This window comes from Canis lupus, chromosome 1 (genome assembly GCF_011100685.1).
Source record: "Canis lupus familiaris isolate Mischka breed German Shepherd chromosome 1, alternate assembly UU_Cfam_GSD_1.0, whole genome shotgun sequence".
Taxonomy (NCBI): domain Eukaryota; kingdom Metazoa; phylum Chordata; class Mammalia; order Carnivora; family Canidae; genus Canis; species Canis lupus.
Genome location: NC_049222.1, coordinates 66,113,517 through 66,689,150, shown reverse-complemented (window position 1 = coordinate 66,689,150; position 575,634 = coordinate 66,113,517). Strand labels below are relative to the sequence as shown.

General features: G+C 38.5%; 4 protein-coding genes, 3 long non-coding RNA genes and 2 pseudogenes across 42 annotated transcripts; 5 read left to right on the top strand and 4 right to left on the bottom strand.

The window, feature by feature from the left end:
- The first annotated feature begins 8,502 nt into the window (after positions 1-8,502).
- LOC111096255 lies at positions 8,503-21,110 on the top strand. The gene is made up of 2 exons (XR_005353123.1): positions 8,503-8,703; positions 20,874-21,110. It is a non-coding gene; the product is annotated as an uncharacterized LOC111096255 (long non-coding RNA).
- A 48,809-nt stretch (positions 21,111-69,919) lies between these two features.
- ECHDC1 (ethylmalonyl-CoA decarboxylase 1) lies at positions 69,920-116,808 on the top strand. Of its 3 annotated transcripts, none has more exons than XM_038526747.1 (6): positions 69,920-70,072; positions 77,324-77,545; positions 82,242-82,384; positions 89,843-89,895; positions 92,155-92,235; positions 115,818-116,808. In XM_038526747.1, the coding sequence occupies exons 2-6, from the start codon at positions 77,326-77,328 to the stop codon at positions 116,224-116,226; spliced, it is 906 nt and encodes a 301-aa protein (XP_038382675.1). In that variant the 5' UTR covers positions 69,920-70,072; positions 77,324-77,325; the 3' UTR covers positions 116,227-116,808. The 3 variants fall into 3 exon arrangements, with proteins under 3 accessions (XP_038382675.1, XP_038382674.1, XP_038382676.1); XM_038526746.1 differs by lacking the exon at positions 69,920-70,072 and adding an exon at positions 70,160-70,395; XM_038526748.1 differs by lacking the exon at positions 69,920-70,072 and adding an exon at positions 71,339-71,361.
- Positions 116,809-118,212: 1,404 nt separating this feature from the next.
- Positions 118,213-140,457, bottom strand: RNF146 (ring finger protein 146). 10 transcript variants are annotated; one of them, XM_038526742.1, is made up of 5 exons: positions 140,347-140,457; positions 139,025-139,155; positions 129,641-129,745; positions 124,021-124,050; positions 118,213-119,965 (listed from the first exon to the last, which is right to left on the bottom strand). In XM_038526742.1, the coding sequence occupies exon 5, from the start codon at positions 119,962-119,964 to the stop codon at positions 118,888-118,890; it is 1,077 nt and encodes a 358-aa protein (XP_038382670.1). In that variant the 5' UTR covers position 119,965; positions 124,021-124,050; positions 129,641-129,745; positions 139,025-139,155; positions 140,347-140,457; the 3' UTR covers positions 118,213-118,887. The 10 variants fall into 10 exon arrangements, with proteins under 10 accessions (XP_038382670.1, XP_038382671.1, XP_038382665.1 ...); XM_038526743.1 differs by having other exon boundaries at positions 129,641-129,740; XM_038526737.1 differs by lacking the exon at positions 124,021-124,050.
- A 5,928-nt stretch (positions 140,458-146,385) lies between these two features.
- Positions 146,386-157,082, top strand: LOC111096246. Of its 2 annotated transcripts, none has more exons than XR_005353122.1 (5): positions 146,386-148,103; positions 148,198-148,349; positions 149,069-150,759; positions 151,690-151,734; positions 156,889-157,082. It is a non-coding gene; the product is annotated as an uncharacterized LOC111096246 (long non-coding RNA). The 2 variants fall into 2 exon arrangements; XR_005353121.1 differs by having other exon boundaries at positions 156,882-157,082.
- A 5,241-nt stretch (positions 157,083-162,323) lies between these two features.
- Positions 162,324-164,193, bottom strand: LOC100682860 (annotated as a pseudogene).
- A 28,487-nt stretch (positions 164,194-192,680) lies between these two features.
- Positions 192,681-276,376, bottom strand: RSPO3 (R-spondin 3). Of its 3 annotated transcripts, none has more exons than XM_038526733.1 (6): positions 276,146-276,376; positions 244,020-244,211; positions 242,241-242,387; positions 236,246-236,443; positions 194,470-194,639; positions 192,681-193,039 (listed from the first exon to the last, which is right to left on the bottom strand). In XM_038526733.1, the coding sequence occupies exons 1-6, from the start codon at positions 276,240-276,242 to the stop codon at positions 193,004-193,006; spliced, it is 840 nt and encodes a 279-aa protein (XP_038382661.1). In that variant the 5' UTR covers positions 276,243-276,376; the 3' UTR covers positions 192,681-193,003. The 3 variants fall into 3 exon arrangements, with proteins under 3 accessions (XP_038382661.1, XP_038382663.1, XP_038382662.1); XM_038526735.1 differs by lacking the exon at positions 276,146-276,376 and adding an exon at positions 269,640-269,759; XM_038526734.1 differs by lacking the exon at positions 192,681-193,039 and having other exon boundaries at positions 193,419-194,639; positions 276,146-276,374.
- A 1,915-nt stretch (positions 276,377-278,291) lies between these two features.
- LOC102153070 lies at positions 278,292-460,474 on the top strand. Of its 22 annotated transcripts, XR_005353902.1 has the most exons (19): positions 278,292-278,381; positions 281,907-281,981; positions 282,869-282,897; positions 285,956-286,008; positions 326,552-326,675; positions 331,689-331,776; positions 332,574-332,624; positions 353,141-353,287; positions 392,413-392,570; positions 396,424-396,503; positions 399,996-400,089; positions 400,185-400,260; positions 400,930-401,023; positions 405,641-406,124; positions 407,674-407,894; positions 408,964-409,107; positions 434,555-434,722; positions 435,664-435,819; positions 443,209-443,510. It is a non-coding gene; the product is annotated as an uncharacterized LOC102153070 (long non-coding RNA). The 22 variants fall into 22 exon arrangements; XR_005353900.1 differs by lacking the exons at positions 435,664-435,819; positions 443,209-443,510 and adding an exon at positions 459,626-460,474; XR_005353903.1 differs by lacking the exons at positions 435,664-435,819; positions 443,209-443,510 and adding an exon at positions 459,596-460,474.
- On the top strand, positions 319,893-321,783 carry LOC612687 (annotated as a pseudogene).
- A 75,646-nt stretch (positions 460,475-536,120) lies between the features above and the next one.
- On the bottom strand, positions 536,121-537,130 carry LOC100684456 (oligosaccharyltransferase complex subunit OSTC-like). Its single transcript, XM_038525609.1, has one exon. It carries the CDS (start codon positions 537,120-537,122, stop codon positions 536,673-536,675), a length of 450 nt encoding a protein of 149 aa, XP_038381537.1. The 5' UTR covers positions 537,123-537,130; the 3' UTR covers positions 536,121-536,672.
- Between the last annotated feature and the right edge of the window lie 38,504 nt (positions 537,131-575,634).

Here is a 575,634-nt window from a genome sequence, read left to right as displayed (position 1 = left end):
AATCATAGACTATTAGAGTTGGAAAAAAAACAGTATCTAGTCCAACTCCTTGATTGTAAAGATGAAAAAACTAAAACAAAGATTATTGAAATATTCTGTTTTCTCTTTTAAAGTATTTTATAATTTTTTATGGAAAAACCTATCAGGTAAATGGAAATTATCCTTCAAAAATATTTTTTTATGTATTGTGATTTTTAACTGGTAGTTTTTCTACTTTGGATGGGCATTTTCTTCCCAACCACACACCCTTCATTTTGCCGTCATTGCTGGATTCAAGACATTTGTAAACGTTTCAGAAATATTTGATTAGAAACACTTGTATTAATAGAAGTTTTGCTGAGCAGACTTTTTGGGGGAAAACTCTAATATCAAGTGAGGGGTCTGATCTCAGAAAGGAATAAGAACAAGGCAGAAAAAGTGCTTGAGCTTTTGTGCATGTGTGTGTGTGTGCGTGTGTGCTTGTGTGTGTGCGCACACAACCCTTGCACGAGTTCTCTATGTTGCCTTATCACCAAAGCCAAATATAAAAATAGAAGTTATGTTTGCATAATTCATTTATAAAAATGAACCTTAACTTTCATTTGTTTTTACATAGTGAAGATGGTTAGATATTATCATGCATGATTTACCTATTACAGAGAGGATTTAGCCAGATTTCCTGTCATCCTGAGAAAACATCTGGATCTAAAAAAAGACAATCTGCTTCCCTACAGAGATTTTTAAAATTATTTTTAGGCACATTTGCTGATGAACAACTACTTGATATTAAAATCTCCTTCAGTGATTGGAAGTTGTCAAATAAAATAGGTGTGGAAACACCTGCTGTGGCATGTGTGTACATTGAGAACATTTTGATTTTCCTCCTTTTCTATAGTGGTCTCCAGTAAAGCTGAAAGTTTTATAAAGTCTAAAATCAAATATGTCCACAGTTCGACCTGGCTTCTCCTAAAATAGCTCTAGGTAATAAAATCTAAAAGCCAAGCCTGCATGAATTCCTGCACCTGGCCCCACATCACCCCAAACAGCTCCTCACGCTGTGATAACCACTCTGCCCATTTAAACTGCTTATTGAATCTGATTAATTTGTGTTTGAAAAAAAGGTTACTCTTCTGAAATTTGCCTTTATATGTGACATTAGCTTAATTATGTTAGGTACATTCAGATTTCTATTATAGTATTACTTTGCTTCAAATTCTGCATGTTTCTTCTTAAGTAGCAAGTATCTTTATTGGAATGTACAGCTAGGACTTCTTTGTTTAATATAGTCCAGAATAGGCTCTTTCAAAAAATGGGCTTCATAAAGTAAAAAAATTAAAACAATAAAACCCCAAATAAACAAAAGTGGGGGGGGGGCAGCTTTCAGGCAAGTGTCTACTCAACATTTTCTACTATAGGAATTTTTCTTATCATAAAGAATAATTTTAGTTCCAATGGGAAAAAAGACCAAAACACTTAAAATCTGAAACATATTGCAGTGACCTTTTGATTCCAACATGCATGACTGGCAAATTCTGAAAAAAGATTCTTCTTATATGAATCTATGATGGTATGTAGAAATGAGGGAAGAGTCTTGAATAGGAAGGACCACAAATGTCATACAGAACAATCTCATGGTAAGGGGAAAAAACTTGAAACTCAGAGAACTCTGTATGACTGCCAAGATCATAAGGATGGGCCCCACGTGGGCTCCCACACCAGAGTCCTGCTTCCCTCTATACCTACGCGCATCTATGACCTGATGGCTTGCAAAGCACACTTAGGTTCTTTGACTTGTTTACTTCTTCCAACAAACTTCAAGGCAGCCTTTGTGATTTCTAATTGCAAATGGAAAAATTAAATAACCAAGATAGTAAATATTTCTCAAGATAATACTGAGAAATAAAAAAAAAAAGATAATACTGAGAAATAAATAGGTGGTTCTTCAGACTCCTGGTAATTCAGGCTCTTTTCAAAAAAAAAAAAAATGGAAGAGGAAGCAAAGAGTGAACAGTTCTTTTTCACGTACATGTTATGCACAACAATTAGGCTATTTATTTTTGCCTTTCCATCTTCTTACCCAAAGTTCATCATTCATGAATTCTATGGTTTCAGTGGTTTCAAAAGATACTATTAAAGAAGTCATGAAGAGGGCTCACTTTATCAAAGTATTTTTCATTTTTTGATGCCTATGCTCTGATATTGTATAAAATCTCTACATGGGCCAAAATGTTGAAGGTAAACTAATAAGTACCCGAAGCAATCCTCATCTGTAGTACCAAATGAATCCTTATCTCCTCACCCTTCAAAAGAATTACAGGAAATCTCCACACTATATGGCTTAAATGTACTCCAGAATAAACCAGAACATTTCCCTTGGAGCTTGCAGTTATTTCCAACTTATAATCTTTCTCCAAAACAAGTTGTATCTGCCAATTTCTTTTTGAGGCTTTTTTCTCCAATTAAATTATTTACTTATGTAATTTTATAAAAATCATTAAACAAATTCAATCCAGCTGTTTGGGATCTGCAGATTTTTTTTTCTATATAATGTTCAGCCTCAAAATAATGCTAAATCATCTAACCTGAATTATATATATATTTATATATTTAATATTTGCACAAAATTTTGTTATAATTAACCCAGTTTTAAAACTCTCTGAATTAATGATATCTGGAGTGAAATAGTTAATGTCCAGTGAACGCCAGAGAACCTTTTACAAATATTTTTTTAAAACAAGTCACATGTTAGAGTAAAAGGGAGCAATGGTCTCTATATGTGAAAATTCAGGAGATAAATTATTGGGAATAAAGACTCTTCCAAAGAGATGCCAGGCAAGGAGAAAGGAGCTAAGTACATCACCTTTTTAAAAAGGAAGCTGGAGTTGGCATAGCCCAGGGAGCCAAAACTACATGAATTCATGACTTACTCAGCTCATCCAAAGCAAGCACTAGGTTTTCCTGAGCAAATGGGGCCTGGGGAGAGCCCAACATCAAAGACTCCAAGGTACACCATGCTCAGGATTCTGGCAAGTGGTCATCTTCAAGGAGATTCTTCAGAAGGCAGCTAAGGCCCGAAGCTGAGGCCAGGGCCAGGGTAGGAATGGAGTGACCAGGGAAGGAAATTGTCAAAAGCAAGATACTAGACCAAGAAGCCTTGTCCTGGGGACCAACGTGTGGGAAGGTTAAGAGATGCAGCTAGAGGTAGGGCAGGACATTTCCACTGGGAATAGGAACAGAGAGGTCTTCACCAGCACACCAAATCTTCCCCGAAGTTGGGAGCCGAGGAGACTTGGATAGCAAGCAAAGGACACATTAATGGCTAGTAGGCAACTATCACTGTAACCACCACAAAGCTGAAATAGATGGGGGTTCGGCACAGCTTGAGCTCTCGCCTGGAATATTTTGAGGAACTAGAGTTGAGAGGAGGCCACCAGAAAACCTGACTGTGAGTAATTTGAAAAGAGGTGGTGGCATGTGGATGGATATATTCCTTCTCCACGTCTGCTTTATTGTTTTCTTGTGACTGTATCATAGGAATCTAAAACCTTACCCAGACAGTCTCATAAAACAAGCCACCCATACCTTCCTATAACAGACCTTAAGAGCAAAATGAGGTATCCCAGAAATGGAAAGTGATGTTTTTCTCCAATAGTAATATAAAACAAGCACATAATCAAAGAGGAAGCCCATTTTTAAAACTTAGAAAATCACACAAAATTGTATGTATGATGTGGGCGAGCATAGGGAACACCCAAATTGCTGAGAATAGAATTTGGTCTCAAGGAAAAAGAAACACAATGTGATTACAATTAGAGGTAAAACCGAATCAGCTACTCCACGCTCTCTGAATGGAGAGGAAGTGGGCTGCACGGCGCCAAAGAAAAGAGAGCAAGAGAGCAAGCGTGTTTCATATTGTTCCACTGCCATCCAGTGGAAAAGGCCAGGGTCTGGAAAGATGAAATTCCTGACCTCGGCCTACTCTACGCTGTCTTGGGAGTGGTAGGCCCCCCGCAGACCCATCTGTAGCACAGATAGCCCTCAAGGTCACCCAGTCCCAGCAGCTCACTTTGCCCCCTTGCACCCAAACAGCCTTCGGATTCTCAAATTAACCACCTAGGTAATTCCAGAAGTAAAGGAGCAGCTAGGTCAGTGTTTCTTTGACTCCGTCAGAAAATACTCTAATAGAAAAAGAAATATGTTTCCCAAGGTCTGGGATGGTGTCTACAATTCTTGAATCTTGGGGATTTTAACTTTTGAACATTTTTCATCTCTTAAACAAGGATATTTTCTGCTTTATTCACTGATTGTGCCAAGCCCTTAGAAAAGTGTCCGCAAGTAGTAGGCTCAATAAATATTTGTTGAATAAATTAATGCAATTTTTTAAATGCCTTCATCATTTGCTATCAGGAAAAGCTAAAGATTTTCCTCTGTGCTTCCCTCTTTAATCACAGCTGGTAATGTATTTATTTCATAAAACTGAGGCAATCTGAATTCACATGAATAGAAATTTCTTGTCACACTGTCATCGTTTTTTGAGATCATGAGTCCATTTAAAAATGGGCATACAAATCAAAATCGTTTTTCTTATTTTTTTGCAAACATTAGAAGCATAATAAGGTAGGAAATGCTGGCTGGTGAAAATTTTAAGTATCTTTCAGCTGAAAAGTCAAGTGACTCACATCATAGGAAATAAGGTAAGAATGTCTTTTATTGTCTTAAGGGGAAAATAGTTGAAGGGCCTCTTTTTCTTTTCTTTCTTTCTTTCTTTTTTTTTTTTTTTTTTTCTTTTGGAAAGGCAGAAAGACTGCCACATACAGCGTCTTATTTGGGTGTGTCTGGGATCTTGGAAGCTCGACTACCCTATGTTCTCCTACAGATGGACCTTGAGAGCTTGCTGGGAGGTTCAGAGCACGGCTACTCTCATACCCTGGACTGGGGGCAGGTCCCCCTCTGTAGTGCAAGCTCCTCCTCTTTGACAGAGCACCAGCTTCAGGAGAGACGCACAGGGAGAGGGAAGGGGGAAGGGGACACAGCCTAGGCAGCCAGATCAATACAACCAACCCTGGGCATCAGTACAGTGACAGATGTCACAGACAGATGGGCCTTACATCCTGAAGGGCCCCCTCGAAGAAAAAAAAAAATTACACGGGGTAACTTTTATCACACGTAATTGAATTAAGTTTCCAAAATTACATCCATAAAGTCAGCTCAGCACAGCTCGCACACTTTCCTTCTGCTGTCTTGTCACATCCAGCGAAAGCTTTCACAATTCCACTCCTACAAACAATTCACCCTTCGAGCGTTCTTGCTGAATAAGCCAACTCTGAGAACTACTGTTACCATTAGGCAAAACTGCAACTCATCGTTTTAACCCATTGTTATAGCGATTTTTAAATTCTCCGTTAAAAAAGAGTAATTTCACCAAATGGAAAATTCGATGAGCATTTTTCTCTGCCTAAATCAGCCCCTATGTATGTCAAAGAGCGAGTTTTCAAACTCATTTCCCATTTCCTTACAAATGTATCTCAAAAGATAAGCATCTGAATGATTACTCCTGCAGATTTACAAGGAAAGCCAGCATTGTTCGCCAGCTCGTTAATATGCAAGGAAAATCAAAAGGCCAACTCTTTGAGAAGGGATATTATTGATAGGCTGCCACAGGGCTGCTGGTTCATGCAAAATATGAAAGGGTGACTTTTCCCACCCATGTCAGCATCATGGATTTGTTTCCCTGTGTGCATCCATCAACAGGTCTTCCTCCACTCATTGAAAGCAATTCCCCGGGGAACCTGGGTGGCCTAGTTGGTGAGGTGGCCGACTCTTGAGTTTAGCTCAGATCATGACCCCAGGGGTGGTGAGATGGAGCCTCACCACACCCGCCATGGGGCTCCACGCTCAGCCCAGAATCTGCATGTCCATCCCCCTCCTCTTTCACCTTCCCTTCAGGCCTGTGAATGCTTCCAGGGGCATGTTCTCTTTCTCTCTCTCTCTCTCTCTCTCTCATCTCTCTCTTTATCTATCTCTCAAGTAAATAAATAAATAAGTCTTTTAAAAAAATTTTAAAAAGCAATTCTCATGTATCTTTTAAAAATTATTTTTACTGGCTTCTGTACTATAAATTATCCTTTTAAAAATTAGTGGACAAAAGCGAATAACTGATCCAATTGCTGAATTATTAGTGTCCATGCTTTCTAACTGAAGATAAAGAGCAAGGTCAGCATCCATCTCTCAACCAGTACATCCTAAGATACTCTTTTTTGCAGTGTTAGAATTATGGAGCACCAGTCAGTAGGAGTATCATCTTTTTCACCTCTTTTTAAGGTCCCAACAGATTTGACCATCGCCGCAACATAGAATTTCACCAAGTTCTTTTTTTTTCTTTAAATTGGCTTTAAATTGATCATCAAGCAATTTTGTCTTTTTAGCTGTCCTTTCCATACCTAGCCAATAGTGCTGTTTCCTTTGTTGGCACAACATTTTCTGGTTCTTTGAATAATTCACTGTTAATGTAACCGCCAAGAGAGCAATGATGGTTTATGCAATTATTCTCAGGGTTTTATCCACTGAAAGACACAAAGGATTAGACATGTGGCAGGGCTGCAATATTATAGCTCATGGTATAACGATGCCCCTAAGTGTATCCTACTATTTTGAGGTGACAGCTATCTACTTCCAGTCCAGTAGTGAAGAGAATGGTGTATGACCTTTCTTTACCACCAATTTCACTGGTCAGATTGACTGCTGACTCTTCGTTACCCAATATCCAGCTTGTGATCCAAATTTCCTGTATTAAATTAAATATTTCCCATTGCAAATATAATCTTAAAATCATTGTACTTTAGTATATCCGTGGAAAAAGTGGTAACATCATCCACACAAGCACAGACTTGTGGGGTACGTATGTGCTATCAGCAGAAAGTAGAACTAAAAGAAATCAAGCCCTGGTAAGTAAAATATATCATGAGAATAATTGTGAGAAATCCTTACTCTGTTTTGGAATCAATGACCTTCCCGGCTGGCAGCAGAGGTGTGGTGGTTTAATCTAAAGTTTAAAAACAAACGCTGATTGCTGCAACAACAAAACAATTTCAAAAAGAAAACAGCTGTGCAAGTCCCTGACGACACATGAAGAAATCCCATTTTTAAGCTACTCCTAGCAGCCAGTGCCCTGAGAACCCTTAGCACACTTCATTCCCTTAGTAGCACGTCCAGATTAATTTCTTAGAGTTGCAATATTGACAGCACTTTATTCCCTGCCCCCCAGCAGGGAGTTCCTGAAATTTTCAATCAACAATTGGGCATGACAAGGTTATGCTTTCTGGGGTTTACATAAAATCAACAAAATATCCACCAACCAAAAAAACGTAGATTTTTTTTTTTGAATTTTCATTCTGTTGGCAAGTAGAAAACAGTTTCTTATGCTTTTTAGTTTGAAATAATAAGAGACTCATGGGAAGTTGAGAAAAAAGAATGAATCCCATGCACCCTTTGCACAGTCCATCGTGGGTACATTGGTACTTGACTGTTTTAAAACCTGAATTTAAATGAATGTTTTAAAACAAAAATTCATTTGTGTGTGTGTATAATTCTATCCATTTTTCCATGTACAAATTTGTAGAGCTGCCACTACAATTGAGATACAGATGTTTTCTGTTATCTTACAAGAACTCCCTTGTGCTACCTCTTTGTATTTGTCTCCATCTCCCTTATTCCCCCCATCCCTGAGCGCTGGCAATCACTAATCTGTCCACCTCTGTAGTTTTATCATTTCGAGGATGTTATATAAATGGAATCATACAATATGCAACATTGTGAAATTAAATTTTTTCGCTAACCATAACTTGTCTTTGAGGTCCATCCAGTGTCTTGCGTATATCATAATTTCATAAGCTTTTATCACTGAGTCGTGTTCTGTTGTATGAACATACTAGAGTTTGCTCAACTCTACAACTACCGAAAGGTATTTGAGTAGTTTCCAGCATTTATTTCACTATATAAACCACTCTGAACATTGAGGTACGGGTTTTTGTGTGGACATAAATTTTCTCTGGGGTAAATGTCCCCAAAAGAGGGCAATTGTGGGATCATATGGTAAATGCATATTTCGTTTTGTAAAATCTAGAAGACCATTTTGCTGAGTGGCTGTGCCATTTTATATTCCCAACAGCAGTGTGTGAGAAATCCAGTTTCTCCCTATCCTTACCAATATTTGTAATTTGTTTTTTTTTGAATTTTTATTTTAGACGATCTAATAGGTATGTCATGATATCTCATTGTGGTTCTACTTTACATTTTCCTGCTGTACCAGAGTGGAGGAAACCAGAATGCCACCTGGCCTACCTCCTGCCACGTTGGTCTACCTTGATGCCAGGGCGGGGTCAAGGCTCAGCTCCCACTGGGTCCTGATGACAACACAGTGGGTGGGAATACAGAGTAAAGACCAGACCAGCTTGCTCATCCTTGTTCTGCTTCATCAGTGCCGGTGGGGGTGGCATGGGGGGGTGGGTGGGATGGAGGCTAGCTCCCAGCTGGACCCCACGAACACTACTGCTGACAGGAATATCAGACCATTGCAGCCTATCTCCATTGAGTAGAAGGTAGAATTGGCTCCTCACTCATCTCTGCTCAAAACCATGGAATGTGTGCTGTGGGTGCGGTGGACAGAGTATTAAATATTGCATTGCTCGAGTATGCTAGGTATCATCCAAAAGGTTTTCTGTTCTGGTAAGTTGTTTCTTTCCTGATCCTCTGACCAGGGTGAATGGGATTTTCTTGGAGTTCTTTTTGTTTGTACCTATTGGTGGTTCAGGTTTCCCCAGTGCCCTGTCTGGGATGTATGGAAGGCAAAAGGACAATCCAGGGAACTCAACTCTGATTCACGCCTCACATCTCAGGGTAACTGGTCACTTTTCTGTCTTCACCCCAACTTTTGAGACTTCTAATATTTGTTTATAGTGGTTTATGTCCAGGGTTTTTAAAGAAGAAGGTCCTGAGAAGGTTGGGCTATTTTATCCTGGCCAGAACAAGGCAGTCTTCCACAAGCAATTGCATTTTTATTTTATAATAGCTTTCTTGAGATGTAATTCATATGCCATACAATCCACCCTCTTAAGATGTACAATTCCATGGTCTTTGGTCAACCATAACCAGTATCTAATTTTATAACATTTTCATTATCCAAAAAAGAATTCCTAGACTAATAGCAGTCTATCAGCCTATTTGAGGAGCTGCCAAATATTTTTCCAAAGTGGCTTCACTATTTTACAATCCCACCAGCAAGGTATGAGGATTAAAATTTCTTCACATGCTTGGCAACACTAGTTATTGTCAGGTTTTTTAAATTTTATCAACCCTTTTTGAATTCACATCACCGGATATGAAGCAGTATCTCATTGTGGTTTGATTTGCTTGTCCTTAGTGGCTAATGAAATTGAACAGCTTTTCATGTGCTTATTGGCTATTTGCATGTATTCATTGTAGAACTGTCTGTTCAAATCTTCTCCCAATTTCTGATTGTGTTTTTATTGCTGACTTGTAAGAATCTTTCCATATTCTGGATACAAGTGCCTCATCAGACATATGATTTGCAAATATTTTCTCTTATTCTGTGTGTTGTCTTTTTATTTTCTTAATGATGTCCTTAGAAGCACAAATTTCTTAATTTTGATGGAGCCCATTAAGATTTTTTTTTCCTTTTAACACTTATGCTTGGTGTCATATTTAAAAAAATAATTGCCTAATGCAAGGCCATAAAGATTTACTTCTATTTTTCCTTATAAACATGTTGTTGTTTTAGCTCTTACACTTAGGTTTATTATTCCTTTTTAGTTAATTTTTGTATATAGTGTGAGGTAAGGGTCTAAAAGTACATTATTTTGCATGTATGTACACAATTTCCCCAGTATCACTGATAAAAATTAATTAACCATATATATATATGTTATATGTATAACAGTTTATTTCTTTTTTTAACAGTTTATTTCTGTACTAGTAATTCCATTCCACTGATTTGTATTTCTAACTTTATGCCAGTACCAAACTCTCTTGACTACCTTAGCTTTATAGTAAGCTTTTGAGTTCCTTACATTTCTAGATGAATTTTGAGATCACCATATCCATTTATGCAGAAGAAGAATGTGGCTAGGTTTTTTGTAGGGATTGCATTAAATCTGTGTATCGATTCGAAGACTATTGCCATCCTAACAATATTATGTCTTCCAATCCACAAACATATGATGTCTTTCAATTTATTTAATTTCTTTCAATAATATTATATGGTTTTCAGTGTACAAGTCTTGCACTTATTTTGTTAAAATCAACTCTAAGTATTTTATTCTTTCTTTTTTATTTTTTAAGATTTATTTATTTACTTGAGAGAGAGAGAGTTGGGGAGGAACACAGAGAGAGAAATAAGCAGACTCCACGCTGAGCATAGAGCCTGATTCTGGGCTCAATCTCAGTACCCTAAGATCATGACCTGAGCCAAAACCAAAAGTTGGGCACTTAAACAACTGAACCATCCAGGCACCTCATGCTTTATTTTTTTGATGCCGCTTGTACATGGAATTGTTTTCTTTTCATCTTCAGATTGTTCACTACTATTGCACAGAAATATAAATTTATTTGTGGATATTTTTCTTGTATCCTGCAGTCTCCCTGAATTCATTTGTTAGTGCTAACATTTGTGTGTAGGAGGAGGTAGGATTTTCTATATACAAGATCATAGCATCTGGAAACAGACATAGTTATACTTCCTCTTTTCTAATCTGGATGTCTTCTATTTCCTTTTCTTCACTAACTAACTTGGATATCATCCAGTACAATGGTGAAAAGGAGTGGCAAGGGTGGACGCTGGATGCTTTGAAAAGCAGGGAAGGTTTTAAGCTGATTTCCATGGGAAAGTTTTGGAGCTTAGTTGTGGCAAGATGATACTGATATGAATTTTCTAGGCATAAAACTCTACAACCTGCAGCTCAGAAAAAAAGTGGAACAGTGTCCAAGTCAAAAGATTTTGGAGCAAAGAGGAAATTATAGCTTAGATAAGGGTAAACCAACAAAGCAGTAGTAAACTAATAATAGAAAGATAGAGAAGTCAACATTTAGGAAAATAAAAGCTAATTATCAAATAAAATATTTTCCACTGTAAGTATAATAAAGCTCATATAAAATTTGGCATTGTTGAAGAGATATAATCAAAACACAATGCTTTCCCAGCCCAAAACAGTAATGGAGAATGAAAGAACTTTTATTAACGAATACTAGGTAAATAAGAATGAATATTTTAAAAGTTTTGATGTTGCTGAATTGCTAAAAGTTATATTTCTAAATAGCACAATTTTTTTTAAATTTTTATTTATTTATTTATGATAGTCACACAGAGAGAGAGAGAGAGAGAGAGAGAGAGAGAGAGGCAGAGACACAGGCAGAGGGAGAAGCAGGCTCCATGCTCCGGGAGCCCGACGTGGGATTAGATCCCGGGTCTCCAGGATCGCGCCCTGGGCCAAAGACGGGTGCTAAACTGCTGCGCGACCCAGGGATCCCATAGCACAATTTTTTTTAAAGGTTTTATTTATTTATTCCTGAGAGACACACAGAGAGAGGCAGAGACACAGGCAGAGACAGAAGCAGAGGGGAACTCGATGAGGGACTGTGGGGAACTCAATGAGGGACTCATCCAGGGACTCTGGGATCACACCCCGAACCAAAGGCAGATGCTCAACCGCTGATCTGCCCAGGTGCCCCAATAGCACAATATTTTTATCCAGTAGTTTGTCTTCCTCTTGTTCTTCAAACAATTGTAGATTCCTAGGATTTTTTAAGTGACTTTTAAAATTCTTTCCTGTTCTTTTTTTACTTATTTATTTATTTGAGAGAGAAAGAGCATGAGCAAGAGAGAAAGAGCATGAGAGGGAGAGGGAAAAGCAGACTCCCCGCTGAGCAGGGAGCCTGACGCGGACTCCATCCCAAGACTCTGGGATCATGACCTGAGCCAAAGGCAGTTGCTCAACCAATGAAGCCACCCAGGCACCCCTCTTCTTCTTGTTCTGATTAAATACTCTAAAACATTCAAAATCATTGGGGATCATGGGAAAGAATATTCCTTTTATTTTTCCCCCTCCTTTTCAGAAGAGCCCAAACCTATTTGCCCTCATTGGAAGCACAGTGAGACACAAAAATAAATTCAGCACAGTAGTAGCTATCAAAGATAAGAGGAGAAAGATTCCTTGGTGAATTTAAGGTTGCCTTCTACTTTGAAGCCTTAATGAAGGCCTGTAATGCTGTTATACTCACATAAACAGATTGTTCAACTTTATGCTAATAACCAATGATGGCCTTTGAAGTAATATATTTGACTATGTTATATATTTTTCTTGCTCTGCTCCAGACTCACATTTGCCCCAGGGATCTGTGAAACTAAATCCTGGCAACTACACTTACCTGAGTCTCTGAAGCAGCCACTGATATCCTGTGATCATTGGGTTAAAAAAAAAAAAATAGGTCCATAAAACAAAGCATCTTTTCTCTTTTTCTCAACCCCACCTCAAGCTCTCCCACTTGTATTAGCTGTTTGAAAGCTCTAATTAAAGCCACCGTGTTTTGATACACAGCCAGCCCCCAGTAGGCTGAATTACAAGTCATTCTACAAAGACTCAGGCTGGGTCTTAGCTCTTAAAGCTAAAACAGTAAATAATAGGTGACATTTGACCAAACTCAGCATCGTTTTTCTAGCAGAGACAAAAAAATTCATGATTTTCTGTGAATATATACAACATAGCACTTCTTTGTCATGGCCATTGTTTCAAATTATAACAAATCCACTGTAATCAACAACAGCAAAAGTGAATTAAGTACTATGTAAGAAATAAGATATCAAACGTGAGATACTCTGGAAACATTTCATCACCGTATCAAATCCAGGCAATCAACTGACACATGTTTTTGTTCATGTAGAATAAGAAGGATATCTGGCCAGGCATATTAAGGAGACAAAGTATGGGAACTATACAGCTGGCTCAAGGATTCAGGATACGGATGGAGAAATAAGATATTTACACGTAAAATGATAACTAAAAACAATACATGATAATGAACAGAAATTATGATATTCCTAATATTTCCATAACTTTCTAGAGTTTACAAAGTTTAATCTTCACAATTACTCTGTGAATGTGGTGTGACCACCATTCAACAGATAAAGAAATTGGGATTTAGGGAGACATTGGGATTGAGGGAGACATACACTTGCCCATTATTTCACTTGTGATAAAAGATAAGATCTAACATCAAATTCATGGTTCTGAGTATTCCAGGCAATTAAGTGTCTAGATCAAAACAGGAACATGGCACTGTCAGGGAAGCATTCATGATAGATGCTGGATTTGACTAGACCTAAGCACATAGATCATGTGAAGTGCAAAACAAGTTTGTTGCAAAGGTCTGGCTCTGGGAATTCTAAAGGCCTTCATTAGAATTTGGAGAACAGTGAGTAAACCAGCTTGCCTGGAGGGGAGGCTTCAGGTCATGCTGGAACGGCAAGGCTAAAGTGTCTATACTTTATGAAGTGTATTAAAGGGCAACCAATGAAAATGAAAATTTTAAAACAAGGGAGTGTCTTGATATCTCTGAAGAAAATGGCAATAGCCTTCAACAAGGTAGATGACTCTGAAGTTCTTTCAAATAAAAATTATTATTTAAATTAATTATGGATTAATGTTAATTATTAAAAATATTAACATTTCTATTTAAACCAACTATTAATAATATTAATTAATAGCAATTCATCGTTAATTTTTTTCTGGGAAATCAGGATTGCCATACTATGACAGAATAAATTTTCAGACCATGAATTTTGGCAAAAATTTTATACTGATATCATTGGGCTGAAGAGATATCAAAATCCCTTCACAGAGGCTTCCATTCGGTTTGATGGTAGCTGAAGGATATTCATTTATGCCAACTGTTTCTTTGTTACAATGCCCAGAAATTCTATGAATCTTTTTTTTTTTAATAATAGACTGGGGTCATAATCATCTCTAATAAACAGCCTTTGTTTCCAGGATTCTGAACATTTTCTGAGGCACAGTGTTGCTTCTTAAAAGCCTTGAGATTCCCTAGAAACCAAGAGTCATGGCAGAGAGGCCGTGAATGGCTAACAGTGACACTGGCTTGGGTCTATGAGCTGCGGTTTTAAGCCCTAAGAACAGATTCAGATGTAGGGTTGGGGAACATTGCCTCTCTGTCTTCCCTTCCAGATCCGAGCTAAGCAGTGTCCACTGTGCCGAGACAACAAAATACAGGACTACGACACTGGTACTTTCTTCAGTAGAACTCTGTCCTTCTTACAAAGTTCTTTATCGGTGAAGCATGGAGAGAATCTATGGGTTTGAAGGATTCACTGAAGTTGTTCTTAGGACTATGCACTGATTAATTTTATACGAATACATGGAAGTAAGATGTACCAGGATGAATAAAATTAGTGAACATTCTAAAGATGCTCTCGATGCTTCAATAATTGAAGATAAACCCTGAAACAATATGATAGAAAGTTATCTTCCATTTATTCCTTATATTCCATGCTCTCTGATTCCACATATCTTGATATTTCAAAACCATTCAAGATTTATTTGTAATACAGATCTTGGAAAACTTGGTATAATTGATATGCATGGGTTATGATTACAATTTCAATGGCAGTATTTGGCTCTCATAATTAAAAGATTGTCTTACTGTACCAACTCAACCTGTATTTATTGAACTTCCGTTCATACCCCCACTTTAGACATCAGAGACACCTGGTCCTTCATCCCCAAGTATTAAAACTTGGTTATAAAGCAAAACACACATGCTTTGAAGCACTTCCAAAGTTAGCAGTCAGTGAGCATAAAACAATATTTTAACAGTACAAATTAAATATATATAAATATATATAAATAAATATATATATATATATATATATATATATATAATAGAATCAGAGGAAAATAACAAACTAGACAGATTGGGGAATAATATTTTTTGACCACAGATGGTGCCCACATCCCACTCAGCAGATAGAGATTCTTTCAAAGTCTCAGGCTTTGACAAGCCCATTCTACGACCTAGAAGAAATAGGTCATTTCGTTCAGTCAGACTAAAACCTGGCGACATTCCCAGTCCTGACAAAGGGGAAAATGAAGCTTCTATCACTGTAACCCCAGATACTCAGATGAAGAAATTTATCTAGATTTATAGAAATTCATCAGAAGATTAATCATTTAACAAACTAAAGGATCCAAAGCAATTCTATGTTCAATCACCAGAGAATGAAAGGCCTCAGTTCTTCATCCAACAAATATCTGTCGAGCATGTGTATGTGTCAGGCACTGTTATACGTCTTAGAAAATATAACCATGAGCAAAAACGATCAAATCTCTTGCCCTGGTGCTAACAGTCTAGTGGCTGAAGAGAGACCAAAACCAAACATAAATAAGACACGGGATGCGAGGTGGTGATAAGTAGTATGTTGAAAAATTAAACAGAAAGAGGGAAGGGTGTAATGGAAAGGGGACTCTCTTTAAATAAAGTGACTAGGGAGGCCCTATTGGGAAGAGGATATTTGAGCAAAGACCGTAAGGAGCGGAGGAGGTGAACTTGCAGGTGTCTGGAGGAAGAGTTGTCTAGGCAGAGGGAACAGCAAGCACAAATGTCCTGAGATAGCTGTGTGTCTAGTGTGTGGGAGGCACACCATAAAGGCCAAGGTGGCTAAAGGAGAGTGAGAAAGAGAGAGAGAAGATGGATTAGGAGGATAATGGGGGCCAGGATTGTGTAAGGCCCTCTGAGATGTTCAAAAGAACCATGCTTTCATTCCAAGAAGCTATCACAGGGTTTTAAGTAAAACAACATGCTCTTACACATTTCAAAGCGATTGCTCTGACTCTTGTGCTGAGAATTAAAAGTCTAAACATATAATTCCCCTTTGCCTTGGAAATAAGGAGTCCCTAAAAGTATTACATATGATTCAGAAAAGAAAGTGTCATGTCTTGTGCCTTGTACAAAGATGTGGCCGATTCATCCTCACTTAGGTATGTGGCTGCAAAATGGTAGTGAAGTTGGAACGGATCCACCCATCCTCTCGAACTTTGCCACCCTCATGACCGGTTGTACTCAACTGAGGAGCCAGCTGGTCAGGATTATGTGCTTCCGTCCCACACTGGAGAATGAAAGGAAGATGTGGGCCTCAGGAACTTACTATTGGCAGATGCAAGCTGCACTACTTATTTCTCCTCCTACTCCTACTAAGATGAAAGTCAGCTTGCTCTCAATGGCAAATAAACACTATTTTTATTAAGAAAAAGGAAGACTTCTTTACTTCAAAATACTTTCTTTAAAAAATAGAACACATATCCGGCAACTCTTGATCCCAAGGTCATGAGCTCAAGCCCCACGTTGCACATAGAGTTTACTTAAAAACAAACAAACAAACAAACAACAACAACAAAAAACCCTACAGCACAGAGTAAAACCCAAAGTCTCAAAACTGACATCCAAGGATTCATCTACACAGAGCTCTTCTTTCCCACATTTTCTATTTTTCTTGCATATGGACAGTGAGCTTTAGCCAAACCGAGCAGCTGTGTTCTGTTTCTTTGCTTATGCTATTTAATCTGCCTAAAATGCTTCCAGAATTCCCCCTTCTCCTGGTTCCTAAAAGATCCAAAAGGAAGCAAGAAAATGAAGTGGAAAGATCAAGAACTTAAAACAAGAAGCCCCAAGTATGTAGTAGCTCAACTTTGGCCGCACCGCTTCAACTTTCTCCACCTATTTTCTCATCTGCTGTTACCTAACCCACAGAGTGTGTTAGGTACCAACTAGACGTTGCATGTGAAAGTCCTCACAGACGGCAAAAATGCAAACCACATTCATTTATGTAGTCAATAAATATTTATTTCACTGAAAGTGAGAAGTTGGGGAGAAGAGAGGGAATGTAGGAAGGAATCTAGCACAGTGGTAAGTGCTAGCACAGAAGGAGTCTGTGGCCCCTTGTGGATTCTCCCATTCTCACTGTACCGGGTCATATGGTGGAGAGACAGTAATCAATCCCAACTCCAACATTCATGGCACTTGGGCCAGGAGTACAAATGGAAGTCCATATTCCACATGTTGGAAACCTTCAGAATAATAAAATTGGAAAGTACAGGCCACCTGGGGGGCTCAGTCAGTCAAGCATCTGCCTTTGGCTCAGGTCCCTGGGATGGAGCCCACATGGGCTCCCTGCTCAGTGGGGAGCCTGCTTCTTCCTCTGCCCCTTCCCTCCTTGTGTGTTCTCTCTCTCTCTCTCTCTGTCTCTCTCTCTCAAATAAATAAATAAAATCTTTTAAAAGATTATTTTAAAGAGAGAGCTCATGCAAGTGGGGGTGGGGATGGGGCAAGGAGGAGCAGAAGGAGAGGAGAATCTCAAGCAGACTCCACACCTAGAAAAATCAAGATTTGTACCAATCCAATAGTTTCTTTCCTCTTGTCTATTTAGATGGCTGAGCAAGTGAGAGAAAATCCTACACCTGTATAGGTTTGTATGTTGTCACTTAGGTCAACCATCAAGTTCACCTCGGCCTCAGTGCCTAACACTACCCTGGTTTTCATAGTATCCCTCCTCCATTTTCCTATGAGTATTTCAGTCCTCCACTTTTCCCAGGTCCTCCTTGTTCTCAATAAAATGCCTTACTTCATTTTTAACTCAAAAGAGAAGGAAAAAAAAAAGAGGTCATTTGGCAAGAATAGGATCATCTTTCCCCCCTTGCCCATGCCAGCTACCCAAACTTGACCCCATTCTTACCTCAATGCTGTGCCCTTTCTCCTGTGCCCTAAATGCTATCTCCTCCTACTCCCTTAGGGGCTTTCCCTCCCTTATTGATGTGTCTTAAATCTTTCCACCTCTATAATCTTTTCCCCACAAATCTCTAGATATGCTCTCTCTAAAACATGTCCCCAACTCAAAATGTCCCATGCCTCCAAGCCACATTAACTCCATAAAATGATCTTTTCCCAGGGTCACCAATGATCTCCTTGTTGGAAATAATTTAAAAAGTTCTGAAATTATACTCAACCACTTCTGCAGTATTTAAAGCACTGACTTTGTCCTTCATCTTGATAAATTCTCCCTTGGTGTCCATGAAATACAGCTTCCCTGTTTTCTTTTCAGACCTCTGGCTTCTCCCATTTTTCTCTTCCTCTAATCTTCCCATAAGTGTAGATGCCCCATGGTTTTTAGTACTCTTCTTTTTTGCTTTTTTATATTTTTCCTGGAAAATCTCACTCACTACTGTGGATTTGATTAATATCTTTAAATCAGTTTATTTTTTTATTGTTATATATATATATATATATATATATATATATATATATATATATTCTATTTTACCGTAAACACTTTTCTGCACACACCAGAGGCACAGAATGGGAGAGCAGATCCTGCAACTCAGCAATCATCCAATTGGGTGGGAATATGCTAGTCATCCCATAAGAAGGGACAGAAGAAAGGAGAGTTTTCACTGGTCCCCTAAGAAAGCAGCCTCTCTAGCAGTCTCTAATTTCTTCTAGGCAGGGAGATTGAAAAGATTACACTCTCTGCTGGATAGCCCCTTGTTGGTAAATCCAACCATGAGATTGTCTGGTGTTCTTGGTTCTCAGACATGAGCAGTCTCTACAGTAAACACTCCCTGGAGCAAGAAACACCTTCATATTATTCATTAACTTATTTAACTTATTTAATGAATATTAAGTGTCCCCAAAAATATTTATGATCAAGTGGGAGAACACATATTAAACCAGTAACTACACAGATAATTATTTGATTATATTCTATTAACTGACTTGAACGAAGAATATAGGATGTTGAAAGTATGTAACAGGGAATCTTTCATAACCAGAGCATCAGAGAAAATGTCATTTGAGAAATGGAAGATGAGTAGGAGTTAGTTAAGCAAATTCGTGGGACAGGGTTTTCTAGCAAAGTGATCATAAAGCTTGGCATGAAGCTTAATCAGCTAGGAGAATTAAAAGTGGGTCAGTGTGTCTAGAGTTTATCAACAAAAGAGAAGAAAGGGTAAAGAAGCAGCTTATAGGTTGTCTTGGACCAGATCTTGAGTAAGCCTGTTATGAATGTTGGATCTTATCCCGTGAGCGATGGAAAGCCATTTGCAAGATTTAAATCAAGATTGGCCTTATTTTCATTTCTTAAACTGCAGATTTCAGATTTTTTTTTTCTGTTACCAATACTAACTAAAACACTAGTATTTCAATTCATAAAAATGCAGACCAAATTCCAGGAATACATTCACTGTAGTGTTGCATCTTCTTTCTATCTAAATCATGCTCAGTTGAATGCACAACTCACCATTACTTCCTCCATGAAGCCTTCTTGAACATTTTAGGGCTCAGTGAGTGACCTACATCTTCATGAATTCTTAGAGCCATTGCAATCATATAACCTCCTGCCAGAATGTTAGCTCTAGGAGGGCAGGGATTCCTGTCTATGTCCACTGCTATATCCTAATCACATAAAACAGGGCCTGGCCATGGTTAGTGTTCAGTAGATATTTGTTGAATGAAAGAATGTATTGCCTTTAGTAAGGTTTTGAGATTCAGGGATTGTAAGATCCCTTTTTGGAATAAGTTATAATAATTTATTATTAAGCATACAGTGGCTGAAAAGAAAGCAAAACAAAAATTCTAGCAAACTTAAAGAAGCATGTATATTTCCTTTTATCTTCATAAATGTTTATATCTTCATAAATTTATATATATTTACATAGAATGGAGCAAATTATACATATATGTTAAATATATAAGCATATTTATTTAAAGCAAAACAGTTTTAAGGATATAAACTCACAAAATTGAAGGAAATGCTAAACAATCAGATTCCAAGAAACAGGAAATAAGATATCTCTGGGGGTGTCAGCTGCAGAAACCCTCAGAAATCTTTTTTAGAGCCCTGCTTTTTACACTTGTGTGATTTCACTTCAAATTTAGATTTTAGGAGATGGTAATTGGCACAGTTTGAAAAACATATAATGCTTGCCCCTCTACCCCTTTCAGTTTAGGATGAAGAAGGGACCATTTCCAAAAAGAGCAAGTTGCCATTAATAGACACAGGAAAAACTGACAAGAGGAAATCTGCAAAAAATAACAAATTCCCGGGATCCCTGGGTGGCGCAGTGGTTTAGCGCCTGCCTTTGGCCCAGGGCGCGATCCTGGAGAATTGGGGTCGAATCCCACGTCGGGCTCCCGGTGCATGGAGCCTGCTTCTCCCTCTGCCTATGTCTCTGCCTCTGTGTGTGTGTGTGTGTGACTATCATAAATAAATAAAAAATTAAAAAAATAAAATAACAAATGCCCAACACATTCACTTTACCATGATGTAGAGTCTCTTCCTTTAGTTAAGTGCCATCAAAGACAAAGTATAGGCATAAATAGGTTTTTGTTCAGGCAGCCTGGGTGGCTCAGCGGTTTAGCACCGCCTGCAGCCCGGGGTGTGATCCTGGAGACTCGGGATTGAGTCCCATGTGGGGCTCCCTGCATGGAGCCTGCTTCTCCCACTGCCTTTGTCTCTGCCCCTCCCTTATCTCTCTCTCTCTCTGTCTCTCATGAATAAATAAATAAAATCTTAAAAAGAATAGGTTTTGGTTCAAGAAAACTTAGAACTATTATCTGTATTTGTCAGAGGATAAGTATTTATAATTAATAACTTATTTATAGTTTTATGTTATTTATATTAAAAATGTAGATCAATGTGATGGATTCTAAAAGTGGCCACAAATTTTTTTCTCTCAATAAACCCATGTCGTTGCAATTTGACTTTACAGATCCTCCATCACAGGATGTAATCTATTTTTCCCCTTTGATTCGGTCGTTAGTGAGGAGACTCGAGTAGCAGAAGCTTGATAAGCACTTGTTATTGTGGTCTGCCCAGGTGAACAAGCACAGATAGCACATCAAGTCAAGGATGCACCGTTCACACAGCCAAAGACAAGCCGTGCCAGCTGAGGTAAACCTGGGTTACTAATGCACACAAGTAAGGTCTAGACTCCAACCAGTGAAACCCAAACAAAATTTCATGAGCCAAATAAATGTTTGTTCTTTTCAAACACTAACTTTTGGTGTGATTTGCCATGAGGCAAAATTCAACAGATACACTCAGTCAGTAAATTACATTTTTAAGCTTAAGAGAAAAAATGAACAAAAGGAAGTAAGGCAAATCCAAACTTAACCATGCATGTTGTCTCTCTTCCTTGTTTGACTCTTCCTCCTTTTATTTTTAGAGAGAGAGCATGATGGAGGGGAGCAGTGAGAGGCCACAAGAGAGGGCAAGAGAATCTTAAGCAGGTTTCACACCCAGCATGGAACCCAACCCTGGGTTCAATTTCATGACACTAAGATCATGACCTGAGCCTAAATCAAGTCAGGTGCTTAACCAACTGAGCCACCCAGGTGCCTCATGTTTGACCCTTTTAATTCATCTTTAAGTCAACATGGTAGGTAATACTAAGAAAATTCTAAATTAACCTATTAGTCTTCTTTTTGTTATTCATTCTCTTATTAAGAGCTGTAATATCATAGATTTCAGGTAATCCGATGATTTTGTTTTCAGGGTAACTTGCACCTGGTTGATTGTAGCTTATGTTGTTGGTTGGTATGTTTGTTTTGTTTTAATTTACAAAATGAAAAAAGAGGAGCTGCACTTCCTCAGTGATCTTTAAAAATACAACCCTTTCCAGAGCTTCTTTCCACACTACTTTCTAAGGTGCAGTCCTCCATCTGAAAAAACAGAAAGCAAATTTTCTCTTTCAGGCCCTCCTATTCCTCTCACCTTTCACTGCAATCATTTCTGATGATTTTCTCAGTTGTTCATTATCACATTTACCTGATGAGCCCTCCCAGTCCTACTCACAGCTTTATTAAAGCCCAAGGAAAATTCTTTCCTCTTGTAACAACTCAGCTTTCCTCCTGTTGTGAATGCAAATTAGCAAGACACATAACAAAGTTAATATTGACACATTTGACAAAGAAGTCCAGCAGATATAACTTTGTCACTTAACGACGACGTTGGGCACATTATTTAACATTTCCATTCCTATTTTTCTCATTTGCAAAATGGGAATAAGTTATGATTTATAGGATTGTTAAGACTAAATGATTATTTATAAAGGTATTTTGAAAGTGCTTGATGTAATAAGGTTCTTCTTAATAAATTTTATTGTGGTTTTCGTTTGCTTAGTATTTGTCCAAGTACACTGATACCAAATTATTTATTGGCCAACCAGGAAAGATGAAACAAGGCTATAATGTTACCATTAATGATTATTATTATTTAATTATTAATTACTTAAACATTGTAGTAAGAAGACAAAGCACGTGTAACACTTCAAAATATTCAAAGCATTTTTATTATTTTATCTCAGTTAAATTTCAAAATAATCCTCTAAAGTGGCTGTTATCAGCCCCCATTTAATACTCTAGGAGGGTAAAATTTGTGATTTTAAGTGACCCAAGTTCACACAGCTTAGGAGTGGTCAAAACTCAGAGATCCATTTGGCTCCCAATCTGTGTTCTCTGCCCAGTAGCATGCTAGGACATGTTCCACTACCACAAATGAAATTCTCACATCTTGGAATAATCAGGAAGGTAACCCTGAAAACTACTGTGTATACCGTCAGTCAGCCCTTGCTCAACTTACAACTCAACTGGTGAGTTAGAACCCCCCAGCCCATGCTGGTCTTCTCAATGATCCCCAGAGATGCCAATGACCCATCGAATGCTTGGAAAAGGCTTTGGAGAGTATACAATATTCATCATATGACACCATACCTTACCATATCATAGTTGGTTCTCTAGAAATACTGGTTAACATAATATAAAGGAAATAAGATGATTCTTGGCCTTTGCTTTTTCTGAAACAGGTCGAGAAAGACAAACAGGCTTCTACAATGAAAAATAGTACTCATGGAAAAACCGAATATTCACTTCAAAATTGCCCCTTTATTAATCATAGAATTGTATTCAGATGTGCAACCTAAACTGTATAACTTACAGTACTTAGTGTGCTAGAGTATGATCTCTGCAACCTGCAAATACACTAAAAAAATAAAACTGATGGGGCTGCAATTTCATTTCATTGTGTAATAGCTTGTCTCAGAATCAGGGTCTATTAATCCATTCCTAAACTTGAGTAAGTTTAAGAATAAGGTTAAGAATATTTCTTAGAGTCAGATAAGAACTAATAACCCTTAAAAGTATGCTGCAGTTGTAAAAATCATCATTTTGCCTCCACTGTAATATACACTGGTTTGGGCAAAAATAATCAATGGATAAATATGAAGGCAGTGGGGTAGGGGATGATTTTATAAAAAGCATTGGTGTTTGCATGGTTTCTCAGTGTCTCTCCATGTATCGTTTATTAGTTTCTTTTTTTAATTTTTATTTATTTATTCATAAGAGACACAGAGAGAGAGGCAGAGACATAGGCAAAGGGAGAAGCAGGCTCCCTGCGGGGAGCCCAATGTGGGACTCCACCCCAGGACCCCGGGATCATGCCCTGAGCCGAAGGCAGATGCTAAACCACTGAGTCACCCAGATGCCCTGTTTATTAATTTCAAGGGGGGAAATTAAAAACTACATAGTGGAGAAACCAGACAACACCCTGACCAAAAAATTGCCAAGGAGCAATCATGTGCCTCCAGGTACACCACCCTGACGAGGACACAACATCTCCTCCGTAGCATTTTGGCTAGGAAGGCATTACCTAAATCTAACTATGAGGAAATATTAGACAATTAAAACTTCAGGAATGCTCTATGAAACAACTTGCCTGTACTCTTCAAAATATCAATGTCATTGACTAGAGAACTGTTCCAGAGGATAAAATACAGAGACACGACAATTTCCTGCAATGTGTGTTCCTAGACTGGTCTTGTAGTAAAGGGAAAAATACTCTGAACTTTATGAGAAAATTGTCAATATTGTAATACAGATTGTGGATTTGATAAAACTATTGTATCAAAGCAAAATTTACTGAATTTGTGAACTATACTGTGCTAATGTAAGTTATTTAAATTTTTCTTATAGCTTTTGTATACTTTTGAAAATATTTTATTTTAATTTGTTACTTTTTAAAGATCCACCCATTTATTTTGGAGAGAGAACACGCATGGGGCAGAAGGAGAGGGAGAAAGAAAAGCAGACTCCCCACTGAGCATGGACCCTGATGCAGGGCTTGATCCCACCACCTGAGCTCATGACCTAGGCTGAAATCAAGAGTCAAACTCCAACTGCCAAAACAAAACAAAACAAAACAAAACAAAACAAAAAAAAAAAAAAAAAAAAAACTCCAACTGCCTGAGCCACACAGGCACCCCAAATTTGAAAATATTTTAAAATAAAAATTTAGGGACGCCTGAGTGGCTCAGTGTTTGAGCATCTGCCTTCAACCCAAGGGGTGACCCCGGGGTCCTGGGATCAAGTCCCACATCCTTCTCCCTCTGCCTGTGTACCTGCCTCTGTCTCTGTGTCTCTTATGAATAAATAAATACAGTCGTTAAGTATTTAATAAGTAAAGTAAATAAATAAATAAATAAATAAATAAATAAAGTAAATAAATAAATAAATAAATAGAATTTCATTTAAAAAAGAAAACATAAGAAATATACTAATCTATTCCAATAATCCACAGCACTTTATTATAGAGTATGTAGATAATCTACAGCTACATTCATAGAACAATAAATATTTGAACCAAAATAACAGAAAACCAAATCACTTACTAACATAAAAGTTACTTTTTAAAAAATATATTGGCTTTATTTCCTCCATCATGATTTAATGTATTTGTGAGATGTATTTTCCTACTTTCTTCAGGTCTGATGCATTTACTTCCATTCTAATTTCAATTATTTTAAAAAGTAGCATTGTGGGACACCTGGGTGGCTCAGCAGTTGAGCGTTTGCATTTGGCTCAGGTCATGACCCCGGGGTCCTGGGATCAAGTCCCACATCGGGCTCCCCACAGGGAGCCTGCTTCTCCCTCTGCCTCTCTCTCTGTGTCTCTCAGTAATAAATAAATTAAAAAACCTTAAAAAAAAATAAAGCCTAATACTGCAAGGTATGTGTGCAACCATTTCAATCAATTAAAAAATGCATAATACTAGAAAGAAGGGCCATACTTCTCATTAAATCTCTAGTGTTAATAAATTAACTGCAATAAAATGTGGTCCACTTCTTCAGGATTCTTATCCATAGTAGGAAATAAAGTCTTTTCTTTTTAAGTTAGTATTTGCCACCATATTTAGCTATTCTTTATCTCCTGATTACTGAGAACAAAACAAGACCATCCGTGTTGGTGAAAACCGATTTTTTTTAAACTACCCAACAGGCAAAATCATAATTGTTTTACAAATGGCCATCCTCAAGGGTCCCAAACTGAACTCTGTGCCATATTCTTGGACTCGCACAGAGATGTTTCCGCCATATGCACTATTTATTCTGTTTCCTAAGCTAGCAACCTTGGCGCTTCTTCTTTCCAACATCCAGGCACTCAACAACTTCTGGCAATATTACATCAGATCTTCTCTTTATCCTGCCCCCATGAAACTACTCATTAAGTCACAAACTTCACAAGTTCCTTGTATAACTTTGTGCTCTCGGGCCTGCCGTTACTTAGAAGAAGGATTTCCCTTCTCTCCGTCCCACAATGACAACTTCTCTCGTCTCTCAGGTTCTGTCTTAGAGGTTCCCTGAATAGTCGGTGACCCTATATTCTATGCTCCCACAGCAATCCTGTCACTGTTGTGGTGTTCTGGTTTTGTAATTTATCTGTTGACACATCTGTGTGACACAAGAGACTGTGAAATCCCTCAGAACAGAAAACATAACTTATACATCTTTATATCTCAGCCAGGATGTGCAATGGGCACCATACAAGGCACGTATTTAATAAATGTGGAATGAACGAATGTAAGAAGAAGCACAAACAAATGAATGAATGAATAACAGGATGAAATTTAATTCCGTAGGGGAAGAAGGGAGGAGGTAAGAATTTTAGGAAATAAGAGCTAAGGGCAGCCCCAGTGGCTCAGCGGTTTAGTGCCGCCTTCAGCCCAGGGCGTGATCCTGGAGACCCTGGATCGAGTCCCACATCAAGCTCCCTGCATGGAGCCTGCTTCTCCCTCTGCCTGTGTCTCTGCCTCTCTCTCTATGTTTCTCATAAATAAATAAATAAAAATCTTAAAAAAAAAAAAAGAGCTAAGAATCTTGGTCTCTTTCAAATTTACAAAATATATATGTGTGTGTGTGTGTGTGTACTGTTCTTGTTTTTGAATAGAAGTTCTCTGGGGTCTAGAAGAAGAGTTCTTAGATCAAACTTAGGAATGACTCAAATCAATGGCAGAAAGAAGACCTGAGAGTCCTGGTTTACCAGGCAACGCTGTCGCGATGGGTCCTGGCAGGAAAGGGCTTCCTCACAAAGATGACACCCCTCTTGTTCAGCAACTCACTGCGAGCTGCCTCTTGACCAATGACAATTCTTAGTTTTCATACATTTTTATGGTCCAGGCCACCTGTATCTGTCTTATTTTTTTTTCTCTCTCTGTCTTCTATCATTTCTTGCCTACGACTCTGAATCATCTACCTAAGAATTGCATGGCCTTATCCTGCATAAAGCCCTACAGCCTCACCTTGGTTCACAGGAGAGCCCTGTTATCTCCACCAGCACCTCATCTTTTCCCTCCTACCTAATATAAGGGAGAGGAACCCCAATGGTCCTGAAGTTCCTTCTACCCCTTGAAGTCTGTGATTCTAATGTTCATAATGGTAATCTCAGGCTATACCGAAGACAGAGGACAGCTAGTGAGTTGCCAGCTAAAAATCACCAGTCTGTACGTGGATGAAGGCCTCTCAGGTTGACAGCAACACAACAACTCAAGATGACTTTTACGGTGGGTGAGCCGCTCGGCTTAAGCAGGCAACTGTGTGAGAAACAAGCAGTGGGCCCAGCTTGATGCTGGAGACCGGTCCTCTCAAACGTCCTCAAGTGAACATGGCCAGGAGAACTAAAATATCCCAAATAGCCCCTATGTCTCCTAGACTCAGTTTTTGTAGATATAAAAATAGAACATTGTGGATTAGATCTCCTACAAACCACAAACTGGGCATCACAAGACAGGAGCTTCCTCCGGAGAAAAGGGGTAGGAGTTTGTCATCCGCCTGGTGTGAGGGAGGCATCAGGATAATTGACAGGCCCAGGATCCGTAGCCAGGTGGCCAGGATATCATGCTGATAATTTGAGCTGTAAAGCAAAAGGAGTGCTTTTCATTTCTGAGTAAGTTCTGGATCACACTTACATGATATCAAGCAGCCAAAGGAGAAAAGAAAACTTTATGGGACAGATGAATGGGAGGATGAATGAACGCCAATTGGCTTGATGTTGCACAGGCAGAATCTCTGCATATTGGACAGAACATTGCCCACTGATGTGGAGCGTCCCCGACGTTCCACAGACGTGGCTTCAGGCTTGGTCAGAGAGAACCCCACATAGGCAGTAATGAGCTCTGGGAGTCGGGGTGGGCAGATGGGTTGTCTGTGAGAGGGCCTGCATTGTCCTTACCCTCCTGCGAGGAAGTTTCCACCTCATGCTTGTTGGCACGCTGTCCCTGGGATGCATGTGATGCCCACTCGTCCTGCGAGTAGTCGGTACCCCAGGGGCTCCTGGCTGCGTGATGGCTCCGAGACATGGAAATAGCTACAGCATTGCAAAAATGTGTGACCCTCTGCCCCACACTACAGTTAGTGCCTTGTATTCCTTATTGAGTCACATTAGAGTGTCCAGAGATTTCTTGGCCCTAGAAAAGTGGGTGTTCTCATTCACAGACAATCCCTGGCTTGGCTCTGTCCTCTTCTTGCCAAAGGTATTTCAAGCAATTTATCTTACTTGTTCTAGTGGAGAACAGAATATCAAAATCTGTCAGATGTATTGGATTAAATTATAAGAGAGGTGTCGTTGGTACATTTTTATATAATGGAAATATGCGATAAGTTAGGAGTATGTTTTGCCATAGAGGTCTTTCTCCAACATCTTAAAAAAAAAAAATGATAGGTTGCACTTTCCCCTCCATTTTCAATAATGTGTGCTACGGATGACACTAGACTGTAGCTCCTATAAATATTACTTTGTTCTTCACTCGCTTCACATGGGAAATTCGTAGGTGGTTAACAAAACTCAAGGATTAATTTTAAGTGAGTTTTTTAAGTTTTAAAAAGACACCAAAAGCAGGGCTCCTGGATGGAGCTCAGTCCTCAGAGCATGTGACTCTTGATCAGGGGGTTATGAGTTCAAGCCCCCCGTTGGATGCAGAGCTTACTGAAAAAATAAAAATAATAAGAAGAAAGTTGTTCTTCTGGTTTCTGGCCAAGAGCTCAGGAAAGCCAATTCCTTAACAGCCCAGAAACTTATTAAGTGAGGACGTATTTCAAAAGCCATTGATTCAGCCTTCCATTCGAAATGTTTTTTGCATGAATTTGCCCTCTATTTGCCTCTGACCTGGAGAAGATGGAACACGAAACACATGTTGTTTGTCCGAACGGATACACTTGGCTCTACAGGGAAAGAGTAGTAGCGAGCATCCCAACAGCGTGGGGAAGTATCTGTAGGAAGAGGGACGAACACGACTCCTTCTGCAAGCAACCACTGTTCCTGATGCAACTCGGAGAACAAGACAGGCCTGGCTGACAGGTGGTCCGTGGTGGGGGTGCCAGGGGCAAGGCCTCTGTGTAGCACTTGGCCATCCACTCCTCAGCTCTCTGATGGCCCCGGGAACAACAGGGGGAGCTCTCGCTCACGCTTCACTAAATTCTCTTTAAAATGTATTTATAGGGGATCCCTGGGTGGCTCAGCGGTTGAGCCCCTCCCTTAGGCCCAGGGTGTGATCCTGGGGTCTGGGGATCAGGTCCCACATGGGGCTTCTCTATGACTCTCATGAATAAATAAATATTTAAAAAAATAAAATAAAAATAAAATAAAATGTATTTATATGCATTGAAGGGGCATAGAAGATGAACATCTATAAATCCAAAGATATCTGTACGTGATATAAAACATGTAGGGAAACGTGATCATATCACAGTTTTGTGCCAAATCATAGCTGCTTTGTACCCACCGCACAGGGCCTGCTAACGAGCCACGGTAATCATTTCTATTTAATTTAATAAGGGTAAAAATGTTGAAAATGGTGTTTGCCTTTGAAGGTTATATCCTGAGATGTTGTTTGACGTGGGGGCGTCACAGGGGCGCCTGGCGGTTGAGGTCCTGGGGTCGCGCCCTGCGGAGGCCTATGCCGGGCTCCATGCTCAGGCTGCTTCCCCTTCTCCCTCTGCCCTCCCTGGCTCGTCCTTGCGTGTTCTCTCTCTTTCTCAAATCAAGAAATTAAATATTTAAAATTTAAAATAAAATAAAATAAAATAAAATAAAATAAAATAAAATAAAATAAATAAAATAAAATAAAATAAAATAAATCATATGCGAGCTAATAACACCTTTCTGTTAGGTAAAGAAGTGATGCGGGACCAAGCTGGACAGGCTGGCAGCCCTAGACTAGAGGGCCGTGAAGATGACACTTTGAAGGGGATGGAGAGCCCTCGGAGACCTAAATAAATGACACAGTATCGATCTGACATCTGACTATGTCAACGGGGAATAATTGGTGCTGTGGAAGTTTCTAAAGTTTCTGTTATTATTATATATAAGGCATAAACCTAACTGGTCGCCCCTAGTTCTCATGCCTGTATTGCAGGTACAAAGAAGTCTGTGGGTGTGAGTTTTGCCATTTCCGCCTGGGGAAGGCAGGCCTCATGAGGGCCCTCCCTGCAGGAAAGATCATCCATGGGAATATCTCTAAGGACACATTCTGGAGCCAAACCCGGGCCATGTAAACCCTGCTGGTTGCAAAGTTTTCTTTCTTTTTGTAATGCAAGTGCCTGATTTTAGCTTTGTTAGCTGAAGCATGCGCTTCAAAGCCTATCTGCAAGAAACGGACTGCTAGCCCTACAAGGAGGAAGGAGGTAGGCCCCCTACCCGCGGTGAGCCCCCCCCCCCCCCCCCCCCCCCCCCCCCCCCCCCCGATCTTGGTTGATTTCAACAACTAACCATTTGGGCCATTTTTTTTTCTCTTTTCATGCTTTATATGTCCACTCTTGTGTTTTAAATCCCCCAAATAAAGAGTGGGCTTGTGAAACTGTAGGCTTTCATCCTCAACCCCAATAAAACCAGAACCCCAGGCCCATCACATGCGTATTCTCTCTCTCTCTCACCTCACTGTGTGACTCCAGGTATGCCACGCATTTTTCAGGACTTGCAAGTCATAATTTTTTCTTTTCTTTTTTCAAAGTTTCCTGATGGTTATTGCTGAAGGGGTTTTTCAGTCGAAAGAGAACCATGCGGCTGGTCCAGCCAGCACATTGCTTATTACCAGGCTGAGACTGGCCCAAGACAATTGGCACCGCCAGTAGGACGGCATGATTGCCCTTGCAGTTAACTGGGGGGAATACCCTTTACCTGCAGCTTGCCTACTAACCACCTAACTCAAGTGGGTACCATCCTCTGGGGAAGAAGGACCCACGTATTGCCTCTGGCATATTGCCTCTGTCATTGTTGTGCCCAAGATTGTGAATCCGAGAAACCACCAAGGAGCCGACACCGATGCAAGTACATGAGGGTTTATTTACAAGCTCAAGCTTGGGTCCAAGTATACTCCATACAGCAGAGCAGGGGCTTGGACCCCGACACTAAGAAGCACAGCAGTGTTCCAGGGGCCAGTGGCCCTGTAGAAAGTTGCACAGTCATGTCGGTCCACACACAGGTGGCCAATTGAATCACGATTCACCCTATAGTGACCATTTGAACTAGCTTATTATTCTGGTTCGAATTGGCGCACAGGTTTGCCGGGCAAAAGAGGGGTTTTCATTCCTCGGCTGGTTAAAGGTCAGAGGTCCCGCATTCCTAAGTGTGCTGGTTTCTGATAAGGGTGTGCTTAATAGCTGAACTAGGGTGAGGGAGTACCTTAAACAACAGGCAGGTCGTGTGGGGGGTTTTACATGAGGTGGCGGGGATAGCACAGAATGGAGTTAGTCCTGCTCTGCTTGTCCAGGGGTAGGGGATTTTTGTAGATTTCCTGGGTCCCACATTCCCCCCTTTTTCAGAGGATCCTTTGCAGGACCCAATCATGGGTCCTGGGCCCCTGTTGACAAAGGCAATGGTCTTAATTTTTCTCGGCCTCCACCTTATGTATTGTCTGCCCAAAAGGTTGATGGCCATAATAGTCCAACGGTCTCCCTCAGAGCGGTGTGATCAAGGCCACATGGTCTAATGAGAATATTAGAAATATTAGACCACTAACTTTAATTGTTGATTAATATGCACGAGAGCCTTCCACACCTGAAGGCCAAGGAAAGCTGAGGAGGGTAGACTGGATTGCTAGCCCATTGTCACCACTTTAGGGAAGACTGGGCTAAAGGCACAGGGAAAGCATTCTCTTGGGGAAGGAGGATGGGAGACCTTTCTCTGTGAAGACTGAGTCAGTGAATTGTTCCCAGGCTGTGTGCCCTGACCACAAGAGTGAAAATAATCTTGCAACTGGAAACCACTGGCACCACCCAAGGAAAAATACAACAAAGGCTTCCGGTCTCAGCATCACCATTTCGCTCCACACTGTCACTCTTTGTCCCTTGACCCAATGGAATGTTGTGGTCTAATCCCTGGCACAGTTTTGCTAAGAGAAAGTTAATGGACAAACATAAATGTCCTGAACATCGGAAGCTAGTGCCTTCTAAGACCCCTGAGGAGGTGAACCAACTGCTTAATAAAACAAAAGACATAACCCATGGAAGCTTCCTGGGTGTCGCAGTGCCAAAACTCTGGTATCGTATTCTGGAAGCCTTGGGGCTTTGCCCAAAGACCCTATGTGTATCCCAAGAGCAGAGGCAGACCCCAATTCTAGAGAGGCTGGCCCGGGACACCCCGGGAAGGAAGTGGTCGCCTGCGAAGAGGCTCACAGTGGCATCGGTCAAAATTGTCTAGTAACCGTAAGTAGGGTTAAGGCAACAGGAGAAAATCAAGGAGTAGAAAGTGAGATCAAAAAGTATATCTTAACTGAAATTCAAATTTGTCTTAAAGATTTTATGCAGCAGGAAGGAGGTGGAGAGCTAATTGAGTTTTTTGTGGGATTTTGCTTGATTGGTTTAGAACAGGCTCTAAACTGTTGCGCATGGCTGCCAACATGTGTCTCCCGGCCAGTCTCTCGAAAGACTCTAAAATCCATGACTTTCTTAAAGGTCCACCCAGGCTATATGCTCGCCTCCTCCAAGATACCAGAGCTCCTCCATCCCCTCCACTCTCCTCTGAAAGGGGCAGAGCTAAGAAATATGCCTCAAGAGGGTCCCAGCCACCAAGGGAAAAGCAAAGGGCCCTAGGGCAATATTTGTACCAGGCCACCCCCCACCCCCACCCGACTTTCCTCACTTGGGTATTTCATGCCTGGCCCTGTGCCCATCCCTCCATCACAGTCACTGCAAAGGCTCATGATACATGGAAGACATTAAGACCCACAGGCCAATGGGTTTATGATCGCCATGACCATGGCGACCCAAATAACACATGCTTCCTTTCCAACCCTGAAGAGGCCCCATCTGGCCCTGAGTCCAGAAAACTCTTTTTACAAGTCCTTCCTCCTAATTATAGGGCTGATGGAACTAACCAAGAGGCACCACAACTCCCTGCAGAAAACTCACTTCGTTTTTCTGTCTCTTGAATATGTAAATCCCACCAAGACTTTGAAATGCAAACGTCCCAGGAGCATACTCAGGCGCGGCCCTCAGTCTCCAGAGACTAAAGATAGAGAAGTGGGAGTGGGAAGGGCTGGGAAGGCGGCTGTTAAAATACGAAGTGCTATAAAAGCTATTGCCCAAAATCTAGTCCTCGGACTCCTAAGGATTATTTGTCTTGGACAGGGGTGCCTGGGTGGCTCCATGGGGTAAGCATCTGCCTTCGGTTCAGCTCATGATCTCAGGCTCCTGGGACAGAGGCGGGCTCCCTGCTCATCTGCTTCTGCCTCTCCCTCTGGCCTCACCACCCATCCTCATTCTCTCAGATAAATAAATCAAATCTAAAAAAAAAAAAAAAAAAGATGACTTGTCAAGGACAGATACAAAATGATGAAGTTCTGGAATACAGGTGAGGTCCGGAGCCAATGACCAAGACAGAACCCTTGAGACCTCTTTGGTGCACAATGGGGGTTTTATAAAGCCCGGGGATGGGCCCCCAAGGGCAGGAAGAGCGGCTGCCCCGGGCCTGTGACGGGTTATATCCCTGGGAGTTGGGGGAGGGAGGGAAAAGGGAGATTGCAAGAGGATTTTCATACGCTAAGGAGATGTGGGGGCCTTGCCATTGTCAAGGTGAAGATTGCTTCTCCCGGTAGCCAGGCACCAACATGTAACAAGGAATGTAACACATCTCCCACCCTGGGTGGGGGTCGCTTGTGGGATCTCAGCTGTGCTTTGTCCTCTGCTAGCCCTGTTCCCCCATCACAAAAGTCTTCTCCACAGATACTTCCTAAAAGCTCTAGCCCCTGGAGCAGGTAACCTTAATTTATTCATCTTGCCGGAGACAACATTTGAATTCAACTGTTATTTATAAACCAGTGAGGCTTATATCATTATATTGATTTCTGGCTAAAATTTTGGAGGTGAAAGCTATAGAGCCCCTGTGCCCACCTGTGTGTTGATGTATGTTATGTGGACGTGCCTTTTTTTTCCCCCTTCTCTCCCTCCGGGTGGTATTGCCAAAACTAATTGAGGAAAAAGCTCTATTTAATCGGCTTAATTGGCTTAAAGAGAAATGAGTGCTTATCAAATTAAATATTTCCAAACTCTCAGAAATATAATAGAAACTGACCCCCCCCCCAAAAAAAGAAACTGACCCAAATGTGTTTCATGCTCATGTGATCTGAGATCATCTTTGGTAAACAAAAGCTAGTACAAGTTTGTTGATGTAATTAAAGTAAGCGTGTTGTCTTCAGAGTTATCAGCGTTAAGTATGATGACGTTCAGGTGATACAGGTGAGGTCCGGAGCCGACCACCAGGAAGGAGTTCTTGAGGTGACTTTGGTGCACAAGGGGGGGTTTTATTAAAGCAGGAAGAGCGGCTGCCCCGGGCCTGGGAGGTGTGGCTGGTTTTGTCCCTGGGAGTTGGGAGGGGTTAGGGGATAGGGTAAGTCTCTAAGGCATTTTGTAGGTGAGCTTTCTAGGACCTCGAGGGGGCTGGCTCTGGTTGGGAACAGGCCACTTAGTACCGTCTAGTAAAACCTGAGTCATGAGCCCCTCCAGATGTGTATTGTGGGCCATGTGCTGGGGGGTGACGGCCAACGTGTACCGTGGGGGTTTATAGACCAAGGGAAATTCCTGAAGGAATTTTTATGTGTTAAAGTAAAAAAATAAAAAATAAAAAAATAAAAAAATAAAAATAAAATAAAATAAAATAAAATAAAATAAAATAAATAATAAAATAAAAAAAAATAAAAAAAATAAAAAAATAAATAAAAAATAAAAATAAATAAATAAATAAATAAAGTAGACTCCCAGGCTCCTGGGGGGTGGGCTAAGCTGGCCTTGGGCCCTGAGCACAGTCTGAGCAGCCAGGCAGGGGAGCCCCCGAGGAAGGTCCCTCCACCTGCTTCCAGGACACGTCAGGGTGCCCCCCGAGCTGGGGCCTTGACCTCAGCTGGCCCTGCAGTCCCCCATCTCATACAACCTTCATTCAACTTGGGTGTGTTAGGCAAAGAAATTCATGTGATACCTGTGATAAAATTCTGGCTTGCTCTTTTAATGTCTCATACAAGTTTCATAAATTATCTAGAGAGAGTTTTAGGAACAAGAAAATAAATGTAATTGTGATAAATGTTTTTCAGTGAAATTTTCAACAATTATATTTCATGATACAACTACTTTATTTTTTTTTAATTTTCTTTTTTTGATACATCTACTTTAAATTGTTTCCCAAATCGCTTTGGTCATTTACAGCCTTAGAGTTCTGCTAGGTTAAGTTAAATTGTACAAAGTCACTACCTAGATCATCTCTAAATGAGATAAAATACTGAAACAGTGATTGCCAAACACGTCTGAGTTGACCACTTGTAACTGAGGAAATACACATATTTGCATCTCTCAGGAAAAATGTCTATGCCACATGGACAAACTGAGCTAGAGGAAATGCAACATTTCTGGAAATTGTGAAATGGTTCAGAAATTCGCCAATCTAAAAGAGTGCTGGTGTAATAGTTCACAGTTGCTGGATGCGGTGGCCAAGATCGGGCTGCTCCAAGATAGGCCACTTGGACCAGAAAATTATTTTGAGTTAAAAGCCATCCAAAACCAGCAGATTCACAGAGAGTGAATCTCCCCACCCACTGCCTGCTTATGCCAAGAAAAAAGCTATTAACAGAGACTCCCCTTTACCCAAGAAGCTCATCTGCCATAGTAGGACAACCTTGGCTTTCCAAACATCTTTCGCCTTCTTACCAGTGGTCTTGCTCTCTTTTGTGTCCTTGGACGCCTACCCCCCACCGTAGGGGGTCATCTTGCCCCCTGTCTTTGGAATCTCCAGAGTCTGTGGAATCCCCATATGTGCACTACTACCTCTGATTTTCTCCTGTTAATCTGTCTCGTGTCAGTTGGACTCACAGGCCAGCTAGGAGGACTTTGAACAGCAGTGGAAAGTCTTCCTCTTCAATAATTATTTTACTTTATTTTTTAAAGATTGTATTTATTTATTCATGAGAGACACAGAGAGAGGCAGAGACACAGGCAGGGGGAGAAGCAGGCTCCATGCAGGGAGCCCGATGTGGGACTCAATCCCGGGACCCCGGGGTCATGACCTGAGTGGAGGGCAGATGCTCAGATGCTCAACTGAGCCACCCAGGCCTCCCAACAATTATTTTAAATAAAAGCTCCTTGAGACACAACCTATGCAAGAGGCCACTGAGACCTTCCTTTGTCTTCCTGAACGCAGGAAATATATCTCCCCTGTAAAGGCATCCTCTCTAAACTGATCCCACTTGATCCTACCAGAATTCAAAAACTCTCAACAGGTGTTCTTATTTTAATGACAGTACAGTTATCTGCAGAAGTTCAATAACAATCTGTTCTCTTTGTAACAGGACACAGTCGGAAACGTTGGTTAAATTTACAAGGCTTTGCAGAAAAATGTGCATAGATTCAGATATGACCAGACAGCTTTAAGGACCTAAGGTTGACTTCATGGAGCCAGTAAAGTCTGTTGGGAAAATCAGCCTGGGACCTTAGTTACAGGGTTCCTGGCAGCCTTACCAGATGAGTAAGAAAGGTCATTTCTGGCAGGCCCAGGAAACTCAGAATATATTGGAGACCTCAAAAAGAGAAGAATTCACCCAAATCTTTAGGTACTGCAGGTGGAGTCTGATGGCCAGTCCTTGGTGTGGCTTCTTTGATAGATAGAAGTAGGGATGACTACAGAGAGAAAAAAAAAAATCATGTTCCAGTGGAAACTATAGTACGCCCTGTGCATATCAGATTCTAGTCCTCTTAATTGTCTTTGAGGTCTTATTTTCTACTTGTAAACTAAACTGAGTGGTGAATTCTTCTCATTTCCTCCAATATCTGGCTATAACTTTCCGAACTACTGTTTCCATTCTTATCTCCCACCTTCTGACTTAGAATCATTGAGAGCCAGAGCTTCCCTTTTCCTGAAGCCATGCAAGCTAAGGTGGAACAACTTAATATAAACTTCAGAGAAATCACCAGAACAGCTCATATGTGGACATATCTTCACACCTGCTGCTGTATGGACTACTCAGAAAGATCACCAGAGCCATTCAAACTGCAAGCCAAGAAAGTCTATTAATTGCCATTGTCACCCCATCTGAAGGTGCTTTGAGCCCAACATCCAGAAGTCTTATCAACAGGCTGCCTTCAGAATGTAGAAACTGGGATTATAATGTGCTCCAATCATCAACCTTTGTTTTTTGTTTGTTTCCATAAAAATTCTTATTAAATACCTAGTGCCTCTTATTAAATGTCTTTTTTTTAAAGATTTTATTTATTTATTTATGAGAGACACACAGCGAGAGGCAGAGACACAGGCAGAGGGAGAAGCAGGCTCCGTGCAGGGAGCCCGATGTGGGACTCGATCCCGGGACTCCAGGATCATGACCTGGGCCGAAGGCGGCGCTCAACCGCTGAGCCACCCAAGAATCCCCAAGGTAAATGTCTGATGCAAACCCTTGCACCATATAGGTCTAACTTGGGAAAGTCACCTGTATTGTCACCTCCTAAAATGAGAAACGATCCTTTAACTGAACACACCTATTCTCAGGATTAAGAGGCTGGTTCCCTTAGTTGCTCCTTGGCTGAGTAATCTACCAACTCAGAACAGGTTCAAACTTATATTTTGGTATAAGGTATACTTATATTACTTACACCTTTGACCCAAAGTGCTAAAATATTTCCCAATGTTACTCAAATCCTTGAACATTCCCAGGACCCAGAAATCACTCCTTTTTATGTCTGGGCCTTTACATTTGGACAATGACAATGGACTGGACTTCAGCCTATTGCCTAAAGAATTATTACAGGATTTGCTACTCTGATCCTGTTTAGATGTGCAATGTCTGGGTTACCACTGAGCCCTACCCCTGGCTTGAAGTGTATCAGCTACTCAGGCAGTTTGTGAGCTTAAACTCTCATGCTGTGGCAAGCACAGGATGGACTGTAGTGTAAACCTTGACGGTTATTGTTTTTGTTTGTTTGTTTGTTTATTTGTAATGCAAGTGCCTGATTTAAGCTTTGTTTGTTGAAGCATCCACTTCAGAGAGGCATCCATCTTAAAGAAGGCTATCTCAAATAAACATAGCACCAGCTACACAACGAGATAATGAATCAGGCCACCTAACCCCACGGAAACTCCTTTGTTTTAGAGATCTTGGTTGATTTCAATAACTGGCCATCTAAGCCTTTTTTTTTTTTTTTTCTCTTCCCATGCTGTAAATTCTCCACTCTTAAATTCTGTTTTCACCACTAAAGAGTGAGCTAGTGAAACCCTAGTCCTCCACCCTTGATCAGAGTAAAACCAGAATCCTAGGCCTGTGCATTCTGTCTCTCCCTCTCTCTCTCCTGCAAACCTCTCTGTGTGGACCCTGATATGCCATGTGCTTTCCAGGACTCATAAGTAATAAACTTTTGTTTCCCCAAAGTTTCCTAATGGTTATTGTTGAAGGGCATCTTGCAATCATAGCAAGAAATACTAGGCCAATCCAGCCACAGTGGTTGTTGATAGGCTGAGACTGGCACAAGACAATTGGTCAAGCAGAAGAGGGGAGTCGAGCCTGGGAGTTAGTTCAGCTGAACGCTCTAAATGGCAGGAAAGATCTGGTTTCCTGCTACTGGATTCCTGGATCTGCCTTCTTCCCTCCTTTCCCATATTCTGATTTTTTCTTTTGATTTTCTAAGATATGTTCATTGTCTTCCAACCGATTCCCTGGTTTGCTTATGCTGGTCAGAATTGGTTCCTACTGCTCCCCACCAAAAGAAGTTTATGAATAATGTTATAATTGGGAGAATTGGATGTTAAAGAAAAGCACGTTCCTTGGAGGTTGCATGGAAGAATGAGAGCATTCTCTGTGTTTCGGTGAAAGCTTGAGCCAGTCATCGTGCACTATTCCCTCAGAGCACCTAACCACACATGAGATTTTAACTCTTTCATTATCAGATGCCCCACTAGACCGTGAGCTTCATGAAGAAATGGAACATTACTGGTTTGAACACTAATGAATCCCATGTACTTAGCACAAGGCCTGACATTTAGTAGTTGTGCCCATATTGTTGAGTAGAGCACTTAATGAGATGGACACCTTGTCATCCTTACCACGTTATGTTTGGCAATTCTAGCCAAGTCCATTTTGTATTACTACCCTATAACTACTATTTTATCTTTATTTATCACAGGGCCTCCATTTATATTGTCTTAACAAATCTCTTCTAATAAACCTTAAACCTAAGTCTATTCCTTTATTTTCTAAAGCTAAATTCATCCTGAACTCCTGTTGTAAACATAAGATAATGGTTTTACTCAGAGGCTGAGTTTAAACATGAAAAATGAAGAAAATAAAGTGTAGACTAACAAAACAAACAAGCAATGTAACTTGAAAAGAACTACAAACAGCCAACCCAACAGATTATTCCTTCTGGTCCATTTCTCCACATAAGAAAGAGGAGAGAACCTTCTCCATCTGAACCTCTTGGTCAGTGGAAAATCAGTCTTCTGTTGAAAGGCAGTTAGTGTAGCTCATGCAGTTTGCAAAGCATTAGAATCAGAGTTCTCACGGGGCCAACATCTCTCTTGAAGTCTGGATGTCTGGTCCCTCTCCAACCTTGGAAAGTGAATAACCTCTGTCCTGCTTGTTGTTCTATGCTTGGTGCAATTCTTCACCACCTGTGTCACCCACCACCCTGACAGGTTCTGAATGTGACTTCCTGGTAAGTGTTTACAACTGGTTTTTGGTTGGTGGGGGAAGAGACAAAAAAGAACACCCTGATTGTAATATTTGATGATTTCCAGTTTGTACATTTTTTCTTTTTTTTTTTAATTTTTATTTATTTATGATAGTCACAGAGAGAGAGAGGCAGAGACACAGGCAGAGGGAGAAGCAGGCTCCATGCACCGGGAGCCCGACGTGGGATTCGATCCCGGGTCTCCAGGATTGCGCCCTGGGCCAAAGGCAGGCGCCAAACCGCTGCGCCACCCAGGGATCCCAGTACATTTTTTCTATCATGGACATTTTCCAGATATCAATATCAACTAGCTCACAAAATGGCTGATTATGTATCAATTGTGTCTCGTAAATAAACTCCAGAACACCACGGATTATCCTTCATGCAGGATGTTCATTGTGTATCTCAGCCCGTTACCAAGTTTGGTTTAAATTACCAACACATGCATACCTACACTGATTTACAAAACTAACATTTATGAAGTATCTTGTGATAGGAATGGACACAAAAAGATTAACCTTACCCTCTAAGGATTAATAGTCTAACAGAGACACATTTTTGTGGGTCTGTGTATGTGTCTGTGTGTTTAACTCCAGTATAATTAACATATAATGGTATACTAGTTTTAGGTGTATAATATAGTGATTCAATAATTCTATACATTACCCAGTGCTCTTCACAATAAATATACTCATAATCTCCTTCACCTGTTTCACCCATCCCCCCATCTCCTATCTGGTGACCACCACTTTGTTCTCTATAGTTAAGAGTTTGGGGGTTTTGTTTGTCTCTTTTTTCCTTTGTTCACTTGTTTTGCTTCTTAAATTCCATGTATGAGTCAAACAATGTGATTGTTTGAGTGAATATGAGTGAAACAGTATTTCTCTTACTGACTTATTTCAGTTAGCATTATGCTCTCTAGCTCCATCCACTGCAAATGGAAAGATTTTTCTTTTTTTTTTCTTTTTTTAAGATTTTATTTATTTATTCATGAGAGACAGAGAGAGAGAGAGGCAGAGACACAGGCAGAGGGAGAAGCAGGCTCCATGCAGGGAACCTGACGTGGGACTCGATCCTGGGTTTCCAGGATCACACCTTGGGCTGAAGGCAGCGCTAAACCACTGAGCCACCCAGGCTGCCCGCTTTCATTCTTTTTTATGGCTGAGTAATATTCCATTATATATATACATATATCACACCTTCTTCATCCATTCATCAATCCATGGACTCTTGGTTGCTTCCATAATTTGGCTATTATAGATAATGCTGCTAAAAACATGGGGGTGCATATATATTTTCAGATTAGTATTTTCATATTCTTTGGATAAATACCCAGTTGCAGAAATACTGGATCATATGGTAATTACATTTTTAATTTTTTAAGGAGCTTCCATACTGCTTTTCACAGAGGATGCACCAGTTTGCATTTCCCCCAAGACTGCGTGAGGGATACTTTCCACATCCTCACCAACACTTTTTCTTGTGTTTTTGATTTTAGCCATTCTGACAGGTGTGAGGCAATATTTCATTGTAGTTTTAATTTGCATTTCCATGATTATATATATATATAATTTGCAAATATTGGCTCCCATTCCATAGGTTGTCTGTTTTATTGATTGTTTCCTTCTCCGTGTAGAAGCTTTTTCTTTTGTTGTAGTCCTGATAGTTTATTTTTTATTTTCTTTCTCTTGCTTCAGGCAACATATCCAGTAATAAATTGATATGGTTGATGTCAAAGAAGTTGCTGCCTGTGTTCTTTTCTAGGATTTTTATGGTTTCACATCTCACATTTAGGTCTCTAGTACATTTTGAATTTATTTTTGTATGTGGTGTAAGAAAGCCATCCAGTTTCATTCTTTTGCATGTCGCTGTCCAGTTTTCCCAACACTGTCTGTTAAAGAGGCCGTCTTTTTTCCAAGTCATCCAAATTGGCAAGGGAGAAGTAAAACTTTCCCTATTTGCAGATGATCTGAAACTCTATATAGAAAACCCAAGAGTCCACTAAAAATCTGTTGCATTTCTATACACTAATAATGAACCAGCAGAGAGAAAAATTAAGAATATAATCCCACTTACAATTGCATCAAAAAACAGTAAGCTACTAAGGAATAAACTTAATGAAAGAGGTAAAAGACAGATAACACTAAAAACTATAAAACACTGATGAAAAAAAACGAAGAGGGCACAAAGAAATGGAAAGACATTCCATGCTCATGATTTGGAAGGATAAATATTGTTAAAAGGCCTATGCTACTTAAAGCAGTCTACAGATTTAATGCAATACCTATCAAAATACCAACAGCATTTTTCACAGAACTAGAACAAACAATCTTAAATTTTATATGGAACCACAAAAGACCCTGAGTAGCCAAAATAACCCTGAAAAAGAAAACCAAAGCTGGAGGCATCACGATTCTGGACTTCAAGTTGTATTATAAAGCTGTAGTAGTCAAAACATTATGGTGTTGGCACAAAAGATATACACATAGATCAACAGAACAGAATAGAAACCTTAGAACTGAACCTACAATTATACAGTTAATTAGTCTTCAACAAAGCAGGAAAGAATATGCAATGGGAAAAACATAGGCGACAAGTATTTATTAAGGGCCTGTTATGTCCAGATTTATTATATTAGACGGTATGAAATTTAATAAAGCGATTAATAAATAAGTTCAAAACAATAAAGACAGAAAGTCAACAAAATTTACAGCCTGAATATAATTCTAAAGGTAAAGTTATGTGATATCGGCAAGATAGGTAGGTTTCTTTTTTTTTTTTTTTAAGAGCTTACTTTATTTTATTTTTTTTAAAGATTTTTTATTTATTCCTGAGAGACATAGAGAGAGAAAGAGAGAGAAGCAGAGACAGAGGCAGAGGGAGAAGCAGGCTCCATGCAGGGGGCCCGATGTGGGACTCAATCTGGGGTCTCCAGGATCACACCCTGGGCCAAAGGCAGGCACTAAACCACTGAGCCACCCAGGGATCCCCGATAGGTAGGTTTCTATATACATATTAAGTAAAATTTGAGTGTGCAATTTGGATTAGTCAGACTGTGTGGCATTTCAATTGATAGTGAAAAGATAGGAGACTTCTCCCTGTAGGTGAACTGGTTGAGCAGAGATCGTACAGGGGGAAGTAAAGAGGGTGGTGGCCCGGAGAAGCGTGTAATGGAATAAGGAATCAGAAACCATCATAAACCAGGCAGGAGGGCGGCAGCATGGGCAGTGGCTTTACACACTGATTAACAGCCCCAGTTCTGCATCCCTGTAACTTGCGTTAAAGTCTTGGGGGCTGATGAACAGAAGGCCATAAGTGTCAAGCTTCTGAAAGATCACAAAGGATAACATTTCACTCAATTTTCAAAGTAGCTGGCAGTTATATTTTATTTGTGTCTTGCTGTCTTTTCAAATATAAGTTGCCACATTCACTTAGACAAAAACAGTTGGTGATCAATTCAAAGGCACATGGCACAGATACATTTTCCCTACAAGTATGGATTTTTTACTTTCCAGTTATGGTATTTTCCTTTTCTAAAGTTAAATTTTTAGAGATTTCACAAGAAGCATTTCTGAAATATAAATGATGGCTGCTGTAGAGGAAAAAAAAGCACCCACGTTTCATCAGATTGATTTCTGAACTCTACTGTAAAGGAAACGAGTTCCAGTTGCACATGGTTGTGTGTCGAAATATGATAGAGCCACAAGATCAAGAGGCCTTGAGATACCTGTCTAAGGCATTGATGGTTGCTTATACAACGTTTCTTCAGGGTAACAGGAAGGCTGCCTGCCACCCCAATCAACAGCCTTGTCTATGGACTGACTCCTGACACATTTACAGAGGAAGAAGCCTTTCATTCTAAAAGAATAAATAAATAAAAAGAAGAAATAAAGAATTTTAAATGAAGATATCTTGTGAACATAAGGAGTTGGTGTAAGTTTACTTCAGGGTTTTTTTTTTTTTATTTTAAAGATTTTATTTATTCATGAGAGACACAGAGAGAGAGAGAGAGAGGCAGAGACACAGGCAGACAGAAAAGCAGGCTCCATGCAGGGAGCCGGACGTGGGACTTGATCCTGGGCCTCCAGGATCACGCCCTGGGCCTCCAGGATCACGCCCTGGGCTGGAGGCAGGTGCTAAACCGCTGAGCCACCCAGGGATCCCCAACTTTAGGGTTTAAATGAATGAAGTTGATTCAGTCATGCAAGTAGAGATACTCACTTTTGATCTAATGCAATAATTTGATCATATAATCACAACTCTCTTTTCCCAGGGAAAGTTTGCAAGATATAGCTCAGTGTGGAATAGCAATAAATATTCTGGATCACTGATTTACTGATTTAAATAACTTACTAAAATACATTAGCAAATGTAGCTTCAATCTTCCCACCACCCATAACAATATAATTTTGTATTGAGTAAAATTTACATTGCAACCTCAATACCTTCAAAGTTTAAGAAAAACATTTAGGGGGAACCTTGGGTGGTTCAGTGGTTTAGTGCCTGCCTTTGGCCTAGGGTGTGATCCTGGAGACCTGGGATCAAATCCCACGTCGGGCTCCCTGCATGGAGCCTGCTTCTCCCTCTGCCTGTGTCTCTGCCTCTCTTTCTCTCTGTGTCTCTCATGAATAAATAAGTAAAATCTTTAAAAATAAAATAAAATTAAAAAAGGAAAACATTTAAATTCTAAAGATGATAGTTTCTGATATTTAATAAACATCATTTGTTAGCTCTTAAGGACTTCATGCTACTGTGGGAAGAGAAAATGTCATAGGAGAAGGACGCTAAAATGGATTTACTCTTAGATTCTATGTCTATCACTACAATAGGTAGTTATGGTTGACATCTAAAACCATGCAGGTCTCAAACATCCCATATGGAACCATCAGTAGACGACTCCTTTAGGCAAAAGACACAAGGGGACTGTTCAACAGAACCAGTGGAAGTTATGACAAGCCATGACAAGTTATTATAACTATAATACCTATATAGCCATCAATTTGGCAACTGCGTATCATTATCAGACAAATATGGTGTATAATTTATGAGCAACACTTGTACTATTATATATGTAAACTTGAGATCCTGGTTTTAAAATTATAGTAAATACACCCAGAAAAGAAATGACAGAAATGAGACAAACACCATCAAATACTGCTGCTAGAGTATACACTGGTTCAACCCTTCCAGAAAACAAGTTGGAAAACAAATATCAAATGTCTTTAAAACTGGGATCCCTGGGTGGCTCAGTGATTTAGTGCTTGCCTTGGGCCTAGGACATGATCCTGGGGTCACGGGATTGAGTCCCACATCGGGAGTCTGCTTCTCCCTCTGCCTGTATCTCTGCCTCTCTCTCTGTGTGTGTGTGTGTGTCTCTCATGAATAAATAAATAAAATCTTTTAAAAAATGCCAAATGCCTTTAAAATTTATTCATGACCTTTGGACACTTTTAGCAGCCTAGGGAATTTATCAGAGATGTTTTAAAAAGATGGTATGGATGTTTTTTACGGTACTCTTGAGAGCAAAAACTAAGTCTACAAAAGAATGGTTACACAAATCATACCATTTCCACATTACAAGAGATTGTGGAGCCAATAATCGTGCTTTGAAAACTTTCAAATGTTTTTTTTAAAACTTGATGATTTAATGTGAAATTTTTGAAAAGTAAGAAAACAAATCAAATGATGGTATTTCAGTTCTTTATAGCTTCCAGCGCCAGACAACAATGGGTGCTGTGTTTATTGATGGATCAATCTTAATACTGTTCTTTTAGGTCATACAGAGCAAATCTATCTCAACTTCTCTACCATTCAAACATTTGAAACGAGTAGTGAGAGCTACCAGATGGTCTGCACACTCATCCTCAACCCTAACAAAATGTCACCACTTGTCCAACTTAAACATTCTTGGTCCCACTAACCATTTCTCATGTGACCTTTCCTATTATTTATTTAATGTGTATTTATACATAATGTTTACTATCCACAGATCACTGCCCTTGGTGCTTTACAAAGGCGAGATGACCTAGTCCTCAGGCGATCTGCCGATCTGAGTTATCTAGAGGTTCAGATTTTAAGAACAAGGACGGAAAAAACAAATCAGGCTTGGGATCACTCCAGGTACAGAGTTAGAACCCAGCCCTGCTTTCCCCGTCCCGTACAGAGCTGTGGGCTTTGGATGCTTTCTGTGAAATGTTCGATGAGACAAAAATCTGGACAGTCTGAACTTCTGTCTTAATTTGTGCTGTAGGTGAGGAAAAATTCTCCCTTGAGAGTTTGTAAACTCAGGTGTGATTCAGGCAGTCTGAGGGATTTAATTTATGCTACTTGTGTGGCACGGGAATTGCCAAGCTGAGAAATAAATTTGCTGCCGTCCTCACTGGCAGAGTTCTGGGCTTCTGGCAAAACCTTTTCTTTACAGGGCTTACATTTCACCCAAGCTTTCACGAGTCCAAAAGTCAAGCAGATAAAATCAGGCCACAGATGACCTGATATCTCAGAATTGGGAAACTCACAAAATTAAAGCCTTTAAGTGCTTGAAGAAGGAGAAAGAACCAAAAATGCAGCAATTAACCAGATATGTTGCCTCCACATATTGGCCAGACTTGAAAAGTAAACAACTGAAGTTGTAGAAAAAAAAAAAAACATGATTATTGAATTTAAACATTCAATGTGCTTTTTTTTTTTTTTTTTTTTTTCAATGTGCTTTAAATCACAGACGACATGTAGCTCATAAGAAACACTGGGGGACAGGACAGATGTAAATTAATTTTCTAAAAAATTGCACACAAATGCAAAGAACAAATATGAGAGAGAATAAGACACATGAAGGATAAAACGAGAAAAAATATGTTTAAAAAATGTATATATGTATATACCTGTACCTATATGTGTATATTATATGCGTGTGTGTGTGTGTGTGTGTGTGTGTGTGTGGTGTTACATAAGAAAGAAGCAAAAAGAAAAAGGAAGAGGCAATATTTAAAGAGATAATAGTTAATAAATGTTTATATTTAATAAAGGGCAAATCCTCATAATCAGAATATATAAAGGAAAATTCATCCACAACATATAATAGTAAAAATAAAGGAAAGCAAAGATAAGGAGTTGATTTTTTTAAAGATTTTATTTATTCATGAGAAACACAGAGAGAGAGGCAGAGACCCAGGCAGAGGGAGAAGCAGGCTCCATGCAGGGAGCCTGATGTGGGACTCGATCCCGGGACCCCCGGGTCACAGCCTGAGCCAAAGGGAGACACTCAACAGCTGAGCCACTCAGGTGTCCCAGGAGATGATATTAAGAGCAGTCAGAACAAAAGATTACAAAGAAATAATAAGATTCACTGCAGACTTCTCAATCTCAACGAAGGAAACCAGAACATTTTCAAAGTACTGGTATAGATTAATGTCAACCTGTCATTATACACAGATAAACTATCATTCAGGAATGTGAGCAAAATTAAAACATAAGAACAGCAACCAAAACCAGATTTATTCTCCTCTAATAAACCCTCAATAAAGGAAATTCCAAAGTATATTTCAAAAAAGGGAAAACAGGGGCGCCGGGTGGCTCAGTGGTTGAGCGTCTGCCTTCAGCTCAGGGCATGACCTTCGGGTCCTGGGATCGAGTCCCACATTGGGCTCCCCGCAGGGAACCTGCTTCTCCCTGTGTCTGTGTCTCTCTATCTCTGTGTCTCTCAGGAATAAAATAAATAAAATCTTAAAAAAAAAATACAATTGCAAATGATGACTTTAAACATAGCATTCATAACATTGACTGAAAAAATAAAAATACCAAAGAGAAATAAAATGAATTTAAAAAAAACTAATAATATAATCTTAGTGGAGACAATAAGAACACTTTATTGGAAGATATTAAAGAAATAAATCAAGCACATGCAGAAGATTTTCTGACATAGTAAAAATGTTTATTTTTAAGTGAACTCTACTCCCAACATGGGGCTTGAACCTTGAATTCACAACCCTGAGATCAAGAGTCACATGCCCTACTGACTGAGCCTGCCAGGTGTTTCAGGAAAGATGTTTATCATCATGTCTAACCTAAATATTTAATGTGATCTCCTTTCCAAATCATGTCCAAGATTTTTCTGCAACTTGACAAAGTGGTTTGAAAATTTATATACAGGAGCTAATAGCCAAGAACAGCCAAGACGAGTTTGAAAAAGAATAGGATGGAAGGATTTGCCCACAACAAAGGAATACTACTATATTATCGTTATACATATTATATAATATTATTATAAAGCAATAATAATTAAAACATTGTGTGGGCTCAGAAAGAGACAAAAGACCAAGGAATAGAATAAGCCCAGAAGCAGAACCACAAATAAACAGAAACTTCTTATATGGCAAATGGCATTGCTAACTGACAGAGAGAATATGGCTGATTTAATAAGTGGTGCTATATAATTGGTTATAAATACAGAAAAATAAACTATATCCATATGTCATACCACACACAAAAGTCAGTATCATATTAAAACTCTTAAATACGATAAGGAAATGCATAGGAGTTATGACCTGAGGACCAAAAAGAATAAAAAAAAGTAGTCTGACTTATTGAAGTAGTTAAAAAAATCACATACAGGGACAAGACATTTGCAGCAGAACAGGAGTCCAGCTCCTGGTTCAAACCCTACATGTGGTTTTTCAGGCCTGACCACAGGCAATTACAAAAGCTTTCCCAACAGGCCTTCTGGAGAAAACTGCCTTCCCCATATCAGAGGTGTGCATCCTGCGCATGGTGGCCTCCTGGCCCCCGAAGGGAGCTGCAGTCAAGGGCTCAGACTCCGCTGGGTGGGGCTCTCTGAACCTGTGCCTTCGTTCCTAGGTCTCTGATCTGAGGACTAGGGTGGAGGTGTTCTTCAGGTACGTCGGCAGAGACCACCTTGTCGGGGGAAGGGGTAAGCCCAGAAGACACCTGTCTCTACTCTGCCCTGTACTTTCCTCCCCCTAAGCCTCTGCCCACCCAAGTTTCATAAAAGCTGTTGGAGCATTTTGTTTGCTTCTCCTTCCACAGGAAGACAAGGCCCATGTCTAGGCCGACCTTCCTGACCCTTAACGGATGTACCTTCCCACAGGGAAAAATAGAAGGGAGGTGAGAAGTCAGCGCTTTCTTTCTCCAGTTGTAGCCTCTCACTCATACCATGGCAGTAAGTCATTAAGTAAAAAATAAATAAATAAAAAATAAACAAATGGGGTACCCAGGTGGTTCAGTGGTTGAGTGTCTGCCTTTGGCTCAGGGTGTGACCCTGGGGTCCTGGGATCGAGTCCCACATCGGGCTCCCTGCATGGAGCCTGCTTCTCCCTCTGCCTGTGTCTCTGCCTCTCTCTGTGTGTCTCTCATGAATAAATAAATAAAATCTTTTTCTTTTTAAAGTAGCTCATTAAGTGCCCACCTTTCTCATTTTGGGGTTCTTGTTTTAATTGGCTACTCTGATGCACAATAGCTAGGCACACTCTTCTAGCTCTGTCGAGCCCCTGACAATACATAATTGACCAATGGCTAATACCCAGAACATAAAATGTTTTCCTACAAATCACGAAAAGAAAAAAAATTGGGAAATAGGGAAAGAATACGAACAGACAGGTCACAGAGAGGAAAAGAAAGGGCAGTAAACCCATCAAAGATGCTTAAACTTTTCACACCAATGAGACAGACAAAAGTTAAAATTTGATGATATAAAGAGTTGGCAAGGACGTGGATAAATAGGAGCTCCAATATGCTATTGGTAGAAGTGCAAATATGTGCTATGACTTTGGAGAACAAGAATCCTAACTGTTTTGAGGTACAACATAAGCACCAACCAACACCATGAATTTTGTAAACAGTGCACTCTCAGTTACATGGTAATTTGAAGGAGTCATTTATGATTAAATAAAAGAAAGCATCATAAATGCTGGGCTTGTGTTGCCAGGAAATCTTGTCCCTCTTTGTTTAGGTTTTATTTTCTTTTCTCTTTTCCACTTAAGGCATCATGGTCATCAGTTTACTTTGTTAGAAAACCCAATTAAGGGATCCCTGGGTGGCGCAGCGGTTTGGCGCCTGCCTTTGGCCCAGGGCGCGATCCTGGAGACCCGGGATCGAATCCCACGTCAGGCTCCCGGTGCATGGAGCCTGCTTATTCTCCCTCTGCCTGTGTCTCTGCCTCTCTCTCTCTCTCACTGTGTGCCTATCATAAATAAATAAAAAAAAAAAAAAAAGAAAACCCAATTAATGTTACTATGGCTAATATGGTTTAAATCTAAGGAGAGATAATCAGAGATTTGTTTATATTTTGTTGAATTTTATCTTTTTTTTTTTTTTTTTTTTTTTTTTAAATGATTTTCCCAGGTTCACAAAGCTAGTGGTTTTCAGGTGTGTATCAGAACCCAACAATCCAGCTCTGGAGCTTTTGCTCTTTTTTTTTTTTTTTTTTTTTTTATGAGAGTCACAGAGAGAGAGAGAGAGAGAGGCAGAGACACAGGCAGAGGGAGAAGCAGGCTCCATGCACCGGGAGCCCGACGTGGGATTCGATCCCGGGTCTCCAGGATCACGCCCCGGGCCAAAGGCAGGCGCCAAACCGCTGCGCCACCCAGGGATCCCATATTTTGTTGAATTTTAAAGTAAACTAAAACTATTGCTCAGAATTCTTTATCTTTTAACAGAGGCCATCCTATAATCATCTACATGTTTGAAGTCACCGTTAGTCTACTTAATTCATCATAAAGAGACACTTCTTATATATGGGTTTCAAATTTGTTCATCAATATATAATCTCATTTCTGGTGTTCCAGTTTTTAAAGAGTAGGAGCGAGCATTACAAATCTAATAAAAAAAACTTTAATCCCTATTGAATAGAAGGAAGTTTGAGCCATAAAGAATCTATATCATAATCTTTCCAATTTTTTAATAAGCACCTCAAACAGATAGGTTTTTCATAAACAATATACTAGATGAATATAATTTTTAAAATCGAACTGATGATATAACTGATGATACATAACCAAGGAGGAAGGAATTCAAGGAAAGTGCATTTAATGGGATGAAGGCAGTAATTTTTTATTGATAAAATTCACAAGGAACAGCGTGTGTGTTTATCAGTTATGGAGTAATCTGTATGTATTAAAAAATACTGCATTAAAATATATGATATCAAAACTATTTTAACTGAAAGGAAAACCACCCAAAACACAATGCTAATAGAAAATATAAACATACCTTTCAGTCCTTGATAGATAAAGTAGGCAGAAATGATACCTAGATAATCTGATAATATAACTAATAAAATTTATTAATTTCCCCAAATCTGTGCCATATAAACAATACAACTTACTTCTTAATAACCATGGAAAATTCACAAAACTTGATTATTGGGCCACAAAGGAAGTTCCAAATTACAAAAAAACACAAATGGGGATGCCTGAGTGGCTCAGCGGTTGAACGCCTGCCTTCGGCCCAGGGCGTGATCCTGGAGTCCCAGGATCAAGTCCCGCATCTGGCTCCCAGCATGGAGCCTGCTTCTCCCTCTGCCTGTGTCTCTGCCTCTCTCTCTCTCTCTCTCTCTCTGTGTCTCTCATGAATACATATATAAAATCTTTAAAAACAAAACAAAAAACAGAAATGGCATAGGCCATATTCTCTAAATATAATGCAATAAAACTCATGTAATAATAAAGATAAAAAAACACTTAAAAATTTAAGAACTCAGGGGTTTCATAACATTTTCATCCAAGAAGTCAAACTTGCACTTAAAAATTAAAGCAGCGAATCTTTATAAACATACTTTCTTAAACCCCTAAATAAAATCCAACAAAATTAATTCGGTCATACGCCAAAAGTAATACACTTATTTTACGTGGCTCTAATCAAGGAATACTAGAATAGTTTAATATTAGAGTACATATTCATATAATCAATTCAATCAGTAAGTCAAAGCCAAAAATATATAATTATTTCTCTAGAAACCAAAACAAAATTCAATAAAGTCCAAAACCCATTTCTGCTGAAAGACTCTTCACAATAGAATAAAAAGTTATTTTCTGTCCATATTTCCTCCTCTCCATACAGTATTCCTATTTCTGGTATAAGCAAGGTATTTTATTGTAGACTAGCCCTCTTACCAAGAACAGTTAGAAAAGCTGGCTAAACTTCCACGGTGCATCAGATAAGCCCTACAACATCGGGGCTGAGTCATTTCCCTGGGGCTGGGAGGCCAGGTCCCCTGAGTTCCCTTCTGAATCCCACCGTGGCCTCCTGCAGGATGGTTCCAAGTCTTTCTCCTCAAACGAGAGAAAACCTAAGGCATGCACTTCCTTGAACTAGAGCGGTGCACCCTTCCTTCCCTCCATCCTCGAGAGAGGGGCAAGAAGAATGTTGACCCCATCATCTGAAGCCTTTGGGGAATGCCAGGACGCCCCAACCAAGCCTGCCGCACAGATCAGAGCCAGATCAAGTCACAAGTTCCATATGAGGGAAATGAATACTCACTACTGTCAGGAGCACATTTTTTTTTTTTTTAATTTCCTAAATATTCCAGAAAAAAACCACCTGGAAAGTCCCCTCTGATCTGGCTTAAACGCACACTGTATCCCGATTTCTTTTTTCTTACCTCCAGGCCTTGCTACATAAACCTGCCAGTGTTATTAATGCATCTCCCTCCGTTCCTCGCTTTACTAAATATGGGAAGACCAGAGAAGCAGGTCCTTAAAAGAAGCAAATGTTATTGCTGTTGAAGGAGGAACAGCTCTGCTTTTCCCTTTTCCCTTTTCTAATGCTCCGGGTGCTGCACGCCTTCCGCAGGAGAGTATGTGCAAAAGAAAAAAAAAAAAAAAGCTAGGTCTATTGAATGTTCAAAAAAACCACCAATCTATAGAACAGAAATGTACTTTCCCCAAATCTTACGAAATATCTGGCCCTAATAAAGAGCTCTCGAAATCCGTGTTGATGGTAGACCGACATCCTCATACTGTTGAGCTCAAACTATGTTGGTATGTAAAGTCTTTAAGTTATTTATGTTTCTGCTCACATCATTGCCTTTCATGTCCAAAAGCCGTAAATACGTTGGAAATGACAGGTGTAAGTGGATTCAGAAGTCTAATATTTGGCATCGTGACCCAGACTGTCTAGTTGGTGGACCCAAGTGCCATTTGTCCCTCTGCCCCCATCGTGGTTGTTGTAGGCCGTCCTTCCCTGTGCTGCTGCTTCTCTCTCCTGGTTCTGAGGCGAATGGGACTGGTGCCTCAGTTTCCTCATGGCAGTCTTCATTCACTTCTCTCATGTTTACATCACCAAGCTGCCAAGTAACAGCTTTTAAATTTATGCCTTTTTTTCTCCTTCCCTCCTCCCTTCTTTCTCTCCCTCCGTTCCTTTCCTTCCCTATTTCCTCCCTTCCTGCCATCCTTCCATCCTTCCTTCCTGCCACTAAATACATCACTAAGTCCAGGGCTGAGCTTTTAAATTTTTCTCTGGTGTCAATCCCTCAACATCAATGTTTAAATTCCATCAAAAAGATGATGATGGTGTTGAAAATGGAGACACAACGGTGTTGTTTCGTGACCTACATGTAATCTGAAAAGATTTGAAATTGAAGGCATGATAAGCTCAGCTCATATTAAATTAGGAAAAGTGTGTTGTTCTTTATAAAACCTACCCAAAGGGGACGGCTGGGTGGCTCAGTGATTGAGCCTCTGCCTTCGGCTCAGGACTTGGGATGGAGTCCCACATCGGGCTCCTTGCAGGGAGCCTGCTTCTCCCTCTGCCTGTGTCTCTGCCTCTGTCTCTGCCTCTCTCTGTGTGTCTCTTGTGAATAAATAAATAAAATCTTAAAAAAAAATAAAACCTACCCAAAATAAAATCTTAAAAAATAGGAAAAAAAAAAAAAAAAAACCCTAACCATAAGTGGGAAATAGAAAACCTCTAAGAAATTTGACATTAACATACTGAGGGGCTGGAAGTTTTTAATAGTTAAGACCAAATGACCCCATAAACGAAGATCAATTCAATACCCAAACCAATTTTTATTTTTTAAAGATTTTATTTATTTATTCATGAGAGACACACAGGGAGAGGCAGAGACACAGGCAGAGGGAGAAGCAGGCTCCATGCAAGGAGCCTGACGAGGACTCCATCCCAGGTCCCCAGGATCACACCTTGAGCTGAAGGCAGACGCTCAACCGCTGAGCCACCCAGGAGCTCCCCAAACCAATTTTTGAAAGGGATCGCATTCCGTTTGGCCTATGTTTCTAGGAGGAAATCAATGTTTCATACATTGATTTGCAGCCTAAGGCACAGGACGTGGTATCCTACAGTACAGGATGCATTATCATTCACATAGGGTGGAATTGGAAGCATGGAGGAAGGGCAGGAAGCAAATCAAAAGGAAGAGAGAAAAAAGAAAGGGGGAATATAGATAAAGACATAATCAGGCAAGAGAGGGCAGGGAAAGAACACAGCGAGTATTTGCTGAGCCATCTAACTCAGCCACTCTTTTGGCCCCTTTTTGTTTTAATTTAACTCGCCTGGAACCCTGAGAAGTGGCATTAATCATGCATTTTTATAGAGAGAAATTGCCTTCCGGCTAGATGTGGCTACTTCACCCACCCCCTCCCCCTTCTGCCCTGGGGGTCGGCTAGCAAATGCAGCCCTTCTGCTTTTCTCCACTTGGCCTATGTGTGCAAAACGTGCGGCAGCTGGATCCGGGGAACCCTAGCTTCTAGGGTCTCTCTCCTGGAGCTGGCGTTCAAGGACCCTGCAGGCTCCTCCTCCAAGTAGGACTTTCATAATAAAAGAGATGTTTGCTCCCTATGGGCCGGGTTGCTCTTTCCCTGCCCCCCTCCCTCTCTCCCTCCCTGTCTCTCACCCACTCTCTCTCTTGCTCTCCTTCTCTCTCAGTTGATTCTGAAATTAGGCTGAAAAAAAAAAAAAAGGTGCCATGGGTTGCTTGCTCTGCACCAGATAGCGATTGCAACGTTGCCTAGAAAAGAACCACAGCTGTCAGTGCTGCACAGCACTGGGCACTTATGTGAGTCCTGGACCCGCTGGTCAGATGCTGTGGCTCTGCTGTGTGTTCATTTTGAAATCTAGGCAAAAGAGGCCGCGGGCACCACAGGAAGCTCTGGCCGGAGTAAGAGTGGGGGAGCAGAGATTCAAACAGGAGGACAAACCAAGACCCCCCTGACTCTGGGAAGCCAACCAAGGGTCCCAGGAGGGACGGTGGATGGGGGATGACAGGCATCAAGGAGGGGGGCCTGTGATGAGATGAGCCCTGCGTGTTATGCTGTCTGTTGGCAAATTGAACTTAAATTTAGGAAACTGTACAATGAAAACAAAACAAACCAAACCCAAAAGGCAAGCCCTCCTTTTCAAGTGCATTTCAAGTTCCTGCCCATTTTACATCTACTCCTACCGCCTTGACCAAGGTAAGGGAGCTGGGAAAGGCATTGCTTTTGAAGAAGGTTTTTAAAAGCAAATAGCAAAGGGGGTGGGTAGAGGGAGAAATAAGGAGGGCCAGTTGTTGAACCTACCTCACCCTTGCCCCAAATCCTCAACAATTGCAATCAAGAATTGAGAAATGCACGTAGTTCAGGAGATGTTGAGGGCTCCTGTAATTCTCCCTACATTAGCTAGAGAGCTTGATTTCCAATTCTCTGCAAGAAGCATGCTGCTGGATCCGTCCATACCTGCGCACCTCCTCTGCCTTACCTGAAGCGTCTTTTTCCCCCGCTTTAGCCCGGTAAGATGCCACTACTCGTCAACACTGAGACTCGCATGATACCCCAGTTTTAAGGGTCCCATGATTTCCTACCTTGGGATAATTTATAATTATAGATCTAATTCCTTTCCATTTCTAGTTCCTCCAGGCCAAGGGCTGTACAAGTGACTCTTGTGTTTGCTTGTAGGTAGCATAGTGAGTTTTTAAAAGAAAACAGGGGCGCCCGCGGGGCTCAGTGGTTGAGCATCTGCCTCTGGCTCAGGGCCTGATCCTGGAGTCCCGGGATCGAGTCCCACGTCTGCCCATCCTCGGCCTGTGTCTCTGCCTCTCTCCGTGTGTGCCTCTCATGAATGAGTAAATAACAATCTTTAAAAAAAAAAAAGAAAAGAAAAGAAGACAAAATACGTAGCCAAGAGTTTCTGAAATAGCTGTGGGCATCACGGTTGGTTAGTCTGGAAACTAGTGAATTTTGGAACAGGTGTTTTATCCATGCGACAAATATTTACTCGGCCCTGAAGATGCTGAGCTCCGACTCAGGGAGAGATGGCCCTGGGGACACTGTGCACACATGGGGGGCTGCCTAAGCTTCGGGGGATGATACCCGACTGCTTGGTGGGGCAGGGGAGGAAGATGAGCCACTGTGTAGACAGGAGATCTTTGTCCTTTCCCCTCCTCCTCTCGCTCCACCGCCACCTCTCACCCACCATGTTGCACAACTCCCCTCCTGGCGTCCCAGAGCCCCGGGACCAGGCCTGAGATGCAGGCAGCAGGCAGATGGGCTCAGCCACACCGCAGGGGAAGCAGCTGCAAGGACTCCAAGGCCTGGGTGCAAGGGATGCCCTCCTGGAGGCCGGGGCGGCCTCCCTCCCTCCCCTCTCCTCCGAGTCCTTTATGAGACCTGGGAAGATGCTTCCAGTTCCCCAGGCAATTAGACCCACCTTATCCCCCACCCCTCATCCCGTCGTGCACCTTAAGGAACTCGCTGATGAGGAATCCTCCTGGAACACACCGAGCATGCCTTACCTGCAAGGTACCTCTATTTTTTTACCCTCTCCGATGTGTGGTATGTGTATATATATATATATATATATATATATATATATGCCACAAGGAGGTTGAATGGCCATTGCCTACTCTCCTCTAGAGACTCGGAAGGTGTTTCGAATTGCTTTGCAAGTCCAAGCAGAGCCAGCAGTCATTATAGGACTTTGATTTGTCCGGTTGAGTTTTAGGATAAGCCAAAGTGGAAATGCTTTAAAATTAGAAATGTAAACAACAAACTACTAAATGCCTTTGTGTGTGTGTGTGTGTGTGTGTGTGTGTGTGTGTGTCCCTCAATTGCCTCCGGGCTCCTGTTTTAAGTGTGTCCAGTGCAGCCGCGCACTGAAGCTGTGTGTAGATGCCGTGCTGCAGGTGTGCTAGCCTCTGGGTTGTACGTAGCGCACCTAGTTTATATTCTTGTTTAAATTACAAGAGCTGGAAAAAATAGGGGGGATCCCTGGATGGCTCAGCAGTTGAGCGCCTGCCTTCACCCCAAGGTGTGATCCTGGAGACCCAGGATTGAGTCCCACGTCGGGCTCCCTGCGTGGAGCCTGCTTCTCCCTCTGCTGCGTCTCTGCCTCTCTCATGAATAAATACATAAATATCTTTAAAAATGAATAAATAAATTAATTGAAAGAGCTGGAAGTTCTCTGCCCCTTAAGTGGATGGTAAGAACATTCCAGAGTAGCATTTAAAATATATTACCTAAAAGAATTTGGGTTCCAGAGAAATATTTTATATTGTGCAACTTTTTTACACACAGAGATCGTTTCCAGCTCATTATTTTTCGGTGCTGGCCAGATTATTTTTCCTACCTCAAGTATTGTTTCGCTTTCTTCCATTCTCTTTTTGTAGGAACTCAAACGGTTATTTTCTCAAGACCATGGCAAGCAAAAGATTGAACTCCTAGCTCCCTTTCTCCCCACCCTGCTGCCTTCCTGCTACCCTCATAAAGGAGGCTAGAAGGTGGTCCATAAAAGTCAGGGAGATCCACAGCCAGCTCTGCCTCGGTGGTGAAAACAGATCTGAAAAACCTCCAGGAGCTGCTCAGATTGTGACTTTTAGAGAGCGCACACATGACTCTGCCCCCTTACAAATTAATGCATCTTTTAAGATTTCTGAAATTTCAAGATGCATCCTCCCTTCTTTCCTACTGACTTTGATCGCGCCTTCCAAATACGTTTGAGCCATTGGTCTGATTCATTCAAATACAAACCATTTGGCAGAAAAAGACAGGAAGGAACAAGTTTCCAGTTCAAATATATTTTTTAAAGATTTTATTTATTTATGAGACACACACACACAGAAAGAGGCAGAGACACAGGCAGAGGGAGAAGCAGGCTCCATGCAGGGAGCCCGCCCGAGGCGATCCTGGGTCTCCAGGATCACACCCGGGCCGAAGGCGGAGCTAAACTGCTGGGCCACCAGGGCTGCCCTCCAGTTAAAATAAAACTGCTTCAGCGCTCACTGGTTTACTCTGGTTCTATGAAGCCGCAACAGGTTTAACCTCCCCATTGTCAGCTTCTCAAGTTGGTTTCGCACAGTCTTTTACATATGTTCCACTTTTATTTTAACCATTTGGGCAGATGTTACTCGATTTTTGTGTGTGAGTTGACTTTTCCTGGATGACAGGAGGGTGCGTTGATAAGAGCAACTTCTTTTTTTGTTGTTGTTATTTTACCTTCTTATTCCAGAGCAAGAGATGACAGGTGCTTTGAGGAGAGAAAAAAAAGACCTTATGGCACATCTTATTCATCCATTCATTTATTCAATAAATAATAACTAAACACCTCTCATCCAGCAATTACTCAAATATAGGCATGGTCTCTGCCCTCATGAAATGTAGAGTTTGGCTAAGAAGACCTGTGTGTATTAAATATACACTCACAAGTGCATGGAGTGTGTTTATTAAATGTGTATCTATTAACTATCCAATCACAAGTGCACTGAGCTTTATAATGACGTATAAAGTACATTGGGTATCGGGAGCCAATCAGGAAAACAAAAACTACCCGAATGCATCTTTTTAAATTGAAATATAGTTGACACATGATGATGCATCAGCTTCAGGTGTACAACATGCTATGCTCTCCACAGTGTAGGAGCTACTGTCGGTTGCCAGACCGCACTGTTATAAACCCATGGGCTCTATTATACGACATTATCCAACTATGTTATAATACCATGGACTATATTATAGAACCACGGACTATGCTATGCATTTTATCCTCTTGCCTTACTCATTCACAAACGGGAAGCCTATATCCCCCACGCGCCTTCACCTATTTTGTCCATCCCCCATCCATTGTCTAACCCTCCGGCCACCATCAGTGGGTCTCGGTATTTATGACTGTGTTTCTGCTTTTTGTTTGTTTATTCATTTGTTTGTTCTGTTTTTTTAAGTTCCACATAAAAATTCTATCATATGAAAAACGACCTGAGTTTGTAAAACAGCAGGACTTTATTGCTGGAGGATGGTTACACAGGAGATGAAAAACTGGGGTGCCTGGGTGGCTCAGTGGTTGATCCGGCTCCCTGCATGGAGCCTGCTTCTCTCTCTGCCTATGTCTCTGCCTCTCTCTTTCTGTGTCTGTCATGAATAAGTAAATAAAATCTTTTTTTTAAAAAAAAAAAAGGAGATGAAAAACTAAGAAGCCCAACAGACCATCCAGGCCATCCAGAGGCAAGCAACACTGGCGAACCAGTGTTTCCCCCCTGTCTCAGCCTGAAGGGACAAAAGGTAGAGGCTGCACTATCTGAACACAGGGGGCCATCACCCCTCGGGAGCTGGAGTCACATTAGGAAACACAACTGCTGCTGCTCAGGGCACAGCTGTCAAGGAGATAGAACAGAGCATGTCAACCCTCTTCCCCTCACCATTCAGTTTCTCCCTGCTATTCCACATTGGCCCTAAACCAACTGGCAGTGGAGTTCATTCTTTTGCACAATAGAGCCAGACCTAGAAAGGAATTTGAGGGCAAATTGACTCAGGACCTGCACAGGAATATAAGACAGGAATTAAGAATACTGAACCCAACCCTGGGAATATAAACCTTGAACCCTCTAACTCCCTTTCTTTTTTTTTTTTGTTTTTAGATTTTATTTATTTATTCATGAGAGACAGAGAGAGAGAGGCAGAGACACAGGCAGAGGGAGAAGCAGGCTCCATGCAGGGAGCCCAATGTGGGGCTCGGTCCCAGGACTCCAGATCACGCCCTGGGCCAAAGACAGATGCTCAACCAGTGAGCCACCCAAGGATCCCCTGCTCACTCCCTTCCTCTACATGGACCTGGTTGTGTTGCCACACAGGCAGAAATATTTGTTGGCAGACTTAAAATGCCCTTTCTTCTTTCACTCAGACATAAATCTGAGTAAAAGAAAAAAAAAGTGGGACTTCTGAGTGGCTCAGGGGTGAAGCATCTGCCCTCACCTCAGGTCATGATCCCAGGGTTCTGGGATCCAATCCCACATCGGGCTCCTCTCCCACTGCTGTGTCTCTGCCTCTCTCCCTCTCTCTACGTCTCTCATGAATAAATAAATAAAATCTTAAAAAAAAAAAAAAGAAAAAATGAGGTAGAAGAAGCTCTAAAAATGGTATAAGAAACCAAATGGAGGGAGCATTTAAAAAATATATAGCTCAGTATGCAGTACAGATACAAAAGAGAAACATAGCAATCATTGAAGCACTATAAAAAAATAATAACCCACAAGATTTGGGCTCCAATGATAACTTTTGCATTTAGAAGCTGGGAGGTCTTTGGCAATTTATTTAACTACTTGATCCCAATTTCCTCATCTATAAATGAAATCAGTGTCATGCCTTGTTCACTGGGTGAGCAGTCAGCTCTCAACTAAGTTTCTCAGGTGACAGTCTAATTCTACTGAATAGAACCTTAGTATAACATTTAAAATGTTATCATGCCAGTAGGCGAATCTTAAAATAATGGTTGAAACCAAAGAAGAATTTCGTCCTGATTGAGTTTCCTCTGCGTGAATCAGAAAGACTAAAGTTGTAAACATTATATCTGTGTCAAATATCAAAATAATTTTGACACACGATGTATAATTTTGAAATTTTTTTTTCGTAATTTTGAAAATTATGCCATCCTTTCCAGATCTTTACTGTAATATCTCCTGATTATAAAACATCCCATGTCCTCTCTTTTTATGACTTTGATACTAAGGTAAGGGCTTTCTTCTGCTTTTGACTCCTTGCCATTAGGTACATAAATGACTCATCAGAAAGCCTGGTCTCATAATTTCTCAAGCTCCCTATTTCCAAAACCTTTCATCTTCACTTCACTTCAGTCTGACAAGCCTGAACTGCTCCACTTTGAAGATTCAATCCCAAGTCTCTACCTTTATCTAGATTCTTTCTTCCACATCGGTTTTCCTCCTCTATTTCTTGCACTTAAGCTTAGCCATCAGATAGCCTCTGGTTTCCTTTCCCCTTCTGGAATCTTTCAGTACATGAGGGTGTCTTTTGGCTTCTCTTCCCTCTCTATTTAGCCTAATTCCATGCTCACACTTCACCTTTGCTCTTTTTTTCTAGGACTTTTGAGTCCCTAGGCTCTTTAACCTTCCACTAACTTACAAAACCAGTCCATAAACTGATTATTATCACACCCACACTCTTCACTTCTATTCCTTAGAATATCTGATGTTACTGTACGTCGAGATAGTGCTGACTGAATATCATGAAATTCTTGCAATCTTTTCACCTCAATTTCAGGAAACGTAATTCTTTTCATGCAGACTCATCATCATATTCTCTGAAGAAATCTTAAGAAGTGGGACACCTGGGTGGCTCAGCGGTAGAGTGTCTGCCTTCGGCTCAGGTCCTGACCCCAGGGTCCTGGGATCCAGCCCCACATCGGGCTCCCCAAAGGGAGCCTGCTTCTCCATCTGCCTGTCTCTGCCTCTCATGAATAAATAAATAAAATCTTAAAAAAAAAAAAAAAAAAGAAATCTTAAGAAATGTTTTTCTCTCCCTCCCTAGTCTCCCAGTCCCACAAGGGCTCCATTCAGTCTCAGTGGAAACTGTCTCATTTGACTTCCATGGTCTTTAACCAATATTCTGAGGCTATTAATCCTGAGGCATCTCCCTGGCATGGCTAGACACACCTTTTCTCAGTACTGCCGTATACGAGGGTGAGCAGAATCTGGGGCAGTAGCTAAGGAAAGAGAAGAGTAGAGGTGAGTTGGCATGAAAAAGTAATAGGCACTGTCGGTGTACTGTCTCTAATTTCCACACACGCCAGCACAATTTGCCATACTTGGTTTTTGAATCTTTGTCAAAGAGCTCCCCTCAGGCTGCCAAAACTCACTTTGTTGAAGCTGACATCAGGTCAAGACGGTAGGAGACGGACATCCCCAGGGTCACCTATCACTGAGTCACTGGTGTGGGACTGTACATACTCCAGCTCTCCTCCTTTCTTAGAAGGGAGACTTCTTGTAGTATGGCTTTTGCACTGTTTTCCAGAGCTTTCCTGGGGATTAGGCTCTACTTTCCTTCTGTGGTAGCGTGCTTACTGACACCTCGTGCGCTTCCCTCCACCTCATCTTGTTCCTGGTGACTTTCAAAAATCTGCTTGCATTGAATCCTCAGACTAAGGCCTGCTTCTGAGGAAACAAAACAAAACAAACAAACAAACAAAAGGCCCTGGAAAATACTAATGTGCAATCCCCTTGTAGACATGAGAATCAATGCTTTAGCAAGATCAGAGCCATATTTCAGAATGTACTTTATCTGTCCTGTCTTCCATCTCAAAATATACTGTAATGCCTTCCTTTCATCAAAAGACACACAGTGGCTTTTCCAATTAATGTTTCCATCCTTTTCTACTTGGGGAAAAACTGCTGTTTCCCCCCTTGTCAAGCCTTCTTACTTCTTTATTACTTTCAACACCAAAATACATAGAGATTCAAAGAGATTGCCTTCATTACAAAATAAACCAAAAAACAACCCTCTGCCCCATACTTCTTGTCCGAGCTCTTTTAGCTACCCTACCTTGCATCAACACAGCTAGAAGAGTGGTCTATAGCCTTTGCCTTCACTTCATCACCACCCTTTGGGTTTTTAATCATTTTTATTCTTTCTTCCCGATTTAATTAAAGTTACTGTCTCAAAAGTAATCAGTTTCAGGAGTCTCATTTCTAGTATGGCCGCACCAGGAGTTTATGGATCCATCTCCAGCCAAATAAGCATAATTGGTAACAGTTGTTTTAAAAAGCCACAACTGTTTATTTATTTATTTTTAAAGATTTTATCCACTTTATTCGAGAGAGAGAGAGAGAGAGAGAGAGAGAGAGAGAGAGAGAATGCATACACAGAAGCAGAGGGAGAGGGAGAAGCAGACCCCCTATTGAGCAGGGAGCCTGATGCGGGGCTCCATCCCCAAACCCGGAGATCATGACCTGAGCTGAAGGCAAACCCTTTACCAACTGAGTCACCCAGGTGCCCCCCCAAAAGCTACAACTATTAATGTATATGGCATTTGGCATAAGGGCATATAATAAATAAATACACATTTATTCAAGAAAATCTACTAAGACTCAGTAAGAAGAATGAGAATCTGGAGCATCTGAATCACAATCTCCTCCCTCCCCTCTTTGTTGATACTTAGCGTGAAAGAAACTTCACTCCAGACAAGAGCAGCCAAGAACATAGGGCTCCCTTGTGGCTTAACTGTTGTGCAAGGGACAGCCTGCCAGCAATTATCAAATACAATAGCTACATTTTATAGGGCCTAAATTCCAGGTGACTTCATGAGAAGTCAAAGCCTCCCTTCCCACCTAGCCCCTATTCATAGGACAGAATAGGAATGTTGGGGTCGAGAGACTGAGACTTTGATTTCTCTTCTATCAGGTCATCTGGAGGGTGGAAATTCCACTATGGGAGAGGCAGCCAAGAGGGCCAGAGGCTACCGCCTCTCATCAGTACCCTCTTCCTAAAAGAAGGGTACCATACTTAGAGAAATCTCGACTTCCAGTTCCACAGTTCAGAGATTTTTTTTTTCATAGAAGAAAAAGATAGGTCTTTACAACAGAGAATTCTGTAGGTCTCCGGAATGAACTAATTCTATGTAAAGCACAGCGTGGGAAAGCTAAGGGTGCTCTTAAAAACAATTGAGGTGTGTTGGGGGTGAGAGTGACAAATCAAAAAGTTTGCCAGTAAGTTTACCAGACAGAAACAGAGAAAGAGACACCTAAGAAAATCACCGTGGGGTCAGAGCAATCATCATACACTGGCTTCAGAACCACCTCTAAAATGAGGCCCAACTTTAACTGCCAAAGTGTGTACCAATTTAAGTTCAAGGGAATGGTAAAAACAAAAAAGTAGATCAACCAGCAATTAAAGGAGTCTAACATCTGGGTATGATCAGGGAAAGAGGCAGTTAAAGAGCGTCCTCCTAAACCATTATCATCCCAGGTAACTATTTGCAAGCACAAAGATGTGCCCTCTCAGGAGCAACATCAGAGACTTCAAACTAAAATACTACCACTAGTAATTAAATAAACAAGCAAACTACAATACTATGCACCAAATGGGTGAGAGAGAATCATATCAAGAGTTACTACAATATGTTATCTAAAATTTAAAGTCAAAGAAATATAAATAGATATGATATACAAAGACATAAGAAAGTGGCCCATGGGGCAGCGCGGGTGGCTCAGCGGTTTAGTGCCACCTTCAGTCCAGGGCCTGATCCTACGGACCCGGGATCGAGTCCCACATTGGGCTCCCCTCATGGAGCCTGCTTCTCCCTCTGCCTGTGTCTCTGCTTCTGTGTCTCTTATGAATAAATACATCTTTAAAAAAAAGTGGCCCATGTACAGTTAAAAAAAAAAAAAGAAAGCAACAGAAACTTTGAGGGTCCAGATGTTGACTATAGCAAAGACTTCAAAGCAGCTATCATATCTTTGAAGAATTGAAGGAAATTATGTTTAAAAATCTATAGGAAGGCATGATAATGTCTCTTCAAATAGACATTATCAAAAAGGACAAAGAGGAATGCCTGGGTGGCTCGGCAGTTGAGTGCCTGCCTTCTGCTCAGGGCGTGATCCCAGGGTCCTAGGATCGAGTCCCACATCAGGTGCCCTGCAGGGAGCCTGGTTCTCCCTCTGCCTGTGTCTCTGTCTCTGTCTCTGTGTCTCTCATGAATAAATAAATAAAGTCTTGAAAAAAAAAGGAAAAAGACATTCTAAAAATAAAGATGGAAATTATAAAGTTGCAAGCACAATAACCAAATATATATATATATATATATCACTACAGAGCTCAACCATAGATCTGAACTTGTGGAAGAAAGAATCAGCAAACATAAAAGAAAAGTTGGTAGATTAAACAACCCAAAAAACTACTGAGGATGTGGGAACCCTCTTACACTGCTGGTGGGAATGCAAGCTGGTGCAGCCACTGTGGAAGACAGAGTGGAGAGTCCTCAAAGAATTAAAAATAGAGCTACCCTAGGACCCAGCAATTGCACTACTGGGTATTTACCCCAAAGGACACAAAAATACAGATTCAAAGGGATACACATGCTCCAATGTCTATAGCAGCATTATGAACAATGGCCAAACTATAGAAAGAGCTCGAATGTCCATCAACTGAACAAAGAAGATGTAGTATTAAAAAAAAAAGAAGATATACATATATATATATATATATATAGGGATATATATATATATATATGGGGATATTGCTCAGCCATCAGAAAGAATGACATCTTACCATTTGCAATCATGTTTTTGGAGCTGAAGTGTATTATGCTATGCAAGATACGTCAGTCAGAGAAAGACAAATACCTTATGATTTCACTCATATGTGGAATTTAAGAAGCAAAACAGATGAACATATAGGAGGGGGGAAGAAAAAGAGAGAAAAGGGAACAAACCATAAGAGACACACATATATATACATACATATATAATGTTTTTGTTTCCTTTGGATGTATTTCTAGAAGTGAAATTGCTGAATCAAATGGCAGTTATATTTTTTATTTTTATTTTTAATTTTTTGAGGACCCTCCACACTGTTTTCCATAGTGGTACAATGTTTTCCATTTACCTATTTACAGGTCCACCAACAGTGCCCAAGGTCATGCCAGCAGGCTGTCTCTGGCCTTTTGGATGATGGCTATTCTAACCTTATAGGCATGAAGGTGATAGCTCACTGTGGTTTTAATTTGCACTCTTTAAAAAAAAAAAAAAAAAGATTTTATTTACTCATGAGAGACACAGAGAGAGAGGCAGAGAGATAGACAGAGGGAGAAGCAAGCTCCATGCAGGGAGCCTGATGTGGGACTCAATGCCTGGACAAGGATCACACCCTGAGCCAAAGGCAGACACTCAACCACTGAGCCACCCAGGCGTCCCTAATTTGCACTCTCCTAGTGCCTAGTGATGTTGCATATCTTTTCATGTGCCTATTGGTCTTTTGAATATCTTCTTTGGAGAAATATCTCTTCAGGCATTCTGCTCATTTTTGGTCTTATCTGGATTTCTTTTTGTTTTTGTTTCTGTTTTTGCTACTGAGTGGCATAAGTTCTTTATATATTTGGGGTATTGACCCTTTCCCAGATACATAGGGTGTGTATATTTTTTTTTCTCCTTTTCAGGTTGTCTTTTCATTTTTTTGATGGCTTCTTTTGTGTGCAGAGGTTTTTCAGTTTGATGTAGTTCCACTTGTTTATTTTTTATTTTGTTGCTCTGCTTTAGGTCTCATATTAAAAAAATTACTATGAAGATCCTTGTCTTTTTATGCCAGTGTCATACTATTTTGCTGGCTGTAACATTACAGTACAGGGTTAAATCAGGAAGTGTGATGACTCCTGCTTTGTTCTTTGCCAAGATTTCTTTGGCTATTTGGGGTCTTTTGTGGTTCTATGTAAATTTTAGGAGTTTTCTTTCTTTCTTTCTTTCTTTCTTTCTTTTTTTTTTACTTCTCTAAAAAAATGCCATTAGAGTCTTGATAGGGACTGCATTAAATCTATAGATGGCTTTGGGAGTGTTGATACTTTAAGAATTATTAATTCCATCAGTCCATGAACAGAGGATACTGTTCATTTATCTGTGACTTCTTTAATCTCTTTCATCAATGTCTTGCAGTTTTTAGAGTAGAGATCTTTCACATCATTAAATTTATTCCTAAATATTTTATTATTTTCGATGCTACAGGATATAGAATTATTTCTTTTTCAGAAAATTTGTTTTTGGTATATAGAAATGGTACTGATTTTTGTATGCTAATTTCATGTACTGCAGCTTTGCTGAAGTCATTCATTAGATCTAACAGTTTTGCCAGATGGTTAAGTCTGGAGCTGGATGATGAGCAACCACTGACAAAATCAGTTCTTCTCGGCATTGTAGGAAACAACCACTGGAATCCCTAATCAGATTTGTTGCTCAGCCCTCCACTCCCACTACAAAATCAGTTAAAGTTAGCAGCATTCTTTCTCTGTCCCCTGCTTCTTTGGTACACACGCTATCCATTAGAAAGCAAGGGAAAATTTTCCCTATAAGTTCTCTTATGGGCTGATTCCTAACAGAAAATAGGATGCAAGTTTCTTGCATTCACCTATTTTGCTCTTACTGTGTGATCCCCAGTCTGCAACACCCTTCTTCTAGCTCCAAGTCTGTCTTTTTCTGGTATTAAACCATTGGTCAGTAGCTTATTGGCTTTCCTTGTCTGTAAGTTTTTTTACACAAAAGACTCCACAAAGCCTGGCTCATTTGTCCACCCCAAAGTGGATAAAAATGGGCAACTGAGAAGACCACATAACCACCAAGAAATGAGCAGAGTATAGTAGCATCATTCCTGTTAGCCTTAGAGGAGAGTTTTAGGGATGCCATATATTGACATCTTATTAGGAGAGGTGTCCAAAATACTTAGTAAAATTGTATTAAGCTTCTTTGGTTGAACATCTACTCAAAAAGAAATATCTGCACTTTAGCTGAAGTATCTTAAAAGCATACGACTCTCCAATATCCTACTCCAGATCTAAGTGAATCTAGCAGTGAAACCATACTTTGTGGAAAAGTGCCTCTTCCACAACAGCTGAGAAACAACTAAGAGCCTTCAACCAAGAGCCTGCATAAGTTCATGCATAATGATTTAGTTGGTTGGTACACTTTCTGGGTCCTGACTACTAAGTTCCAAGAACAAAGTGACTTGCTACTTTTGTCTCCAGGAATCGTCTAGTTGGGTAGTCTTGTTGTGTCTAGAGGCCATGAGCTTCACTTTGGCCGTGTCTTATTAGACCGTCCTGGGCCAAGAACTATGCAGATCATCCAGGGTAATCTATCTCAAGATTCTAAACTTAGCTACATATGCAAAGTCTGTTTTGCCTGTTAAGGTAATTTATTCACAGTTTCTAGAGATTAGAACATGAACAGATTTGAGTGCCTACCACACAAACACTATCTGCTAAAGGGTAAATACAACTCAGTCAAAATGTTCTTTGTTTTCCGATCATTTGTAATGTACATTGTTGGAGATCAAAATTGATTTCAAAAAGGTAACCAAATCATATATCGGTAATGCCACTTTGATGGAGTTCAAAAATTTCATGTATTTTAAATATTCTGAAATTAATTCTCAGCAGTTGAGTGTCTACCTTCAGTTCAGGGCGTGATCCCAGAATCCGGACTGAGTCTCATACCGAATTCCCTGCGGGGAGCCTGCTTCTCCCTCTGCCTGTGTCTCTGCCTCTCTCTCTCTCTCTCTCTCTCTTATGAATAAATAAATAAACTTTTTGAAAAATAATGATAAGGGGCAGCCCAGGTGGCTCAGCCGTTGAGCATCTGCCTTGGGCTCGGGTCATGACCCTGGAGTCCCGGAATCGAGTCCCCCATCGGGCTCCCCGCATGGAGCCGGCTTCTCCCTCCGCCTGGGTCTCTGCCCCTCCCTCCCTCCCTCTCTCTCTCTGGGTCTCTTATAAATAAATACATAAAATCTTTAAAAAAAATTCTGAGAACTCGCAAGTGACTAAATGCTTGTTAAAAAGATAAGGCCTAAAAAAAAAAAAAAAAAAAGATAAGGCCTGAATAGTTGGTCTGCACGCCTCAGTCCGCAAAGGCACATTGGGTTGCACCCCGACAGCACCAGGCCCCCGCCCCGCCCAGCCTGCCGCCCCTGCAGCCCGGGCTCAGGTAGCTCCCGCCCTGCCGGCCCCGCGCCTGCACCCCTGCGGCGCCTGCGCACCCCGCCTCCGCGCGCCTCCCGCCCCCCGCGGGCTCGGCCTCTGCGGCCGCGGTCCTCCCGCGTGACCCGCCGTCCCCACCCGATCCCGTCCCGGCAAGGCCCGCAGCCCGTCCCGCGGGTCCTGCCACCAATACTTTTCCCGCTCAATAACGCAGAAAAACATGTTCAAGAACTAACTGCTTATATATATATATTTTAGATTTTATTGATTTATTCATGAGAGAGACACAGGCAGAGGGAGAAGCAGGCTCCGTGCAGGGAGCCCGACGTGGGACTCGATCCCGGGACCCCGGGGTCACGACCTGGGCCCAAGGCAGGTGCTCAACCGCAGAGCACCCAGGTGCGCCTTATCATTGTTTTTAAAAAATCTTATTTATTTATTCATAAGAGAGAGAGAGAGGCAGAGACACAGGCAGAGGGAGATGCAGGCTCCATGCAGGGAGCCCGATGCGGGACTCGATCCCGGGACCCCGGGGTCATGACCTGGGCCCAAGGCAAGTGCTCAACCGCAGAGCCACCCGTGGCCGCCCTGATTGTTTTTTTAAGATTGTATTTATTTACTCATGAGAGACAGAGAGAGAGAGAGAGAGAGAGAGAGAGAGAGAGAAGCAGGCTCCGTGCAAGGAGCTGGACGTGGGACTCGATCCCAGGACCTGGGGTCACGCCCTGGGCCGAGGGCAGATGCTCAACCGCTGAGCCACCCGGGCGTCCTTTATTATTATTTTTTAAAGATTTTATTTATTTATTCATGAGAGAGAGACACAGGCAATGGGAGAAGCAGGCTCCACGCAGGGAGCGCAACGTAGACTCGATTCCGGGGCCCCGGGGTCACGACCTGAGCCCAAGGCAGGTGCCCAACCGCTGAGCCTCCCAGGCGTCCCTGATTATTATTTTTCAAAATTTTTATTTATTTATTCATAAGAGAGAGAGCGAGGCAGACACACAGCAGAGGGAGAAGCAGGCTCCATGCAGGGAGCCCGACGCGGTACTAGAACCTGGGACCCCGGGGTCACGCCCTGGGCTGAAGGCGGCGCTAAACCTCGGAGCCACCCAGGAGTCCCCGTATTTATTTATTTAAATTAAGATCTTATTTATTCTCGAGACACCCAGAGACGGACGCCCCGCGGGGAGCCCGACGCGGGACTCGATTCCGCGTGGCCGGGGTCCCGCCCGGAGCCGAAGGCCGACGCTCCGCCGCGCCCCCAGCCCCGCGCCCCGGAAGTCAGCGCGGTCGGTCCTTCCATCCGGTGCCCTCCGCAGACCACCCCCAGGCCGGCCCCCCGAACGGGGAAGCGCGCCTGGGCGGGACTTCCGGCGTCGGAGGTGCCCGCGGCCGGGAGCCGGACACGCGGGCGGAACGGACGGGCGGTGGCGGCCGCGCGCAGCCGGGCGGAGGGGAGCGGAAGGAGGGCGCGCAGAGCGGTAGTGGGGGGGGGCGGGGGCGCTGTGTGCGGCGGTGGCCGCGGAGGCCCAGTGCCCTCTGCCGGGCGGCGCGGGGAGGACGTGAGATCCCAGAGTGTCACTTAAATTCTTTGCGTGGTGAGAGAGCTCAGCGGGGCCTCGCGGAGGGAGGGAAAAAAAGAAAAAAAAAAAGTTGCTGATTGCGTAATGACCCCCCCCCCCGGTCCCGCCCCGTCGCGGTTCCTACCTCGGCCCCGAGCAGCCGCGGGCGCTGCAGATGCCGGAGGCGCGGACCCGGCAGGTCGCGCGGGGGCAGCCCGGGGCCTCGGTCAGAGGGGCGGCCCGGGGAGCGCGGTTGTGAAACCCGCGGGGGGCGGGAGGACCGCTTAAAAGAGCTGCTCCGGCCTGGACCTGCCACTGCCTGACCTGCGGGAGAGGCGGGCGGATGGAGCCGCGGCCCGGTGAGTGATGCTGCGGCCGCGCCCCGCGGTCCCCCCCCCCGCCCCCCCCGCCCCCCCCCGCGGTGGGGGCCTCGCCTCGCCTCGCGAGATGCGGTGGGAGGAGGCTGCGGCCGCGGCCGGAGGGGCGACGGGTCCCCCCGTGGGGGGGAGGGGAGAGGAGGGGCGGCCCGGGCCGTGACCCCGCGGTCCCGGGGTCGAGCCCCGGCGGGCGCCCTGCCTGGGCCTCTCTGTCTCTCTCTCCCCCTCTGTGGCTCCCGTGAATAAATCCAATAAAATCTTAAAAAAAGAAAAAAAAATTTAAACCGATTATGTGAGCCTTAATGAAAATAGTGTGCAAGCAGACGGTAGGAGTAGGTGGAAAGGGAAATGGGAACTTGAAAGACAGGTCGCGTGGAGGCGGTCTGGAATCGTGGCGGCTTTCTGTTGTTGTTTAGGACCTGCTCCTCCGGCTGTGGGAGTATATGCATTCGTGTTCACTTGTGGATTCCGTGATTCAGGCAGATGGTACAATCGCTTATGTGTGGCTTTCCAGGGAGGGGGGGAAAGATTTGTTCGTTTAAAGGTTTTATTTTATTTATTTATTTATTTATTGATTGATTGATTGATTGATAAGAGAGCAAGAGAGAGCAGGAGCAGGACGGAGAGGCGGAGGGAGAGGGAGAAGCTGACCCCGCAGTGAGCAGGGGTCTGAGGCTGGGCTCAGTCCCAGGACCACCCCCCACCCCCTCCCCCAGGGTCACAGCCTGGGCCCGGGGTAGGTGCTCAACCTGCTAGGCCACCCAGGCAGCCCTGCATGCCGCTTTTTTTTTTTTTTTTTTTTAAAGATTTTATTTATTTATTCAGGAGAGAGACAGAGAGAGAGAGAGAGGCAGAGACACAGGAAGACAGAGGAAGAAGCAGGCTCCATGCAAGGAGCCCCACGTGGGACTCGATCCTGGGACTCCAGGATCTCGCTCTGAGCCGAAGGCAGGTGCTAAACCCAGGGATCCCCTCTGTATGTGGCTTTTAAGAGAAAAGCTAGCTTATTCCTCATGCAAGGAGGGGAAGAGTGTTTGAAAACCTTTGCAGAGCTTGAATCAAAACGGGAGAGAGTAGCACAGGTGGTCTCAGGTGTCCACAAGGCCCTCCTCTCTCACCCTCCTCCAGTGGCTTGGAGGACAGCTCTTTGAGCTGACGGGGACCGTCTGTGACAGGGCAGCAAAGCATCATGCACGGCGGATTTTAGACGTATGTTTTATCTCGAGGAAAGTTTGCAAACTCGGGATTTCATCAGAACTTCCTCGTTGCCATGTGGTTCTGGAAGAAACGCAACATGCTGATTGTTTAACCCCGTGCTTACCTGGAATCTGAACCTCAGCCCTTTGGTACCATCAGATACCATCATGGTTTAAGAGTGGCCGATGCTTGGCCATCTCCTTAACACTGGACTCTTGTCTAATTTGCTCTTTGGGTTTAGAATTGGCGTGAGAGTGTACTTACTAGGCTTTTACCAACTTTCCAGAATTGGGTCTGTAGACCTGAGGTCGGCAAACCTAGTCAGCCTAAGCAATGGCCTTGAGTTTTTGTGCTGCTCCTCCATGGTACAAAGGAACAGAAGGAGAGGAGAGCAGAAGGGAGACTTCGTAGTGCAAGGGGAATAGGAATGGGAAAGGAGAGAAGAAATGGAACTCATAGAAGGATGCTTGCAGTGTTTATTATAAGATTTCCTTGGAAAAATCATATCAAAGATGTCGAATGAGGCAAAAGTATTAGTTATGTGTATATTTAATTTTGTAAGGACTTAAAGGTCAGGTGATCATAGATCTGCTGGCGTCCACACAATTTGCCCTTTTGCTGTTGGATATTGGAGAGGTGACGTATGAGTACGGGACAGGCTCCTTACAGAAGAGAGGGCATATTGTTCATTCATTTTGTTATCCCACAAAAATAATTTAAAAAGGCCAATCATTTTGTAAGCCTTATTCCTTATTTTCTAGTTTAACTCTTTGTTCTTTTCCCTAAACAGAATATTGTGGAGAACAGGCAAATTTAGTTTTACAAAATAGCCATTGAAGTTCTTATCACTTTTTTTTTGGTACTTGTTTGAATGTTGAAGTCGTGGTAAATATGGAAAAGATCAGGACCTCAGCTTCAGCTGAGTTTCCATTGCTTTTCCATTCTATGTCTGACATCTCCAGGGGCACGACATGCACAGAGCAAATCCAGGCAAAGCAAGTTTGGGCATATTGCCATTGGCTCTGACTTTGTGTATGCACCTTTCAGTTTCATGAACTGACCTGATGAGTGGTCTTGAGAGCTTATTTTCCCTAGACTAGAAACAGGCCTAAGGAACCCTGAGCCCTGCTCTAGTTGATCTTCAGATGGTACGAGGTAAAGGCAGCCCCAGGTTCTTTTTACTACATAAGCCTCTTAGAGTGAAAGAGGGAGAACAGAACTAAGAAAAACCAAAATAACAGCAGTTCCAGGGCAAGTTGTTTCACTTTTCTGTCTAGTACACAAAGCTCTGCACTGCATTACTGGACTTTGGCTCAAAACCAGCGTCCTCCTTTGGAAGGTGAAGGTGAGGCAAAAATAGGTCAGATCTCGGGTTCTCTAAGTTTGCCACTGACAGTCACTCGTATTAACCTCAGTATCACAGGGTAAATTACCTCTCATCCTGAGAAAGTTAGCGAACGTGATAGGCTAGACCTGACCTACGATTGCTCTTGTGAGAAAAGTCTTGTTAACTAGTTAAAGGACAAAGAACATTACTGATCAGATCCTTGTAAAATATATATTGCCAGCTATACGTATTGTAGATAGAGTGATGTCTTATTATTTGTCACTTCATTTCTTAAAAAGTATTAATATTTTTATTAGTGAAACAATAGAGATCATGTTGTATGCAAAGCCACTTTGTAAATGTGAAAAGGAAATCATACACCTGCACGGCTGTAGCTACATATCCTGGGCTTGCATTTCCTAGAAACCCAACAGTGAGATAAACTTTTTCTATTTTGCAAATAGAGATTTTATATTTAGTTTAAAAATTAATGGGTAGGTACTGTAATCCCTAGACAGTAATAACCACACTGGAGGTCATTTAGTTGCACAAATATTAAATGTGAAACTGTATGCTAAAGGCTGTGAATAAGACGCAGTCCTGCCTGTAAGAGTTTTTTAACTTACTGGAGGCAGGAGCTTCATTTCTAATTCTCTATTGTCTAGTTTCTGATTGTACACTGGTTTTTAAGAAATAGCCCTACCTCTAATAAGGACTCTTTAGTAGTTGTCAGACCTGCCGGACTTCAGACGCCTATGTAGCCACTACACTATTTCTTTGTTTAATAATCTTCTACGTAAAGAAATAGAGTGTTTATGAAACTAATTTTGAAATTGACCATATGGAAAATTGGGAGAGATTAATGGTAAAGGCAGAGACGACACCGCTTAACCACCAGGAATGTTTAAAGGTGGCCTCGGTTGTTGGTGCTCATCGATGCTCCTGAGCGCCTGGGCGTCTGTCTTATTGATAGAGGCAAGTCTGGTAGATTGTACCATTTCATTTCAGAAATGAAAGTTTTTTTTTTCAAAAAAAAGCCACAACAGACTTTTTTTCCCAAAGATTTTATTTATTCATGAGAGACACAGAGAGGGAGAGGAAGAGACACAGGCAGAGGGAGAAGCAGGTGCTCTGTGGGGAGCCTGATGCAGGACTTGATCCCAGGGCCCCTGGGTCACGATCTGAGCTGAAGGCAGACGCTCAACCCCTGAGCCACCCAGGCGTCCCAAGAGACTGTGTTTTGATAAACTAAGCTCCTAAAACATGGAAGAAATGTCAGTTTGTTAGCCTTGATATTTACTAGTTAGTGCCCTTCCAGTAGGGAAGAAAGAGGATAAATTGTGGAGTAGAGAGTAAGACCATAAGGAACTTTACAGTAACAGTAAAGTTGCGGCGGTTGAGAGCCGCAGCACTTAGGATAGCAAGTTAGGACACCTTTTTTATTGGAAAAATGGCATCAAGGTCTTATTCTTGGGTGGTGTTTTCAAAGACAACTAGCACCTCACTCACTATCATTCTTTTTGTTAAACTCTCTACCATGTATCACAGCACATTAGGTCATATTGTATCTAATATGAATTACATTTTAGTCTTTTAGAGGAGATTTAAGGAACATTTTGGTCTCCTTGATACTGGTATTCAAAGTTATCTTATTGAAGAAATTTTGAAACACTGTTCAACACCAAGTTTCTAAAGTATATCTGTGTAGGGGATTGCTTTCCACTGTGTAATATTTTTAGATACTTACACAGTTGCAAGTGTTCTGCTGAGACACTTTAACAGTGTCTTTGAAGTGTCCTTTGAAGGTGAAACAATTTAAAGTGGAAGAGAGATCATATTGTAATCTTTTTTAGATGACTTGTTCTCCATCTGCTTTTGAGACCATTTTATAACTCACGTAGTAGAGATATTTCTAAAGGTATAAAACAAGCTTGCGGCATTCCGTTTGCCAACCTGATGATTTATTTTCATTAAGCATTCAAGTACCTGTGTTGAGCACTAATACTAGGCACTAGTGACACAGGGTATGTGCCTTAGAGAACTACTCTCAGAAAGCTTCCGTCTGGTGAGAAAGGCAAATGAAAAATAACATTAAAATGATGTGTAAAGTATGTTGAAATGTAATCATATGCTATCTTGGGATGGGATAAGTAAAAGGAATAATTATAATTATCTCTGCTTAGGAAATCACTTAAGGAGGAAATTTGGGAATTTAGTTTGTTTTTCTTAATTTTTTTTAAATTTTTATTTATTTGTGATAGTCACAGAGAGAGAGAGAGAGAATGAGGCAGAGACACAGGCAGAGGGAGAAGCAGGCTCCATGCACCGGGAGCCCGACGTGGGATTCGATCCCGGGTCTCCAGGATCGCGCCCTGGGCCAAAGGCAGGCGCCAAACCGCTGCGCCACCCAGGGATCCCAGGAATTTAGTTTTTAAAGATGATTAGGTACTTACTAGGTCAGTGAAGAAGGAAAGACATTATTTTGGGGATGTCGTAATGTAAAATGGCAAGGTAAATTTGTGGAATTCTAGTTGTTTGGTGTCGATGTATACTGTGGGTAGAGATGTTATGAGAGACTCAAGATATCAATAAGGGCCCAATGAAAATGAGCATTGGACTTGATCTTTTTATTAGTAGAAGCTATTGAAAAACAAAACAAAAACCTTGCTACACCTGGGTGGCTCAGCAGTTGAGCATCTGCCTTTGGCTCAGGCCATGATCTTGGAGTCCTGGGATCAAGTCCCACATCAGGCTCCCCACAGGGAGCCTGCTTCTCCCTCTGCCTGTGTCTCTGCCTCTCTCTCTCTCTCTCTTTCTCTCTGTGTCTCTCATGAATAAATAAATAAAATATTTAGTGTATTCATAAAATAAAATACAGCAGTGGGAGGAATGGGCCATTTAGACACTAATGTGATGTCACAAAAGGTTGAAACCAGGGACAGAAGAATCTATACTATTCGTATAAAATTAAAAAACAAAACAAAACAAAAAACTAATCTAGGGTATTAGAAGTCAGAGTAATTATTTTTTTTTTTGAAGATTTATTTATTTATCAGAGACACACACAGAGGCAGAGACATAGGCAGAGGGAGAAGCAGGCTCCTTGGGGAGCCTGATGTGGGACTCGATCCCGGGACTCTAGGATCGCACCAGCAGCCAAAGGCAGCCACTCAATTGCTGAGCTACCCAGGCGTCCCAGTCAGGGTAATTACCATTCTTATTTGGAGTTGTGATTGAAAGGACACAATAGACCTTCTGAGCTTCATGGTTTTTTTTTTTTTTTTTTGGTTTTTGGTTTTTATCACATTCTGTTTCTTAATCTGGGTGTCATTGACTTGAATGTATTTACCTTGTGAAATTCATTGAGCTATAATTTGTGATTTGTATACTCTTCTGAATGTTTTATGTCAACAAAAAATGCTTACATACGGCAAAAACCATTATGGCAGAAATGACATTATCCAGGATGTATATATAAAGTGAGAAGAGTAACAAAATTCTGGGGAGCACAGGAAACCATACACACATTCCTTTTTTTTTTTTAATTAAAAAAAATTATTTATATTCATTCTGTACAGTATTTACTCCCAGGCCATAAGTTTTTGTTTCTTCAGTTTTTTCTGGGATATCTTTTTCTTCTGTGCAACCTCCTCTCCCGGTTTAGGAACAATCTGCTCTTTTTCAGTAAGAATCATCTCGATGTGGCAGGGAGAGCTCATGTATGGGTTAATCTGGCCATGAGCCCTGTAAGTCCTACGTCCCATCTTGGGGGCTTTGTTCACCTGGATGTGCTCAATGACCAGAGAATCTACATCTAAACCCTTAAGTTCAGCATTACTCTCTGCATTTTTAAGCATGCCATGCACACATTCCTATTTCTTTCCCCATATTCCTCAGCTTTTTCTATGAAAGCACTGCATAAGGAAGAATAATGCTAAGAATGAAATTTCTATTAGAGAATAAGATTACTTTTGTAACATTTCTGCATAGAGACTGTTTCCAAGGGGACATTGGACTGAATTTATTCTTAGATTTTGCAAAAGTTAAAGAGGTGGAGGAAGAACTCCTATCATGAGAAAGACTTACCAGGAGGCCAGAGATGGTGCTAAACACAAAACAGCAACATTTTTGTCAACCATCTGGGTGTATTGGATACCAGTAAATGTACTGTAATACATCATCTTCTCTCAGCGATGTACTGAAATGGTATACTTTGTGAATTATTTGGTTTGAGAAAGGGAAAAGGAAAGGATTTCCATACCCACTGTCTCCTCAGAGTGCCTTTAGAAGTGGGAAGTGGTCCCAATTAAACAAAAAAAGTCTATTAACATATAATATTAGAAAAGCATTCATCTGGACTACTGCATATTTCTCTCTATTTTCCAGAAATGGCAGGAAATCTTCTGAAGACATCATCTTTGTCTGTAAGGACAAAATTACTACATCAAACAGGATTATCTCTTTATAATACATCTCATGGCTTCCATGAGGAAGATTTAAAAAAAAAACTTCAACAGTTTCCTGGTGGATCCGTTGACCTTCAGAAGGAAGACAGTGGCATTGGTATTCTTACCCTGAACAACCCAAGTAAAATGAATGCTTTCTCAGGTATAGAGGTCTTTCTTTTGCTAAATAATGACACTAACTCTAAGCTGCTATCACATTTTTATCTCTACTCTGGTGATGGAATTCTTGAAAGTTGTGGTATTCTTAGAACATACATACAGAGAACACTCAAAACCATCACTTTACCAGGAACACTTTTTTAAAACTAATTCTGAATATTTAAATTTTTTAAAATCCGTAAATATGGTTGTTGATAGAAAGGAAACTTTCAAATTAACCTTGATTATTTTTTCCATTGACAGTTACTAACTCCGTAATGACTTCATTTGTTGAGCTGATGTCACTGGGAGACAAAGGGAAGGAGCTTTCAAAAATATTTGAAAACTAAAGAGAAAAACTTATAAATGAAAAAAAATTACTTAATTTTTTTTCCCTATGTATTGAAATAAGACTGTCATTTAACCGTGTAATTCCAGTAATCAGTGAAAACACTGTCCTGCCTATGTGTTGCTCCTTCCCTGACACTTGGATTTGCTGCCTAGCAAATAGAAGGAGCATGTAAAAATTTCACATTTGAGGGACCCAAAAGTCTAGGATAGTGGTCATTTGTAATTTTGTGCCAAAGTGCAAATTTGAATTATACTACTATGACGTCATGCAAGAGCTAATGAGTAACACTGCTGAGTATCTAGCACTCCTACATATTTCAGGGTGATTTTAGCAATTTCTGTTTGTCAGTGATGTAACTCACTGGTGGTTGATGATACTATGTAAGAGCAAATGATTAACATTTGCTGACTACCCAGTAAGGATGACTTTGGCGATGTTTGAACGCTCGGAGTGTCCATTATGCACTTCATGGGGATAAATTATGTTTTATAATACTTGAAATACTGTGCTAAAAAATGTCTCAATAAATTTTCATACCCATATACATAATTTGGTAGACTGTAAACTTTGTAAATTATTAGTGGTGGATCTTTAAAACACAAGATGACTTTTCTTTCCTCTCAGCATAGTTCAGAGATGTCTCTATTAGTGTTATCCAATAGAAGTATAATGCAAACGCAAATGTGAGCCACATATGTAAATACAAATTTCTAGTAGCCATGTTTTTAAAAAGTAAAATAAAAAAATAAAAAGTAGAAGGAAACAGGTGGAATTAATTTTAACATACTTTATTTAATCCAGTATATTCAAAAATATTTCAACATGTGACTCATATGAAAACTTATTTATAATGTGTTTTCCTTTTATCATACCAAGTCTTTGAAATCTGGTATTTTACACTTAATTGCACAGCTCAGTTTGGACTAGGCACGTTTCTGGTGCTCAAAAGCTAGATGAGGATGGTGGCTACTTTACTGGACAGTACATCTCCATACCTTTAATTGGTTCAGAGAATAATAGCAAATTATTTAATCATTTTTTAAAGATTTTATTTATTCATGAGTGACACAGAGAGAAGAGAAGCAGAGAGGGAGAAGCAGGCTCCCTGCGGGGAGCCCAATGTGGGACTTGATCCTGGGACTACAGGATCATGACCCATGCCAAAGGCAGATCCTTAACCACTGAGTCACTCAGACATCCCAAAAACAAATTTTAATATTAGTTTAGGATAAGTAACATTAGAAAAGTAAGACTGTTCTAGAGAAGTAGACTAGATTAATTGTTTTAAATTACTATTGAATAGCTACAAAGAATTTATATTAGTAAAGATTATTATTCAAATGGAAACCAATATTCATTTCATGGCTAATATTTAAAGTGAATATGAGCAGAGGTGCTTTGATTTGGTCTAGGAGAAGATAAGTGAGCCACATCGCACAACCCCAATACCCTGGTTTGAAAATTACCCAGCCTAGGCACTCCTTTAAGGTTCCTTTCAAATCTATTTTTTCTTTTTTTTTTTTTTTAAGATTTTATTTATTTATTCATGAGAGACACAGAGAGAGAGAGATAGAGACACAGACAGAGAGAGAAGCAGGCTCCCTGTGGGTGCCCAGACCCCGGGATCACAGGGGATCACGCCCTGGGCTGAAAGCAGGCTCTCAACCGCTAAGCCACCCAGGGATCCCCTTCCTTCCAACTCTTAACCCTTAATTTACAAAGTCAAAAAGATGAGTCAAGATTAACTTCTAGTATAGATGTATCATACTCAAAACCAGCATTACTTTTTTTTAGAAGCTTAAATCTTAGGGATGACTGAAAGTCCATATTTACTTATATAGATTTATTCTTACTCTAATAAGTGGGTTTTTTTTTTTTTTTCGTAAAAAGCTATTAGACTATAAGTCTTTTGAGAACAAGAACTATATTTCTGAAACATCTAGGACATCTTTGGATAGGGCTACAATCTTAATTAGGTCATAATTCGCAATTAGAAAGGATAGCTGCATTAGATACTTATGAATCAATAATATTTAACAATTAGCATCATTGTGAAACCACTTCATTATTGGCTACTTCAGAAAACAGCAAAGAGAATTAATAGTTCTTGACATCATGGGGTTTATATTCCAGAGTAGTGTCCCTAATTTAATGGGGACTATATTATAGGTTTTGGAACCTTGTAATACAGAATCTTTGCCAGTTTTTTTTTTTTTTTTTTTTTAGCTCCTCTTTTTTTTTTTTTATTTTCTTTTTATTTTTTATTGGTGTTCAATTTACTAACATACAGAATAACACCCAGTGCCCGTCACCCATTCACTCCCACCCCCCGCCCTCCTCCCCTTCTACCACCCCTAGTTCGTTTCCCAGAGTTAGCAGTCCTTACGTTCTGTCTCCCTTTCTGATATTTCCCACACATTTCTTGTCCCTTCCCTTATTTTCCCTTTCACTATTATTTATATTCCCCAAATGAATGAGAACATATAATGTTTGTCCTTCTCCGACTGACTTACTTCACTCAGCATAATACCCTCCAGTTCCATCCACGTTGAAGCAAATGGTGGGTATTTGTCATTTCTAATGGCTGAGTAATATTCCATTGTATACATAAACCACATCTTCTTTATCCATTCATCTTTCGTTGGACACCGAGGCTCCTTCCACAGTTTGGCTATCGTGGCCATTGCTGCTAGAAACATCGGGGTGCAGGTGTCCCGGCGTTTCATTGCATTTGTATCTTTGGGGTAAATCCCCAACAGTGCAATTGCTGGGTCGTAGGGCAGGTCTATTTTTAACTGTTTGAGGAACCTCCACACAGTTTTCCAGAGTGGCTGCACCAGTTCACAGTCCCACCAACAGTGTAAGAGGGTTCCCTTTTCTCCGCATCCTCTCCAACATTTGTTGTTTCCTGCCTTGTTAATTTTCCCCATTCTCACTGGTGTGAGGTGGTATCTCATTGTAGTTTTGATTTGTATTTCCCTGATGGCAAGTGATGCAGAGCATTTTCTCATATGCATGTTGGCCATGTCTATGTCTTCCTCTGTGAGATTTCTCTTCATGTCTTTTGCCCATTTCATGACTGGATTGTTTGTTTCTTTGGTGTTGAGTTTAATAAGTTCTTTATAGATCTTGGAAACTAGCCCTTTATCTGATATGTCATTTGCAAATATCTTCTCCCATTCTGTAGGTTGTCTTTGAGTTTTGTTGACTGTATCCTTTGCTGTGCAAAAGCTTCTTATCTTGATGAAGTCCCAATAGTTCATTTTTGCTTTTGTTTCTTTTGCCTTCGTGGATGTATCTTGCAAGAAGTTACTATGGCCGAGTTCAAAAAGGGTGTTGCCTGTGTTCTTCTCTAGGATTTTGATGGAATCTTGTCTCACATTTAGATCTTTCATCCATTTTGAGTTTATCTTTGTGTATGGTGAAAGAGAGTGGTCTTTATATTGGCTTGTAAATCATTTTCTTAAGCAGAGGCAAGAGTAAGCTTAATCATTAATAGCATTATGAACTTTATGCAACTGTGTGATCACTGCAGATAAGAATTATAGTCCCTGCTGTTCCCATTTTAAATTTGTCCATTATAAAGAGGCTCCAAAGAATTTTGGAATAATACTAAGGTAAAAATTTAATTTATAAATCATAGAATTGATGGTTGGTAGTTATCTTATTGGCAACCTTTTATAGTATGCCTTGGGTTAGATCATAGTTTGTCAACTGTGGAACAAGATGATAAGTACTATCCCTTTCCTAAACTAACATCCTGTTATAATAGTTTTCATGTGAATAGCATAGGAATCTTACCTTTGTTTTGTGTACCATATACCCGATAGATTATGAGATCTCTGTCTTCTGGGGCAATACTGTATTTGAGTTAGGAATACTGGCATAATTTTTGTTAGGAGCTTGTTGATTTTATAATCCTTGTTGAGCTTGTTGACTGTAACAGTGTGTACTACTGTGAAGTCAGATCTATATTTGACTTTTACCTTAAGAAATATATATATTTTTTTACCACCATGTGTTTTATTCATTCTAATTTTCCTATTTCTAGGAAGTGTATCATATATTCTCATTTTCTATCTAACCATGTATTTGTGTGATTTATTAATTAAGACAGAGAGAAAAGGAGAGAGATTACTAACGTATTATAAACTTCTAAAGCAGGGACTGTCAAATACACCTCTTTTGTATATATCCCATGATACCAACACAAAAGACATTTGATAAATATTCAGTTAATATTGTAAAACGTAGGATCTAAGAGTCCTATGTGACAGTTGATGGTTTCTAAATTATTTCTCTTTTTCTAGTATCAAATTGCTTTGATTCCCCCTCTTCTCTCTGGCAGGTGTTATGATGCTACAACTTCTGGAAAAAGTGATTGAATTGGAAAATTGGACAGAGGGGAAAGGTCTCATTGTTCGTGGGGCAAAAAATACCTTCTCCTCAGGATCCGATCTGAATGCTGTGAAAGCACTAGCGACTCCAGAGGCAAGTATTATATGAAATATGCACTAGATACCACATATTTATCAGATATCTATGGCTAAGATATTTATATTTTACATATAGTTATTATGATAGTTGCTCTTTAAGACAAGAGATTTCCAAAGATCAGAGGTTTTGGTTTTCTTCTTAAATTCCAGTCGCAAGTAGTGTGACATAGTGGGAATGGGGGAGAAGGGAAGGAAGGAAAGCCCATTAAAACCAGCAAGAGTTTTAAGTCTTTTTTTTTTTTTTTTTTTAATTAAAGAGTTTTAGGTCTTTTAAGTGGAAGACTTTTTTTTTTTTTTTTTTTTAAGTGGCAGACTCTTAACATCTCATGACGAGGAATTTTATATGAGGTACATATATAAAGTACCCAGCAAAGCCTTGGCACATGGTAGGCTTCAACAGATGATAAAAATTAAAACATTCATGTCTGAATTACCCTGATAGAAGAGGTATCCTAATCATCTTCCACTATTAGTCATCTTCCATTATCCTCCAGGGAACCTGGGCTATATCCTCCAAGGAACCTAGGCCGCCAAGGAAGCCTACCTAGGCTAGGCTTCCACCTGTATCCCCTAGGCAAAAAAAAAAAAAAAAAAAAAAAAAAAAAAGAAGGAAGGGAAATATATAAGTAGTCCTTGCCATTTAATTATAAGTGTGAGTTGTATGTAGGTAATAATGTTTTAATAGTATTCCACAACTCAAACAGCTCTCTGTAGTATATGATCTATATTTGCATCACATTGTTAGGCAAGAGCTCTCGTTTGATAGACTTAGATTGAATGCTGATTTCAACACCTGGGTAAATGGACAAATCACTTAGTCTTTTTCAGTCTTATTTTCCTAATCTAGAAATGAGAATTCCGTATTTCACATAGCTATTATGAGGATTCAAGATAATGTATATAGTGTGCCTGCTAGGATAGTGCCTGAAAAAGGTAGCTATTATTTTTATATCAAAGATCTCAATATTGATAAATGTTATTATCTTTGAGATGATCTATTATTTGTAGCACCACTAGGCTTAAGTTTGCTGTGTGTTCAAATGATTAGAGCACTAAGCTGTAGATTCAAATATAAGGATTCTTGCCCTGGGTCATCTAATCATTAGCTATATGGCCTGCGATTTATTTGATTATAATTTTTCATCTCTGGAATGATTGAAATCCTAGGCACTTCACTTTGTTCATAAAAGACACTGGATACATAAAATGCAATAATAGATTATTTTGGGTCTGATGTAAGTTGGGTAGGAAAAGATCCCTGAAAAGGTGAAAGATTATTTTCCTTTCTTCTAGTTAAAACGTGTTTCTCTGTCTCTTTAAATCACATGGTCAGGATTTTTTATTTTGCATACATGTAAAAGCTGAAAGTAGAATCATCCTAATTTCTATATGCCTGAGAAAAAAGAACTATGAATATTTATAAAACCAAGATTTAAAATGGCCTCAGCACTGTCCCAATTTTCCCAACATCATTTTTTTTAAGATTTTTATTTATTCATGAGAGACACAGAGAGAGATAGAGGCAGAGACACAGGCAGAGGGAGAAGCAGGCTCCATGCAGGCAGCCCGATGTGGGACTTGATCCCTGGACCCCGGGATCACGCCCTGGGCTGAAGGCAGATGATCCACTGCTGACTGTGTTCTGTAGTTTTTAGAGTACAGATCCTTTACCTCTGGTTAGGTTTATTCCTGGGTAGCTTATAGTTTTTGGTACAGTTGTAAATGGGATTGATTCCTTAATTTCTCTTTCTTCTGTCTCATTGTTAGTGTATAGATATGCAACTGATTTCTGTGCATTGATTTTGTATCCTGCCGTGTTGCTGAATTCCTGTATGAGTTCTAGGAATCTTGGGGTGGAGTCTTCTGGGTTTTCTACATAAAGTATCATGTCATCTGTGAAGAGTGAGAGTTTGATTTCTTGTCAGTTTGAATCCCTTTATATCTTTTTATTGTCCGATTGCTGAAGCTAGGACTTCTAGTCCTGTGTTGAACTTCAGTGGTGAGAGTGGGTATCCCTGTCATGTTCCTGATCCTAGGGGAAAAGCTCTCAGTTTTTCCCCATTGAGAATGGTTTCACTCATATGTGGAACATGAGAAGCACAGAGAAGATCATAGGGGAAGGGAGGGAAAACTAAAAGGGAAGTCATCAGAGAGGGAGACACAAACCATGAGAGATTCTCAACTATGGGAAACAAAGTGAGGGTTGCTGGAGGGGAGGTAGGTCAGGAGATGGGGTAGTTAGATGATGGGCATTAAGGAGGGCATGGGCTGTGATGAGCATTGAATGTTATATGCAACTGATGAATTATTGAACTCTACATCTGAAACTAATGGTGTTCTGTATGTTGGCTAATTGAATTTAAATAAAAAAAATATAAAATGGCCTCAGGACTTTTGAGGCTCACACATCTGTATGAGTTGCACCTGCACATATAAATGCATCTGCCCTTCACAGCTGAGACAGTCTGAGAACTCTTAACATTCCGTTGTGAACAGCCTTTCTCTAAGTGAAGCTCTTCTCTATCTAATATACTTACTCTTTGTTGTTGCAGATGTATCACTGGTGTTTATTTATGTGGTAAATTTGCTTTTCTGAGGATGATGAGAAAACTAGAATAGATGATGATTTTAGTAATTGGATACAGTCCCTTCTGATTATAACAAGATACTTGAAAATGATTAATAAATGACTTTTTTAAAAGAGATAATTATGTTGATGTTTTTGCCACTGTATTTTTTCAAAGTTCAAAAATATTTTATTAGTGAAAATTACCAAATTTAAATAGAAGTAGACTAATACAGTGAAACCCTCATGTACTCATAATAGCATTAATAGCCATCAACATTTTATTATATTTATTTATCAGTTTACTTTTTAAAAAATGTAGCTGGTATCTTAAGAAGTTGATTTCATTTTGGTGTTTTTTGTTTAATGAGTAGAAAACGAGCTCCAGCTGTCCCTATTAGGCAGTTAATCCTTGGTTGAAAAGGTTGCGGCAGGGAGATAGATTAGCATAACACACATATTAGCCTGAAAAGTTATGGGACAAAGAAAATAATAAAATATGAAAAAATCTACCGTTAAGTACTAGCCCACTTATAAGAGTTGGATTTGACACCACCGGGTGTTCTGTAGACTATCAGAAGCCTTTTTTCAGAAGGCAGAAATCAGCCGGATCCAATTATAACCTTTAAGATATGGGGAAATAAACCTACTTATTCTGCAATGAATGGGCATAAGGCCCCGCGGAAAAGTCTGGCATTTTAGAAACCTTTATACTCTTAATCTAGCTTGAAGGCAATAATTTTCCTTGCCTCCCTGACCTTTCTTGGTGCTTTTCTGCCAATCTGTTGTCCATTATTTTTCTCTTGCTTAAATTCCTGCAGTGACCTCAAAGTTCTCATCTGACTTTTTTGCTTTTGTTACTACTTTTGTACAGTTTCATTTTAGCATCATTAATTTAGAGACCAATTATTCTAATTGTCTCTAAACCGTCCCATGTACTCGGAGGAAATTAATAAATCCATACCACAAGAACTTAGGGGAAAAAGAGAGGCTCATTTATGGTTCTAGGAAGATACTTTTACAGGCTGGCATTTTTCTACTCGGGATAAATGTGACTTGGAGTAAATACGACATTAATAGTTGCTTTTGACACTTGGTCTGAGCAGTGTGCTTCCCATAGTTGTTTTATAAGTAAGAGCTCCTGGAGTAGGTTTGGGCCTCAGGGTATCATTTGTCTAGGATATAAGTATCACTGGGTGCAGCAGCTCTTAACACTTTTTTTTTTTTTTGTTACTTTCCAGCTTCTAGCCTTCATTCATCAGAGTAAGTTTAGCTTCTCATTGGTTCTTTTTTCTCAGTTTATACTCTCACAAGCTGACGTTTGTCTCTCATTGGTTTATTTTCTTCCTACAGCCCAGGAAAGGGCCTGAGTATGTTACCATTTTGGGCCCAATGGTTTTGGGGGACATATGTAATCTTTTTTCTCCCTAGGTCATGTTGGCTAGTACAGTGTGATCTCTACTTTATGATACATTTAAAGTGGAAGCATACTCATTATCTGATTGCCAGTGCTGTTACTAATGTTAATAATAGCAGTGCTAGATAACATTTCCTGTTCTCCTACTATGTATCAGGCACTAAGTTTTTTACATGTCAGATTTATTTGGTCATTACTGAATGATTAAATATCCCCTAATGAGATAGCTGCTACTATTCTAGGTGAGGAGACTGAAGCACAGAGAGGTTAGGTATTATGTCCAAAGCCAAAACAGCTAGGAAATAATAGAGCCTAGATTCAACCTAGGCATGTTAGCTCTACAGTCTGTGTTGTTAACCATTGTTCTATACTGCCTTGAAACATTTTTAGTGTGACTTATCTTTTGAATGAGAATTATGGCAGTATACAGTATAATACCTGCTTCACTTTCATTTCTACCAATTCTAGATGCTTCTGTTAGAATTTTAAGTACTCTAGATCTAGTATAATGGAAAATAGGGCTATTAAAATTAATTTATTGATATAATTTAACAGGCTTTATTCCACAGAATTTTGTTTTTAAAGATTTTATTTATTTTAGAGAGAGAGAGCACATGCGCATGAGCAGGGGAGGGGCATAAGGAGAGGAGTGAGAATCTCAAGGAGACTCTGCTGAGCAAGGGGCCTGATGTGGGGCTCTATATCATGACCTGTGAGACCATGATCTGAGTCAAGATCACAGGTTGGCCGCTCAACTGACTGAGCCACCGAGGTGCTACCCGTATTGCATAGATTGTAATGGAATACAAATCAGTCTAGTTTTAAACCTTTTAGCTCTTTGTACTTGTGTTAATTTTCTCATGTGTTTATAATATAGAATGACCTTTGTTATAAAGGCTTCCAGTTAGGAAATTTATATTTAATTTATGTTGGTTTTTACCTTTCATTGACAGCATTTGTTTTAGAATAACATAGTTCTCCATCTAAAATTCATCTGATTCAGTTAACTTCAAAAGCATATGTTATATGTAAAACATTGTATTAACTTCTGAGGAATAAAAGGGCATTTTTGTCAGCCTCAAAAGGATAATTGTGTAGGCCTAGCAAATGCCATCTTCCCTTCTCCTCTATAAAGCCTTCCCAACTACCCTACCCCAATTGAAATGAATCGCTTCTTATTCAGCACTCTTCTCAGTTTGTTCAAGCATTTCCTAAAATACTTCATATGATATAATGTACCTTGATGCATGTTGCATTTATTTCTTATAAGATTTTTGAGGACTAGGAACTGGGACCACATTCCACTTATGTTCTCTAGTCCCTATCTTGTATAGATAATGTGTCAAATAATGGATACAAATGCAATGCGTACAAAACAATCTGTGAGTACTATAGCTAAGTTACAAAAATAAAAATACCACAGGAACACAGGTGAGAAAACTAATCTTGATGGAAAAATTATTTGAACTAGGCATTCCTTGAAATAGGTAGAGACAAGAATAGGCTATTCCAAATAATGGGAATGGTTTGAGCAAAGATAGAGGACCAAGAGTAAAGTATAAAGTGTTAAAGGAATGGCAAATAGTTTGTTATGGCTGAAATTAGGATACTGGGATGAGGAGTATGGTAGTCAATAAAGTTAGTAAAATTATTTTGGAATCAGGTGAGATCAATTCCTCCCAAGGAATTTAGACTTTGTTCTCTTGGCGATATGAAATCACCATTCTGTAGGAAAGTTTATCAGGCATCAGGATACAAGCTATATTACAGAGGAAAAAGAAATTAAATACAGAGAGACTAGTAAGGAAACAAGACTGTCTAATAATCTAAGTATGAGTAACACCAGTCTGAGCTAGTGTAGGAGCAGTGCAAATAGAGAAAGAAGGGGTTTATATTATAATATTTCAAAGGACATACTTGGTAACTGATTGTGGGTGAACTATGAATTGGAAGAATCAAAGATAATAACAAAATTCTGAGCCTTATTGATCAGAAGACCTTTTTAAGTCAGAACTCACATTTATGTGATCCCTTTATAGAGTAGTATCCTATTGTTTATGTGATCTTTTATAGATTTTCATTTTTCCAACCATCTTTTAAGTCACATAGAGCAGTAGGTATTTTTTATTCCTCATTCCTTCCTTACGGATGAGCAAACTCCATTCAGTTAAGACTCGCTCTAGTTCATGTTATTATTAAGCGGTAGCACTAGGATTGAAACTCAGCTCTTTCCACTCCCAGTTGGTTTTGCCACGCTGAATTTGAAATCTTGGCAGAATGTTAAATTCCTAGGAGGTTTTGGGAGTCTACATGAAAACAAGAGTTGAAGCAATGGGGATGGATGAGATTTCCAAGGAAGAAATTGTAGACAAAGAAAAGAAAGAGAATCATGGATTGGATTTTGAGGAATGCATGCATTTACATGTATTACATTACCTGTGTAGCTGAATAAGAAGAGACAATGAAGAAAACTTGAAGGGAACAATCAAAGAACAGGAAGAGGATCAAGAGTAGAAAGTATTACTAGAAACCATCAGAGGATTTTAAAATACAGAAACTGGTCAAAGTAAGATACCTGTGTTATGGAGACAGGAAGACAAGGATAAGGAAAAGCCATTTAACAAATAGAAGATTATTAGAAACCTTTGAGGGAAGTCTTTTGAGAGAAGACTGAATAGATTAAACTAAATTGAAGGAAATATGTGACTTGAAAAAGAGGAGGCAGTGAGTTTAGACTACAGTTGACGCCTGGACGATGCGATGCAGGCGTGCATCGACCCCTGTGCAGTTGAAAATCTTTATATAACTTTTAACTCCCCAGTTACTTAACTTCTAATAGTTTACTGTTGAGTGGAAGCCTTACTGATAACAGTTGATTAACACATATTTTGTATGTTATATGTATTATATACTGTATTCTTACAATAAAGAAAACTATAGAAAAAATGTTTTTAAGAAAACCATAAGGAAGAGAATACACATTCACAGTCCTGTGCTCTAAGAAATCCACATGTAAGTGGACCCATGCCATTCAAACCTGTGTTGTTCAAGGGTCAACTGTACTTTTAAGAAATTTGTTTTTTTTTTTTTTTTTTTTTTTTATATGTTTAGATTTTTAAGGGGATGAGAATTTGGGCTAATAGATGGGTGCATCTTATGCCTCTTTCTCCCAAAGTACCCTGAGTAGAACTTCACACTTTATTGGGGTGTGTGATTGGACTCTTAGGCCTAAGTCTTTGCTAATATCTCATGTAGAGCTAAGCTCAAAGAGCTCTAAGAGGCCAGCAAAATCAAATACTGCATCATTTGCCTTTCTGACAGCATTAAAGAGTTTTAAGTGAAAAACCTTTAAAAAAGATTGGGTATATTTTTGGCTTCATTGCTTTCTAAATCCTGAAAAAAATAAAAAAAAATTTTTTATATATTTACATTATACCTTTGTGTTTATTTATGCTTATTCTTCTTTAAAGGATGGAATGGCCTTATGTATGTTCATGCAAAACACCTTAACAAGACTTATGAGGTAATGTACCTTTCTTTTTAAAATATTATTTCTTAAAAAACAAAAACAGGGGATCCCTGGGTGGCGCAGCGGTTTAGCGCCTGCCTTTGGCCCGGGGCGCGATCCTGGAGGCCCGGGATCGAATCCCACATCGGGCTCCCGGTGCATGGAGCCTGCTTCTCCCTCTGCCTATGTCTCTGCCTCTCTCTCTCTGTGTGTGACTATCATAAATAAATTAAAAAAAAAAAAAAAAAAAAAAAAAACAGTTCTTTAATGTTCTGTGTTTTGGACCAATTAAAAAATACCTGATTTTCAAATTACATTTATTTTAATGATGAAGTATTAATCTGTGCTATCAAGGACAGTCGTTTAATTAAATGTTAGTGAAGAATGCACAGGTATACAAAATAAGACAAGGGATAATAAGAATTTTAAGATATAGCACACATTTCATAAAGAGCTTATAGTAATAGCTTTATTTAGGTATAGACATGAAAAAATTATATAGTGCTTTTATTTTTTTTTATTTTTTATTTTTTTTAATTTTTATTTTTATTTATGATAGTTACAGAGAGAGAGAGAGGCAGAGACACAGGCAGAGGGAGAAGCAGGCTCCATGCACCGGGAGCCCAATGTGGGATTCGATCCCGGGTCTCCAGGATCGCGCCCCTGGGCCAAAGGCAGGCGCCAAACCGCTGCGCCACCCAGGGATCCCTATATAGTGCTTTTAGATCAGAGTAAAGACACTGGTCAAGAGATGGCACATAAAGTTTATCTCATACTCAAAATTAGTAGAGTGCAGAGTGAAGTGATCTGTATCTAAGGAGAGAGAAAAAGAACTATGGATTGGTGAAGGCCTGTACAAATTTAAGTTTCTGAGGAAAATGGATTCAATTTGCATCTAGATGATGGAGAAAAGGAAGAAAATTCTTCTTGGCCTGTCACTGTGCATTTCTGGTTACAAACTTTGACATGTTTTGGCTAATTAGCTTTCTACTTCAGTATTCCAAATTAAAATAATTTAAAAATTATAAAAACTAAGGATTCATATTATTTAGCATACCTACTAGTTGACATCACATTTTTTGTTGCTCTTCATATGTGAGAGCCTAGAAAGAATAATGAAATCAAAGCATTATTCTAAAATACTTTTTTGCATTGTTCCTCTTCACCTTTCTTTCCCTGTTACACTTGACATTTTCTTAGATAAATCATAAAAGATTTAAAAAATCCTTTTAGTTTGGAAACAGAATGTATTAATAAATTTTCTATTACTTTAGTCAAACAGTTTGTTTTTGTTTTTGTTTTTAAGATTTTATTTATTCATGAGAGACACAGAGAGAGAGGCAGAGACACAGGCAGAGGGAGAAGCAGGATCCATGCAGGGAGCCCGATGTGGGACTTGATCCCGGGACTCCTGGATCTTGCCCTGAGCCAAAAGCAGACGCTCAACCATTGAGTCACCCAGGTGTCCCTAGACATGCAGTTTTGCATTTGGTTAGAACCTACAACCTACAAAATATTCCATACTTTCAAAGTATTTTGGATTTAAGTTGTAATACATACTCCTCCAAAGTGGGTCTTTGCAAGGACAGGAAAGGTGAAGAAATTTATTTTTACCACAGGCCCATTCATTTATATAGAATTAGTTTACCAATCATTTCAATAGATAATAAAAAAGACTTTTGATAGGAATCTTTATAATGACACAGTTTTGGAACTTAGTCTTCTCTACCACATTTCATCCCTTTGGATATAGCTTTAATTTTGCCATCTAACTTGACATCAATAAAAATAGAGTAGGTAAGATCACATTGAATTATTCCTGATTTCCAGTTGCTGAAAAGTTATAGGAGGTGTATACTATGTTAAAAACATTTATTTATTTGGAAGAAAGTTACAATATATAGTTTAAAAATATAGTAACATAAAAATATATGTAAGACATATATATCAAATATAGTATTTATAATATATACTTGGTATATTTTATATTTATTACTTACATATAAAAATATAGTTCATAGTTTAAAACTAGATTCAGGGAGGTAGTTTGATAAACTGACATAGCATTTAGTATTAATCATTATATCTTAAGAATTATACTATTTTATTCCTCATGATGTGCACACTCAGGGTTCCACCCTCCTTGGAGGTGTGTTTGTCATTATAAACATAGTTCAATAATTTTGTTTCTACTGCATCTCAAGTTTTTTTAAAGTAATATTTGTAAATTAAAATTGAAATGAAAAGTAGTTCCATTTTTTCTTCATTAAACAGACTCCCTTTAATAAGTGTTGCACTGATTCAAGGTCGGGCATTAGGTGGAGGAGCAGAGGTTACTACAGCATGTGATTTCAGGTAAGATGAAAATTGCTTTACTCCCTCCACAAATAAAATCAAGAAACTCAAACTTATTTTTTGTGCAAATATAAATGTTATTTATATTCTTAAACAGGATGATCAGTTCATGAGCATTTTCATTTTCTTCTTGTCAGTTTATTAAAGTAGATAATTTTATTCAATCTAGTATAGTTCTATCATTACTTTGTTACTGTGCATTTTTAAAAAGTTAGTAAGGGAAAATGATTTTGAACAAGTTAAACCCAAGTTAGCAAAATTCCTGGAGAAGGAAGTCAAGGAAATATATGAAACTTTAAGATTCGAAAGAACTATACAGAGAAGAAAAAAAAAAAAGAGAGAATGAAGAAAGAGGCACTGCTGTAATTGTCCTCCTACCAATAAATGTAGGCTCTCTGAGGTCCATTTTTTATCTTTACTGTGATTGGTAGTACTACTGTGGAGCTTTTGGGCGGATTAGGGGAGAAAAATTAGAGAAAATTAGAGAGAAATAGAGAGCATGAGTGAGGAGAGTAGGAACAGAAGGAGAGGAAAAACAGAAAATCCCAAGTAGACTCTGTGCTGAGCTCAGACTGACACACTTCAGCCTCTCTAATACAGAAGGTAGTATATATCACATAATTGGAGATAAAATCACAAAATAGTAAAGAGTCTGAGCACTGGAGTTAAGATACATTTAGGTTCAATCCCAATTTGCCATTTTATCTACAGTCAATCCTTGAATAACCCTACTTTGGCTGTGCAGGTCCACTTATACATGGATTTTTCTTAATAAATACAGAACATTATTGTAAGTGTATTTTCTCTTCTATGGTTTTCTTTTCTGTTTTTTTTTTTTTTTTCAAGATTTTAAAAATTTATTTTAGAGAGAGCTAGAGAGCATGAATGGGGGTAGGGGCAGAAGGAGAGGGAACAAGAGAATCCCAAGACTCCATGCTGAGCTCAGAGCCCGAAGCAGGGCTTGATCCCAGGACCTAGAGTTCATGACTTGGGCTGAGGTCAAGAGTCAGATGCTTAATTGACTGAGCCACCCAGGCACCCCTCTTCCTTATGGTTTTCTTAATAACATTTTTTTCCCCTCTGGCTTACTTCATTGTAAGAATATAGTACATAATACATATAACATACAAAATATATGTTAATCAACTGTTTATGTTATCAGTAAGGGTTTCGGTCAACAGTAGACTATTAGTGGTTAAGTTTTGGGAGAGTCAAAAGTTCTATACAGATTTTTGACTGCATGGGAGGGGGTAAGTGCCCCTAAACCCCACATTGTTCAAGGGTCAACTGTATTTGACTATTTATCTATCTATCTATCTATCTATCTATCTATCTATCTATCTATTCTGTATTTGACTTTAAATAAGTATTTTATCTGAGTCTCATTTCTTCGTAAAATAAAAATAATCTCTGCTAAATGCTTATAGATTTAAATGATTTAATGAATATGTAGATGTTTGGCATAACACTTAACCTAGGTACACACTGATATACACATGATATTGATGACCTTACTACTCTCATACTTCTACATAAATGCCAGTATGGTAATATTTCAGCATAGTTTTAAAATTATTATTTATTTATTTTATGTTTTAGAGAGAGAGCACACAGTTGAGGAGGGTAGAGGGAGAGGGAGAGAGAGAACCACAGGAGGCTTCATGCCCAGCAAGGAGCCTGACTCAGGGCTCAATCTCATGACCCTGAGATCATGATCTGAGCCAAAACCAAGAGTTGTATTTTAAACCAACTGAGTCACCCAGGTGCCCTGGCATGATTTTAAACTTATTAATTCTCCTTTCACTGGGGATGATTTTCAACCTTAAGGCTAATCTTGGTCTCGCTGCTCCTTTCCTATTCCTTATTGATCCTGGAAGGATCACTTAGAGACTTTCCATGTTTAAATTTTTGACTCTCCCTTTGAGACTTAAAGCGAAAGCTGTTCCTCTCTGGCATGTAGGGCAGTAGGCTAGAAGAAAAAAGATGGTGACTAATTCAGCTTTTTTCATTCCCTTTCAACTCTGTTTCTTTGATTCACAGATTTTCATTTTTTTTTTTTAAGATTTTATTTATTTATTCATGAGAGACACACAGAGAGAGAGAGGCAGAGACACAGGCAGAGGGAGAAGCAGGCTCCATGCATCCATGCAGGGAACCTGATGCGGGACTCGATCCCGGGACTCCTCCCAGGATCATGCCCTGGGCCAAATGCAGGCGCTAAATCGCTGAGCCACCCAGGGATTCCCCTAAAAGCCCCCTTTTCAAATCCTGTCTGACTCCTATAGGATTATAATACAGTCCCCTCGTTGCGACCATCCAACTCTAAACAATATGTTTAGGTTTTACTTAAAAGTGTGTGAGCGCTGCATTTAGCATCATGAGTGTTACTAGTCTGCTTCTAGATTGCCAGGAATACAATGAGGCCTACATCCTGCCAGTGTTGAAGAGGCAGGAAGCAGGGGCGTCTGCATGGAAGCCCCAAGGGAGCAGCAGCCCTTACACAGGAAGTGAGGAAATGTCTTCCTTGACTACAGAGAAGGGGATGATGAGATGACAGCGGCTGAGGAGCCCCTGACTGTTGACAGCATCTGTGGGCAGCCTACTTTCTGTCCTCCCAATTTTATTTTTAATTACTCAATGCCAGTTTATTTGGGTTAAAAAATTGTTGCTTGGGAAACAGAAGCAAACCCACTGTGTCCTGAAGTACGAAATGCAAACCAAACCACTGGTATGTGACATCCGTTGAATTTGGAGACCTGGGGCGTCTCCTCCGTCAGCTCTTCTGTACCCCCACCGTTTACCCAGATCCCCTGGATGTTGATTCCAGAGTCCAGACGCTGATCGGGAACTCTCGGTCAAGGGCGACCTGGATTGAGATATGTTTGTATTTTAGGGTTAGAGTTAGAGGGAGAGAACAGAAGAGAGGAGAGAGATTTATGGACTGCATTCACTGTATGATCCAAAGGAACCCTAATTATTCAAAAAGGCCTTCCTCAAAGTTGTGTATTTCTCTGTTAGCCTAAAAAGCTTGTTTTTTAAGCTATGATGATATAAAGAGGGGGACATTTGAGAGCAGAAAGCACATAGGAGCTCTTTATTTATACTTTCTTGAAATTCCACATTTTAGATGTTAGGCCCATGTCTTTTTTGTGACATTTTAGTCTTAAGATGTCTGAGATGACTATAAAGCAATTTGGGTTCTCATTGTATCACACACAGACCACTGCAGCTGCTTCCAAGACAAAATGGGAACCTGTGTTACCATAATACAGGTTAAGAATGGGAACATTGTCAGCACTCCTGAAGTCTCCTACAAGCCCCTCCTAAGTCACAGCCCCCTTATTTCCATCTAAGGGAAACTACTACCCTAAATTCTATGATAATTAATTTCTTTTATTATGAAAGTACTTGTTTCCTTATTTCCTAAGAAAATAAAATTAACTGGGGCACCTGGGGGACTCAGTCAGGTAAGCGTCTGCCTTTTCAGCTCAGGTCATGATTCTGGCCGGGGTCCTGGTATCGAGCCCCTCATTGGGCTCCCTGCTCAGCAGGGGCTCTGTTTCTCCCTCTGCTTGTCAGTCTGCCTGCTTCTGCGCTCTCTCTCTCTCTGTCAAAGAAATAAATTAAATCTTAAAAAAAAATCTGAAAAAGTCTTTTAAAAAAAGGAAATTAACTATTCTATAACTGATATGTTCTGTTTTTCTTTTTGAACTCTATAAATGGCATCACATAGTACTAGAAATAGTATGAGGAAAGATTCACCACGTTTATGTATACAAAGTATTCTTTTTCTTTATTATGATTTATGACTCAGGTTCCAATTTATCAGTTGAAATATATCACTTTGTATTCACATAAGTAGATATATTAAAATAGTTTTAGTGTATAAGACAGTTTATGAAGATCTTAGCCTCTTTGTACTCTGACCTAGGGAGGAATCTTGAACACAGCAGAAAGCACTCCTTTCTGTGACAGTGCCCTCTGCCGTCGTCACTGCAGGTTGCATTACGATACTACATTGGATTCTGTGAAGAGGAAGTGGTCGTTGGCTTTATGGATGATGTGAGGCTAAATTTAAAATGATCTGTGTGTGAAAGGATTACTTTTCTCACTTTATGCTGAAATACAGGCAGTTTTTAACATGTAATTTAAATAATTTTTTATAATATATGTAATATATTAAAAATGTATATTTAAATGTCTGATATATTTAAGGAATTCTAAGCTGTATGTGAACATGCATTTTTACATTCAAAAATCCTCTGCATAAAAGTAAATACAAATTAAGCCTTACAGGTATCTCCTGGATATCTTTTTATTTTATTTTTTAAAAGATTTTATTTATTCATGAGAGACACAGGGAGAGAGAGAGACATAGACACAGGCAGAGGGAGAAGCAGGCTCCATGCAGGGAGCCTGACATGGGGCTCGATCCCAGAACCCCAGGATACACCCCGGGCCGAAGGCAGGTGCTTAACCGCTGAGCCACCCAGGGATCCCCCTCTTCTGGATATCTTAACGTAGAGCCCAGGTGTTCGTCTGTAAGCATGTATTAGACTTATTAGACTTTAGCATTATCCTTCATAGTCATTCCTGATCTGTGTTTGGATAGTTGGGGTTTTAGGACAAAAGGCAAAATCACAGGAAAAGATAGTCAGAGACTACTTGGTCTCGTGTGTCCTGGGGTCTCATAAAATATGTACTTTCTTGGTTATGAGATATCTGAGGGTGCTTGCCCTCATCAGCTAGAGCTAGTAATATACCAGATACGTCCACCTTGCCAGTGAAGACATGCTCATTTGTGGCTCCACTACTTGGTATGGATAGGCCCTCATGTTAAAGTACATTCAGCTGAGTCACTCATTAAACATATGTTTAGCTCCCATATGTACTAGACACTGCCATTCAAGAAACTTACATGTCTTGGGATTTTGTTTCATTTTTATAGTTATATAGTTTTACTGCATTTTACAAAATTATTGATTTCACCATCCACGAGAAGTTGCGAACAAATGGTAGAAACTGATCCTTTACAATAGAACTTTGAAGAGCACTATCTTCAACTCTTCAGGCATTTTTAACCTACATACTCCCCAGAAAAGTTCTTAGAAGTTAGATGCCGAAACAGAGGACTGCACACTGATGTACCTTACTAGCCACAGGTACAAGGAGGTGGTAGGTCAACGGAGGTACTCTAGCTGGTCTTTCCTCCAACATTGTTGGTTATCTTCTATGACAAATTGCTTTGTTATTCTAAAAATATCTGCTTGCTCGGAAAGAACACCAAAAGCTTTCATAGCATCCTACTGAAAAGATAAGTTCCTTCCTCAAGGGTTATATGTTAGCCTTTTTTAGCTTGTTTAACTTTCTTACCTTGGAGAATTGCCTGGAATTCACTCAACTAGGATTTTCATCCCTGCTGCTCTTCCATTACCCATGGGAAATATTTCAGAAGATGAGAGGTACACTGATTATGAATATTCCAAAGAAATGAGCTCATGCAGCGTTCTGGCTATCTCGAAACCCTCTAGGCACCAGCTGATCATATGCGTAATGAATTAATATTTCAGAGTTCAGGAACCATCAAGTCTACTTGGTACCTACAGACCCCTATATTAAATTGCATTCAGTTGAGTCAGTTTTCATATAAAATGTTCTTAGAGAAAATGGCATTTTAAAACCTTTTTTTTTTTAAAGATTTTATTTATTCATGAGAGACACACACACACACACACAGAGGGAGAGAGAGAGAGAGAGAGAGAGAGAGAGGCAGGCAGAGACACAGGCAGAGGGAGAAGCAGGCTCCATGCCAGGAGCCTAACATGGGACTCGATCCCAGGTCTCCAGGATCAGGCTCCAGGCCAAAGGTGGTGCTAAACCGCTGAGTCACCGGGGCTGCCCTTTTAAAAACATTTTTAAAAGCAAAACACTAACTTATCAAGTAAAAAATTGATATTCCTTAGTGCTCAGAATCTAGTCATTCAAACATTATGTTTCCCTTTTAGTGACAAAATTGATATGAGGAAACAAAAAGCTAGAACTGTGATAATTTGCTTCTAATTTTTAACCCTAATTAAAATATTTAGAATGGAATAAAAATTAAGAAATAAAAATACTTATTTGAGTTTTAGTTTTCTACTGCAGCCATAACAAATTACCACAAATTTAGTGGCTTAAAACAACATAATTTCTCTCACCAGTGTATAGTCTGAAGTCTGGCTGGGCTCAACTGGTTTCTCTAAACCTGGTCACAAAAGGCCAAAATCAGTATGTTGGCAGCACTGGGTTCTGGAGACTCAGGGAGAAACCAGGGCCAGGCTCATCCTGATTCCACCCCGCAGATTTCAGTTCTCTGCACGTGTAGGACATTTCAGTTCTCTGCACGTGTTCTCCATGAGGACTGACTATCAGCTGCGAACCATTCTCTGCACCTAGGGGATGTCTGCATTCCTTCTCGAGTTTTCTATGTGGCCCCCTATGGCAGTGGGGAGTTGAGTTTCTCTCATACTTTGAGTTTTTGTCATTCACCTTTCTGCTGCATCTCTGTAACTCCAGCTGGAGAAAGTTCTGTGCTTTTAAGAACTCATGTGGGTAAATTGGGCTCACTCAGATAACCTCCCTTTTTTAGTGTATTGTAATCCTAAAATTCCATCTGCAGAGCTTCTTTGCTTATGCGAAGTGCAGGTGCAGGGGTTCCGGGGACTAGGGCACGGCCATCTTCGTGGGAGCATTCTGCCTACGACATGTGGGCTTGGCACAGAGAATATAGTTGTCACCTTTCACCCATTTGGGCACTAAATGAAAATCGGTAACTTTATTACTCTAAAGTCACCTTTGTAAATTTTTCTTTAAATTTTATTTAGATTCTTTTTGGAAAACATCAATAATAGTCGCTATGTATGTCAAATTGATAAAGGCTCACTCATACTTTTTTTTTTTTTTTTAAGATTTTATGTATTTGAGAGAGCAGAGTGAGAGCACATGAGCAGGGGCTGGGGAGGGGCAGAGGGGGAAGGAGAAGTCGCTGAGCAGGGAGCCCACGTGGGATTCGACCCCAGGACCCTAAGACCATGACCTGAATGGAAGGCAGATGCTTAACTGACAGAGCCACCCAGGTGCCTCATATTTTAAGAGTAATCATAATATGGTTTCTTAGATTGGTTTTAAGCTCAAAATTCTGGAATGTGCTTTAGGAGGGACTTAGAACACTCATTCCTTTATTCCACTTTCTGATTCGACATCATTCAAAGAGGGGAGTGAGGAAGGACAGAGAGAAAAGAAAAATCTCAAAACTACCCTAGAAAAGAGAAAATGACAGACTCAGACTACTTGGCTTTTAGCATCAATTTTTGGCAAGCAAAACCATGTAGATACTTTAATAACATATCTAATATTTAATTTTTTGTTACTGAATTTGGTGCAAGACAAAGTAGAACTGCATTTTTTCGTTTGGAAATAATTAGAAACTTGTAGAAAACGTTCAGGAATGATATAAAGAATTTCCCTATACTATTCACTTAGTTTTTACATTTTTAACATTTTGATATTTCGTTTTAATTTTGTCTCTCATATATGTGTACATACATCTATATATGTAAGTGTATATATTTTTTCTGAGAAATTTTAGAGTAGGTTGCAAACATCTTGCCCTTTAATGTTTTATACACGCATATACACATATATGTAGGAGAATGAGTATTGTCTTACATAACCTCAGTACTGTTGTCAGATGCAGGAAATTTAACACCAATGCAGAACTTTTATCTGGTATACTGTGTGTGCGCCAGTTTTGTCAGTTAGACAATGGTGTCCAGGACAGCGCTGCTTTCCTCTCTTGCAGGATCATGTATTGCATTTAGCTGTCGAGGTTTCTTCACTCTCTTTCCATCTGGAAGAGTTCTTCAGCTTGCCTTTGTCTTTCATGACATTGACGTTTTAAAGAAAACAGACTAGGTTTTGCTTTTTGTGTTTTAATAAATTAGTCTTCATTTTGAGGATTTCTGGTATTTTCTCATTATTGGATTCAGGTTATATGTCTGGATAACATCCATGCAAAAATGATACTGTTCCTGAGGTATCACATCTGGATGCAACCAGGTGTTTCTTCTGCCTCTTGTTGGTGATGCTAATTTTGATTACCCACTCCAAACACTAGAGTATTTCCCCTTTGCGATAATAAATAATACTTGAGAGATGCTTGCAGGCAAGTCTAATACTCTGTTTTTCGCCAAACTTTCTCCACTGGATTTAGCATTCCTTGATGATTCTTTCTGAAACCATCTTTACTATGATGATTGTGTGTTTGTGTTTCTCTAACTTCATTCATCCATGTGTATCACTTGTCATGGTATTCTAAAGAAAAGTCCTCTTTGCCCCTTTCCCTGCATGTGTGTGTATGTATGTGTATATTTATCATCAGTGTGGACTAATAAATAAATGCTTGTTTTCAGTGGTTTATGGTTCATTACTGTCCTTGATTGTTCTGATGCTTCAGTTGTCCCAGATTTGGCCAGTGGGAAGCCTTTCACACTGGCTTTTGTATCCTTTTGATATGCCCTATCATTCATTCATTCATTCATTCATCCATCCATCCATCCATCCATCCATCCATCCATCCATTCATCCATTCATTCAAATGCCTCCTTAAGTTTCTGAGTACAAGATACTCTAGGCATCTTATACCTTCCTCTTTCTGACCGTAGATTTAGACATACCTCATAGGAGCACTGCTGTTTTTTTTTTTTCCCCCCTTGGGGAAGGGGGGGGGGGTTGAGTGCTGGTTCTTTTAACTAGGAAATAATATTTTTAAAAACCAAGACCTGGATGCCTGGTGGTGCTCTCATTGCTACTGGTATCGTGGTTTCTGGACTCTTTTAGCAAACAAAGCTACAGCATGCATTCATTTAATCCATTTGTTCATTAGAGATCGTGAATTTCTACTTGGTATCTCCCAATCCAGTCTATTCTCACAAATTTGTTCTCTCCTCCCATTCCCTACTGTACCTCCTGCAACACAGCGCCCCTGGCTTTACTTCACCATATTTACAGTAACATCACCATTTGAAAAGAGTTCAAGATTTGCCCATTGTTCTTTGTTTCTTTGTCTCCTAGACTAAGGGTAAATAAAGTATTGCATCATATTCGAAAGTAACTTGAATTAGTTCCCTGTTGCTTTTCCTCCTTCAGTGTGGTTGTTATTCATTTGAAATACTTGTTTAGCTCATTTAGTTTTTGTATTCATTTTTAATTTTTTTCTTTCTTCCCATCTCTGTTGATTGAATTTTGTTTTTAATATGTACACTGTTGTGATGAATAGCTGTGTGTATTTTTTGGTATTATTAACGGTGTATCTTAAGGATCAGTTCTAGGAGAATGGCTGAATCAAAGGTGAAATGAATGTTTAGTTTCATTAGATATTGCCAAATTCTCTTCCATAGGGAATACACCATTCTTAAAATTTTCTATAATCTGTTTGACTCGGCCTTGCCAGCAAAGGCTACTGTTAAGCTTTTGAATGTTTGTCGGTCTAACAGGTGAGGATAGTGTTTCTGTATAGCTTTTACATGCATTTCTCTTAAAGTAAGTTAGGTTGATCATATTTACATGTGGTTAAGAAACATTTATATATTTTTTGTGAAATACCTATTCATGTTTTGCTTATTTCTCTACAGAATATTTGGCTTTTTTCCCCTTAATTTTTTATAAGTTCTTTAAATATTACGGATATTTGCCATTTTTGATGATAAATTTTTTATGTATTCAGCTTTTTTTTGTCCAGCTTCTCATTGTGTCTTTTGTCTTTGCTTATGTTTTATTTGTTTTTCTCATGCGAGCATTTGTTTTATTGTAGTTCTATTTATCCATTCTTTCTTCTATTGCATTTGGATTTGAGTTCTTTTTAAAAAGTCTTCCATATGTCCAGATTATAGAGGAATTCAGTTATGTTTTTTTCTAGTACTTGTGGATAGTCTTGTGTTTTATTTATATACCTAATCCATTCTTGAGTTTATTTTTATGGAGTAATGAATGTTATTTTCTCTTTTTCCCAAATGGCTATCCTTTTGTTTCAATACTATTTCTTTAAGAAGGTTCCTCTGTGGATATCACTATCATATCACAAACTTATCAGATACTTGATGTATCTTATGCTAGATACTAGATCTTACCATGTAATAGATCTAGCTCTCTCTCAAATAAAATCCTAAAAAAAAATATGTAATTGGAAGGTTTTTTTCAAAGTATTTTGCTCTTGTTGCTGTTGAAAACTGAGTTTTCTCTTCCATTATGTCATCTAATTTCTTTTTTGTGTATAGGATGAAGGTTATTTTATGGCAATTTTATATGCTGCTACCTTCCTGAATTTTTCTGTTGCTTGAATTGGTTTTATCATTGATTCTTTAGTCTTCCAATTATACAATAGAGATAGTTTCATTTTGTCCCAATTATTATTTCTCTGATAGTTTCCTGTTTTTACTGTTTCAGTGAATACCTGCAGTATAATGTTAAACAGTAGTAGAGAGATTTGCCATCTTTGCTTTCTTTTTTTTTTTTTTCATCCTTGCTTTCTTGTTCCTGATCTTTGTGGACATACATCTAGTGTTTCTCACCACCTATCTTTTTTTTTTTTTAAGATTATTTTATTTTATTTTATTTTTTTAAAGATTTTATTTATTTATTAGAGAGAGAGAGAGAGAGAGAGAGAGGCGGAGACATGGGTAGAGGGAGAAGCAGGCTCCATGCAGGGAGTCCAACGTGGGACTTGATCCTGGGTCTCCAGGATCATGCCCCGGGCCGAAGGCAGTGCTAAACCGCTAAGCCACCAGGGCTGCCCAAGATTTATTTATTTTAGAGAGAGAGAGAGTTTGTAAGGTGGGTGGGGGAGCAAGGGGTAGGGGGAGATGGAGACAGACAATCTAAAGCAGACTCCCCACTGAATGTGGAGCCTGGCATGAGGCTTGAGATCATTATGACTTTGAGATCATGACACATGCCAAAATGAAGAGTTGGATACTTAAAGTAAGATCCTAGCTGTAGGATTGAGGTTCGTATTTGTATATATTTGTATATAGATTAATGCTAAAGAATATCCTTCCATTCCTATTCTTTTAAGAGTTTTGAGGTACTGAATTTCATCTAAATACTTTTTACCAACTATAAAGATAAATGATTTTTCTTCTTAGACCTATTAATATGATTATAATAATTGATTTCTAACGTCAATTAAAGTATAAATCCCTTTTACTCAGGGTGTGTGATTTCCTTAATATGGTGTTGAAATGTATTTGATAATATTTAGGATTTTTGTTTTGATATTTGTGTTAATTATCAATTGCTGGGTAATAAATCACCTCAAAACTTACAGCTTAAAACATAAACATTTATTATTTCCAGGGGTCAGGAATTTGCATGTGGCTTGGCTGGGTGCCTCTGGCTCAGGTCTGTCATGAGGCTGTAATCAAGATGTCAGCCAGGACTCAACTGAGGGAAGATTGTGTCGAAACTCACTCGAGAGGCTGTGGGCAGGTCCTCACTGACTATTGCTGGGATAGGAGTTTCTTGGGCTTGCCTGGGCTTGCCACAGGGCTATTCACAACCTAGAAGCTTGCTTCCCCCAAATTGAGGAGGTTCTAAGAGAAAGAGAATAGAAAGACAGAAACCCACAATCTTGGAAGGGGCATCCCATTTCTTTTCCTATGTTGTTTATTAGATCAGGGTCACTAGGGGTCACTAGGTCCAGTCCACATTCAAGGGGAAAAGATGACATACACAAGGATGTAAATACCAGGGGCAGTGATCATTGGGTGTCATCTTGGAGACTGCACACTTGAATAGACAAATATTGGTCTAATTTAATTTTTTGTGTTATATGTAGCAGACTTAGGTATTAATGTTACGCTTCATTAAAAAAATTGGAATGTTTCTTTCATTTTCTATCTCAGATGGCATCAGAACTACATAGTCTGTAAAGATTTGGTAAACCCTGTGAAACCATCTGGGTCTGGTACCTTTTTGCTTTTGATAAGTCCAGTGGCATTATAATTATTTTGACTTATAAGTTTTTTATTGTTTTTTGCTTAGAGGTCCCGAGGTTTCTCTATATGTAAAGTCTAATACTTTATTAGGATATGTCTGAGGTGATTCTTTAGAGTCCATTTTCCCAGGTATCCAGTGAATGCTTTCAATATTTGTTTTATCAGTTTCAGTTATTCATATAGGACTTCTTGCTTATTTCTCTAACTCCTTTTTCTTCTTCTTCTTTTTTTTTTAACCAATTCTCATTCTCTTGGTCATTTTCCTGCTTTTTAAAAATGCCCTACAGCCTGGGTGGCTCAGCAGTTTAGCGCCACCTTCAGCCCAGGGTGTGATCCTGGAGGCCTGGGATCGAGTCCCACGTCGGCTCCCTGCATGGAGCCTGCTTCTCCCTCTGCCTCTCTCTCTGTCTCTCATGAATAAATAAAAAATCTTAAAAATATATATATTAAATTTTTATTCAAACATATTCTTCTCTTTTTCTTTTATTTTTCTTGAGTTCAGTTTTATCTCCCAGCCCCTATTCGTGTGTGTGTGTTTATGTGTGTGTCTAGGGGTTGATTTCCACTCCAGGTTTTTAAATTCCTGGTTCACAGGGTGCCTGGCTCAGATGGTTAAGCATCTGACTCTTGATTTCGGTTCAGGTCATGATCTCAGGGTTGTGAGACCAAGCCCCATGTGTGTGCTAGGTTCTGTGCTAGGCATAGAGCCTGCTTAAGATTCTCCCCCTACTCCCATCCCCACTCCTCTCTCTCATATGTGTGCTCTCTCAAAAATATGCTTAAATTTCTGACTCAAGATTTTTTAAAAAATTTTTTCATAACTATGCTATTTGAAGATGTTGAATTAATTTTGGAATAATCATGACCAGTTTTTCTTCTATTTCGTGTTTTTTTTTCCTGGGGAGGGAGTACTTTTCATCAGCTGAAATGTTTGAATTTACGTGTTCTGCTTTATTCTTACAGTAGCTTTTTATAGGATTAGCTTGATATTTTCTGAGTATTTTGTGGCTAGGATTCCTAATTTGAGAGTGCCAACTTCTCACAGTTTAGTTTTTGAATGGATGCATTAGTCACACAGTGGATTTCCAAATAGGAGAGGAGTCCTTTTGTTTCTACAGAATCCTTATTTTTATTCTCTAATTTTTTTCTTTTATTTCTCCAAGGGAACCACCCCTTCTCTACTTAATCTGGGTCTTTCTTCAGAAGCTGTGCTTACTCAAACTATCAGTTTTACCCTTTATCTTCAAGCTCCTTTTCTATAGCCAGTACTATGGACTACCAAATCCCCAATTTGCACTTAAGTTTTTAGAACATAGTGTTGGATTTTCTCTTCTGGGGGTGATTTTGACTGTACTTCCTCAGTCTTCCATTTTCCTGTCCTGTTTTATACAGATGTCCTAAGCCTCCTCTTTATCAGTTTGTGCCTATTGGCTTACAACAGCAGCAGGAAATAATTTTTTAATTTGATGTTTATTTCTGTACTTAAAGGCAATTTCAAGGATACAGTATTCTGTGTCTCTGAGTAATCCCGTTGGTGTGGTTTTCTTTCACTCCTTGTTAATTTTGTAATTTGGGGGACGATGTGTGGAAAGATTAGGACTCAAATCAGCAGCAAGCTTCCAGACCAATCCCTGAAATCTTAGTTTTTAAAACTTAGATTTATCAGTCAGGTTTTCCAAACATTTAAGAAAGAAAGAACATCAATCTTACACACACTGTTCATTGAATAGAAAAGGAAGTTATACTTCCCAGCTCTTTTTTTCCCCACTCTTTTAATGAGTACAGTATTTATTCCAAAACCTAGAAATGAAATTATAAGAAAGCCAATTATAGGCTAGTCCCATAAACATAAATATAAAAATCCTTTACAGAGTATTACCAAATTTAATCGAAGGGCTTATTCTAGAAATTCAAGATTGGTTTAACCTTGAAACCAATTAGTGTAATATACCATATTAACAAAAAAGGGAGATAGATCGTTACAATCTGATAGATGCAAAAGCATTTGATAGAATTCAACATCCATACATGATAGAAACTCTTAGCACACCAGGAAAGAACTGTCTTAATCTTATAAAGAACATTTACAAAAATCCTACAGCAAATATCTCATTGAAAGCTTTCCCTCTGACATCAGGAACAAGGAGAGTACTGTCACTATACTAGATATCCTAGTCAGTTCAGTAAAACAAGATTAAGGAAATTATAAGGATTGGATTTTAAGAAAGCCTACTATTCACATATGACAACATTGTGATCCAAATATATATATATATATATAGCTAATCTTTTAGAATTAATAAGTGAATTTTGTAAGTTTTCTGGCTGCAAGGTTAATAAAAATTAAACATTTCTATATTCCAGCAGCAAACAAATAAATAACAAAATTTAAAGAACAATAACATTCAGAGTAGCTTTTTTTTTTTAAATTTTATTTATTTATTCAGGAAAGACAGCAAGAGAGAGGCAGAGACACAGGCAGAGGGAAAAGTGGGCTCCATGCAGGAAGCCCGATGTGGGACTCGATCCCAGGATCCAAGGATCATGCCCTGAAGGCAGACGCTCAACTGCTGAGCCACCCAGGTGTCCCTCAGAGTAGCTTTAGAAAAAAAAAAAAAAAAAAAAAAAAAAAACAGCTAGGAACAAATCAAAAGGCATGTCAGGATTCTACATTGAAAGCTAGAAAACAACACTGAGAGAATTTGTTTTAAAATATTTTATTTATTTATTCATGAGAGACACACAGAGAGAGGCAGAGACACAGGCAGAGGGAGAAGCAGGCTCCCATGCAGGGAGCCCAGTGTGGGACTCGATCCCAGGACCCCAGGGTCACGACCTGATCTGAAGGCAGACATTCAACCACTGAGCCACGCAGGTGCCTCCAATACTGAGAGAAATTAAAGAAGACCCAAATAAATGGTGAAATAGAAATATACCATGTCCATGGAATAAAAGACTTAATATTGTAAAGATTCACCTCTCCCCCCAAATAATCCACAGATTCAATGTAGTTCCAAAAGAAATCTCAGCAAGTTGGTGTGTGTGTGTGTGTGTGTGTGTGTGTATGTATCGACAGTCTTTAAAATTCATATGGGAATGCAGAGTACCAGGAGGAACTACTGTAGTCACAAAGAACAAAGTTGGCTTATACCTACCATAAAACCTGTTATAAAACTAATTTAAACAGATGCTTTTTGTACATACAAGGATAGAGAAACTGACCAATAGAGTTCAGAAACATCCAAAATGTAGGGTTATTTAAGACAAACGTGACGCTTTTAGTGCATTAGGAAAGAATGGTCTCTTTAGTAAGTATATGTATATGTGTAAAGTCAATTCAAGATGAATTCCAGATATAAAAGTTAAAGGTAACACAGTGGAACTGTTTGAAAAAAACAGGAGAATATATGGTCTTGAAGTATTCAAGGATTTCTAAAACAGGACACAATGATCACTAACCATAAATAAAGAAATTGATAAATTGGACTGTAGTAATAACTTCTATCAACATATAACTAAAATAATGAAAATGCAGCCTGCAGAGGGAGAGATTATCTCAATATTTATATCTTGACAAAAGACATAGTTAGAATATATAAAGAACTCTTCCAAAGCTGTAAGACAGACAACCCAGTTAAAATAAATGGGCAGAAAACTCAAACTGACTTTTCCGAGGATATTTGAGTGGCCCAAAAAATATGGTTGAAAAGCACTGAAACTTTTTAGCCATTAAGGAAATGCAAATTGAAATGACGCCTTTTTATTACAGTCCCACAAGAAAAACTAAGATGAAAAAGATAGAATATGTCAAGTGTTATCAAGGGTGTGAAGCAACTGTAGCTCTCAGAAGAGTACTAATGGGAATATAAGGTGGCACAATGGAAAATGCCCAGTATCTGCTAACACAGAATGTCACATAGTGTGACATAGTAATTCTATTCCTGTGTGTCTGTGGTTGACAGAATAATGGCCTTCCAAAAATATCTGTATCCTAAGCCGTGGAACCTGTGAGTATGTTACATCGTATGGTCAGGGAGAGTTAGGTTGTAGGTGAATATAAGGTTGATACTCAGCTGACTTTAAAGCAGAGGGATTATCCTGGTGGGTGGGCCCAGTGTAACTACAAGGGTCCTAAAAATGCTATAGAAGGATGCTGAAAAGTTCAGTGTCAGAAAATGAGGGTTAGTGACAGAGTTTATGCAGTGTGAGGAGGATGTAACCCATCGGTGCAGGCTTTGGAGATGGAGGAGTGTGGCCATGAGCCAAGAATTGTGGGCAGGCTCTAGAAGCTGGGAAAGGCAAGCAAGTGGACTCCCCTGGAGCCTCCAGAACAGAATGCAGCCCTACTGAGTTCTTGATTTTAAATTAGTCTTTTGTTGAACTTTTAACCTACAAGACTATAATAGAAAGCTGGAGGCATCAGAATTCTGGACTTCAAGCTGTATTACAAAGCTGTGATCCTCATGACAGTGTGGTACTGGCACAAAAACAGACACAGAGATCAATGGAATAGACTAGAGAACCCAGAAATGGTTCTGTCATCAACTCATCTTTGACAAAGCAGGAAAGACTATCCAATGGAAAAAGGACAGTCTCTTCAATAAATGGGGCTGGGAGAATTGGACAGCCATGGGCAGAAGAATTAAACTGGACCACTTCCTTACACCACACACAAAGACAAATTCAAAATGGATGGAAGACCTAAATGTGAGACAGGAATCCATCAAAATCCTAGAGGAGAACACAGGCAGCAACCTCTTTCACCTCGGCTACAGCAGCTTCTTGCTAGGCCCATCTCCAAAGGCAAGGGAAACAAAAGCAAAAATGAACTATTGGGACTTCATCGGATAAAAAGCTTTTGCACAGCAAAGGAAATAATAAAACTAAAAGGGATAGGAGAAGGTATTCGCAAATGACATAACAGATAAAGGGCTGGTGTCCAAAATCTATAAAGAACTTATCAAATACATCACCCCAAAAAACAAAACAAAAAAATCTAGTCAAGAAATGGGCAGAAGACATGAACAGACATTTCTCCAAAAAAGACCTACAAGTGGCCAACAGACATGTGAAAAATGCTCTGCATCACTCGGCATCAGGGAAATACAAATCAAAACCACAATGAGAAACCACCTCACACCTCTCAGAAGAGCTAAAATTAACACGTCAGGAAATGTTAGATGTTGGAGAGGCTGTGGAGACAGAGGAGCCCTATTACAGTGTTGGTGGGCTTGAAAGCTGGTGCAGCCACTCTGGAAAACAGTGTGGAGGGTCCTCAAGTTAAAAATAGAGCTGCCCTACGACCCAGCAATTGCACTACTGGGGATTTACCCCAAAGATACAGATGTAGTGATCTGAGCGAGCACCTGCACCCCAGTGTTTATAACAGCAAAGTCCACAGTAGCCAAACTATGAAAGACCCCAGATGTCCATTGGCGGATGGATGGATAAAGATGTGGTGTATATATCCTAATACGATGGAATGTTACTGGGCCATCAAAAAGAATGAAATCTTACCATTTGCCATGACGTGGATGGAACTAGGGGGGATTATGCTAAGTGCAGTTAAGTCCAAGAGAGACAGATACCGTAAGCTTTCATTCATACGTCTTTTAAGAAACAAAATAGATGAACACAGGGGAAGGGAAGGAAAAATAAGATAAAAACAAAGGGAGGCACCCATAAGAGACTTTTAACAGTAGAAAACAAACTGAGGGCTACTGGAGGGGAGGGGGGTGGGGGATAGGGTAATAGGGTGATGGGCATTAAGGAGGGCACCTGATGTCATGACCACTGGGTGTTCTATGCAATGGATGAATCACTAAATTCTGCCCCAGAAACTAATAACACACTATGTTAACTAGATTGAATTTAAATAATAAAAAAAAACCCTAATATAAATCCAATAGAAATATATACAAATGTTATCTACAGACAGGTTCTAGAATGTTCATAGCACCATTCATACATTCATAGTAGCTAAAAACAGGAAACAACTCTAAAGGTCCTTCAGCAGTGGAAATGATAAATCAGAGTAGACAAGTTTTTTTATTTTTTTTATTTTTATTTTTTTTAAGATTTTATTTATTAATTCATGAGAGACAGAGAGAGACAGAGGCAGAGGCAGAGGGAGAAGCAGGCCCCATGCAGGGAGCCCAACGTGGGGCTCGATCCCGGGACTCCAGGATCATGCCCTGGGCCAAAGGCAGGCACTAAACCGCTGTGCCACGCAGGGATCCCCCAGAGTAGACAGGGCTAATTGAACTATCTTAATGGCTCATGTCATCACACTAGGATAGTTGGATAGACTCATTTTCAATATAGAAATTACCTGCCAAATACTGAACAGTTTAAGCGTGGTGCTGGCAGTCAGGTGGACTGTCTTTGTGGTACTGGACATAAAACTGAAATACTACTTCATGCAGAAGCTTACTGTTGGATCAACATATTGAGTATTTATTAAAAGTTAAATCAGGGATCCCTGGGTGGCGCAGCGGTTTAGCGCCTGCCTTTGGCCCAGGGCGCGATCCTGGAGACCCGGGATCGAATCCCACGTCGGGCTCCTGGTGCATGGAGCCTGCTTCTCTCTCTGCCTGTGTCTCTGCCTCTCTCTCTCTCTCTGTGACTATCATAAAAAAAAAAAAAAAAAAAAAAAAAGTTAAATCATGCACGGAAAGGATTCTCACTAACTTCAGGATATTGGCTGCCGCTGGAGAGAGAAAGAAGCCGGGAAGAGAAGGGAAAAGGATGACAGAAAAGAGTTCAGAAATCAATGTGGCAAAGTGTTAACATCTGCAAAATCTGGGGAGCGGGTACATAAGTTTATTATTTTCTGTGTATTTGAAATATTTTGTAATTCGGAAAAAGTTCTTAACAGCATACACGAATCCCGCCAACTGTAATACACACCTGCTTCCGCAGTCAGGCCTTGACTCGGTTTCTGTGCGGGTGGCTTCTTTGAAGTGGCGGCTCAGCAGGGAGCCAGTCGTGCCTTCATATCCTGGTTTTACCGCGTGGATATTGGAGGAAACAGCAACCGCGTCCGGTTCTGGAGTGCGGGTCCGGTGTCTGCGCTCCCGAGCTCTGGATCCCCGACAGGCTAGCCCCTAGGCGGCGCTCCTGACAGCCCCCTGGGGTGGGAGGCGCTGGGCCCGGCGGAGCCTCCTGCTCCGTCCTGCTGGGATGGTTTCCTCTGCGGAGCCTCTACCTACTGGCGGCTCGCACGGGGGGTGCAGGGGTCCGTGGTGGGAAGCCACGGGGTGCCTGGAGGGCGGCCGCCGCAGTGGGCCTCGCTGGCGGCGCTGGAGGGCGGGCGGGAGGCCGGAGCTTGGCGGCTCGGCTCGGCCTGGTGGAGCGAACGGAGGTCGGCTGGGCCCCTGGGCGCCCCTGCCCGTGGGCGCCCCTGCCCGTGGGCGCCCCTGCCCGTGGGCGCCCCTGCCCCTGGGTGCCCCTGCCCGTGGGTGCCCCTGCCCGTGGGCGCCCCTGCCCGTGGGCGCCCCTGCCCGTGGGCGCCCCTGCCCGTGGGCGCCCCTGCCCCTGGGTGCCCCTGCCCGTGGGTGCCCCTGCCCGTGGGCGCTCCTGCCCGTGGGCGCCCCTGCCCTTGGCGCCAGGCCCCGGGGTGCCGGCCCACGCCGTTGCGCGCGCTCCCTGGAAGCTGGCCCGGTTCGTGTGCCGCGGACGGGCACGGGCTGTCAGTGTGTTGGCCTCCCTCATGGTCCTCTTAATTTCTTGTCTCCAGCTTCCTTTTTTGTTTGTTTTTAATATGGTGCGGGGCATCCACCGTACGTGCCCGTCGCGCACTGCTCAGTGAGGCCTGGCCCCACGGCGGGCCGGCCCTTGGCAGTCGGCCTCGGGGAGGGGGCAGCGAGGACTCGTGGGCGCGGGGCCGGTGCCCTGCCTGCTGCCGGTTGGCCCGAGGGCCCTCGCCAGTGCCGCGAGGGCCCGGGGTTGGCGGCGGGACGTTACCCTGGATTGTCGGGGGACCTTCAGGCAGTGAAGACGTGAGGCGGGCTGGGAAGTGAGCGAGGAGGGGCGTGGGGCCCGGCCGGGGAGGCCCGTAGGGGGAAGAGCCCCCAGGGTGCGCGGCCCCACGGGGACCCGCTGAGCTCCTCCGGCAGCCCCAGGAACCAACGACACAGGCGGCGAGATTTTTAAAATGTTTCTTGCATTTTCTAATTGTAAAGGGACATTGCTCGTTCTAGTAACCACGCCCCCGGGGGCCGTGCTGACCGCGGGTTAGGGTCGGTCGGGGCGGGCCGGAGGGTGGCAGGTCCCCGCGCCCCGAGCACCCCTCGGCGCCTGTCCAGTCCGGGGCTGTGCGGGACAGGAGCTGCAGCCCCCTTCCCGAGGCACCTGCCAGCGCTGGGCGTGCTCTCTTCAGGTTTTTTTTTAAATAGATACTTTTTTATTTTAAAAAGCTAGGATCATATGGTGTATAGTTTATAAAATGATGGCGTTCTAGCATTGAATATACCCGAAACCATGAGTCTACCAAGTACAAGATATTCCATCGATACGGATACACTAACGTATCCTCTTCTGGTGCTTTCCCGTTTTTCCTTGTTATGATTAATGTCGCGACAACTGCCTTATACGCAAGGCTTTGCCACATTTCAGATTATTCCCTTAGAATGAATCCCGTGAGCAGTTCAAGTACTTCATCAAGGGTAAGAAAATGTCCAGAGTCTTTCATACGTTAGTGCCACGTTATCCTTCAGGAAAGATTCGGCCCCTTTATCCTAGTGCCAGCAGCCGAGGAGCATCTGTGCGAGAGCACCCTGTCTTATCAGGGGTATAATCTTTTAAAACCGCTTTTCTCATTTTGATAATGAAAAATCAAGTTTTAATTTGCATTTTTAAGAGGTTTTTGGTAATGCAGAAATGTTCATGTTCATTGGTGTGCGCGTGGGAATTGTCTGCAGTTTTGTTTCCTGTGTTTCTTTGGAAGATCAAGGGTTTAGCTGTGCTATGCGGGATGAAACCTGCCTGTCTCTGTGCGCAGCAGTGGTGAGCCCCGGCCCGGCCTGGCGTGGGAAGGAGCGTGGGAAGGCCCGTGGGAAGGGCGGGCGAGCTACCCGGGGTCGCCCCTCCCCAAAAATACTAGCTGAGTCCATACAGTGCCGAGTGCCCGCTCAGGGACGCGGGGACAGCCTGGGGTCCTTCCAGAGCCCTGACCGCGGTCGGCACGGGTCGGGTAGGACTGTGCGTGTCGCCGCTGCCCCCGCGGGACCGCTTGAGGGCGAGCAGGGGGCGGTGAAAGCTTCCCCCGCCCCCGCCCCCGCCGCAGGCCCCTTAGAGGTGAGCTCCGCCGCAAGGCGCGGCCGGGGCCGGTGTGCTCCCGGGAGGGACCTTGGGCTCCTGGGGCCGCTTTGTCAGGACTTGCCGGGACGTGAGGTCGGGGAGGAAGCTGGGCCGAGGCCGCCGTGCAGGCGCCCCCGCCCAGGTGGACCCCGCAGGGACTGTTAGCTCACATCGCCGTGGGCTTGTCCTCCCGGTGCTTACCGCCCTGTAAAAGGACCGAGCAGTTTCTGCGCCCAGACTACAGTTGATGGAAATGACTGTTTCTGCACTGAGGGGTCGCTTGGCGGGATGAGCACAGGCGTTACACTATATGTTGGGAAATCGAACTTCAAGTTAAAAAAAAAAAATATGTAGCAATAAAATCAATGTTTCCAAACTTTAGATTTATGACATTGTATTACTGTTACTGTATTGGTGACAGGCCTTCCTTAAAATTTGAAAATATTTGTGCTTTTACTTGTATTACATAGTATTCCTTAGGTTAATCTTAGATGTGTCTGTGTTTTCTGGTGTTTTTTAAAATTTATTTAAACTCAGTTTGCCAACATTAAGTCTAACACCCAGTGCTCATCCCATCAGGTACCCTCCTCAGTGCCTGTCACCCAGTCACCTCATTCCCTTCCTCCTCCCCTTCTGTAACCCTTTCTGTGTTTCCCAGAGTTAGGAGTCTCTTACAGTTTGACTTCCTCTCAATTTTTTTAAATCAACTTGGCAATATTTACTTTAGGCTTATCTATAAACATGGTGTGTATGTCTCTGAGGCAGGACAGTACAACCATCATTTGTCGGTATTCCCCGTGTAAGTATAGTTCTTTCACTTTCAGTACTTTAGGGATCAAGCCCTTTTAATAACTACAGGAAACCACTTTATACTCATCTTGTAGCAGAAACATTGCCGTTACTCATAGTGACCCTGCTGTCAACGCAGCCACCTTCCTAGAAGCCAGTACCCATAGCTTACAGTATGTCGGGCCCTGCGAGGCCACAAAATATACACATCTATATTCCAAATAAAAGTGTAATACTGCCCCGTGGATGGGACTGAGGCAGATTTCACAGTGACGGTTTTTTAAACACACAAATGCAATCCAGGATTCCTTCTGTTTAGATGAATTCTAGCAAATAGATTCTAAGCACCTTTATATATTAACTCACTTAATATTCCTAATTGTATGGCATAAGTACTATTATTCTATTTTATAAACAAGCACACTGAAGCCCAGAGGTAAGTAGTTTAGTCTTTCTCATCATCTTTATATCATGAGTCTTTTTCTTTGCTGTATTTCGGGGTGTCGTATGCAGCCCATCTGTCCTCAGAGCCCGGCAGTCTCCGTTAAGCTACGCACTTTGCATCAAAGGCTTGTGGTCTCCCAACACAATTACTTACAAGAGTTCACGGGCGCCTGGGGGTCCCAGTGGCGAGGTTCACCTTTGACCCAGGTCCTGACCCCTGGGTCAAGTCCCACGTCGGGCTTCCTGAGAGGAGCCTGCTTCTCCCTCTGCCTGTGTCTCTGCCTCTCTCTGTGTGTCTCTCAGGAATAAATAAATAAAACCTTAAAAAAATATTTTTTAAAGCTCAGACATGACCTTGGGTCCACACTGGAGGTTTGCACGGTGATTGCTCGGGGTGCGCGGTCACCCACCTACCGGCCGGGCCCCATGTGGGGTCTGTGGCGTCGGGCTGCGACTGCTCTGCGGTCTTCCCCAGGGCCAAGGAGGGGCACCGGCCCCCGTGTCCTCTCCCCAGTCCCAGGGAGGCTCCGGCACACGCAGTCGCCGCCCTGCCGGGGTCCAGGGTGGGGCCTCGCGGGGGTGTCTGGGTCTTGTTCCCCTGCAGGCTGGGGACATCGGTGCGCGCCCCAGGGTCGCCTCCCCAGGGTGGCCTCCCGGGCTGGCTGGAGCGCTGGTGGTGTCTTGACCCCGTGGCCCACGGCCCTTTCCTGGGTCCCAAAGGACTGTGAAGGGAGCGCAGGGCTTGCTGGCTGGGCCCGCGGCCCCCAGCCGGTCGGCCCCGTAGGTGGTGCTCCTCGTGCTCCCCGCGGGCTCCCTGTACTCCCTGTGGGCTCCCCGCGGGCTCGCGCGAGCACCGTGTAGACGCCGGGCCTAGAGCCAGTTCTTGAGAGCCATGGGCCTGCACTCTGGGGGCGGTCTGGCGGGCGTTTAGAGCGGGCGGGCGTTTAGGAGCGAGGCCGCCCCCCAGGCCCGGCCGCGGTGCGGACTCACTCACGGAGGTTCGCCCTTGTCTTGCAGGCTCATGACCGCGGACGGCGAGATCAGGTTCGTCCACAGGGAGATGGGCATCGTGCCGAGCTGGGGCGGCGGCACCCGCCTCGTGGAGCTGCTGGGCGCCCGGCAGGCCCTCAAGGTGCTAAGCGGCGCCCTCCCCCTGGACGCCGCCAGGGCCCTGAGCCTGGGCATGGTGGAGGAGGTGCTGCGTGCCTCGGACGAGGCCAGCTGTCTGCAGGAGGCGCGAGCCTGGCTCGGGCAGTTCACCCAGGGGCCTCCCCAAGTCATCAGAGCCTTGAAAAGGTCGGTGTCTTCCAGCAGAGAGCTCTGTTTGGAGGAGGCCTTACAGATGGAAAAGGAGCTTGTAGGAACGGTGTGGGGCGGACCTGCAAACAGAGAGGCCATTGCTAGGAAAGGAAAATTTAATAAGTAGGGGGACGAAATACCGGGCTCCAGGGGAGCTCCAGTGCTGGACACTCACAGGCGTTCAACCAGAATTACTTTAAAGGCTACGCTAGTGTTTGATTTTTTGTAGTTTTTTTCAATCACTGACTTACTGATCTAGTTTTCCATATATCTGGGTAATCATCAAGTAATCTGAAACATTTCGCTAGAATATATAACACTTTTGGCCTAAAAATTATCATAAGTTGCCACAGTAATTCTTACACTGTAACCAAAGACCAGTTTTTAAAAGGAAACACCTTTCCACAAACCTATCCCTGGGTTATTTTTCGTACTACTTTTTCTGTTTTACCTGGAAATAATTTACAAAAATAACGTACTGAGATTTGCACTAAAGAACAAAAGTGGAGGGGAGTCAGGGACAGTAAGAAGAGGTATGATTGGGGACCCCTGGGGGGCTCAGCGGTTTAGCACCACCTTCTGCCCAGGCCGTGACCCCAGGGTGCTGGGATCGAGTTCCACGTTGGGCTTCCTGGAGGGAGCCTGCTTCTCCCTCTGCCTGTGTCTCTCATGAATAAATAAATAAAATCTTAAAAAAAAAAAAAAAAAAGGTATGATCAACCATTTTCTTCAGCTCTAACTAGCTGGGAGGTAATGAAGATTTGGGGAGGGGCACCTGGCTGGGCCAGTCATTGGGGCATGTGACTCTTGATCATGGGGTTGTTGAGTTTGACCCCCACACACTGGGTGTAGAAATCATTTAAAAACAAATAAAAAAAATAAAATCTTTATAAAGAAAGAATTGGGGAATGGCTCGTCTTTTAATTTTTTAATGGCCCCTCCTTCAATAAAAATGCTACTCCCTCTCCCCCCCGAACTTGGGAGTCTTATTTGGTGTTTTAATAATTAGTTTTCTACTTTAAATTACCTACTAGGGGCCCCTGGGTGGCTCAGCGGTTGAGTGTCTGCCCTTGGCTCAGGGCGTGATCCTGGAGTCCCTGGATCGAGTCCCGTATCAGGCTCCCTGCATGGAGCCTGCTTCTCCCTCTGCCTGTGTCTCTGCCTCTCTGTGTGTCTCACGAATAAATAAAATTAAAAATAATCACGTACTAAACAATATCCATCTTGTGGGAAGTCTACGGACTATAAAATTTGCCAGGATGTATATGCCCTGGGATTTCCAAACTACTAGTAAAAATACTACTGCTTATGTAGTAACAATTTAGCTTTACATCAAAACTTCCTCAGATTTTAAAGGCACTCCTGAAGCATCCTAGAACATACATTTGCATTATATAGCAGATTTCTATTTTTTTTTCTGAAAAACAGCTTTCTTTTTTAGAACTAGCTATATTTTGAAAGCAGACTTAATACAAATGCACAACTGACACTTTTATGATCATCTCTGTAATACAGGCTTTAAAGAACATCAAAGTAAGACTTAACTCCCAACTCTAACCTATTACAAGAGATAAAAGCTAGTTTCAAAGTAGTGACAGTTTGTATTTGCTATGGTAACATTTAATTCACATTTGAAAAACATTAAAAATAACCTGCATACGCTTCAACACAATCCTACGGTTTTGAGTTAAACTATATTAAGACAAACATTACCATTTTTCGGAACCAAATTCGGGATCACCAAGTTAATCCAAGACTTATTTTGCCACAGATTTTACGTTTTAAGTTTGTGTCTACTAATGCTGTTTATAAATAAACCTACCGTTGGATTCATTAGCGTCAAGCCACTAATGGTGGCCGGCAATGACAGTCTACAGGGTGCGTGGTGCCTGTTACCAGTTACGTCAGACGTCTAGGTCCCCCGAGCGTTAGGTTTACTTCCATACGTATTTATTGCACGCAATTGCTTGTGGAGTCGGTTAAAAAACCAAGCTTCTGAGCAGCTGAATAAGCTGAGCACAACCGATTCAAATCACCACCTGGTTACTGACCTTTGGCCACAAATGTCAAAATGTTTTCATCTTCTTTCCACACTCAGACAACGGACAAGTTATTTTTGGTAAACTCTAGTATTTATTAAATTATAAATTCTGTAATCAAAAAGAAAAATGCAGGTCAAGAGAAACCTCAAACTACAAGGACCAGACAGCAGAGCCTATGGGAAATGCCATGGAGTATGTTACAGACAAGATTCTGAAACAGGAGTTATTAGCTGTTTTCTTTACACTTCCATTTCGGTAACTTTACTATTTAATAGTTGTTATTCATCTATTTTAAAATCCCGAATTCACATCTATTCTCACATTAAGCTTCCTGCTCATACCGATACCAGACACCTCAGAGGTGCCAGATTTTAGTAATGGTTTTACGTCAATCCATGCAGAAAAGTAAGACACAATGCAAGAGTCAGATGAGGACTGTTAATGCACAGATAATACACACACGCTGGCCAAAGGAACTGAAGAAACTTTTAAAAACTATAAAATAAACAGACCTCAAGAAAACTGGGTTATTACTAAACAGCTCTCAACTATTAACGCCAAGTTCCTTATATTAAATAAATTCCTCAACAGAGACACGTTAGACATTTTAATTACAGGTCTGTCCTCCCCACACCCCTTCCCCCCCCAGCTCCCAACAACGCACTACCAGGGACGAGTATGTTACGTGGGCAGAAATTTACAGAGCGCTGCCTTAACTTTGAGCCTGGAGCTGAAGACTGTCGTATTTAAACTTCAGTTACTGTGCACTGGCCATCAGGTCTTCTAGACCGGACACCAGCATTCACTGTTCCACCCCCTGCGACTGGTCGATCAGTCCCCGATCGATCTGATCTATCAGATACTGTCTGGTTTACACTAGGAACCAAAAGTCTCTGGTGGGTCAAGGAGTGCTGTGCACCAAGCGCAGGTACTTCCTCGCTTTCACTACTGGCATCGGACTCGGTCTCCTCCACGGAGGTGTCTGGTGCGGGGACCCTGCCCGAGGACGGCGACTCGTGATCCTCTTCTCCTTCCCCCCTGTGACTCCTTTCAGCTATGCTGTCTCCACCGAGGTGCAAATGAGCAAAAGAGTCTTCCAGAGAAGTGCTCGCATCCGGGGACGGCGTGGCAGGGCTTGTTAAGGGACCATCCACCGATGCTGGGGGCCTCGCAGAAGACGCCAGGGGCTGAACAGAAGCTCCACTCTGCGCTGGCACGCTGTCCGCTCCGTCGGCAGAGCTCTCTCTCGCTAGGTTGACCGTGCTGGAGTCACAGTCCAGCCTAAGTCCAGCTACTCCCTTCTTTGGTATATCTATTATATCCCGCTTAATCTTCCTGCGACGTCCGTGCTCATTTCTCCTGTATTGAACCATATTTTCAAGATCAGCAACATACAGAAACCCAGCAATTAACATTTCAGTGCTCTTTTTACCTTTGGAAAAAGCATCTTCCAACTCTCTACTAGTGCGCTCGTCATACTGCCACCACCCATTTCTTCCTTCGTAATACCACGCATATTCACCGTTTCCTCGACTTGCTGCCTTGAGTTCTTCTGGGGACAGTAAGGTTGGCTTGTCAAGGAAATCTTCAGGAATTTCTTGTCGACACAGGGCACATCGCTTTCCAAGCCATGAAGCTCCCTTTACACACAGATAGCAGAACACATGCTTACACGGGAGACTGACGGGGTGGACGCAGGTCTGCAGGCAAATGGCACATTCAGGGACAGTGAGCGAAGGCGCAGTGTTAGAACAGGACTCATTCGCTTTCCTGTTCGTAGGAAGCATGTTTATCGAGTGATCAACTTCACCACAGCCAGCCATCCTAAGAAAAGGAGAGCAGATACACGTAACATTAAAACTGCGTTTCAACTCTTCCAATTTCTTAATTCAACAATTCAGAAAACACTTATTAAGCACCTACTGTATATGTGTGCTACACACTGGAAAATGGGAAAACAAAAAAGAAAAAGAATTTAACTTGTGCAGAAAAATCTTTGATTTTTTTCTGTCATGAATTTTTACTTGTGGGGAGCAATGAGAAGCACAAATGTTAAGCCAAAAATAAACTCATGATCTGTTTCCTCCTTATTTACTCCCTAAAAGCTCCCCACCCCCAGGGATAACATTATCCATCTGCTCTTTCAAGCCATTTGAAATCCATCACTGACACTGCCCTTCCCCTACTCCTCACATCCAAAACATCAGCAGGTCTTACCAATGTGATCCCACTCTCCTGAATCCATCTACTGTCCATCTCTGCCCTAGCCATCCAGTAAACAGTGTTCATTAAATGCCTGAATATGCCTTTTAAATTGTTCCAGTCTTACCTCCTGCTTAAAAAGTTGATTTCAGGATAAAGACCAGGATGTTTGTGTCCTGCAGTGGTCCCGCTCCTCAGCCCCCATACCAGCCTCATCCCCACCAGACCTTCCCTTGATCAGGCTTCCATCCACACTGGCCACTCCCTCCAATAGGTTTTCTCTATATGAACACTTCACTTCCTGTCTCCCATATCCCCCATGGACAAACGACTACCCGTTTTATATCCTTCTGGAGAAGTCTCCATGACTAGGTCAAATTACTCTTTTTTTTTTTTTTTTTTTTTAAACTTCCTATCATGTACTTCTCACTCCTCGCACTTATCAGAATCGCAGTGTTACATTTATGTGTGAATTTATTTTGTTCAAGCCAGTGTTCCCCATAAGCCTGGTAAAGGCAAGAAACAGGCCACTTGGCTCATCTCTGTATTCCCGTACAAGACCTGCCAGCGACGGAACACGCAAAACTGGCTAAGAAAATGAACATGTTTTTCAACGAAGAATACATCATATAAAATAGGCGTTTTGAGTTTTATTTTACTTTAAATGTTAATGTTAAACTGTCTGATAAAACTTTTTTGTAAAGCATTTACTTGTACCTATCTGGGAATGCCTAAGCCTTCTGTCTGTGCACTTAGAGACGGGCCCTGAAGGCACAGTGAGGGCGGGCGTGGTAACTGCAGGCGGCCAAGGGAGAGGGTCACGCGAAATAAGGCAGCTATTCCACAAGGAAACCGCTACTAGAGAAGATACCTAAAAGCCCCAGTCTCCCTCCCCTACTCTTCAGCACTCCGTTAAACCCAGTCTAAATTTCCTTACCTACAAATCAGTTTATGAAACTTAGGGGAGAAGAGCCAAAGTGCACACCCCACCCCCCGCAAAACAAAATAAAACAAAAAAACACTAAATGAAAACACTTTGTAATCACTACCTCTCCACAATGTTACAATCACGTAAAAACAAAGGAGAAACATGACATGAATACTGAAGATGCCTTGAAGCACAAGGACAAGATTTGTCAAACTGGATGGTATTGGGCTTAAACACTGACATGAAATTTGTTAATTCCTGCCTTACTGAGAATGAACACTTATTTAAAAACTACTATAGTCCACATACAACACTGAGCATTGATGGATCTAAAGAGACACACCTACTTTGTTAAATAAGGAAACACAGAGGCAAGCAAGCATATCATCACAATATGGCCTAATTCCTGCCCTACTGTGTTAGGATACTTATTAAAAAATAATAATGAGAGATGGGAAGACGGACACAGGCTAGAAAGTACAGGGTGCAGAGGTGCCTGGGGAGTGGAAGAGACTGAAGACAGAGACATATACACGGCACGGAGTCAAATAAGCAATGGAACAGCAAGAGGCGAAGTGATAAAGGGAATCAGAAGCCAAACAATGAGTCTTTCTGCAGCCTGCTAAAACAGCATCTGATTTGACTTTATCCCATAGCCCTAAGTAACCACAGACATATTAAAAGGGGAGAAAATGATAGAGGGAGTGCACCAGTGATAAGTAATGACTGAGAAACAGAGGTGAAGGTCTCACAGAGACTGGCAACCATTAATTAATTAATCTTTTTTTAATTAACTGCTGCTTAAAATGAATGACCATCTCTCTCTCTCACCAGCTGATTCCACTGTTTTAAACAAGGAATACAAACATTCAACATTCAAACATGGGCACAGTGGTGACAAAAGAGGTAGTCAGTTAAAAAGTCATGTTCATCAAAACTTGCAAAACAATGTTCTTAGGCTTTCATCACAGCACACCCAGCCCAACCACCTATTCTCTTACTGCTTTTACTGTGTCCTTGGCTCCTCAACAGGCAAGGCTGAAAATGACGCCAGAGTTTTAAAAAGGCAGTACTTACCTAGAAAAGGAAGCGGCACACGGTCTCAGTGGAAAGAACTCATCACTAGCAAATACTTAATTTTTAATTTCCAAACTCTTTTTTTCAACCTTTAATTCCATTTCCAATCAACTCCTTTACTAGAAATTCTGGGTTACATAAACTGGTAAAGTACAACTTTTTTCCCAACTTATGGCAATTTCTACCAGATAGGAACTCTTCATACGTGATAGGCACTTACAGGAGCTTCAAAGTATTTTGAGATAAACCCTTGCCTTCAAAGATTCTGTAACTTAACCTAAGTTACAAGTGAGAGTGCTTGCTTCTCAACTGGTTTATGACGCCACCAACCTATTTAAACTATATTGGAAGGCCTTTAAAAAAAAAATTTATTTCTTTATTCATGAGAAACCCAGAGAGAGAGGCAGAGACACGGGCAGAGGGAGAAGCAGGCTCCATGCGGGGAGCCTGACGTGGGACTCGATCCTGAGATCCCCAGGATCACACCCTGAGCGGAAGGCAGACACTCAACCGCTGAGCCACCCAGGGGTCCCTGGAAGCCTCTTTTAATTCATCAGGTTCTAGTGCTACATTTTTTTTTATTGCTACATTTTTAAACCTCAGTATAGCTTTAAACATTTTGATAACAGAAAGAACTAAAATCAGCTATTGAATGGGAGAACAAGTAGTAAGTAATATTCTTACATCCTTTTCAATTTCTGTATTTAAAGTCCTAATTAAGAAGATGAAAATAAGAAAGCCATCCATCCATTCTGATTCTACTGATAAGACGAAATGGAGAGGGGCTAATGCTCATCACTACTTAGGGGAAAAAAAACGCAGTGATGTCTTATACATAAGTACACGTCTTAAACTAAACTATCTAGGTAACTTCTGGGTAAAGGACAGGCCCATAGTTTTAAAAAGAAAAATAAAAGCCTTGTAAAATGTGAACAAAATATCCAACGTGTAACTTGGATGAATGCCATACTTGAAAACAACATAATCCCAAACCTTGTATTTAGGTAAAACTGACCCCAAAAGTCAATTTTCCATTAGATAATTTAGCTTATCTAACAAAAAAAGTTTTCAACCTAAAAACATTATTTCTATCTTGCTTAATATGATCAATATCTTACAACTCTTGCATAAATGAATAAACCTAAACATAACTTTAGACTAAAAAAAAAAAAAAAAAAAAAAATCAATTATAACCATCCCAGAGGAAGGCATGAACTGGAAAAGCAACACACTCAGAAAGTCAAAACAACTGTCTGGGCAGGTATTACGGTTCCCTCATTAAAATGAAGGATACAAGTTGGATAAACTTCATCAAAACCAGACACTAGACAGCTAAAGCTTCATTGTTTTCTCTGAAGCACTTTCAACTATCAATCTGCCATAGCAAATTGTAAATTGATTATTTGCCAAGTATACTTTATCACCAACCAAGAAATGAGGAGTAAAACTCAGTAAATTCTTCTTACACAATTCTAGATGAGGCACCTACAATGGACAAAACTAAGATGATATAACAAGATAAACACAAAGCAACCCAAACTACTACCCTTCCTATAAGATACACTTCAACATTATATTTCTTGCCATTTTAATCTACCCTACAAAGTCTGTTTCACGCAGCTTCAATGACCGTCAAGTAGATTGGAGGCTAAATGTGTGCAGAGGAACATACCAATATGAATAAGAGATGCCTGTCTTCTTTCTGTAGAGAAAGGATCAGAAAAAGAGTTAATGCCAGTCAAAGAGAGGCGTTCCCTAACTAATAAATGTCTTTGGAAACTCCAGAGGTTGTTCTGGAAAACAGAATTTATTTGCTGGTTAAATAAACTAAGAATGATTTCATATGTAGAAATTTGTTAGCTCAACTCTGAAGAACATAGTAAACATTTCTCATTTCAAATCTTTCCATTTCAGACATTTTTTTTTACTAATTGAATTGTTAATGTGATATAACTTCTAAGCAAAAGTTCCATTCTTCTTCCCATAAGGAAAGTATGTTGTATATTATTTGTGGAAGACAAATACATAAGCCTTCTTTTCAAGACAAAAATATAGAGCTATATGGGTAGAGTTAGTGGCAATCTCTAAGTACTCAGATTTGTTACTACTCTTGAAGACATCTTACCAAAAGAAAGATAAAATTACTATAAATGAAAAAGGTCTTTAGCATACATAGTACTGAAGAACTTTATAGCCAGTGCTAAAAATTCCAGATATCACAAATCAGGTTTTTAACATTCTGGGCTCAGAATACAATTACAAACATCAAAAAGAGAACAAAGAGTAAGTTAACACACCACTTTTTGTTAAGTGTAGACCTATCAGAAAAACATGTCATCTTCCTTCTCAAAACTTTGACTATTAAAAAAAAAAATTCCTCGAATTATTAGCTCTGCTGGAATATAAAGAGTTTGAAGTTTAATACAAGTTAAAAATACAGCTTTCAAATTTAAACAATGACCGAAGTCCTTAAGACAAAATTCTTAGCTTTTCATATTGTACACTGTCTTGCAAATGGTGGGTATTTAATCTCTACTGGTGTTTGTTGATGCATTTTTTTTATTACATTAATTATAAATACAACATTTATTGTGTAAAATGTGCCAGACACTGAAGTACTTTATTTCTAATCTTCACATTACCCTATAAAATGGGTCTATAATTTTCCTTGTTTTACAGATTAGAAAACTGTAAAGAAAGCTCAGGTGATAGGCCCAAAGTCACACAGTTCATAAGTGACTGAGCCAGCTCCAAATCTAAATTTCAAATCCAGATGGTCTGACTTTAGAGTCTGCACTCTCAGCGGCTACTGAATGCCCCCAGATAATTACGGCTACACAAACATAAGCACCGCCATCAAGTTACTAAGAAACTTCACAGACTGATAAAGGAATGAGTTTCTACCACGACCCTCGGGGGTTCTCTGTCACTTCCAGTCCTTCTGTGTATTCCCTTTCAATTCTGAACAGATGACCTATCTGAGCATCTCCCATGGTACTAGGAAGGAGATGCATACTACTACTTGCTACCAAAGTGCAGGGGCTGAGAAGTTAGTGGACACGTGCATTTCTCACTGGTTTTATGATAAGGAAACAGGTACCAGGCAGCACAAAAGGAAAGAATGGTGACCAACAAGGAAAGGGGACAGATGTATTTTGAGTGGATGAAATATACCATGCAAGAGGAAGTGCTGCGAAGACCTGGTACATTACGTTATCTTAATAAGCTTAAACATTTATTCTGAATACCAAAGGTTCTTCAACATGTTTACATCACAGCATTATTAAGAAGAATTTGATGAAATGTTACATATAATTTCAAAGGGTTCAGGGTCTCTATGAAGCTGGTCAACAAATGAACTCTTACATAGGCAACAGGAATTCACTGAAAGGTTTTATGCTGTGAAGTGATTCTAGGCTTAGTAGTTTATCAAAATCATTTGGACAGTGGTCGGGAGGAAGAAGGGCATGGGGCAGGAAGGAAACTAGGACTTCTAGTAATCTAGGCAGAAGATAATGGGAGGGAGGGTGTAGATGTAAGGTTTCGACAAACGAATATAAGAAATACTGAGGAAACGAAACAAAGCATTTGTTTACTGATCAATGGTGGCACACCCATCAAGATTCAGAATCTGAGAGACGTGGGGGGGCTCAGCAGCTGAGCATCTGCCTTTGGCTCAGGGGTGATCCTGGGGTCCCGGGATCAAGTCCCACATCTGGCTCCCTGTGAGGAGCCTGCTTCTCCCTCTGCCTGTGTCTCTGTGTCTCTCATGAATGAATAAATAAAATCTTAAAAAGAAAACAAAGAAAAGAATCTGAGGAGCATTCTGTTTCAGACATAAAGACTGAGATATTTATAAGGTCACCAGATGAAGATAGGTAGTCTCCAGATGAAGACTGGTATTCTGAAGAAATCTAAGCTGAAAAAAGTCTGATGAGTCACCAATATATGGTTCTTGGAGACATGAAAGTAAATGAACACTGAAATTAAACCTGTAGAGAAAGCAGACAGGGCCAACCACAGAACCTTGGATTATTCCAATATTTACTAATGAGGCAAAAGAGCCTACAAAAGATGTTAAGAAGTGGTCAGAGAGACAAGGAGAATAAAGAGACCATCACCATCACAAAAGCTGCAAGGGAGACATTTACAAAAAAAGAAGAGTCAAGTAAGGAGAGGACTTAACAAAAGTTAACTATTAAACTCATGAAAATTTCTACTTTTATAGTGAAATGTATGGTGCAAAAATTGTGAGCACCACGTATAATTAGCTATTTTGACATGCTAGAGACTATCAAGCCTCCTACTGATAACTTTTTACCCAGTTAAGACAATTTTTTTTTCAAGACAACTTTCTTTTCGTATTTCCCCCAGAGACTATTACACATCTTCTCCAACTTCTTAGTTTAGAGATATCCTGGACTACTTTGTCATTAAGAAATTAGGTAAGAATGAACCATTGAAATTTATCTTTATCTTCACTCTACCTATCATTATTCCTCTTCGCTCAGGACAGGGCACTCTAAGATTGTTTTGAAAGCTAAACCCTCAATTTTTGGTGTTAGTACCATTCCAATTCCCTCAAGATTTTGGATAATATTCCCTACCCTTAAATTACAAAGTCAACTACCATAATTAATCTAATGGTTTCTTTCAGTCTCAATATATTTGATCCCATTGTACTGAATACTATGATCACCAACTCTTTTTCTAAAACTTTATACTATTCATTTCTATGATGGTACATTCTCCCAATTCTCCTATTTCATTGTTTTCTCTTTTCTCTAGCTAAGTACTAGTATTCTTCACAAAGGCTCTGTGTGTGGCCCTATTTTCACACTACATTCTATGTCTAGACAATCTACTGAGTATTTCAAAATAATACACATGCTGCCATGACTCCCAAAATCTAATCTCCAGAGCCATGTGAACTGTATTTCCAATCTGTATTCAAAGAATTTACTTCAATATTTTTCAAGGACCTGAAATCAAACAGGACTAAAGCCAAAATTCTCTGCTCTCCTAAATCTGCATCCTCTTCCTTTGTTTTTGATCTTGCATAAAATTTAGAGCCATCCTTGATGATCCCTTATTCCTTGGCCACTTCTCTTTTCCCTGACAAAAACTTCTTTAGACTATGTCCCCTTCATTAGCAAAGCCTGTAACCCCAATTCTGGCTTCTCAGACATACTCCTGTACAAATACTAACCTCCCAAGTGGCCTCCCTGACTTCAGTCCTTTCTCCGCCTCATCTTTTCTCAGTTCAATCATGTCTAATTAGTCTTCTCTCCAAACTTCAACAGTTTTCTACTGCCTGCATTATCTAATCCACATCCCTAAAGTACCGGCTTTCAGTTACACTGACTGGCCTTTAGGGTAAACAAGACTTAGCTAAAATACTAGCTCCATCATTTATTCTTACCACACTGACCCAGAAGAGCATTTCCCAAACTTCTCCAAAAGTAAGTATTAGCTAGTCGGTTCTACCCTGGAAATCTGCACACATCTGTGTTACAGTCTAAAAAATCAGTGTTTTTAACAAGTGCCCCAGAGAATTATGCTCAGAGAAATTTGGAAAACACTGACCTAAGTAAAATGACTTCATCTCTCTTAATTCTGTTTCTTCACCAGTCAATGAGCTATTGCCATTTTTCAGTGATTAAATTCAATAATCCAAATCAAATATCTAGTAGTGCCTAGCAATATAGTAGGTATGAAACAAACACTCCCTTCACTAACTTTGAAGTCTCTTTCTCCCTACCCTCCTTGCCACATGGATTGCTCCCTGACTCCCCTAAGATGCCCTGATACTTAGACAACTGTGCCCCTCCCTCATTCCCTTGGCTTGAAAAATACTTCCTAATTTTCTCAGCTTGTTAAAATTCTATTTATTCTTTAAGACCAACCTAAAAGTTTTTCTCACTCTGAACCCTTCAGATGGGCTAAATTCTCTCAGTTCCAAAAGCATTTTATGGTTACCTCAATATGACATTTCTTCCACTGTTTAATAATTATGTCCCACTTCCTAGACCATAGTCTAGTTCCTTGACAGCCAGCACCTATAATATTTAAGCTACAGGATTAAAAAATATGTATGTATATAGACAAATGATATATGAACAAGATTAAATAAGACATATTTACCCTAATTTTAAAGAAAACTGCTTATCGGTTTCATTTTTCTTTTATCAAATTCTCAAAACTGAGAATGATATTGCCATACTTTTAATATATAAGCAAAGCATCATTTTGAAAAGTAGATAACAATAGTTATATGTAAAATAGTATCTACAGGATCACTCTCTAGTCCAGTTATTTCAAACATGGTAATCACCAAAACTATGAAAGTCAGTAAAATGTTCACTGCATTTTTCATGAGTGACAGCAAGTTGGATAATATTCATATTAACTTGGAAGATAGAAATACGATGTTCATCATGTAAAAATGTTCAAGACTAGAATGACATACAATATGGGCATGATCAAGGTAATGCAATATTTTAAAGCTTATTTCACAAAAACTAGGATTTTTGTGATAGGAAAACACAACTAGTAAAACTGGGGGCTAGAGTAAATTCAGATTAATTAAAATGCAATCATATATTAAATTTTCTTAAAAAATCCATTAATTTAGGGACGTGTGGGTGGTGCAGTTGGTTAAGCGTCCGATTCTTGGTTCAGCTCAGGTTGTGATCTTAGGATTGTGGGATCAAGCTCCCCATCAGGCTCTGCATGCAGTGGGCAGCACAGAGTCTGCTTAAGACTCTCTCCCCTTCTCTCTGCTCCTTCCTCCCCTGCACTCTCTAAATAAATCTTTATTTTAAAAAAATCAATAAGTTTAAAAAAAACTTTAATTTAGTGAAATAAGCTTTTAATAACTAGTGTTTTATAGCCGTTAAGTCCCTCTTATTTATAACAGCCGACATTGTCTGCCTAGTTTGGCTTTTTTTTTTTTTTTTTTCCTAGTTTGGCTTTTAAGTAAATTATTATGTAAAGATAAAGAACCTAGACGATCTGGAGATCTTTCCAGTTTTTTAGCCTTCTCTGAGCAAATTCTTTTGTCTTCAGTTTCATTCACTTTTACAGAAATTTTTCCTGATAAGATTCCTGAATATCTACATTAACAATAATTTAACATGAATAAAATTAAACTCAATAAACATCTAAAACTCAATATAAAAATGCTCATTTTGTGTAATTAGAACTAAATATAACATATACTTGGTTTACTGCATTTCATTAGTCCATTTAATTTGCTGCCTCTTTGGGACAAATCATGATGCCATACTTACATTTCTATTACAGATCCCACAGTTGTCTGTCACAAAAAAAGATCATCTTCACCAGCAGTCAAATAGCGTGCAGTATTTTGTCTTCCACTGCTGGTTCATTCTGTGCTGCAAAAGAAATTATTTCATCAACTTCTATAGACTTTAAGATCAATAAAGTTAGTCAATTATGTATGATCCTCTCATTTAATGAAATTCAGTGGCAAATTTTTAATCTTAAAAATGACAAAACTTCAAGACAAGGATACCTGCTTTCACCACTGCTATTTCACACAGTACTGGAATTGCTAGCTGAAGTAATTAGAAAAAGATATGAAAGGCATACAAAAAGGTAATGAAGAAGTAGAATTATCTCTATTTGCAGAGATAGTAAAACTGTCTCTATTTTCTATAAAATCTAAAGAACCCCTAAGAAAACTACTAGAGTTAGTAAACAAATTCAGCACAGTTGTAGGTTACAAATTCAATGTACAAGTCAGACGTGTTTCTGTATCCAGCAGTCAACAATTGAAAAAGGAAATCAAGAAACCATTTTAGAGAATGCTCAAAAATTCCATTTATAACAGCATCTAAAAAGAATAAAATGCTTAGGAATCAACTTAACCAAGGAGGGGAAAGACTTTGCACACTGAAAACTATAAAACACTGCAAAAAGAAATTAAGAGAGCCAATTAAATGGAAAAACAACTGTTCATGGATTGGAAGACTGAAGATGACAATACTAGCCAAAGTAATCTATAGATTCAACATAATTCTTATGAAAATTCCAATAGCCTTTTCTGCGGAAATGGAAAAGCCAATCCTCAAATTCATCTGAAATTGTGGGACCTTAAAATAATCCAAAACAATCTTGAAAAAGAACAGAGTTGGAGAATTCATACATCCCAATTTCAAAACTTAATACAAAGCTACAATAATCAAGTCAACGTGGTACTGGCCTAAGAATAGGCAAATACACCAATAGAAGAGACAGTCCAGAAATAAACCTATACTGATTTTAAAAAGAGGTGCCATTCAATGGGAGAAAGAACAGTTTCCTTAACAAATGCTAGGACAAGTGAACTGCAACATGCAAAAGAATGAAGTTGGATCTCCAGTTCACACCATATACAGAAATTAACTCAAGACAGACCAACAATCTGAATGTAAGAGGTAAAGCCATATGACCACTAGAAGAAAACAGAGGGTTATAAACACATGACGCTGGGTTTGGCAATAGATTCCTAGATATGAATGACACCAGAAGAATGGGTAATAAAAGAAAAAACAAATTGTGGACTCCATCAAAAGTAAAACTTTTGGGCATCAAAAGACATTGTCAAGCAAGCTAAAAGTCAAAAACTATACAACGGGAGAGAATCTTTACAAATCATATACTGAGAAGGGTTTAATATCCACAGTATATAAAGGAATGCCTACAACCCAACAACAAAAAGACAAAAAAAAATTTTTAATGGACAAAAAACTTGAGTAGACATTTCTTCAAAGAAGATGTAGAAATTGCCAATAAATACATGAAAAAAATGCTCAACATTGTATGTAATTAGGGAAATGTAAATCAAAATCACAAGAATTGTCCTTCACATCTATTAGGATGGCTATAATTAAAAAAAAAAAAAAAGGAAAATAGTAAGCATTGGGAAGAACGTGGAAAAACTGGAACTCTTGTACACTGTTGATATTAATAAAACTACTGCAGCCACTGTGGAGTTTGGTGTTCCTCAAAAAATCTAAATAAAAACACCATATTATCCAGCAATTCCATTTCCGGGTATATACCCAAAAGAACTGAAAATAAGGACTGAAAGAGATACTTGTACACCAATGTTCAGTGCAGAATTATTCACAAAAGTCAAACGGTGGACACAATCCAAGTACCCACCAACAGAAGAACAGATATACAAAATGTGGAATATAAATACAATGGGATATTATTCAGCCATAGAAAAAAAAATGAAATTCTAATACATACTACAACCTGGATGAGCCTTGAAAGTATTACAGAAAAAAAAAAAAAAAAAAAGCCAGACACAAGGACAAATGTTATGATTCCACTTATATGAAATAATGAAAATAGGCAAGTTCAGAGTCGGAAAGTTGGTAAGTTACCAGGGGCTAGGGAGATGAGCAGAGTTATTGCTTAATGGATACAGAATTTCTGTTTAAAATGGTGTAGTAGTTGCGGAAATACAGTGATGATGCTTGCACAACACTGTAAATGTAATTAATGACACTGAATTGTACATTTAAAAATGGTTAACATGGTGAATTTTATGTTAATTTGACCACAATCCCAAAATGTTTTTAAAGTGAAACAAGTTCTCTACAGACACAGCAGCCCACACGGAATGTACTCCATAGCCACTGCCTTTCTACGGGGGCCTGGTTTGTGAGGAGACCAGGCCATCACCTTGGTTAGGGCCTCCTACTGCTTGCAGGTACAGCTAAGTTTACGATCATTAAGCCAAATTTGATCATTAAGCCAAATTTTTCTCAAGATGCCTCTTATCCGGGGAATCCAGGAGCACCAACCAAAACATCATCTCGGCTATGAATCCTCTTTCTTCTCTCTCGATCTCCTCTCCTCCACTTGGCGACGCCCAGCGCAGGAGCGGATCACCCGGCACAGAACTCAGAACCAAGCACGCGGGGCGACTCGAGACCGAGACCGTAAGCCTCACGGAACAGCAAGACAGAAGGTGCCTTCCTCCAGGTCCACGTGCTCCCCCGGTACAGGGGGTTAGTGTTTGACGGTAAGTATTTATCTTTAATAGAAACTTTTCCCGGTGAGATGGAATACAAGCCAGCTTATCCCGCTAAGTGTTTCACAGAACAGAAAATCCTGTTTCAGTACCAGAGGATTTTCAAAAGTAACTGACTAAAAAAGTTTCTAAATCACCTTTTTGTTATTCAGACTTTGGAAACTTACTCTTCACACCATGTGAATTCCATGGTCCGGCTACACCCCCACACCCTTTCACTTGACCCTTGAGGTGCCTACACAAAAGCACAGGAGACTGGCTGGTTTCTCTCCTGCAGGCCTGTCAAAACAGAAACTGCCCATCCCCACACACAGGACAAGAGGAAACACTACGGTCACCATGACTGTTAACCCGTATTTCCTAGAAGGCTCACCATTGCCCGCACCGAACCCCTACAGCTCTTCTGGTTTAACCCCTGTCGGGCAGGCACTGCACTTTCACTGTTCATCATCCTCTCCATCCCAACTCCTGACACATCACCATGAGCCGATTTAAATATGACCCACCCGACTCCTAACTCAGAGGTTCCTAAACTTGCCCCACTGAGGTTGCTCATCCGAGATACACACTCTCAGGCCCTAATCCTGGAGCTTCGAGGCTGGAGACACGGACGAGCGTTAAGCCCAGGAATCGCGCCTCAAGTGATAGTGACACAGGTAGTCCACGGAATCTAATTTGAGAAACACCGTTCCCCGTTTTCAACTCCTAAAATCCTAAATTCAGTGAACTTCACCCCCGTCCCTCCAGCAACAAAACACGATGTGTACATTTGCAGCTCGAGGCCACCTGCACTGCCGCCTCTGTCATTTTAATCTCACTCTCAGATCCAAGCTCTGGTCCTTCCACACTTACTCATTCCCACACCTGCTCTTTGGTTTTACGAGGCCCTCCAGTTTCTTGACGGCCTCCTTTTCTTTATCCAGTTCCCAGTCTCCTTTCTTCTCCTACTCCACGTGGAGCTCACCATTTTAACTTTCTGCTTAACAGAATACTTGGCTCTCTCACATCTGTCTCTCATCTACGTGTTCTCCACAAACCCCCACGTCTGTGTGAATCTTGCAGGGGCATCTCAGCTTCCGTGCTTAATCAAGGAATGCAGATGGAGAAAAACAGAAAATCATTTTTCTCATCCTTTCTCCAATCAAGTTCTGTCAATTTTTATCCCTAACATCTTTGGAATCTACTCGCTAGCCACGGCGAATGTCCTAGTTTAGACATGTATCATCCCACCCGAACTACTGTTCAGTCTGATTATCTTGCCTCAGGAACACCCCTCAAATTTATTCACTGAGCCTGAGTGAATACTACAAAAGCAAGACGGGACTCCCATACAAAAAGCCCCATACTGGTTCTCCAGCCTATACAATAAAGGAAGCTCCTAAGGACAGCATCTGAAGGCTTTAATGACCTGAAACCTAAATCTCTCTCTAGTCTTACCTCCCACCACCACTCTCAGATTAAGAATCTAGTTATACCAAATGATTCATAGTTCTCTAACCCCCTCTGTAGTTCTGAACTTCCTCCTGCTGGTATAAACTAGCTCTTTTACAGCTTATGAATGCTACTGTACTAGCACTTTCTGTGACTATCTCTCAAAAATCATTCCCTCCACTCAATTTTGTACATTTTTCTATTGCTGAACTTCATACACTGAAATTGTCTGCTTTTTATTGTTCCATTAAACCATGAACCTCCTAAAGATAAAGATTGTCTTTTATCTCTAAGTGGCTAGTAAACTGCCAATCAGTTGTTGACTTGAAGTGATAGTTCTTGAAGGGAAAACTTTCTAAAGTAACTGTTGAGAGAAAATATTGAAATATTTATTCAACATAACACAACATCTGAGTTCTGAGAATAAGGCACCCAGTCACAAAAGATATAAAGATACCTACGTTTTAATCATTTCTTTAAAGAGTTTAAAATAAGGACGCCTGGGTGGCTCAACTGGTTGAGGGTCTGTCTTAGGCTTAGGTCAGGATCTCAGGGTCCTGGGATGGAGCCCCTCGTTGGGCTCCCTGCTATTGGAGAGTTTGCTTCTGCCTCTGCTCCTCCCTTCCGCTCAAATTCACTCACTGGGAGTCTCTCTCTCAATAAATAAATACATTTTTTTAAATAAAGAGCTTAAAATATAACATTTACAAATATAAGATTCAAGCCATTTTGACAAGCATATCATTTTTTTGTTCACTGGCAATGAATTCTCAGAATGCACAGATAAAAAAACAAGAATAAAACCAGTTTTAATAAATCTTACAAGCTACAGTGACTTTTCCAATTCCTATATCCCATGCATAATTTTCAAAGTAGATTCTAAATAGGCAATAATGGTTGGGGGAGGAAAATAAACTAAAATGTATGCAGTATTCTAGATCTTAGCTATGTAAACTGTGTCCCCAACCAACTATATTAGCATTTATCTGGGAGTCCCTTACAAATGAAAAATCTGGAGCCCCATTCCATACCTACAGAATCAGATCTCCAGGTGGTTCATATGCATACTAAGAAGTTCACGAAGCTCTGGATATCCTCAAAAACAATCCTGTGAGATATGACTACACCCACTGTATAAATGAGGAAACCCAAACCCGTAAGGATTTAACCCCATGTCACAAAGCTATCAATACTGGGAGATGGGATTCAAACCCAAGTTTTCTTTTCTTTTTTTTAAGATTTTATTCATTCATAAGAGACACAGAGAAGAGACAGGCAGAGACACAGGTAGAGGGAGAAGCAGGCTCCTCGTGGTGAGCCCGATGCAGGACTTGATCCCAGGAACTGGGATCATGCCTTGAGCTGAAGGCAGATGCTCAACCACTGAGTGACTCAGGTGTCCCAACTCAAGTGTTTCTTTGAAAAGATCTTTTCTTCAATGTACTGTATCTCAGAGAACAGGTCTAGAATAGCATTATTTATCAGAAATATGATGCAAGCCACATTCATAATTTCGAATTTTCTATTAGCCACATTAACAATAAAAGGAAACAGGTAAAATTAATTTAAAACGGTTATTTAACCCAATGTATTTAAAACATTACCGTTTCCAAAATATTCAATATAAAGAAATTACTAATATATTTTATATTCTCGTGCGTATGTACACTTTGAAACTTACTGTGTATTTTTACATTTAGAGCACAACTCAATTCAGAATAGCCACATATCAAGTGCCCAATAGCCCCATGTTGCTACTGGCTACCATACTGTGTAATGCTGGTTTAGAATGTCTTGCATATTAACAATTCTTAAAAATACAAAACTGATAACTTACTACCAGAATTGCTGAGTAAAGAAAATGAACTCCATGTTACTTTATCCACACCTGTTCTGGCACAGATAAAAAAGAAAAGTGCATATTGTGTTTAATCAAAATTGACTGGTTTCAGTGATACCAATTCTGCCAAACTGATCCCTCCACTGTAATCTCGGAGAATTCTAAGGCCAAGGGGGCACAACACAAGGAATAGCACCTAATATTCAGAATGGTGATGGGTAGTAGTCCTCAGAAAACTTCTACATTTGGAACCAGATTTTTTTTAATGGGGGGAAGGTAAAAGAATCACCTTTCAACCAAAGATGTTAGGATAGAATAGTATAATTCTAACTCTAAGCCAGAATTAATTTGGCAAACATAAGTAATTAAAACATACACTTCCCACTGCAATGAATGATTTGTAAATTACATACCAAACTCAATATAATTTATGAATTACTATAGTAAAATTTATCACAATATTTTGATATGCAAATACCAATTAGTGAATGGGTTAAGATTCTTTAGGTGAAAATTCGTACAGAAAAGGACTATTAGGAAGTTAACATAAAAACAGAAAAGATTTAAAACCACATTACATATTTCTGCCTCTTAATTCTGGGGGAAAAGGGTGACAGACTAAATTTAAAAATATATAAAAGAGTTTAGAGACTGTCAGTGAATTTAAATCATTTACCCACTCAACCAGTATAACTGAAAATGAAGTAATACTGTACTATTTATAATTTGTGACCACTCAACAAATTCACACTCCTATTATTTGCATATGCTGTTATCTTCTCTGAAAATATCTAGGATTAATTACAATTTCACTTTTCTTTTTTTTTTTTTTTTAATTTTTTTTATTTATGATAGTCACAGAGAGAGAGAGGCAGAGACACAGGCAGAGGGAGAAGCAGGCTCCATGCACTGGGAGCCCAATGTGGGATTCGATCCCGGGTCTCCAGGATCGCGCCCTGGGCCAAAGGCAGGCGCCAAACCGCTGCGCCACCCAGGGATCCCCCAATTTCACTTTTCTAGTCAGTCACAAATAAAAAAAAAACATCGTTTTTTTCCCACATGACAGATTCAGATAAATGATTTTCTTTTTAAAAGAACTAATTAAAGAGAGAAGTATAAAATAAAGTATCACATTACAAAGATTTGAAGACTTCCTGTATTTATCCAACTACTGACAGCTAATGTTTAATAAAATAGTTTTACTCTTTTTAAATTCAAAAATACACAAAACAGGAAATATTCTATATAAAAGCTGGCAGTGACAAAAATACTTCAAACTTTCCAACTTTTGGTATACAAACTCAAAAAAAAAAAAAAAAAAAAAAGGAAGGAAGGAAGGAAGGAAGAGCAAAGACCAGTGAAAGGAGGAACAGAGAGATGGGGTGTAATTTAGCAGATACATCTTAGTATTTTTAAAGAAAGAGTCACAAATTGAGAGAGGTAACTAAATGCCCTAATGTTTCCATTTTTAGCTTTCCCTCTCATCCCCTGCTAAAACTCAGCTTACAGAAAGCCAGGTCACACTGGGAAAAGTTTTCAGTTAAAACTCATTTCAACTAAATGGGAGCCAATACCTGACATCACACTATTTTTATTTTTAAGTAGGAGCTTTAACTTAAGACCCTAAGATCAACACCTGACCTGAGATCAAGAGCCAGACACTTAATTGACTGAGCCGCAAAGGCGCCCCAAAACTACACTATCTTAAAGAATTATTTCCCTTATTAAGTACTTTCCTTAAAAAAAAAAAAAATTACTGCATGGCAATCTATGACCTTCACAATCTTCATATCCAAGCATTAAACCTTTACATCCCCACCACCAAATGTGGCCTTTGCAATTTATTTTTTAAAAAGTTTATTTTAAAAAAATATGAAATGTGAATGTGAACAAATACTCTTTTAATCTGATAAGATTAAGCAGAAATTTCATAGACTGTAGCCATACTGTAAATGAGAAAGGCTTAGTTGCTAATTATATGTGTGACCTTGGTCAAGTCATAACTCCCGTGTCTTAGTTATTTCACCCTATTCTGTATTTCTGTAATTCTAAATAGTTTAATTAACAGGCATTTAACATGTTTTAATCAATCCAAAAGGTAATAAGCCATAAACACTAAATATTCCATAAATAAGCACAAGTGGCTATAGGAGAATATTAATAAAATGGTTTCCATACCCACAAAGATTACTCCTAATCCAACCTGATGTTTCACAAACTCAGATTCCTTAGACGCAATCAGGAACCAAGTGAGGGAATGGAAAAAAGGGGTCAGCACCCTCTGTTACTGACACTGGGGGGAAAAAAATTCAAATATCCAGCTGACAATGTATCAGGCATTTCATGCCAGTAAATGCCTAATACATAAAATACTATTGTCTAAACAGGCTAGTACTGTGAAAAGAAAACAATATTCTCTAAACAGACTAATGTTTTGAAAAGAAAAGATCCAATACTATTCTTTTTCTTCTATACCAAGTCAAAACATTTCTGGATTCTTTAAAAAACAAAACAAAAAAAAAACAAAAACCTGTCCTATTCTTTTAACAATTCAAATTGGTGGAAACAGAAAACAAGATGCTTCACCCGTTGACACGTGTCTCCTAAAAGAAAAAACGCCATTTCCTTTTTCTTCCTTCTGAAGACCAGCTATTTGGAAAACTAGTGTCCCTGATGTTATAACTCTATCAAGTCTTTAAAATCCAGGAAATAACAAAACCCTCAAATATTTACCGTGATTTTTATTTTCCCTGCAACTTACATCAGCCCATCTGAAACATAAATTCTAAATCAAAGAGCCGGCTTAACAAAATGTTCCAATTTAAGATACACGAGGCTAAAGCAAACACATCCAAAGCCTATTTCTAGTCTGGCTTTTGCTTTTCTGGTTTTCTCTTTAAAAAGAGATTTATTGGGGCAGCCCCGTGTGGCTCAGCGGTTCGCGCCTGCCTGGGGCTCAGGGCCTGGCTCAGGGATGGAGTCCCACGTCGGGCTCCCTGCATGGGGTCTGCTTCTCCCTCTGCCTGTGTCTCTGCCTGTGTGTCTCTCAGGAATAAATAAAATATTTTTAAAAAAGATTTATTTGACCTATTTTCATGTGTTTTTAGGGCACTCGGATACTCAAGACAAACAGTATTTGTTGGTCATGGAAACGGCAGAGCCAGCATCATAAATCCTGTTACTCCTGGGGGTCATCTTCGTGTGTCCCACACTTCAGGTCTTTTTAGGAGTCCAAACACAGACTTGTCATTTGCTAAAAAGACAAAAAGTCTTAAGCCCTCCGGTGTCTGTAATCCTACAGCGCTTTCAACGCCAGTGTTACGCTTTCACATCCCATCTGAAAAGTACACACACCGGAGGTGGGGGTGGGTGGTGGTGCCCGGGGCACCTGAGACGTCAGGCTCTGAAGACAAGGCTTTTCCCATCATTTCTTGGCTGGCTTCCTCCCCCGACTCATCACTGCTCCAACATCACAGAAAATCTCCCTGAAACAGAAACCTAAGTACTTGTGAAACTTGAAAAGCGTCCCTGAACCGGCGCTTGGGGACAGAGAAACAGCGGCACAGACCAAGTGGGGCCCGGGGAACGCTGTGGGGGCCCGACGGGGCGTGACCCCGCGGGGACACGGGCGACCGCCCAGAGCCGCGCTCAGACGGGCGGGGGGGGGGGGGGGGGGGGGGGGGCGCGGGGCGACCCAGGCAACCGAGAACAAAGCGGCGGCCTCCGCCTCCAGGACGCCCTCCCGGGGGGGGGGGGGGGGGGGGGGCTCACGGGGCTGCAGGCGCGTCCACTGCTCCGGAGCTTTGCTCATCATCACCCAAACAAGGACCAAGACACGAAGACGCGGCGGTCTCACGGAGGGCAAGGCTGAGGGGCTGCTCTGGGTGTTGGGCAAGACCCGGACACTCGGGAGGATGGGGGGGATGGGGGGGATGGGGGGAGGAGGGGAGGGGGGACGATGGGAAGGACGGGGGGTGGATGGGGAGGATGGCGAAGAGGGGAGGATGGGGGGAGGATGGGGAGGAGGAGGATGATGAGGAGATGGGGAGGGAGAGACAGAGGGGGGGAGGATGGGGAAGAGGGGAGGATGGGAGGGGGAAGGATGGGGGAGGAAGGGGGAGGATGGAAAGGGGAGGGGGGGGAGAGGAAGCAGCCAAAAACGCTCCGGAGACAGACACAACGAGGGACCGCATGCCCCGGCTGCGCGGCGTCCCGAGGCCCGGGAGGCCGCCCCGCGGGAGCAGCAGGACGCCCCGGGCGGAGGCCCGACCCCGCCGCCGACGGGAGGGGAGGGGAGGGAGGGGAGGCTCCGGCGGCTCCGGCGGCCCCGGCGGAAGCGGCTGCGCAGTAATGGCCGCGGCGCCGCCTCTCGCACCCCGGCCGGGGGCAGTGCGGGGCCGGCGCCCGGGGCAGGGGCAGGGGCCATGGCGCCCGTCGCAGCCTTTCCGCCGGCCCCGGCCCTCCGGCGCCCGAGCCGCGGCCCGCCGGCCCAAGGGCGTCCACCTACGTCCCGGCCCTGACCCCGCCGCCGCCGCCGCCCCTCGCAGGCCCGCAGCGCACGGCCCACCGCAGCGCGGCCCGTCCGCCGTGACACCGCGCGCCGCCGCGCCTCGGCCCCGCCAGCAGCCCGCAGCGGCCGGCCCCCCGCCCCGCGAGCGCCGCGCCCCGACTCCCACCTCTCGGGCGGCCGCCGCCGCGCAGGCCTCCCTCTCCGGCCCCGGAGCCCGCAGCGGCCGGGAACGCGCGCGGCCGTCACGTGACCCGCCGTCGCGCCGCGGGGGGCGGGGCCGCGGGGGCCGGAAGTGGAGCCCGGGTCCCGCCCAGGCCCCGCCCAGGCCCCGCCCCGCCCTCCCCGCGCGCCTGCGCCGGCAGGTGCGCTGCTCCGACGCCGCCGCGGGGCGCCTCGCTGGACGCGGGGGCATTTGACACCTGCCGCGTTCGCTGTTGGCGGCCGAGCGATTGGATCGGAAAAAAGACAAAACAAAACTTCATTTCCTTTTGCACCTGTTTTCCTTCGACTGGAGCTTAGGAAGCTGGAGGAAGGGATTGATGAGCAGGAGGGTCTGGGACTAAAGAAAGGGCTTTTCTGGCTGCACCGGTGCGGTTGTGAATGTCAGAACCTGGGCAGTAGCCCCCGCTGCACGGTGGCCTATGCCTTGTCTTCCTCGGAATCCTATGTTTTTTTTCTCGATTTATAGTAAAATGAGGAAGGGGGAATAGCATGCATTGAAACAGTGTATATACATATATATTCCAACACCCCATGTTTCTTACTTGCAGTGCTGTTGCATTTGAAGGTTGCAAATTTTAGGGTCCCTGTATATGGAGAGAGGCCACATTTTTTTTATTCTTCTGAAATAATATTTCAAGGTATATATATATATATATATATATATATATATATATATATATATCAGGATACAGCTAGTTCTGGAAGAGGGCCGCCTGGCTCAGTGATGCTAAATGATGTAAACAAAAGCAGTATTTTTTTAAAAAATAAGTTCTGCTAGTGTAATAATGTCCAGGAGTACGTTCTCCAGCTCTAAGCTTCATCCTGTCTTTGTGTTCTCCTTAGCCACTCCTCTGACCTACACACCCCACGAAAAAAATAAGGCCAAAAATTTGATCCGTACTCAAACATTCCAGCTTTAAGATATAATACTATATGGTTGGCAAATTGAACACCAATAAAAAATAAATTTATTAAAAAAATAAAATCCTGAAAAAAAAGATATAATACAGTGAACGGCATCGTGCACATATCAGCTCCCAATAAATAGTGAGGCAGGTACTACGGTCATTCCCATTTTACACAAACGGATCTGAACCCAGGCAGGGACTGTAAGTGCTCACCGAATCCAATGCTTATTTTATCGACCCAAGAAATAGCTCTAACGAGGTTAGAGACTTTCTTATTCAAGGTAAGATGGGGATCAGAACACAAGTAAGTTTGCTGATCCATAAAGACTTTTAATTTAGGAGAAGTCATTCAGGATTCTTCTGTGGCTCTGGGTGTATATTTTGAACAGTTTCTGTAAATACACACATATTGTAACCAATACCCTATCTGTGTGTCTGCACACAAGAAAGGAATTAATCAACAAGAGTCTCACTACAATGCCCTTTCAGGCTTCAGATGGTCTTTCAGCCACACCTATAATCTTAAATCATTTCAGTGAAAAGCTGCATCTTTCCGTATCCCAACTCATCTTTAATCCCTCTTTCTCCTATGTCCCCTATCTGCTTTGCAAATAATCTGTTGGTTTTTTCTTCAAAACACATTCAGAAAATGTCTATCTACCCCTTCTGCCACAACCCACATCATCTTTTATTTGGAGTATTGCGATAGCCCAGGGACTAGTTTTCTTGCTTCTGTCTTTGCTTCGCTTTCCCTTTGAGTCTGTTCTCAACACAGAGGCCAAAGCAAACGTATTAAAAGACGGTCGGATCGTACTTCTCCTCTGTTCAGAGTCTCCCACGGCCTCCCCAAAACAAAGTAAAAATCAAAGTCCTTAACCGTGGCTCTAGGACTCTCCCCTCATTGTCTCCCTAGCCTCACAAACTGCTCGCTCAGCTTTGTGATCCAACAAGACTCTACAGAAGCTCTCAACCTCAGTCTTTGCAGTTGCTGTTTTCTGTGCTTAGAACACCCTCCCCCATCATGGTTTCCTTCCTCTGACTGTTCCCAAGAGCCATGCTTTGAGGCAGTCCTCTTCTTGCCCCCTATTTTAAATCCTGGCATCCCCTAGTCCCAGTATTTCTTATTCCCCTCCTTTTACTTCTTTTTCTCTAAAGCTTATCACAAAGTAAGGTATGATTTAGTTGGTGTATTTTTCTTTATTGTGTGTCTCTCCACACTAGAACATAAATTTCTCCAGGACAGGAATTTGTGTTCTCTTTTCTATTCTGACTGCCAAAAATAGTACCTGACATATCCGAGAAACTATAAATACACGTTGAAAGAATGAATGAATATGTGCACATTTATTTATATCCCAAATAACATATAAATGAATAAAAGTTTGTTATTTGTCAGCAAATGCATATAAAGAGGAGAACTGGCCATATGAAATAGTATGCACCCTATTTCCACCAGCCACCTGGAAGATATTGGACAGTTTCTACGTATGAATAATACAGACAGTTCAGCACCTTTCAACACTGTCCAAAGTGTTTTAAAAAGTGATTTGTTTCCAGGGCGCCTGGGTGGTGCAGTTGGTTGAGCATCCGACTCTTGGGCGGGATCTCAGGGTGGTGAGATTGAGCCCCACATCGTGGAGCCTGCTTCCCATTCTCTCTCCCTCTCCTGCCCCTCCCACTTGTGCCCTCTCCCTCTCTCAAATAAATAAATAAATAAGCTTAAAAAAAGAGTGATTGGTTTCCAGTATTTGTTAAAATGCTCAAACTTTCAAGTGATTTAAAGAAATAAATCAGAGCCTATCTGATTCAAGGTATCTCTGTAATAACGTTACTGTCACTGGCATATTCTATTTTGCTTCCTTGAAGCAAAGATAAAGGAGTTGTCATAGACTGCTAGGATGTGCTGAGTATTCCTAACCCACTGTCTATTTTCCACAAGCACATAAAGTATATGTGAATACTAGGTATCTCTCTGGGCACCCTCACTTCCCCCTACTATCCTCCCAGCACCCCAAGTTGTTTGATGCTATTTGTTTTGCTTAATAATGAAAATACTCATTTTGTTTAGTGAATATCCGAAGACATCCACGAAAACACACATGAGATTATGATGTGTTACAGTGAAAAGTTTGTTGAAAACCACTGATGTAGCTAGTTTAGGGCAATGATTTTCAAAGTGTTTTCTATTCCCTGGGGGTGGGGTGGGGGCGTCCTTGAGATCTCAGAGGGTTCCAGGGGTGAAAATTATTTTGATATTAATACTAAGACACTAGCTGCCTGGTTCACTCAGTCACCTTCCCCTCTGCCCCTTTGTATAGTGACGTTTTCCAGAGGTTACATGTTGTGTGATGTACCAACAGACTGAATGTAGAAGGAGATATTAGAATTTGACTATATCGATTAAGCCAGGCTGAAAGACATTTACAAAACATAAGATAATGCCATTCTTCTCACTAAGTAAGCTTTTTCTTGGAAAATACAGGGTGTGTGTGTGTTTTTTTTTTTCCCAGAAAATATTTAGGTACTATGTTTATACTTAATGGGGTTAATTTTTGAACATTTTTTTTTTTTAATTCTAGAGAGCATGAGTGCAGGGAGAGGCTGAGAAAGAGAGAGAGAGAGAAGCTTACTTCCTGCCGAGTGCGGAGCTCAGTGTGATGCAGAGCTCAGTCATCATGCCCAGAACTGAAATCAAGGGTTGGATGCTTAATTGACTGAGCCGCCCAGGCACCCCAATGGGGTTCTTATTTTTAAAGGAGTTAATATTTTAGATAGTTGTCAGTTTTACTTTCTAATGAACATATATAAATAGCAGTTAATTTTGAGTCTTCTATCATTTTCTAGGACCAAAAAGTTTGAGAACACTGGCTCTGGGCAATTTCATGTACCGCCTCTAAGCTAGATTTCTGCCTGTGTGCCAGCAACCACCTGATAAGCGTTGTTATCAGTTGTGTGGATGCAAATCTCGTACGTCTGGAAACAGGAGAAACCAGATTCAGAAATGCACTGGTCATTATAGCTAGCAGATGAATATAAATAAAGCCAAGGGGAAGTTTTGAAATGCAAATTTTTCCATCTCAGTTAAAGATTTTTTTTTCCCAAGAGCTGATTCGTAGCTTTTACTTGTGTCTTTCCTTTACCTACTGTGGCAATCCTTGCTGTCTCTTTGACTAGTTCTCAGTGTTCCTACTGCAGCCCCAGAAGTTACAGCCGAATTCTGACAATTGTATTCCTGGAAAATAATACAACACAAAACAGTCACTGAGTCAGAATTTCACAGTCAAGCGTGCCTTTCCTAACTCGATTGTATGAACATATGATGCATATGTATTGATTTTTAGATGTCTTATATTGACAGTATTATCTATTATCTCCCAAGTCCATGCCTGTTTTCTTGGATGACATGACCACTCACGGAGTATTGACAGATAAGTGCTCTATTTCATTTTTTTTTGACAGAATCATTTGTTGTTTTAAAGCTTGATTATTATTTTGATAAAACTGAAACTTAAACAGTACACCCTAAGTTTGCAGTCACACAGGCAGCAAATATGTTTTGCATTATCACATTTTCCTCAAAATAGCTAGGATTTAGGAAATCAATATTGACATTTTGTCAACGATGTCTTCAATGTCACTTCCTCAGAGAGGTGGTTTCTTCTTTTTTCTTGACTACTCATAATTCCTTCACATTCCTCAGCCTGTCACTTCCTATCACATCACTTAAAAAAAAAAAAAAGATATATTTATTTATTTGAGAGAGCAAGAGAAGAGGCAGAGGGAGAGAGAGAACCCCAAGCAGATTCTGGGCCTGTGGAGCTCAGAGACCAAGGTGGGGCTCGATTTCATGACCTCGAGATCCCGACCTGAGCCCAAACCAAGAATGGCCACTTAACCAACTGAGCCACCTGGAGTCCCCTCATACCACACTCTTAATCTCACCAGAGTATTTTTCATTACTTGATATTGTAAAACATTATTTCTTGGTTTATTATCTGTCTTTGCTTCTGAGAATCTAAGTTTCTTGAAAAGCGGGGCCTTGAATGTCTACTCCCCAGTGCTCATAGAACAGAGGCACATCGTTGGCATCAATAAATGTTATTTATTCTACACTTGGTGTTATGAAAACTTGGTGTTATGAATTATCTGAATAAAAATCACATTACTAAAAGAGCAAAAATAGCTCCATAGAAAACTTTTGATAAGTAAATAAAATATTTTTTTAGGAAAATAAAAATAACTAGAATCACAAGACATATATCCAATAATGGAATTACTTCAAAAAATAGTTCCAGGATCACCTGGGTGGCTCAGTTGGTTTAGTGGCTGCCTTCAACTCAGGTTGTGATTCCCAGGGTCTTGGATTCAAGCCCCGTGGCCGGGTCCCTGCTCAGTGGGGAATCTGCTTCTCTCTTTCCCTCTGCCCTTATCCGCTGTGTCATGCTCTCTCTCTCTCTCTCTCTCTAAAATAAATAAAACCTTTAAAAAATAAACAGTTCCAAGGCATGACAGTTTTACTGTTGAGCCCTTGCAAGCTTTCAACAAATAAAAACTCTGCATGTTACATAAAATGTTTGCTAGCTCAGAAAGTGACCAATTATTCAATTATATATTTGAATATATATATTTAGAACACCTAAAAGAATAAACTTTAAGATTCTTATAACTAGAAAAAAAAACTTACCTCAAATACTTAGAAATAAAACAAATATACAAAAATTTAAATAAGACTTCAATAACATTAATTATTTACTGTGTTAAAAATTAATGTTGTTTTAAAAATTGTGGTTTTTTGTTTTAAAAATTATCCGAAGTAATAAGGACTTAATTTGCGATCAAAAATCCAAGTCAAGGAAAAAAAAAATTCCAAGTCAAGGGCAGCCCAGATGACTCAATGGTTTAGCGCCGCCTTTGGCCCAGGGCGTGAACCTGGAGACCTGGGATCGAGTCCCACATGGGGCTCCCTGCATGGAGCCTGCTTCTCCTTCTGTCTGTGTCTCTGCCTCTCTCTCTCTCTCTCTGTGTCTCTCATGAATAAATAAATGAAGTCTTTTAAAAAAAATTCCAAGTCAAAATCTAAATGTTGTTGGAGATGGAGAAGTTATTCTCAAATTTATCCAAGTATGTGGGAAATAATAGCTGCTGGTATACAAGTGTACAGTACTTGATAAAGGAAGAAGATGAATTTAAAACTAAAGGCTATGTTTTCAACATTTTGGGAGGAAATTGCCTGTTTGGAGGGAAAAAGTATGTCGCATCCACCTCTTATACGGTAAAGCAAATATTACAGACTGGCCACCCTTGTACCGTAACTGGGCCACAAATATATACTGTTTGTTGCCTGGTATTCTAAAAATCAGAGAAATTTTAGACAAAATACAAATGTTTCAGAAAACTGTGAAGAAAAAGTAAATCAGAAAATATAGCAATACTGGACGCTCATCCCCAGATGGCCACAGTTGGCGTGAATAGAGGAGTGGTGGCCCCCTGGTGCTCTGCAGTTTGGCACAATTCTTCCTACCTCCTGTTCTATGCCAGCTTGTCTCATGCATTTATATGAATGGCTCCAGTCCTGTAGGCATTTGAAATTAAAACCTCCAGATGGATCAAGAGTTAGATATAAAAGATAAAATCATGAAATAAATGAGAAGAAAACACCGGTGAATGTTGAACTGGTTCTTATGAATTGGCCTGAGCCAATCTTATTTGGGGCAACTCTTGAGCTGTTTTGTTAATTAATAGTAGTCTCCAAGAGCCGGAAGTGGGTGAGGATTAACGACTTCCCCACAACCCCTATCAGGTTATAAAGAAAGCCATTTTCAGAACAAATTCCTCTGCACGTGCAACCATTTATCAAATTATTAGTAGTAGGCAAAACACTTCACCAGAGATCAAATCTTGGTGCCACCCCTGGGCAAATAGGACTCAGGGGTCCCTCGATTCTGGGGTACTGTTCGAGCAAGAGCAGAAGGCATCTCTGAAAATTTTACCCCATGTCATTTAGTTCCACCAACAAGAATCCATCTCACCAACACGAAGCCTTTTCTACCATTTATTTATTGACTAGCAGAACATCTGGTGGTGAGCAGAGAGGGACTAGCCGAAGCGCTCCTCTGTCCTCTTTGGAGTGTGGCCCTTCAGGCTGGAAGCTGCTCACCGTTTGCGGGGGGGAGGGTCCTGGTTACAGCAGGGACCACACGGAGCACGGGGCCTACCCCGAGGAGCACCCACTGACAGCCCACTGCCCACGCCAACATCTTTTAATGTGAATGACTGACATAGTACTGTCCTTTGTAGACATGCACCTCCCAACCATGAAAGAAATGGAAAGCACTGCAGAGGAGAGGACAATATTGGGGACCACCAGGACGGAAAGCTTCTGTACAGCCAAAATATTGTAAGTGGGAGCTGAAAAACTTTTGGAAATACAAGTATCAACTATTTCCTACGTGAAATGGACATTATGTTCATTATACACACACAGGTGCATATGTGTGCCCATTCACAGATTACACACATACGTGTTTCTCTTCTCTTCTTTGTCTTTGTGGGCTACCTCATGACGCGAGAGTGATCCCACGGTCCTCCCGAGGGGTGCAGGTGCACGTGCTTACTCCGCAGGCAGCAGATCTTGCCCTCTGCATGCTCATCTCCGGGCTGCTGCTGCTGCTGCTGCTGCTGCCGCCGCCGCTGATGATTCGAGTGCTTCTCCACTGGCCACGGACCGTCTACCCATCACCACTGAAGAAACCCCATCCTCACCTCAGCCAGAGAAAACTCTCATGCAGCCCAAGTAACTGCACTGTTTTGTTTTGTTATCAGGGAGGGAGGTTTTTTGGGTTTTGCTTTGTTTCATTTTGTTCTGCTTTGTCCTTGGCGCGCATCAGTTCCCCGCCACTCCCTCCGGAGGTGCCTGCCTTGACCTGGGAGGACGCTCAACTGCTGTCCTGGGTACTGAAGCTCAAGAACGTGGCTTATCTTTCCTCATGGTTGTTGCTGGCTGCACCTCCCACAACAAACCGAATTCCCAGCAGCCACCGTAAGCAGGAGTAGTTCTAGAATAACACCCTGGTGTCAGCATAATACCTCCAACCCTACTCCTTTTTCTGCCCGAGTAGTAACCTTTTCCTGGAATAACTCATCTTGAGAAAATCTTTCCTGTCATGTATAAAAAATCAGAGTCTTGCTCCAAGGTTCAACTGATAATCACAATGTGATTGTGTTACGTTGGTACATTTCCCAAAACCTGTGTTATTTGGTCGTGCAGTGGACATCTGTTGTTTGTGGCTGCCAAAAATCCATTTCCTCTTCTTTTGAAATGGTCCCCTGAACTTTCGGGGGCAAAACTACTTCTTCACTATTGGATACAACCAAGGAACTATCAATCAAGATGTCCCCATTTCCCCCGGCCAGGGGATCTGCATGTGGCCCAAGTTATACCAATCAGATGCTTCTCTCTCCTCGGAATTTGAAGCTCACGTGGAATGTGAAGAAAGGTGGAAAAAGCAATTGGAGCTGATCAATCCCATCTGGCTGTGACTTATTCCTTTCCATTTTCCCCATAGATGCTTTGGCTCCTTGCTTTTCCAAGACTGACTCTGAGATTGTGTAAAGATGTCCCATATCCTCCAGTCCTCCAACATATTCCTCTGTGCTTATTAGGTTGGGTTGATTTTTGTTTCTTGCTCCTAAAAGAATCCCGACTGATACAAGTTCTACTCATGACTGCATTTTTATGTAAGTATGATTTTTCTCCAGATTTCCTGTTCCTCAGCTGCATCTATCTACGAGGAGGATTCCAGACTGATCTTACAGACACCGTCCTCCCATCTGGTCTACTTTTCTCTTAGACGCTGGACCTATTCGCAGGCCGGGGCTAAGATCAGATCATGCCTGGAATATGGTTATTAAGGTCAAATGACTGTCATGACTCATTTTCAAATTCTCATACTTTCATTTTTTGCTTTTTATTGCCACAAATCAAAAGCACTTTTTGAGTCCCTGATGGGAAGAGAAGAAAACAGATGAAAGCAAGGACTGTGATGTGGAGGTGTGCCTTTCCCTCTTGTCACCACCTGGCAGGAGTGAATAGGCCAATGCAGGTGTAACCAGGGCTGAGGTTTCTGAGCTAGTCTTTGAGGAAGGCATTCCCTTGCTTTGTATTAGACTTCTTAAAAATGTCTCTTTAATCATCCAGGTCTAAGGCAAAAACCTCCCTGTGAATCGATAGAAAAAAGATATATATAGGTCTCTGGCCCTGGTTCCTGTACAATGCTCCTAAAATCCCTATAATTCCCGAGGTGACAAGAACACTAGGAACGTCTTTTGTTCTAATATTTGATGTTTAAACCCCTGTGTCTGACAGACTTCCTAAATCCCTTGAAATTTCCTTGGTGACAGTGGTGTTTTTTATTCTAATGGGGTGACTCTCTATGGGCTCCAGGATGGGGAATGGTCACCAGAAAGATCAAGACATGAGGAGAAGCTTGGAGCTTTTGGCCCAGTCCCCTATCCTTCAGGAAGGGAGGAAGGAGCTGGAAATTGAGTAAATTATGATCTCGCCTACATGATGGAGCCTTCTTAAGAATCCCAAAACTATCAGGTTCGGGGAGCTTCCAGGTCCCTGAACACATAGAAGTGTTGGGAAGGTGGTATGCCCCGAGAGGCCATGGACTCTCTGTGCCCCCTCCCACATGACTTTCCCTATGCATCTCTTCCCTCTGGGTGCTCATTCTTTATCATATCCTTTTATAACAAACTGGTCAACAGTAAGTAGACTGTTTTCCTGAGTTCTGTGAGCTGTTCTAGCAAATTAATTGAACCTGAGGAGGGTATAATGGTGTAGGAGTGCTGACAATGACTGACTCCATCTTTGGCTCTCCACCTTGTTCATGTTTGCTCAGTGACATCCCTTGGGGCTATTTGTTCCGGGCCCCTGGAGATTAATATACATACTTCAGAAATGCCCACCAAGGCCAGGATGGGGGTGGAGGGAGACTTGTCTTGGCCTCCCAGGAGTCTGTTAGGGATAACATGGTCTTGCCCTTCCTGACTCACAGGTGGTGCTGCAAGATCTAACTGAAGAGTAGCTGTTGGTCAGATGCATGCACCCCCCTTAGGTGTGTGCAAACCCTTTGATCTCACTACAACATCCTTCTGCGTGGCCCCTCACTCTATAACATCTGTGGACTACGTCCCGACTTTTGCAGGGAAAAACTGTGCAGCCGCCACGCATCATTCTCTCCCCACTCCTCGCTGTCAGTAAGCAAGTCACCTTGTAGGGAGTGGCCTGCTTCGTTTCTGGTCTCAAAGTGCCTTTTCAGTCTGGGGGATACTTGACTGTTTCCCCTCCACCTTCTAACACATGGGAACCTCCGGGTCATAGCTGATTGGCCTGAAGTACATCTTGAGACACAGCCCTAGCCTGAAGGATCTAATGCTTTCTCCAGGTAGATACTGTCAGAATTAAGTTAAATTGTAGGTCACCCAGCTGCTGTCACAGAATTGCCCCCACAGTTGGTGTCAGAGTGTTGTTAGTGTGGTAGTTGTCATGTGAGAGTAAAGGAGAGACCCAGGAGGAGTGCAGATTTTCCTTACCCATTATTCTTGGAAAAGCCATTTTCATGTTGCTATGTTACATGCTTTTCTCTTCCATATGTATTTTAGGATTATTTCTAAATTCCACGAAAAATCCTGTTGGGATTATATTGGATAATACTGATTCATTAGATTAATTTAGTGTAGGGTTGCCCAGTAAAATACAAGATGCCCAGTTAAATTTGAAGTTCAGATAAATAATAAATTATATAAATATAAGTAAGTAAATGCCTATATATGTGTATATGTTTAGATAGATAGGTAGATAGAGGTATCCATGCAATAATTTTTTAACGTAAATATGTCCCATACAATATTTGGGAGATAGTTCTATAAAAGAGTTATTCATCATTTATTTGAAATTGAAGTTTAATTGAGTATTCTCTATTTTTTTGTTTGTTAAATCTGGCAACCCTAACTTGGGAAGAAATAACATCTTTAAGATATTGAGTCATCCTTTTCACAAACACTCTATACTCTCCATCTATTTCGTGTTTATATCACTAAATAACTAGGGTCGTATATTTTGCTAAGTTTGTTAGATTTATTCCTAAGTGACTTAAAAATTTTAAAGTTATTGTGCATCAAAGGTTATTGCAGAGGAATCCTGTTAATGCTTGTATGTAAGCAGATGGTGATCTCATATTGAACAATCTTCTTGAACTTTATTAACTTGTCTGTAAAGTGTCTTGAATTTTTGTATTCACAATAGAATCACCAAGAAAGAATGAGCTTTCTTTCTGGTTGATAACCTTTTATTTCTTTTATTTTTCACTACACAGACGGGGACCCCCCAGTACAATGCTGAAGAGAGGTGGTAATAGCAGGTATCTTTGTGTAGTTCCTAATTTAAAAGGAATAGATCTAGAATTTTATCAGAGTATTATTGGTTTTAAATGTTTAAAGATAGTTTTGATTAGGTTAAAACTTTTCTATGTCTAGTTGGCAAACAGTTAATAGTAATAGTGAAATATTGTCACAAGTGGATATTTAAACCTACCCAAATTACCTTCTGTACCTATAGAGATCATCACATGGCTTTTCTCCTTTTTTACTGTGGCAAATTTAGTAATTGATTTCCATTTATAAAAACATCTTTTGGTTCCTGGGATATTCCCGACTTAGTCATGGCCCACACCGACGAGGCAAACACAAACAGGCATTTTTGGATTCCATTGCAAATTAACACCTTAGCTCAAAGGTTTACTTATATTCCACGTGACATCAGCCTATAATGTTTCTTACAGTATTTATGTCTGATTCTGAACAGAAGGCTATAATGGCCTCATAGGGGAATTTCTTCTTTTTCTAGCCTCTAAAATAGTTTGTGTAACTTTAGGTTGGGCTTTTCCTTGAAACAATCATTCTCAAACTTCAGCGCACATCACTGCACGGATTCAGTGATATCAAACGCAGAATCTCTAATTTAGGAAGTATGAAGGAGAGCTTGAGAATTGGCATTTCTGACACATTCTCGGACGTTGCTGACGCTTTTGGTCTGAGGGCTGGATTTTAAGAACCATTGCTTTATAAATCTCATTTATAAAACCTGAAGAGCCAAGTTGATTGTTTTGTGTTCTTAAATAATTGATAACTTTTAAACTATTAATTCACTGTCTTAATGATGTAGTTCTAGTCTAGTTTGCTTTTCGGTCTATTTGGTAACATATAGTTCTCTGAGAAATTGTCTAGTTCTCCCATGTTTTCACTTATGTTCACAGAATTATTCAAGATATTCTCTTATGTTTTAATGTTTTAAATTTCTACTGCACTGTGTACTCTTTTGCAGCTCTAATATTATCTGTTTGCGACTTCTCCCCAGTGGTACCGTAGAGCTGGCTTGTACTGGCCGCTGAGAGCCAACTCTGTGCATCTCTTCCCAATCTGTGTACCGTGACATCGTTTTGGTAGATTAAAATCAGCAAAAGTGGTGATATTTACCTTTGGAAATCAGAAATGTCAGAAATGGGAGCATACTCGCATCCCAGAGAGAGCTGCTTTAACTCAACACTCTTTCTCTTCCCATCTTCCTCTGCCTCTTTCCCTCTCCCTCTGTCTCTCCCATCAATCTTGTTACATATTTTTCTATTTTATTAGTCCTTTTCAAGAAAATATTTTTGGTTACAAGCAGGGAGGAGAGGTAGAGGGAGAAGAAAACTTCCCAAGGAGCAGGGAGCCCAATGTGGGGCTTGATCCCAGGACCCTGGGATTATGACCCAAGCTGAAGGCAGACGCTCAACCCACTGAGCCACCCACGTGTCCCTCCTGTTATTATTTTTCTAAGTTCTTGGTTGATTAGCTCATTAATTCTTAGTTTTTGTAATATTTGCATTTTAAGACTACACATTTTCCTCTAGAAACCTTTAATTCTATTGCACAAGCCTTATTCTATTGGGGTTTTAGTTATAATTCATGACTTAATGTTTCATAATAAACACTATTAGGATTTCTTCTTTGGCTCATGACTTACCTAGAATTGTGGACCTCTTTTAAATGTCCAGATATTTGTTACAATAATTTGGATTGATTTATTTATTAGGCTGTAAATTATTGGTTTGTTATTTCATCCTAGTAGCAGAGTAGTTATGGAATGTGGCATATGTTATTGATTGTTTGGCATTTATGGAGAATACTTTGCGGTCCAGAACCTGATCCACCTCTGAAAATCTTCTTTGAGCTTGAAAGGAATGTGCATTCCCTGACTGTCCTCTAAATTATTAATTTGTTGTTCATTGCTTTAAAAATATTTTTAAATATTAACTGTCAATTACTATGCTTTAACTACCAGTTTCTGAGAGAAGCATGTTAACACTTTCCATTATGTAGAGTCTTGGTCCCACCTCAATCTGCCTGCTTGCCTGGGAGGCCCAGCACCTACACGTGGTTCTGACTGACTGCTCTGTAGGCCAGGACATCAGCTTCACCTTCCCCTCTCTATTAATTGCTTGATTTCTATGTTTATGGCTCCTAGAGTTTTCTTGCTTTTCTTTCAAGCTAAGAGTTGTACTATGCCATTTAAAAACAATTTCATCCAAATGAGGGAAAAAAAAGATATCATCCAGGATTTTCTTTTTTTCTTTTTAAAAATATTTTATTTATTTATTTATGAGAGACACACAGAGAGGCAGAGACACGGCAGAGAGAGAAGCAGGCTCCATGCAGGGAGCCCTATGAGGGACTCGATCCTGGAACTCCAGGATCACGCCCTGGGCCGAAGGCAGGCGCTCAACTGCTGAGCCACCCTGGTGTCCCTCATCCAGGATTTTCATGATAGTTCAAGGGAAGCCGTTTATACCAGCTCCTCCCTTTCTTCTGCGCTGCCCTTCTAACATTAATTTCTTTTAACTGAGATGAAAGTTCCAACTTTTGGCCTCATTGATTCTTTTCTTCTATAGCTTTCTTATTTTTCATTTGTTATTTCATTCTAATCTCTTGGATTCACCCCCTCATTTTCTTGTCATTGTTTTGTACTTAAATTTTATAAAAGCAGTTAAGACTTGATTTCTCAGTGGAGAACTTTTTAAAGGAGAGGTATATGTTTTGTATATAATTTTCTTAGTCTACATTTGTAGCATTGTCCTTTTTTCTTCTGCAGCTTTTAAGAAAATTTACTGAAATTTTGCTTGTGCAAAATTTTTCTGTATAAGTATGCTTGAAAATCTTCCTATGTAGAAGTATGCTTGGAGAGACCATGCAACTGCTGTAGAATTTAGTCAACAGATAGCTATTATATATAATCTTATTAAAGAGAATATTTGGTTTAGTTTTTCATCTAATTGACCATAATGAACTGAGAATACATGGCACATTTATTTACTCCTTTTATGCCTCTGAAAATTTTTCTTAAATATTTTGTGCTATATTCTTAATGGTATTTATTCAAATGGTATTTATTCAAATGGTAGTTAAATAGGTTTAAAAAAGTGGTGTGATATATAAGAGCTTGCAATGGTATGTAGAGTTACATGACTTTTTTTTTTTAAAGATTTTATTTATTTGACAGTGAAAGAGTGTACAAGCAGGGGAAGTGGCAGAGGGAGAGGGAGAAGCAGGCTTAATCCCAGGAGCCCGGGATCATGACCTGAGCTGAACGCAGACACTTAACCAACTGAGCCACCCAGGAGCCTCTAACATTACATGACTGTTAAATAACCATTGTGGCTTTTATACTTTATTATCATATATTACTTTTTTCTTATAATTTTTTTGCTTGAATTGTAATTTGTTATTTCAGGATTCCCTCAACAAATAGAATATTGCATCATACATTGCTCATTTATATATAATTGTTAAGATCTTTCTATTCTGGAAACAGAAAGATCATATATACATCTCATATCTGTGATACAATCACTGTGTATCTCTCTAATTGAATATTTCCTCAACTGTTAAATGAAAATAGGTGTGGAATCTTACTTCATAAGATTGTATTAAAATTAAGTATTATGTCATTATATGATTATCATATGTAAAGCATAATCACTATATTATATATAAGCTTATAATAACTGTCATCTATATATCTAACATATATATCATAGCACTTGGAAAATAGTGAACATTCAATAAATGTTAGATCAAGAAATGAAGAGAATTATCCCTCAAGCAGCATTCAAATACTGGCAAATAAACTAAAAAAAAAAAAAAAGTTGGGAGGGAAGCTAAACATATTGCAGTTTAATACCATTGACTCTGTGACTCACATTGTTAATGGAAATAAGTTAGGGCTTTTTAAATTTAGGCAGAGCATAATTCTATTAATAAATAACATTTGTTCTGTGGTTTAGTTTATAAAGTAGTCCAAATCTTGAAAGTTTTTATTTAATTATGTAAGCATTAGAAAAATATCTTTCAAGTTTCAGTGGGATATTATGATGAAGAGAGTTGTAAGGAAAAATCTATTCTGCATTGATGGGCAAGAGATCCAACACGAGGTTGAGAGTGGAGCCAGAAAGATCAGATAGGAGTTTATTTTAATCTAGAGATATATGATGGCAAGAGATCTGAGAGACAGCATTGAGAAAAAATAGGAAACTTGCCAAAGAATAACATACATCTTGGTGAAAATCAACAGTCTCCAGGGTTTCAAAGTAAATCTTTAAAAACAAAGTCTTTCGCACATCTATAAATTCTCAGAATTTTTAAAGGGGAATTTAGCTTCTACTTCTATTTGAAAAATACTCACACCCAACCCCCGCCCTCCTCCCCTTCCACCACCCCTAGTTCGTTTCCCAGAGTTAGGAGTCTTTATGTTCTGTCTCCCTTTCTGATATTTCCCACACATTTCTTCTCCCTTCCCTTATATTCCCTTTCACTATTATTTATATTCCCCAAATGAATGAGAACATACACTGTTTGTCCTTCTCCGATTGACTTACTTCACTCGGCATAATACCCTCCAGTTCCATCCACGTTGAAGCAAATGGTGGGTATTTGTCATTTCTAATGGCTGAGTAATATTCCATTGTATACATAAACAAACATTTTTTTCCATTTTTGAGCACATAATTATTTGTTTAAAAATACACTTTAAAATTTTAGATGAGAACTTTCCCTTCCAGTCAAGATGAATCTAATAGAGGTCAGATTTTACCCACATCCATTGCCTTAAACAATTTTAAAAAGAGAACATGTAAGAAGTAAAAGTTGTCAAAAAAAAAAAAAAGGAAGTAAAAGTTGTCAGATACTGGATAACAAACAGCACAGAATTGTGACTCCTGAGAGAAGACAACTAAATAGTATGTGCCCTAATATTTTCTAGTAGCTTGGAGAGAGTTTTCATGCCACAGTAAAGTTATAGGAACCCAAACAGAACCCAAGAGTCTTACTAAGTTGAAGAGTAAAAAGTCAAAATTTAGGGAGGCTAAGTTGGCTAAAATTTGCTATTGAGATTACTGGAGAGGAAAGAACTGCACAGAAAGAGTTCCAGAGATTTTTAGAGGAATCTTTTGAGTCTTTTTTTTTTTCTTTTGAGTCTTTAGCTGAAAAGTCATCTACATATAATAAGGAAGAGGTTTTGAAAACTCCCTGAGGATCACATAAAGCACCACCATGAAGGAGGAGAAGAATAATTCCTAGAAATCACGCAGGTTTGGAAATTGTTCATGTTCCTACCTGAAAATGTGTGAAGATCATATAATACAAGGCTCATCTGATAGAATTCTCAAGAGTATTATCTTCCTAGGGGTGGTGGAGAGGGAGGAGGGCGGGGGGTGGGGGTGAATGGGTGACGGGCACTGAGGGGGGCACTTGATGGGATGAGCACTGGGTGTTATTCTGTATGTTGGCAAATTGAACACCAATAAAAAATAAATTTATTATAAAAAAGAAAAAAGAGTATTATCTTCATGGAATTACATTATCACTAGACTGTGAGTTGCTTTAGGCACTGTTCTGATGAACTCCTACTCACCCTGTTGGTGCAGGAAGGGTCTCTTACACTAAATAGTACAGGATTGTCAAACACATGCACCCAACGATGGTGCCAGAAGAGATTGGCAGCAAATTCCACGAGGGTCACATGGCATTGCCTTTGGGAGCAAAGTAATTCCAATGTGGCTATGCAGGCAGGCTTTGTAGTTTATAAGCGGTGCCCCTTGGTTCTTATGAGATGTTGTGATCGGCTTGTTTGAATAGTTTTGTGGACTGGCAGGAGATAAGACATGTTAAGTTGACGACCTAGTACAGTGCAGCTGGTCCAACTGATAAGGGAACTAACCAGATGGATAAACTTTCCCATGAGAGCAGGGAAACACATAGCTAGGCCTGTGGGGACCTGTGAGGCCAAAGGTAACAAGGCAGCATTTGAAATTTTAGTTTTAACTCTACAGCCCCACTATAATGAAGTTTGAAAGAAAACTCAGAATGATCTGATTATAGGTAACTTTCCTATTGCATAACTTACCTATAGCTTACATATTATAAGTAACACGCTGGAACAAAATTTAAGAGAATTTAAAGGAATATAACAAAATAGAGCAACTGATACTATAAATCCACAAAATCAAAATTAAAAATCTTCTTCAAATGAGTAAGAAAATTCTGACCCATACTATTATAAAATTGAATCAATAGGAATTAATCTGGAAATAACAGAGATGTTGAAATTGGCAATGACATATAAACAGCTCTTATAAATATGACCCACATGTTCAAGGAGGTAGAGCAAAACATGAAATGATGAGAATAAAATCTTCTTTAATATCGAAGCTATAAAAATGGCCAACATGGAACTTCTATTTTTTTTTTTAATTTTTTTATTTATTTATTTATGATAGTCACAGAGAGAGAGAGAGAGAGAGAGAGAGAGAGGCAGAGACACAGACAGAGGGAGAAGCAGGCTCCATGCACTGGGAGCCTGATGTGGGATTCGATCCCGGGTCTCCAGGATCGCGCCCTGGGCCAAAGGCAGGCGCCAAACCGCTGCGCCACCCACGGATCCCCAACATGGAACTTCTAGAGAGGAAAAATACAACATCAGATATGAAGAATGCACTGTATGGAATTAAGAACAGTCTAGGTACAGTAGAATAAGAGATCAGTAAACTTGAAGACATAGCAATAGAAACTATCCATAATGAAGTACAGGAGGGAAAATTAGATTGAAAAAACAAAGAATCCAGGTCCAGTAGGACAATGTCCAGCCTTCTAATATATGTGTAATTGAAATTCCAGAGGAAAAGGATGAGATGTCAGAAAAACATTTGAAGACAAAACGTGTAAATGTTTTCTAAAGTTGATGAAAACTGATAGACCCACTGACCTGGAAAAGTCAATAAAAGTTACTCAGAAAACCATGTTAAATCACATCATAATCTATTATAAAAAGAAAAAAAAAGAGAAAATCTTAACAGTATTAGGAATAAAATAGAACAAAAATAAAATAGAATTAAAAAACAACATGCAATCCAAATGAAGGCAGGAAAAATGGATCAAATTACAGATGGGAAACTAAGAAAACAAATACCAAAAGTTAATAGATTTAAACCTATAAGTATTGATAATTGTATTTAATGTAAATGGCCTAATACACCAATTAAAATGCAGAGATAGTTAGGATTTTTTTTTTTTTAAAGAAAGACTCAATTATATGCTGTCTACAAGACTGGAATTTAAATAGAAAAGAGCGGCTAAGGTAAAAGTAAAAGCATAGGAAAAAGGAGACCACGCATGGAAAAATAAATGGCATGCAAAGGCCAATCAAAAGAACACTTCCACTTCTGGCCATGATGAAGAAACAGGGATGGAGTTTACCCACACATAAGGAACAAATAAAAAATGTATAAATAATATGGAACAATAATTTCAAAACACTGCACCTAGAGTTACAAGGAGAGTGATTTCTGATTTCTGATGGATGGGAAACCCATGAGGTGAGGACTGTGCTATCCTCACCACAATGCTTTGAGAGAGTTTCCAGGTCAAGAAGGAGGGAGGAAATTGTCAAATTCCCTGAAAGCATTAATTCCTGAAGCTCATTCATGAACAAATAAATAATCTAAATACTCCTATACCTGTTAATGAGGTTGAAACTGTGGTTATAAAGCTTCCCACAAAGACAACTCCAGGCTCACATTGCTTACTGGGTAAACTCTAACAAATATCTAAGGGAAGAACAATATTAATTCTAGACACACTGTTCCAAAAATTAACGAGGAAGTCATATTCCCCAACTTGTTCACTATGAAGTTACTATGAAACTGACTCCAAAACCACGCAAAGGCATTCCAAGAAACATAATAAAACAAACAAATAAGAAAAATTACTCATCACTATCCCTCATAAGCATCTTTATAAAAGTCCCAAACAAAATTTTAGCAAATTGAGCCCCCAAATATGGATAATTCGTCATAACCAAGCTGAGCTGTATCCAGGAATAGAGGATTGGTTTAACAGGAAATGTAGCAATGTATTCACTACCTTACAAGCTAAAAATGAAAAGTCAGATTGAAAACTTATCTCAACAAACAGAAAAAAACCACTTGACAAAATTCTATATCTATTCCCTGTGAAATACTCAGCAAAGAAAGAACACAAGAATACACCCTCAACTGGAAAAAGGAAATCCACAAAAACCCAACATAACACTTCACGGTAGAAGAACAAATGCTTTCCCACTCACGATGTCAGGACAAGACAGGGAGGCCTGATGTTCCTAAACGCGTCGCGGAGGGGGAAATGGCTTCATCGTGATGGGGTGGCGTGTCTGGAGTGAAATTTCCCGTGGATTCCTGCGTGCACACATGCGAGTGCCTGTGTGGTTACTGCTCAGGGACAGAATGGATAGAAGGGTCACGGGCTGCCCGATTCCTTCCCAGCAGCCAAGAGGATGCAACTTTACCCTGCTTCTTTCTATTTAATGACTTTTGATTAATTGAACAATTTGCAGCAAGTGACTGCAGTTTGGATCCCCGATTCCACCCAACATGAATTCAAACTCCACCTAGTATTCATTCAAAACCACTGTGTTTTGTTTTAAGGGAAAATGACATTTTTAGGGCGGTTAAAGTGAGAAGGACGTGGGTCTGGAATCAAGGATTCTGGTTGTGATATTGGTTCTGCCACTGAAGCAAGTGCTTTATCCCTTCTTGGCCTCTGCATCTCATCCAGTAAGTAAAGAGCTAGACCGAAAGGCCTCCTTAGTTCTCTCCTCGCTTGGAATTTTAATAAATGTTCGGATTAATCTCCCTCAAACTTTAGTGTGCATCGAAGTCCCCCAGAAGGTTTGCTAAAACACAGATTTCTGATTCCTGCATCCAGAGATTCTGATTCAGCAGATGTGGGTGCAGCCAGACATTTTGCATTTCTGACAAGTTCCAAGGCCTGGCTGCTGCTGCTGTCCCTCGGGCGACCCTTGGCATAGCCCGGGTCAGCAATCCAGAGGTTGCACTGGTTGCCCTTCTGTCTCATGACGTGAGATGATATATTTTTGGAATAAAATCAGTCATAAATACTCCAGTAAGGCTGTATGCTTTAAATAGTCCATCATATTAAAAAAAATACTTCTGTTGCTGTAAAAAGCTAGTATTTATTACTTTATGTTACTGTTTTGGGCAGGTTAATGAAGTACGTGACTGGTTTCTCTGTGTGCATTAGCAGACTTAATCCCCTTTATTGAATGTGTTTTCATATGGAGTCTTTTGATTTGCATTTTGGTTGGTATTTTGAACACAGGTTTAGGGTCTTTTGCCTTCAGGAGCTTGTAATCAAGTGAGAGAGACGGGCATGAACAAACAATTCTTAAAGCATCAAATAAAAATGCTAAAATTATTTTAAAAAATACAACATACACCCCTTTATAACAAAGGTATATGAGGGAGAGATTAATTATTTATTTTTGAGGATTTTATTTATGTATTTGAAAGAGAGGGGGGTAGGGGAGCAGCAGGCAGAGGGAGAGGGAGAAGCAGACATCCCACTGGGCAAGGAGCCCAGGATGTGGGGCTCAATCCCAGGCCCTGGGGATCCTGACCAGAGCCAAAGGCAGATGCTTAACCCCTCGAGCCACCCAAGCGCCCCCTGGGAGAGATTAATTCTAATTGGAGGTTACAGAGAAGAGGAAACACATAATCTGTGATGTCCTGGTGATGAGGCTCTGGTATAGAAAATGCCAGACTCAGGGGATGCAAGGATCTATTTTAACTACTTTTCTATAGTCAAAGACAACTAGCCTAGCGGGAACTTTCTTTTGGGGTCCTATATACACTTGAAAAGTGTACATTTAAGCACACTTAGAATAATCAAGAAATAGGGGATCCCTGGGTGGCCCAGCAGTTGAGCACCTGCCTTCAGCCCAGGGCATGATCCAGGGGTCCCAGTTGAGTCCCACATGGGGCTCCCTGCATGGAGCCTGCTTCTCCCTCCATCTGTGTCTCTGCCTCTCTATGTCTCTGCATCTCTCATGAATAAATAAATACAATCTTAAAAAAAAGAATAATCAAGAAATAATTGCTCTCTAAATATGCTTACACACACGCACAGCCATGATAGCCATAGAAGATGTCACTTTTAAATTACTACTTTCCATCAACAATAATACCTTCTAAATTTTTATGCTCATGAAGAATGGATGAGCAAATGTATCAGTTGAATCAGACACTGGTGAAATCAAATTTAAAATAGAATGAATTCTGAAAATAAATTTGGGTGAAACCCATGGTGTAACATGTGTTTTCTGCCTGAATGTAAATCTGAGTTATACTTTTAAACTGTATGTACATACTGTATGTGTAATCATGTGTTATAGATGGAAGATAATTAAAATATTTAGAAATTAAAGTTTAGATGCACAGAGGTTTTTTTTTATAGAATACAAATAAAAGTTAATCGTACAAAAATGAGGCCTTCATATTTTATAGTTCAATAAGGCTAAACAAAAACTAGGTTATTTTTTAGAATTCACAAAAATTTCTCTGTCACTCCCCCACATCCCAACTATTAAAATGGCCTGACCAAATGTCATCAAAACAAACACTTTAAATAACACCAAGTCCTTTAAAGACAACTATGCCATATGTTATTTTTTGGCATATGTGATCTTCATGGCATGGGACGGTGTGATTTTAAATCCCTGTAAAGCATCCCTGGCACCTCCAGCCTGTCCATCATTTTCAAATTCAACAAAAGCAATGTCATGCCTCCCGGGTACCAAACGTACTTCTTTGAAGCCCAGAAACTGATTAAACAGCATAGACAACATCATCTCATTAATCTCTTCTGGTAAATTGTTGAGGAATAAAATATAGTTTGGAGGGTAATCAGGGACCTGAGGATTTGGTGTTGAATTTCCTTGGGCATTTGCTGCATTTGGTGTTCCCTGACCAGGCTTTTTGTTTGCAGTGGTCGCAGTCTGTTCCACAGTTTTTGCTTTTTTCTTTCCCTTCTTCTATTCTTTGTCAGCCAAAGTGCCACGCATTTTAGATATTATATCCGAATCTGTTTTTGCCTACTGGGTTCGCATTGGTTTACCATAAAATGGAAATCCTTGTAACTGTCTCAATTCACACTTCAATTCTTCTTTTTTTAATTTTGTCTTTCATATTGTTCATGTAAATTATATGATTTGGTCTGATATCCGTGTTTGCAGTTAAACTGTTTCAAATTGCCTGGGGCCTGCGCTGGTCAGGTGCACCGAGGCTTGACCAGACCCCAGGCTGCACCCCTGGGTTTTATTCCTTTGTTCCAGTTCCCTACCGCCTTATGCTGAGGGGTCGACCTGGTGTTCGTAACCATTGCTTCCATGTATTGAAGGACTATTCTGTGCTATCCACACGGTATCCGTTTTCTTGAATAATCCCAACAATCCTAGAAAATAAGTAGTACTCAGTTCATCCAAGATCCAGCTCACACGAGTTGTCTGTTTTGCAAACACTTTGGCAGATTTCTACCTGACTCCAGAGCCAATGCCCGTGTGCAAACTGCTCATGTGGCCTCGAACTATTCTCGTTTGACCCAGGGAAAAAAAGGAAAACCCTGCTAATATAATTGCATTGTTGTCAGTGTTATGGCTCTTCGTGTCTCCACTCCTCCCGTTGGGTGTGTCTCTTGATCGGCAAATAGAAGAGGAGAGTCATCCGGACTCAACGGGCTAGTAATGAATCTTGCAGGCCCCGCTGTATTTACAGATGGAAGAAACTCCAGAAACATGAAGGTCAATGCAAATTATCAGAACTTAGGATCTGTGGAGTGGGAACAGGGGGTCACGTAGGCAGGTAAGGCAATAGGTGCGATGTAACACTTAAGAACACACAGATAACCTTTGGGGCCAAGTAAGTGTATCTAGTTAGTTCCAAACAAAGTGTGTGACTCTAACAACACAGTTCTTTCTTTCTTTCTTTCTTTCTTTCTTTCTTTCTTTCTTTCTTTCTTTCTTTCTTTCTTTCTTTCTTCTCTCTCTCTTTTTTTGAATTTATTTATTTGAAAGAGAGAATGTGGGAGAGAGAGTGAGCATGAGCAGGGGGGCAGGGGCAGAGGGAGAAGCAGGCTTCCCGCTGAGCAGGGAGCCCAACTCGGGGCTCCATCCCAGGACTCCGGATCATGACCTGAGCTGGAGGCAGACCCTTACCCGACTGAGCCACCCCGGGGCTCTCCTTCCTCTTCCATAATTATCCAACTCTCAGATTCACTAGTTACCTCAAGAGACAGTTTCTGCCTTCCAGGTTAGCTTCCCATAGCACTTCCTTCTGGGAAGTGTCCAAGGTTTGGACCCTTGCTGGCTTCTCAGACATCTGTGCATCGCTGGCCTGTTTCTGCTTGAGTGGTGTGGCAGGTGAAGGGCAGCCACACATTCTCTGGTACTCCTTTTATCAGGAGACACGGCCTATTTGTCTTCCTCTTGAATCTGGGCTGCCATGAGGCTATTTCGACAAACAGAAAGAGACTATGTGCAAGAGACTGTGGCAGCTCTGGAGCTTGTTTTTATGAGGGTAGCAGCTTTTGCTTTGGGCTCCTAAAGCCCCAAGACAAAAAATAAGAAGTCGGACTGCCCTGCTGGAGAGACCACAGAGAAAGGCCTGAGAATACAGAGAGTCAGAGAGAGAAAGAGAGAGAGAGGCCTAGCTGAGCCCCATCCTTCCAGTTGACTGTGGCAAGGTATCACGTGAATGAGGGAAGTTACCTTAGATCTTTCAGCCCCACCCAGGCACCAGCTAAAAATGGGTGAGTCAGCACCCTATAGAACAAAACTCTTGCCCAGGTACATATGCCCAAATTCCTGGCTCATAAAATAATGACATATAATAAAATAGTTCTTGTTTTAAGCCATTAAGTTTGGGAGTGATTTTTACACAGCCGTAGATAATGGAAGAAACAAGTAGAAATTCTGAATCTTGGACTTATGTTCCCCTACGGGATAGTTCCTATCAGTTTCTTCTTCTCCCTATCACTGAAGGTAGATGGTTCCCTTCAAATCACACCGATAAAGCCATCCATGCAGTAAAGACTCATCTGCCTGAATTCTGGTTCCCAGGATCCTTTTGCAGGCATGTCCCATTTGTCTTGAGTCTTGCTTATTTAGACGCACCCCCTCTCCTGCCTGTGTCTTTATAAAGCGTGCATGCCTTATTTTTTGTGTGTATGGATTTTTCTCTGTGATTGTGTTACAATGGGAGTCTTTTTATATTGATTTCACCTTGCCTCTGTGGGATGTGTGCATGCTCCTCTCTGTTGGTACCTTTTGGTCCGAGTCTTAATCATTGTGTGTGGGTCAATTTTTACATGTTTGACTTTCCATCTTTTCTTTTTCAGTCTCTGTTTCTTTCTACTGAATTCTCTCAATCTCTCCAGGAACAGGTAGCCGAGTGAAGTGGTTTAGGGCACAGACACCATAGTCACATTGCTGGGACCAGACCTCAGGTGTGCCACATACTGTATGATGACCTCAGGACACGTTTAGCATCTCAGTGTTACAGTCTTCCCATCTGAAATATGAAGGTTGTAATATTCCCCAACTCACAGAACTGTAGGTTGGTACATACCTCCGCACAGATGTCTGTCTATATGGGGATGCGTGTACAATTGACCCTTAGATAACACAGGAGTTATGGGCGCCCCCATGGAGTTGATAATCCACGTGTAAGTTTTGATTCCCTGAACCTAACTACTAAATAGCCGATTGTTGACTGGAAGCCTTACTAATAACATAAGCAGTTGACTAGCACATATTCTGTATGTTATGTGTATTATATACTATACATTATACAATAAAGTAAGCTAGAGAAAGGAAAATGTTATTAAGAAAATCATAAGAGAGATACATTTACAGCGCTGTATTGTAGAAAAATTTGCTTATAAGTGACCCACATAGTTTAAACGCATCTGAAATATGAAGATAATAATAGTCTCCAATTCATAGAGTGTATGTGAGCCTATTCAGATGATATTGGCCTAAAATAAGCATTCTCTAAGCATCAGACATGATTACAAATTTGATTTTCACTGAGTCTCCTAGTCTCCATTCCCTGTGCCCTGCTCATTCCCTCCTGTTCTTCACCTTTCTCTAGAAAGTAAGTGAAAGGGACATTTTATTATTTTTTGGAGTAAATCAATAGAATTCAACATTCCCGTTAATAATTTTAAAAACGAATAGATTCTGATTCATTTCTCTATCAAAAAACTCCACAACTGGTCAACTACACTTCAATAATAAATAAATAAAAATTACACAATGAGATACAAGAATCTTTAAATTTGAATGAATATTCACTTAATTTTTCTCTCTCTCTCCTTTGGCACAAAGACTGAATATATGAAAAGATTCCTCATCCAGGCTTAGATTGGGGAGGATTTCAATGTTGTGTTTTTGTGGTGACATCTGTCCATCATGTCCATTTCTTGGAGGGAGAATTCTGTGGGTGGACTCAGCCCAATGCATTTTCTGATAGACCATGTCCAAGTTTATCAGTTTCTCTTCTATTCAAGGCAGCCCATTGTCTCAGATCAGGTTTCTTAGAAGTATACCAACCCCCAAACACATGATTTGTAAAGGAAATGCTCATGGGAGACACCACAAAGGGAGTAGGACTAGTAGGACAGGGAAGTAAAAGAAGCCAGAGAGGAGCCTCAGCCTGCTTTCCAGAGTCTGTGAAGTCCTCTGAAAAGTAAAATTCACCTCGGCTTTTGTCCTGATTGGAGGGGTAAAAGTCAGGCATTCATATTTTTGTGTCAGTGACTGGCCGAGGGCTGAGGGAATAGGAGGTGCATAGGCTCTCAGACACTTTCAGCTCCTTGGCTCCAAGTCTGTAAGCAAAATAGCCTCAGCTGCCCTCAGGCAGTTTTACAAAAGCATCTCAGGGACAGGCTAGAAACTGGCAGAGGGCCACTCAGGGATGGTCAAGGGGATCCAAGGAGATCCATATGGAACACCAAGTGTTTCCAGCCCTACATGTATCACAATGCAAAAACGGGAGTGCCAGTACTTTAGGAATAAAATTTGAATCAGTTCAAATTTACTCTTCAACTTTAGTTACTCATAGATATTGGTGCTTTAACACATAGTAGGTGTTAGGTGCCATCCTCCTCATCTGATTGCCATATCCCATCGAGTAATAACAACATAGTTAATATCTAATTAGATTAGACACTAATTCCTTTTTATTTTAAAGAAGAGTAATTGCAATCTATCTGTGCCTTCATCCAAACTTATTTTCCTTATATCGTAATTGTATGTACAAACTGGCACAAGTAATGATAGAAGAAAAAGAAGAGAAATCATTCCAAGGTTAGCACATATCACAGGCTTATTAACATCTTCAGGTCAAAAAGACCTCTTTTTTAATTTTTTATTTTATTTTTTATGGTGTTCAATTTGCCAACATATAGAATAACACCCAGTGCTCATCCCATCAAGTGTCCCCTTCAGTGCCCGTCACCCAGTCACCCCCACCCTCCCGCCCGCCTCCCTTTCTGCCACCCCTTGTTCGTTTCCCAGAGTTAGGAGTCTCTCATGTTCTGTCTCCCTTTCTGATACTTCTAAGTAAGACGGCAGGAGCTAACTTTTTCTGACTGTGTTCAGCTCTTGAGCATGACCCAGGCCACCCTGGAACAATAGAGGTGAAGAGAGGGCTCTCTCTTACCAATTCCCTGACCTCACAGGTGTTGCATGGGCCATTAAACCCACTCCCAGGCTTTTCAAAGCCTCTCCCCAACTCATTCCTAAGGCACAAAAAAGGCTGAGCAGTGAGGTAGTGACTTTGTATTTGGCGGCCTGAAGTCTTTCTCTTCTGAGCCTCTTTTTGCCCCCTCTGCAACAACCTGTGAATCTATTGCCTTTGTGACTATGCTCCTACGAAAAAGAGAAGGCAACTGAATTTTAACCATGTTTAACCTCTATGGTGTCATGTGTGAAATTGTTAAACAGATACTTTCTCAACTTCTGTAGTCAGTGTTGACCTAGGCCACCTGCATCATGCACGATACTCATGTTTTAACCAATATGAAAATTGTTACCACCCCAGCTAGTGATGACTCTTCTTGTCAATGTTTGTGGAATATAATATGACTGCTCTCTGAGAACTTTCTTTCTTTCTCTTCTTTCTTTCTTTCCCTGTTTTTTTTCCTCCTTCTTTCCCTCCTTTCCTTCTTATCCATCCACCATCTATCCAAGAAAGAGATGAGGGAGGAGGAGTGGTGGGGAGAAGACAGAAAGAGAAGAGAGAGATCATGTCAAGGTTAAGAAGTAAAGCAGGCTGAAAGTATTATATAGAACAAATTAGAGGAGTTAATTCTCTATAGAAATCAACTGGTAGAGAAATTTGAGCATGTAGATATAACAGAAAAAGACTACCCTGGAAATAGTAATGAGGGCTTTTAAATAAGACAAATCCCAACGTAGGTGGCCTGCTAAAAACTATCACAGTCGTAGAAGAGATTATAAGAGGATTCCAGATTGAAGCATACTATGTATCCTCATTTACACTGACTAAGGGGGTCTCATAAACTCCTTAGTAAAAAAAAGGAATTAAAAGTCAATTTTAGAACTCCACTATACTAGGATGCTAGAACCCCACATACATACATTTGTATTTAGTTGTGATAAAACATATGAACGTGTGAATGTGTGTATGTATGTATGTGTGAACTGCAAAAGATTTTTATGGAAAGAGGTATGGCTAGCCATGACACGACATCACAATCACTTTAATTATATTCTTAACAGATACCCATACCCATACCCATAATTAAAACAAAAACAAAAATCATGCACAGAAAACAAAACCAAGGGATACCTCATTGCTTCATGGGGTTGACTCCAAACTTCCTTGGGGAAATCCAGTGGCTGGGCTACTAGCCTTGGTCATACACTGATTCTTTAGATTTGGCCATTTGGGCCTAAGCAGGCTAGGATCAAACTCCTGTGGAAGACTTGCTTTCTTTGCTTCTACTTCAAAGTTCAAATATGAATTCTGAACGTCAGCACTCTTTGAGTCAAGGAAAGGACACCATCTAGCAACAAACAGTGGAAGAAAGCAGAGAAAACCAAGAAAGTGTTTGGCCCGAGGAATAGGGCAGGACTGGTTGAATTCCCTTCCTCTGTATTTTTTGGGTTGGCTGGGAGAGGAGCTCAAGGGAGCTCCATTGGCTCTTCTCATGCAGCTGGGGGAAGAGCTAGCCAGGGTTATGTAACATCCATTCGATAAAAGCCCAGTTCAGTTATATGAAGCCAGAAATATAATGTGTCTGAAAACTGTTTTCTTTCCATAAAACCAAATGAATTGGAATCCCTTCTCTTAATCAAGAACATCTTTTGTTCCTACAGAGAAATGAAAAATTCCTTACACGGATCTTACGCTCAAATTGTTCTTGAAGAAATATTAAAATTCTAAAATATACACAGAAACAACTATTCTCTCTCTCTTTTCTCTTTCTTTCTTTCTTTCTTTCTTTCTTTCTTTCTTTCTTTCTTTCTTTCTTCTTTCTTCCTTTCTTTCTCTTCTTATTCTGCTATTGAAACAAATGTTTGGGACTTCCAAAGGTTTAGTATGTCAGCTCCAAGTCTAGTAGACCACTATTAAGTTTATTTTCTCAGTGGCTTTCCTCCGTCTACATGTACAGCGCCTACACATTCCTGTTTTCATCTACCTGGCTCTCTTGGGGACTGACCGATTGGTCCATGGATGGAAATATTCCCCAAACTGGGCACATCAGAGTCCCTTTTCAGGAATTGAATCTCTTTCTATCTCTTCTCTGGTCAGGAACTATCAGGCATGATTGAGTAGCTGGGATGCATTCCACATATTTACCATAGTGAGAAATCCAAGAAAATAAAACTGACCTCCCTACCCCTATGAAATAGAGCTGGAAGTAAGGAGAATGTCCTGAGAATATTATAATAAACAGAAGGACCTTTCAGTGTCTGGTTTAGCCCTGAGGCTCGTTCAACAACTGTTCTTCCAAAGTCTTGGTTGTTTGGTATTTTTCTAAGTTTTGAGTATTAAATGAATAGCTTTCCAATAAAACTTCTCCTTTTGCTTAACCTAGGTCAATGTGGGTTTCTCTCACATGTATCTGATAGAGTCCTGACTATTATTATGTCAAGAGCTTCATTTGTTCCATTTTTTTTTTTGCATAAAAAACCTGCTGTATCAGTTCTAAATGGGGCTCCAACTTCAAATTCTATACTGGGAACTCTAGCTGATTAGGCCAGCACACATAAGGGACCCCTTTTTTCTGGTTAGCGTGAGTAGCCTAGAACAAAACTGGTGCCAAGTTGCAGACTTTGCCTACTCCACTCAAACTCATATCCTGCCTCATACCATGTGACTGAGACTGCCGGTTGCCTACTCCAGTTTACATTTTCCTTCTAATGGAAACTCTGAATCTTAGTTGGAGATAAGTTGGCTGGGAAAAAAAGTCTTCATTTTCTAATTTTCCTTGCAGCTAGGTATGGGTTGTAATCAAGGTGACTGAGAATTCAGCAGAAGGGTTTTTTGTTTTTTTTTTTTTAATTTGTTTGTTTTTGTTTTTACAGATTCTGAAAACTTTCCTTAAGGGGCAGCTGGCATGTGCTCTTTGCCACCTTCCTTTTTCAGGTCTCCTTTTCAGTTGGTTGTTATAGTCTGGCTGGAATTTGACCAGTTTCCTTGGACTATGGGGTAGAAAGCATGAGCTGAGATTCATGGAACCCAGGTTTATGGCATCATGGAGCCCCAGACCAGCCCTGGAACACTTATCTTCAGGCATTTAAAAAAAAATTCTTTTTTACTTGATGTAGAAATAAATTATCTTGTTTAAATCACTACTATTTTTTTATATGCACCCAAACTAATTCTAAATGATGAACCATTCCACTTGAAGAAAATTGCAATGAGATCACATCTACTGGCAAGAAGGCCCCCAAAAGAAGGGAACTCAGTGATTAGACTGCCACAGATAGACATCATAATTGAGCCCACTAGGGTTAGGTCCCAATACTGTGCTCTAAGCCTTGAATAAAATTAGACGAGGGTTCTCCTTCATTGTAAGTGGATTTGAAGGCAGGCTGATGAAAGAGGCTTGAGTTCTCACTAAAGCCACCTATTTATGTTTATGTATAGTAAAGAGTACCGAATAATTTCATAAATGGGTCCAGTCATTCCCAACAAATACTCATTTCTTAATAATGTTCAGGGTCATCTTCTAAAATTGCCATCTGAACATTGTCACCTCCCTGCTAAAAGCCTTTCAAGGACTAGAAGCTCTAATCATATTTAGCAAAGATTGTATCCATCTGTTTACTCACTTATTTGGGGTTTCTGTTTGTTTGTTTTGTTCTTCCAGTACTTTCTACAAGCTCTGTGAAGGTGGAAACCACGCCTTCTTTATTGTCAGCGCTACCTTCAATTCGTCAAAAAGATCAAGCCAGGCAGCACTTTAGATAGCCTCTTGTTTTAAGGGTCCTATTTGTAGGGAGTGGGTGTCATGATGTGTTCCATTCAACAGAGAGAGTTCTATGACACCCCCATGACCTGTAACCTTGTATAAGCTACACCCTGTGAGTGGAAGAAACAGTGACTATGATGGAATTTCACTCTTACGATTAGATGACTGACCAGTTGACTGATAAATCTCAAAATGGAAATTTTCCTCGGTGAGTTTGATCTAATGGAATGAACTCTTGAAAGAGATTAAAACCAAACCAAACCAAACCAAACCAAACCAAAAACAAAACATCAGCAGATTCACTCCAACTGGCCTGGAAGGAAGAGAGCAAACATCTATGTTTGGAGTCACTATGGGAGCCCCGTGGCAGAGAGCCGCAGGTGGCCTTGGGTCACCCACCAACAGGCAGGAAAAAAATGGGTACCTCCGTCTCACAGCTGCAAGGAGGAGATTTCTTCCAACAGTCTGAATAAACCTTGAGCTCCAAATGATAAGGGCATCATGGCCAGCACCTGGAATGCAAGTCCATGAGACCCTGAGCAGAGGGTCCAGGGAAGTCATGCCCAGACTCCCAGTCCGTGGAGAATTTGAGATGAACAACTGGTGTTTTTTTAAGCCTCTAAGCTTGTGGCAACATTGTCATACAGCAATGGAAGATGAATATAAGCACTTTCACATATTTCATTCTCGTAGTGATACACAGAGTTATGTTCTATCCTGGCATCTGCAGATAATGAAGCAGAATTCAGAAACTTTAAGCACCCTCTCAGGTTTATCCACCTAGGAAGTGCATAGAATAAATTTGAAAAAGGCCTTAATGGGAATGCAAATACCTACCTCCGGCCTGCAGGTGATGGAGCTGACAGGGAGCTGAGAAGTGCAAACCCCGGCACACGGGGGCGTGCTTGGCCCTGGCCCACTGGCGGTGTTGCTTGAGTCTCTTCATTCCAATCAAAGTATAATAACCTAAGCTAAATCTTTTTAACATAACAAATTTATTTATTTATTTTATTTGACAAAGAGAGAGGGAGCGCGCGCGCGAGCGCGCGCACCATGGTGGGTGGGCAGCAGGCAGAGAAGGAGAGGGAGAAGCAGAGCCCATGTGGGGCTGGACCCCAGGACCCCGCAATGAAGACCTGAGCCCAAGGCAGGCGCTTCACCGACTGAGCCACCCAAGCACCCCAATCTTCTTAAGGTTTGATCACTTAGTGATCAACTATCACAGCTCTGTTGGTGCTTTCTAGGCTGATAGATGTGTATTTATTTGTACTTTTGTCTTTCCACTCCTATTTTCATTTTCCCATTACTTTATTGGATATGTTGTTGTTGTTGTTGTTATTTTTTAAATGTCTCCCAATCCTGCATGAGGAAGAAAGGAAGGAGGGGCGCCTGGGTGGCTCACTCGGTTGAGCATCTCTGGTGGGGGAGCCTGGCCCTGCATCCGCTCAGTACATACGGAGTCTGCTTCTCCCTCTCCCTCCTCCTCTGCTTCTCCCCCTACTCCCTCTCAATAAATAATAAAATAAAATAAAATAAAATAAAATAAAATAAAATAAAATAAAACAAAACAAAAAGAAGGAAGAGGAGGAAGGAAGAAAAAGGGAGAGTGAAGGTCGGGTGGGAAGATGGAGTGAAAGAAAGTACAGATGAGAGGAAGAAAGACTAAGATAAGCAGAAAGAAAAAAGATAGAAAGTACAGCTTGATGCCCTGCCCCCGGGGAAACTGACTCAGAGAGGTTAAAGGATTTGCCTAAAGTCACTTCCCAAGATAGAATGCCGAGTTCCTGAGTCTCTGGGCCTTACAATATATGCATTGTTCTTTTTTTTTTTTTTTCAGGCTGACATAAATATTTGATTCTTCTCATCCCAGGACTTTTCTATTTTTAAAGCAGTTTGTACACTTTCCTTGGGCACATCATGAGTCAAGTACCTATTTCACCTCCTCTCAATGGAAGAGTCACCAGCGCCCCTCTGTTACCAATTAGGCTCTGTAGTAGGTTTGGCTCTTTTTGCTTTGCTAATAGGAGGCCGATTAAGATAAAACATGATGGATTTGGATGAGCTTTAATCCACATATGCTCCGGAAATCACATTTTAATTTCAGGATAAAACCAATGCCAAGAAACAAAATATAATTTTAGAAAAGAGAAAAGAACAACAAGTTAGAAGGTAACAGAAGAGAGGAGGAAGGTTATAAAACAAAGGTTTTTTTTTCACGGTAAATCTTCAAATCCAGTTGTATTTATACTGCATTTTTGCAAGTCCTAAACAGTTCCTGTTTGTGACTCATTTATTATGGATGCAGTTTGATTTGTACTATGCTTTGGACCATATGGGCTATCAGAATATCTAGAACATGCTGATCCATCCGACTTGTCATTATTTTTTTGTACATTTTGAGATGGGGTTGCTTGGTTCAAATTTTTTTTTTCTTTAGGGATCAAGATTTTTTTTTTCCCAAAGTTTTGATATGCAACACCACTCACAGTTCATTGAGGAGAGAGGTTATGGTTGGAGGGAGAATAAATGCTAAGACCTGACCCAGAGTGCTCCCCCTCACAGCCATAGCCATTCAATCCTTTCAGTTGCTCCCATCAAAAAATACTGGAGTCATCCTTAACTCCTTTCTTTCCTCCATACCCCACGAATAACCTATAACCTCGGAGCAGATCTAGTAGCTTTGCTTTCAAAATAATTCCAGAACCTGACCTTCTACGCCAGCTCTGCTGCTACCACTCTATTTTAAGACACCATTTTCTCAGCTGCTTCCTTTGTTCCCTTTCCTCTAATATCCACTCTCAACCTAGAAGCCAGGTTGATTCTGTTGAAATATTATCCCCAAACTCAAATGTCACCTCCCTAAAATCTTCTCAGTCCACTGTATTTAAATTTGCCAACTGCTACCCTAACCTCCTCCAGAATGAAGCTTCCCAGCACAGGATTTTTTTTTTTTTTTTTGGCATGTGTTTATTTTACTCACTGATGTGCTCCAAGTACTGCGAAGAATACCAGGTACAAAGTAGTCAGTATGTGCTGAATATTTGTTCAAGGAATGGAAGAATGATTTTTGAATTGAGCCTCCTCAGAGGAAGTGATCAGATCTTTTATCAACCTTGGTTGGTTTTAAAGTTTCTGCTGACATTTGGGTATTATTTTATTATACCACCAAATAAGCTAATGTAGCACAAAGGTGAGGAAAATGCAATTAACGGGTTACTGTTGGAATGTAGCAGACACAAAAGAAAGTGTTTGCAGGAAATGAGGCTGGAGATACAAAGACCAGAAAGTGAATTCTCCAATATGCTCTGCTAAAAAGTCTGGATTTTATCCTGAAATGAGTACATTGTGACCACTGCTAGGGTTCAAGGGATTTGGGGCTCATAAAGAAAGAAACATGCCTGTGAGAAGCAGGAACACACAGCAAGCTTTATTGGGCAGGACTTGCACAGGCTGCATGAGAGGGGAAGTCTCCCAGAATGAGCCTGTCCAGGGGCTTCTGAGCAAAGAGGCCCATAAGTCCTCAATGTACATAGTAAGTTTTAAAAAAAATGGTAGTTGTTACTAATTTGTTAAAGGCAACGGAGAGCTTTGGGGGGGACATTTCAATTGGGAGGATGCCTGGCAGCCGTGTGGGTGATCAGTACGGTTCCAGTAACTGTGGCAGACACAGTGAGTAACATCTTGTAGGAAACTATATGGAAGGCCAAAGATCGTAGAATAGCAGTAACAAAATTATGGACTTAAGGAATATTATGGAAAAAATGGGCAACTTCATCACTGGATAAATGTGGTGGTTGGATGTAGTCTATGAACTGACAAAATGGATGGGATGTGATAGTTTGCCAAGGCAGGAAAAAAAAAAAAGAAGATAAACAAATTTCAAGGTAGGAGAAAGATGGTGAGTTCAATTTGGGACATAACAGTTTGACATGTTATATATAGGACATCCAAATCAAGAAGTTTTGCTTTTCTTGAACTCTCCATTAGCTGCATGGATCTGGAGTAGACCAGGGTTGGAGACTGAGACGTTGGAGTATTAACATTAAATGGTAATTAAAATCCTATAAGTGAATGAGATTTTCCCTATGGGAGAAAAAGGAGGAAAATTAAGAGTACTCGATGCCATAACAATCGTATGAGGAAGGAATTTGGAGAAGAAAGATGATAAATAACAGAGAGATCCTGTAAGGTAAGAGCTGAAACATGTCTACTGTTTTTTAGCAACTAGGAAGATGTTTGTAGGATGTGATTTAATGGAGATAAAGAAGCACAGATACAGTGTGTGAGTCGGTCTTAGGAAACGAGGAAGTGGAGGTAAGTACCTATTGGTCTTTGGAGCAACGTGGTTCTAAGAAGAAAAGGAAAAATAAGGTGATCACTAGGAGATAAAGAGACAAGACGGGAGATGCTGAAAGAAAAAGAGACGTTAAAGATACAGAAGAGAGGAAATACACTTGATTTAAGTGAGGGTCCCCCCAAAATGGACAGATGTGATTTTTTAAAAAATATTTTATTTACTTATTCATGGGAGACACAGAGGGTGAGGCAGAGACACAGGCAGAGGGAGAAGCAGGCTCCATGCAGGGAGCCCGATGTGGGACTTCATCCAGGGTCTCCAGTCAGGCCCTGGGCTGCAGGCGGCGCTGAAACCGCTGAGCTCCCCCCCCCCCCCCCCCCCCCCCCCCCCCCCCCGCCCCACCCGGTCTGCCCTAGTCTTAACTTCTTAGAAGAATTTTTCTCCTTCACCAGTAAACTTGAATCATGAAATCTAAGGATTTTCAACAGGTAAAAATGGATCCAAAGATACTAAACCGGTGCACAAAATTATATTTTATTTCCCTTCATTCTTTCCAAGTTTTAAAATTCTAAATAGAAGCACCACCCGGGCTGCCCTGACAGATGTGATTTAAAGAACAGATGGAAGGATTGACATTCAAGATGCAGGACAACCACTTAGCTAACACAGAAAGAGAAAGGATAAGTCTAACTCTGACTATATTTACACTTGTTTGTGTCATACGGAGAGACAGGAAGCGGAGAATGTTCTTGCGTGATGGTCTCTATTTTCTTTTTTTTTTTAGTTTAAATTCAATTAATTAACAGAGAGCGCATTACTCGTTTTGGAAGTAGAGCTCCGTGGTTCATCAGTTGTATATCACGCCCAGGGCACGCACGACGTAGTCAGAGTGGTCTCTGCTTCCTTACGAAAGTGGAGTTCACTTGCTGAGTGTGATGGAGAAAGTCGGACTGAACGTTTGAAAACATCATTGTGGGGAATGAGAGAAACAGCAGACCTAAAGCTTTGCTGTGGGGTGTTAATAGCTCAGCTGGCGGGGCAGACCTTCCATCGGTAGTGGCATCAGCTCTGGTGGTTGTGGCATTTGTTTTCAGTAGTGCTTGGCAGCCAGATACAACAGTGGAAGGGGAGTAACTGGTCGACCTAGGACCAGAGTGTTGCTAAATAGATGCAGAAGAAGAATAAAGGACAAGGATACTGACATTAAGGCAAGAGGGTTTCTCAAGTACTAAATCCTAAACTGCAGGTGGACCAGCATTGATAGTGGTCATTGGGTGCTTGCTCTTAGCAAGGAGAAATGCTGTGTGTTTTCCCTAATTTATTTCTTTATTCTTTTTTTTTTAAATTTTTATTTATTTATGATAGTTACAGAGAGAGAGAGAGAGAGAGGCAGAGACACAGGCAGAGGGAGAAGCAGGCTCCATGCACCGGGAGCCCGACGTGGGATTCGATCCCGGGTCTCCAGGATCGCGCCCTGGGCCAAAGGCAGGCGCCAAACCGCTGCGCCACCCAGGGATCCCTATTTCTTTATTCTTATATTGACTACGTGACATGAGTATGTCATTTATGAATGAGGAAAACGAAGCCGAACTGGATAATTGGATGAAATCAGGAGAAGGATGAGAAATTAAGCTAAATTAAAGGACCAAGGATGGTAGTCCTTAATGAGATTGAGGAGGATCGCCTGTGGACCAACTTGTTGAGGGAGAAGAAATTTTTGGATATGGTGGAAGAGAGTGGCAATCCAGAAGAGGTACATCCAAAGCTGGAAGAATTTTGAATGTGCTTTGGTCCGGGGTGTCCGTCTAGAGGTATACGGACAACGAGGTTGAGGTGTTGGAGACATTATCCACACAGAAGACACGGTCATCCAAGACGCAGCAGAAATAGGGCTGAGGCGCTGAGCTGATGACTGGTCTGCTCCAGGCTTTGGTCAATCCTCAGTCTGAGGACTGGGGGGCACGGTGGGGGGGGGGGGTCAGGAGCAGCAGCCGCCCGTGAGAGGGAAGCAGGATCCTACTAGATGTTCTGAGTTTCAACGAGAAGTTAAGCTTTAAAAACAGTAACAGAAACTTTAATTCTTCGGGCTCTTCTTCCTCCACCCACACCCGTCCCCCATCCCCGGATCCCCACCAGAATTTGTCCCTCCTGCTCTTTGATCTGTGTTACTTCAAGTCTGAGTGGAGCTTCCTGCAGTCCTCCCTTCCATCTCTCCCAGCCCCATACCCAGAATCCAACGCATTACCACACTCTCTGTAAACTGAGGCCTGCATTTCCCTGCTCTAGCTGCAGTTTGGATGCTTCTTTCAAGAGAAGGGTGGACAGGAGAGGGGGACTGGAGTTTAGGCAAACCTGTATCTTCTCCTCTCCCGGGAAAAGCCCCACCTCCTGTGCTAGGGTTCCCTGGCCTCACATTTCCCAGTAATGCTCGGGGCTGAACCTGAGCAGACTGTGGCTTGAGGGTACAGGTGAACTGTCACTTTTCAAGATTCCGAACTAAATGTTAAAGGGATTTTATTATGAACCTCTGAGAAAATGCCCACTCAGATTAGCTGGGTGCCAGGACCTGACCGTGAGGTACAAGCGACCCGCTCTTTCCACAGCCCCAAGACCCCACCGGCTCCTTGAGGCGCCTCATCAGACGCTCAGCTCCTTTTCAGCTCATCATCAAGTGAAACCTTTAGGACTTGATTCCCCCCCCACACTCCCACCGCCCCCCTCCCCAGGCCAATAGCCATTACTTCCCTTGTTCCTGTGTAGTTCCTGAAACTTTAATCTAGACAGATGCTTGCTTTTTCTTATTGATTCTATCATTTTGGTCCCAGTCTATCATCCTAGACTGTTTGGCTGTTTTCCATTTTTAATTTTTCTCATCTAAAATATCAATTATTTCTCTCAGCACTGTCTTATTTTTTTTCTTAAAGATTTTATTTATTCATTTGAGACAGAGAGCGAGAGATTGAGCACGAGCAGGGAGGGAGTGAGCAGAAGGAGAGGGGGAGCAGAGCCCCCGCTGAGCCAGAGCCTGACAAAGGTTGCTCTGGGGCTTAAGGGGGGCTCGATCCAGGCCCCGGAGATCATGACCTGAACCAAAGGCAGGCACTTGACCAGCTGAACCACCCAGGTGCCCCATCACTGTCTTATTTTTTTTTTCAAATTTAGGTAAGCGTGCTTTCTTTAGCTTCATCTAAGTCCTTGAGATGGAGTAACAGTAAAGAATCAAGGACCCCCACCTTGGTGCACCATCGGAGGACCCGCAGGCTGACTGGATAATCTGATTACTACTCCTTACGCAGAGTTGCTCAGCCAGATACACAGCCATCCCACTCTAGCTGCTTTTGTAAATTTTGTTCATAAAAAAATTCACAGAAATCCCTTATTAAATTCAAGAGATGGTCTATGAAATTTCCCTAATTTATTACTTTAAAAACTCTGAGAAAACAAAAAACCTCCTAAACCACCGCCTAAGCTGCCTCCCACCTCTTGCAACCAACCAACCAACCAACCAACCGAATGAATAAACATGACAGGAAAGTGCAATTTTTAAAAAAGATTTTATTTATTTATTCAAGAGAGACACAGAGAGGCAGAGACACAGACAGAGGGAGAAGCAGGCTCCCTGTGGGGAGTCCGATGCGGGACTCGATCTCAGGACCCTGAGGTCAGGCTCTGAGCCCAAGGGAGATGCTCTACCGCTGAGCCCCCCAGAGACCCCGGAAAAGTGCAGTTTTTCAGGCATAGCCAGGTGTCTGAGCCTGGGGGAGATTCCAGGTGGCCTGTACAGTCTCCTTTGACAGGGACATCTAGCCTTGCTACTTTATCAATAGCTTGATACTAGTTTTAGAATTTTGTCAGATATAAATACACAAGTTTAGTGCAGTCTTCAGAATTTACCTTTGTTTCCCAGGGTAGGCCCTGTTATTTAAGAAAAAAAAAAGTTTTGAAAATAAAGGAATTAAAAAAAATGAGCAGTTTGGAGTCGGTGATAAAAGGTAAATCATTGTTTAAAACAATGTACAATAGATATGAGAAAATTGCTTGATTTTCTGATCCTGTGACCAGAAGTGATTTTATGATTTAGGGTCTGACTTGAAAGCAAGCATTTCTCTCTTTTATATTTAGGAGGAACTGTGAAGTTAGGAGATTTTTACTGGCTTTCTGAGTTTCTATTGGGCAGAAAACAACTTCTATATTTATCATTGGGTCTATACTATTCATATTACATTAGGTTTCTGTTTTTAGACTCAAATGAGGATGACGTCAATGACAGAGACAATTTAGCCCTATTTTTGCTGAATATGCTAAGCACAAGATGCTTCCTATCAGCAACTACATGCATTAATAAAACATCTAATTTTTAAAAGCAGAGCTGAATGTGTGCCAATACGTGAAAGATGGAGCTACAAAATATAAGAGTATAACTGTTTTCATTAAATAGGACTGCATATGGGGGGCTGCCACTACATGTATTCGTAAAAAGAAAAACAAACATAAAAAAAGAAAAAATATGCTTAATACAAAATAATATTTAGTAGACCTGAATTATTTATTGGTAAATTTTTTCTACTAGGTTGTCGTAAGTAGTTTTCTTTCTTGTCGATGATTTATCTTCATGATTCAAACACTGGCTCACAAGGTGTTTGAGGAGGAGATAGGGCATCCTTAAACTGGTGTTAGTAATATGATTATACTTCATATTTTAAACTTTATATTAAATATGTATTTTATGGGAGCACCTGGGTGGCTCAGTGGTTGAGCGCAGGCCTTCGGCTCAGGGCCTGATCCTGGGATTCAGAATCGAGTCCCACACTAGATCACACTTACTTTCACACTCTGTATTTTACATTTTTAAAAGGACTGTTGCACCCATTTTTCATTTTACCTGTGATTTATTTCCAGAGTAACCTATACAAAAGGGGAAATTCATAAATTGCATGTCAGTTTTGGGCAAAAAGTAGGCAATACTGCCTATTGAATAGGCAGTACTGCCTAAAAGTTGAGACGCTTAACCCCAGGGGTTAGGGAGGGAGCGATCTAGGTTGGTCACAGCTAGAAAGGCCGGTTAGGGTGAGCCAGCCTTACTGAATGTGTTTTCATAGAGAAGGAGACAGGGGCATAAATAAAGGAGAAAGTAAAAAAAAAAAAAAAAAAAAAAAATTAAAAAAAAATAAATAAAAAATTGTCTTGTTGAGAATTAGGGAGCCATGCGGGCATTTGAGAGAGACCTGAAGGAGGTGTTGGGAGAGGCCTGAGAGGGCGACTGCGTGGTGCGCGTCCACCCGCTTCTCGCAGCGGTTAGCGGGCCCTGGAGTTGACGGCGGGTGGCGGGGCGCAGGCTGCCCTCCTTGTCCCGCAGGCCGGGAAGTGCCTGTCCTTGGCTGCAAGGGGTTACATGCCGCAGCCCAAGGCGCCCCCCCGCAACGTGACACCCGCCCCGGGTGCCCCCCCTGCGCCCCGGGCCGCGCACCTGCAGCCCCCGGCTGGCTCCCCGGGCCGCGCACCTGCAGCCCCCGGCTGGCTCCCGGGCCGCGCACCTGCAGCCCCCGGCTGGCTCCCCGGGCCGCGCACCTGCAGCCCCCGGCTGGCTCCCGGGCCGCGCACCTGCAGCCCCCGGCTGGCTCCCCGGGCCGCGCACCTGCAGCCCCCGGCTGGCTCCCCGGGCCGCGCACCTGCAGCCCCCGGCTGGCTCCCGGGCCGCGCACCTGCAGCCCCCGGCTGGATCCCGGGCCGCGCACCTGCAGCCCCCGGCTGGCTCCCCGGGCCGCGCACCTGCAGCCCCCGGCTGGCTCCCCGGGCCGCGCACCTGCAGCCCCCGGCTGGATCCCCGGGCCGCGCATCTGCAGCCGCCGCCTCCCACCCTCTTGCCAAGGCCCGGGCCTCAAAGCTGCCCTGAACGCAGGGGACCGAGGCCGTGGCCTTGGTCGCGCAGTGGTCCCATCGCACCTGTGCCTCCCAGCGCCAGCGCCTGTGTGTCGGCGCCTCCTCGAGGCTGCGTACCTCTGTGTGTCTGTCTGTCCCGGGTCCCGCATCGCTGGTTAAACGTGGCCAGCGGGGTTCGGCCTCCGTAGCGGCCTCGTCCCTGAGCCCCCCCGGGGCCCCCGGCCTCAGGCGGTTTGCTGGCGGGTCAGCCTTGGGTGGGAGCCCCGCGGTTCGTCCACTGTAATCAGGACCCGGCCTGGCTCTGCTCCGGGCTCGGGCTCGTCTCCACCGCCTCAGGACAGGACCCCGAGGGCGGCTGCCTCCGGGATTCCCTGGGCGGTGGCCTGGTCCCCCACACCCGCCGGAGGACACCCACCGTGGGCCGCGCCCCGGGTGACCCTCCGCGCCCTCCACGCTCCGGCGGCCCCGCGGCCCTGCGGGCTCCGGTACCTTGAGCAGAGGCTGATTTCACACCAGAAACCTGGGCCCCTGCTCGGCGGAGCTTCTCCGCATCCTCGGCCAAAGGCCACCGTCCGCGGCCCCCAGGAGGGTCCCCGAGGAGGGAGGGTCCCCGAGGAGGGAGGGTCCCCGAGGAGGGTCCCGTGGAGGATCCCCGTGGAGGGTCCCGGAGGAGGGTCCCCGAGGAGGGAGGGTCCCCGAGGAAGACCCCGAGGAGGGTCCCCGGGGGCGCCCCGCTGCCCACCCTGCAACCTTCCCGGACGCATCCCTTGTCCTCAAGATGAAGCGCAAGGCCCGTGCCCCGCAGAGGAGGCCGCTTGTCACCAGGGCTCAGCCCACACGTCTCCCAGGTGTCGCCCGGGGACGCGAAGCTGCTTGGGATCCCCCGGCAGCAGGTGCCTTGTCACCCCAGGGGTGGGGTGACACCCCAGGGGGGCCCTCCTGCGCTCCCTGAGGCCGCAAACCCCCCGCTCACCTCGTTTTCCTGGCAAAGAACTACTGGTGCGGGATCCCTGGGTGGCGCAGCGGTTTGGCGCCTGCCTTTGGCCCAGGGCGCGATCCTGGAGTCCCGGGATCGAATCCCACGTCGGGCTCCCGGTGCATGGAGCCTGCTTCTCCCTCTGCCTATGTCTCTGCCTCTCTCTCTCTCTCTCTCTGTGACTATCATAAATAAATACATAAATAAATTAAAAAAAAAAAAGAACTACTGGCGCTTGAGCGTTTGGGTCACCTAGTGGGGGTGATGCATTCATTCTGTGTAGATGGTGCCACGGTTCAAAGAGTTTAGAGGACTTTTTTGAAGATTTTATTTATTTTCTTGACAGAGAGAGAGAGAGAGAGGAGAGCGCACCGGTAGGCAGAGGGCGGGGGGAGAAGCAGCCCCCCCAGCAGGGAGCCCACCTGGGGCTCGATCCCAGGACCCAGGGATCAGGACCCAAGCAGAGGGCACAGGCTTGCCCCCAGCCCCGGGCGCCCCGTACATTATGTTCCCAAGGCTGCACACTTACTCTAGGCTGGAACGAAATACTTATTGTTACTTTTATTTTGGGGCGTCTGGCGGTCCTTGGGTCTCCACCTCTACATGCCTGGAATTTTCTGAAATAACATTTCTCTTTTCAAAGCCTCCCCCCACCCTGACCCCCGGCTGCCAGACTGTGTGGGACCCACGGGCAGAATGGAAGCGGGGGCCCCCTGAACCTCGGGCCAGGCGTAGGGGCCAGCACACACCCCCTCCTTGGAGGAGCCCGACAGCTGGGCTTCTCTGGTTTGGAAGATGGGAAGGACACCCCCACCGTGACCCCAGCAGGTGCCCAAGCCCAGGGAACCAAGGCGGGGTGCACGGGCCAGGTCGCGGGGCCGGCCAGCTGAGCGTGGCCGGGGCTGCCTCTTCAGCCGCAAGTCTAAGCCTCAACTTTCCCGTCTGGAAAGCGGGGGTACTTGATGGGGTGCAGGGAGGGGATGACGGTGAGCTCCCGCTGTGTACAGCACACACCAAAGGGGCCATGGCTTCCTGTCATCACTTTGGGGGTCCCCAGGGCGGACCACTGGCGGGAGTCGCCTTAGTCACCCCATTTCATAGAATGACATCCCCCCTGGTGTGGTCACTGTGAGGAGCCAGAGAGGGGGAAAGGGGCAGCGGGAGCCAAGCCCCAGGGATCCCACTCGGCCCCCAGAAGCGCGGTGTGGCCGGCCCTCTGTGGCTCGCCCTGGGGGGCTGACAGCTGAGCTCCTTCTGTGCCTTGGGCCCACCCAGGGCCCCATCTTGAGCCAAGAGCCTGGGGGGGTGCAGCTGGCCCTGGGGCCCTCCTGACCATCCTGCTGGGTGGGCCTCCAGCACACCCTGCCGCTGACCTGCTAGCCCCCCATGGGTGCCAGGAGGAGGTAAATGCAAGCCCAGCCTCAGTCCGGCGACCCCAGCCTGCTTCCTAGCGCTCTCTCCCACTCGCTTTATCCAGCCTGTTGCAGCTTGGAGCCTGGTGCCTTTGACCTGCCTCCAACCTTTGCAAAACTGTGTCTGATAAAGACTAGAACTTAGAACATCCCTTAGCAACCGGCATCTGAGTTAATCAGAAAAAGAAAGTAAAAGAATATGTAATGAAATGTGTGTTATTTTCTTTCTTTGTTTTTTTAAAGATTTTATTTCTGTATCCATGAGAGACCCAGAGAGAGAGGCAGAGACATGGGCAGAGGGAGAAGCAGGCTCCCTGCAGGGGGGCCCATGTGGACTTGATCCCGGAACCCTGGGATCACTCCCTGAGCTCACCCACAGAACCACCCAGGAGTTCCAGGCATAATGATTTTTTTTAGGAAGCATTACAATTTGCTCACAAATTACTCAAGTTTATCATGCTTTTGTTTCTTTGGCATTGGACGTGCAACGCTTATTGCGTCACCTACAAAAATTTTATCAGAGCCTTACAGGAAATAAGCAAAGTGACTTCTAGACAAGTGCCTAACAATCCTTAAATTTATTAGGAGAAACTCAAGGATTCATGAAATTACGTGGCACAGGAAGAGAGCCTGACCGGTTGCTATGGGGTCTCTATAAACAGCTGAACGGGGCCACCCCCCCGCCACTTGTTGGAATCATATGAGACGCACACGAAGCATGATCTTTTTGCGTGTCATTGCAATGAATAACAATTAACTGTAATAATTACTATAATATTCTCTTACAATAGAAGTGTTTCATTTTCTCACTGAATTACATTGGAGGTTTGGGGTTCCCAAGGCAAAAAGATGGTAGTTTTCTTGTTTAGCAGGCCCAATTAGAGCTAAAAATAAACCATTTTCATCTTTAAATGTACTGGCTTAGTAAGTGAACACTTACTCTCTTAGTTTCAAATAGAAAACAAAAGAATCGAAGTATCACTAAGATTGGCCCAGCCTGTGAAACGATGCTATGGACAGATGGTACCACATTCTTTGGGATTTCAAATTAAAATCAGTATGTCCTTGGTTTGTGTTTGGTTAATAATGGAAAGCACTTCCTAAATAATAATTAAAAAAAAAGAAATCCATACTTTATTATCAGAACTAAGAAAAAGTTAGCACTCTGTCTCATGTCCCCCACCCCAATCCATCCAAAGCTTTGGGTCCAGATGTTATTTTGTATTTATTTTGCAATGTTTATTATGACCGTCCAAGCCCTTTATGCTTTAAAGATACATTGGTCAGTGTATTTATAGACAGCTTCTTGAAGTGAAGAAAATTTACTGTGGGTGCGGGCGAAGCTATGCACAAGTGTGTGCGGCTGGGTTTCTCTAGCGTATTCTGTTATTTCTTTATACTTCCTGTCCTTGTGAGGACTCTTTTTGTTTCCTTTTCTTTCTTTTTCTTTTTTTTAAACTTAGAGGGTTTGACGTGATTTACCTACCCCGTGAGAAAGCTGGAGTTCCTGGAGTTATTATCTAACACAGGAAATGAAAGTCTCATGAGGTAGAATGGGTGGCGGGGCCTCCTTCCATTTGCTTACAAATCTGGCTCCTGTCAGCGGGGAGGCTGGAGACTGTACCAGGGCCTCCAGGATCCAGAAGTTGGTTGAGTTTTGGTAGAACCACTGGTGTGTTTTTAGCCAGGGTTGGTGCGGGTCTTTGGGCAAGGGGAGGGAGGGCCCCTAGGGTTTGTGCAGCCACGCTCCTTCAAGGTTGTACAGGCCCCGCGCTGGGAGACTAGAGGGTCCTCTTCCTTTTTTATTTTATTTTATTTTATTTTATTGTATTTTATTGTATTTTATTGTATTTTATTGTATTTTATTTATTTATTTTTAAAGATTTTATTTATTTATTCATGAGAGACACAGAGAGAGAGAGAGAGGCAGAGACACAGGTGGAGGGAGAAGCAGGCTCCATGCAGGGAGCTCGATGTAGGACTCGATCCTGGGTCTCCAGGATCACTCCCTGGGCCAAAGGCAGGCGCTAAACCGCTGAGCCACCCAGGGATCCCCAGTCTTCTTCCTTTATGTGTTGCAGAATAATATTAACCTGTAGCCCCAGCATGAGGAAGTTCAACGGAGTTCTCATCTTTCCCGTTGTGACTATTTCAGTACCACTTTGGTAATATTGAACAGCACTATTTTCTTCCCCCCAAATTATCCTGTAATATAAAACAGCAATTTTTTTCCCCAAAGATTGTTTTCCCTACCTCTGCTGGCAGAGTCCCTCAGAGTGTGCTCAGTCTTCCTCTGCGGAAGGCCAGGGCTGAGTGTGTGGTGGGGAGGCCGGGGCCTTGAAAAACAGGAGCTGGGAAGGCGGTAGCCAGTGAGGGCTTAGGAGGCACGGAGGACAGTTGTGCGTGAGGGCTGGTGTGGCATCTTCAGAGCCACAAGTGCAGCCCTTTGCAGTAAGATTGAAGCCTCATCGTGAAAATTAAAACGTGGGTGGAGGCGCCTGGGTGGCTCAGTAGGTTAAGTCAGGGTCTCAGGGTCCTGAGATCCAGCCCTGCTCAGAGGGGGTCGGCTTCTCAGCGTCTCTCAAATAAATAAGTAAAATCTTAAATAAATAAATAAATAAATAAATAAATAAATAAATAAATAAAATGGGATTCCACTTTTAATTATTTTCTTCTACGTTAGTAATGTTTTTGTTTTTGCATCTTAAGAAGGAATTTGGGAATGAATTTGTTTCCTGAAGCATTATTCCCAATTCACTTTTAACTTAGTGACTGAGTTTTGTATAGTTCTGCTGGCTAGTTCAGTGGTTCAGTCACGATTGCCTTTACAGATTAAAGATGTTTGCCTTCAAACTGATAATTTAATCACTCAATCTCTGCAAAGGGATACGTCTGTATTTTCACATTTTCTGATTCTGTTTTGGTCTCAAAACTAACACAGTTACGTAACTACAAAAGCAACCCTATGTCTTGTAATTTGTACAGACTTGAGAACATTAATATTTATTATGGACGCAAGGGTTGGTAAGGCAATTATTAGAAAACAACACAAGGCCTTTCACCTCTAAAGGCCTGATATAAAATTTTAGGAAAATATTTATGGAGCCCATACCTACGAAAATACTAAGTGTAATAATTGGGTAGCTCTTCTGGCCCCTTGAGGCACCATCGTTGCTAATTTGCTATACAGTAAGGATGGCTGAATCTGTATTTTGATTATCTATTTATTTGATGACACCTCATTAACGGATGTTGAGACCCCAACGCCCATGGAGGTGTATTAGGAGGTGGTGTCTTTGGAAGGTGTTTAGGTCATGAAGTTGGAGCTGTCATGGATGGGATTGGTGCCCTTATAAACGAGGTTCCGGAAAGATTCCTAGCCCCTTGCACTGTGCAAGGACACAGAGAGAAGATGCCATCTATGAACCAGAAAGTGGGCCCTCACTAGGTACCAGATGTGCCTACACTTGATCTTGGACTTGCAGCCTCCAGAAGTGGTACCTATAAACTAGCCAGGCTCTGGTATTACATGGTAGGAGCCCGAACAGACAAAGGGAGGGAGTAGCTCTACTGACTGGTTTTATATTCATTTCCCAAAGTGGCTTAGTTCCCAAAGTATTCAACCTGAAACAGATGATGCCTTTCCATAGCAATTTCTAAGTTTATTAATTTTTAATTATTCTTTGTCAATTTGGTCTTTATTTATGATCCAATTGACTGGTTGCTTTGGAGAATGGGACGGGTAGAGGCAAGGAAGCTCCTACTGGCCCGGAATTTCAAATTGCTTAGGATTGCAGAATGTCCATGATCCAACAATCTATTTTGAAGATTGCAGAAAGGATAATTTTCATAATAAATTTGGAAATCTGGAGACCTGGAACAGCACATTCCAATGATCTCTTCTATAAATAATACCATTGCGAATTCGATTGAATCATATGGATATACAGATTACTCTTTATTCTCTCTCTTTCACATGTTGTATATTAAGCTATGCTTTAAATATTCCATAATCAACAAGTGGAAATCTTGGTTTACCCCAATAATTCATTTCCTCCCCTCCCTTCCTAAAACCTCCAACATTCAAAAGGAGACTAGGATGGCAATCGAGAAAACTAGAATTCACTTGCGTGAAAGTGACTCCCTTTCCTAAGTGGATTCTGCTTGTCTATGTCTTTTTGGAATCATAAAGTATTCTCACTGCTGGTTTGGATCAAGCTAAAATCTATTTTCCTGTAGTATTCGGTGTATCCTAAAGTGAGTTGTAACCATTTTTTTTTTTTTATCACAGGGAAAAAGATCAGTAGGAGCAAACTTAGTGATAGATGGGACCTGTTCTAAAACGTCACCACATGAAGACATTTCCTTGGATGTTAAATATCAAGGGTTTTTAATTTTTTTGGTTTTCCTAGTTTCCTTTTGTTTTGTTTTTATTAAAATACTGCTTTAAGAAGTGTATATAATATTCTTTCCCTTAGTTTCATATTAAGAGTAGAGGAACTTACTAAATGATTTCTTTTCCAACCTGTTCTTAGATTTATTTTTAAATCATTAGGTCATATTTTTTGTTCTCAAACCAGTCAACCAAAAAACATACATATGAAAAGTACAGGACCAAAGTAGGGAAAGAGGCCAAAGGCTAGGACAATTGACATTGCCACCAGGGAGAGCCAGTGCCTGAAAGCTAGGAGTGTGGCCTTTTTTTTTTTTTTTTTCTTCTTTTTTCCTCTTGGCTTAGCACTCTAGGGGAGAAGCAGTGAATGGTTATCACAGAGTAGCTATAGAGATGAAAGTAGGGCCCTCATTCTTTTCACGATTAGAAATTTTTCTTTTCTTTCTTTCAAATCTTGAGACTGTCATGGCCAGACGGTTGATGGTTGACTGAGCTGTTACAGAGCGTCCTACCTCTTGGGAGGTTGGGACCAACCAAGAGTATACATGATCTGGGGGAAAGAGAGCGCCCAGAGTACCATTAAATTACTCAAAAATGTCCCTAGTCTGGGCACCACAAAACTTACAAAGTGAGGTGGTGTCTCCTGCCCCATTTTTGACGTAGCTCAGCAGTTAAAGAAAAATATACCAGAAGGAAAGGCTGCATGCCGCATTCTTATCCATGGTCACCTCAAGCATTAATGCTGTCATTAACTCCTTCTTAGGAAATATATGGATAATTTCCTCTAGGAATACAGTTTCCAGTGAAGTCCACAGTGGGAGGGATGAGGAAAAGCAATCCGTTGCTGCAGCTAGTGACTGGCTAAAGACCATAGTAGCTTATATATTTATTGTGTTTACAATTTCAAAGGACTTATACATGTATTATATTATTTTGATTTATTATAGAGGTAGATGCTTCTGTAAACTTTTTTAATGAGTTATTAAACTGGTTGAAAAAATCTATCTTCTTGCTTAAAATCTATTTGCGATGGGAATTTGATAGATCACTAGAATAGTAATTGATGTCAATAGTGTAGCTCATCAGTTGAACCTTGATTAGCAAGAAACCTTTGGTAATTACACTTATTATTCAGCTTAGCTTAATTTTTTTTCTAATCCGTATTTGCCAATTCTTTATTTTTAAAAGTAAAATATCACCTCTAGTAGATGATTTAATAGATGACATATGGGATTGCCTCAACGTGGTTTTCAGCAGCATCTTTCACTGCCTACAGCTGTAGACACAGAAGCGTAAGATAATTTCTCAAACTGTTGATATGTCAGATTCTTTTACGGTCATGTCATTCTGTCTTCTGAAATCATGTCGCCAGTTTTCCGGCCAATGAAATATTTTTACTAGTTGAGGTACTCTTACAACTATATTTTCATGACTATGAATTAAAGTTGTTACTGTTTCTTGCTGTTTTCCTTCCTTCCCTCCCTTTTTTCCTTCCTTCCTTCTTTTTTTTTTTTTTAAAACCTGTTTATATGATGGGTATGTGGATCTCTGAAATGCTTAAGAGACAGGATGGACAAGAAAAGGCGTGTAACAATTAAAATATTGATCCTGAATATGGAAGAAAGTGAGGCATTATCTGAAGGAAGCTGTTTTGGTGGCTCCAACAAGTGAGAGAAACTTGATGGTTCTTCCTGTATCATTTTAATCCTGAACAAGGACCCCAGGAAAAGGTGGTGGTGTTGGCAAACATGTTGCTTACACTGAGAGAGAGCCAAGCTGGGGCTCAGTCCACAGTCCCAAAGGGCTCTAGCACCCCAAAACGGTCCCAGGGAGCCATACCTGCTGCTCCCTTTCTGGTTAAACTTTGGTCTTTTTCTGATGCACATAATTCTCGGTTCTCCTTTATGAACATGCTTGCCTCCCCCCATCCACTCTCCCACCAGCCAGTCTGCAGGCCGTCTGGAGCTCACACACAGCTGTGTAGACACAGATGTAGGCGCGCTCACACATACACACACACACACACACACACACACACACACACATTCAGCTTTGAGACTTACCCTGGGTGAGGGCCTCTAGGATTTGATATCTTAGGTACTTTTTCATGAGGTACTAATTCAGATCACAGGAAAATACTTTCATACTGTGTATCACAGACATTCTTGGAATTAATAATAAATCCGATATAAGAAAAAGGAGCATGGGCTTTGGACTCAGGCAGAGCTGAGAGGGGCCTCAAGGCTCCCTGGTTGCTACTTGTGTGACTTCAGGCACTTGCCAGTGCCCCAATTTCCTCATTTTTAAAACAAAGAGATCAGTGACTCTGTTAGACTGCTTTTGGGACAATTACATGATATAACTTAGTCAAAGGGTGAGTGGCTAGCACAAAGGAGGTACAGTTTTCTTTTGTCTTGTTTCTTGTTTTCCTGATAAATTTAGAAATATAATAAAAAAGAATACATCTCGCTTGATGAGACGAAGTGCTATGCTAACAATGGGAAGTGTCTCAACTGATCTGACCACCAGCTTTATTTAATTTTATTCTTTCAGTGGAGGATAGGTTTGGCTTCCAGATGAACTCTGTATTATAAGAAGTAACAAATCAGTCTCAAAACGAGGACTCTTCTCTCCGAGTTTGCAGAGCAATGGTTGCCGTTGTTTTGAGATAGCTCCTCTGCTATTAAAATATATCAATGGGAAAGCAGGTGTGTATGTTCACTGATACAATTCATATGTGTACTTTAAAGACTGAGTAACTTCTCAGTTTTAAGTGGGTTCAAGCCAAAATTGGTGTTGGCATTTTAGTTACTTATTATTGATTTCATGTCTGTGATTCTTACCCATATACCTTGAAATTATTACATGTGTACATTTATAAGGATAGTATCATTCATCATTACTTAAGAAATAAAGTTGGTTTATATGTGTGACTTGTGAAGTTAATCACTACTTTTCAGTGATAGTTATTTGTATAGAGAATAGTTACTATTATATTGAGTGATGGGACTTTTAATTCTCCTAACAACTTTCCCAGGTAGGTGTTGCCATTTCCATTTTTGCAGATGCGGAATGAAGACCGCGTAACTGGCTCAAGGTCACACAGGGAATGACAGTTAAGTAGCAGACTGAGATGTTGACACAGACTGCCTGACTTCAGCTCTATATAGAGAACCTCTCGCTTTCTTTGGGCTCTCCCTTTGTGAGGATATCTTGAAACCTTCCTTGCATTACTTGTATTGACATATTCCTTGTTTTCCTTCTCAGTGTTACTCGTTTCAATAGTTTAATAACCTCTCACGTGAACAGTTTGTAATTCAATGACATCAGAGTGCAATCTGTACCCTTTATGAGCCTATACATTTTCACTTTGGGGAAAGAGCAGAGTTGAGGAACCTGGAGGACACTGTCACTGGTGATGACTCATGAGGGCATCACCCCGAACTAAGAGAGGGATCCCATGCTCCCCGCCAGCGATCACTTCCAGCCCACCTCTCTCACACTGCACTTAGGAAAATGGGAGCCCAGAGCACTCAGGTGATTTGCCAGTGGTTAACATTTGGGGCTGAAACCTCACTTTGACGATGGAAGACGGACCTCCCCTCAGTCATAGAGTGGACTTTGGAGGCCAGGAGTGTGGATCAGACACAGATTGACAGTCGCTGCACTCTTGCGATTCTCTTTGAACCAAGAATTTACCAGCCATCCATTACCACCAACAGGTCACCAGATCCCAGGAACATAATCAGAGCAGAAAGTTAATGCCTTCGATGACTGGTGGGGGAAATGTACAGAAGTTGATCGTGAGTTTCTGCTCGGGGTTGAGTAGGCTGCCAGTTTGAAGATCATACTGTTTCCATGTGCCTCAAGATCTATTACAGGTACATTTAAAATTGATGTTATCTTTGTCTTCATTTATATTTCACCCAAACTAGGAATATTAATGCTAATTTTCATTTTTTCCCCTTTGTAATAATTCTACCTTTATTTAAGTGCTACATCAAGGGTTTAGATTATCTGCTGTTTTCTGGAGGACCTCAGGGTAAAAGTCTTGAGTCAAAACACACAGGAAGACTGATAGTCATTGCCACCACCCTTAGGTCCTGGTTAACTTGACTTTTTTTCCAGCACTGCGTTAACAGGCACAGACCTTCCTGGTAATTGCTTTTTGAAAGAATGGAGACAATGATTGACATAGAAAGAGATGAATAATTTGGCCACTTATGCTTGACTAGATAAGACTGAGGACAAAGATGAAGTCTGAAACCATCCAAAAGTTCTAGAACATGGGAATCTACTTCCACTTAATATAGTTTTGTAGAAAAAGGTTTATTTCTCCTTGGCGATATAAGTTGTGGTTGAAAATAGAATCATTTTTGTACATTGGGACTAGATCTAGTTAGTTGAAACACTCGTCTCATGCAGACTAGGAAAGAAAACACCAAAGTAAGAAACAGAAATGCATCATTCAAAAATTTTATATCTTGGAAGACAACAAGAGAAGTGGAAAACGAATTAAGCCAAGCAGTTCATGTGAACAGTACAGTTGGTGGAAAAAGAGTGACCAGAGATAGGCAGCCAGAAGCCAGACTGAGTTGCCAATTCTTCAGGAATCATCGATCGTTAGGGGGCTAGGAAGTGTAGTGGGCAGAGCAGCTGTGCGTCCTTCCATTACAACAGGAAGGCCAAGGTGTGCCACGAGATGCTGTGCCGCTTGCTCAGAGATGCCTCGTCCTGCCCCGGGCTGGCTGTGTCCTCTGTGAAACACTGGCGAGGCCTTCAGCTAGGATGACTTCAATCCCCAAAAGAGATCCACAGACTGAGAAAATATGGAGAAGAAAAGGCCAAATGTTCAAGATGCAGAGGAACTGACATACAAGGAAAGAGGATCATTTCTAAGCAAAGAAGGAGGTGCGGGGAGGGGGGGGTTGGTGGGGGGGGCAGTGAAATCATTTCGGGAGGCCTACGCATCTATAATTAGAGTTTTGTTGATTAAGAGAAAAGTTGAATAAATATCTCCTAATGTCCTCTAAGTAAATCTCTACCTACTTCCATAAAGGTGGATTCCAAAAAGCAAACACTGAGAAAGGGTAATATGTTCAGATTACACAGGCTACAGAATCCTGTTTCCTAGTTCACGAGTCTGTAAGAGTGACAATTTGCCAAAAGAACAAGCAATGAAACAAAAGGAACAAAGCTTTAAAAACTATCAACAAATATATTTATTGTGGTGGCTTTCCCCCCTACTAGATACACCTTGTTAGAAAGTAGTATCCCTTTTAGTTCCAGGTGGACCATGAAGCAGGTAATTAAAATCGTCTTTCCCTCCGAAAACACACGACCTTGCAAACATGTTCTAGTCTCCTTTGCTCTAGTTCTCGTTTTCTATGAGATCAGAATTTTCTTCTAGTAAGTATGATTTTTGCTTTTGGAAGTTATAGGTACATGTTTACAGACTTCTAGAACCCAGGGGGTAGCAGAGGCTGAACGGCACAGTGCTGACATCGACTGGAGACCTGTTCCAGGTAATCCCAACCCTTCACAGCTCTGTGAGGCCCAGAAGTCATCTCCAGCGCTACGGTGTCTTCCACACTGTGCCCTTCTCCACTCCCGGACAGGATGCTTAGCTCTGGTGTACGCCCTCACGTTTCCTGCGGAAGGACAGGGTGAGGGCGATAGAACCAATCTGAAAGCAGGTGTTCCTGCGGTGATCACTCCTAGGATTCCCAAGGCCAGGCCCTAATATCTGAGCACTCTCTAGATCTCCTGGACACAACGACACTGTTCTTTGAAAGGTGTTCCTCTTCCCTGATCTCTTATTTGCGCTGAAGGGATACTGCGTCTCTGAGTTTGCACAACTATCTTTCGCTTCTTAAAGCAGTAACTTGGAAACTTATTTTTATAGGGAAAAGATGTTGCTTCTCCAGATGTCATCGTGACGCTGTACATCTTACAGCCTATCGGTCATTATGTACAAAACTTCTCGTCTCTTAGAAATGCACAGAAGCACGTAAGAGAACCATTTGAAAACATCCCTTCTTTGAACTTTTGGCTCTTTGTTGTGAACTATGCTTGTATGAAGAGTATAGCGACTATTTGGAATGTTGTTTAGACTGAGCAGTAACTGACACGTTGTCCATTTGTGGTCCTAACGGCTAGAGCACCTGTCCTGGGCATCTGGCTGAGATAGCAGCATCTGAGTTTACAACGCTCTCATGGGACCCTCTAGTGTCCAGTGCTGACTGATACCGATTTCTGTTGTTTATCTTGGACCTTTCGCTTCTTCTGCTGCTGTTTGTCTTTGTTTTCTCGTGGTTCCGGGGTTTCTCTGCTGGGTTCCAGACCTTTGTTGTCAGGTACTGCGTCCTTACTCTCTTCCTTATTGGGTTTTTTCCTTTTCCTCTCCCTTCCTTTTTTTCCTGAAATGAAAGAAGACACCTTTTAAAAATACATTCAATCATGTTCTATTTGGTTATTCTAAGTCGTAAAAAAAAAAAAGAAAGAAAAAAAAACCGAATTAAATTTCTCTTAGGTTGCCTATCATACCCATAGGTACCAAGTACCTACTATTTAAATGGTTCACTCAGCTACTTTTCATTAAATCTGTATTACATTTCCAGAAATGTGAACGTGGAGCACAAAATATAATGAAGCAATTAATAATACAGTAGTTTTGAACAGTAGAGAGTTCTATACTTAACGTTTGGTGATTATTTTACATAATAGTTAGCCTATGAGTATTTTACATAAAGTTTTGATAAGATTTCTTGCCATGTAAGGGATTTTTGACCTGTATATTATGTTATCTGGCTCCTGTTTAAGACATGACTTTGTATTCAAAATTTCCAAGGAGCAGTTACAGATTTGCAATCTGCTGATATAACCGCATGCCATCTACAAAAAGGCAGTTGCTTTACATAACAAATATGTGAATACCAGGATAACTGTACTTTCTTTTTTTAAATTAAAAAAAAATAAAAAAAATAGATTTTATTTATTCCTGAGACACACACACACACAGAGGCAGAGACTCAGGCAGAGGGAGAAGCAGGCTCCCTGTGGGGAGCCCGATGCGGGACTGATCACACCCTGAGCTGAAGGCAAAGGCTCAACCACTGAGCCACCCAGGCGTCCCTAACTGTACTTTATTTCAGCACAAATGTTTATATGGTGAAACTGATTTCCTCTGCAATCACATGCCGGAGCGGTGGTAACTATAACTTATCAATAACCCTACGCCGTCAGCTGTGAGGGCAGGAACATTGCATCTCTGTTACTCAAGTGAGTGAGTATTTATCGGATATATACTGGGTTCCGTGGACAACCCTCATCTTGAACTGGGTTTGAGGCATGGATTCACATCAGGTTCACAGTACGGGGTTATTTTAAAAAGTGGAATCCACACGACTTTAAAGGATCTGATGTGGGAAGGCATACCGCAAAGTAGACTGGAGCCGGGGTGAAGAACTGAGATTCATTCTGTTGGCATCAGGAAAGTGCTAAGAGTTTTAGGGGAAGAGAGTAATTTGAGCAGAGTGCACCAGACTTGCACCAAATTGGATGGATTGTTTTCATTTACTTTTTTATTTTTCTTGTCTTGCTTCTTGTTTTCATTTATTTATAGACAGCAAATCACCTAGGTATTTTATTCTCATGTAAACATTATAACTATATAGTCAACAGTGCAAAATAATTTCTGAGGGGCCTGGTTTTTGTAACATCCACCGCTATATATATATATATATATATATATATATATATATATATTCCCAATGAGGAATTACTGGATTGAATCAATATCTTTAGGAAATGAAAACTAGGAACCGACTACTCCTTGATGTGGGACCAATTCTGATAATGTGCATCCCTCCCTACAGGCTGAGCCATGTAAAGTTTGAAATTAGTATCTGTCTACAAAAAATCATTTTGGACAAAGCATTTTGGAGAATTTATTTGTATGCGAGAACTGAAATATTTTCATGTCCTGAAATAGGCTGCAAATATTGAACTCAGTGGTTTGGCTTTCTGCTTCTTGAGCTCAGGTTACAGAATCGTAGGGAGCAATATTATTAATACTGCACATGTATCTCGGGCCAACAAAATCTCCTTGGATTAATGATTTTATGCCACAACTAGCTTTGTCTGAGACTATATTTATAAAACCTTCCAACTACTTTATGAAAACTTGCCTTGTTGGGCCCAACATAATGCACCTCCATATTCTGGACTCTAAAAAAGGCAGCTAACAAAAATGAGACTTCGTACCACTGTCACACAAGTATCAGTCGAATTGTTTTTGGTATGTAGAGATGAACAAAAAAATGTCAGAGCTGGCTATGATGGCTGGAGCTGAACTATTTGTACACTGGTTGACCAATTCCATTATTCTTTTCACTTGAAAGAATTTGCTGGATTGATAAAATTTCTGTGGAAGGAATCCTTTTTTTTTTTTTTTTGGTTGTTGTTGTTGCTTGTTTCTTTTCTCATCCTGGCTTTAATTACAACACATTTAAAGTGTTGACTTGAACTTGATAACTGAACAGAGAAAACCGAAGGGTAAATTTACCTTCCCGAATATGCAGCGTAATTTAATTTTCATGAAACCATACAAGGTGAGAGAGAAATGCTGGTTTTCATGATATGTGCCTGGTTTTCTGAAGGACATGGCTGCAAAGGTTAGATTACATGATATTTCCATTTCAAGAAGCTTTTGGAGGTGTTCAAGTTCAACTCTAAAAAAATTGTCAGTGAAAATTATTCCAAAGTTCCATAAAAAACTACTGACCCCAAACAACATGTTATTTTTGTGGAAATTATCCAAAAGTTCAGTGTTTGACATTGTTCTCTTGATGATGGTCCAACATCTTACAGCTGTGATCTTAACCATAATATTCTGAACACATAAGGAATATATTGTTTCTTTCTTGGCCACAGATTGATTTATACGTTTTTTAGCCACACGTGACAATATACTTCAGCTTACAGTGCATTTCTGCTTATTAGCAAACTGATATGATTATTTCTTAAGACAGGCAGAAACATTTTTGGAAGTAGCATGAAACTTAGTATTATAGTTTTATTATCCAAGGAATAACTATTTGGTCTGGGCGGTGAGTGTAAGGGGAGCTCTAGTAAAGGAACAGGAAACTAGCACATTGTACATTATTGTTGCCCAACAGAGGGCTATTGCACAATAGAAAAATGGGATTATTATTTTTTACACACCATGTGTTAGTGGTTGGAAGCACTAACTACCCTTTTGCATAAATAATCTATTTTCCTCTCGTCCAAGAAATAAAATAGAAATGCAGGAGAGTGGCTGAAGCCCACTAAAAATCACGTGCGATTTGGGAAATTTTGTAAGGTTTTCATTAAAGGGGACTTCTCTCTCTATTCTGATGACTTTTTATTGCAGTGGTCAATGGTTGTTTACGCTTCTTTTGGGGAGTTTGCAAACCAAGCAAACATTACAATCTCACATACGTGTTTGTGTTTCGTCATTTGCGGGTTATGCACGCGTCCACAGGCGCACATGCACCAGAATTGGGCTGTAGAGTGTCCTCGGGATTAAAAGAATGTTCATCATCCCCCCCCCCCCCCCATGTTCTAGGTAGGAGGGCGATGTTGGATAGAGACCATCCACGAGGAATCAAGTACGACCTGAGCCTTTCTGGTGCAATGTTTGTTGAAGATTGTTGTTTTTAGAGCCGGAAAAGCACAGTGCTCAGATTCTGGGTCTGCCACCAACCGGCTGGGTGACTCTTGGCAATTCCTTAGTATCTTGCAGGATCAGCTCCCTGATATTTTAAAATTTTAAAAACTCATTACTACTTGCTAAATGTGACGATTACATGAGATGCTTGTGAAGCACTTAGCGTGGTGCCTGGCACACATTAATCACAGGAGAAATGAAAACTAATGTTTTTAACTCATTACACAAACATGGATTAAGCTTCTACTCCATGCCAAAAAGTGTGTTACAACTTGGGGATGTAGATGAGACATGGAGACACGAGCAATAATTATAGTTACAAGCTAAGGGTGAAATGCAGAGAGGCATGTACAAGCTCCTAGTGGGAGCACAGCAAGGAAGGCATTAGCCTCTAGCAAGGCAGACTGAAAAAGGCTCCCCGGATGGGGTGATGTCTTGGAGCCTTAAAAAAACGAGTGAGCGTTTGCCAGGCCTGCGAGGGCAAAAGGGCATGTCGGGCAGGGAACAGCATGTCAGCGAAGGCACGCAAGGGCATGGTGAATCTGGGGAACTGAGAAAGTAGACTTCCTTGGTTGGATCACAGTCTAAATATAGGACATTACTCAGGGAAGCTGGAATGATATGCAGGACTCAATTGCCATGTTGGGAGTTTGTCCCGATGCTCAGTGATACTGAAAACCAGAAAAGAGCAAGTATCAGAGTCTGAGAGCAGGGCAGAACTTGGGTGTTTCTGTGACTACTTCAGAAAAGGCCAATATGATACACCGACCTGTGACCTTATTTCCAGTTTCAGGAACACTTTTGTAGGTAATTAGAACCCATAGAGGGAGCATAGGCAGTGACAGGTATTTATTGCTGAGCCTGAACTTAAAAAAAAAAAAAAAAAAAGCTAAAATCTCCGTGCAGACCAGCCTAGCCACATACTGTTTAAGATTTCACTGCAAACCAGTATCACATAATTGGACAAGTGATTGATATTTTTGAGATGCTGAAATTATTTCCTATTAATACAGAAATACATGGGCATTTATCTAAGCACCTCCTCGGGCCTTCTGCAGGCCAGTTTCCCAGGCATGGATGGCTTTGAGGAATACACATTCCTAGGCCCCACCTCCAGAGATTATGATTCAGTAGGTTACGATGGGACCAGGAACCTGTAGTCAATAAGTTCACCCCGAGTTTATTCCGATGTGCAGCCACAATTAGAAGTGATAGCTATAGACCAATAGGAGATCCAATTTCCTTAAATGTATACTCTCAACATTTATTTCAGATCACATGGTTTCTCAATAATTTCCATATATATGGAAATTAATATATCAATATACTAATTAATACATAAATAACATATAATTAATGTATCAACATGGAAATTAATATATTAATATAAAATATTAATAATATGGAAATTAATATATAAATGATATAAAATTAATATATATTAATAATATGGAAATTAGTATATTTATATATATGGTATTTTGTTGACATACTGTAGCTACTAATTTTTAAGGCAAGTTTTCTGATCAGGTGCCTGTGAAACAGACACCTAAATACGAAATGAAAATTAGTGGCAGGTTGTCTTTTTAAAATGTGTTCAAATAGATATATTAACTAAAAGGAATAAACACGTAGAGAAGAACAAAGAGAGAAGGAAACAGTCCTGAATTATTTTTCCTAAATTATGTCTTACTTATTTAAGCTCTAAGAGAAAAATGAAAACTATAGAAAATGCTAAGTTACCTTTGAAAATGTGATAGGCTTAGAAATGAAAAAGTTGCTTCCCTAGCTAGAATCAGAGAGAGACCTTATTTGTTAGGAATTACTCAAAATGTGAATATCAGTTCTCTGAATGTTTAGGGATGTCTGCGCACGGTCTTTATTTCTTGCTGAATTTCTTGCAGGACACCACTAAGGGGAGCCATTGAGCTTTCAGTAGCTCCACTTCCAAGGCCAGCTGTTATAATTTTTCTCAAAAAGCTGAAAATGAATCCCACACTCTAGACAGAGGACTACATATCACTGAATCTATAACTAAAACCAATTAAATAAATATGCCGCTAAAATATAAGATGTATTGCTAGGTCTCTTCACTGGATGTGGAATGCAGTTCAACTGGAAATGCATGGATTTATATCTTCAAAAAGGCACAAATGGTGTGAAAATGGGGTTAATTTTATGATTCGTAAATCTAGAATTGACCTGATTTTTATGTATAGAGGATGAAAATTCCTATTTTTATTTCTTTTAGTTAACATATCACTGGAGAAAGTTTGCAGAGGAGGGGAAATTGCTACAGTGTAACTTCTTTAGCAGTTAGATCCCTCAGGTATGTGGATACACCTGTGATGCTTCGGAATGGGGGCCGCACTAACACAGAAAGACCCAAAGGGAAAGAGCACAGCTGGAAGTCAGAAAGGCCAAAGTCCTTTTCAGCTCTCCGACTGCCACGAAGATTTAACTTGAGAAATGCATTCAGACCTTTGGTCTTTTTTAAAAAATAAAATAGAAATACTTATCTCCTTGATATTACTCTAACCTAGGAATTTATAACAAATATAGCAAAAATATATGAAACAATGGATTTGTAAGCAGTTTTCTGTTTTCTCCAAATTGAAGTTTAAAGCTACCCAAATTATTGACCCTATAGTTTTTAATACCTGAATTAATTTAATTGCATTTCTATTTACCTTCCAAGATGCTTCTGGTTAATTATTGCTCGAAAAATAATTGGGCACAGAAGCAGTACTCTACCGAACGCTGTTAATTTGGGAAATGACCTTGAACTATTTTTGCAAAGATAGATAGTTCTGATCATCACAATATATTAGGATCGAAGCAGCATTTTCCCACCAGTTGAAGAGGACTCATGTAAGAGATGCAATGTATTTGTGTCACCTTCTTTGGGGAATTCCGAAATGAAACCGTCCTGATTGTAAGACACTGAGTGTGAATTTTAGGAGGTGACGGTGGACAAACCCATGTGTCTTAGCCTGGCACTCGGGGTCCTGGTCCCCTGTCCTGGCTCCCGCTCACTTTGTCATTCACTTCCATGGCTTCCTACTCTGCTTCCTCGCCCCCCTAGCACTCTACTCACCACCACCCACTATGCTTACTGATCCCTCAGGTCCGAGGCATTCACTACAGTGGATTCTCTAGCGTCCCTTGCTCTAACTCAGACTATGTGTTGAACTCTCTGCCCTGTGTCCCTTCTTCAGGGGCACTTTCGTCACTCTCTCCCCTTTTCCTGGATTAGATGACTTCTATTTCTAACCTCTTTGCCCAGTAAGCTCCCAACTAGTAGCCTGTTGCAGTAATCCTGGTGAGGATGACTAGGGTGGTCTGTTTCTAAAAAGAGTAAGAGTCATGGGAATTAAAGTTCAATGGACACTTGTAGGTTCCAGGCATCCCTCCTCCGCCTCTATTCTCCTTGAAGGAGAAGGAGAAGGAGAAGGAGAAGGAGAAGGAGAAGGGAGAAGGAGAAGGAGAAGAGACAAGAAGAAAGAAGAAGAAGAGCGAGGGATGAGGAGGAGGAGGAGAGGAGGAGGAGGCGGGGAGGAGGAGGAGGAGGGAGAGAGGAGAGGGAGAAGGAGGAGATCTTAGGGACCGGAGGATCCGGGGAGAGGAGGGGGGGGAGGAGGGGAGGAGGAGAGGAGGTGGATGAGGATGGATTCGGAGAGTTTTCTTCTTCCTTCTTCTTCTTCTTCTTCGTCTTTCTTCTTCTTCTTCTTCTTCTTCTTCTTTTCTTCTCTTCTTCTTCCTGTTCTCCTCCTCCTTCACTCTTCCTCTTCTCCTCCTCCTCCTCCTTCTCCTTCTCCTAAGGTTTATTTGAGAGAGGGCGAGCGAGCGAGTGTGGGGAGGGGCAGGAGCACAGGAGAGGGAAAGAACGTCAAGCAGACCCAGAATGGGATGCGGGGCTGGATCTCACAGCCCTGAGATGCAATCACGACCTGCACTGAAACTTGAGTCCGCAGCTCAGTGACCACAGCACCCAGGTGGCCCTGCAGCAGGTGCACTCCTAGGCGAGAGTGAGAGCCCCAGGTCTACAGGCTTCACTATAACCTTCCTCTGACCCTGGGGAAAGGGAGGCCCTTCACCCCTGTGCCCTTTGGCCCTGTCCCACCCCCAGGAGCACACCAAGAAACACGGCCTCGCTCTACTTCACCAGAAGCTACTGAGGAAAAAGAATGGGGCGAGGACAGCATGTGGGCTAACCTGACACGACCCGGAGTTTTGTAGAAATTATGGTTTAGAATAGACTTCCTTAACCTCGACATTTGGACCCATCTGGGAAGAGATGCTCTGTGTCTGCACCAGCCAGCACCTCATTCTCTCCCCTCTACTTTCCTATCGCTACTGTCTACTTAGTTTGCAATATTTCCATCCCCTTTCCAGGATATAGTATATGTGAATTTTGGACACTATTTACCTATTATCTCATTTACATGTAACTTAGAGATGTTATTTTTGCCTTTAAACTATCCCTGCTACGTTTCTGAAATCCTCATAAAAAGATCAGAGATTTTTACATTTTGTGACACGATTTTGTTACACTTTTGTTATCGAGAGAAAGAGAGAAACTGTACTGGTTTACATGTAAAAATCCCAGTGAGGCACAAAGGTATTCTTATTGTAAATCATTTCATTTTATAGCAAACATCATAGATATCAACAATGATGAATTTTTAGAACTTCTGTTTTCATAATCTGCTTCCGCATAAGAAACTCTTTTGTCAAGTCAACGACTTTCCTTCACAAATTGATTATTTTCAATTTGCCTTCACAGATTTTCTTTTCCCCTCTGTTGTTTAGATCATTTCATTACACACTGAAGATTCAGTATCTGGAATTTTGAATTTTAGTTCTGTGCTGACAGAAATTTCCATGGCCCTTTCACCCGAGGTAACTCTTTTCCATCTCATTGCTTTTGCTGCCTAGACCCCAGCCTGGACTCCTTGCACTGAAGAGGGACGTTAGCTAGAATACAAAAGAAACTGTTAGAGAGGCTGGATATTGCATACCGGGCATATGAGCAGGTCTTCCTGTTGTAAATAAATCAGGGTTAAAACAATAGTTAAAAGCACAAAGGAGAAAGCACCCAAAGTTATTATTATTTTTTTACTATTTGCATTATTTACAATCTACTCATTATAAATGTAAAGAGTATCCCGTATCTTATTTTATGATATTTTAAAAACATAGCAGGGCATTACAACTGATAGAACCATTTTATTTAGGTAACTATTTTAAGTTTCGTATTCTTTTATGTAAGCTTCTTTCTCTTGAATCCACTACCTTTTGGTTAAAAGTTCATTGGACATGCATAATTTCTGTGTTTGTTTTTTCTCAGTGCAAAAATCCTTGACTTTGAAATTCTATCCACCACATTAGGTCAGATTACAAGATTCTTGGAAGCTAAATCGCACACATTAATTTATATGTTGAAAATTTTGTGGTCTAAGTATGTTTGCATAATGTGCTTTGAACTAGATCTTGGGTCTTATATAAGTGTATCTACTGGATAAGCAAGTAAACTTATTCTGATTTTCACTTGTTGTCAGTGAGTGTCCTGATAAACTTCACCTATTAAATCCAGTCAAATCGAGTACTTTTGCCATGAATTTCATGGCCAGTTTGTGAAATGAGTATCAGCTGGTCTCTCATGGAAAAAATGACTCTGCATATGATATTCTGTTTGTTTTATATACTGTTTATGAACTTAAAATAGGGGGATTAATGTGTATACTGCTTTCCTTCAGAAATTTAGATAATGGTGTGGCTGGATCCACTATTTCAAACAGCACTGAAGCCTGCCTGGTTGCCCTGATGAATGTCCTCCCCGAAATTTTCGGCTTAGACCCGTCTTCTCAAACTATTAGTGACAATTTAAAAGATGAATTGATGTATTTCTCTTTTTAGTAACCACATACTCTCCTCATTGCCCATCCCAGGCTCATGCTGGCGGCTGCTATAGACCAGCAGCTTGTAACTCGAGGTACAAAATGTGTGTGTGTGTGAGTCTGTGGAATGTTTATGTCAAATATTTCTTTCACATCATCTTTAAAAAAAAATCTATTGCATTCCACCATAGCCAGAATATGGAAAGAGCCCAGATGTCCACAGATGGATGAATGGATGAAGATGTGGTGTGTGTGTATATATATTCAATGGAATATTATTCAGCCATCCAAAAGAATGAAATCTTTTTGCTATTTGCAATGATGTTGATAGAACTAGAGGATATAATGCTAAGTGAAATAAATCAGGCTGAGAAGACAAATACCGTATGATTTCACTAATATGTGGAATTGAAGAAAACAGGTGAACATAGGGGAAGGGAAGGAAAAATACAATTAAGATGAAAACAGAGAGGGAGGCAAACGTAAGAGACTCTTAACTATAGTAAACAAACTGGGGGTTGCTGGAGAGGAGGGGGGTGGAGGGATAGTGGAATGAGGTGATGGGCAGTAAGGAGGGCACGTGATGTAATGAGCACTGGGTGTTATTTGCAGCTGATGAATCATTAAATTCTACCCCTGAAACTAATAGTACATGATATGTTAATTACATTGGATTTAAATAAAAAGTTAAAGAAAAATCTATTGCAGCAATTCAAATATTTTAGAAGGCCAGTAAAATAGCCTCTTTGACAAAAAAATTTCCTATCGCACACATATTGCCAGACCTAAAGTATATAAATAGCATCATAAATAGGTCTTCTTATTAAATTATTTTAAAGCAGAGTACATAATTGTCATTCAGACTACTTCTAGAGTTATTCCTTTAAGAAGTCTGGAAACATTATTTCTTTATTTTTTTATTTATTTATTTATTTTTTTACATTATTTCTTTAGTATTACATTATAATAATTCTTTTTTCAAACTTTCATGCTCTTTGTGATAAATCAGTTTGCCTGATTGTGTCAATTTGCATTTTAAATGTGTATTCAACATATCACTAATCGACAATTAAGTTGAAACTGCTAGGTTTGAAAAATCTGGGTCCTAAATATTTTTTCCCTCGTTAATTTTATTTTCTTGCTCTAAATCTTTCTGAGTTGATAGTTCATGTTACCCCCATCTTTAAAACACATATTAAAGTAACACAATAAAGAATGCTTAAATTTGTGACTTACCCCATTCATTTACCTTAGAAAACCATAAACCTCAGTTGTATCAATATTTGATTCTGAAAGTTAATGTTTTTAAAATTTTTTTTCTGTCCTTACATATTCCTCTCAGGAGGGAGCACTGTATAATAGCAAGTTTTCATGCAGAGCTTGGAATAACATTGGTATTTGAATTTTCCCCATTTTTCTTTAGTTAGGTATATAGGTTCACAGTTCAGTCCTTCACACTTGAAATACATGCTCTGGAATTTGTTTAGTGTAAATATCCACCAAATGCCTTCCCCCCCTTCCCTTTTTTAAAGAGAATCACTAAGCCAAGAGAGCACTGTCTTCATCTTTGATGAAATATAGCTTTCCAATTAACAGGAAAGTCCTTCATTTCAAAAGCCTGAACAAAATGCTACTTGAAAATTCATTCCAGCTGGTTAAGTCGAAGAACTGAAAGAATTCCAAAGAAAGAATATTCTCTTGGCATTTATCATTTGATTTTCATTTGGATAAATTTCTGTTTGTTCCAAGAACTTGCCTCAGAATTTTGTTCTTCTGAGACAGAAAGAGAAGTGTTGATAGCCATGTTTGACTGCGCTCTACTTCTTCCCTTACTCAAATTGTCTACTTGGTTGTATTGACAGAAGGGGATGGCCTCACACTTGCTGACACATTTGCAGTGATTGATTATCCCAGAAATGTTGATATTATTCTAATCTCTTTCATCATTTTATGCACTAGTTGATTCTGATGTTGAATTCTCATTCACAGCCCACTTTTTCTTTTCTTTGAAGCTTTTTTATTGTTCTATGGGGGGAAGAAATGAAACTGTAATATGGAATCACAGAAGGAAAAACAACTACCAAGTCTCCTATTTAGCATGTGTGACTCCAGGATGTTTTTAGTAGAGATGTCACACATACTTATTTATAGCTATAATTTAATATTTTCAGCCATTTATTGATTACCTATGTAAAGTTCACTTTTTTTCAGTACATTCTCAATGTTTTCACCTTGCATCAGGTTTTAAAAAAATGCTTTTTAGTTACCGACTCTATCTCAAACTATTGATTTCTGAAATTAGTTTGGAAAACGGAAAAATCTCATTTAGCTCCTACTGTATTAAAATTTGTAATAAATAAATCTTATTCATAATGTAAATAAGATCACAAGCAGGATTTTTCACCTATGGCAGATGATGCAAACTTTAGGTACTTTTTATCCTGCTCTCTTGGTGCAAATATCTGCTCCTAATTAGAAATACTTTCCACATGCATTTTCCAAAACTAGTGAGATAGCTCCTTATAATTATGTCATCAATACTGGTTACATATACTTGAGTGGAATACACTGGTTTAATTTCTTGAAAACATTTTGGCAACTGAATGCTTGCTAACCTAGAAATATTTGGCCCTATAATTAAGCCAGATTAGTAAGATTTTACTGTATCTCATTTTATAGCTTTCACTGTACTCCTTTTATCACTGCACTGATGTGCTTTAGGGTGAGAGAAGGCACTTAGAAGGGTAGGCACATGTGCAGCAAATATGTGTGCATGTTTGTGTGTATATATAACTATATATGCACATATTTATTTTTAGGTTCCTTCCCACTGTAAATGAAAAAAGTTCCATTTTTTTCTGGTGGATTTAAAATATCAATCAAAGACTGAAAGCTTGTTTTACCATTTAATTTTCAACAAGTCTAAAAAGGAGATTCATCCTATGATGACTGTTCTTCAGAAGATTGATCCTTTAAAATTAACAGACTCTGCTAGGCTCTATGACTTTTAATATTTTCTTATCAAATGTTGTTTCCCATATGTCAAATTAACACTTACATCCTCCTTTTTTCTTCAAGAACTTTCAAAATGTTGTGAGGAAAACAGAATATGGTCCTCTAAAAAGCATCTGATTAATGCAGAAGAAGTTAAAGAATTACTTTTATTCTTTGGACACACAACCTTCTGTATGTGGACTTTCTCTCCCAACACTGACGTGATCATTGGAAGCCCAATTTCCTACTAGTTCATTTCCTAATTAGTTCATTTCCTTCCATTGTTTTGACTGGGTCCTTAAATGTACCATAATAGATTATCTACTGAATTTTTATCTATATTCTCAGGCATTTTTGTCATATGTCAAGGTGATATTGAACTATATTATTTTTTGTAATATTAGGAATATGTAGTAATAATTGCAAAAATGATGAACTTATTCTTGTAGAAATGCAACCTTAATTTTGATTCTCTGTAAAAATATTTCAAGGAAACACAATTCACAGAACAGGTTATTTTGGTGGTAAGTAGATAATATTGGGGCTTTTAGCAGTGGGTTTCTGATTCATTCATTGCATAATTTTGTACACAGAGAACCTTGAATGTATGAGACCCGCCTAACAGGTACACAGGTAAGCACTGTTACCATTGCTCCAAAGAGTGTAGTGGTTGCTCTGCCTTTTTTTTTTTTTTTTAACGAGATCCTGTATGCAGTAGCTACTCAATAAATATTTGTTGAAAAACTTAAATGAAAGATAAATAATATTCTCTTTTTCCTGATTTCATGCCTATCATTTTATTTGAAGGAAAGTTGGGGAAGGACGGGTATATAGAAAGATGCTTTTGATGTTATTCTTATATCATGGCAAGCATGCCATGATTATTCAGTATTTCAATCAAACAACTTGTCTTTTTTTTTCCTTAGAGATAGAGATGGGGGTTGGTGGTGGGGAGAGGTGCAGAGGGAGAGGGAGAGAGAGAGAATCCCGAGCAGGCCCCAAGCCCAGTGCAAAGCCTCATGCGGAGCTCAATCTCTTGACCCTGAAATCATGAATCAAGTCAAAATCAAGAGTTGGATGCGAAGCCAACCGAGCCAACTAAGCACCCCTCAAACAACTTGTATTAATGAGTGCCATTTATTATTATAGAGCCAGCCAGTAAGCCACTTCTGTTTCAATATCGGCTTCTAGGGGCAACAGCCCACTCCAGAGAGCTACATTATGGTAGCAAGGAAATAATTTTGACTTATCATGTTTTAGATCATCTTTAGAACCAAATCAATGATGAATAATGAGAATATCCCTAAGGCTGCTTCAAGAAGAGACCTTAGAAGTCCAGATTGCAAAGGAGATGTAGCCTACTCTTCTACTTTGAAAAGAAATTCAAATTCTAGGACAGTTTCAGGGATTTGAGGGCCCTAAAGTTTCACTGAGGTGGGGAATGTGGGCCATCTCCCAGTCCCAAACTGGGTAGCAGTGGCCTAACAATAACTTTCTGAGAATGGAGAATAACAAGTAGTCAAGCAGAGGGAGTCAGAGGGAGGCAAAGGGGAAATGAAGGAAGTGTGGAAGGGACTTTGGATGATTGTGAAAAGTTGAAAGATGGCAAAATAGCCTTTTCTTCCTTAAATTATCTTCTATAGCAGGCTTTATTTGCTTTATTTGGTGGCATTGGGAATGTAGTCTCCTTTTAAAATAATGAAATATGATCCTGGCTCATCTTGACCCAATCTTGGGGCTTTTGAAGTGGCACTACAGTCGCAGAAGCCTGATTTTCCCCTTGATTTTGAATGACTGTGGCTTTTGTTGTAATCTATTGAATTTTGCTTTCAGTGTAATTCTACTCAAATAAAGGGCCATTGGGTAGTATGATGAAACTCCCAATTTAAGAGGGTGTAGCGAGGACAGCAAATGGTATGTGTAATGCAATTAATGGAGAGAGAAAGTCCTAGGAAAGACTTAAACAAATGAGCTAAAAATTAGAGAAACTGTGACAACTCCTGAAGGAATGAACTGTGTCTTACTCAACCTCCCTGAAAATGAGGATTTGTTTGAATATTTAAGAATTGAGTAAGATGATTTGTGAAAAAAAAAAAAGGCCAACTGAAATTTTAAAAAAGTTTTAGAGAGATAAATACTTTTTGATAACCCATGTTTTTTGTATTTATTTTCTGAGCAACGTGAACCGTCTTCCTGTGTGCCAGAAGACCATATTGAGGTAGACGGGGGAACGTGTGATCGATTGTATATAAATCCCTTCTTTATCTTCAGATAGTTTTTAAGAAAAGGAGCAGTAGTCAAGAGGTGATTAAAAATACCGAGGAGCGAAAATACTTAAGGAAGACAGAAGTAGGATTGGCTGGTTTGTCTTTCTGCTATTCTGGGGGTTAGGAAGGTGGTGAATAAGAAGGAAAATTTTCTCCAATACTTTTGGGTCACCTTTAATCAAATGCACTTTAGAGCTCTGCAAACTCTGTTGGTACTTTTTAGCCGTAGCAGCCTTCCTTGAGGAGTTAAGCGCGAAGTATCTTCTGGACAGTCTTCCTTAAGTATGAATGTGTCTAGGTATGGGTGTGTGATTATGTCCAAATGGAAAGTGATACCTGTGATTTCTAAAAATCATCAAATATTTCGGGGATCATTTAGATCGTAGATGATTTTCACCATCACTTACAACACATGTTAAGTGAGCAGTTGTATTCTTTATGCGCATTTATTTGACATTTTTGGTTCATACGTGGATGTGCTTGTTAAGCATTTTGAAAATCACTCCTTGCCTACATACATCTTTCAAGACACATTTTGGAGGCTGCTTTCTCCAAGAAGTCTTCTCTAATAATTCTCTAGCAGGTACGTAGGGAAGCAGTCAAGTATGGCTTCTGTGACCTTGGACTTTGAAATTAGATCTGAGTCTGATTCTCTGTCAAACCATTTAGCAGCCATTGTCTTTTCTTGACTGATGCTACTTAAACTCTCAAGACCTTATTTTTTTAATGTATGCTTAAAAATAGGTGTGGCATTAAATTAAATTAAAAAAATCTGAAACGGATATCAGAAAATGTGCATTTTAGACTTGACTATATTACTTATCACCTATGTGACCTTAAGTGAAGTACTTTCTGTGGCTTCTTAGAAGTCAGAGTGGTCAGTCCTGTTATTCTCACTATTTGGGGTGAGTACGAGGAACAAATGATATGTAAGTACTTAGAAAGTGGAAAGAATTATGAAATTATAGCTCATAAAATGATGATGGTGATGACGGTGATTTCTGTGAAAATATGAAATAGTTGAGTGAATCAAGTCACTTTTTTGGGAAAAAAAGTCTTAATTTGACTAGGGTAAAACCTCAAGGGAATTTAATGCTTTTAAGACTTTTGGTGGAAGTCCTTAACCCACTCAAATCCAAATTGCTTTGGTAAAATTGTGAAAATCTTCCCTCTCACATCTCTCTCAAATGTGTTATTCTCTCTTTGCTCTCATTTAGTTCTAGCTTCTTATCTTCTCTAGAATATATTTTTGCAAAACTAGGGACATTGCTTTTTTTTTTTCTTCCAGATGTTTTCCACCTTGCTGACAAGCTATCTTCTTATACCACAGTTTGCTGGTCTGTTCTCTCTCTCTCTCTCTCTCTTAAGCTCTCCCTAGTGCCTATACTCCCAAATTTTTTCGAGCATTTTTCCTTCCTCTAATTTGCCTCTGCTTCTACCTATCTCATGATTAGTTGGTCACATCATGCTCTTTCTTGTTTTTGTGCCTTGGATACCACTCCTCAATGAAAAGCTTCTTTTGTTAGAAAAATTCTAATTGTTCTATAAGAGCCAATAATCATTCACCTCCTTTGTTTCCAGAACATCATACCTATCTATCTATTTTGCCATTGTTTGTTTACAATCAACTATCCCATTAAATTATGAACTCTCAAATGAGTCTCATACATGTTTGTATATCTTCCTTATCATTTTCACTTCTGGCATCTAGCATGGGTCCTGGCATATAGCCGTCACTTAATACATAAAATCAATCGTAAGGATGAGTAGACAGGTTGTTCAGAGTCAGAATCATGCAGAGCAAAATGAGTGGGAGTGGTGATACTACAAGGCTTAAACTGAAGAGTTTAATGACCATTTTATTCATAAACAGTAATTTTCTAGTAGGACAAAGTGTTTTATTAGACTTACTTTTCTTTTGTCACAGTCTCTTTATGCTATTTTCAGTAAAGAAAACTTTTCTTTCTGGTGATGATGTGATCTAATAAATAAAACTGTCCTATATGAGGCAGGGCGTCATTGCATCACCCCAGCTGGGAGCAGTGAGGATACAAGACTTACTCACGGTACCACTGCATGCAGCTTTCAAATTCTGGGCTCCAGTTTGTCTTCTGATTAATATGCACAACACATGTATGCTGAGTGAGGGGTGATAGAGTTAGTCATATTTTTCTACAGTCTGTTTATGAGAAGGATTAGCTTTCCTCTTTAAATCAGTGAAAGATAGTCAGAGGGGACACATAGACAGAATAATGAAAGAACTGGGCAGACTTAGCTGAATCTGTTAACAATTTCTCATGAAGGAAATCATCACGGTTGAGTGTTCACTTCATAAAAATGAGCAATGCCAGTTAATGTTTGTCCTTGGCTTGGTGACCACTTACCAACGGTCCATTAAGAGAGTATTATGTAAATTGGGGGCCCTTCAGATTTCCAAGAAGCATGACCTATTTTACTGGAACAGCCTTGTGGTAGGCAGAATAATAGCTTTGCAAAGATGTCCGTGTCCTAATCCCGGAACCTGTGAATATGTTACTCTACATGGTAAGAGAGACTTAGGGTTGCAGATGGAATTAAGGTTGCTAATCAGCTGACTTTGAGACGGAGAGATGATCTGGGGCCACCCAGGTGGGTGCAGTCTAATTATGAGTCCTTAAAAGTGAAAGAAGAGGCAAAAGGGGGGGTCAGAGAGATGCTCTGCGAGGACTTCACCTGTCATTTTTAACTTTGAATAAGGGGTGGGGGGTGTTGACCCAAGAAATGTGGGCAGCTTTTACAAACTGGCAAAGGCAGGAAAATGGATTCTCACTTGGAGGCTCCAGAAAGAAACTGTCTTGTGGTCACCTGATTTAGCTTGATTAAGCCTGTATTGGACCTATAGTTCTGATCTATACAACTGTAAGATGATAAATTTGTGTAGTTTAAAACTCCAAATATTTGGTAAGTAACAGCAGCAATAGAAAACTATTATAGGCCCAAACTTTGTAATGGTTTTCTTATATTTAGTTCATAAATATATGCCAGGGACATTTTTGAAGACCATGATCCTACTATTCAAATGTTCTAGGTTACCTAAATGGATCATCTTGGTTATGAATAGCACCTAACTTGTCCACACAGACCATTAGAGAGCATATGTACCTTAAATTCCTCTCTGGAAACTCTGGAAAATTTGGAGAAATTGAATTTATTGATGAAAGATACAAAATAATACATTGATCAAAGGCAGTCGTGTCAAAAAGAAACATATACTGTTTTTTTTAAAGTTAATACCTTCTATCCAAACCTTCTTAGAACCAAAAATGCGCTTCTCCTAAAAATTATCTGATAAATTATAAGCCAAATTGTGAAATGAGATAGGTCCTCGCCATTTTATTTTTTACGTATATGGTGAATGCACTTTCAGTGTCAATTTGTGAACAAGAGTTCCTATTAAGCAGAAATTCATCTGGACTATATCATCTGCAAGATCAGCTTTAACAGAAATGAAAGAATGTGAAAACAGGGAGATTCTTTAAGAATGAAATTATGCCTTCCTCCGTGCGCCCACACCAATGTGGTTACAGAACTTTGGGGAATTTATTCCAAAGTTTTCTGTACTTTTGCTGTTCATTGCTTCAGTTCTTCCTATCAGAACCTCCTGAGGTCAGAAAGTTTTGCCCTTTTCAGAGACTTTTTTCAGCTGGTGAAGGCTTCTGAGCTCACCAGAAATCAAAATGGGATGCTGCACTATGTCAGAACTGCATGTTTAGTCTGCCTTCCTAGAAAATAATCAAGAAAAGTTATATGTGAAAAGACACAGATGCTCCTTTCTCAGCAATATTTTCATACTTTTGAAGTATAACATGAAAAAAAATCTAGTTGAAATCTAGAAATCTAGAACAATATGCATTTTGTTTATCCACATATTTTATTGATTTCATTGATAAAATTCACAAAATATGAACATCCTTTGGAAATGAGTAAAATTATATATAATGCATGTATGTATGTATTGTTATATATAATATCTAATAGAAAGCAATAAATGTCATATCATGTGGATGATATCAGCCCAGCATGTTTTTCTTTTTTTGAAAATTTGTAAGAAACCTATATTTTACTATTAATTCTGACTTATAACTGAACATAGTTATAACATGCTTTTATTTATCAGGCTTTTAGGGAACTCTCTGAAGATCATACTTAAAACTAAGTGGCCCCTAATTTAATCATATTATTTATCTTTTATTTTTGAAATTATGTGTCAAAGTAAGACTGCTTTAAGACATACATTTTGTTAGGAGTTTAGTAATTAAGAAGGTTGTGTGTCTATCTCAGGGAAACTCAAGGAGTTGCCTGTAACATTTATAATCGTTGTTCAGCCCAAATTCTACAAAATGTCTCCACTTGTCAACTATAATATATAATCTATTGTTTAAAAATCTGTATAGTGAAATACAATCAATTAACATTTTGAAATGTGGATTTAAGGTAACTACAAAGATTCTCTCATAGTCCTGGAGGAACAGCTAAGTAGATAATTATTAATATTAAATGGATACCAGGTTCATGTCCCACTTCACGGCTATTTCAGAAATGAGTCAAAGAAAGACTGTATCCCACAGATTGTGAGATTGATACTAGTGTAATAAAATTCATTATTTTATTCTATTGTTGAAAAAACAAACAACAACAAAACCCCAATAACAAAAACAAAAAAACCACTGTTTGGATCTCTCTGACTCCTTCCCCTGGACAGCCATTAAATAACTGGCTTTTGAGGAAAAAACAAAACACATTTGTAACAAGTCTGGCTTCTTGTGAGTCTGTTCTCCCTTAGTTTTTAAATTTCTCTTAAGTTATAAAAAGAGAGAAAATAGACACAAATCTTTTCAATTTACAATTTTAAGACTTTTTGTGTTCGTTTCAGCGTTTCAGTTTTCCACCCAGCTTTTATTACTTATTCCTAATGTTATGTGCTATAAGCCACACCTTATCAATAATTCTAATGGAACACAGAGTTAAGTTCTTGGGACAAGCACTTATTACTGCCATAGAACGTTTGGGGTCAACCTCAAATCAATTCTAGATCACATTTCCATCCATATCCTCTTTTTGACAGGGTACTACTCTCTGCGGTCTTGGGACAAATATGTGGCTCCTGCCTGCATAGCCAGCTGGGTTTAAGAAAGCGGGAGAACCTCATAGCTGACAGCTACCAGCTGAGTGTGCTCCTTCTATATAGCTGAGATACAGAATTACCATTGGTGAGCATTTAGTACAATTTGATAGCTGGAAGGCTGAGAATCCACATTTGTGATATTTAAGAAGATTCTAGTCTCATTGGCTTAGTCCCAAGAATTGGGTAACATGTTATAGTTTTTGATGATTTGTTGGTTATTTGTTATTCTTTTAAATTCCCAAGAAATGAGCAAAATATCCAGTGGGAACACTGACGTGAGCAACAGACTTAGCAGTCGCTCTTCATGAGCCTTGTCAGCCATTGCACATCCCATCAACCCCCCCCCCCCACCAAAGGCAGGCCAGTTGTGGGTCATGATTCCCCCCAGTTGGAGTAAGCTTCTACCATTTAGGAAGGACCACGTTGTAAAGAAGCCTTGACTTATAATGGAAGATTTGAGAATAGTAGTGGTTTGGTTGTGGGGGCAAGTAGTGTTTATTGAAAATAAAAATTTGCTGCCGCAGGGAATCATAGGGATTATCAAAAGTATAGTAATTTAGCTACAAGGAATTCATATTTCACAACAGGTGTCATCTTGAACTAATTCAAGATGACCTTTTACTTTTATGTGAAATCAAATAAATAATATAAACCTTGGAGTAGAATATTTCTTCTTTGAATTGTGCCTTGAGCTTTCTCATTGTCCAAAGCCTGGATTATCATAAATTTATCCTAAAATACATTCTGGTGACTCCTGAGATAAAGTGCTTTTTTTTTTTCCCTTAGACAGTAAAAGACATTTTGCTCTCTTAAAAGCTTGTTTATTTCTACCTGTGTGAGCATGTCTTGAATGGTCACGCAGGATTTTAGGACCCAAAGAAGCTGATAGGAAGAAGTAAGTATTTTAGTTCTATCCACAAAAAAGGAAATAAGTTTCTTGATACTGAGCTCCTACCCCTTTTGTTACAGGCTTGTACCTCAGCTTCCTTTTCTGCTTAGTCATTGCTTTAACTCCCACTCTGAGATTAATTGCATGACCCTTAGAGATGAATGATCTTCTACTTAATCTTAGCCCATGCAATCTGGACAACCTCAGGGTTGGTAAAGCTCCTCTTGGGTGGTTTTCATTTGTTTTCAGAACATTAAAGTATCTCATAAATCTATATTTATTATATTGGTGAGTAATCTACTATAATTAAATATGAAATGCTCAAGACAATGTTAAGGTAATACTGGGGTCACAACCCTTTTTTTCATGGCTGCAAAAATACTCTGGAATTTGCTTTTGTCTTTATGTCTGCATCTGTTTAACATTATGAAGTATCCAAGAGCATATCGTCTTCAGATGGGCACTTTATAAGTGTTTTAAAATAATAATGATGATTTTTGAGGATAAATACACAATATTTATAAGGAAACAATTTAAGATGAATTTTGGAGAGAATATGGTTAAAAATACCCTCATTCAATGTAATGTGTCCTCACTTGCCAGTATTAGACAATTTGGTGAGCTAGTCTTAAAGAATACAGTCTTTAAGGATATCCAGATTTTATGCTAGATCTACTATTAGTATTTTCAGACTGAGACTAATATGGAGCTGTAGAAATCATGCTAAGTAATAAAAACATCAGCTTAAGTTCATAAATTTGGAGTCTATGATTTAGAATAGATTGTGATGTGTGCTAAAGTTAACTTTGCAATACTGTCAGGGAGAAGAAGAGTTTGTTAGGCAATTCAATATTGAAAGTGGGGCTAGGTGGTTGAGCATCTGCTTTTGCCTCAGGTAGTGACCCCAGGGTCCTGGGATTGAGTCCCGCATCGGGCTCCCCGCACGGAGCCTGCTTCTCCTTCTGCCTGTGTTTCTGCCTCTCTGTGTCTCTCATGAATAAATAAATAAAATCTTAAAAAAATAAGTTATCAGAAAATATAAAATCTTCCAGCACTTTGTACTCATTTACAAAAATAATCAGTGTTATCAGGAAGTATTATTTGAAAACTAATTTCTAATTGCCAGCTCCAGACTAGCCATATGCAATATAAGAAAGTAATGCAGCTGAATGTATTTCAAACATATTCTTTAATTCCCATGAGCAAAGCTCTTACTTCTTCGGGTTTCTGGGATTTTCAGTATTCACCAAGATACATATCTTCCCTTGCCCTGAAAAAACTAAATAATGTGCTTTGGGACTTTGATAAAGGTACTTCAATAAAGGGCCTTTATTTTCTAAGTTAGACAAATAAACAAAACAAAACAAATGAGGCATAGTTGAAGATAAGAAACACAGATATAGGGGTAGGACCACAAATCAATAAAGGACCACAAATCAATAATTAGTTCTTATACTTGGAAGATGTGTATATTATAAGATAAATAAATTATAGACAAAAAGACAGTGAGGTGAGCATTGATTGGTTTCAGTAAGCTGGGAAAATAACTTCATGTTGAAATGTGCTGCAAAATCTGGAGTACTAAAACATTTTAAGATTGAATAAATTTTCATGCATCCTTGATTAAAGTCAGGAATATAAATGAATGAAGCCTAAGAGTTCCTTACTCATATGATGTCATGGCCAGTTTAAAGAGTAAGATAAAGCTGCCCAAAGTTAGAAAGCTCCTCCTCAAGTCTAAACACAATTTCTGTCATATTTTTTTGCAAACTGGCCTAAGACAATTTTACTGAGCACTTCAAATGGAAACCTATAATATGCCTGAGAATAAACTAGATTGTCCAACAGGCTTTGTTAAAGAAATGTGTTGGTGATGATGCTTCCAGTTCTCTGACTCCATACCTATTATTTTAAATTACTGTGCAGCACACATATATTTAAATTTTGAGGAAAATGAAGACGAATCCCATTCTAATGGTTTTAGAGAATATGGTGGCAGTGGGGTCAACCTGAAAAGCCACAGGACATCTTCCCATAAGGACAACAGCAACAAAACAAAATCCAGCAAAGAAAAGGTTTCATGTGTATCTGTTTACCCTCATTTCTTAACATTCCACGTTTCTTTTGCTCTCTACACACCTCTTGGTCTCTTCCTGATGGAAGCATATCCACTATTCCAACACTAGGCTAAATGAAGTGTTTGTAAAAATACACAAGCAATGCCAAAATGGCAACCACCAATTTGTTCTTATTTCCATTAGGACATCCCTGAATCTGAAAATCTCTAATTATGTTTCCAGTGCTTTAGATGGCTTAATAGACCACTAGTAGGCTTTACCACATCTTAATTCTGAAAATCTGTATATAATTTAAAGGAAATATGTCCATGTGTTTCTGACTAACTTGCCATTAAGCTTGTTTTGTGAGTTCAATTTCATGTCTAAGGAATATTTAAAAGCCTCTTTAAATTTTTAAGCCTTTGCCAAGAGCAAGGTATCGCAAACACTCGCACCGTTAGAAATGAGCTGTTCTTTGACAGCCCAAAGTAAAGGCTGTAAATAGGTATTAATACTACTATTGGAGGAAAAAAGGGCTCCCATCTTTTTACAAATAGCGTACTGTGCTGTTTGCCTGCACGTGTGAGCATGCTGTACATTCATAATGCAAGAATGAAATTCTCCTTCTATTAACAGCCAGTTTCCAAAACTAAGTTACTATATTCTAGAAACAATCTTGTACCATTCCCCACGCCTCAATCTCACGTGCTTCCAGCAGATGTCTACTGCAGTTGAGAGCAGCCTGTGATTTTTCCATATAGTCATGAGGTCTCAAAGAACAAACCAAAAGTCATGCTGCATCTCCTTTATTCAAACATGCACATCATGTTCTATCTTGGAACTCTATCCACTTAGATCTTGCTTCAGGCTTGGAAGCCTCCTGGGGTGGGAACTTTGCTCCATTTCTGGCATATCCACTGATTCACACAACACTTGGGAGACCATACAGACTTTGTAAATTGAGTAAAAAATCTGAACCTTTGAAATACATTTTTTTAGTGAATTTTGTTTTATGTTTTCAATGCTATTTTAGTGTATTTGGATGGAGTATTGATTTTCATAACTTTTTAAAAAGCTAAATGAGGATCTCTATTAGAAGCCATATTTAAACATAACCCTATGAAAACTGCACAAAGCTCTTAGAGACTGAATGTTACTGACTCTATTGACTGACAGTGTCTTTGTTTAGACAACATGATGCTGCTAACATAACCATTTACTGCATTTGAATATGATGTTGACAATTTGTGAAAACCATTTGGCTTCAAAACATTAGTGTGATTTGAAGCAAAAGGGGAATCATTGGCCAATTTCCTCATTAAGTTCAAGCTTGTTCTTTGAACAACAGAATGTTTGTAAAACAGAAAGGCTTAGCAAATTTGGTAGTAGAAACAGAACATTCTTAATTTTATCAGCAACAAAATGACAAGAATAAGAAATAATAGCTAATGTCAACCACATGTGTGGTGGGTATAATTAGATAAGATCAAATAGAAATAAATGATCATATTGAACATGTGGCAGGAGTGCCGGAAAGAGACAGCATGGAACAAAGGTTGGATTAATAGACCAAAGATCCATGTCCTAATCCCGATTCACTTCTTTACTAGCTAACACTCTTCAGGTGGGTATCAACAGCTTTCACTTCAGTAACTTCTCAAGTCTGGGTTTCAGTCTTGTTGTGTCTGTCACCTACTATTTGTAATTTTAAGTCAACTACTCCTCAGGGCCTTAACTTCTTTGTTTTAAAAATGGAGTTGATAACATCAATGCAGAGACACCTGGATTATTTAAGGGATTACATAAGCTAATTATGCAAAACTGCCAAGATTTAGACAAAAAAGCAATACTAAATTGTATTGTTTCCCAATTGCTAACTGCATTGCTAAGTACAGCCCAATTGGAACGAATCTAGGTCATTGGGTTTGGTTATTGGATTTGAATAAGAACTACAATTCAAGCAAATTATTTTCCTGTCTTTTGCCTTTTTGTAACATGATTTTTTTGGTCCATTTTAATTCCCCTGGAAAGCGATTTTTACTTCTTCAAACTAGAAGTCTCATCTCTATTTTAATCATCTTATTAGGTTCCCAGAATAAGATAACTAGATATATGAACTACTGTGTCCTACTTCGTTAGCATCCAGTGAATAAATTCTCTTCCGGTTGTTATATTATTTAATAAGGCTCCATGGAATATAAGGATTTAAACTAACTCAGAATTTTGATATTACTTTTTTACAACTTCTGATTTTAAGAGCTCTACTTGTTAGACAATTTGGCTTTAGGTTGTGAGATTGATAGTTAAGGAATACATTAATGATTCATAAGCCTCCTTTCCAGAGAAATGCATTTTAATTTAAAGGAATAGAGTTTCATGGCAATCCAGTGCTTAATATGCTGAATCAAAAATATTTTTGTTTCCTATGGAAATTTAGATGTGTGCAGTTAGAAGATTCTGGATCACATGATGGTAGTTTTATTCTTTTCATTATTCTGAATATATATATATATATATGTATATATATATATATATATTCAATTCCTTTGGGTCTTAAACTAACTTATTTTTTTAAGGTTTAGTATTGCACACACAATTTTAGTTAAGCAATAAACATCTGTCATCTGCCATTTATTAATATTAATTATAAATGGTCAGTGGCTCATGGGATCCAAGTACAGCAGCTGAGATTTTTCTAAATTTGACCTCCTTAGAGTTTATATAAAAAGTGTTCCTAAGCTCCTAAACTCCTAGCCAAGTTTAGGCTGATTTGCAACCTAGTATTTTAGATTATGCACTTAGCAATCAAAAAGGAGAGATAAATGACAGAAATCCTGAAAAAAAGCATTGTGCCAGGGGATTAGGTGGGACTAATAATAAGGAAAGATGTTCGAAATGATTCAAGGTCATACATTTGTTACAAGTTAAAGGTTATGTGTATCAGTGTATGTGTTAGGAATGTCTCTTTTTCCATAGTTTTGCTGTTTCTGATGACAAACATGGAAGCTGTACTTCTATAAATTAATAAAAGTGAATATAGACTTGAGGAAAAACCAAGACACAAGCAACTACAAAGCCCATCATGTTAGTACTTCCTGAAAGAGCTAGTGTTCACAGCTACTTATTTCTTGTCACCCTACAACATCCTACAGCTACAGCGCAATACACATTAAGATATGCGACATAACCCTGCATGATGCCCATTGGGAGGCACACTGACATACTTTTTCCCTTCTGATATTTAAGCAATTTTCCTAAAAAAATTCTATTTTACTCTAGTAAAGTGTCCACAACAATGTCAAGTTCAGATTTTACTTAATCCAACTGAAAAACATAAGATTTTACAAACCATCTTGTGCACTGACTTCCCGTAGAGCACTCTTGCACATGGCTATGGGTTATTAGCCTTACATCAAAATAAGCACTTTTGTGTTTTTAAATTATATTATGTTGCAGTGAAGTGCACATAAATGGATTATTTTTAACTTTCTTTTTTGATAGCTCATTGTTGGTGTATAGAGATGCAACCAAATTTTGTATAGTGATTTTGTACTCTGCTACTTTACTGAATTCATTTACTAGCTCTAATAGGTTATTATTTTTTTTTTGGTGTAGTCATTAAAATTTTCCATATATAAAATCATTTTATCCACAAATAGTGACAATTATATTTCTTCCTTTCCAATTTAGAGGCTTTTTATTTCTTTTTATTGTCTACCTGCTTTGGCAAGGACTTCCAATACTATGACAAATAAAAGTGGGGAGAGTGAGCATTTTTGTCTTATTCCTGATCTTAAAGAAAGAGTTTTCAGCTTTTCACTGTTGAGTTTAATTTTAGCCCTGGGATTGTCATAAATGGCCTTAATTATGTTGAAGTATACCCTCTATACCCACTTTGTTGAGAGGTTTTATCATAAATGGGTGTTGAATTTGTCAAATGCTTTTTCTGCATCTACTAAGATGATCATATGATTTTTATCCTTCATCTCGTTAATGCTGTTTATCACATTAATTAATTTGCAGATTTTGAACCATCCTTCATTCCCTGGGGAATTTCCTTCCTTTTAAAGGCTGAATAATAATCTATTGTAGGTGTATACACCACATTTTGTTTATCCATTCACCTGTTGATGGACAGGTGCTTCTGTCCATCAACAGGTGGACAGAAGGTTGCTTCTACCTTTTGGCTATTGTGAATAATGCTGCTATAAACATGATATATCTTTGAGATCCTATTTTCGATTATTTTGGGTATATACTTAGATGTGGAATTGGTGGATCATATGGTAATTCTATTCTTGATTTTCATGGAACCACCATGCTGTTTTCCACACTGGCTCTACCATTTTACATTTTTATCAACAGTGCACAAAGGTTCCAATTTCTCCATATCTTCATCAACAACAAGCACTTGTATTTTTATCTATTTTATATATTGGAATGTGCATAATATTTCATTAAGACAGAGGGCTTTGTTACTAAAACCCATTTTAAAACTCCTTTTTTAATCCAATCTTTTCATCTTGCAATTATCTATAAATAGCTCAGCAATCTATTACCAGGAGCAAACCAAGACTCAGTAAAATGTCCATCAAAAAGGCCATTCTTTTCCCTATGAAGTCCCTATTAGAAGCCTTTTCATTATTTTTTTTTTGGGGGGGGGTCCCATTTGATGACCCTTCCTAGACCACATTTCCAAGAAGAACTATTAGTACAAGTTCAAGTTTAATTTCCAGAATATTTAGCTCTAAGTCACCTCAGGTAATGAAAGCAAATTCACTGAGAAAAATCTATTTCACTGAAGAGAGATTCTCTTTCCAGTTTAGCAACTAAGTAGGTGGCTTCCTTTGTTGTTTAAAAAAAAAAGGCTGATAAGAAGTGATTCAAACAAAGAGAAAGCAGGTAAAGTTAGTGCAGTGATACATTATTAAATATCTATATAGTACCATAAATTGAGTTAATAACATCAACTCAATAAGGTCACTTGGGCAAAGCCACTTACTCTCTTTAGGTCTGGATGTCATTTATTGCAAAGAGGACTGATGAACCATCCATCTCTAAAGTCTCTTGACTCTCTCATTCTGATGTTTCATATGGTACTACTACTATCCAAGAGGAATAAGATTAGTTCTAATACACATATCCTTTTAGTGACATTGCCAGGCCAAGTAAGTTTATCAGGGACATAGGGCAAGAGAGCTTATATATACGGATCACCATATGTATGCCCAAATACATGACACTAGTGTTTCTAGCACTCTGTCTCACACACAATTGCTGCCCAACAAATGTTTATTGGATAAATGCCCACACATTTAAGATTACAGTATCTAACAATTTTTTTAGAAATCAGCAACCCAGAAGGAAAAGTTGTAATTATTTAAAAGACAAGATAACAATTATAGACAGTGAAATAAATAGAATAGAAAAATACTTGCTATACACATGACAAAAGGTTAATATCCCTGCCATACAAAGAGTTCCCACAACCAATTCAGAAATTATGCAACAGAAGAATAGGCAAAGCCCATAAATAGGGGCCCTACAGAAATCCAAATAATTAATAACCATGTGATTAGCCTTACTAGTAGCCAGAAACATGGCTACAATAGAACAATAGGCTATCACTGCAAGAGTTTGAAGGACTAACAACATCCAGTTCTGGCAAAGATAATAAAAACAGGCATTTCTGATGTACTGCAAATGTGAACTGTTAAAACCTTTTTGAAAAATAATCGGGGAGGGTAAATTAATACTTAAAATGTGCACATCCTTTGATTAGCTACCCAATGTTTGGGATCCTTCATGTCAGATCTCACAATTACTGCGTGTTTACCATGCAGCAGATACAAGTCTCAGAGTTTTTTACACACCCATTAACTCCTCACTATCACACTCTCACTATAACTTTGTGATCTGGTGACTGTCATCATCCCCATTTTCCAGATGAGGGAAAGGGGGGTATACAAAGGCTAAAAAATTACCTTAAAGTTATGGAATTGGTTAAAAACACAACTGAGATTCAAAAACAGATACTGTGGTTCCAGAGCCTGTATTTTAAATACTATCATGTATCTCACCTCTTTCACCTTTGATGGAAAGTGACATTAACATTATAGAGATTTTTATTATAGTAGTAGAGCAAAAGGGAACAAACTTTACTATCTATTACACCATTATGGTAAATTCATATATATGCCATTATTTTATCTATACATAATGTAGCATGTACACCATTATTGATATAAAAAAAAACAATGCTTTTGTGAAAACTAAAAAAATCCCCCAATACACAGCAAATCCAGAATTGAACCGAGATAGGTCTGCCTTCCCGACTATTTCAATATTTTTTTACTTTGCCAAGCTGACACTGCAAATATTCAATATGATATTTTGAATTCAGTGAACATGAAAAGAAACCGTGATTCCATGAGCAGATAATTCTTGGAAAACTGAGGAAGTCTGCAGGGATGGGAGGAAAGGGTGATAAGGCAGGAGGAGGGAGACCGAAAGGCATCACACATGGTAGGAAGCCAAAGGGCTGCGGGAGAGAAATTAAATATAAGAACTCCCTTTTTCTGCCGCATTCAAAACAAAATTTGACAAATGGGACAAGTGTGAATTCACCAGAGGTTTGCCCAAGAAATAATTTAGTAAACTGTGTTTTAGCTATCGAAACAAAATTTGAAAGAAAACAAATCCCTTTATGATTTTGGAGTTAGTTGGACATGACATACATCATATCAGACGTTTGAGGTGTGTATTTCTTATTCTGAGGGGTATTTCATGACCATATATACATATTTCATATAAGTAATAGGCTATATAATTAGCATTCTACTAATTACATTATGGAAAACTAGGTTACTATTTCTGACAGGATAATAAGATTGCAATTAATTAGATATTAACTGTTGATCTTAAAAGTAAGACATATACTTTATGTCTTATTTTTGGAATTACCGATTATTCATATTTCTCAAGTGTGGGTTTAGTATGACACAATATTTTCTTGCCCCAAAATGTGGTATTATTCAAAATATCGGTGAAAAATAAGGAGCATTATGCTTCTAGACAATACATTTCATGTAATGCAAAAATAAAAGGACTCTCTTATTTAGAAGTGCACATGTCTTGCATGAAGATATAAAATGTAACTGGAGTCTGTTCAGAAACTCTTTCCTAAGTCTGATCCTTTGCAAAAATAAGAAATGCAGGCTTTTCCAGAAGAAACAACAAATAAACAAAACAACCATTTACAAGGCATATTTCTCAATTACGGCAGTCTGGGCTCACAGAGGCTAGAGTTATGACCGAGTGGTGTATACACAGTGTAAACACAAGAGTTCAGTAATTAGGTTTCAGTTAATTTTAAAGTGCCAGTGACCTGGTGCATAATCAAGCAAAGGTCATTACCCACCCTGGTATATTTCACACAGAACACCCAGCAGCTAGAAATGGAAAAGGACACATCTTTACTTAAACTTGCACAAATCAGCCCCAGAAACCACTCATTTAAGTTGTAGCTTTTTTTTCTGTTCATTTCAGAACCACCCTACTCACATGAAACTAGAGAAATGGTTTCCAGCAAACCAGAGAAATCAGAAAAAAAAGATTAGTTAGATTAAAATTTTATTAGTATTATGCTGGACATGCCTCCCTAGTTTAAAATAGAGGGAGAAGATCTTTGGTTTTTCTTCCTTACTTAAATTCCATCCCCCCCCCCCCCATGACTAATATTGGACAGGGATTAATTACCCTGGAGAATGATATAAACTTCTCAATTTTTAAAATTTTGAATTTATTTTGCGGAAGGAGGTTTGTATCTGTTTTTTTTTTTTTTTTTGTCAGTCTATGTAGAACTATCACTTAAAATGGCCCACATGTCCCTTGGCTTCAAGGACGATCATGCAATTTGGGCCACTGTGGGACTCCAGTTCTCCTGCCAGTGATTGGCTCAAAAAGGTGGAATTGTGACCCAAGCAGGGTCAATTTGAGTCCTTCAGTGAGAATGGGTGAATGAACACTAAAAGGGGGAGCACACCACCCTTTTGGATTGAGAGCAGTGTGGATGTAGAATTAGGGCTGCACAGAGCCAGCTTTCCCCCTGGGTACAGAGAAGTGCTGTAGCAAGGCCAGTGAAGAGAGAGAAACAGAAGCAGGATGGGTTGAAATGATGAGAAAGAGCCGAATGATACTGTTTGAGCACTTACAGCAGGCTGTGCCTAAAGCCAGTCGTTTTCTTTTTTGCTTAAAGTAATTTGAAATCTGTCATTTTTAACCAAAATGTCCTGATAAATACAGATGGGGTAACAGTAAGCTCGGTGAAAGAAGATTTATCAATTGGGGATATATACTGATATATTGATTTTCTGTTAGAGAAATAACCACCTTTATTAGCAAATGTTTTTTGAAGAAATTGAAAGAAAGAAAAAGCATGAGGAATGGGGTACTTTACAAAAAAAAAGTAAAAGGAACTGAACTGCAGATTAAATGGAAAAAGAGGGGCACCTCGGTGGCTCAATGGTTGAACATCTGCCTTTGGCTCAGGGCGTGATCCTGGATTCCGGGGATCGAGCCCCACATCGGGCTCCCTGCAGGGAGCCTACTTGTCGCTCTGCCTGTGTCTCTGCTTCTCTCTGTGTCTCTCAAGAATAAATAAATAAAATTAAAAAAAATAAGTGGAAAGAGAAATACACATGGAAGGGAGTAGAAACACAGTGGGTTAAGAGATTTTGATGACTTTGCCATTTACACCCATTTTGTACACGTTAATGATAATAGCCCACCGGTGGCAGACACTGTGCTAGATACTTCATGCTTAGATTTGTCCATCTTTAGAAATTACACCTCATCCTACCTGGGGTCTGGTTTGACAGCAATGTATAAAGATCAAACCATTTGAGTGGTGCATTTCCATTCATGATGCAATGAATCCATTCAGGATACGATATGGTTCTAATGTAAACAAGTGTGAGCATGTTTCTGTTTCAGTGATATCACAGAATTTAGTTGTGATCTGGTTGTATTTGCCGGCTCCCGAGAGGCCTGCGTCCTTTCTGCCAGGCTACAACGATCTACAAAGTAAGTCTGTAACGCTTCCACGAAAAAGTTGCTGGAGTAGAGAGAAAGAGGACAAGATAATGATCTACAGAAAGAATAATTCTTTTGTGCCTTCAACTGTTGGGAGTCTTCTCTGCCAAAGAGGTTTCAGCAACACCAGCAGTTTCAAGGAGTGGCTGTATTGGGGAGGTGGGAAGGAGGACAGAGGCATGAAAGGAGGAAGTGTGTTTTTGCTGGAGAAATGTTTATTTTGTAATTAGCAAAGGACAAGAAAACTCTTTTGGAAACTATATTTGGGGGCCCAGAATTTAAATTTATGCTGATGCTCTGTGAGTCTCTCTCCAGGGAACCCTCCTAATTGGCAGGGATCTTAGTTGGCTAAAACAGCCTGCAAATGAAGCCAAGGTCTTGGGGTCATTTCTCCAAAGGGCCCGTTAAGTCAGCTCTGTTCCATAGTCACAAGCTGTATCTTTAACCCTACTTAGCCATCTTACAAACACATATTAGCACATAAACATGGTGGTCACAGAAGAAAGACTTATACTCGCCTTGAGACCAACACAAACGTACGCAGGGATATTTCATTTTTGCCAGCACCAACGGACATCTTTGTGACTGTGTTGGCGAGCTCCAATCAAGACTGCCGCTACTGATGGAGCAAATTGCAAAGATGAAAACTCAACACAATTAAATGCGACCAATAAGCTGATCATTGGGGGTTACTACCCTTGTGGAATGAGACATCATGATGCCAACGTCTGCAGTAAGGGATCTGTGATGGGAGGGGCCTTTGCCTTTCTTGTTCAATGCTATATCCTTAGCCTAGCACACAGCTGGTGCTTCAGTAAATATTTGTTGAGTGTATGAAGGTACCTTGGCCTGGACTTCTATTTATTCTTCCTATTATTCCCATTACGAATCGGAAAGCACAACAGAATATTGTATATATAGAAACAGAAATACAACATCTCCCATATTAACCATTGTGTGTGTTTTTACAAGGGAAGAGATAATAACTTAATAAAAACAATGTTGAGTGAATGAGCCATGATACTCATGTAAGCGCAACCACGAGAAAGACCACACGGGTAGATGGCAAAAACAGTTATGGCTCTCAATCATCCCTGTGTAGGCACACCACCTTGCAAAGTAACTTTGTAGCTTCTCCCACCAAAAGGTGGAATCTGTCTTCAACTCTTGAATCAGGACTGGACTTAAGACTTGCACAGGCTAACAGCATGTGGTCAAAGTGAAACTGTGCCAGTGCTGAGCCTCATCTCGAAAAGAGTTCCTTCTACCACCGCCCCCCACCGCCCGCCCACCGAACCCTGTAGATCCCCTAGCCACCTTTCGATGACAGAAACCTAGTATCATTTTCTCAGTCCTCTAACCAGCCAACCGCATGAGGGAGCCTGGCCTGAACGCACAGTGGATCTCAGCCAGAACCACCTACTCACATTTGTTGTTCAATCAACAGCTATTGTTTTAAGCCAATATGTGTTGGGGTTATTTGTTATGTGGCCAAAGCTAACTCAAACAACTTCCCCTTGTGCACAGGATCTAAACAATGGCCAGATCACTGTTTGCTTAGGGACTGAAGAATGCTTTGTATGGTACAGCTACTACTCTGTTCAATTAACTGACCAGTATGTGCTATGTTACTCATACCAATGGGTTGAAAAGCATTCGTTATTTATAAACTTCACAACAAAGAAATCCCAGAAAATAAGGCAATTGCAAGGATAATTTATTATAAAGGCTTTTCTTAGACTAGGGATGCTGAGGTATCCCTCAGCAACACAGCAGAGAAGCCTAAAAATCAATGGATCACCGTAGCAAGGAGGGGACTGCACAGATAATGCTAACATGTAAGTATTTCCCCACATGGATTCGACCAACATGGAAAAGGTCTCAAATATCTTAGTGACAAAAATAGAATGATATAAACATGGCATTCATTATAAAGAGATCATAACTTCTGGCTGAATGATAGAAATGGTATAGTTCCCAGGATTGCAAGGCATGAAATAAAAGGCTTCTCATTTTCTACAGAGATTTTCCGTTAACACCAAGAAGTTTATCAAACATGTCAGAGGCATGAAACAGAATTGTCATTTCCTTTTTTCAACATCTATCTAGGTGCTGACTACCATCCTTTTGCTTCATCAGTACAGAAGGGAGTAAACTGCATATAAAGGATCATGGCATGGTCTGCAAATCACAAACCTGGGCAGCTGAGAATCCTCACAAAGATCCTGCCATTGTAATGCCAATGTCAGAAGAAACAGTGAAAAGGGCTGGGGCATACAACAGCAGCTGTGACTTTCTTTTATCTGGTTGGATAACAAATTCTGACACTTATCCATTGACTTTACAAGCAGATTTGATGCTTCAAGGGTTCAATGGGAGTTGGTAGGAAAGAAAAAGGAATAATAAAAGTTAAGTAGTATAGCTAAGAAGCAGAAAACATAGTCAAATAAAATAAGGGAAGACGCCATGAGTGACCATGATCGAAAGGATCTGAAGATGATCTACGAATTTATGGGGGTCTTGAGAGATCAATAGTGGTGCCTCCATCCTTCAAAAACAGTAGTGCACCTGTACTAGTTTTAAGAATCTAATATTTAAATTAGGTTGAGGTATATGCAAACTGTAATCTTTCAATCAAGTAACAACCACGCTCTAGGTCTGGTTCTATACTGAACAAAATTAAGAAAGAATTTTGAAGTATTAGGTTAAACCATATAAAACTACTAATATTTGGGTCCATTTATGACCTTGAAAAGTGGCAATTTTATATGGTTCAACCTAAGAGATAGGAGAGTGTTTAGAACAAGAGATGGGTATCACCACCTAATTTGTTTCCATGAAGAGCACGGTTAGTAGTGATTAAACAACTGCAGGCTTCTCCACTGAGGACACTAAATGAAAAATGTGGCTTAGCTTTTAAGAGGAGTATGGACATTTACATTAAGAAACGTCTCTCTGAGACTGAAGGGTGTTATTTACTGTAATATACTACCTTTCTTGGAGGTTTTAAATATACTTGAATATTTTTTGTGCTGGACTATTTTAAATTAAACAATATTAATTTTTAATAAAGTTGGTTATTCCCGTTACACTGGGGAAGAAGATTTCCCCCCTCTGTTCCACCATCTTGTCCTTCTTACCAAAGATTCATACCTTTTGAGGGTTTTCATTGGTGGCAATGGTCTGCTCCAGAATTTGAACAAACAATCTATCTCAGTAGGGGCTGGGTAGGCCCCAAGAAGGGATAACAGAGAGATACTGTTGAGTTTATGGCAGGGTTTCTCATGCTTGTACTATTAGCAGATAGTTTTCTTTGTTTTTTGTGTTTGTTTGTTTGTTTTTTAAGCCGATAGTTTTTGTTGTATGCAGCTGTCCTGTGCAATGTAGTATGTTTAGCAGCATTCCTCCTGTATCTAAATGCCTGTAGTATTTTCCTTCCCCAAGTTGTGATATTCAGAAATTACCCTTGGGGAGCAAAATCACACCTGGTTGAGAACAACCCTCTCTAATGCCCTTATTATTTCTCCCCTGTATTTTCTTGAGTTTTCTCTGACCTATCTCAGAGGGCTAGTCTCTTAACTGGGTGTAGGGAAAGAGCAGAAAGCTCCCATCCTCCAGTGCTTACACAGGATGAGCGTCTGTAGGCCAGCTGGTCTTCCTCCACGAGGTGAAGGTGGGGAGAGGACATCATTTAAATACTCCAGCCAACTGGCATACTACAAATTTGAGCTAATGAATCCATCTATTTGGATTTTGATGAACTGTTCTGGGAATCTTTGCTAAATGTCTTGTTTTGAATTTGAATGAATATTTAATAGAAATCCTTCCTGTAGAAAACTGGACTTTTCTTTCCTGGAAAAGTTGTTATAAAGATTTTAGGAAGCAAACGAAAAGAGAAGCAAGCCTAGGAACAAAGCAGACTCAACATTTTTTATTTGCTTGATTTTGAAATACTGCTGTTGCTGTAACTTTAGATAGAGCGCTCATGATAAACATGATGCGTATTTATAATACTGGTATTTGAGGAAATCATTAATAACAATTATAAATTAACGTATAACACTTTTCCTTAATGGGAAACCAAGATGACTTTTACAACTTTGCTTTTAATTTGGAGAAGGCATATAAGGTGACTTATATTTAAATAATGCAATAAATCCCACACATTTCTTCCCTGGAAGTGTCTCTGGACATTTTATCTACGAGCATACCTCACTTTATTGCACCTTGCCTTATTGTGCTTCACAGATACTGTGGGGTTTTGTTTGTTTGTTGTTTGTTTTGTTTTGTTTTATTTTTACAAATTGAACGTTTATGGGAACCCTGCATTCAGCAAGTCAACTGGCTCCATTTTCCCAACAGCAGCTGCTCACTTTGTGCCCCTGTGTCATATTTATCCCTGCAATATTTCAAACTTTTTTATTATTATTGTGTTTGTTACAGTGATGGTGACCTCTGATGTTAGTATTGTAATTGTTTTGGGGCACCACATACCACGCCCACACAAGACAGCAAACTTAATCGATTTATGTGTGTGCTCAGACTGCTCCATTGGCAAGGTTGTTCCCCCATCTCTTTCTCTCTTCTTGGGCCTCCTTATACCCTGAGATACAATGGTATTGAAACTAAACCAATAAATAACCCTACGATGGTCTCTAAGCTTTCAGGTGAAAGGAAGAGTCACATGTCTCTCACTTTAAATCAAAAGCCAGGTATGATTAAGCTTAGTGAGAAAAGCATTTTGAAAGATGAGATACACCGAAAGCTGGGCTTAGTGTGCCCTTTAGCCAAATTGTGCATGCAAATAAAAAGTTCTTGAAGGAAATTAAAAGTACTACTCCACTGAACAAATGAATATCAAGAGAAGCAAAACAGACTTATTGCTGACATAGAGAAAGTTTTATTGCTCTGGATGGGAAAATCAAACCAGCCACCACATCTCCGTAAGCTACAGCCTAACCTAGAGCTAGGCCCTACCTTTACTTGATTCTGTGAAGGCTGAGAGAGGGGAAGAAGCTGCAGAAGAACATTTTGAAGCCACCAGAAGTTGCTTCCTGAGGTCGACAGAAAGTAGTCTCCATAACATAAAAGTGCAAGGTGAGCAGCAGGTGCTGATGCTAAGCTGCAGCAAGTTATCCAGATGACCTAGCTAACATCATTAATGAAGGTAACTACACTAAACAAGGGATTATCAACACAGACCAAACAGCCTTATATTGGAGGACGACGGCATAGAGCTTTCCTAGTTAGAGAAGAGAAGCGAAGCCTGAACATGGGACTGAATTGTTGCAAGCTCATGATCAAACTTGGATGGATGAGGAGTTGCTTCTCACGGATGAGCAAAGAAAAGGGGTGTTTCGAGATGGAATCTACTCTTGGTAAAGGTGTTTGAAGATCGTTGACATGACAGTAAAGGATTTAGCATATGACGTAAACTTAATTGATAAAGCGGCAGCAGGGTTTGAGAGGATTGACTCCAATTCTGAAGGAATTCTATTTGTGGGTAAAATGCTACCAAACAGCATCGCAAGCTACAGAGAAATCATTTGTGAAAAGAAGAGTCAATCAATGTGGCAAACTTCATTTTTGTCTGATTTTAAGAAATTGCCACCGCCACCCCAACCTTCAGCAGCCACCACCCTGCTCAGTCAGCGGTCATCAACATCAAGGCAAGACCCTCCACCAGCAAAAAGATTACGACTCACTCATGATGATCGTTAGCATTTTTTTTTTTAGCAATAAAGTATTTTAAAATGAAGGTATGTACTTTTTTCAGACATACTATTGCACATTTAACAGTCGACAGTGTAGAGTAAACATGACTTTTTATATGCCCTGAGAAACAAAAAAATTTGACTCATTTTATTGCAATATTTGCTTTAGTATGGAGACCTAGAACCAACCCACACAGTACCTCTGAGGTATCCCTGTATTTATATTCTAATGGTTCCCTTTCTCTTTCTGCTTGGAGGGATGCTATTTCTTCTTTAATTAAGAAAGTAGTCCCTGACCTATTTCTTCTGTGACTTTGCTCTTCTTTCTCCTTTCTATCCCAAGATCATGCAGTGCACATAATTAATCGGTATCTTCTTCATGCAATTAGCTAAAGCAGTTCTTTCATTCTTTGTGAATTTCCCCAAAACCCAATATCTAGAGGAAATTCCCTTCAGTTAACCAAATGTACAAATGAGTGAGGAGCACGTTTCGAGGTCCTCCTTCCTCTGACCCCTCCCTGTACTCTGACACACATAATATTACCCTTTTGCATCAAATACAGGCATATTTCCTTGTCCTGTTTCACTTCATCTACGATGGTGTTGCCCAGTATCAAAAAGAGTCAATATAAGTTGACAACAATTGAACATGCATCTTCTCCTTGTTTACTTCCATTTCAATATTCTGTTTTAATGCACATGTCAGACTAGTCTATATGTCAGCCTTTATACTCTCTTAATTTATATGGTATATATATCTGACATTTGAGATAGATTGTTCTGCTGAGATAGGTTCAAGTTAGAAAATATTGCAAAGGTACTAATTTCTTATTAAAACTGGTAATTGAAGGAGAGGTTAAAACTGATTCGAAGGTAAGGGAAAAATTCTAAGAAGATGCAAACAAATAGTACATCAGACAAAAATTTAGGGGGCTATAAAATTACATTTATATCCTCATATTCATTTACTATATTCTAAATGTGAGAAGAATGTTAGTAAAAAAAAGTGTGTGTGTATAAGATTTTGCAACCATTTTTTTTCAGCATATATATTAAAATACATCTCACAACTTGAAGAATTCATTCTGTTCCTAAAAACTACTTCCTCTGATTCAGTTTCTTTGTGTACATTTTGGAAAGTCATTTCTGGATCTTATCATTTTTCCCTGGAGACCTTGCCTTTGGCAACTGCAACACAGCAGAAAAAAAATCCTGAACACATGCTCCATACCTTTTCCAAATATGAGTTATCTACCTCTGTCTATTGTGAGCCTCTTAGACAGGGATGATATACTTAAGTTTAAATTCAAGATTTTCAGGCTAGATTTTATTTTGAAAAACCTAATCTTTTAGCTTACTCATCTAGAAATACTGAAACCATGAACCTAAAAGATCTTATTTCATGAGTCTATAAGCAGTCAGGAGCAACTTGGGTTAACAGCTATTTTAGTGGTAGAAGAAATCAAGCCTTTATCACTTCATAGTATTTATCTCCATATGTCTTCATACATATTTATAATATATATCTCAGAAACTAAATGAGAAGACTGCAGGTAACATTATTATTTTGATATGATGTTTGATATAGTGTCTTGTCCAGAGTTCATTATTACTGTTCTATTATTGGTTTCTTCGTGTTCACAAAGAATGTTTGGTTAAGTTATCATCAAGAGAAGTGAAGAAAACTATTAAGTTAGAGAAGCAAGAAATCAGGGGAGGAGTGGTTTCCTTCCTATGTTAAATTTCTGAGCCACTTGAGAAAAATTTTTGAGACGTATATAAAGATGAATAAAGATTAAATAAAAGTGCAACTAAATCGGGAATTTAATTATAAATGTGAACCACCTAAGTTTTTCTAGTTGTACGAAGTTCTCTTTGTGAATGTAAAATGTCACTGTTTCGAAGGTCGAAGAGGAGGAAAAAAGACCAAAAGAAACTTTTAGGCCAAGCTAATGTCACGGGTTATTATTTTAAACTTCTTGTGGCATTATTTATCTTATCTGTAGCCGGTTTAAAAAACTGACATTTTCATTGTTAACATTTAAGTCAGGTCCTAGAAAAATATATTAGAAGATCACATTCTCAAACGAAAAACTAGCATCATAATTTAATTTTTCTACTGGGCAAGGTTTTCTTCACTTATATTTTAAAAGTTAAATATACTGAATACTGGTTAGTAATGTAGAAACTTTGTGAAAGAATAATATGAGCAAGGACCACCTGTAAGTCATTAAATATCGAGAAAATTTAGCAAACATAAGTAAATGTACGGCTATGGGAGTCTACCAACAAGCCGAGTGATGAAATATTTGATTTCCAAATCCAACTTTTAAAATTTAAGATGTTTTAAATTAATTGGTAACAAATGCCAGAAAGACCTTTTTCACCAGCCAACTTTCATTCCTTAAACCTAATTTTAATCAAAACCTCCTACAAATTTACAAAAGCTTGAAGTTCCCTTTAAAATCATCCTTGTCTTCAAGAATTTTATCACATTAACTACTTGATTACTAATAGCAACAGCAGGCTGAATACATTCTGATAATGGCCAATTATTCTGGTAGAGGGAAAGACATTTTGCAAAGTAGCAGTGATCCAAGTTCTTTCTTAAATGAATAGTGTTCAAGTTTGCACAACACTCACCTCTCTGTTCCCACTGAATTTTGTTCGTGTATCTATAATCTCCCTTTCATATATGATGTTGTGATTATCTATTTAGACATCTCAACCATCCACTGGAACCTCATTATACCTTAAGGATAAGGATGGTACCCTATTCAGTTGTGAATCCCCAAGATTTAGCACGGTGTGTGGCCACAGAGTAAAAATTCAATAAAAACCATGTTGAATGAATGAATAAAGCAAAGGGAGTTCAACTCCAGAGGTAGCCAAACTCCTTTCAAGCTGCAATTCATTGAGAAGATCATTTATTGGTTCAGTAAAACTACCAATAGGTTTATCCAGCTACATGCCATCTTTGTAGGTAGTGGAGTGGAGGACATTAGTGAGAAAGGTGGAAAAATTATATTTTAAAAGCCAACAACTGCAGATCTTCTAAATGGAAGCTAAATTACCCTAAAAACATCATATGACATGGCCTATTTCTTCTTGGCAATCATAAGACTTTAGAACAGGCTCTAACACAGAGTTATTTATTATCGATCTAATAGATTATATAATCTGATAAAGTTAATGTAACATAAAACATATCTGGGGATCAAATGTCATTAATGCTTATATTATAAAATATGCCCTGGTCATCTACTTCAAATGTAAAATCAGTATTAGAAACTTCTATTAGGGCCCCTGGCTGGCTCAGTCAGTTAAGCATGCAACTCTTGGTGTCTTTTTTTTTTTTTTTTTTTTTATTTATTTATGATAGTCACAGAGAGAGAGAGAGAGAGGCAGAGACACAGGCAGAGGGAGAAGCAGGCTCCACGCACCGGGAGCCCGATGTGGGATTCGATCCCGGGACTCCAGCATCACACCCTGGGCCAAAGGCAGGCGCCAAACTGCTGCGCCACCCAGGGGTCCCCAACTCTTGGTTTCAGCTCAGGTCATGATCTCACGGTCATGGGATCAAGCCTCACATCAGGCTCTGTACTCAGTACGGAGTCGGCTTCAGATTCTCTCCCCCTCCCGCTCCTGCTAACTCTCTCTCAAATAAATAAATAAATAAATAAATAAATAAATAAATAAATAAAATCTTTAAAAAAACACTGTAGAAACACATATACATTTAAATATTTTTAGAAATACTATGTAACCCTTAAAATAAGTTTACTACAAAAGCTTACAGTCTAATTGTACTACTTTGATTTGTAGGCAACGGAAAAGAGTAAGTTTACAGCTGGTGTCTCTTCACTATGGATTTGTAGCAAATGGCATTAGACCTTGTGTTTATGAGGCTTCTCAAAAGTTTTCTAGGTACTTGAAGGGATGATAGGAAAGATAATGACCCAAAAGAAAAATATAGGCCTAAATATCTATAATTCATCCTTTTTCATCAAGATCCAATTAACACACTTCTATAGTAGTTTATAGCTTTGATATTAGACTCCGTTGTTTAAAATTGCACATTTAATATTCTGTAATTTACAACCAACATAGGCTTTGGCTGGTATACATTTTGGGGTTTTAGACATGAGCGATACTAAATGTTTCCTAAGAAATAAGTGAAATTTGCATCAAATTATGAGGATTCAAATAAGCACATTTTTCTAGTATGATTGTACCTCGTTCTCCCTTCTGACACTTCTTTCTTTGCACTGTACACTTTCTTGTCTCACTGGTGGGGGGACACAGGTTACCCTTTGCTGATGGATGCTGTGTTATTTCTCGGACCCGTGTTTCAGTCCCTCTTTTGAAACCACATGTTTTCCCCTTCTTCATGCATGGACTCCACGGACTCCATTCACTGGCCTCACAGTGCACTGAAACAGAAGAGCAGAAACAGGCTCAGCTGGCTCACAGATATATTCACGATTGCTCAATAAACAAAAAGGTTTGCTTCTATCAATATTTGCTCTAATTCCGGGAAATCCTGTAGAACAAACTTGGACAAGATGACTTCAAAAAAACAATGAGAAAGAGAAATACAGGGACATAATGTTTTCCCATTTTTAGTGTTCATCATGTCAGGTAAACTTATCCTTGCATTCAGTCTACTTTTCACTCTAGATTTATAAACCCAGGCACTAATATAATTGTAATTGGCCAGTGCTTTATAATTTCTACAAGTATTGATTGATCCTGACCATAATTTGATCTAGAATTATGCTAGAGATCAGCTTTTCAAACTAGAGCGTGCAACAGCATCACCTGGAGGGGTTGTTGAAGCACAGACCACTGGACTCCACCCTCAGAGTTTCCAATTCAGTTGTCTGGGATGGGGCCTGAGAATTTGCATTTCCAACAATACACTTTGAGAATTTCTGTGCTCGAGAATGGTTAAGCAAAAGAGGCATCCTGGTCATAGGCCTGGATTCACGGCCTTTTCCACTTCATATGCAGGTGAGGACTTAAATTTTATCATTGATTAACAGAGATGGTTCAGGCAGGGAAGTATCTATTTTAAGTGGATTCCGATTCAATTTCAGCTGATAAATTGGTTCTAGCATTAACTAGAAGGAGTGATTTCTAAGATGAACAGATGTAATTTTTCTACAGCTTCTTTTGTAGCTCTTCCCCTTTTTCTGTATGTATTAATCTCCTTTTCAACCACAGCTTTCCAAAGTCTTGTAACAGATTTCTGCACTTCTAACAAAAATAAGTATCTGCAGGATGCTATCATTCTATTCATGTTCCTGCAAACTTCCTAGTTTACACTAACTGAAACAGTTTGCAGCAATAATTCTTTAGATGATATAAGATTCTTTCCACAAAACACGTTTCCATTAACTTTTCTCTTTGCCTTCTGATTTAAAAGATTCTTATTTTATTTTATTTTTTTAAAAGGTTTTATTTATTTATTCATGAGAGACACAGAGGGAGAGAGGCAGAGACATAACACAGGCAGAGGGAGAAGCAGGCTCCAGGCAGGGAGCCTGATGTGGGACTCAATCCCAGGTCTCCAGGATCAGGCCCTGGGCTGAAGGCAGTGCTAAACCGCTGAGCCCCCCGGGCTGCCCAAGGATTCTTATTTCAGAGCAGAATGCTATCTTTTATGTAAGCTCAAAAAATAGAATCTAAGTGTTTTAGAAACCTAAATCCTTTTGCCATACATCTTTTCACATGCTTTTTACAGTTACCAACAGGTACCTGAATGCAACAGAATTAAAAACAAATGGCTGGGTAAGTGAATTTAAGTTTCTGTGAACTTAAATGAACTTTATGGAGCCACTCTTTAACCAGTTTTCATGTTCAGTTATGACACAACATTTTTAGTTAAAGAATAGAGCAATGAAGTCACTTAATGATATCAAATCTTTTGCTAGTTAAGAACAAATCTCCCATTCTGATACTAATGATACAAAAGCAATGGATCTTTAGCACAAATAAATAAAACCACCTCCAAAAAAAGCAAATGGAAAAGTAAAAATCAAAGTTTGTGAGCTACCACTTTGTCTAGTATTTGGTTAATGCCAGAACCAAGAGTTCTAAATTAGAAAAAAAAATTACATGATGTGAAAATGACCAGAACTTTGGTGCTTTTTTCACACTTGCAAAGGTGGTCTAGGCAAATGCATATTTAGACTTAAGAAAAAAAGATTTTATTTTTTAATTTATTTTAAAAATTATTTATTTATTCATGAGAGACAGAGAGAGAGAGAGGCAGAGGCAGAGGGAGAAGCAGGCTCCATGCGGGGAGCCTAATGTGGGATCACGCCCTGAGCTGAAGGCAGATGCTCAACCCCTGAGCCACCCAGGTGTCCCAGAAAAAAAGATTTTTAAAATTACAGCTATGAGTTCTTAGATGATAAATGGTTCTAAAAATATGTGTGTTTTTTTTTTTTTTTTTTTTTAAGAGTAGTCTCCACAACCAGTGTGGAGCCCAACGTGCGGCTTGGACTCACAACCCTGAGATCAAGATCTGGGCTAAGATCAAGAGTTGGATACTTAACTGACTGAGTCACCCAGGTGCTCCTAAAAATGAAATTCTAATGACAATCTTAGATAATTCCATTGAGGAAGAAGGAGGAAAAACATTTAAAACTGATGAGTTCAGATAGTAAAAACGCTCTAATAAGAGCAAACAGTTAAAAAGCCTTGAGGGGAAAGAATTTCTCCCAGAGAAATACTGTAGAATGAATCTAGTGTCTAAAAATATTTACGGAAAACTGGTATCTTTGGAAAACCTGAAAAGGTAACAAAATAGATGATTTAAGTTATATTCAGGCTGCTGCTGAATGATGCAGAACTGGGGCGTCATTTGGGCAAGAAGCAACTAAGAAGAAACAAAATTGCTCACTTTCTCTATTTCTTCTATTTTTTGCATGGAGGACAATATTAACACTGGAAATATTTAACTAGTCACTAATGAAGCAAGGATCTCAAAAAAGTAATTAGCTTCCTGTCCCCGGAAGTGGTCACGCTGTGGTCGGTTATCAGTCTGGAATACTATAAAGGGGGTCCTTGAATTGGGAGAGAAGCTGAACTGAATGTTCCACCAGTAATGGCCTCACAACACCATTACTCGTTAGCTCTCATTCTTGTTGATCAACTGCGCGGGTCCACTGAGAGCGTAGTGAGGGCATGTTCCTTGCTACTCCCTATTTAAAGTTTTAAAGTTGGATGCCTCCCTCTGTGGATACTTGAGTAAGACCCACTCCCCAAGAGGAGATGACATGATGATGGTGCGGGAAGGAAGCAAATATCTAGAGCATGAAGTAGAAGAACTATATTCTTCTATAAAATTGGGTTTAATGGGATGCCTGGGTGGCTCAATGGTTGAGCGTCTGCCTTTAGCTCAGGGCCTGATCCCAGATTCCCAGGATCGAGTCCCACATCGGGCTCCCTGCATGGAGCCTGCTTCTCTTCCCTCTGCCTGTGTCTCTGCTTCTCTCTGTGTGTCTCTCATGAATAAATAAATTTTAAAAAAATCTTTAAAAAATATTGGGTTCAATGGGCATTCATGCCAACTTTAACAGCAAACCATGAGGAGTGGATGGATATGTTGCAACGTTAAGGCTTTCACCCTCGCTCTCTATCAGGGTGGTATTTTCTCTGTTTATGACTTTTCCTCTTAATAATAATCTGAGTAAGAAACGAGTCTCACAATGCAGATTTCAGCTATAGGAGGGACACATTCTTCAGTATCTTCTGTGAGCACCAGAGAGCCAGAGTCAAGGCACTAATTATAGCACTGACAGTAAGTCACACCGTGTCCTTGGAATCATTATTTCAAGCCCTCGGTCCTAGTTTCATATCTGTTAAGGGACAAGGCTTTAATGTCCCTTTGCGATAAGCAAGCAGGTCACCATTTCTCACGACAATTCTGGGGACAAGTACCAGTCATAGCCCACTGCTTGTTGGATAGACAGCACACAATGCGAGGCATCCCTCAGGCCAAGCTACAGGGGCCAGCCCTGGACCAAAGTTGCAGGTTTGCACTATTGCTGTGTCCTAGGTCGTTGATACCTAACTGTTCAAAGAGCCACATTCGCTAAAATGGCTTTTAGGTTGCTAACCCCTACTCTAAAACATATGCATTTCTTCCCCCCCCCCATTTTTTTTAACATACGTATTTCTTAAATTTAATTGTATTAAGAAATAGTTTTTGTTGGGACGCCTGGGGGCTCAGCGGTTGAGCATCTGCCTTCAGCTCAGGATGTGATCCCAGGAGTCCCACATCGGGGTCCCTGTGAGGAGTTTGCTTCTCCCTCTGCCTGGGTCTCTGCCTCTCTGTGTCTCTCATGGATAAATCAATAAAATCTTAAAAAAAAAAAGAAATAGTTTTTGTCTAAATAGTAGCATAACTTACCAGTAAGCTTTACTAGTTAATCTAACAGTGCCAGGTACTAAAGGGTCTCCATGAGAAAAAAGCATTAATACACTTAGGGTAAACAGCTTTTCAAGGACTGAATGCTACACTTTCAACAACTAAGGAAGTCTAAACAAGCACCCCTTTTCCTTGGTAGAGAAATACCACAAACTTTCTGCAACTCAGCCTGGATTTTTGTCCTTTAACACTCCACAGAACTGTTTCCTATTTCTTCCACAGTTTGGAACTTATTACCTTTAATCATCAGCCCTCAGGACTTATAAAGAGATGAACGTGAAGTGCTTTCTCATGTATGTTTTACCCTATTTCTAAGTTGTTTCTCTGTGTCTTTATTGACTAGAGGGAAAAAAAAGACTAAACCAAAATGAGCCATGAACTGTTTCATGCTTGCTGTTTTCCAGATGCTTCTGAAATTATCTTAAAATATCATCTATTTGATTTATTCTCCTACAGACTTTGTTTAGAAATAAGTACTTCCCGTGGACCTGAAACAGTTAAACCACCACTTTATTACTCTAGCACTTTTGATTCTAATGGACCTATCTGGGGGGACCCCAGGGGAGTCCTGGAGACTATCTTGTACTGAATCAGGAGGACATTTGTGTGCATATGCCAGTATCAGTGCAGCATCAAAGGTTCTTGTAACTCTTGCCTAGGGGATTTCGAGATTTAGTATGCTGTTTTCCCATTTGGTTCAGCATCTGCTCCCCAACTGTTCATCAAACTTGTAGCTGTAGTAGCTGCGCAACATTTAAAAGATGGAAAATAGAGCCTGACAGTGATCCGTTATTTAGACAAACAACTGGTCTCAGGGACCTCCCCTCCAGGAAATACAGCCTGCATTTAATCAGACTCTGTGACTGTGTCCTTCTGTCAGTTTGAGTGAGTCCAAAAATCCTCTCCTTGTTTCTCAATACCTGTGCAAGCAGGACGTTTCAGCAAAGGAGCGCAGGAGGAAAAAAAAAGTCAGATTTTTAACTATATCAGTTCCCGTTCTGTAGATCTGTGGCTCATCTACTGAGTGTCAAAGGGTTATATTCAGAGAATGTTTTCTCCCCTTGGAAAAACAACATTGCTCACTGCTGGACATTAGACCTAGGTGCTTTGTGAAATTCCTGTTCTAAAGTGGACATTTCGTTCAAGACCAAATATGTATTTGTGTATATGTATAGTCCCGTAGATATGTTTATAACACATAATACATATGCACATATCTGTAATGAGTCACTGCAAATAGAACTTCATTGTCTCATAAGGCTACAAACTAAATCTGCCAGGATCAGAAGAGCTGAAGCAGTTACCAAGAGTCTATAAGAAATAATGGAGCAAAAATGAGTGGGAAATATCAGAAAGGGAGACAGAACATGAGAGATTCCTAACTCTGGGAAACGAACTAGGGGTGGTGGAAGGGGACGAGGGCGGGGAGTGGGGGTGACTGGGAGATGGGCACTGAGGGGAGCACTTGATGGGATGAGCACTGGGTGTTATTCTATATGTTGGCAAATTGAACACCAATAAAAAATAAATTTATAAAAAAATTAAAAAAAATAATAAAAAAAGAAATAATGGAGCTCCTATAGGGTATTAAATTATACTGTGACACATGCTGTGTCAGGCTGTGGAAACTCCGCTAAGATGGTATCTTTGTAAGGACGGATGAAGACAGCCCCTTGGAAATAGTCCCTCACATCCTTGTGAAATGGGACTTTGAGCAGCACTTCCACGGAGACTGACATTATCGTCTGAGGTGTTTCTCCTCCCCGGTAAATTTTAGAGTTCCTTCTCACCAATACTGACGCACTCCATGGTATGGTTGTTGGCTTCCAACCCTTCTGGGCAATTGTCAAGGCACTTTCCAAGGTGTAAGTAAAATCCACTTTTACACTTTGTGCAGAAATTTTTGTTGAAACAGGTATCACAGTCAGCTTTGCATTCTGAAAGAGAAAAAAAAGAAAAGAAACACTCTTTCATTATCTTCACTTACCTGTTGCTGGTCCCAGGTCTGGATGCTTACAACGCAGGCACATGGGACTTCTGTGTCAAACACACTTAGGATTCAAAATTATTGTGCCAAGCTGGATTATGGATTCGTCCACGGTCATTTAAGTGATATACATCAGTCATTGACTTCAAAATTATCGTACTGATAGACCTATGAAAAGTTTCTTGGCCAATACATTTTCTGCCAAGAAAGTTTATAAGACCAAGTATCTATTTATATTAAATGACAGTAAAAAGTGTTTTATCGGAGCTTTAATGAAATATACCAGCTACTGCTTTTGGGTCGTTTTGGAAGTCTGTTCATTTGTCCAACAAATATTTGATTGCCCACTATATGCGTAGCACTATTCTAGACATTGATTGACAACAGTGCATAAATCCCTTTTATGGACTTCACAAAGCTTACATTTTAGGAGGGGAGACACAATAAATAATAACAACAGTGACTCTTATATGATGATTACTGTAAGTCAGGTACTTATTTTATATATTGTCACTTAAACTTTTATATATTAAGTCACTTTTGATTATTTTATGATATTAAGTCACTTAAACCTCACAATAACTCAGTGAGTTAGCTCCTGCTCCTGCTCATTATAATTCCCATTTTAAAGAAACCGAGTCTCAGAAGGATTATGTAAGTAGCCTGGGACCAGAGAGTACAGTGGTTTTGGAAACCAGACAGTCTCGTTCCAGACTGATAAGTGCTCTGGAAAGAGTAACGGTAACAACCAAAGCTGGGAGAGAGATATGGCAAATGATAGATACTGGGGAAAAGGTTGATTATGGTGAGTAAGCTGGTCACGAAATGCCTCTCTGGGAATGTGACCTATGAGCAGAATCTTAGATAAAAGAAGAGAGTCAGCCATGCACAGATGTGGGCAAAGAGCTTTCTGAATGGCCAGAACAGTCAGTGTAGAACAGTAACTGCAAAAGCCTCGAGGTGGGAGGATCTCACAAGAAGGCCAGGAGGTCAGTGCAAAGGGGCTGAGGTGCAGCCGCAGGAGAGGAGTCTGCGAGGGAGGTGGGGCCCCGGCCCATGACAGAGAAATGGTATTTCCAAATTTACGTAGTGACAGGGTACTGGGTCTCCAGTGGGGAGAGTAGACTTTCTGAGTCCAAAGGAGAGGGGCTATGTTAGTGTTTTCACACTTATTTCCAACAGATAGGTAAATGTTTCTTTTGCTGTACTAGAATCCTTCTTGAAGCAAAAATAGCTGAATTTATTCTTTAAGTCATTAAATACTTGGATCAGCTGTGATAGTAATGGGAAGTTCGGTGGCATTAACGCTTACAGTACCTTTCTATAGGTTCCATGAGTAATAACCAGGTTCTCAGTTTCCCCTTTTACAGGGAAAAACAGCAACAACACAAAAGTTGAGTGTTTTTTGTGAGAGGTGAAAATTTTCCCACTCTAAGGGCTAAGTCCAAGTATGGTTTAGCCTAATCATCAGGTAAATATCATTATTTACTTAACACTGAAAATCACAAATATGCTAGAGGCCAGGTCAAATCTGGAAAGCCCCCAAGGATGAGATAAAAACATAATTCTGTGTAGCACTTACTTGTACACTTATTTATATCTGGATATCGAGTTCCATAATATCCACTTGGACATGAAGAGAGACACACTCCAATCTGCTTCATGCCAATTCTTTCCAGAACAAAAAATAGTCTGGGCTTACATGACAAACATCCATTGTAATCTGAACACGTGGCACAGCCTCCTTGGCAGCCTTGACTGACGTTAGGATGCACTAAAGGGACAAATGTCAGAAAGGCAAAAACAAGCGTTAAATCATAAATACAGAGGTTCGAGGACATTCTCCAGGCAGGAGATATACTTTGTGTCGTTAGCTTTCAATTGGTGGTAATGGGTGAATGAGTTGGGATTTCCCCCTCTCTTTTCTATGATCTGGTATTTCCCTTTAATACAAACACATATTGTTTCTAATCTAAACGTTCTTAAAAATTTGAGACTTTGGAAACTAAGAATATACTGCCTCAAACCATTTATAGATTACATGCGTGCACGTGCACACACATATGCGTAGAGAAAATATTCTCATCACACCAGCACCGTGGAAGATTAGAGACCTGGTAACTTGTACTTATTCACTGAAATCAATACATATTAGTTTGCTTGTCATTTAGGTGGTGGATGCTAAGCATGCATCTAATTTTTTCAAGCAAGGGTGACAACATAGAGGAAGGGTTGACTTGAGTAAGGGCACTTCCTTCTAGGAGACATTTTTTCAACTACAATCTATTAGAGAACACAAATTTACTCTTGGATCTAATGCAAATTGATTCTGAAACTATCCAGCTCCTTAGAACCTCCCCTCCCATCCTTTCTTAAAATATTTCCTCTTTCATGAGTTTTATTTTTGTCAGTCCAAATTGATTCAATGATGGAAATGTGATATTTGTCTTACCAGCGTTTCCACATGATAGTATATAGTCATTTATGATTATAATATTTATAATGTTCAATGTTTTACCTTTGGGGAGAGTTTCTTACAGTTCTTTTGTCCTCATCTTCCATTTGTTCAAGTAAAATATTTATCTGGTGAGGACATGGCACTAAAGATCCTTGCTACATATATTCCTAAGAATTCTAAGGTTTCCAAGGGTCACCAGTGTGTGTGGTGAGACTGTTCATTAACAAGTCTGAACAAATATAAACGAACACGTGGAAGATTCAAGTTTACTTAAGATCTTGACAACTTATGACTATTAACTGGTCATCAACACCTGCATATGAGCTGAGGGAAAACCATGGACTCAAGTACATCTCTCAGGTAGCTGGTGTTTGGGATATTTCTTCTCCCCATGTGTTCTGTGTCCAAATACAATATAAGTAGCTTTATTGTCCTTCTAGGAATCCAGAAAGGAAAACCTGTGACCTTTATGAGAAACAAATGTTGATGTACAGGGGTGCGAAGGCATCCCGGTGTATTTCTGACTTCTTTTGTTGATGGTGGTGGGGTTAGGCTCTGATGGGCCTTGCCATTATCAGGTCTGACTTCAGAGCACTGTTTGGGTCTTGCTAAGTTCTTTACCACAAAAACAAATCCCACCAGGCTTAGTTAAAGGGGGGTACCCATAAGCCCAATCAGCCTTACCGCAGGGGTGCAAGGGTTAGCTACAGAGAGGTCATTTGGTTGACCAGCATCCTCTGTCTAGAGGAAACCATCCCTGAATCAGCCACAGGAACCACAAGCAGCTCATTCTCATTCCAAGACGTTTTGTAAATAAACTGAGGAAATGTGTGGGGGAAGGGAGGTCTGCTTTTCCTGTACATGCTCCTCTGTGGGGTGGGGCGGACATATAAAGTGGCACAGGAGGTTTAGACATTATAGGACCTGGGAGACTTGTAAGTGAAAAACTTTCCCAAGTAACAGGGTCATTTTTCATGCCAGTAATTCAACATTAGAGACTTACGGAAAATATGTACATATTTTAAGTAGGGAAAGACCCTAAAAAGGAAAAGGATGAAGAGAGCTTCCTGTGTCCAGCATCTAGTTGGGTCCATTTTAAGAAGTGTGAGATATAGGTAAAAACCTGTGAAACCTTCTCATATAGACCTCATTTTGAAAGAAAATCACTTCGGGCCCAGGGCTGTAAGTCACTCTGAGTTTGAATAAAGATGAGTTAGACTGGACAACAACCTACCTCTATCTCTGAAATGTAGCTGCTCAAAGGAAACACAATTGTAATTTCAAGGACCTTGAAGCTTTTGTCAATTATATCTTTAAATCAGTTATGAAAATAAACAGGATTTGCATGGGTAGAGCCTCAAAAACTGATATATATTAAAATAAATTTCATTTAAAAAATGGGTTTTGAATGATTAGAAGCATCTCCAGGAAAGAGCCCCGTAAAAAGTCCCATGATTGGTAATAGTTCCTACCAAATTTATGAGATGTCCCAAAGTACCTTGCTCGATTCTTTCTCAAAAACTTGCACTGATGAAATCTAGCACAGTCAGCTTATGCCATTGTGCTACATTCTTCTTGCTTGCTTTTTTTTTTTTTTTTTCGTATTTTTCCTTTTTAGACACAAGTTTTTGGCAAAGTAGATTTTTGAAAAAGTAAAGAAGACATAAATGTCCTAATTGAGAATGAAAATGCCTGTTTGTTTTTAATCAAACAAAATTTTGAATGTGGGCAGGCACAAATGATGGCAAACTTTATTTTTTCAGGAAGGTTTCAGTGTTATGCTGTGAGAAGTAGGGAAAATTGCGACTATGAAGCTCAGATTCTATGATTCTAAATTTTCTTTTACAGTTGAGTAGTGATTGTTTCTTGAATGCTGTATAAGGGTCACTCAAATTATACAGTCAGTATTACACAACTAGATACAAATTTCCCAAACTTCATCTTAAGGCAAATTTTTACTTTTATATGAAAACCACAGAAAACTTTGGTCTGGATTGACTGTAACAACTCTTTCAGCCTTAGAGTCTTATGATTCTAAAGAAAGAAAATTGAATTCTACTTTTTCATGCTTCTTCTTTTCCATTCCAAAAATAGCTTCATTTTGCATTTCTAAATCACCTTCCCCCCCCAAACAATGCTTTTGGAGTATTATTTCATATGAGCAATGGAGGTGTTAGTGGTGCTGAGGTTTCATAGAATATCTAAGGTTTAAACTTAATCTTTGAAAACGAGTTGAACAAAACTAAAAGGAAACTTATGGAATGGGAGAAGATATTTGCAAGACGTATCAGCTAAAGAGCTTGTATACAAGATCTATAAAGAACTTATCAAACTCAACACCCAAAAAACAAAAAATCCAGTCAAGAAATGGGCAGAAGACATGAACGGACATTTCTCCAAAGAAGACCCACAAGTGGCCAACAGACACATGAAAAAATGATCCACATCACTCGGCATCAGGGAAATACAAATCAAAACCACAATGAGATCCCACTTCACACCAGTCAGAATGGTTAAAATTAACAAGTCAGGAAATGTTAGATGTTGGCGAGGATGCGGAGAAAGGGGAGCCCTCTTGACACTGCTGATGGGAATGCAGCCACTCTGGAATAAATACTGGGTATTTACTCCAAAGATACAAATGTATTGATCTGAAGGAGCACCTGCACCCCACCCCGATGTTCATAGCAGCAATGTCCACAATAGCCAAACTGTGGAGAGAGCCCAGATGTTCATCGACTGATGGACGGATAAAGATGTGAGATACATACATACATATATATGTGAATATTACTCAGCCACCAGAAAGGATGAATACTTACCATTTACATTGATGTGGATGGAACTGGAGGGTATTATGCTGAGCGAAATAAGTCAAGCAGAGAAAGACAACTATCATATGGTTTCACACATATGTGGAATATAAGAAACAGCACAGAGGGTCATAGGGGAAGGGAGGGAAAACTGAATGGGAAGTCATCAGAGAGGGAGGAAAACCACGAGAGACTCTTAACTATAGGAAACAAACTGAGGATCACTGGAGGGGAGATGCGTAGGGGGATGGGGTACCTGGGTGATGGGCACTAAGTAAGGCATGTGATGTGACGAGCACTGGGTGTTATGTGCAACTGATGAATTACTGAACTCTACATCTGAAACTAATGATGTACTGTATGTTAGCTAATTGAAGTTAAATTAAAAAAAAGAAAACTAGTTGAAGTAATCACTATGTAAGTAGCCATGGTGGGGCTAGAGGAGGGAACACCCCAATTATCCACAACAAGGAGACTGGCATGAGTTCAGTGCAACTGATACATAAATAGTGGTTAATGGAGATATGATGGACATAAACTGAGTGGAAGCACAGGATAGATCTAGATTATGGAACCCTTTGTGGGGTGTGCCAAGGAAATTATTCTGTAGATATAGGAGATTTTAATCTAGTGAGTGATGTGATCACATTTGTATTAGAAAGGTAATTTCTCCGGTAGTATGTAAGACACAGAAACTAGAAGACTAATCTAGTGATCAAGGTAAAGACTGATGATACCTTAAAATGTAACAAAGGCAGTGGTGAGAATGGTGGGAGTATTCCAAGGATATTAAGAGGTGGAATCAATCAAATATGGTAAGTAACAAAATGTGGACTGAACAAAAAAGAGGATGTGAATGAGATACCGCCTCACACCAGTGAGAAGGGCTAAATTAACAGGACAGGGAACAACAAATGTTGGTGAGGATGTGGAGAAGGGGAACCCTCTTGCACTGTTGGTGGGAATGTGAACTGGGGCAGCTGCTCTGGAAAACAGTGTGGAGGGTCCTCAAGAAGTTAAAAATAGAGCTACCCTACCACCCAGCAATTGGATTACTGGGTATTTATCCCAAAGATACTGATGTAGTGAAATGACTGGACACCTGCACCCCAATGTTCATAGCAGCAACATCCACAATAGCCAAACTGTGGAAGGAGCCTCCACAGTTTGGCTATGGATAGGAATGGATAAGGAAGATGTGGTCTATATATACAATGGAATATTCCTCAGCCATCAGAAAGCATGAATACCCACCATTTGCTTCAACGTGGATGGAACTAGAGGGTATTACACTGAGTGAAGTAAGTCAATTGGAGGACAATCATATGGTCTCACTCATTGGGGGAAATATAAGAAATAATGAAAGGAACTATAAGGAAAAGGAGGGGAGCTGAGTGGGAAAAATCAGAGAGGGAGACAAACTATGAGAGACTCCTAACTCTGGGAGACAAATAAAGGGTTGTGGAAGGTGGGGTGGGCGGGGGGATAGAGTGACTAGGTGACGGGCATTAAGGAGGGCATGTGATAAGATGAGCCCTAGGTGTTATACTATATGTTGGCAAATTGAATTTAAAGAAAATAAAATAAATGTAAAAAAAAAGGGGTGTGAGAAAGTGTGTTTTAAGTTTCAGTCAGTGAATAAAAACGATGAGGGACTGCTAGAGGAGTAAAAGCCTTCAGTTGGAGTGCTAGGGCAAGTCCATTGAATAAAATAGTCTAAATATACAAACGTGGCTTGGGATCATTTGATTTTGCAGATTTTATGAAATATCCAGAACGTGATGCTTAATAGATGGACCTTAATATTGTAATGGTTGCCAGAGACATAAATGAGAGTCTGGCTGTAGTGCCTTAATTAGAGAAGACATCTTGAAGGGAGGAGGGGCTGAAGAACACCAGAAGAAAGAAATGCAGTCCAAAATAAGGGACATTTGGTAAGAGAAAAAGACATATTTTCCGTGATTTTTAACCATACTTTGTATTTCTACATCACTTTTGCTCTCAAAGCATGCATCTCACAGAAAGCCAAATGGACTATGGTAACTATTGTTAGTAAGGACAGAAACCTTCACAGTTACTTATTTTGGAACCTCAAACTAGGACTCAAAGAAATGCTGCTGAAACTATAAGGTAAATAGCAAATTCATGCCAAAGGTTAAAACCTAGATCTTTGATATCTAGTAACAGTCTCTTTATATAGAAGTAAGTTTTAGATGTGTAACAAGGGTAAATAGGAGTGGGAAAATGGACAGAATTCATAGGAACGTTAAATTGGGACTTTCCTTTTACAAATCTGTCAAACACATGGTAAAATTAGTGTTATCTTTCCCTAAAATTGGGAAATAAGAAAGTGCCTTTTCTTAACTGGTAGGCAAAGGTGAAGTATGACGAGAGCGTATGTCCATGCACAACCGAAACCAACTTGTGGGAACTGTCGATATTCCCTGAGTAAGTGACTTCAATTTCTGTAGCTGTTGAGCCTTCCTTCTACTTCTCTATTTGCTAATCTTGGGATGCATAGCTGATGCAACCGTATATAAAGGCTATTGTCATGAGAGTTAATCCAACATTTTTTAAAAGATCTACTTCTTTATTTTAGAGAGAGCGAGTGAGCTTTGGGGGGAAGGGTAGAGAGAGAATCTCAGGCAGATCCCCTGCTTAGTGCAGAGCTGGGGGGTCGGTGCTCAACATGGGGCTCCACCCGGGGCTCAATCCCAGAACCCTGAGATTATGACCTGAGCTGAAATCAAGGGTTGGATGTTTAACCAATGGAGCCACCTTGACGCCTCTCCATTATTCTTGCTGAAACATCCAGAATATAGAGTCTTAAACGGTGGAGCACTTGGTAAATACACAATCTTTGGCTAGTTATGTTCAATGTTTACGATATAGCAAACCAACTGCAGTAGTAAAATCTAAACCCTATTACTGTAACAATTTAAGTGTAAGCTTCAAGGATTTGCCTTAGTTTAATCCCCTTCTAAAACCCAGCTGCAAATATACTCACATCTACTGTAAATTGCTGTGTGGAAGAAATCTAATATTGCACGCTGCCAACTGCCTCTGATGGTCATTTATTTGTGGGTAGAGAATTTTCAGAAGTACAAAATTCAGTAGACTTTAGGTTTATCCAAGGTTTGACTGAAGTCAAACTTACAGCATTCACAGTAAGTGCTAGCTATATGAAAGCAATGAAGTGATTTTATAATTCAGAGAACAAAAGGTAAATAAATTAACAAATTTGATAAAAGTTATTTTTAATAATAATCATTTAAACACCGGATTCTTCCTAATGCATTCTTATCTTCACAATATTCCACTGCCTGCTTTTCTCCCTGTAGTGACCTTAGGAGACAGGGTAGGAATAAGAGGCCAGTAGAATTCTATAACCAAAGCTATTTTTACATCTGTCCTTTCTTCCATGTCCTCTCCTTTTATGATGATGTTCACATTGACTGGAAGCTTCTCGAACAGGAGTTTGGTTGGTCTTCACAACATCTTTATAATTTTCTTGCTGATTCCCACCTTCTACAACAGGGCAGCTACTTATTAAATGGGTTTCGAGGAAGAGTTTTTGATTATTGAACAGTAGATATGAAAGATAAGCCATTTATTTGTGTTTTTTAAAAATAATAAAGATGCCAGGGAGGTAAATACTTAATAGAAAATATATATAATAAACTGGTTTTAAGTGGGTAGTGCCTATAAATATCTGATAAAGGAATAAAGTTTCAAATCATTTACACTGTGAAGATCTTAATTATGAAATAAAATCATTTGAAATAGTACAAGTTTTTCTAGGTGCCATTTACTTCAGTTATCCATTCACCTAAAGGAAATGTAGATTTATTTCTTGCCCAAGTAAGGACAGCACATTTCTATCACACCTTGGGTCTGTCTTGTTATGGATTCACTTTTAAGTTGAATATAGTTATCGTCTTGGAAAGAGATGCTTCACGGGTCCTCTGGAATGTTTAGCATTGTTCACTTTAAAAATCTAATGTTAAAAATTTGAATCACTTGGCAGTGTCTCTCAAATTCTATTGAATCAACCCCAGAAATATTGAGAGTCCATGTTTCTTACTTATTCATTAGTTAAAGCAGCCAAGGCGGAGGAGACAATGACTAGATCTCCACAATCGCTTGTTAGGGATAAACAGCAAAATATCAAAAGCTGTTTGAATGAATAAGACTATTAATTGGTGTACAATACTCCTTTCCATTCTCAAATGATGATATCTGGACGAGCAGGGTTCTATTGTTATCCTCCACTGGTATTTCTTTTTTTTTTTTCTTTATTTTTTCCCACTGGTATTTCTGACCAATAATTTGTCTGACCAGTGACATGTTTATATACACAAACATATACAGATTTTTGGAATGCAGTATAGCCTCTGATGGTGCATACATATGTGTATATGTTGTGCATGTGTCTACATATATGTATATATATGTAATTAGCCACATGATGCACATACTCCATGTGGTCTTTTACTAAAATTAACGGCACAGACATGGACTGGCCCGAAGCAGTTAGGATAATACAGCCTGCCACATCTCTGCCCCAGTGAATCAACCTTGAATACTTTGAACGTTTGTGCCCCAACCAACGGGTTCACCAAATTCCTAAAGTCTCAGAAAGGAATGTATTCACCAGCTGCTGAATACAGCCCCGTTAGGGCTCCACCATTATTATGTGGGGAAACATACTGTTTTTAATGGAAACTATTTCTTTGAGAACTTGGAAAATCTTTCTCTTTCTCTTACTGAATAATAATTTCCTGAAGGGACTCTAATATTTATATTCTATAAATACTTTAAAATAAAACCACAGCAATAAAACAGGCCTAACATTAAATAGCAATTAGCTAGACTTTCCACTAAAATCAAGCCAGCTCAAAATATTATGAAAATGGCTAGCAAATGATGGCAGATATAGAATTCCTGAAATCCAAGCAATGATGAATATTTCATAGCTGGATGCCAACGTGGTGGCCAATGGCCGTGCTCTGTCTCTCCGCAGGCTGCAGAAGGAGGACTAGAAATGAAAGGCAGATGAGAGGGGGCTGAATCGGACACACGTCGTGAAGACTATGGTTAAGGTTCTCAACGCAGATTTCTGCTATCTCACTAGGTACCTAACACCCCACATGATGTAGGAAATGTAGGGGGTGGACAAGACATCTAGCTCCTGATCCGATGATGTGCATCAGTTAGTAAGCAAGTAAACAATTAAATGCTTATATTCTGGAGGAGGGGGGTTGGTGTGAGTGAATAAGCAGGTAGACAAGGCAGGGAACAACTGTGGGGAGCTACTTCAAATGCAGTGGTTGGGGAAAACATCTTTTAGAATGTCAGCCTTTAGCTGAGAGCTGGAGAGTGGTCAGGAGGCAACCAAGAAAACCAAACCGAAGGGAGGAAGAGACTCCAAGGTGGAGATTTTAGGGCTACGGGAAAGACCAGGCATAAGGAGAAGCCACGGGGAATCAATGGGGCTGCAGCGCCCCGGGGAGTAAGAGGCAACTTTGGAGAAAGAGGGTAGAGCCAGAGCCTACAGAACCTTCCGGAATGCGGTAAACAGCTGGGATTATATACCAAGTGTATTTAAAGTCTGCATTGCTGAGCGTGTATCAGAATGAAAGGAAAGAACATCCTTTGCCTGACATCGTTATCCATGTCAATTTTTGTTAACTTTATGAATCGTGAAGCAGAACTAGCATCCTGTATGCCTTGAAAAGATGTTGTCTTATCAATTTTTATATTATAGGAGAATGTTCTAAGTAGCCACAAGATAGAGGTTTACATTCAGATTCTAATCTGCAAAAAGACTGTGCATCAATCTACGTGGGTTTTTTTTTTGTTGTTGTTGTTTTTGGTTTTTGCTCTTAGAAACATTTAATTTTTCCTTTGTTTTCTTCTATCTTTTGTGATCAGTTATTTTAGTTTGCTTCAGTTTTACATTTTTGTTCTCTTTTCCTGGAGTGTGTGCGTGTGTGTGGGATAGTGGTGGTGGTAAAGAGAAACAGGAAAATTATGAAACACATAAGAGGTCATACGAACAAATAAAGAGAATAAAAATAAAACATTTTGCAATCTTGCATATAATCTTTTCTGTATTTCTCTGAATTCTTGCCATTAGTGATGCACATGGACAAAGCCTAGGTAATTTAGAGTAATTTAGAGCAACAACATTATGGTCTTTCACTTCTAATCTTCCTTTTAGGATCTCTATGCTATGTTCTTTTTTTTCCATGAAATAAATTAATAACTTGTGGGCTAATTCCAAAGTTGATTCTTCAAAAGTAGTGAAAACCATATTAGTTTTCCTGTGACCTACCAAACAGCTATAATTGATTCTGCTGTTGACACTGCAACAGAAAGCATTTGTACAACCAAAAATAGTGGTTTTTTTTTTTTTTTTTTCCTAACCACAAGTAGAAAATCTATCATAAGGTTAATGCACCCTGCTACGGGTATAAAATGTAAGGTACTGAATCAGCATCTCCAACTGTCGCTAAGGAAGGGAAAGCTTCCCCTTTTCCAAGTGGCCATGTTCCCAAATGGAGGTGAATAGAGGACAAGAAGGAGCGGATAGGAGTAATGGAGACCCAGATTCCGTAGAGAGCCAGGACCTGTTGATGAGTTAGTGGGTGGTAATAACAGCATTTTTCATGAGACAGATCCAACAGTGTTCATCCAACAGTGGGAATCATTATGTGCTCTGGTCTGGCTGAGAACTCCATTCCCTTTTTTTTTTTTTTTTTTTAAGGAGAGAATTAATTAGAAATCAACATAAACAGAAAATGTGATAGTTTAAGGGTAATGAATCTGCATGGGTGTGATTCCATAACTACCAAGTTTGCATTCTTGAACGAAACAAACTTCAGTGTGTGCTAAAAACAAACTCTACTTTGTTATATTATGAATAAACTTGGATCTTCTTGCCACATAGCATGCTAAAGTAGCATATCTGATGGCTGAAGTCTTAGCATAAGCAAACAGCAGGCAAAAGGCTTGTGGTATTTTAACAGGCACAAGAAGATGTGCAAATAGTGGGTATACCATTAAATAAATCCAGCTTTATGTGTTCCATCTAAAATCCTGAGCAGAGAAAATAAGTGGATTTTTCTCCCAGATTCACATAATTGCTGACAGAGCAGAAGGTGCTGACATGTACCTTCATGAATTGCATGCATTTTTGTACTTAATGTGCATGGGCCACTGCATCACCATCTCATTCAGACATGGGCCCTGCACACTTCCCAGGGGAGCACAGGGACTGGGAGGTGGAAAACTGGCTTTGGATTCATATGGACTTCTGACTTTTACGAGCTGAATAACCTAAATTTATCTCTTTATCCAGCTACTCAAACTACCCAACATTCACACACTGCTAATGAGTGAGCATCTAAAGATGGATAAAACTAATAATCTGTATCAAGGAGTTTGTAACCTGGGTATTTAGATACAAGTTGCTCAACCTCTTTGAACCCAGGCTTTCTCATCTTTAACAAGGGAATATCTACTTGATCGATCCTGAGGGGGATTACAGGAGATCACATGGAAGCACCCGGCACCCTTACAGGCACTCATTACAAGTCCGTATGGGTAAGGCATTTCATTTTACCCAAGAAGTACTAACTATATAACCTTGTGCTATTTCGACTCTTATTTAAGGCAGCTGCAAAGCTTTAGTCAATAATGGCTCAAAAACCCCCATGCAAGCAAGGAGGCTGGAGAGAGTGCAGATGTTGATGCTTCTTCTACCATAGGAGATCTTGGGAAAACTGGGGAGCCAGGGACTCGCTAACGGTCATAGAAGGAGGCAGCTTTTACTATCAGATAAGAACATTCTAAGCAAGAAGTCCGCGGGGACTCCAGCCCCCCTCTGAAGACGAGGACCTGCTCAAACAGACTGCAAGAGGTAAGGCATGCCTAGAAATGATACCCAGATGGTACAGAGAACCTGGAAGTGTATGCCAGTAAGGTTCTAAACCTGTGCTCCATAGGATGCAGCTGGAGTGCTTTTTTAATAATGCGAATGCCTGGGTTTCATTCCAAAAGATTCTGACTCAGGAATGAAGAGGTGGGCCCAGGCAGTTGCATCTGTAAGGACGACTCCAGGTGAATGGGACACGGGTGACATCCATGCTCTACTTTAATATCACATCATTGCGATGTTCACAATAAGTATTTATCCCTCTTCTAGGGACTGAGAGACAAAACCTGGTCTCTGACTCTAGAAGCCTACGATGCAGTTAGTAAAAGTCTTTTTATATCTGGAGGCCCATAAATATTTAGACTAGAAATTTAGCACAAGAGAAACTACAAGGCAGGGGCAATTGCTGATGGCTGAGGTCACCTGAGGATGCCATAGAACAGTCAGGAACAGTTATGGGACTTGAATGAAAAGAAGACTTTAGACAAATAGAAAGGGAGGAAGACAATGCTAGGGACAAGAACGTTATGTATGAATACATCAAGAAGATTTGGGAGAATGGTGACTATTACCGTGGAATTTACAGGATTTTAGAGCTCTTCTTTCTCTCTTTAGTTTCAGATGAGAACACTGTGGTCCACCCAGTTAATTAGCTTCCAGCTGATAGGATCATAAACCTTTGGAAGTTTAGAGGGATTGAGTTCAAACAGCCTCCCCAGAGCAGCCCATTTAATCATGCTTAGTAAAACAAATCTTACATTTTGGGGGCAGCCAATATAATTATTTTATAACATCTCTACATACTGAACATCTTAAAACATCTCCCCATATTGAACATAAACCTGCCTGTCTTCCAGGAAGCTCTAGGACCAGAGAGCACACCCAATACATTGTCTCCTTTTTCCTCAAGATAGTTTGTTAAACAGTGCTTGGCGCTTTGGATGCGAAGACGGATAAGACCTAGAAGTTTGAAGTATGGTGAGAGACCATAAACAAAGAAAAGCCAGTGAGGTAAATATTATGTGCAAGGCCTTGGCAGAAAGGAGACAGCTAACCATCTGGAACCACCTACTTGGAAATCCTGACATCCGAGCGGGATTGTGAGAAGTATGGAGAAACTGGGTCGGGGTTTGAATTTAATCTTTTATATAACTGGAAGGAACTGTTTAGAGAGAAATCAGTGACATGATTTAATTTGGTTTTGAGCAAACACTCTGAAAACAAAAAGAAGAATTTCTGAGAAGGAGAAACTAGACGTTGAGTTAATAGAACGGTATGTTGTTCCATACCTGGCACGGCTGTTAGCTGAATTAGAAGCGCATTAATGGGAGTAAGGAAAAAAGAGGACATGGATTTTTAAGTTATTTCCGAAGAAGAATGGGCAAGGTTGACAGGATTTGACAATTTTAAATGGGTAAATGAAAAAAAAAACCAAAAAAGTGGTAAATGAAGGAATAATATATGTTGATTTGGGGGTTTCTAACTGGGGAGACCGGGAACAAAATGATATAATTAATTGAGATATAGAGATCCAGAAATATCCAAGTAGAAAGACAGGTGACTGAGGGAGGGAGAAAAGCAGGTAAAAAATGATTTTATTGAGGTCCTGGGGGCTTGGGCTGGTCTTATTCTTCCTTTGTATCCCAAACAGATAGCCCAGGTCTAGGCATATTGATGAGTTCATGATAAATCATAAAGAACAAACAAATCCCATTTTACATATATATATATAAAAAACCCTCCAAAATCAAGAACTGAGACTGATGGAATGTTGATGCCTTCCCAAGGAAGGATCACCCAGCCTTAGTGGCACTCTTCAGAGGTTTTTTGATTTCACTAAAACATGAAATTTAGGAGAGAAATAAAGGGGAGCAAAAGTTAAGACCGAACACGAGGAGCGTGTGCAGCAGGCTACACGGCTTTACCGTGGAGATGAGAAGGCAGCATTGCGGTTCTGAAAGGGGATGGAATTCTAGGAAACGCTCATGCGTTATGGGAGTTCAGGAAGCAAAGCTGGGGGATCCTAACCTAGCATCTCAACCATCACACCTGAGCATGCACGAACTCAGGTGTGGAATCTGAGAGTCCTTCCAAGGCCAGAGAGAGCCAGGATGCCGGAGCTAAGCTTGGCTTCTTACAGCATCATTACCCGATTACATTTTCCAGAGCTTGAGATCCTTCTCTGATGTTCAGTTCTGGTGGTAGTTGCTGTGGGGGCAGAACTCGGAAAGGGAGTCCTGAATGCTGCCCCGAGTAGGAGCAAAGACACCTGCCAGTTTTTCCTCTGGTTTTCTGCCTTCCTCACTGGCTAAAACACATTCTCCTTTGCCGCATGCTTCATTGTAAATAATCATTCTACGTGGAGACTCCAGAGCCAAAGAGAGACCTAACACGGCTCACCTTGCATCAGACCCCCAAGAGCTTTGGACCCTGGCTCCCCAGAAGGTGCACTCATCAATATTTATTAGGGAGCTGATTCCAGAGTTCTGATTCATTACCTCTGTATCTAACAAAAATACTAATTATAGACAGTGAAACAGCAAAATGGGAAAGGTCTTTTCTCATAATCATTCACAGGACATTATGGTGATTGTACCCCCCCTCCCTGGCCTCCCCCACCGCCTTATCCGCGGTTTTGCTTTCCACTGTTTCGGTTACCTGCGGAAACCAGGCTTGGGGAGCAGATGGCCCTTCCTCTGACAGTGTCCAAGGTCAATAGTACCCTAATGCTTATGTCACTTGCCTCACTTCATCTCATCACGTGGCATTTTGTCATCTCACATCGTCACAAGAAGGGGAGTGTGGTACAGTGAGACATTCTGAGTGAGCGAGCGAGCACATTTACATACCTTTTATTACAGTACGTCGTTATAAAGGTTCTACTTTATTATTAGTGATTATTAACTTCTTACTGTGCCTGATGCATAAACTGAACTTTATCATAAGTGTGTATGTGTAGAAAAGAAACAGTGTATATAGGGTTTGGTGCTATCTCTGGATTCAGGCATCTTCTCGGGGGTCCTTGGAATGTGTCCCCTGCAGATGAGGAGGGACGACGGCCTAGCACTACGAATCACTATTTTTAGTTTCTTTTAGTTTATAAAGACTATTAGGGGAGCCATGGGCTTAGAATTTTATTCTTAGATTTGAAAGTAGTTTTGTTCAGTCTTTAAAATGGCTTATTGAGCAGTCTTTTTTACTCAGCATCCCTTATTGCCCCCTGAATGGGGCTCACAGACAGGTATTTAGAGGGAAAGACCTTAATGATCCACCAATTCACCTTGTCAGCCAGGAAGAACAATCTAATCCATAATAGAGATTCCCCCTAATTTATATGCCTTTATTGTCAAACCCAAAGAAATTATACTAGAAGTATAAATAAAATCTAAAAAAATGAAAAAATAAAATAACAAACCAATTACACATACTCTCATCAAGTACACTTGTCAGTTTTCTCATCAAATGTATTTTTTTAAAGCTTTTATTTATTTATTCACGAGAGAGCCAGAGAGAGAGGCAGAGACACAGGCAGAGGGAGAAGCAGGCTCCCTGCAGGGAGCCCAATGTGGGACTCGATCCCAGGACCCCGGGGTCACGGCCTGAGCCGAGGGCAGACACTCCACCGCTGAGCCACCCAGGCGCCCCTGGTTTGTTGTTTTAAATTGTGCCCTATCATGAGTCATGTTAGACTGGGGCAACAGGTTATAGTAACTTTTTAGATTTGGATCTCATGGAGTAAGGAAATAAAGAGATTGTGAAATAAGTGTTGCTCCAGCGAGCAGATAATTCTCTTTGAAATGACCTTTAACTAAACAAATAAGAATCACGTTGCCAGAAGATCCACAGAAGACTTCTCTGGAAGGCCATCCTTGGCACCTATCTGCTGGGTGGCCTTTGGTGTTGTAGAATGGCCACAGGAGCTGTTTCTACTCGAGGGTTCACTACCAAGTGACTTCAAGCAGTTGACCTACTTCTCGGGACTCTTTTATTTTTTTTCCCCCTCTTAAGTAATATGGGGAGATTAGGCTGGCATAGGCCACTCCCCAAAACCTTCCTGCTACTAAAAGGTGTTGCATACCTAATCCACACGTGCTCTTGCTCTAATCCCGTCTATCGCCGTAAAGGGCCCCATCCAGGTGCCAAAGCCAGGAATCTAAGAGTCCCACTCGCCCCCCCCCATCACCACCACTCTTCCCCACAGATTCTGCATCCTAACTAAGAGAGCCCCCATCACTCCACTTCCCCGGGACTACTGCTACCAGGCGGCAGTCAGAGCGAGCTTCTAGGAACAATAGTTCAGATCTTATCAGGCCCCTGCTCTCCAAACAGCTGAAAGGCTTCTCCGTGGTGCTCTTGCCCAGGAACCGCCTGTGTCGCTCAGCTCATTCTCTCTCGGCCTCACTTCTGGTCTAAGGGGCCACGAGGAGGACCGTCTCGGCTGCGGAGAGAACCTCCCCCCACTGCCACCTCCTCCAGCATTCTCTTCTTGATGAAAAGCAGAGTGGGACGGGACAGCTGTGCGCTAAGTCAGAGGGTCTGGGTATACTCTCTCCCCTACCATTGCGGGCTGTCACTCCGGGCAGTTGCTTCGTGGTTTTGAGCCTCAGTTTCTTCACTTACAAAATAGATAAAATGCATCGTGAGGTTGTTGTGAGGTTTACAAGAGATGATATACATAAAATGTATATGTGCCTTTCTTTACTCAAAAGCTTTCACAAGTTAGTAACAACATACTGAAAAGAATTGCATCGTGCCCTTTGCAAGGCTCTGCATCGTGGCACCCGACATCATGAAAGCTGTCAACCGGTGTCAGGAAAGCTCATCAGGAGACTTACGTAAGAAATCCAAATAACACATTGATATGTGTTTGCCAACGTGGTGCTTTAAGTCGATCGGATGGTATGTCGCATGGGGTGGTCAAGGGGTTACCATAAAAGGTTTGAAAAGAATGCCTCCGTGAGATGGACAAAAATGCACTATTTTTAAACTCATGGCATTTTAATATTTGTTTGGTAAAAGTAATTCCAGTTAGTGAACTAGCGTGAAAGTTCAACTATAGAAATTAGTCAATGTGCCGAAAAGGGAAATTTGCTCAGCCAAACTACGTCCTTTCATTACAAGCTTTACCTAACAATGCCAACTACGTTTACAGTACGCATAGCATACTTCCTATGATTGTCAAAGACGTCATGCTAAACGATGACTCTTATTCATTGGTCATAAATTTTCAGACAAGATAATACTGGGAGGCCCAATAAATTCCAGTGTTTTCAGTTGATCTTCCTTCCACCTTCCTGCTTCGTCCTCACATGCTGTTCGATAGCCTTGTTTTCCAGAGAAAAATCTGAATGTGCATTGGCTAGCTCGTTTGTAAACTATCTCATTAATTTCCAATTCTCTTTAAACAAACCTTAAAAAGAAATGTTCTGCAGCTTAGAAAGAGTATCTAACAGCTCTGATTTACCTTTAGCCGGAAAATGTTTAATTCTAGGTTCCTAGGTTCTTTCTTTAACCACCGGGACATGCCACAAAAGCAGGTTTAATGTGTGCTTTGCTCACTTTTGTAATTTTAGCATGTGCTAAATGTTCAATAAATCATTGCCACATGAATGGATTTATGCTGTTTTAGTTAGGGCTAAGTTTAATTTCAATTTTTCCTCATATTTTTCTTCCGATAGAATTTCTTTTTTCACCTGTTAGCTTAAAAAAAACATATGGTCTAACAAACTCCGTGAAAGTATAAAAAGAAACTCGTGCTTTTGAACTGCAGCCCTAACTCCACATTCCTGAAGTTGTGACTGACAACTCTCTAAGGAAAAGGAAGAGCTCTTTGATTTTCCTGTTGGGGGGACTCTGAGATCAGTCTCTTGCTTTCAGATAAGTCAAAGATTACGAGTCCCATTTTATAAGGGGTGCAACACAATCGCAGACTAAAACAATGGTTTATCTAGATTATAGGGCGGAATACGATTAGAAATCAACCCACTTGCCCTCTAACATGGGATTTCTTGAACTGCAGTCCAAAATCCAGAAGATATAGATCCAAAAAAGACGATTAGAAAGATGTTATTCTTCTACAATAAAGTTTATGAAATTTCCATTTCCTCTTCCTTAAACTTATTTTATTTTTCTTTGCTACATTGTGGACAAATTTGGGATTCAAGTGGGACTCAACTGAAGACTCAGCAGTGAAGGACTGTCATTATACATTCAAAGCAAAATAAGGAAAAGTGAAATCCCACTGTAGATATTTTAATAGCATTATTTACACAGCATCTTTTTTTCTACAGTGCTTTTATACAGAAGGGGAAAATCCTTATGTAAAAAAAAAAAATCCTACTCCTATAAAGAAAACAAACTGCATATACCACTAAGAAATCTGAGATAGTGACACCAATAAAGAAAGTGAATTAAAATTCAAAGCTTTTTAGATTTTAGTGTAGGTCCTAAATCATCAAAGGCAGAAACTAACAATAACTAAAGGATATACACCTTTTCTAGTCAAGTATACTAATCGTTAATAGTGGAGAATTCATTTGAAATTCAGTCAGTGAAGCCTCTGATGCTTTAAATTACTTAGCTGTGTCATCCCCTAGTACATACATAATAAATATTTGAAAATCTCATGCAGATAAGAAGATGCAGAAGTGGAACATGGGGGCGCTTCGGCCCCTTGGGGCTAGGGTATCACGCTATCTTAACAAGTGATATTTGATGTAAGCACCAGAGCCCAGCCGTTATCCCTTTTAATAGTCTTTAAATAATAATATAGAAACCGGAGCTTATGTAAAGCAGGGTCTCAGATATATTACTTTATTTGGGAGGGAGCATGGACACACAGGTAAAAACTGCTCTTGAACATGTTGATGAAGAGATCTGTAATCGCCATCCTCCTCCATCTTTTTTAAACCACTGGAACACCAGTAGCAAATCTTCATTATTTTCAACTAAAATTAACTCATTTCTCCTACATTCTGTGCAAATTGAACCATGTCTCTATGGCGATAATTTAAAATAATATTTTGCAGGTCACCTTAGGTACAGTTGAACGTAATTCCTCTTTTGATTCTTTTACCCTTAGTCTTTTCCAGTGTATTGGAATCTGTGCATCAGATAGCATAAGGCCTGCCCTTGCAAACATTAATAAGACCTATCCTTTAGGAACAGTTACTTACACTTTGTTTAATCTCTAATGGAAAGGATTTCTCTAAATATTTACACCAGAACAGTTGTCAGAATGAATCCTGCAAAATTGCTGGCATACTCCCAGGAGCAGGGAACTGGCATGGGGGAGGGGAGACTCCTGGTCCCTGGTCGTATAATTTTAAGCAGTCCTAGAATTTCAGGGAGCTGCTTGCTGGAGTCTGAAGGGTTTGTATTAACAAAAAGGTACTTCAGTGTGTAGACCAATTCAAGTAAAGTATCTCAACAGCCACTTTCATTTATTGCTCTTGTAAAAATGACTCTCCGTTTGCTTCAGGTTTAAACTAAAGGAATTATTTAGGTTTCAGAGACCCGGTAAATAAATTGTGTATGAGAAAAGAAACTTGTACAAGAGGTGTGAAGAAACACCAGACTTACTCTGCGCGAGGCTCCCAAGGTGCTTAATAGAAATGACTTGTTGCTTCCATGAATTGCTGAGTGAGAGTTAGCATGCAAGACTTAAACAGGAGAGACCCGAAATCTGCCAAGATAAATGCAGCAGTGTTTTATAAATTAACTCAGCTGTCTGTGTGTTTGTTTTTTCTTTGGAAGATTCTAAAATTAAGACTGTTCGACTCATCTTAGCATTGGTTTAGAATTTGGAGAGTATTTGAGGAAGTGATTTGGGGCTAGGAAGGGTAGAGAAAATATCCTGCACTGGAAAATGTTGGCAATTTTCTTTGGAAATGTGTTCTTACCTAAAGAAAAGTAGCCCTTTTGCCTCTCAACCTGCTAATTAAATAGTTTGGTTAAACACTATCAAATAAAGTTTTCTGGGATTATAAACTCTCCATTTATAGTACGGGCAATATATTAAGTTCAGAGACAGTTTTTAATGAATTTCTGGAAAGCTGGTCAGATGTCCACATGGGTGCTGAAAATGGCAGTGGTAGCCTGAAATGGTTGGGAGCTCCTTTTTTCTGGAAGTCTCCTTTACTCTGTTAGAAATTAAACTTTGAGGGGGATCCCTGCATGGCTCAGCAGTTTAGTGCCTGCCTTCGGCCCAGGGCATGACCCTGGGGTCTCGAGATCGAGTCCCACACCAGGCTCCCTGCATGGAGCCTGCTTCTCCCTTTGCCTGTGTCTCTGCCTCTCTCTCTGTCTCTCATGAATAAATAAAATCTTAAAAAAAAAAAAAGAAATTAAACTTTGAGGTATGGGGACATAATGCTCACAGGTCTGAAAACACACATGAATCAGGACTGGGTCCCGGAAGCTCAGTGCTGGGTGAAAAGGCACGTGCTATTGATTATGGATACTGGGGTCAAGTATGCATCTCCACCATCCTACCGGGGTAACTGGGTTCCGAGGGAATTCCACTGATCTATGTTAAAAGCTTAGGTCTACATCAAGCTCTGGACTAGAAAGCTGGGTGGATGTCTTGGAAATGTGGTATAGGAAAGAGAGATCGCCCCTTCTTTGTGGAAAGGGCTAAGAGTTACCTTAAGAGTTGGCTTGAGGATGGCATGAAGTGAGGAGGGCGGGGAATGGAGGGAGGAGCGGCTAAGGATGCCACCTGTGGGCTTTTTTTCTTATTGCCAAACAGCAGTGAAGGCCCCTTAGGACTTAGATCAACAAACTGGTCATAAATTGGAAAAACAACACTGAAGTCTACAAAAAACCAAATCTTCAGCAGCTCAATGTGGCCAAGCAGCATTTGTCTGTATCTTTTCTATTTTGTGGCAGAAAGCACATGCCACCAAAACATAGAGACTCAAGGAAATAAAGGTCATAGTTTTGCTGCTAGGTTTCCAAAACTAAATTCTTCTATTCTTAGATTAGCTCATCATCAAACTCAAGACCAAAGAAAATCAGGTATACGGTGCCACTAACTCGGTAATACCGTGTTGCCTGCAGGTCATGGTAACTGCAGTGTGCACAGCGCAGGAGGTCAGGGCGATTGGCCAAACGTTACCCTGGGCTCAACTGCCAGAGGAGGATGGCCAGGAAAGGGCTCTGCCTGTCTGCCTCTCTGTGGATTTAAAATAAGCAATACCACCCAGCCACATGTTTGAACAAAAGGAGCTACTAGTACAAAGTCATAGGAGTATCGAAATATACCGAAATTATTCTAAATTATAAAGGAATGTGAAACTTACTACATTTAAGGACCCTGAACAGTGGGAAACTCTGTATCTTCGTACAATTAAAGATCCATCACATGAGGCAGACAGTGTATCCTTTCTGGATATTTGAGGCAATGCCAATAGTTTCAAAGGTGGACTTTCCCTTAGATTATGAAGCACAAATATATTTGTGCTCTGTGAATATTTTCCTATAAAAAGGCTTAACAGTCTTCTGACATCTAACATACTCAAAGTTTAAAATTAGAGCTCCACTTATTGATAACTTCTCTTTAGATACAGCATCATATTTCCTTTTTAAGGTTTTATTTATCTGAGAGAGAGAGAGAGAGAGAGAGAGCAGAGGGAGAAGCAGGCTCCTCACCAAGCAGGGAGCCCAAAGTAGGGCTCGATCCCAGGACCCCGGGATCATGCCCGGAGCTGAAGGCAGTCACTTACCTGACTGAGCCACCCGGGCGCCCCTATAGCATCGTATTTCTAAATAGTTTTCTTTCCAGTACAAGAAATTCTGAGTGTACCCTCGGCCCTGTCCTCGCTCCGGAGGTTTTAGATCCCTTGTCCTGGAAATGCACTACAATTTTCTTATTTCCAAATGTTACTTCAGTAATATCATACTTAAATTGAATTTAGGATGTTTGCAAGGATCTCTTCCCTTCCCCTACTAATCAGACACCTCTTTTACAAAGCCTTAGACCAAATTCCTTAGGTTCTTTTTATCTACTGAGGAAGGGAGGAGGAGACTCTGCAGTGAAGACAGCAGGAGTACTGTGCGCATTCGCACCCCCGCAGGCAAAGTGGTTTATAAGATGATGGTGACAACTGTGCATACTTCTATCTCTTGCATGCTTAGGGTGAATAATCTATTGAAGAAAAAAAATTGGTGGAAAAGCATTGTTTTCTGGTGGCTCTCCTGCTCTCTGTAACTCCGGATTACTCCCAATCCTCAGGGACAAGTAACTAGGTCTGACCACGGAGCAATGGCTCAAGTGTGCTGTGATGACCCTCCTCCCAAGGAGCCTGGCTTTCCTCAGTCTAATTACTTTTGGCAATTGTGGTTATTGGGATTTGGCCTAGTGACTCACTAGAACCCAAATTCTCCCAAGGAGCCCCCTTAACAAGCAGAATTAAGTCTGACAGGAAGCCCAGACTTCCACTTCGCTTTTACATGGAGATTTCCCTGGTTTATGACAAGGCTTGAAAATCCTTCATGGACTAGAAAAGAATAATAATAAGTGAGATGGAATGAAGATAACCACCCAAGGAAGAGCACATTAGGAGAGAAGTAAAAGCAGTAAGTTCATGAGCAAACCACCTACCACCGAAAGCCATTAAGATGGAGTTAAAACTCTGCTATTTATAGTAGTTTTACTGATCAACAGTAGTCAATTTGAAGTTAGTCAGGAATTGTAGAAACTATAAAAGAATGTTTATTTCTTGTTAGGCAGTTTTCTAACCACTACGTGTTTTCTAGAAACAAAGCGTACTCTAGGGCACAGTCCCAATCATCTGGTAAGACATGGAAACACTTGTTTATCATTAAGCAGCTTTGAGAAAAAATCTGGGGTATGGCTGGTCCCCCATCTTCTGTCCGTCCCTGCCTCGCCCCCCACGGAGGGGCCCAGCGGGGAGCACACTCACCTGGGGTCGCAGCTCGCCCACCAGCCCCCTGTCCCGCCAAGTCCTACCAAGGTGGTGTCTGGGAAACTCAGTGGCATTTCTCCCTGTGCGCACTCGCTCTCTTTGCTTAGACTCTCTGGCTGAGAAGATTCTCTATCAGATGCTCTCGTTGGCTCTAGTCGGTGCCACAAGTTCAAGACCACTCCGTGGATAACCAAGATGGGTCTCATCTCTTATCACACCCCACACAGGTCCGTTTTGTCTGCCTCACCCCCACGAAGCTGGCCCTGTTTTTTCACAATTGCTTGGCTGTCATAGTTATTCTTAATTAAGGGTCCAATAGTAGTTCTCAGTCTCGGGTGCAAATTACTTGGGACAACCTCTGCAAATACAGATCTCCAGGCCCTACCGCCTAGAGATTGTTTCATTTGGTCGAGGATGGAGTCTGGCCTTTTTTTTTTTTTTTTTTTTAAGATCTCCAGGTGATTCCAATTTTAAATCAGGGTTGAAAAATCACTGTACCAAGGCCCATAAAGCAAGAATTTGGAGTGGAGATTACCGTTAATACTCACGGCAAAAGTAATACGGATAGCAGATTTTATGAAGCACCATAAAGATGACTTTTCTGGAAAACAAAAACTAGCCAGTGAAGTATCTGTTGTGGTTGTAAATTACATAGAAGGATTTTGATATTTAACTGCAAAATTATAGACTTTGCCATATCCTCATGCCTAAGTTAATCTTCTCCTGGATATGCACATGGTAGATGAGAAGAATAATCTTAGAGTACTTCACATAAAATGTGCTATCCTATTGCTTCTAAGGGAAAAACAATCTGCAACTTTTTATGTTTAAAAACCGTCAACAAGGTGAGTTTAAGGAAAGAGAGAGAAGAGGAAGGAGGAAGAAAGAGAAGTGGGAGAAAGTCCTAGAAAACCAGAAGCAACCTCAATAGTAAATGTTTGGGAAACATTTGTAGCTGTTCAACAAGTAGGAAGAAAGAATGAGCGAGGAGAGAGTAAGGGAAAGAAAAGTTGAGGTGGGTCTGAGGAGCTGCACCTACGACTGCCGCCAGGTACCAATCCCAGTAGTTGAGGGGACGTGAAGAAATCCGAGAAGGACACAGGCTTTGGAGCCCAACATGGGCTGAAGTCCCAGGCCCGCCACAGCTTTGTCAAGTGATGGCAGGTGACAAACACGGGACTATCGGCACCTTCCTTACAGGGCAAATATGAGGACTAGATGAGATAACATTTGCAAAACCATCAAGTACAGGATCTGGAACTCACAGGTGGTTAAAACACGGCAGCTGTTTACATAATAATCAAGTATCTCAACATTCACTTTACCAAATAAATACAAATGTGTAGTAAAATAACATATATATGATATGTTATATATATATGATATATGATATATAACATATATATTTTATATATATATATATTGCACCCCTGTAGGCAAAGTGGTTTATAAGATTTATATATATATTTATATTTAATATATTTAAATATATTTAAATATATGTAAATATAACGGCTCTGACAACCATGAAACTCCAGTTTGCCAGGAGGCATTGGTACATGCTCCGGCATAACATTTTTGTCTCTTTCTTATCAGCAAAATGTGACTGAGCCTTGCCTCTCCTTCCATGACAGCCTTTGTCAAGATGACTGTGTTCGTACCTGTGAGGTCACTTTGTATAAGAAAAGAATGTCACCACGAGAAACAAGCTGTTCTTTTTCTTACCAACTTATCAAGCATATGTTAAAAAAACAGTGTTCTAAAATAAGCATCTCACAAATTCTGTTATTTTATATTGTGTGGTGGTGGTTTGTATTATGTGGTTATAAAATGGGGGCTGCTTTACCACTTACTCTCAGGAATGTGCTTTGTATTGGGGTATAATTATAAATATGCTTACCAGCTAGTTTTCTGAGGACAGTTTTTGGGAGTGAATACAGTGCACTGCATTATTGCCTGTTCATTCGAGAAAGATGTTTTAAGGTAACCGAATCTCATCCCATGCCCACGCCGAGGGCTCGGCGGAGAACTGGGAGAAGAGACTCTCTAGAAGAGGTTACCTGCTTCTGATGCAGAAGGCCTCATCTGAATTGGAAGAGAAAGACGGGGGTGGGGCTGGATAACTAAGTCAGTGGGGATGTTTCAGAGATGATCCACACATTGTACGGACCGACTGGATTCCTTCAAGTTCCAACCCATCCTCAGAACCTCTTATTTTAAGAGAGCACACTTTGGGGAGAAATCTGCTTGGAAGGGGATTGCCACCGTTATGAGTCGATGGCAGATCCAGATGGAATGCTTTTTAAAAAGAGCATTCTTACAGCTTAAGGGAACGCATCTTTCATTATCACAACATTTTTCACTTTTCCTATGATCTATGGCAAAGTAATACAGTCCCACGGGTGAGGAGATTTCTAAGTGCGATTGTCAGTGGCATGATTTGGCAACTTAAAGTTGAATCTCAGTGACCGCTGTCTCATATAATACAAAGAGTATTATAAAAATGAGAGGCTTCAGTTGAGAATGATATATTAGATAACAGGCAAAGTACATCAATGTAATTACTCTTATTTTAATTTCTTATTACTCTTATTTTGTTACTGCCAATAAAGATCTCGATGTCAGCTATGAGAACACTTTTAATAGCAATAAATACGGCACCACTAGATCTTAGCTCATGCGTTCAACTATCCCCTTTCTCTGACTCCAAAATACTTCTCTTCAGCCCCGACACTCTGAGGCTTTGATTCTGAGCTACTACTTGCTCTACTGGCCCTCAAAGTAAAGACAGCTCAAAAATAAATAAATAAATAAATAAGCTTCCTACCAAATCTGCTTCTCTTCCTTTCCTGTCTTTTCATTTATCTCCACTGCTTTTCCATTCACCCAGATCTGAGTCCTTACACTACGAAGCCTGGTGCCAAATACGTCCCTCCCTCTCTTTTCCCTTCGTGTCCAATTAGTTGCCAAGACCTATACGTTCAATCCATATAAATTATCGGCTTTATACATTCCCTTGCTCAGTCAGTCACCACTATCCTGACACGGGGCCTTATTATCTTACACATGGGCCATGGCAGTTGCTGCCTCGACTCCAGGACAGGCCACTCCTGACAGCTTGTCACGGGAGGGGAGTTCTTCAGCATCTCTCCAGCCAGATTCCAAGCCAGCTCCCTGTGACTCCAAGCCCTGGGACAAGACAGATCTACTGAAAACCTGAGTACGCTGAGCGATGCTATGGCTATGGTGTCTGGGCACTAGATACTGCGAAGAGTGAGAAATGGTATAACTAATTCCATCTCTACTTTGATAAGGCGCTTATTAAGTACTCTTTAACCACATTTCCTTATAATAAGGGGATATTTATATTTGTTTGCACTTCCAGTCTTCATCGCCTAAACTTGGTTGAAAAAGACAGCCAAGTTTAGAAGAGCTGTTTAACTGTGAGTATTTACGTCACAGCCACGGTTTATGTTCTCAGACCAAAAAGATAAGTTGAAGAGACTATAGCAATCGCTTAGCTATAACTCGTTGATCAACCACCTTACTTCACAGATGAGGAATTGCAATCTTAAGCGGTGTAAAGGGACTTGCCTGGATTATTCAAATATTAGCAGGTGTGCTGGATCTAGAACCCAGATCCTCTACTTCTCAGTCTACTTCTCTCCAGCAGACACTGGGGATTCTCTCAATGGCATCGTAGGTCCCAGTCTCTGGCATGAACTTAGGATGCTTGCTACTCATTGTTTCCTAAAGGTCAGATACCACCCTGATAAGGTACTGTTTCGAAGACTGGATTAGATTCTTGCAGAAGGCATGATGACTGTTAAGAGCTATTAAATATACATTTAATTGGGCAATCATATTTTTTAGTATTACTGAGTTTTCTCTGTGAAACTTCCAGAAAAAAATGTAGGGACAGCAGATGGTAACTAGGTCCTTTGCCAAGATTACAAATAAAGCAGAAATCCTCTTATCAGACAAGAGGCACCTGTAACCATATCTTTTAAAACGAATTTTTGAGATTATCCAAACTTTTCAAATGTGAAGAAAAAATGTAGGCATTTTGCTTCAAAGTTTCATGCTGTTGAAAACTCTTCAGAGCAGAAAATAGGATTGTATAGCCCTCAATGACTTTTAGACAGTAAGCATTCTCAGCACCCCCATAGTCCTTGAGAATGGAACATTCCATTCTTTTCAGTATTGCTGGATAAGTACTTTAAGCAGAATTCTAGTAATATTCCTGAAGGGAAAGATCTGATGGGCAGGATTAAATAGAAAAAAAATGTCCAGTAAATTTTTACAGACATATATTTTACACTTTTTTATAGTTTGTTAAGGTAGAGTCGCAAAGCATTTCAAACTTACTGGGTTGTCCAACCGATGGTAAATTCAAGATAATCCAATCATTTTAAATCTGAAGAAAACATTCACAATTGAGAAAGCAACCCACATTTTCCCTCAAAATCAAAAGCAAGGTAGAGAAATCTATGTGATTTATGATGCAACACTTCTCAAATGATCATTCTCGAAAGCATGCCAGTGTTCAATGCACTGTTCAGAGAAGAAATAGTTCTAACCAAGTAAAACACGTAATTTCAACACACTGTCTTGCATGATCCTTACCATGCTCTCAGAACTGAATGATGTTTTCCTAATGGTAACCAAAGTTGATTCTTACATTTCTTGAAATATAATACCCACTCTGATGGCATTTCAAGAATTCACTACTTGGAAAAGGATTTTTTGGGGGGTGGGATAAGCGGATAGCGGGGAAGTAGGAAGAAAGGTTAGGACAACATCCAAAATGAAACATTCAGATAAAGCGGGGAAAGATGATTTAAGAAATTACTCTATGTAGAAAAGTCTTATTTTTTGATACTTTGTTCTTATAATTGCAGAGGGACCATTTGGTCTTGACTCTACTTAGGGTTCTGACAACTCCACTCAATATACCACCAACATTACATAGAATTTAAAAGAACTGCATTAAAAAAAAAGATTAAATGCAATTGGAGAATATTTTCAGGTATTTAGTAGTAATCTGGAGATCTCTGTCCAGATTTAAATAGTCTAAAATAATCAGATGACTAATAAATTTGTTTTGTAGTACTGCGGCATGTATGGTTTTCCCATAACTTGAAAGTCAAATGTAACTACATGTTGTAATTTCCACACATTGCTTTCCGGGGACCTAATTTGTAGAATATTAAATTCTGGGTAAATACTTAATGAAACAATGAGTTAGCAAAAGTTATCTGCTTAGAAACTGAAATACTGTTCATTTTTCATGCTTAGAGGAACAACGAAATGTTGACATTAAGTCAATTTCACACTCATTCTTATATTCTCAATTACTTTACATGGAAAAACTGGGGATTAAAAAGACAATATTTAAGAATCATCATCCTTAATGTTCTAAGTAAAATCCTTCTACTGAAGCAATAAATAATTAAAATAGTATGACAAAAGGATATTTTAAGAAAGAACTCTGATAGTATAATAATTATAGTTCTAATATTATAATATATATTAAAATTTACAAAAATGAAGTTTTGTTTTTTTTTTTGCTTTTTTTTTTTTAGATGTTGCCATTACAGCCTGAGAGTTTAAATTTGTGACTTTGATTCATGTAGATATCACATGATACGTTGCAGGATGTTTTCTCCAAAAAATTTTACTGTGTCTCCTATGTATTAAACAACGTCTCTTTCAAAAACAAAGTAGACTGGTAACTGAAGTAGACAAGTGAGAAAACGCATTGTAGCCAATATCCAAACCATACTTCCATTCAAAATTAATATTACAACATGCATGGTCAAATGAAAGATTTTTCTAGCCTATAGTTAACTTGTTATTTACCAGAATTAGCAGTATTATTACCAAGAGTGTATCAGAATCTCAAAGAATGGCTCAAAATCTGAAATAAGGTCATGGGCAATGACCAACAATATATTCCGATAAGATGGTTTTATCTTATTACCACTATTTCCCTTGTATTCTTACTCCTTTATTTCAGATATTTATGAAGGATTTTTAGAAGCTTTACAGATTATGCAATCAGAGCTTTGTAATTATTATGCACGCAATAGCTTTTCAAAACTCGCGTGTATCTAGAATCCAGACAATTAAAATCAAATTAATAGATGGCATCAAATAAAAAGGATACTACAAAGGCATCTGACGTTTCTAACAGTAATCTTCTGGAGTAATATGATCCTATAATGTCTTCTGAATAACCAAGCAATGTTATTATATTTAGCAAGCTTCGCTACTGCTCTTCATTATTACTGTTATTACTAGATATTGAATTCTTTGACATTGGTCGCTAATGTATAATAACATAAATAGCAGTTCAAAAATTTCCAGTCAACCAGAAGAGCTTATTCTCCAAACAAAGTGGATAAATGAGAGTCTGGAGACCATCACATTTATTACTTAACATACCTGGCATCCTCTCTGTGACATAGATCACCAGGTAGTGAAAAAGCAGGAGATCAGCTCTACCCACCAGCTGTACGGCTTTGTAGAAGTTACTTAGCCTCTGTTTCTCAGACTCTTTCTCTGTAAAATGGGACTCTTAATACCTACACTTCAAGTTACTATTTAGGGGTCTGAGTGTATCACTCACGTGAAAATGCAGTGCAATAGTGAGGTTTTGTGCTTATTATCATCATGGCAAGTATGACCTTTACTTTCATTAGCAGATAGCGTGGAATTCCAAACCTGACCGTACTAAGTTGCAAGGACGGAGCTGGAATTGGGGGTTCTTGATTCAACACTGTACTTAAAACCAAATCTTGCCTCTGAAAACACTGCTGGTTGGGGAATCTTGAATAAGCGTTGCGTTTCATTTTTTATCGTAAACAAATTCAAGTTAGTCACCTCTAGGAGCTGTATATGAATCCAAATAGGTAAAAAAAAGTTATTGTGTATTTACTCACTGATGACTCCAGAGATATTTTTTAAGGCACAAAATTTATGTTTAATAGGCTCTTTTTGGGACACCTGGATGGCTCAGCCATTGAGCGTCTGCCTTTGGCTCAGGTCAGATCCTGGGGTCGTGGGATCGAGTCCCACGTCGGGCTTCCTGCAGGGAGCCTGCTTCTCCCTCTGCCTGTGTCTCTGCCCCCCCCCCCTCTCGGTCTCATGAATAAATAAAATCTTTTTAAAAAAACGCTCCTTCTCCTATAAGAACACTAGTTTTCACAAAGTACGGACAAAAGGTACAGCAGGAAAGCCGGAGAATACTAATGTGGCTTTATCTGCTACATCCGAGTATTAGCCATGGTTGCTTAGACTTGACAATACTGAACACTACAAACAAATGTCTTTTTTTTTTCTTGGCAAGAAACTTTTGCACTAAAACATTCAAGAGACCACTTTCAAAACACTTGGAAAAAAACAGCTCTTAACACCTCAACTTCCACCTCTGGTATTTTTAGAGAAGATTTTTTAAAAGTCTAGGAAAGTGAAGCTATTTAACCACAGGCCCAAAGGGATAATACTCTTAAAGCTTCATGTTAGTTGTTTTTTTTTTTTTTTTTTTTTTTAGGAAAAAGTAATGGCTTTTTATTTATTTATTTATTTTTTCGAAAATACCTTTGACCTTATCTTTCATCAAAATTCGTTTTCCCAGACCGTATTGGAGGAAAACGTTCTTACACGTTGAAGAAATTTCCAAAGAAACGAGTATGTGCACACTGCAATTCGGCCCCGGGTTTCTGGACATTGAACACCCTTCCCTGTGCCCCCCCCCCCACCCCCCCTTTCTCCAGGAGCCACACTGCACCTGCCAAGGGCCTGGTCGGTCTCCTCCGAGGACGCAAGGGGTCGCCCCTCTCCCAGGAGTTCACCGGCCGACCCGGCCTCGGAGGCCGACCGCAGGGCGCGGCCGCAGCATCCCGGGCAGGGGAGCTCTCCCGGCCCCTGTCCCGCGCTCACCCGCTGCGCCTCCGACTCGGCCTGGAGGCGACGGCGGCAGGTCCAGAGGCGGCTCGTCCCGAGGAGGGTCCCCGCCCGGGGCCGGCGGGAGCCGAGGCACCGCCAGCTCGCCCTCCCGGGGGGCCTCCTTCAGAAACGGGGCCCCGCACTGCGATCGGAAGCGCCCCTGTCTACACTGGCGGCCCCGGGGTCCCGGCGGGGAGAAGGGGATGGCGCGCGGGGCAGCGCGGGGCAGCAGGCGCCCGGGGCCGGCGAAGGGGGGCGGGGGCCCCGGGGCGCGGCTGAGCGAAGGGGGACGCCGGGGAACCGAGGCCGCAAACCCCTCCGGGCCCCCCGCCCCTCGCTGCGCGGCCCCGGGGCGCAGGCGAACCGGCCCGCGTTCGCCCGAGGCCGGCGACACTCGGGGAGCCTTCGGGGCCCCTCGCGTCCGGGGCGCAGACGGCGGCGGCGGGGCGTCCCCAGCCCTCCGGCCCGTGCCCCGCGCCCGGCGGCGGGGGTGGCAGGGGCGTCGTCCTGGGCGCCCAGCGAGCTCCGGGCGGGCTCCTCCCGCCCCGGTCCCGCAGCCTGCAGCGCGCCCTCCGCGGGCACCAGGTCCCCGGGGGTCAGGACGCGGCGCCCTCCGCGGGCACCAGGTCCCCGGGGGTCAGGACGCGGCGCCCTCCGCGGGCACCAGGTCCCCGGGGGTCAGGACGCGGCGCCCTCCGCGGGCACCAGGTCCCCGGGGGTCAGGACGCGGCGCCCTCCGCGGGCACCAGGTCCCCGGGGGTCAGGACGCGGCGCCCTCCGCGGGCACCAGGTCCCCGGGGGTCAGGACGCGGCGCCCTCCGCGGGCACCAGGTTCCCGGCGGGCAGGACGTGGCGCCCTCCGCGCGCCCAGCTCCCGTGCCGGGCACCCCGAGCGCGGCGGAGGGAGCGCGGGCGCCGGATCCCGGACGACCTGTCGCGCGGCCCCACCGGGAGCGGCGGGCGGACGCGGGCGGCCCGGGAGGCGCGCCCCGAGCTTGGTGGGGAAGCGCACCGTCCGCGCGCGTCCGCCCCGCGGGGCCCCTCGGAGGAGCCCAACGCCGGCCGGCCCCGCGCTCCGCGTGCCGGGCAAGGGCGTGGGCGGGCAGCCGCGTCCCGGGCAGTCCCCAGGCGCTCGCGGCGCTGCAGCCGCCCAGCCGGGGCGCCCCGCCCGTCCTCTCGCGCCCCCCGCGCCCCCCGCGCGTCCGCCGGCTCCCGGGCTGCTCGCCCCCCGAGCTCGGTCTCCGCGCGCCTCCCCCGGCGCGGACTCGGCGGCTCGGCAACCCGCGGTCCCCACCCCCGGCCCCGGGGGCGCGCAGACACCTCGAGCCCGTCTAGCGAACGCACGCGGCTTCCCCTAGAACCCGGAGCAGCGAGGGGCGGCAGCCAGGTTCGCGCCCGCGGGGATGCGGCGGAGGCGAGGGAGCCCCGAGGGGGGCGAGGAGCCCGGAGGGGGGCGAGGGCACCCGGAGGGGGATGAGGGAGCCTGGAGGGGGCGAGGAGCCCGAAGGCGGATGAGGGAGCCCCGAGGGGGGCGAGGGAGCCCCGAGGGGCCGAGGGCACGGGGCCGCCCGACAGGTGGACGCGGCGGGGGAGCCCTGGCGCACGAAGCCCGGCACTTACTTCTTCGCTGGCGCCTTCCCCGGGAGGCGTTTTGGCTGCCGATGTATTCCATAAAGTTCAAAATGATAAAAAACCAAGAAATGAGTCGCAAGTGCATAGTAACCCAGTAGCGGTTCCCGTCCCTTCCTCCTGCTTCTGTTAACCGTAGCAGCAAGCGTCTGGGACCGGGGCAGGCGCTGGGGCTCGGGGCGCGCGAGCCCGCGGCGGACGACCTGGCCCCGGGCTCCGAGGGGCGCGCCGGGCGGCCACCCGAGCGGGGCGGGCGGGGACGCCCACTACTGGACGTGCCAGCTGCCCGAGCCCGGCGCCGCGGCGGCTCCGCGAGGGTGGCTGTCGGCACCGCGAGCGGCGCGGGCTCCCCGGGCAGCGAGCGGCCTCGCCGGGGCGGCCGCAGGTAGCATGGTGCGCGGCGGCGGCGGGTCCGGGTCCGGGCGGCGGGTCCGGGCTCAGAGGCGGCGGCGGCTGCGGCGACAGCGGCGGGGGCCCGCGGATCGCAGCGCAGGGGGCGCCGAGGGCAGCGCGGCCATGGCCCAGGGGCGGCGGACAGACCCCGAGCTGCTTCTGCCGTCCGCGAGCAGGAGCCGCTCCAGTGGAGGCGGGCGGGCGGGCGGCGGGGAGGGAGGGAGGGAGGGGGAGGGGAGGGGAGGGAGGGAGGGAGGGAGGGAGGGGAGGGGAGGGGAGGGGGTGGCTGCGGGGGGCGGGAGCTCGGGGGCGGGGAAGGAAACCGCCGCAGCAACAACCCCGAGCGACCTCAATAACTTTCAATTTCAAGAGGGAAAAAAGGGAGCTGGAAAAGTACAGGCGCTGCGATTTGGCAGAGGGACGGGAAGAGGCGCCTGAGGGGTCCCGGGTCTGCGGCGGAGCATCTCCGGGCACCACGCGGGGCGCGGGGGCCGCGGGCGGGGGCGGCGGGGCCCGCGCGCTGAGCGGGGTCCCCCGGGGGCGCCCCCGAGCTGGGGTCCGCGGCCGCCGAGAGCGCGCTCCCCCCTCCCCCCGCGGGCTGTCCGAGCCCCCGCTCCCCGCGCCGCCCCCGGCGTCCCCCGCGCTGCCCCCCGCGTCGCCCCAAGTCCCCAGCGCACCCCGCACACCCCGCGGCCCTGCGCCCCCGCCTGTCCAGAGCCCGCGCCCCCGCGCCCCCAGCTCCCCGACTCCCGCGCCCCCCCCAGCTCCCCGCGCCCCCCGGCTGTCCAGGCCCCGCGCCCCCCGACCCCCGCGCCCCTGGGCTGTCCAGGCCCCGCGTCCCCCGCGCCCCCTGACCCACGCGCCTCTGGGCTGTCCAGGCCCTGCGCCCCCCGCCTCCCGTAACCCCCGGCTGTCCAGGCCCCCCGACCCCCGAGCCCCCAGGCTGTCCAGGTCCCGCGCCCTCCGCGCCCCCTTTGCCCCCCGCCTCCCCTGCCTCCCGCGTCCTCGGGCTGTCCAGGCCCCGCGCCCCCCGCGCCCCCCGCTCCCCCCGGCTCCCGTGCCCCCGGCTGTCTAGGACCCCCCACCTCCCGCGCCCCCAGGCTGTCCAGGCCCCGCTCCCCCGAGACCCTGGCTGTCCAGGACCCCCCACCCCCGAGCCCCCGACTGTCCAGGACCCCCCACCCCCGAGCCCCCGGCTGTCCAGGCACCCCGACCCCCGAGCACCCCGGCTGTCCAGGCGCCCCGACCCCCGAGCCCCCGGCTGTCTAGGACCCCCCACCTCCCACGCCCCCAGGCTGTCCAGGACCCCCCACCCCCGAGCCCCCGGCTGTCTAGGACCCCCCACCTCCCACGCCCCCAGGCTGTCCAGGACCCCCCACCTCCCGCGCCCCCAGGCTGTCCAGGACCCCCCACCCCCGAGCCCCCGGCTGTCCAGGCCCCGCGCCCCCCGCAGCGCAGCTGGGCAGTCGGCACCGCGGCGGGGGCTGCGGGGCGCGCGTCTGCGACTGCTTTCCGGGGTTCGCCGCCCCCCCCGCGCCCCGCCGCCCCGCCGCCCAGCCTGCAGGCTCCCAGGGGAGGGGCTCTCCCGAGGACCCGGGGGCGCGGACGGCCACCTGGCCCGAGCGGGGCCCCGCGGCGGCGCGCGGGACGGTGCCTGCGGCGGTTGGGCGGCGCCTCGGCGGCGGCCCGGAGAGTCCCCGCAGCCCTCCCGCCGCCCCGGCCCGGCCCGGCCCCCCGGCTGGCGCGCCTCCCCGCGCCCCCGTCCCCCGATCTGGAAAAGCCCGGTGTGCGGCGGCGGTTCTCGTCCGCGCCAGCGAGACTGACCCTTGCGAAGGTTTCTCCCAGGCTTGGGGGGTGCGGGCGCGGAGGGTCCCCCTTCCTGCGGGGCCCCTGGCAGCGGGAACCAGGGTCGGCGGGTCCACCCAGGGGTGGGGGGGGGTGCCCTGCACTTCTGAGCGGGGCGCCCTGGCTGCTCCCAGGTGAGCGTCCCACCTCTTCCTTCCAGTAGCACAAGCCGATGAGCTTCCAGAAGCTCCTGAAGTACCACTTGGGAGTCCTAAGCCCCCGGAGTGATTTTAGTGGAAGCTAGTCGGGAGCCGTATTTAACAGTATCCGAAGGACTATCCTTTGTAGCTGTACAGTTTTACACCAGCCCTGAGAGGTCACGCTGAAAAAGTCCCTGATTCATAAACACCTTGCTAATTCTTAGGCTCAAATAATTTAGGTTTAGAAGATAGCCAGAGCCTTGCTGGAGAGCAAGCGAGAGTGGACTTTCTCCCTCTTCCCTCCATCTATGATCCCTGAACTGGGTCGCCTCCTGTGTACGTGTTTATACATGGAAATACATGGAAGGGATAAAAAGGTCATCGCTCCTACCCATCCCATTTTTTTTTTTTTTTTTTTGCAAGCTCGCAGTGCTTCAAATTGTTGTATTTCTCTGAGGTCTTCAGGGGTATAGTTGTTACACATCCCAGAAGAGAGGACTGAGGAGAGGAGATGGCCTGGAAGCAAAAGGAGAGGAGCATGAACTACACATTCTTGTAAAAGCGCTAAAAAATTAGAATCTGAGAGGCTGGCCTTTCCATGCTAATTCCTTAATTAAATGTTATTAATTGCTTTGCATGCCTGTATTGGAATTTTGAAGGTAGGAGTAGTTTTCTATCGATTTTATATTATGGGAAAGACAACAACCCCATCAGGGTTGTGACTTTTGGCTTATTTTTAAGAATTCCCATTCACAATTCTTTCTCTGCGGTAGAATGGTATTTTCTGTACATTGTGTGCGCACACACACACCATCTTTATCTGTTGCATAATGTCCAGTTGCAAATGACTGAGTTTATCACTTTGAACCAGAAAAGTTACAGATAACAGGACAATTCCAATAATGATTATCCAAAAAAGAAGCTACTCTATTTTTCTGTGCCCGTCCCAGTCAGCTTTGCTTTCCTTCTTACTTAATACCTCAGATCCTGAATATCTGCACCATAAAATGTGGGGGATTTAAAGGCTGTGGGAGGCTCCCTTTGAAAAGGACTCCAGAGACTGCCTTTCTAATCCGGGATACTTGAGCCGGATGGGATGAGATTGCAAAAGGGATGTAAAAAAAGCAATTTGGTGAACGACTTCAGGGGGGAATAAACACGAAGAAAGACATTTACTTTTCACTCTGTATTGTGCAGACATATGTTAGTTTGGATGAGAATAGGAATGACAGTGTAAATAAATAAACAAGCAGAGCGAGAAGCTGCAAGTCTTGAGCCATCCCAGGAAAGGAGCCCTGGATGCAGGGTGCAGGAGAGGCTTGTCAAGGAATAAGCACTGTTCTGAGGAAACATAAGGAAAACATTAAATAAATGGAGAGTGTATTCTTTCTCTCTTGACGCTATGCTTTAGAATAACTTTTTCCTGATCCATGTTACCATACTATTAAATGTGTGTTTACTCGCCTGCCTGAGTCCTCCGGTCCCTCCACTGCCCTAGCAGCTTATGGAAAGCATGCCGCAGCCTATTTTGTGCAACATGGTACCTTTTTTTTTTTTTTTTAAATCAATAAAACAACGCTCCTAGAAGCCTGTGGCTGCCAGAGGATTCCAAGGCCCAAGCCTAAAGCAAGTCAAAAACCATAGGCTCAGCATAGAAGTCAACATTTGCTTGTTGTTTTTCTCCAGAAAACATTAAAGGCCCAGGGAGTTTGGATAACCAGGAATTTAAGAGAGTCGAGCCAGGAGAAGAGAATAGTTTTGGATAAAGATGGGGGGGGGTGTGTGTGTGAGCACATCCAGAGGAGTCACTGCAACCTCTCCTCTGCCCCGTGCCACCTCCCCCACCAGGCAGCGACAACAGTTACAAGTTATTTTCGTCCGCTGCAGGAGTGGCACTTTAAGGAAAGAAAATGATTGTCATATTGTTGAATCCGTGCTCAAATATGCGAAAGGGGGTGTGCTCCAGAACGAGAGAGCAAGCCCAATAGCTTGGAATGGGCTAGAACTAGTAGTGATGAGAGATCCTTGGCAAAGTTGGGGCTGACATCAGTCATTCTACCACAGAGCTAACATGCAGATCCTGAAAACGCTCAGCTCTCTAGTTACTCAGATCTGGAGGCATCTGAGCAAGTCAAACGGGGTATTGCCGGTGGGGTCTGGGCAACTGACGCAGCTAGAAGTCATCCTCGAAATACAGAGCAGACGGCAGTGTTGAGAAGCCGTGGAAGTTAGCAGATGAAGGAGAGCTGCTATTTTTAGAGTGAGAAATAAAGGAGACAGAATTATTATAGCAATTTTAAAAAAAATGATTAGATGGTTATATAGCATTAAGAAAATGAGAAAGTCAAGACCCGTGATGGATTACTTTCTGTCAACAAGAAAGAATGTTCTTCCTCCCAGATGAAGTTATGGGACACTTAGAAAATTGTGGCGAGCACTGTCTGCCGTGCCTATTTTTAAAGACTTCTTTCTTTCGCAAGTAAGCTAACGCTGGGCTCATTTAAAAGTGAATATCTGGTATTATTTACTATAAAGGATTTAATGCCTCAGGAATTTTTTTATTATTATAGAGTTTTAATATAAAGAGCCTATGTGTTGCGGTAAGAAGGGCTAACTAGACTGGCAAGCTGGGGATCAAGGTGAAGTTCCTGTTCTGTCTTTGTCATTGCGTTTCGGATTTCTTCATCTGGAAAATGAGAACATACAACTAAATGGTCTCCCAAAAGCCTTTTAGCTCTGAAGATAAGGGCCATATATCCAAAAAAGAAAGGCAGACTTGTAATTGCAAATGTCAATGCCATTTCTAGCTATGTGACATCACAGCGTTCACCTACAGAATTGTGTTTAATTGGATAGGCCCAGATTTAGAAATCTTCTCACAGACTTGTTGATTTCTGGAAAGGCCTAACCCAAGAGAATCCTAGATGCCTCCGGCCTGGCAAAAATATACCCAGCACCAATTCAATCTTTCTAGTTGTCTCTACACTTTGAGACAAGGAGGAACAGTCTTTGGACCTCAGATTGTGGGAAGATGCCTGGAGTGGGTAGGGAGAAAGACTTTGAGCTAGCTGCAGATACCACAACATCTCAGCTGTTTTCAGGAATCCCAGGCGGGGAAGGAACAGGGGTTTCATTGAAGGAAGACTTTCCCTTTTATTTTGTGTTATTCCTTCCTTTTTTTCCATCCGTATCTTTGGATGAGGATTTACATCCATGTCTCTCTTGTCCTAGGAAACTCTGGAGAAAGTCAACAGTTTAAGTGGCTGTGGTCACAGCTCTAGGTCGAGGGTTAATATCAAAGACCTGAAAGCATTATAAGATGGAGAGGGCAAGGCTAGGTGAGGGATAATTTTAATGAGCATCTTTTTTTATAGTTGTTTTTGCGTGTGTTATCTGCAAGACAGCCTCAAAACACTTGCTTCATAGAGGAGACCCCTGAAGCCAGTGAGGTAATGTCACTTAGCTAACCTTATGTAGAAACGATCCTGGTTATTTTATTTTACCCTGATACCTATTTTCTCTGTCCTCCCTGGCCCCACGGTGTTGACTTCTATGGACCAGTCATCAGAGCCTCCTTCTTCTGCTTTCTGGTTGGGTTCAGTCAATGGGGACCCCAGTGGGTGCATGCAAGGAAAGAGTGATTCTCTTCCCTTCCTGCTTTGGCATCATTCTGGAAACTGATGCATCCCTCAGCTTTGTCCAGAAGCCCTATTCCCTGGCTCCAGCTCTCAACCGGGTTTCAATAACACCTACCTATAACATCTACTTGCCCTGCCTCTTTTAGGCCTAGGACTAGAAATGACTTCCCACTCTTCCTAGTCCTTAGGTTTCTCAACATCTCCTGTCATACCCCTTAACTCTGCACTAGTATAAATAGTCCTTTTGTAAAAGTACTTTTTGAAAATCCTTGCTAGGTCTTTAAGGGACACATAAGTATCAAAGCTGGGGCTTGAAACCAGATTGTCTGATTTAAAACCAGTGATTCCCCCCCCCCGCTCCCCGCCATGTTATCTGGCCTTTCCAGAGAATGCACCCTGATTAATACTGAGTTTGAGTGAAAGGGAGGAGGATCAAGGGAGGCTTCTCAAGTAAGGAAGACTGCATACAACAGACATCAGAGTAAGGTCATGGGCTAAACCGGAGTGAATTACTAGAATCAGAATGGCAAGGAACAGAGCAAAGTTCATGTTCAGCTTTGTAGCCAGGCATTAGAAATAAGGTGATAAACAGGAAAAGAAGGAGCAAGACAGGACACGGCATCAGTAAAAGATGGCATTGACTGTAAGGCTATTTTGACTAAGTCATTTCTTATTTATTTATTTTTTTCCCCCGCCAGATCTGAAACCAGCCTTGAACAATCCATAGGTAAGTAAGGGTAGCTTATTGGAAAGGGTGGTAGAGGGTAGCAACTGAAGGTAAACCAATCGTACGTGCGTTCAGGCTAGACAAAGAAGCAGAGTTGTATTTAAGGTCCTTAAGTCAAGGATATTGAAGGGATGACTTGATGGTTTGTGTTGGTGTTCTGGTTAAAAGGGATGTTATGGTTTATGATGGAATTAAAATGGCACGTAGAGGCATACGTGGACATGCTCAGAAACAGGCTTTGGGAAACCCATCTTTAGAGCAGCCATATTAAAAAATATGGATAACTACCTATCATGTCTGGTTTACATTTGTTACTACTGATGTGTTTGGGTAGTCGCTTTTGGTCAGTTGATTACTCTTACTTCAGCGCTCACCGACCATGTGGCAAACACCATGCTAGCTTCGAGAGATACAAAACTTATGAAGACCAGGGCCTTGCCCTCAAGTAGCAGACCCTCAGTGAGGGAGGCAGGAACATAAACCATTGAGGCTTTGGTGAGACAACTGCTGTGTGATAAAGGCTCTGTGGCGTGCTGTGGGGAGAGGAAAGAGAGACGATGCTTGGGGTGGGGGTAGAGATAAGCCCTGTGTCCAAGACGTACGGCATGTAAAGGACTTGATGGTGAGTCTCAATGTGGATGAGGGAAGATTTCTTCCTTTGCTTTAGACTGGTACTTACTCAGAGGTGGAGGCATAAGCTCTTCTTCTGTCTTGTTCTGTGGAGGTCAGTGGTCACAGCTGGCTGCCTGCTTGCTGGGGAGGCAGCCATGCTCCGGGAGTGGTATCAGGCCTCCTCCTCCCCCAGCAATTCACTGTGGCTCAGCATTGACCATGTGGGAGTGTTGTTAATGGCTGATACCTGCGAGGAGGTCTGTGTAGGTTAATTATTTGACTAGTTTACTGTAGATACACTGTGGGTAGATTCTTCTCATGTGAGAAAAATGACACTTCGTTTCTCCTCTTTCCTACAAGTGTTGGAGAGTAGTTAGGGTAACCAACAAAGAAATGAGGGCCAGCCTTCCTAGGTGTCTGGCTGCTTTTATTCTCCTACCCCAGCACCGTGCTTCACCATTCCCCACACATTCTAGAATTCCTTTGCAACTTGTTCTCCCTGTTTCCGCCCCCCCCCCCCCTTACCCAGAAGTCTTCTGCCGAGCCTCATCCATCTGACCATCTGGTCCTCTCTCCACATTAGAAGATCTCTATTCTGAAACCTAGCCTTAGCTCACATAGTAGTGCTAAAGGGCTGGCTTAGCCCTGCCCTTCTTTCTTCTTTTCTTCCATATAATTCTTTCTTTCTAGAAACATATTCTGGTTTCACATTGGCCTGTGGGGTATGCCGCAGACGTAAGGAGTTAGAACCATTATGAGGAATAGAGGGGGTTCTTCTCAAGGGCTGATGCTCCTGACATTCACATGCTAACCGGCTTGCCATGTTTTCCAGTTGCCTCAGCGAGGAGACATGTTCTGCAAGAAACGGAAGGAAAACAAAGCACCTTCCTCCTAGGGAGATTGTGTTCTGTTACATGTTGCTGTAACCATCCCTAAAACGTCATGTCTGAAATTATGGACTATTCACGGCTTCTCACAATTTTGTGAATTGACTGATTCTCCTGCTGGTCTCCCTGCCTATGCACAGACACTTCCTTCATATGCTGTATCCAGCTGTCGGGTCACTGGGTTGGCCTCATCTGAGATGCTAGAGAACGTAGGCCTCCCTCCTCCTGTGGTTTTTCATCCTCTGAGCATGGAGCTCTTTGGGCTCTAGATACATAAAAAGGGGAAGCTGCAAGCCCTTTGGAAGCCCTCCAGTGTCACTTTCCACTACATTTTGTTGGTCAAACAAGTTACAGGTCTGGCCCACATTTCACGCTTTACCCGATAGACTCCATCTTTAATATGAGAATTATTTGCTGTTTTTAACCCATCACAGAGCTCATGAATGGGTTACTGATCCTTGTATAAAGTCAAGCTTTTCCAACACCTTGACAGGTCAGAAAACTGACCCTGAATCGAAATAAGAAAGCAAAATGAGGTTTACCCTACTCCCCCTCTGTAAAGGCTGTTCTGGTTCTAGATTAGTTGCTTTCTCTGGATTAAATTTAAATTCTGGTCTGGAGACCTCAAACTATCAAATCAGTTCAAAGTTCCAGACTAGTTTGTGTTAAAAGTTTTGGCCTTAAGTCCATTAATAGAGAGTTGTTATGGTTTGGAACTCACAGAAAAAAAAAATTGCTGGGCATTCTGATTGTGGGGGGAGTCCTAAGGATGACTTTATGTAGCGGTGACTTCAGCCTGGTATTTTCCTTCCTTTCTTTCTTGTCTCAGAAGCTAAGGTAGCATTACTTAAAATTTACGAATGCAACATAGAAGTCTCCTCAATAAAAAGAGCACTGTGTAAATGCTTTCTTGTCAGGAGGCCTCTCTTTTGTCTACTAACATTGACTGAAGACTTAGCATTTTAGTGCATGGGAATGTGAAGTCACGATCATTAAATTCCATATTTCTAAGATTTAATGAAATAGATACATTCATTTTGCGCTACAAAATAGAGACCCCTTCAGGGTTTTAGAAAAGGAGGCAAGTAAACTAATGGGTTTACTCCTTCACTGTTAATTGATTCTCTGACTTACTTAGGAATGATGCACTGATTTTGCATGACTTTATGGTGAATTTTCATTCTTTTTAATCATAAAGATCAATACTTTTTCAGTGACATTATAAATTACATAAAATATGGTCTTTCACATTTTTGTTAAAGATACATAACATAGTATGATAGACATTGAAGGCTAGTCTAACTTCTATTAGGTGAGTAATAACTTGAGGATATTTCCCCCAAATAATGATACTTATACCTATGGCTTGCTCTCCTCTGTGTATATTCATATGTATACATATTTTTCATCTATTTGTTCTCATTGATGAAATTATGCTCATCCTCATGTACACCACTTGACATCATCACAATTAGAAATTTATTTTAAGTGCCAATATTCTCAAGAAAAGTTCAGAACTAGTGAATTATTTTAATTTGACTGTTTTTTCTTTGTAACAGATCTCTGACAAGGCAAGGGGAGAAGGCCCGACCCGTGCAAGGCATTATGAAATGTGAGTATTGGGGAGATTTGTATCTAATAAGGATGCTTACTGGTTATGAGAGGTGAAAAGAGAGGGCAGACACAGAAAAAAGCAGTGGCAAAAGGGAGGCATGAGTGTTTCAAGGATGAACTTAGTTTTCTAGGGATGGCCCAATAAAGCATTCATAAAAATTTAGATTAGACACTTTACTGCAGTCTCTTTAACGGAGGAGGAGATTGTGTTAGAATATAAAATGGATTGCTCTAAAAACATTTAAAATTCATGTCCTATAACACAGGAAAATTATCCAGAACGTACACTACAGATCAAAAGAACATGAGTACAAATGCAAATCAGAACCATGATGAGTTATCTTCTCACGCCCGTCAGAATTACTAGTATCGAAAAGATAAGAAATAACAAGTGTTTGCAAGGATGTGGAGAAAAGGGAAGCCTTGTGCACTGTTGATGTACAAACTTTCAGTTATAAAATACGTACCTTATGGAAATGAAAAGTACAGTCTAGGGAATGAATATAGTCAATAGTAGTATGATAACTCTGTACGGAAGTCCAAACAGAGAGTTTCATAGTAAGAAATCAGTCCCTAAACGATTTCCTTATCAGAAGGAAGTGGGAGTGGAGATCAAATTTGATCTTTTACAAAGACAACAATCAAATTAAAATAATTCACTAGTTCTGAACTTTCTTGAGAATATTGGCACTTAAAATAATTTTCTAATTGTGATGATGTCAAGTGGTGTACATGAGGATGTGCACAGTTTCATCAATGAGAACAAATAGATGAAAAATATATACACACACTCATATACACCGAGGAGAGCAGGCCAGAGGTATAAGTGTCATTATTTGGGGGAAGTATCCTCAAGTTATTACTTACCTGTTAGAAGTTAGACTGGCCTTCAATGTCTATCATACTATGGATCTTTAACAAAAACGTGAAAGACCATGCGAAAGACCAAGGGAGGGAGAGTCGGACAAAGCAATCACAGTCCCGTCTCTTAGTGACGGTCGGTCGTTCCTGTTCCTGTTCATGGAGTAGGGGTAGACCTGTCATGAACACCTAGGACCTGGTGTCAAACGTCCACAAGGAATTTAGAATCGAAGGTCAGAGGAGGAGCAGAACTCCTCCCCGTGCTGGTGGGACCTAATCTAACAATCCAAGGACAGATTTGCTTGGGGGGCAAGGACATCTCCTGCAGCACTCAAGAGTGGCTGAAAAGTGGCCGATAGGGGTTTCTCCCTGACGTGGCCTTGTGCGGTAGCCAGCAGGCCGGTCAGCCAAGTGAGGCATAGATTGCATATGTTGAAAGAAATGAGAGCAGACGTGATGATACTAAGTCACTTGAAGCTAAAGGTCTTGAGAGTCAGGGTCAGGGTTACCAAGTGCTGCGACCATCCTGTAAAACTAAACCTTCGTCAGATGAGGCCCCCGCGGCCTACGGTGAACAGAACCTCTGGCTCCCTGGACCCTCCTGGGACATGTTACAGGAGCGAGGAACACGCTCTGTAGTTATTGGGCTTCTGCAGTTGTCTTCAAGTCAGATTCTGGTACTTTCCCTCAACCTAGGCCCTTGCCTAAGTAAACCAAAATGAGTGTGCAGAAGGTGAGTGAATAATGGAATGAAAATAGACAATTTGCATGAAGATAACAAAGAGGGAAGTAAATGGGTAATTTGCAGGCTGAGATTCAATAGGTCTGTACAGATAACAGGCGGGATTGAAAGATGGAATATCTGAATCCCCTGGAATAATATGTATTTTCTGTTATTGAACGAATTGATATGTAAAAGTCAAATTCAGGGGCGGCTTTTATTTTATGTACATTGTTAAGGAATGGTTATCTTTAATACCAACTTGAAATACGGGTATTTTAGAGAACTTGAAGGGTTTGGCAGCTAACTTAATCCTTCATAGTTGGCAAATGTCCCATTCTGGGACCCCAGGTCCCTCCGTCTGAAATGCGTAGTATTGGTGTAATCTCAGTACTCTGAATCCCCAGGTGCTAAGGGGCTTAGGGCCCTTTACACCCAGGGCTCTGTGCTGTGACCGTCTGTCAGGGGAGTTGGAGTACCATAGGGAAACCTGTTTGCTGCTTGAACTTGAGGTAGGAGAACCTCTAAAGCATCTTCGAGAGAGGAAAATGTATCGTGTTTTTAAAGACCTTGGGGGAAGGAGTTCCCAGTAGTCTTTGCAGGCTTTTAAAGATGCAGAATGAATTTTATTTCCCACAGATACAAGCTATGTTAGCATAAAGTTTCTGTACTGAATTGAAATTTTTTTTTAAGGACTTACTTAGAGTGGGGGTTGGGGGTAGAGGGAAAATCTCAAGTGGACTGCTGGCTGAGGCGATGGGGCTCATCTCACGACCCTAAGATGAGCTGAAATCAAGAGTTTGATGCTCAACTGCTGAACCACCCAGGTGTCCCAAACATCTGATTTTTAATGGAAGTTTCACTTTAATTTGGCTTGCAAAGGGGCACCTGGGTGGCTCAGCGGTTGAGCATCTGCCTTCAGCTCAAGGTGTGACCCCGGGGTACCGGGATCAAGGACCACATGGGGCTCCCTGCATGGAGCCTGCTTGTCCCTCTGCCTGTGTCTCTGCCTCTCTCTCAGTGTCTCTCATGAATAAATAAATGAAATGTTTAAAAATACATATAATTTGGCTTGCAAAGTTCATGGAATTCTAGAACTGTAAGGACCCTTAGAGATCATCTAATATATATAAATACATATATTTGTATATATATATATATATATATATACAAGGAAACTGAGACCCAGTTTAAGTGGCTTGCCCAAAGCCATAGTACCAGAGCTGGGATTGAAACCCACTTCTTTTCATTAGTAGGATACTTTTGACCTTACCAGCGTTCTGAATGCTGTTTCATCACTCATGCTGTGCTATTTTAAACAATTCATATCCTTTTGTTTCGTATCAATGGAGTTTGAGAACAGCTCATTCATTCACTAGTTCATTCACTCACTCACATTCATTCAGTATTCCTTTAGTACCTTCTTTGGGCATTGACCTTGATCATGATTATCATTGTCAAACGAAGAGCTTCACAGCATTTAAAATAATTATGAATTCATTCATATCCTTGGGTCAAACACTTTAATTTTTGTGCTTTTTAATAATTCTTCATTGATATTGATATATTTGCATATGTAAAGTGTAGGGTCAGGTGAATCTGAGTATACTTGAAGGAAGTTTTATTTTGTTCTATTTTTCAAAAGACTTTATTTATTCATGAGAGACACACAGAGAGAGGCAGAGACACAGGCAGAGGGAGAAGCAGCAGGCTCCCTACGGGGAGCCCGATGCGGGACTCAATCCCAAGACCCCGGGATCATGCCCTGGGCCAAGGGTAGATGCTCAAACGCTGAGCCACCCAGGCATCCCTTGAAGGAAGTTTTAAAATTTCTGCATTTACTCTTGGAACTGAAGCCCATCTTTGTTTTTATAATAGAGAACTCCAACATGAATTTGCTGTACAAGTGGCCCTACTTTTAATTTTTTCAGTCATACTTAAGGAAAAAATTATAACCTGCTCACATAAATAAGGCAGTATGTTTATTTCACGGATTAGGCTAACTTGTACTTTTGAAATTTATTCATTTATTTTCAAATTAATGCAATGAATAAAAATCACTTAGACTCTGCTTCCAGACTGTTAATTAGTGAGAGTACTAGCTGCCTATTGGGTGGCAATAACTGTAAATTTATTAAATGTCGTGAGAGTAACGCTGAAGAAATGAAGGGCATAGGTCTCCAGAAACTCATAATTTAGTCAAGGGGAATACCCAAAGAAATATATGAAAAATGAAGATTCTATATTACATATACTTTCTTATCCCTAGAAAAAGATTACTCTTTAGTCTACAGATAATTGAGCAGTTCAGTCAAGGTATCAGTCTTTGAAGACTTGAGTGAAAGCCAGACTTTGAAGCAAATCTGAGGGAGATACAGGGAAAGGACAGTACATGTGTCAAAATTATTACTGTTCAAAGGAAAGATTTGGGCTCAAATTCTCTCCTCCTTCTTGAGACCAGTTGCATGACCCACTCTGTGCATATGCCCCTCACAATGTTCAGATTCCTACTCAGCAGCAATTTCTGGGAGCTCATATGCCGGGCTCTGCGTCAGGCACTACAGTACGTTGTGACATTCATTCACCTAATAATTCTCCCATCTAGGCGGGTTGGCACGTTATTCTCAATCTTCTCTTCCATGCCATTCACTTTACTCACTACTGGAATCCAAAATATAGAAATAATGTGTGTGGGAGAAGGAAAGGGAAGGTAAGTGAGCGGGTGCAAGCTCTAGCTCTGGCTCCAGTCCCAAAGATACCAGTTAATAGTCCTGGCTACTCACATGTGGTCCACAGACCAGCACACAGGCAGCACCTTGTTAGAAATGCTTAATCTGGGGTGCCTGGGTGGCTCAGGCAGTTCAGTGTCTGTCTTCGTTTCAGGTCATGGTCCTGGGGTCCTGGGGTTGAGCCCAATGTCAGGCTCTTTGTTCAGCTGGGAACCTGCTCCTCCCTCTCCCTCTGCTTGCCGCCACCCCCCCCCACTTGTGCGCGCTCTCTCTCTCTCTCTCTCAAATAAATAAATAAAATCTTTAAAAAAAATTCAAAATCTGAGGTCCCACCTTAGACTTGGATAACAATCTACTGAATCATTTTAACCATTTCCCAGGTGATTTGTAGGCACGTTAAAGCTTGAGAAGCTGCTTCATGATAAAATCATTGGGGAGGGATTTTGAAAGTACTGATGAATGGGCTCTGTTTCAACACAATTAAAATCTCTGGTGCATTGGGGGCATCTGTATGATTTAAATACTAATCGAAGGTTTTAATGTGCTGTGCTCTTTCCCAAATATGCCTAAAGATAAGAATTGCCTAGAGCCCTTATTAACAAAATAGATTCCAGAGCGTAGGTCTAGGACCTACTGAATCAGAAATCATTATTTTCGGTGTATTGACTAAGCAACCCAGGTGACATTTATTAACAAGGAAGTCTGGGAAACATTGGTAATCTCACGACGTTCCATTCCTTTTATCTGCTAGCCTTGTGGGAGATCATTTTTGTCTCAGACTCCCCTCTATCCTTTTGCCAGGTGACGAGAGGGAATGGGCTCACAAAGCAGGGAGGTCAGCACAGAAAGGAGAGAATGTGGGATGAGATTTCAAAATATCTGATAGGGTGAGAGCAGAGGTGGAGGTGGGACTCCAATGAGGCATCCCTTTATCTTTATCAAGAGCCACTGCTGCTCCTACATCAGTGAATGATTCTCAACACCTCTAAGTCTCTTTGTCTGGGAAAGGGCTGGTGCTGAAAGGGAACATCTCAGACAAGATAACCGCAGTTTTTATGGGAAGAGGGAGAGTAACTCAGAATGGTTAACTTGACTCTGGAGTCTTAGAACTCACTATAAAGGGAAGGGTAGGTACCTTCAGTACTATCCTTACTATCCAAAGCTCTCCTTTGGATTCCTTTTACTCTTATTTAAGCCCCAGATTGAGGAATACTGATTTCAAGAATGCGTGGTCTCTTTATTAATAAATGTGACACAAAGGGAAATAACCCATTTCTATCATCGGTGTGAGTAACACATTCAGTATATCCGCCATCTTGACATAAAACACCAGGTTGGTTTGACATGTTTCTTTTTCATAAAATCGTTGGTTGTCATTTAAGATCTTGCACTGATTTATAGAATTATTTATATTTCTATTTGTTATATTTTGTAATAGGAAAATACTCTGCATTTCCAGTATCTATATAGAGAAAGTGTGTGGAGCATTTTTCGAGATGTTATAGATGAAACAAAGAAATGAGGGGATATAGACCCTATCTCTGAAGGGCTTAAAACTTACTGGGGTGGGTAATTTACTGGCGTGGGTGTCAGAACCAGTATACTTAAAAAATAAACAACGGTGAAGCAGAGCACAGATTGAAAGCCAAATGGGAGATTCAGACAGCACGTGCAAAAGAGGTTGAGTGCTGTTAGGCCTGCCTGTGGGTATTCGTGCCTTGGGCTCTCCCTCTCAAAGATGCCCTTGTTAACCAGGAGACTATATTCTGTTTCACCATCCATTCTCACTTATAACTGTAACAGTTATTTAGCTTCTCTGAATATTAGTTAGCTGAATGCAAATGCTTCCTGGATTTCCCCCTGGTGCTAAGCTTAAAGGTATTTCAGAGACACAATGAGTTATCTTATCAAGCTTGAATATCTAGGGAAGTTACAAGACCCTTAGATAATTAGCCTTTGTAATATGCTCACAAACTGGACATTTGGCAGATAACTATTGTCCTGCCTTCTCATTCTAGCAAAGGGTTGTGATTTCCCAACAAAGGCAGAGGAGTTGCAAAACAGCAGGACTTTGCTACAGTTAGTAATTAATGAGGTGCTAAAAGTGCCAGAGCAGAGGCTCCCAGACACAGTGTGTGACTCAAAGGGATAAGAAGCACCCAGAATTTCAAACAAGAGTGTCACTTAAATAAACAGAAAGTCAAGAGAGTCTAGTCTGTGGAATGGGAAATGGTCTATTGACATCAGGAGTCATCCTACAACTGTGTAATACAATATAATAAGGATTAGTCATTACATTTTGCAACTTGTGAAAAACTGGAATTTTTTTCTCATTCCTGCAGAAACTGAGCAATTATCTGCTTTGCAGTATTCAAGGAAGTCATAATGAACTCTTAATGCCCCATCGTGTTCAAATAAATAACCAGACTGTTACAGGTTCCCACCAGCATGACTTTCATCTGCCTCTTTAATGTATATTAATCAATCAAGTTAATTATTAATATTAGTAGACAAGCCAAAGCACTTTACTAATCAACTAATAGCTGGGGACCCAAGGCCTAATGAGAGCTTTCTCTACTGGGAGGAACGTTACTTAGAAAGAATGACATAAGGGGTAATTTTGGATCATGAGTGTTGCCTAAAATGGGAATGTGTTTTCTGGCAGAGTGGAATTTCTGCATAAATTCGGGTAAATGTTAGGTATCTTCAAATTAAGATTTTATAGTTTCTTCTCCCATGCTATATTCAAGTTTCTTTAAATGCACCATTTAAATTTGGGAGCGGTAGGTAGTAAAATAATGCTATAATAGGGTCCACCAACATAATCTAGCAGAAGCTCATTAAACAGAGCTCACTAATATGCATATATATCCATAACTGTATCTATATATAAAGTATATATAGATGTGTGTGTGTTTTATATATATATAACACACACCTATATATGTTTTATGTGTGTTCCTCCAGAATGGGAAAGGACAAAAAAGATCAGATGTAATTTGATTATCCTAGCATGGATGTTATTCCTACAAGGGATTTCATAAATCCTTCTATTATTATTGATGTATTGCACTTAATACTTCAGTGACATTGAGAAAATGTTTATGTTGAATACGTCTACCTTAGACTGAGAATGCAAAACAAGTGAAAGAAATCTCTTATATGTATTTAAGGATTATGATTTTAGGAGAATTAAGCAAGTTCTTGAGTTTCTTTTTTGCCATACGGAGCTGGTACATTCATATCCTGCCATAAAAGAACTTAGGACATTTTCATGTTTACAAATGAATGTATGTACTAGGGGTGGTGGAAGGGGAGGTGGGCGGGGGGTGGGGGTGACTGGGTGACGGGCACTGAGGGGGGCACTTGATGGGATGAGCACTGGGTGTTACTCTGTATGTTGGCAAATTGAACACCAATAAAAAAGTAATTAAAAAAAATAAATGAATGTATGTGTTTTATATATGTGAAAAACTGAGTCTCGTTGAATTTGGGTAATGAACTTTTGTTGAAATTATAAGAAGAAAAAATGTTTTACAACATGTTTAGTTGATTTGATGGCACTTATTAAATTCTAGCCCATAAAACACACCCGCACACACACACACACACACACACACACAACCTGCCCCATACTAAAGGTCTTACTGTGAATTTGAGATTTTAAGACTTTAAATCACTGAGCCAATATTCAATGATGTACTTTAGAGATCTCTGGTCCCAGTATCAGTAGGTGAATGAGTTAGAGATATAAAGCTGTAGTTTACTCAGCAGAAACATTTTAGCTTCATTCATTAAGAAAACTGAATTGTTTCTGCTTTTTTTTCTTTTAAAGAAAACTTGTAGATTTTGTGTGTGTGTGTGTGTGGGGGAGTATTGTATCATGAAATTGCCATGTTTTAAAATGTGTATTGAAAAAGAATTCACTGGATCAAGTCTTTTCCTTCAACATACTCTAGAGGGAGTCAAATCTAAGAAAGTTATGTTTAATGCATTTCAACTGCTATTGGTTCGTTTTAGAAATTTTCTTGGTGACAATGTTGTTTTGACCTTCTTAGTTAAGCTGTAGTCTAGGAGTTAGAACCTGTGAGCTAACAAGGCCAAACATTTATGGCCTGGGGAAAATCCTTCCTCCTGAACTGAATGATAAACTCCACACTACGAGTCTCAATGCTGCCATTAATTAGCTTTATGAACGTGCAAATGCCATTTATCCTCTTTGAAATTCAATATTTCAATTCCTCTACAATGAAGGGTTGAGTTAGAAGGTCTCAGATGTAAATGCAATGATATTATTCCAACAGAAGACAGTTTATGGTTTGTATAAAAGCATGCCTTGAAAATCTGAGTATGAGCCAGTAGATCCTAAAATCATGGAAGTCTAGCATTTTGTTCTTAATATACTGAACTTATACACTAAACATACACAGTGAGACTGCATGCTCTGCCCCCAAATATTTCTTGGGCTTTTTCATGTTTGCTCCTTGTATTTCATTATTTCTTTCACTTAGAATTCCTTCAGTTTTTATCTATAATTATAGAAATCCTACATGTTCTTCAGGGCTCTACTCAACTGGTATGTGCTCCATGAAAGACACCTTGCCTCCCCCGCACCATGTGAGTGGTTTCTGCTCCCTCTGAAGGGTCCTGGCATTTTGCTTTAATATTTAACTTTTCTTTTGACATCCTCTGTGCTATATTTGGTTTTTCTGGACACAACTTAGCTCTTCAACAAATCTTCAAGATCTCTAAGTGTCTGGATCAAATGGTCTAAACTTTACATTTTTCATTTTAAGCAACATGGCTTGCATATAGGAGATACTCAACAAAAATGTGCTGACGAATGAATAAAAGAAAGCTATTGAAAAAGAATAGCCAGTGTTTGAGAACTTATGTAAGGAGACATGGAGTCTATTTTAGTGCCACTAATTGCAGTTCCTCAGGCTTCATACTTGAATGGTGAGACAGCTCCTGTGTTTATCAGGAAATTAGTTTTAAGGACATTTGCTCTTTAGGAATTGAGGGAGGAAAAAAGATTTTATATTTCTTTTGTACTTTACATGTTTATAAGAAATCATACAGCCTCAGTTTTGGTGTGTGGCAACTGTAAGCCGGTATTTACTCAAAGCAGATTTTGAGTGAATGTTCTTAAGATTTGCATAACATTTTCACAGTCAGTCCCCTGTAAGTGTAGCCTTTGGAGACCAGGAATAGCTAGCATTTTTCTCATCAAGTACCAGTTTATTTCCTTATTTCAATAGGATCAAATCTCCAAATAGAGCTGACATAGAATTAGAAATTCTTATATTTAGTATAAGATGTCTTTTAGGATTTTGTTTCATGCTTTCTTAGTTATTGTAAATTTGATTTCTATTATTGTGCCTTTTTTCTATCTTCCTACTCCCATTCCTACATTTTGTTTCTTCTTTGTAGCCCACAACTACAACAAAGCATTTGTAGACGAGGTGCCTAATACATACTTTATTTGCTTTGATTCTCACTGTTCCTTTTTCTTAACCAGAGTATGAAAAGTTCAGGGAAAAAAGTGAAATATATATATATACACACACATATATATATATATATATATATACTTACAGTAAATATATATTTACTATATTTACAATAAACATATTTTTTCACGAGGAAAAATGAAATACATATATACATACATATAAATACATACATATATATATTTACTTACAGTTACCTACACTCTCAGTGGTCTTTTTTATTTTTTATTATTTATTTATTTATTTTTAAATTTTTATTTATTTATGATAGTCACACACAGAGAGAGAGAGAGGCAGAGACACAGGCAGAAGGAGAAGCAGGCTCCATGCACCAGGAGCCCGATGTGGGACTCGATCCCGGGTCTCCAGTATCGCGCCCTGGGCCAAAGGCAGGCGCCAAACTGCTGCGCTACCCAGGGATCCCTCAGTGGTCTTTTTTATTAACAGCTTTTCATTCTATATTTAACTTTTCTGTATTTCTTTTTCAAGGGGCTGGCATTCTTTTCCTTTTGGGTGTTAGCTTACACTGCAGGATCTGCCTCCCCTTGGCAATTGCAAAGGCATAAATTCCTGATGATAAAATATCAAGGAGGTAGGGTTGAAATTTTTGGGCAGGAAGTCCTTGTGCATCATCATGTCCTTCATGTTATCATGCCATGAACATGTGTGGTTTCACCAGTAGGTATGGGCAGAGTGTTCTTTCTCCCAGCGATGTTGAATCTCTTCGACTTAATTGCGGCTTCACCTCTCAGCTCTGCTCAGGCCTGGAGGCAGAGCTCTTGCCAGGTTGCTTAATTTTTCTCTCCTCTGCCCCTCTGTGCCTTTCTGGGCTGCTATGATGACTAGGGTAAGAATGCTTTATCCATATCCAAAAATATATCTGAAAATAGAATCTTATGTTAGTGGTTATGTAGCAGAGTAGGGTCACTGACCAACCACAGAGTCAGAAGTGTCAAACAGATGGATATTAAAGGGCAAAGAGAAATACAATGTTAGAGGGGGAATAGATTCCATTGCAAGGATGACCTCGGGTGGGAGCCTATGGCAGCCCGGATTTTAGTGCTTTCCCTCAGATCTATGATCTGTTCAACTGCTTTTTTGGGGTTGCATCGGACTGAGTAGTGTGGAACGTGTAATATCTAACAGAAGCATAGACGGCAGACAATTTGAAATAATCTCCCCGCTTAATTTCTAAGTCTTCATTGTACAATGAAGATGTTCCCGTATGAAATCAAACTACCAATATGACAGAAAAAAAAACATTTGTACTTTTTACAAGAAAACTCTGAGCAGAATTTTATAATAGAGATAAATAGCATCATCCATGATTTTAGAGTCTCTGTATCTTTGGCAAGTCTTTTCACAGTTTGAGGTGTACCTGTAAACTACAGAGGAAGGGGGCGCCCGGGGGGGCTCGGTTGGTTGAAAGTCTGCCTTTGGCTCAGGTCATGATCCAGGGTCCTGGGATCGAGCCTTGCATCGGGCTCCCTGCTCAGCAGGAGAGTCTGCTTCCCCCTTGCCCTCTGCCCCCACCCCTGCTTGTGCACGCGTGCACGCACTCTCTCTCAAGTAGGTAAGTAAAATCTTACAAAGAAAATTACAGAGGAATGTTTGAGCACCAAAGCCGGCGTGCTCTTACGGCGTGGTTGGTATCATTCTTTTGTCTTGGCTTCAGAACTGACTTCAGTCTCAGGCTGGCTCCTTGTGCTACTGATGGTGATGTAAGTGGTGGTGAAGCAGGGCCTATCTATGGCTCATATTAATAGACTAGACTGAAATCCTATCATAGAATTGATCTACTGTCAGTATTTCAGGATTTTAGATTGTGTCTTCATTGTGTTTTCTTCTTTCTTCAGTTTCTTTATTTCCCTTAATAGAGAAGGTAAAAATATATTAATTGCTTGTATCTGTTTAGCTACTCATTTTTAATTCTATAACTAGCATATTTACACCATTTAATATAGCAACGGTGGAATTAAGCATGCATGTGCCTTCCTGCATTCACATGGCTCCACCTGCCTCCTGGGGTCTTGGACGCTGGTTCATGGGAGATCTCCATCACCCTGGGGAGTCACCTCACTCTCGAATACCACTTGCTGGGTCAGGTTCCTGTGGCAGGAAGTCGGACTCCCTGATCAGGGGAGACCTGTGGCAGCATCTAAAACCAGGCTCAACTCAACGAAGTACGTGACAAATCTGTCTCTTCCCCTTGGTTCTTCATTCAGATGAGCACTGAATGTTGCACATGAGATGTGCCTCTTTCCCAAAGATTCTTCAGATGCAATGAGTAACATGACCTAGAAGTTCAAGGGAGTTAACCTGTGAGAAAAAGTTGACCATGGAGGAATAGGGGAGAGAGAGCGGATTCTCTAGCCCACTCCCTATCCCACCCCCAGTTGTTCCAAGGTGCAGAGGTTCCACGTGGCTTGCCAGGACGTGTCCCCAGCTCTGCTTTCCCCTGAAGCTGTGCCAGCTTCTTACTGCCCCATGTTGTTTCTGCTTTCCTTGCTTCCCTGCCTCATTTTCTGGATTTTCTCACTCCTGCAGCCACTGACTGCACTCTTCCCCCCAGTCAGGCATTAAGATCCAAGCTTTATCTTAGCCTCTGTGTTGTAGGAAACCTGGGCTTTGACAGATATATTTTTATTTTAGAATAAATCCCATAGGGAGTTATAAAATGTAGGAATAAAAAGAATAATTCTCATTCTTTCTCCATTTTTCCAGATTTGTAATAGACACGTTCATCTATTTAGGGCAGATAATAATGTGTATCTTTTTGTTTTGTGTAGTTTCTTTTACAAATGGAATAATCTTGTATGTATTTTCCTGAGATTTGAGTCATTCATAAAACTATGAATTTTGGACAGTGTTCTATGCCAGTATATGGTGTTCATACTCTTATTTTTATATTTGTAAAAGATTTATTTATTTATTTTGAAAGAGAGATATATCAAGAGTGAGCAACCATGAGTGGGGGGAGAGGAGGAGAGTAGAGAGGGGGACAGAGAGAGAGTCCTCAAGCTGATTCCCCACGCAGCAGAGCCAGATTCTGGGCTTGATCTCACGAACCTGAGATAATGACCTGAGCCAAAACCAAGAGTTGACACTCAACCAACTGTGCCACCCAGGTGTCCCCAGTCTCATTCTTTTAAACACAGTATTACATAGCAAGGATGTACCATATTGATTTAACCCATTCCCTTCTTCACTCACATTCACGTTTCCGATTTTTGCAATAAATATTTTGGAAGTGCTTCTGAATAGAGAAATGCTATAAGATTGTTGGACGTGAGCATTATGCACACTGCAAATTTTACCAGTCACCCCAAAGGCCTACATCTTTCATCATCTGTACCCATTTCTACTGTGCTCAATTTCACTCAATAGCAGTGGATGATATAAATCTGTATGCCATGCCCATATGTGAAAGAACATTTCATTGTTATTCTAATTTATATTTCCTTAATTAGGATGACAAATAATTTTTCATATTACCTAGCCACAAAAATTTCTTCTACTGAAAAAGCCTGTTCTTACTCTTTCACCATGGTATCTGTTGGGCCCACATGTCAGATGAGCTCTATAGGAATATTTTACTTTCTTTAGCCCTTTCTGCTACTGAGGTACTGATTTTTTAAAAAGTATTGACTTTATACAAGATTATTATTAGCAAATAAGTATTTTCCTTGTGGGTTCTCATTAGGTTTTACTATCAAGTATTTCAGTTTGACTCTATGCTTCATAGAATTCAGCACTTAATCATCATTTTTAATATTATTATGGCCTATTAAGTTCCTAATTTGTATTAATCTGTTTCCAAAAGCATTTTTTAATTTTAACTTTCATTATTCTTATGGCATAAGCAATTGCATACTACAAAAATGGAAATTAAAAAAACCCCTGGGATCCCTGGGTGGCGCAGCGGTTTGGCGCCTGCCTTTGGTCCAGGGCGCGATCCTGGAGACCTGGGATCGAATCCCACGTCGGGCTCCCGGTGCATGGAGCCTGCTTCTCCCTCTGCCTGTGTCTCTGCCTCTCTCTCTCTCTCTGTGACTATCATAAATAAATAAAAATTAAAAAAAAAACCCTTCATACATGATAACATTTTGCCATAAAGGTTTTTAGATATTTTCTATGAATATATTTGCAAAGATACACATTTTTTAAAAAAAAAGCCTTCATAATGCCTATTGTTTTATAACTTAATCTTCTCACTTAAAGGTGTAATGCAAATATTTCTTGAGTATGTCTGTTTTTCTCGTAAGTTTGTGAGGGAGGGATGTTTCTGAATATTTGAATATCTTCAGTTGCATTCATAGATGAAAAACAACTTGGCTGAATATTAAATTATCGGGACAAAAAGTTTTCTCTCAACTCTTTTTGCCAATTATTGTTACGGGGGGGAAAAGCTATGTCGGCTATTTTTCTTTATAGTCATCACGTAAAATTTTTGCCTAGGCTATTTTTACCTTTATGGCTAATAAATCCATAATGTAACTTTCCAAATCCTTTATCAATTAAGTTCTCTTTTTGATTATTTCTTTTCTTCTAGATATCCTTTTTGAGAGATATTATAGCATAGTGACTAATAGCCAACTTTGATGTCAGATGGTTTTAGTTGTAATTTCTTACTAGCTTTGTGACCTTGGGCTGGTTATTTTTCCCAGTTTCTATATCTATAAATAAATATGAGGATGGAGTATTGGGAGAATTGAATGGGTAAAATGCAGGTAAAGTATTTTAAAAGATGCTTTGTAAGTGTTAGCTATTGTTGCATACTTAGATTTTATTTTTATCTTGCCTACATATCCATAATTTAGGTTTTTTTCTTTTTCCACAGTATTTTGGGGTATTTCAAGCTCATCCACTATATCACTGGTTTCATTTCTCACAGTGTTGATATCATCACTTATGTCTTTCAGTGTAGGTTATAAATCTGTTCTCGCATTTTAGCTTGAGAAAACAATCCTTTTTTATCGCACCTATACTTTTGATTTGTGATTCTGCTGGTGTTTGGCTTTCTCTGCTATATCTTAATGTTCTGACTTCATGTGTCCGAATTAAAATACCAAATATACACATACTAAATTATTTATTTCAAAGTTCTCTTTCTTCCATTGGACCTTACATTTGGTGTTACCTTTCTCAGGTGCCATTCCTTCTTTTTCCAGAAGTCCAGCTTCCTTTCTTTATTTTTATTTTCCGATTTATTTACTCTCGCTATTTGTCAACACACTGGGTGTGTGCCTTGCCCTTTGGCTTCAGAGCTTGTTTACTTTAGTGATGGTTAAATCTACTTTCCAGGTTTATACCTATAGTGGCTGATTTGTCCATAGAATCTGTTCTCAGTTTTTACTACCAGCAACTCTTTATCAAGTGTCACTATTTAAGATGTGAACTATCTTTTCATTCCATATCCATTCATTCCATGCCATTTTGATCACATACGTACATTAAAAAGACTGCAATCTTCAATATACCCTGCTTCCACACATCTTTTCTCTACCTATACCTGTAAGAAGTAGATTTTCTAGAAATAAATGTGCCATTACTATTGTGCCCACACTTTATTCCCTACCTGGTTTCCTAGAGTTTGTAGGATTAAACTAGATGTAGAAAAGGAGGTCTAAATGGTAGGTTGGAAAGTGGAAGTGGGAAAAAGCCATCTATCTGCTTTGAGAACCTGCCCCCGTGACTAGGGAGGTATTCCTTCTGGAGAGTACACTTCTGATCCAATGAGTTAGGATGAATTAGTTTCTTACCTGAGCACCTACTACATCACTTGATACATGGTAAATACAAATGTATATTACTTCCTCTTGTTTAGGGTGGGCAGTGCCACTGACTTTGCATTTAGTGAGGATTCTTTCTAAATGCTTCCTAAATTCTGGCATTCGTTTACAGTCAGTCTTAATTTCCAGTGTTATGTCATCTTTTCCTTTCTTTTAGATGATGAACAGTGAGATTTATCAGAAATTTTCAGCCTTTTCACACTGAATTATGTATGTATATTTTAGAAATAATGCTCTGGTGTCAGATAGGGAGTAAAGTTGAGGAAACAAGAGTAGTTCGTAGGCTACATTCATGATTTTAAGCCCAAATGAAAAAGACTTGAACATTAGAGGATTAAAGAAGTAAAACTGAAAAGATATTTGGGTAGTACAATGACAATGGCTAGCAATCAGTTATTTGTGGTGTCTGGGGAGATTGGTGAGTAAGAAGAGGCTGACAGTGGGTGACAGATTCTGACTTGCACTATTGATTCAGAAACAGTACAGACGGGAGTAGGTTGCAGGGCAGGAGATTAAAAAATTTAGTTTTTGACATGTTAAGCATATGAAGTCTGTTGAATGTCCGCTTGGAGATATTCAGAAGGAAGTTATAATTGTGGATCTGAAGTTAAGGAGATCAGTCAGGACAGGGTTTGCAAGTTACCAGCATATGGAAATAGGATTAGAGTGAATGAATGCTGTATGCAAGGATGCAGATGATAGAGAAAAGCAGGAGACTACGGGCAGGGAGATAAGTTAGAGTGTTCAGGCATCCAAGAAAGAAATTATTACTGATTTCTCCAGAACAGTAACAAAGTAAATAGAGGGAAGGATCAAATTTCAGAAAACGTACTTTGCACAATTAAGAACAAGGTAGAGAAGGAAGAAATCATCTGTTTGGGCTGTGGCAAGTGCAACAGAGCACAGAGCCTAAGGAAAGAAGTGAAGATTTGGAATCTCCATCATGAGAGAATAGGAGGCAGGGATAAAGACCAGGGTCAAAGAAATGTTGCAAGCCCCACTGAGGCCAGAAACCAGAAATCTGTAGGGGTCACAATTTTCACAATTAGTGATTTTCTCCTTGTCTCTTGGTTGTTAAGAAGGAAGAAGGTGGATTTGTTACATTGGTAAAAGTTTGAGGACTTTCTAAATAGGCATTATAGAAGGACTAGGGACCATGAACTGGCAAAAACATAATTAATATATGAAGCTACAGGGGTACAAGTTGTGTACAGAAGCAACTGAAACGATGTATGTTGGAGGTAGAGGGAGGTAGTTAATATTCTAGAAGAGAGAAGATAGGTAAAGGGACCAGAGACCTAATTTGGTTGAAGACTGTGTGTCTTAGTTTTTGTGAAAGAAGCTTGGAGGAGGTTAAAGTTGCAGGGAATGATGAAAATTAGATATTTGTATTTAGAGTTCATTTACTCATTTTCTTTCCATCTAGGGCAATGCCAGATATTAAGTGCTGACCATACATGAATGAATGTAAGGTAGTTTTACTGTCTGAAGCAAAGAACAATAGGATAGTGGTACATTTCTGGATGTGATTTTTCCACTTTTGTCCACGTGACCTAGGATCACCTATCTAGATCTATGCAGATATCTTAGCTGCAGTTTGTCTATGGCCTGATATGTCAATGTAATAATTATCCTGTGTGCAGTGACAGAGGTGGCTGTCCTAGGGATGAACCCCAACAAGAAATAAATCAGATGAGTGCCTGATGCTGTTTGGTAGTGGTAGGAAGAGTCTTCAACATCTATATCATCTACCTTGACCATGCTATCTGAAACTTTTCTTGGGTTAGTTTCCCTGGATTCACTTTCTCAGAAAGACAAACCTTATGATGGCAGTTAATTCACAAGATGAGAGTAACTCAGCAGCACCTTTATACAGGTAGGAAGGAGTGACCAAGTCAAAGTGCTTGATGCGTGACTGGAGAATGAAAATTATAATGGTTTTAGAAAAATCATAATTTATTATTGCTACTATTTTTAATATAGCCTTTTTATATTTCTAGTACCTTACAGTTTAATAAAAATAAATTACAAGAATGAGTCTAGACACTTGTAATTTGGCTCCATTCAACTTTGTAAAAGTATAGTAACATTTATATATCTAAATATACGTAAATACATTTTATATAAATATAATATTTATAAACATTTTTATTTTGATAGGTCATATCATTTAATAAATGTAGTAAGTTAAACCAACTAACAACCTAAATATTTTTGTTGGAGTGGCAATTTAAGTATGCTTCTATGATGGTCTGTTTCCAAAGATAACTGCCTACTTTAAGTTCCTTTAGGGCAGGGATTTTGCTTTATTCATTATCTGGTACTCTGTGGTGAATAAAATGCTTTAAATATAGTAGGTGATCAATGGCTTTTATTGCATGCATAGCAGAGAGTGAAAAAATTATATACTAAAAGGAAAACTGGTTTAAAATGTAAATTCTAGGGGCGCCTGGATGGCTCAGTTGGTTAAGCCTCCAACTCTTGATTTCGGCTCAGGTCATGATCTCAGGGTCATGAGATCGAGCCCTATGGCTGGCTCCTCCCTCAGCAGGGAGACTGCTTCACTCCTTCTCCCTCTCCCCGCTCTCACTGCTCTCTCTCTCAAATAAATAAATAAATAGTAAAAAAATTAAATTCTAGGGGAAAATTTCCATTGATAGAAAGAAGAATCCTGCTTATTAGCCAGGGCCCTATCATGCAGTCTTGAAGAAAATGAAAGCTGTGAGTTCCAATATATAATTATTGAAATAAACATTTCATCTTTTTTTGTGACACCAACTAAGGAAGCACATAAATTTAGTCTTGGCCAATTTGGTGTGGCCAGAAAGATAGCTTGATTGTTAACCTGGATTAGTTGGGATGGACACACTATTCCCCATCATCTCTGAAGCCTCCCTCCTTTTGTCCGTGCTCAGTCTTTCTGGCGATACTGACTTTGCTTTTGAGTAGGAGGACTTGTTAGACCACAGACTTCCAGACTCAATTTTTGTATATCCTGATGAAAATTCTCAGATTTCTCTCCTGAATGTAAACAGATGTGTGATGTGTTTAAATTGAGACTTACTGAGTGTTGGCAAAGATTTGCTCAAGTGAATAGTGTGGTGCATTTGTATTGATGGAGTTGTTTGGAACATTAAAGTGATAAGGCCCAGTAATCTAAATTTGGGATGTACTGGCATGTCTGCCTCAGGCCACAATCTGCTCTGTCCCTTCTGGATTTCTTTGGAGTTTACTGACCTTCTTGCCTAGTTGCCTGACATTCAACTTAGATCCCTACATTTTGTTGTTTCTTTCACATTTGCACATTGTGACCCTTCACCCTCTCCACTTGCATCTTTCTCCAACTATATTCCAGGGTGACCACCCCAATCTAGATACAATACTAATAACGTTTAAAAACAAATGTGATGCTCTTGTCCGGGCTTCCAACATGCCATCCAGACTGAGGAAGAGCCGGAAACTTTGGGGCCATGTGAGCCATAGCCACAGCCACATTGGCAAGAACTGGAAGCACCCAGGGCGATGGGGTAATGCTGGTGGCATGCATCACCACAGGACCAACTTTGACAAATATCACTCAGGTTACTTTGCAAAAGCTGGTGTGAGGCATGACCACTTCAGGAGGAACTGGAGCTTCTTGCTCAACTCTCAACCTTGATAAACTGTGAACCTTGGTCAGTGAGCTGACCCAGGTAAATGCTGCTGAATCAAGACTAGAGCTGCTCCTGTCTTAGATGTGATACCATCGAGCTACCACAAGGTTTAGGGAACAGGAAAGCTCCCCAAACAGCCTGTCGTCCTGAAAGCTAAATTCTTCAGTAGGAGAGCTAAGGAAACTAAGGATCTATGTGTGGGGTGGATAGAGCTGTGTCCTGGTGCCTTGAAGCCACATGAAGGGATGTTCATTAAATGCTAACAAGTGCTTAAAAAAAAAAAAAAGAATTAAAAAAATTCCAAGGGACCTCTATCAAGAGTACCATGTAGATATGGTGGGCATTTCCCAGAGTTTTTAACAAAAGGCTTATAAAAAAGAAAAAACAAAAAACCAAAAAAAAAAAAAAAAAAAAAAAGGTCAAAATATTGACCTAGACAAATATAGATATGATAACTGAAAAACAATAGGTTGATATAATTTAATTATAAACTGCTATTATTTGAGACTTGCAAACAACTCCCCTGAGGAAGTAAATAAAAACTAAGTGCAAATTGAAGTAGAAATCAAGAATAACCGAAGTTATTGAGTTTGAGGCTGAAAATCAGATGGGAAAATTCATAGGATTTCTAACCCCAGGTTTTATCTCCCAAGAGGAAATCTTGTTTATGTTAGAGATAATGTGCTCAATATATATATTTAAGTATGAATGGGTTTTGACTTAGTAGTAATGCATAAGCTTCGAAGTACAGTTGAGTAAAAGTCAGTATTTTTGGTGTCTAAAATATATCAAACATCACATAAAGTACATGTAGTGGTTTGTATAAATTTTTTAAGTTTTCCCAAGCCTGTGGTGAAGGATCACTTCTCACTAGAGGTAGTTAACAGAGGCAGGTCTCTCTTAGGCTGGCTCTTTTATAAGCAAGTTATTTTATTTTATTTTATTTTTTTATTTTTTATTTTTTTTTAAGCAAGTTATTTTAAATTATTTTTATTCTCTTTGAGATTGTATACTCCTTGCAAGCTAACAAGTTAGCCTGTCACAGTTACATAGATGTGGGCAGAAGATACGAGACTCCTGGTTCAGAGACAAAAGATCTTATCCGCAGTATCAATTGCCAGAGTATCAACATTTTCTTGTGCTGGTTCCCCACACCCCAGTTCGCACAAGACAGTGCAAGGATTAGGTAATAGCTGTCCCTGTAGTAGCTGGTTTTAAACCAGAGGTGTCTCAAGATAGGGAACCTGAATCTTTTATAACAGATGTATCTATTCTTGTCTTTTACTCTGCTTTTTATTATACAACACAGTAGGCAAACCTGCCCTTTTGCTTTGGGAAATATGGTCTTCATCTCTCAAGGCTCTTTGTTTTACAAACACCATTCAAAAGATACTCTAGAAAAATAATAGAAAATGCCTCTGTGCTCAAGATGTGGAAAAATGGAAGAGACTCATGAACTGTCCCTCAAATCAAAATTTGACAAAGATGGGCCTCTTCTCTAGATATCCTACGTTTAAATTATTGAAGGGTCTGAGAAGCCTTTTCCTTTTATTCTCCCAGAACGATGGTACTAAGGTGAACTCCGACCATCCAGAACATCTTAAGAGGATTAGACATTTGTGTCTTCTCTACTGGATAACTACAGTGGCAGACATACAGCCTAAGGCTGTTAGCGGACTAATCTACCTACCATTCAATATATATATATTAAAACAAAAGGCGGGGGAGGGGGTTTCTGGGAGCCTTGCTTCACTTATTCACAGCCAAGATAGCAATGTCATAAATATTTCACTACATCCTACCTTCCACTCTGATTTCTGACCAGTTCATGATCCCTTTAGCTACTGACTTTTTGCCTTCTTTCCTGCTTGTGTCACTACAGTTGTTTCTTGAGTCTTCTGTTTAATAATATTCATTTGGTAGTGACTGGTAATCCCCGTGCTAATACTAGTGTTTGCTCCTTGGCTTACATCTGTTGTCCAGTGCTCTGCAAAACAAATCTGATCCAGCTAGGCCTCCTGGATTCTATCTCGTGCCTGAGAACTGGTCCACACGGTTAAGTCCACACCCAGTTTTCACCAGCTTTTATGAAAAGAAGCCAGGCTCTGCCCAAAGTATGAACACCTTCTGTAAGATCTCCACCAGATGGCCATCAAGCTTTTACTTGATTTGAATCTTCTGGGTGGTTAGTACAGTCAAAAGAATCAAATGGTGACATACATTTGGGAGTTATAGTTTAAAAAACAATTCAATAAAGATCCAGAGCTTGGATTTAAAACCTATTTCGATGTGGACCAGATATTTATATGCATTAAAGAGAATAGATTATTTTCATAAGACATGTAGAATTATCCAATCCTGATTGCTCTAAATATGATCCAGGACCTAGGAAATACAGACTGTGACAGGGTTTTTCCTGATTGAGATGGATTTTTTGTAAGAAAAGACCTCCACAGATATTTGAAAATATGTGACTTTGAATATAATACATATCACTTCACCTCCCCATACAAAAGTTTGTGATCTATAAGCATGGGGAAAACAGTGTGAGGACTGACATGAATGTCAATATTATTAACAATATAGACTTTATCAAGCTATACATGTCTTTGTTCTGTCTTTCCTTATGGTCTTGACCTTCTGTTCTACTCACAATTTCCTTATTTTAATTTTTTGATACTGCAATTTTTCTGTGTTATTTTACACATTCTTCCAAGTTGTGAATTAAAGTAGATATGAACATATACATAACATCTTCATTGATTTTGTTTCTGTTTGTTTAATTTCCTTGGATTGGAATACTTTGAAATAAAACATGGCTTTATCTATATGTGCTGTACACTCTAGATTCTTTTACTCTCCCCTCAGAGTGCAAGAAGAGTGTATTGTACTTAGAAATACTACACACTCCTCAGTTTGGCAACATACACACTCCTAAGGATTGTTTGGAAATCAGAAAGCCATAGAATTTCAGAAAATATCAAAGCTTTACAAATTAGAAATAAACATTTTTTTTTCTGAACAAAGGAGAAAACTGAGCTCTTGAGGAGTAAAAAAACCTAATACAATCAAGCTTAATACAACTGTATATTTAGTTAATAACAAAGCCAAGGATCTTGATTCAAGTCTCCCTATATCAAATTCAATATTTTTTTCCATATAATATACTGCTGTGATTATTTTATCTGGATACTGAAAAGTGAATTAGAATTGAGGAATTAAAAAATGAAATCCAATGCTACCTAACAAAAGACAAGATAATACTCTTAGGGAATGCGGAGCTAATGCGTACTGAATTATTTGGGGGAAATTGAACTTATAGCCAGTATGTAAAGACAGGTCACCAGGTTAAAGAGTGAGTCACAGATCTTTAAAATGCTGGGTATTTTGTGACCAATAGCATTTGAAGTCATAAAAATCAGATAAAGATAATCAAATCTCATACCACAGCACATAAATTGATTGCTCCAGGGATCCAGTGCCTCCTTCTCTTCCTCCCTCCCTCTCCCTTATGAAGTAATTTCTTGGCCCTTAGAACTGTTTTCAGGATTTATTCAAAGTGTAGCTGCCAGAGTCCCATCCCATTTGGCAGAAGGAAGGGAACAAAGCCCCCAACAACTGCACTGTTTTCTACAAAGAACTTGACTCCCACTGTCTCTTCATTTCTTGGCTTTGGGCAATGACAGATTGCAGAATCAGATGTTGCACAGAAGTCTTGATAACAACTTAGAAAGATGACCATTGCTTGCTTGCTCTGTCAGGTTTCTTTCTTTCTTTCTTTCTTTCTTTCTTTCTTTCTTTCTTTCTTTCTTTCTTCTTTCTTTCTTTCTTTCTTTCTTTCTTTCTTTCTTTCTTTCTTTCTTTTTTTTTTTTCTGGAAAGTTTACTACGTCTTCTTCTAAGTACTGGAGGAAGATTCTCAGCTCTATCTTCACAGGTACCTAATTCTCTCTGGCAGCAGCGCAACTACTGACCCTCCAGAAAACCAAATGGATATTTCTGTAGGCCTACTGACTTATTTCACAAGATGCTAGTGCATTTCAGTTACTCTAAGAACTGACTTGGCAACTCTTTTGTACTTGAACCTGATCTGAAAATATTTCTAAAATCTAAAATAAATCCAAAATTGTTTTATCTTGTAAGTAATCAAGCTGAGGGGAGTGTGCTTTCTACGGCAGGAAGAGCACATATGCCCTCGAAGACAGAATTTGTGGATTTGAGTAGACAGGCTCAGCTGCTTACCGACTGGGTCGCCCCAAGTAAGTCACTCCTTAGCTCTACTCTTCTCATCTACAAAACGAGATAATAGTACCTTGTCTTTCGACTGCATAGCAATGTGTGAGAAGCACACAGGAACATGTGAGTGGAGGCTTTTCTAAAAACTGTACAGCATTGTGCCAATGGGTTATCATTCTTACCAGGAGAAGGCTGTGGGAGGATTAGAGAACCGTTGTGCCACGGACAGCCAGGCTGATAAAAAGTCTCAACTTCAGTTTATTTTCAAATGATTGTGTATTTAATCATATCAGCTCTGTAAGAGGGCTGATTGCCCTTGTGATGAAGAATTACTATTGCCGTTTCATCAGGGCATTCATCCTAATTCACTGTGGGAAGAGCAAGGTGGCAAAAAGTACATATATGGTGATTTATGAAAACTGACTTCCCATTGTTGAGAGAGGTACCCAGGAAGAAGGCATCCTTCAAACCCTACTCATGTGCAATATCATGAACTTACAATTCTGTGCAGTCCCTTGAAACTAAAGTGAAAGAATACTGAAATAGTGCATGTGAGACCTAGGTCTGAGTTTTGCCTCTGACTAGCCCTGAATAACAAGGCTGCTGCTGCTGCTGATAGCAGTAATAATAATAAATTTTACTGAGAAGTTAGTCTAGGTCAGGTACTGTGCTAAGTACTGTGTATACATTCAATTAATCATCTCAACTACTGTACCACGTAGGTACTGTAATTATCCCCATGTTACAGATGAGTTGACTGAGAATCAGGGAATCACACAGAAGCCATTGTTTTTAAAGGCCAAAATTTAGTCTTAATAATCTCATTTCAAAGCCCAGGTGTTTAAATGAATACCTTATTGCCTTAGTGTTTCTGTAGCTTGGCTATTTCGTCTGTAAAAATGCAAGGATTAGGGTAGATTCTCATGAAACTTCTCCCAACTCCGTAATTTTGTAGATATCATTTATTATTAAAATTTTGTTGCAGGATACAGATTCCTAAAGCACATTTTGGGTATTTTATAACCCTGGAGTAAAAAAAAAAAGGAAGCAATGTCACCTGAATTTCCCAACATATGTTTACGACCATTTGAATCATTTCTCATTTAATGTCCAGCTCTGCTAGTCCTTTTTCACAGAATAAGGAATTTTTTTTCAAAGTTAAATGTGATGTATTTATTAAATTAAGGATATATTTTTAAATTAAAGAAGTGTGAAGATGAGGCGTTCAGGAGAAAGTAAAAGAAACTGGAAGGTCAGGCCCTGGGAATACCGGTCAAAAGGCCCCATTTTATTTTTTTAAGATTTATTTACTTATTTGAGAGAGAGAGAGAGAGAAAGAAAGAGAGAATGCGTGTCAGAAAGAGGCAGAAGGAGAAGGAGCGAGAATCTTAAGCAGAATCCTGTTCTGAGCACAGAGCCTGACTTGGGGCTGGATCCCACAACTCTGAGATCTCCATCTAAGCCAAAACCAAGAGTGGGACACTTAACTGGCTGCACCATCCAGGCGCCCCCAAAGGGCCCATTTAAAATCCCTACTTCACCAGCAATGAATGAACACGGTGAGTAGTCCACTGGTATAGTTATATAATGGAGATACAGAAAATATTAGAGTTAGAAGGGGTTTTAGAGAATATCCAATACCATAATTTTATTTTAAGGAAAGAGTGAAATAGAGAAAGATCAAGACTTTAGAGTCTGGCCTATAGACATTTAAATCTTTATATTTGCCACTTACTAGGTATTTGGCTTTTGACAGATTATTTAACTTCTGTGAGGCTCTTCAAAGAATGAGAATAGTACTCTCTAGCAGCTAGGATAATGTTGAATGTCTAATAAGCATTCTATAAAAATTAGCTCTCCTCCCACTTAAATATCTGATCCTCTGTACAAGAGTCCCATGTTCCACTTCACCAAGCTCCCCTGTCCTCTGACCTCCACAATCAGCAATGGTCCCTGGGCCCATTGTAGATTTGTCCCAGTCTGCTAAAGAGGGTTGCAGTGCCTGGCTTGTTTCTTCTTCAAATGCCTATACCCATCTTGAGGTGGGTGCCAGAGAAAAGAAGAGGGAACTTTTATATTAAAAAGAAAAAATTGATCTTATCTTTTGATCCCTCTTGGGAACTTCTTTCTTTAATTTCCTGTTTTCCCTGATCCTATCTTTGTCTACAAACACACTGAACAACACTGCAATTTGTTGTCCCAATACTTCTAAAGATTCACTCAAGGGCTTTCTTTTTATTAATTATGAACATTTTAATAATTTCAGTATTATAAAAATTTTTTACTTACTAAAATAACTGAAATAGTAGTAATCGTTACTTATTGTTCCTTGTTTCTCATTTTTCATTTGTTTTCCTTGTTTCTCATATTTCACTTGTTTTGTAAGCATTTTTATTCTTATCAACTCCCTATGCCATTTCTGTCTCATACAAATAAATCCCAGTTTCTCTGCATTTCCTTTATGAACTCCATACTTATGACATCAGTATTTTTACTCAAACTTTATATTTATTTATCCAAGTATCTCAATGTCATTAAAACAAACTTATTATTTTGCCGATTCTCTTTGTTCCCTGCCTCTTTGGCTCTCTACTCCCTTAAATTTACTTACTTACATTTATTTATTTACTTATTTATTTATTTTTGAGGATCATTGACATATAATATTGCATTAGTTTCAGGCATACAACATATTGATTCAACCAGTTTATGTGTTAGCCATGCCACCACAATTGTAGCTACCATCTGTCACCACACAACACACAACACCTTTTACTTTTCATCCCACTGACTCATTCATTCCAAACTGGAAGCCTGTAGTTCCCACTCTCCTTCACCTATTTTGCCCAATGTGCCCCCCCCCAAACCCTGGCAACCATCAGTCTGTTCTCTGTATTAATAGGTCTGATTCTGCTTTTTATTTGTTTATTCATTTGTTTTGTGTTTTAGATTTCACATATAAGTGAAATCATATGATATTTGTCTTTCTCTGACTTCTTTCACTTAGTATGTTACCCTCTAAGTCCATACATGTTGTCACAAATGGCAAGATCTCATTCTTTTTTATGGCTAAGTAATAGTCACATATATATGTCACATATATATATATATAGAGTAATTTTGATTTGTATTCAAAGAAATTACTGTCTATGTTATCTTCTAGGAATTTTATAATTTTAGGTCTCACATTTAGGTCTTTAATCCATGTTGAGTTTATTTTTGTGTATAGTATAAGAAAGTGGTCCAGTTTTATTTTTTTCCATGTTGCTGTCCAATTTTCCCAGTAGCATTTATGAAAGTCTCTTTCCCCCTTTGTATACTCTTGGCTCCTTTGTCATAGATAAATTGACTATCTAGCATAGGTTTATTTCTAGGCTCTCTGTTTTATTCTATTGATCTATGTGTCTATTTTTGTGCAATTACCATACAAAATAGCAATCAAATAGTTATCAATAGTAATCAAATAGTAATCACAATAGTCATCAAAATAGATCACTAAAGCTTTGTAGTATGTCTTGAAATCCAGAATTTTGATACCTCCAGCTTTGTTCTCCTTTGTCAAGATTGCTTTGGCTATTCAAGTTCTTCTGTATTTCTATACATATTTTTGTATTATTTGTTCTATATCTGTGAAAATTGCTGTTGGTATTTTGATAGGAATGGCAATAAATCTATAGATTGCTTTGGGTAGCATGGACATTTTAACAATATTATTTCTTCCAGTCCATGAACACAGAATATCTTTCCTCCCTTAAACACTTAACGTAATGTTATTTTTCTATGTCCCAGTGCTATTCATGGCCAAACAACAATATGAGATTTTGGGTGTTTTTTTTGAATATCTCACTTTAGCAACAAGTAAGCTACTCAGCCAAGTTAATTGTGTCATCACAAGTCCTCCTTCCCGTTATCATAGGCAATATTCTAGTTCAAGTTGCTATCAAATCATTTCTAAAATGCTGAGTTTTTTACTATTTGATCGGTCCTTCCTCATTTGGTCCATTTGCATAATTTTAGTAGGAAATAATTCACGTTTGCTTTGCCCTCTCTGCCCCCAACTGTAAGAACTTAGAATGCTTTTTACATTGCCCACTGAAATAATGCCAACTAGTCTTTTAAGATCGCAACTAATACCGTTTGACCCTAACTGTATCTACTACCTTGACTCCCAATAAGTCTTCCACTCCAAACAAGCTAGCTTTCTTACTGTCAGCACTCCTCCATACACCAGGCTCATGGGCCTCTGGCTCTTCACTTAACATCATTTCCCCAACAAAAAGTATTTTCAAGACTATAGCATATTTGTGGGTTTTTGCAGTTTCCAGAGCACTTCTGTAGGGATTAGTTCATTTTGTCCTTCCTATAATTATAAGATCTAGGTAGGTATTACTATTGTTCCCATTTCTCAGATGATAAACCTCAGGTTCACAGAGGTTAATTGGCTTTCAGAGATCTCAATTGACCCAAAGTCTTGTGATTTCAAAAAATATAATGTTTATTATTTCAGAACACTATTTAGAATGCTGTCCATAGCTCATCATCTTTCCATTTATTATTCAAGCCCAACTAAATCTTCTCTCTTTCTTAAAGTTTCTTTTGGCTACAAAAGCCCACCAAGAACTCATCTCATGTTAAATGACTGTCCCATAGATGGGTTATAATTATATTCATTTTTTTCTCTTAACGTTCCTTCCTTCTCTGTTAGACCATGAGTCTAATGTGATAGGGAGAAGTCTTTTTTTTTTTTTCTAATTTTTTTCTTCTGAGTGCTTTCTGTGGTGCTTTGATGCTCAAATTGTTTTTGTTGAATGAATGATTTTCTACTTGGTCTTTGTAGGTCAGAGTTTTCTATGCCTAGCACATATGAAGCACGGGTTTACCCTTGCCTTTAATTATTATTATTAATTACTATTTAAATTAAAAAAATATTGTCAGTGTTTAAAACAGGCATATTCAAAAAGACAGTTTTTGTTTTCCCTAGAGCAATTCAGTGGTAGAATAAATACAAGAATTTAGAGAGTTGATTCAACAAAGCCTAGTGTTTTTGTCCCTTGTCTAATGCTTTTAATTTTAATATGAGAAATACAACTTGGCTTTTCAATCTCATTCCAGTTCTTAGTTATTAAATATTTTCTGAGAACAAGGTGTGGTTTATCAGTTTTCTCTGAAAATGGAGGCGATGTGGATTAGCTAAATAGAAGTGTTATTCCACTGTGATTAACCCCACAATTGACAAAAAGAAACTCCAGTTTGCTGTGTTATGTGACCTTAAATAATCTTTCTGAGCTGTCATGGTACTTTTACATTGTTAAATTATCTTTACTTGGCTTGGGCCTATTTATATGACACAATTATACATGACAAGCCAAGAACAGACAATATCAAATACATACGAACTAACATTTCTTAGTCTTTTTGTATTCAGCCAATCTTAGGAAAAACACTAAATTGGAATTTATTTTTTTCATATATCAAAATTGCATTATAAATATTATATAAATATATTTCAAATGAAATGGGTCCACATTAAATTATCCACCTTTAAAACACTTACCTGTAATAGTTACTGACTTTTAGATTTGTACAACTATTTTGCCTCAATTATGTTTCCTAGATTCTTACTCAATGCATAGATAATAAACACTCAGATTTCTAAAAATATACATAATCACTTTGGATGGAGTATAGAGGTCATATAAACAGTAAGAAATGGAACCAGTTCTGAGCCATGCCTTTTACAAGAGATGTTTCCAAAATTATCTCATCCTCAGATTATAAATCTGGTGGTTGGTTTCACTTGCAGAAATTTAATTAGTCAAGGTTTGGAATTACAAATTTAGAGATTTGCCACCACTTTTACTCAGTATTGTATAGACTTTTGCAGGTTGTTTGTCTCTTGCACGGACATGTCTTACTTCAAACGTGCTAAGCATGGGAAATTCTGACCAAACACACACACACACACACACACACACACACACACACACACACAAAAGACAAAAACAAAAAAGAAACCCAAACAGAATTTATTCATTTAACAAAAATTGTTTGAGAGATGCTTGTGGCTCAGTGGTTGAGTGTCTGCCTTCAGCTCAGGGCGTGATCCCAGAATCCCAGTATCAAGTCCCACATCGGGCTCCCCACAGGGAGCCTGCTTCCCCCTTGGCCTATGTGTCTGCCTCTCTCTCTGTGTCCCTCATGAATAAATAAATAAAATCTTTAAAAAAATTGTTTGAATTAAAAGCATGTTGTAGGCAGTCAGAATCCAAAAAGGATGCTATTCTATCCCTTTGCTTGATTCCATAGTCTTTATGGAAACCAGAAGTCTATTGAGATTAAAAACTTTTTTTTAAGATTTATTTATTTATTTCAGAGAGAGAGGTAGGGCAGAGGGAAAGGGAGAGAGAATTTCAAGCAGACTTCCTACTGAGCATGGAGCCCAATGTGGGGCTCTATCTCAAGATCCTGAGATCATGACCTGAGTCAAAATCAAGAATTTGACTGAGGCACCCAGGCGCCTCAAGTTTAAACACACTTTAGTTATTAATAGTGAGGAAGTTATAATTATTTAATTAAACAGTGATTGTTGAGCATATATTTAAATAAATGGCTGTATTAGATTGATCAAGTAATGCCACCATAGGTAAAAAGTAGCTGCTGCTGCCATCTAAGAACTTACCATAATAATAATAAACATCTGCATAAGACATAGGAGGATAAGACGAGAATGCAGAAGAGTATAGAGGCTAACTCTAATAAGAATGACACGAGATTTTAAGAAAGGAAAGTTCACAGTCAAACTAAAAGATCAAGAAAGACTACATGAGGAAAATAACATTTAGGGTAGCAATGAATGATAAATAGAAATTTGTCAGATCGAGATGTAAAAGGAAAGTGCTCCATAAACAGAAAAAAAGAACTTAAGCAAATATTCTGAGACTGGAAGACAGAGGGCATATTTGGGAAACATTACATGGTTTGGCTTGGTTCAAGGTTATGGCACAGGAATAACATAGAATGTGTGGGAGGTCAATGAACCAGCTACCCAAGTGTTGGGTAGGTATTGAAATCATCTAACATAATACAGACCTGGTGGTAAAGAGTAAGATGATAAAAAGTATTGACTAAATGAGAGGAAGTGACCTGGAAGATAGACCTTTGCAACAAGGAGGGATTATCACATATCAGAGTCTGATAGCATGCACTTGGAAGTAGCTATAAATTTTCAGGAGGTTGGAAGAAGCAATAAACGGCAGAGAGAATATCTGTCTCCTCCCTGTAAGTGGAAGAAAATGCCATCAATTGAGAGTCATGCAAGGTAACTTGGATCTGATGTGAAGAGCACTAACACAGAAGAGATTGAGAATATTGGGTTTATTGATGGTGACAAACCGTAAGCTTCAGAGGGCACGGCACAAGAATTGAGTGTTGACAAGATGTGGAAGCTTGAGTCAGAGCAGGAGATGTACAGATCCAAATTAGAGTAGAAATCCATTTGATGCACGGGAAGGCTGGCCTGTCAGTGGTAACCGAGGTAAACCAGAATGTAGGGCAGGGTGTGATTCAACTTAGTCATCTCCTAGGGAACATAATAATTTCTGTTATCTATTTAACACTCAAAAGAATCCTATAAGGTATATATTTTTTAGAATAAATTTATAGATGAAGAAAGCTAGAAAACAAGGAGTAACTGTATAAGGTTCTATACCAGTGGAGCCTTATTAAAACTTGGGTTTTCTGACTCAGAAATTTTTCTTTCTTTCTCTCTTTCCCTTGCCCTTTCTCCTTCCCCAAATCATGATCTTTCCAGAATAGGCCAAGAAAATACAATGATAAAAGGGCGGAATTGGAATGAAATGATGTAGCTGCTTAAAAAACAAGGGAGATTGTTTCATGAAGTTAATCAGCAGAGTAAAATGTTTTAGCCAAATTGAGAATGATGAAGACAAAAGATAGACCTTTGAATATGACTCTAACATAAATATTTCATTAATTAGATTAGATTGGATATGGCATGAATGTATAACCCTTATAATTCTCAGAGTGCTTTCTATATAATTTCCTTTTCTGGTGACAATAGGCTTGTGAAAAAGATATTTCTCTTTCTTGCATAAGGAGACTCAGATTAATAGAATAATTTTAGCTAGAGGGTAGTGGAGGAAGGATTCTGAACATAAGTCTTCTGAATTCAAGTCCTCTTCCCTTTCCAAAATCCCTGAAAATAAAAACAAATACAGAAAAAAACTTCAAGGGTCCAGTTATACTGGTAGATCTAATGCCTGCAGAATTACATGTAATATATCTTTATGGATAGCTTAGTATTCTTATTATTTTCAGATGTAATTTCCAAAAAGGTTTGCAACTTTTGCTTAGAAATATACCCCTCTGTCATGCTGTCCAATAGAAGAGAGCGCCCAAGATCAAGGGAGGAGTTACTTACATATTATTTTTGATTCTTTAAAAGGATCAATGAGGGCAGCCTGAGTGGTTCAGCGGTTTAGGGCCACCTTTGGCCCAGCATGTGATCCTGGAGACCCGGAATTGAGTCCCACATCGGGCTCCCTGCATAGAGCCTGCATAGTCCCTCTGACTGTGTCTCTGCCTCTCTCTCTCTCTGTGTGTGTGTGTCTCTCTCATGAATAAATAAAAAAATAAATAAAGTAAATAAAAGGATCAATGATTAGCAGCATGGAGACATGTAGCTATTTATGAGCTCTTTTAGCTAGACTGTATCTAGCAAGGTAGCTCTAGTGACATAAGCTTTACATTCGAAAGCCTTTTCCAAAGGTTGTATTTCATAGTTTGACTATATACATTAATTATCATTATTCATGGTAGTTACATTTTATAAAATCTTGGCAAACACTGAATTAGCAAATACTGAACATTGTTCTTAGGGGAAATACAGTGTCCTCTGGTCACAGTATTTTTGACAATTCATCAGTATATAACCTTGTTTTATTCATGTTTCTGCTTAAAGACACTCTATTTAATACATATTCTTGATGACTAGTATTGAACTCATGGTCAGCAGCACTCTCATGATAACTCATGCCTCAACAAACTTATCCAGTGCATTCATTTTCTCCATTAATCCATATCACAATCTCTTGCACTTAGGAAGACTAAACAGCACATTGGTACTACATTTGGTGATCATTGAAAATGGCAAAATCCTGTCTCATATTTAGGTCCTTAATCCATTTTGAATTTATTTTGGTGGTTGCCAGAAGGGAGTTGGGTGGGAGGACGGGTTGGATGGATGGGGATTAAGGAGTGCACTTACGGTGAGCACTGGATGTTGTAGGGAGGTGCTGAATTACTAAATTGTACACCTGAAACTAATATTACACTGTATGTTAACTAACTGAAATTTAAATAAAAACTAAAGTGGCAAAATCACCAGTCAAATGCACAAATTTAAAAAGGTATTAAATAGATTGTAAAAAAAAGTACTTGCTTACAGTGTGAGAACTGAAATAAGAAGACAGTTTTACCTCAGCTGGGAGATGTACCGCTAGAGATTCAAATTTTTCGTTTTTCTTACCTTTCTGTGAATGACAAGGAAAGCAATGCGGATATTGATTTGAAGCAAATTTGCAAATAATCTGTGAATAATGATGATGGACTGTATTAGAGAATTAAAGTCTTATATTACCCAAATCAACCTACAGATTCAATGCAATTCTTATCAAAATTTTAATGGTATTTTTTCAGATAAATAAAGAGAACTATTCAAAAATTCATATGGAATCACAAAGATTCCAAATAGCCAAAGCAATCTTGAAAAAGAAAAACAAAGCTGGAGGCATCACTTCCTGATTTCAAATTATATTATAAAATAAAGTTATGGTAACCAAAACAATGTGGCACTGGCATAAAAATATACATATCTACCAATCGAATAGAATAGAGAGCCTAAAAGTAAATCCATGACTATACAGTCAACCAGTCTTTGACAAGGATGTCAAGAACAAACAATGGAGAAGGGATAGTCTCTTCAATAAATGGTGCTGGGAAAACTGAGTATCCATGTGCATAAAAATGAAACTGGATACCTATCTTACCACACTCACAAAAGTTACCTGGAAATGGATTAAAGACTTGGATGTAAGAACTGAAACCATAAACCTAGAAGAAACATAGAAAAAAATCTCCTCGGCATTGGTCTTGGCAATGATTTTTTTGGATATGGTGCCAAAAGTACAGGCGTCAAAAGCTAAAATACACAAATTGGACAATATCAAACTAAAAAGCTTCTGTACAACAAAGGAAACAATCAAGAAGATAAAAAGAAAACCTATGGAATGGGAGAAAATATTTGCAAATCTGACAAGGGGTGAATATCCAAAATATATGTATGTCTCGGGAGGTGCTCCTGAGCCCAGAAGCCATGTCTTACCCCGCTGATGATTACGAGTCCGAGGCTGCTTATGATCCCTATGCTTACCCAGGCGACTACGATATGCACACAGGAGACCCAAAGCAGGATCTGGCTTACGAACGTCAGTATGAACAGCAGACCTATCAGGTGATCCCTGAAGTGATCAAAAACTTCATCCAGTATTTTCACAAAACCGTCTCGGATTTGATTGACCAGAAGGTGTATGAGCTGCAGGCTAGTCGTGTATCCAGCGATGTCATTGATCAGAAAGTATATGAGATCCAGGACATCTATGAGAACAGCTGGACCAAGTTGACTGAAAGGTTCTTCAAGAATACACCTTGGCCTGAGGCTGAAGCCATAGCTCCACAGGTTGGCAACGATGCCGTCTTCCTGATTTTGTACAAAGAATTCTACTACAGGCACATATATGCCAAAGTCAGTGGGGGCCCCTCCTTGGAGCAGAGGTTTGAATCCTACTACAACTACTGCAATCTCTTCAACTACATTCTTAATGCTGATGGTCCTGCTCCCCTTGAACTACCTAACCAGTGGCTTTGGGATATCATTGATGAGTTCATCTATCAGTTTCAGTCATTTAGCCAGTACTGCTGTAAGACTGCCAAGAAGTCAGAGGAAGAGATTGACTTCCTTCGCTCCAATCCCAAAATCTGGAATGTTCAGTGTCCTCAATGTCCTCCACTCCCTGGTCGAAAAATCCAACATTAACCGGCAATTGAAGGTGTACACAAGTGGTGGTGACCCCAAGAGTGTGGCTGGCGAGTATGGACGGCACTCCCTTTACAAGATGCTTGGGTATTTCAGCCTGGTGGGGCTTCTGCGTCTGCACTCCCTTTTAGGGGATTACTACCAGGCCATCAAGGTGCTGGAGAATATTGAACTGAATAAGAAGAGTATGTATTCTCGTGTGCCTGAGTGTCAGGTCACCACATACTACTATGTCGGTTTTGCATATTTGATGATGCATCGCTACCAGGATGCCATCCGGGTATTTGCCAATATCCTCCTCTACATCCAAAGGACCAAGAGCATGTTCCAAAGGACTACATACAAGTATGAGATGATTAACAAGCAAAATGAGCAGATGCTCGCGCTGCTGGCCATCGCCCTCACCATGTACCCCATGCGAATCGATGAGAGCATTCACCTGCAGCTGCGGAAGAAATACAGGGATAAGATGCTACGCATGCAGAAGGGTGACCCACAGGTCTATGAGGAACTTTTCAGTTACTCGTGCCCCAAATTCCTGTCACCTGTGGTGCCCAACTATGATAATGTGCACCCCAACTACCACAAGGAGCCCTTCTTGCAGCAGCTGAAGGTGTTTTCTGATGAAGTGCAGCAGCAGGCCCAGCTCTCCACCATCCGTAGCTTCCTCAAGCTGTACACTACCATGCCTGTGGCCAAGCTGGCCGGCTTCCTGGACCTCACAGAGCAGGAGTTCAGGATCCAGCTCCTTGTCTTCAAGCATAAGATGAAGAACCTAGTGTGGACCAGTGGCATCTCTGCCCTTGACGGTGAATTTCAGTCGGCATCCGAAGTTGACTTCTACATTGATAAGGACATGATCCACATTGCAGACACCAAGGTCGCCAGGCGCTATGGGGATTTCTTCATCCGGCAGATTCACAAATTTGAGGAGCTCAATCGAACTCTGAAGAAGATGGGACAGAGACCCTGAGGACATTCACACTCTTGTTAGGAACTCATTTTAGGGTCTTTGTAGGGGGGCCTATTTTTGTCTCCATGAAGCCTTTGCCTAGATCAGCCATCAGCAATTCAGCTGAGTTGAAGTTTATTTGGATTAAGGACTATTTGGATTTTAAATAAGTCTCAGTAAAAGATCTTCTTTGGAAAAAAAAAATATATATGTATGTCTCATACAACTGCATCACCAAAAACCAAATAATCTGATTAAATATGAGCAAAGGGCCTGAATAGACAGTTTTTCAAAGATGGCATACAAATGGCCAATAAGTACATGAAAAGGTGCTTGATATCACCACTCTTCAGGGAAATGCAAATCAAAACCACAATGAGATTATCACCTCATACCTGTGAGGACGGCTGTTATCAAAAGGGCAAGAGATAACAAATGTTGGCAAGGATGTGGTGCAGCCACTGTTTAAAACAGTAAGGAGATCCTCAAGAAATTAAAAATAGAACTGCTATATGATCCAGCAATTCTACTGGGAAATGAAATCAGTGATGTCAAAGCGATATCTGTACTCCCATGCTTATTGCAGCATTATTCACAATAGCCAAGATAGAGAAACAACCTAAATATCTCTCAGTGGATGAATAGATAAAGAAAATGTGGAGTGAATATGTACAATAGAATTATTATTCCGCCACATGAAACAAGGAAATCCTGCTCTATGTAACAACGTGAATGAAACTGGAGAGCATTATGGGAAGTGAAATAGGCCATACAGAGAAGAATGAATACTTCTAAGTGGTAGTAGTATTATATGTGGGATTTAAAATATTGATTTTACAGAAGGAAATTATAGAATGATGGTTGCAAGGGGCTGGGAAGAGGGGAAGTTAGGACTGTGTAAATTGAAGTGTTCAAAATTTCAGTTATAAGATGAATGAGTTCTGGGATCTAATTTATATATAATATGGTGACTATAGTTAATAATGCAGTACTATTTACTTAAAATTTGCTGAAAGTAGATCTTAAACATTCTCACCTCAAACACACATGCGCAAAGAGTTAACTATGTAAGATGCATGTGTTAATTATCTTCAACTTGGTAATCATTTCACAGTGTGTGTGTATATATATATATATCAAATTATCAAGTTTACTTTAAATATATACAATTCTATTTGCCAATTATTCCTTAATAAAGCTAGAAAAAAAGAAGATTAAAAATCTCACAGCTCAAAGCTTCTACATGTAGTTGTCAGGGATCTGAACAAAGTAACACAAAGCAATCACTTCTGCTTGAGGGAGGCAAAGAAAATGATCAATTTAGAGACATGAATTCTAAAAAGCATTTCTGGACATTTGATTTTAATTTTCCAAAAATATTTTAAAACGTGTGATAAAACTTCAACAGCTTTTCCTCCAAAAGTAATATCAACCATTTTGTGGCACCTCCACCCCCAACTCTTTTTATTTAGTAATTTTGTGTGCTATATAATGGTTTAAGATGGTAAAGTTAAGTCATAGGTATGTTGCTAGTGTAGGGATGTATGGAGCAAAATGTTGAAGATTCCACTGGTATTAAAATAAACATGCAAGGTATATTACTATGTATTCCATGAGGCTCAGTGTATATTCATTTAATGTTATGCCCTTTGCATTTGAAGAGAGCCCATAAAAATCATAAATTTTATATAAATATATAAATACATATATATATTTCATTAAACTATGTTTTAAGATGTTGTTCACTCTCTTATCCATAGGTCCTCGTTGGAGAACCTAAGTCAATTTTCAACTGTTCATTTGTAAGCTAAATTTGTCTTTGTGGACTGAATTACATGCTTTCCTGGGCAAAACAAAGACATAAACAAATGCACATTAAACTCAACATGCTTTGCTTTTTGCCTTAACTTCCAGGGAATTTAGAGATAATGTTAGTGTCAAATTTTTAATGAGCATCTTTATCTTGATGCTTGGTGCTATCTATCTTCTTTGTAGAATCTAGAACCTAATAGGTGGCCAGAGAGTTGGAAATAGTTGAGCGTAAACTTCACAATTCCCAAACCAGATATCCAGGTTAGTCACAATGCACACTTCTCCCCTTATCTACCCCTCCATAGCAAGCCTGTCCTTAATTTGCTTCCCACTTCTCTCTTTCTACCGCACCTAGAGTTTAAATTTGGCTAAAATCTATTTAGAGTAGAAAATATCTTCTCTGGGTGTTCATAAAAGAGGATAGGTTCCTTTTTAATTTGCAAGTATTGGCCCAATCTTCCATTTTCATTCTAGGCTAATTCTCAACATATAAATACCTATTTTTCATTTATTCATTTATCCTTTATTTGTTCACTTACATTTTTTACTTTACTGTATGTCACTGCTAACAATAGCAATGAAGAAGACAAAATATACTGCTTTGAAGAATTGACATTTCAGTTAGTGGAAACATTAATCAGATGGAATTTTGGACTTTGAAAGTACTGTGGAGATAAAGCATGGCAGGGGGAATAGGAAGTGTCAGACAGGGAGGGATTTGTAATTTTGAGTAGGGTAGCCAGAGGAGGACTAATTAAGAAGGAGATAAAGGGTTGGCCATGAGGTGGGGTGGAAGAGGGAGGATTTAGGATCATTTTCCAGGATCTGGCAACAGTCTAATTATAAAAGCACTGAGAGGAATGCTTATCCAGACTGCTCAGGACATAACAAAAAGATTGGTGTGGTAAGGAGAAACAGAGTGAAGAGGGAGTACTCAAAGGTGAGTACATCTCAGGGAAGAGCAGCAACGGGGCAGGTCACGTGAGGCATCTGTACAGATTGGGGATTTTACCCCAGGTTGGATAGAGCCACTGAAGAGTTTTGAGCTAAAAGTATTTCTCTGACTCTCTTTTATAAAAGGGTGTTAGGGGAACAAGTATGGAAGCAGAAACCCTATGGAAGATTTTGCAATAATTTGAGAGAGAGACAGAGTTGATTCAAGACAAGGTTTGGAGTGGGGGTGGTGATAACTGGTCAGATTCTGGATCTACTTAGATGGTAGATCCAACAAGATTTTCTATACAATTGAATATGGGGCATAAGGAAAATAGGTTAAAAACGACCCCAACATTTTTGTCTTGAGCAACTGGAAGGATGGAATTGTTATTAACCCAAATAATAAAGACTGTTGGAGGAGGAAGATTTGGCGGAGAATATCAGAAGTTCATTTTAGATATATATGTTTAAGAAATTAAAGTAAAAATTCAGAGTAGGCAGTTGGATATATAAGCCTATAGACAAGTAGTACAGGGAAGAGATATGGGTGGGAGTATAAATCTATGAGCGTTCTGTATAAAGGTAGTAAAAGATGAGCATTATTTTCTCCTTTTTGATGCTTTTCCCCAGGAGCAATACGTCCTAAAAAAAAACGTGGCCTTCCCTTTATCAATAAACTGTTTTAGGTTGACTGAGGTTTAGTGACAAGATAGGAACTGATTTCTCTCCTCCTTTTTATTATTATGATGTGTTCAACAAAAGTAGTTTACATTCCTTTCAAAGGCAGAGTATACAATTTAATGAAGAAGAAACACATTCTATTGTTATTAAGTTAGATGTATGGTGACGTTTAGAAATTTTTCACCAGTGGGCAGGAGTCCAAAGATACTTCCACTCACTGGCTCATTGATTGAGCCACTCATTCATTAATAAATGACACTTATTAAACACTTTCTCTGTGGTGTGGAATTCATGGGATTTGGTGAGGGATTATGTAAAGTGTGAGGGACAAGGAAGATTGAGAGACTCTTCTGAGGTGGCCAGCTTGGGTGAATGCTGGTACTATTAACAAAGACAGAAATAGCTGGGAGAAGAAGCAGGGTAATTGAATTTGTATGCAAAGTAGAGTTCAGTTATATGCATCTTAAAATCAAAGATATTAGAGATTATTCAAATAGATTATCTTCTATCTTTCTTTGTTAGACTGAATCTTTCTTTCTTAATTTTTAGATCTCAACCTAAATCACTTCCTCCTACTTTATTCTCTTTGTGTCCTGTTTTTTTTTTTTTTTTCTTCCTTGCTGGCAGTACTGTTATTTGGTTACATTATTATTTTTTTCTTTTTTTACATACTTAATATATGGCTCCAGTACTGGACTTTAAGTTGTAAAATGGTGATGACCATGATTATTTTGTTCCAACTAATAACACAAAATTCCTGGATGTATAAGTCATCAACAAGTATTTGTACAATAAATGACTAAAATATATGTTTGAAGAGTTTATAGCACATTGATGGCAAATGAAGGCTGTGATAATATTGAAATTTCTAAGGATAATGAAGAAGAGGACCAATGAAATAATTTGAGGAAGCTTCAACATCAGAGTCAGTAAAGAGACGACTCATTAACATTTCAGAAAACAGAAAAAATGAAGTACCCTGAAACCAAATGAGGAAAGTATTTCAAGAACTACACTTTTTTTTTTCCTTTTCTGGTTCGAAGGAAAGCAAAAATCACACTCCAATTCTTGATCTTTATTTTTGTAAAATAAACAACACACAAACCAAACAAAAACAGTCTCTTAAAATTTGTTATTTTGGCCTCCCTTCTTCTGATCAACTCTACGAACTAAAGATAATGAGTGTATTTTTAAGTACATTTCTAATGTTTCTTTTGCATTTAGGATATATCACTTACTTGGTTTGAAATAATGATCTTTTCTTAAACCAAAGTCCAATATAATTAAACTATAAAGTACATATGTTTGTGTGTCTTTGTGTATGTATTTGTGTATGTAAACGTGTAGGAGGGTGTGTATGTGTGTTCATGTGTGTTCTTTTAGGTTAAGCGAAGATTTGAGTCATGAAAATATTTCTTGAGTTCTACGTAGGTCCACATAAGAGAGCTCAGAAAATATAAAGTACATAGGGCCTAAATGTACTGATTAGAAGATCTAAATGTCACCAGGAATGACCCACGGAGTGAATAATTTGTTTCCCTAGGAACATATGGAATCCACTGACTTCAGGAAATATTTTCAGAGCGCACACATATTTCTTCAAGACGTTAACATCCCAGGGGAGGAGGAGGAATAAAAACATGACAGGGAGTAATTTAAAATGGCAGGTACTGCAGTTTTCTTTTCCTGTGCTGGAAACCTGATATTTGATACGAATGTAGATGATTTTCTTATGATTGCTATAAAAAGTTGATACTATTCTTTCCAAAATCCTCTAAGATTTATTTTTTCCTCCTCCTTTGTGGAATTTTGTTGTTTTTGAATGTCTTAGATTGTGGGTACAAAGAAATCAAAACATTGCACATTATTTCTTATAATGTAACCACAAGAAAATGCAAATGCTGAGGCTCTGATTCACAAAAGAATATTGCCTATTAGTTACGGTATGGTTCAATGGGAAAATGGAGTCCAAAATTAAATTATATTTCACTAGACTGTAACACAATCAAACCTTGATTTTTGTGCATCAGTTATGTTATTTCCCCTTTTAATTTTAATCTTTTCAACATTTTTTATAAGATTATAACACCTCAGGAGACTTAAATGCTGGACTTGAACACAGACAACCTAGGTTCCAAGTCCCATTTGCCACTAATAAGATATGTGACTGGGCAAATTACTTAAATTCTCTGAGTTTCATCTTCCTTGCCTATAAAAGAAGGATGACATTATCCATTCTAGAGATTACTGTGAGGATTAAATCACAGAATGGAAATGAATAAATGTGAGTTTTTTTCTTTCTTTGCTTCCAAATGCCCACTCTCTGGTGGATGTTGCAAAGGCTTGAATTGCTGAGTACATTATCCACAAATCCTGGAGAACATAAATCTACGGGGATCTGAGTCTGGAAGGCAACATTTTGTAGAAAATAATTGTCAGGATGACTTACATGAACTTGATCTTCCTTTTCTGAAATTAATCTTTGTTACACCATAGAAAGATGGTTCCTGAGTTTAGATACCATGGACTTCATCTTGGGACACAGATTTTATGACAACGGCTTTTTAAATGATGACCCACAGGAAGAAATACATCTTATATTGCAGCCTATTACTTTCATTCATATGTATGTCTGTCTTACAAGTATATGTACACCTGAAACAAAAGTTTCGTAAAATCATAAGTATCTTTGCTATATGTGTATCACTTTGATCTTTTCTATTCTTTTCTATTTCATTATTTTAAAAAATTCTGGTTACTATCTAGTAATTTGATTTCAGTATCTACTAATGAAGCGCCATCCTGTAGCTTGAAAACCTTTTTTCTTTTCTTTTTACTTCGTATAGGAAGTACCTTTGTAACAGAGCCTTTTGTCTAATTGCATTTCTACAAATAGCATCTAATAAGTTTAAAATTTACAAGATTTTTGGCAATCACCTTATTAGCATTCTTTCACAGTCTGAAAGGTAACATTATTTTTGGACACAAAAGTCATCAACCATCAAGGTCTTCAAGTTCCAACCTTATTAAGGCAAAACCTAAGTCACCTGTCCTCTAATGCTAGTGACATTTACAAGCTAGTTGTGTTTGTCCACTGAGCTTATTCTCTGGTTGGGGCTGTGGTCTAAATAATAACAGGAGGCTCCATACGGGGTTGGCCTCATGGGTTTACACCCGGTGCAGGTCAACAGACTTTGCCTTCAGAAGGGCCCTGTGTTTAATTTAATGCTCTGTTGTCACATCTTCAATTCTTAAACATTTTATTTTAGAACTAGTGTGTTATAAGCAGAATTTGATGGGTAATAGAGTATGCACGTGAGCAGAGATGATATTAAGCAGTGTATGTGACTACCAGTCCTTGCCAGCCCTTTTGCATATGGCCTTTGTGAACATCCCATCAACATAGAACCCCATTAGATTCACAATGTGCTGGTGTAGAGAAAGCCTTGAGGCAAATACAAGGTGATAGTAGGTAATGTCATAGAAGCTGCTTTGTTATGGAAGGAAAAGGAAAGGTAAGGCAATCCATAGTTCCTTTCCTTTCAGTCCTTCCTCATGCCCAGGTAAGCTGCAAATAGAAAGTTGGTAGACTGTATGCATATCAAGAAGTAAAACAAAATAGTTGTTATTACGCAGTTTTATCCTTTGTTTTAGCAGCAAGAAAATACATATACACATACAAGCTACATATAGAAATTGTATAATTCCAACGACTCTACATGAGAGTTAGATTTTTTTATATTTGCACTTAAAACTGGCATTGCACAACATGAAACTAGTAGTAAAATTTATAACAATTTAAAATTTAATGTTCTTTACTTAGGATGACATTAAATAGAAAGTAAAAACACTATGACAATTTAAAATAGAAAACTCAAAAGAAAGGGACAAGCTTTGTATTATATACATTTATGGCATTTTTTTCTGCTTTATGAACAAGGAATTCCACGTTTATGTTTTATGCTGAGCCCTGCAAATTATGTAGTTACTCCAGGCGCTTGCTCTCTTGTGCTTTCTCTCTCCCTCTCTCACTCTATGTATGTATAATATGTTATATATAGTCTACATATATTATTCTATATATAGAATATATTCTCTATACATTATATATTATATATAATACATATTCTATATATTATATTTAGAATATATTTTCTAAAGTTATATAATAATTATTATAATTGGTATTTCATAAATGTATTATGAATAATGTATATTTTATATAATACATATTCTATATATATTATATTTGGAATATAAATATTCTAAGTTATATAATAGTTATTGTAACTGGTAAGTGTTTTGCAAATGTATTAAGACATAAGAAGGAAAAGCCTAAAATACTGTGAAGGAATAGAATAAACTATATAATAAACTATATCTGAACTGATAGTATTAATTCAAGAACAACTTCAGACTTCTACTTTTCATAAGTTTTACATCCCAGTAGATGCTAGTATTGTGTGAGGCAATAGAAATATAATAAACATTGGCCTTAAGGAGTTTCCATTCTATAACAAGTGTTATTTGTTAGTTGTTAATGTATCATAATGGGCAATTATGTTATGACACAGACAGATTCAAGGTGGAGCAAAGATGAAGCACTTATTCTTTTGAGTGTTGGGTGGTGGGGGTGATGGAGTAGTGGGAATCAAGAGCCCTCAAAGCAGCTTTCTACAAAGAGGAATGTGGGAGCAGAAACTGTTGTAGGATTTGAGAAATTGGTGTTTTAAATCATGGCACTTTAAATCAGGTCGATCAAAGCTAGAATCAGTGAACTTTTTTCGCTGTGAAAAAATTTTCAATTTTCCTGTGTTGTCTTTCTCTGGGCTCTAATGAGAATGTTTCCTCAGATCTTATACTCTTTCCTATTGAAACAGAGTTTTTACTAGCTCCTCTTCTGGAAATCTCTTTGAATCACAATTTCACCACCAGCTATTTAGAAGAAACCTCCTGTTAGGTTAGTCAATACTGCTATGTTCACAAAAGTGATAGCAGCATGCTTTGCCTTAGTAAGGGTTCTGTTTGTTTGATTGATTATTGTGCATTATTGGCCAAAGGCCTTATTTCTTTTCTTAAGTTTTATAATGTCCGAAGATATTTATCTCACACTTAATTTCATGTCTTTTAATCTTTAATCACCAGGATTAAATAGTCATTTCTAATTTTTCCTATTAGATTCTAATATGGTAAACAATCCTCATCTACTAAATCTTTTTATAACACTCAACAGATGAAAAAATGTGTTATTTCATTATTTTATATTGTGCTGAATAGCCTACAACATTCCAAGTAATGAAATATTTTCTCTCGATTAATAATGAAATGATATGTAATTACTCTGAGACCAGTGATAATTTCCTTAAGAACTTGATTTTGAGGATTTCCATATTAATTAATGGAATTTTTATCTTAAAAGCTCTTTCAATCTTTTTTTCAGTGTAACATGTTGGTCTTATATTTTAAAAGCTCTTTCAATCTTTTTTTCAGTGTAACATGTTGATCTTATATTTTACTCCATAGATGCACTGTCTTGTAATTCATGACCTCCTTTTCCTATATTCCCTTTTCCAAATTTCTTAAATCTCACATGGTCCACTGTTGACCTACATACCACTTAGCTGCCCTTCTACGGTGTATTTTCTGAAAAATAATATTTTGTTCTGATTACTGATTTTTATTACCTAAGTTTTACACTTATGTTAATTTATAATTATTGTCTGGTTCCACCCCATATTTTTGTGTTATTTCCCTTCTTAAAAGTGAGTTTCAGGCTACTTTTAAAACTTGCATAGCTTGATAGATGCCTAGAAAAAAATGTTTTGAATGAATGCATATGTGTCATAAATATTTTTAAAGCAGGCTTAAATTTAATGGGAATATTTTTCTAAAGGTAATGAGAACTCTCTAAATAAATGAACCCATTCCCTTTTGTAATTTTATGAAATAATAATTAAAAGAAATCTTCAGGGAAGCTTGAGTGGCTCAGTCAGTTGAGCATCCAACTCTTGGTTTCAGCTTGGTCATGATCTCAGGGTCGTGAGATTGAGCCCTTTGTTGGGCTCACACTCAGCACAGAGTCTGCTTAACATTTTCTTTCCTTCTGTCCCTCCCCTGCACTCTCTCTCTCTCTTTCTCTAAAATAAGTAAATAAATCTTTAAAAAAATCTTTAAATTGTAGGCAGTGAATTAATAGCACCTATAGAACTTGAATAACCTGGTTACAAGCACTTTAGAAGAGACTCCTTGTCATTAAAGCTTTAGTTTCCTTCCTTTGTTTCTGAAGTATGAGACCGTGGGTACAAAAATCAGACACTTATTACAAAAATCCATCACAAAAATTTTATGACTAAAATTATTTCTAATAGCCATCCTTAAAGCATAAGGATTATAGTGCCAGTATTAAGGATTTATTTCCTTTTATGATTTTAATGCTTTATCTAGAATCACAAAATAAACCTTACATTATCAAATAAGTCACCAAATAAAATTTCCTAAACTCTGTATAATACTCAAAAGTCAAGAGATGGCACTGTACGTGGGTCTCATCTATTATGATCAGACCTTTGGCTGAGTGCTCTGAACCTGGTTCTGGAGCAGTGCATTATGAGAAGACTGAGGGAAGACTAGCAAACCATGACAAGGAATTAGAACTGGTATCTCTTCTTTCACCTTTTTAGTTTTTGGTCCATGATTTGGAGAAGAATGTCCAGTATGAGAATGGAATGAACTGACTGAGACCTTATGTCTGTACAGCTGCATTTATCAGTAAGAGAGTAACTACACCTTCCTCCAAATGTATGAGAACACATTATCTTATTTGATTGAGGGCAACAAACCAGGGAATTCCCATAGTCTGACCTGTTCTTGAGACATAATATCACAAGAGTGATGTTTCCAGTGCCCAACATACTGTGAACACCCCACTGAACAAAAGACTGTCATCACTAAGTAATATATTCAGAATATGATTGATGGAATCTGACTGAAAAGTATCTCATTGTGCTGTTCTGATTATTCTCAATTTCAAAGCACAGTTGTTTCAACAGGGAGGAGAAATAAAAAAACCAACCAAGATCGAATTACTCAATAACTTAGATAACAGGAGGACATGCTGGTGGAATAGACTCAATTCAGATCAAATATCATGTCCATTCTTCTTATATTCATTCCTAACTTAGAGATAAATCACGTATCATAAGTTCATTTGGCCTACATTATCCTATAATAACAATATTTACCATGGTGGTTAGGTTTCTAGAATTGATGCAAAAAACCCACTTGATACAATAAAACATATGCAAGAAGTATAAATATTTACATAAAATGTTTTCAGATTTTCACAATAATATTATGTAAGAAGTGTTTTAAAATATTTCTTGGTAGGTTGTTGCTTGAAGAAATGTACACTTCAAATAGATGAGGAATTAGGAAATTGCAAGTTTGTGCAGGTTTTCAGGTGGATTTAGGGGCATTTTCAAGGTCTTTAAAGATTAGTAGCATTCATATAATTTAGGCTTAATTTTATTTTAAAACTTTCTAAGCTTTTTCTTTCCTTGATACAGGTAGTTCCACAGATGCCCACCTGAATTATCAGCCATGACAATATAATAGAGGTAAAAAGTAGGAAAAAGGGATAATCAATTTTTTTTCAGAAGAAAAGAAGCCTGTAGTGAAAGATATATATGGGGTAAAGTGACAAAAATGGTATATTTATAGACAAGGGAAAATTACCCAAGATGGAATGATCTTTATTGTCATAAAAATGAAAATACAGGAATCCCACTGCAGACACAAATTTCCTTAGGCAAAGAGGTAGTTTGTGGGGGAAAAGATGATGAGTCAAGCATTGGACTTAGAAAACGGGGCCAGAATAAGCCAGAAGCAGTCACCAGTACAGGCAAAGAAAGAAAATGGGAACCAGGACCTGGACAGGAGAAAAATTGCATGTGTATAATGAATATAATCAACAGTGGTTTCAAACCCAGCGAGGAAGATGAACTAACTCAAGACAGAAACAATACTCAATTATTAAGTTCTGATTAATAATGCCAGTTACTACATTCATTCATTTACATGCATCACTGTACTTATTCAGAAGAACCTCAATGTGGTATTATGATCATGAAGTTCTGTGTGGTGATATTATTTTATAGATGAGAAATCCAATTTTATGGATGAAAAAATTATGACATAGGGAGGCTAAATGATTTATCTAAGATCATTCAGAGAGTAAGTGGCAAATCAGAGATTTGGATCTAGAAAGTCTGATATTGGGGCCCTCCCTGTTGTATCCAAACATCCCCAAAGAGGATTAAATGGTCTAAACCCAAGACAAGAAGATCTAGGTGTAAGATGATCCAAGGCCTTAGATTGGACTCTGCTGGGGTTTACTTGAGGCTCCTGCTGTCATTGATAACCTCTAATTCCCATGTTTGGGCATCCCAAATGCCTTGAAAATGCCAGGTAACACGTATCAAATCAGATAATTCCCCATCCTAGCCACTAGGTGGTGATTAGTACTATCAACTTAAAAAGAGTAGTTGCTAATATGAGTAGGGTGGAAAAGGACAAAAGATTTGCAGTTCTTCAGGCCAAATTAGGCATTCATTTTGCATTAAGGTGTTTAGTTACTTCTGGTGAGATGAGCAATTATTTTTAATAAGAAAAAAGTAATATAGAAGGGACATATTCTCTCATTCTCTAAGAATTTATTGAGTATCTATTGTGTGCCAATGAAATAGACCTGGGAACACAAAGATAAGAGGTATAGAGTATAATGAGAGAAATAAAAATTAACCACGGTTATATATCAATGTGGCAATTGGCTAGAGATATATACTAGATATGAAATTGAATAGAAATACCCAAAAATGTGTATCTACATGCATAGTTAGGGAAAGATTATAGAAGTTTTGGCATGAAGATACCAAACCTACATAAAGACTATATCACTTATGCTGCAAGATATAGAACAAAGTAGGGCTGTATCAAGGGTATGCATATTATCAGAGTATAAATTATAGTTTTTTCATTTTTAATCACAAAGAATCAAATTATAATCAGTTTTATATGACCACCCCATCACTATTAAACTATATCTGCTTTTGTCCACCAGTCCTTATTTATAGTTTTTCACTTTATATTAATTAAAGACATTGAACTTCTAGAACTTCTGGTCAGATGATATAACCAGCATTATTATGCCCATTTAATAATAAATAGAATGCATAAAACTATATGACTATGAAATGAATCAATATTTTTGGGATATATGTCAATGTGGAAAACAATTAGAATTTTAAGCTTGAATAAGCTTGATTTTCCCCTCTCATTTATTTTTGTGATTTGGAAAGCCTAGATCTGGGAAGCTGAATTTTATAAGATAAGATACAAAATTTGTTCTTGTCATGTCAGTTAGTGCGAAGACTGGTGTCATGTTTGTGGCTTAAGAAAACACTAGAGTTGAGATTATCACATGTGTGATAATATCACAAGTTGGCTCCAGGCCCAGTAGCATCAGAATGTATTCATGTATGATAAGCCTACCTGCCAGAAGTCCCCCAGGGGCAGTTAGAATGAGACTTAGTCTTCTTTATTGCTTGGACATCCTGATTTTTATTTCCATATTATAATCACAGAGAATGATTAAATGACTACTTATGTACATGAAAATTAACCTGTTACTTTTAGGGCTACTCAGAATTTATCTAAAAAATTAGACTTTATCTTAGTACATAATTTGACAAAGAAAAACTATAACCAGTTTTTGTATGCAAACATCCCCAAAGAGGATTAAATGGTCTAAACCCAAGACAAGAAGATCTAGGTGTGAAAAGCTAAAAGGGCTAATAGAATAACTCCATGAGGTTTTGGTTGTGCCAAAGTAGACCCAGAATTTAGTGGAAAAGATGGAAGAATATAAGTTATTTCCATAACAAAAACAGAGAGACTTTATACATCTGTCAGCAGAATGAATGAATGAATGAATGAATGAAAAGATGGAGTCTTATTATATGGACTTTTCTTTTTCTTAATGGGCTGGAGGTGGATGAAGACTAATATACTTTAAGAAATGTCTAATTCAGTTCTATGTTACCTGCCGTGCTGTTGTATTAGCATCACTATCCTCACCGTCCTATCACTACCACCAAATTGTTAGTAGACATCATAAGACAGTGGTCTTATCTGCATGGTGTTTGGCAGAAAGAAATTACTGCCCCTGAACAAAGTTAGATGTGCACGAGAGAAAACGTAAACTAAAAAACACGTCTTGGCTCAGGAAGGATATAAGAAAATTTATTTTTCTAGACTCTGAGGAAACACCCCCCACCCCACCCCGCCCCCTGCAAACTCACTTATATTGCTTTGTAATGCTGATTTGTAGGAGTTCTGATTTTTCAGGAATGCTGCTAAGGTAAGAAATCAGTGAAATAAATTATCTTGAACCAAAGATACTCCCAAGTCACCTGGGAGAAGTAACTAAGAGGACATTTTTACACCGCAGGCCACATGCAGTTAACACAAAGAAAACAATTTCCTCTATAGTGAGCTAACAGTAATAAGTCACAAACTAGATGAGGGGGAAAAAAAATCCACTATGAAAAGATATGATAGCAGAATTAGGCAACAGAACTTTAGAAAACAGAATTAAGAATACAGGTTAAGGACTGTAAAGTAAATACTTGTACATTGATAATATCAACACAGAAAAGAACTATAAAGTGAAATATATTATGAAAAATAATAAGCAGCTTTGAAAAATAACCAAATAGGACCTCTAGAAAAAAAAACAATGTAATTTATTTATTTTTAATAAAAAGACCACTGAAGGCAGGTTAGGTGCAGTTAAAAGGAGAATCTCTGAACTGGAATACAGATCTGAAAAATTATCCAGAATGCAACACAGAAAAAAATGAAAAACATGGAAGATAGGTTAAGATACTTGGGGGTAGGAGTGAGAGCGATCCAGTATTTATATAGTGTGATAGATGGGACACCTGGGTGGTTCAGTAGTTGAGTGTATGCCTTCAGTTCAGGACATGATTCTGGGTCTGGAGATTGAGTCCCACATCAGGCTCCCTGTGAGGAGCCTGCTTCTCCCTCTGCCTGTGTCTCTCCCTCTGTCTGTGTGTCTCTCATGAATAAATAAATAAAATCTTTTTAAAAAATAAAAATATATAGTGTGATAGAAAAGATAGAGAACTAGAGAAAGTCACGTGTAATGGGCGTATTTCAGTGGGGAGGAGAATGGGGGCTCTTCTAAGTACCAGTTCCACTGTGGCAGTGTGAGTTCTCTGTACCTTATTCCTTTAGCAAGTATTAACTCTGGACAAATATAAAAGCGAGCATGACAGGCAAAAAAGATACCCAAACCACCTAAGATTTCTGAAGAGTAAAGAAAAGCAGGCAGTTCATGGAGGAGATTCAAACAAATGTGGTAGAGCGACTGGCATGGGAGGGGAGATGATTTTTTTCTTTTGTCCTGGCTTTGCCCCAAATTCAGACTCAGTCATCAGCAGTGCTGCATGGGCAGCTCACACTTTGGAGGAAATAGTGACATCTTTCTGGCTAACACAAGTAGTTCTCAACCAGGGGGCTTTGTCTGCAGGAGGCATTTGGTAATATCTGAAGACATTTCTGGTGTTAACAATGAGAGGTGGAAGTTGGGGTGACAAATATTCTACCGTGCAGGGACATCTCCCCACAACAAATAATTATTTGGTTCAAAATATCAATAGTGCCAGGGCCGAGAAACCCTAAGGTAGAGCAACCGTGGAAAGGAGCCTTGGCTCTTTGTCTGCGCAAGCCAGAGACAGCAGGGAGAACTGTAGAGGAGAAAGAACCACAGAAGAAGAATCCCTTAATTTAGTATATGAACCCATGTAGAAAAGTTATAAAGCTCAAGTTTAGGATGTATGACATACCCCAAATAATCACACCCAGATAACTACCACCAGGGCAAGAAGTAGGATATTACTAGTGTCCCAGAATTCTCCTGTGTGGAGAAAGAACTTTAAGGAACCCATTTTTCATTATAGACAAACCTGCTTTAACAGTAACCAACTTGGGGTGCCTGGCCAGCTCCGTTGGAAGAGCATGTGACTTTCGACCTCAGGAGTATTGGGTCCTAGCCCACATTGGGCATAGAGATTACTTAAAAGTAAATAAAGTGTTTAAAAAAACCGTATCGACTCATGCTTACTCTTGTTTTGTTTATACCCACATCCAATTTTCTCCCTCCTGTATTATTTTGAAGCAAAACTCAAAATGTTTTATAATTTTTACTGTTACATATATCAGTATATATCTCTAGAAGATAAAATATTAATTTTATCAGATAAGTGTAACAGATAAATGTAATAACATTAAAAACACCTAAGCATTAACTATAATTCCTGAAATTCATAAAAAACTCCAAATGTCTCATAAATGCCATGTAATTTTTAGAGTTTTTGTTCAAATCAAATGCAAACATGTCTGTAAGTTTCTTTCAAACTATATTTCCTCCTAATTGTTTTTTTTTTCTCCCTTGAGATTTATTTGTTTAAGAAATGGGTCCTTCAAGGTTTACTAGTCTGAAGTTTGTTTATTATGTCCCTGTTGCATTTCATTATGTCCCATAGCTTTTCATTGCCCCTTTTCCACTGTATTCCTTATAAATTGCCCCTTGGATTTAAGAGATCGATTAGATTCAGATTCAATTTATTGAATTAATTTTTGGAGGCAAGACCTAATGAAGGTGGTGGTCTTCTTTAGAAAAATATCAGTTCAAGTCCCTGTCCATTTTTTAATTGAGTTGTTGCTTTTTTTGACATTAAGTTCTGTAAGTTCTTTGCCTCTTTTGGATATTAACACTTTATTGGATGTATGATTTACAAGTATCTTCTCCCATTCAGTAGGTTATTTTTTCATTTTGTTGATGGTTTCCTCCACCGTGCACAAGGTTTTTAGTTTAAAGTGATCCCATTTGTTTATTTTACCTTTTTCTGTACTTGCCTGAGACAGTCCAGAAAAACATATTGCTAAGCCTGATGTCAAAGAGTTTACTGTCTATGTTGTCTTCTGGGAGTTTTATAGTTTCAGGTCTTACATTCAATTCAAGTCTTTAATCCATTTTGAATTTATTTTTGTATACGGTGTAAAACAGTGGTCCAATTTCGTTCTTTTGCATGTAGGTGTCCAGTTTTTCCAACACCATTATTGAAGAGACTGTCTTTTTCCCATTGTCTATTTTTGCTTCCTTTGTGATAGATTATTAACCGTATATTATTTTTTGTTGCTCTATGTGTCTATTTTCATACAGGTATGACACTGTTTTGATTACTACAGCTTTGTAGTATAGTTTGAAATCAGGAAACATGCTATCTCCAGTTTCGGTCTTCGTTTTCAAGATGGCTTTGGCTATTTGGGGTCTACTGTGGTTTCATACAAAATTTAAGATTCTTTGTTCTCATTCTGTGAAAAATGCTCTTGTATTTTGATGGGGATTGTATTGCACCTGTGGATTGCTTTGGGTGGTATGGACATTTTAACAATATTAATTCTTCTAATCCATGAGCTTGAAATGTGTTTCCATTTATTTGTATCATCTTCAATTTCTTCATCAGTGGTTTATAACTTTCAGAGTATATGTCTTTCATATCCTTGGTTAAATTTATTCCTAGGTTTTATTCATTTTGATACAATTGTAAGTCAGATTGTTTCTTTCGTTTATGTTTCTGATAGTTCATTATTTCCATATAGAAATGCAATTGGTTTCTGTATGCTGATTTTGTATCCTGTGATTTTACTGAATTCATTTCTTAATTATAATAGCTTTATGGTGGAGTCTTTAGGATTTTCTATATATCATATCAAGTCCTCTGTAAATAATGACACATTTTACTTATACCTCTTCAATTTCTATGCCTTTTATATATTTATTTTAGTGGCCTGATTGCTCTATCAAGGACTTCCAATGTTATGTTGAATGAAAGTGGCGAGAATGGGTATGCTTGCCTTGTTGCTGATCTAGAGAAGACAGTTTGCCTTTTGTCATCTCTCCTTTGCTAATGTCTGTGTCTTTAAAACCATTGTTTTATATATTTTGTTTTGGTTTTTCAGTTGTGTCAGGTAGGAGGCTAAATCTGGTCCACTCCTACTATGTCATCTTGGACAGAATAAGAAGTTGTTTTATTACCTATCAATAGAACTTCATATTTTCTCCTTTACAGAGCTTATATAGATTTTGTTAAATTCATTCCTAGAGGTGAAATGATTGATGTAGGAACTTTTAAACTTTTGTACTATTTTTTAATCATGCATTTATTCAGTAACATTGTTTGAGTGTGACTACCTCCAAGTTTTAATCTAGATAGTCTCCCGAATATAAAGATAAGTCAGAAATGATCTCGGCCCCATATGAGCTAATGGGAAACAAGACATATGAAACAAAGCATATATACCTGCACACTGCACACACAAACTGATCACTGATATACTGATCAAAGACAAGGTAGTTTTCAATGAATATTTTGGTAATTTGGTGATTCTTTTGAGGAATCAAGAAGGAGTTTGAAAGATGTGTCATTTGAGCTAATTCTGCAATCTGTATAGATTTTTGTTATAAAATGATGAGAGTAGATGCTCTCCAGGAAGAGAGAATAGCAGAATCAAAGGCATCAAACTGTGAAAATTTAAAGTTTTCAAAAGATGCAATAAGTCTTTCAATTTGGCTAAGATGCTAATAATCGAAAAACCTTGGAAAATATGATAGGCAAAGTAGTTTAGTAGCAGATTCAAGGAGACTTGGGTTAAAACTCATTATTTTGAGCTTCATTCTGTGGACAATAAGGACTTATTGAAAAACTCTGCATAGTACAATAATAACCTAATAAATGCATTCCAGACAGAATAGACTGACATCTGTGTGTGAAAAAAAATTGCTCTGTTATACTGAGGAGGACAGGTCATGCATTAATATTTTACTAAGACTTCATTTGAACTCACCCAAATATGTAACAAAGGGAAATTTAATCAAATAAATTCTAGGGTAGAATTAATGTATATTGTTTAGTGAAAAATAATTGTTAGGCTACTAGAATAAAAGCTATCTAAATTATACAATGTCAACTTCAGGGTTTTTTGTTTTTTGTTTTTTTTTTAACCATGTTTGATTCAGATGGGGTGTGTGTGTGTGGAATTAAAATATCATTGAATAAATTTCATCTTTTATGTGTTTCTCTAGCTAAGGTAACTTCTGTGGGTTATTCAGCATCAAAAAAATACCCATCTCAGACAAAAACCTTGAGGCATTCTGCACTATATTAATGATATTAAGCATATCATATATGATACTACTTCAATTATTTTGCCTGCTTTATATATAACTATTAATCTCACAGTACTGTCTTTGGTTTCATTAAATAATAGTGCTTGAAAGCTTAAGAAAGATGGCACTCAAGGTAAAACCATCCTCCTTTATCTCTACTGATCTCTTCCACCCCTTTCCTAACCATCAGTGTCCCCTTGGCAGATATCAAACACTCAGAATTGCTTAATGGAGAAAAAAACAAAACAAAAAACAAAACATGAGAATGTTCTAAACTTCCCGAGGAAATGGTACAGGGAAAAAGGATCTTAATCTAAATTTATACCACTTTTAGTTTTGAAGACTGTAAAAAGAATACTCCAGTTTCAAGAAAGGTCTGAGGTTTTGATTGGTTTGTGTTAAATTTTACAACATACTAACAAATAAAGGAGGAAAAAACACATATGGTCATATCAGAAGATGTAGAAAAAGCATTTGATGAAGTTCTTCATCCATTCTTGATAAAACTCATAAAATTGAACTTCTTCAATCTGATAAAGATTATATACATAAAACCTACACCTAACATTATACTTGATGGTGAAATACTTAATCCTTTCTAGCTAAGGAATAGCAAAGGATGTCTGTTTTCACCAGTTCTATTTAACACTGTGCTGGAGGTGATGGCCAATGTATCAGGCGAGAACAAAAGATGTCCAGATTGGACAGGAAGACGTAAACTTGTCATCATTACTTCAACTGATGTAATTGTTTATGTAGAAAATCTGACAGAAGCTACAGAAGTGCTCATAGAAATAATAAGTGAATATATTGAGGCTGCAGGATATAAGATAAATAAAAAACAATTGTATTTCTATATTCTAGTCATAAGCAGTGAGTGACTTAGATAAAAAATAATATTTAATGGAAGCAACTGAAGTGTCCATCAATGATGAAAAGGTAAGGAAAATGTGGCATATATACAATAAAATATCACTAAGAAGTGATTTTTCTCCAAATTGATCTATATTTAAGTTTAATGCAATTATTACCAAAACTCCAGCATGGTTTTTCTTTTTTTGTAGGGATAGACAAGCTTATTCTGAAATTTATACAGAAAGGCACAAACCCTGGAATAACTACAACTGTCTTGAAAATTAATAAAGTAGAAAGAATCACTCTACTCAACCTTAAGGCTAACTAGATAGCTATAGCAACAAAGGTAGTGTGGTATATCCTCACATAAGTCAATGGAAAAGAATGGAAAATCCGGAAATACATTCAAACAAATATGTTCCACTGAATTTTGACAAAGGTGCAAAAACAATTCAGTGGAGAAAGACTAGGATTCAACAGATGGTGCTGGATCAATTGATGGTCTATAAGTCAAAAACAAAACAAAAATAAAACCAAAAAACCCTCCATCTAAACCTCAAATCTTAAACAAAAATTAACTCAAAATGGATCATATACTTAAAGGTAAGACATAAAACTATAAAACTTTTACCAAAAAAAGGAGAAAAATCTTTGGGATCTAGGGCTGGGAAAAAAGTTCTTGAACTTGATACCAAAAGCACACTCCATAAAAGGAAAATTTGATAAATTAGAATTTATCAAAATTTTAAAAATATTGCTTTGTGAAAGACCCTGTTAAGAGACTGAAAAGACATGCTACATCCCGGGGGAAAGTACTTGTAAATGACATATCTGAAAAAGGACTAGTATCTAGAATATGTAAAGAACTCTGAAGGGCACCTGGTGGCTCAGTCAATTAAACTCCCGACCCTTGTTTTGACTCAGGTCATGATCTCAGGGTCGTGAGATGGAGCCTGGTGTCAGGCTCCAAGTTGGATGTGGACTCTGCTTAAGACTCTCTCTCCCTCTTCCTCTGCCACTCCCTTCACCCCCCACCCCCCGACATAAAATAATAAAATAAAATAAAATAAAATGAACTCTGAAAACTTAACTGTAAAATATCAAACAATAGAATTAGAAAATGGACAAAAGACAAAAGATGTTCCACATCATTACCTATTAGAAAAATGAAGTGAAAACCACAATGAGAAAGATGTCAAATAAAGACTAGTGCCCAAAATAAGAAATTGAGAGTTCAGGTTTATGGATGGAAGATATATTGTGAAAATGTCAATTTTTTTCTGAATTCATTCATCAGTCAACTTTTTTTTAAATAGAATTTCAAAAAGTGACAAGGTGCTTTAAAATATAAATGCAAATAGGCAAAGGGACAAGAATAACCAGACAACCTCTGAAGAAGAGCACAAGCTGAAATGAAATTACTCTATAAGACATTAGGACTTATGATGAAGTTATAGTAATCAAAAGAATGTGGCATTAGCACTAAATTGAAAAAATGATAAATGGAATAGAATTAAGATCTAAGAAGTATACTTACACATGTATGGAACTTTAGTAAATGACAGAGGTGTCATGACAAATCAGTGGTCCAAGGAGAGATTGCTCATTAAATAATGACAAAAAGGGGATGCTAGTAAAGAAGATAAAATGAGATCCCTACCACATACCATATACAAAAATTAACCCCAGGTGGTGCAATGAACTGAAAGCTTATGTTCTCACACTCCTCCCTAAATTTATATGTTGAAATCCTAATATCCAAGGGTATTAGAGTGGAGCCTTAGGAAGTTGATTAGATCATGAGAGCCAAGCTCTCTAAGAGATTAGCGCCTTAAAAAAGCCCCCAAGAGTGATCCCTCGCCCCTTCTATATGAGCACACAAGCAGTTGGGTTTTCCCTAAACACTGGATTGATTAATGCCTTAACCTTGGATTTCCCAGCCTCCAGAATTTTGACTAATAAATTTCTGTCATTTATAAGCTACCCAGTTTATGGTATATTGTTATAGAAACCTAAATAGATTAAGGCCCTGGGAAATAAGCTATTTCAGAGAAGAATTTTCAAAAATGTTTCCAATGTTAACCCCTCTCAGATGGAACAAATACTTTTCCCAAATTAAAATAGTTTTACAGAAATCGTTCTTAACTGTATAACTTTCCCTGTTCTGAAATAAAGTGTATTGAAGTCAATTTAATGCACCTTTGGTGTTGGAGGTTCCCTTTTATGAATATGAACCAATGTGATGGATGTAGTGATGTCCGTTAAAGTACTTTAGGGATATTTGTTCTTGTGCTAAATAGCCACGGACTGCTATGTTTTTAGGGCTAATATCCCAAATTCCATACTTTCATTGTTTCCTTCTCTAGTACTGTGTGCTCTGATATTTGTATTTTTTCTGGGAAGGGAGAATTGTACAATCATATTTGATCAGAGTTTTAATGAAATAGTACTTAAATATTTCTCTCTCATGGAAGGATTGCGGTCCTCCTAAAGAGTTGAGTGCATCTTTTTTTGTATGATGAAAACCTTCCTTCTGCATTTGTGATCACCTACGAACATATATAAAATGTTGGATAAGTAGCTAGCAATCAATAAAATAGTAACATTTCAAACGTTTTTGAGTTTAGTTAGAAATTGATGTTACTCTCAGAGTTTTCCTAAAGGATAGAACTATTATGATCTATGTGAGAAATTGGCAGATTATGATATTTCCATTCTACAAAGAACAGAACATTTTCAATTATGGGTTTCTTTTTCTTCTAATGAGACATCATATGATTGCTTTTGATGAAGAAATGAGTGAGGACAATAGGAGGGAATTATGAATTGTATGACATCAGCTTCAGTTTAAACACAAGAACTTAAGGATAATAAACTACTTCAGATTATACATTGATATTCAGATATATGAAAAATTATTCTCTTTATACCAACTCTTTGCATTATATGGATTTAGAACCTTTGAATATTGATAAATTTTAAGTGATTTTCTATTTGTTGATTTATCGTTCTAAAGCATTTATTTCAATTACAAGAGGAAAAGGAATATTTTTTTTTCCTTTAACATACTTTTCGCATATTGCTACCAAAATAATCTTAAGGGAATGCTGCTGGTAGTTTGAACCAATTTCTCACTTGTGCATTAAACATATTTTTATTAGCATAAATTTATAAGAATATGGAGGAATTCAAATAAAACCAAGTCTAATTATAACAAAAGGCCCTTCTCCTTAATGATATGTATGTAATTAAATTCAACACTGCACTGAGTTCCTAGATTGGCCAAAAAAACAAGCTAGTAACACAAATAATACAATGTATTAGGCAGGATGTTTGAAATATTGTGGGAGTCCTGTGGAAGGAGAGATTAATCCTACTAGAAAGATTGGATATTCTCACTAAGAAATGGTGTTTGAGGGATCCCTGGGTGGCGCAGCAGTTTAGCGCCTGCCTTTGGCCCAGGGCGCGATCCTGGAGACCCGGGATCAAGTCCCTCGTCGGGTTCCTGGTGCATGGAGCCTGCTTCTCCCTCTGCCTGTGTCTCTGCCTCTCTCTCTCTCTGTGTGTGTGACTATCATAAATAAATTTAAAAAAAAAAAAAAGTCTGTTTAAAAAAAAAAAGAAATGGTGTTTGACAGGAATCTGAGAGATTAATAGGATTTTAAGTTGTAGATACTGGAATAAATATTATTCCAGTAAAAAAAAAAAAAAAAAGAAAGAAAGAAACTCTTGAGATACAAGAATCACGTAAGAGAGAATTTACCAAGGAAACTGAAAGGTACAGGTGAGCTTTTCCGTGGGTAATGTGAGTGTGACAGTAATTTATATCCTCTGTATATACTCATTGTAAAGAAGGTGCTTTATAGGCATGACCATGTTTAATCTTCATGTCGACCTTGTAGTTTAGGTACCATTAGCTGTCATTTAGTGGTGGGGAGTCCCAGGCCTAGAGGGTTTTAACGGCCTCCCTGAGGTCACAAGAAGTCAGTGACAAAGTTCGATTAAATTCAGTTTTGCTTAAATTTAGAGTCACTACTGACTCTTCTGGAGATACGCTTTAGAAATTGAAAGTCTGAGCTGAGGTCATATTCTCAGACTAATTATATCCTTATTACATAAACTATATTACCCTGTTCTTCACCATATTTGTTCTCGAGGTATTCTTATGAGCTGGGATTGCAGTGGAAATGAATTAGAGAAACATAACACTCAGAGAAGACGGGGTCAGTAGCAAGATGAGAATGTCCTAGGGTGCATTGCACTGATAGGCAATGAGAGTTGCAATTTGCTTTTCCTGAAGTACCTGCCATGCTTTTATCACCACATTAGTGCCCTTCACATTGGTATACAATGTGAAATATTTATTTAATAAACAAAAGTGTAGGAGGCATGTTGTTTGTTCTTCCAGAGTTGCTTCCTTGAAGAAACCATTTTTAGCCTATGCTTGTGGTCAGAAGGGACCATCAGTATCAGTGCTCTATTTTTCTCCTAGAGAGTCCCATAACCTGGGCCAAACAAGTTAGAGTATTGTATTTCTCTGGATGCAATAATTGGTCCAGAAGAGGCATATCATCCAAAGAGAACTGATAAGAGAATGTTTCTGCTATCAGTGCCTGCTTACCAAGGAAAAAAAGATGTGTTTATACTGAGATGGATTATTTTAGAGCATGTGAGTCTTTGGCTTCTGGTATACATTTTGCTCAACACTTGGATTGGCATGAATAGAGAATGAAGTTTCAGCAGAAATGAGAATTGCTGAGAGGTGAAGAAGGAAAAGGACCCCAATAATACTGCCTAAACTCCTAGATTGACTCATTCATGATTCAAAAAGCATTTGTTGAGCATCTACATTACCCTAGATACAGGGGATCTAAGTGGACAGGAGTGAACACGACAGAAAATTTTTCTGCTCTAGGAAAGAGACACGAATGCATCCATCATCCACCCATCCATCCGTCCAAAGTCAAGCAATTATAAGAACACACAAAAAAATATAAAATGAAGAGTGAGAGAGTCTTTTTATTTACGAAAGGATGATCAAGGAAAAACATACTGCAAAGGAGAAATTAGGGCAGAAATTTTGATGCAAGAATGTCATGTAGATATCTGAGAGAAGACATCTTGGCAGAGGAAACTGATTCCAGAGGTCCTGAGGAGGAGCAGGTGTTCTGTGTGGCTGAAGCAGAAAGTGGGAGATGGTGGGAGATGAGGAAGAGGCGAGGACAGATTATGGAGAGCTTGCAGGTTCATTATTTTATTCTGAATGACATGGAAAACATTTAGAGGATTTGGTCAAAGGTGTTAAGGAATCCGAACATTTTGAAAAACAAAACCAAAAACGATTTGCCACGCCAGTATTCTGGCGACAAGTGAAAGGTTTCAAGCCACAGTGAATGGTCAACCCTGACAAATGGCACGAATAGGCAATACGGTATAAAGCCTAAAATCTGACCAATGGTTTGCAGCGTGAGGATCACCTGCAGCCTTGATAGAGTGATACATGCAAAGTAACGGAGATGAATGCTCAAGAGTGAGTGAAAGAGCAGCCTTCAGACAGTCCCATCTCAGGATTTTCAAGTTACGAAAAGATTCCTTGTTAGGGAAGCTATTTGGAATTGGGTCTCAGTCTTGTGATAGCTCAAGAGGCCCAGTTAATTTTTAAAGAAAGGCATCCGGCTGACTGCTGTTGTAACAGTTATAAACTACAATGGTTATAAACTATAAACTACAATACTACTACTGAGTCATAAACTCGGAGCTCATGGAAAAAAAAAAAAAAAAAAAAAACCAGAAACAAGAACACCTCTTTACGGGACTACCACACAGGCAAAACTTTGCTCACAGGAGGAATTTCTTTTTCATCAAAATCCTTTGTCCTGATTACTAGTATCATCATTAGGAGCTATGCTATTTGGTGTTTGAATAATTTGTCGCCAGTATAGATCTTGTTGATGCCATATTTCAATCTTCTCGGATTTGTTAAAGCCTCCTGTGTTTAGTTCAGTAATACGTGGGTTAGCTTCTGCAATTCTGCATGTAGTCAGCTAATCACTGACTGAAAATACGCATAACTTTGTTTTATGCTCTTTTATATTTCATGGCATTATCCCTGTTAACATCTGTCAAGAAAGTTGCTATGGAAACCGAAGCATAACACCCTATATTATACACACAGATTTAATGTGTTGCTTTATATCCTTTCTAGTGGAGATTTTGTGCATATGTTCAGTTTTATATTACTCTCTATTTTATGTCTTAGTTTTCTTTTCAATAAAAGCAAAAGTTATTTGATATTCTAGTGCTCCACTGTTCTACAGAGGGAATTTCTTTAAGCTTTCAAAATTACTTTGGCAGTAGGGTTCAGAAAAAAAAGAGAATATAGAAAAAGACAGCTAAAGCAAATCATACTCTATTATACTCTTCCACGTATCTGGTATTTAAGGAATCTTTGAATATTAAAAAATTATAATAACTCAGAAAATATTTGGTTTATTAAGAAAACTATATCATTCAGAAAGGGATTGCAGTGTAGTTTAAGAGACAATCCTGAGGATTTTATTGAAAATATTATGTAGTGATGTAAGTAAGGATCAGGGTAACAACCTTTGATATCTTACTTTAAAAGAAGAACCAGTTTAAACAGTAAACAAATTAGATTTATCGAACAATCATTTAAAATTATTTAATTGGACACATTAAGTTATTTATTGAAAACATTATTGATCACTGAATTGAGCTGTTAATGGATTAGGTGTTAATGATGGGGGAACAGGGCTAGCAGAGGACAAAGCACAGCTGATATCCCACAAAGGACCCCCACCCAGGGTGGGAAATGTGTGACATTCCTCAGGAGGCTTCCAATTGTCTTCATGCCTGGCTAGAGAGAGAAGCAATCTTCACCTTGACAATGGCAAGGCCCCCACATCTCCTTAGCATATGAAAATTCTTTTGAAATCTCCCTTTTCCCTCCCTCCCCCAACTCCCAGGGATATAACCAGCCACCCCTCACAGGCCCAGGGCAGCCGCTCTTCCTGCCAGGATTCTTTCTTGGTCATCGGCTCCAGACCTCACCTGTATTCCAGAACTTCATCATTAACATTGCACTTTTCAGCATAGGTCAAAACTGCTGTGTCGTATCAACCAGGTTAGGTCCTTTTCAAAGATGAGAAACTGAAGTTGGGGAGATGGTCTAGATTGGATTACCCATCTGTCGAGTCACCAAGCATACTACACTATTTGTCGTACTGTTGTGCAGAGTATCTAAAATCAGCAATATTGCAATTTTGTTTCAAAAATATTAAATCATAATTGCTCGAATACTAACTCCTGATTTCATTTTAAAGATTTTATTTATTTATTCATGAGAGACACAGAGAGAGAGAGGGAGGCAGAGACACAGGCAGAGGGAGAAGGAGGATCCATGCAGAGAGCCTGATGTGGGACTCGATCCCAGGACCCCAGGATCACGCCCTGGGCCTAAGGCATGCACCAGACCTTTGAGCCACCCACGCGTCCCCTAACTCCTGATTTAAGAAAAAAACTTTTGCTATTGTATTGCAGCTAAACTTTAGTTTAAACTGATTGATGCTTTAGTTTATTTTTCCTGAGTTTCATATCTATTTTTAAAATTTTCACTGAAGATTCAATTCCCATTCTTCAGGGCAGAAATTCTGTCTTCTATGCATGCATAAGACACACAGAGGCAATAAACTATACTTTTAACACTATGTTAAAAATCATGTAACTGCTGTGTGGGAGCAGAATCCAAGATGGCTTCCCAATGCTTGCCCCTTGGTATATAGGACTTGCATCACTCCCTCACCTGGAGAGTAGTTCATGATGAAGTTCTGGAATACAGGTGAGGTCCAGAGCTGATGACCAAGAAGGAGTTCTTGAAGCGACTTTGGTGCATGATGGGGGTTTTATTAAAGCCTGGGGACAGCTCCAAGGGCAGGAAGAGCAGCTGCCCCAGGCCTGGGAGGTGTGGCTGGTTATGTCCCTGGGAGTTGGGAGGGGTTAAGGGGTAGGTTAAGTCTCTAAGGCATTTTGTAGGCGAGCTTTCTAGGACCTCGAGGGGGCTGGCTCTTGTTGAGAACAGGCCACTTAGTCCCGTCTAGTAAAACCTGAGTCATGAGCCCCTCCAGATGTGTATTGTGGGCCATGTGCTGGGAGGTGATGGCCAATGCAAACCGTGGGGGTTTAGAGACAAAGGGAAATTCCTAAAGGAATTTTTATGTGTTAAAGTAGACTCACAGGCTCCTGGGGGGTGGGCTAAGTTGGCCTTGCGCCCTGAGCACAGTCTGAGCAGCAAGGCAGTGGAGCCTGCAGAGGAAGTTACCTTCGTCTGCTTCCAGGATGTGTCAAGGTGCCCCCCGGCTGGGGCCTTGACCTCAGCTGGCCCTGCGGTCCCCCATCAGTTCAGACCTGTGAATATGAGAGCCTGTCGCTCCCTGGATTAGGCTGTGCTGTATAAGACTCTGTTGGTACAGTTTGTGGGGAGGTTCTCCTGCCGACTGTAAAGAAGCAGCCGTGGGACTGTGACAATTGCTAGGACCCAAGAGTCAGGTCTGGAAGCTGAGCGTGGTCCTCAGGAACCTCAAGAACAGCTGCAACAGACTGAATACTTCCAACAACCTGAATGAGCTTGGAAGAGGACCCTTGGCCCCAGATGGAACACAGCCTAGGCCCCTATCTTGGTCACATCTTTGTTAGATGCTGAACAGAGAACCCAGCTACGGGGCGTGTGGAATTCTGACCTACAGATACCATGAGACAGGCAGTGCATTTGGTTTTAAGGTGCCAAATCTGTGATAATTTGTTACGCAGCAATAACAGACTAATAGGATCTGACTTCCTCTCCTATGTTCCTTTCACTTCTTTTCTGCCCTGATGCTGTAAGAGTAGCAGGAGGCCTTACATAAGATGAATCTCAAAAGGAGTCATCAAGACTATAATTGTAGTGGAGACACCGCAACCTGAGGCTGACTTCTGGTGCAGCAAAGTAGCAATCTGTAGATGCTGTTGACCTGTGCCTCGTGTACTCTTACACTTACAATTACTTGTGTGTTTTCTTGGTTCAGACATGTGTCTTAAACATTCTTGGAAGAGTTTTTTATTCCCAAGATTTCCTACTGAAAAGAAAACGTTCCCTATAAATGAATGATTTGATAAAATAATCCATTTGCCACTAATTAAACAGCTCTCTGATATATTTGTCTATTTTCTTGACTGTAATATGTTTTATCATGTTTGTTTCTGAAATCGGGATCCAATGCCTAAATTGACACCAAAAGAAACTTGCTTCCTGAAGGCGGAGGACCGAGTTGTTTTGGAGCTGTCAGTGCCTTGTGTGAACTTAGCCTTGTAGGTATTTTATGTTTATGTAGTTGTCAGTTTGTTTGACTTATCCCCATCATGATCACAAAACCCATTGCTTTATAAATGAAATAGATATCCATAACTGTTGTTTAAAATTACTTCATAAAAAAATAAAATTAGTTCATAAAGTCAGTGTTTTGAAGCAGCATTGATGCGAAAAGTTTTCGTCTATGTGGGAAGGTTACTTGTCATGGGCAATAGTTATTTTTGCTCATTATGTGTGGCCAGAATGTAGAGCCATGTCTAGTATGAACTGTGGAGTTGTGTCTTTGTGTCTTGAGGCAGAGTTGGGTCTCATGTTATAGCAAAAGGCAAAAGTCACATGTTGATAATATTACCTTTGAAAATTTGCCTAAGCCTGTCCTTGTTACATCAGATTGATGTTACTAAGGTTGAGTAATAATTAACTAGTTGTAAGGTGAACTCATTCTAAGTTCCTCCTTTAACCAAGCTTGTGTGGTTTTATCACCTTTGTATGACTATACATTTTAACATCCCAACCAGTTCTTCATTGTAAATAGATTTCTGTATGCACAAAATCAAAGTAAGTTATAAAGGTTAAAAATAAAATATGAAAAATGTATATGAAATAAATTAAATCAAGATGATGCTCCAGGTCTCAGTATTGGTATCAGATGAGAAAGAATTCAGAGGAAAAAAGGAAAACCATAAAAGTGAGGAAAGTGGCTATTTTCTTTTAGTAAGTGAGGATATCAAGCATAATGAAGTTTTAACAAAATAAAATCTTTACAAAGCAAGAACATCACAACTGATTAAAGAAAAGGGATTATAACTCAAGAAGAAGAAAGGGAAAAAAGAAACCACAATTGTTGAAGAAGACTTTAACGCTGTGTTTTTAAATGGAAGAAAGTAAAAGAAAAACAATCTAAGTAATGTAATTAATCACATTATTTTAAACATTTCTGTATGTCAAATTTAGAAACTAAAAAGGGGCTAAGTCTTAAATACTATTTATGTCATTTGGTGGTTCAGTTATAGGAAATAGAGACCACGCTAGCTATTTTAAGCATAAGACATTTGACACAGATAACTTAGTTCATACAAAATTTGGGAAGGCCGAAGAAGTCGGCTGTGGGGTGATCCGCAGGAATGATTCCCAGAATGAGACTGCCAAGTAGGTGTGTGAACTTGCAGCTACCTTTGCCTCAGTCAGAAATGTGGGCAATCAGGTGAACACCACCCAACTGTCAAGTTCAAGAATGCACCGCTGGAGTTGTGATTCAGGAATCAGCAAACTGTTGCTGATGCCTCCACTCCAAGTGTTTTTGAAGTTAGTAACTGGGCAGTGGAGTGACCCCATCCTTGTCCTCATTTGCCAGCAACAAGAGAAGAAACCAGAAGTTGTCCCCTCTCTGCCACCCCCACACCCGGGGCAAATCTGCACCTTCCCAATCTCAAAGGATGGAGTGGGGCATCTTCATTGTAATCTAATTCACATCAATGTCCTGAATTGCCAGTTAACTTTGGAAATGTAGTTTTTAGTTTTGTAGCCTTTGTAGTACAAGATTCTTCTATTTCCCTAGAAGTAGACAGAATGGATGCTGAGTGCCAAATTCACGATGTCTACCTCATCCATGAGACAAACTGAAACTTTTAAAATAATGGGTATATATTTGGATGCAAATAATACATTATTAATGTTAAAAAACTGAATCATGCAAATCATAGTCTCAGACCACGAATTAATAAAACTAGTAATCAATAATATGTATGTAAACAAAAACAAAGACTGGAATTAGAAATTATTATGCAATTCTTGGGTCAAGTATGAAATTGAATCTGCAGGATCCTTATAAAACAATGATAATGAAAAAAAAAACAATGATAATGAAATTTCACATAATAACATTTTCAGAATGAGGCCAAAGGTGTAGTCGAAAACGTATCATATGTTTTCATTCTTATAAGATCTGAATTCCTGATCTTTGCCAATAAATTAAGAAATGAGATAGTTTTTAGATTTTAGATATCAAAGTTTCAGTTTTAAGAAACTATAATTCTTAGGGTCATCAAGGGTAGAGTGACAGTGATATACGCTTTTAGAAAAATTATCAGTTGGTACAAAATTTTAAAAGTTGGCAATGTGTATCAATATTCTTTAAAGTATGAATAAATTTTGATGCAGCGTTGCCATTTTGGAAACTTTATCCCAGGAAAGTGATGAGAACAAAGAACATAGAATAAGTTATTGAGTATAAAACTGTTTAGCAAAAATTTCCAGTTTTAGCAAGGGTTAGATAAAATATGGTACAACTTTAATTCAATGTTCTGTAACTATTAAGTGTTTAGGAAAATATTTAATGATGGGAAGATGTTCATTAAGTAGTATTTGGTAAAGAACAGTTTATTAAGTAACATGTACAACACAATCCAAATTTCCCTCTCTCTATATATATATATCTACATATAGAAAATAATACTAGAAAGCTAAATGCAAATATATTAACAATTTTTAAATAGTGGTTGATATATCAGTCTAGATAGGTCACATTATGATTTGGAAACAAACAATACTAAAATCCCAGTGGCTTAATACACAACAGTTTATTTATTCATTCTCTCAAGGTCTGCTGAGGGTACAGGCAACTTTCCAGGGCAGCTGTCTTCCATGTGGGAGCTCAGAACCTCAGGCTAATTCAATCATGTGGCATGTCCATAACAAGTTCTTCTGGGATTGCTGCGGCAGTGAAGAAAATCTGCACGGTCCTATAGGTACATTTCTCCTTTGAGTTCATATTTCACCCATAAACAAGTATAAATAATGAACAGCCTAAGTATCTCAACCTAGAATCCAAAACTTCACTCACCCCACGGGGTTGTTCAACCATTCTAATGTGCCTAAAAATTAGCTTCCGGTTTGTTTCATTCCTTGCAAATAATGTGCTGGCTAATCTGGAATGTGCCATGTACTCCACCAAAGTCTCAAGTACCCCAGGTAAAATGAGAAGGAAATATTTATATCAAAGCCTTGATAAAAATTCTCAAATATCTCATCAATATATAACCGTGAGATGTGATCCATAGCTTATGCTTGTCTCTTAGACTTCAGACACATTCTGTTTTTTTCTTTAGATAATGCTTATAAATGTTAAATACAATGGATTCCGGAGTGATTTTATAGATGGAAATTATATATATTTTTCAGGTGACCTGCCTTTATTTTCCCCACTGGCTGCCATTGTTTTGTATTTGTTGTTCTCATAAGTTTTCCAGGGATTTTATGCACTCTAACTTTCAAGCAGTTTTTATTGCTCAAATTGATTGGGGGCAGGATAATATTTTAGTCATTCTCCTCACCTAGTGTATAAACCTTGTGTTAGCTCCTCTACATCCTGGATCATGGCCTATTCTGATGTGAAATGAGGTTGATTTTTACCTTAAAGGAGGGAACTTACTTCTAAGTAAGGACAGAATCATGACCTTTTATAAGAACTGGATTAATAGCAACTGTGCACCATAGTTAGAAAACCGTTGTAGTTGGCATATAAGCATAACAAATAATAGAAAATATCCTGACATTGAGCAACATCCCAAATTACTGGATTTACATTAGGAAGAAATCTTAGATCTTTACTTTTGGGTTATTCTATCTTCAATGTAAGAGTGATGTGGTAAAGCAGGGATTTCTAAAATGTGCTATATAACTCACTGCTAATTAAACTACTCATGACATAGGCCACATACAAGTGACTTATTCAGAACAGGTGAGATGGGATAAATGGTGGAAAAGAAAAAAAAGCCAAAAATTTTGAAAAGAAAATTGTATATAGTATTAGATGTATAAGATATATGTGATTTCTTGATTCCTTCTGCATGTGGTTATAATCAAATCCAACTTTTCCTATTTCACATACAAAATGAAGTTGGGAATTGGGCTGGGAAGAGAATTTCAATTGGCTTTGACAGGTTGGAGTAATTTTCAACATGGCTTTGAGATAGTGGTTTTGCTTGGCTAATACATATTTTTCAATTTTGTCAATTGAGACAGAAACCCCAAACATTATAAAAGTGTTTGAATACTGGTTGTTTTTTGCCAGGAAGGCACATTGACTTTGGTGTACAATGTTAAGATCATGAATTTTGCTAAATACAATTGCAAACACATGTTCCATTGCAAAGCAGGCAATGAAGAACAAATTAAAAATAAACAACACAGAAATGAGTTTCACTAAGAAACACTGAATAACACCAAGGATATTTTTAAAAATTAAAATAGTACAATTACAACAACTACTTTCCACATTGCTAAAATATTAAAGAAACATATTAGTTGTGCTGTTTCTATTTTTTATAACTGAATCAGAGATACCAAGTCATGAAAACTAGTATCTTAAAAATTCAGCACTTATTAGTGAAGACATTTTAAAAACATAAGAAACTAATTTCAGGACAATTTAAAAATCTTAATTATTAATAATAGTATTTTCTGAAATTTTCTTTTGGTCAGATTAGAATCATATGGATTTTGGACAAATAACATTACAAGACTCAAAGAATAAAAGCATAACTACAATGTGATCTCTAAAATAATGTATAAATAGAATAACTCTGAGTAGGAAAATAAGTGATATTTTAAAATTTCACAAGTAGAATTATATTTTATTCTCTACCCATGATTTCATCACGTTACTTTCTTCTTTCAAATAGTTGCAGAGATGTCCCATCATATTAAAATACGGAATGATGATTTATGGAATCCTTATTTGAAAATCTGTGGCCAACACAATGCTTCCTAACTCCTAATTTAGAATTTCAAATATTCTAGCTTTCTAATCTTTCAATTTGCTCAGATAATTTTCTACCATTACTGCAATAATACCTTCCCAAAATCATTCCTGTGGGACCAACTGGTGGTTAAACTCCAAACTCAGAACTCCAAGGATTTACCATTCCCCTTTTCTCAACTAATAAATAATAGAAATAATTTATTTATTCTTACATTCAATTTAAGTCTTTCTTTGAGATGCATATACCTGTTTGTACTTCTCTTACATTTGTCTTGGTCATGTAGATGTCTTAAATCATAAGTTCCTATAGGATAGGGACATGCTTATTTAATTTGCTTTTAACACAACTAACCGAATGCAATGAAAATATGTGAACTTAACACATGAATCTTGATGATGATGGTGATTATAATAATTTATGTTGTTTCTCTTTGGCTTTTCAGTGGCACTTACTAGTAATTCACTCTTGCTGACAGCTAAGTTTTGTGTATTTTTTGTGTACATTTTCATATTTCTTTCAGCAAAAATATTACATAAAGACATAATGCATAAAACTTAACTGCGGTATTCCTTTAACTTTATCCTTCTCCTCTGGCTCTTTTCCATTTTTCTGGCAGAATTATAGATGAGGCCAAATCTTTGGATTCTTTGCAATTTTCTCTGGATTTACAGCACAAGTCTGTTGATTATTCCATATCAGTCACTATTAATTTCAGACAAACATTAAAGAAATGGGAAAGGGGCACTTAAAAGAAATATGCTGTAGAACAATGCATGGTATTTCACTTCCCGCATTCTATCATAATCCATCATGGCCAAAACTTTGCCAGTCTGCCGGGTTCTCAGAGAATTATGGGGATTTTTTTTTTCTGTGATTTTTCCCCTTTTTGCATAGTCAGGAAACTACAAACTATCCTTTTTTTTTTGTTCCAAAGAGAAGACCAGTTATACTTGAGAAAAATAACTTACAGAGAGTCACATTTCAGTATAAATAACTACTAATAAATGCATTTGATAACATCAAGCCTTCTCATTGGAAAATCATGCCAATACTATTTATTAGTTGGCATCTGTAGGCTCTCCTGCATTGTCTCATATGGCTATCCCTAAACAGATTTAAATTTTTAAAAGTTGGTATCATGTTACACACATCTTTTATGTCCTTACTTCCCTACCTTCTAGAATATAATGGATTCCAATCATAAATATTAAAAAGTACATGTTAAAATAGAGTTAGTATTATTAGTATGGTATCCTTATACTTTAGCTTATGGAGTTAACCCCAGGTTTCAAACCAAAGTTAAATTATAAATTCCTAGAGAGAAAATCCTGCATGTCATGGATCTTTAATTGCATTTTCCTACATCAGTAATAGGTCTTGGGCAATTCGCTCTTTTATGTTTCCCTACCTCACTGTCATTTTCTGCATTCTTTCATTATTGAAATACAGTAGTTGCTCAACTTTGCATAGATCCACTGCACAATATCCTCTCCTGTGTGAAACAAAGGAGGCAAGTATGTTAAAGAGCTGTTAGCAGATGAAGTAGGTGTGGCAAAATCCATGAATTTAATTCATAGAACACTACCAGCGTTCACTCCGATCTTATTTATTTGTTGTTTGTACAATATAGAACATTATATCTGCCATAAATGCAAACTAGAGGACGTGTGCATGCTCTGAAAATAGAAGTAAGTCCTGTCAGCTTTGTATCAAAAGAAGATACTAAAAATGGATCTATATAAAACAGATATAACTCAAGAGATAGTGTTATCTTTGTTCATTTTGTATAGAGATAAACAGCCTGTACCTTTCAATATTTCCCCTGGTAACATGGTGCTACATCATAGCTAAATAATTTGAATTTTAATACTCACTTTGAGTCTTCAAGAATAACTTAAATAATTATAATTTATATTTCTTTAGTGATTTTAGGGTACTTTTTCAGAGACATGACCATCTTTGAGGTCAAAGAGTTCATGAAATTTGACACAAAAACACTTACAAATACAAGCGATACCAAATCAACTGAACAAATCTAAGTGTGTTCCAACAACGGAGAAAGATTTACTGAAAGATGGCCCATCAACCCAATAAACTATTATATAATCATTTATGTGATAATTATGAGGACTATATAAAATAAAGAGTAACACTAACACTGTTAAGTAAAAAGGTGCTCATAGAGCTACACAGACATCTGATTGGTTACCAACATATTTCTTTAAAGATTTATTTATTTATTAGAGAGATTATGAGCCGGGGGAGAGACAGAAGAAGAGCAGACAGACTTCCTGCTAGCACCAGGCTCAATCCAGGGCTTGAACTAGGACCTGAGCCAAAATCAAGAGTTGGGCACTCAACTGACTGAGCTACCTAGGCATCAATACCAATATTTTTTAAAAACATATTTGTCAACAAAGATTGGAATGAAACAACAGAAATGGAAAAACAATGGTAGATCATAGAGGCCATGTACACAGACTTAGAGCCAGGTTTCCTGGGTTTGGCTTTCAGATTTGGCACTTTTTATTTGCTTTGAGCAAATTATGAAACCCATGTATCTCAGTTTACTGATCTGATATACAAGGATGGATTCTCTTATCCATATCTTTGTTATAGGAATTAAATTGATATAGTGTACATACTATATATGTGTTGATATATTTACAAAAGAAATAGTCATATTATATTAATGAGATTAAAGGAATATTTTGTGTTTTCTCTAGGTAAAGTGAATTTTCGATTGCATCATGTGAGCTAACTGTATTTAAAAAGTTGAGGGATTGCATAAATATTTGGAAAGGATAATGAGTCAAATGAAATTATTTTGGATTCTGAAAAGAATGCAACTCAGCTATCTGGAAAACTCAACAAACAGATAGTTGTCTAAAACATCTGGATAGTCAAGACTGTACTATTCTTAATTATTTCACTCTTGTTTACAAATTTCCACCATTTTGTTCTCTAAATTTATTTATTTATTTATTATTTTAAATTTTTATTTATTTATGATAGTCACAGAGAGAGAGAGGCAGAGACATAGGCAGAGGGAGAAGCAGGCTCCATGCACCGGGAGCCCGATGTGGGATTCAATCCCGGTTCTTCAGGATCGCGCCCTGGGCCAAAGGCAGGCGCTAAACCACTGGGCCACCCAGGGATCCCCTGTTCTCTAAATTTATTGTTAGTTATGTCATGTGTGTTTGGCCTTCACAGCCAAGTTGTATGTTTTTGTTTGTATTTACTGATATTACTTAATATAATTTTCTTTTCACACAAATAGTGATAAATAACTAAGCCTTCTTGAACTTTGAAGATATTTTTGTGGGTCAAAACTTGCCTTCCTCATGGTGTGTCCATGTGCTTCTTTGGTGACTGTTTTGCTGCATTTCTTCAAGTCTCTGGTCTTCCTTTTGAGTTCTTCCTTTAGAGCCTCTCAGAAGACACTTTCTGGGGATCCAGGAATTCTTAATGGTTCAGGTATAGGATTCCTTTATGATTAATGCAGTCTTTGGAGACCAGAGGCTCCCCTGCTGCCATTGTTGTTGCAAGGAAATTCCAGATTAGTGATAGTCTCTACTTTATGCCTAAATAAGCCCCCATAGCTAACTTCAGTTATCTCCATCATTAATATCACCAATGTACCATAATGTAGACTTGTACTGAGTGCTGAAGATACTTTCAATCTACTTCAGGTAAAAGGTGTTGGCAGCAGGAACGGATGAATTCAGGCCAAGGACATCTCATTTCATGGGATGGTGACATCCTCTATTTGGCTGTTTTCTTTTAGGATATCTATCTCCTTCCAGTATGCCTGTGGAAAAACAGGCTCATGACTATTCTTGGGAGGGAATGACTATCTTGAGCAAGCTTGAGATGGGTAGAGTAGAACAAACTTTCCTTTGTTTGCCTTTTTGGGGTTAAATTCTCTATGACAAAAGGTATCACCTTGGCACTTGGTAGCGTCAGAAAGGCACTTGGAAAGCTGGAATGGTGATTTTAGGCCTATGGCTTAAAGTTCAGCCTAACTTATCAGCTAATTTAGAGTTCCATGTTGATATTTGGGATCAAAGACAGCAAGTGACAACAAGTCATTTTTTAAACTGGTGTTCTTATAATTTATATTTCACTTGGACTTGATATTTCAGGAAAATATTAAGGACTTTAGGATCTAATTCTCAAGCTTAGACACTCTTAGCATAAGGAAAATATTTTTCAGATTCATAGAAACTAATATATATAATATATAAATATATTATTAGTATTATATATTATATATATATTTGCTGATGTAGCAACGAAAACTGATTCTAAGTCACACTTGATTTTGAGTAATAGGAGATGTGCTGTAATTATCTGGATCCAAGAAAACTGGCCAAGACCTGATTTCTATGATTGAGCGTCATATTACTTATAATTGCATGGGAACATCATTGAAAGACTAATGATATAGATTATGCAGATCAAGTTCAATAGCAATGTCATATTTCAGATAATAATAGGCCAACATTTAAACACACTTTCTTTTATCTTTTTTTTTAAAGATTTTATTTATTTAATTGAGAGAAAGAGAGAGAGAGAGAGAATGAGGGGAGGGGGGAATGGGCAGAAGGAGAGGGAGAAGTGGACTCCCTGCTGAATAGGGAGCAAGACATGGGGCTTGATTCCAGGACCCTGAGATCATGACCTGAGCTAAAGGCAGGTGCTTAACCGATTGAGACACCCAGGCATTTTTTTTGTTTAAATGTGTACAGAACCCATTCCACAGTGCATGTGCTTACTTCAAGCCATCAAACTTTCACTGGCTTGAGGTAAGGACTTTCATGTGAAGTTGTGGTCAATGCTAAAATCAGAGAAGTGAGCTGAGATAAATGTTGAATGACAAGTCAGTATGTCATTGGTCAATGAAGTGATTCTGAATGGGTAACCAAAAATAAAGCATTAATAGATTTGTGGCCAAAATCCAGAAATAAGATTTGTAAGAATAAAAGTATCGGGTTGAATTCCAGAAGACTGAGGCATTTGTTTGAGACAGAAATTTTTAGCAGTTAGGGTTTTATGCTTGCTGAAGCATGGTCTGCAGGTGAGTGAGTCTTCCATATTTATAGGGCTATGGGAAGATGGGGCACCGTGATTCTTTAATTCTAGATTCTTTAATTGTAGGTTCTTCCAATTTCATTGATATTAGTGTGTGTGTGTTTATGTGTGTGTTAATGGTGTTTTGGTGCACAAGAGATAAGTCCTGTTCTCCTTCAGGGAAATAGTATACACTTGATATTTGCATTAATCTTTTATTAATTGATGTTACTTGAGTTCCATTTAGTACATTCATTTTTGCTATATTTAATGATGTTCTGCAGTTTCCAAAAGTGCTTACTGCCAAGATGTCGTTCACTGGAAAGTAATCCTAACAAAATCAGGAGAAAATACTTAGGACTTTGTTCCAAATCTATAGGTATAAACCTATAGTGGGTATTTTATTATACTGAAATTATTCTACCTAAAACTGATTTATTTTAATATACAGAATTATTCACCTTTTTCCTTAGGAAGAGAATAAACCATGGCTTAGTATGAGAATTAAGAAATGTCTATTTGAATATTATGTCTTCTTAACGAAAAAAAAAAAAAAACTTTCTTATATTTTTCCATCTCTTTGTTGAAGTTCTCATTGTGTTCATTGATTCTTCTTCCCAGTTCAGACTGGCATTGTTTTGTCCATTACTTTGAGCTCTTTATCATCTCCATTTCATTGTTTTCTTTCTGGGGTTGTATCTTGATCTTTCATTTGTAACATATTCTCCTGTTTCATTTTGCTTGACACTTTGTATTGGTTTATATATAGTAAATAAAACAACCACTTCTCTGAGTCTTGAAGGGTAGCCCCTGTAGGAGATGAACCTTGTCACTCAGTTCTGTCCCTGTCCTTTGTCATCTCTCACATCTTTATGTTTGTCCAAGCAGCCCCTTGTATTTTTAATAGCTCCCAGTAGTTGGGGATATATCAGTGTCCCTAAGGGGAGGATCTCTGCATCTAGATTCAGGCTGTTTGGAAGACCGATCTTAAAGCAATAGCTTTCAGAAGTATGCAAATATATACAGTCCAGTGGGACTGCAAGTCTTGCTGACTAGACAATTGGATCTTGTCCCCTAGGTGACAGTCACAAAAATTAGGCTCCAAATGAGTATTTCAGCTCTTCTCTGGGAGATATCAGTAAGCTGGAGCAAGGCAGAGGGATAGCTCCAAGATGGCATCTACAAGCTATGTTCCTTGAGAGCAGTTTTGTAATCCACTAGTTATATGCCAAACCTGAATGAAGCCTGTCTCCAGGGCAAAGCTCCAGAAGTCTCCTTCATAGAAAGATTAGAGGGTAGACCTCAGTCTGCTGTCTGCATAGTGCTGTGGGGATTGCAGCCTGCCAAGAACCAACTCTCCAATTGCCATAGTTCTTTGGGACCAAGGAATGCAAGCTGCCTTGGCCAGCAGAGCCAGATGATCAAGGAAATTTTCTAGGTGACAGCTGCAAAAACTGGGGCACTAGACATAAAAATCAGGGCACCAGTTGGGTAAAGCTTCCTTCCAAAAGGCACTGGTGCCCTGGAGTGAGGCAGAGGGAAAGGGTGAAGATAACACCTACCCTCTGAGATTCCTGGAAAGGATTATGGTCAGCCCCTAGATGTGTGTTTAATTAGAAGCCTAGGTTTCAGTCATGATAATTAGTTAATAGACCTTCTTCACAGAAAAATAAAGCCCCTGGGTCTGTTTTATCCCTTGTTGTGCCTGAGTAGGGGTAGTTATAGCTATTTAATAATTCTTTTTCTACTGGTTACAGTCCCATGGAACACACAATTGTAAATCTCACAGACCACCAAAGCCAGGCAATGTAGAAGTGTCCCCTGGAGGTAGCCACAAAAATTAGGATGCCAGATTGAGGTATGAGTTCCTTTCTGGATGATTGTGATTATTATAGACCCATGTATCAGGAATACAAGATCTTCTGTCCTCCAGAGCCAGGGAGTCAAGAGGCATCCCTTGGGCAGCAGCTACAAAGATTGGGCACCGGACACAAATAAAAACTCTTCTGGGAGATACTGGTGCTCTCATCATGGCAAGAGGACAGCAAGATGGCATCTGCCAAACTCCATTCCCAGAAAGTGTTCCAATAGACTTATATGTGTATCTAAAGCATTCCTGCCCCAATACTTTAATGAAGGCACACCAGCCCCCTTCACTTTAAGTCTGCCCACTTTAAGTAGCCCATTGGCTACTTTGAGCTGGATTTTGTAGCAGGTAGTCTGAGTGCGTGGGCCTTTTAGAAGCTGTTTCCCAAGTCACTATAATCTTATAGGTCTAAGGAGAATGCGACCCATTGGTTTTCAAAGTAAGATGTTTTGAGTTCATCTCTCAGGCTCAAGTCCTAAAAGTTGAGGTGCCCATGTGGAATTTGAGCCCTTTTGTCCTCAGAGAGAAGCTCTGGGTTTTGAGTTTTGTTTGAGTGTGAGTTAGCACATCAGAGGTGGGGTTTATGGCAAGATTGTTTCCCATCCTCTCCTATTCACTTTGATGTGGTTTTCTTTTCATGTACCTAATGTGTGGTCATCACTCAGCACACTTCTAGGCTTTTTCTAAGAGGAAATTGTTCCATATATAGCTGTAAACTTAGTGTGCATTGTGGAAAAAGTTGAGTTCATGAACTTCCTACATCACCAGTTTGAACCAGAAGCAAACAGAAGGCAGCAAGCTGAAAAATATAGTAATAAAACTGAAAAATACGCTAAAGGGGTTCAATAGTAGACTAAATTAAGCAAGAGAAAAGTCAACTTAAAGTCCACTCAAAAGACTGTGGAGCTCACCAATCGGGGTAAGAAAAAGAAAAGAATGGAAAAAAAATAAGATAGCTTAAGGAGTTTATGGGACAGCATCAAACCAACATTTATGTTATTGGGATCTCAGAAGAAAAGAGAGAAAGGGGCAGATATCTTGTTTGAGAAAATAATGGCTGAAAACTTCCCTAATCTGGGGGGAAGAAATAGATATCCAGATCCAGGAAGCCCAGAGTTAAACAAAACAAAACAAAACAAAAAAACCAAAGAGACTCACACCAAGGCATAATATAATTAAAATGTCAAAAGTTAAGGATAGAAAGAGAATCTTAAAAGTAGCAAGAAAAAATAAAAACAATTTATTACATACAAGGGGTCATCTCTCGTAAGCCTAGACGATTTTTCAGCAGAAATTTTATAGGTTAGAAGAAAGTGGCATGAAATCTTCAAAATGCTAAAAAAAAAACTTCCAATCAAGAATACTCTACTATGTATTCAGTATTAAAGGAGAGAAAAAAAGAGTTTTCATGCAAGCAAAAGTTAAAGGAGCTCATCACTACCAAATCAGTCTTACAAGAAAGAGTAAAGGAATTTCTTTAAGCTGAGAATTCAGAGTGCTGTTAGTAATAAGAAAACATGAAAGAATAAGTTTCACTGGAAAAATAAATATAGTAAAGTTAGTGTATTAATCACATATAAGGCTATATGAAGATTAAAAAACAAAAGCAGTAAAAGCCACTATGATCATAATAATTAAGGGATACATAAGATAAAGATATGTAAAATGTGACATTAGAAACATAAAATGTGGGGCATAGTAAAATGCTGAGCTTTAGAATGGAATCACAGTTAAGTTTTCAGCTTAAAATAGACTTATAGTCATAAATTGTTATATGTAAGCCTCAGCCACAAAGCAAAAATCTACATATTTTTGCCCACAAAAGACAAGGAGAAAAGGATATAGGCATATCATCAAAGAAAGTAATCAAACCACGAGAGAGTAAGAGAAGAAAGAAGCAGAGAGGCGCTACAAAACCAGCCAGAAAACAACTAACAAAATGACAGTAAGTACCTACCTATCAATAACTGTTTTAAATGTGAATGAACTAAAATCTCCACTCAAAAGACAACAATGTGGTTTAATCAATTTAAACAAACAAACAAACACTTGTCCCTACATGCCTACAAGAGACGCACTTTTGATATAAAGACACACAACTGAAAGTGAAGGGATAGAAAGAGATATTCCATAAAAATAGAAGTGAAATGAAAGCTAAAAGCTATATTTATATCAGACAAAATAGACTTTAAAACAAAGATTGTATTAAGAGGCAAAGAAGGGCATTACATAATGATAAAGGGGTCAATCCAACAAGAATGTATAACATTTGTAGATATTCAGGCATCCAACATAGCAGCACCAAAATATGTAAAGCAAATATTAACATACCTAAAGAGAAAAATTGATGACAATGCAATAATAATAGGAGCATTTAGTACCCACTGACATCAATGGGTAGATCATCAGACAGAAAATCAAAGTGGGAACATCAGCCTAAATGACATGTTGGATCAGATGGACTTAATAGATGCATATAGAACATTCCATCCCAAAACACAAAATACCCATTCTTCTCAAGTACACAGGGAATATTTTCTAAGATAGATTATATGTTAAGCCACAAGAAAGTCTTAATAAACAAGATAATTGAAATCATATCAAGCATCTAGAATATAATTACACAAAGAAAACTGGAAAATTCACAAATATATAAAGATTAAACACATTGCTACAAACAACCAGTGGGTCAAAGAATAAATCAGAATAGAAATTTAAAAATATCTGGAGATAAGCAAAAGTGGATATGTCACTATTAAAATTTGTATGACCAGCAAAAGCATTTTGAAGAGGGAATCTCCTAGTGAAAAATGTCTACCTCAAGCAACAAGAAAAGTCTCTAATAAACAACCTGACTGCACCTCCAGAGAACAAACAAAGCTCAAAGTTGTTGAAAGTAAAGAAATAACAATGATTGGAGGAGAAATAAATGAAATAGAAACTAAAAAGACAAAGAAGATCAATGAAACAGAAATCTGGTTCTTTGAAAATAGAAACAAAATTGACAAGCTTAAGCTAGGCTCACCAAGAAAAAAAGAGAGGGTGCAAATATATTTATGTTTATCAAAAAATGAAAGAGGAAAAGTTACAACTGACATCAAAGAAATACAAAGGATCATAAGAAACCACTATGAACAATTATGTCACCAGACTGGGCAACCTAGTAGAAGTGTAAATATCTACAAACATTTAGCTTATCAAGACTGCATCATGATGAACAGAAAATATGAACAGACCAATTACAAAGAGATTGGGTCAGTAATCAAAAACCTCCCAACAAACAAGAGTTTAGGACCAGACTGCTTTACTGGCAAATTCTACCAAACATTCAAAGATAAGTTAATACCAATCCTCATTAAAATCTTCCAAAAAATAGAAGAGGAGAGAACTCTTCCACACTTATTTTATGAGGCTAGTATTACCACAATACCAAAACCAGACAAGAATGTGACAAGAAAAGAACACTATCCCTAATAAACACAGGTGCAAAAATCCTGAGCAAAATAGTAGCAAACAAAATTCAGCAATACATTAAAAGGATCATATACCATGATCAAGTGGAATTTATTCCAGTACTGCAAGGATGGGTCAACATTCCCAGATCAGTCAATATAATATACTACATTAACATAATAAAGAATATCTCTGTATCTTAGTAGATAGAGAAAAAACATTTGACAGAATTCAGCATCCATTTATGATAAAAACTGTCAACCAAATGAGTATAAAGGGAATGTACCTCAACATAATAAAGGTCATACAATTAGCCCACAGCTAACATCATACTCAAAGATGAGAAGCTGAAAGTCTTTCCTCTATGGTCAGGAGCAAGACAAGTTGCCCACTCTTGCCACTTTTATTCAATATAGTATTAACAGAGCAATTAGGCAAAGTAAATAAATAAATGAAAATAAAAATAAAAGACAGGGATCCCTGGGTGGCGCAGCGGTTTGGCGCCTGCCTTTGGCCCAGGGCGCAATCCTGGAGACCCAGGATCGAATCCCACGTCAGGCTCCCGGTGCATGGAGCCTGCTTCTCCCTCTGCCTGTGTCTCTGCCTCTCTCTCTCTCTGTGTGACTATCATAAATAAATAAAAAATTAAAAAAAAAGAAAAATAAAAGACACCCAAATAGTAAAGGAAGAAGTAAAACTGTGACTGTTTGCAGATGACATGATATTATATATAGAAAACCCTAAAGATTCCATCAAAAAACTGTTAGAATTGATAAATTCAGTGAAGTTGTAAGATACAAAATCAATATACAAAAATCTGTTGTTTCTGTACACTAATAATGAGCTATCAGAAGAGAAAATGAGAAAACTATCCATTTAAAACTGCATCAAAAAGAATAAAATACCTAAGAATAAATTTAACCAAGGAGGGGAAAGACCTATATATTGAAATCTAAATGACATTAATGAAATCAATTCAAGAAGACACAAGTAAATGGAAAGATATTCCATGCATGGATTGAAAGAATCAATAAAATGTCCATAACTACCCAAATCAATCTGCAGATTCAATGCAATTTCTACCAGATTCCAATGACATTTTCCACAGAACTAGAACAAACAATTCTAAAATTTCCATGGAATCACTAAAAACCATGAATAGTCAGAGTAACGCTGAGAAAGAATAAAACTGGAGACATCATGCTTCCTGATTTCAAACCTTATTACAAAGCTATAGTAATTAAAACAATATTGGCATAAAGGCACTTACTTAGATCAATAGGACAGAAATAAATCCTTGAATATATATGGTCAATTTATTTGTGTAGCAAAGGAGCCAATAATGTATATTGGGGAAGGAATAGTTTCTTCAATAAAAGGTTCTGGGAAAACTGGACAGCCACATGTAAAATAATGAAATACAACCATCATCTTAAACCATACACAAGAATAAACTCAACGTAGATTAAAGACTTGAATTGAGACCTGAAACCATAAAACTCCTGGAAGAAAACATAGGCAGTAAGCTTCATGTCATTGGTCTTGGTGATTTTTTTTTTATCTGACATGAAAAGAAAAGAAACAAAAGCAAAAATAAGTGGGACTGCATCATACTAACAAGGCTTCTGCACAGCAAAGGAGACCATCAACAAAGTGAAAAGGTAACTTACTGAAAGGAGTATTTGCAAATCTTATATCTGATAAGGGGCTAAGATCCAGAATTCATAAAAATCTCATACAACTCAATGGCAAAAAACCAATCTGTTTGAAAAATGGGTAGAACAGCTGAATAGACATTTTTTTCAGCTGACCAAAGTACATGAAAAGATGCTCAACTTCATTAATTAGCAGGGAGATGCAAATCAAAACCTAACTAAGCTATTCCCTCTCCCCTATTAAAACAGCTATTATCCAAAAAGATAAGTAATAACAAGAGTTGACAAGGATAAGGAGAAAGGGAATTCTTATGCACTGTTGGTGGAACTGTACATTGGTGATGCCTCTATGGAAAATACTATGGAGCTTTTTGAAAAAATTAAGAGAACTACCATATGATTTAGCAATTTCACTGTTGAGTATTTATGTGGAGAAAATGAAAACATTAACTCGAAAAGAAAAAAAGGTACATGAACCCCCATGTTCATTGCAGCATTATTTACAATGGCCCAGATATGGAAACAACCAAATGTCCATTGGCAGATGAATGGATAAAGTATATACACACACACAATGGAATATTACTCAGCCATAAAAATGAATGAATTCTTGTCATTTGCAATAACATGGATGGAGCTTGAGGGCATTATGCTAAAGTAAAATAAGTCCGACAGAGAAAGCCAAATATTATGTGATCTCTCTTATATATAGATCTAAAAAATAATAGTAAAAAACAATACCACAGGTACAGAGAATAGATTGGTAGTTTCCAGAGGCATGGGGTGGAGGATGGGAGAAATAGGCTCAGGGAGCCAAACAGTAAAAGAAAAAAAAAGAAAAAACAGACCAATGGTGTAGATATCTGGTTAATGTTAGTTCAGCTGCATTCAGTCTGTGTATGTTTTATAGTAAGTGCTAAAGAAGGAAAGAGTTTCTCATGTACTTTGTACTACACTGAATTGTAGCAAGATACATACAGAAAATTTATAAATCTCTGCACCTGATGACACTTTAAGAAAGGGAAAATATCAAAACATCTTTAACACTGACATGAAACACATATTTCCATCTTTGATTATTAAAAAAAATTGCGAAAGACATCTTCAGCAAAGTTATGTTTTTTAGTTACCTCTTCCTCTGTTACTGAAATTTCCTGCATCAAGCCAGCATAGTACTGTCATTTTCAGTACATTTTCAAGATCAAGCACCGAGGCAATGGGCAATGTTCTAATTTAGACATAGAAATAGAGAAGATTTTTAAGAATGTAGTAATTCAGCTTTATGGAAAACAGGAAAATGACTCAATAAAACCATCTGGTCACTAAAAAAAAAAAAAAAGGGTATGCCACACTTATGTGTCCCTGCTGTGTGAATGGCCTAGCATGGTATGGGGCCTGCTTAAAATCACCACTAACAGCTGGTTACCATTCAGTTGCTATTGTTGGTGCCCAGTTATTTTCGGTTTGGCTTGGCACTGGCGGTGGCAAACATCTGCGAAGTGATGGCTCAATTTGTGGGTCCAGGTCTTTAGGATTTAAATGCCTCTGAATTTGAGGGTAATCTAGGCTTGTGTGGGAGCTTCTTCAAAGTTGACCTGAGTCCTTGAAGAAGGTTACAAGCTGTCATGGTTTCCTGGCTTTTACACAGGCTGGACCTTCCTTATGGGATGGTTGCTGCCCCTCCACGCTCCTCCAGTCCTGGTAGGGCTTGGCTGCCTACTCTAAGTAGCAGCAGGAGGGTATTATTAATAGCTTGGAGCAACTAGATAACTGCTTTCAATAGTTTCTAGATTTTTGCCACGTGAGGCCGTCTTTGGTGAGAATTATATTTGCATACATATGTGTGCATTTGGGGCTGTGAATCACAGACATTTGCTGTGCATTTAGCTCATGCTTCTACCAGGAATCAGCTAGACACTGGAAGTTGGCTTTGGAATTTGTTATATCTACTGCCAGGTCACAAGGTTGTGTTTGAAAGTTCAGAAGGCAAAAGGCCCAAATGGTAACGAAAGCGAGAAAAAATATCTACTCTGGTTGAAGAGCTGGTCAATCTAAAGTAATTATAGCTTCTTTTTTTATTCATATTTTTTCCCTATTTACAGTTCCTAGAAGTTAGAAAGTGCTTGCCTATATCCCACTGTCTCCCCATCCCCCCCACCACCTTTAAGACAAAGAAGTCATTTATTTTAGAAATCCAGTGGTCTTTAGTATCATTTCAATGCATGTTTGAGTTAATTTTAGAGTAGGAAGAGTAAATGAAATGCAATATTTACATTTTGCTAATTATCTTCTCTTGTTAGAAAGCTGCTATTTTGCAGAAAGAGAAATATGTTAAAAATGTATGTATTTTAACTATAAAAATCAATTGTCATAAATTGTATATATAGCAAATCACATGGGAAGTCTTTATTTCCTAATTTAAAAAAGCTGCCTCAAAGAAATGTTTCAGCACACAGAGGCACATGGGCCACTTGGCAGACAGCCTAATTGAAACCAAGGGCCCAGGAGAAGAGCTGAACTCTGCATCTGCCGTCCAGAACTGGCTGCACTACACTTTGAACCAGTGCTGATGGCTTTGTACACAAAGATCAAAATGAGTTTGTTTTATTCAGCTGGGTTGTGGAGGTGCACGTATTTTGGCTTCTGGATGCAATAAAGCATTGAGCTCTCAGATAAACAAACTATAAATCTAATCAAGCCTGGGCACAATGATAAGTAGATTGCTTGAAAGAGAGAGGTGGGGTTGTGGTGATGGTGGCAGGGGCTGGGGTGGGGGACGAGAGAGGGAGAAACTCAGAAGATAAAATGGTCCAATCCCATTTTATGCAGTGGAGTACTAAACATGAATCCTGAGGTGTTGCCAATTTTAACAACTATTTCGTCTCCTTCTCTCTACCTCCCTCCTTCTTTTCTTGTCATGTGCAGTGAGATTTCGGATACATTCTCTATTAAAGAACTATCTTGGGAGCTACATCAGATTCCTTGAATGGAAGCAGGTGAATTGTTGTAAAATGTTTCTTCTTAAGTTGGAGTTTGAGGACTTTGAAATATTTCCCTGTTTCTCAAAGCAATATGGGCAGATAATATATAGTCCATGTGTTCCTTACCTGTATGTAGGCTGTGTGTAGTCGTCAGTACCACTATCATGTAACCTTTATTTATCCCCTGTTATGTGCTTGGAAGTAAAACAAAAGAACGATGAATATTTCTTTTTAAACATGTTTAGATGCAACCGCTCCTAAGCATACTTGAATATTTCAGCTATGACGAAGAAATGGAAAGGTGTCATTGATTTATTCATGTGCGTTGGATGCTTTGGCCCACCGTACAACTTCAAATATTGTTGGAATCAATCCATTTCCTTACTTTACTAAGTACCTGCCAGATAAATCTCCAGATATGATAAAATATGTGTCCATTAGGAATGACTGAATTCCACAACTAGATTTCACCTGAAATCTGAATGATGAAGTTTTCATTTAAAGTGAATACCATAGGTTGACAGGTTTAAAAAGTACATTGCCCAAGAAATAAATAACAGTGATTTCAAAATTTCCTCCGGTAAAACAGGAATCCTGGCTCTGCAATAAAGGATAAATTTCTAGAGAGTGGACACCTATAATCTGAATCACTAAGTAGATATTTACAGTATAGTTAATTGATTTTCTTAAAAATATTTTTATTAAGATGTATAATAATAAGATACATAATTCACTGACCATAAAATTCTTGCTTTTCAAGTATATAATTCAAGTAATTTTTAGTATGTTCAAAAGTTGTCCAGCCATCATTTCTAATTCCAGAACTTTTAAAAAAAGATTTTATTTTTAAGTAATCTCTATGCTTAATGTAGGGCTCAAACTTGCAGCCTTGAGATCAAGAGTTGTGTGCCCTACCAACTGGACCAGCCAGGCACCCCTAATTCCAGAACATTTCCATCCCCTTAAAAAGAAGCACTGTACTCATTAGCAGTCCATTGTGAAATTTATTGCTGGAAATTTCAGGGAACTAGAGCTTACTTTCTAACTTTTAATTTGAATAAAAATTCATTTATAGTTCTGAAAAGTCAATTTTGATTACTTTTTGTATCTTCAATTTCTATGCTATTAAGATTTTTTTCTATAGATAACCAAAATATTTCAAATATGTGGTGAAACAAGGCAGAGTTTAGACAGTTCAGTATTGAAATGGGTAGCTTTTTGTATGAACTGCCTAAGTCCTTTAGCATCTCAAATTTTTCATCTTCTTGCAGATGAGCCAGGCAGGTTAATGAATTGAATTGGGTACTACATTGTCAAGAGTATTATGCTAGGAGTCATGTTTCTTATTAAAAATCTATATAAAAAAGTTCAATAATGATTATTATAATAATTTTAATAATAATAAGGAAGAATAGGAAGAAGAAAATGATGACAATGAGGAAAAATATGAATATAATTCCTTGATCATCCTTCTGTGTTCGGAATTTGTTCATCATGCTTCTAATTTAGCAACTCATTTATTTTCAGTACAATTCAAGTGCGTAAATAGCATAATGTAGTATTGAGTGTAACATGGTTTCAAGTAGCAAAAAGCAAACCTGTTTATCTACAGAAAAACAGTGAGTTCATTGGAAATGTATCTAGAGGCTCCAGACTCCATGGGAGTGCAAATGACCAGGCTTATCAATTAGAATAAACCAAGGAAATTACGGAAGACTGGGCAGCAGAAATATAGCAGTAGTTACACTGGAGAAACAATCTGATGCCATGCCACTGCCACTCTTGATGCTGTAATGAATATGACCTCCTTGTTTTCCTGATGTCTTTGCCTTAATTGCTTAAGACTCAACAACCAAGAAAGAACATTCAATTTACTGAACTTATATTAGGTGTCCACTCTGCAGAGAAAAAGGGAAGAACAAATCTGTTTGGCATCTGTGATAGTTAATTTTATGCATCAACTTGGCAGAGTTATAGTGCCCTGATATTTTGTCAAATGTTATTCTGGATATTTCTTTGAAAGTTTTTTTGGCTGAAGTTAACATTTAAATCAGTAAACTTTGAATAAAGCACATTATTCTCCATAGTGTAGATGGGCCTTAACCAGTTAATTGAAGGCCTTACTGGAATGACGACTGAACCCCTCCCAGCAAGAAGGAATCATGCTAGGAGACTGTCTTTGGACTTGAACTGATTTTTTCCCTGAGTCTTCAGCTTGCTGGCCTACCCTATTAGATTTTGTACTCATAAAACCATACAATAATAGGAACCAATTCCTTAAAATAATCTCTTCTTTTTCATACACACACACACACACACACACACACACACACACACACACCTCTATTGGTTCTATTTGTCTCTGGAGGACTCTAACATGGCTTATTTTGTAGGAGGTGGCTAAAACATTCCTACAAAATGTAGGATTACCCAAATAATAATAAAATAAATTTGGATTACTAATAGGAAGAAAGGGCCTCAGTGATGAACACTCAAAAAGCAAGAAATGTCCATTACACATAATAATATATGAAGATAGTATCTAACTCCTGAGGGAGAAGAACTCAGAGATAAGAGGTTAATCTGGAAATAAGTCACGAGAAAATGTTTTCTAAAGGAAGAGACACATGAAGAAGCAGAAGGGAAAAGATAGTCTCAGTCAAGGGAATAAAGATGGGCATGTAAATCTTCTATTGAGGTAGCAATACAATATTATATGGAGAAAATGCTGTTCTAGGTCTTTGAATAGCCTGGAAGCCTCCACTTTTCACCTGTCAGTTGCCAAGTCCCATATAAGAACTGCATCTACTCAGAAATCTTCATACTATTAAGTCCAAGCCACATGGAGAGGCCCCAAAGAGAGGGCGAGAGACATAAGACACACAAGGAGCAGCTAGGTGAAAACATGTAACCAAAGATATTTTCTAAGAAGTATATTCTCCAGGAGCACATGGGTGGCTCAGTTGGTTGGGTGTCTGACTCTTGATTTCACATCAAGTCATGATCTCAGGGTTGTGGGATTGAGCCCCACGTCTGGCTCCATGCTCAGCATCAAGTCTGCTGGAGATTCTCTCCCTCTGCCCCTCCTCCTCTTCTTTCTCTCTCTCTAAAATAAATAAATAAAATCCTTTTTTTTTTTTTTTAAGTGTGTTCTCCAGCTACCCTAACTGTCCAAGCTGAAGTCCAGAAGGTCAAAGATGAAACATCAAGCAGAGCCCTTCTTGGGTACCTGAGCTTCAGATTATAAGCAAAGGGAAGTGGTTGTTTTATGTCACTATGTAGTTTTGGGGGTAGTTTGTCAATGTAAGATTCCTGTCACATATGCCATTCATTTGACGTCATACTCTAAAATATTGGAGATAAACAAATTCAGGGGAACAGATGAGATGCCTGAGGGTAAAGTTTAGAGAATACAAAAGCCAAGGACTGAGGTTTAGAGATACCAGTATTTTTTTTTTTTTTTTTTTTTTTTTTTTTTTTTTTTTTTTTTTTTTTAGAGATACCAGTATTAATGGTCAAGGGTAAAATATCTCAGATGTTGAGAGGGCAACAAAATGGTCAGAGAAATCAGAGTTAAACTTGGAGACACATTGCCACTGAAGGGCAAGATATTAAAAGGAATAGTTAGGGACAATATTTATGCATCAGAAAGAGCACAGTCCAATGAAGACAATTCATTTTGTTGAAATTAAAATTGGTTTTGTATAGCGAAGTTTTATTATAGTAAATAGTGACACTAAAATTGAAGCAAGAATGAAATTTGATTTGGGTATATGTTTAACAGTATAATGGTATGTTAGACTAGTAACAACTATATGTGAGCCCTCTTAATAACAAAAGAAAGAAAAATCTAATATATATTTTATTAATAGAAATTTATTTTATAAATGATAAAATTTGTAAATGAAACAAATTTATTTTATAAGTTATAATAAAATATATGTATAACTTTACATATACATATATATGTTTTATATATATGTATAAATTTATCTGATAAATTTAAATTTATAGAACTTATAAAGAAAACATACAAGAAGAATAAGACTATTTTAAAGAAAATAAAAATTTGAAACTTGGACGTATGGTTCAAATTAATGGCTACTATCTTGTATCATTAGCCCGTTTATTTGAATAGTTTGCTTTGATTACATAGTATTGAGGTGTTCTCTTCACGTATCCAGTGTTATAAAATTAGATATGCATAGATCTGAGCACCAGGTCTAAAAAGACCAATGCAAAGTCATAAACTTTCTGGTGAATGCCGCATTTGAAAGAAATTCAAAGTATACATAGATAGCAGAAGAAGCTTTATACCAAAATCTGCATTAAAATGATTTAACCTAGGGGCCCAGATTAGTATCACAGGTTCTCCAGTGTGTTAAAATATGCTATGTATTATATTAAGCATATTTGCTGTTTTAAAAATTATCAAAATAAGTTTAGAAATTATATTTCTATCAAACATTTGTGTGACAGAGCGCCTGGGTGGCTCAGGTGGTTAAGCATCTGCCTTCGGCTCAGGTCATGATCCCAGGGTCCTGGGATCAAGCCCCGCATCAGTTCCCTGCTCAGAGGGGAGTCTGCTTCTCCCTCTCCCTCTGCCCATCCCCCCACCACCTTGTTCATGCTTGCTCTGTCACTCTCTCAAATAAATAAATAAAATCTTAAAAAAACACACACACACATTTGTGTGACTGTTGAAGTTTCCCCATAGGCTGCTATGTTGAGATTAAACAAAGGGAAATGTTCAAGGCACCTGGCTTTCAGCAAAACTATTTTGGATATAAAGCAAATTCATCTGAATATAAAAATTATATTCTCCATGCTGTATCTGTTCTTGTTTTATCTTTAATTACTTGTGGTTTCACCAAATTTTAAATTAAGGTATTATTTAATTGTTTTATAAAACTTCTCATGAAAATTGGGTACTTTCTTTCTGTATCATCTGCTTTCTAGAACTTTTTGACCCTTCTTGGAAAAAGATTTTGATAGCCAGCTGTATGGCTCACTAAATTCTGCTCGATACCATGCAAGGACAATGGGATAGTCTTTCAGTTTGCTTATATTATTAGCTATTATGTCAGTATTAAAGATATCAGAAGGCATTTTAACCTCATAGATGAGGCAGACAGTAGCTAAATAAGTACTGTGGCACCTGTTTGTCTCAATCAGGACTTTTGGCGTATCATTAGCAAAGAAGCATGTTGTGGCTTGAGTGGAGGTTCGGTCATCCCTACTTCAAGGTTGGAATTGCCCTAACTGTGCTAATAGCTATGTAATATGGACACCTCTGTTTTGGATACAAGAGGAAGAGAGATGTTCTGATGCTACAGTTTGTGAAATGTAACACCATTATCAGATTCTTTTATTAAGTGCAGTTGTTCACACCTAACTACACATTTATTATCTTACATTGTTATCTCAAGATATTTACTCTTTAATGGAACCTTAATAACTTTATATGAGTTGTCTTGTCTCACCTATTTGACTGTAAGCTCTTTGAAGACAATGGGAAATTACTCATAATTTCTGTTGCTGCTCTGTACATTTTAGTTTTAGGCACAGACTAGAAACACAATAGAGGTTAATTAATTAATGTTTGTTGAGTTCCTATATCAATGCCAGGGGCTACACTAAGTGTTATGTGCACAATAGTGGTATAACATAGGTTCTACCCCTCTTAATAAGTTGAAAAAGTAAAAAGGATGTGCATATTATATATGTGTGTGTGTGTGTATGTATATATACTTCCTTAAATTCCAAACTTGTAATATTATTAATTTTATTATAGATAATCTAGTGTTTTTTGTTAATTTACCAAAGAACATTCAGTATTAATAGCATTATAAAAATATAGAGCATATCTTTTTATTAGGAAGATTTTAAAAAAAAGATTTTCATTTATTTCTATTATTACTTTTTATTTATTTATTATTATTATTTTTTTATATTATTACTTTTTAGCCTAGGTGTAACAACTTAGGAAGACATTTGTGAAAACTCTTTATGTTTTAGTTCTTTTTCCTCTTTTGCTGAAATAAAGTTGACACACAATGTTATACTAGTTTCTGGTATCCATCCTAGTGATTCCACAAGTCTGTTCATTACCCTGTGCTCACCAGGAGTGTGGCTACCATCTGCTACCATAGGCTACTGCAGTACCATTGACTATCGTCCCTCCATTGCTGTATATTTTATTCCCATGACCTATCCCCTTCCATAACTGGAAGCCGTATCTCCCACTCTCCTTCACCCATTTTGCCAATCCCACCCCCTACCCTGTCAATGATGAGTTTGTTTTCTGTATTTATGGGTTTGATTCTGCTTTTGTTTGTTTACTTATTTGTTTTTTAGATTTCACACATAAGTGAAATCATCTGGTATTCGTCTTTATCTCTCTGACTTATTTTACTTAAAATAAAACCCTCTAAGTTCATTCATGTTGTCACAAATGGTAGAATCTTGTTCTTTTTCATGGCTGAGTAATTTTCTGCTGTGAATGTCTATATCTGTATCTATCGCATCGTTATCCATCATCTATGGATGGACACTATGGATGCTTGGGTTGCTTGTGTATCTTGGCTGTTGTGAATAAAGCTGTACTGGATGTAGGATTGTGTGCATATTTCTGAATTAGCGTTTTTGTTTTCCTTGGGGAAACACTCAGTAGTGGAACTACTAGATCGTAGGGTAACTCTATTTTTAACATTTTGAGGAAACTCCATATTGTTTTCCACAGTGGCTGCACCAATTAACATTTTCGCCAACAGTGCATGAAGGTTCTTTTTTCTCCACATTCTCTTCAATACTTATTATTGCTTGTGTTTTTGATTTTAGCTATTTTGACAGGTGTAAGGTGATATCTCATTGTGGTTTTGATTTGCATTTTCCCGATGATTAGTGATGTTGAGCATCTTTTCATGTGTCTGTTGGCCATCTGTATTACAAAGAGAAAGGTATATTCATGCCTTCTGCCTATATTTAATTAGATTATTTGTGTGTGTGTGTGTGTGTGTGTGCGTTGAGTTATATAAGTTCTTTGTATATTTTGGATATTAGCTCCTTGTCAGATATAGCATTTGCAGATATCCTCTTTAATTCAGTAGGTTGCCTTTTTTTTTGTTGATGGTTTCCTTCACTGTGCAAAGATTTTTATTTTGGTGTAGTCTCAATAGTTTATTTTTGCTTTTATTTCCCTTGCCTCAGGAGATATAGCTAGAAAAATGTTGTTCTGGCTGATGTGAGAGAAATTACTGCTTATGTTTTCCCCTAAAAGTTTTATGGTTTTATGTCTCACATTAATCCATTTTGAGTTTATTTTTGTGTATGGTGTAAGAAAGTGATCCAGTTTCATTCTTTTGCATGTAGCTGTCCAATTTTTCCAGCTTTCTGTCTTAGTTTTTAATTATGTTCTCAGTGTGTTGAAGCCTGTTGAAGTTTTGTGTTTTCTAAGAAAACTAGTTAGAAAATGGTTCATGTTGGTTATTTCTCTTTGTTATGCTTTATAAATGGAAAATAATTTAAAATAAACTTTAATGCTCCTGAAGGGTTTTGTTTCAAATTGAAACTTAATTTAAAATCTGGATAACTTGAGTCCCTTGGATTCTGAGTCTTCCTTTAGGCCTCTATATTGGTAGTATCTCTTCTTAACATAGGCTCTGGCCCACGATTTCCCACTGGTCAACATGGACCAAAGATTGTTAGTTAAGGCCAGTTGGAAAGTAAAGGAAGAGAGAGTTAAAACTTGGGAGGTATGGTAAAATAAAGTTGGAGTGCATGGGGACCCTTATGTTTTTTCCTTCCTTTTATTTCTTAGAACCTCTCAGCTTCATGCATGAAATGGAGGGTCTTCTAGGGTTAAACTCTGAACTTCTAAAAAATGGTAAACCCCCTTCAACATGAAACCAATTGGAGAATATTGGTGGATTTGTCAAAATACTTGAAATATAGAGTATTCGGAAAGAAGGACAATTTAACTTCTTATGATGGTAAACTTGTATAGTCAAATACTAGATAAACGGCTTACTATTGGCAACTGTGATAGCCTCGGCAGGACTTAGTCCTGCCTTGGTTGTACTCTGACTATTCAGAAGGCGTTATAGGCTTCAGAGAGCTATGGTAGGGTGTGGAATGGATTAATGTGAGTTCCTGCTGCTGGCATCTGAATTACTGCAGTTGTGAGTTCTTTGGTCTAAAACCCTGAAATATCTGGAATCTGAAGTGATGCTAGTGTAAGATAAAGAAAAGGAGGCAAAGAGATAATTATTATACTGATTTTCACTAGTGAATATTGATTTAGCGAAGTATTTTGACTTTTTTTAATGGGAGTTTTTCCTTATAGTGAAAATATATATGAATTAATTGTGACTTGGATATGTAAAAAGTTGTAGGGGCTTATCGGTGGAATTTAAATTTCATAATGCAGTAGAGCCATTTTATAAAAGTGATATCAATTGTTAGTCTTATAAGGGATATTGAATAAAGAGCTAATAGTGAGAGAAATTTATTTTAAACAAAATCCAAGATAGCTGAGGAATGTCAATTTAACAAATAATTTTTGTCCTCAAAGTCATAAATAGCAAATATGATTGTTAGCTTGGGTTACATTGTACTATGATATCTCAGTGAAAAGTGTTACAATATTTTAGTATCTATATTTTTGGTGAGGATTATTGATGGATATTTTTCTTTTCTTCTGGATTGTTTATAATAGTATAGATTCAGTCATTATATTTATCAAAAAAGGCAAATAAATTGACCTTAACTGTTACATGTGGATCTAAATTTGCAAACCAATAATACAAATGCCAAAAATATCCCATTTTCTATAAAGAAAATCAAGATTAAGTTTACAAAAAGACAGATAATTCATTCCTCTGGAGTTGTCTTTCCCTGCTCAAAAGATCTTTTTCATGCTTAGAAAACTCGACATTTTTTAAATGAGGACTTCATGCTTCAAACTTCAAGTCAGAAATTCCCACTTAGGGACTTGAGCTGGAAGACAGGGAAGATGGTGGCAAAGTAGGAGGACCCTAGGTTCATCTTGTCCCATGAATAGAACTAGAAAACTATCAAGTCATCCTAAATACCCCAGAAATCAACCTGAAGACTGAGAGAACAAATTCCATAATTAATGAGAGAGAAGAAGCCACATCATGGGAAATGCAGAGACATGGTTAAAAGGAGATACTGGTTGCAGATGCTGTGAAGTATGGAGAGAGCTGTGGTCCCAGAGAAGGGCAAGAGAGAGGGGGAGAGAGAGAGGAGCACATAAGGGAACTCACAAGTTAAACACTTTCCCAAAGCCATTGGCTTGGAAAATGAGAGGGGCTGAATTTTGTGAGTTCTTGCCAACAGCAGGACTTAAACTTAAAGCCTGGAGTTTTAAAAGTCAGTGAACTTGGTTGGGATGGAACCTGGAGTGCACTGCTCTACTCCTAGAGAGAAGGTAGTCAAACAACCTGGGAAAGAGGACTTGGAAACAGAGATGTGATCTAAAGAACGAATGCCTGGGCACACAAGGGGGAGATTATTCTCTTCTCTTCTCTGAGCACATCCCAGAGAGGTAGTGTTCACAGAGAGATGCCTCTCAGAAAACAAAGGGGCTAGCTGGTACTATTCCCCCTCCCCACCTCTGCACCCCCAGCTAGCATAAACGTAGAGCTAACTGGGGGAAGCAAGAAGCACTGACAATGACTGCCTAACTTGCTTATAACAAGCCCACACCCCTGTCCTCTGTCAGAAATGCCCTTTTTAGTCAAGTTTGTCTCAGTCCCAATGTGGTGGGGTAGGGACCCAGAAGACCAGCACAGACCCCTGCTCTCACCATGTCTCCTAGCCAGCAGGCTCTGCAGGTCTCTTCTAGTGAAAGTGGTGTCACGTTTCATATCACAAACTGACCAGAACATGCCTTGTTAAAACTCACCACATTCAGGCTGGGAATCAAACACTGCTTATAGCAGGCAAGAAGAGCCTTTGCAGACAACTGGCTTGAAAGATAGAACAACCAAAACACAAGAGCACAGAGCATGCAGCACACCAGAGACGCTCCCTGAAGTGCCAGGCCCTCGGTACCACATGGCCTCTTCTTCATAAGGCCATTATTTTCAGGAGTAGGAGATATAACTGCCTTTTTTAACAACAAAGAAGAAGGCAGAGACTTAGACAAACTGCCAAGACAGAGGAATTTATCCCAGATGAAAGAACAAGATAAGGCCTCAGCCAGAGATCTAAGTGAAACAGCTATAAGTAACATGCCTGATGGAGCATTTAAAGCAACAATCATAAGGATACTCACTGGGCTTGAGAAAAGAATAGAAGACATCAGTGAGACCCTTATCACAGAGATAAAAAGAGTTAAAGAATCAGAGATGAAGAATACAATAAATGAGATTGCAAGCAGGCTTGACTCAATGAACACCAGACTGGAAGAAGCAGAGGAATGAATTAGTAAACTAGAAGACAAGATAATGGAAAATAATGAAGCTGAACAAAAGTGAAAGAATTATGCAATATGAGAATAGTTTTAGGGAAATCAGTGACCCCATCAAATGTAATAACATTTGTATTATAGGAGTCCTAGAAGAGGAGAGAGGAAAAGGAGCAGATAATTTATTTGAAGAAACAATAGCTAAAAACTTCCCTAATCTGGGGGAGGAAACAGACATCCATATCCAGCAGACACAGAGAACTCCGACTGATAATCAACAAAAGCAGGCCAACAGCAAGACATATTGTAGTTAAATTTGCAAAACACAGTGATAAAGGAAAAATCTGAAAAGCAGCAAGACAAAAGAAGTCCTTAACTTACAAGGGAAGAGCCATAAAGCTAGCTAGAGACTTCTCAACAGAAACTTGGCAAGTTAGAAGAGAGTGGCATGATATATTCAAAGTGCTGAATGGGAAAAATCTATGGACAAGAATACACTATCCAGCAAGGCCATCATTCAGAATAGAAGGAGAGATAAAGAGTTCCCCAGACAAATAAAAACTAAAGAAGTTCATGACCACTAAACCAGTCCTGAAAGAAATATTAAAGGGGACTCTTGGACTGTAAAGGAGAGACCAAAAAAAACAAAGACAAGAAAAGAACAGAAAAAAATCTCCAGAAACAATGACAAAACAAGTAATAAAATGGCAATAAATACACATCTATCAGTAATTACTTTGAGAGGTACCTGGGTGGCTCAGGCAGTTAAGCATCCAATTCTTGATTTTGGCTCAGGTCATGATCTCAGGGTTGTGAGATCAAGCCTCACATCAGGCTCTGTGCTCATTGCAGAGTCTGCTTGTCCTCTCTCTTCTCTTCCATGTGCGCATACTCTCTCTCTCTCTTTCTTTCTCTCTAAAATAAATAAAATCTTAAAAAAAATTACTTTGGATATAAATATACTAAATGCTCCAATCAGAAGACAAGGGGTATCAGAACAGATTAAAAAGAAAAAAGACCCATCTATATGCTGCCTAGAAGAGACTCATTTTAGACCTAAAGTCACCTGCAGATTGAAAGTGAGGGGATGGAGAAACATTTATCACAAAAATGGATGTCAAAAGAAAGCCAGAGTAACAATACTTATATAAGAAAAAACTAGGCTTTAAAACAAAGATTATAACAGAAAAAAGGGTGCTATATCATAGTAAAGGGGACAATCAAATGACATAACATTTATAAATATTTATGCACCCGAATATATAAAATGATTGATAGCAAACACAAAAGAACTAATTGATAATAATATAATAATAGTAGGGAAGTTTAACACCCCACTTACATCTGTGGACAGATAATCTAAACAGAAAATAGGGATCCCTGGGTGGCGCAGCGGTTTGGCGCCTGCCTTTGGCCCAGGGCGCGATCCTGGAGACCCGGGATTGAATCCCACATCGGGCTCCCGGTACATGGAGCCTGCTTCTCCCTCTGCCTGTGTCTCTGCCTCTCTCTCTCTCTGTAACTATCATAAATAAATAAAAATTAAAAAAAAAAAAAAAGAAAATAAACAAGGAAGCAATGGCTTTGAGGACACAGTGGACCCGATGGACTCAACAGATATATTCAGAACATTCTGTCCTAAAACAGCAGAATATGTAGTCATTTCAAGGGCACGTGGACATTCTCCAGAATAGATCACATGCTGGGTCACAAACCAGGCTTCAGCAGATACAGAATGATTGAGATCCTACCATGCACCTTTTCTGACCACAACTCTATGAAACTAGAAATCAACCGTAAGAAAAAATTTGGAAAGACCGCAAATACATGGTGGTTAAACAAAATGCCACTAAATGATGACTGGTTCAACCAGGATATCAGAGAAGAAATTTAAAAAAAAATACGTGGAAATAAATGAAAATGAAAACACAACAGTTCAAAACCTTTGGGATACAGCAAAATGGTCCTAAAAGAGAAGGATATAAGCAATGCAAGCCTACCTTAAGAGCTCGAAAAATCTCAAACAACCTAATCTTACATGTTAAAGAGCTAGAAAAAGAACAAATGAAGCCTGAAGCCAGCAGAAGGAAGAAAATGATAAAGATTAGAGCAGAAAGAAATGAGAAACTAAAACAAAACAAACAAAACAAAAAAACAATAGAGCTGATAAATGAAACCAGGAGCTAGTTCTTTGAAAAAAATAATAAAATTGATAAACCTCTAGCCAGACTTATCAAAAAGAAAAGAGAAAGGATCCAAATAATAAAATCACAAATGAGAGAGGAGAAATTATAAGCATTATCACTGAAATACAAATAATTACAAGCAAATATTGTGAAAAACTTTGTGACAACAAATAGGACAAACCTGGAAGAAGTAAATTCCTAGAAACATAAAACTACTAAACTGAAACAGGAAGAAATAGAAAACTTGAACAGATCAATAATCAGCAAAGAAATTGAATCAGTAATCAAGAAACTTCCAACACACAAAAGTCCAGGGCCAGATGGCTTCATAGGCAAATTCTACCAAACATTTAAAGAGTTAATACTTGTTCTTCTCAAACTATTCAAAAAAAAAAAAAAAATAGAAAAGAAAGGAAAGCTTTGAAACTCAATTTTTGAGGCTAACATTATTCTGATACCATAAACAGATAAAGATTTCACTAAAAAAGAGAATTACAGACCAATATCCCTGATGATCATGGACACAAAAATTCTCAGTAAAATACTAGCAAACTAAATCCAAGGATACATTAAAAAAATCACTCATAACTACAAATGGGATTTATTCCTTGGTTACAAGTGTAGTTCAATATTTGCGAATCAATGTGATATACCATATTTATCTTAAAAAGGAAAAGAAATATATGATCATCTCAATAGATGCAGAAAAAGCATTTGACAAAGTACAACATCCATTCATGATGTCTCAACATGAAGTCTCAACAAAGTAGGTTTATAGAGAATATACCTCAACATAATAAAGGTCATCTATGAAAAACCAATAGCTAACATCATCCTGAAAGGGAAGTAAATGAGAGCTTTTTCTTTATAGTCAGGAACATGACAGGAACGTCCATTCTCACTACTAACTAATTATAGTACTGAAAGCCACAATATCAGACCACAAAAAGAAATAAAAGGCATCCAAATCAGTAAGGAAGAAGTAAAACTTTCACTATTTGTAGATGACAGGATACTCAATATTGAAAACCTAAGAGATTCCACCAAAAAATTGCTAGAACTGATGCATGAATTCAGTAAAGTTGCAGGATACAAAATCAACATTCAGAAATCTGTTGCGTTTCTATTCACCAACAATGAAGCAGCAGAAAGAGAAATCAAGGAATGGATTCCATTTACAGTTGCACCAAAAATAATAAGAGACCTGGACTAAACCCACCCGAAGAGATAAAAGATCTGTACTCTGAGAACTATAAAACACTGATGAAAGAAACTGAAGAGGACACAAAGCAATGGAAGACATCCCATGCTCATGGATCGGGAAAACAGATATTGTTAAATATCTATACTACCCAAAGCAATATACACATTTATTATAATCCCTATCAAAATACCAATGACATTTTTCACAGAGCTGGAACAAATAGTCCTAAAATTTGTATGGAACCACGAAAGACCTCGAGTAGCCAAAGCAACCTTGAGAAAGCAAGCAAAGCTGGAGGCATCATGATTTTGGGCTTCAAGTTAAATTACAAAGATGTAGTCATCATCACAGTATAGTACTGGCAGCAAAATAGACACAGAGATCAGTGGAACAGAGTAGGAAATCCAGAAATGAATCCATAACTTTACGGTCAAGTAATCTTTGACAAAAAAGAAAGAATATCCAATAGGAAAAAGTCTCTTCAACAAATGATGCTGTGAAAACTGAATAGCAACATGCAAAAAAAAAAAAAAAAAGAAAAGAAACTGAACAACCTTCTGACACCATACAGAAAAATAAATTTAAAATGGATTAAAGACCTGAATGTGAGACCTAACCATAAAAATCCTAGAGGAGAACATAGGCAGCAACCTCTTTGACCCAGGTAGTAGCAGCTTCTTTCTGGGTACGTCTTGTGAGTCAAGGAAAACAAAAGCAAAAATAAACTGTTGAGATTTCATCAAAATAAAAATCTCACAGTGAAGGAAAAAATCAATAAAAAAAGGCAACCTATGGAATGGGAGAAGATATTTGCAAATGACATATGTGATAAAGAATTAGTATCTAAAAAATATAAAGAACTTTTAAAATTCAACCCCAAAAACAGATAATCCAATTAAAAAATAGGCAGAAGACATGAATAGATACTTTTTCAAAGAAGACATCCAGATGGCCAACAGAGACATAAGAAAAGATGCTTAACATCACTCATCATCAGGGAAATACGGATCAAAACTACAATAAGTTATCTCACACCTGTCAAAATGGTTAGAATCAAGAACACAAGAAGTGACAGGTATTGGTGAGGATGTGGGAAGAGGGGAACATTCCTACACTGTTGAGAGGAATGCAAACTGCAACAGCCACTCTGGAAACAGTATGGAGTTTCCTCAAAAAGTTAAAATAGAACTGCTCTCTGATTCAGCAATTGCACTACTAGGTATTTACCCAAAGAATAAAAAAATACTAATTCAAAAGGGGTACATGCACCTCAGAGTTTATAGCAGCATTATCTGCAATAGCCAAACTGTGGAAACAGCGCAAGTGTCTATCCGGAGGTGAATGAGTAAAGATGTAATATATAATGGAATATTACTCAGGCATAAAAAAAAAAAGATTGAAATCTTGCCATTTGCAATGCTGTGGATAGAGCTGGAGAGTATTATGTTAAGTGAAATAAATCAGTCAGAGCAAGACAAATACCATGTGATTTCACTCATATGTGGAGTTTGAGAAAACAAATGAGCAAAGGGGGAAAAAAAGAGAGAGAGGGAGGGAGGCAAACCAAGAAACAGACTCGTAACTATTGAGAACAAATTGATGGTATCAGAGGGGAGGAGGGAGGGAGGATGGGTGAAATAGGTGGTGGGGATTGAGGAGTTTACTCGCTATGATAAGCACTGGATGTTGAATCACTCTATTGTACACCTGAAGCTAAAGTTACATTGTATGTTAATGGGAATTTAAACAAAAACTTAAATTTTTTTTTTCATATAGGGTAAGAGCCTTTGTATGGAACTTGAAGAGAAGTTGGTGACTATGCCATCCCTACCAGCAATATATATTTAGTTGTGAGAAAAATGTGGCTTATGTTTTCAAAATTTGATGCTGAAGAGGAATTTACCAAATATGGCTATTTTCACACTCTCTATAAAATGTCTGTGTTTTGGGGTGCTTCGGTGGCTAGTTGGTTAAGCATCTGACTCTTGATTTCAGCTTAAGTCTTGATCTCAGGCTCATGATTTCAAGCCCCATGTTGGGTTCCACGCTGGCGTGAAGCCTACTTAAAAATAAGTAAATAAAAATTTAAAAATAAAATAAAATGTATGTATTTTAAGGAAAATTTCCATCTAAGTCAGAGTCTGATAAAACTTGGAAACATGGTTTTGAAAAAGACAGTTTGGTAAAGAAAATTTTACATTTCTAGAATGATTTTATCATTGCTTCTTCCTTCTTCTTGTCCTTTATTGTTTTCTCTTTTATTCTGAATAGGAAGCATCTCTGCTCTTCCTCTCTTTCTGGGGTAACCCACACCTCAACATGCTATAAGCAGTTGATATTAATAAGCTAATTAAATCGCAAAATTCTGCAGGGTGATTCACAAGGATTCATTCAAACGCTTAATACATAGAGCTCACAGGGAAGCTTGGCACCGTCTATTCTAGTGTCTAAGAGGGCATGTCCATCCTGTTCTCTATTCTGTGTTTTGGTCTTTGTTTTCAGGGAATTGGTTTGGTCCTGGTTCAGCAAGGACTAATGAGAAAAATCTCTTCCTAGTATCAACGTCTACTCGCCACACTCCGTCCTTAGTAAGTCTTAGGTACATAATGGATACATTGGAGAGGCCACTGCAAATGGGTCGGTGAGCCCCCCTCTCATGCTTAAGTGACTGAAGGAGCTGCTTAAGTAACGTGAGCTGCCTTTTGTTTGTCTAGCTTTTGTTTGTTCGGTGGTATATTCAAACTGAGAGGATTGTCTTCCTTAAGGGACAAAAAGAGGAAGGAAAAGGGAGATGAAAGGCGGCTTGGTTTTGGGGAAGGGCTTTTTAGAGAAAGAAAATCCTCCAGAGGATTTTATGCAATTTTGCAAGGTAAATATTCCTCTGTATTATACCACGAAATCCTCAGTTAAAACCTCTGTGGATTCATTATGAGTGAGGAATATTTCTGGAGTGGGTAGAGGGCCACCACTGACTCACGTCACAGTGAGGGCAAAGGCTGCTCCATGGGAGGCCACTGCCTCTGGGTAAGAAGCTATAGCCCTTTGCCCCTTACTAGGACTCCTGTCGGTCATTCCAGAAATTCGTTGCTTTTCAGATATTAACAAGTTTGGGGAGAAGAATCATTTTGAAAACCTAGTCTTTTTAAGCTTGTTTTCTTCATCTGTGTAATGGATATAGTAAGAATACGTGTGTCAGAAGATCACTGTGGATATTAATGCAAGTAATCTCTTTAACACAGAACCTTACACGTAAGCACTCCACGTACGTTAGATATTCTTCTATTATCATTACTTTATTAAAAGTGAATGTTGCCTCAATAGACAAGTGAAGTCAGCAGATTTGGACGACTTACTTGCAGTTTAATGAAACAACTGACTCTAATAAGTCCAGGGAAACCAGTTATTATGAAATCACATAAAAGATCAGAATGTTCCTGGAAAGGGAAAAGAACCTGGGCTAAAGCATTATATATATTCCTACATATATATATACATGAATGATTCTAAAAATTACAGAAGATAAAAGAAAGAGATTAATAGTAAAGCCAATTGGCAGACACCTTGAAAAGAAAGAGGTTTTATATTTATGAAGTGTAAATCCATTCAGATTCCTCTCCTCCAAGTGACTGAAACACTGAAAAACTGGTAGATTAACAGTTAAGTTAAAAAGAAAAAAGATCTACGTTATGATTCCAGAAAATCTTTAACACTTTTTTGGCTTAATAGTCAAATTCCAGATCATTTGAGCTCTTGTTCTGGGCCAGGCATAGTTAACACATTTTAACATTTTTTATTTCCCTTAATTTTCACAACTGCTCTATGGTAAGTGATATTATTAGCTCTATTTTGCCAATGAGGAAACTAACCAAGTGAAAATGAATATCCTTTTATTAATATAAACTTTAAATGTTTTCTTCTCTACTATGTCCATGCAAACAGAATTTTGAACCTACATAAATCGTTTTCACTTGACATCAAAATAAAATTTTAAAGTACTTCTTAAACTCTATACCTTTCTTTAGCTACTATATTATTTCTCACCCTTTTCATTATGAAGATATTATGGTTGGATTTGGTCCAGGCAAACCAATAGATGTTGAATTTTGGAAGCTATAGCAGATCATATATAGAATTTCAAAGTAGATAACCAAAGCATATTACTTGAGTTTTGAACCCCTCACATACAAGGAATATAAAATTATCTAGAGTTAGAAATAAAGGAGATCATTTTTTTGAAGCAGATATTTGAGGAGAACTTTTGGAGTGCTATGAATCTGTATCCCTCTTCCCCTCTGCCCTCAGGGATGAAGGGTACAATTTGGTCAATTCTGCTTTATAAGAAGGGCTTCAAGGCGACCACTTAAAGAATCCTGTATCATTGATATGTATGTATATGAATGATAACACACACCCACACCCACACACACACATAAATATATAATATAAATATGTGTTGTTGTATATATGAGTATTCTCTGCAACTGGAGGAAATTGTAGGCTTGTGTTTGATTTACGTCTAAGAACAAATGTGTCCTCCTGGGTAGTGGTAGTCCGGAAGTAAGAGCTGTGAGTTGCATCACTGGAGATAGTATTGGGGAGTTTGGAATAAGGAGCCTAAGGAGAGGCATTGCCTGGGTTAATGGAGTTGTTGTCAGAGGATCTGCCCTAAAGTCTCCACCAAGTGCCCAGGGAAAGGAAGAATCAATGTTGAACAGAGTAGAGAGCCAGAGCATAACAGTGCAGTGAAGTCCTGCTCTCAAGAGGTTAGAGAAAAAAACTGCTGAAAAGTGGGAAGAAAGAGAAAAGAAGACAACCACCTCTGTCCTGGCCTGAGTTCCCTAAGACAACCGTACTGAAAGCGTTTATGCCAAGACTGTATGGGGACGTGTCACCTCAACATAGTAAGATCAGGGAAGAAGGACAATGAGATACGGAAAGAGGGACATGTGTACCAGGCTGTGTATTACTGAGCATGCTATAGCTTCACCAAAGCACACAGGTGGTTGCTTATTTCCAGAGTACAACTTTCCAGACAGGCTTTGTGGAGTCGCCCTGCCTTGGAATGTTTCCTCAGGGCAAGTAATGGAGAGGCATCCACCTGTTTTGTTTTTTGCTTGTTTGCTTGTTTGATCCCATTTCTTATCTCTCTTTGGTACAAATTCAACTCATGAGGCATTAACTGCCCTACCCTTGACCTTTCTGGGATGTGGTCCCAGGCCTCTCCAGGCAGCCATTTGGAAAGCTAGACCTTGCTCTGCATGGCTTTCTCATGAATTTGGAGATAAGAGGAGAACCAGGGTCTCCACAAATCCTTTTAGATGGGATTAAGTGCAGCGCTGCTGTGATTGCAGCATGGCGGTCATGGAAAGGCTGAGAGAACACGTGGTGTTGGGAGATGAGGCAACAGTGAAGGTTGCGGGGCTGCTGCCCTTGAGTGGGTCGCTGAGGTGTGGATGGCTGGAGGTGCCATCCTAGCTGAGGTGCCTCCCTGAAATCCCCCTTCTCACCATGGGAGAGGGACAAATGTTTATCATGGGACAAACATTGAAAGCTTGTTTATTACAGTATTTGAATAATTTTACTTAAATGTGAGTGGCTTTGTAATTTGAAAGGCCTACAAGATTTTTATTCACTGAAAGAAAAGTCATGGAATCTGCTAGTTTTTGTCTAGGAGCAGGGGAGGATCATCCCTACTGAAGACATTTAAAGAGAGAAAAAAATGTACTTAAGATTTCTGCATATTCATTTATTATATTCCAAGCTCCTAAAGTGCATTTTATTTCATTATCTCTACTTCTCACTTCCCTTTAATTCTTCAATGCACTACACTACTCTTTAGCCCAAATCGCTTTACTTGAGCTTCTCTGGACCCTATTACCATTCACGTTACAATGATTCAAATTGTTGGGTTCTTATAAGTTCCATTATCATTTGTCTGTGCTCACCATTGTTTGTTCTTCAATACTCCCTTGTCTCAGATTCTTAGATACCATACTTCCCAGTTCACTCTCCACCCCTTGGGTGAGTGCTTTGAATCTCCTTCCTCTTCTATACCCACTTCCTCTTCTATATCCAAATTTTTTAAAAAGTTGATGGCCCTGGGGGTTTATTCCTAAGTCTGTGTTCTCCTCTGTCTTTCCTCAGGATGATTTTTTCTCTGCCACCCCTCAGCTGTTCTGAGAAGGCTCCTTACCTATGGGATGTAACTATTTCAAATTCAACGTGCCCTTAAAACTGAACTCTTCATCTTTTACACCCAAACTGGCTACTTCTTTTGGCATTTACTATCTTGATTTATAGTATAATTATTTACCACGCCCCGTCTTCTGCCAAAGTTAGTAAACTGAGAGTGATCCCAGACTCCTCAAAAACCTTCATTCCCACATCAAAGCAGTCACCAAGCCCAAGAGATAAGACCTTTGAAAGAGCTTGTGAATGTCTTTGTTCCATATCATCCTCCATGCTACTGCCTTAGGTTAGATCTTCACTGGGTCTGCCCTGGACTATTACCTTAACCTCTGACATGTTTCTGAAATCATTCTATTATCTTAAGTGTCCGATCCACACTATTGCAAGGGTTGTTTTTAAAATTTTTTTTTCTAAAAATAAAATTATAAAAAATCATTCCAACTTTCTTCAGCCTATAAAATACAGATTCCTTAGCAGTGCAATCAGCATTCTCATAATTTGATCTCTGTCTATCTATTATCTATCTACCTATTATCTATCTATCTATCTAATCTATCTACCTATCTATCCATTTATCTATCTACATATCTATCATCTGTCCATCTATTATCTATCTATCTATCTATCTATCTATCTATCTATCTATCTATCTATCTACTTATCTATCATCTGTTTTGGAATAAGAGAGTAATATGATGAACACAGACCATTGCTTTACCATCAGCCGTCCAGGGTTCTCATCCTAGTTCCACCACTTACTATTTGTCTGACCACAGGTAAAGAAAGTATTAACCCCTCTGAACTTTTGAGTTTTTCATGAGTAAAATATGGGTCGGTGTATACAACCATGGCAAAGATGAAATAAAACCTTATATGTGGTGCATCCAGCGTATAGACAGTGCTTAGTAGATTTTACGTTCCTCCCCTCATTTTATTCCCTTTACCTTATGTGTCAGCATGCTGCTATGCATGAAAACATGAGTCTATTCTTTGGTCCCATCCGTTTATATCATACACTATTTTAAAAGTAATTCCCTCTTCCCTGTTAGAAATTTCCTTCTCATTCTAGAAGATGAGACTGAAGGGTCACTTCTGTAGAGCAACCCTAATAAATGACTATTGCGGCCTCAAGAATTTGTTTAAGTAATTTACTGCCCTCCACTAGCTAAGCAGCTTTGTAAAGATTCCACACCTGAGTCTTGGGGTGCCGTGCACCACCCCTACAATCCCTATGTAAGCTCAGGCAGTGGTTCTCAAAGACAGGTTCCCAGACCAGCAGCAGCACCAGGAACTTGTGAGCAAGGCAAGTTCTTTAGTAGCACTCCAGACCTGCTGGATCAGACATGGGCTGTACCCATGGCAAAGGTAAACCACTCCATTCTCTTTTTTTTCTTTTCACCTCTTTATATAACTAATGCAATTGCCAAGTTCACTCTTATGTCATTGTGCCATATTAATGAGGCACTTGGACATGAAAGGACACAACCAGAGACAGGATGCTATTTTGCAAGCTGAGACGATAGCAATACAAATTTTAAAATGCATAAAAGGACCCCTGAGATGATCTTTCTATCATTTTGCAATCCTGCATTGGCAAGTCATGTTGCACAATTTTCTTTTTTTTTTAATTTATTAGAGAGAGAGAGAGAGAGAGAACACAAGCAGGGAGGACGGGGAAACGTAGACCCCTCCACTGAGCAGGGAGCCCATGACATACAGGGCTCCATCCCAGGACTCTGAGATCATGACCTGAGCCTAAGCAGTCACTTAACCACCTGAGCCACCTAGGTGTCCCACAATTTTCTTTATCACTAAAAATATTTTTAGGTTTTGTAAAACAAGACCTGTTAGGGAAGGTTAATTGTACTGATAATAGGAGGTAAAAATCGTTGAATAACAACTCTCAGCCATGACCTATTCTAACAAAGAGGACACCACTGGGTGTTTTCTGGGATCACTGGGCACCAAATGATTTTAAATAGTTTAAATTACTGCAGAAAATGTAGATACAGTAACAGAAGAATTTCCTGAAGATGAAAGATACTCAATAATGAAATTCTTTTTTTCAGGTGGCTGTGACAGTTCCTTGCCACCATCATTCAAAGGTTGTTTAAAAGTGATTCCTCTTAAACACCAGAGAATGGACCAGTTGGCCTATCAAGGTCCCCTCCACCCATAGAAGCCCACGAATGCCATCAAATAATGGAGGCTTTCCTTTCGTGCAAATGTAAGTATAATACATTTTTCTTAAAGCTATTAAATCTTTTTATTGTAAGCAGTACTTGCACCAGGGGAGACTAAGGTTCACAGATGGATAGCATAAAACCATATAATTATACTACATATCTGCAAATAATTAATTTGGCTTTGTGCATGTAATTTGTGTGTCATTGCCCAAACATCCTCTTTCAAAAATATAACTCAAAATGTGCTGAACGGGACATCAAGCTTTTTAGTCTTCTAGTGACATATTTCAGGAATAAGTTTCAACAGACATGAAAGTAGACAGTTGGCCTGTCTTTTGTGGGGCCTACGGGTAGTTACTAGGTGACTGAGGAGTGATTGTAAAGGCACAAAGAACTGCTAGGTTTCAGACAGAGAATTACCATGTCATGAGCCAATAGCATGTGGGAAGTTGGCAACCAGACAAATGGAGCCCGAACTGGGCTTTACTACTCTTCCTTTCCTCCAGTGAACTGGAGACATGCACTTCCTAATGTGTTTTCCCTTTTTTTTTCCTTCCCACTAATGATTATGACTCAGTATGGCGACCGACCATCTTTCCACGTCTACACATTCTGATCTGACCCCCGAGCCCTTCTCCCTTGATCTTACATCGTTTTACCCCAGAGCAGTGGTTCAGTCCAGATCTGCCTATGGCAGCATGTTATCAGCTCCTAACATTCTTGGACTCGAATAAAAATGATGTAAGCCTGCAGGGAAAGTTCAGGACTGCTTTTTACAACTATATAGCAGCTGCCTGATGACTGTAGGATATTGTAAGAATGAACTCAGTGGCTCTTTGCTAGGGGCAGTATCACCTCCAGAGGGGCTTGTATCTGTGTGTGGGGGGCCTTTTGGCATCATTGATATTTACTGGGTGGTAGGCAAGGATGCAAGTGTCCTGTAGTGATTGGCACAACTCAGCACTACAAATATTTGTTTCACTTAAAATACCAATAGTGTGTCCACTGAGGAGCAGGTTAGATTTAGAATTGTCCCAGTGTTGCCTGAATAGGTGGGAAGCCATCTAAAGGTTCTTGACTCCTTGCTCAAGGAGATTCCCTGTGAGAAAGAAGATGCTTCTGTATTATATGCTTGAGACACCACCAGATCCTTATTATAAAAGGTGACAATGATTTCGTTTAGGAACTTAAAATCTTAACAAGGGATCTAGAACTAGTCCGTTCAGGGCTTTGAGCATTTCTACGATTCTAGTCAAATAGATTTAAAAAAAAATGTATATTTGAAATATAATATCCATTTAGTCAAAATCTCCTATATCCTACTAGATTTAGAAAGCCTTATCTTTGAATACCTCCTCAGCACTTATTATCTGTGTGACCTTAACCAACTTACTGACTCCTATGTCTTCATTTTCCTTTCTACAGGAGAAATATTATAGTACCACATAGACTGATAAGAAAATCAGTTTAATGCTTAAGTCTTACCATGATATCTTGGTGCTTAAAAAGTGGTAGCTAATAATAATAAATAATTATTAATATCAATCATAGTGTAATTATTCAGCATATGAAAAAATGAACTCTATTACCTGAGTCCAGTTGCTATTCCATTCAGTGTCTTCAATAAAATAAATCAATCTTGATGAGATGGTAAACAAGATAATCCTCTCTGTTAATAAATGTATGAAATGTGTACGGAGGAAGAAACGTGGTAAAGAGGAAATTATTTTGGCATCTGGTGTTATTTCTTCTCCTTATTAGTTGTATGGCTCCTTTCCATTCAAATCTGGTTGCCTTTTTAACTTTAAAAGTGGAGTACCACTTCAAGGGCTAAAGAGTCAATTATTCAATATTATACTATCCATTAAAACCCCCTACTGTGAGTTTTGTTGCCATGAGCTGTGAGCTTTCATTTAGAAGAACTATTGTGTAATTAGCAGCATCTTGGTATAATTCAGTTTTGGAGGGTGAGAACATTGAAACCAAGGGCCCTTGCTCTATTCATTCATCATGTACATCTGTGTACAAGAAAGAGCTATACTATGTTGAAGTACAAATATCCCTAGAAAAAAAAATGCAGTGCTCGACAAGATGACTTTTTGAATTCATATAAGACAAATAATGGTCCTATGTCATTTCTTCCTATCAATTCCAGATGCATGCTAAGATTTACCAGACTTTCCAGTAGTTGCTTTGTTGCTCTTGTCTCCAGTGAATCTATAAGATCTATTGTTCTCTTAAAACAATACTCTGTTGCCCAATCTCTCTTGTGCAGCTGAAATTTTCAGGTGCAGTGGTTGTTGGTGTGTTGGGAGGGGCTTCTCACCCCCTGTTAAATGGTAATGTATTTTTAAGTTCTCGAAGGGAATTTAGCAGATGCAGATTTAGTTTTTAGTTGTACTTAAAGAGATTAGCTAGAAACTTCTTTAAATAAACAAAGAGAACGCCTGAGAAAGGGCAGCTTCAATTTACATGTCTAAAAGCCTTTTCTCCTAGGGGCCCTGGACTTGAGAATTTGGCCCATTTCACCAATACCTCATTTATAGCTTGCGTTCTTGATTCTTTGGAATAGAAGTATGTTCTTTTCTCCATAAATATGAATGCAGGAGTCCAATTCATTTAATAAACCATTTACCATAGGCAACGAAAAGCTGAAAAATCAGGAAATATTTTAGGGGGAATATTGGCCGATTAAATGAATTATCCAAAAAGATCCAACAGTGTAGAAAAATATAAAATTCAGTTATATACATAACATAAACTATTAATGTTTTAGAGTAGTTAATTAAACATAATATTAAACCTAAGTATAAATATCACTTTATAATTATGTATTATATTATATCTTTAGACTTAATGAATGATTACTTTTGCATGATTAATCATTTAAATAATTTTACATAAAGGGGAAAAGTTATCAGTCAATGAGTTCAAGTGATCAGAAAATAGAACTTTATTGTCTATATGGACATGATTCCTCTGGAAGTAGCAAAGTATTGGGATAATGTTCTCAATACACTCCATTTCTGTTCCTAGAGTTGTATTTGCATTCTGAGACATTGGGGCAGGCAGAGCCAAGGCACTGGGAAAGAGGAATCAGCAACTTGGTCCTTATCATTGTTTGCCTATTTATGCAAGCATAAACCCACTGTCCCTCCTGGTATTTAGTGCTTGTACACATCCCCGTGCTATCTTTACTTCTATCTTTAGGGTCCCTTCAGGTCTTGGTACAACTGAGATTCAAGTAGTCTGATTAAAGTGCTAGAACTCTTAACCAGTTCATTCTGAGTGATTTTGTGATCATCATGGTATAGCTGCCATTTTTGACATTAAAGGTGACTAAAGAAATTGTGATTGTGAGCAAGAATGAAAGGGCCTGACAGTAGTTGGTGCCAAAGCATAAGATACCACTGAAGAAAACTCAGAATCTTTTGGGAAGAGTTTTTTTGAAAGTTAGGTTGTACAGAAATAGGGCCAGAACATGCTGATAATTATTGTTGTGATTACCTTATCTTAGAGGCTAGTGTAGTCTGGGAAATAGGAATTTCACTCATCTTTCTAAAAGTTCACAAGATAATAAAAATGATACATACACAATTGGTAAGAAGAGATTTTCATCAAACTTCCAGATTCCAACTCATTTTTTTTAAATATTTTATTTATTTATTTATTCATGAGAGACACAGAGAGAGAGGGGCAAAGACACAGGCAGAGGGAGAAGCAGGCTCCATGCAGGGAGCCCGATGTGGGACTCGATCCCGGGACTCCAGGATCATGCCCCGAGCCAAAGGCAGGCACTTAACCACTGAGCCACCCAGTATCCCTCCAACTAATTATTATTTTTTTTTATTTAACTTATGCAATTCTTATGATCCTTGTGTTTTCAATCCCCAGGAACAGCTCTTCAGAAACTCATAGTTGCTTCAAAAGGGAAGAACATTCAGAACATGAGCAGGGAAATTATGACTTGACAGGTGACAAGCATTGTGAGAAACAAGTTTGCCTTTTTTCATTCCCTTCCTGGTTATGTCTCCTGTCACAGGAGAAAGAAATGAAACACCAGAATGAATCAGGTTATCATCAATACACTGGTTACTGTCGTTGGTGAAACATTAATGTAATAGTTTATCTTTCATATAAGACGGTGCCCCCCATTCAGGGTACTTGCATTTTAAGCTGTTTCCTATGCATGTCACGTTGCAGGAGGTTTCTTGGTCACTATGGGGGTTGGCTCCTTTAAAGCAGGAGTTTTCAATCTTCATATTCTTGTTGTAGAACCCTTTGTTTAAAAGCCCAAAATGTAAACCAGATGAAACCAGAGCTGCTCTGTAGCAGGCTCATGAGAGGACTCATCATGTTGCTTTTTTGATTCTCCAAGAGCTCTGAAGGCCTTTATAGCAATTCTAACTTCTTTATTAAAACAAAATATAGAAAAAAAATAAAAATAAGTGAAACAAAATATAGGCACATCATGGGTTTTCCCTGGAAGGAGAATCTCCAATTGAGGAGGCACAGCAGATTGAGTTACTCTACCTCTGCTTCCTTTATTTTCATGTTAGTCTTAGGACTTGCTCACTCTAGACCCACTCTTATCTTCATGATGTGCTGCTAATAAGCAACTGGCCCTGGGCTCCTCCTATGTCATTATGGACATAATGATAACAGACATGAAAAGGTAGGCAGTAGTTTCCTACTATTAAACAGCAGGGAGTTACTCTCTCACACTGTGAGCCCAAGAAGGATAGAGACAGGTCTGTTTTGTTAAGGATTGCATAGCCTGGGGATAATGCTGTGCCTGGCCCATACTGAGCATTCAATAAATACTTGTGGATTAAATGAGTGAGGGGATGAACAAATGACGAAGGGTGCCAAGAAGCACAGAGATTTCAGAAAATATAAAGAGTGCAATCAAAGAAGTCTATAGTTTCCTAAAGCTGTGATAGCAGTTTTGCTAGTAGGCTCATGAAATTGTCTCATCTCATTCTCCATTTTGAGTCAAACTGGCCCCAAGGGGCCAGTACAACTTTCTGAGTTCTCATGACTTATGTTTTATCCTGTTTTTCTTAATACCATTTTAAGATTACCCTGTGGGTATGTTTTATATACTCTTCCTTATGGAGTGCCTTGATATGCCCATGATAAAGGCAAAGGGAACCTGATGGTTTACCTTAGCTAATGGAGGCCTGTCCTTTGTGCTTATATTTATTTGTTCTAAGAATTGCTTGAAATGATCTCATGTATCAGATTAAGTCCTCCCTTATACGTAGTGGATGAGCTTTACACTTGCAGTCCTTAGTATATAACCATATCTAAATAAGATTCATACAACAAAGAATGGTATTTAGAAAGTAATAGGAGCAAAATGATGTTGATGCCACAGGCAGGACCCTGAATAAGATGAGGGTGACTAGAGGGTAAAGTACGTTAAATAATGGCCATGAAAGATGGTCCTAATCCCTGGAAACTATAAATGTTACCTGCTAAGGAAAAAAAAGGTCTTTGTAGATGTGATTAAGTTGAGGATTTTGTGATAGGGGGGATTATCCTGGCTAATCCTGGTGGACTCTAAATGTAATCACATGTGTCCTTATTAGACAGAGGCAGGAGATGTGACACAAATTGTAAAAAAGAAGAAGAATACACAGAGGAGAAGGTAATGTGAGGACAGAGGCAGAGACTGGAGTGATGAAACCACAAGCCAAGGAGTGCTGGCAGCTACCAGACACTGGAAGAGCCAAGGAACCAATTCTTCCTTTAGAGGCAGTGTACGGCCTTGATCTTGGTCCATTGACACTGATGTTAGAGTTCTGGTTGAAAGAAATGCAATAGAATAAATTTTTATTGTTTAAAGCCACCAAGTTTGTGGTAATTTGTTATAGTAGTCACACAAAACAAATAAAGAGGGAAATGCATCCTTTTATGATTTAGTATTGTATGTTCTTGAAGGTGCTCAATGCAAGTGTTCTGGGGTTGGGAGCATCTGATACAGGGTATCAGTATTGCCAGCTCTTTCGTGTGTTTGAAAAATATAGGGATTTTCTAAACCTTGGAGGATCAAGAGAAACGTCTGAGAGGCCAGACTACCATAAAGAGCAATTCTAGTCTGTAGAAGTTGAGAGAAGAAAGGATGAGAGTGAATCCAAGGAGGTCACTCTGAGAGCAAACAATGAGATTGAGGGCAACTAATTGGGATTATTATTATTATTTTTTAAAGATTTATTTGTTTATTTATTATTTATGATAGACACAGAGAAAGAGAGAGAGAGGCAGAGACACAGGAGGAGGGAGAAGCAGGCTCCATGCCGGGAGCCTGACGCGGGACTCGATCCCAGGCCTCCAGGATCGTGCCCTGGGCCAAAGGCAGGCACCAAACCACTGAGCCACCCAGGGATCCCCACTAATTGGGATTATTTAGTGGACACACTTCTCAGTGAGTTAGGTAATTAGGTACTATCAGGGTAGCAGTAAATAGACTAGGAGATTGAGATCTTAAGTGGATTATGATATTTGTAAATTAATTCTAGAGTTGGTGTTACCTCGCTACACAAGATCTCTAGCCTTCACCGGCAATGGGCCCTCATTGTTCTTACATAGGTAAACACCTGGTAAATACTTGTGAGAACCAACAGCCAGTGCAGGAGGTACTTGTTAGTAAACAAGTAAAAGACTCCAATGATTGATACCCCTGGTTGAAGAGCTCCTCTGTTGGTGAACTGGAGGCATTAACCCTTAAAGACCTCAGTTTGACTCAAGGCAGCCTTTTCTCCTCTTGAGGGAAGCATGAGCAATTTCTGCTGCTTGTTAAATGTGCCAGTTTGTAAGCAGGAGCAGATAACCCCCCTCACCAAATGTACCCCTTTACTTGGCCACAGCCCTTTGTGGCTCCTTTATCATGAGCTATTCCAGTAGTATGTTACCGCATATATCTTCTTTCCAGTCTTTCCATGACTGGGAACCTTCTTTCCAGTCTTTCCATGACTGGGAACCTTCTTTCCAGGATGCAAGGCTGGGGTAAAGCACCTAGCCTTAGCCTCAAAGCCTTAGAACAAAGATACTGAGCTTTCTTTAGAACTGTGTTCTAGCCAGGCTTTTTGTATAAGTTATAGACATGAAAACTCCTCTAAAAGTTCTGGGTAGTGAGAAGTACAGAGTAGCTATCTTGACATTTTAAAGCCATCTGTGCATAAGCTTTAATGACTCATTATGTCATGTAAAAAGGAGATTGTTCACACATAGGCCGTTATGATCTCTAACCACTCCATGGTTCTGGAGTTCTGAAAAATGTGTATAAGCTTGTGGGACGGAAACTCATCATTCTGATAGACTTCCCAAAAGACTGCACTCATTTATAATATCTGCAGGGCCCTTCTGTATTTGTGGTAAGGTGGACCCTCCAGCTTGCTGTGTAATTTGCTGATTTTTCCCACACAGTTGAGCATAAGTTTCTTATGCTTCTACTTTTCCAGAAAAATGATTGTGTTGTCATCACTGCAGTACCGATGAGTGGGGCTTAGTCTTACCATGATCCTGTAGAATGTTTGATTTCCTCTCGCTTTTGAAGTACGTAAAATTACAGCTTCCAGCAATGTTTTAATATTTCTCTAAAGAAACAGGACATAAAACTCATGTTTGTTTGATTCTGTTCTGTATTACAGGCCTTCAAAATTCAGCATCTCTGGAACTCCAGAATTCTCCACTCTAGAAGATGAATGGCTAATTTCATCCTAGTATGTAAGGAAACACTTGTAGAATGGCAATCCATACCAAATATTTATTTTTATGATTCTAAAACAGTCAAAACATCGATGTGCTTCTAAAACAACAATGTAGGGCAGCCCGGGTGGCTCAGCGGTTTAGTGCCGCCTTCAGTCCAGGGCCTGGGATCGAGTCTCACGTTGGGCTCCCTGCATGGAGCCTACTTCTCCCTCTGCCCATGTCTCTGCCTCTCTCTCTCTCTCTCTCTCTGTCTCTCATGAATAAATAAATAAAATCTTAAAAAAAAAAAAAAACAACAGTGGAGAGCATGCGTTAGATTAACAATCATAGTCTTTTATTTGTAAGTAATGTTGCTATACCCCACTTGGAAGAGATTAGTTTAGGCTATATTTCTGGACAAGAGTCAGAGAGCATAGCACACAAGTAAAACACACTAAAGCACTTATTTCCTCATTCATTCATTAAAGAAATAGTTTCTCAGTGGCTACTTTATGTTTGCCAACCTGATATATTTTTGCAGAAGAAGGCAGGGAAACAATGTCTGTCAACCTGTGCTGTGAATTTATAGGATTTAAGATGTACTGTAAGCTATTAGTATAAGTATCAAAGAGGTAATTATTAACATTGATTGGGCTCTATGTGTCAGGCGGAAGACATTAACAGTGATGTGTCTATTCCCTACAGGAATCATCTAAGGGAGTTTTCTGGTTTTACATATGAGAAATCTCAAGCCGAAGACTCTTGGATGACTAAGTTCTGGAGCTGACATTAAATCAAGGTGCTTTTTCTCTAGAGCATGGCCTATGCTACATCACTGCACTCTGCAATCAAGGACAAGTGAAAACCATCAAGTTAACTAAGCTTCATTGTAAGAGGGAGATACCACTTTCGATGGAATTAGTCATCAATTTTGAGGAAGAGGCTATCCTTTAGCTTGAGTATGGTTGGGTTTGAGTATGAAAAAAGGGGGTTCATAGATGAAAGGTTACAGAGGTGAGAGGAATGAGGATGGTCAAGTAGAAGCCAGTTGCACTTACTAGAACAGAGTGTGTATATTGGGAAGTAATGGGAAGCCATGTCCCTTTTCTCCACTAACGTTGTATTATAAAACCTTTCCAAAGCACAGAAGTTGAATAATTGTACTGTGAACATTTATATACTACCACCTAAATTTTACAGTTAACATTTTAGCATATTTGCTTTATCACATGTCCATCTATATATACCTCTTTCTACAAGTCAATTCATCTCATTTATTAATTCATTTCAAAGTAAGTTGCAGACATCAATATACTTCACCCCTAAACATTTCATCATGTATATCAGTAAAGTGGGTTCAAAGTTTATTTACTGTTATTTTTAAAAGTAAAATTGATATAAAATAAGTGCTCAAATCTTAAATATACCATTAAATGTGTCAACTGCACGTACATTTATAAAACAGACTTCTATCAAGATATGTAACATTACTATCACTCTAAAAAGTTATCTTGTTTCTGCTGTTGGTTGGTTTCTCTAACTACTGCCTCAGAGGCAACCCATATTCTGATATTTCTTCACCATAGATCAGTTTTGCTTTTTCTTTAATTTAGTATGCTAAATTTTATGGCTGAGTAGGAATTTTCTATAGTTTATCTTTTTGTCTATTGATGAACATGTGGGTGTTTCTAGTTTGAGGCTATTAGGAATAAAAGATTCTATGAATATTCCTATATACTTTTTTCCATCCTGAGAAAAATATCCAATAGTGAAATTGCTGGGTCATAAGGTAGATGTGTGTTTAGTTTTATTAGAAATTTACATAGCTCTTCACAATTTCCATTAAAAAATATATGAGACCTTTGCTTACTCCATATTCTTGCTGACATCTAATATGGCAGGCAGAAACTAAGTGGTAAAAGCAAACAATGCCTAATAATTAGGCATAATGTAATGATGACTTCGACTGAAACAAAGTCAGTGGGCATGGTAAATAAGAAAAAGTCAAAAAAAAACTTTATGAAGAAATAATTTAAAATATTTGGTGCCTATGGAGAGGTAAGTGAAGAGACAAAATTATTCTGAAGTGGGTGTAAAGAAAATGGGTTTACCGTGAATTTGTATAGGTAAAGGGAGAATTTGTTTATGGTTATCTATGAGTTGTTTTTACTCACAGACCAGTAAAATAGCAATCTTCACTGGGAGGTTGAAGGAATAACATTGGAATTATATCATTTTCCTATATATTGTGCTGTTTTCGGAACTGACTTGTTGAACCAAGTAGACTGAATGCTCTTTGAGGATAAGATGTCTAATTTTTCTTTCCTAATTGTCCAGTATAGTGCTTTGCACACAATGGATCAAAGGAAGGATTATATAATGCAATGTTCTTCAACTTTATGCATTATAAACATTTGCAGAATTTTAAACAAATATGTAGATATTAATGAAATTTATGGATGAAGAGCTCAGATCTTTAAAATTTTAAAAGCCCATTGGATGATTATGAATCTCAGGCAGGATTGGAACAGTGGAAATAGCAGGAGTTAAATTTTGATTTCGACAAATTGGTTCAACTCTTTGAGTCTCCATTACCTCCTCTGAAAAATGAAACACTCTCTACATTATTGTAAAATTTAAACAATCTAATACATAAAAGCACCTTGCATAGTTTCTAGCACGTGGTAAGCTAATAGGTGTGAATTTCTTTTCTCATCTTTTAACTCCAAAAAATATAATTATTGATAACATAATATCAACATATATCATATCATGTTAATATATAATTATAGTTCTATGCTATACCTTGTACATTATATTAATAGTGTAACTATTAATATGAAGATATAATATTCATAACATAATATTGTTTCTCCTTTTCTTAGTACACCTTCCAAACTTTCTTGAGTCTTAATCTCCATCTATTTTTTATTCTGCTTATCCCTCTGTCATGTAGTCTCCAAGACCCAAACCACTAGAGTAGCCTGTATTATTGTCACTCCTTCCCATTGTCAGTCTTACCTCCTTTCTCCAAGTCTGTAGCTCTGTGTCTCTTCACAGAGATTCTAAGTCTCCTGAATATATCCCTTCCTCTCTATGCTGTTCATAGCAGGATATAAATGCTGCCATAGCCATATATTAGAGCAGCTCTTCAGTTCCCATCATAAATGTTATTTTCCAAAAACATAAGAAGCAAACCCAATTTAAAAATACCTAAGCTATTGGGGTACCTGGGTGGCTCAGCCATTGAGTGTCTGCCTTTGACTCAGGTCAGATCCTGGGGTCCTGGGATTGAGTCCCACATCGGGTTCCCCACAGGGAGCCTGCTTCTCCCTCTGCTTGGGTCTCTGCCTCTCTCTCTGGGTCCCTCATGAATAAATAAAATCTTTAAAAAAAATACCTAAGCTATCTAGACAATATTTTGAAAAAAAAATCACATTTTATTAAGATAGTTTTATATTTTGTTTAGTCACAGGCACAGCAGAAGTAAAATAACCTACTCCCTGCCTAACATCCCCTGATACATGCAACAAATACAAAAAACATCTTACTTATAAAAAATGTTGGCCAAATCCTTGTTTTATATATCCAATTAACCAAAGAAGCAAACATGTATTAGGCAATTACTAATACATGGTCACTGCTGGGTAGGGTTTTAGACTTTACCCTTCTAGGAGTCTAGAAGGGATGGCTAGATACAAGCAGGTGGGCTCTTTGTGTTCTGCTATGCTCTTTAATAAATTAAATATTGATATCAGACTATAGAGCAGTGTTTTTCAAACATTTATCTGCTTGTGAGTCTTCTGGGGGTCTTGTGAAAAATGCTCATCAGTTTGAATGCATCCAGAATTCTCTGCATCTGCCAAGTTTCCAGGTGGTACCCATGCTACTTGTCTGAAGACCCCAGACTGAGTAGCAAAGATCAAGGATAATCTGTCAGGCTGATATTTGAATGGAAGCTCTGCGACCTATCAGTTGTGTCATTTTAGGCAAATTACTTATTCTCTCTAGAACTATCCTGCTAAAATAAAGAAGATAATTGCTACTTCACATGATTTTGACGAATACTAATTTAAATAACATAAATCACTGCAGAGCTTATGCTAGAGACTATAAGTGTTTAATAGCTTTTTCAAGTTCTTCAGAAATGCTTAGAAAAAAAGTATTGGACTTATAATCGGAATACCTGGGTTCAAATATTAGTTTTGCATTTATCAGTTATGCAACGTGAGGCAAGTGAAATCACTCTTCAGAACTTCACTTTTGTTTTTCATAAATAAGATTAGTAACACCTTAATACAAGGGTGCAGAAGGATTAAATGAGCCAAAGAATAAAGTTAATTTATAAATTATATGTGTAAGATATGCTATTTCTTGATAGGTGAAAGATATCTTTTTTCTTTTAAAATTCTGGCAACATGGATTGAAAAAAATTAAAAGAATTAGGCAGTATTCTAGTGAAATGATTCAATGGGGAAAGCCAAGGTGTTTGATTCTGACAAAATTCCCTGATGTTTTCCTTAACAGCAAATATATTTTGGTCTGAAATAGCTATATGATTTCCTCCACATTGCACTTTGTAGCGTAAACACAGGATTAAGATGCAATGAAAGCATTAAACAATTCCAGCCTAATAAAAAGTGACAACTTGTTAATTAATACCAATATTGAGAACCATGTTTGCAGGCCAAATTTCATAAATAACAAAAACACTGAATGTACTTTTAATCTAGTTTCACAGCTCTATGTATTTTAAAACTGTAGATATAAATGAAGACTCTAACTTTATCTTTTAATTAAATAGCCGAGTTGATTTAATTTATCAAAAAAATCAGAGCTGTCCCATTAGGAATAGAAAATGACTTAAAGAATTTGTATTTTAAAGGAAACGTAACTGAATATTCATTACTTGCATATTTATTTTTCAGAACTAGCATGATGGCATTAGCTCAAAATGTAACAAAAGAAAACCTCGTTTTAAGAAAACTGTAGAATTCATGTTAGTTTGATAACAAATAATATTTCAAACTTTTGATTGAAAAGTGTGTATGTAAGTTGTGTAAGAAAACTGTGTTTAAGGTATTTTGGGTTAAAATTCATGTTTGTGAGCTGCTGCAATGCATGATTTAAAAATAATACATTAGTACTTAGAGCTTCACAGTGAACACAGAGCACGCAGATTTTGCTCTTCGATGACATTTGGTGATCTCCCTGAGAAATTACCTTAACATACTGTGCTCTGCCTTTGTCCTGGTATGCCTGGAGCAGGTGCTGTTAATCTAAATTCCTTGGAAGGGAAAACTGTCCTTATTGATTACATGTGGCTAAAAATGTGATCTGGGAAGCTTTGTCATTCAAGGGGTGCCTGTCTCCACCCAAATCTTGTGTCTTGATTATGTGGTTCTCTTCCCAGCAGCTCCCTTCCTTGGCCGGTCTGCTTCACGCTGCACAGATGTTTCTCCTATTGCTGCTACATGGTGATTTTTCAAGCGGCTTCATCGACAGATATTTCCAGATGTGTCCCCCCAGTTCTCTGGATAGACCTTTTCTCCTTACAAAGAGCAGATCGCACTGCTGCTCAGGCTTTTGATCTATTGACTATAGAAAAAACAAACAGCCCTCTATTGATGTGTTTTGGGGGGCTTTGGCAATAGCACACACAATAAGTGTCTTCTTCACTCTTTGAAACACTACTGGCAGATGTTTCCCATGGACTCCTCCACCCAGCAGTTTTTATTCTCACATTCTCCTTCCAGGGGGAAAAATGGATTAATGAGGTTCAGTCTCTGCTTTCCATTTTTATTTGCTTTAATGTTATCCTTACCTGCACTTTGAGGTTAACAGCCAAATTTAGTTCTTACCAAGTAAAGACCTGGCTAATATCTTATGTCAGTAAAAAGGTAAGTAACAGGGCTCCTGGGTGGCTCAGTATGTTAAGTGTCTGCCTTCAGCTCAGGTCATGATCTCAGGGTTCTGGGATCGAGCCCCAAGTAGGGCTCCCTGCTCAGCAGAGAGTCTGCTTCTTCCTCTCCCTCTGCTCCTACCTCCCACTTGCACACACATGTACACACACTCTCTCGAATAAATAAATAAAACCTTTTAAAAATAATAAGGTAAGTGATTTTAGGAAATGTGTATTTACAAAAGATAAATTTCAATTACAGTTAACACTTTTATTTGTCCTTATTTAGAGGAAAATTTTTATTTGAGATTCTCCTGGTGCATGGGTATTTATTCCTCCATTCATTTACATTTCTATCCATTCATCCATTCATGCGTGACTATGCAGTACCTGATAATTGAAGACCTGACTAACAGACATTGATACAAAGACGGAAGAAATGTAGTCCGTGAGCCTAGGAAGCTCATGGCCCGGTTGTGGAGGCCGGTATGAGAAATGTAATAGTAGTTGCTTGAGAGCAGTCTAAAGGGAATTCTGAAAGGATGAAAGGAAGGCAGATGAGGCACATATAGATACTTCAAGCATCTTTAAGACTTCATCCAAATTTAGGACAAGGAATGAACTGTTGGTGATTCAGAAAGGCTGTCTGTGTCATAGGAACAATAAACATTTTACAAAACAATTGTAGGCAAGGGCATGTTTTCATTAACACTTTCAAGTAGAGAGTTAAGAAACATTGGAGAACACAATGTTTTACAGGGACAATAAAAATAAAATAGATTATTGTCCAATCATCCACAGAGATTATCTGATTCTAAATATTAGGTAAACAGAAACACTACCTTCCTATTGCAAATTCCATTAAACATTATCAGGTAATAAATAGGACAACTGTTAAAATCTTTGGGGGAAAATGCCCTTCTACTCCTCAAAGAAACTATCCCTGCATTTTTTTGTTTTTGTCTGTTTGAGATATTGTATAAATGTGTAAATGTACACTTACTGACAAAAGAGCAATTTTAATTTCAATTACAGTTGACCCTCGAGTGCTCAACACTGTTTTGATTGGCACAGGCATACAAGGATTTTTTTACAGTATGGTATTGTAAATATATTTTTTCTTCCTTATGATTTTCTTAATAACACTTTTTTCTCTAGCTTAGTTTATTGTAAGACTACAATATATAATATATATGTGTTAATCAACTATTTGTGTTATTAATAAAGCTTCCAGTCAACAGTAGGCTATTAGTAGTTAAGTTTTGGAGGAGTCAAAAGTTATACATGAATTTCTGACTGTATAGGGGTTTGGCACTCCTAATCCCCACATTGTTTAAGGGTCATACATACTGATTTAATTTTATTTTGTCTTATTAACTTTTTAAATTATCTGTTTAAGATATTTTGGTTAAATAAAGCTACATCAATAAAATTCTGGCAAATAACTTCCTATGATGAGAATTAACAGTATTGCATTTATTATTTTTTTAAAAAAAGTTTATTTATTTATTTATTTATTTATTTATTTATTTATTTATTTATATTAGAGAGAGAGACTGCAAGCAGTGAGAGGGGCAGCAGGAGAGAGAGAAGCAAATTCCCCGCTGAGGAGGGAGCCTGATGTGAGGCTCCATGAATCCTAGGATTCTAGGATTGTGACCCAAGCTGAAAATAGATGCTTAACTGGCTGAGCCACCCTGGCACCCCAACAGTATTGCATTTGAATGAAGAGAAGGAAATAACTCAGCAAAATGGTAGATCTTGTAATGTGAGCAGAGAAAAATTTGAATTTTAATTGAATTTAGCCTTTTAATCTGCCCTGCAAATGAATTTAAAATTAGAGAATATTCTCAGTCTGCAGGCAGGCAATTAATGAGAAGTCCAAGAGGAAAAAGTTTTGTTGAGTGTTTAGAGGGAACTGGAAGGGTCTTAAAATTATGACAGTCACCTCTGGACCTACCCCACAGACCCTACTGTGAACTTGGTTCAGACAAAATTTTGAAACAGTGAGTAAAGATGTGGGGCTTGACTAAGGACAGAACAAAATTTAACAGCCGAATATTAATTAGGGCATAAACCAAACTACTGTAACAAAGACACACCAACAACACTGGCCAGAAGAAATAGCTTGTTTCTCTTACACATAGAGATCAAGGGTAGTTGGGTGATTGAACTAGTGGGTGTGGTCTTTCTTTGACTTGTATGTTCATGACTTCCAACAAGTGCCCTGGCAGTTCTTCAAATTGCCCTATCCAGGAAAAATGATTTTATCTTTATGGAAGTTACTCAAAAATTGCACATGTTATTTCTACTTACAACCTGCTGGCACATAATTGAGTATAAGGACACATCTAGTTGCAAAGGAGATTAGAAATTAAGGGTATAAGTGTTCCTGTGACAAGAATTCTACAATAAAACTGATGAAGGAGAGAAACAATGCTGGGAGACAGTCTTGGCCACACAATAGTTATATGCCTGTTGTTAGAACTGAAAGGAATGGCTAAGAATAAAGATGAAGTTTTCATCAGTCAAAGACTAGTATAGGAGTATATGACTCGTGATATTGTTTGGTTTCCTTTCTTGGTTCCCTTTAGATAGTGAAAAATTATGAAAACAAGGCAGGCTATATGTCATCTGAGTTTCTGCTGAGTGGATATTAAGTGAAGGAGGAGAGGGAAATTTTGTTGAGTGCCTACTGTGTTAAACTATGTTATTGTTCCTCAGTATTTTTTTCCTCATTGGAAAAAGATTATATTTCCCTGCATGATTGAAGTTAGGCTTGACCAGGTGACTTGTGCTGGCTAATGATGATTAATTATGTTCTCTGTAACTTACAGGCTTTTCTTCTCCAGTCAAAAGTGTTTTTGTCTACAAAACATCAGATTTGAATGACCCAATATTTACTACCTGGAACCACCCCCTTGAAATGAATTCTACACTTTGTCTCTGTAATATCTGTAATATCGCCTCCTACTGTTCTGGTAATGCTATTTCTTCTAATTGAAATTGTTTTCTATTTCCTTCATATCAACTTTCTATTTTCAAACAATAGAAATTATGCCCATTCCCTTCTAAGTCCAACTCAATCTCTGTTCCCATCAGAGATGTTCCGCAAATCTTATCAACTAGTATACTACCTTATTTGTCTAAACTCAATTTCATTGATTTCTTTTGCCTGTGTTGGGATTCCCAGGTATAAAAGCCTGAGACTAAAGAACTAGTATTTTACTGGGAGGTGAAATTCCAGGTCAACAACATGAAAGAATATGGACCTGAGATAAGAAAGAATGAGGCTAAGGTACTACGTCACTGAGCTGCCTCCTGTTTTGTGAATATAAAGAGGTACCTGGTTGCTTGGTGCGTGAGACTTCTCCAGAAAATCCTTATAGGAAACCACGCCTTGTGATGGAAGAAAGGGTCAGCTGGCTTTTAGTTCTCCCTCTATCCCATCTCCTGTCTCGTATTAGTTGAAGGTTGCCTCTTTGGAGGTTGACTCCCCTACATTTGCAAACTGTATTCCTGGGCCCTTTTGAGATAATGTTGGGAATGCCACTTTCATGCCCTCCAGTGTGGTCATTCTTCTAAATATGATAAACATGCATGAAACATTTGTAAATATGATATATATATTAGGCTTTAAACAAAATCCTACAAAGTTCAAAAGACTGGAAAAATTTAGACTCTGTTCTTTAATGCACTGTATGTGAATACCATAAAATATTCGATCTAATTATTATAGTTCTAGGTTATTTTATTTCACACAAGGAGTTTTTGCTGAATATCCTTGTACATCTCGATTATCTTAACAGTTTTAAACCCACCTGTATTTCTTTAGTTTATGACTGTTAAGACTAAGAAGAATTTATACCACAATATAATACTATTTGTATAGTACTTGAATGGCATATATAATATTGAGAATATTATATATTATATTGATATTTATGTGGTTTGTATTTTATTATATTATAGTATAATATACGTTTATATTATCTCTATGCAGTAAACATAGCATGTATACATAGGAATAAATATTTTATGTACATACATATATGGTATATATAAAATGATCTTCTATGAGATTTCTGAGGTTGTTTGTTGTCAATAACTTAGTTATGAACTGCCTTTCCTAACTGATGGAGCTGGTATTCCAACTTTAGTTAATCTCCACAAGAATTCATTTTTCTTGGTATAATTTTGCCTGTATGAGCCCGGAGTTCTCTCTGTGGGAAGGTTTTCATTTAAAGATTCAAATACTTCACTGATGATTTACTAACAATTATTAACGATTGCTTTAGGCCTTTTCAGCTTTTCTATTTCTTCTTCTGTCAGTTTTTATAGGCTGTATTACCTAGGAATTTGTCCATTTCATATAAATTTTCAAAATTGTTGCCTTAAACTTATTCATTATATCTGGAAAATCTGATAATAGTTATTTGTTTCTTTTATTTTTTAATTAATCTCAGTGGAAGTTTATCAGTTTTAATGTTTTCAAAGAAACCAGATTTTGACTTTGCTGATTCTTTTGACTGATTTCTCCTTTATTATTTCCTTCTATTATTTTTGCATTTGTTTTGCTGCTATTTTTCTAATCTCCTGAGAGAAATTGTTGGCTTATTAATTTTCAGTATTCTTCTAAAATGGACACACTTGGGGCTATATATTTCTCTAGAAGCAGTGCTTTAGCTGTGTTTCAGAAGTTGTACAAAACTTTTATTGAAAAATAATATTTTGGGATGCCTGGGTGGCTCAGTGGTTGAGCATCTGCCTTCTGCTCAGGGCATGAAACCGGGGTCCTGGGATCGAGTCCCACATTGGGCTCCTTGCAGGGAGCCCGCTTCTCCCACTGCCTGTGTCTCTGCTTCTGCCTGTGTCTCTCATGGATGAATGAAAAAATCTTAAAAAATAATATTTGAAAAATAAACCATAATACTGACCCTCATAGCATTGAGTCATTGAGCAAACACTAGCAGCTACATCTCTCTCCAAATCATTTTTTAAAAGTTATAATTGTACACAATAAAACTCATCCTTTTTAGATATGCAGTCCTGTGGTTTTTCCAAATGTGTATAGTGACATAAGCATCACTACAATAGCAATTTGAAATATTTACATTACTTCAAAAAGTTGTTGGAGCCATTTGCTCTAGGCTCCATCTCTGCACTAAATTATATTTTATACTGATTCAGATTCCCTTCACATCCTTGCTCCTTTATTATGTCACGGTTTGAATATAAATCAATACGAGATTATCCTTCTACGGTTTCTTGATGTTGATTTAAATGGCAGATCTTGCTAGAAAACAAGAAGTTATTTTGTACATTTATTTTTGACAGATTTTTCTATTAAGATGCTGACAGAAAAAGGATTGAGACTTCCCTGTCAATATTAAGAACAGAACTAATAATATTGTCTTTTCCAAAATAGGGTAAATTTGCATATTGTGGGCTTCAATCTCCTCCAATATTTCAAAGTACACTGGGAAATCATAATTGTATGCTATGGATTTTATTTCCCTTTCAAATAATTTTGAAAACAAGGGCAATAGCTGCAGGAAGAAATTTTACCTTAGTCTATTTTTTACCCTGGATAATTTGATTCAAGGAGAAATGCAGCCTTTTGGGATTTCCATTGTTTTTAAAAGTTGTCAATAGAAAGATTTATAAACTGCCGATGCCAGAACTGATTACAAAAAAAAAAAAAATAATTAAATCAATATTGGTAGGCAACTATCCTTCTTTAGCTACTCCTTAATAACAGCAAATTATTAATTTTAAAAATCTGCATTTAAGTCCTTTTAACTTAATAAGGTTTTTTCTTTAACTTAATAAGGTTTTAATTTTAATCTGAGACATCAGTAATATTAATATGTTCCAAATCAATTCATGGTAGAAACTATGTCTCCAGAGTCATATTTCATTGATCTCCTTAAGAAGCAGACAAGCAAATACAAACCACATCTTTATATTTATTGCTATTTACATTTATTTGGCAGGAGACGGATGCTTGATGTTATGCATTGAGTGGGGCAATCCCACACTATAGAGAATTGGCTTCTATCCTGTCTGACTTTTGAATATTCTATCAAACAAACACATAAGTGAAAAAACAATTTGTAAATATGTGAGCCTCAGTGCAATCATTTAATATATGAATATAAACATTTGGAGTTTTTTATATACACTGAATTTTCCAGTAATTATAAGATTTTAATTGAAATAAGATTTAAAAAATCGTTTTGGAAAGTCACATCATCAGTTAACAGTGCCACTTTGGTATTTAAGTTACCTATACCACATACCCTTTATTAGTCTTTTTTTGTTTCTCTCACAGTCATGGGAATTCTAATAAACACACACATATACACATGCACACATTTACTTAGAGGATTTTTTAAAAATGAGAAATACAAGGAAAAAATGAAAACATTTAGTGGAATATTTGAAATTGAGTTTTATCATTTTTCTCACATTTGAAAATTCATCAATGTCCTGTGGCAACATTTTTTTAAATAATGAAGCAAATAGTGAAACTAACAAAACCAAGCAAACATTTTACCAGCAGTAAGTTGACAAAAGTATATTGTACTTACTTTTTTCTTCTATTTTGACAAGGTATAATTTGTTCTTACCTATTTAATGTTTTCTTCTTTCTTTCATCATAAATGAAAAGTCTAGTTTGTTAATACTTTTCTTAAATCTATTCTAACTTCACCAATACCATTAACATTTCATTTTTTTTTTTGTTTTTTTTTTTTTACAGAATGACTTTTGATCGTCCTAGTTCTTTTAAATGCAAGCTTATTTGTTACACATAAGTGAAGTATCTGATGGTCTCATTTTGTCTTTAGTCGCATCTGAGCATTTGTATTTTGAACTCTATATTCTTTGTTATTATGTTAAAAATAAGATTTCATATTATGTTTTCCTGAACACACATTTAAATAAATAATATTATCCATGAATTACGTTTCAGGATAAAAAGGGGGACATTATTAAATATTTCTTAAAGGGGCATTGGGTCTGATAGGTTTGAGAACGGCTACTCTAAGTGCTCCAGAGAGTAGGGACCCCAATATGCTACTCACTCTGTGAGTCAACTGAGCTTCCTTTCCTTCCTCCTGTCTTTCCTTTCCCTCCACTCCTTCTCCTTGTCCTTCCCTCTCCTCGCTCCTGCCCTTCTTCTCCTTACATTTAAAGTGTACTAAGAAACTGCTGTATATTAAACTTTACTGTAGGTTATTTCAAGTACAACAGAAACAGAAATGAATGATGTATATTTCTGGCAACAGAGAATCTCAAATCTAATGGAAATGTATATATACTCACCATTCAAGAACGTAAACACATTTTAAGGGGAGAGACAAAGAGGATGGAAGGATGGAAGGATGGAGGATGTCTATGAATGTAAAATGTGCCTAATGTATAATAACTATGGACACAGGTGGCCTTAAGTTCTCAAAATAGGGAAATTATTTTGCGTCCTGTGGTGAAGTTACTTAGATATAAGGGAGTTCCTTGCCCTGATCGGAGATTTTAGACTAGATTGAGGAGCAAATTGTAAAACTATTTAGAATGTTGTGCCTGTATCATTTTGCTAATACATACTCGATAGTTAATTTATTGATTAAACAACTGATTCTTTGATATTCCCAAGTTATCACTTTATTACTTATATAGAGAAAAATCCTAAGCACAATCAGAAGTAAAATCAAAGTCAATGGATTATATTTCTAGGATTATCTGGATTTCAAAAAAAGATGGCTATTCCTGCCTTATGTTTTGCTAATGTTCAGACATACACAAATAGATACCCTATTAGGTACATTCTTTAAGTAGATGAAATGCACTGAAAAGTGAGTGGGCCTCATTTTTCTGTTGACTTGATTGTGTTACCTCATTATTATCTGTGATCTCTTTATAAAATATATTATTTCATGCATTTTCTTCTGTTTTTCTGTTATTTCCAGCATTTCCCCACTTCATTACTTTCTCATTTCAATTAGCCATGTACTTCTAACATGTTTGCTAAAATCTTCCAGGCCCAATTTTTAAAATTTGAGATTTAATTCATATACCATCAAATTCATTGCTTTAAAGTGTACAATTCGTTGTCTTTTAGAATATTTACAGAGTTGTACAACCATCACCACCATATAATCCCAGAATATTTTCATCTCTCTAAAAAGAAACCCTGTACCTGTTAGCAGTCACTGCCCATCCTCTCTTACCCCAGGCCCTGACAATCACTAATCTACTCTCTGACCCAAATGGATTTGACTATTTTGAACACTTTATATAAATTTAATTATGTAGTATGTGTCCTGTTGTGTCTGGTTTCTTTCAATTAACAAATACTATTTTTAAGGTTCATCCATATTGTGGCGTATATCAGTATTGCATTTCTCTTTTTTTTTTTAGATTTTATTTAAATTCAAGTTAGTTAATATATAGTGTAGTATTGACTTCACGAGTAGAATTTAGTGATTCATCAGTTGCATATAACACGCAGTGCTCATTACATCAAGTGCCCTCCTTAATCCCCATCACTCAATCACCCATCTTCCTCTTCACTTCCCGTCCAGCAACCTTCAGTTTATTTCCTATAGTTAAGATTCTTTTATGGTTTGCCTCCCTCTCTAATTTTATCTTATTTTATTTTTCCTCCCCTTCCCCTGTGTTCATATTTCTTTTGTTTCTTAAATTCCACATGAGTGAAATCATATGGTGTTTGTCTTTCTTGGACTGACTTATTTTGCTTAGCATTATGTCCTTTAGTTATACCCACATCATTGCAAATAACAAGGTTTCATTCTTTTTGATGGCTGACTAATATTTCATTGTTCCACTTCTTTATTCATCAGTTGATGGACATCTGGGCTCTTTCCATAGTTTGGCTATTGTGGTCATTACTGCTATAGACATTGGGGTGCATGTGTTCTTTTAAGTCACTATTTTTGTGTCCTTTCCATGTATACCCAGTAGTGCAATTGCTGGGTTGTAGGGTAGTTCTATTTTGAACTTTTTTTGAGGAACCTCTATACTATTTTCCAGAGTAGCTGCACTAGCTTGCATTCCCACCAGTAGTGTAAAAGGGTTCCTCTTTCTCCACATCCTCACCAACATCTGTTGTTTCCGGACTTGTTAATTTCAGTCATTCTGACTGGTGTGAGGTGGTATCTCATTATGGTTTTGATTTGTATTTCCCTGATAATGAATAATGACATTTTTTCATATGTCTGTTAGTCATTTGTATGTCTTCTTTGGAGAAATGTCTATTCATGTCTTATGTCCATTTCTTGACTGGAATACTTATATTTTGGGTGGTATATACTCTGATTACTAAATCTTTTTGGATATGTAATTTGCAAGCATAGCCTCCTAATTTGTGGGTTATGCTTTTACTTCCTCATTATATTCTTTAATACAAAGAGTTTTTAATTTTGATTAAATCTAATTTATCTATCTTATGTTTGGTTGCTTGCATTTTTAAAATTTTTTGGTGTCATATCTCAGAACCCATTTACTAATCCAAGGTTGCAGAGATTTTTATCTATATTTTATTATAGAAGTTTTATAGTTTTAGCTCTTATACTTAGATCTTGAGTTAATTTTTGTATGTGATGGAGATACAGGTCCAAATCTATTCCTTTGCATGGGGACATGCCATTATTACAGCACCATTTGTTGAAAAGACTATTCTTTTCCCCCATTAAATAATTTTGACATTCCCATGGCAAATCAGTTAGCCATAGACATCAGGGTTTATTTCTGCACCCTCAATTCTGTTCCTGTTGTCTAGCCTTATGCCAATCATTGTCACACTTTTTTTTGTTTGCTGTAGCTTTATAATAGATTTGAAATTAAGAACTGTGAGTTCTTCAGTTTTGTTCTTTACCAAGATTATTTTGGGTATTCTGGGTCCCTTGCATGTCTATATGAATTTTATAATCAGCTTGTCCATTTTTGAAGAAAAGCAATTAGAATTTGGTAAAAGGATTTCTATGAATCTGAAGAATTATTTGGGGGACATTGTAGTCTTAGCAATATTAAGTCTGTTAATCTAAGAACACAAGATGTCTCTATTTATTTAATATCTTTTTAAATTTCTTTTAATAGCATTCTGTAGTTTTCAGTGTATAAAGTTTTAATTCCTTCTATTTTATTTATTCCTAAGTGTTTTATTCTTTTTGATGCTATTTTAAGTGAAATTGTTTTTTTTAATTTCATTTTTGGGATATTCATTGATGTGTATAGAAATATATTATGTGTATGATCTTATATCCTGTAATAAACCATGTTGAATTCTATTACTTAAAACCTTTTTTGTTTGTATATCTGAAATCCTTTAGAGCTTTTAATATATAAGATTATATCATTAACAAATAGAGATAGTTTTACTTCCTTTTTCCAATATAGATGATTTTATTTGTTTTTTTTCCTAATTGTCCTGGCTAGAACATCTTATACAATGTTGAATGAAAGTGGGGAGAGTGGGTATTCTTGTCTTGTTCTTGATATTGGGGTAAATATTTCAGTCTTTTGCCACTAAGAATGAGTTTGGCTATCGTTTTTTGATGGATGCCTTTTATCAGGGTGAGGAAGTTCCCTTCTATTTGTAGCTTATTGAGTGTTTTTACTATGAAAGAGTGTTAGGTTTTGTCAAATGCTTTTATGCATCTATTGAAATGATTATGCATTTTCTACATTTATTCTATTTATATGGCCTATCACATTAATTTTTAATATATGAACCAACCTTGTATTCCTAGGATAAATTCAACATGGTCATATGACATAATCCTTTTTAGTTGTTGCTGGGTTAGTTTGCTAGTGTTTTTGTTGTACCTATAGTCATAAGGAATATTAATCTAAAGTTTTCTTTCCTTGGGATCCCTGGGTGGCTCAGCGGTTGGGCGTTTGCCTTCGGCTCAGGGCGTGACCCTGGAGTCCCAGGATCCAGTCCCACATCAGGCTCCCTGCATGGAGCCTGCTTCTCCTCCCTCCACCTATGTCTCTGCCTCTCTCTCTTTCTCTGTCTCTTGTGAATAAATAAATACAATCTTTTAAAAACATAAAGTTTTTTTGTCCTTGTGTTATCTTTGATTTTTATGGCTTTGTAGAATGAGTTAGCCAGTATTTCCTCCTCTTCTACTTTTAGGAGGATTTTGTGCAAGATTGGTGTTGAGTCTCTAACTAAATATTTGGCAGAATTCACCAATGAAACCATCTGTCTATGATTTTTTTTTTTTTTTTTTTGTGAGAAGTTTTTTGGTTACTGATTCATTCTCCTTATTTGTTATAGGTCTATTCAGATTTTCTATTTCTTAATCAGTTTTGGTAGTATATATCAGTCTAGGATTTGCCTTAGATGTTACCATAAATTTTAATTTATTATAATCTAGTTCAGATTAATACCAATTTAATTTTGATAGTAATTTAAAAACTTTGCTCCTGTATAGCTGTTTCTCCACTTTTTAATGCTATATAGTCATGTATTTAAACATTGTATATTTATCAACTTAGGTTTATAATTATTCCATTTTTCAGTTGTTTTTAAAACCATGGGGAAAAAGGGGTTATAAACAAAAGATACATTTATACTATCTCTTATATTTACCTATGTAGTTTACTTGTGTTTTTGTTTCTTCATGTGAATTCGATTTGTAGTTTAATGTCTTTTCGCAATTTGAAGTAGAATTAATAACAAAAATCATGTGGTCATTATGTTTGACTTCATCATCCCAAAACCTCAAATTTAATCACATGGGAAAATATTCATAATATATTAATAACTGAGAAAAAGTTAGTTATAAATCAGCATGTGTATCATGATCTTACTTTTGTAAAGAGTGGATATATTTTACACACACACAGAAAAATTGAAAACAGACAAGAAGTCTGTGTGCCAAATTGTTAATGATATTTCTCTCTGCATAGTGGAATTAATAGAGATTTTTACATTTTAAATGGTGGTTTTTATTTTGTCTGTGAATATATATAATATACATAAAGAAAACACTACTGTTGAGTATTCCTATATAATTTCTTAATCCTCATAAGATAGTCATAGGGAGTTAAGTAAGCATAATGTTGAAAAGAATTTTTTTCTGGCAATTCAGAGTAGGATCTTCAACAATTGATTTACAAACCAGAACCCAACTAGAGTGTAAGCTCTTTAATAGTTCTTTATAGAGCCTGAAATCTACTCAGTGTTAAATGCACATGGACATGACATAAATATTTGTTCAGGATATGGATCAGTGACAATAACTCAGTGAGTGCGGAATAAACAAATGAAAATGATTGTAGTCTTTATATGACTTTCTTCTCCTAGAACTACCTGGGAGAAATTACTTATTAGAACTTTATTTGAGGCTCCTTGGTTGCAATCTGGGAATGAATGATTTATTGTTTATAAAACCATATGAGATACTAGGTGAAAAGTCCTACATAAATGTGATATATTATTTTATTCATTGTGACTTTTAGAATAATCTGAAAGACTCATAACATATCATGATTGCCAAAAGCAGCTGACAAACCTGGTTAGCTTGGTGTATTTGCTTTTAACAAATCAAAGTGAAATTGGGAGAAAAAAATCATATTCAAAGTTATTTCATATAAACTGAGACTTACCAGACTTACCAGGCCCAATGAATAATATTTGCTTTCATTTAAAAATTATATAATCCAACCATAGAATGTTTACATAGGAGAATTAAATATAGTTATTATTAATTTATACCATGGGGCCATGATTAATGTTTTTTCTGCCCCAAGACTTTATTTTTTTTCCTTCTTTTCTCAAACATGTTTGGCATTTAGAAGTTTTAAAGTAATTTCCCCCTTTGGCTTCACCTGGGGTCTCTGCTGTCCCAGAACCTCCTCCTGACCTCAGTGTTGTGTTTTCATTTAAAATAGGGCATGTCTATAAATGTCAGCAATACAGAGCAATTAGAAGTTTGAAAAGGGCTGTAACATAAACCAGCATTATAGTGAAATGGATATTGCCTTAAGCTGCCTGCAATTCGCTTGCTGTTGGAAAGACAATATCCTGCCATTCTCCCATGGTGGCCTTCAATTGAACACATTTGGCTGAGGATTGACCCATTATTAAGATAAGTCTCTGCCTGGTTTGAAACAATGAAGAAACACAGAGAGAGTGAAGCCAGCAAATTGGGCTAGTAGTCAGCCAGCACTGGGCAGAAACGTGACACCGAATTAGAGCTTAATAGCTGTCTGTGGTGCTATCTGTGAAATCCAATGCTGTCCTGATCCCGCCCCCCCCCCTCCCCGAATTGAATTGAACGAATTGAACGGTAGGTGCATGCTGTTTGGGCTTGCCCAAAGTTTTCAGGTTTTTGAAGGTACTGCTGTCTATATATTTAGGCGTGTGTTTCTGTTATTTTCATTTTTAATACCACCCCGAGCAGCAACAACACAAGTCCAGCACTTCTGACATTAACTTAATTTTATTCATTTTCATTTCCTCTGCTGCTGAGAATCCAGATCACAGACTGCTTTAGCAGTTAGAAAATGGGATATGTTTTTAGACAAGGCCTATCATATTGTTCCAATTTACCCACTTCCAAAGATGCTCGACCTTTGTGCACTCGCAGTGCTTTCTTTTGCTAGCTTGAGGCCTTTTGACACACTGTCAGCTGGGCTCTGGCTCGCCCCATGTGACCTCAGAGCAAACTTTCCAACAAGATAAGGTTGCTATTGAAAGTGTCTCTTGGGTTTGCAAACTTGGTCCTGCCTGTTCTGGTGTTTAGAGGGATAACAAAATGTGAAAGAGTACCAAGCTAACATGTATTCCTTTCCAGACTCTATCTACCCTTTGTTGGGACTTTTTTTTTTTTTTTTTTTTTTTTTTTTAACTACACCATACGAGGTTTGGTGGTAAGGTAAAGAGAAAGTTTGAGGGACAACCTACAAAATTGCCTATTCTTTTGCTGTTATGGTGAGTCATTTTAATTAAATATATCTCTGGTGAGGTGTTTCCATGATCCTGCCTTTTAGTTCCTAACAACATTTCATCTCGTCAAACTCAGCTTTGTAAAACTCATATGCAAAGCTGAACTGAAATGAGGGAATGTAATTGAGTGGGAGGGAAACCTATATCACTGGCCTGCTTGTAAAAATCGTTCCTATGCTGCCTATGAGCTATAGTTTTGGCTGTCTTAGGAAAGACTTTTAAAAATCTTTGCTGTCAACAGGCTTTTGAGGTTTTCCAGACTTCAGGGAAAGTTAAATAGACCATGAAACGTATAAGAAAGTATGCCCAGGCCATGAGAATTGGGAGAAACTAGAATGGTCCACAAAGGAAGTTGGCTAAATCTCTGTTGCTGGAAGTTTGGTAACATTTAAGGGACTGTACCATTTTGCTTGAGATGGCTTAAGGGACATGGATGCTAGAGTGCCTACAATAATTTAAATGCCCACGGTTTCTAGGCAAGTATGTGGATTAAACCCCATTCCATGGTCAAGGTCACCACACTAATCCAGATTCAATGTAAATGCTTTGTCTTCACTTTCTTGGCATGTTTTTCTGTATAACTACGTACAATTGTGTCTGAATGGATCTGTAATGCTCTTATTTTATAGTGAGTACAGTGTAGAAATACTTCTCACTGAAAGAAGAAATTGACTTCAGAGACCATTGGAATGATATTTATGACAGACTTCATAAACCAAGATGGTTTCTACATGGCTGAGACCATAGAAATCACTAAAACACTAAGACTGGAATCACCCCAATTACGTTGTTTTCATTATAAGCCTAGTTCTCAGTATTCTCAGTTACCTTTGTACATACGCCTTGTCACCTCCAACTTCCACATGACAGCCTTGCTAAAATTTTCTGCAATATTTGCAAACTCTCTAACTCACCTTTGTGTTCTCCCCTTAATCAATGGCCTTACAAAGTACATAGAATACACTCAGAACTTCCTCAAAATTTTGGCTCCCAAACAATCTATATCTCTATCCATCATTTCTTACTCTCAAAAGAAAAGTAGATTTCACCCCTAGTAGTTTACAGGCAAACTTCCACTGGGGTATTTCCTTCTTTCCAATTCCTAGGTCTTATTTATCAATGCTTCCTCTTTTCCTTCACAGCTAGAAGTGTATATGAATTATTCTTACATCACATCCTTGCCACAAAAGAATTCTGGTCTTTTAAAGATTTAGCCATTTTTGTAGGTAGTAGTTATCTCATTGTATTTCTAATTTGCATTTTCCTGAATATTAGTAAAGTTAAACACGTTAACAGTGTCTATTGGGTCACTTGGATGTTATCGTTTTGAAGTGCCTGTACTTTGAAGCAACTTTCCTTTCTCTGGTATTCCCAAACATTACATGTAGTCCTTACCATGGTTCCCTCTATACTCTCTTTATATTACACATTTTATGCTCTTATTCTGGCTATTATTTTCCAGATATTTCTTTCAGGCTATATTAATTGTCTCTTTAATTGTGTTAATCTGTTGGCAAAGCCACCTATTAAATTCCTAATTTTGTTTATTGACTTTTTGAGTTCTAGAATTTCTATCTGGATGATTTAATATTTTCCAGTTCTTCCATCAGTTTCTATTTTGCTTTTTATCTCCTTGGATAGCATTTGGAGTTATTTTATAAAGTCTTTTTTTTTTTAACTTTTATTTATCTATGATAGGCACACAGTGAGAGAGAGAGAGGCAGAGACACAGGCAGAGGGAGAAGCAGGCTCCATGCACCGGGAGCCTGACGTGGGATTCGATCCCGGGTATCCAGGACCGCGCCCCAGGCCAAAGGCAGGCGCCAAACCACTGCGCCACCCAGGGATCCCCACTGCACCACCCAGGGATCCCTGGAGTTATTTTAAAATGTCTATCAATGAATGCCAATTTCTGAAACCCCCGTAGGTCTTTCTCTATTGTTTGCTTTTTCTTTTTTATTGCTGCTTTGCTTTTGCTCATGTTGCGTTGTCTTCTAGTATGACTGGTTATTTTTGATTATCTGGAGGATCTCATATTTAAATATTTTGTAGATATAACGTGGAGACCAGCACAATGTAATCATATCACAAAAAGGATCTAAATTTGCATGTGTTTTTGCCAGGAGCTTATGCACTGGAGAATGCCTGGTGATACTAAGGGTGATACACTGTTAATATATTTCCTTAATCTAATTTAAGAGATAGATGATTCAAAGAGAAACTGCAGTGCTCTGGAAAGAATGGCCAATTTTTGGTTTCCTCTGATACCTATGGGGCAGCTTTGTAAGGTCCTAGACTGAAGTGTAAAGGATTCACTGAAGCCATTTCCCTTGGTAGACTCTGGACTCAACTTTAGTTCTCGTAGACCTGTGAGGCTTCAAAAGCACAGCCCAAACTTTCAGAAGCTTTCTTTGTAATTGTCAAACTCTCCCAGGATATATAGTAACCCTAAATTCTATGCATACCATCCTGGACCTCTCTCCTTATTTTAGATCCTTTACTATCATGTTGGTTCTCCAATTTATTTAAGGGTATGATTCTTTAGTTTTTAAAATATTTTATCTAGATTTTCCAGTTGTTTTCAGTTGCAGATAAATTGCCTTATCTTCCATTAGTGGACATACCTTATTGTTACCTTATTGTCTTTGATATTGCTGTTTTTTGGTTTTATCATCTAAAAGTGTCTCAGAAATCTTTTTCTCTGCACTACCTCTGTGCCTCTCTGGAACTGTGTCCATGGCCTTCTTTTAAAAATCCTTCTAAGTCTTCTCATCTAGTCACAGGCTTTCAATTTACCAGACCAACTATATAGACTCCAAATCTATATTTTTATCCAGATCTCTTCCTTTTGAGTGAAACACTCTATCTCTAGCAGCCCAACAGATGTGTCCACCTGCGTAACTTGAGGACAGCTCAGTCTTTAATGTGTAAATCAACATTTTTATTGGGCCTATTCCTATCCCTGTCTAGGACTTAATCAAGCTTCTATATTACTTAATTTTTAGATAGGATCATCAATAAATGCTATCATCTCTTAACATAATATTATTACCACTTTTACAAATTTGGATCTTCTCATTCCCTTTCTGACTTTCTGCTCTCAATCTAATTAATCATTAAATCAATCATATTGATTTCTCTTCCTAATACTTCTCTAGCCATCCACCTTTTTTAAAAAAATATTTTATTTATTTATTCGTGAGAGACACATGGAGAGAGGGGCAGAGACACAGGCAGAAGGAGAACCAGGCTCCATGCAGGGAGCCCGACGTTGGACTCGATCTCAGGTCTCCAGGATCAGGCCCTGGGCTGAAGGCAGCACTAAACCACAGAGCCACTCCGGCTGCTTCATCCACCCTTTGTTTTAAAAAGTTAGAGACAGGGGCACCTGGGTGGCCCAGTCAGTTAAGTATCTGCCTTCAGCTCAGGTCATGATTCCACAGTCCTGGGATCCAGCCCCACATCAGACTCCCCACTTGGCAGGGAACCTGCTTTTCTCTTTTCTTCTACCATTCTTCCAGTTTGTACTTTCTGGCTCTCTCTTTCTCTCTGTAAAATAAATAAATAAATAAAAATCTTAAATAAAGTTAGAGACATATAGGTAAGTTCCTCTGACAACAGAGAGTGAAACTTCACTGTTTAGTGAATGATTTAAGGTAAATTACTTAATAACTGTGTGCTTCATTTCCCTAGCTGCAAAATAGGTATGATAATGATATACCTACCTAAAGTAAACTACATACATTGCAACAACTTTTTCCTCCTCTATCTACCCTTCCTTTTGCAAAATAATTTTGCAGCTCTTCTCAGCAAGAGATGAGGTTGATTTTCCCATCTTCAAATTCAAGACTGGACTGTCACTTGCTTTGGTCAATAGATTGAAGAAGACACAGTGCGTACTAGGTCTTAAGAGGCACTTAATAATACTGTTGTCTGAAAATATGCTCATTTATTAAGTAAAAAAGACTGAGCCAGTCTTTTGGGGAAAGATACAGCATGTAGGACAGAGACAAACCTTCCTGACAGAGGCCATCCTAGATCAGTCAGTTCTCAACCAATCTGGCAATTGACTAAAGTCTATGTGTGGCGCTACCCAAGATGAGAACAGCTAGCTTAGATACTTATGTGCTAAATAAATGATTGTTATTTATTTATTTATTTAAATGATTGTTATTTGAAAGTACTATGTCTTCGATTATTATCCAGAAAAAGCCAGTTGACAACACTACTTCACAAGGTTATAGTGAAGATTAAATGAGTTAATATGCATAAAATGCTTAAAACATTCTCTACTACAAAGTATTATTTATTTATTTATTTATTTATTTATTTGGCTCCATGCCCAATGTAGAGCCTAAAGGGGGGCTTGAACTCATGACCCTCAGATCAAGACCTCAGCTGAGATCAAGAGTTAGACACTCACCTGACTGAGACATCCAGGCACTCCCACAGTAAGCATTATTTAAGTGCTAGTTATTACTATTCTTTGCTTCTCTCATCACCATATTTGACTTTTGACTCTCATCACCATTAGTTAGGTTTTTTTTTGTTACTAATCTCTTTCCTCTTAAGTCCATCCTCTACAATTTCCTTTTGAGTGCTTTCCTAAAACACAAGTTCAGTCATATCCATTTTCTCTCTAAAGCTGAACTGAAGCTTTAATATTTATATTTATTTCCAAAATTCTCTGTTTAGTTATTTAAAGCCTGTCAAATTTTATCTTTTTATATGTTACCTTGATTCATTTATGTTTTTATCAATGTCTATTATGCTATGTTGGTTACTAGTAAAATAACTAAAGTAAGGCAGAAAATATATATATTTTTTACATCATAAAGATAACTACTTTGTAGTTGAGTCAGTGTGGTGTTTTTGGTCAATTTGGCTAATACTGGATGGAAAATTGGAATGTAACAATAATCCCAATATTTATCACATTAAAATAAGATTTGCTTTATCACACCTTTTTCCGTAAACTAATCTGCCATAAGATGCTATCTGCAAACTGCTCATGTTAGATTTATTTGCACAATAAATATAACATCTAGTTCATCAGTACAATCAGGTAATGAAATGTTCTATCTCAGGAGTTTCTGGATACAGCTACCCTTTTTGATGCTAGATTGTTGCATAAGATAAAAGCTGGAGAGTTTTTTTAAAAATATGAATATACCAATGCCTTCCAAAACTACTGAATAGAATTTATATTGATACAACTAAGGAATCTGTGTGATTCGAGAGAACTTTTGGCTCATAGAGCTCTGTTATAACTAAGGAAAATTTTTAGTTATTTTGGACTTAATTGAAAACTCTTTAGGGCACAAGAAGCTTACAGAATTTATGAGACTGGAATATATATGAAAATTAATTCTCTTTCAGGCTGGAGAATTTGTATGTTGATTATTTTTGTATTTTACTAACTGTAGATCTGATGATCAATTAATTAATAATAGTATTTGTTAGAAGTATAGAAAAAGCACAATGTTTTCCATAGTGAATTTTGTTTTGATTGAACTAAGCAGAATTTTGAATATGGTTCCTGATTATTTTTTTCATTCGGATTCCTTTTAGAAATTCATACTTGATAAAATTAGAAAGTGTTCTTCAACCATTATAAAATTATTTGAAACCTAGAGCCTTATTTTGTTTTATCTTACTAGAGGTCAATCTAGTTTTGTTTTCTTTAACTTAGATGTTAAAAACACCTGTGAACTCTTTGTATAACTGAAATCCTTATTTCCAAAGCTTTCCAATATTTTATATGAACATGATTTCTTTTATTTTGATATCAAAATGGTAAAGAGATTACAGGCTAACTTCAGATGTGTAGTAAGTCACCAAGTTATACAACATAATGTTGTTAGATATAGGTTCAAAACTGAATCTAATATACAGCAGCCAAATAATAATCTTTTGCTACAAAGAGTCTCTGCCTATTAAGATAAACCAACATGCCGAAAACATGCATAGGTGATTACAGAGGAGGCCTCTAGATCCTGTATAACCCAAGGATAAAAGTTTGACTCTAACTCAGTTCTTCCACATTTTAAATGGAGATATTAAAAGTGCCCAGCAGTGGGACCAATTTGCTTGTGGAAGAGGATCCTGAACTCACCGACAAACCCTACAGCTACAAAACCATTTCCCTCTAAAAAAGATCTGAAAATTAGATGAACTGCCCTACACAACAAAGGCTAAAAGGGCCCCATTGTGATAGATAGGAGAGACAGAGACATAGTCTCACAAAAAAATCCCAACCCCATGCAACAATACACAATAGAGAGGAATTTCACCAACAGGTACCTCTTGTGGTAGAGTGAAAGGTTAGTACACCACATCAGGATCCTGGCCCCAGGTATCTGCACAAAAAAGACAAGGTGCCAGATTGTCATTGGAAAATCAATGGGGTTGATGGCCAGGGGTCCCAAAGTGCTATAGGAAACTGAGATTCTCCTTTTGGAAGATTCATGTGTCGTCTTACCCCCAAATCCAGAAAAAAACAGCACTTTGAAAAGTACCTGGATTATATGTGAAGGAGATTCATTCACTGATTTGGGAGCATTGACTAAAGAGATGGTGGACAGTTGGAGATATTCCCTGGAGATAGAGTCACTGGTGGATGCCATTGTTGCATTCTTCACATAGTTTGCTAACACAAGTGAGCAAGCTTAGACACAGAACTTTCCACTCCCTTGTTGGGATGGGCAAAGGTGAGCAGCGGTGGCACTTACTGAGACCATTGAGCATGGGTGGTTGCAGTACTTCTCTGCTCCCTGGCTTGGTTGGAAAGTACAAATGGTCATGGGATTCTTCTACTCCCTAGCTAAGTCTGTGAGCCTGGGTGGTTGCCAAATTTCCTGGGCCCCTGGCTGGGACAAATGCAAGCAGTCATAGCATTCTTCTATTTCCAGCCTAAAGCTGGCACACACACACAGACACATAAGGCATTCTCCCACTGAATTGCTAAAGCCCATGGGCATGTACAGAAAAGACATTTTCCTGATGGCCTTTTGAAGCAGGTGAACATGCTCCAGCTGCCTTGGTAAAGCCAGTGAGAGTACACAATCCACAAGGGGACACCTCTTGATTGCTTGGCTCTGGTGGCCAAGAAGGCGGGCATTCTGGAGCTCTACAGGGCTAAAGAAATTAGAAAGACAGCTCTTGGCAAGGTACCCCTCTCGGGGCACTGCAGAAACATCAGACTGAAACACAACCCAAGTTTTCCTACAAAAAAGATAAGCCTGGAGCTTAAGCCTGAGGAGCAGGCTTCAGGTTTCCCACATATCTAAAAGCTAGGGAGGTGCTCCCAGAAAATGAGCCAGGAGACACCAGCTTTGTGCCTTCTTTGACCTCAGGACAGCTTGATGACACTTATTAGAAAAGAGCTCCAATTTTTGCAACTGTTCTCCAGGGGATACCTTCAGATCTTCTGTTATCTAGAGGCCAGCAGGGATTATGATTGTGGACCACAGGACTAAATATATTTACATACTTTAAATGCTGCTGTCTGAGGATCTGGCTTCCAATCATTCTGAATCTAGGTGCTAAATAAGAATCTTCCTTTTGGATCACTGACAGGTCTTGATACTTCCTCGACAATGGGGGCATGTTAAGAATAAATCAGGCAATTTAGACAATCACAAAGGTCTGAGAGGCAACCAAAAGCTTGGACAAGGTGAAATGAGGATTATCACCCACACAAGACCACTCTTTCAAGACTAAGAGAGGTAACTGTTTTGCCTAATATATAGAAGCAAACATGATTCTAGCAAAATGAGAAAACAGAAATATGTAGCAAATGAAAGAACAAGACAAAACATCAGAAAAAGATCTTAATAATATGGAGATAAGAAATCTACCTGGTAAAGAATTCAAAGCAATAGTCATAAAGATGTTCACTAAACTCAGGAGAATAGATGAACACAGTGAGAATTTCAACAAATGGAAATATAAAAAGTAGCAAGCAGAGGTCATAGAGATGAAAATACAATAACTGAACTGAAAAGTACCATAGACAGGTTCAGCAATGGACTGAGTAAAGTAGAAGTATGGATCAGCAAGCTGGAATATAAACCAATAAATTTATCTAGACAGAACAACAGAAAGAAAAAAAAGATTAAAAATGAAGGTCACGGGCAGCCCGGGTGTCTCAGTGGTTGAGCGCTGCCTTCAGCCCAGGGCCTGATCCTGGAGACCCGGGATCGAGTCCCACATCAGGCTCCCTGCATGGAGCCTGCTTCTCCCTCTGCCTGTGTCTCCACCTTTCTCTGTGTGTCTCTCATGAATAAATAAATAAAATCTTTTAAAAAAAGCATATTTTCTGACCACAATGATATGAAACTAGAAATTAATAACAAGAAGAAAACTGGAAAACTACAAATACATGGAAATAAGCAACATATTACTGAAAACCTATGGGTTCATAGAAAAAAATCAAAGAAGAAGGAAATATGACATACCAGAATCTATTGGATGCAGCAAAAGTTGTTCTGAAAGGGGAATTCATAGCAATATAAGCCTACATCAAGAACAAAAGAATTCTCAAATAAATAACTTAAATTTAACCTATTGGAACTAAAAAGAGAAAAACAAAGCCTAAAGTTCGTAGAAAAAATGAAAATTATAAACATTAGAGCAGATATAAATGAAATATAGACTACAAAGATAATAGAGAAGATCAATAAAACTAAGAGCTGGTTTTGGGCACCTGGGTGGCTCAGGTCTTGATCCCAGGATCCTGGGATCAAGTCCTGCATCAGGCTTCCTGTGGGGAGCCTGCTTCTCCCTCTGCCTATGTCTCTACCTCTCACTTTGAGTTTCCTATAAATAAATAAATAAACAAATAAATAAATCCTAAAAAAAAAACCTCCAAAAAACAATCAATCAAAAAAAAAAAACAAAAACAAAAAACAAAAAAAAACCCAAAGAGCTGGTTCTTCCGAAGATAAACAAAGTTGACCAACTTTTAATTATACTGACCAAGAAAAAAAACAAAACAAAACAGAGAAATCAAATAAATAAAATCAGAAATGAAAGAATAGTAGTGAGAGATAATGTCACAGAAATACACAAGGTCATAAAAGACTACTATTAACAATTATAAGCCAATAAATTGGAGAACCTAGAAGAAATGGATAAGTTTCTAGAGATTTACAATCTTCAAAGACAGTAAAGACCAGTTACTGATAATGAGTTTGAATCAGTAATCAAAAATCTCACAACAAACAAAAGTCCAAGACTAGATAGCCTCACCGGTGAATTCTACCAAACATTAAAAGAAGCTTTAATATCTAGCCTTCTCAAACTCTTTCAAAAACTGAGAAGAAGGGAAAGCTTCCAAACAAATTTTATACGGCCAGAATTGGCTTGATACCAAGACCAGACATAGACATCACACACACACAAAACTTACAGGCCAAGATCCTCGATGAATATAGATACAAAAATTCTCAACAAGGGTGCCTGGATGGCTCCTCTGTTAAGTGTCTGTCTTCGGCTCAGGATGATTCCAGAGTCCCCAGATTGAATCCCACATCTGGCTCCCTGATAGAGGTGGGCAGGGGTAGGGGGGTCTGTTTCTCCCTCTGCCCCTCCCCCATGCTTTTTTTTTCCCTCTCTCAAATAATAAATAAAATCTTAAAAATATATCCTCAACAAAATATTAGCAAACCAAATTCAACAATACACGGAAAGGATTAAGTGGGATTTATTCCAGGGATGCAGGGCGATTCAACATCTGCAAATCAATTAACGTGATACACCAAGTTAACACAATAAAATATAAAAATCATATCATTTCAATAGATGCAGAAAAAGCATTTGACAAAATTCAATATCCATTTTTGATAAAAACTCTCCATAAAGTGGGTATAAAAGGAATACCCCTCAACATATTAGAAGCCATTTACAACAAGCCCACTGCTGCATCATACTTAATGATGACAAGCTGGAAGTCTTTCCTCCAAGATAAGGAATAAGACAAGGATGCCACTTTTGCCACTTTTATTCAACATAGTATTGGAAGTCCTTGCCAGAGGGATTATGCAAGAAAAAGAAATAAAAGGCATCTGGATTGGAAAGGAAGAAGTAAAACTGTCACTATTTGCAGATGACATGATATTATATATTGAAAACTCTAAAGGCTCTTAAAAAACTGTTAGAACTTATAAATGAATTCAGTAAAGTTGCATGATACAAAATCACTATACAGAAATCTGTTGCTTCTCTTTACACTAATAACTATTGGAAAATGAAATAAAGTAAACAATTCCATTTATAAATGATAAAGAATAAAATACCTAGAAATAAATTTAACCAAGGAGGTGAAAGACCAATACATAGGTCTGTAGTAGCCAAATAAATGAAAAGATAATCTGTGTTCATGAATTGGAAGAATCAGTATTGTTAAAATGCCTATACTACCCAAAATAATCTGCAGATTTAATGCAATCTCTGTCAAAGTTCTAATGACATTTTTCACATAACTAGAACAAATAACTCTAAAACTTGTATGGAACTACAAAAGACCTTGAATAGCCAAAACTATCTTGAGAAAGAAAAACAAAGCCAGAGGTATCACGCTCCCTGATATCAAACAATACTGCAAAGCCATAGTAATCAAAATAAAATGGTATTGGCATAAAAACAGACACATAGACCAATGGAACAGAATGGAAAGCCCAGAAATAAATCCATGGATATGTGTTCAATTAATTTACTACAAAGGAGGCAAGAATCTACAATGTGAAAAGGATAATCTCTTCAATAAATGGTTTTGGGAAAACTAGATAGCCACATGCAAAAGAATGAAAGTGGACCACCATCTAATGCAAAAATTAACAGGTATTTGTGAGCATGTGGAGAAAAGGTAACTCTTGTTTTTGGGAATGGAAATAGGTGTAGCTCCAATAGAGAACAGAATTTAAACATTAAAAAAAAATTTCAAAATTTCAAAAAGAGAACTATAATATGATCCAGCAATTCCAATTCTGGATACTTATCCAAAGAAAATGAAAATGTTAATTTGAAAAGATTTATGTACTCCTATGTTCATTGCAGTACTATTTATAATATCCAAGATATGGAAACAACCAAAGTATCCATTGATGGATGAATGTGTATATGTTTGTGTGTATATATATATATATATATATATATATAAATAAATATACAAATGTGTATTTATATATAGTGTATATATAATGTATATAAATGTGTATATATAGTATATGAATATAAGTATATGTGTGTGTATGTGTATATATATATATATATATATATATATATACATACACACTCACATACACACAATAATAATACCATTTAGCCACAAAAAGAATGAATTTTTCCCTACTGGTACAACACAGATGGATATTGAGAGTATTATACTAAGTGAAATAAGTTAGGCAAAGAAAAACAAATACCACTTATATGTTGAATCTAAAAAGCAAAACACATCTTGATAAAAACCCTCAGATAAAACATACCTCAACATCATGAAAGCTATATATGAAGGACTTATAGCTAATATCATCCTCAATGATTGATTAAAACCAAAAAAAACAACTGAGAATTTTTCCCCTAAAGTCAGGAACAAGACAGGGATGTCCACTCTCACCATTACTATTTAGTACTGGAAGTCTTAACATTACCAACCAGACAGCAAAAAGAAATAAAAAGCATCCAAATCAGCAAGGAAGAAGTATAGTTTCCTATTTGCAGATGACATGATGTTCTATATAGAAAACTTGAAATATTCCACCAAAAAAATTGCTAGAACTGATACATTAATTCAGTAAAATCACAGGATATAAAATCAATGTACAGAAATCTTGTATTTCTATACAACAATAATGAATCAGCAGAAAGAGAGATCAAGGAATTCATTCCATTTACAACTGTACCAAAAATAATAAGATACCTAGGAATAAACCTACCCAAAGAGGTAAAAGATCTATACTCTGAAAACTATAGAACACTTATGAAAGAAATTGGATAAGACACAAAGAAATGGAAATCCATTTCATATTCATGGATTGGAAGAACAAATATTGTTAAATGTCTATACTACCCCAAACAGTCTATACATTCAATTCAATCCCAATCAATATAACACCAGAGTTTTTCACAGAACTAGAACAAACAATCCTAAAATTTGAACCACTTCCTTACACCATACACAAAAATAAATTCAAAATGGATAAAGGACCTAAATGTAAGAAGGGAAACTGTCAAAATCCTAGAGAAGAAAACAAGGTGCAATCTCTTTGACCTTGGCCTCAGTAATTTCTTATCAGACATGTCTCTAGAGGCAAGAGAAACAAAAGCAAAAATGAATTATTGGTACTTCATGAGGATAAAAAGCTTCTGCACAGTGAGGGAAACCATCAACAGAAATGCAAGGCAACCTACAGAATGGGAGAAGATATTTGCAAATGACATATTAGATAAAAGGCTACTATCCAAAATCTATAACGAACTTATCCAACTCAGAAGATAAACACTCAGAAGATAAATAATCCAGTCAAGAAATGGACAGAAGACATGAACAGACATTTCTCCAAAGAAGATACACACATACACATGACTAACAGACACATGAAAAAATGCTCATCACTCATCATCAGGGAAATGCAGATCAAAACCATAATGAGAAACCACCTCACACCAGTCAGAAGGGCTAAAATTAACAAGTCAGGAAATGATAGATGTTGGTGAGGATGTGGAGAAAGGGGAGCCCTCTTACTCTGTTGATGGGGATGCAAGCTGGGGCAGCTACTCTGGGAAATGGTACAGAGATTCCTCAAAAAGTTAAAAATAGCACTACCCTACAACCCGGCAATTGCACTACTGGATATTTATTCAGAGGACACAAAAATAGAGACTTAAAAGGGCACATGCACCCAAATGTTTATAGCAGCAATGACCACAATAGCCAAATTATGGGAAAAGCTCGAATGTCCATCAACTGAAGGATAGATAAAGAAGTGGTACAATGAAATATTACTCAGCCATCAAAAAGAATGGAACCTTGTTATTTGCAATGATGTGGATATAACTAGAGAGTATAATGCTTGGCAAAATAAGTCAGTCCGAGAAAGACAAACACCATTTGATTTTACTCATGTGGAATTTAAGAAGAAGATGGGTGATTGAGTGATGGGCATTAAAAAGGGCACTTGCTGTAATAAGCACTGGGTGCTACATGCAACTGATGAACCACTAAATTCTACTTGTGGAACCCATACTACACTATATGTTAATTAACTTGAATTTAAAGTTTAAAAAAATGCAAAACTATATGCCCTAGATCTCCCCTATTAGGAACAACAGTTGATTTGCTTTAGCTTAGTTCTCTCTGTTACTATAATAACTGTGGAATTCCCTCAGCAAGCATCTGCTTATCTACCATTTTTCTTTCATTGAATAATTTTAAGACATGCACAGGAAATATTTTAGTTCAAGATCAGAATTCCTATTTCCATAAAGTATATATATATATATATAAAATTGGGCTTGAGACTCTTAGAAGGAGACAATTATGCATATTCGCTCTCTTATATTAAAGTATCAAGATATAAAATAAAGATGAGAGGAAAGCAATGTATATGGCCTCTCCCTTTTGTAGAGGTAGCATTTTAAAGTCCACAAAGCCCTTACCTACACATCATCATGATGAACCTAAGAATAATGTGTAAGAGGCATATATGTCAAACTGTGACAGAGAGCTTAATTCTACATTAAGTGCAAGAGAAGTAGGTGGTGTTGAATATTGCTTATTCAAGCTCATGATTTCTTGGAGATTTCTGGTCCTCATTGGAGAAGACAATGGTAATTAAAAAAAAAAAAGTCTTGGGTACAGTGGTCTGTGGGAGTAGTAATCTGAGAATTTGTGCCTTGACTATTTTTCTTTCTTTGGATATATAAAGTAGCAGAGCATGACTCCATGTGGGTTGGTTCCACTTTGTGTTTTGGCTTTTGTATTCCAAAATGGAATAGTTTTCCTTGGCAGACTCAGCAGTAGAGTGAGTCTAAAGTAGGTGGAGTGCGTGTATTTTTTCTTTTTTTTAAAAGGAGAGTGGGGATTTGCACAGTGACCCAGATGTGTGCTCTCTGAACTCCACTGTCTGTGTTCAAATATGCAATGTGAAGCAAGCAGGATTTAAAGAGACCCTTCGGATACCTTGGGGTTATTTCTTGCATAGTGTTTTGGCAGCATGCTCTTCTAGCTGAATTAGATTTATTGCTGAAGCACTAAATCTTCATTATATGTGACAACCTTACTCCCCTGCCGTCCTGGTCCCTTTCCATTCACAGTCTTTTTTTTTTTTTTTTAATTCCAACATCTTTTTCTTCCCCTTCCCTAGCCCCAAGATTCCAAAATATTCTACATTCCAGTCTATCTGAGAGTTAAAATTGCATTAAATTTGTGAATGTGTCATTCACAGATGTCAGAAAGCAGAAAGAACGGTAAAGGTTAAAGATGTCTCATCCAATCCATCAGTATTTAGCCAGGAGTGCACTGGAGCTTTTAAAAGTGATCTATACTCTGGATGCCTGACATAACTCTATCAACGGGAAGCGGTCACCAGCACTCTGGCGAGGTGTAGTTACAGGTGAATATTGAAAAAGAATACCACCTCAGGTGTGTGGTCCCGAAGCTGTCACTGTTCTATCCAGCGTTATGGGCCAGGGTAATGAGTCAGTACGCATGTTCAATGGTCTTAATCTCCTTTTGAACTATTCTGGAATGGTTAATAACTTAAGAAAGACTACACCAGATGCACTTTAGAATAATTGGATGAATTTAGAAATATCAAGAAGGCTAATGTTTACAAATCTTACCCGTATAGGTAATTCCCTCAGGCGCAAACTGCTTATCTATTACCTGGCTTGTTTAAAAGTTGGGATATTGTTATATATTATTTGTCTGCCTACCACAATGACAGTAGATTTGAGGAATATCAATCATTATATATGAAGTTAGCAAATATACCCAGGGGTACCTCATGTAGGTACTCTGTTCATTCGCTCAGCCACTTATTCATCTAATAAATATTGAATACCTAATATTGACTGTCAATATACCTAAATATCGAATGCCTAATATGTGCCAAGCACTGTGAGATGTGTAATTGTGAACGAGACCAACAAAATGTGCTCCTCTCAGTGAGCATACGTTAAAAGGTAAGATTCAGAGAAGTAAGCAGGCAACTGTCGATGCTGAAGAGGAATAGTAGGTAAGGTACAGTAAGTAGTACAAAGGGCTTTTATCTGAGACTCTTGTGGGGCATGGGGGAGAGGAGTAGGGAAGAGGCGGGTGAAGGACTGAAATCTGAATGATCAGTAGTTAGCCGTTTGAAATAAGTGGTGTCTGAGTCGAGGCACATAAAAAGGATTCAAGGTGAGAAAGGAAATGACTTATAGGAAGTGAAGGAAGCCCTGTTAGTCTGGAGCACTCAGAGTAAGGAGAGGAGAGCAAGAATGGAGGCCCCCAAAGGAAATAAGATGCATGTATATGTGCACTTGGCCAGGAACTTCCGTTGCACATCTACAGTTCACAGGCTGCATTTGTGGAGCTTCCTGATTCCTACAGAAGTGCACTTGCCCTGCCCAGCATGCTTTAAAACATCAGATGCTGCTTTCAGCTGCCGTTGGGTCCGGCTTCTATGTACATGCAAGTGACAGAAATAGGGAGACCAAGAGACAAGCAGTAAGTACCTGTTTTCCCAGCCCATTGGAAATCTGCATCTCTTTCTTTGCACTCAAGGAAGGGTCAATGCCATTGTCACAGCAATGAAAAGATATTTACATATATATATTTTGTTTTTTTATTTTTTATTTTTGGGTGAAAAGATATTTATAAAAGCAGGTACACGAGAGGCACATAAATGATAAACTAAACAAACAAACAAAAAAAAGCAAAGCTATCCTGGAAAAAGGTAAAATAGAATGTAGCCTAAATCTAAAATAGTTGTGAAATTATTATTATTATTATTTTGAAATTATTATTTTTAATAGAATTTAGCCTAAACCTAAAATAGCTATGAAATTATGATTTAAAAAAATTAAATAGATGAAATCATTCCTTAAGAAGAAGCATGTCCTCATGCTCTAAACTTCTTTGGAGAGTTCTGTGGTTCCTGTCAGGAGAAGTAATCCAGGCAGGTGGCCGCACTTGCATTAATCCGTGCTGCTGGGGAGGGAATATTATTTATTCATGATGCTGAAACATGACTTTTCATTCTTCTGTGGGCTAAGTTCACTGTAAATGAATTTAATAGTGGATGTGGGGACAAGGACTCCTCCAAATCACTCAAGATCACCTTCCGCTGAAGTCTGCTTCCCTTCCCTGATGTCAGTCTCGGGGAGGTGTAGGCATTTGGCCCACTGTCCTTGAGATCACCTGGTTTGTTGGGGCCTTGGAGTCCAGGTCTTAACCCCAGAAGCTCAACACAGCTGAATTTTAGAAGGCTGGTGCACTTTCCCAAGAACACATGTCAACAAGCTTTCCAGGTGTGAAGCATATACACATTGCAATATGTACCTCAGACCTTTAACTGGCATACCTTTCTGCTAAATTCTTCTTCGTGGTCGGTGGTTTGTTGAAGCCTTTCTTGGTGTGCTCTTTCATAAACAAGGACAGTCATCACTTTAAATGTGGCTAAGATACAAATATGATAAACACATTTTTAAAAAAAAGCCTCCACATTTTTCCCAAGCATGTTTTCAGTGTAGACATAGTGAATCTTACCTGCAGTCATTTCTTACCTGCCAAAGACTTAACTTCTTTTTGCAAAACACACTAGGTAAAATGCCCACGAATCTACAAAAGAAAGTAAAGAGCACATTCAACTTCATACAGTTTATAAGGTACGCTGAGTGGTGCATTTTTTCTTTATAATTTCTTCCAGTTCTTTAAAAAGTATTTGAAATGTCGCCTTTGTCATGAACTCTTCTCTGAATTTTGTAAGTCGGATTTGATATTGATTTTTTTTTTTTTGCAATCCCTTACTACTGTCCTAAACCTCTCCTCATATTTTGTCTTGTACTTACTTGTGAACTCTAATCTGTTAACCTCAAAGGTAATTAGAGTTACAGACTCTGCATTATCCATCCTACATTGCATCGGTGGGGGCCCCTTCTATAGCATACCCCAGAGGAAATAGCATGATACACAGGGAAAAAAGGAAAGGGAGTGCTTTGGAGTCAGATGCACCACGGCCCTATTTCCCTGTTTGCAGGTCCTGAGCTTAATGACTATAGGAAATATACTTAACCTCTCTCTTCCTCCGTTTTCTCAGTAAAATAAGAACATTAACACAGACTGTGCAAGTCTGCTGGGAGGATGCAAAAAGAGAGCACAACCAAGCGCACTTAGGAGGCGGTAAATAATTGTTACCTTCTTTCTACCCTTGAGTAGAATTTCAATTTTTTTTTTTAAGATTTATTTATTCATGATAGACACACAGAGAGAGACAGAGAGGCAGAGACACAGGCAGAGGGAGAAGCAGGCTCCATGCACCGGGAGCTCGACGTGGGATTCGATCCTGGGTCTCCAGGATTGCGCCCTGTGCCAAAGGCAGGCACCAAACCGCTGCGCCACCCAGGGATCCTGAATTTCAATTTTTAATTCAATAGAAGTATCTTGTGTTTTCCAAGGTATGTTTTTCTGGTACACATATTAATTTAGAGATACAATGACTTTTCCAGGGGGTGCCTAAGTGGTTCAGTGGTTGAGCATCTGCCTTGGGCTCAGGTTGTGACCCCGGGGTCCTGGGATCGAGTCCTGCGTCGGGATCCCTGCATGGAGCCTGCTTCTCCCTCTGCCTGTGTCTCTGCCTCTCTCTCTGGGCCTCTCGTGAATAAATAAATACTTTTTTTTTTTTAAATAGCTTTTCCTGTTATTATAGCCGATTAGTTTAATTTGCCTCTAAAAGCTACAATATTACTCTTATGTAAGAGAAACCTTGCCTTGCATTTAATGTCCTGTGAGGTGTGCTTTAAAGATACTTATAACCTATTTCTTTCTGCCTGTGGCCATCCCCTGTGTCATGCAATGGAGTGTTGTTAGAAACAGTGAGAAGTTAATGAATCAACAACAGCCCAGTGGGCTTTTATTTACAGTAACATTGCAGAGATGATTTATGCCCATGAGGTTCCTAGGTGACAAGGGAACTGAGATTGTAAATTAATGTCGATTTAGATTGTTGCACAGGAGGTGCGGTGGCCTTTGTTTTCTATTTTGAGGCACAACAAAGGACAGAGGGATGACGTACTAGCCCAGACACTAACTAAGCTCGCATTACATTTCACACTCTGGCCCATCTTCTCATTTCTTTATTGTGTGAGGAACATTTGCTATTTTATTTTCACGTTGTGATACATGTAGCCACCTCCTCCAGCCTCATGACCAATTCTAAATGACTGAGGACCTCCCACCCCCATTTATTTCCAGGTCCAGAGCCACCTGCTGCCATTGCACAACAGACACAATAATGTGTTCGCATCATGGTGATCATCAGGTGTCCCTGTCAGTTGTACTTAAAAGTCACCAGAAGCATTTATGCAGATTACACACACAGTCAGGGTGACCTCTGGATGAGCAAATGTCAAAATCGTTGCAGAAGGCCACTAATCTAATAAAATTCAATGGGATTACAGAATTTTTGTGTTTCTGAACTTGTTTTTTATATGAAGATTTCCAAGTCAGATTCACTTGCAGTGTCAAGGTTAAGGTTTTGACTTTTCATTTTGTTGTTTTGGGTGATTATTTGAGAAATGTTAAAAAAAATAGAGACAGAGCTGGTATTTCTAAAAGTACATTTTAAAATACTTTACCTTTTAAAGAATTTTACCATAAGAAAATATTGTCTTAACATTGTAGAGAAACTTAATAACATCTCTAAAGTATTCCAGTTAGTACAATTTGGACCCAGAACAAGAAGCCAGGTCTTTTGGGTCTTATTTGTGTGCTCTTTCTATTGTAGAATAGCTCCTCTGGCCATTTGTGATATGAGCAATGTAAAATTTTTTATTTGACGGGGAAATTTATAAATGGATACATGTACATAAATATGTATATATTCTGTGTGCACATATCTGTCTATGTAAATATCTATTTTTCTCTACCCTCTACCACAATACATGTTAAGTAGTGTTTGCAATGTACCCAACAACATACCAGAGCCAAAGAAAATACAACTAATAAAATATTGGGAAGTTTAAAATACATTAGAAAAGAGAAAACAGAATGTAAAGTATGATGACCCAGCTAAGAATGGACATAAAAGTCATTATTAACAAATGCAAATGCACTAAACTCGCCTATTATGAAAAAAAGCATCCTCAAATTGGATCACAAAACGAAACCAGCAAAACCAAGAGATTTATTTAACACAGTGTGACTCAGAAAGATCGAAAATTAAATGATAGGAAAGAACATACCAAACAAATGAAAATAAAATTCAAGGACACATCATTATATAAGACAGGGTTGAAATTGGCACACGAACACTAAATGAAACTTAGAAGAGTCCCTAATGATGACAGAGTGCGCTCTGCAGTGAAAATATGACATCTGTGAATATCTATTTGCCAAAAACATAGCACTGATGTTCTTAAAGCAAAAACAAACTCAAACACATATGAAAATACACAGACAGCCTCGATACCTTATTCATTTCTGTTAGTCCTTGAAGCATTTATTAAAGAAAGATTTTTAAGGGTTCTGAAGCCCTAAATAAAAAAAACAAAAACAAAAACAAAGGATAAGGTAATGCTGCCATGAAACACTCTGTATTACCTTGGAAACAAATGATACGCCGTTATTACAGTGACCATTCACAGGATTTAATTATATAAAGGACATGAAAAATATCTCAGTATATCCAAAATAGGAGAAATAACACAGGCAACATTCTCTGATCACAATGTAATACAAGTAATAACTACGTTGGGAGGTGACAAAAGCTTTCACTTACAAATTACACTTACAAATTAAGAACAAAAACTTTTTTAAAAAGATGTTATTTATTTATTTGAGAGAGCATGCATCTCGAGAGTGAGAGTGAGCAGGAGAGAGAGAAAGAGAGAGAGAGAGAGAGTGCCTAGGAGCACACCATGGGTATATATACTATATATACTGTCTATTTGTAAAACCTGAGACCCAGCTGAAACATTAGTAGCATTCACTTATCATATGATAAACAATTAAAATATATAGTAGAAAAAAGGTCCCATGACTCCACTTAAAACAGCAATGAGAGAGAAAATAATTAGGAATAAAATTAACAAGAAACATGTGAGATGTGTGTGTTTAGACAGAGTAAACCTCATGGGTGGGGGTTAGAGAGCATGAAAGGGGTGGGGAGGGAGGAAGGGAGAGCATCTTCGGGGGGACAAAGGGAGTAGAGAGCTGAGATGTGGCTGGATCCCATGACTCTGGGATCATGACCTGAGCCAAACACAGACACTTAACTGACTGAGCTACCCAGACAACCCAACAAAAACCTTTTTTAAATGAGAGAAAAATCAAAACCAAAATAAAAAAAAAAAATACCTGGAAAATGACATAGAAGCAGTTATATAGCTAAACTTTGGAAAATTCTCTGCCTTTATACTAAAAAGAAATAATAATTAAAAAATGAAGTATCTCAAGGAGATAGAAAGGAACAATAAACATCAATAATATTGTAATAACATGGTATGGTGACACATGGTAACTACGCTCGTCATGGTGAGCATTGTGTAATGTAGAGAATTGTCGAATCGATATGCTGTGCCCCTAAAACTAACCAGCAACGTATGTCAGGTACACTTCAAGAATAACAATTAAAAATAGCATCTGAAACAGCAGCAGCCACAGTGACAGAAATGGCCAGTCAGTCCCAGGGTAGTCAGGAGCTCCTGAAGTGAGAAGTGGGCAGGGGGAAGGTGGCAGATGCCAGAAGGAGGAGAGCCCAGCATCCGAAGCAGGCCCGGGGGAGGCACAGACAGGGGTGGAGCAGGAGCAGGACTTCCAGGGCAAGCAGTTGGGGAGACTTTATGATCTCTGAAAAGAAAATGAAGACCTTGTTTAGCCTCTTTACTGTGGTTCCAGGAAGATGTTGCATTTCTTAGCCTCTCTTTTTATCTCTAAACTGGTCTTTTCCTTTACTAGGTTTTCCCCTTTTCTGGTTTCCCCAAAGACCCATCAGGTCCTCCCTGCTTCCTGAAGTGATGCTGTGTTCCCTTGTATGCATGGCCTTCCTTTTTGCATCCTCAACATCTTGCCCTTTATAATAATAGAAAAGGGTCAATAAAACAAAACAAAACAAAACAAAAAACTATGGGCAAATAAAAATTAAAAACAACAAAATAATTTTTTTTTTTTGAGAGTGAGAGAAAGAGAGCACGTGAGTGAAAAGAGGGAGAGAGAGAATCTTAAGCAGGCTCCATGCTCAGCAGGGGCTCTATCTCATGACCCTGAGCCATGATCCGAGCAGAAATCAAGAGTCACAGGCTTAACTAAGTCACCCGGATGCCTCAGCAACAAAATAATTCTCAGAAAAGTAGAAGGATCATAAGTACTAAGAGAAGAGCAAAAATTAATAAATTAGAAAGTGGAAAAATATAGGACTACTAAATAAATCCAAGAATGAGTTATTTAAAAATTGGGTAAACAGATAATTGTATCAAGGAGAAATAAGAGGAGAAAGCACAAATACACAAATAAGAATTGAGAAAGAGGAAATAACAACAGATTGGAAAGTCTAGAAGGACTACATGATGTTACTTAACTTTATTCAAGTAACTTTGCAAATCTTGATAAAAATAGGAGATTTTTCTAGGAAAAGATATATTTGCAAAGCAACCCTTCCCCAAAGGTAAATAGTTCAACTGTCATAAAAGATAGGAAAGAATTTATATTATTTAACTACCCTCTCCATTCTAAAGCATTAGGCCAAGATTATTTCTTAGTGTATGGAGCAGAAAACTAAACTTTATTGGAGTGCTCTAGAGCATAGAAAAAGAAACTAAATTTCTAAATTGTTTAATCAACTTAGCATAACTTTTATAACCAAATCTGACAGCAAATAGCACTAAAAATGAATTAAAAATTACTGAATATAAATTAAATAAATTCTACCATAGAAAGGGAAAAAATCTTAATACAATGGAGAAATGCTAAAAGAAATACTAAACTCTCAAGCATTTCCAGTTATGTTGGGACAAGACAAATACGGCATCATACCTATTATTTAAGATCGTGCTAGAAGTACTAGTTAACTTATTAAATAAAAGAATAGGAATACAAGTGTTAAGGTCAGAGTAAAATGATAATTATTATAGAAGATTTGATAGCACTGTATATACTGTCTATTTGTAAAACGTGAGATCCAGCTGAAACATTAGTAGCATTCACTTATCATATGATAAACAATTAAAATATATAGTAGAAAAAAGGCCCCATGACTCCACCTAAAACAGCAATGAGAGAGAAAATAATTAGGAATAAAATTAACAAGAAACATGTGAGATGTGTGTGTTTAGACAGAGTAAACCTCATGTTTTGGGAAAATGAAGAAAAAAAAAAGAAACAAACCCCGACATGATTATCGGTGCGGGAAATAGGTCTGGAAGTGTCCTAAAGAACCTTATAAAAGTCACTGGCTCTGGGAAGAGGTGCCCAAATGTTGACATCATTTTGTCTTTTTGAGTCATTTACCATGTTCGCATATTACCTATACAATTAATACATGAATTTTATTTTTCTTTTATGCAAGTCATATGATCCTGCACAGTTACTAAATTTTAACCACAACTTGGTTTAAGCTTCCCTTACATCAAAGCAAACAGATAGTTAAGAAGGTAGTAATTGAACAAATAACCGACAAAATCATGATCATTTTACATGATTTATATGAGTCAAAAGGAAAGACATACCAGTTTCTTAAGGAAAGAAAAGCTTACCCTGGTTTATGTTTGAAAGAAACTACGCATTCATTTTTTCAGAGTCATAATCAATGTCCCCTACACACTCCTGTGCTTAGACCAGGTAAGAGTGTGGCAAAGAGTGTACTCTTGTCACCAAAGTCTATCTTACTTTTGCACAATACAGGATCATCAACAGGAAGATGCAGCCTCGCCAGGAGCCACATATCCCAGCGCTCCCTGCAACAAAGTAGGACCGTTCATTTAATTCCTACCAATGGAAAGGGAGCATAAGATTCTGAGTGCTATTTTCTGGCTAAGGGTTTTAACCAGGTTCTCCCTCAGCTCCTATGGTTGGATGCAGATGATGATGAAGAACTAGGGCATGACCGAGCCACAGAACATTCACAAATCATTGCATGGATGAAAATTGTGCACCCACCAGAAGCACCCACTGTGGACTGTTATGTGGATGAGAAATAAATTTCTGCTGTGTTTGAGACACTTACAGATGTTTGGGTCTGTGTGTTACAGTAGAGTAGCCTACCCTAGTCAAAGAGATTTCCATTTTGTTTTTCTCAGCAAGGCTCAGTGCAGGTCTAGGGTACAACACCAATGTACAGTTCAGTAAAAATAGGTATTTACAAAATAATGTACTTTGGTGTTTATGGCTTTCCAGTGCTGTAGTGCGAACTAAGTAAATCAGTTAGACTAGAGAATTATTTCTTTTCGATGTTTCTTTGCATAAATACATTTTTCTCTCAATAGGGTTTTTGATAAATATAGGACAAGAAATAGTTGAATATTTATTCAATGTTTATTCTCTGACAGAGGCTTGCAATCCAGGTATTCTGTTCTGCAGATCAAGAGAAATGCAGTTTATTTATTAAAGTGAAGTAAATGATAGAGATGATATATTTATTGTGAAAATTGAGGATGCAAACCAGGACTCTTGTGCAAATAGATAGTTAAGGCTCTGGGCATGGCGGCTGGCCACACTGATATTGGTAGACTGTTCCAGGACCGCCTTTAGGTATAAATAAATGAGTAGATACACAGATGATAGATGATGATAGATAGATAGATGATAGATAGATAGATAGATAGATAGATAGATAGGTAGATAGATAGATGATAGATAGATTAGTCTATCATCCTCCAAAGTATATGACTAAATACCAAATCCTCAAAGGTTGGTAACTTAAAACATAGCTGAGTTGTTTTCCACTTGCATATGTTTTAAAGTAGACGCCATGATATGTCACCCAAGGCCGTTTAAAATCTAAAAACTGTATTCACATCACATTTGGTTTAGTTGAATAAGAGAACCCACCAATATGAGTTGGTTGCTTTCAGTGTCCTAATGAATTGACCTGCTGTTTGGTAATATCAGAAGGAGAGAAATGCTAGTATGCCAAATGTGTTTGGAACTACCCACTGGAGTGGCATAAAACAGTCATTACATCTGTTTATAATATGCATTCGATAATTCTGATATTTCAAGATTTGGGGGGGTGAGGCATATGGTATCTATTATTTCTACCTATTATTATTTTTTATAACCATCACTTCTAGTTTTGCAATCTTATTCTTTTCCTTTAGTTTTCTCTTTTTTATTTGATCTTATTTGTTATTATCTCTTTAATGATCTTAATTTTTATAAATCTGTAATATCTTTTATGAAGTTGTTCTATTTTCTCCCCACTTTATCTATAGTCTATTAATATCCTGAAATTTCAGGCAGCCTTTCTTAGGGTTATTTAGTTCTAATTAGTTTTAGACTTTTGTTTTGATTCTCCTCTGGATAGGGTTGTTTCTCTCTCCTTCTCCCTCCCTCTATTAATCCATTTCTTGCTTACGGTTTCTTCCTCCAAGTCCCTCCTCCATCCTGGGACTTCTGCTCCAGCACCATGATTCATATCATTGTAGCTGCTGTGATCAGAGAGGAGCCACCAGCACCCCTGGACAGAAACAAGAACCAGCCTGGAGTGGGGGGTTAGCTGGGACCATGGAAGGAATGGGTCCCGCAGCACCATGAACCACTAGAGGCACACAGTCACTGCCAGATGCCAGTGAAGCAGAGATAGGAGGCCAGATACCCTCGTTTTTCCTTTTCTCCCATTCTACAGTTTCTTGTTTTTGCTTCTCACTGGCCCAACCTAGCCAAGGCCAGCTGTCAAGGGAGTCTGGGAATTGTGGCTACCTGCAATATAGACAGAAGTAAGGCAGGGAATACTTTTGAGTGCAAACCAATGACCATCATACCTACCTTACCCTACCCTACATACATACCCACTAGTCCTTGGTGGTTTCTCTTCCACTTCAAGTCCACAGAGTTCTCTGATTTTTAGTTAATTTGGTTCCATTATTTAATTGTTTTCCCTAAAATTGCTTTTTTATAACTGCTATGTTTGCAGTGGGGTGGCAATGGGAGAATATGACCTCAAAGCATGAAATCACAACATGGGCTTGACCAGAGATATCATATTCTCTCTTTAGCCCTGGTGTTTCACTTTATTAGTATTTTTTTAGGCAGGATTGCTGAGTGAAAAGTCCATAGGCTTTAGTACAGTCAGATCTGGATCTGGGTTTTAGCTTCACATTAATTGTGTGATTATTTTTGGACAGGCTACTTAATAAGTTTCCTTATCTATAAGATGGGAATGATAATACAGGCCTTAAGATTTGTTTAATAATTAAATAGAAGAGAATATCCAAATTGCTATATTGTGAGCTAGGTATTCAGTGAGTTCTCCATACATAGTTATTGCTATGACTATTATCATCATAATAAGGTTCCACCTCATTCCTAGTTAAATGAAAGTGCTATTAGCCTTGATGTGTGTTTTCTGATATATAACTTTCATCTTGTTTTATCAGGAGACATTGATGAGTAGGACTTAACAATAGAATGAGCTATAGCCAGTCATGTATCAAACATAATGTATTTTTTTTGTTTGTTTTCAGTATAATGCATATGTTTAGGATTAGCAGGGCACCTATACCTGCCATGGTTTTATCAACTGAACTTATATATCTCACAATATGTTCGTAATTATAGCCCAGAGAAAGTTTTAAAAGAAAAACAAGATTCATGCAGATTACATTTCAATGCAGATGAATTCCCAAAACCAAAGTTTTAAATCTCAGTGCGTAACACTTCACAACTATAAGGATCCTCATTGTGAAAATAAAATGTTAATATTTTAATCTTTTAGAGACCTTTTGCAAATGTTTGACTAATACATTTCTGTTTTACAGCCTCTGAGCACCAGAGTTTGGTGAGGAAATTTTTTCTTACTCTACAAGTCATAACTAATGCTGACATATACAATCTAAAGGGAAGTGCAGTTTTCCTACACTTTTCTCTTCCATCTCATTTTGAAACCTCATCAAAAAGTTTCAGACTCTTTTTGTGATTTCTAACAAAGAATGGCTCATTTAACATTTTGACCTCTGTTGCTCAACTGTTCTCCTTCAGAGGGTGTCTTCTTTAATGGGTTGGTTTTACATAAAAAGGATTTGACTATATTCAATATTATAACAAACATCAATTAACATATTTGTTGGGTTTTTATGCTGCCAAATCCTTGGTTACACTGTTTCCCTTTCCAAGCTTGTTTTGGCATTGTCAAAACTATGTCTGAGCTACCCAGACTCTTTCCTAACTTCAGGACCCAATTGCTTGGTTCCAGTATCAGGAGGCAATGAGTCATTAGAGCTCATCAGACTTCATAGGGCCACATATGTGATGTGGAAGTTAGAAAGCTGTTTCATTGCCCAATATCTATCCTGTCTCATTTGATTCACATTTTCAGTTTGATTACAGTCAACTTATACCATTTTCTACATCGCTAATGGAAATATTCAATACAAAGGCTGAAATGAGACTATGTGGTAACTGTCCTTCTACTTTTACCAACATGAGAGATCCTTTATTACTGAATGTTCTGGAAGGCTGAAATATTTACCAGTGCAAATATAAATAATTACGATGGTTGCAAGTGTATTCCTGGGCAATGAGAAATTCAGTTTGTCCTTGTCAAAATAAAAACAAAAGAACAAAACATCAGTTGGTTGGAACCTTTGTGTTAGTGGAAAGCGTTCATCAGAGATTAATTGGAAAGGAAGCTAATTAGAAAATAGTTTAACTGCATCAGTTTTGCATTGATCTGACTGTAATAAGTGTCTTTTTGTGTAGCTATAAGAATGGTGGCAGTTGTCTTAAGGTCAAAAAATCCACAGGGAGTTTGTTGGAAGTAGTATGAAGGGACATCATAGAGAAAGGAAACAAAAGGGAGTGATTGATGATGTGTTGAGGCCTTCATTGTGTGAGAATAATCTAAAAGTTTTAGTATTATTTTCAGCACTGTTTTAAAATGTTTTTCTTATAAAGTAGAGCTAAGTATAAAATGTAAGGACCCCATAATATTTGGTTCATTGTTTGAAATGAAACGAGAGCCTTAGTTGCTATGTCAAAACCCACATAAATGCTTATTATCAAGATATATTCTCAGAATACTGAGAAATTGACCCATATGAAAAATGGTGAATGTTAAAAAATATCAACTTTAGAAAGGCCACATTATTTCAAAACACAGATTTCATGTTAGACTATCAATCAAAAAGAAGAGCTGAAAATCTAGTGTGCGGCTATGTAACAACATTGGAAAGCTATGGAATATACTTCACATTTATTATACCAGAAAAACAAATAAAAATCATAGGAATATATAAAAAAAATCAGGATGATCTATTTTCTTTAATCTTAAGAAGTATCTTATGTTTATATGTCTTATTAGTAACTGCAAGGTACTATGCATATCTCTGTGCCACACACTGTGTTTTCCAAGCTACATTATGTTGTTGTCTGATGTATCCAAATTAGGGAGAAACTGATGGGAAAAAATACAAAGAAAAAAGCCCCATGGACAAATTGCTTGCTTATAAATGACGACCTTTGCATTAGGAAATCACATGAATGATGAACATGATAATTAGGTGAGCCTACAAAGTAATGAGAATAATTCTATAGGATAAACACACACACTGGTATTAGTATTTTTTGGTCATTTCTAAATTAAGGGATCACCCAATTCTTTTAAATTCAATAACAGGTAAAAATACCCAAGTAAGAAACAAGAAGGAAGGAGAAAAGCAATCCCCACTGTATATTAATTAGGGCTTGCCACACAACGCTATTGTGGAAATGTGAGGGAAAGGTCTGTTATTATTGCTTTTATTTTGACTAGGCTCAAAAGATCCATTTGTGAGAACTTGCTCTAAAGTCTCAACCTGTTGATGGACAGGCATCCTCTCCCAAGGTAATAAGGAAGCTATTTTAGCAACTCTTATATTTTTGGAAAACTCCGTGTTTGTTGTAATTTGATCCTAACTGCAACCTATATCTCACCTACATTTATCAACGCCAAGCCACAGAAATGCCTGGAAGGGCCAGAATGCTTGTAGCTTGTGCTATGCATTTGTGGTATTTTGGCTGCTTCACTATAAAAATATTATGACACAGAAAATACATTCTGATTCCATGTAGCAACTCAACCCACAAACATGAAGCTGAATGTTGGTTTTATTATCCTTAACTAATTTGTATTTCCTTGAGAGTAGAAAGCAACGGTAAATTCAAGGATTTGTGTAAGTGTGCTTCGGGAAAAAAAGCGCCTTCAGAATCAAGTCTCAATATTTTGTTTCCTTTTCTATAATATCAATGTTTTCTTCCTATCATGTCCTAATCATCTGAATTTATTTTAAGGAGTTTTATTTTATCAACTACTTACGACGTTTCTAAGTAATGGTGGCAACTCTTCTCTATAGTAGATAAAATAGTAAAAAATTCCAAAAACTATTCAGAAATGCCAAATAATTTTCACCATAGAAAAGAGGAAAGATACTGCTTTGACTTACAGAGGCAGGTATTTCTTCATTTACTCATTTAGTGCATTTTGTTGTTACAAATTTGAGGGCAAACAGCTTCTACTGGAAATTGAAGGATCAAAGATAAATAAGCCTTGGTCCACACCATTGGAAAGGCCCGTGGAGGGAAACAGACATTGATGTAAATGCAGTAATAATAAGGAGATGAATGCTTTAAAATAGTATAAGGTTACATCTGTCCTTTTAAAGTCGGATATTCTCACATTAAACTATAGATTTTGAGCTATTGAGCTATCTTTCCATTATACTATCCAGGTTCTTTGCGTACTTTCCCAATAGCTTTCACTATCAATATCTCCAATAACTATTGGAGAATGTCTCATGATGTATAAAACAAGCTTTTTTTGAGTAAGGAATCACCTGTCCCAGTGGTAACTTTATTATTTTGGCTAAAGGCAAAAAGGATTCATTCCAACACCTCTTCTCTGCTGCTTGTTGTGAACTGATCTATTTTCTTTTCTTTTTTTTCTGATCTATTTTCATGATAAAAAAACCAAAACAGAACAATGAAATAAAACGTGTCACAGACAAAGGAAGCTCAACTGTGTGTACTTACCTTTTTCGTTATTGTTAACCATCGTTGAGAAATGTTATTAGGGGCCCTGTTTCTCCATTATAGCCCTGTAGGAGACCTATCAGGCTCTCAAAATGCTTTGGATTTAGGAACTGTTTTAATGTGATATTTTAGACATGACTATCGATATAAATAGATATATGTCTATTAATTCAAATTACCTTTTGTGAAATAATTAAGTGATTTGCCCTTTATCGTAGAACTTAGCCATGTATTCCCCACCTTTCTTTGCATCCCCTGAAGGGATATGTTGATTAATCTGGTACCTGGGATTTTTCCAATGATGGCTGTGTTTACGAAATACGTAAGGAATATGCCTGAGGTGTGAGATACTTAAACTTTGTCATGATGTGCCCTAATTCACCTTGCACCTATAAGGAGGAGGGAAATCTTGTGGGGAAACAATTAAGAAAGGTATATTTCTGATTCTATTTTCATGGAAGAAACAAGAATACTAATGTTCGGGTGTTCAGATTTATTATAGTATACATCAGGTGATCAGAGGGTGACCTTGGATAGTTACTAAATTTTCCTATGTCTAGGTTTCTTTATCCATACTATTGGGATTACAAGTAGCCTGATTTTATGTTCAGTGAGTCTCTCACTTAAACCTGTGATAAGTGCTATGTAAATATCATTGTAATATTTTGCAAGTCCACTGCTCAAATATATAATTACAGAATTTAAATCTCCTTTAGAGGATCCTCTGTGCACCCAATATTTCTACAGCTGGAGTTAAATACCAACTCAGTCCAATCCTTTTAATGCTTTTGTTTTTTTAATGATTAATAACATTTTTCTATTACAACTCTTTCTCTCACTTTAAGAGTTGTACAAAGAACTTAAAAGAAATTCAAATTTGGAAAAGCTACCTCTACCCACATCCAGGGAAGAGGGATTCTAGTTTCCAGTCCAGCATGTAAGGGGCACAGAAGTTACCACTCATCTTAACAAGTCTAAAGCTGAACTAACTGAAAAACCAATGACGCAGATCTGTCCAAGAAATGAGATCATAGGGCAAATTGCTGCTCCCAAAATTGAAGAGACAGATGGAGGATACAGAGAATCTCAACTTACAAGAGCAGAAACCTCCCCAGAAACACATGCCAGGATAGGAAAACTTGAAATGTAATTGACAAATTGCTGAAGCCTCAATGTGGATGAGTCTGCAAGTTAAAAATTCAGGAGGATCCAGTCATCAGAGGGCTCTTTTGTTAATTTTACCTCCAGGAGCAACATCAGGTCCTTACAGTGAATATCAGAGAAGAATCTTCTCATGACTCCAGCAGGATAATGGGGAAAGGAACCATTTTGAAATATGTTCCAGCACTGTGTTCTTAACAAGGCAATCCCTCAGGAAAAACTGTTGTACCACGGCCTACCTAACCTGCTGGGGTTTTATCAGAACCTGGGCTACCTGGGAGAAGAGAGATACCCAAATCTAGTGAGCAATAGCCTTCTACATGGGAGAAGGAAAATACCCAATCCAGCTCCATGTTGGGAAAGAAAGGGATATGCACACTCTACCTCTCATCCAAGTTTTCTGTCCCACCTAAGGGAAAAAAGAAAACTTGAGAAGCATTAGTGAAGTTCAAAGTCCAGGAGCACAGGCTCACCAAAAGATTGAGACCTAATCATGGACAATAGAATACTTCCTCTTCCCTCACATCTTAACACTTCTATAAAAAAAAAAAAAAAAAAGTTTAGCATGTTTTAAAGACACCCATTGGTGAGAAGACCCTATGCATGGGCCATGCAGGACTTGATAGGGAATGAGGTTGGAATGACATGGGGTCCAGTGTATGCAGGCTTTTAAGGTTGGGATAAGGAACTTGGATTTTATTCTAATTTGTATTGGAAGACCCAAGAGATTTTTAGCAGGAAGATAATTTGATCTGATTTGTCTTTTAAGAAGGAGACTACTGTGCAGAGAACAGAATGAAATGGAATCTGAGTAGGGCCAGAGAGATCTTCTAAGAGTCCATGGCAGTAGTCAAGGAGATAGCGCTGTGGACCTGGATAGCAATAATAGAAGTAGCGAGAAGCTGTCCAATTCAGAAGATATTTAAATTTATAGATGATAAGATGTGCTGAAGAATTAGATGTGAGAGATGATAGAAAGAAATCAGTGATAGCCAGTGATATTTTGGACTAAGTAACTTTGTGAAGATGTAGTATTTTTCTTAGAAGGAGATTATAGAAGAAGAACCAGATTTGGGGGATCAATAGTAGACCAGAATTCTGTTGGACCTCTTAAGTATGAGGTACTTATTAAACAATCAGTGGGTAAAGAATTAGCTGACACTTTCTATGCACAATGAATTTTTTAAGTGCTCTCTATATACTAGCTTATTTACTCTTCACAGCAACTTTGCAACAAAAGTACTGTTATCATCATTGCCTCCATTTTAAGAATTAATACTTTAACAAGGTTTAACACTTACCCAACTGACCATAATAAGTGGAAGAGTTCTGGTTTGGGCAGTCTGTGTTCTTAAATATTATAACATGTTAGATAGGTGTGCCAACCAGTCATTAAGGAAAGGCAAATGCTATTCTTCTTACTAAAAAGAATAGGCTAATAAATGTGATAATTTTATATAGAGAAGAGATCCTTTAAAGAATATTGAATTACCAGGGTGCCTGGGTGGCTTAGTTGGTTAAGCATCTACCTTTGGCTCAGGTCATGATCTCAGGGTTCTGGGATCAAGAAATAGAAAAGTGAAATATGTTACTATCCCTTTCACATATGAAATATATTTAGCTTTAGTACTACAAGTCAAAAAGGCAAAAAAAATTATATAATTCAACTTTCTTGAATATTGTAATGAAAACTATAAGATTTTAAAACAATATATCACATTGCAATATTATCTGCTGTGACCTTGTAGAGTTTATTCTAAGAAGCAAACTTGTATAACATGAGGAAAGCCATCAGTAGAATCCCATGCATTAGCAGGAAAAAGAAAAAAAACATGTTATTAGACAACAATCATTAAAAAGTTGAAGTGATCACATATTTGTGTATGGTTTTATATATATAAAGAATGTCCTTAACATTCAAAACCGGGGAGATGGAAGTCTGAGTGGGTGAGAAATATGGATGGTTCAATCTAATAAAATCAGAATTCAAGATGATGAAGGTTCTCATATATTAAGCTATTGAGTTTGGATTTTGCTCTGGGAGGTAAAGTAGAGACAATGATGGGCCTATTATAAGTGGGGAGGTCTAGGAAAAGAATAGAGGTAGTCCTCAGTGAGTAGTTAAACCAAACAGGTAACAACTCATGGGACTGGAACAGACCTGCTTACCCTGAAAGGTGAAAGGTTTATAGCTCAAAGAATGGTTAGTATCACAGGTTAGGCTAAAGTTAACAATATTCCAGAGATTAAGGTCCAGGCAGTTAAAAACTGCCTAAAGTAAGTAAATTACTTTATATTTTACTCCGATGAAAAGTCTTATTTCCACTTTAGATTGGCTAAAAGGAATTAATGAAATGGGGTGCCAGAAAGTAGGATGGATACTTAAGAAGACACAAATTCATTGTTCCTGATACCTCAATACTTTGATATGTATTTTAAAAAACAAAAAACAAACAAAAAAAAACAATAAAAAATTTTGAGAAATTAATAAAAACTAAACTAAATAGATATGTTGAATCAGAATGCACACTGGACTGAAAGCCAACTATTGATTGATTAGCTAAGTAGATTTCCATATTGCTGCCAGGATCCTGGAAGCAGGTAGTGCACTTAATCCTTTCCGACCATGAAAAGAAGTCCATGTTATTTGGTATAATATAAATGTGAAACATAGACTGGGGTCTGTTGGAATGGAAATAATTTCTTCTGATACTCAAATTGGGATTCCATTTCTTGTTCACCAACTTCATTTTCCTTCAAGGGAGAGATAGCAAGATAATACAATGGTTCTTGCCTTCCCTCCTCTGCCTTCACCAGGCATACACACACACAGAAATACATCACACCAGCAAAAAGTTAATTGGCTTATCAGTATTCAAACTCTGATTTAGTGAAATATTTAGACTTCAGACACATATTCTCCATATAAAGGAAGAAAATTTGGAAATCTTTTCTTTCAAATTTAATATGTCTTCAACTCAATGATAAAGATTTCCCAACAAATGCCATCTGTTCTAGAGTAGCATAGTGATCTCTTAACTTTTCCTTCCTCCATTGGTTTATTTCTTTTATTTTTTAAAGATTTATTTATTTGAGAGAGAGTTGGGGGTGCGAAGAAGAGGGGGGAGAAGCAGACTTCCCACTGAATGCGGAGCCTAACAAGGGACTCGCCCTCATCACTTGGAGATCATGACCTGAGCAGATATCAAGAGTGGGATGCTTAACTGACTGAGCCACTCAGATACCCCTCCATTAGTTTATTTCTTTTTGTTGTTGTTGTTGTCGGTAGATTCTTTTTAAAAACATTTTTTAAATTAAATTTGCCAACATATAGTATAACACACACACACACACACACACACACACACAGTTTACAATATACACAATATATAGTATAATACCCAGTGCTCATCACATCAAATGCCCATCACCCAGTTACCCCATTCCCCCCATCCATCTCCCCTTCTGCAACCCTTTGTTTATTTTCCAGGGTTAGGAGTCTCTCATAGTTTGTCTTCCTTTCTAATTTTTCCCCACAAGTTCACTCCTTTCCTTTATGGTCCCTTTTACTATTTCATATGTTCTACATATGAATGAAACCATATGATAATTGTCTTTTTCTTACTGACTTACTTCAGCATAATCCCCTCCAGTTCCATCCACATCAATGTAAATGGTAGGTATTCATCCTTTCTGATGGCTAATATTCCATTGTATATATAATCCACATCTTCTCTATCCATTCATCTGTCGATGGACATCTTGGTTCCTTCCACAGTCTGGCTGTTGTGGACATTGTTACTGTGAACATTGGGGTGCAGGTGTCTTGGCATTTCACTACCTCTGTATCTTTGGGATAAATATCTAATAATGCAATTGCTGGGTTGTAGGGTAGCTCTCTGGTTTATTTCTAGTATAACCACTTTTCTGTGTAGTAAGAAAGGTCATAAATGAATTTGAAAAAACGTAAATGGATTTTGTGTTCTTTATAATTATTGGCTAAAGTCGCCTGAATTAAAGATGTCACTGGAAGAACAGACCCTCCTGCCTTAACTCTCTCTCATTCCTTTACCTGAGCAACTGGATAAAGGAAATAAATTCTATAGCAGGAACTACTGCTTATAGAGATGTAAAGTGAGATAGGGGAATGATTATTAAATTGACTTTGAATTTCAAATATTTTAATTTCAATTCCAGATGTTTATATAACTAATGAAATACATAGTTTTGTTATTTGTCATGGAAATCTAATGGAGCTGTTTTCTTTTGCTTCACTAAAATTTAGGATTATTGTCTAGAAATAAGAGATGGAAACTAAAACTTTGTACATAATAATATAAAGCATTATAGTTATTGTTCACAAAGCTATCTGTATTGATTTTATTATATTTTCACAAGAAAATGCTTCTCTCTTTTAGTGTGGATTTAGACTGCAATATTTTTTAAATTATTGTTTATCCTTGGGAGGGATTAATGTGTGTGTGTGTTTATTCTGGTATCCGTGGAGACCTGGTGCCATAGGAAAAATTCAAGAATATATTATTCAAGAGCCTTTGGATTGTGACAGGAAATCAACTTAAATTGGCCTAAGTTAAAACAAAACTTGGTTTCCATACTGAAAATTCCAGCACTACCAACTTTAATCATGTGTGGATCCAAGAGTCTCAAATGCCACCATTAGAGCCAATCTATCTTTATATCTCTGCCCTGCTTTCCTCTTGATTGGCCTTACTTTTATGCTTTTATGGTGCCTGATGGAAGCTCAGACTTCTTCCTTTCTACTAGCAGGCTTAGAAAAAACTCCCCAAAACAAAATGTCTTTCTTAGTTACTCCAGAAAAATTCCTAGGATTACTTTGATTAGAGCAAAGAGTGACTAATCAATCACCATGGCCAGACCACAATACCAGTTGTCCAGATCTGGGTCATGAGTTCACCTCTGATTCTAGAGGTTGGGCTAGTTCCACCTAAACCACAAGGAATGAAAGTGGGTGGAGTTCATCCCCAAGGAAACTCAAGACACTAGTAGAAGAATAAGGAGGGTGAAACTAGGTATTCAGAAACAACACATGTCCACCCAGAGGCCAGGGTTGGTTTCCCTTCACACTAGCTGCAAGGCCTGAATGGTGACCGGACTGCAGAAGCCACCATAAACTATTTTCTATAGGCCCTCCTCCCCCCAAAATGTAACTCCTGCTTACTGTTGTCACAGTCTTACTTTGGACCACTATCTCAGGCTTTGAGAAGAGACCTGCATGATTATTGCAGCCAAGGAATGACCAGATTAAGAAAAGGTGTGGGTAAAACCAATCAACGTGGGTATCAGAATTTTTTTTTTTTTTGTCCTCAGAGGGAACTAGAGAGTTTTACTTGGAACAATCCCCAAACCTGCAGCAAAATCCTTAACGGCCATAAACTTTGTGGTGAGGTATTAATGGGAGCAGAGTGACAGATTAGTGATGGAAAGTGTAGCCCTCTGGAATCAGGCACCATACCACCAAGGAAGACCCACATTCCAGGTGGTAAACAGCAGTGAACAGAGCAGTGACCAAAGGCCATGCAGAAAACAAGGCTGAGAGGAGCACATGATATGGACAACAGCTGCCAAGCCTATGACTCAGGAGTTGACATGGGATAAACCCTCTTGTTCTTTTATTTTCCAAATAAACTAGAAGGTGACCCTTAGATGCAGGAGGTTGACATTTCAGTTACACAATCATAAAAACCCCCAAATTAGAAGCAACAGCAAAAGGTACAATGTGTTATTATTTTCAGATGGGAAAATGGGGTGGGATGACTATTTCACAGTGACTATTTTAAGCTGTGAAGACATAGCACAATATTGCAAAGTGATTTGGCATTTTAATAGGCTGCAATCAAATGTTGATTAAAAATTGGAAGCTTGGGCTTCCTTGCATGAAAATTTTCTTCATCTGCTCTTCAGATGTAACTTTCTTATCCTTGCCACCTTCATTCAATATTGTACTCTTCAGTTTTCTAGATGGCTCCAGGGAAAACTAGATTGAGGCATAGGGAGCAATTCAATAACTTGATGGAAAAGTATAAAAGATGGAGGCTTCTTGACACCAAACATTTAAAAAAAATTATGAGCATAATCATGAAATAGTCACTTGCAGAAGGTAAAGGACAATGTCCTTTATGTGCGTATGGGTGTGTGGTAGGGGAAGAGCTTGGGAAAACAATCAAACATGTCCTTGACCCTTTGGGAGTTTCTAAGACCCTGACATGAATTTAAATGTAAAGGGACATGTATGCAAATGTGTGCTAATGAGAATAAGTTGATGTACCAGAAAGAGACGAAATTAATGAAATTTTTATGTTGCTTTGCAATTATCATTTGAATTTTAGGACATTGTCCTCAGTAAGTTCTGTTCTTTGTTACAGCTTAAAGAGCTTATAGGTAATAGGATTATAGCCCTACTTTCAACCTGGGGCAAATGAAGAGCCAAAGTCTCCTTTTCACCCTCTGAGCCTCTTCCACTAGAGTATCTGTACTGATCGTAGGCTCTCTGCTGAACTTTGGACCTGGCTAATGTGAGCAAATAGGACCAAATCAAACTTCCAGAGAAATTGTCGACAATTTCCAGCCGTCATTAATGTTCAGTGCTCCCTTGGATTTTAGCCACGTTCTTACCTTTAATCACTGGACACCCTTAGGATAATGCACTACACCTGGGACTGGGGATAATTTACCACTTGCAGATGGGTTAGCACTGCAGTTCACTTAGACAGAGTTTTGCATTTATTCTGGTTCCCAGGGGCCTTTCTTTTATAGTGCAGTTATATCCACTAAAATTATAACTTCCAAAATTCTGTTCTATTTTATTGCTCTTGCAAAGTATTTATGACCTCTACTGCTTAAGTGGACATTTTTAGAGATTTACTGCTGAAAGCTTTCAGGAGAACTGCACAAAATTGGTGCTGCTGGTGGGGAACTATTAGATTCTGTAAGAACTTTTAATAAGACGCCAGTGGAAAGTGTATTTAGTTCTAGTTTCTGATACCTCAAGAGCAGACCGTGTTGAGATACGGGAAGTTTATTTTGTGGCGCATCACCATCCAGTAGATTTAATAAGTACTTCATATTGCACAAATTAAGGTGTTGATTTTTTTCTCTTATTTTAATATGATTTCAGGTAGCCAGAGATTGAGTTATTTCCTAATATGTTAGGAAACCAGTTAGTTAATTGTGTCCTTTTACATTTTTATGCTTATATTCAAGAGAGACCTCTTTTGGGAACTCTCTGTCCACTTTTCATATCAGTTTCCTTCTCTGCTAAGTTATTCAGTGTTCTTGTATAGCCTTGGCAGACAGAATTTCCAGGAAGTGTTACTGGGGAGAGTCCCAGGAAAACATGGGCAAAGAATTCTCTGGGTTGAATTGCCTTTTTCTCCCAGATTGAGGGATTTTGCACAATCTAGACTAGAACACACAAGAGAAAGGAGTATTTGTTTCAACCATACCTAAAAGTCTGTGCTGGGAGGATGATTGGCTGGAGAAAAGCTGAACCCTTGCCACACTTTTGTCACCAGAGAAGAAACAACTGATCATGTCTCATTAGACTCTCAGCTTACCCTTGGTCCCCTCATCCTTGTAACACTTCCATGGGCCCAAAAAGGCCCCTATTGCACCCTTGTCCTGAATATACACATATGTGACCAAATAAGAATACTAAAAGTCTTGCTTGCTCTTCAGGACTCCTGGGGACTATAGGCTATCAAAACTAACATACACACATGCACATGTACACATGCATGCACATGGACACGCACATACACACACAGTCGGCTAGCTGTCTATAACACTGCAGCATACGTATAATTTTCAACAAAGCAACTACAGAAATTCCATCTGACAATAATTTCTAAGTAATTCTTTATGTTTTACTGATACTATTGGCTGTGACATGATAAAATTTAATAACAGACCCAGTCCAGCTGAGTCACTTGCTGACACTACTAGCCACTCAACTGTCCTAGCTTGAAGACGGAAAATGGCCCTACCAGATGCTTAGGTCACTCAGGGCCATTTTTCTCAGAGTTACATGGATTCACTGCCTTCACCAGAACCAGAAACAGAAACTTCCAAGCATCACTCATTTAGTCATACTAGGGAGCCTGGGGGGAGGAGGAGAAGATGAAAGAGACATATTAAACCTATTTGGGCACATGATTTCTCAACCCCCACTTCTTCCTCTACATCTCTGCCTCCACCCATACTCCCTCCACTACAGCCACAGTGAATGACTGCTTCCCGAACACATTACGCTTCTGCATGCCTCATGCTCTGCAAAATGCAATTTATTTCAGGCTGGGGAGTACCTAGTTGTCCTTAGGGACTTACTCAAGTGTTAAATTCTCTGTGAAAATGTCCCTGGCTCCCCAGGCAGAACTCATCATTCCTCCTTCTGTGAGCCTCTAGTACTTAGATTCATTAACACAGGGCTCTATTGTAATGTTTCTGGGCCTTTATCAGTTTCTTCAACCAGCCTACAAACTCTTTGAGGTCAAGAATCATGTCCTTTTTTAATCTTGGTAACCACCTCTCTATTTTCCTGGTCCCAATATCTAATACGCTGAAGTCTATAGCCCAGAGAAGGTATTACAAACAGTATACTGAGTCGATTGATGACTGGAAAAATGACTGAGGAACTAAAGTAAGGGAAGGATAACACATACTTTCCAGCACCCAGCCATAAATCTGAATTTGCTTAATCTGAGAATCTGAGAATGCTTGGAGGGTGGTTGATCAGAAGTATCCAAAAGATGCCAGGGCTGGCAGGCCCTTTTCTTTCTCTTATTTTTCTTTTCCTCTTCTTAAGTTATGTTGCCTTGATTCTAAGCCTATTTTTCCTATATTTTCTATTCTTTTTTCCCCATCTCAGATCTCTGAGCTTTTCCTTCTGTCTTCTCAGCATGTTTAAATTTGCAGACCATCTGTGGAAGGAAATCGACAGACTCAAAGTTCAGGGATTCCAAGAATCTGCTGTCCTCAAATACTTGATCCTGCAACACGGAGCCCAGAGTATACACTCAATGGATCTCTTTGGAGAAGACAGGATGGATAGAAATCGAACAAGTGGTGCCTAAGGGAGAGGTAGTTGTGGATCATGGAAATGACCCAAAAGAGTCACTTTTATTTTCAAGTAATTTCTCACATCACTGTGCCTTAACCCAATTTTTTGTGTGTGTGTGAATTATGTGACAAAATAATAATAATAATAAAAAAACACAGAATGAGAAAAATGACAAATGAGAGATAAAGATATTTCAATTTCAAGTTAACTATTTTTGGCTGTTTATTATGGTAACTGCCCCTATTCCAGATGCTTTATATATATTATATGATTTAATTTTTACCACAATACAATGAGGAAATTTAGCCATTTCTCCATTTTGCACTGAGGGAACTAAAGTAGACTAAAGGGTTAAGTAAGTTACTTGAGTGCCTGCTAGTTGGTAGGTAGTGGAGAATGGTTTCAAATGTCTATCATCTTAAATCCATGCAATGTCCCCAAATATTAACAAAAAGCTAAACTGTGATTCAGTATTATAAAAGCAATGTTAACAGATTAATGTATTATTTATGCCTAGCTACCTAGCAGCATAACTACCCAACAACATGTCATTATATAAGAATTAAATACGTTACTGTGATTTTAATTTTAAGGAATAACAAAAATCTATGTATAAATGACCAGAGTACATAATTTAAAGCTCATGCTACATAGTTTCTCAACTTGGCCAGACTCTGTGTTTCCCATTTTATAAATGTTGAAATTAAGGAATAAAAATATCTGATGATTGGGCACCACTTGGTTTTTAAAAAGAAAGTTAAAATAAAACACCAGAACTTCTTATTCCAGGTTTCTCTGTCTTCATGGTCACAAAATCATGTTGCAGAACATTTGTTCGTATGTTGTTTGACTTCTATACAGGTTCTAACATCTTTAATGTGAGTATTGAAGAATTTGTAACTTCAAATAACTGAGCAGAACTACCAAATGATGCCTGGGGAACTCACTCAGTTGTAGATTTAAAGGAGGTGACTAAGATGTTCTTAAGAATAATAGCTAAATTAATTATTGTGTGCTTCATATCCACCAGGAACTATTCTAATTTGTTTTTATGTTTTAACTCCTTAAATTCTCTAAAAATTCTAAGAAGTACCTAAAAGTGTTATTTTATAGATGAGAAAACTAAGGCTAAGATAAGTAACTTGTTCAAAGTCACATAGCAAATAAATGAAGAGGTCGGAACCAGGATTGGAATATTGGCAGCATTAGGTCCAATCATTGTGTATACTGCTTCACTGTGCTAGATTATCAACTTTTTGTAGTTGGAAAAACCTAGCCAATGTGAAATGTAACTATTAGTCCAACGTATTTTGTTAGACAAATGACCAGAATTATATCTCAGAATCTGGGGCTCTCTATAGTCTAGAGTAAAGTCAGTCAGTGTTTTAGTATCACTTATTGACAAGCAACCAAAGTTTTACACAGTCTTTCTGGAGATTTGAGTTCGGGTAAGAAGAAGAGCTTTCAAGTCCAATTTTCTTTTTCCTTTTATAGTAAATCCCAGACCAAGAGACTACAGGTATTCTGAGCTATTTTTTTCATCAATGTTATTGCAACTAAGCTGTCCATGGAAAAGGATACATATTTAGGAAATGTCTTTAAGCCAAATTATCATTTCTATGAAGAATGTTCTCAAGTCATACATCTTTAATTTGGGTATGAAAGGGATGTAGGCGTTAGCATGATGGCAGTGGGAATGGACCAGCACTGCCTATCTGTCAAGTCTTCTCTGATGCCCTTTCCATGATAAAAGGCATCTCCCCCCTTCTCTCTTACTTCATTCCCTCTTTCAGCCTCAACTGGTTATTCATCATACTCTACTTCTGGTCTTTAATCTTGTTCTAGCTGAGTAGGGCAAGTCATCTTTGTTAGTCAAAATCCAAGAAAAATTTGTGGATCACGGCAGTTAGAGGACTGAAGTGGGCATTCTTGGAGTGATGGAAAAAGAAGTAGGCCACTTATAGTAAGAATGGGATGCAATCACTTACATTTTTTTCTAACAGCTCAAAACACTTTGAAATTTGTGGATGAAGAGAAAAAAATAATTTTTTTAAATTTTTTTTTCAAATTTTATTTATTTATGATAGTCACAGAGAGAGAGAGAGAAGGAGAGACATAGGCCGAGGGAGAAGCAGGCTCCATGCACCAGGAGCCCGATGTGGGATTCGATCCCGGGTCTCCAGGATTGCGCCCTGGGCCAAAGGCAGGCGCCAAACCGCTGCGCCACCCAGGGATCCCCCAAAAAAAATAATTTTAAGCCAAAACTAAGTTAGGTAAAATGTATGGAAAAAAAGAAAAATATGTACAGACAGATCATAGGGTTAGAAAGAGGAGAGGTACTACAAGATGATTATTAAATATAAAACTATGGGAAAGGAAGAGCAGATGGAAACGAGGTAAGAAGTAAAGCAAAGATTCAAGTAAAAAGGGCATATTTTTTAGTTGTAGCATCTAGGTTTAAAAGTTTATTTCTCAGGGTGTGGAAAGCGAGATGACTAGGGACTGAATGGTATAGAAATTACCCTCTGTCAGGAAGATCTCATTCTATTCCGTTGACCACGGAAGCAGGGTTGATGGACTTGCTGCATCTCTGGGACTTTGTCTCTTTTCTATCTGTATGAAAACTGGAAAAAGAAAGAATTTTGGTAGCAGCTTCTCGGAACTATATGCTTATTGAGGGTTTGTTTGTATTGGTTAAGTGAGACATTTCTAGGGTCTTATACAGAAACCTGGGTGAAATTGTCCAAGGCAACTGGGAATTTGTCCAAGAGCAGTTTATGAAGTTCTGGTATATAGCATGGGATCTATTCTATTCCACTTGGTTAGAGAAATCCAGAAGTTTACCAAAGAGCTTAGCATTTAAAGACCTGTCCTCGTATCATCTGACACCATCTTATTAGGGCTTTTACTGGTGTCTGATGAATTCTAAAATATATTTGATATACCAATGTACATCTATATAAGTTCATCCCTATATGCTTTACATAAAGTGAGTTGACCCAGAACATTTTGCTCAACCTTGATTAGTTTATGATATTATCTACCTTAGCACAAGATGCCATAACAAAAGATCACATACAGGGTGACTTAAACAACAGGAAATTTATTTTCTCACAGCCCTAGAGGCTAGAAGTTTGAGATCAGGGCACCAGAATGGTTAGGTTCTGATGTGATTTCTCTCCCTGCCTTGGAGACAGCCACCATCTCACTGTGTGTTCACATGGCCTTTCCTTGATGAGAGAGAGAGAGAGACAAAGAGACAGAAAGACAGACAGAGGGATGAATGGAAGTTCTCCTATGTCGCTCCTTATAAAGAGACCAAATCTCATCATGAAAGCCTCATGACTTCTTCAATCTAATACCTTCTTAAAGGTCCCATTTTCAGATACCATTACATTGAGAGCGAGGGGTTTAACATACAGAAATCTTGAGGGAACACAATTCAGTCCATAGCACTACCCTTTAGGAGTGACCTCTCTGCCCTATCATGTTCTTAGAACTTACTGAGGCAAGGTGCAGTTGTTACTTACTATTATATTATTTGGAAAGGCAGGACTAAGTAGAGATGTCAGGACAATGCTTTATTTTATTTTATTTTATTATTTTATTTTATTTTATTTATTTATTTATTTATTTTATTATTATTTTGTTAAAGATTTTATTTAATTTGTCAGAGAGAGAAACACAAGCAGGGGGAGTGGCAGGCAGAGGGAGAAAAGGGAGAAGCAGACTCCCTGCTCAGCAAGGAACCCAATGCAGGACTCAATCCCTGGGACCCTGGGACCATGACCTGAGCTGAAGGCAGATACTAGCTGATGGGGCCACCCAGCATCCCCAATGCTTTCTTTTAATCACAAAATACTTGTAGAAAAAAAAAATACTTGTAGAATAAAAAAGTACAGGAACACCTGGATGGTTCAGTGGTTAAGCTCTGCTTTCGGCTCAGGGCATGACCCCGGGGTCCTGGATCAAGTCCCACATCGGGCTCCCTGAGAAGAGCCTGCTTCTCCCTCTGCCTGTGTCTCTGCCTCTCTCTCTGTGTCTCTCATGAATAAATAAATAAATAATCTTAAAAAAAAGAATAAAAAAGTACAGGTTGTGACCTTGGAGAATGAGTTGTACTATGTCACCAAGGGTCTAGATAATATCAATATAACCACTTTGCAATTTTTGCCAAAGTCTTTTTTTTTTTTTTAACTTTTATTTATTTATGATAGTCACACACACACACAGAGAGAGAGGCAGAGACATAGGCAGAGGGAGAAGCAGGCTCCATGCACCGGGAGCCCGACGTGGGATTCGATCCCGAGTCTCCAGGATTGTGCCCTGGGCCAAAGGCAGGTGCTAAACCACTGTGCCACCCAGGGATCCCTGCCAAAGTCTTTTCCTTTTATTCTGTGTCTAGTAGCAATGATTTATAAGGGAAATTGTATTTTCTTTCATTTGGAGCTTCACAATGCAACAATATTGATAAATATTTGAGAATGTTTATATGATCATTGATGATAATATCCTAAGAGCCAATAAATTAATAGAGTTCCTATTATAATGAGCTTGATAATATGGACTAAATCTTCCTCGTATCTTTACTGACACTTTGCTCAAAGTTTCTAATTTTGCTATTGTACACTGGAATAGTCTTATCCACTAAATTGCCTTTTAAGACTTTTTCTTGTATTATAGGCTTGATAGCAAACACAGAAATTATGTGTGATAACATATATAGTGTAAAGAATTACACTCCGTATGTTTTAGGTATTTGAGACCTATCAATTAAATTAAATAATTGTTTGTTATTCATTGGGCGTTGCAACCACAATCCTAATTGGGTATATATAATTTTATTTTGTACATGTTTATTTTGTACATATACATGTTTGTTTGTAATTAATGATGTGTTTACAATTATTTGTTAAATTACTGTGCTTTCTCTTTCCTTCTCTTTTATTAAATGGATCACGTGTCTTTGCCACGTGATTTTCTTTTCACTAGAGATTTTGGCAATGTACACAACTAATTTGTTTTTAATATTAACTATTCCTAAAATCTTAACTTTGTTGAATTTATTTCTGTTTTTGCTTAGATATATTATATAACTTTACAATTTACCATGATTTATATATATATATATATAATCGTATCTATATATCCATTTAGTGGAATTTATATACTCCCTATGTAAAGGTAAGAAACATTATAGAAGGTAAGAACATTATAAATTGACTCCTTTCCCCATGCTCATCCTCCCAGCCCTCTACCAATGTTATGTTAAAATCACCAGAGATTTTAGTTCCAAAAATTTGATCTTGTTTAATTTTTTTTTACATTATGCTTCAACAAATATTTAAACTTAACTAGGATTATTGGTTTCTTTGCTCACCACATTTTCTGATGGCCTAATATTTCCCACTTCTTGGGCTCCTCTTTCCTGTGTTATACTTAGGAGTGATTTTTTTAGAGAACAACTGTGGGTGGTAAACTTCCTGAATCATTGGACACCTGGAAATGTCATCATTTTGTCTCCAATTTGAATATTAGTTTAATTAAGTATAGTACTTTAGGTTTAAAAGGAGTGTTTTATTTTTTTATTATTTTTTATTTTTTAAAAGGAGTGTTTTAATGATAACTTTAAAGAAACCTTCATTATCTTCTGGCTGTCAGTGTTACCTAGATGATTCTTGTCCATTTTTGTTAATAGCCTTTTTTTCTTTTTTTCCTCTAAAATCCTGTAGGATTTTTCTTCTTATCTTTAGAATTCTGGAACTTCAGCATTGTAGCCTAGGTATGTTTCCATTTTTATTCATCTTTCTTGGCACTTTATAATTTCTTTCAGTTGTGTCATTAGATCCAACATTTTCTTTATAATTTATTTCTTTGTCATTTCTCTCACTCAGCCTCTGTTCTTGTTGGAGGTTTCTTTTCTTTTTTTCCTATTTATTTATTTATTATTTATTTTTAAGTAGGCTACATGCCCAGTGCAGAGCCCAACATGGGGCCTGAACTCCCATGAGATCAAGACCTGAGCTGAGATTAAAAGTCAGACACTCAACCAACTGAGCCATCTAGGTGCCCCTTTCTGAAGGTCTTAATAAATGGATGTTGGAATTTGTTTTCCTTGTCTATTAAGTTTTCTCTCATTCTTTCCATTTCTTTGTTCTTTTGTGCTGTGTTCTGGGTGATTTCCTTGGTTCCATTTTCAGCTCATGGATTTACTATCCAGTTATGCCCATCTCTATTCAATCCATCTATAGAGTTTTTTTTTTTTAACACTTCAATATTTCTACAAAGTCTGTTTCCTTTTTTATGGATCCTTTTTTTACAGAATTCTCAAAGAGCTGAGGGTACTTTTAAAAGTTTGTTTTATTTATTGTATCTGTCTCCTTTTTGTTGTTCTCTTTTTACAGTTATTGTTTGCTTTCATGAAGCCTCTTGGTTTTGGTTTTCTTTTCTTTTCTTTCTTTCTTTCTTTCTTTCTTTCTTTTTTTTTTTTTAAAGATTTTACTTATTTATTTATTCATGAGAAACAGAGAGAGAGGTAGAGACACAGGCAGAGGGAGAAGCAGGCTCCCTGCAGGGAGCCCGAGGTGGGACTCGATCCCAGGTCTCCAGGATCAGGCCCTGGGGTTAAGGCGGCGCTAAACCATTGAGCCACCCGGGATGCCTGGTCTTGGTTTTCTTGAAATTATTGGTAATTCTTTTTTTTTTTTTCCTGAAAATTTTGTATTCAACTATCTCTGTCTGCTTGAATATGGCTCCTATTTATGTTTATTATAAGTTCTTGAGTGATTTGGGGTGAAAATACTTCCAATTATATAACTATTTACAGACTTCTTTCTTATTTTCAAGAATAACTATAGATTTATTATTTTAAGTAAAAATATGTTTAGATATAATGATATTATTTTGTGATATTTTAGACAAAATTGCAGCTGGATATATGTAATCCTTTCTCCATACTGATCCAATCCTCTTTTAAGTACTTTGAAATTGTTAAAGGCTATTTTATTCCCTTTCTTACTGTATTCATGGGTAGATATAGGAATAGATATAGTTAAACATTGATATTATTTTTCTTCTCATTTATGTAACTTAGGCATATAAAGAGGTGGAAATGTGTATTCATTCATCCTGCCATATTGATCTAGTACTCTCTTAGTATTTTGTTAATTGTTAAAATAATGATTACCCAATTTACTTATCTGGATCACAAGCTCTTAAAAGCATGTCGAATCTTTTTTGTTTTCTGTATATGCTTTGCACATGATATCTGTTTGATAAACTTCTGTTGAATTAAAAATAGTTAAATTGAATATAAAGTTAACTTTCTAAGCACCAAAATTTCTGTTTATTACATCTAGACTAAGTATGAATCTCCAGAGGGGCTGCGAGAATTGTAGCTTTTCTTAAATTATAAGATGATGAAAGCAATCAAATAATACTTCACTGAATCAAGTAACTAATTTCAGTGATTTTTTAAAATGTGTGAATGAACAATTTGATCAGTTGAAATAATACCATGTTTTAGTTCAAGGGGAATATTTTCATACATGAATCAGATAGTCCTAAGTTCTTTCATTTTCATCACAAGTGTTTCTCACTAAAAGAAAATATAAATCACTAAAGCTATGTCTCAGTTTTTAATTATTTGGACTCTTTCTATTGGATCCAGTCATTAGAAGTCTCTTTCATGGGTGAAACGAGAAAAAAATTAAAAATAAGGCTATTTTCTACTATATGTTATGTCTGAATTATGTCTATGTAACTCTGAGTGAATTTTAGGTAGTAACAGGAAAAGTGGAAGTGACTCTCAACATTTATGTGGAAATTTTCTTCCCAAATATAACAATCAACAAAAGAAATTCTCTTTCTAGTTAACCCAACTCTATGCTAGAACTGTACTAGCCAATGAGTCTTTGTGTATATCCTCACTGTATAGATGAAGCTATTAAAACTTGGAAAGATTTCCTTCACACTTATTAAGATGACTAGTACTAAAAACAACCAAACCAAAAAGATAATAGCAAAGTTTGACAATGATGTAGAGAAATCAGAACTCTTGTGCATTGCCGGTGTGAATGAAAATGGTGCAGCCCCTATGTAAAACAATATAATGGTTCCTTAAAAAATTAAAAATAGAATTATCCTATGATCCAGCAACTCTACTTTTGGATACATAACCAAAAGAATCAAAAGCAGAGACTCCAACAATTATTTGTGTACTTATGTTTGCTATTCATAATAGCAAAGGTGGATGCAACCCAAGTATCTACCAACAGAGGATTGGATAAACAAAATGTGGTGTATACATACAATGGAATATGATTCAGCCTTAAAAAGAAAAGAGATTCTGACACATGCTACAACATGGATGAACATTGAGGACGGTATACTAAGTGAAATAAACGCATCACAAAAATATAAATACTGTATGATTTCATATACATGAGTTTCTTAAGAGTTGTCAAATTCAGAGAGACAAGAAATAAACCCATGTTCACCAGGGCCTGAGAGTAGGAGGGAATGGGTTGTTGTTTAACAATGGGTGGTTGTTTAATAGAGTTTCAGTTGGGAAAGACAAAAAAGTCCTGGAGGTGGATGGTGGAGATAGTTGTAAAACAATGTGAATATACTTAATACCACAAAACTGTACACTTAAAAATGGTCAAAATGGTAAATGTGTTGTACATATTTTACCACACACATACTCAGAAAGGCTAAATAACATTCCTAAATTTCTGCTATTGTTAAATGGTAAGGTGAGAATTCCAACCCAGGTATATATCTTCATTCATTCAATCAGCAAACTACTGTGTTCCTACTATATGCCAGACACTATACTAGTGTTCAGAGGGTGAAAGAGAGATCTCTGCCCACTTGGAACTTATAGTCAAATTAGAGGGGAGAGACAATAAGTCAAAATGATTAAAGTATACATTTTGTAGTATGTGAGAAGGTGATGAGAGCTACTGGTAAAAGGAAAATTGGAACAAGGTGGGAGGAATTAAATAACTAACTTTTAACTCAGGCTCCATCCACAGACCTATGTTGTCTGTCAAGATATAATATTTCAGAAGAAAATATAGAAGTTTTCTTTATTTTGGATGTGTTTTTGTTTTGTCTGTTTTCCCTTTTCCTGTAAGTACTTTATTAAGAAAGTAAAAACAAGGCATGTTTTATTTCTCTTCAGAATCAGAATAGAGCTCTTTAGAACAATGCATTGAAATAATATTTCTCTTGTAAGAAAACCTCAGTGTGTAGGTTATTGTCCTTCTTAAAAACCTACGAAATAAAAGACATGTGGAGCTTGGAGAAGACTCATGCACCGTAAATGGGAAAAATGTTCTTACAAGAAAGCTCAAACTTCCAAATATGGATAGTAATACATCTGTATGAAAATCCTACATCTGAATTTTGCCAGTGGTGGATTTTGCTAATTGTGTGGCCTTGAGCAAGCCAGACTTTCTTATAAGCAAAACAAATACGAAAATATCAGCTCCGTTCATTTTATAGGGCTACTGTGATAGTCAAATAGCATAATATTAGAGAACTGGTTTGTTATTTGTCAAAGATGACTTGGGCAGTGGTAATAATATTATAATATATGCTTTACTTTTCACTGATTATGAAGAGCTGATTTTGGAAGACACACAGTTGCTCTAAATGCAAACCAAGGTCTTAAACACTCACATCACGAAGCAAAGAAAGAAGGATCAAGTTCTTCCTAACCAAGTGTCAATGGAAGTGCCATAGCTCTAACTTCATATGATCTCTTTGGTGCAGAGTGAGGAGTTGCTAACTGAGGCCCTGAAATCACTAAAGTCCTTACAACCAGTCATTTTATACAGATTATATGATATTTTCTTGATTTTAGCTTTTTTTTTTCTTCTAGGGAAGTAATTCTTTCCCTTTGATATTTATAAGGGTGTGAGCTCAGTAAGTGGTGAAAATCTAGAGACCAAAACAAAACAAAACAAAACATAGTAATGCATAATTTACAGTCCTGTGTGTGCATCCACTGCCAGTATAACAGAGCTCTAATTTATTTACTTACCAAATGAAAATGCTTAAAGTGAGTAGGAATTAGATCATTCATTGGTGTGTAGGTATACATATGCACTGAGGCACTCGTCACACACTAGAACCAAGCATAGCTACCCTAGGAGGAAGTGACTGCTGGTATGCAAGACTGAAAACTCAATTCATGATACAGCTTTAAAAAAAGATTAATGCAATATGTACATATATATTGCATTAATATTTTATATTATGTTGTAATGACCTGGTGTTGGATCATATTATATCTATCAGATACAGTAGTATCTATTGTATCATATTGTAATGTAAATATTGTTGTTGGATAACCCCTGGAAGAGAGATTCTAAAAGAAGTCTTAGTTCCCCTGTGTCCCTAGTGTTTACTGCAACACTTGGAACACAGATGGTAGAGAATTACAGCCCTTATCTCCTGCAGAACTCGGTGTTGAAAGTGGTTCAGTCGTTTGTGGTATGATCCAGGTTATGCCTGGTGGCAAAGGATATTTGCTCAGGAGAGGATTTGGAAAAGGCTTAGAGAATGCCTGGCTTCAGCCAAGAAGACAAGGGTTCAGGGCATGGCTTAGCTCTCCTCTGTGTACTAGAGCACTACCTCATTTCCATATGGGTTTTTGATCTGGAAAACTCTTAGCTGTGTGTACTTCACATCAGAAACCAATATCAGTGGAAGAAAAGCACTCAAACTTAAAGGCCTATATATTGAGATATCACAAATATGATAGGGAAAAGAGAGTAAGAATGAACTGAAATAGAATGAAGCAGGAAAAAAAAAACTGAGGATGAAAAAATAACCCACTGCAAGCAAGGACAGAGACCTGGACATGTGCACTAGCCATACTGTGGGTGAAAGTCCTCTATGGAGAGTTTCCACATGATCCTTGGAACCCTACTCTTTATTTGCCCCAGGGCATTCTTTCCACCTCTACTTCAGATCTCTTGTCCTCATTTGTTTCCCCTTCTTTTCCAGATTATCTGTCTCTGATTAGCCCTTTACAAGGCTGACTTGGATGGAAAGTCTGTCTGGATCAAATAAGGTTCACCTCAAGACATGGTCTTCTGTGTTTTTCTCCTTACCTCCAAACCCTGTAGTTACTGGCAAGTGATTTTCAACTGTTCTAAGTTCCAAGGACATAAGAGCCCCAGGAGAGTACTCTGAATCTCCTAATTCTAGTTATGCTGGGAAATCAATATCTTAAGAATGTGTTTTAAATTACATATGTATGTTTAGCTATTTATCCACAATGTAGTTCATGGGAAAAACTAACTTTGATAAACTCTGTTTCGGGCATGATGAGTCTGGTCTAAGTATATGAGACTTCCCTATGGCAGATCAGTTTATAGGTCCAGAGTTCAAATGAAAGTCTGGGCAGAAGACATCAATTTAGGAACTACCAAATCTCCCAGTTCTATTTCCTGCTAAACTTTTCACATACTTTCAGTTATCATTACAATATGCAGATACAATCTAGCCATTTCCTATATACAAGAATCTTCAATGAATCCCTAGAAAATGAAAAATAGAGTTTTAATACTTCTGCATGGGTATCAAACACCAAAGTTTGGCTTTTTCTAGACTTTTCCATCTAATTTCTCCACCACTGGCTTTCCACAAACATGCTTGGCAATACCCGACTTTCAGACTTTTCCTTAAGTTGTTTTCTCTCTTAAGATTGCATTTTCCCCTTACATCCAACTGTTAAAGTCCATTCTCTTCATCGGGAACCTTTAAAATTTTTGTTATTCTAATAAGAAAGAAATTTCTTCTGCACTATATTTAAATGATGAAATTTTTATTTATTGTGAAGCTGTTTGACAAAAAAAATTGTCCCTCTATTTTATCAAAATATTTATCAACTTATGTCTAAACATTTTTATTCAATCTCTCAAGAAATCAGAATAGCATATTTAAGATAGATTCTGTGCCATTTGATGGATTTCACATTTTCAGAAGGAAAAGTTCTGGCTTTTCTTTTTTTTTTTTTTTTTTTTTTTTAGTTCTGGCTTTTCTAAGAAGTCTTTTATTGCAGTAAGGTAATGAACCTGCATGAAGAAGAGGCTCTGAATGAGAAATTGGAGATGAGCATGGAAAGTATACAGTTCTAATTTTTATGGTAGAGTGTACCCACCAGAACTAAGCTGAGGGAAAGTAAGTTACAACTCATGCTCATAAAATTATAAGGGACAATTAAATAGATCATTAACTAAGTAGTTTAAAAGATGACTCCTGGGACCATGGCTGTCCTTGGGGGCAGAGGAGTGGAAGTGGCTATAGATGCCTCAGAGCTATAAAGGAAAAAAAAAGTATTTTTGTAAAAAGCAACGAAACAAACGTAGCCTATTCAATAGCATGGGGTTTGATAGAATATGCTATGTTTAGAGAATAACTAGCGTTTGGGCTCAGTGGAAATGGCACGGGCATAAGACAAGCTAGGCAGAGATTAGAGTTTGAGTGAATTTGTAGACCATATGAAGGTGTTTCGATAATTTTGATCACAAGGTTTTGCCTGTTGTTTCATTGTATCATATGTCTACTTCCACTTCATTAAAATGTTTCATAGATATTATTTTAATGATTATGTATTCTATAAAATTAATATGTCATGATTTGTCTAAGGATAACTTGGATGTTGGGTATTTAGGTATTGTTTTGTTTTATTTTTCACTATCACAAGCATCACATCAGTAAACATCATTGTAAATCTTTGCTTGTGATAATCCATCTCTGATTATTTCCTAATAAAGGTCCTTCTGAGGTAAGGCTAGAAACATTCTAGGTTCAAAGAAGCCAGACATAAGCATGGCCCTCTTCCAGGTGTTCATCTTTTCTTAGATTAGAAAAATGTTGGGTTGCTACAACAGCCTATTAATTAAACTCCTGGTTCTAGTCTTGCACCCCTCCAAAACATTCCCTACACTAAGCCAAGGTAAACTTTCCAAAATATAAATCTGGTCCCGTCCTCCCTAATATCCCTCATGCAATGGTTCCTTAACATGTCATATATAAACTATTCAAATTCAAGAGCAGTTTCAGACTTTTGATACCTATTACCAAATCACTTGCAAGAAGGTTGCGGTAACTCATACTCCAACAAGCAATGTACAGAGTATGGATCTTATCCTGCCCTCACTAACATATGGTATTCTCATCTGTCACACATGCTGTAATGATCTAGTATTGTCTGTCTCTCCCATTAATTTACTAATTAGTTACAATCAGGAGTGCTGTCCTATTCATCTTTGGATCACAACGCCCAGTGCAGTGTTAGTGAACAATGAATGAATTAAACTTACCTAACACAAGTACTTCATCTGTATGTAGAAATTAAGATCCTTTTATCCTTTGCTCTGCTGAGATTTAGGGAGAGACAGGGTCAAGGCCAGAAGTTGAAGGTTCAAACAAGGGTTGAAGTATCGGACATGTAGTCAAAGGTCAAAGTAAGTAACGCCCAAGCCATTAGTTCAGGACATCTGACAAAAGTCAATCTCTTATGGATTATTCCATTCTTGTTTTATATTCTCTAACATACATACTGTGTATTAACTAATATGTACTTATTTGACTGAAAAACTCAGAGTGAGGAGATCAGGAGATATAACCCCACTTCCGCTAAGCTCACATGAGGAAAGTCTTCCTGTTGGAATTAAGTGATACCAGTTTCGTATGCAAGGCAGGCAGTGTGCAAGGGAGGGTCATTCACTCCCATGAGAAGCCTCATGGATATGAATCCTCCCTAGAGCAGAGGGACTTTCAAACTTTAACATATAGATAAATCACCGGGGAACCCTGTTAAAATACTAGATTCTGATTCAGAAAACCTGGCTGGGGTCCTGATATTCTGTATTTCGAACAAGCTTCCAGGCGATGCTGTTGTTGCTCATGCCTTCAGTAGGAGACTTCCAGTGTATTTTCTGCTTTTTCATCTGTTTAATGAGAATTTTACTACTCACCTCATAATATTGTTGTGAGACTTAGATATCATAATCTAGGCAATGCAGCTGTTTATATAAATGCTTCAAAAAATGCTTCAGTGATGCTCTTTATAGAATTATGATTTCATCCTTTCCAGTGGGTCTCAAACTTGGCTAGACATTAAAATCACCTGGGGAGTTTTTAAACATACTGATGCCAGGGCCTCTTTCAGAGCAGTTAAACCCAAATCCCTTAGGGTAGAAACCAGATATGATTATTTTTATAAAGATTCTCAGGTGACTTTATTGGACAGTTAAGGATAAGCTCATGACACATATCTTTATAAACTTTCCGACTATCTCTAAAGTTATAAGAAAAAAATTAATTATTTGTATAGCTAGGTTTCAGGCTGGTATAATTCTCCAATATAAGGTAACTCTGTGCTGATGAATTGAGGGAATATTGGAATTCTGAGTATGGGGCTCCAGACCCTCCTTTTGTATACCAGGTACTTTGAAGAGGTGTAGGGAAGCCTCTCATGGGAATCCACTCTTTGGCCATCTGTAGGGATCTCCAACTCAGCAGAGCATGAGAAATCAGACTCACCTCTGTGGCTTTGCACATATACGGATTCCCAGACACCAACAGTGTGTAGACAAAGCTCTGACATCTGTCTGTTGTCTTAATTTTAACTCCTTTAAAATGTTTCTTAGGGATTCTGATGCCCCACTAAGTTTTAAATCACAGCGTAAATACATGCTAGAGAAAGAGAAAGTGAAATTGATCTAATATGTCCTGTGATAATACCTCTACTAGTGAACAAAGGTCTAGCTGTATCCTTAATATCACAAATAATAGCCATTTCACTGGAAAAAAAAAAAAAAGCTTTTTGGTTTCAAGTTCTCCCCAAACACAATATTAACAGATCTATCACTTTTTACTTAATTTGGAGAGTTGGCAGTGCTATGACCACAGTTTAGGCTCTGAGAGACACTTAAACCTTCCTTGATTGTGACTTTAGCTTTATTGTGCCTTAAGCTTTCCAGCTTTTATATATATTGATAGGCCTCATAGAAGAAAGCTCAAAAAGTGTTCTGCTATGTTTTAACTATAAAGTACCCTTTAAAGAACTTTCTCTTTTATGAGAAAATCCAATTGAAGTGTCTCCTGATGATCAAACACAATTATTTACAGAGGAGTATATTGCTTCAGAAAGTATAAACCACCAAAGACAGGGTCCTTGACCTGAGAAGCTTAAGCTTTAAGATAGGGGTAAACACATGTGAGATAACAGTAAAACAGAGTCGGTCTCAAGGTTGCAGAGGGATCAACCTGGGGACTGTGGGAAAGCTAAGTGACATTATTCACTTTCGGTGCCTCATGAAGTACACTGACTTCTAGAAAATCTTTAGTAACTTTGGGACACAAGAATAATGGAGAATTTGAGGCTTTAGTTCCAGGCTTCCACAGGAAAAGTTGAAAACAAAACGATCACTTCAAAGTGTCATTTGTTTTAGCTTCAGTGAGCATTCCATGTATGAGATTTATCACTATCTAGGCCAGGTTGAATGCTAATTTGGTTTTGAAGATCTTATGGGTGGATTGTTTTGTGATGCCAAGACTTTTTTCATAGGTCCATTTAATGTTCAATGTTTTCTTTGTTAGATTAAGAGATTTGTATATTATTGAATTTTTTTCACTAATGTGGCCCAGCATAATACATAAAATAAATATGATAGAAGTTAATCAAATGCTTATCAGTCTCAATTTCATATGCAATTAGTCTTTCTGAGTATTTTGGCTTTGGCTCCATAGCATTAGTATAGGAAGGAAAATATAGCCAAATCCCTAAGTGATATTTGGTCATTAATAATTTAATGTGTGTTTATTTTTCCTTCCAGATTTTTATTTCAGAAAATAAATCCTGGATTATGTTCTCAAAGGAATTAGAACTATTCGTGTGTATCTATTCCTTCAAACTCTCTAGGCCTCTCTTCCCCCTCCTTGTGGTTCTTATAAAGGTTTAACAACTGGCAGCCCAGGAATCTGATGACCTCTTTCTTTCCTTTGACTAGATAAGGTAGCACAGCTGCTAGTAAGTTTTCCCACAGACTCTGCCAATGGCACTGCTGGGGAGGGGTGTCCCTCAGTGGATGGAGGGGTAATTCGATCTTCACACGGATCAGACCTGAGCCTTGTTAGAGTTGAGACTGTGTGCTATATTAAATTACATTCAGTGTTTTCTGTTCTACTCCTTGAACTACTGTTCACAGAGACCACCCAACCTACAGCACTTTCTAGAGCCCATGGGGACCCAAGTTATAACTGTCCACATGGCCATTCAGCCAGCAGGCTGTCTGGAGCTGGCTTCTTCAGAACCCACTGATGATGTTTCTGGCAGAACAATTCCACATTTCCAGGGAAATCTCATCACATAAGGAAAGTTAATAATCTTTGGTGAGAAATGACTAGTGCTATGAACCTGTGGAGCAGGATATTGAGAAGCAGTCAGGCAAAGTTTAGAGATTAGGTTTGGGTTTGGTGCATTGCCTTTCCTTAGCCGGCCCTGACTGTGAGCCACTCTGTGTCTGTGTTTGTAGCTTCTTCTGCCCCGACTCTAATCCTCTAGTTCACTGGTTTTCAAACCCTAGTGTGTACCAGCTTCAGATTCCAGGGCCCCCATAGAGATGTTAGAATCCAGAGAGGGATTCTGATTCAGAAGTCCGGTGCTACATGCTCAACAAACAGCAGGTGCTTATGACTCACATGATCTAATGATTACACTTTACAAAGGCATTAGTAACAAAATGCGATCCATCAATCCTCTTCCCACGTATCAAGAGGAATATATACTTCATAGATTATTTATATCTTACCGTGAATTAACATGTGATCCTACCCTCAAAAAATATTTTATTGGGAAATAGAATAAGGCCTATTCCAAGATATGTATACAAAAATCGTAATACAGTTGACCCTGGAACAATGTGGAAGTTAGGAAAGCTGCCCCTCCAACAGTTGAAATTCCATGCATGACTTTTGACTCCCCCCAAACTTAATTACTAATAGTATTACTAGTGATGGAAAGACTTACTAATGGCATTAACGGTCAACACATGTTTTGCATATGTATTATGTACTGTATTCTTACAATAAGGTAGAGAAAAGAAAATGTTATTAATAAAATCACAAGTAAGAGAAAATACATTTACAGTACTATACTGTCTTCATAAAAAAAATGTGGACCTGTGCTTGTTCACACCCATGCTGTTCAAGGGTCAACTTTATAAACTGTAAATGCTGGATAAATTAACAAAAGGAGCACTTACTATTATCAGCTGTGCTCACAGAAATCTTTCTAATACTTTAATTTCTTTCTTTTGGGGGAAGCTACTTTTGAAATAGAAAATTTTACGTAGGAGGGAATTGGTGATTTTTGCCTACAATCCCAGCCAATAGTAGAAATGAGTTTGTTAATGGCTTCATTTATGAAAGCAGAATACATTAAGTACATGTTATGTGAAAGCCATTTTTGTTGTTTTTCATGAAGTCTCTTCATGTCTACTCTGGTCAGAAATGAAGGGTTCATCATCCTTAAATTTCTCTAAGGCAATAGAACGTGTTTAGTATGTTTGAAGAGGAAAAAGACATCCTCTAAAATTAAGCTCAAGGAAAACACTGGGGCTCTTTAAAAATCAATTCACTCCTATAAAGTCTAATGAGTCTAAAGACATTTTTAGATGGCTCGGTTTATTACAACAGCAACTACTGGTACTGCTGCTGCTACTTTTGCTACTCATGAGAGTTTTTTTTAACATACTGAAATATAAAAATGTACGATGGCACAATTTTGTTGAAGTCAAAATAGAGTAATAGAAAGATTCCAAGGTTGTGAGTCAGGTGATACAGCCTCTAATATCAAGATTGGAATTTGCTAGTTGTATAACCTTGGATAAATAAGTTAATTTTTCCATATCCCAGTCTTCTATAAAATAGAGTTAATAGTATTCATTCATTCTATCTTAAAGATTTATCAGGAAGGTAAATACATGTAATAGTAACAGATTTGCATATTAAACAATATGTTTTTATATAAGGTATGATTTTTAAAATTGTACATACATATATATTTTTTTTCCCCTGCAAATCCACACAATAGCTAGGTGATGGAAGTAAGCCTCTTGCAACGAGGCTTTGTACTCTCTGGTTCTCTTGGGTGTACTTTACTCCTATCTTCTGTTCTCATCCTTGGAAATGCAAGAAGGTTCACAATCCTAAACCAAATTAGTATCAGCTTAACTGGGTTTCTAGAAATACTATAATAAAGTTAAGATATACAATTACATTTCAGCAAAGACGATTAATAGATGATATTGTTATCAAGAGCTTTACTATTTTCTAGTGATTTCTTAATATTAAATGACAATGTCAAGTTTTAATCAAATAAGAAAAGTTAAAATTTAAAAAGTACTATTTTATTTGCATAAACATCTTTTCTTGAATTATCTTTCTAAATACAGTACTTCAGTTTCATGAATCTGGAATTTCTGTCATAAATAAAAGGATCTGTGTTATTATTAGCAATGGCCATTTCTAGTTGGGTTGGGAAATTTTTACCTACAATACAGACTAGATTGCTTTTTTGTTTTTTAATACTGAACAACTGCAATATGCAAGACACCATGCTTGAGAAATGTAGGGGATATAAAAATATGTAAATAGTGTTATGAGTTAAAAGTACCTTGAGTGAAATATCAAAAAAGAGAAATGGGAGTTCTAAGAAGTGGAGTCTCCTTCAGAAACTTGGAAGCATCAGCTGTTGATTCAAAGATGCTAATTTGAACTCATTGTAAAGAAAAGAGATTCCAGACATATGGGGAAGAGGAAAGGACATGCCAGGTAGAGAGAATATTAGAAGCAAATATGCAGAAAAGGGATAGAGAAGAGATACATTAAAAAAAACAAGTCATTTTACCCATTTTCATTCAAATTTCAAATCAGGAAAGGAACCCAAGTTTTTAAATTTGCTAATCACTCACTGCTATTGTCTGAATGTTTATGTCACCGCCAAATTTATATATTGAAATCCTAACCCCCAATGTGATGGTATTAGGAGGTGGGGCCTTTGAGAGGTGATTAGGTCATGAGAATGGAGCCCTAGTGAATGGAATTAGTGCCCTTATGAAAGAGACCCCACAGAGCTCCTTTGGTCATTCCACCATGTGAGGACACTGAAAATATGCTGTCTATGAACCAGGAAGCAAACCTTCACCACACACTAAATCTACTTGTGCCTTGATCTTGGCCTTCCCAGCCTCTAGAACTGTGAAAAATAAGTTTGTTGTTTATAAACCACCCAGTCTATGGCATTTTGTTATAGTAGACTGCATGAACTAAGACATTCACATTTATAATGTTCAAGAAAAAAAATTGTCTAATTAAAAGTCAGGGAGAAAAATATTGACTCTACATTTTAAATCTGCTTCAAATAAAACATAGTTTTGTTGTAAATACTCAGTTTGAGCTATTTAAGAAAACAGTTTCCCAGCTGTTAGAGACACTGTAATAGAACACACACCAGAAGTTGTTGGAGCTGCTTTCTATCCCGACCCTGACCTTACTGTGTGAATCTGGGCAGGTCATTTAATTTTGCTGAGTCTCATTTTCCTGGGGTGTGTGGGGTTGTAAGGGCAATTAAGCTAAATGGTCTCAAGGATCCATCCTAGCACTAAATATTTACAAATTCTTATTTCCAGCATTTGGAGTTATTCATACATTTTAATGTTTGGTTTCTTTTTTTTTCTCCAGAGTCACTAATGCCAGGCCCCCCATCCTTCCCTTCCCCCCAGAAACCACACATTTCTCCATTGCTTACTAGTATTAGAAATATTATGTATATGTGCTGCCGAAGCAAGCACAGTATTAGAAATATTATGAAACTGAATTAGGTAAGCTGGATATCATCTATAATAAATCCTAAGTTTACCAAAAAGAGACAGAAATAGAATAATTATAACTTTATGGTATTTACACATATATATTATTCATGTGATATGAGATCTTAGATACTCTGAAGATGGACTTCTTTGGATAGGAGTCTCTCCATACTCAGGAAGAGATGCTGAGAGCATGCTCTTATTCTCTAATGAAGACCAAAGACTCCAGAGTCTTGAAGTTGATTCATATTACAGACTACAGACAATGTTGAAGAACTAGGAATAAGGAAAGGAATAAATATATTAAAAAATTGCTAATATATAGTAAAGCTTATAATGTACTAGGCATTGTACCAAACAAATTTGTTCTCATTTAATTCTGCTAATGACTGTATGAGGGAGATATTATTATTAGTCCCATTGTACTAATGCAGAAACTGAGACTTGGAGAGCCTCAGATAAATTGCCTGAGAGTAAACGCTGGTGGAGCCAAGATACAAGACTAAATCTAGATTTCTTCTCTTTATTTCTTTACCATAATCCCCTGTATCATTTAATTTGATAGCAAAGGGGGAACATGAAGTATGCTTGCTTGTGAGCTAGATGCAGTTTTTTTTTGCTTCATGATTAGTCTCATAATAGGCCTTACTTATACTATTTTTTTGAGTTTATTTCTTTATTTGAGAGAGAGTACACGTGTGTGTACACATGTGAGTAGAGGAGGGGCAGAGAGGAAGAGAATCTCGAGTAGACTCCCTGCTGAGTGCAGAGCAGAGCCAGACAGGAGGCTCCACCCCAGGACCCTGAGATCATGACCTGAAATGAGACCAAGAGTCAGACATTTAACCAACTGAACCACCCAGGGCCCCTTACTTACACTATTAAAAGAAGAAAATAAGGTATTTGAAATGTTTAACCCTGTCAAGAAATAACCTTAATGACTAAACCAACGTAGTGTATAGTCAGGACACATTCTCTGCTCTCGCTCTTTTCTTTCTATTTTTACGCACTATGGCATCATTCCATTGCATACCTCGCCCTTACCATTAGCAATCTCTATCGGTAGTAGAATGAACGGTGGCTTCTAAACAAACTCAATGTTTATAGAGTGAAATGTCCCCATACAGGAGACTTTTCACTTGCTTAAACCTATTATATAAATTGCCATGTTTTCTTTCTACAGTTTAACAAATACTGTTTTTTTATTGGCTGGAAAAGAAAGTGGCCAAAAGCATTTACACTTTTTTTACCTTGTAATGTTTGAAAGTTTGAGCACAAAATTTGATAAGATGCTTTGGAGTCTTTGATATCATTTCTTCCTTTGGAGCACATGTCGTAGAGCAACAAGACAGGGTATTATTTCTTTCTTGGAATCACATAGAGCCTAGTCAGCCAAGGCAATTTCACAGTGCCTGACCAAAACACCTTGGCTGCTGCCCCCACACATGTGGGAGATGTTTTTGGCTGAGGACGATGGCTTGAGCCAGTGATTGCTGAATGCCCTGTATTTGGCATTCTACTTTTCATGTAAATAGCAAGGAGAACAGAGCAGGCGTTCACGATTGTACCTTTACTGACTGAGAGATTTTGGTGAGTAAACATCCACCTAGTTGTTAACTCCATTGGGCTTTTTGTAGGTTGATATTTTATACTTTCTCATTTTGAAGTTCTAGCTGATGTTGATATTTCTTTGATATTCATTGATCAAATGTCAATTTGATATTTCTAAACTACTCTGATGCATGAATTCGGAAGCATATATTGGGCACATGATTTCTCTATGATTACTTCTTGTATTCTGTTTAGTTTTATTTTCTTAGACAAAGTTTTTTTAAGAGCATGTTCCAGATTCTCAAGACTCATATTGATTTACTATCTGTTGAGTGCTTAGTGCAGTGCTGAGTGTATAACCAACAACCATTAAATTTTTAATTGATTGAGTTCACTTGGCTATTGGCTGACTCCGTGGAAGTAATAAATGGGTATTTAGAGTGGGCCAATGAGCTCAGTTTGTAAAAGCATAGTGTGGCTGTCCATTGGAGTTGAGTGGGCATTGGTTCCAAGGTAGAATAATTTGATTTGTGAATTTTGGCTATTGTATCCAACGAATCTCCTCACAAAAGTGTGAGACTAATTGAAAGAAGGGGACTGTAATTCAAAAAAGAATAAAACGCAACAGCCTAGAGTATTCTCTAAAATAGTGGTTCAGGAGTGACCCTCAAATATTTGAGAGCATGCAGAATAATAAAATAAATTTCTTTCTTTTTCATTCTTTTCATACCTCCCTATTTCCTTCACCCCCCACCCTTTACCTCTTTTTCCCTTTCTTCAAAAAATATTGAGCCCTTTCATAGGCCAGTCACAGTTGCTAGAGGTAGCAAATATAATGGCAAAAAAGGCACACCCTGACTTCTCTGCTCACATTTCAGTGGAGGAAACAGACTGGAGCTGGTTGGGGGATGTTAATCAAGTAACAGAATGAGTGCATTCCGTGAAGGGAAAGGTATGTGCAAAGGCTCAGAGGTAAAGGAAGGAAAGCCTGATTTAGAAGAGATAAAATAATATTAGTATAAGTTGGGGCCAGGAGAAGAGGTGTGAGACTTAATGTTGAACTACTATAAATGGGCCACATTATAATGAAAAACTTCATCAATCCTACGAGGGAATTGAGATTTTATCCCTTGGAAAAAAATCAGAATTTTAAGCAGAGGAGTGGCATGCTCGGATTTGTGTTTTTCATTGCTCAAACTGATTGGGCCAGGGGCCGGGGAACGACAGGAGGCACAGGACTGGATGTTAACAGTGAGGACTGAAACAGCTGAATGGATTTGAGGACTGGACTTAAGGACTGGTTGGGAGAGTAAGTTCAGATGTAGAAATAACTTTAAGGTCAAAATGCACAATGGACATTTCTTGTTCATAATGAGTTTGTCATCATATTGCACATTTTCATAGGGGCTAATTTTATATTGTTCTTTGTGACCTTCATCATTATTATTATAGTCAAAATTACCTATTGGCTTAAACAAAGACTGTGAGGAACACAAAGGCACAGAAGTTATATCTCTTCCCTTTAAGAGATCAGTACCTGGGTAGATAGATAAAACCTATATTAAAAAACCAGAAAACGGAAAAAAATCATGTTTAGTGAAAGGCTAATATATGTATTACAAATAACAAGTGTTACAGGATTGCCAATAACAGAGAGGCTAAACTGGATTGGGGAAACTACAAAATAAAAGATGATGTTGGTCTTGATATGGTGTAGACAAAGGAAGATGATGGAGATAGGCACTTCTAATTTGGGGCAGAAGTGAAGACCATCTTATTCCTAGTTTTAATGTAATATATGTCTTGAAAAGTAGTGCTGCCTATGCAAATATTTGTCCATCATGTTTGTTGTTAAAAGAATGATAGCTTACTACTACATACTCATTCAGGGCTGTAATTTCTACTTTGAGCATTACTACCTTGTACCTATGTAAAAACTTTACTAAGCCAGCCATGAAGTATGGATTCTCTTAGGAAAAACCAGATACGTAGAGATTCTTTGCCTCGATTGGCTTCGCCCAGCCTATGCCTCTGATTTTTAAAATAGTGCTATGTAAGCAAGTTCACTGAGGGTTTGTTGTCCTCTCTGTAGTTATTAAAACCAATTTGAAAGTACATTAATGTGGGACCATTGGTATTGCTATATTTAAAGTACCCAAATAGAATTAAAATACAAAACTATTTACTTGGCAGACAAATGTAGTCTAAAGGCCCATGAATTGCAATCCCGTCCAATAGAAATATTAAGAGAGCCACAAAGGTGAGCCACATATATACTTTTAAATTTTCTAATAGTAACATTAAAAGAAGTAAAAAGAAACAGGTGAAATTATTAGAACATTTATTTAAACTGATATATCTGAAATATTTCAAAACCTAAGAAACATAAAAATGTATTAGTGAGATATTTTTCATTCTTTTTATATATGAATTCTGTGAAATTTGGTTTTATATATAAATATATATATATATGTGATATATATATCACAGCTCACTTTAAACTAGGCACATTTCAAATCTTCAAGAACCACAGGTAACCACCTATTGAATAGCACAAGTCTATAGGCTAAAGTGGAAAGCCTTACACTTTCACCCTTTTATCTGAATTATAATATTCAGGTTGCCAATTACTGCACACCTTTATTTGGCTCTGCAGATGCTTTAACTCTTTGTGTAAAGAATTCTCAGCAGCAAAAGAAATAGGGAAAAATGCAAAAGAGAATTAATTTCTCTTAAACATCTTGTGGGCTCCAGGCAAAGGGCTAGACACTTCATATTCAGTATTTCATTAGCTACTTCATCAGCGGTTTGTACTGAGACAGGCATATGCAAATAAATCCAGAAACAGGCAAATAAGCAAATAAAGAATTACTTATCACACAGTAATTCCAATGGACAAGGACACTGAAATTCAGAGACATTTAAAAAATTACCCAAGATTACACAGCTACTAAGTGGCAGACCATGAATAGCATTTAGATCTGTTTGAGTCTGAAACTGATGCAATTTCTACCATACTTCGCTGCCTTCTAAAGCACATCCTTGGTTTGGCTCAATCAAGCTTTCAATAAACACTGAATCACCATTATTTTGCAGCAGAGAACAAAGTCTTGGCAAGATTTTACAATAGAAAAGATACCAAGGGAGAATTATTTTAAAGACATTTGCTGGATCTGGCCCCTGATACATCCTGAAGTTTATTGAAGAAAAAACAGTTCCACTGGATTACTCAGAAAAGGCAAATAAGAATTTTGAGGAGGAAAATGAAAAGAATAGATTGAGTCTGAACAAGGAGTAAGGGGTCTCAACCGTAATCCAGATTTTGCATTCAATCCACTAAGGCACCTTAAACTCACTTAGATTTGCTATTTCAAACATCTGAGAATGAAAAGAGTTAACATACAACATTGTATAAATAATACGGAGTCATTTTTTACTGAGTTTTCAAAAACTACCTTCTTTGCTCTCTATCCTACCTATAAGACCCTACAACCCCATGAAGAATGTATCACGGGACAGATTCTCACAGACTCTACCATAGAAGAGAGATTTCACACTTTAGCATGTGTAAGAATCACCTAGAAAGCTAATCAAATACAAATTCCTGGACGCCACCTCTGGATTCTCATTCAGCAGATCAGAGGAGAGACCTGATAATCTTTTTCCTCCTCCTCCTCCTTCCTCTTTTTCTTCTTCTTCTTCTTCTTCTTCTTCTTCTTCTTCTTCTTCTTCTTCTTCTTCTTCTTCTTCTTCTTCTTCTTCTTCTTCTTTCTTCTTCTTCAATAATCTGTATTTCTAACAAACTCTAAGCAGTTGCTAATGCTGCTGGTCTTGAGATGACACTTTTGAGCTGCACTGTTCTAGATGGTGAGGATGGGTAAGACAGCAGGATTATAAAGTCACGTTGTCATTAGTTGTCTGAAAGCTGCTTCTGAATTTCTGGTCTTTCCTCTTTTTTTATTCATTTCTCCTGAACTCCATAGATCATACTAAAGAAGATTTCAAGTTGTTCAAAGAAAAAGCAGGCATGACTCATAAGACTTAATTCCTACTTGAATATTGACTTTATGGCTATCGATCACTGTATAACAAAGGTAGATTCAGTGCTGGTCAGTCGAAGTAGGAGAAAGTCTAAAGACATTATCAAAGAGTTCTAGAACCTCCAAATTTGTACAAATCTCCTGCTCTGGAATATTTATATTCCAGAACACTTAAAAAATAAAATATTAAATTGATAAATGCAGTGATCTTTAAGCAACTGCAGTGAGTGAGATAAAATAGAAGTAGAAAATTATTCTGATTTTCAAGAAATAAATTAAAAAATAAAAAAAAGCAAGAGAGAAAGCTGTTTCCACTATGAAGAGCACAATGGTAATACCTTTATTTTGGAGCTATTCATGAGTAATGGTGTGTGATTATTTATTAACATTTTTAAAGTGTTATAAGAAAAAAAATGGATTCACTGAACTCAACATGCATCTTGAAAAACAAGATACCTTGTTTTGTTTGTTTGAGTGGATATCTGGGCTATGAGGAAGTGTGATAAAAAATTAAAAGCAAAGACAAATATCATATGATCTCTCTTATATGTGGAATTAAAAAAGATTAAAAACCAATTTCATAGATACAGAAAACAGATTGGTGGTTACTAGAGATAAGGGGTAGACAATAGGGAGAAATGAATGAACTGTATTTTTTAGTTTAAATAAAAAAAGTAAAAGCCAATTTTCTTTTTTTTATTAAAAAAAAGATTTTATTTATTCATGAGAGAGAGAGACAGAGACACAGGCAGAAGGAGAAGCAGACTCCCTACAAGGAGCCTGATGTGGGACTCGATCCCGGATCCCAGGATCACGCCCTGAGCCGAAGGCAGATGTTCAACTGCTGAGCCACCCAGGCGTCCCAAGCCAATTTTCTTTCATCTACTTTTACATCTTCTTATGAAGAAAGTGAAGAAGCTTATCAGATGTAAGGACAATAAGAGATGAATGTCCAGCATAGCTGATTTTAAGATTTCTGTCCCTCTAGAGTTAGATAGTTGAAAAGTCACACCTTTGGCCTTGGCTTTCTTTTCATTCTTAAGCAAGATGTGGAAAAAATTATATATGGTATGCTCTTCACATTTATAGATAATAAATTAGGGAGTAAGTGCTATTATTCTGGTTAACAGTATACTTAGGAATAAAAATTTGGAGTGAAAGACTGTTTCTAATAAAATGAGTTTGAACAGCAGCTGCACATGTAAAAGATGACAAGAATTTAGCATAGTCATATATATTATAAACAATATGGGGTTACAGAAAAAAACTATTATATGAGTCAGTGTGGGACTAAAAATAAAAAAGCCAAAGCAAGATTTGGTTATATTAGTTAAAAATACAGTATTTAGAACAAGACAATCATTTGTTTTGCCTTGCTTCCACCATTCACATTTGAAATACAATATTGAGTTCAGTTTGGGGAGCCTTTTTGAATAATGGATATAGACAAACTAGAACAAGCTCAGAAGATAATGATTAGGAGAGGTGTAGAATTGGAAGCCATGCCATTTGAGGAAATGTATTTACTACATTCTTTTCCCTGCTGCACTGGCATCCCATCTAGTCACATATCTGCAATGAAATCCTCAAGAGATATAGGACAAGGATTATTCCAGTCAATACATATTCTTTTTTTAAAAGAAAGATTTATTTTATTTATTTTAGACTGAAAGGGAAAGAAAGAGAGAGAGAGGAGAGAGAGAGAGAGAGCGCATGGATGAGGGGAGGGGCAGAGGGAGAGGATCTCAAGCAGATGCCTCACTACATATGGAGCCCCACACAGGGCTCAATATCACCATCCTGAGATCACGACTTGAGCTGGAATCAAGAGTAAGATGATCAATGGGCTGAACCACCCAGATGCCCCTCTAGCTCATACATATTCATTATTTTCCTTCAAACCTCTGCTTCTTAACCCCAGAAACCTGGGCTAGATGACATTAAAATACATATAGCTTGCCCTTTACTGTGATCCCTTGAAGCTAAACTAGAGTCACCTTAAACAACCAGTTTTGTCTCTCTTCCCCATTGTTCTCCCTATGGCCCCTCTCATTCTTCAAAACCAAAGATACTTCTGTAGGAGGAATTTTTTTCACTCTCACTTCTCTAAAAATGAAAGGGGAAAAGCAACAATGGAGGAAGACCCACTCCCATCCGAAGTGACATGTTAGATGATTTAAGATATTGAAATGCTATGCCTTGAAAATCATATTCTGGATAGTTTTGAGGATAAAGTTTATACTCAAGATAGGAAGTAGCAGTGAAAGACACTATATGACTCAACATAAGAAAGAACTTGACGAAAAGGACAATTGGCTTGTCTATCCTTTCAGTGCCTGGCACAGTTTATAGCATTCAGTAATTTTAAGAAATACTTGGGGATGTTTTGAATGAGTAAATAAATAAATGACTCAGAAGAGAAAATAGGCTGTTTGTCATGGTAAACATTCAAGTAAATGATGAGATGTAGTAGAGTTGTTCATGCATCTGTTGGGTCTAAATAATTGTTAAAAAATCCCTTTGACCTGAAAATCTGGGATTTGTCTTTAAGTAGCTGTTCTTTATTCTTCCAATAACATATCCCTACTTTTTTCTTGTTGCTATGGCTGTCATTTCTGACCAAAGCTTCAGTTAGACATAATCTGCTGCCAATCCTAAGTATTCCTAGATCTTCTAATCTGAAACCCCTACCTGTGTTCTATATTCTGATGATATGGGTGATATGAGGCATATAGGCAAGATTTCTGACTTAGAATATGTTTTATTAATATTTTAAGCCCAGATGCCATTAGGGGACTAGGTAAAACAGTTGTGAGACACCTAATTTGCTACCTTATTCTCCCTGGGAGAAAATTGCCTTACTCTCTTCTATCTTTACCTCTCTAAGAAAACCTAATGTAAAGAGCAAACATTTTCTCATCCAACAAACCCAGATATGAATTTCATCTCTGCCACTTAATAGCCATGTGACCTCAGGCATGTTGCTTTACTTTTCTGAAACTTGGTTTCCTTATCCATGAAATTGGATAATAGTATTTTCCTTAAATAAGAATTTTATGGATTATTAATTGAGATATTGGACCTTATGTGTTTAATTCTTGGCATATAGTAGGTTCTAGGAATGGTGAGGGCCATTCTGAAGATGTTGATAAGGATGATTAAATAGTACCTCTTTGTTTCTTCTTCTCTGAAGAGTATCAAATTCCAGGTGATATTATAGATATGAAAAGAACTATCTTAAGGCATGGACTATTTTGACTATTTCTCATGAGGTTTTATCAAATAATTTAAACAAGCAGAAAAATACGTCGTTTGCTTATGAAGTGCCAAGACATTCAGGGTATTGTCTTTGTAGGAAAGTCAGCATTCATTTCAAGCATATTGAAATCCTATACTGAGTAAGCCCATACTAAAAAGACAACCAGAGTCATGTTAAGAAAACATGGCTTGGCTTGATTCCATCCAGTTGTAAATAAGTTTAAATCTTTCTTGATGGACAGGAATTAGGCTTCTTTATCTTCATGGAGAAGAAGAGGTGACCGCTATAAGAGAAGTTTATGTGAAATATTTGCACAAGTCTTCGATACGTTAATGCATTCAGTCCTTTGAAAGGAAGCCTATTTTTGCCTTTACTGCTTTCTTTATAAACATATTGTGCTGGAAAACTATAATTGGATAATCTTTTCTACCATTTGTCACCAATTTGGTTGCTTCATTTGGAGCACTATGTCAATTTTAAGTGAGGGAAATAAAGAGATCATTACATAGCAATGTTGATTTTTCTGCCTATCTAAAAATAATGAGGACCACAACACAATAAATTTGGGTGTGAAGAGCAGCATTGCCCCTGAAGGTAATTATGATAAATGGTCCTGCCTGGGCTCACAAACATAGGTACTCTGGGTACCAGCATGTTGGACATTTATATCTGTCATTGTTCAGTGATGCTGAGTTTACATGGAATAAAAAAAAAAAAAAAAAGCAAAATAATTAGCTCTTTGACTCCGAAATAAATACTGTCTAGAGTAGTTGTTTGGTTGGCACCAAAAAAAACATTTGAAGTGGGCTACTTTCCGACATTCAACGCAGAAAATGTAGTCAAGAGCTCAATAAGACTCCAATAGGAGCTATAAAACTGTGGTTATTTAAAAGTGCAAATCTGGTATATCTTTCAAGTATTAAAAACAGACATTCTCCTTGGCAGCTGTCAGAAGAAATGTGTCTTAGCAAATTTCCTGACTGAACTAAAGTATTCAGCATTTACTTAAAGATTTTGAAGCTATGGCCCAAATTGTAATTAGCATATTTGTTACTGGCACTGAATTCTTTCTTTCCAGGAAACAGATGTAAGAGCAGAGCTGAAAATGATAAAGAATTTCATTCTTCATCAGTATAGAAAACCATTCAGTGATACTTTTTCATTCTTACTCTTGTCATTCACAGTACAAATTTTACCAATATTTCCTACTCATGCACAAAAACAGGCAATGGCTAATGCTCTGAAAAGGCATGCCTCCATGTTGTCAAGATGACAGACAGTCATTGCTATACAGTTTAATCTATATCTTGAATGTCCTAATATCACAATGCTTTTGGCTGCAGCGAACCCAACTGAAAATTTGAGCTGTTAATGGCAGTTAATATTCAGATAAAGCTTGAAAAGTGACAGCCAACCAGTGGGAAGAGTGATGAGACTTGGCATCAATCAAAATTCTAAACAAAAAGTACTATTTTGTTCTAGTTTTTTTTTTTAAACCATAAAAATTGCATCTCAGAGTTGTTTTGGGTCTATCCCAAGACAGACTGGAGATGAAGAAAGACCTGTTACTTATCCAGTCACAAGAGGCTGCCTTCCTTTAACCCTTCTGAGAGGCTGAGTATTCTTGGTCTGCCTGGCACCGTGGGGTATATTATTCTACTCAATCAATCAACCATTTCAGCCAAATAGCTCACTTGGCTAATTTTTTTGTTTTGGTTTTATTGGACTTGATCAGCCGTTGGAATGAATTTACTAAATCAGCTGGTTATACCATTGGCTCTGATTCACTATTTGGCTTATTAGAGGCCCTCAATATATATAGTTAAAAACCACATGCAATTCATAGTAGACCAAATAAATGTATGTGGATATCTGTCCATATGTACAAGGATTTGTCTCTGCCTCTTACTTTTGCCTCATCTTCGAGTTGGGGCAACTTTTTAAAGCTTGTCCATCTTTTACTGGCAGAAAGTATTTACTATATTCTCACTGAAGTGTTCTCTTCCTCCTCATCTTCATTATTCATTTTAAGCAGTGGAAAGTCACAGAACAAAACAGAAGAATCAAGAATCTTTAGTTTTATTCCTTCACATATTATGTTCAAGAAATCAGACAATCAGCTTTTTCTTTCCCTAATTGCATGGCACATTTTTGAACACGTGTTATGTGTTGTTAACCAAAGGAGTGTCTGGTAACTTTCAATGAAAACTCTGTCGACTTTTACTGTGGCTGAAATTACAGTTTGACCAAATGCTTCTGTGAATTTGATGTAGAAACTCTCTCTTTCTTTCTTCTCTTCTTCTTCCCTTTTCACCTCTCTCCTTCCTCCCTTTCATTTTTAAGCAAAATCCAAACATAAAAATGCCATTTTCCAAATTATACCCCGGGGTGCTCATTTACAGCTTATTTCTAAATCTAGGGCAGATACCCCTAGGAGGTGATCAAAGAGATGGAGGATCTTTTCTGCTGTTACGATAGATTTAAAAGTTGCAGAGAATAAAGTTTTAGAATAGCATGATGACGGAGGAAGTAATATGTTATTTGATGCATGAAGCTCATAAATGTCTGAGAAGATTCTATTGGAGAAATATGAAAAAACATGGCAATTCAGGGAATTAATAAAAACAAAAATGGAAAGGGGACTGATTTATATTTCTACCTTCAAAGTTTTGGGTGTGGGAATGAGCCACCTGATGGAGATATTGTCTGAGCCAGCAGGATCACTCATCTATGTCACGAAAGATTTAGCATTAATAGTGAGGAAGAATATGGAATAACAACAGTTTGGTGTTAGTGAATAGTAGAATCCAGAGAGGGGAAAGAGTTTTCTAGGCTTGCCACTCCGAGGTTGAGTCTAGGTGCTTATTAGGAAGGGAACACATAATTTAAGGTCCAAGGTGGGCGCTTTTCAGAGTGAAAGGGAATATTCATTAATATTCATGCTGAGACAACATGCATAGACCGGGATAATCCTGGGTAAATTGGATGTACTTAATCTTACTATAGACAGAATGCTACAAGGCAGACTTCTCTGGAGAGATCACTGGTGTAGACTGTCAGAGTTGCCAAATATTTCCAAAAATTTGGTCTTATTTTTGTCACATTTTTTTGTTGAGGTATAATTTACATAAAATAAAATTCAGAAATTATTAATATTCAGTTCGATTATTTTTGACAATTACTTCTATGGGCTAAATGTATCTCCCCACTAATTCTTATGTTGAAGACTTTAACCCGCAGTGTGATGGTATTTGGAGAAGGGGCCTTTGGAATATAATTAGGTTTAGGTGGGGTCACAAGGATAGAGTTCTCATGATGGAATAATTGCTCATATAAGGAAAGGAAGAGACACCAGAGCTCTTTCTCTGCCATGCATGTGAGAACCACGTGTGAGGACACAACAGGAAGGTAGTCATCTGCCATCGTAAGTACAAACCAAGGAGGTAGATCTCTAATATGTGGTTTCCTTTAGTTGGCATATTTTGTTCGTTTCTCATACGTTTTTTGTAGGTGTTATTCCAATTATGGATAACATCCAGATGTTCCAAGAGGACTTGAATTAGAAGAGGCTTTAGAGATCTCTTCATAGATGAAGAAATATGGCCCCAAAGCCCTAAATAATTACCTTAGATCCTAATCTTGGTACTGGCAGAGCTGAGATGCATTCTTCTCAACTTCTAATGTAGAGTTTTTTCTAGTCTATGCCACATTCCCTTTTTCAGGCATTTATTCATTCAATAAAGTTTGCCAGGACTATTCCAAATGTGAAATGTTATCTTCAGCACAAGGGCAAGTGGCTACAGACATATTATAATAATCTTGCTCTTCAGATGACAGTTAAGTGCCAAAGAGAAGGCAGCATGTTACTAGTGTTGACACCGTAAGTGTGACAACACATTGAAGGAGAAAAGCAATGGGGCACTTTTACCTAGAACGAGTTAGGAGATGCTGTGCAGGAATAGAGCTGTAAATGGAACGTAATAATCATGAAGAAATTGGCCCTTCAGAATAAGAGCACACATGACAGTGGATAAAGAAATTTAAGGTCACAACAGAGTGATGTGTCTTAATGTTTAACTGGGTGAATCATGCGACCATTTACAAATATATACTATCAACAGTCCTTTCAAGTAAACCTTTTGAAATTGGTAATTTATAAGAGCTAGACTATCTGCTCCCATCGTCCTGTTCCCAAAACCTATTGGCTGGCCAACAGCTTATCCTGCTACTGCTTTCCATTCCCTTAGTCAGTAGATTTCCCTTTTGTTTTGTGTCTCCTTCTTATCGTGATGTACCTCTGTTACCTCCTGTTATTTCCTGGGCCCCTCCGTTAATTTGTTTAAGTCAACACTACATAACTGCTCTTTGTTCAGTTTGTCAAGGACCTCAGTCTCAGAAGAATGGGAAAGTTAAGACACTTATTATCACCCTGTCTGGTACCCAAGGTAATTGGGAGTTATTATGAAATTTTTAGGTGATGTAAATAATTTTCATTCTTTACTCCTACAGACATTAATATAAGATGATATCGACTGCTATTGTTCCTCACATGGTTAAAAATCTGATTAATGTCACATGAGATAGAATTATAGAGTTCTTTCTTCAAATGTCCAAATAGTACTTGTAAAGAAGTGTCATAGTTACCTTGTTATTGAGGCTTTCCCAGAGATGCAAGTGACAAAGATGATCCCTGGGTAACACTTTAACCTTGGAGTGGTTTCTACTTCATCTATGTACTTTCTATATATTGCCCTTGATTTTATGATATGACAAAGTCTGACAGAGTTTTGTTAAGGTGTTGTTATCATAGCGATAAGCATAGTTGATAGAAACTACTGGAAATAATGAAAAACTCTGCTATTCTTTCCTCTACATAATATGAAATAATTACCTTGATTATGTTTTCCTCTGAGCTGCTATTGTTAACGATTGAACACAAGAACACTCTGTAGTACCTGTGATCTGATAAAATATGTATCACTGTTGCCTTTGCAGTGGGAGTGCTACCATAGAAAAATATTATGCCCTCCTTACTTTGTAAGCCAGTAGAAATAGCTGAAAAGTATGGAATCATGGCCCCTGTCTCCCTTGCTCTTCCAGATCTTACTCAGATGCATCTAAGGGAAGGCGCCTAAATTTTAGTCAGAATCTTAGGTGGGATGAACTCTAGAAAAATATATTGGATTGCAGGAATGCACATCATGGAAGGGTGAGTTACAATCTGAACACACCAATTTACACTACCTGCCATGATGAGAAAACAAAGCGAGCTGACCCAGGATTCTTAGAAGAAGATGATGTTAAGGTTAGATTATTCCAGCCTTTGGAAAGACTAGGGGAAATTGTGGTCCAGGCAGGAGAATCCATACTTAAATGATTCAGAAGTGAAGGAGGATGTTATATTCTAGACACATAAAGCTGTTTGGTATGCTGAGAGGGTAGGACAGCCAGGACGGGGACTAGGGATGCTGGGGAGAGAGATAAGCAGAAGCCAGAGGGCTAAAGGCCTGGTAATCATCAGCTCACTAACAAGTGTTAATTCCTATTTTGTAAATTATGGAGATTCACCACAAAGTCTGGCAGTTCTGTTTCATCCCCATCTTATTTTAAACAGAACAGGAATTTCCTTTCTTTCACTTTTAATTTCTTGTTTTGGAATACATTTGGGCAGACGCTTCTCACACCAGGCCTAGTGGCAGAGGACCCAGGGACAGGACACTATTCTTCACTCCAAGACACCAAGAAAAATGCAAAAACCATACATATTCCAACCAAACTGAAGCAAAGACCCTATGTCCTCAGGCAGCTACTGATGCTGAATTACGCTGCTTTATAAGTTTATGAAGTCAAGGGTGCCTGGGTGGTTCAGTGGATTAAGCATCTGTCTTTGGCTCAGGTCCTGATCTCATAATCTCAGGGTCCTGGGACTCAGTCCCTTATGGGCTCCCAGCTCAGCCGGGAATCTGTCTGTCCCTCTCTGCCTCTCCCCATCCCCCTGCTCATGCTGTCTCTCTCTCCCTCAAATAAACAAACAAACAAATAAATAAATAAAATTTGGGGGGAAAAGAAGCTTATGAACAAGGATAATATGCTACCATTACGTAATGTTAGGGAGAAGAAGGATATAGGGATGGAAGGCTTTTCCGGTCCTTTAAGGTAGCAATAGAAACGTTTGATTTTTTGCAACATTTTAACTGAATAAAAGATTATTCACAAGGTCACCCTACACAGACACACAAAAGACCTTATTCTTGTTAACAGCTTTTGAGTGCACTCTTCACAAGGGTTCAGTTGGAGAAGTCATTGAAACATCACCTACCTACCTACCTTCCTTCCTCTCAAGCACTATGGTATTTGCTCTGACCGAAGACAAGGGTGTCAAAAGTTACTCTCAATGCCTCCCCCTCAATGCCAGGCAGATCTTCCTTATCTCTGCCCTAAATTTGTTCCGTTTAACTCAAACACATTTTGTGTCTGCTTGTCATAATGAATATTTGATTATCAGCGAATGTATAATACGTTTCATAAGCTAGCAGTTATTCATCACCTTAATTGTTGTTATATTTTTTCAGAAAATATCTGAAGGTCATATCTTTCCTCTATCCTTCTCTAACATTCCTCTGTAGTTGATTTTAGGAATTACTTCCTGGATAGACTGATATTAATACAAATTGCTTTCTGTGACCCTATCCCCAAAATCTATGGAGGACAGTGTACATGTAAACAAGCCTTTTTAAAACATAATTCTGAGTAATGTGCTTACTTCCAGGAATGCCAACAACTTTAAGTAGGCGGCAGTTTTTCTAATATTTTATCTCAATTAATACATAATACATGTAAAAAATGAATCAACCAAGAGATTAAGTAATTTATCAATTAGTCTCACTTTGCCAAAAGCCTTCTCTAAAAAAAGTGACTTTAGGCCCCTTTTCTTCCAGCTATGTCTTTTTTTCTACAAACTCTGCTATAACCTGGGGAAAAACTGCTGACTTTTATCCTTCTGTATTCAATTCTGCAATTAAAATATGAACTTTTAAACCTAAAAATTCCAGGGGAGCATTGGTCAATAGCGGGAGCAGCACACATCCAAGGGTGTTCACGTTTCTGGCATGTGGAGGCCCACAGAAGAGGGCTTATTTTATATTGGTCTTTTGTATTTTTACATTTGACTGATTGAGTCCATGGAAACCAGCCCTAATTGTTGCTTTATAGGCGGACGATGTTTTCCATCACTGGCACATACTGAACTAAACCTTTGGGGAGTAAAACAGGGCTGGGCTGCTGTTTTCTGTTACTCTGCAAATCAGAAAAAGATTGGTAGTTCTGATTAATCTTTTATTTTGTTTAGTTGCCTACACAACACCCTGCCAAATTACTTTATAATAAATAATAAAAGTCACTGAGAACTATGTGTTTATTCTCACCACCAATTCAAATAAAAGGTTTTCTGTAAATGAGTTATTTCTAATAAAGCACAAAGCTAGAAGAAAGATATTAAAAGCAAATTTGCTGCATGGCTTTATGTTAGTAGGATCGACAAACTTGAGAAGAAGTTCAACTAATGGTAATGTGATTTTAAAGGTCCTAGAAAATCTAAAGGCAGCAAAGCAATTCCAAATGTATCTCTCCATCTTGTAAAATAACACTTAATGAACAAACCTATTAGGGTAAACATGATGCTATTCAGATTCTCCACAACAGTGGACTTCAGAAGTATAGCCCATTGGGTATGTTAGAATAACATTTTTAAAAATGTGCTAAAATAAAACAAGCATTAGACTTTAAATGAAAAAAGATTGCATTTAATAGCAAACAGAGTGTAATGTTGCCATACACACTTTCTCAATGGGAAAATTAGTTAATGAGATCATTCTTATGCAAGAACATGGTGAACATCAAAGTACGATTACTAGTAAGTGCATGTATATTTTTTTTTGCCAAACACAGAATGGCTTATGTTCATTTTTGTTATTAATGTTTTCTTAGCACCACTACTCCCGTTTTTACAGAACAGGAAATCAAGACATAAAATGATTAAATTAATTACTCGAGATGAAAAATGAGTGTGTGGCTATGCCAAGAGTCATCTCCTCACCAGTGATTGTCATGTGGGACGGTCGCGATTCTGCATCTCTGAGTCTGTATCTGGAGTGACACCGCCAACCCACTGAAACATGATGACCAAAGAATTATTAGCAAATGTAACATCTGGAAGTTGTTTCAATAGTGCAGGATGTTAAAGCAAGTGTGTGGGGGTAATTAATTGATTTAGCACATTTAAGGGAAGTTTCTTCTCAATTACAATACTTACTGGGAAATAATGGTGTACTAAAGAAACAGCATATTTTCCACGGCTAGGGTTGCCATTATGCCATTTCTTTCTCCCTTAGTGAACGACGTAGGCACTTAAGTTAAGGGTTTGAGCTATAAAATGTGTCTTAAAACGCTGGTCAATAGGATATTGGATAACTTTCTGGAAATTTTCAAAAGATCTGCTCCTAATACATTAAATTATATGGCTTCAGATGTATTTAGTTATTTTGCTTAACTGTTACAGTGACTTCCCTCACCTAATAATTCAAACACCTCTTAAACTACTGAACACCATTAGGATATGCATTGATTCTATAAGCTGCAGGTTACAAGCGTATTTTACACAGTCAAGAATTTTTAGAACTCAAAGGCTTCCTCTATTATTTGTTAAGTGGCTGCTTTGCCGAGAGACAAAATGGTACTTGGGTTCAGCCTACTGGCATTAATGGCTACGAGCCAAACCCAAACCAAACCAAACCAAACAATGATAATCACATCTAGATCCTGTGGCAAAGAGAGCTCGCTAAGTATGCTACGGAGCTGATATGTTTAACCTAAGCTAAAAATAATTGGAAGATAAATGAATGGAGGCAGTAACAATTTTCTAAAACACTTAGCTCCGGATGGAGTTAGAATAATTTCCTGCCCGTATTGTAAAAGTCTTATTGGATAACACTATCAGCCTTGGTTCCTGCAAAGGTATCCTATTTTGCATTCAGTCTAATAATTCAAGAGAAATAAGGAAAAAGAATTGGACAAAATACCAGAACTAGGAGCTGAATTAGTTGATGAAATGAACATTTGTGAGCATGTATTATGTGCCATGCACTGGAGTTCACAGACACAGAGACAAGTGGCTGCAAGAAAAAGTGAGACAGGTACTGTGAGAGAACACAAGAGAGGTTAGAACACTAATCCTGCATAGAGCAGGGGGGGCCACTTCACTGAGAGGATGACATTTCTGCTGACAGAGGGCAATGTGAGGGAGACAAAAGAAGTGGCACCTGCAAAGGCAATCGCAGTCCCTCATAATATGTTATCATCTTTATACTGGTAAATTCATCACATTTCAGAGTCTAGACTCTTCCCTGCAGACTGACTAATTCAGTCTGTTTAGTATTCCAGTCTTGGAGGAACGGGAACATGAACACTTAAACCAGCAAACCTTACAAAACACCGTGTAAAGGACTAAAATACCAATGTTTTCACTCACTATGATAAATAGAATTCATTTAGAAAAGACCTTTGTGCCATCCTGGACCAAGAAGTTTCTACCCACGTAGGACACTAGAATTACAAAAAAGTTGCTTACAGAGATTTGAATTAGACCAAAGAAATGAGAATGGATGGGAGCCTTGCATTTTGATAACAGGATGAATCTGTCTCTGTATCGGGAATGTCCCGGCTCACATTGTTGGACGGTGTGTGCAGTAAAGCAGCAGGATTTGAAAAGATACTAAATTTGTGTGGAACATGCATTTGACACACCAGTTAGACATTCATGTGAAGAGATTACAGTAGAGAGCTGGTGTTTGAATCTGGACCTCAGAAGAGAGATCCCTGGGTGGGTAGAGATCAAGACCCGATGTTTAGGTAGTAGCTGAAACCGCGGAACTAGATGAGAGAGAGTGTACATGGAGAAAGGCTGTGCAGATCGAGAAGATAAAAGCAGTCATTGCTCTAAAACATGTCTCATAGCAAATGATTGGGTGAAAGGGGTCTGCAAAAAAGAATAGGTAAGAAAAGCCAAAGAAGAAGTAAAAGCAGAAGAACATACAGTCATGTAGGTTTCAATAGGGAGCAATCTATAGAGGGATCAATGGGAAATGAAAAATTGGCATGGAGAGCAGAAACTACTCTTTTTTGAGAAGATAATCAGTGAAAAGAAATAAAAGAAGTCATGGCACTGACTGGAGGAGAATTCCCAGAAGCCTTTCTGATGAGCTCTAGTAGTACCTGTTCATGGCCATATTTTAGCATGTTGCCCTGCAATTGCTGATTTAGCCTGCTCCTGAGGATTGAAAGCAAGAACTGCATGGCATCTGGTCATGACTTTCCAGGGGTTTGGATGCAGAACGGAGGAAGCATTCTTGAAGTGCTGAAAGGAACTAGTTAATAGAAAGAAAGAAGCAACAGGTAACTGACAAATCAAGGATGCGGATTTGCTTCTAGAACAGGATCCAGAACACAACTGAAAGCTTCGTTTTTGAACAAAAGATCCTTTTCCCTCTTTTGAACTAGAGGGAAATGAGGTGAGGATGGGTTCGTGTGTGAATTAAAAATATAGACACGGGGCTAGGAAGCCAAAGAAATTCATTCTGGATAGCCTTGCTTTCGTTGGTGAAGTAGGATGCATTTATTGTCTAATAATTGCCAGGCACATATATTTCCTAATATCAATTCATTTGTGAATCTCTATTCCTAAGACAACTCTGCCTCGTTTTATTTTTTATTTTTTGTATAATTGTCAGATTTTGATGTCAGAATAATCCTGTTATCTATAAAATAGATTTGGTTGCTTTCCATTTATTTTTTCCTGTGTTCTGGAACAAATCATATAGAATTGAGTTTATTAGTTCTTTTAAAGTTTCAAATAATTCACTAGTAAAACAATCCCTGGAGAATTTAAAGCAATTTTTGAAATGTTTTTCATTATACTTATGGTTATTATTCTATTCAGATTTTTCCAATTTTTATAAATTTTTACTGTTAGTTCATATCTTTCATGGAAATCATCCATTTCAAACAGTTTTACATATTTACTGCATACATAGGGTCTTGCATTGTAATCTCATACATTGTATTCTATTTGAGTTTTTATCCTTTCTCTTTCTAATTCTCTTTATTTTCTCCTTTTTCTTAATCACATTTTCCAGAAACCTATCTACTCTAATTTTATTGCCAATAATTCATGGGCTCATTAAATTTATTTTTTCCTAATTTTAATCCATTAAATTTTTCTTTTAAAATATTATTTTATTATTTTTTCTATTCTTATTTACTTTATTTCATTGTTTTGTTAATTCTGGTTTAATAATGTGTATGTTTAAAGTTGGGAAATTTCCTCTGAATGTAGGCTTTTGCCTTCAATTCCTCCGGGACTGCTTTCCATTATTTTATTTCTGGCAAATAAGTCTTTCATCATTCCTGTATTTTTATTTTTATTCTATGTCATTGCAGCTATTGTGAATAGCAAAGAATTTAATTTTTCTACTCTGATCTGAAAAGCTTAAATATGATGATTTAACTGGCTCATTTTGAGAGTCATAGATGATATTTGGCCTTTCTCTCTGCCATTATTTTTCATGCTTTAACATTTATTTTTCCCTTTTGCTATGTGAGCTATGTTTTATCTGTTCTAGTTTTTCATATGTATTTGAAAGTTCATTACATTTAAAAGTTTATGATTTTTTTATTCTAATTGCTTTTCTTCTAATTGTTTTAATTACCAAAAAATAAACCTTTATTTTCTCTTTTTATAAAATTAAGAAGTAGAATAATAAGAAAATAAAGAAAGGCAAGAAGGAACTGCCAGTTTTTATTAAAATTTTACTCAGGAGTGTAGGGGAAGAAAGACTATTTTCCACACAATTTCTTTCTTTTAACCTGTTTTAACATTAGACATATGTTAACTTCGTAATTTTGTTAAACGGAGAAAAGTGTAATAATATAAGAGACAGAACAATATAAAGACTTGGTAAAACAAGAAATTTGGTGATTGTAGTATGCCTAACTACTACCACTTGGTAAACTTGCAAGTGCAATCTAGGATGATAGGCCTGGGCTGCTTTTTTGTTTTTTGTTTTTTTGTTTGTTTGTTTTGTTTTTTTAATTTATTGAGTTATATTTTTATGTTATATACAACTTCTAAGAAAAATTTTTCTTTGGATTCAGTAATTCAGTCTTTTAAACCCTTATTTTCTCACACTTAAAACTCCTATTAGGAATTATTTTTTCAATCACAGAATGATTTTGGTAAGTGTATCAGGAGGAGGATATGAATGGTATATTTACTGATCTCATAGAATTTATCATATTTTTCCATTGCCTTCTAATGAAATTCTTGAGTCATATTATTTTCTCTTGTAATATTGCTTATTGTTCAATTTTCTTCCATTTTGCAGGGGACAAATCCAATTGTTGCTTTGCACATGTTTTGGGATAATTTTTGACATATTTAAGAAGTATATTTTTTTCCTAGATTTTCTACAGCTCTCCAACCCACTGAATCAAAAATAATCCTCATTATTCATGACTAGAGGAAGGCCTAGAATAGAATAAAGGTGTGATCATTCGGATTTGAGTTTCAAATTAAAAATCAAGTCTTACAAGTGTTCAAATGTAGGCTTTGTTTACTTTCAATAAATTCCAAAATTTTCCCTTTAGCTTTCAGAGTGAATCTTGGAAGTCCAATCACTGTGTTTTACTATAAACCAAAATAGAGCAAGAAGCATGATTTGACATAAGGTAAGTTCCACCAAATAGGAAAGAGGAAGTTCTGATAAGGAAACAAGGGATTATTAGACTTCTCTATTTGTTCTTTTCTTTTTTTTAATAATAAATTTATTTTTTATTGGTGTTCAATTTGCCAACATACGGAATAACACCCAGTGTTCTTTTCTTTTACATTCTTTACTCCTGCCTTAGCAGGTTTCACTGAATCATGGAATGTGGCACAGTAGAAATAGGTGGAAGGTTTTAAGAGAAATTCCTCAGCAAAAAGCTTAGTGTCTCCCTTTTGAAGGAGTAGACCAAAAAGCTGAGAAACTTGGAAAGATCCTAAGAATTTCTTAAAAGAAAAGTTGGCACTTCCTAAAAGAAGAGTGGTGTCAAGTAAATGGTATAGTAAAGATGCCCGAAGGAAGTATCTAGACAGATATCCTTGGGCCAGATAGATCCCAGATTTTCAATGCCTTTCTTTGGCATCTAAGAAACTCCTGATAGGGGGAGCAGGGGTAAGCGAACTGACCAGGGAAGGCTTGAGTTCTAGACCGGGAGGCTGCATAATGCAAGGGTCTCTTGAACTTAGCCTGTACCAGGGTCAGAGACTTTAGCTTCAGGTGTTTGCACAATATCCTAAAGAAACAGTTGAGAACAGCAGCTACTCTGTGAAACCAAAGCAACATGCCCAACGACCAGGTAAAAAACAAAACTAAACTAAACTAAATTTACTTTCCAGTGGAGGAAGTGAGGGTAGATGCAAACCTGAGGCTACTCCCTGGCCCCTGTCCTGTCATGAGTACATAGATGCTTTTCCCTGGGCCTACATACCATTGGAGGGAAAAGGAGGAAAAAAGAATCCTTGAAAAGGGAGACATAGTACAAAAGAGAAATGCTTGACAATTTAACCTAAAGGAACTGTGGACATCAGACAAGACTAAAATTAACTAGTGTTAACAGTCTCTACCTTTTAACTATATGTAACAAATAGCTTTTATATCAAGATAATGAGAACTATAGAAATTTTAGTGTGTAAACTTACATATTTATTTGTAGTGTTTAAATGTCTTGCTTTTAGTAACCTGTATTTTAAAATTCTTCTTGAGCACGTTTATTGATGTTTTTTTTAAAAAATAATCCTTGAAATTATCAAATTTTGCTAGAACCCATTTAGGAGTGAACTTCTTTTATGAATTTTAATGTACATACTCAAAAGAGGAAAATGAGAAAAATTTGCTTCTATTATACAATTAGGAATGTACTATGTTCTTCAGGATTGTTTCTCACCCCTCAGTAATGTCCAGTATGTATACTCGATCATTAGGCTCTGCCGTCCACATCTACTATATGATCCTTTATGCATTTCTATTTGTTTTTTTTTTTTCCTTTAGAGTCTCAGAGACTTCCTTTAACTTGTTCTTTATATCCCATATTTGATATCAATAATGATGATTCCTCCCAATATTTCTATGCTGGATATTATCTTTGGCAAATATCATCCATTCTACCTGCCTCCGTCTCTCTGTATCATAAGGCCTAGAAGCCTGGCAACTGAATTTACCAGAATCCCTTACTAGAAGGAATCTGGATGTGGTTCAGGTTCTGTTGATGAGGACCATTCACATGAAATTTAGGAGGTAGAAGTCATTGGGTACTGGTGACATGTATCAGCTTTGGCAATTAAGAATTTTTGCAACATCTTCACTTTCTTCTGTCCTAGGGCCCTTGAGTAGCTGTGAAATCGTCAGTGCTTTCCTGAAGGTCGAAATTACTTCTCAAAATTAGGATTCCTTGCCAGAGGCTTATATTGTATAGTTATTAATTATGTCACTGCTATAAAGTCATCCTACATATATCACTTTACTAGAGTCCATTGTCCTCCTCTCTGTAACCCGAGCTGTAGGAAGCAGAGAAACCCTTTATTATTATATCTCCTTGTCAAGATAAATGTGGGAAAGGAGCATCATTTTGCTGCCATAGCACCATTCTATCATTACACACCTACTATTCACCCTTGATTACCTTGTTGGACATCCTCTTAGTAAGGCTTTTCTTCTAACTGCTTACCTCAACCAATCTCCTCTTACTCTGCTCTCCTGTGCTTGGGACTCTTGAGGGGTAAGGGAGTGGGAGAAGAATTTAGGCCAAGGCATGCGTAAGGACGTTTATTAAAACCAAGCAAGGATTGGTATCCGTGAGCAGTCACTGTATATAAATTCTCAGTGCCTTACAACTGAGTCCCTTTCTCTTTTTAACAAAGAGCAGATAAAATCAACATTGTGACCTTGGATCTGGCAATGATTTGATTAAAAAGAAGACTAACCAATGCACTTCATCAATATTAAAAACTTTTGTGCTTCAAAAGATATCATGAAGAAAGTGGGAAACCCACAGGCTGGGAGCAAATATTTGCATGTCATATATCTAATAAGAGACTTGTACCCAGAACATGTAAAGAACTATTACAACTCAATAATAAAAGACAACTCAATTTTTAAAGAATTTCAATAGACTTCCTTCAGGGAAGGTATATAAATAACCAATATGCAATTGAAAAGTTGATAAACTTCATCAGTCATACAAATCAAATATGCAAAGCTAAGCAAAAACCCAGTGAGGTACCACTTCATACCCATCTGAATGGCTATGGAAAAAAAAAAGTGATTAGCAAGTGTTGATGAGGATGTGGAGAAATTGGAAATCCTAATACAATTGGAAATGTAAAATGATGCAACCGCTTTGAAAAAGAGTTTGGCAGTTACTGAAAATATTACATGTACCATCTGACCCAGCCATTCCACTCTTATGGGAGCTACCCAAAAGAAATTAAATCCTATGTCCACACAAGACCTTGTACACAAACATTCATATCTACATTATTCATAATAGTTTTTAAAAATGGAAATCTCCATCAACTAGTGAATAAAGTATGGTGTATCCATTCAATAGAGTACTATTAGACAATAAAAAGAAAGTTAGTACCAATATATTACAAGGATGAAAAGTGCCAGTTACAAATGACCACATATTTTATGGCTCCGTGTATAAGGAATGTCCAAATAGACAAATATATAAAGAAAGAAAGTAGATTAGTTGCTACGTAGGACTTAGAGTAGAAGGTGGAAATAGGACGTGACTGTAGATATAAGCTGTCTGTTTTGGGGTGAAAAAAATGTTCTAAAATTAGATATTGGTAATTGTTGCAAAACTGTAGAAATATTAAAACTATTGATTACATTATATACTGTAAAGAGGTGGACAGTATTGTATATAAATATCAGTAAAAATCTAAAAAACATTTTTAAACATTGCATGAAAGAGCCACAGATGTTCTCTTCCTAGCAAAGACCTGGTACTACTTCCAGACCCACTCTCACCTTAGGATAACCTTTGAGCTCCAGACCTCAGCAATATGTTTATCTTTGGACTTTCGGGATTTAAACAAGTGTTAAGATTTCACAGAACCATATCATCCAAAGTACCTGATTTGAACCTAAGCATTGAAAAGTACTTAATTTCTCTTCTGAATGTCTTCTATTTCATACTACTGGAATGAACCAATGCAAATTTCTTTAGAATAATGTTTAAAAATATTTTGTGTTTAACAAGAATAGAGTATTGTATTCAAGATGAGAAAAAATCATCAGTAATTTCAGAATGCAAGGGAAATTTTTGAATAAGAAATGAAGACTTCTGGATCAGACTATCTTGGCCTTTCCACAAATCTCTGTTGCTGTTTTAGCTGATGTCAAATACATATTAAAATTTTTGTGATAGTAATGCATAAGCCAGAGAAACTGTTCTTAATTTGGAGGACATCTGGGGTAATAGGACATCCCAGTGCTGCAGGTCTAGGCCCAGACATGCTTTTCACCAGGCCATGGGTTCATACTATAGGACCCCACATGGTCAAGATGCCTGTCCCTTCTTCAGGGCCTTGCTGTCTCCCTCAGACTGCAGCAGAATCACCAAGCAGTAGTTTCAAAGTAGTGAGCACACAGTTAAACATAAATGTCTCATCTTGGATTTGTGAAGTCCCTATAAAAGCCACACAGATGGAAGAAATAGAGGGTGCAATTATCCATACCAATTGTCAAGAATGGTCTTATAGCTGGGTCTTATATTATTTAACTTCATATGACTTAAATATAGTCCTTGAAGCATGAATGCATGTATTAATGAACATTAAAATTATTTAACAGGAATTTGGTAACTTTTTCTGTTGACAGCCTAAAGATAGGAGACCCGTCTTAAGAGATAAAATCCAAAAATTACCTTTGATTACTAACATGTTAGATGTCCACGTAAGAATTTTTTTGTGTTATTTGGTTTATTTCATTTTTTATTTTAAAAGCTTTATTATTGGGTTGTAGTTGGCATACACTGTTGTTTTAGTTTCAGACGCACAGCATATTGATCCAACAATTCTATACAGTATGCAAGGCTCACCACAATAAGTGTAGCTGCCATTTGTCACCATACACTGTTATTACAATGTTATCAACTATATTTTAAGCTGTACTTTTCATCTCTGTGACTTATTTATTTTAGAACTGGAGGTTTGCACCACTAAATCCCCCTCACCTATTTTGCCTATCCTCTGGACCCCCCTCCCTTCTGGCAACCGCCAATTTGTTCTATTTATTATCCTGTTTCTTTTTTTGTTAGTTTATTTGTTTTGTTTTTTAGATTCCACATATGAGTAAAATCATGTGGTACTTATCTTTCACTGACTTATTTCACTTAGCATAACATCCCTGGGTCCATCTGTATTGTCACAAATGGCAAGATTTCATTCTTTCTTAGGGCCCAGTATCGTTCCATTGTATGTACGTATATCTATGTATCTATAGATCTATATCTCTCTAATATGTATGCATCTATATTCATTCATCTATCGATGAGCACTTAGGTTGCTTCCATATCTTAGCTACTGTAAAGAATGCTGCAATGAATATAGGGGTGCACATATCTTTTCGAACTAGTGTTTTCCTTTTCTTTGGGTAAACACCCAGAATTTTAGTAGTGGCCCTACTCTAATAAAGGTTAAAATCAGTATAGACTTGGACTTCTATCTCGAACCGCATCCCTGGTAAGGCCAAGGCTCAATGAATTCCCTCCCCAGAGTCCGTTTTTCCATTTGTAGAACTATAACAATTTTAACTATTATTTCTCAACAGTTTTATACAATGGTAGTTCTTTGTAAATATTTCACATACTGATATTCAGAGGAGACTTGTCCTCTGTAACTCAGCTTATGATGATCTGGAACAAGGGCCAGCTCAAGAAGCAGGAGACAAGAAAACAAGCAGTAGGCCACAAGATAATAAGTAAGATAGTAGTGATCAGAAGAGGGAGGTTTCATTTAATCATTCTAGGCTAATGGCATCCCTTGGTCTCTGAGGTGGTCTCAAATCACATGGGAGATGTGGTGTTTGTTATAATAACAGTATTAGCATTGCTGATCATGCTGGTCATAATTTTTCTGTGTATTATTAGAATCTCAGATATTTTAAGCTTTTCCTATGAATATATTTTGATGCTATTTCCTGTTTAAAAGCTTTGTTCATTCTATTGACTTTGTGTCAATAAGTCATTTCTACTTCTGCTAATGATCTAGCATGAACTTCTAATAAATTTAACAGGCCTTCATATGTTAAAACTAGGTGCTTAGCTTGAAATGTTAATGTGAGGATTACAGGAGCATTTCTCCATAACAGGACTCTATTTTGATGTAAGGCAAGGGGAAACAAACAACCAACCAACCAGGGTTTGGAAAGAAGTAATCCAGATCCAGAATAGTGATTCTCCATAATAAAAGAAGTTAATAGAAGACAAGTTTTTTTTTTTTTTTTTTTTTTAAATCCACGGGAAAGAGCCAAAGCAGTTCTTTTTTTTTTTTTTTTTTTTTTTTTTTTTTTTTTTTTTTTATTTATGATAGTCACAGAGAGAGAGAGAGGCAGAGACACAGGAGGAGGGAGAAGCAGGCTCCATGCACCGGGAGCCCGACGTGGGATTCGATCCCGGGTCTCCAGGATCGCGCCCTGGGCCAGAGGCAGGCGCCAAACCGCTGCGCCACCCAGGGATCCCTAGAAGACAAGTTTTAATGAAGGTCCAGTTTGGGGAAGAAATAGTTTCAATTCCTATCTAATAAGATCCAAACTGTATTCAGGATGATGTGGATATTCTATGAAGAACTAATGAAATCTCAAGGCAGGGGATGACTTTTTTTAAGAGAGAGAGAAAGCAATCAAGTGTGTGTGTGTAGGGGTGGGGGGAGTGGGTGGGCAAAACGGAGGGAAGGAGAGAATCTTAAGCAGATTCCAACCTAGCATTTAGCCTGACACATGGCTTGACCCTTAGATCATGACCTGAAATCAAGAGTCTAACACTTAACTGACTGAGCCACCTCAAACTTTTTTTTAAGACAAAGAATAGATAAGCAAATATACAAAGGGGGGAAAAAGGGTAAAAAATGTAGTAAACTAAAGCAGAAGCACATCCTGGTGACATTTATGGTCTCCTTCATTATCAGAGTCCTCATTTGCCAAATACTTGGCAGAAGAAAATGGGTGGGAGATAAAAAATGATATGACTCATTTCAGGAAGCTGTAAAGATTTCTAAGATATCAGAGTAGAAGGGACATGTAATAACTGTTGAAGAAGAGTTACAGCCCAGATGGGAAGGGAGGGGAAGAGGGTCAGGCAGTAAGGCCCATGCCGAAGAACAACCATAGTCGGACTGAGTTTGACTAGCGGACACAGCATCATTCATCCTCAGGCTCCTATCTTAATAGTTTACATTTGTGTTCAGTCACTGTTAGCTCGGTTACAGGACTGATCGAAACTTCTCCAGTGACGTGTGTCTGTCTCCGGTCAGGACCACCCTTTCAGACATTTTTTGATGTAAACAATGGAAAGGCAAAGAGAGTCACTGGTGAAAACTAGCCAAGCTCAAGGACAGAGTGAGCCTAATCACCCTCCCCACCAAGCCACAGACATTTATAGGGCTAAGGATATGAGCCTAGAAATAGTATATTTTGAGCACCTATCCCAATTTAAGCTAGCAACCGTAGTCTGAATTTCCATGAACAAGTTCCCTTCTCCTCCCCACAACACACACCCTGAAACATGAAATGACAACCATGTGATTGAATATCTCATATTTGGATATGTTTACAAGGTACTTTTATCTACATTCTCTCACCGTGAGACTAACTTGGGACCCAGTGTAATTATTCTAAATTTACTTATTGAAGAGCTTACTTTAAAAAAGTCATAGAACTTTTCTTAAAAAAATGTATGATTTGGGGATCCCTGGGTGGCTCAGAGGTTTCGTGCCTGCCTTCAGCCCAGGGCATGATCCTGGAGTCCAGGATCAAATCCCACATCAGGCTCCCTGCGTAGAGCCTGCTTCTCCCTCTGTCTGTGTCTCTGCCTCTCTGCCTCTCTCTCTCTCTCTCTCTGTGTCTCTCATGAATAAATAAAATCTTTAAAAAAATTATGATTTAATGAGTGACTTACAAAGTAGATATAAAGGATGTTTTTGTTCATCAAATTTGTTGTCCATGTGCGACTAAAGAATAAAAACTGATACTTGTGTACTTAGTAGCACTTTTTCAAAATAATTTTGAACACCTATGGTTGAAGTATTCAAAAAAAAAAACATTGATCACTATGGGATCAATTATTTGAATGAATTATAGAGAAAAGTTCTGATTTTTGTGCAATGTGTGCATTCTGGACCGAGGATGGGTTCTTTCTGTCATATCTGAAATCAAACATATGTCCCCAAACCTGAGGATTGATTTTCCTTGTGAAGACCATGATCTCTTCTACCTGAGGAATCCATATCTCTTCCAGGAACATTATTTTGGTCTTTTATCAATCAAACAAATAACCTTGGCTGTGTTATGCTACGAGAATTGCCTTAAGCATTTTTCAAAGCTTCTCTGTATTGACTATAAATGGATGATGTCTCTGCCCTACTTGATTTCCGAAAGTTGAAGAGATCCTCGCAATACCTCTAAGAGCACAATTGTGTGCTCTTTTTACAGCTCTTTCCATTTTACAGATGGAAAACTGAGGCATAGAGGTTAAATCTGACCAAGTTTACCCAGTAGATAACAGCTGGCACTGACATCCAGCCAGTCTGGCTCTACCTGCTTACAACATGAGGCTAGTAAAGGTGGAAATTTGGGCTTGTTCTCACAGAGAAGAGGTTATTAAGGGTCAGATCGGAAAGATAGCATGGCAATGAAGGTTAAACAGAAAACCAAGGGTCACTTCTTAGGAAAATATGACAAAACCTGGAGAATGGCAAGTTACATGAACTGAGAACAGTGAGAAAGTCAATGTTTTCTGTTGGGGAACAGAAGTCGTGATGGACCCACTGATTGAAATGGGGGGCAAGAAAAGAGAAAAAGGCACCAGTTTGATCCTCAAGTATATTTTGAATATATTCTATTTCTCTTTTCGTTAGAGGAAATTCAATTTAATAGATGAATAGAGGAAGAGAGGGAAAAGGAGAGTGTTTCAAAGAATAAGGCTAAAGTCATCACAGCTTGACGGAATCTCAAAAATCAAAAAGTGGGCCAGAATAGCAGGTATTTGAGACTTACTGTTAGGAACAATTTTATTTTAAACACATGTGGTTTCTTAATGATACTGCTAGCTTGGTGGCTGTGCAGCCCGCCTTCAGCAGGAAGTGCTGATTTGCTTAATTCTATTAAGGCCATAAGAAAGGTAAATCTGTCTCCTGAACTTAAACGGCCTCTGCTCCAAAGTAAGTTTGACATTGGCCAATAATCACCCTGACATTCCTGTGGCTTTGGCTGCTCTCAGAGCTGCTGAGTGGCATCAAGGGAAGAGGCCCAGCGAGAACGCCTCCCCACAGTGACGGCCTGGCCCGTCCACGCTGAGAAAGGGTGCTATTCTCAAAACAACACAAGCAGACGTGCTGCACACCGTGTTCCCCTGTGTTGGGCGCCCTTGGGGCGAGGGTTAGGCAGGTTCTCAGAAGCTGGCAGAGGGGACGATGTGCTCCCTGGAGCATGTTGGAATCAGAGGCGTTAGTTAGTTATGAGAATGGCCATTGAAACCTGCATGCTTTGGAACACTGAGCCAAGTGGGCAAACACGGAGAGTGGGGGTCATCTTGTGATGACCACTCCAGCTCCAAAAACCCCAGAAGGCCCGCACTCAGTCAGCGGCCCCTAAGCAGGCAGTGCTGTCAGAAGGGTGAGCCTCCGAGTGTGCAGAGCAGACTCCCGATTCACCTTCTGGTCCTAGCGTCCTGTTCAGTTGGCATGTGTCCAAGCATTTTAGTGTTTTCGAGTATTATTACTAACAGTTGTAGAAAAGCCAGTGGGGATAGTTCTGGTAGGCTGCTACTTTATTTCCAGCTCCTGTCATTTGGTACTGGCAGTAGGTAGGAGACACAGCACTGGAAGATGAGCAGCAAAAGCCTCTCTCTTCATCCTTCTAATTTCTTTTTTTCATCCCTTCTGGATCTAAGGAGGACGTGCACATACGGGCAGCTAGCTCTTTCTGTCCTGATGGTGGCTGAGGTATCAGATGCATAAGACGCTCTGCTTCAGCCAGCCACTTGACGAAATAGCGTCGTGTTGCAGCCCGTGGGGCCTTCAAGATTTGCAAAGCCACCAGGATCCTAGAAGGGAGGGTTTTATATAAAACTGAGCAGTTCAGGTTTAAAATGTGTAGCAAGTAGCTTAAATGCTCTCACATCAACGATGTCATCTACCAATTGTAAATCTATAGCTGTGTATCTTATTGTTCGGTGGTACTCTTTGAATTTAGCAGTAAATCCTTCTGTTGTCAACGACCTCAAGAAATGAAAGTTCATGTTTAATTAAAAAAATGCATACTAAATTTTCCACTCATCACAAAGCCCATGTGATATCACTGAAGAGATGAAAAGTAAAGGCCAATATATCCTGGGAAACCAGAATCCACCAAAAATTGTTATGTTGAGAACATTGTGCCCACACAGACAATTTTGTATATGCACCCACAAAAGGTGTGTCCACATGCCCCTCTTTGAAGCGTGAGTTTTCATTTAGATCACTTGATTGTTGGTTTAAGTTAATGCGGCTCATTTTCGATTCCAGGCTTGTGTGCAGGCAGGAAGCTGGAAGCGAGAGCAGACATGCGGTGGCTCCGTAAGTAGCCGAACATCTCAAGTTTAGAGGATGTCACTTCTGTATCAGCAGATGCTTCAAATTGAAAATCAGTAATTCCAATAATGGTTCTTTTTCCCCCTCCATATGGTTGCTGGAATCCGAGTAAAGCTTTGGAATTTATTCTCTCGAAAGTAAAACATCTGATAGCATTATGAATGTGAAAAGTGCCAAACACTGAGGTTAGAGCATTTGTTTTTGTGGTGATAACCTGAATAGTAGGAAATTGTGTAAAGCACACCAGCATGGTCACAGCAATGTTCTCACTAAATTGAGGAACCTGTGAAGGAGAAATGTATTTGGCACTGGTTGTAGGGCACATAAAATTCATAATTTTACCCAAAGGAACTGTAATATTTTACCAACTGAAATAGAAGCTACAATTGTCAAAATCTATGCATATTTTTATAAGTGCAAAATTGGAATAACTAATATTGGTAAAACTAATATTGAATAAACTTTTTCATCCTCTTTCTCTCCTAGCGTCTAAGCAATAAGATGTTAGCAATATTAATCATTATAATTAATTAGCTCTAGTGTCCTACAAAGATATTAATCGTTTATTTTATTTATATTTTATTAATTAATAATAACATTTTTGTAAAGGATTTCTCCAAGTTTTGGTTGCATCTTGGTCAAAATCAGGTGGAAAATTTTAAGCAAAGTATCTAACAAACGGTATGGCAAGAAAAGCAACAACTTCAGGTTGAAACTTTTAGCGAATTGAAATTATTGAAGACATTATCTTGCCAATGGGGAAGACATTTTCTGCAAAAGCAATGGGAAGTTGAAAGAATGAGATCACAGACAGTTATAAAATTCAGTTTTGAAATTGCATAAAGGCTTTGGAACATCTGATTTGTAGGAAGAATTAGTTGACAAATCTCCTATTTTTAACAGGCTATAAATTTATGCAAATTTATAGCCTGTATTGCAATAAAATAAAATTGAGAAAGTGTACAATTTTGCAGCATCTAAATTTGGTAAAACTTTCAGAGGAATCATAAATAGAGACAACTTATTTGACAAATGTTGTCTTAGAAAAATATTTGTCGAAGAGAACTACTCTAAATGGAAGCAAAAAGGCAGTGCCTGTGAAAATATTTGGGTTGAAATATTTACCCCAGTATAAAATAAATTGGATTTGAGAGTATATTTCATCTAGCAGAAATTATTTGGCCAGCACATCTAGAAAGGATACTTTCTTACCTCTTTTGCAAAGAAGTGTTTAATGAAAATGTCCATGATTTCAAATTTTTAACATAGAATTCTAATTCAAAAATATCACAAATTTACAGAAAAATAAAAATAGTAAATCCGTATCTTACAAAACACATTCCTCTGGTTCTGGACATGGTATTAAAGACAGTCAACTAAGCGATTGAGGAAGATATGTGAAAATGTGCCAAGAATATTCCATTCCTAATAGTTTACATAATCAGTATAATCTTTTAACCTTTCTTAATGTATACAAATATATATTCGTTTTACCTTTAAGTAAAAACTTTAATTTCGAAAGAAATTTCTAAATAGAACTACTTTTTTTAGGTCCGTGGGCATGATACAGCAGAACTTCAAACAACAAATAGTCACATTTTTGAATAGTAAACGTTCCAATTTATATAAATGTAATTATTTTTCGTGATTTCTTCCACTCTCAGAAGTCGCCCAGAAGTTTTAGGGGCACCCATCCTTCTGTTGGGCATCCAGATCAGCTTCGGAAGGCGGAGGAGCAGCTCCAAGATTTCTCCTGAGACCTGCTGGTAGTTAAACCTACCATTCACGTGCATCTCTAAGAATATTGTGACCAGGGAAGAGTTCCTGGGGCCCCCGGAGAGAGGAGGGAATTGCATTAAAGGCAGGCGTTAGTCTATGAGAAATTCAGTGGCCCCACATTGTGAAAGAGGCACCTTTAGCCTCGCAAATACAACTGTTGGTCGGTGCAAACTCTTGGTGGTTGTTAAATGTGGTTGGGTGTCATTTATGAGGTGGCATTTTTCCACTTCCTGTTCAATTCTTTTGTTTTCAGACAGGTCACCAGTGGCCCAGCTGCTGCCTTTCAGTGACTGCGGTGTAGTTTTGAGTGGCAGTGCCCTTCTGGCACTGGTGGGCAGTGATATAGTCGTGAGCCCAGTGGTGAGGAGTCGAAATCTGTGATGTTTTCCTTACTGGATCAGAATACAGATGGCCTCAGAGGATTCCTCGGTGGGCTGTGGGGTCCCCAGAAGACAATCTTTTCCTTTGCACAACTGTTTACTATCATGAAAGGATGATTTGGCCTTCACTTCTTATTTTAAAATAAGGAGTTGGGGCAAAGTTAGTCTATACGTAGGCTCCGATATCCGCATTTAAGACTTGAGAAATCCAAAGCCCTTCCCTGTGCCCAGGAAGCAAAGTGGGCCATTTGCTAGTTATCTCCCATCTCCACTTGCCATGCTTCCCTAGTAAACACAATCCCACGTTAAAATCATGGGGACAAAAAAAAAAAAAAAAAAAATCATGGGGACAGTGCCGTCTCCAAATCTACCACTGGATTTTGGATAATGGCTCGTCCATTACTTTGTTTCCAGCCTTACCGCTGAGCAGCCACAGCTATTCGCTGACAACATCTTCCCACTTGAAGTGTAAGTACATCATGACTGCAGTGTGGCCTGGGGTCAAAGGCACAGATGGACTCCAGAGCCTCAGCTCTTCCCAGACTAGACGTAAGCTTGGGCCATGAATAAGTTGCACGCACCCACCTCAAGGGAAAACTTTCCTGGGCCTGCAAAAAGGAGAATATTGGAATTAGACATATTTTCTTTTATTACTTAATACACATGCTTCTTCCCCCCCCCTTCAATTTTCTTTGATCATGTTGCTAATCAAAATATTATGCAACAACCATTGTAGCAATTCTACATGGCATTGCCTGGAATAAACATTGGACAATGATGGCTCCTGAGATGTTAAAGTAATGCCGATAGTGATAAATGATAGTAATAGTAACAGTAACTCTGATAGACACCAGAGGCCATGCTCAGCATTTTACATTTACATTTACATTTAATTTTCACAACTGACTCTTTAAGATTAATACTTATTATTCCCATTTTACAGATGAGGAAATTAAGGCACAGAGAGGTCAAATCATTTGCTCAATGTCACACCACTACTAAGTGAGAGAATAGGGAATTGAATCAAGAGCTGCAGGGGACCTCAAGGTCATGCTCATAACCACAGGCTATACAGCCTTGTATTAAGTTAAGTTTGCATCCTTGTAAGAAACTCCACTTGAAAATGATGAGCCATCTTTTAAATATTTTAATTAGGTTGGCTAGCACCTCATTAATGCTTTTTCCATTACAGATAATTGATGTTGTTCTCACTTGCGTGTTTTGCTTTTCTGTGTTTGTGTAGGTATGAGATAGTTGTTCTTTTTTCTTTTCTATTCTTGTTCAATTGTATTAGTATTTTACTGCTTTCATTAAAGAACTAGAAAGTTTCCCATATTTTATATGTCCTAGGCCAAATAAAAAAAGCATTTAACCTTCAAAAGATTGAAAAAATGAAGTAAGCATAAGACCCTTTGAATCTGGAACTTTTTCTTGGAGTTAATGAGTACACAGCTGTGCAAAGTGTCCTCTTACAATTTTTAATATCTTCCATATTCATTCATTCTATAAATATTTATGAGAGTCGGCTACACCTATGAAGTGTTAGGTTATGTGTGTGCTAGGTTATAAATAAATACAATGAACAAAACAAAGCCCTCAGAATTAAGAAGCTCACTATGCATTCAGCTTTTATTACGTCCCCTTTTTAACTTCTAGCATTATTTGTGTGCTTTTTAATTTCTGACTAGAATTTAAATGAAATTTTGTCTACTTAATATGTTTCATTTTACTTTTTGCCAAGAATTAGTTCTCAGACTCCATTTTTTATTTCTTTTTTTCTATTTTCTAAGTAATTGACTGGAGTTTTTATTTAGTTATTTTCTCCTAAAACAGATATTTTAAAATTTCAGACTTTTTGGCTGAATGCTTAATTGCCATCTTTTTAAGAAACACAGTCCCATAAGACTACACAATTATTTCTGAATATAACTTTTTTTTTTATATTTTATTTATTTGTTCATGAGAGACACAGAGAGAGAGAGAGAGAGGCAGGACACAGGCAGAGGGAGAAGCAGGCTCCATGCAGGGATCCTGACGTGGGACTTGATCCCAGGACTCCGGGATCACGCCCTGGGCCGAAGGCAGGCGCTAACTACTGAGATACCCAGGGATCCCTGAATATAACTTTGATTGCACCTTAGATATCTTGATATTACTGTCCTTATTTTTATCAAGTTAGATTTCATTTATTTTTCCCTTTATAGTCTCAGTGTGTAAAAATATTTAAGTACATATTAGGACAATAGGATGTTTATTTTTACAACTTTGCCTTTAAGTTTGAATATGTCCATATAATGGTCGAATATTACCTAAAAACTTCTGTCATTTAGAATTTGTTGAGAATTTCAGTATGTTTCATGATCATACGTAAATATACTTTATAGAGTTCATTGTCTACCTTTTAATCTATCAGTGATTATTTCTTAATCCATTAGCATTATATTAATCAAATTCTTTGCTATTTTTTATAACCTTGACCCAAACTTATAAATAGGAATATTAATTTATAGTATTACTGTTTTTCAGGAGGGAGGTCAATTTATTCTTGCATATATCACTGTTTATCTTCATTGTGAATTCTTTTATCAAAATACTACTTATGATCTTTGTCTCTTTATTTTGCCACTGATTTTATTTTGTTGGATTTTCGTATAATTGTGTTTGATATCGATTTATATTTGCCTGTTACATCATTATCAACTATTCAACCAACAGTTTGTACTATTTTGGTTTCCGTATATCTCTTGTAAGCAACATACAGCTAAATTTTTTTGTTAGATAAATTGCCTTGTCCTTTATTGAAAGAGGTTAAATGGCTTTTATTCATTACTACTGACGAGGTTTGTTTTTCTGTCATCTTAACTGAGTACTTTCTTTTTGTTTTGTAAACCCTCCTCTATTTTCCTTGTGGTCTTTTTATGATATGAAGTTTTGTTTATTATCTTCCAGTCAGATTCTGTGAACGCTTACCTTTAAGTCTTTAAAATCAACTCAAATTTTCTTTATAAAAATCAAAGCAGAAAAAATATATGATTTTTGAATTCTGTAAGATTTGAAATTTGGAGTTTTAGAACTCTACTTCAATTTCTGTAAGTTGTAGATAACCTGTTCTTTTATCTATTTAGATTTTTAAAATTATTTCATCTGAAAATTTATTAAATGTTTGCACCAGGTGTCTAAGATATTGGCATCTTATTGTCTTTTTTTTTTGCCTGAGGTAAAAACCTGTTCTCTTTTCAGTTCACAGCATCTCTTTAGTCAGAGGTTTGATTATTGTTTTTTGTTTGTTTTATTTGCTTCTAATCTTTCTTAAATTGAATGTATTGATCCTAACTTTTATATATTCTCTGTATCATTTTGTCTCTTTTGCTTGGTCTCATTTTAATTTAATCTTCATATTATGAAGATTTTTCTTCTATATTATATTCAACTTTGTGCTTCTATAATCTGTTTTTCTACCTTCAGTAGAAAGCCTTCAGTTAGCTTTGCATTTCTGTTAATATGCTGACACTTTTATTATATTATTTTAAATACTGGTTTAAGAGTGCTAAAAATTAATTACTTCCTGACACATTTTTATTAGTTCTCTGCTCTTGTCAGAGAAACACACTTTTATTAAAAACCCTAAACAGATAGTTTTTTTTCATTTCCACAAGTGATTTACCTTAAGAATATGACTTTCCTGAGTCATCAGGGTAATAATGGACCTCTGGCTCTGTGAATACACGGAAGAGAATTTAGAAATCCTAACAATTTTCGACTGTGCATCAGAAATAAATGGAGAGCTCTTGAAAAATCGGCTTCTATGTCTCTACCCCTTGACCTCCTGATAGAGTAAGTCTGCGGTTGGGCCCAACAATGTTTTTTGTTTGTTGTTTTTATTTGTTATTTCTGTTTGTTGTTATAGATCCACAAATGATTCTTACAATGACATAAATTTGAGAACTACTGGACTAAAGAATATTAAGCTCCTCATAGAGGAGATGCACCAGGAAAACTAAGTCCTCCTGTCTCTATTCTGTATGTAATCCTTCAGAGAAGGTTTTTACAGTAGAAATATACCTCAGCTCACCCATCACCGCCTTTTAAACTAATAGCATGAGTTCTTTAATTCCTAGAAAATAAATTAGCCCCACTCCCCTCTAGAGTTGACAGCCACTTTCCCCCAACATTAGCGTTTCTTGAGTTTCTGAGACACTGCAGAAATACAACAGCTACCTTCTTCCCAGCATTTGACCTTTATGTACATTTTCTCATTTAATCATCCTAACAACTCTAAGATGTTCTTTTCTTTTTGGAGATGAGTTAAAGAGGCTTAGAGAAGTTAAGTCATGTATTCAAGATCGCACAACTGGTGGAGCCAGAATAAGAAGAAAGATCATTCAACATCACAGTCTGTCCTCTTTTTCCCTTTACCACATGGTTATACAATGCCCTGTAGAAAAAAAAAAATAAAACACTATATGCTACATCACTCAGAGTTTTCTTTTCCTTCACTGTGGCAAGAACACAATCTACTGGACAGTGCGGCAAGCATGCACTTTGTGGAGGGAAGCCAACATTTTGGTATTGGAGACAAGGAAGGAATGGGTGCTTAGCTACACAGATGCAGATGGTCTTCAAGAAAGAAATCAATTTTCAAGAGCAAATGGTTGTTAAAATGTAACCAACCTCAAAAGATTTTGGAGAGGAAAGTCATTATATGTGAATAGATTATGCTCTTTATCTCTCATGCAAATATTTGGCACTGGGAAAGGGGCCAAGTGTAACATCTGTAAACAGTTTGGTACTGTCCATTGTGCTCTCAATCAACAGTACCATTTGAAAGTTTGCTCTGTTGTCGCTCCTCTCAACATTTAAGGAAGATTTTTCTTCAGATGCATAAAGCTGGTGAGCGATCAGGCCACAGTGGAAACTTTTTCTCATGAGGCAAATGTTTCACATGCGGGATGAAACCTATGGTATCAGTAATTAAGAAGTTTAAAATACTATTGACAGAATAAAATAAAGATAGAAAAGAAAAATTGCTGAGGCAACTAGTTAAAAATGAAAATTTTAGTGAAACATGCTATTTGACATCATGTGCACAGTATAGAAATCATTGTCTGAACAGAAAAGTATTTCTTTTAAATTCAGCTTTAAAAACCCACTCGGTCATATGATCCCAGGCTTTATAAGAAAAGGAGGATGGAATTAACTTGAGATCACATAATCACAATAGTATGTCAACTCATATCTTCTGTTTAATAAATATAATGAAAAATGAAGCTAACCAAATTTTTGACATTACATAGATTTTTGTTCACCTTTTATCTATTTCTGGTGTCTAATCAAAAAATCGTGATATTACAAATTTACTTTGACGTGCTTTGTTTGGTTTTATTTTCCCTATTATGTTCAGGATGATGATACTGCCCAGAGTTTAACCATAACATGGTAAAGTCAGAAGTTAATGTAAAATCTGTTAATTGGATGCAAGGAGTCTTTGAGTGTGATTTCTGGAAGAGGGAAAACAGGTATGGATATTTTGAGAGATGACTCCCCACTTGGTTCTGATGAGCTTGCAGGTTTGAGGTGCTCTGATCCAGTCTGACATCTCCACTTCATTAGTTGAGGAAATATAAGGAGAGACAAATGAAGTAAAGTCAAACCACGCATTACTGATAGTGAGAAGCTTTGTTACAGCCAAGTTTCTAATGCCCATTTCCACATTCAGGTAGAGGTCAACTTCTCTGACAGACTTCCAGAGGAGAGCTTGGTTCATTTATGTGAAGGAGCTTTTGCCCATACTGCTTAGAGAGGAAGTCTCACTTACCCCCCAAACATGCCCATGATAAGCCCTTCCTTTGTGCCACCAAATCACTTCTCTAAGGTTAATGCCTTAAAGATTGTAATTAAAATGAAGATATTCTAGGCATTCTTAAATTATTTCTGTTTTAACTCAAAATAGTCCTCAGGTTAACTGGACATTAGGAAGTCACCAAAGAACTGAACTTATAAGAGGTCAACTAGTCAATAAGCAGTGGCAAAGTGTCAAACAGGTCAGAGCTCAAGTCTCAATCATGCTCCTGACTAGATGTGCAAATTGAAAAGTTTTCCTGTCCTCTCCAAATGGGGACAAAATATTTACATTTTATGGCACTATAAGTGCTAAATTAGGGTAAAGGAATTTTTAGCCACATTGTAATTTATTGTAGTTGTTCTTTTGAGACTCAAGAAAATATCTTATCCTAAAACTATTTAGTCCTATTTAGGCCTCAAAATTCCTAGTCCATTGAGGGGCACCTGAGTGGCTCAGTTGGTTAAGCAGCTGACCCTTGGTTTTGGCGCAGGTCATGATCTCATGGGTCGTGAGGTCAAACTCCGTGTGGGGCTCCTTGCTCGGCCTGAAGATTCTCTCTCTCTGGCCCTCCCTCCATTTGTGCACACACTCCCTCTCTCTGAAACAAATAAATAGATCTTTAAAACAACAACAACAACAACAAAAACCCCTCCTAGTCATTGTTAGGGATGAATTCTTTTGAAGTAAGCATTGTCTTCTCTAGTTATCAACTCTTTTTAAAACAAAGCCTCCTGAAGACTCAATACATGAATTTCTAATAAATCACAACCTGTGTGTAAATGTACCTACTTTAAACATTTCCAAGATGAGGCAGAATAGCAGGTACTCTGGAACTAAAATGATGATAGCATGCACTCCAGACCCGTGATGAGCCAGTATCTAGATGCAGGAGAAACAGCGTGGAGAAAAGGACAGGAGAGCTGAAGAGCAGGGGCTGTTGTGCAGGAGGGCATCTCTAGATATTTGCCACTGAGGTTTAAAGAACTGTCAAGAAATAGGTTTGGAGAGAAGGACAGAAGAATTTTGCTAGTTTGCTGTTTAGCAATGCCCCATGCTGTTAGGCTCAGAAAATACGTTTTGCTAGGAAGTGAGATATAAATACTAAGAAAAAGACACATGTTACTTGATAGTTAATACATAAATAAAAACCTTGCCATATGTACTGTTAACTGACCACTGTACTTTGCACACATAGGGCAAGAATATATACACATATTTTTAATGTAGCTGAAATATTTAGGCAATCTGGCATTTATAAGTCACTTACAGTTGATATTATGATGGTTAAAATAATTTATTACATAATTTCTTTTTCTTACCTATAGCTGCTTTGTGGCATGGTACAGTGGACAAAGACTTACAATGTTAATTGTTCTGGGGGAACTTTTTGGAGGGAGAGACGGAGGAGGTAAACATTTTAATATTGATCAGAGTTTTAAGCTAAAGCATAACAGCCTGATAATAAAACTTCTGGCATCATCCTATAAGCTCAGAGATACCTGACTCAACTGGAAGATCTGGATCCCCAATCTTTCTCAAACCCCTGCATGAATGAAATGACTTAGGAATAGGGACCTAAACTTTCTAGGCTTCAGTTTCCACCTTTACAAAGTGAGGATACTGAACTGGGAGTATTAATGTACTTTTTAGCGCTAGCATTTTATCCTACTTCAGTTTTACCGTTTCTTCTGAACTTTACTTTGTTTTTTTCTGAAGGCATCAATGCCAAAATAAAATTCTTTTACACATTTATAAGTTTTCTTTTTCCTCCTGAATAGCGATAACTTGGTTCTTTGCTTGAAAAACAAAAACAAAAACAAAACAAAACAAAACAAAACTGCGAGGAAAATGTAAAGAGAAGCGAATGAACAAAGGAGAGACTGAGCAAACACAGAGGTAGTAATGCTTGTAAGTATGGTATTTTATCCTTTGGGTTTTAAAGAGAAATTAATCATTTTCTCCTGGAATGCTCATTTCAAACACATGTGAATTGTGACCAAATTTTATCTCCTGCCACTGACTCCACTGGGAAGCTTCTGGCAATAAATCTCTATGTCAGTATACACTGTCTCCCAGAATTGCAAACATGTCCGAATGGAAAAATCTGGGCATACTGGAAATACGAAGATAGGTCAGGGTCATGCTATAATGAAACAGTTTTTTATTCCTCTAAAGAGAAATGGCAAGGTTAGGTCCGAAATCAGAGACAGTGTTTTAGGGAATATGATGATAGCCACTCAAAGTCTAAGGAGAGTATGGAGCAATCACATGTGGAGATTTTCTATAATTTGGACATTCCATCTTTAAATCCGAAGGAGAGATAAGTGGAAACCGTCATGTGACGTGCTTATTTTGGAGAACATTAAAGAATCACTAGCACGAAAGGGGCACAATGTCTTGTTGGGCGAGAGAGCCGGGAACCAAGGGGGTCATTTCTTACTCTTTCTCCAGTCTTAAGCAAAGAAAGTTTTCTTTGTTACAAAAGGCTGGATGCCAGGCTACTTACTATTCAGGGCAAAAATGAGGCTTCTTGAAAAAGACCATATTGTATGATGGCCCTGAATAGCAAGTTATTTATATCTACTTGGCTAATGTTATTAAATGATAATAATGAGCTTTTGACAAGAAAACCAAAAGTCAATATCTGCATGTGTGTGGTACACTGGGGATTGGTACCCAAAGAGAGTCTACAGAGATTTGCTCTAGGTCACAGGTGTAATTGGGAAACTATATTTCATAGAGTCAGGATAAAATGGTTTAGTAGACTCTGAATTTATTATAAAGTATTTGAGGCACTAAAAGCTGTAACAATGATCACTCATGGAGCCACCACCGATTTCAGAAATGAGATACTACTAATGCAGTTAAAATGGATGGAGGAAACTTCCCTACACCATTCTTCTTCACGTCCTAGTACAACCAAGAGCCTACACTCAATGATTGCCGCTTCCATAAACTCCTTTTAAATGTCTATATAATATATATTGTATGTTATACATATGTTATACATAACATATATTGTTATCATATATTATACATCATGTATGCATATATATCATGTATATTATATATCATACGTTACACATATAGCCACATATATGAGTTCTTAAGGGCATATCTTAAACAATATTTAATATTCATTGCAAATTTTAAAAACTATGCATAAGATCATTCCCGAATATTCTTATGCAAACTGCGCTTGAAAAAAAATTTTGTTTAGTATTATTTGTGAGAATCATACATATTCATCCATGTTCCTTTAATTTATTATTTTTACCTACTGTATTTCATTGTAGGAATATACAGCAAATCATCAATCCACTCTCTTATTGACAGATATTTGGGTTGTTCATTTTTTGTCATTGCAAACAATGTTTCTATGAACTTATTGAATTTTTTTTAGATTTTTTTCAAATATATACCTAGGAATGGGATTTCTAGGTCTCAGGTCTGCCTATTATATACATTCATATATATATACATATATATATATGTATATATATATATATATATACATACTTTGTTAGAATTTGCCAAATTGCTTTCCAAAACATCTGCAACATTTATATTTACTGTCCTTACTGACATAGTCTTATTATCCCATGCCCTAAATTTCTTACGGATATATTATCACCTCATTTTTTTCAAAATGTTGGCTGTAGATTTTTTGTTTTGCTCTTCTATCTTCTCTTGCTCTTCTATTGGGGCTTGGGGACATTTTATAACCAAATTGCTCTTTGCTCTTCTATTGGGGCTTGGGGACATTTTATAACCAAATTGCTCTTTGCTCTTCTATTGGGGCTTGGGGACATTTTATAACCAAATTGCCACCAAATCTTGATTTGAAGCCATTATTTTGCTTAAACTAAACTTTAAAAAAAAAAAAACAAACTTCAAAATTTTGGTTTTGGGAAAGTAAATTTTAAAAAAATAGACAATGGTTATATTATTATATATGTCAAAAGAGCATAAGATAATAAACATTTTATAATTTTAGAAAATACAGATGTGGAAAAATATTGCCATAATCAAATCTAGTTTTATTAGTTAGCTACAGAAGCTTACTCTCATAATTCATTTATTCTTCTAGAAATATCAGAAACCCACACAGAAAATTTTCTCTATTAGATTAATAGTCCGATAGATATAAAGTATAAAAATAAGCAAATGGTTATAATTGGAGCACCTGGACATCTCAGTAACTAGAGGATTTATCTGTAGAAACTTAAATTTACACATATATTAAGGTAATATTATTCTAAAAAGCTAAGTATTCATAACTACCTATGCCTGGTACCTTATAGGAAATGAAATATTTGTTAAATTAATGAATGACTTTTTTTTTATCATTTTTCACTACGGTAAATGTGACAATTATGATTATTTTGTAAATAAGAGGTCATAAATCTAACACTTCAGAAACTTTTTATTTCCTCCTTATATACTGATATTATGCTATATATACTCTTGACAGATGATGGATGACATTTTTTGTATGATCTCATAATCAAAGTAGATGTGGATAAAAGAATCAAATGCAATAACACATCTTTCCATTCAATGGGACTTTTTCCTATGAAAGAGAGATTTTATTAATTCAATCAGGTATGAACACTAAATAACCTTAAATTTGAAAAAAAAATCCCATTTTAAAGGTAGCACTAAAAAAATTAAAAAATATATGACATTTTCTTCCAATCAATTTGAAACTTCTATTAATTACTATTACGTATTCATTTATTTACCCGATAAAAGATAATACTCAAGTAGTTGTTTTGTCTATTTTATAATAAATTTTATTTTTTGTAGAATTTCTCACAAATCTCAAAATCTCACTTTTATGCAAGTGTTCTACTGAACAATAATTCTTCTTTTTCTTTCTTAGAGATTCAAAGCATACTAACATATTATAACAAAAATTTCTTCAGTAAAGAAACTTGTCTGGTCTTGTTTAACTCAACATTTCCTAAATTCATCTGACTGCAGAATTATCTACTCAGGTAGCAATTTGTTAAGCCCTCGCATGACTTGTATACCATGGGACATAGTTTGGGAAACACTGCTCAGTTTACAAGCCCATTTGTGAAAGAGTCACGCTTCAATTCAGACACATCTGAGCTGCAAGGATATTTGGCACCAAAAGCCTTTATAGGATGTGTCTTCACAATAAGAAAGTAATAAGTGCCTGCTGTAATGAATAAAACTATTCTACTGATCTGACTTCCTATTTTTTCTTTTATCTAAAAGAAGGGAAATATTTTATAGCAAGATCCCACGATTTTGCAATAAGATAATAAAAAATATTAACATTAAAATCTATGGTTATCATTTCCCTAATATGAAGGAAGTATTTTATTCTTTCCCAGGCATAAAATTTGTACTGCCTATTTTGAAATACCTTGAGGCACGGCAGTATATTTATAGAATGACAGGATGGAAAGGAATGGCTAAAATCTCATGTTACATTTGGCTATAACATCCAGGGATTGTGTCCAACTGATTATCCATCCAGGTTCAATTACATGGGGCAAGCCTTAGCCTTCAAGGGCTATAGCCGTGAGTTTTTGGACAACAATCAGCACCCCGGGACTGAAAATAAAGTGGTATTGTGTGTTAAGAGGTGAAGAGAACACTGTGGAGAATGGATTCATTTATTAATTTAGTCATCAAATATTCACAAGTCCTTGATCTCATGCATCTCAGCATCTCCCTCATAAGTAAATAGGTAACCACAGGGCTAAGTGATACAGTCGTACTTCACGGGACCAGAAGAACACCATGTAACGTGGATGCTAGTGGAGAGGTAGAGACTACTGTTTCAGGTGAGAGACGAGCCAACAGGGACTCTTCTGTTCCTCATTCACTGCCTCCTCTTTTCCCTGCTCCAATCTCAGGAGGGCTCCCCTCAGTAGGTAGTTTCCTGGCCTCCCCCCCCTCCAAGTCAGCTGATATCCTAGAGGTTATGGACCCTGGTTGACACTGAAGCGAGGGAAGCAAGGAGGCAAGTTACTTTTGTGACACCAGTTCCTACTGGATAAACTCTGCCAGGATTCCAGCTTCCTGTAGTCGATTCCAATAATCCCATCTCCTCCCTGTGTCTGTCAAATTTGGGGATGGTTTTCTGCTTTCCCTACTCTCAGTTGACCCACACAGTCCTGGTTAGATTCCTAAACTTGTCCTTCATATGCAAAGTCAATTTCCTGTGCTAATTTCCTGTGTTTTAAATACTCAGAGGGGTTTGTATCTGTTTTTCTCTTTGGATTCTAACTGATATAGAAAGCTTCCTAAGGCAGGTAAAGTCTGAACTGAGTATTTTAAGGTTAGTAGGCATTATCTAAGCAAATAAGAGAAGCAGAACATTCGTTCAAACGTAATAACAAGAGTTTAAATGGAAGCATGTCAACTCTGCTTCTTAAAACTAAATAGTGCTCAGTATATTGCAGCGGCCTTATCGTTTTCTCTAAATTCTACTCTGTGGAGAGCCCAAGTAGCCTATTCCAAAGGCAATTTTCATTTAAAAAATTAACAGTAGAAACTTATTTTTAATTTCTTGTTATTCTTTTCAACAAGATGAAAATGCAATTTTTTTTTTTTTTTGTATTGAGATTGAACCAAATTCACTTTTATCCTACCTATACATTTCTGTAGGTATAGGAAGGGAGAAAGAAGGAACTGGCTGGTGTGTTTTGCTGCTAGTTAATCTCATCAAAGATAACCTCAATTAATTAAAGCCGTTCTACAGATGTTCAACTTTAAAGGGGAAGGGGCTTTTTCAATGACTTCATCCCTTTCCTCTCAAAACATTCTGGAAACTCTTATGAAAATTTGTCTACTTCTAAAAAAAATTTGTCTACTTCTTAACCACTTGTGTTCAACTTACCAACACATAGGACGGGGAGACATCTGTAGAATCAGAAAAGTTGTTCTGTTAAGCGTGCCTCCTAAGACAATGGAAAACTTTATCTACGTAATAATAGAACCATCCAAGTGTTTTAAGTGGAATAAATTAATTTCCAGAAACAAAAAAGATATTCTGACATTTTAAATGAGATTTTAAATCACAGCCTTTTTCTTAAACAGAGAACATGTATATCCAATTTACTTTGCACCCAGTTATGGCTTGTTAGGAATAAATCACTCTTGGGAATATCCTGTGAAGGTCAGTGTTACTCTGTCAGTGAAACCACCCTTTCCACTGGAGCTCACAGGCAGAAATGTTATTATGAGAAGATCATAAATTCTGAAGCTGAAAGAAATTTCATTTGGAATCATGGCTCCTTTACTTACTTGATGTGTGAGCTTAGACAAGTTTCTCAGACTGTAGAAATATTTTTCTTTATTTGTGAAATGGGAATAGTAATGCCTAGCTTTTGGTGTTTTGTGAGAATTATATAATGAAATATGGCCTATAGTCGGTAACTAATAAATGCTAGCATCTTTAATTCTCCAATCACATCTGCAAGTAATATTTCTCAACATACTATAAATATTAGCCAGGCCAACTATGGTTCCTGGGTAGAATAGAAATTAATGAGGAATGAAAAACAGTAGTGACTTGTGTACAACTATATTGGTTGAGGGAGTCATCTGTTCATTGATCAATTTATTGATTGATTCATTTACGTGTTCATTACTATGTATTGATTATCTACTACATGTCTATGTCTACTATTATGCTTGGTCCTGGGTTTGAAGAATAATCTAGACAAAGACCTCAAAGAATGCATGATTCTGAGGAAGAAGATAAAGAAGCCACCCAGGGGGATGTGCTATGATAGGGAAATACACTATCATAAAAAAAATATATCAAAGAGGTGGCTGAGTTTTGAGAGTGCAAAAAAGGCTTTCTGGAGATGTTATCCAGGTGGGATTAACCACGTAAAGGCTAGAGGATTTCATGCAGAGGAATCAGAATATGGAAAAGCCCAAAGGCGTGACAATGAGGCGCCATACTTAATTTTCACGTGAAGCTGAGTAAACACTTGTAGTTGTCTTGATACTTCTAGGAATAACTTTTTCTAACTCTTTCCAAACATGCTATTTTGAATGACTTTTCCTGGGCGTATCCTAGTTGCCATATATTCCTCTGAAATGAGAAGATAAAAATTATATCCAATAACTTGAAGAGATGACTAGTACTAATTACAATCCCATGCTTTAATAGCCACTACAGTGATGATTTGCTTCATTAAAAAAATACTGTTGGAAGATATTCAGCTTATATTCAATTATAACCTCTTTTGTTCTGTTGTTTGTGCCTACATTTTGCAAACTGGTAGACGAGAAGATTGATTTGATTCAAAGCTGTGTTTTTTGGCCTGCACAACTTAAACAAATGGAAATAACATTTTAAAACCTAGAATATTCATGTAAAATGGTTTTATAATTTCTCATGAGAAGTCAAAAGTTCTGGCAATAGTGGATCCATATTCTTGCACGGCCAGACTGGTAGGCACTGATAAAGCCTGACCTACTCAGGGTGGGCATGGTCTACTTTGCCACAATCACTGGAAGTTAGAGGGTATTAACCCTGGACCTTATGCCCTGTGGACTTTGCTCACTTGTAAAATTATCTTCCTCGCTGCCCAAAATATTTTATTTTCTAACCCTGACCTGAATTTTTCTAGTTTTATCTGGATTTTTCATCATTTTTCAATTTACTATCTTGCATTTATCTCTGAAGATTTTATCCTGTTTTTGTCAGGCTCTTTCCAGTAAAATGAAATTATATTTGCTTTTTTTAAAAAAAAAAATTTTATTTTAGAGAGAGAAAGATAGAGCAGAGAGAGAATCCTCAAGCAGACTTCTACTGAGCATGGAGCCCAATGCCAGGCTTGATCTCACCACCCATGAGATCATGACCAGAGCTGAAACGTTGATGCTTAACTACTTGGGACACCCAGCTGCCCCTACATTTGCTTTTAATACTTAAAGATTAACTCAACCAATAGAGTGAATAATAAATAGCTTTTATGCTTTAAATGTATTTATCTTAATGGATATTTGATTTATATTAAAATGTAAAATGGAGCTGGGGTTAACATATTAGGTAGTGTATGGGCACAAATGGACTTTTTACACAGTGCAATCCTTTACAGACGTATCATGTTGCATGAATCCTAATTTCTTCCAAGATATATTACTGCTTGCCACACACAATAAAAGCCAAGAGTTTGGTTTGGATAAGCAATATCAACCTAAAAATATCTTTATGTTTTAAGTTTTAGAAATGGTCTTAGTTTAGATTCAACTGGTTGATGAAATACTTTACTGCATGATTCTTCCAACTGTATATATATTTTTTCCAACTATATATTTAAACACCAATTCTGATATTCCTGATAACATGGGAATTTTAAGATTTATGAAGCAAATTCAATCCAACTGAAACATGAAATGAAAAAATTTTTAAAAATACAAAAGAGGTGGGTGAAAGGATGGGTTAAATAGGTGATGGGAATTAAGGGGTGCACTTGTGATGAGCAACAGGTGCTGTGTGGAAGTGTTGAATCAGTCTGCTGTACACCTAAAACTAATATCATAATTTATGTTTAATTGGAGTTTAAATAAAAAGTTTTAAAAAAATATTTTAAAATAAGAGGAGGGATCCCTGGGTGGCTCAGCGGTTTAGCACCTGACCTGCCTTTGGCCTAGGGTGTGATCCTGGAGTCCCGGGATCGAGTCCCACGTCGGGCTCCCTGCATGGAGCCTGCTTCTCCCTCTGCCTATGTCTCTGACCCTCTCTCTCTCTCTCTCCCTGTGTCTTTCATGAATAAATAAAATAAAAATCTTAAAAAAAAAATAAAATAAGAGTAAAATGTACAAGGAAAAAAAAACACAGACCTAATTTTCTAATTTAATATCTTAGCATAGTTATATATATGAATATATGTATTATATAAGTATTATATATATGATACATATATAATATATATGTTAGCAAGTTTTATACATGTATTATATATAACTATATATTTAACTATACATATCTATTACAAAGGGCTGTGTGATTGCATTGTCTTATTTGATCTTAACAATCATGGTTGGGTGGATATTATGATCTTTCTTTAATAGGTAAGAAAACTAATGCTCACTTATGATAAGCAATCTGCTAAAATTCAAGTAGATCTGGAACTGAAATCACCAAGTTTCTGAATTTGAGTTAACTCATTTATATAATTAATATTTATTGAGTATATGCTTTATGCTGTCTTTCTGCTAAGTTCTAGGGCAATAGGAATAGATAAAACAGTTGCCACACTCAAGGAGTTCATGATGCACAAATAAGGATAATACAGCATGGGTGGTAAAATAATACAGATATTTAAAGCACATAATAAAATACTCATGAGAACACCTTGGGTTGCCTTGGAGTGGAAAATCTGGTCAGGAAGCATGTCTTCAAGAGCGTAGCACCTAGAGGAAGACTTAAGGATGAAAAGTCAGAGTCAGATGAGGTTCAAAGGCCAAGGAGAAATTCTTTGGATGAAATGGGAATGAGAAATGGTATACCGAAGGCAGATTGGCCAAATGAGTGAGGATGGAGTTGGAGGAGAAGCAGGAAATTACAAGAAATTGATATTCCTAGGACAGAAAACTGAAGGTAAAGAGGGTCAAGACATGAAGGTGGCAGGGGGGATGGAGACAGAAGCAGCACTGGGCACCACTCTAAGACTCTAGACTTGATCCTGCAGCTCAGGGTTTAAAAAAAATTAAAAGCATGTATTAAAAGTTGTATACAAAAGGGGTTTCTGGGTGGCCCATTCAGTTGAGCATCTGACTATGGCTCAAGTCATGATCTCACAGTCCTGGGATGGGGCCCCGCTACCAGTTGCACACTCAGCAGGGGAGTTGGCTTCTCCCTCTGCCCCTCTCTCCTGCTCATGGGTGTTCTCTCTTCTCTCTCAAATAAATAAATAAAATGTTTTTTTTTAAATAGGACACAAGATATCAGACTGCATCACATTTATCATTATTTTTTAAACTTTTTTTTTCAGTTACATCTTTGTATTGTACTGGAACCTGATGTCATCTGTATTTTTAAAGTATAGTTCTTAATGTGAATAAAAAATGTGTAACAAGAAAAGTTAGAAAGTGTGATTGTATTCCCTAGTATAGCCTTAGCAGAAAAATATATGTATATTTAACATAAGGTATATACACTAATCATTATAGTCAAACCCTGAAAACTACCCAAATGTCCATGGATAAAGTGGAAACAAACTTTAATACACTATCCAGACAATTTTATGTAACGATGAGAATGAATGCTCTATAAACACACAGTTATTAAAAATTCTCACATTTTGGGGTGCTTGGTTGGCTCGGTCAGTTAAGTATCTGACTTTTGATTTCAGCACAGGTTATGATCTCAGGGTTGTGAGACTGATCCCCGTGGGGAGCTCTGGGCTGACCCTGGAGTCTACTTGAGATTCTCTCTCTCTGTCTCCCTTGGCTCCTCCCTCCCTCTCTGAAATAAAGAAATAAGCCTTTAAAAAGATAATTCTCACATTTATTTTTTATTCATATATAGTTCAAAATGTGACTAAGCTAATTTATATAGTTGGAAGTAGGGATGCTGATTCCAATGGGTGCAGACTGGGAGCAGGGTGGTTCATGGAGTAGAATTTTGGGGCAGGGAAGGCGCACGAGAAGGGCTCTGGGATGCTAGGTAGGTTTTATTCACTTAATTTTTGTTCTGGGTGCTGGTTACCTGAGTGCATTCCTTTTTCTCTGGGGAATTTCCATTGTGTGAGTCTCAAGGGGAAGTAAGTCTTCCAAAGGGACTCAGCCTTTTCTCTCTGCAAAGGAGTATGACCAATTCAGACGCACCTGCTTAGGACTTTGAATCTGGTTTGCCAAGATGGAAGAACACTGAGAGAGCCTTCACCACAGTGGTCCAGTAGCCCAACACTTGTGGCAGCTATTGTCGCTGGGGTGTCACAAGCAAGAGGTTCAAACAGGCTTCCTGTGCTGCCGTTGGCCATGTTCTCTACCGCCTACCTTCTTTCTCTTTCTTCTGGTCTCCTAGACCTGCCTCAGCCTCCTTCCTAGCAATTTCATGAGCTATTGAATGCAACTCCATGACTTAACTTTCTGCTGAGTTAACTGGTTTAAAAAAAAAAAGAATACAAGTACTCCATAAGGTAAAGCGGAAGGATGAAATCATCCAGGCAGTTTGTGTAGCGTGACTAAAAAGTAGTGGCCTTTAGCAGGTGGCCTGGCAAAAGTTAACACCAAACCAGAGGGCAAAGGAGAATGAATTTGGGAAAGGGGCAGAGAATGAATCTTTACAGAGCTGGGAGAATGAGGAATGTGCGGCATCTGGGAAGTGACAGGAGTAGAAACTTTTCAGAAAATAATCAATAGTGCCAAATGAGGAGGAGGGCTTCAATAAAATATGGTTGGAAAAACATCCCCTGGGTTTGGCAATTAGAAGGCAGTATATGACTTTATAGGAATTGTTTTAGGAGGTCACAGAGGGTGGTAAATTTGACTGAGAAGGGAGTTAATAGAGGGGGTAAATATACGCAGCCCAACCACTGTCTCCCTGTTGCTCTATTATAGTAGAAAAATGGAGGGCTTGAAATTTCAGTGCATCCCACACATTTTGACAAGTTGTGTTTTTATTCTCATTTGCTTAAAAATATTTTTGACGTTTTAATCATTTATTTGTATATTTTTAATACAAGTTGTGTCTATGTAAGATGTACAACATGAGTTTTTGCTACACATTCATTTGGCGAAATGATTACTACAGGCAAAACAAGTAACATATCTCCTCATTTGGGAACCTCTTTTGTGTGTCTAAGCACACCTGAAATCTACTCTCTTCACATATTTCCAGTGTTTGAAATATTTACAATTTTCTCTTGATATTACATATTTGATGCGTGTGTTATTTGGACATGGGTAGCTTAATCCTCATGAATTTTGGGCTTTTCTAGTTATCTTTCTGTTACCAATTTCTAATTTAATTCCATTTTGATCTGAAAGCAGACATTGTATGATTTCCATCACTTTAAATGTGTCACGATCTGTCTTATGGCCCAGATTGTGGTATATCTCCATGAATGTTCCATGTGAGCTTGAGAAGGATGTGTATTTCTGTTTTGGATGAAGTAGTCTATAGGTGTCAGTTGTGTTCAGCTTGAGTTCAGCTGTGTCCTTCCTGATTTTCCGCCTGTTAGATCCGTCCATTTCTGAGAGGAATGTAGAAGTCTAACTGGGACAGTGGTCCACGTATGTCTCCTTGCAGTTCTATCAGTTTTTGCCTTACGTAGTTGGATGCTCTATTATTAGGCACATACATATTAAGAATTATTAGGTCGTCTTTGTTACTATGCGATGTCCTTCTTTATCCTTAATACATTTCCTTACTTTGAAACCTGCTCTGTCTCAAATTAATACAGCTATTCCTGCTTTCTTTTGATTAATATTAGCATGGTATAGTTTTCTCTCTCTACAGACTCTTAATCTAAATGTGTTTTTATATTTAAGGTGAGTTTCGTGGGTCGCCTGGGGGCTCAGTCAATTAAGTGTCTGCTTTGGGCTCAGGTCATGATCCCGGGGTCCTGGGATGGAGCCCTACATTGGACTCCTTGCTTAATGGGGAGTCTGCATCTGCCTCTGCCCCTCCCCTCCACTCGTGCTTTCTCTCTGGGTTCTTCTCTTTCAGATAAAAAGTCAATAAAATCTTTTTTAAAAAAAAGTCAGTTTCTTTAGACCATGTCTAGATAGGTTGTGTTTTTTGGTCTCCTCTAACAACCTCTGTCTTTTAATGGGTATTTTTAAATCATGATGTTCAGACTGTTGATAGGGTTGGACTATCACCTATCATATTTGTTACTGTTTTTTGTTTGTTGTTCTTGTTCTTTGTTTCTTTTCTTTTCTTTTTTTTCTTTTCTTTCTTTTTTTTCTTCTCTTCTCTTCTCTTTCTTTCTTTTTTTGACTTCCATCCATTTTCTGCCTTTTGTGGTGTCTGAGCGGAAGGCAGGAGTTTACCAACTGAGCCAACCAGGTGCCTTCCATTTTCTTTTCTTTCTTAGCATATCAGTTATACTTTTTATTTTTATTTATTTTTTTTAAGATTTTATTTTTTTAATTTTTATTTATTTATGATAGTCACAGAGAGAGAGAGAGAGAGGCAGAGACACAGGCAGAGGGAGAAGCAGACTCCATGCACCGGGAGCCTGACGTGGGATTCGATCCAGGGTCTCCAGGATCGTGCCCTGGGCCAAAGGCAGGCGCCAAACCGCTGCGCCACCCAGGGATCCCAAGTTATACTTTTTTAAAAACTTGTTTTAGTGGTTGCCTTAGATTTTGCCATATACATTTATAGCTAAGCCACATCCTCTTTCAAGGAACTCTATACTTCTTCATGGGTAGCGTGATTACTTTCTAAGAACAAATAATCCTAATTCCTTCCTCGTTCCTCTTATCCTTGCTGTCACTCATTTCACATATCTCATTAAGTATGTAGAAGCATACACACACATACATAGACACATGAAATATGTATATATACACAAGCACACATAATCATACACACAGTTGGTATTATTATTTTGAACAAATTGTTATCAATTGGATCAATTAAGAATAAGAAAAATGAAGTTTTTATTTCACTTTCATTTATTCCTTCTTTGATGTTTTTCCTTATATTATGTGGATCTGAGTTTCTGATCTACATATATTTTTGTCCTTAAAGAACTTCTTTTAGATATTTCTTATCAAACAGGTCTATTCCTTCAATTTGTTCAATTCCTGTTTGTCTAGAAAGTTGTTATCTCTCTTTTATTTTTCAAGGATAGCTTTACAGAATATAGCATTCTAGGTAGATAGATTCCTCTCTCAACACTTTAAATATTTCATTCCTCTCTCTTCTTGCTTATGTGGTCTGAGGAGAAGTTGGATGTAATTTTTATCCTTGTTCCTCTACAAATAAGATATTTTTCCCCCTCTGGCTTCTTTCAGGATTTTTTCTTTATCATTGATTTTCTCTAGTTTGAAAATGATATGCTTAAGTATACTTTTTTGGCATTTAGCCTGGTTGGTGTTCTCTAAGCTTCCTTATCCATGGTTTGGTATCTGACATTAATTTGGGGAGATTTCTCTCCTTCTTATATTCCTGTTATAGATCTGTTATATTTTTTGTAAGGGCCCCATAGTCCTTGGATATCCCCCCCTCCTTTTATTCAGTCATTGTTTTTATTCTTTTTGGTATTTTCAGTTCATTCAGCTTTTCCTTTGTTAGAATGGAATGGCTACTCGCTAGCTCCTCACATGCAGACTGGAACAATCTCAGTACAATAGTTTTTACGCAGGTTTTTGAGCCTTAAAATACATTTCAAATGTTCCTCTTGAGTTAAAAGACTAGAAAGGCTAAGCTAGTCCATTCCAGAGAGATCCAGGGAGACTGACTATGGTGTCGGAAAAGTTAAGGGAAGAAGAAGATCTTAGTTGGTCAGGCTTCCATAACAAAATACCATAGACTGGATGACTTCATCAACAGAAATGTAACTTCTCACAGTTCTGGAGGCTGGAAAACCAAAACCTGGTGAAAGCTCTCTTCTGGCTTGCAGATGGCTGCCTTCCCCCTATGGACTCCCATAACTTTTCCTTGGTGTATGTGCATGGAGATCGCCCTCTCCCTTTTCTTACATATCCACCAATTCTATAATATTAGAGCCCCACCCTTGCAAAATCATTTAACCTTTACCTCCTAAAGGCCTTATCTTCAAATGCAATCACACTGGTGTTTAGAACTTCAACATATGATTTTTGTGGGAACATAATTCAATACATAACAGAGAGGGATACCCTTAGCACCCAAGCCCTATGGTCCAGGCCCATATGGGAATGAAATTTCCAAGCAAAGTAACCCTTCCTGGTCTCTCCTATAATGTATGATAATATACTTCTTTTTCTTTGTTTTCTTTTCTTTTTTTTTAGAAAAGACTGGCATGCTGCTCTGAGCTCCAGGACAAGGGAATGCAGGGCTCAGTAGCTCAGGGGTGCTTATACCCATGACCTTCACTTTTCACCCTGTGCTTCTGTTGAGGGTGTGGCTCCAAGGCAACCTGTTCCTCTATCTAACATAGTGAAAAGTGAGTAACTCTCAAATCTTTCTCTCTTTTCTCTCTCTCTTTCTCTCTCTCTCACACACACACATTCACATGCATTCACATGCACACATTCACATGCACATGCACATTCACACACATTCACATGCATGTGGGTAGTAGGGTTAGGCTCAAGAGGGACAAAAAGGTATTTTTCTATGTCCTATAATCTGCAAAGCTGTCTGCACAATGAGGTAGTTCTTTATATTATCTTCTTTCTTTCCCACTCACTGTCATCTCTCATGACAATACTGTGCATGATTTCTTGTTTGGATTTCATCTCTTAGAGTAATAAAATACTATTTTTGAAAATTAAATATTTGGATAGAGAAATCATAAGTTCTTTCATGTGTATCAAGATAACATTAGAAAAGAAATAGTAATTTCTGCTCTTATATGTCCTGATCTGTACATGGAAGTTTCACAGGCAAGCTTATAAATCGGCAATTCCACATATCTCTGGGGAAAAATTGATATTATTAAAATAATCCTGAAAGTTCCTAAATTTGCTCTTTTTTTAATTAGAAAAATTATTTATTTCTGCTCCTTTCATACATCTTATTGTGCAGAAACAGTCTCACACATATCTGAATAATGTACTGTCACACTGTTTAAAGGCAAAGCACCATAGGTAAAGCTGATCAGAGTTCTCAGCTTATGGGATCTCGCTTCCTGATTTTACATTAATTTTTGAAAGTCAGAAATGTCGTCTCCACAAAATGTTAAGGGGGCTATAAGAAATAATCACTTTATTCAATATTATAGTTGTGGAAATGGGAGTATATTTTCTTTAAGAAATGAAAAACTAAGAAGAAAATGCCACTAAACATCATTGGTGTGTCAGTACAGGCCAGCAGGAGAAATACTGTGAGAAATTTGTCTCTTTGATACCAAGAAGACATTCTAGTTCAAGCTTTAATATGATTCCTATTTCTCACAAGATGCTTCTTTTCTGCTGCTTCACTCTTTTTCCATATTTCACATCAGAGGATTGGTACAGCCTTTAAAACTTCATTAACAGGAGCAAATCCAATATCCACGGATTTCTTGTCAAAAGGCATTTTTTAACCCATCAGGTAGCCCGGCAGTTTCATTCTCATGAATACTCTAGCCATGAAAAAACTCAATAGGACACAGACGAATCCAATGAATAGAAGAAGAAATCTACTGAGTTTTGGAATGTTTGGTGCATTCGATTGGTCCAGGATTATGAAACCTAGACCTCCCATTGTAAACAGGAAGCTGGATGCAAGTCCTTCCATAATATATTGTCCATTTACTCTGTAGGCCAAGAAAGCTACTGGTCTCTGATGTCCATGTTCATCAGTCATAGAACCAACACTTGGAGGTTCAACAATAACATCATAAATTATTCCTCCGGTGATGAGGAAGTAAGACACCACCACCAGAGCGTACACCGTCGTGGCCGACGGCATGTGCACCCAGGGCGGCTTCTTCAGCTTCAGGTTGGGGCATTCGAGCACTAAGAACGGGACACGGTACAAGGTCTCCATGTTGGTGGCGGCAGCCCTAAATTTGCTCTTATTCATTAATTAAAATATAAATTGTTTTTAATAGAATATCATTGCTAAGTGTTATTTATTGTACTTTGGAAATTAAAAATTTATGTATAATATTTGTAGTAACTCAAGCAGAATGTTTAAAAAGTATATCTCAGAATTCCTTGTACTATAAAAGTTTCCACCAGATGCTTTACCTATCTATTGACATATGTGAATATATGTGTATATATACATTCTACATTCTACATTCATATACTCTCACTAATAATATTACTGGGAAAAATAAAATAGTAAAAATGAATGGAATAAACTATATCAAGTCTGCCCATTCATCTTGGTTAAAAGCTGTTTATCTGTAGGATGATAGTCAATCTGTTTTCTTATATCACCTCAGTGCTAACCCTCCACTCTGGAAAGTTTCACTCTTTTCCCTCTCTCTGTACATGCAAGGACATAAGAAATCTTAGAGGTAGAAGAGATCATAAAAATGATTTAGTCTAGACCCAGCCTGTAAAGACGATAAAAACGGGGTGGGGGGCAAGCAAGGAGGGACTACTTGTTTGAAGACTCATGTTTGTTGAGGGGAGTCCAGGGGAAATCTCAGCTGTTGGTGATCACATGCAGGGTTCTTCTCATTGAACTCACTCTGAGTCTCTCACTCCCCCTATGGCTTTGCTAACTCTGTTCTTATTCCCAGAACTTCTCATCCTCCTTCTATTTTGCCTATGTAAAATTGAACCCTCTTGTCAAGCCTTCTAATTACTCATTGTGTCTGCCTTACCCAATGGCTTAATATACCTATTGCCTAATCACAGTCTCTTGATTATATTTGTGCTATTTTAAATTACTTTCAAGTTTTTGGCTATGTGAGCTTACTTTTTTAAAAGAGAGAATGACGATAATACATTACTTATTTTCAATTTACTATATGTTAGGCACAACACTAATAGTTTCACATGCATATATTTCTCTTCATCATTTCAGCTGAGAAGTAATTATATCTTAATTTTATAGTTGAGGGAGCTGAAGCATTGCGGGGGGGGGGGAGCGTAAAATAACTCCTTCGACTTCACGTGGCAACATGCAAGCTTTGCACAGAAGCTGTATCAGGAACTACCATATTTCACTGAATTTTAACATGAATATTTTCCTTTAATTTTTTTTTTCATCTCTGAATTTGGGATGCATGCTATAATCAGCAGCACTTTTTAATTGTGCCATAGTTTAATTGGCAACATTTTTTTCTTCTTTAGTGGTACATATAGCTATGCATCTTATGATAGATGATATCTTAGATTTCAGAAAATATAGTATCTCTTTTGCATTTCTCCTCAGCTCAAAGGCTATTCACATGCAGATACTTGTAGTCCAGAATTGAATTAACACCTCAGGAGATGGTGTGAATTAATCGTAAGCAAAGAGAGTCAAATGAAAAAAGGTTAAGCAGATAATATAATATCAGTTTATGGTTTGGAAACCCTTTCTTTACTTATAGACCTTGCATTACTATCCTGTGCTTTTATTTTGGGAGATAGAGATAAGATAGAAGGAAAGATAGACTCAAGCAATGAAACTCTCTTCCAATTGTCATGCATTGGAAATCCTATATTAATAACTAATTATTATATAGAACAACTAATTATTATATAGAACTATTCATGTTAAAAGTAAATGAGGAGTTTAAAAGTACATCATATGGAATGTATGTGACAAAAGATAGATATTGAAATAATATACTCTTAATTTGAAAACTTAAAATTTCTCTTTTCAAATAAGAGACGGCAACCATTGAAAGTCAGCCACTCATGGCAATCAAGCATCTTTGCTTTATTATGATTTATTACTTCTCCAAATAGAATTACATTGCAAACTATCAGCATTTGTGCTGTTTCTAGAGCAGTGAGCTTAATTGTGGTTGCCAAGAACTGTCTGTTCTTTCAGAATTGTTCAAATTTGTAGTATAAGGGTTGTACCTTCTCTTTGCCATGAACTTCCATCTCATGTTTTTTTGTAATTTATTAAACCCTGAACATTAATTAAATAAAAATTGATTAATTGCAGTCTATTAAAGAAGCGATGCCAATTAAATGACTTTCTCAGCTTTGTAAATATTGATTTGTTCATATTTTTCAATTTTAATGCTTTTATATAATTTTAATGCTCCTTTGAAACACACAGTATTGTAATTTTCTTTTTAATCTGAAATAAATTACTATTGTAGCTATTTCCAGGAAGGCATTATTCAGAGAGAAAAAGGAATGGCATGCCAAAAAAGTTTTGATAAATAAGAACTCAACTTTTAATCTGGTGCATAACCAGACCTTTTAAAACAAATCATCGAATTTTGAGAGAAGTAAAAAGAAAGAACTGATAAGAAGGAAAGAGAAATAATGATTTATATAATTTGATGTCACCCTGACTATATTTTTTTAAATGTGGTTTAAGTCAACTATGGTTAACGCTAATATGAACAGTGTGTATGACTAATTAGTTTTTGTTTAATAGGGACTGAAAGTGAAATGTTTTTACAATTTTGGAGAGAGTGATTCTGGAGAGATATCTCTAAGGAAAAAGGGAAGAAGAAAAGAAAGAGAAATAAAGATATAAGATATTCTTTAATTGAGTTTACAGCATCTCTAGAAGTTAGATTATAAAATATCCTACTTTAGATATCTATAAACCGAGACTCTAAAATGTTAACTAACTCCTCTGAGTTCACAGAGATAGAGAGGAGCATGCTGAGATCAAGTGTGTATAATTGCAGAGCCAGACTCTCAATCAGTGTCTGGACTGGTGGAGGGGAATACTTGCTCAAACTACCTGAACTTCCATGCCTCATTAGAGGGCTAAAATTAAAAGAATAACCAATTGTTAATGAGAATGCAGAGAAAATGGAACACTCATATCTTGTTGAAGAAATGTAAAATAGTGCTATCACTTTGGAAGTCATTTTGGGAACCATTTTGCAGTTTCGTAAAAAGCTATATATATGTAACCCTTCTGTAGGCCCTGGCCATCCCACTTCTTTTTATAGTATTAGCATATATTCGAAGACTTTAGACAAATGTTCATAGCAGCTTTATCTGTAAGAATTCCAAGCAGGGAACAACTCAAATGTCCATCAATTGATGAATGGATAAATTACAGCACATCCATATAATAGAGTACCACTCAACAGTAAACAAATATGAACCATTTATATATGCAACAATATGGATAGGTCTCAAAATGATTATGCTAAGTGATATTATTATACTAGAAAACACAACTAATCAGCAGTGACAGAAGTCAAATAAGTTAGTTTCTGAGGGTGGGAGTTGAGGAAGGTATGGATTATAGAGGCACAAAAAGGAACTTTCAGGGATAATGGAAAAGGTCATTATTTTCATCATGGTTTGGTTTCAAAAGTTTACACGTATGTTAAAGCTCATCAAATACATGCACTTCACTGTAGTCACTTATAATTCAATAATGCTATGAAATATAAACATGAGAATTAAAACTGCACAGATATTTCCAGTCTTTGAGTAACAATGACAAGATATTACTATTATATTTCAGAAATACATTTCCATAGGAATTATGTTACAATGATGGCCCTAAATAGCTCTAGTTCAGTTAGCAATTTGTTTCTTTTTTTTAATAATAAATTTATTTTTTATTGGTGTTCAATTTGTCAACATACAGAATAACACCCAGTGCTCATCCCGTCAAGTGTCCCCCTCAGTGCCCGTCACCCAGTCACCCCCACCCCCTGCCCTCCTCCCCTTCCACCATCCCTAGTTCGTTTCCCAGAGTTAGGAGTCTTCATGTCTGTCTCCCTTTCTGATATTCCCTACCCATTTCTTCTCCCTTCCCTTCTATTCCCTTTCACTACTATTTATATTCCCCAAATGAATGAGAACATATAATGTTTGTCCTTCTCCGATTGACTTATTTCACTCAGCATAATACCCCCCAGTTCCATCCACGTTGAAGCAAATGGTGGGTATTTGTCATTTCTAATGGCTGAGTAATATTCCATTGTATACATAGACCACATCTTCTTTATCCTTCATCTTTCGATGGACACCGAGGATCCTTCCACAGTTTGGCTATTGTAGGACATTGCTGCTAGAAACACCGGGGTGCCGGTATCCTGGCATTTCATTGCATCTGTATCTTTAGGGTAAAGTCCAGGGCCAGATGGCTTCCCTGGGGAATTCTATCAAATGTTTAAAGAAGAAACCATACCTATTCTACTAAAGCTGTTTGGAAAGATAGAAAGAGATGGAGTACTTCCAAATTCATTCTATGAGGTCAGCATCACCTTAATTCCAAAACCAGACAAAGACCCCACCAAAAAGGAGAATTATAGACCAATATCCCTGATGAACATGGATGCAAAAATTCTCAACAAGATACTAGCCAATAGGATCCAACAGTACATTAAGAAAATTATTAACCATGACCAAGTAGGATTTATTCCCGGGACACAAGGCTGGTTCAACACTCGTAAAACAATCAATGTGATTCATCATATCAAGACAAAAACAAAGAACCATATGATCCTCTCAATAGATGCAGAGAAAGCATTTGACAAAATACAGCATCCATTCCTGATCAAAACTCTTCAGAGTGTAGGGATAGAGGGAACACTCCTCAACATCTTAAAAGCCATCTATGAAAAGCCCACAGCAAATATAATTCTCAATGGGGAAGCACTGGGAGCCTTTCCCCTAAGATCAGGAACAAGACAGGATGTCCACTCTCACCACTGCTATTCAACATAGTACTGGAAGTCCTAGCCTCAGCAATCAGGACAACAAAAAGACATTAAAGGCATTCAAGTTGGCAAAGAAGAAGTCAAACTCTCCCTCTTCGCTGATGACATGATACTCTACATAGAAAACCCAAAAGACTCCACCCCAAGATTGCTAGAACTCATACAGCAATTTGGCAGTGTGGTAGGATACAAAATCAATGCCCAGAATGTCAGTGGCATTTCTATACACTAACAATGAGACTGAAGAAAGAGAAATTAAGGAGTCAATCCCATTTACAATTGCACCCAAAAGCATAAGATACCTAGGAATAAACCTAACCAAAGAGGTAAAGGATCTATACCCTAAAAACCATAGAACACTTCTGAAAGAAATTGAGGAAGACACAAAGAGATGGAAAAATATTCCATGCTCATGGATTGGCAGAATTAATATTGTGAAAATGTCAATGTTACCCAGGGCAATTTACACATTTAATGCAATCCCTATCAAAATACCATGGGCTTTCTTCAGAGAGTTAGAACAAATTATTTTAAGATTTGTGTGGAATCAGAAAAGACCCCGAATAGCCAGGGGAATTTTAAAAAAGAAAACCATATATGGGGGCATCACAATGCCAGATTTCAGGTTGTACTACAAAGCTGTGGTCATCAAGACAGTGTGGTACTGGCACAAAAACAGACACATAGATCAGTGGAACAGAATAGAGAACCCAGAAGTGGACCCTGAACTTTATGGTCAACTAATATTCAGTAAAGGAGGAAAGACTATCCACTGGAAGAAAGACAGTCTCTTCAATAAATGGTGCTGGGAAAATTGGACATCCACATGCAGAAGAATGAAGCTAGAGCACTCTCTTACACCATACACAAAGATAAACTCAAAATGATGAAAGATCTAAATGTGAAACAAGATTCCATCAAAATCCTAGAGGAGAACACAGGCAACACCCTTTTTGAACTCGGCCACAGTAACTTCTTGCAAGATACATCCACGAAGGCAAAAGAAACAAAAGCAAAAATGAACTATTGGGACTTCATCAAGCTAAGAAGCTTTTGCACAGCAAAGGATACAGTCAACAAAACTAAAAGACAACCTACAGAATGGGAGATGATATTTGCAAATGACCTATCAGATAAAGAGCTAGTTCCCAAGATCTATAAAGAACTTATTAAACTCAACACCAAAGAAACAAACAATCCAATCATGAAATGGGCAAAAGACATGAAGAGAAATCTCACAGAGGAAGACATTGACATGGCCAACATGCACATGAGAAAATGCTCTGCATCACTTGCCATCAGGGAAATACAAATCCAAACCACAATGAGATACCACCTCACACCAGTGAGAATGGCGAAAATTAACAAGGCAGGAAACCACAAATGTTGGAGAGGATGCAGAGAAAAGGGAACCCTCCTCCACTGTTGGTTGGAATGTGAACTGGTGCAGCCACTCTGGAAAACTGTGTGGAGGTTCCTCAAAGAGTTAAAAATAGATCTGCCCTATGACCCAGCAAGCAATTTGTTTCTAATGATACCTTCCACTATATCAACCAGGAGCCTTCCAGGTATGTCTATAAGGTTTGTTCAGACCCCAAATATATATTAATCACCTACAATATGCTAGCATAATTCTGGGCTCAGGAGACACTTGGCTTTGAATAAAATAAAAAATTAGTTTAGGCTCAAGGAGTTCATAGTGTTTTGGTACTAAATTAAAGGTCATTAAAGTCAATTTAGTTGATTGCATTTAAAGACAGCATTTTTTAAAAAATGAAATGAAATAGAATATGATGAATAGAACAGATCAGGGTGCCTCTCTTGCTGCTGGGTAAATTATATTTAGTAAAATTCTCAGTTCTACATAGGTATGTGTGCCTATACTGGGTTAATATATCAACTCTACTTTCTTTTTTTCTTTCTTTTATTTATTTATTTTTTAATTTATGATAGGCACACAGTGAGAGAGAGAGGCAGAGACATAGGCAGAGGGAGAAGCAGGCTCCATGCACCGGGAGCCCAACGTGGGACTTGATCCCGAGTCCCCAGTATCGCGCCCCGGGCCAAAGGCAGGCGCCAAACCGCTGCGCCACCCAGGGATCCCAACTCTACTTTCTTTTAAAAGATTTTATTTATTTATTCATGAGAGACAAAGAGAGAGGAAGAGACACAGGCAGAGGAAGAAGCAGGCCCCATGCAGGGAGCCTGATGTAGGACTCGATCCCAGGACCCTGGGATCACACCCTGAGTGGAAGGCAGACACCCAAATGCTGAGCCACCCTGGCAGGCATCCCTTAACTGCACTTCTTATATAGATAATAGTCAGAATGTAACAACACTATGGCCAGTGGAGGAGACATGAATATAAAAAATAATACAGAAAGCAGTGAAAGAAGTCAAATAGCAGAAATACACAGAGAAAAGGAAGATGTAATGGTGATGACTGGGTGAAAGGACCAGGAAGACAGTATTACAATGTTTATTCCAGAAGGGAAAGTTGAAGAAGTTAGTAAGGAAAGAGATGTAAATAGAGAAATGCAAATCAAACTACAATGAGAAATCACCTCATCCTGTCAGAATAGCTAAAAACAAGATCATAAGAAACAAGTGCTGGTGAGGATGTGGAGAAACAGAAACCTTCTTACAGTGTTGGTGTAAATGCAGACTGGTACAGCAGCTCTGGAATACAGTATGGAGGTTCCTCAAAAGGTTAAAAATAGAACTACCCAATAATCTCGTAATTGCACTACTGTGTATTTTCCAAAAACAAAAACAAAAACTAATTCAGAGGGATACATACACCCTTATGTTTATAGCAGCATTATTTACAACAGCCAAATTATGCAAGCAGCCCAAATGTACATTGATAGATAAATGGATAAAGATGTGAGATATATATACCTATGTGCATGCACGCACACGTGCGCGCACGCACACAGACACACACACCCTGGAATATTATTAAGCCATAAAAAAGAACAAAATGAAGGTGAACATAGGTGGAGCTAGAGGGCATAATGTTAGCAAAGTACGTCAGTCAGAGAAAGACAAATACCATATAATTTCACTCTATTTGAAATTTAAGAAACAAAACAAACAAGCAAAGATAACGAGAGACAGAGAGAGAGAACAAGAAACAGACTCTTAAATGTAGAAAGCAAACTGATGATTACCAGAGGGGAAGTAGGGGGAGGGATGGGTGGAATAGGGGATGGGGATTCGGGAGGGCACTTGTGATGAGCACTGGGTGATGTATGGAATTGCTGAATCATTATATCGTGTACCTGAAACTCATATAACCTTCTATATTGATTATCTTGGAATTAAAATTTTAAAAAAGAGAATTGTAAAGAGTTGAAGAAGACACTCTTGTACTTTCAAATATGATGGACTGGTTTATACCAAATCAACCTTCTCACCGAAAATAGCTACAAAGATGAATAAATGATCCTTCTGAAAGTTCTTCAAAGACATGGAGAATAATTAAGGTATACTGGTTTTGATTCCAGGAAGGAGAAGAAATTGAGATGAGTCCGCCATTTGCCATGAGTCCACCATTTGCCGTCACATCAGGTATTTCTGGTTCAATAAGTAGTGATCCAAGGGCTCAAGTCTGAAGTGGTAGTTCAAACCTTCCAGCTGCCTCACAGTTTCAAGGACACACAATCCCAGCTGGAACTTTCAGAGGCCTAGGACATCGAGGCCAAAATCTCAAAGATGAGAGAACACAGGTAAATGAATCTAATGTTCTATATTCCTATTCTTTTGAGGAATTTGCTTTATTCTTAAGGTCTTTTGGGCCAAGACAGAGAAATTAAAAGGTACAGGTAAGAGGCTAAATATCACATCTGAGGTTTTTCAGTCTCAGCAGGCAGAAAACACAAACAGGAGAGTCTCACAAGTACTCCAGTCTTTTTCATTAATGTGTGAGTAAGAAGCCAGAATAGTCATTATCATTGAGAGAGCAACGATTGGGAAGGTGAACCAGGAAGACTTCCGGAGTGCTGGTCTGGTAACTTCTTCAGCTGGTAGGATTCTCTTTCCACGTTTATTTTGTAAAAAATTCCTAAATACATTTGTGATATTCACCCTCTTCATTGTGTATGTCAAGTTAAGAAGAAATGGAAAATCAGCATTTCTTGCCTTAAAAAAAAAAAAAAAAAAGAAGTATTGCGAAGGTAGTAACAAAGAGGGATATGTCACCACCTTCTTTGTTTAAACAATAAAGCATATTTGGGCTCATTTGTCATCCAGACAGGGAAAGGAGTTTGAAAAAAGATGAAAAGTACAGATAAAATGGATTCTGGTGTTTCTCCCTATTATAGTAATTGTACTGTACTTATTGGATACATTCAACAAGTATCCCACGTTGGGGAGCTAATTAGGGGGGGAAAAAACAAGAGAAGGCACCAAACTCACCATCCACATTTAGTATTATATTTACATAAAGGGCATGGACACCCTTTAAAATAACTGGGAGCTAAGCGTGGAGAAAGGTCAGGAGATCAACATACCCACAGAAGGAAAATTTTGAAATGGGCAAGATTCTTGAGTAGGCCAGATCCGTGTGAGAATGCTGTATAATCCAGGAAAATTTTTCATTGCAACATATATCTTATTAGAACCCTAATTGCTTTCAGTCTCCAGCAGAGCAGTAATGGCATGACAATGTTTTTATATTTCTTTAAGAAGTCTTTTCTAGATTTCTCTTGGAGAGCTGTCTTTAACATTTGGTTTACTTTTGTAGTGGCAATATTTTTTCCATTGTTTTGCATGCTAAGACAGCAATTGATTAGTATAGAATCCTTGGGCCAAGTTCTGCCCTAGGATATGTATGTGACCCCCACTAACTTCAAATAGAGTTGCATGCACACATCCTCGAGTGGAATTTGGCTTACTTCCATGGTAGTCAATGAAAGTCATTGAAGTCAATGGGAGCCATGCATGGATAACTGACGACAGAATTTGGCCCTTAGGAATTGAAAGTCATTCGAGCATTTTCTTTGGAAAACAATATCAAAGGCTAAGATTTATAATAAAACATAATTCCTGGAATTGAGTATTTTTATCAGCCAGTTAAAATCATACAGTATGTACCTATTAAAGCTCTCTAGTGACAGAAAGTGAGAAGACTGTGATTTATTTCTCATATAATCCTTTGTTCGTATAATAATAACTGAAACCAAAGAATAAAGAAACATTTATTTTCAGGTGATTTCATTACAAGTACAGTAATTGTGGCAAAACAAAATGCTGCTTTTTAAATACCCTTTTGAAGAACGTCTTTGTGTGTAGTAATGTATCTTTATTGGACCCCCAAAAGTGTAGGACTGAAAAAAGAATCATTATATTGGAGTCAATTTTTAAAATTTGGTTCAGAGGGTCATGTGGGAGGTTCAGTAAGTTAAGCATCTAACTCTTGATTTCTGCTCAGGTCATGATTTTTGGGTTGTAAGATCAAGACAGGAGTTAGGCTCCCTTTTGGTAAGGATGCCTGCTGAAGATTCTTTCTCCCTCTCCCTCTGCTCCTGCCTCTGCTCATGCTCTCTCTCTAAAAAAAAAAAAAAAAAAAAAAAAATGAATAAAAGATAAGTTAACATCCCTTCTCATTCTCTGGCTCTAATATCAATTGAGCGAAAACTAGAGCTGTCTCTGTCGAGTACATAGTTGTTGCAGTGCATATTTAGGGATGTTCTCGGTCTTCATTTGGGGTTATTTATTAATGTACCATCTCTTGTAGACAAGGGCCGTAGCTTTCTGAAGGTAGTAGTTATCCTTCTAGCCTAGATTTATAGGAACTTTTTCACACATGCTCATTATGAAAAATTAAAACATTCAAACATATGAATGAATATACAATAGACTCCTATAGCTTTCGTCTTATTCTACAATATCCTATATTTCCTCACTCCTTCCCCGTCCTTCCTTTCTCTCTTCTTTTTCTTGTCTTTTTTCCTAATTCTCTGACTAACCATTTGAAAGTCAGATGCAGACGGATTGAGATATTACTCCTAAAAATTTCAGTATCATTGCCTAAGAACAAGAAGATTCCCCTACATAACCACACTATTATTATTACATTGGCAAAAGGTAACATTAATTCACCAATATCGCCCTTAACCACTTAATGTTCAAATTTCTCCACCTGACCCTAAAATGGCTGATGGCTCTTTTTAGAACCAGAATTCAATCAGTATACATATATTACTTTTGATCATTATGTCTCTTGAACATGGAGTCATCTTCCTCCTTTTTTTCTATGATACTGACTTTTTGAAGAGACCAGGTCAGTTCTCTCATAAGACATCTAACTTTCTGAATTTGTCTAAATACATCCTTGTGGGATAAGTAACTTATTTCTTTCCTTTCCACACCCTGTATTCTCTGTAGACTGGAAGTTAGATTCCATAGCCTGATTAAATTTGGGATAAATAACTGTGGCGATACTTTTTAAAGGTGATACTGTGTTATTTATATTGCATCACATCAGGAAATATATTGTGTTAGGTTGTATCATCAGAGGTGACACTAATTTTGATCGCTTGGAATGGCAATGATTACTACTAGAATATCTCCATGGAAAAATTATATATATATTTCAATTAATAAGTCATATGTTAGATGGTACTTGGGCATGGTACTTAGGGGCATCCTTTTCCCCAACAGACTTTCAAACAATGGTTTTAGCATCTTTTGGTGACCTTGCCTATAATTTGTATTTCTTTGGATTTTACAAGAGGCTCTTTTTAAAGAAAAATAATAATGTTTCATTTCTGACATACAAAACACATTGTAAATTAGCTTTTAAAGGTAAAGACTACAGTTCTCAAATAAATTTGTATGCTATTCAGTCCATAAATATATTTGCCATGTAGAATACAACTATGCTATGTGTTAGCACTACCTAGCCCTAGCATTTTAGCACTGTACGTAATGTGAGACATATAGGCAGATAAATGTTGACTTTCAGCTTTATGACTATTGATTTGAGGCCTCAGTCAAGGTAAAAGCTTCCTGTTATTGACCAAATAATTGTTTTATTTGTGTGGTGTATGCAGGCGTGATGTATGCAGTCTGTCTTCACTTAAACTAGGTGAAGACAGACTGCAGTAGATATATTCTAGGAAGAACGTCATTGCTTTTTTTACCTTCCTGCAATAGTTGAATAAGTGATTATATAAGGAATTAATTTAGAATAACATTCAAATAAATGTTCCTTGTGCCAGACTGTTTCTTATTCCATCCAAAATCTTCAAAAATTGATAGTATTCCCAATTGCCATATGGATCTTAAATACATAGAGCCAAGCAACATTGCCCAAGGGAATAAAAAACACATTCATTCAGTGGGAAATAATACACTTACACTCTTCTTCTTAGATTTCTTCTCAAATAACTACTTAACCTTTAGCAAGCTACTTATCCTTTCTGAATCTGTGGTTTCCTTAATAACAACAACAACAACAAAAAAGGCAAGTTAGACTAGATATAGAATGAATCTGTTAGCTTTAATATTTTGATTTCTTCTCCAGATTATCCACTACAGTTCTTATTGCTATTACCTTTAACATTGCATTTTATATTCCAGGATCAATAGTTACCCTTTTTTGGAACAAAACAGCATATAGTCACGATGTTGGCAATTTGATTTGTCCTAGATTGAGCAAAATGAAATGACTAAAGATAAAACTATTTAACACAGGATTTTTGTAATAGCATTAAAAGGAATATATCTTATGGCATTTTTTCATCAATATAGTCTGTTGTTTCTGTTGGTAATTGTCAGAAAATAGAAGATTGGGAGCATTTAAAGTACAATAGGAACACTGAACTGGATCATATTCCAGTCTTCCTCTGCATATTAAGTCTGTATTATAGACAATCACATAACTTTTTAAATTTCCATATATAAAATGGGGATAACAGTATTGCCTGGAAGCATTTATAAAAATAAATTCTCCCTTCATAATCTAATAAATGCCAGATATATAATTATAAAATATAAATAATTATTGCTCTAATCTGTGGCCTGTGGTAGTAAAAGAATCTGTAATATATAGCAGCAGCCTTTTTTCCACTTAATGTCACAGTCTAAGAATTCAAGCTCTACTTGTCACGAATTTTCCTCAGTTGTATATCAACCTGGCACTGATAACATTCTTGTGGATTGGACTGCATAGGGTAAGACCATATCCCATGGCCTGATACCCCATCCCACTCTTGCAGTGATAGTAATGTCCTTCCTCTAGGGAGCTGACTTTCTTCCACACCATGCTTCTGATAGACCAGCCAATAAGAGAAACCCATACCAATACCATCTCTTAAACTGTAAGGATGAGTCCATGACTCAAGTTAGACTGAACAATTTTCCCTCCTGAGATAGGAGGATATCATAAACATTTTAGCTTTTGAGGACCATATAGTCTCTGTCACAGCTAACTCAACTCTTGTTCTTCTAGTGCAAAAAACAGCCGTAAGCAATATTTAAATGGATGTGTGTGACTATGTTCCAATAAAACTTTATTTACAAAAATAGGAAGAAATATTGTAGTTGGCCTGCCTACAGGCAGTAGTTTGCTGTTCTAGAGAGACAATCCATGAACTGCTTCTGAGCTTGAAATTCTCCCAGATCATCAAGAATCAGCTATGCAATGCCTATCTCTGTTTAGTTTTTTCAATATCAGCTTCACTGAGGCATAATTGACATATTGTAAACTATTCAAACTATACATCTTGGTCATATATGTATTTATTATGTAAAAATTTTCCACATCTAGTTAATTGACATATCTATTATCTCACTCATCTTTTTTTTGAGAGGAAAAACATTGAAGTACTATTCTCCGTAAATTTCAATTACACAATACAGTGTTATCAACTATAGTCAGCATGTTTTACATTAGATACTCAGATCTTATTCACCTTATAGCTGAAATTTTTTACCCATTTACCAACCTCTCCCTATTTTCTCCAATATATAAATAAATAAATGAATATATATATATTCAACTGTTGACAGGTTGTTTTCATATCTTGGCTGTTGTGAATAATACTGCAATAAACATAAGAGTATTATTACCTATTTGATATCTTGTTTTCATTTCCTTTGGATGTGTACCTAGAAGTGAGTTTGCTGGATCTTATGATAATTCTATTTTTAATTTTTTTGATGAATTCTATACTGTTTTCTGTAATCCCTGAACCAATTAACATTCCCAGCAACCAAGTGCACCAAGGTTCCCTTTACTCTACATCCTAGTCCACACTTGCTATCTCTTGTCGTTTGATGATAGCCATTCTTACAGTTGTGAGATGATCCCATTGTGGTTTTGATTTGCATTTTCCTGATGAGTAGTGACGTTGAGTACCTTTTCGTGTATCTGTTGGCCATGTTCATGTCTTCTTTAGAAAAATGTCTAGTATTTAGTTCCTCTGCCCATTTTTTTAAATCTGATTGTTTGCTGTTTTGCTGTGGAATTGTGGAAGTTCTTTACATGTTTTTAATATTATCCCTTTATCTGATATATGGTTTGCAAATATATACTCTTATTCTGTATGCTGGCTTTTCATTTTGTTGATGGTTTCCTTTGATGGTTTCCTTTCCTTAATGGTTTCCTTTGCATCTTAAGTTTGATGTAGTCCCACTTGTTTGTTTTTGTTTTTGTTGCCTTTGTTTTTGCTGTCCAAAGCCAGAAAATCATTGCCAAGACCTAAGAAAAAGAGTTCATTTCCTATCTTTTCTTCTATGAATTTTATGGTTTCAGGTCCTATGTTCAAGGCTTTAACCTATTTTGAGTTGGTTTTGTGAATGATGTAAGACTGGGTCCAGTTTCATTCTTTTTCATGTAATTGTCCAGTTTCCCCACAATTTATTGAAGAGAGTGATAATCCGTTCCCCATTGTATATTTTTGGCTCCTTTGTTTTAAGTTAATTGGCCATCTATTCATGAATTTGATTTTTACCTATTCTGTTCTATTGCTTTATGTGTCTGTTTTTATGCCAATACCATACTATTTTAATTATTATCACTTTGCAATGTAGTTTAAAATCAGGACGTTTAATGCCTCCAGCTTTGTTCTTTCTCAATAAGAGTTTGGCTCTTCAGGGTCTTCATGGTTTCATACAAATTTTAGGATACTTTTTTCTATTTCGTGAAAAATGTCATTGCTATCTTGATAGGGATCACACTGAATCTGTAGATTGCTTTGGATAGTATAAACATTTCAACAGTATCAATTTTTCCAGTCCATGAGTGTGGAATATCTTTTTATTTATTTGTGGATTTTTAAAATATCTTTCATCAATTTATAGATTTCAGTGTAGAGATCTTTTACCTCCTTTGATAAATTCATTCCCAGGTATTATATTCTTTTTGATGTAGTTGTAAATGGATATTTTTCCTATTTTCTCCTTCTAATAGTTTATTATTAGTATATAGAAACAAAGCAGATTTTGTATATTGATTTTGTATTCTACAATTTTATTGAATTTATGTATTAGTTTTAACAGTTTTCTGGTGGAATGTTTAGAGTTGTCTCTGTCTAAAATAATGTCATCTGCAAATAAAAACAATTTCAATTCTTCCATTCTGATTAGGATACCTTTTTTTTTTCTCTCCCAATTGCCCTCCCTAGCACATTGAGTACTGTCTCAAATAAAAATGGTGAGAGGGGCATTCTTGTCTTTTTCCCAATCTTACAGGAAGAGATTTCAGCTTTTTACCATTGAGTATGATACTAGCTGTGGGCTTGTCATATATGGCCTTTATTATGTTGAGCTATTTTTCCTCTGTGCCCAATTTGTTGAGAGCTTTTACCACGAATGGATATTGAATTTTGTCGAATGCTATTTCTGCATCTATTGAAATGACTTTTCATTTCAAAAATCATAAGAGTTTTACCTTTTATTAATGTGGAGTATCACATTCATTGATTTGGAGATGTTGAACCATCTTTGCATCCCTGGAATAAATCTTCCTTGATCCTGGTGGATGATCCTTTTAATATACTATTGAATTTGGTTTGCTAATATTTTGTTGAAGGTTTTTGTATCTATGTTCATAAGGGATATTGATATATAATTTTCTTTTCTTATAGTGACCTTGTCTGGCTTTGGTATCAGGGTTATGTTGGCCTTGTAAAATAAGTTTGGAAGTGTTCCCTCCTTTTTGGAAGAGTTTGAGAAGGACTGGCATTAATTTTCTTAAATGACTGTTAGAATTCACTAGTGAAGTCATTTGGTCTTGGACCTTTCTTGGTTGGTTGGTTTTTTTATTACTGACTTGATATTTTTACTAGTAGTTGATCTGTTCAGATTTTCTGTTTCATCATGATTCAGTCTTGGTAAGTTGTCTGTCTCAAGGAATTTATCCATTTCTAAATTGTACAATTTGGGACATATAACTGTTCTTAGTATTCTCTTAAAATTCTTTGTATTTCTGTGTTATCAGTTGCAAGGTCTCATCTTTCACTTCTCACTTTATTTACTTGAGTCCTATCTCTTTTTTCTTACTAAATTTAGCTAAAAGTTTGCCTTCAAAAAAGAAAGTCTTAGTTTCATTGATATTTTCTATTGTCTTTTTAGGCTCTATTTTATTTCTTTCTCTCGGAAAAAACATGAAAAAACATAAAGATCTTGGTGTTTTTACAATATGAAGAATGTCCATGTTCTATATTTTTATAATTTATATTCTATTGACTAGAAGGAGATAAGCAGAAGAAAAACAAGGAAAAAGTCAGGGCTTTAAAGTAAATGTAATTTATCTAAGGAAGAGCAGCCATGGCAATGTTTTTGTTGATTGGGTTTGCAAAGCAAGAGAATGTGGCATGTAGTAAGAACACTGCTCAAAGAATATTTTGGAAATAATACAGAAGAAGAAAGATATGAAGAAGTAGGCTGTTACATTTTCATTATGATTCAACTCAAAATATTTCTAGTTTTCATCATGATTTTGTCTTTAACCCATGGTTTATAAGTATCTTGTTTAATTTTCAAACATTTGAGGATTTTTGTTTATCTTTTTTTTTTTTAATTGATTTCTAGTTTAATTGCACTGTGGTTAGGGAATATATTGTATTTGATTTTGTTTAGCCCATGATACTATTTTGCAAATGTTCCATGTACACTTTTTAAGAATATGTGATCTATAATTAATCCAGTTTTCTGACTAATTCAAATGGGTCAATTTGTTAATCACATTGCTTAAATCTTCCATATGCTTTCTGAGATACGTGATGGATGGATAGATGATAGATAGATGATAGATAGATAGATAGATAGATAGATAGATAGATAGATAGAAATGGAGATGATCGGGGATCCCTGGGTGGCGCAGCGGTTTGGCGCCTGCCTTTGGCCCAGGGCGCAATCCTGGAGACCCGGGATCGAATCCCACATCAGGCTCCTGGCGTATGGAGCCTGCTTCTCCCTCTGCCTATGTCTCTGCGCCTCTCTCTCTGTGACTATCATAAATTAAAAAAAAAAAAAAAATTAAAAAAAAAAAGAAATGGAGATGATATATAGGTATAAATATAGATATATTTGTTTACTTAGAGAGTCTTACAAATAAAGTAGTATGATAGAGGCTTTATTCTCCTCCTTTTAATGTTGTTAATATTTGCTTTATAAATTTTGAAATTATGCAGCTAGATGTATATAATCTTTAAACTATTATATTTTCCTGGTGAATTGACACCATTGTTAACATGCATGCAGCATCTTTTGCATCTTTAGTAATTCTTTTTGCCTTATAGTTTACTTTCTCTAATATTAGTCTAGTTACTAAAGTCTCTTTTTGCTTTGTGTTTGCATATGTGTTTTTCTTTCCTTTTACTTTCACTTTCTTATATGGTGAAGTGTTTTGTGTGAGCATTATTTATTGTCATTGTTATTCAGTTCAATATTTGTCTTTCAAATGGAGTATTTGCTCCACTTATAATCCATATAATTACTCATATATTGAGTTTCTCCATTTTTATTTTTTACTTTCTCCATTTTTATTTCTCACCTTCTCTTGGATTAATAGTCTTCTATTATAGTCTATTCTTACCTTGTTAGTTTCATTCGATGTCATGATTTTTTAGTAATTACACCAGAAATTAGAAAATGTAAAAATCTATCTTTAATTAGTACTTTTGTCATTTTCCAGGCAATGTAGACATTTTTTCTTCCATTTAATCACCTCTCATCTTTTGTGCTATTGATATGTATTTTAGTTTTACATGTTTTCCATCTGACAAGGTAGTAATGCTATAATTATTTACATAGTTGTTATTGTTGTTTTAAACAGTCAATATACATTTTTACTTATTCCCCATGTTCACCCTTTTCTATGCTTCTAATTTTTTACAATGATTTGCAATCTTATTTTTTTAGACTAAAAACCTACCTTTAATGTTTCTTAGTGTGTATCAGATGGTAACCAATTCACTCAGTTTTTGTTTGTCTAATCTTTATTTCACCTTCATTTTTAAAAGACATGTATGTATTTAAGAGAGAATGAGAGAGAGGAGAGAGAGAGAGAGTGCTCATGAGCTGAGGGAGGGGCAGAGGGAGAAGCAGACTCCTCCCTGAGCAAGGAGTCCAATGTGGGCTCCATCCTAGGACCCTGGGATCATGTCCTGAGCCAAAGGCAGACGCTTAACTGACTGAGCCACCCATATGCCCTTCGCCTTCATTTTTAAGAAAATGTTTTAACTGGATATATGATTCTAGGCTTGAAGTTATTTTTTTTTTAACATTTTAAGATGTAATTATGTTGGTGTCTGGCTTCTATTTTTTTCTGTTATAAAGTCAGCTATTGGTCTTTTTGCTACTCCTGTTTTTGCCTGCCTTTAAGATCCTCTCTGGTCTTTGGTTTTCAGTGTTATTACTGTGACATTCTCAGATGTGGTTATCATTATAGTTACATTGTTTCAATTCAAATTTTTGAATCTATGCTTCTCTCAGGTTATCACTTTGGTCAGATTTGCAGTCAGTATTTGTTTAGATAATTTTTCCTTACTCCTTTCTGCTCTCCTTCTGTGAATCCAGTTACATTAGACCATTTTACAATGTCTCATGTTATCTCTCATGCTCTGTTATGTTTTCCTAACTCCTCTTATTTTCTCTGTGCTGTAATCTGGTAATGTTCCACTAAGTTATATTATAGTTTATTTTTCCTCTTCCTTGCTGTGTCTAATTTGCTATTAAACACATTATTAAATTCTTAATGTCAGTTATTACATTTTGCCTCAGGGTGATTTTGCTGTGGCTCCCTTTATTTGAGATATTGGCCCCTCATTTCTGGCAACTCTGAGCTCCAATTTCTGTTTTCCTGGCAGATAGAGTCTAGTTTAAGCTCCATGCAGCCACATGTAACTCTGTGTCCTACAATCTGAACCAGCAAGTGCTCAAGAGGAAAATCAATGGCTTTCCTGTAAAATTCATCTCAGTGCACTTTCCTTCTCCCCAGGATCTTGCCCCGTGGCTGCCATAGATTTTTCTCAAATGCCTTCAAAGTGTTAGAGGGCAGGGAAGCAGTATAGTGTGTGTTTTGTCCAGTGGTCTTCATAATTATTCTTGGGAGCAAAAAAAGTCATCGAATAACAACTTCTCATTATATGAAATCATATTATGAAAATAACATTTGTATTTTAAAAGTGGAAACATTTAATTCAAATCAATCTCTAATGCATACAATTTGGGGAATACAGAGGAAAATCTTTGTTGGCCAAGAAATTATGTAACATTTTAGTATATTTTATGTCTCCAACCCCTTTACATACGTTTCCCTTTACATAGTCTGGAATAGAGTGAAACAGATGGACTGAACATTATTTAGTAGCATCTACCCTCATTTCCCATCCTTATTTTTCAAGTAGTTCTGTATTTTCCCTAAGATAAAAAAAAAAAATAAAGAAAGAAGGAAGCCATGCTAAATAAATAGAGTTATTGTTCACACAATGCAGTTTAAGTTTTCAAAGTTTGGATCATATTCATAGTTTTGATGAATCTCCTTTCTAAGACTTTTCTTTTAATTCAGATTTCCTCAATTTTGATGCTAAGCAAGAACCCTCTATTCTTGATTCATAGATCAAAAAGAAATGTATAACTCCTGTTTATTATAGTATTATTTTCATCCCACACCCCAGCCAAAGAAACTTTATTTAGTTACAAAGGGCTATTTTCCTAGTTACAAATAGATGTTTTGAAAATGCACCATTGTACAGGCTTTTGTTGCTTAAACACATAAATGGCTGGTGCAGACAGTGCTATAAAAAAATTAGAGCCAGGGGCTGGCAGTTACAGTATAAGGCAATCTTGTTAGTTTTTTTTTAGTGTCTTGAAAATTATTTCAAATTCTTTTTGCAGCTATTAAGACTGGTTAAATGTATAGAAAAAGAGATCTTGTAACTCAAAGGATTTGGGTTCTTAAAGTTTTGTATTTGATTACATTTGAATGCAATTATGGAGGCTTGTAATGTAATATTTTCTTTCTACTGGATGAAAATTACAGATATGTAATATGGCTTTACTTACCTGATTGCACATTAACTCTAATACTTTCAGATAGCCTGAGGCATGGGCAAAAATAAAAAAGGCTGTGTTGTTTGGTTTGGAACGAAGTCAGGTATATCATTGGTTAAACACTCTCCCTGTTTTCTACAAAGATGCAGCTTTAATGTAGAAATTGTGCTATACGTATGGTTTGCTTTAAAAAAAGGGGGGGGGGCATCTTACTATCCAGAGCAAGTTAAAAATAATCCATTATAAATTATCAGGTCCCAGATGTTGTCAGGAAAATTTTGATTTGTGAAGATATTTCTTCACCAATGCCCAAGTATTATATGATTAGATAATATGAAATGTCAGGCCTGTGACCTTTTCAGCTAAACCTTACAAGCTTGAAGCTTTCCCAAATAATGGAAAACCATCAACTCATTATGGAGAAGGAAAATTCAGTATGTGAATAGTCATAAAATTGTCTCCAGTACCAAAATTTAGAAACCTGAGGTTTAAAAAACCCTTAAGAAGTTCTGCTGATGGTAAAACAAGCTATATTAAATATAACATGAGATAAAATAATAGAGGAAATAGTAGCCAGGTATAGAAAGCATCTACATGCATTTATGTTACACAGGGAAAGAATGTACTGGCACTTACTGTGTACAAAGACCTGGGTTAGGTTTTCTAGGGGATTAATATTTGAGGAAAAAATGTGACTTCTCTCTTCCAGGCGACTTCTTTCTTCTCTTGGAGGAGATAATATATAAATAAATAATATTCACAGAGGAAATTGTAATGAATACTGCAATGAAAAGATAGACAATCAGCAGTGAGAACATGGGCCATGAATTCCAATTCTGTTCTTGTTTTAATATATTTTGAAATTACAAAATAGTAGGCAGTTTTGTATCTCATTTCTCACATCGTTACCCAGCATCTGATTGGTACATTCCTGTTTTTACTAAGTATCTCTGAGCTGAATTTGAATTGAGTATTGATTTACATGAGCAAAAGGAAGATTATTTACTGGACTTCAAAGTCAGAAGTAAATGTATCTCCTTGTTCTTAATTCTTCTTATTTGGCATATACTACTTATCTTTACCATTACTTATGTGATAAGTACTTAAAACCTGTGTCTATGGGGTTTAAAGTTCTGAATGCACTCCTTATGAGAGGGTTATCATGATATCAAGGAAGAATATAGACAGAAATGTGAGTTCAGAATGATATATTGAATAATCACTTAGAAATCCCTAAGAAGGGCTCCACTGAACATGAGCCTCTGGCAGGAAGGAGGCCACTGATTTTTCCTTATTATCACTTACCTTTATGTTCAATCTTATATCCGCATTTTTTTGTAATAATATTAAGTGTTCTGGTAAGAGCTTACTACCTCACAGAAAAATGGTATTAGACACACTTATCCATCAGTTCAACTTAAAACCAAACTTAGCTACATAAATGTAATTTCAATTTAACAGTGGGGATGATGTTTAGCATTTTTGTTTTATAGATCTTAGTATTCCAACCATAATCTTCCTCCTTCTAGTATTCTCCAAAAACAAACAAAATTAAGAGCAATGATGGAAAACACATACAGATATATCCAGAATATCCATATACTTAGTTTGAATATAAAAATTATATCTATTTGCAAAAAGATGTAATTTAATAACAATCCTAATATGCTCTCCCATACTTCTGAATAACTAATTCAACAAATTAACATTTGAGAAAATCCATAATTTACCTTTGATTTTGAGAAGATTAGAGCTTAAATATTTTATGTCTAATCAATGACAATCATTTATAAGTGGTTTTGCCAATACTGGAGCAATTAAATTCATAATTGGAGATTTAAATGAAAACAAATGTGTCCTTTTGTTCCAACAATTATTAGTCTTATCAGTATTTGTTAGATGATATATTTTACCAAGAAGAAAACTGTAGGACATTAGGGTAACTTCTATTATCAACTAAAAAAACTTAAAGACTATTGGGGTGCCTGGGTGGCTCAGTCAATTAGGTGTCCCAACAACTCTTGATTTCAGCTCAGTTAATGATCTCAGGGTTGTGAGACTGAGCCCTGTGTGGGGCTCCATGCTGTGTGTGGAGTCTGCATAAGACTCGCTCTGTCTCTCTGCCCTTTCCTCTGCTTGTGTGCTTTCTTTAAAACAAACAGACAAAAAATTAATAAAAAAAAATTAGGAACTCTAGAAAAAGAACTTAAAATATCTTCCTTCCCCTGGGTATTTACCTTGTTAATTTATATCATAACATTGCACCTAAGTTCCTGGTGCTGTTTCTTGAGTTCTTTGATAAAGAAATGTTAAAGCAAATCCATCTTCATTTTTTTGCTGACTCATTCATTAAACTGCGTTTATATTTAGTGGGAGAGAACATAGTTCCCATGCTTACAGTCCATTCATTGGTGAGATGACAAAAGGATAAGGTCATGGAGCAGGCATACGGCTTTCAACTGGGGAATACACTGAGGTTGCATCTCAACTTCAGTTTTGCCTGAGTTTGAGGGCACTGATAATTGGAGGAACTCTATGGCTCTTGTCATGACCTCAAGCAATAATTAACTTTGTGCATGAGGACATCAAAGGGCATTTATTTTACTTTTTAAAAGAAATTTTGTTTATGTATTTGAGAGAGGGAGAGAGTGCAAGTTGGGGGGAGAAACAGAGGGAGAGGTACAAGCAGATTCTGCACTGAGCATGGAGCCCCATGTGGGGCTTGATCCCATGACCCTCAAAAAATGAACAGGGTCAAAATCAAGATTTGGACACTTAACTGTCTGAGCCACCCAGGCGCCTCCACATCAAAGGGCATTTAGTCTCTACTTTCAACAAGAAAAAAAAAACAAAATTGGATGTCTTTTCCTATTGGTTCAACTTTTAATTTTCTAAAACTTAACATGAATTTTGTATCTGGATGTGTTTAGCTGCAAGTAATTGAATATTTGGGGGAAGAAAACAAGAATTCTGGTAACTCTAGAGCCAGTACAATGACTCAGACTTTTTCTATTTTTCTTTTTCTTTTTCTCAGCATTTTGGCTTTTTATCTTTCCTCTAAATTTTCAATTCCTGAGCACAAAATCACTGCAGAGTTTTAAGCATTCTAGTTTTACACAACCAGAAAGAAATAAAAAAGGAAGGAAAAAAAGGCCAATTTCCAAGTATTCTCTGATTTATCAGGGTAGTACATCTTCTCCCTTCTACTGCTAGGGCACATTTCGCATTTTTTGTCTCATTTTCAAAACTGGATAATATGACCACTCCTAAGTCATTCACTATAATCTATGCGTTTTTCATGATTGGTTGAGGTCAAACATGATTTTCCTCTTTGAAATAGGGGAAGGGCGAACCTTGGCAGAGCACACTGATGGCAGATCAGTATCTGAAAAAGAGAGACTTCAGGTGGCAAGATATGTACGTATGTGGAGGAAGAGGTTAGAATGGTTTGATCTGATTGCTCACAGTATCTTCAGAGTTACCAGCTAAGAGTAGCATTCTATGAGATCTTAAGATGGGGAATCATCATTAAATTAAAGTGAAATATGCAATTATTTTCTTCCTAGGGTGCAGTAGCTGTCAGTCCTTGTTTACTGGCTACTCTTGCAAATGTTGACATAATTCATTTGGCAGGATCCATGATAATATCAGAAACTCCATGAGATATTAAAAAATGCAAATAGAATACAAAAAGAAGTCAAGGTCATTTTCTCATTGCAGACAGATTGTGATTTTAATGTGGAGGAAAGTTTTATTTATTTTTTTATTTTTTATTTTTTATTTTTTTTAATTTTTATTTATTTATGATAGTCACAGAGAGAGAGAGAGAGAGGCAGAGACACAGGCAGAGGGAGAAGCAGGCTCCATGCACCGGGAGCCCGACGTGGGATTCGATCCCGGGTCTCCAGGATCGTGCCCTGGGCCAAAGGCAGGCGCCAAACCGCTGCGCCACCCAGGGATCCCTGGAGGAAAGTTTTAGATAAACATTTATCTTTTTGGAAGTAGCAGTTCTCCAACCATCTTCTGACATAATATGGAAAGATTCTCACAGGTGGCCTCTAAATTCTAGCAACAAAGTGGAAATTATCTTTCCAATGTGATTTTAAAAAACACACAATCAATCCATTTTCATCTGTAAGAAATAAGATTCAGCAACAAAGTACAGGTGATAATTTAAGCAATAAGAAATAAGTGTGTAGGTTTGTTCTTTGGGAGAAGGTCATTTAGTGATGATAAGGATTTGATTGATCACTAGTTTAACATCTATCTAATATTAGATATTCTATAGTTCTTGAATTACACATTTGATAACAGGTGATTGATTCAGTACTTCAGAATTTCAGGCACAGAGAAGGTATGGAAAGCTTTTAAGATCATTTTTAAAAATCAGAATGTTTGTTGAGTACCTCAGAATTCATTCCTCCTACTTTATTAAAGAGACTATCAGGGCTTGGAAAAGTGAATTGGTCTTGATATTATGGGTACAGATTGTGCTATTCTGTCTTATAGTAGTCAAGGCCAAAGTTCAAGTGTAATCTCACTTGTAGTATAGGAGGTACACTGTACTAAGGTGACAGATTTAAGTAATCCCAGGTTATCAATTCTTTATTTCTCCATCTTGAATCTTGATTTGAAAAATTCAGTGCATAGTCTTAGGAGAATGACAATTATAATTAGATCTGATATGTGTATCCAGTGAATTTCAGTTTAGAAGGGGATGGGATATTTCCAATGCATAAATGAGTATTATCGCTGTAAAACAATTGCTTAAAATTGTGTTCAAATTTAAAATTAATGTTTTAATTTTTTCCACGAAATTCCCCATTGCGCCTAAATTAAAACACATTTTGATTCTGCTTATCAATAATTTTATCAGGTTGGAAAGTTTCAAACATCTAAAATGCAAGAAAAATGTTGAATACACAGAAGGCAAATCCTAATCAGAGAACTTCACTATTTTTATAATGCTAAATATTATAATTTTGTTGTCAATTTTCGTGTTTCTAGATAGTAAAGATTTGTATTCGACTGAAAAATATGGTTCTGTTCTAGCCCTTGATTGGCAGTTAAATTGCATTCTTACCTGCTTTGGTAATCCTGGCACTGAATCCAAAACAAGTAAAGGTATGTTTTCTAGACATGCATATTCCCTGAGCGAACATCATGTTCATATCACCATCAAATGCATAGTATTGTGGGTACAAAGACAAAGCGTGATTTCTGTTCTCAGTGGTTTATAATCTAATCTGGTTATCAGATAATTAGAATATAATAATAAATATATGAAATTAATCACATAATAATAATCAATTTATCATAGTAAGTTAGAATATAATAGTAAATCTCATAAATGAAAGTGCAATGAGTTCTGTGACACACAGGTTAGACACACATTCCTACAGGAGGCCAAGAAAATAACTGTATGAGTCAAAAGGTTCTCATTTATATGCAGGTTAGCACTTTTGAAAAGATATTAACTATTAGGCACAGGCATAGTTTAAACTGTTGACACACAGGATGACATTTGTCTAGTAATATGGGGCAGTCTATTTTTACTAAGAACAAAGGTGAGAGATGTGAGTTTCAGGGGTCATCTCCAAACAAGCACATTGACAGAGGATTAGATATAGCATTTTCCAGAGGGGTAGCCATATGTGACATCTATATATAGGTATACTCTATGTCAAAACACCTATGGGAATTTCAGAGCAGACTCACAGACTGTATGAGTGTTTCAATGCAATTTGATTCAATATGGTATACAGCTGGCAAAGCAGAGGGCTTTTGTGCAGGGGAGGGAGAGGGGAAATTAATCGCAAAGTGGAATCTGATTTTAAGCAGGTTAGAACATAGTTTTGATCTCAACATACATGGAGATGGCTGGTGTTTGAAATTTTAAAAATGGAACCTGTCCCTGCCAGTAAGAAGTGAACACCTATCTTTGATTACCAAAGTAAGTTAACTCTTTCAACCCACTAAATTCTTATATTATCCTGGAAGAGAGTATACTGGAGCACTGCTGCTGTTTTCAGGTATTCCTCGCACCTATTAGAAACTGGAAAATGGAAAGGGCATTGTGTTCACATATTATTTTTTTCAGAATAATGAAGTTTTTCAGATTTCTAAAACCAAAACTTATTTTTTTCATAAGACTTACCTTTTGAACCATTCTACATTTTTCTCCCTTGCAATGGTTAGAGTTTTGGCATAGATTCCACTTCCCACTCTCATCCCAACTTTGTGGTTATTCTTCTAGTTCTCATTCTCCCTGAGTTCTATTGTTATCCTGAGTATTGTGGCATCATGTTTCCTTCCTGGTCTGGGACTCTACACTCCACCAGTGATGACTTTTATGTGAGAAGAAGGGTGGAGAGCTAAAGACAAACATAGCTGCGAGCATCACTCCTGATGTGTGGCGTCCCGTCTGCACAAAATGAGGAAATGTGAAATGCAATCATAATTGCTATCAGTGACAAAAAGCAATCATTTTTATAATTTCTTGGCTATAAATTTGGATACACTTTCTCATGGAAAAATAACAGTGGAGTCATGGACTGCTACTGGTCTCTAAACTAGTGCTTGGGAAGCCGCACTACATGGTACTTGATGACTTTAGGGAGTTAACAATCCCCAAAATGTAGGTAATTTGTTCTCTTCCCAGAGCTCATTGTTCTTAAACGTTTTGAGAATCAAATACATTTTTCATTTATTTATCCCTAGTTCTATGTGATTCCCTTTGCCCTCCTACGACACTCAATGGCCTGGCAAGGAGCAAGATAAAATAAGGTACCCTACTGTGATTGCAAGTAAGCAAAGAAATGAAAAAAAAAAAAATAGAGCTGATGCCAGTTAGCCAGTTAGCCAGTTAGCCAAGGCCTAGGCAATGGGTGAGAAACGTTGCAGAAGTGCTGGGCAGAGGTGCAGAGGATAGTACACCCAAGCACTGAGGGCAATTGCCGTTCAAGGAACGCACTTGTTTAGATGGGCAGCCTTGTTTAGGTGAGTTCCCATGTTACACACCCCTAGACTATGTCAACAGCATGAAGGAGCTTCTTCCCAGAAGCAGATGGATAAAATCTATCTGTGTGGCCATTCTGAAACTAAGAGACTTTGTTTCAGCTGTAGAGATTATGCTGGTGGCTTTGGCCTCTAGATGAATACAGTGAAATAGTCTTGACTCGCTAGCTATCTATTTATTTTATCATTTGCCACACAGTGTGTACTGCCATTGTATGAGAAAATCCTTTCTGGTTAAAATGAATGCTTACAAAGCAGCATTTTATATCTTTTCCCATCTGTGAGGAATTTGTCACATCTTCATATAAAAATCCCTTGTTGCCTTAGAGTTTTTAAGACCAAACACATTATAGTTCTAAGGGTATGTTTGTTCTTGTCCATCATTTTTTTTTTCACTTTTAAAACCATGTTTATTTATTTTTGTATCAGAATATGTATGACTTTGTTCTGACTTCCTTTTTCCTTCTCCCAAGATAGTCTGAAGAATCAGATACTGGATCTCCAGAGGTTTCCTCCAACTATTATAGGAATGCAAGAATTCAATGTTTGGCTAGCTCTCTTTTGTTGATTTGCCCCAGTGAGCAGGGTTGGTAATAATTGCACCTTACAGTTACAACTGGAAGTAAGTCTTTAGGATTATAGAGACTTGTATGATCGAATGCATTCTACACCGAGGATCATGAGTCTTCTCTAGGTAGGTGTTTGATGATACCATATAATTCTAAGTTTCTTATCTTTTCCTCACTTACAACTTCTCTCCCATTTTTACCTGCTATACCTGCATTTTGTCAAATTTCAGAACGTTATCAAAACCATTTTCGTAAAGTGATAGAGTCATTCAGTGCTGTGGCAAGAAGAAGTTTCATATTTCATTTCTAGAATGCGATTCCATGAGAATTCACAACCTTGGCCATTTCTTTCCATTTTGTTCATGGAGTTCGACAAGCGCAGAGATAGGTGAGAGTGTTGGCAAAATCTCCCACATAAAAATAATTATATTCTTCTGCATGTGGATTCATTCATCGTATCAGGTCCTTAAACTTATTATTAAATATTAAATTGAAGAAATTCTAAATAGGTTTTAAAGGAAGTCTTCAGAAGTATTCAAAATGTATTTAAAAGTCATAGAATTGCCAAATTTTATACTGGGAAATAGCTCATCTTTGCGCACAGGACTTGTGCCCCTTGTAGAGAGAGCAGGAGAAACATGTTTGAAAGACCAGTGGTCTATAAAGGCAGCTCTTTCGATTGGGATGAAAAGGGGTTATTTCCTCTCTGTGCAGATTGTAAGAAACTAACTAGAAATTAGAAACTAGAAAGAAGCAGAAACTATATGCTTATAGTTTCCCTTGGTGGTTCTGGTCTGGCCTTTTAAAATGATATAAAGAAAAGATGTATGCTATCCACTACCATCCTTCCCCATAAGATGTCCAGGGTAAAAACACTTAAATCTTAAAATCCTTTTTTTTTAATGGTTTGTCGATACCTAACTATTTAGTTCTCAGTTTGTACTCTGATGAACGGTGCTCTTCAAAAAATAGAATGCTTATAATCAGATATTGTTGGAGGTTTCTATGCGTTTGTAACAATCTAAAATGTGATGTTCCACTTGAGAAAATGAATTATTTCACAATATATACTATATATTACATATATATATTTCACAATATATCAGAACTCTTTTGGTATAGAATGCACCATACCGATGATGTTTATTTTCTCTAAAATCACACTCTTCTCTTGTTAAAAAATATACACTCTCTGTAACAAATCAATTCCACTCTTAGGAATGTAACCAAGGAAATAATCTGAACTATCAAATTAAAATAATAGGCACAAAGAGTAGAATTTTGATATGGAATATCACAAATATATATGGACATAAATTAATTGTCCAGTGATGGAAATTACTACTATAAATCCATTCATGGAATGGAAATTCATTCTATGGATAGTATGCAGCCGTAAGAATTATTATGTAAGATGAAAATAATAATGATATAATGATAAAAATAAATTATATGTATGTATATATATACACGGATATACTGGGTACATATATTCCTATTCGTGCAAGTGAAACACCAAAATTATAGATATCCTTGTTTGGTACACAATTTCATTTTTCCCTTCTGTTTTTATACATTTTCCCAATTTCTATAATTACCAAATATTTATTTAAGTGAAAATGAAAGATCTTCAGTAAATGTTTGTTTTTTACTCTTAGGTTTTCCTGTACGGAAACAAATTCTCTTTCAAATGATTCGATGAACACATTCACATTCTCCCTGCGTTGCTCCACCAGAAAGTTTTGGGTTTCACTGCTGAATGTTTAAGGTTCACGTCCTGGAGAACAGGAGAGCCATATGACCTGCCCTAGTATCCGCAGATTCTCATCATGATGGAAAACTGATCTATTTGGGCTTGCAAGGTATCTCTGAAATCTCCTGTGTTCTAAAATTTTATTTCTTTATGGACAAGAGGGGAGATGAGAGAGTGATTGATTGAGAGAGAGGCTGGATGGAGAAAGGCAGGAGGCAAAATGTGTGGTAAGAGGGACAAAGAGAAAGCTGATTCCAACAGCTGCTTTGCTTATCTGAAAGTTTTAACTTGACTCTTGCTCACATCCCAGGTGACCAGCTAATAAAAATAATTTAAGCTTTAACAAAACAAGGGTAATTTATAACGTGAAAACTGTAGTCTGGCACTTGTATCAGCACCAGAAACAAGGTTTCTGAAAGTTCCTTGGGGGAATGAAACTACCAGGGACACACAATTTAATAACAACCTTCTTTCCACTCAACCACCCCAGCTCAGCCCCTCACCTCCTGCTGCCTATTCAACATCAACATCAAAACCTTGAAACTTATAAAATTCCGTTTCACTGTTGGATTATTTGTATTGTTTTTAAAGCGACCTCAAACTTCTATCATTTTTCTTCTTTACATGAAAATATTTTAAAATTCAGGACAATATGAATTGTTTTCAGTAATATTATTGCTACCACAAATCTATAATTACCCAAGAGACTTAGTTTAAACAGAAGTAATTCCATTTTTGAACTAGAATGCCTATTGTATACTTCAAAATGATACTTTTCTTGGAAACAGGGCCTCTTGAAATGGAAATGTCTCACAAAAAAAGGGCAGATTTTAATATTTTTCATCCCCATTGAATTAGAGCAGAAACTAATTTGCTAAATGGAAAGCTACTGTTGTATAACATATTGCATAAAATGAACATACACATGGAGATTAATCAAAAAAAGCACGGCATCGGCTTCATAGCAGTGTCATGCTTAAAACGAACTTACATTTTTATTCTTCCTTGAGGATACACAGATTGTTTTGTTTTAATGGCTTCCAGCCATCTCTATTATATAGCATAAAGGCTCAAAGGGGAACGCAGATTTTAGTCCTCAGAACATCTACGAGGAAGGGGTTTAAAAATGCTGATTAAGCAAATGTTGTTGAGTTAGTCTGTCTACTTCACATGTGTGTTTAAGTCATCGTGGAATAAAGATTTAACTTGGAGTGATTATCTGGGCATAATCAAAAGCCTGGATGGATCCTGGGCACCTTGGAGAAAGTATTTGAAATGACAGGAAGAGCTTGCTTAAAAGAATCTCTTTCTAAGGGAAAAATTAAGTGGTATTGGAGGGCAAGAAGTTTCACCAATCCTTAGAAGCTCAGAGTCAGTTAAGTTCTTGGAAGCATATGGGGTTTCACTGTGGCAGCAAGATGTGGAGGGAGAAAGAGAGGATCAAGCATGATTCTGTCCCACATCTCCTGGGTGGCCTTCATTAGATCATTTAACTCTATGACCCTTAGTTTCCTCATTAGTGAAGTGGGAGTCTTAATAATCAATAATCATCTTTTCTAATCCATGGGCTGTTCTTAATATCAAATGAGATAATGAATGTAAAAGTATTTCACAGCTTCAGACAATAGGGAGACATTAATCCACTGTATTAAGGGTGAATTCATGTGCATGGGTGCAGTATTTTTTTTATGGATATTTGATAAAGAGTAAGAAGGCTGGAATTCTGATTTGGAGCTGAAGCACCTCAGTTCATGCCCAAGCATTGACAAAAACTAGTTCTCTTATAAGAAGCAAGTTAGTAAATGAAAGCCCCCATTTCATATATCTGTCGGGAAGTCAATAACATTTGCCTATTAGATTACCGGAAAATCAAATGACATTATATAAATAAAAACATTGTCTAATGTTACTGTTTTATTTTTATTATCTTTCAGAAATTCCCTCGATAAGCAGACATGTCTCCCCAGTGGATCTCCCTTCTTTATTGAAATGACTTCTCCATGCAAATTAAATCCCTTTGGAAGCGGTGAGTCTTCTACCTGGAACTCTCTGCTTTATTTATATGTGGTAACAGATTAATTTTTAGATGATTTTACCAGATTCCCAAGGAAAATTTAAGAAAACACAGTACCTGACAAAAGTATTATATTAATGGACTAAAGATCAAATTAGCAAAGCAAATGAATCTATGCAAACAGTGTGTTTCTGGGATGCCATCCCCAAAATAGCTTGCTGCAAGAGCCCTGGGGGTGGGGGCCGGGGATTAAGGTGAACTGGGTTCTAGCTTGAATTTGACACCAATTCAGACTTCTTTTCTTCCTTTTTGTAAAGTGAGGGACTTAGAGGAAATAGTACACTTAACTGCTTTCATATTTTGCTTAATTCTTAAAGTTTAACCAGTTTGTGGATACTTAGCGGTAAAAGGGCTTTGAATTTACTTTTCAAAACTGCTTGGATAGTTACAGCTTTCAATTTCATAATATCCTCATGGTAAGAGAAAGCTCATGTAGGTTCCAAACAAGTCTTACTTTGCTCTAGGAAGTAACTTAAGTTCTAGCAGAATATGGTTCAATAAAGCATGAATCAGTGAACATAAGGCATGAGTCCTCAACTTTAACTACATTTTTTTGGAATGAGAAAGTGTTATTTTTATGGTGTTTGTCTATTATAACTTATTTCAAATCTTTGACAGCAAGATATGTATGTGCAAATGTATTACTTAAAAATGCAGTTGCAGACATACAACAGTTAAACTCAGCAAGTACTTCCTATTTCCTCTTTTCCTCTTGATATTATAAAAAGGGTAGAATGCAATTTTAAATACCTTCAAATATAGTTTATTTTTAAAATTTAGACTTTGACTCCATATCTTTTATTTTATTTGATTTATCCCCAAAAGCTACAGCTCAGTTAGTGATACTGATTTTTAGATATACTATTATAATTTTCCCAAAAATTAAAAAATAAATTACTTTAGTGTTTTAATTCATAATATGAAATAGTTGATTATTATATTATTATATATTGAGTTTCTTGGCTATTCAATATTCAACATTCAAACTCCCAGACCTTCTACTTAAAATTGGATCACTTGATAAGCAACAATATGCTATTATTTCTGTTCCTGCATAGTTTACAGGAAAAGACAATGATGTCCTTAGTTGCCAAAAAAGGTAAACATTTTAAATTTCAGACCTACATATGGGCTATAAATAATATACAAGACCAACAATTCCAAAAACGGTCAATTTTCTGAGTTAATACTTATATATTCAGTTTCAAATGCTTGCCTTTGGGAAAAATGTGCGTCATAATATGTTATTAAAAAAAGTATTGGCCAGGCATCATGGTGAGGGAATACACTAGAAATTATACTCTTCCCTTTAGTACTTTTATCTTCTCAGTAGGTAGGGAACTTAGAATAAAACTATAAATCACCCTGTAAGGTTATCTTACGTATAGGTAATATCTTTGAGTGTCTAAACATGTTCTACTTAAAAAAAAATTGATGATCTCAAATTCTAATTGGATAACTGGAAAAAGATATTTCTCAGTGTTAAATTTATTTTCTTTTCTATTCAGGATATTTCTAGAATTGCTCTCAGTTACCACGTAAAGAGAAAAGAAATTCTAGCAGTTTAAACGATCCATTGGTGTTGTGCCATTCTACTCATTTCTAATTTCCTTCAGCCTTACCATCCAGGAAGAACGTGAGGCTAAGAAAAAGTCCTCCCCAAAACTTGAAGTAGGAGTCTTCTTTCCCAAATAGCAAACCTCCAAACGCTGGAAATATAAAAATAATAATAGCATAAACCCATTAACCACTGTTGAATGAAGTCTGTGGGAAATAACATCACAGAAACAATTGCCTTCTGCTGGATCCCTCCTATATACTGAAAAAAAAAGTATTGAAATTTTATGAATTTAAGCAGTTGTTTTTGTTCAGTGTCTCCTTGAAATGAATACTTCCTTCTCTCTGTCTGTATACATATACAGACCCTGTTTACACACATACACACTGCTAGGTAAATGCTTTGACAATTGACGTAGAAAATTACGGGATAAGACATTCAATTCAGAATGTGTGGACCTTGGTTACATGTTTATTGAGATGTAACAATGCTATTGCCATCCAGAAATTTAAAGATTGCATTCTCTCAGCTCATGATAAGAAAAGTTCTTGGCTTCCTGCAGAACCATTCAATTTAGGCACAGATCTCCTTCCAAGAGGTTTTTTTGACAAAAGAAAAGAGGTACTTCTGGTAAGTGACCTTCATGTGCCCACAGCCTTCTAGGGAGAATGGCAAAAAGAAAGAGGATCTTAAAGCCAATGTTCCACATAATCCATTTAAGTTAAGACCCACACATTTAAGTTCAAATCTTCACCTTTTTAGAAGTTTCATGTTGCTCAGTGGTATAGAAAACCATTATCAGGCATCATGGGAAATGAATATGTAATCAATTAGGTACTGTTCCTTCTGACGCTCTCAACTTCTGATAATTAAAGTATAAGGAAACATGTCTTCAACATGATCATTAGAAATCAAATTCTTAATTATATTTTTAAGATTGCATTTATTTATTAATGAGAAACACAGAAAGAGAGAGAGAGAGGCAGAGGGAGAAGTAGGCTCCCTGTGGGCAGCCTGTTGTGGGACTCGATCCCAGGACCCTGAGTCACGCCCTGAGCAGAAGGCAGGGCCTTCTCAACCACTGAGCCACCCAGGCGTCCCTCTTAATTCTTTTTTGAAAACCGATAAGTAGTTATGTTAAATTGTGTCTGAAATAGAGCCTTTTTACCATGATGTTTGGATTTCTTAATTGTATCATCTCTGAACAATATAACAGTGCTTGTTTTAGGAATTTCGTACTAGGTTTAATAATACAACACAAGGACTAATCAGATAAACTCTTTAGGATATTATTTAAAATCATTATGAATAAGATAAAATTCACTTGAGTTGCAAAATAGTCTCTTTTAATTCTAATTGAATAGAGGTTATATATTAATTATTACTCATTTAATTTCATTTCATCAGCTTATTACATGGTTTAATTCCATTATAGTCCATTCTGTTTGCATTTGCATTTGATCCTAATTCAGGACTAGATATAATAGTAGTCTTGTTATTTTTTTAAAAGACTTTAGATCTATTTGACAGAAAGAGAGTGAGCACATACAGGAGGAGTGACAGGCAGAGAGAGAGGGAGAAGCAGGCTCCCCACTGAGCAGAGAACCTAACAAGGGGCTCCACCCCAGGACTCTGGGATCATGACCTGAGCTGAAGACAGACGCTTAACCGACTGAGCCACCCAGGTGCCCCAGTGGTCTCATTATTAATTCTCTTTTGCCTCAGGTGATAGGTATGTCAATTGATGGTTACCTAATACTCCTTTCCTCTAGCCCTGGACTGGATCTTGTATATTACTGAATGGGAGGCTCACTCACATCTTATTTGAAATAGAGCCAGCATCTTCTCTCTTTTCTTTCTCTCTCCCTCTCTCTGTCCTTTATTTTTATCTTCCTTGCTAAATACGAATAAAAAGACACATTCCCCAGTGCCTGTGGGCAGTCCTATTATTATGCCACCGGAAGCAAAATTTACACTTAGAAAGTAATTTGTGATATTGTTGGAGACAATAAAAGATACATTTAAAATGATTAATACAGTGCTGTAAGAAATACATGCATGTTTGTTAGTTATGTAAGGATTTGTGTTATGTGGAGGCTTGAATTGCTTTCTAAAACATACATGTCATTTGAATATCCAATTGAATGGATAAAAAGGGAGCTAAACGAATCCTAGGAAAATGGAGGATGAAAATGGGATGTAGACTCCTGAACAGAATGAAGATGGTGCGGAAACTGGCTTGGTTCAACCATGTCTTTGGGTTGAAGAGCTCAGATGGACAGAGAGTGCAAGTAATAGTAGCCCTCTGAACTCCTGACTTTATACCTAGTGAATATTAAGTCAACTTCTCATGTTGGCAACTGGTGTTGGAGGGCGGTGCGGTGGGGGTGTGTGTCAGTTATGCTTCTGTAGCACTTCTTTGGAGAAATCACTTCTCTTCCAGTTCATAGAGTCCTCATAGGGTTGTGATCATTGAAATCTGCCAAAAGCCATGGTAATGAGCATATCACTGAGGTTGCACCAATTATTGCTCTGGATTATTTTGGACACAGTATAGTTCCAACAATAACATGTACCTCTACCAGAGAAAGGGCAGGTGTTTTTCAGGGACCGATCTGTAGCTACTGGAAGAAAGAACTTCTCTTCCCAGAAAAAGTCCTGGTTCCTCCAGGGTCCATCTTGCTTACCATCTGGTGCGAGCCAGCCTGCGAGGAACTCTAGGCAAAGCCAGAGAACAGGGAGGAAGAGAAAATTAGACAGCCTGTGCTCACATTTGAGCTCCTGTATTCACCATTGCCAAGAGACAGTGAGTTTTACTTGGACTCCCAGTTATGTGAAGCGATATATTCCCTTTCAGTTTAAGCCAATTAGCCTTGGGAATCCAGCACTTACAACCAACAGAATCTTGACTAGTATTGTTATCCAGTCGCTGGGAAGAGAGCTGAGATATCCACAGAAGCACTAACACCGATCATCACCAGACTACTTTTATCTTTATTCATATGTTAGTAATATTCCACAAATAAGAATATAATTTCAAGAAGGTTTGGTGGACATGAGCTGGTTTAAGGTAATCAATTTCATGTCACTTGGAACTCTTTGATACAACGATGTAAAAATAAAGGAACCAAACAGCTGTAAGGCAGGAGCTCCCCATTTTGCCAATCTAATAATAAATACAAGACAAAGTGCTCTATTTCCATAACTGTCTTCAGTCTTACATTGTCACTTGAGAGACTGTGTTTTTAATAAAGCTTTAAGAAATGAAAACATCACCTTTTAAAAAGGAAGATATGCCAGAAACACAGAAATGAGCCGCGCAGGTTGTTATATGAAATCAAGGTCTATCTCCTCACCTCTTGGCTCCATATACGCACTATAAACACACCAGGTGATTTCAACGAGGCCACTGGGTGGGTGGAAAACATCAGCCAGCGTGGCTACTTGGCATCAAATAAACAAAATGACTGTTGATGGGACAAACTTTTCTTTTTTGAATAAGCAGTTGTGCCATTAACCTCATGACTGAATAAAAGATGAGGCAATTTCCAATGACAAGAAAATATAAAACTCCACATCGGAAGGTTGGATCACTCACAGATGGAGTTTTGACCGCAAGAGACCTGGGCGTCAGGTGTGTTGTGTATAATGTGTATGTGTTGATAAGAACAAATTTCAAGCTCTATACTTCTTACCGATGTGCAAACATGTACTCAATAGCTGAAGAAACATTTAAATCCAAGCTGGAAAAAAAGTCTCCTCGTCGCTAATATACATTTCAACTACCCAGTCCCCCGTGTTGTTGTAATCACAATGCAATTTGATACCAAGTGTGGAAAGATGTACTTTGGGGGATGGGGGCTTGAGAGCTGTCAGGGGACTTGCTCCTTTGGCAGTGATTAACAGTTTGGTAATGAGGGTCTGTTGTGTAGGGGTGAGAATCCAAACACTGTGTCAAATGGTTAGCTGCTCTTTTAGTGACCCCAAAGTACACAGCAGTCCTGGAGCTGAGAGAGAGGCAAAGAGAGAAAGAGAAAAGCTAGAAGAGCATGACAAAGATTCCAAAATCCTTATTATTATTATTATTATTATTATTATTATTTACAAAGAAAGAAGGTTCTTCTCTATTGTGATTAGCCCATGATCCCTAAGCCCTCTCTTTCCAAAAAGAAATTCTGGCAGCATTATCTGATGTAATAACAAAATAACCCAAACAAACAAAACTGAAGAAATTTTAGGGCTACAGGTTTAGAAGTTGTTGAGTCTATTAGTAAAATGTCTTTTTTCTTTTTTTTGCTGAAAAAATTAAACTTGAGAAAGAAATACCTTATTTAAATGTGGTTTTAAAAATAGCTTCACAATAAATTCAACTCTCACGTAAACTTTCTCATTTACTTGTTGGTTTTACGCCTTAAAAAAGAGATCTTTTAACTCAGCTTTGTAGAAAACAAATAAAGTAAAAAAGAAACTAACTCCTCAGGGAAATCTGAAGGAATAAAAAAGCTAACTGCGAGCTTCAGTGTCTTTATATTTATTGGCTTGAGGTCAATCTGTTATGAGATGTCTTGGATATTGTGTCGGTAATGGCTGTGTTTTTTTCTTAGCTGCATATCCAGAGCTGTGTTATTCATAGGGAGACAGAAATACTTGGGCATGAATTCCATATCTGTCAATTAGTGTGACCTGGGGAAGTTACCTAATCTTGGTTTCCAGTAATGTTATAATAATACCTTTCTCTTACAGTTATTGTAAAGATTGGGATAATTCAATGTCTGATACAAAAGAAATGATGAATAGATACTAGAACCATTTCTTTCTCCACCTTTGTCCTACTTGACCTAACATAGCATTATGATTATTATCGATTTGGTTGACTTTGTGATGAAATGTACATTTTCAAGACATATTATCTTTTAGTATGATGTTGCACAGCTCACTTAAAACTGTATTCTGATGTATTTCAAATTCTAATTAAACGATGCAAGTATTAACAACAACAACAAAAATAATTTGAGGGCTATCTCAGTCATCATGTTTCTTTTGTTAAAACATTTGTCTGTAAACAAAGTTCAGTGTACATTTCAACTTAACATAAAATGTTAATGAATAAAGTACAAGACTCACATGGATATGTAAACTCCAGAAAATGTCCAAAGTGGATTTTGGCTAAAATCATCTGGACAGTTGCCTCTGTAATACAAAGCCAAAGCAAAGAGACGGTGGGCCAAAGGAAGCCTAAGTACATAAACATGAAACTACT

Coding starts and splice junctions, on each gene's coding strand:
- ECHDC1 (XM_038526746.1), top strand. Junction 82,385..89,842: donor AAGCACTAGCGACTCCAGAG/GCAAGTATTATA, acceptor TCTTCTTTAAAG/GATGGAATGGCCTTATGTAT. Junction 89,896..92,154: donor ACCTTAACAAGACTTATGAG/GTAATGTACCTT, acceptor TTCATTAAACAG/ACTCCCTTTAATAAGTGTTG.
- RSPO3 (XM_038526733.1), bottom strand. CDS start 276,242: ATGCACTTGCGACTCATTTCTTGGTTTTTTATCATTTTGAACTTTATG. Junction 242,388..244,019: donor AGATATAAATAAGTGTACAA/GTAAGTGCTACA, acceptor TTTCTCTTTCAG/AATGCAAAGCTGACTGTGAT. Junction 193,040..194,469: donor AAGATAAACAACAGAAATCG/GTATCAGTCAGC, acceptor ATATTTTCTCAG/TCTGTGGATCTCTTTTGGGG.
- LOC100684456 (XM_038525609.1), bottom strand. CDS start 537,122: ATGGAGACCTTGTACCGTGTCCCGTTCTTAGTGCTCGAATGCCCCAAC.